The sequence below is a fragment of the Nomascus leucogenys genome, chromosome 10, assembly GCF_006542625.1.
Source record: "Nomascus leucogenys isolate Asia chromosome 10, Asia_NLE_v1, whole genome shotgun sequence".
NCBI lineage: Eukaryota > Metazoa > Chordata > Mammalia > Primates > Hylobatidae > Nomascus > Nomascus leucogenys.
This window is the reverse complement of record NC_044390.1, coordinates 63,115,226-63,668,235: the sequence shown is the minus strand read 5'-3', so window position 1 is coordinate 63,668,235 and position 553,010 is coordinate 63,115,226. Positions and strand designations below refer to the sequence as shown.

Here is a 553,010-nt window from a genome sequence, read left to right as displayed (position 1 = left end):
TGGCACATGCCTGTAATCCCAGCTACTCGGGAGGCTGAGGCAGAAGAATCGCTTGAACCGGGAGGCGGTGGTTGCGATGAGCTAAGATCGCACCATTGCACTCCAGCCTGGGCAACAAGAATGAAACTCTGTCTCAAAAAAAAAAAAAAAAAAGAAAAAGTAAAGGCTTGAGAAGGAGAAGTCACATGTGTAAACGTTGCCTATTGTGTAAGTGGCAGAGATGGGATTTGAACTCAAGGTTGACTTCAAACCCAATTTTTTTTTTTTTTTTTTTTTTTTTTTGAGAGGCTCTTGCTCTGTCACCCAGGCTGGAATGCCATGATGCAATCTTGGCTCACTGCAACCTCTGTCTCCCAGGCTCGTGCAGTCTTTCCACCTCAGCCTCCTGAGTGGCTGGACTACAGGTGCACACTACCATGCCTGGCTTATTTTTCTATTTTTTGTAGAGACAAGATTTTGCCATGTTGCCCGGGATGGTCTCCAACTCCTAGGCTAAAGGGGTCCACCCACCTAGGCCTCCCAAAGTGCTGGGATTCCAGGCATGAGCCACTGTGCCTGGCTGTTTTATTCACTGTAAAAAAATGCTAACATAGAAACAATGCTAGCTAACTTTTAGTGAGCACATCCTATGTGTCCTACCTTGTGCCCAAGACTTTACAAGTATCCTTTGGTTGAAGTCTCACACAAACCAATGAGGCAGATGCCATTGTTTTGTTCATCTTTGTAAGTGAGGCAACTGAGGCACAGAGAAGGGAGGGACTGGTCCACTCTTATGTAGGTGGCCTCAGCCTGAAGCCATGTAGGCTGACCCCATGTCTCACACTCTCGTCAACCATGGCTGTTCTCACAGTGTGATGTAACCTCAGGGACATTCCCACACTACTGACATTCTGAGGTCTCCCCAGGCAGGCTGAAGGTTGTTTGGTGGTAGGCTGCTGGGGTGTTGGGGGCAGAAGGGAGTGGTGTCAAGAAGACCCTAAGGACTGGGGAAGGGGTGGGGGTGGGTGCTCGGCCTCCGCTCACCTCCAACTGCAGAGTCTCCATCTCAGCCACCAGATGCTGCTGCTCCTTTTCCTGACCAACCCCAGAGAGAGGACAAAGGTTTCATTTCTAGTCTCCTTGCCCCCATGTTGCCCTTCTCCCACCCCTGAGAACACAACCAGGGCCTGGGGGAATGGGTCTGGGAAGCCCTGATGGCTCCTGCTGTCTCCTTTGTCATGAGAAGGATGGCAGGTAAGCTTGAAAAAGTCTAGGGTGAGCAGGGCCTGGAGAGTGGGAGAAAGCCAGGTGACCTCTGTCCCTTCCTACTCCATAGTCACGCTCTGCCGCCCTGACTCCAGGAAACAAAGAAGAGAGAGGGCACCTTCCTTCCCCTGGGCCAGACCCACCGCCTGCCGGGCTTGGGCCAGAAGGCTGCGATTCTGTTCCTCCAGGCTCCTGGCCAGAGTCTTCAGGTCCTCCAGCTCCTCATCCACGGCCTTGGCAAACTGCAGGGCCTGCTGGGTGCTGAATGCGGGTGGGGGCAGATGAGCCATACGAGAGAGAGGAAGGCAGAGAAGCACAGAGACAGATCCATTCTGAGACACATTAGCAACAGAGAGATCCCAGGTGGTGGGCAGGGACAGAGACCCAGAGAAAGGGGAGGACAGAGACCCAGCGAGAAAAGAGGAGAAAGAGACCTGGTGTGGGCACAGAGACCCAGTTTTAACCTAAAAGACTGAGGAGGTGGGAAAGAGACCTAGAGAGAGTCTAGGGGACTAGAACAGGGAGACCATGATAAACATGAAGAATGACAAAGCACAGAGAGATGAAAGGGCGAGTGACATGAAGAATCAGAGAGAGGAAAAGAATAAAGAGAGAAATCTAGGCTGAGTGCAGTGGCTCAGGCCTGTACTCCCAGCACTTTGGGAGGATAAGGTGGGAGGATGGCTTGAGCCCAGGAGTTTGAGACCAGCATGGGCAACACAGTGAGAACTCATTTCTATAAAAAATAAAACAAAATTAGCCAAGCAGAGTGGTGGGCCTGTGGTCCCAGCTACTTGGGAGGCTGAGGTGGGAGGATGGGAGGATCGCTTGAGCCCAGAGGCGGAGGTTACAGTGAGCGGTGATCATGCCCACTGCACTCCAACCTGGGTGACAGAGTGAGACCCTGTCTCAAAAAAAAAAAAAAAGAGAGAGAGAGAGAGAAGTCTGAACCCTCGAGGGAAAGATAAAAAGACCAAAACAGAGGCTGAGAGATAAGAACCAGAGAGACACAAAAGATAAAAAACAGAAAAGAGAAAAGAAAGGACAGGTACAGAGTCAAAGAGCAGGATGCAGACAGCGAGCATGGGAGATAGAGGCCGGGTGCTGCAGGGAGGACGGAGGCAGGGGCGCTGGGGAGGGTGGGTGTGGGGTCCAGCCCACCTGTGAAGCTGCTTGCGCAGAGCCAAGATCTCCTCCCCAAGGCGTGCTGACCCCTCCTCAGCTGTCTCCACGCTCCGCTGGAGTTTGGCATTCTCCCCAGCCAGACGTCGGTTGCTGAGCTCCAGGTCCTCCAGGCTGCTCAGCAGGTCAGCTGTGGCTTGTCTAGGGGCAAGGAAGGGGTTCAGGTCACTGTCCACAGCCCCTGACTCATTTCCCCAGGTCGAGGTAGGTGCTGGTGGTGGGGAGATGTGGCTCTTTTGGGGAAAGATAAACAGGAGAGAGACTCCTCTGCTCTCCCTGAACTTTCAGCAAAGCCCCGTCCCTCATTCATTTCCCTGAAGGATCCCAAGCCCTACCCAGGCCTTGGCAGGCTGGAGGGGACAGGGTGTGCGCAGGAGGGTCAGGGAGGGGTGTGAGGATAGGTACAGCTCGCGTCCGGGGTCTTCGCCTCCGAAGCTCTCCAGGTTGGCTGGCTCCTCAGCTTCTGGGCATCCTGGCAGACAGACAAGAGGGTGTTGGCCTCCCTGGTACCCTTAAATGTAAGGTGCCCCAGGGCTATGAGGTTGGACTCCATCTGGCTCCACCCTCACCTGTGCTCTGGAGGATCTCATGGGCTTTTGGGGCCGCAGTTATACCCACTGTAAAGCCCTCTTGCTTGTCTTCTACTTTGAGCTCAGGCTGGATCTCCCAGATAACCCCAACCCCTCACATTCTTTACACCCAACACTGGGCAGCACTTCACTTTCCCCTTCCCAGATCCCCCACCAACCACCCAGCCACTGGGCGGACCTGGCTCCCTTGCTCCCTGTCACCCCCAGTCCAGCAGAGCCCAGACTTCTCCCTCCTGCCCCTGACTCTCTGCTCCACCCCTCCTCTCTGTCTCCATGCCCCGGCCCTTGCTTTCTCCTCTTGGATCCTCACCAGAGCCTCTTCTCTGGCCTCCTGGCCTCTAGTCCCTCCTCTGTTCGCAGCCCTCCCTGGGCCCCTAAGCCTGATGAAGGAGGTTGAAGAGAACTTCCTTCCCCACCTTTTTTGTATGGCTAGAGAAATGGAACATGACCACCTTTTTTTTTTTTTTTTTTTTTTTTGAGACGGACTCTTGCTCTGTCCCCCAGGCTGGAGTACAGTGGCGCGATCTCGGCTCACTGCAAGCTCCGCCTCTTGGGTTCACGCCATTCTCCTGCCTCAGCCTCCCGAGTAGCTGGGACTACAGGCGCCCGCCAACACACCCGGCTAATTTTTTGTATTTTTAGTAGAGACGGGGTTTCACCGTGTTAGCCAGGATGGTCTCGATCTCCTGACCTCGTGATCCGCCTGCCTCGGCCTCCCAAAGTGCTGGGATTACAGGCTTGAGCCACCGCGCCCGGCCTTTTTTTTTTTTTTTAAGACAGGATCCTGCTCTATTGCCCAGGCTGGAGTGCAGTGGTGCAATCATGGCTCACTGCAGCTTTGACCTCTCAGGCTCAAGCGATCCTCCTGACTCAGTGTCCCGGCTGGGACCACAAGCACATGCCACCTCACTCAGCTAATTTTTTATTTTTAGTAGAGATGGTGTCTCACCATGTTGCCCAGGCTGGTCTCAAACTACTGGGCTCAAATGTTCTTCCCACCTTGGCCTTCCAAAATGCTGGGATTACAGGCTCACGCCTGTAATCATGACCACTTTTTTTTATGGAGCACCTCCTATGTGTGAGGTCCTGGGGATATAATGGTGAGCAAACCAGCCAACTAAACCCAGGCGCCAGTGGCTAACTAGATAATCAGATTTCCTCTGCAGGTGGATGTTCCAATGGAAAGGCCTACAAGTCTAGGAGTGAGCATGGGGAGCATGGGACTCTAGCCAGGGGCATACCAGGGCTTCCCCTTTGCCAGAGGTGTGAAGGATGACGGCCTGGCGCAGTGGCTCACGCCTGTAATCCCAGCACTTTGGGAGGCCAAGGCAGTTGGATCACCTGAGGTCTGGAATTCGAGACCAGCCTGACCAACATGGAGAAACCTTGTCTCTACAAAAAATACAAAATTAGCTGGGCATGGTGGCGCATGCCTGTAATCCCAGCTACTCGGAAGGCTGAGGCAGGAGAATTGCTTGAACCCAGGAGGTGGGGGTGGCGGTGAGCTGAGATTGCGCCATTGCACAACAGCCTGGGCAACAAGAGCAAAACTCTATCTCAAAAAAAAAAAGTCCAGGGGGGTGGGGAGCGAGGAGTGGAGGGGAACAGCCTGAGCAAGGGCCTGTGCTGGGCAGAAGTGGGGCACATTCGAGGAAGGGCAGCAAGACCAGTGGGCCTGTGAATGCCTGGACTAGAGTGAGGAGAGGTGATGTTAATGATGGAGCAGAGGTAGGCGGGGCCTCGAAGGCCTCTCTAATAGGGCTGGTGTGAGGAGGAAGAGTTGGAAACCACCCTCTGAAGAAAAAAAACCCAAAGCTCAGGGAAGGAAGGGACAGAGGACCTAGAAGGCCACACTCACAGCTCTAGGCTATAGTAAAGGTCCCTAGTTCCTACCCTATCCCTTGCTCTGCTCTGGGTGGTAAGTCCCCACACTGTCTGACCCACGGCCTGCCTGCTTCATTCTATATATAGCAATCTCACCAGATGGCAGTTGCCGGGAGGTCAGGGCTCCCTCGAAGGCGGTCTCCTCTTCCAGCTCTAATCCCCTGTATCAAAGGGATGAGGCTTAGAGCCCCACTGTAGCTGCCCCTCAGTCCTCACCAGCCACAGGCAGGGGGATTGCAGGTGGGAGGAGGGGACTGGGTCAGGTGAGAGCTGGCACCACAGGGTAGGAGGGTAAGGCCAGATGGCAAGTGCCTGCTGCCAGATGGAAAAGCAGGAGGGGCAAGGAGTGGGTTTGGTGAAGGGATGGGGAGGGACCTGTCAGCCCCAAACTCCTCCCTTCTCCAGCCCCATTTTATTTCTGTCTCCCAGACCCCCTCTGCTTCCTCATCCAAATTATTTTGTCCTCAGACACCCTATCTACCCCCTCTGAATCCCATCTCTTCATTTTTCTCTCCACAGCCTCGTTCCAAACACAGTAGGTCCTTGGGCCTAAAGGATGCTGGCTCCAGTAAACAGGTATGAGGTTAGATCTTAGGAAGGACTTCCCAGAGGAGGATGAAGATGTGGGGACTCACCCATGTAGTTGACAGGCAGCAATCCAGTCACGCATGACAACCAGGAAAGTGTCCAAGTCCACAGTGGCCTTAGGGCCCTCCGCATTGGGGTCCAGGCTGTTGGCCAATGTTTGGAGGCGTGCATCCTGGGGGCCCTGGCCTGTCACAGCCTCCAGGTAGGCCAGCACCTGGGCCACAGCCACAGTGCCTGGGACAGAGCATGCAGTGAGGGGGTCTGGGGCAGGTGGGGAGTGGTGGGTATGGACTGGCAGCAGCTTGGGAGCAGGATGTCACTGGCTAGGCTGGTGGCACTCCTGCTCCATGGCCCAGTGGAGACACACTGGGCAAGCCCTTTCCCCTCCTCTGAGTCCACTTTTTCACCTGGAAATGGGGCCCAGTCATCCTCCCATCACAGGGTAAACCAAAGGGGATGGACATGGGGACAGCACCAGCCATGCCCCATGCCACCATGGTGGCTGCCTCCCTCCCCTGTCCCACGACCCCAAAACTCTGCCCTCTTCCATCAATGTTCCCCAAGTTTTCCTCATTCTAAAAGGCTTTCACCTCATTATCCACTTTCTTCTTCCTGAAGCTTCCCATAATCACCCACTTTGTTCTTGCAATACCCCCAAGAGGGGGCCCTAGCCTAGTCTTCTCTCTGAGGCTCCCCAGTTCCCAGCCTCCACCCCTATCCTGCCCGCACTGGTCCCCAGCACCCCTCCTGTCCCCACCACCTGTCCTCTGAGGGTCACAAGCTTCGAACGTGGAGTTTAGTATTTGCTCCTCCAAGCTGATCGGCATCCCCAGCCTTGCCTCCTCAGGCTGCTCCCAGAGGTACACTGGGGAGACAAGAGGGCTCAGCTCACCAGTGAGAAGAATGAGGAAGGAAGAGGGGTGACCCCAGGTCCTCAGCCGCCTGGGCTCTGCAGCGGGGAGGGAATTCACTCAGAGCACCGAGAGTTAGGGCGGGCGGGGAACAGCAGGAAGCTTCAGGAGGCAACAATGTGAGGGTCTCTGAGTTACTTCCCCCCATCTTTCAGACCAGGAAGTTCCCCCTGCTGTCTTTTTGTGTCCAATTGGCTTAGGAGCCCAGAGAAGGACGCTCTGAGATCACCTTTTCCTCCTTTCCTCTCCAGCCTCCCAAGCTGGACTCAGAGAGGGACAGGGTGGGGGAGGGCAAAGAAGAGAGGATTCTGGGAGGAGCTGAGAGTGAAGGAGGGCCCAGGAGCCAGGAACAATCCAATAATGCATGGGCAGCCCAGATCGATCCCGCCTGCTGCATCTCCGGTCTCCCAGCCCACCCTGGGGACCAGGTCTCTCTCCTCCCTGCATCCTTAAGGCGAGGGTGGCATCATTGGAGCCCATGGCCAGGGACTGAGACATGAAGGGATGGGGTAAACCAGGCAAGGTGGGCAGTGAGGGAATGGTTATGAGCTGGATCAGTGTGTCAGCTAGACCTGGGTGCAGAGACCAGCTGCACATCTGTGGGCAAGTCTCTTCTCTCAGAGCCTCGGTTTCCCTACTGGGGGGGTGGGTAGAGTGATCCTCCTCACCAGGGCTGAGTTAGCTCTGTGTATGTGAAGCACACATGTGTACACACACACACACAAACACACACGTCCTGGGGTCTATTTGTCTACTGTTGTAGCCACAACACCTGCAGATGGTAGGTGCTCAACAAATGCTCCACGACACAGGAAGAGATCCTCAACTGCCGGAGCCACTGGGCTGGCCCAGCCTCTCTCCCAGGGCTGGAAGTGACCTTCTAGGCTCCCTGCCCTGGCCTTGAACAGCTGGGTGCAGCAGCTCACTGAGTACAGGCTGCAGGACTGGGTAGATCTAGGGGGCAACCGAGGCTTGGCCTCAGACAAGTGGTGGCACCTGGGGCAATGGACTCAACTTCTCTTGGGCCTCGGTTTCTTCCTCTGGAAAATGGGGTTGGTGTTACCTCTTTCCTAGAGAGAAAATGAGATAAAATCTAGAAAGGCTTTGGCAGAGGGCCTGGCACGTGGTGGGGACTCAAGAATAGAACTGAACACTTATTGAGCATTTAGTAGGTGCCAGGCCTTTTCTGAGCACTTTACATGAACTGTCTAGTAGCATAATAATAATCGATGCTATTATAATCCCTACTTTACAAATGAGGGGACTAAGGCATAGAGAAACTAAGAACTCGCCAAAGTCACCCGTTTAACATATGAGTCAACTTTCTCATCCCTCTAACTCTTCCAGGGTTCTTTGTAGTGAGTGAAATTTGCACCCCCTCTGTCTTGAACCCATGTTCCTAGGTTTGGCCTTTGGGAAGGGGTGTGTGAACTCATAGTTAGGGGAGACCAGGGCTTTAGCCCCAGTTTGTTTTCCTCCTCTCACTGTTTTTTTTTTTTTTTTTTTTTTTTTTTTGAGATAGAGTCTTGCTGTGTCACCCAGGCTGGAGTGCAGTAGCGTGATCTCTGCTCACAGCAACTTCTGCCTCCAAGGTTCAAGCAGTTCTCCTGCGTCGGCCTCCCAAGTAGCTGGGATTACAGGTGCCTGCTACCAGGCCCAGCTAATTTTTGTATTTTTAGTAGAGATGGGGTTTCACCCTGTTGGAAAGGCTGGTCTCGAACTCCTGACCTCAAGTGATCTGCCCACCTTGGCCTCCCAAAGTGCTGGGATTACAGGCGTGAGCCACCATACTCAGCCCTCTCACTGTCTTTCTCATGTTACATGAACGAGGACCCTGAGGCCCAATGGGATCGTTCACCCAGGGCTGCTTGCCAGAGAGAACTAAGCTGGGAATAGAACTCAGGACTGGCATCAGGTCGTGCTGGCTCTGAGGATCAGCATGTGTCTGAAGTCACATCCCAGGATTCCCCCAGGGTAATGTCATTCCTGTTCCTGAGAAAGATCTCCTTCCTCAGTGTCTCTATCTCTCTCCTCTATGTCTCTGTCCTTGCCTCTTCTTTACATTTCTCTTTGGCTCTTTCTCTCTATCTTTCTCCCAGTCTCTCTTCCCCATGTCCTGTCTCTCTGCCTCCATGTCCCTTGTCCCTGTTTTCTTCCCTGTATCTCAGTCTCTGTACTTCCCTTCCCATATCTCAGAGACTCTCCATTCCCTAAGCCTTCTCTTTCCTTCCTCTGCTATTTCTTTTTCCCTCTGCCTTCCTCTGTCTCCATCTCTCCTTCTGGGTGTGTTCCTACCTTTGCTTCCGGAGCCTCTCGAAGCTGTCTCAGCCCTTGCCACCCGGATCCCAGTGGCTGCACGCCCTCTGCTGGTGCAGGTGAAGTTTAGATGGCCGTCACTTGACAGCCTGTCCTCTGGTTCCCACACCCTGGTGTCTGCCTCTGACCCTCCTATCTGGAAAGCCTCCTGAGGTCTGGGGCTTTGTAGAAAAAGATGCAGGCTGTGCTGTGGATGCCTGGGAGCCTCTAAGAAAGGGGCCCTACCATCCCCATCAGACTGGGCTCTCTCACTCGGCAGATGAGTTTCAGAGAGGCAACCCCAGTGCCTCCTCCCCACCCTCTGAAGCCAGCTTTCACACCCATTCAGCCTATATCCATCCGTTCATTCAACAGTAACTGAGCTCCTACGATGAGTCAGGAGTTGCTCTGGGGTCCCAACCAGTAGGGCAGTCTCTCCTTCTGGAGCACCTGAACTGAGGCGAGTGTAGATTGAAATGCTCTGTTAGTGTGAAGTACATGCTAGATCTTTAGGACTTAGTATGAAAAAACAGAATATCTGAATACATTTTTTATATTGGCTATATACTGGATATATACATATATATCTGTCTATATATCTGTATCTTGTATACATATATAATATACAGGGTATTAGTCTGGCTATATAAGGAAAATCTATGATCACCATTCATTTCACCTGTTCCTTTTTTCTTTTAAAAAATAATAAATTACTATGTGGCTCATATTATACTTCCACAGGACAGCGCTGCTCTAGGGACTGGGAATACCAGAGTGAATAAAACAGACGCTGTCTTGTGGAGCTCATGCTGTAGCGGGGGAGACAGAGACAAAACATGACATACAGATGTGAGCACTATGAAGAGAAGTGAAGCAGGGCAGGGGAGAGAGTGTCACAGGGCAGCTGCTTTACATAAAGTAAGAAGTGCCATCTGGGCAGTGATCTGAATGGAGTAACGGGCGCGGCTGCTTGTGCTCTCACACAGTGCAGCCTCCCCACAGGAGATAAGGGGTACAGACAGGTGGGCGGGCATACAGTAGGCACTTAATCTACCAGAGTCCCTTCCCTCACTTCCACTCTGCACCCATGCAAAGGCTCAGCCACCCCCAGCCACCTCTCCCAAGTCCCCGAGTCACAGCCTGGCGCCCATTCACCCATGGCTCCCTCCTTACCCTCCCCGGGGCAAATAGGGTCCAGCCACTTACTTTCCGCAGTGGGGCCACCCACTGGGCCCTCGGGCAGGTCCATGGGCCACCCCTGCCACGACGCAGCTGCTGGCAAAGCTACCAGCCTCCCTCCTTCACGGGGAGGGACAGGAAAAGGACCAGCTGCCCCGAGCACTCCTGGAAGGAGAAGCAGGGAAATGGTGTCCTCAGATCAGCCACCAAGGGTCGGGGCCTGCCTGGCCCCACCTGTGCCCCAGGACCTCTGGGTCCTCACAACCTGTTTGTCACCCCCGCTAGGACCTGAGCAGCTCCGCTCTGACCTGTTTTATGGATTGGAGGTGTGGGCTGGGGAACGAGGTGGCTGACATCAAAGGGGCTAGTGGGTGGGTGGGGGGGTCACTGCCTCCCTTTCTTCACATGGCTTGTCGCTGGCCCAGGCTGCCTGGTCTTCCTCCCTGGCCTTTGTCCCAGCCTCCTATCCCCAGGCTTGCCCTCCAGTCTGTCCCCACAGGGCCCCAGAGCTGACCTGCCCCTCCCCTGCTAAGTACCCTTCCATGGCTCCCCGAACCCTGGGGACAGGCTAGACCCTGGCCCTGACGCCAAGGCCCTGCACGGCTGACCGCCCACCTCAGCACCCCAAATCGCACATGATGCTCCAGCCACTCTGAGCTGCAGACCGCTCCCACGCCCAGGTCTCTGCCTGGGATGCTCTCCTGCATCCTGCCTCGGCTTCACGTGGCCTCTGTCGGGAAGCGAGGGGCCGTGTCTGGCTCCCACACGGCCCTGGGCAGCTGCCGATCTTGCCACATCAGCCTGGATTTGGCCGGCTGGCTTCTCACGGGAGTTTGATCCTGACTTGCCCCTGCTCCTGAGCCTCCCATGGCTCCCTAATGCCCCCGGACTAAGTTCCAGTCCCTCAGGCTAGAGTGGCATTGAGTAGTCTCTGAAGCTCCTGCCTCTTCCTGTCCCTTTTCTCTCCATCGGGCAACCCCTAGGTCTCTCCTCATCACGGCCCCAAACCTGCTGCTCCCCTGGGTTCCAACTCAGGATGTACATGGTCCCTCAAGCCCAGGCCACCTCCTCCTCATCCCTACCAGCCCCACTTGCAGCTGCTCTGGGCAGTCCCTGCAGCAGTGACAGGAGTTTGGGGGGCCCCATCCTGCCTCCATTCCACCCAGGCCGACCCAACACCTTAGTGGCCGCACTCTGGGGGCTACAGAGAGACCTGGGCGCTGCTATCATCACAGCGGGCACGGGCGCCCCTTGGGGCCACCAGTCGAGCCTGGGCTCGCCTGTCCTCACCCAGCTCCCCCAGCGCCTGCTCTCCCCAAGCCACGTGGGCCCGCTGCCACTGTGCGCTTCTGGAACGTTCTGGAAACACGGGTCTTTGAAGAGAAGCCCTTCCAGGGTCTGGAACACCCTGCAGGGTGCAAAGGGGGGCGATGGCCTTGGCTGGGCCCTGGCGCACGGCGTGGGTTCGGGATGGAGTCCTGAGGGACCCAGGGGTGTTGGCTGATCTCGGGGGTCTGATGGGACTGGGACAGGGACACTGAACCAGGATGGGGCCCTGGCAGGAGCTCTGGGTGGTGTGGGCCTTGGCGGGCTTTCAAGGGCTCTGACAGGATTTTTGGGGGGTCTCTGGCTGGATTTCTGGGGAGTGTCTGGCTGGATTTTGGGGATTTTGATTTCTGTGGGGGTTTGACTGGATTTCAGGGGTCTCTGGCTGGATTTCGGGGGTCTTGATTTCTGCAGGGGTCTGATTGGATTTCTGGGGGTTCTCTGACTGGATTTTGGGCGTCTTGATTTCTGGGGGTCTCTGACTGGATTTTAGGGGTCTTGATTTATTTGGGGTCTCTGGATTTTGGGGGTCTTGATTTCTGCGGGGGTCTCTGACTGGATTTCTGGGGGTCTCTGGCTGGATTTTGGGGGTCTTGATTTCTGCAGGGGTCTGACTGGATTTCTGGGGGGTCTCTGGCTTGGTTTTGGAGGTCTTGATTTCTAGGGGGGTCTCTGAATTTCTGGGGGTCTCTGGCTGGATTTGGAGGGTCTTGGTTTCTGCGGAGGTCTCTGAATGCATTTTGGGATCTCCATTTCTGGCGTGTCTTTGATGGACTTCTGTGCTCTCTGACGGAATCTGAGGTCTGACTGGGTTTGGGAGGGGACCTGCCAGGATTTCTGGGGATCTCTGACAGGAGTCTAGGTGGCTCTGCTGATTTGGGGAGAGTAATAGGATTTTGGGGAAAGTTTCTGGCAGGCTCTGAGGAAGAAGTCTGACAGAATTTCTAGACAATTCTGACAGGATTTTGGGGGTCACCTATAAGATTTCCTGGTGGACTCCTTTCAGTATTTCTGAGGGGATGTGGTCAGGATTTTTTTTTTTTTTTTTTTTTTGAGATGGAGTCTCACTCTTGTCACCCAGGCTGGAGTGCAGTGGCGCGATCTCAGCTCACTGCAACCTCTGCCTTCCAGGTTCAAGCAGTTCTCCTGCCTCAGCCTCCCGAGTAGCTGGGATTATAGGCACGCGCCACTACGCCTGGCTAATTTTTTGTATTTTTAGTAGAGACGGGGTTTCACTTCCCCGGGATGGTCTCTATCTTCTGACCTCGTGATCCGCCCGGGGCCCTGACGCAGGGGAATCTCTCCCACAATACGGGGGGGCTTCGCTAGGATTTCGGTAGGGGCTGGGAAGGGCCATTCTGGGGAACCTCGCCGCGGGGCAGGGCGCACCTGGAGCCACGTCCTAGTCTCGGGACACAACGGACGTCCACGAACGACGAACGGCAGTTGAGTTGGGGGAGGTGCGCGTGAGCTTTTCCCGCCAGAAAAAGCAAAAGGAGGCGGGAGGTCGCGAGTGCGCGTGCGCAGCGTCTGAGCCCCGCCCCTCCCCGCCCGGTCGCCTCCTAAGACGCAGGTGCACACCGGCGGCCGACGCGTGCCACGCATGCGCGCTGGCGTAGCAGGCAGTGGCCACGGAGTTTGTCTGGTGGTGGAAGGCGGGGGTGGCTGCGCCCGCCATGCTGGGGCTGGTGTTCTTCTCTTTGGCTTCAGGCTTTGGTGAAATGGGCTGAGGAAGGGGGAATTGAACTGAGAGACTCCTTGTCCGTCCCCCATTTCTTTCTTTTTTTGAGATGGAGTCTCGCTGTGTCGCCCAGGCTGGAGTGTAGTGGCACAATCTCAGCTCACTGCAACCTCCGCCTCCCGGGTTCAAGCAATTCTCCTGCCTCAGCCTCCCGAGTAGCTGGGATTACATGTGCCCGCCACCACACCTGGCTAATTTTTGTATTTTTAGTAGAGACGGGGTTTCACCACGTTGGCCAGGCCGGTACCGAACTCCCAACCTCAGGTGATCCACCCGCCTCGGCCTTCCAAAGTGCTGGGATTACAGGCGTGAGCCACAGCGCCTGGCCTGGCCTTTTTATATATTGCCAGATTTTCTTTTCTTTTCTTTTCTGTAAGATCCTTGTTGGGTTTTGTTAACAAGGCTATGCTGATATAATGTGTGGAGAAGTGTTCTCTCTTTTTCTGTTCTTTGGAAGTGCTAGTGTAGGATTGATGTTATTTATTTTTTATGTGTTTGGAAGAAGTCACCAGCCATCTGGACCTAGAGTTTTCTTTGTGGAAAGACTTTAAATTACAAATTCTATTTCTTTTATAAAAATACAACTATTCAGATGTTCTATTTTATTTCTGGTAAGTTGTGGTTTTGGTAAGTTGTGGTTTTCAAGGAATTTTTCCATTTTATCTAAAATTTCAAATAATTTGCAGAAAGTTCATAATATTGCCTTTTTTTGGAGGGGGAGAAACATGGTCTTATGTTAGGCTGGTCTCGAACTCCTGGCCTCAAATGATCCTCCCACCTTGGCCTCCCAAAGTGCTGGGGTTACTGGCATGAGCCACCATGCCCAGCCAATCTTTTTAATATCTGTAAGATCTGTGGTGACGGATATTAATAATTTGTGCCATCTCTCTTCTCTCCCTTCCCCTCTGCTCCTCTCCTCCCCTTACCCCACTCCCCTCCCCTCATCTCCCCTCCCACCTCCCTTCCCTTCCCCCCCTTCCCCTCCCCTCCCGCTTCCCCTCCGCATCCACTGCCTCCCCTCCTCCCTCCCCTTCCTCCCCTCCCCCCTCCTCTCTTTTTGAGACAGGGTCTCACCCAGGCTAGAGTGCAGTAATGTGACCCTAGCTCACTGCAGCCTCCATCTCCTGGGCTCAAGTAATCCTCCCACCTCAGCCTCCTTAGTAGGTGGGACTACAGCCATGTGCCCTCAAGCCCCTGATCTGCTGTTCTTTTTTCAGCTTTACCCCCGCAACTTCTTGAGGTGAATGCTTAGGTCACTGATATTTTTAGGTCATTAGGCCATTGATTTTTTTTTTTTGAGACGGAGTTTCACTCTCACCCAGGCTGGAGTGCAGTGGTGCAGTCTTGGATCACTGCAAACTCTGCCTCCCGAGTTCAAGCGATTCTCCTGCCTCAACCTACTGAGTAGCTGGGATTACAGGCGTGCCCCGCCATGCCTGGCTAATTTTTTGTATGTTTAGTAGAGTCAGGGTTTCACCATGTTGGCCAGACTGGTCTTGAACTCCTGACCTTGGGTGAGCCGCCTGCCTTGGCCTCCTAAAGTGCTGGGATTAGAGGCGTGAGCCACTGTGCTGATGCCAGGTCATGTGCCCAGCCAGGTCATTTGATTTTTAAAGATCTCTTCTTCTAATACATGCATTTAGAGCCATCATTTGCCTTCTAAAAACTTCTGTAGCTACACTTGACACATTTGTTATGCCACATTTCTATTATTATTATTATTTTTTGAGACAGAGTCTCGATCTGTCACCCAGGCTGGAGTGCAATGGCACGATCTTGGCTCACTGCAATCTCCGCCTCCTGGGTTCAAATGATTCTCCTGCCTCAGCCTCCTGAGTAGCTGGGATTACAGGCATGCACCAGCACACCTGGCTAATTTTTGTATCTTTAGTAGAGATGGGGGTTTCTCCATGTTGGCTAGGCTGGTCTCGAACTCCTGACCTCAAGTGATCTGCCTGCCTCAGCCTCCCAGAGTGCTGAGATTATCAGCATGAGCCACCATGCCTGGCCACGTTTCCATTATTATCAATTCAAAATATTTTCTAATTTGACCTGAGTGATAATTTTTAGAGATATATTGCTTACTTTCCGGTTATTTTATGACTTCCCTGCTACCTTTTTATTATTTATTTATTTTTGAGATGGAGTCTCGCTTTGTCGCCAGGTTGGAGTGCAGTGGCACGATCTTGGCTCACTACAACGTGTGCCTCCTGGATTCAAGCGATGCTTCTGCCTCAGCCTCCTGCATAGCTGGGACTACAGGCATGCACCACCACAGCCAACTATATATATATATATATATATATATATATTTTTTGTATATTTAGTAGAGACGGGGTTTCACCATGTTAGCCAGGATGGTTTCGATCTCTTGACCTTGTGATTCGTCTGCCTCAGCCTCCCAAAGTGCTGAGATTACAGGCGTGAGCCACTGCACCCGGCCCCCTGGTATCTTTTTATTATTGCTTCCTACTTAATTCAGTGTGGTCAGAAAACATACAAACATACTCTATATGATTTCATTTCTTTGACATTTGTTGAGATTTGCTTTATAGTCCACGATTTGGTCTATTTTAGCAAATGCTTCGTGTATATTTGAAAAGAGTGGCTGGGCGTGGTGGCTCATACCTGTAATCCCAGCACTTTGGAAGGCCAAGTTGGGTGGATCACCTGAGGTCAGGAGTTCAAGACCAGCCTGGCCAACAAGGTGAAAGCCCGTCTCTACTAAAAATACAAAATTAGCCAGATGTGGTGGCATGTGCCTGTAATCCCAGCTACTCAGGAGGCTGAGGCAGGAGAATTGCTTGAACCCAGGAGGTGGAGGCTGCAGTGAGCTGAGATCGCACCACTGCACTACAGCCTGGGCAAGACAGAGCGAGACTCCATCTCAAAAAAAAAGAAAAAAAAAAAGGCCAGGCGTGGTGGCTCACGCCTGTAATCCCAGCACTTTGGGAGGCTAAGGTGGGTGGATCACCTGAGGTTGGGAGTTCGAGACCATCCTGGCCAACATGGTGAAACACCATCTCTACTAAAAATAAAAAAAATTAGTGGGGCATGGTGGTACACGCCTGTCTTCCCAGCTACTCGGGAGGCTGAGGCAGGAGAGTTGCTTGAACCTGGGAGGCAGAGGTTGCGATGAGCCGAGATTGTGCCACTGGACTCTGGACTCCAGCATGGGCAACAAGAGTGAAACTCTGTCTCAAAAAAAAAAAAAAAAAAAAAAGGAAAAGAACAGAGTGCATATCCTGCAGGTCAGCTATGTCAGTTCAAGTTTGTCAATCATGCTGTTCAAATCTTTAATTACTGTTTGTTTCTTGTACTGAATGACTGTGGATTTTTCCATCTGTCCTTTCAGTTCTGTCATTTTTGCTTTATATATGTTGAAGCTATATTATTAAATGCATACAGATTTAGAATGGTTATATCCTCCTGGTGACTTGACCCCTTTATTATCTTGAAATGTCCTTTTTTGCTTCTAGCAATGCTTTTTGCCTTAATGGCTACTTTGATGTAGAGATTGCTCCAACTTTCTTTGGTTAGTGTTTATATAGGGTATCTTTTTCATCCTGTAACTTTCCATCTTTTTGTGTGCTTATATTTAAGGCATGTCTCTTGTAACAGCATATAGTTGGGTTTTGTTTTTATGCTGACTGCTGATTTTTGACTTTACCAAAACTCTTAGTGAAGTGTAATATTTATATAGAACAGTCCATAGATCATAAGTGATAAGCTTTATGAATTTTCAGAAATTGAACACATCTGTGTTATCTAAACCCAGATCAAGATATAACATACTACCTGCCTCCAAGACTCTTCCTCATGGCTCCTTCCAGTCCCTACTCTCCTAAGGGTAACTTTTACCCTAATTTCTTTTTCTTTTTTTTTTTTAGATGGAGTCTCGCTCTGTCGCCCAGGCTGGAGTGCAGTGGCGCAATCTCGGCTCACTGCAAGCTCCGCCTCCCAGGTTCACGCCATTCTCCTGCCTCAGCCTCTCCGAGTAGCTGGGACTACAGGTGCCCGCCACCACGCCCGGCTAATTTTTTGTATTTTTTTTTAGTAGAGATGGGGTTTCACCGTGGTCTTGATCTTCTGACCTTGTGATCCGCCCACCTTGGCCTCCCAAAGTGCTGGGATTACAAGCGTGAGCCACCGCGCCCAGCCAATTTCTTTTCTTTTTCTTTCTTTTTTTTTTTTTTTTTTTTTTTTGAGACAAAGTCTCCTTCTGTGGCCCAGGCTGGAGTGCAGTGGCGCAATCTTGTCTTACTGCAAACTCTGCCTCCTAGGTTCAAGTGATTCTCGTGCCTCAGCCTCCGAGTAGCTGGGATTACAGGCATGTGCCACCGTATCTGGCTAATTTTTGTATTTTTAGTAGAGATGGGGTTTCACCATGTTGGCCAGGCTGGTCTCGAACTCCTGACCTCAGGTGATCCGCCCACTTCAGCCTCCCAAAGTGCTGGGATTACATGCATGAGCCACTGTGCCCGGCCTACCCCAATTTCTAATGACATAGATAAGCTTTATTTGTTTTCTTATTCAGAATAAATAAAACCATACAGAAACATTTTCGTTTCTGGTTCTTTCTTTCTGGTTTCTCTGTCGTATAAGATTCAACCATGTTGTTGCGTGTAGTTGTAGATCAGAAAATCTATGCCTTTTATTTGGAGTATTTAGTGTCAGTTACTTAAAAATATCTTTATACAGTATTAAAAAAATCTCAAACATACATAAAGTAAACATAAGGAACCCATATATACCTAACACATAGCTTTAGCAATTATCAACGTTCTGCCCTTTTTTTTTTGGAAACAGGGTCTCACTCTGTTACCCAGGCTGGAGTACAGTGGTGCATTCTTGACTGACTGCAACCTCCACCTCCCAGGCTCAAGCGATCCTCCCACCTTGGATCTGTGAGTTGATGTCTTTCATCAATTTTGTAAAATTCTTGCCCAGGAGTTCTTTAGTATTGCTTCCTCCTCATTGTCTTTTTCCTCTCTTCTGGGAGTCTAGTATATATTTCTTAGAACTTTTAACCATGACCTGTATGTCTCATATGTTTTTAATGTATTTTCTACCCTATTTCTGTGTAATTTAATCTAGATATTTTCTATTGATCTATTTTCCAGTGTGTCTTACCTGCTGTGGGACTAATCTACTGAATTTTTATTTTAATTAATTTATTTTTAAGCTCTAGAATTTATATTGGATTTTCCCTCCTCCTTAGATTCCAGTTCTCTGATGAAATTATCCATCTTTTCATTTATTTTTGGGGAATATATTAATTATAGTTATTTGAAAGCCTGTATCTGAGAACTCTAATATCTGGATCACCTTTGGGTACATACTTCTAGTGTATGTTTTTTCTCTTGGTTTTCTGTCATTTGGTTTTGTTTCCTGGCAAGACTGGTAATTTTTAAATTAAAATATAAAAATTGGATGGTATTATCTTCCCTTGGAAAGAATTTAATTTCCTTGGCTGGGCGCGATGGCTCACGCCTGTAATCCCAGCACTTTGGGAGGCTGAGATGGGTGGATCACAAAGTCAGGAGTTCAAGACCAGCCTTGCTAATATGGTGAAACCCCATCTCCGTGTTCAAATGACTCATGCCTCAGTCTCCCGAGTAGCTGGGATTACAGGTGCCTGCCACCATGCCTAACTAATTTTTGTATTTTTAGTAGAGACAGGGTTTCACCATGTTGGCCAGACTGGTCTTGAACTCCTGACCTCAGGTGATCCTCCTGCCTCCGCCTCTCAAAGTGTTGGGATTACAGGTGTGAACCATCGTGCCCAGCTTGTATTCAGCTTGTATAGTTTTTGGTGGGGAGGTAGTCAGCTACTAGCTACTCCATCATAGTGGCAAGCAAAAGTCTGGATAATCTTTTTGATGAGTAAATACATATATGTTACTTCTTTAATTGTAACACTTAGCTCACTTCCCATTTTAAATAGAATAACATAAAAACTCCTTACTATGCCCGAAAGACCTTGCATGGTCTGCTCTCCTGTACCCTACGTCTACTTTTGTGATCTTATCCCCTGTTTATCTCCATCGATAACTGCTCTGTCCACCTTGGCTTCCTTGTTTTTGATCAAGCCAAGCCATTTCCAACCTCAGGACCTTTGCACTTGCTATTCCCTCAGCCTGAAAGTCTCTTTCTCCAGATTTACCACGGACAGGATTTGCTCCATTACCCCAGTTCAGTCTCTGTATATATCAAAGTGCCTCCCTCTGTGTATGTATCAGAGAGACTACCCTATCTAAGATGAGCTCGGTCCCCTCAGAGTTTCCTTTCTGCCTGATATTGCTTTATTCTTCACAGCATTTGCCATTGCTTGATACATATTTATTGTTTCTCTCCCCCACCAAATCCCATGATGCTGGGGCATTGTTTATTCACTGCTTAATCCCCACTGCTTAGAATAGTGTTGGGGGTCTGGGCACATTGGTTCATGCCTGTAATCCCAGGACTTTGGGAAGCTGAGGCAGGCAGATCGCTTGAGCCCAGGAGCCCAAGATCAGCCTGGGTAACATGGAGAAACCACATTTCTACAAAAAAAATTTACAAAAATTAACTGAGCATGGTGGCATATGCCTGTGGTCCCAGCTACTCAGGAGGCTGAGGTGGGAGGATCACCTGAGCCCAGGAGGCAGAGGTTACAGTGAGCTGAGATCACACCACTGCACTCCAGCCTGGGCGACAAAGTGAGACTCCATCCCCTGTCCACCTCCCCGCCCCCCCAAAAAAACCCAAAGTCTTATGAATTAACACTTCTTTTCCAGTCAAAAAATCAGGATAGTATCAGGGAATACCAGACCTGCTAACTGAGTAGATGTTGGGGGTCTCACCCAGGTGTGTGAAGCCACTGGGAGGAAGACGCTGAAATAGTCTGAGATGTAGTGGTTGTGGGTGGGTCCATGGTATTTTCTTGAGGGAAGCGAGGCCCAGGAGATAGTGGTCCATCCCCATCCTCTATTGCTTTCTTCCTCTCTAATTGAGCTAATGCCCAGTTAAGTCTTCAAAGATCTTGAGCACTGAGAGGCTTTTAGGCCCCCTCCTCCTCTATAACATAATAATGTAAAGTGGAGACCAGCTGCTAGTAAAGCACTAAATACAAAAGGTAAAACTATAAAATTAATAAAAGAAAACGTAGGAAAGTATTAATGACTTCTTTTAGGGATCCCAAAAGGATGAATCATAAGTCAAAAAAATTAATTTGATTACATCAGTATTAAGGGTTTCTATTCATCAAGGATCCCAAGGGCCAAGATCATGAGAGATGAGATGAGGACCAGCGGAAGATATTTGCAGTGTCTAAAATTGACCAGGGCTGGGCGTGGTGGCTCATGCCTGTAATCCCAGCACTTTGGGAGGCCAAGGCGGGCAGATCACCTGAGGTCAGGAGTTTGAGACCGGCCTGGCCAACAGATTTTGTATTTTTGTACTAAAAATACAAAAATTAGCTGGATGTGGTGGAGCATGCCTATAATCCCAACTACTTGGGATGCTGAGGCAGGAGAATAGCTTGAATCTGGGAGGTGGAGGTTGTGGTGAGCTGAGATCACACCACTACACTCCAGCCTGGGCGACAGATTGAGACTCCATCTCAAAAAAAAATAAAAAATAAAAAAAATAAAATTGACAAGGGATTAAAAGGTAGGTGATTGAAGGAACTCCTACAAATCAAAAAGAAAAAGATAACAACCCAACAGAAAAAGATGACCAAGAATTTACAGAAAAGCAGGCAATTTATAGAAGGGGAAATCCAAAAAACTAACAGATATGTGATAAGGAACTTAAAAGATTAGTAACCAGAAACATTCCAATTAAAGCAACAGGAAACTACCCTTTTTAGATTGGCAGATTTGAACAAGCTGAATAATGCTTTATCATCTAGGGTTTGATCAGAGAAGCAGATCCATTGTGACTTATACAGTTCATCCTTGAACAATCCCACATAGCTGGGATTATAGGCATGCGCCACCATGCCCAGCTAACTTTTGTATTTTTAGTGGAGATGGGGTTTCACTATGTTGGTCAGGCTGGTCTCAAAGTCCTGACCTCAGGTGGTCCTCCCACCTCAGCCTCCAAAATTCCTGGGGTTACAGGCATAAGCTACCGTGCCCGGTGATTTTATTTTTTTTAACCCTCTCCTAACTTCCTCTGATTTCCTTAATAACATTTTCTTTTCTCTAGCTCACTTTATTGTTTGAATATAGTATATAATACATATAACACAGCCAGGCATGGTGGCTCACGCCTGTAATCCCAGAACTTTGGGAGGCCAAGGTGAGCTGATCGCTTGAGCCTAGGAATTGAGACACCCCTGGGCAACATGGTGAAACCCTCATCTCTACTAAAAATACAAAAATTAGCCAGGTGTGGTTGTGAGAGCCTTACCTGTGGTCCTGCCTACCTGGGAGGCTGAGGAGGGGGGATCGCTTGAATCAGGGGGGTCGAGGCTGGAGTGAGCTATGATTGCGCCACTGCACTCCACCCTGGGTGACAGGGCAAGATCCTGTATCAAAAAAAAATCCCCAAAAACATATAAAATATATGTGTTCATCTACTGTTTATGTAAAGCTTCTGGTCAGTAGCATGCTATTAGTCATTAAGTTTTTGGGGAGTCAAAATTGATCTTCAGATTTTTTACCTCACGGGGTTAGTCCCCTAAACCCTGAGTTGTTCAGGGTAAACTGTTTAATAGAATTATTAACTAATTGTTTTAACAGCTTTATTGAGTTATCATTCACACACCACATAATTTACCCATTCAAAATGTATAATTCAGTGGTTTTCAGTATACTCACAGAGTTCTACAATCATCACAATTAATTTTAGCACATTTTCATCACTCCAGAACAAAGCCCCACATCTCTTAGCCATTATCCCTAATGCAACCTTCCTTTCCGTGAAGCCCCACATAACCATGAATCTGCTTTCTGTCTCTGTAGATTTGCCTTGTTAAATAAATTTTATAGGAAGCCATTGGTTTGGACTGAGCTCATGCACTAGGCCCAAGAGACCAGTGAAGTCACTCATGCTACAGTTTCATGTCAGCAAGCTGAAACTAAGTTATATGACCTCTGAGAATTTAGGGGAGACAGGAGAGAGAGAGATAATAGCCACATCTTCTAGCTAGCATGATAAGGAAGTCCCCTCTGTTTTAACCTTTACAAGCAAAGTAACTTTGTTTATTTGTTTTTTTGTTTGTTTTTTGAGACGGAGTCTTGCTCTGTCGCCCAGGCTGGAGTGCAGTGGTGTGATCTCGGCTGACTGCAACCTTCACCTCCTGGGTTCAAGCAATTATTCTGCCTCAGCCTCCCGAGTAGCTGGGATTACAGGCACCCACTGCCATGTCTGGTTAATTTTTTGTATTTTTAGTAGAGATGTGGTTTCACCGTGTTGGCCAGGCTAGTCTCGAACACCTGACCTCAGGTGATCCACCCGCCTCAGCCTTCTAAAGTGCTGGGGTACAGGTGTGAGCCACCACACCTGGCCACAAGTAAAGTAACTTTGAAATGACCAATTGGGGCCGGGCACGGTGGTTCACGCCTGTAATCCCAGCACTTTGGGAGGCCGAGGCGGGCGGATCACGAGGTCAGGAGATGGAGACCATCCTGGCTAACATGGTGAAACCCCGTCTCTACTAAAAATACAAAAATTAGCCGGGCATGGTGGTGGGCGCCTGTAGTCGAGCTACTCAGGAGGCTGAGGCAGGAGAATCACTTGAACCCAGGAGGCAAAGATTGCAGTGAGCCGAGATGGCACCACTGCACTGCAGCCTGGGCGACAGAGCGAGACTCCCATCTCAAAGAAAAAAAAAAAAAGAAAGGAGGTATTCAAAATGAATCTGAAAGGATAGTTTGATGACAGATAATAATTGTTCTGTAATAAAAAATTAAAAAATGTAATCCCTGGCCGGGCACAGTAGCTCACGCCTGTAATCCCAGCACTTTGGGAGGCTGAGGTGGGTGGATCACTTGAGGTCAGGAGTTTGAGACCAGCCTGGCCAACATGATGAAACCCTGTCTCTACTAAAAATACAAAAATTAGCTGGGTGCGGTGGCTCACGCCTGTAATCCCAGCACTTTGGGAGGCTGAGGTAGGCGGATCACTTGAGGTCAGTAGTTCAAGACCAGCCTGGCCAACATGGTGAAACCCCGTCTCTACTAAAAATACAAAAATTAGCTGGGTGTGGCAGCAGGAGCCTTTAATCCCAGCTACTCAGGAGGCTGAGGCAGGAGAATCGCTTGAACCCGGGAAGTAGAGATTGCAGTGAGCCGAGATCGTAAACCACCCTTCTCTGCTGGGCTCATGGAAACGCTCATTTTACTTTATAGAATGAGGTATTGCCCTATTCTAGAATTGCAAATAAAAGCCAATGTGGGCCAGGTGCAGTGGTTCACGCCTGTCATCCCAGCACTTTGGAGGGCTGAGGTGGGTGGATCACGAGGTTAGGAGTTCAAGACCAGCCTGGCCAATATGGTGAAAACCTGTCTCTACTAAAAAATACAAAAATTAGCCGGGCATGATAGCACGTACCTGTAGTCCCAGCTACTTGGGAGGCTAAGACAGAAGAATCTCTTGAACTTGGAAGGTGGAGATCACGCCACTGCACTCCATCCAGCCTGGGCTACAGAGTGAGACTGTCTCAAAAACAAAAAAACAGAACAAAAAAACACAATGCGAGGATACAGTGAGAAAGCAGCCATCCTCAAGCCAAGGAGAGAGGCCTCAGAAGCAGCCAAACTTGGCTGGGCATGGTTCACGCCTGTAATCCCAGCTTTGAGAGGCTGAGGCGGGCAGATCACCTGAGGTTGGGAGTTTGAAACTAGCCTGGCCAAAATGGTAACACCCCATCTCTATTAAAAATACAAAAATTAGCTGGGCATGGTGGCGAGCACCTACCTGTTGTCCCAGCTACTTGGGAGGCTGAGGCATGAGAATCACTTGAACTTGGGTGGTGGCAGAGATTGCAGTGAGCTGAGATCATGCCACTGCACTCCAGCCTGGGCGACAGAGTGAGACTGTCTCAAAAAAAAAAAAAAAAAAAAAGAAAGTTGACTTGTATTCATTGTACTCACTGTTGGGTTCCTGAGTGTGTGAGTCTACGGGGTGATCCAGTGCTCAGCTTGGGCTTCAAGGGAGAGAGTACATGCCATGTCTGCATCCTAGATGGGACGCAGCACTGGGGAGGATCAGATCAGCTTTCTCCTTGATGGGTCATGACGGAGGATTCTCAGAGGGGACAGGAAATGCTCTGGGGAAGGACAAAGTGGACAGACCACCAAAGGCAAGCTCTGTGAGCTTCCAAGTTTGGATGGGGCATCAGGCCTGGAAGTGAGGGAGTTTGAGGTGGTGAGCAGGAAGGGTCAGATAGAGGGACAAAGAGAGAAATAGCAAGTTGGAGATGGAGTCCGTCCGTCAGGGGGGAGTCAGGGAATGAGAAGATGAAGATGAGGATAGGTGGGTGTGGACACCACACAGTCGAGGCTGGAGATGACACGGGAACGACCTGAGTGGGGCTGAATAGTGGTCCCCCAAAGATGGTCACCCCCTAATTCCTGAAAACTGTAAATATGTTGTCCCAGTAGGTCCAGTCCAGTCCAGTCACATGAGCCCTTCAAAGCAGAGGACTGTCTCTGCCAGAAGAGGAAGGCATACCAGAGATCAGACACAAGGGGAAGTCAGAGTCCTGCCATGATACTGGGCTGTGGCTCTGGGATGTCAGGTCCACCTGCAGTAACTGGAGAGAGGCCTCTTGGAGCTAAGGGTGGGTGGCCCCCAGCTGACAGCCAGTGAGAACGTGGGGACCTCAGTCCCACAAGCCGCGGAACTCGATTCTGCTGAAAATCTGAATGAGCTTGAAAGCAGATTCTTCCCAGAGCCTCCCAGTGAGAGCTCGGGTGGCTGACACCCTGTGAAACCCAGAGCTGAGGGCCAGCGGAGCCATCCTGGATTTCTGACCAGGATGATATGTGAAATAATGCATTTGTGTTGTTTTAAGTTGCCAAGTTTGTGCCAATTTCCTATGGCAGTAACAGTATGGGGGCCAAGTAGAGAGGACTGGAGTGAAAGAGTTGGGGGCCGGGCACAGTGGCTCAAGCCTGTAATCCCAGCACTTCTGAGAGGCCGAGGTGGGAGGATCACTTGAGCCCAGGAGTTCAAGACCAGCATGAGCAACATAGGGAGATCCCTATGTTAAATAATAAAACAATTAGCTGGGCGTGGTGGTGCACGCCTGTGGTCCCAGCTACTTGGGAGGCTGAGGTGAGAGGATCACCTGAGCCTGGGGGGGTCAAGGCTGCAGTGAGCTGTGATTGCACCACTGCACTCCAGCCTGGGTAACAGAGTGAGACCCTGTTCTCAAAAAAAAAAAAAAAAAAAGACCTGAGAGTTGGGAGTGCAGACAGGGCTGGAGGTGACAGGGTTGGGTGCTGAGTGGACAGATGGGGCTAGAGCACAGACAATGCCTGAATGAGAAAACCAAGTCTGGGAGACAGGCAAGAGCTAGCACAGCCAGCTGTCATGCTCAGAGCTGGGACTGGGGGCCTTTGCCATGGCCTGGTTGGCAGGCGGTTGGGGATAAATCGTGAAAGGAGATGGTGTTGTTAGATGTAAGAAAGAACTTTATTTCCATATGGTGCTTGGGGCAGGGTCTGATGGCTACAGGCAGGTGCTCCCCGGTCCCCACCCCTACAGCTGCCGAAAGGGCCTGAGGATGTACAGTAAGTGGATCTTTCGGGGGGACAGCCTGGAGTGGGAGGAGCTCTCCGTCCCCTCTTTTAGGACATCCTCGCGGGTCCCCTTGCGGAGTCCATCCCGGATGGCCTGCAGGCGGTGTCGCTTCTCGCTGAGCCAGTGGCCACCCTCCAGGGCATCCTGGTGGGACCTCTGCCGTGGCAGCTTAATGATCCAGAAGGCCACTCGGGGATGGAGTTCTGTGTGGAAGCTGTCCATGGCCTTTTGGATGGGTACAAGGGCCTCCTTCTCCATCCTGGGTACCTGGGGAGGAAGAACAAGGAGACCCTCTCATACTCCAAACAGCACCCCAGGATGGTCAGTCCCCACTGACCTATTCAGCCCACTTTGCAGATGACAGGATGCTTTGTGGGTTCAAAAGCGCTGTTTGAGGTTTACAAAGCCCTTTGGTTTATACTTAAGGATTAAAAATACTCTGAGGTTTATAGAATGCTTTGGGATTGGAAAATTTGTTTGGGGGCTTTCAAAAGGGAGGTAATAGAGCACTTCAGGGATTATAATGCCTGTTGGGATTATAGAGCACTTTAGGATGAAGTCCTCTCTGAGGTTTAGAGGATAGCAGTTTGAAATATACAAGGCACTTTAGGACTAAAAGCTCTTGGGTTTACTGAAGACTCATGACCATAAATGCAATGTGTGATCCTTCATTGATCCTGAATCAAAAGCTTTCAAGGGGCCAGGTGCAGTGGCTTATGCCTGTAATCCCAGCACTTTGGGAGGCCGAGGCGGGTGGATCACGAGGTCAGGAGATCAAGACCATCCTGGCTAACAAGGTGAAACCCTGTCTCTACTAAAAATACAAAAAATATTAGCTGGGCATGGTGGCGGGCGCCTGTAGTCCCAGCTACTTGGGAGGCTGAGGCAGGAGACTGGCGTGAACCCGGGAGGTGGAGCTCACAGTGAGCCAAGATCACGCCACTGCACTCCAGCCTGGGCAACAGAGGGAGACTCCATCTCAAGGGGGAAAAAAAAAAGCTTTCAAGGACAGTTTTGAGTTGAGGGAGAAAGTTTGAATATGGACTGAGTGTCTGTTTGGTCCTTGCAATTCAAAGGGTGGGCTGCTATTGTTAGGTATGCAAATTAATAGGTCCCATCCCACTCAGACCTGCTGAATCAGTCTGCCTTTTAGTAAGATGAGGTCTGAGAAGCCACGCAGGAGATTGTTATGTGTTAAATTGTTTCCTCCTGGCTGGACGCGGTGGCTTATGCATGTAATCCCAGCACTTTGCGAGACTGAGGTGGGCAGATCACTTGAGGTCAGGAGTTTGAGACCATCCTGGACAACATGACAAAATCCCGTCTCTACTAAAAATACGAAAATTAGCTGGGCGTGGTGGCGCGCTCATGTAATCCCAGCTACTTGGGAGGCTAAGGCAGGAGAATCACTTGAACCTGGGAGGCGGAGGCTGCAGTGAGTCAGGATTGTGCCATTGCACTCTGGCCTGGGCAACAGAGCAAGACCCAGTCTTAAAAAACAAACAAACAACCAACCATATTGTTTCCTCCCCAAATTCATATTTTGAAATTCTAATCTCTAATACCTCAGAATGTGGCCTTATTTAGAACTAAGGTCATTGCAGACATAATTGGTGAAGATGAGGTCATTAGGTTGGGCCCTAATCCAACATGACTGTATTCTTTTTTTTTTTTTTTTGAGATGGAGTCTCGCTCTGTAGCCCAGGCTGGAGTGCAGTGGCACAATCTCGGCTCACTGCAGCCTCTGCCTCCTGGGTTCAAGCGATTCTCCTGCCTCAGCCTCCAGAGTAGCTGGGATTACAGGGGCATGCCACCATGCCAGCTAATTTTTGCATTTTTAGTAGAGACGGAGTTTCACCACATTGGCCAGGTTGGTCTCAAACTCCTGACCTCAGGTGATCTGCCCGCCAAGCCTCCCAAAGTGCTGGGATTACAGGTGTGAGCCATCATGCCTGGCCTGTGACTGGTGTTGTTATGCTAAGGGAAAATTCAGACACAAATGCACACAGGGAATACAGCAGATGGAGATGAAGGCAAAGATCAGGACGATGCTTTCATAACCAAAGAACCCCAAAGGTGGCCAGCAAAGCACCAGATTGTCCCTCACAGCCTCAGAAGGAACCAGCCATGCTGACATCCTGATCTTGAATATCTAGCCTCCAGACCATCAATTTCTGTTTGAGCCACCCAGTTTGTGGTACTTTGTTACAGTAGCCCTAGCAAAGTAATACTGCAGTAACAGTTTGATAGGTCAGGTGTGGTGGCTCATGCCTGTAATCACAGCACTTTGGGAGGCTGAGGCGGGCAGATCATTTGAGGTCAGGAGTTCGACACCAGCCTGGGCAACATGGTGAAACCCCGTCTCTACTAAAAATACAAAAATTAGCCAGGTTTGGTGGTATGTGCTTGTAATCCCAGCTATGCAGAGGCTGAGGTGGGAGAATCTCTTGAATTTGGGAAGTGGAGGTTGCAGTGACCTGAGATTGTACCACTGCACTCCAGTCTGAGTAATAGAGTGAGACTCCACCTCAAAACAAACAAACAAAACCCAAAACAGTTTGATAGCCACATTTTCTTGGGTGTGAAAGTGGTACTGTGGGCCAGGCGTGTTGGCTCACGCCTATAATCCTAGCACTTTGGGATGCTGAGATGGGCGGATCATCGGAGGTCAGGAGTTCGAGACCAGCCTGGCCAACATGGCGAAACCCCGTCTCTACTAAAAATACAAAAATTAGCCGGGAGTGGTAGCACGCACCTTTAATCCCAGGTACTCAGGAGGCTAAGGCAGGAGAATCGCTTGACCCCAGGAGACGGAGGATGTGGCGAGCCGAGATTGTGCCTTGGTGACAGAGTGAGACTTGGTCTCAAAAAAAAAAAAAGAAAATGGTAATGTGGTCTTGTGGGAGAATGTATCAGTCTCAGGAGTGTCTGCTGAAGTATTTATGGGTGAAGTGTCCTGATGTCAGCCATTTACTGTCATATGGTTCAGAAATAAAAAAAAAATAGATAAAATGTTAAGAAACCTCAATCTAGGCCAGGAGTTCTCAATCGAAGTTTGGAGAGATTTTTGTGTGTTACAACCTGTGCGGGTGAGGAGGCTACTTCTCTCGCTCTCTTTTTTTTTTTTTTTGGAGACGGAGCCTCGCACTGTTGCCTGGCTGGAGTGCAGTGGCACAATCTTGGCTCACGGCAACATCCGCCTCCCAGATTCAAGCAATTCTCCTACCTCAGCCTCCCAAGTAGCTGGGGTTAGAGTTGCCCACCATCACGCCCTGCTAATTTTTTGTATTTGTAGTAGAGATGGGGTTTCACCATGTTGGCCAGGCTGGTCTCAACCTCCCGACCTCAGGTGATCCACCTGCCTTGGCTTCCCAAAGTGCTGGGATTACAGACGTGAGCCACCATGCCCAGCCTATTTATTTATTTATTTTTTGAGATGGAGTTCCGCTCTTGTTGCCCAGGCTATAGTGCAATGGTGCTATCTTCGTTCACCGTGACCTCCACCTCCTGGGTTCAAATGATTTTCCTGCTTCAGCCTCCCGAGTAGCTGGGATTACAGGTATGCGCCACCATACCCAGCTAATTTTGTATTTTTAGTAGAGACGGGGTTTCTCCATGTTGGTCAGGGTGGTCTCGAACTCTTGACCTCAGGTGATCCACCCGCCTCGGCCTCCCAAAGTGCTGGGATTGTAGGTGTAAGCCACCACTCCTGGCCATACTTTTTTTTTTTTGAGACGGAGTCTAGCTCTGTCGCCCAGGCTGTAGTGCAGTGGCACGATCTCGGCTCGCTGCAAGCTCCACCTCCTGGGTTCACGCCATTCTCCTGTCTCAGCGGTCTGAGTAGCTGGGACTACAGGTGCCTGCCACCATGCCTGGCTAATTTTTTTGTATTTTTACTAGAGACGGGATTCCACCGCATTAGCCAGGATGGTCTTGATATCCTGATCTCGTGATCTGCCCGCCTCGGTCTCCCAAAGTGCTGGGATTACAGGCGTGAGCCACTGTGCCTGGCCCCATATTTTGTATTTTTAGTAGACAGGGTTTCACTATGTTAGCCAGGCTGGTCTCGAACTCCTGACCTCATGATCTGCCCGTCTCTGCCTCCCAAAGTGCTAGGACTACGGGTATGAGCCACCGTGCCTGGCAGGAGGCAACTTCTCTCTAGTGGATAGAGCCCAGGAATGTTATAGAATATCCTACAGTGCACAGGGCAGCTCCCACAACAAAGATTATCCAGCCCCACATGCCAATGATGCCAACCTTAAGAAATTTTGGTTTATGGAAAAGAGACTATAGGGATATTTATTGTACTTTTTTTTTTTTTACCGTAAAGACACAGGCACATGCATGTTTATTATGGCACTATTCACAATAGCAAAGAATTGGAACCAACCCAAATGTCCATCAGTGATAGACTGGATAAAGAAAATGTGGCACATATACACCATGGAATACTATTCGGCCACAGAGAAGGATGAGTTCATGTCCTTTGCAGGGACAAGGATGAAGCTGGAAACCATCATTCTCAGCAAACCAACACAAGAGTAGAAAACAAAATACTGCATGTTATCACTCAAGTGGGAGCTGAACAATGAGAACACATGGACCCAGGAAGGGAAACATCACACACCAGGACCTGTTGGTAGGGGGTGGGGGGTCAGGGGAGGGATAGCATCAGGAGAAACACCCAATGCAGGTGACAGGCTAATAGGTACAGCAAACCACCATGGTACATGCACCTATGCAACAAAACTGCACGTTCTGCATATGTACTCCAGAACCCAAAGTATAATTTAAAAAAACATAAAAATACTATGTCTTAATATAACTTACTGTACCATGGATTTGTTAAAAACTAAGGTAAGTCATTAAGAAAATGATACAAAGCATAAAAGATCATCTATCAAAATTACAAAACTCCAAAACCAGTGGACAAAGATCCAAAAAAAAACTAGTAAAACAATTGAAAAATTATTTGAGTAATAAAATGTAAACTATGATGACGCAATGACAGCTTGTGTCTTAAAACAGGTTAAAGAAAGAATATTTTTTTAAAAATTAAGAGAATGTAAAAGTCCAGAGAGAGTAGCAAAATCCCCAAAACTCTCACGGTCCAGATGGTTGCTTGGGCCAGGGTGAGGTCTTGTGTCCCGGCCCTTCCAGGTGTTCAAAAAATCTGTAGGGATTTCTAGCATAAAAAACAAAGGTCGCAAAAGGTCAGGTCAGGCTCTTCAGCATCCTCATCCTCCTTGAACTCACTGGGTTACACTTCTTCTGCCTTTTCAGGCTTTGTCTCTATTGCTTTTTCTGCAGGTGCTGGGAGAGTACTTGTTGGCCTATGCTGATGGTCATCTGCATGACTGGACTCTTCCATATCTGCTCCAGAAGCTTGAGTGTCTCCACTACATGAAGAGTCTTTGTCATTACTGGTTTCAGAAAAGCTGTCCTCAGAGCTACCATTTTCCTTGATGCTTTTCGCGGTGACAACGGCCAGCACTTGCTCTGAGGACATCTCCCCAGAAAGCTCTGATACAAGAATGGTGAAGCAGTCTTTTTTCTTGGCACCTCATTTTGCCCGGTGACGAGATAGGGCTGCTTCTGGGGACTTTTCACTGATCACCATCCCCGCCAGGTCATCCTTGAAATCATGTGCCTGGACTTCCCAGGGTGCCTTGACATTACATGGGGCCGCCTTTTCCTTGATGTCATCGGGAAGTTCTTTCACTGGATGCTCTGTGGGAACTTTTTCCTCAGTGCATTCGTCGGCCTTCAGATCCAGTGGAGCATCCTCATCTGAGCTTTCTTTGGTGAGATCTTCCACCAGGGTATCCTCCGTGGGAACTTTTTCCTTGGCAAGTTCGTCGGCCTTCAGATGCAGTGGAGCATCCTCGTCCAAGCTTTTGTTGGTGAGGTCTTCTACCAGGATATCCTCCATGGGAGATTTTTCCTAGGCGTGTTCTTCGGCCTTCAAATGTCATGTGGCATCCTCATCTGTGCTTTCGTTGGTGAGATCTTCCACTAGGATATCCTCCATGGGAACTTCTTCCTTGACACATTAATCGGCCTTCAAATCCAGCATGGCGTCCTCATCCGAGCTTTCGTTGGTGAGGTCTTCCACCAGGGTCTCCTCCTTGGGAACTTTTTCCGAGGCACGTTTGTCGGCCTTCAAATGCCGTGTGGCATCCTCGTCTGAACTTTCGTTGGTGAGGTCTTCCACCAGGGTCTCCTCCATGGAAACTTTTTCTGAGGCTCATTCATTGGCCTTCAAATGCTGTGTGGCATCCTCATCTGAACTTTCGTTGGCAAGGTCTTCCACTAGGGCATCCTCCATGGGAACTTTTTCCTTGGCAAGTTTGTCGGGCTTCAGATGCAGTGGAGCATCCTCATCCGAGCTTTCATTGGCGAGGTCTTCTACCAGGGTATCTTCCGTGGGAGATTTTTCCTAGGCGTGTTCTTTGGCCTTCAAACGTCATGTGGCATCCTCATCCATGCTTTTGTTGGCGAGGTCTTCCACCAGGGTATCCTCCGTGGGAACTTTTTCCTTGACGCATTCATCGGCCTTCAAATGCTGTGTGGCATCCTCATCTGAACTTTCGTTGGCAAGGTCTTCCACTGGGGTATCCTCCGTGGGAACTTTTTCCTTGGCACGATTGTCAGCCTTCAAATCCAGTGCGGTGACCTCATCCGAGGTTTCGTTGGCGACGTCTTCCACTAGGGTATCTTCCATGGGAAACTTTTCCTTGGCACATTAGTCAGCCTTCAGATCCAACGGGGAATCCTCATCTGAGATTTCGCTGGTGAGGTCTTCCACCAGGGTATATTCCGTGGGAACCTTTCCTTGGAGCGTTAATCGGCCTTCAAATCCAGTGGGGTGTCCTCATCCAAGCTTTCGTTGGTGAGGTCTTCCAGCAGAGTATCCTCCGTGGGAACATTTTCCTTGGTGCCTTCGTCAGCCTTCAAAATCCAGCAGAGTCTCCTCATGCAATCTTTCGTTGGCAAGGTCTTCCATGAGAGTATCCTCCATGGGAACATTTTCCTTGGCACGTTTGTCAGCCTTCAAATTTATCAGAGCATCCTCATCTGAGCTTTCGTTGGCGAGGTCTTCCAATGGAGTATCCTCCGTGGGAACTTTTTCCTTGGCGTGTTCATCAGCCTTCAAATGCAGTGGAACCTCCTCATCTGAGCTTCCGTTGGCGAGGTCTTCCACCAGGGTATCCTCTGTGGGAACTTTTCCTTGGCGCGTTCTTCGGCTTTCAAATCTGCTGGGGCGTCCTCATCTGAACTTTCATTGGCGAGGTCTTCGAGGGGATCCTCCATGGGACCTTTTTCCTTGGTGCATTCATCGGCCTTCCAAAGCCATGGGGCATTTTCGTCTGAGCTTACAAAACTCTACAAAAACTCCAAAAAGCAGTGGACAAAGATCCAAAAAAACTAATAAAACAATTGAAAAATTATTTGAGTAATAAAATATAAACTATGATGACACAATGACAGCTTGTGTCTTAAAGCAGGTTAAAGAAAGAATATTTTATTAAAAATTAAGAGAATGTAAAAGTCCAGAGAGAGTAGCGTAATCCCTAAAACTCTCATGATCCAGTTGGTTGCTGGGCCAGGATGGGGTCTTGTGTCCTGGCCCTTCCAGATGTTCAAAAAGTCTGTAGGGACTTCTAGCGTAAAAAACAAAGGTCACAACAGGTCACGTCAGGCTCTTCAGCATCGTCATCCTCCTTGAACTCGCTAGGTTACATTTCTTCTGCCTGTTCAGGCTGTCTCTATTGCTTTTTCTGCAGGTGCTGGGAGAGTACTTGTTGGCATACGCTAATGGTTGTCTGCATGGTTGGACTCTTCCATATGTGCTTCAGAAGCTTGAGTGTCTCCACTACATGAAGAGTCTTTGTCATTACTGGTTTCAGAGAAGCTGTCCTCAGAGCTACCATTTTTCTTGATGCCTTTCGCTGTGACAATGGCCAGCACTTGCCCTGAGGACATCTCTCCAGGAAGCTCTGCTACAAGAATGGCGAAGCAATCTTTTTTCTTGGCATCTTATTTTGCCCTGTGATGAGATAGGGCTGCTTCTGGGACTTTTCACTGATCACCGTCCCTGCCAGGTCATCCTTGAAATCTGTTGCCTGGACTCCCTAGGGTGCCTTGACATTGCATGGGGCTGCCTTTTCCTTGATGTCATTGGGAAGTTCTTTCATTGGATGCTCTGTGGTAACTGTTTCCTCGGTGCATTCGTCGGCCTTCAGATCCAGTGGAGCATCCTCATCTGAGCTTTTGTTGGTGAGATCTTCCACCAGCATATCCTCCATGGGAACTTTTTCCTTGGCAAGTTCGTCGGGCTTCAGATGCAGTGGAGCATCCTCATCCGAGCTTTCATTGGCGAGGTCTTCTACCAGGGTATCTTCCGTGGGAGATTTTTCCTAGGCGTGTTCTTTGGCCTTCAAACGTCATGTGGCATCCTCATCCATGCTTTTGTTGGCGAGGTCTTCCACCAGGGTATCCTCCGTGGGAACTTTTTCCTTGACGCATTCATCGGCCTTCAAATGCTGTGTGGCATCCTCATCTGAACTTTCGTTGGCAAGGTCTTCCACTGGGGTATCCTCTGTGGGAACTTTTTCCTTGGCATGATCGTCAGCCTTCAAATCCAGTGCGGTGACCTCATCCGAGGTTTCGTTGGCGACGTCTTCCACTAGGGTATCTTCCATGGGAAACTTTTCCTTGGCACCTTAGTCAGCCTTCAGATCCAACGGGGAATCCTCATCTGAGATTTTGCTGGTGAGGTCTTCCACCAGGGTATATTCCGTGGGAACCTTTCCTTGGAGCGTTAATCGGCCTTCAAATCCAGTGGGGTGTCCTCATCCAAGCTTTCGTTGGTGAGGTCTTCCAGCAGAGTATCCTCCGTGGGAACATTTTCCTTGGTGCCTTCGTCAGCCTTCAAAATCCAGCAGAGTCTCCTCATGCAATCTTTCGTTGGCAAGGTCTTCCATGAGAGTATCCTCCGTGGGAACTTTTTCCTTGGCACGTTTGTCAGCCTTCAAATTTATCAGAGCATCCTCATCTGAGCTTTCGTTGGCAAGGTCTTCCAATGGAGTATCCTCCGTGGGAACTTTTTCCTTGGCGTGTTCATCAGCCTTCAAATGCAGTGGAGCCTCCTCATCTGAGCTTCCGTTGGCAAGGTCTTCCACCAGGGTATCCTCTGTGGGAACTTTTCCTTGGCGTGTTCTTCGGCCTTCAAATCTGCTGGGGCGTCCTCATCTGAACTTTCATTGGCGAGGTCTTCGAGGGGATCCTCCATGGGACCTTTTTCCTTGGTGCATTCATCGGCCTTCCAAAGCCATGGGGCATTTTCGTCTGAGCTTACAAAACTCTACAAAAACTCCAAAAAGCAGTAGACAAAGATCCAAAAAAACTAATAAAACAATGGAAAAATTATTTGAGTAATAAAATGTAAACTATGATGACACAATGACAGCTTGTGTCTTAAAGCAGGTTAAAGAAAGAATATTTTATTAAAAATTAAGAGAATGTAAAAGTCCAGAGAGAGTAGCGTAATCCCTAAAACTCTCATGATCCAGTTGGTTGCTGGGCCAGGATGGGGTCTTGTGTCCTGGCCCTTCCAGATGTTCAAAAAATCTGTAGGGACTTCTAGCATAAAAAACAAAGGTCACAACAGGTCACGTCAGGCTCTTCAGCATCGTCATCCTCCTTGAACTCGCTAGGTTACATTTCTTCTGCCTGTTCAGGCTGTCTCTATTGCTTTTTCTGCAGGTGCTGGGAGAGTACTTGTTGGCATACGCTGATGGTTGTCTGCATGGTTGGACTCTTCCATAGATGCTTCAGAAGCTTGAGTGTCTCCACTACCTGAAGAGTCTTTGTCATTACTGGTTTCAGAGAAGCTGTCCTCAGAGCTACCATTTTCCTTGATGCCTTTCGCAGTGACAACGGCCAGCACTTGCTCTGAGGACATCTCTCCAGGAAGCTCTGCTACAAGAATGGCAAAGCGATCTTCCTCTTGGCATCTCATTTTGCCCTGTGATGAGATAGGACTGCTTCTGGGGACTTCTCACTGATCACCATCCCCGCCTGGTCATCCTTGAAATCATTTGCCTGGACTCCCTAGGGTGCCTTCACATTACATGGGGCCTCCTTTTCCTTGATGTTGTTGGCAAATTCTTTCACTGGATTATCTGTGGGAACTTTTTCCCTGGCACATTTGTCGACATTCAGATCCAGTGGAGCATCCTCATCTGAGCTTTCGTTGGTGAGGTCTTCCACCAGGGTATCCTCCATGGGAACTTTTTCCTTGGCTCATTTGTCAGCCTTTAAATTTGGCAAAACATCCTCATCTGAGCTTTTGTTGGTGAGGTCTTCCACCAGGGTATCCTCCGTGGGAACTTTTCCTTGGTGCATTCATTGGCCTTCAATCCAGTGGAGCATCCTCATCTGAGCTTTCGTTGGCAAGGTCTTCCACCAGGGTATCCTCTGTGGGAACTTTTTCTTTCATGAGTTTGTCAACCTTCAAGTCCAGTGAGGCATCCTCATCTGAGCTTTCGTTGGCGAGATCTTCCACCAGGGTATCCTCCCTGGGAACTTTTTCCTTGGCGCGTTCTTTGGCCTTCAAATCCAGTGGGGTGTCCTAATCTGAAATTTCATTGGCGAGGTCTTCCAGGGGATCCTCCATGGCACCTTTTTCCTTGGCGCATTCATCGGCCTTCCAAAGCCATGGGGCATTTTCATCTGAGCTTTCACTGGCAAGGTATCCTTCCAGGATATCCTCCATCTGAACACTTGCCTGAGTTGCTGAATCTGTTGAGTGAACAGCAAGATCCTGTTCAGAGGAAGTGTCGCTGGTCTGCTCCCCCGCCAGGTTGTCCTTGAAATCTTCAGATGGCTGCCTGCCAGGGTGCACATGAGGATGACGCCTGCGGCGGCACATTCTCTCTCTAAAACTGTGCTGGCAGACCATGGATTTGCCATGGGCAGTGGATTCTCCTGAAACCTGAGTATCCACTGCTGCATCTTGGAGGCAATACTCTAGCCTTCACGAGCACCCTTCTACCGCTCCAGTCAGGCTGAAGTCTCCATCGCTGTCACCGCCACAACTGCAGGAGGTGAGCTGCAGAGCCGTGCCATTTGCAAGCTCCAAACTCCACCTCACCACAGATGACTCCTCTTTCACTTTCTCTTCCAGCCTGCCTCAGAGTGGCTGGGCGGGCAAAGCCAGAAAAGCCACTGGCCACACTGCAGCCTCTGTTGCCACCACCAACTGCAGCGAGGCAAGCCATGGTGCCACAGGCTCCAACCTCCAGCGTGTGGCAGGTGATTCTCCTTCCCCTTCTCCTGGTTCTCTAAGCCAGGAACAGAGTAGCTCAGTGGGCAGATACAGAAGAGCCTAAAATCTGTTGTACTATTTTTAAAAAAACTTCTCTTGCCTGTAATCCCAGCACTTTGGGAGGCCGAGGTGAGTGGATCACCCAAAGTCAGGAGTTCAAGACCAGTCTGGCCAACATAGCAAAACCTCATCTCTACTAAAAATACAAAAAACAAAAAACAAACAAACCAAAAAAACATTAGCTGGATATTGTAGTGTGTGCCTGTTATCCCTGCTGTTTGGGAGGCTGAGGCAGGAGAATCACTTGAACCTGTGTTAGAATCAAAATGCTTGTTTCTTGGTGTCACAAGGAAAAATTAGCATTCAGACAAAAAGTTTTCTCAGCAAGGCAATTTTATTTTCTGTAGAAAGGGTGCTGCCCATCAGCAATCCTGCCAGGAGAGCACAATGAACAAAGAAAGGCAGGAATATTTATCGCTTATGCATTGGGTCCTTACTGCTGTGTCCTGTCTCCATTGGTTGGAGCTGGACCTCACAGTCCAAGCTAAACCCAATTGGCTAACAACTTAAAAAACTTTCTTAAATAGGTAAAGGCAGTGGAGAACAAAGGAAAAGAGGAAGTTGCTTGCGAAAAGACTTGGAGAAGTAATAACATTTCCAAATAAGGAAGGGGCATAAGCTGTGAGCTGGGACATGCTTGAACATGTCAAGACCAAATATCTTGGTTAAAGTACAGGGACACAGAATGTACTTATTTCCTTATATCTAACAACTACATAAGATATGGTTTAAAAAAGAGTTACTAACACAAAGCAGAGGCTTAAAAAAAGTTAATTTAAAAAAACTATTATTTCTAACACTTATGATTTATTATTTAATAAAAACTTTAAAGAGAAACTTTTTTATTTTCTACAACCTAGAAGGTGGAGGTTGCTGTGAGCCAAGATGGCACCACTACACTCCAGCCTGGATGACAGAGGGCGACTCCATTTCCAAAATAATAAAGTATGTTTAAAAAAAATTTTCTGTAGGCTTGAAATTTATTTTATTTTACTTATTTATTTATTTATTGAGACAAGAGTCTCACTCTGTTGCCCAGGCTAGAGTGCAGTGGCATGATCTGGGCCCACTTTAGACTCAACCTCCTGGTCTCAAGCAATCCTCCCACCTCAGGCTTCTGGGTAGCTGGAACCACAGCACACACCACCACACCTGGCTACTTTTTTGATTTTTTTTTTTTTTTTTTGGAGACAGAGTCTCACTCTCTCCCCCAGGCTGGAGTGCAGTGACATGATCTTGGCTCGCTGCAACCTCTGCCTCCCGGGTTCAAGCAATTCTGCCTCAGCCTCCAGAGTAGCTGGGACTACAGGTGCAGGCTGCCATGCCCAGCTAATTTTTCGTATTTTAGTAGAGACAGGGTTTCACCGTGTTGCCCAGGCTGGTCTCGAACTCCTGAGCTCAGGCAATCTGCCTGTCTTGGCCTCCCAAATTGCTAGGATTACAGGCGTGAGCCAGCATGCCTGGCCTACTTTTTAAATTTTTTTGTAGAGATGAAGACTCCCTCTATTGCCCAGGGTGATCTCAAACTCCTGGGTTCAAGTCATCCTCCTGCCTCAGCCTCCCAAAGTGCTGGGATTACAGGTGTAAGCCACTGTGTCTGTCCTGAAATTTTTAAAATAAAATTTTAAATAAACATTTTTAAAATGAAGATATTGCATGGGTGTATGTGGGTATCATATTTATTTATCAAGCTCTTTGGGTTTCTTAAAACTTTTCAGGATTAAAAATACCCTGATTTTGCAAAGCACTTCATAATTAGAATCACTTGTAGAAGTTTACCAAAGGTGGCCTGGCCGGGCATGGTGGCTCATGCCTGTAATCCCAGCACCTTGGGAGGCCAAGGCAGTTGGATCACCCGAGGTCAGGAGTTCGAGAGCAGTCTGGCCAACATGATGAAACCTTGTCTCTCTAAAAATAGAAAAATTAGTCAGGTGTGGTGGCAGGTGCCTGTAATCCCAGCTACATAGGAGGCTGAGGCAGGAGAATCACTTGAAGAATCACTTGAACCAGGCAGAGGTGGGCGGATTGCCTGAGCTCAGGAGTTTGAGACCAGCCTGGGAAACATGGTGAAACCCCGTCTCTACTAAAAATACAAAAATTAGCTGGGTGTGGTGGTCTGCGCCTGTAGTCCCAGCTATTCGGGAGGCTGAGGTGGGAGGATCATTTGAATCTGGGAGGTGGAGGTTGCAGTGAGCTGAGATTGTGCCACTGCACTCCAGCCTGGGTAACAGAGCAAGACTCCATTCTCAAAAAACAACAACAACAACAACAAAAACATTTTGGAGTTTATAATGGAGAGGTTTACCAACCACTTTGGGATATATTGAAAAATACTCTGAAGTTTGCAGAGCACTTACTTTGAGACAAAAACACAATTTGGGGTTTGTGAGGGTGAAGCTTTCCAAGCACTTAGAATTAAAAACCTTTCTTGGTTTATAAAACATTTTGGTGCTCATAGAAACACTTTGATTGACTACTATGTAGTTAAAAAAAAAAAAAAAGAAAACCACTTTGACACTCACAAAACCCTCTAGGGTCTACTAAACCCTTGCGGATGCATTCTGAGGTCGAAAATCTCATTTCTGACAATTGGATTGCCCCACTTGAGAGATGGCAAAACTGAGGCTCAGAAGGAGGAAATTCCACACAGAGGAGTAGGAGGGTCAGTTCCTCTTCTTGTCCTCCTAAACTACAGAAGATGTTAGGGCCTCGCCAGGCGTGGTGGCTCATGCCCGTAATCCCAGCACTTTGGAAGGCCAAGGTGGGCAGATCACTTGAGGTCAGGAGTTCAAGACCAGCCTGATCAACATGGAGAAACCCTGTCTCTACTAAAAAAATACAAAAAATTAGCCGGGCATGGTGGCGGGTGCCTGTAATCCCAGCTACCAGGGAGCTTGAGGCAGGAGAATTGCCTGAACTTGGGAGGCAGAGGTTGCAGTGAGCCAAGATCGTGCCACTGCACTCCAGCCTGGGTGACAGAGTGAGACTCTTCTTTAAAAAAGAAAAAAAGAAAATGTTTGGGCCTGGACACTTTGACGGCAGGGCACGTCCTAACCTTCAAATCACCCTCGAAGCTCCCCTCCGCTGGTTGAATGGATGCCACCACATTCTCGGAGATCAGCACCTCTCCTGTCTTGTTGTTGGTCATCTGTGAGGATCCAATGAGAGAGTGAGAGCAAACCTGCTTTCCTCCTCTGCCCTCCTTCCCTCCCAACAGATACTGCAGCATGAGGGATGGAGGGATGGAGGGATCCCAAGGGGACTCCAGGAAGGGCTTCCCTGCATAGGCACCTTGTCAATCTGGAGGTGGCTGGAGAGGGTGTTGTTCCCCAGCTGGTGCTCCTGGTTCTCCTCTTTGTGGTAGTTCCTAGGGAGGCCCCGGAAGTCCATGGGGGCAGAGAATAAGCTGTCTATGCCCCGAAGCAGGTTACCCTGGGGCCGGAGGAAGGACTGGTGAGCTGCTGGACCTCACATCTCCTCAGTACAGCCCCTTCTGCAGCCCTGCTAGGATGCTCCCAAGGCCTTGCCCCAAGTCCCTCCCATCCCCTTTACTTTCTGCCCTCTGATACTTAGGGCCTCACCTCCAGCCTCCATCCCCCATGAATTCTGTCTCTATTCTCAGTCCTATTGACTTACTATCCCTGTTCCTCTTCTGTCCCCATTCCCCTCTCCTCCTCTCTCTTTCCCCAGTCTCTTGTCTCTGTGCCATCTCCCTCTCTCTTTGCCTTTTACCTTTCCTCTCTTATTTATGCACATATATATTTATTTATTTAGAGACAGGGTCTCCTTGTTCTGTCATCCAGGCTGGAGTGCAGTGGTGCGATCATGGCTTACTGCAGCCTCCACCTCCTGGGCTCAAGGGATGCTTCTGCCTCAGCCTCCCAAGCAGCTGGGATTACAGGCTCATGTACCTGCAACTATTTTTTATATTTTTTTGTACAGATGAGGGTCTCACTGTGTTGCCCAGGCTGGTCTCCAACTACTGAGCTCAAATGATCCTTCTGCCTCAGCCTCCCAAAGTGCTGCGATTATAGCCTGGGCCCAGCCCCTTCCCTCTTCCTATCTCTTGGTCTCCCTGTTGCCTTCTCATCCTGTCTGTCCCCCTGCCTGGCCCTGAACCATCTCCCACTCTGTGTCCCTGAACCTCTTCTCAGTACTTCTTCCCCCATCCCCCTGCCATTGCTTACTTTCAGGAAAAGTCGGCTGAAGCCTTGGAGTAGGCTCTGGAGGCCTGTAAGACCCAAGGAGCTCTCTTGGGCATCAGCATCATGGATAGGAGCTGCAGTGGAGGGGGTCACTAGGGTGGAGAGGAGCAGCAGCAGGACCAGCAGATGCCACATTGCGGGGGCAGGCGGGGAGGCTGTGGCAAGGGTCGGGGTCAGAGCCCCGCACAGTGGCCACGCCCCCACCCAAGATGCCCCTCTCCAGCACCTTGCCCAGGCCACCTCCCCAGTTCAGGCAACTCCCACACCGCGCTCATTTCCCCCACTGCTTCTTTCTGCTACTCCCACACCCTCCACCTTGCCAGGCCCCCTCTTCTCCCAGGTCTGGCTTTTCTGGGTTCTGTCTCATATACTTTTTTTTTTTTGAGACCAAGACTCTGTAGTCCAGGCTGGAGTACAGTGGCACAATCACAGCTCACTGCAGCCTTGACCTCCCCGGGCTCAGGTGATTCTCCCACCTCAGACCCCCGAAGTAGCTGGGACCACAGGCGCGCGCCTCCACGCCCGGCTAATTTTTGTATTTTTTGTAGAGACGGGGTTTCGACATATTGCCCAGGCTGATCTCGAACTGATCTCAAGCGATCCGCCCACCTGGGCCTCCCAAAATGTTGGGATTGCAGGCGTAAGCCACAGCACCCGGCCTCATCCAATGGTCTTTTCCTCACTTTCGCCCACATTCACGACCAGATCTCAATCCTCACCTTCTCCCATACCCCGCCCCTTCTTCTGGGCTCCGCCTTTATGCTAGACCACAGCCCGGGTCACCGGACTCCCGGATTCCGGCCGCCCACGGACTGTTAAACCCAAACAGTTATGGTCTCGAGCCCAGGTCTGGTCTAGAGCGTTGGTTGCGCTCCGCGAGCCGTAGCCACGCCCCTATTGTCTGACCACGCTCCAAACTTGCCGGCCTCACCCAGGAGCCCGGGCCTCTACTCCATGACCACGCCCTTGGTGACAGAGCCACGCCCCATCGTTCGTTCACCACACCCCTTAAGCCAGAGCCATGAGTTCATTTCCTGGCCACGCCTACACAGTCAGACCACGCCCCCGTCAGTTGACCTCAGTCCTGGAGACCAAGTCCTCCAAGTCCTGGCGGTGTTCTCTGATTGCGGCCCTCGTTTCAGAGTCCCGCCCCATCGCAATGGCCACGCCCCTTAGCTGAAAGCCACGCCCCTGCACCGGGCCACGCCTCTGCGTCCCAGATCTTGCCCTCAGCACCCCGAGTTCCAGTCCTAGGCTCCTCCTACTGGAGACACCGGAGTACAAGCATCTCTTTTAGTTCTCACTCTAATTGTGTATCTGTCTCGGAACCTTTTCTCCGTGTCCCTTCTGGTTTTCCCGCTCCGGTTCCACTAAAAAGTCCCGTTGTCTCCGGAAACCCTAAATCCAGTCGTATATTTCATCTTCCAAGGAACCCAGAATCAGACTTCCCTTTTCCCTGAGGACCTCAGGTCCGGACTCCAGCCCCTCTAGTCCCGAAATTTTGAACACGCAGCCCTTCACCCTTAAGAGACCGGGACCTAAGCCATCTTCCCTCAGGCACCAAAGCTCTCTTCCCGGTCCTGGGACAGCCGCCAGCCGTCTCCAGTTCACTAGCGCCTGTAGATGAGGAATCTGCACCTACGTGGGCCTCCAATAAACTCCCGGTGGTCCTGCCCACGACTCTTAACTGTGGTGAGGTCACAAGGAAACCATGTTGTCATAGGAATCAGTCAAAATCCATCCCCAGACCCCAATCCTCAAAAAAAAAAAAAAAAAAAAAAAAAGAGAGAAAATAGAAAAAAAGAAAAAAAAACCTTAGGGCTGAACAGTAAAGACTCTTTGTATTCGTATCACTTCCACACCCCCAGTACGCAAACACGAGGGTAGCCGGGATTCCAGGCGCCTCGCCCCGTCCCCTCTCAGACCTAGGAGCCCATATCTCCAGCCCCTTCCTCTCCCAGACCCAGGAGTCCCAGCCCCCAGCCTCTCCTCCCTCAGATCAGGGGTTCCTGGCTCCTATCAGCCTTTTCCCTCCGACCTGGAGTCCGAACCCCCAATCCCCCTCCTTTCCCAAGCATCCAAATCCTGAGTTCCTACCAGCCCCGAGATAGACTAATCTCTCCCAAAGCAAAAATCCTCCCGCAAACTGTCACCGTCGGATCCCCCTTTCCGCTGTCCGCCGGCCGGGCCCGCCCCCCCCTCCGGTCCCTCCCACTTTTCCCAAACAAAGCTCCCGGCAACTTTCTCCCTCGCAGCGCCCCGCCCGCCCGCGGCTCCCCAGCCCCAGGCCGGGAGGTAGGAAGGCGCCGGCGGGAGTCGGGGATCCTGCTTTGGGGTGTGTGAGTTGGGGTGGGGAGTTGCTGGTTAGGAGGTGAGGCGTGCGTTTGCGGGACCGTCTCTGAATGGTTCGCAGCCCTCTTTTTGCCCGGGGGCCCGAATTTGCGCCCGTGACCGAGCCTCACTGAGGAGTGGGAACTCTGGCGGGAGTTTGGGCGTGCGCGCAGGAGCGGGTGCGGGCCAAGGGCGCTGGCGGGGTGTGGGGCGTGCGAGTGTCTGCGGCGGTGTCACTTTGGAGTGAGAAGGACCCCGTGTGTAATCTGGGGGGCATTTGGTCCTTCTTATGGAGAAGGGAGGGCCTCTGGGGTGGCCGAGGGGAGGTTACGGGGCTTTCTGGATCTTAAGTCTTGACTCTTTGGAGGTTTAGGGTCTGGGGCGGGAAATTAGGGGGACCTTTCTTACCCGGCTCCACCGTCCCTTTGTCTGGCCACATGGGGGAGGGCTGGGCTGGGATTTTGGCCTACGGGGGTCCTGAACGCCGCAGCGCCACTGGGCTTGGCCTGGGGTCTTTGTCTGCTAGGGTCCGTGGGAGGAGGGGAATAGGGGCCTGGACTCTGGGGTCCTGGGAAAGCTGTGGAGGACATGGAGCCTCCGGGGAGGCGGGATCTGACTGTATTGGAAAAAGTTTTCCCTGTTCCCGGCCTCCGGAAAGTCACTGGGAACTTGAGTTGGATCAGAGCCCACGGCGCACGGGGGAGGGGAGGGGCGGGGCCCGGTGCCGTAGGGGAGTCGCCCTGGCCGGCAAGCCCCTCCCCCGATGGGGGTTGTGGGAAGCTGGGGGAGGGGACGCCTGGGCCCTTTGTTCTGGCTCTTCTGATGGCAGGGTGCCCCTGTCCCCCAGCCTGTGGTTCTGTGGGCCTCTCCTGGTCTCGGCCTCAGCTGCTGCCCTGAGTCTCTGTCCTTGCCCTTTCTAGGTCTCCGTCTCCCTTTCTCTGGGCCTCTGTCCCCCTCTCTCTGAGCCTCTGTCCCCCTCTCTCTGGGTCTCTGGTCCCCTCTCTCTCTGGGTCTCTGCCCCTCTCTCTCTGGGTCTCTGTTCCCCTCTTTCTCTGGGTCTCTGTCTCCCTCTCTCTCTGGGTATCTGGACCCCTCTCTCTGGTCCCTGTCCCCCCCTCCCTGGTCTCTGTCTCCCCTTCCCTCTGGTCTCTGTCTCCCCCTTTCCCTGGTCTCTGTCTCCCTCTCTTTCTGGGTCTCTGTCCCTCTCTCTGGGTCTCTGTCCCCCCTCCCTCTGGTCTCTGTCCCCCTCTCTCTCTGGGTCTCTGTCCCCCCTGTCGCTGGTCTCTGTCCCCCCCCACTGGGTCTCTGTCCCCCTCTCTCTCTGGTCTCTGTCCCCCTCTGTCCCCCCCTCACTGGTCTCTGTCCCCCCCCACTGGGTCTCTGTCCCCTCCCTCACTGGGTCTCTGTCCCCCCTCTCTCTCTGGTCTCTGTCCCCTCTCTCTCTGGGTCTCTGTCCCCCCCCTTGCTGGTCTCTGTCCCCACCCCCTCTCTGGGTCTCTGTCCCCCTCTCTCTCTGGGTCTTTGTCCCCCTCTCTCTAGATCTCCCCTCAGTCTTACTTGGCCCCTCTTCTTTTCTGGCAGCTGCTGCACACATCCTAGCACCTGTTCTTGGGGTGGGACAGGGAAAGTTTCACCCACACCTTCCTTCCCCACCACTAGCTTTTGCCTCCTGTCTTCTTTAAAACCTATAATTCATACCCAAACCTTTAGCCCTCATGGCCCTCGGCATTACTCTGGGGTAATCATTGTGACTTCATCACAATTGAGTTCCTCTGGAAACTCTGAGAACACTCCCATCCTCGGCTTTCCCAGAAATCCAGCTCCTTCTCCTCCCTCAGACTCAGGAGTCCAGGCCCCAGCCCCTTCTCTCTCACACCCAGGAGTCTAGGCCTCCAGCCCCCTCTCCCTCAGACCCAGGAGTTCAGGTCCCAGATCCTCCTCCCTCAGACCCAGGATCCAGGCCCCAGTCCCTCCTCCCTCAGACCCAGGAGTCCAGGCCCCAGATCCTCCTCCCTCAGACCCAGGAGTTCCCCCCAGCTCCTCCTCCCTCAGACCCAGGAGTCCAGGCCCCCAGCCCCTCCTCCCTCAGACCCAGTGGTCCAGAGTCCCAGCCCTCTCAGCTTCAAGTCCCTTGAGGGTGGGGTTCGGGGGAAGCTTGCTGAGTTCTGTGTTCCTCCAGGCCCAGATGGGGGAACCCCGGGCTGGGGCCGCCCTGGACGATGGCAGCGGCTGGACGGGCAGTGAGGAAGGCAGTGAGGAGGGTACCGGCGGCAGTGAGGGGGCTGGGGGTGACAGGGGCCCGGATGCAGAGGGGGTGTGGAGCCCAGACATTGAGCAGAGCTTCCAGGAGGCCCTGGCCATCTATCCACCCTGCGGCCGCCGGAAAATTATTTTGTCTGATGAAGGCAAGATGTATGGTGAGTCTACTTCTGTCTTTTGCCCTGGCCCCCATTGATGAATAATGACAGTAACCAAGGTTTATGGAGCACTCTGAAGTAGGAGCTAGCATCACCATTTGCACAGATGAACAAACTGAGGCACAGCTAGGTTAAGTGATTTGCTTATGGTCGCACAGAGCTAGTGCGTGATGGAGCTGGGATTTGAACCCAAGCAGTCTGGCTTCCGTGTAGCTGAGGGGACCGGCAGCCCAGTTGCTGCAGACCTTTGGGGACCCATGCTGCTTTCTTTTTCCCTGGTGTCCGTGCTGTGGGGAAGTTCTGTTGAAAGCCTAACTAACTCTGTTCCATCTTTGAATCTTCAGGTCGGAATGAACTGATCGCCCGCTACATCAAGCTGAGAACGGGGAAGACCCGAACTCGAAAACAGGTCTCAGAACGGACTTGTGGGCTTCTGTCTGGGATGGGCCGGTCTTCTTAGGGTCATCCTTGTATGGGCAGGTTCAGGTTCAAGGAAGAAGCTGCTTCCTGTGTGTTCATCTGTCTTCTCGGCGTGTGTGTTAGTCCATTTGTGTTGCTATAAAGAATTACCCGAGGCTGGGTTATTTATTTATTTATTTATTTTTTGAAATGGAGTCTAGCTCTGTTGCCCAGGCTGGAGTGCATTGGCGCGATCTTGGCTCACTGCAACCTCTGCCTCCTGGGCTCAAGCAATTCTCCTGTCTCAGCCTCCCAAGTAGCAGGGATTATAGGCATGCACTACCATGCCCGGGTAATTTTGTATTTTTAGTAGAGATGGGGTTTCACCATGTTGTCCAGGCTGGTCTCGAACTCCTGACCTCAGGTGATCCACTCACCTCAGCCTCCCAAAGTGCTGGGATTGCTGAGATTACAGGCATGAGCTGCTGCGCCCGGCAAGGCTGGATAATTGATAAAGAAAAGAGCTTTAGGCTGGGCCAGTGGCTCATGCCTGTAATCCCAGCACTTTAGGTGAGCAGATCAGGAGGTCAGGAGATCGAGACCATCCTGACCAACATGGTGAAACCCCGTCTCTACTGAAAATACAAAAATTAGCTGGGAGTGGTAGTGTGTGCCCATAATCCCAGCTACTCCGGAGGCTGAGGCAGGAGAGTTGCTTGAACCCGGGAGGCGGAGGTTGCAGTGAGCCGAGATCGTGCTACTGCACTCCAGCCTGGCGACAGAGCGAGACTCCGCCTCAAAAAAAAAAAAAAAAAGAAAGAAAGAATAGAGCTTTATTTTGGCTCACAGTTCTGCAGGCTGTCCAGGAAGCATGGAGCTGGCATCTGCTCCTGGTGAGGCCTCAGGAAGCCTCCAATCATGGCGGAGGGGGTAGTGGGAGCAGGCCTGGCACATGGAGAGTGGGAGCAAGAGAAGAAAGACAGAGGTCCCAGACTCTTTTTAAACACCCAGATCTTTTTGTTGTTGTTGTTTTTGAGACAAAAGTCACTGTGTCTCCCAAGCTGGAGTGCAGTGCCGTGATCTCAGCTCACTGCAGCCTCTGCCTTCCAAGTTCAAGCAACTCTCCTGCCTCAGCCTTCCAGGTATCTGGGATTACAAGTATGCGCCTCCACATCTGGCAAATTTTTATTTTTTTATTTTTTTAATTTTTTTTGAGACAGCAGAGTCTCACTCTGTTGCCCAGGCTGGAGTGCAGTGGTGTGATCTTGGCTCACTGTAAGCCCCGCCTCCCGGGTTCAAGTGATTCTCTTGCTTCGCCCTCCTGAGTAGCTGGGATTACAGGCACGCACCACCATGCCTGGCTAATTTTTTGTATGTTTAGTAGAGGTAGGGTATCGCCATGTTGGGCAGGCTGGTCTCGAACTCCTGACCTGAGGTGATCCACCCGCCTCGGCCTCCCAAAGTGCGGGGATTACAGCTGAGCCACTGTGCCCGGCCCTAATTTTTGTGTTTTTAGTAGAGACAGGGTTTCACCATGTTGGCCAGGCTGGTCTTGAACTCCTGACCTCCAGTGATCCGCCCATCTAGGCCTCCCAAAGTGTTGGGATTACAGGCGTGAGCCATCGCACCTGGCCTAAACAACCAGATCTTGTGTGAACTGAGTGAGAAGTCACTCATCATCAAGGAGATGGTGCAAAGCCATTCATGAGGGGTTCGCCTCCATGATCCAATACCTCCCACCAGGCCTCACCAACACTGGAGATGGCATTTCAATATGAGATTTGGAAGGGACAGATGTCTGAACTGTATCAGCTCGTCTGTTCGTGTGCTCTCACTGTGCCTGTTTGGGGATAGTTTTTCTAGCGGTTGTGTTAGACCCAGAGTAGCCACAGAGAGCATGGTGGAGGGGAAGGAGGCCTGGATGGGATGGGTCCCGGGAGGATCCGTGGTGTTCACGAGCTCCTTTATGGACATCTGTTTTCGGGTGCTCCCGAGATGGCTCTCATCTTCAGTGTGTTTGTCGCCTTTCATGTTCCAGCAGCTCAGTGAGGCACCTGGAGGGAGAGAAGGGGTAGTGAACACAGGGGCGGCGGCTGTGGCCTGAATCTGCTTCTCCGTTGATCCTTCCAGGTTTCTAGTCACATCCAGGTTTTGGCCCGAAGGAAATCGAGGGAAATCCAGTCCAAGTTGAAGGTAGGGACCAATGCAGACATCCTGAGAGGGGGACAGAGACTGGGGGTGGGGGACCGAGACCCAGAAAGAGAGGGACAGAGACTCAGGGAGAGGGGGACAGAGACTTAGAGGGGGGAGGACTGAGACCCAGAGAGAAAGGGACAGAGACCCAGGGAGAGGGGGACAGAGACTTGGGGGAGGGGACCAAGACCCAGAGAGAGAGGGACAGAGACCCAGAGAGAGAGGGGGACAGGGACCCAGAGAGAGAGGGACAGAGACCCAGAGACAGAGGGGGACAGAGACCCAGAGACAGAGGGGGACAGAGACCTCAGGTGAGGGACCTCTGTGGTCAGGGCGGGGGGTACAGTCATCCAGGGTGGGGAGTCAGTGGCCCACAAAGGGAGATGCATGGGGATGGTGGTGTGGTTGCTGAGACCCTGGGCAGGGAGCGATGGCGTGGAGGGGGCTGAAGGTTTTGCTCAGGACAGCAGGAAGGATGAGCCATCGGTCCCCTCCCTTGACCATTGTTCCTGTCCCCCTCCCTTCCCTCTGCTCCTGTCCCTCCTTTCCCTCTTCCTGGCGGTCTCATTTCTTCTCCCTCTTGTGCTGTGAAGGCCTCCTCTTCATCTCCGCTGGTTTGTTTTCCCATTTCCTGACCTTCGTGTGACCTGCCTACTCTTTGTGCCCAGAAATCTTCATTTCCTGGTGGAGATTCCTCATTCATTTCCTTTTCCTCATCCTTTGGATTTCCTGGTTCCTCTTGGCTGGAGACCCTCATTTTCTCCCCCTTCTGGGTGTGTGGGGTTTTTCTGTCTCTTTTTCTGGAGTTGGGGACAGTCGCTTCCTGTTTTTTTTTTTTTTTTTTGTATCCAGCAGCTTTCCCTTTCTTTCTCTCTAGGTCTGAAACTCTTCCCTTCCGGTCTGTTCTCGACCTTCTCTGTTCCCTGTCTGTTCTGTCTGGATTAGGAAACATTCACCTTGTCTTCCCGCTGGCTCTGAAATTCTCATTTCCTGTCTCCTGGACATCTGGGAACCTTCTGGCTTTCCTTATTCTAGAAACCCCCATCACCGTCTTTCTGGGCAGGGAGCCCCTTTTCCCCTCCAGGGCTGGCCACCTCCACTTCCTGTTCCGCATCCGTCCCTTGGCACTGCTCAGCTCAGGGTGGTGGGGCTGTGCGGGCGGGTAGGGCAGGGAGGTGGGGGAGTCCGGGCCGTACTTCCTAAGTCATGTTTTCTTTCCTCCTTTGGCACCCTCCCCCACCCCCACGGGCAGGCTCTGAATGTGGTAAGTTCCCCTGCCCATCCTCCCACCCACGCTCACTCCAGAGTAGTGCCCCGTCCCTGAGGAGGGGCAGAGGGCTGTGGTGAGAGGTTCAACCCTCCCCCAACCTAACCCCTTTGCCTTTTTTTTTTCTTTTTTTTTGAGACAGGGTCTTGCTCTGTTGCCCAAGCTGGAATGCAGGGGCACGATCTCCACTCGCTGCAACCTCTGCCTCCTGGGTTCCAGTGATTCTTGTGCCCCAGCTTCCCTGGTAGCTGGGATTATGGGTGTGTACCACCACACCTGGCTAATTTTTGTATTTTTAGTAGAGACAGGGTTTCACCATATTGGCCAGGCTGATATTGAACTCCTGACCTCAAGTGATCTGCCCGCCTCCGGCTCCCAGAGTGCTGGGATTACAGGCGTGAGCCACCATGCCCGGCCACCAACCCTTTGCCTTGACTCCCCACCTCTGCACCTCCCCGTCTTCACCCCACCCTGGCACCATCCCCCTCTTGCCATGTTGACTGGGATGCCCCTCTCACGTGAACTTCCGCCTCCTCCTCCAGGACCAGGTTTCCAAGGACAAGGCTTTCCAGACAGTGGCGGCCATGTCCTCTGCCCAGCTCATCTCCGCACCTTCTCTGCAGGCCAAACTGGGTCCCACTGGTCCTCAGGTGGTCCAGGTTGGGGATTGTGGGACTTGGGGGCAAAGGGGGATGGATGGGGCTGCAGCTGTCCACAGGGGACTGACCAACCATTTTTCTTTGTGTCCTATCCAGGCCTCTGAGCTTTTCCAGTTTTGGTCTGGAGGATCTGGGCCCCCCTGGAATGTTCCAGAGTGAGTACTATGTGTCCTAGCTCAGCACCTGCCCCTCACCCTCACACCCCCACAGAGACCTTTCTCACTCCACCTTCTAGCTCCCATCTCCCCCCATTTATGTATGTATGTATGTATGTATGTATTTATTGACATGGAGTCTTGCTCTGTCGCCCAGGCTGGAGTACAGTGGCGTGATCTCGGCTCACTGCAACCTCCACTTCCTGAGTTCAAGCAGTTCTCCTGCCTCAGCCTCCTGAGTAGCTGGGACTATAGGCGCCTGCCTCTATGCCCGGCTAATTTTTGTATTTTTAGTAGAGATGGGGTTTCACCATGTTGGCCAGGCTGATCTTGAACTCCTGACCTCGTGATCCACCCGCCTCAGCCTCCCCAAGTGCTAGGATTACAGGCATGAGCCACCATGCCCACCCTCTATTAGGTGGTTCTTGGACCTGAGGGTAGAACAGAGGTTATAATTAATCTTCTCTTAGGTTCAGAAGGAAGAAAATGTTTCCCAGAGGTAAGTGGGAGGGTCCTTTTCAGTTCTGAGAGAGCCTTGAGGTGACGGGATATGTTTGTAGCCTACAAGAATAGAAATGGGCCCGAGAAGATGACGGGAAGTGCTTTTTTTTTTTCTTTTTTATACAGGATATTCCTCTGTTGCCCAGGCTGGGGTGTGGTGGCACAATCATGGCTCACTGCAGCCTCAGCCTCCTGGGTTCAAGCAATCCTCCTGCCTCAGCCTCCTGAGTAGCTGAGACTACAGGCATGTGCCACCACACCTGGCTAATTTTTTTATTTTTTGTAGAGACGGGGGTCTTGCTATGTTGCCCAGGTTGGTCTCGAACTCCTGGGCTCAAGTGATCCCCCTGCCTGGACCTCCCAAAGTGCTGGGATTACAGGCGTGAGCTACCGTGGCGGGCTGGGCGTGTATTTCTCAGCCCAGAGAGGAACTGATGGATCCAGGCTAGGCACTGGTTGGGTAGTGTGGCTGCAGGATGGTGAGGCAGGAGTGTTGACAGAGAAAGTATTGCCAGAGAAAGAGTGCAGTGAGGGCCGGGTGCAGTGGCTCACGCCTGTAATCCCAGCACTTTGGGAGGCTGAGGCAGGTGGATCACGAGGTCAGGAGATGGAGACCATTCTGGCCAACATGGTGAAACCCTGTCTCTACTAAAAACACCAAAAAAAAAAAAAAAAAAAAAATTAGCCGGGCGTGGTAGCAGGTACCCGTAGTCCCAGCTACTCAGGAGGGTGAGGCAGGAGAATCACTTGAACTCAGGAGGTGGAGGTTGCAGTGAGCTGAGATTGTGCAACTGCACTCCAGCCTGGGCAATAGAGCGAGACTACAGCTCAAAAAAAAAAAAAAAAAAGAGTGCAGTGACAGGCTGTGTGGATGTGGGATCTAGACTGGAAGAGAAGGAAGGTCACTGGGGAGCCACTCTGAATGGGGATACGGGAAGCATCAGATCAAGTACCTGGGGGCTGAGGGTTTTGCAGGGGAGGGTGCTGAGCTGGAAGGTAGGGGGCTGGGCAGGCACTGCACTGACGCTGGGGTTTCCGCTTTCATGGAGCTGTTAGTCAAATGGGGGAAATGAGTGTTCATCAAATCATCACCTGCATAAACAGAAAATTGAAGAATGTGTGAGGTGCTGTGAAGAACCACAGCAGGTTCTGGGGTGGAGGAGAAAGTTCTAGGGGTTTCTCTGAGAAGATAACATTGAAGGCTGGGTAGGACTTAGCCAGGCGAAGAATGGGAGTGAGAGGCCCCGCATGGTGGCCCACATCTGTAATCCCAGCACTTTGGGAGGCCAAGGAGGGCGGATCACTTGAGGTCAGGAGTTCGAGACCAGCCTGTCCAACATGGTAAAACCCCATCTCTACTAAAAATGCAAAAAACAGCCAGGCATGGTGATGTGCGCCTGTAATCCCAGCTACTCCGGAGGCTGAGGCAGGAGAATCGCTTGAACCTGGGAAGCAGAGTTTGCAGGGAGCTGAGATTGCGCCACTGCACTCCAGCCTGGGCAACAGAGCGAGACTCTAACTCGAAGAAAAAAAAAAAAGAATGGGAGTGGGAATATATTAGGCGGAGACAATAGCACATGACAAAGTCCTGAGGTTGGAGATCTTTCTGGGTTCAAGGAATCTAGAGGAGGCCAGTCCAGTATTTGTTGAGTGCCTACTAAGTGCCTGATACTGTGCTTGGTTTGGGGGCACAGCAGTAAGACAGGTGAAATCCCTGCCTTCACGGAGCTTCATATATTTGGGGTGGGGAGGAGACAGACAATAAACATATAAACAAAGAATTGATAAGAAAAGGAGGCCAGGCACAGTGGCTCACGCCTGTAATCCCAGCACTTTGGGAGGCCGAGGTGGGTGGATCATTTGAGGTCAGGAGTTCGAGACCAGCCTGACCAACATAGTGAAACCTCGTCTCTGCTAAAAAAATACAAAATTAGCTGGGTGTGGTGGCACAGCCTGTAATAATCCCAGCTACTTGGGAGGCTGAGGCAGGAGAATCACTTGAATGCAGGAGGCGGAGGTTGCGGTGAGCTGAGATCACACCATTGCAGTCCAGCCTGGGCAACAAGAGCAAAACTCCGTCTCAAAAAAAAAAAAAAAAAAAATAGAGATGGGGTCTTGCTGTGTTGCCCAGGCTGGTCTCAAACTCCTGGGCTCAAGCGATCTTCCTGCCTTGGCCTCCCAAAGTGGTGGGAATACAGGCGTGAGCCACTGCGCCTGGTCTGACCTCTGACATCTAAGTCTCTTCACCACTATCTCCTGGGCTACTAGGGCTGTGACTGATACTATAACCACTAGCCGCATGCAGCTATTTAAATTAAAATTAAATAAAATTAAAGATTCTGTTTCTCAGGTCCATGAGCCACACTAGTGCTCAGTGGCCACGTGGTGTGTGGTCAGTAGCCACATGTGGGCACTCGGTACCATATTGGATGGTGCAGATTTCCATCCAATAGAACATTTCCATCCCTGGAAGATTCCATTGGCCAGTACTGCCTCCCTACCCCGACTTTGGCCTCATGTCCCATCTCCTGACTATTGGTCATTTTCTTCCCACCCTCCCAACCCCTCAGCCTCTTCTTCCTCCAAATTCCTTGTCTTCTGTGTCTTCTCCCACCTTCCAAAACTTGGTTTCTCTTCTCTCCTCTTTTTTTTTTTTGAAATGGAGTCTTGCTGTGTCACCCAGGAGTATAATGGTCGGCTCACTGCAACATCTGCCTCCTGGGTTCAAGCAATTCTCCTGGCCCAGCCCCCTGAGTAGCTGGGATTACAGGCGCGCACCACCACACCTTGCTAATTTTTGTATTTTTAGTAGAGATGGGATTTCACCATGTTGGCCAGGCTGGTCTCGAACTCCTGACCTCAAGTGATCTGCCCTCCTCAACCTCCTGAAGTGCTGGGATTACAGGTGTGAGCTACCACGCCTGGCTGGTTTCTCTTCTCTTTCTGACATTTTGTGAGAGATACCAAAATGTCATCATCAACAGCCTGAGATACCAGGCTGAGACTGACCTGGGTTCAAGTCCCAGCTCTGCTGCATCTCAGCTGTGTGACTTTGGGCAGGTCAGTTGACCCCTTTATACCTCAGTTTCCTCATTTGTGCAATGAAAAGAGCAGTCATTCTACCTGCCTCGCACACTGTGACGCTTCAATGAGATTGTGCACAAAATGCACAGGGTCTTGCTTGTCGTGGCCTCTCAGTAAACATTTGCTGGTGACATTAGCATCTTTCTACCTGGCTAACCCCTGGCTTCCTTTTTCCCTCAGTGTGAAGCCATTCTCACAGACACCGTTCTCCTTGTCACTGACTCCCCCATCTACTGACCTCCCAGGTAAGAGCCTGCGCTCCACCCTCCCTTCTCTCCCCTCTCTCTCTTCAACCCCTACTGCCTTTCCTTCAACCTTCCATAAATTGAGGGATACATCGTTTTGTTTTGTTTTTTTTTGAGATGGAGTCTCCCTCTGTCGCCAGGCTGGAGCGCAGTGGCGCGATCTCCGCCTCCTGGGTTCAAGTGATTCTCCTGCCTCAGCCTCCCGAGTGGCTGGGATTACAGGTGCCTGCCACCATATCCGGCTCATTTTTGTATTTTTAGTAGAGATTGGGTTTCACTATGTTGACCAGGATGGTCTCGATCTTTTGATGTCGTGATCCGCCTGCCTCAGCTTTCCAAAGTGCTGGGATTACAGGCGTGAGCCACTGCGCCCGGCCAATTAGGGGGATACATTCTTACTGAAGCCCAGCTTTGAGGCAGGGTGTGTGTGTTGGGGGCGGGGGAGCAGGGAGGGGCTGGAGAGCTGAGTGGTGGAACTGGTGATGGTTAGATTTTGGTCTTTGCAGCCACACACACTGGGTTTGTGTTCTGCCGCTTGCTAGCTTATGCAACATTGGGGAGGTGTGTTACTCAAGATTCTTTCAGCTGCAAGTGATAGAAATCCAAATCAAGCCAGCTGAAACAACAGTTTAAAAAAGAAGAGGCCGGCACAGTGGCTCATGCCTGTAATCCCAGCACTTTGGGAGGCTGAGGCAGGTGGATCACCTGAGGTCAGGAGTTTGAGACCAACCTGGCCAACATGGTGAAACCCCTCACCTCTACTAAAAAATACAAAAATTACCCAGGCATGGTAGCACTTGTCTGTAATCCCAGCTACTCGGGAGGCTGAGGCAGGAGAATTGCTTGAACCCGGGAGGCAGAGGTTGCAGTGAGCCGAGGTGGCACTGTCGCACTCCAGACTGGGCGACAGAGCAAGACTCTGTCTCAAAATAAATAAATAAATAAATAAAATAAAAAGTAATAAGAAAAATGTATTGTTTATTGATTCCAGTAACTGATAGTTCAGAATTATGGCCTCAGGCATGGCTGGATCCAGTGGCTCAAGTGATGGCATCAGGCATTACTTTGATTTGCTTTCCACTGTGGTGGCTTCATTCCCAGGCAGACTCAGCTACTTGGCAGCAAAGATGGCTTCTGGAAGTCCATGCTGATATGGCCCTGAGAACTCACATCAGTGAAAGAGGAAGCCCCTTAGTTTCCATAGATTTATCAATTAGGAATACTTTCGGCTGCAAGTAACAGAAGACCCACATTAAAATTGCCTTAAATAGTAAAAGCATTCATGTTATGAATCCATGCAACAAAAAGCCTGGAGGTGGGCTGTTCCCATGTGGGCTTAGCAATATCGGGACTGGAATCCCTATAGTTCCTCTCATGTCTGTCTTATTGTCCCAAGATGGCTGTTGCAACCCCAGGGATCGTGTCTGTGTTGGTCCATTTGCATTGCTATAAAGGAATGCCTGAAACTGGGTGATTTATCAAGAAAAGAGGTTTATTTGGTTCACAGTTCTGCAGGCTGTACAGGAAGCATGTTGCCAGCCTGTGCTTCTGGTGAGGGCATCAGGAAGCTTAGGATCATGGTGGAAGGGGAAGGGGAGCCACCATGTCACATGGTGAGAGGGAGCAAGAGAGCGAAGCCAGGCTCCTTTAAACAGCCAGCTCACATCGACTCAAAACTTGAGAACTCACTCGTTACTATGGGGAAGGCACCAAGACATTCATGAGGGATCCACCCCCATGACCCAAGCACTTCCCATCAGTCCCCACCTCCAACCTTGGGGACCACACTTTTTTTAAATTTTTTTTATTTATTTTATTTTATTTTCGAGATGGAGTCTTGCTCTGTCCCCCAGTCTGGAGTGCAGTGGCAGAATCTCGGCTCACTGCAACCCCTGCCTCCCAGGTTCAAGTGATTCTCCTGCCTCAGCCCCCTGAGTAGCTGGGATTACAGGCACGTGCCACCATGCCCGGCTAATATTTTGTATTTTTAGTAGAGACAGGGTTTCACCATGTTAGCCAGGATGGTCTCAATCTCCTGACCTTGTGATCCGCCTGCCTTGGCCTCCCAAAGTGCTGGGATTACAGGCATGAGCTACCACGCCCAGCTGGGGATCACATTTCAACATGAGATTTGGAGGGGACAAATACCCAAACCATATCAATGTCCCAAGCAGGACTTGGCCAGGGCCAAAAGCTTTCTCCTCCCAAAGTTCTGTCTTTTTCATTCAGGAAGAAACTCCTTCCCAGAAGCCCCCCAGCAGATTTCCCCTAACGTCTCATTGGCTAGGACTGTGTCACATGGCCACTTCTAACTGCAAGGGAGGCTGGGAAAGTGAGTATTTAGTTTTTTCAGCTTCTAAGTGGAGGCAGGCAAGAGACAACAGTACCTGATATATTCAATAAATGTTAGCAATTTGTGTTGTTCTTTCTTCTCTCTCCCTAGGGTACGAGCCCCCCCAAGCCCTCTCACCCCTGCCCCCACCTGCCCCATCACCCCCAGCCTGGCAGGCTCGGGCCCTGGGCACTGCCCGGTTGCAGCTGGTAGAGTTTTCAGCCTTTGTGGAACCGCCGGATGCAGTTGATTCTGTGAGTGAAATTTTAGTATAGTCACTGAGGGATTTTGAAATATACAGAGTGACAGGGAGGGAATGTATAAAGTCATGGTTTTAAAACTTTAGCATGTATCAGAATCATCTGGAGGGCTTCTCAAAACAGATTGCTTTCTGATTTGCTAGATGTGATGTGGGGCTTGAGAATTTGCGTTTCTAATAAGCTACCAGGTGCGTTGATGCAGCTGGTCTGGGGACCGTACTTTGACAACTACTAGCATAAAGGAACTGGAAGGTCATGGGGTGACAAGTTGGGAAGGTCAGAAAAACTCCTCAGGACATCATTCATTCATTCATCAAACGTGTTTGAGTTTCTACTGTTCACCAGGCTTTGTGATGCATACTAGGAACTTGGAAAAGATCTTATTTCTGTGCTTGAGCTTCTTCCGGGCTAGGATGGAGTGGGCCGACTGTTAGAAGAAACAGCTCCTAACTCTTAGGGACTGAATGCCAGATAAGTTGCATGTAACATTTCAGTGTAGGTTCACCAGGAGCCTTGGACTCAAGTGATTTGGGGATCCAGGCTCCTTCCATTTTGTGGCTCTGCCATTTTCTAAGGCTTCAGAATCTGCTGATGGAGTCTCTGCGTCTGGCCAGCAGATGGAGGAAGGGAGAAGAGTCAAGATTGTGCAGGAGGTTTTAGGAATCTGACTTGGATGTGTGGACTGTCAGGCCTGGTCACATCCCATTGGCCATAACTTAGTCACGTGGTCACACCTAACTGCAAAGCAGCCTGGGAAATGTAGTTTCACACTGTAAAGGAACCAGGATTTGTGAACACGTAGCAGTCTCTGCCACACCACATAAACATCAATCAAAACGTCAACCATGAGACCTCTGTGGATTCCCATTCATTCACTCTTCCATCCATTGAACATTTATGAGCACCTGTTCTATGTAGAACCAGGCCTAGGGGGTGTGAGCTTTGCCCTGGGGCTGCTGGGGAGCTATGGGATGGCTATGACCAGGGGAGCGGCAGGGGCAGGTCTGGAGCCACATGAGAGATGAACTGGAGAGGCGAGGTTGGAGGCTGGGGTGAGGGCGGGAGGCCTGAGCTGAGGCTGAGGCAGTGAGGATGGAGTTGGGGGAGTGTGGAAGGGAGTTGGGGACTGTGGGACTGCAGGGGCTGCAGGGGACTGTGGGTGCAGGAGCAGGAGTGGGGACGATGGGTGGGAGTCAGGCCCAGTGCTGGGTGGACAGTGTGGAACAGCTGGCCAGAGCTGTGGGGATGGTGACGGCATTTGGTGGGCTCAGGCAGCACGGGCTGGAGATCCAGCCCACCTCCGACTTCTTACCCATGGCCAACCCTCCTCAGTACCAGAGGCACCTGTTCGTGCACATCAGCCAGCACTGCCCCAGCCCCGGAGCGCCGCCACTCGAGAGCGTGGACGTCCGGCAGATCTATGACAAATTCCCCGAGAAAAAGGGTGGCCTCCGAGAGCTGTATGATCGTGGCCCGCCCCACGCCTTCTTCCTGGTCAAGTTCTGGGTGAGTTCTCGCAGCAAAACCAAAAGTGCTCACAAATCCTGTGGCGTCCCAGCAAAGGCCTCTGGCCCTGAGAGAGACGGTCATGGGCCCTACCAGGTCAGCCTGGGACTTACCAGTCAGTCCTCATGGCTTGGAGTGTCAGCCTCCTTTGCAACAAGGAACACCGAGGAGGCCAGCCCCCAGGGTGGGTTGGAGGTGTCTGGGCCTCCCTGGATCCCACTAGACATTGCCACATGTAACTAATACAGTGAGTTACCTGGCCGTGTAGCTAATAGGGTCCTGGGCATGGGCTTGCCATGTTCCAGGCTTCCCTGTGCCCCACCTGACTGCACCAAGCCTTGCTGCTAAGGAACGGTCCCCTCCCCTTAGCCAGTGGACTTGTGGAGGCTCTGGTTTCTAAAGAGGGGACTGATGCTTTGCATCAGTTTCACCATACCTTGTTGCTAGAGAATGTCTGGCTTTGAGGAAGTGATGGAAGGAGCCACGGAGTGGCTTTGTCAAGTCCTGTATTCATTTATTTGTTTATTTATTTATTTTTGAGACAGTCTCACTGTCACCCAGACTGGAGTGCAGTGGCTGGATCTTGGCTCACTACAACTTCCGCTTCCTGGATTCAAGCGATTCTCCTGCCTCAGCCTCCCCAGTAGCTTGGACTACAGGCACCTGCCACCACATCTAGCTAATTTTTGTATATTTAGTAGAGATGGGGTTTCACCATGTTGGCCAGGCTGGTCTTGAACTCCTGGCCTCAAATGATCCACCCGCCTTGGCCTCCTAAAGTGCTGGGATTACAGGTGTGAGCCACCGCACCCGGCTTAGTCCTGTATTTATGTAGCAATCATTTATTGAGCACTTCCTATATAGAGGCCTGGTGTCAGGTGCTATTTATATAATTGGGACTCAGAGGGCCCATCTTGCGTGTTTCTTAGGGCTAATTGGTTTGGTGTCCAGTATGATGACTAACACTACAGGGGTTCAATAAATGTGTTTTATTTTATTGGTTTTTTTTTTTTTTTTTTTTTTGAGATGGAGTTTTGCTCTTGTGGCCCAGGCTGGAGTGCAATGGTGCAATCTCGGCTCACTGCAACCTCTGCCCCCTAGGTTCAAGCGATTCTCCAGCCTCAGCCTCCCAAGTAGCTGGGATTACAGGCATGTGCAACCACGCCCAGCTAATTTTGTATTTTTAGTAAAGACGGGGTTTCGTCATGTTGGCCAGGCTGATCTTGAACTCCTGACCTCAAGTGATCCGCTCACCTTGGCCTCTCCAAGTACTGGGATTACAGGCATGAGCCACTGCACCTGGCCTAATTTTTGTATTTTTAGTACAGACAGGGTTTTACCATGTTGGCCAGTCTGGTCTCGAACTTCTGACCTCAAGTGATCCACCCACTTTGGCCTCCCAAAGTGCTGGGATTACAAGTGTGAGCCACAGCGCCTGGCCTGGGCTCAATAAATGTTGCCTGGATGTTTAGGGGGTGCTAGTTCTTATAGTAACAAAGGTGATAGAGGGATCTAGTCTCTGAGAAGAGAGCCTGGCTAGGTATATATGGTGGTTCACTCCTATCTTCCCAGCACTTTGGGAAGCTGAGGCGAGAGTTTCGCTTGTGTTCAGGAGTTTGAGACCAGCCTGGGCAACACAGTGAGACCTCAACTCTACAAAAAATGAAAAAAAATTAGCTGGGTGTGGTGGTGTGCACCTGTGGTCCCAGCTTCTGTGGAGGCTGAGGCAGGAGGATCACTTAAGCCCGGGAGGTGGAGGCTGCAGTGAGCCAAGATTGTGCCACTGCCCTCCAGCCTGGGTGACAGAATGAGACTCTGTTGAAAGAAAGAAAGAAAGAAGGAAGGAAAGCAAGGAAAGGAAAGAAAGGCCTGCTGAGGGCCTGAACTTTACTGGTCTTGCTGGGAGTGTTGCTTTTCCAGAGCTTGCTGTTCATGGTTCTGGAGCTTTCTGCCCTGTGAAGCAGAGGCCTGAAACTGCTCTGGGGATGTGCAGCTGAGGGCTTAGACATTGTTGGGGCTTAAGACAGGCCTCATCAGGCCCCAGGACTGGAGAGCCACCCCCTCAGGAAGCCCAGCTGCTGAAGGGGTTCAGAGGAGCAGCTGGTAAGATCTTTGGTTTTGCCACGGTGAGAGATGGAGTCGGGCCCCTGAGAAGACAGACCTGGCACAGTGTTAGCAACTAAAGTTACGAAGAGGAAGAGGTGCACCTCTCAAGGAGGTGACTCAGACCAAAGGTGTGATGAGCTCTTAGGCTTCCTTAGGCCCCACTTGGCCTAGTGTCACTTGGCCAGCTCTCTACACACTTGGCCACTGGGGTCATGGAGGGAGTCTGACCTCTCAGATTCGGCCGAGGGGGAAGTGCTCTGAGGAGGAGTCAGGCCTCCTCAGGCTCCGTGAGGTCCCATTGCTAGGGAGTAGCCACTTACCTTAGCAACCAGAGTGAGAGGGGCTTAGAGGCAGGTATTCATCTTGAACTGGTTGCTAAGGAGTAATTGCCGTAGTAACCTGGCCCTTGGAAGGGGCTGAACTCTTGAGTTGCTGGCTTCAAGAGAAAAAGGTTGAATTGGCTGGACACAGTGGCTCACGCCTGTAATCTCAGCACTTTGGGAGGCCGAGGCGGGTGGATCACCTGAGTTCAGGAGTTCGAGACCAACCTGGCCAACATGACAAAACCCTGTCTCTACTAAAAATACAAAAATTAGCCACACATGGTGGCATGCGCCTGTAATCCCAGCCACTTGGGAGGCTGAGGCAGGAGACTTGCTTGAACCCGGGAGGCGGAGGTTGCAGTGAGCCAAGATCGCGGCATTGCACTGGGCAACAAGCGCGAGACTTCATCTCAGAAAAAAAAAAAGAAAAAAGGTTGAATTTGAATTCCAGGGCTCCTTTAGTTACTGGGGAGACAGGGCCAAGACTGTTTTGGGGACCCAGACTTCTTCAACACTGATGGACGGTGGATCTTCTCCAGAAACCAGCCCTTGGAGAACTTTGAAAGCCTGACGTGGTGGCTCACACCTGTAATCCCAGCACTTTGGGAGGCCAAGGTGGGAGGATCGCTTGAGCCCAGGAGTTGGAGACCAGCCTGGGCAACATGGTGAAACCCTGTTTCTACAAAAAATACAAAGTATTAGCTGGGTGTGGTGGCATGCACCTGTGGTCCCAGCTACTCAGGAGGCTGAGATGGGAGGATCACTTGAGCTCAGGAGGTCGAGGCGGCAGTGAGCTGTGATTGTACCACCATGCTCCAGCCTGGGTGATGGAGCAAGACCCTGCCCCCCCAAACAAACAAACAAACAATAAACAAACAAAACAACACTGAGCAATCAAGCCGGGAACTGCAGGGGTGATGGTAGGCTATGGGGCAGAGTCCCCACTGTGTGTTTTTTTTTTTTTAAGATGGAGTTTCACTCTTGTTACTCAGGCTGGAGTGCAATGGCACGATCTCGGCTCACCACAACCTCTGCCTCCCGGGTTCAAGTGATTCTCCTGCGTCAGCGTCCCAGTAGCTGGGATTACAAGCATGTGCCACCACGCCTGGCTAATTTTGTATTTTTAGTAGAGATGGGGTTTCTCCATGTTGGTTAGGCTTGTCTCGAACTCCTGACCTCAGGTGATCCACCCACCTCGGCCTCCCAAAGTGCTGGGATTACAGGTGTGCACCACTGTGCCTGGTAGTCCCCACTGTTTATAAGGGACGTCCCCTCTGACTCATCTGTGCCTTCCCATCTCCCAGGCGGACCTGAACTGGGGCCCAAGTGGTGAGGAGGCGGGGGCCGGTGGCAGCATCAGCAGTGGTGGCTTCTATGGAGTGAGCAGCCAGTATGAGAGCCTGGAACACATGACCCTCACCTGTTCCTCCAAGGTCTGCTCCTTTGGCAAGCAGGTGGTGGAGAAGGTGGAGGTGAGGCTGGAGGGGTGGAGCTCTGGGCAGGTGAGTGCCCAGCCACCCAGCACTTGGGGGTGCGGAATGGACCAGAAGCCACGATGACTCAGGCATTTGGGAGTATGCGTGGAGGGAGTGGGTCCCAGCCTCTTTGAGGGTTTAATGCATGCGTTGGGAGCTAATGGGGAGTTCAGAAGTCACAGGTAGGGGTCATTCTGAGGGCTGACAGGTAATGTGTAGTATAGAGATTTCGAGTCACTGAGATTGAGAAGGGTCTTATGGATATGGAGAGGTTCTTAGGGCAAGAAGGTTCAGAAGTGACACTTACGGTTGCTAAGTTTAGAGGTCAGATAGAGTTTGAAGATGTCATGGAGGGGTCTTTGGAGGGTATCTGAGGGCTGGGAGGTTAGAGGAGTTCAGAGGTCTTTGGGGGTTCAGAGAATCACTTTGAGGGGCTTGTGATTTGCAGGCTCAGAGATCCTGATTCGGATCCCCGAGGGTTCAGGCCCAGTCTCCAGTCACTGTGGGTGGGGTGATGAAAGGAAGGTGGCAGTAAGAGTGAGTGTGGTGGCATCTTAGAAGCACAGTGTGAAGCTCAGTTCCTGGGGTGACCCGTGTGTCTCTCAGCCACCATTCTCCCCACTCCCTGCCCCTTGGTTCAGACGGAACGGGCCCAGCTGGAGGACGGCAGATTTGTGTACCGCCTGCTACGCTCGCCCATGTGCGAGTACCTGGTGAATTTCTTGCACAAGTTGCGGCAGCTGCCTGAGCGATACATGATGAACAGCGTCCTGGAAAACTTCACCATCCTCCAGGTGATGCCTGGGGCTGGGCTGGAGTCGGGGCTCCCAGGGGCCCCCAGTGTGGAGGGACAGTACCTATAACAGACCCTCAGTCTAGGGGAACTCCTCACGCAGGAACTGACACAGCAGGGACTCCGAAGTGAGCCCTCAGCCTGAGGCTCTTTTAACTAGGAAACTGATGCAGCAGGGACCCCACCATTGACCCTTAGTTTAGGGGACCCCTTCACCCAGGGAACTGATGTGGTGGGGATGTCACAGCACTCTCTCTCTCTCTTTTTTTTTTTTTTGAGATGGAGTCTCGCTCTGTTGCCCAGGCTGGAGTGCAGTGGCAAGATCTCGGCTCACTGCAACCTCTGCCTCCTGGGTTCAAGTGATTCTCCTGCCTCAGCCTCCCGAGTAGCTGGGATTACAGGCACGCCCCACCGCGCCTGGCTAATTTTTGTATTTTTAGTAGAGACAGGGTTTCACCATGTTGGCCAGGTTAGTCTTGAACTCCGACCTCAAGTGATCCACCTGCCTAGGCCTCCCAAAGTGCTGGGATTACAGGCATGAGCCACCATGCCCAGCCACACAGCACTCGCACATAAGGTGAGTCCCTCCTTCCCTGGTGAAGCTGACTGGCGGGCACTTGAAGGCAGATCCTCAGCTTGTCAACGAACATGATATGGTGGGAGCCCCTTTAACTTTTTGGACTGCTGAAGCAGAGACCCCTTGACTGTGGAACCTGCAGGGAGGGTTCTCCCTTTACTTGTGACATCATGGGGACCCCTTTTACCCGGGGCATGTGATGTGATGGGAACCCGATTAACCCTGAGACGTGATACACCATAACTGCCAACACTCAGCTGAGGGGTAACCCCCGTTGCCCAGGGAACTGACTTTTGGGCATCCCTTTCTCCTGGGGAACATGATATGGTGGCGGCCTGTTTCCTGGAGATGGAAAAGAGCCTGCTGGGTATTCCATGATAGCTTGGCAAGGGGGCACAGGGGTCCCTGCCCTCCCTTCTAAGCATAAGTCCCTTGTCCTGGCCTTCCTGGCAGGTGGTGACAAACAGAGACACCCAGGAACTGCTGCTCTGCACCGCCTATGTCTTCGAGGTCTCCACCAGTGAGCGTGGGGCCCAGCATCACATTTACCGCCTGGTCAGGGACTGAAGGGGGACCCCAAAACTGGCTCACCCCCAGAACACCCTCCTCCCAGGGAGGGTCCTCCAGCTCACCTCATGCTTCTTATTTGGGGAGAGGGCTGTGATGTAAAGGGGTTGACCTCAGAGGCCTAAGCAACTGGGGCCATCCCCCCCATTAGAGGGGCCCCCAAAACTTGGTTGGAGAGCTGAACAGGCTGGGACTGAGGAAAGGATAAACCCCGATATTGGGACTTCACAGTGGGTATCTGAAAGGACAGATCACTCCAGAGTATCAGGGATTGTGGGGACAGGAGTGAGACAACCCCCAGGTACAGCACTGGCTTTTCAGCCCCTGGCAGGGCCCCCCCACTCCTCTGCATGTCTTGGAGAGCCCTAGTTACACATTGGCTTGTCCCCTTTACTTTTCCCCAGCCACCCCTCCCCCTGAAATTTCTGCCCCTCTCTCTACCACCCTCACTCCATGACCTGTGAGATCACAAAGTGAAGATGAACCCTTTCTGTGCAGGAGCAGAGCCAGGTGGGCCCTGGAAATATATATTTTTTTAATATAACGAGATATTTATAAGTGGGTGCTAGGGTCTTGACTTTATCTCAGCTGCACAAGCAGTGGGTTGAAACTTTCTAATCTCATCCCCCCTCCTAAGTGAGCCCTGAGCCAGACTGTTTCCTCCCTCCCCTCTCAAAGTTTGTTGGTTTGTGTTCTGAGAGAGGATAAAGCTATTTTACCAAAAACGCAGGGGATTTATTTGAGGTTTGGGTGAAAAATAATCTTGTGGGTGGTGGTAGGCCGACAGATGGGGACAGGAAGCTGTGGACGAAAGCCCCAGGTCCCGTGGGAGAGGTGACAGCAGCAGGGGCAGGCAGCCACGTGGGTCCCCAGGGGAATGTGAAGGCGGAGGGCTCCAGGCGAACTGGGGATTAAACAAATATTTACAGGCAGCAGGGAAGTGCCCAGCACACGTGACGGGGGCGGGGCGGGACTTTGGGGAGGGCGGGGCCTAGCGGTATCGAGCGAGCCGGTTGTAGACGTGGTCCAGGTTTCTGCACAGGAATATCGAGAGCGTCATGAACCCGAGCTATAGAGAAAGGAGATGAGGTCAGAGAAGTCGAAGGGGTGCTGGCGAGACGGGGGTGATGCCCACCCGGGCATCCAAGGACAGGGGTGGGGCCGTGAATTGGGCGGGACGGGGCTGGAGAAGGGAGACAGGTAGAATGGGCGGGGCTCGACGGGAACTGCCGCAGGGCTGGCTGATGAGGCGGGAACTGCTGCTACAAGTGGGGGTAGAGGCTGAGAAGGAGTAAGGTCGGAAGCAAGCCCAGGGTCCTTTATTTTGGAGGCTCATCTGTCTCCCCCTCTGCCTCAGCCTCTAATTCTGCCTCGGCCTCTAATTCTGCGCCCGCACTCCCAGTGTAAGGCTGGTCCTCGTCTTGAACCCACAGCGGCCAGAGCCCCAGGGCCACGGGCAGCTTGCCTTGCGGTGCCTTGTCCCCCCAGTTGGGGCAGGCACCCGCCATGCCCCAGCCACCCCACAGACTGCCGCTGCGCCCGCCGCCGCCGTCAGCGATCAGGCTGGGCCCGGGGCTCGAACCCCCAGCGCCCGGCATGTGCGGCTCGCATTTCCGGCGGAGTGCCCTGCGCTGTAGCTGCAAGCTCAGCACCATGACAGTTATCTGTGGGGAAAGGGGAGGGAGATCGCAGCCAATAGCAGGAGGTTTTCCCTGCGTACACCCAATCAGGGCTCCCTGAAGCTAGGCGGCCCCCACCCCCCGGTGCTGGGTGGAGCGGCGGGAGGGCTGGGGTGGGCTGCGCTCCGCCCCGAGCGCTTGCTTCCCAGGCAACCGAAGGACGCGAAGTGAAGGGCAGGGCCATCTAGGGATTTAGGGCCGATCGCGGGTGGGGGCGGGGCCAGATCACCTCGAGTAGGCCGACGCCCAGGCAAATGCCCATTATGGAAATCAGGTTGTTGTGCAGCCACTTCCGGAGGCTCTGCGCGCAGCCCTGGGGGTGTAGGGAAAAGTCAAAGGGTTCTTTCTGGGACTCTCAAGCCCAGGCCCAGAGTTCTTTCCAGCCCAACCATCACCGCCTTCAGGCATCTACCCGCTCCCCTAGTCACCAGGGCACTCTCGTCTCCTTACTAGTGCACCCTCGCTTCACCTTTTCCAAGCCTGGCCCCTCCCTAGACGTCTGTATTCCAGAGCCAGCCCAGCCTTTTCTTTAGGCCCTGCCCTTCCTACAGACCCCGCCCCCTTCACAGGGCCCCGCCCCTCCTGCCGTACCTTTCCTTTTCTCGTAGCCCCCGCCCTTTCTCAGGCCCCGCTCCTCACCGGCAGCCCTCCCCCTCCCGCAGGCCCCGCCCCATTCGACTGGTTCGTGCTCCGAACCCCTGCCCACCTCGCGGTAGATGTGGCTCTTTGCAGGGACCGCGCAGATGTCTGTACTGTGTCTGGACCGCGCCAGCTGTCCAAGCCTGCCGAGCTGGGGCAAGATCACCTTATCTAGGATTGTGGAGTCGTTGGTCGCCGACAAGTTGTAGCAGGAGCAGGGTACGCGGTGCGCCTCCGACCCGTTACCTCTCAGGATGAGGACCTGGAACCAGTCTTGCGGGGAGTGCCAGCCGCAGCAGCGCAGCTGGGAGAGGGATATGGGTCAGAGGGACCGGGACTGGAGACATATGATGTTGGGGATCAGGGGACAAGGTGATGGGTATGAGGTCAGGTCGGGGAGCAGGAGACTAAGTAGTGGGTGTGGAGTGGGGGACAGTGGGCTGGGGTCGCGATGGGGCCGGGGCCAGGGGACATTACGGGAACATGGGGCTGGGAAAAACAAGTCACGGGGTGACCTGGAGCTGGGGAAGGAGCTGCAGCGTCGCGCTGTGGACTAGAGATTGAGTGGGTGATGCAATTGAGCCTCTGATACCCGACAGGTGAATAGGGGTGCGAGACCATGTGAGTCTCATCGGGGGCGGGGTCCGGTGGGAGCCAGAGTCACTACGGGGTAGGAAGCCGTGTCTCGCTAGGGTCTTGGGACTAGGGGCCTGACAACTTCCGGTCGGGGCGGGGGCGGGGACGGAGTCTCGAGGTAGATGGCGAAGCCACGCCAGGGTCTGGGTACTGGGAGACTGGGCGACGCCGGGGCCAGTTGTGTCATCTGGGGAGTGCGGGTCGTCGGGCCTGGGAGGGGTTGGGGTACGTTAGGATCGTAGAGCTGGGGGTCGGGGCCACGTTGGGGTGGAGTCTCCTCGAAGCACAGGGCTGAGGCGGGTCAGTCCGGGAGGGAACTGGAGGAGGGGGGCTTACCTGGAACTGCACATAGTCCCAGCTCTCCTCGGCCGCGGTCTCCTCGGGGTTGGTGCCGTACTTTTGGATGGTTTTCTCTACGACGTCCTGCAAGCTTCGCTCCAGCTGAGAGCCACCAGTGAGGCTGGGCCTCATCTTCCCCGCCCCGCCCCTCCCCCTCTCAGGCTGTGCCAGCCTCAGGCGGTCCCTGTGCATCTCTGGGCCAGTCTCGAATCCTTACTGAATGGCTAGCTCTGTGTACTTCAGGTCTGTCTTTCTGTTTCTCCCACTATTTCTACAGCTCATTAAGTCTCTGTCTCTTCTTTCAGGGCGTCTATTTCTTTCTCTCGTTCTCTCTTTTTCCCCGTGTGTTTCCCTTTGGAGCTGTTTATGCCTCTCTCCCTTGGTCCAGGTCAGTGTGTCTTTCTATTAATTTATTTTTTGAGACAGAGTCTCACTCTGTCATCCACGATGAGTGCATGGCTCACTGTAGCCTCAAACTCCCTGGCTCAAGTGATCCTCCCACCTCAACCTCCCAAGTAGCTGGGACCCCAGGTGCACACCATCACACCCGGATTTTTTTTTTTTTATATATAGATGGGGTCTCACTATGTTGCCCAGGCTAGTCTTAAACTCCTGGACTCAAACAATCCTCCCACCTCAGCCTCCCAAAGTGCTGGGATTATGGGATTACAGGCGTGAGCCACCAGGCCCAGCCTCTTATTTCTCTTTATCTAGGTTAGCCCCTGTCTGCCTTTGTTTCCGTCTCTCTCCACCCTCTCCCACCACTCCCTTCCCCCTCCTCCCTGCTGGGGGTGGGTGGTGGCCACTGTAGGAAGCTCACCTGGGCCCGCTGAGTGGCGATGAGGATTCCCAGGGTGATCTGTGTGGCAAACAGGAGCAGCAGCATCCCAAAATACTGGGGAGCAGAGTGGAGAGATCAGGCTGACCACCCCCGCAACCCCGGCCCAGGCCATTTTTGAGGGTGGGGATAGGAGTGTTCCTAGGGACGGAGAGGGATGGGGCACTCACCAGGCCCAGGAGGCAGCGGAGCTCCTTGAGAGCCCCCACACAACCCAGGAGGGCGATGCCCATGGTGAAGATTCCCGAGATGGCCAGGACTTTGGACCAGATCTGCAGAGGCACGAAGGCCAAGCCTGGGAGAGGTGAGGGGAGCGATGATGAGCCAGGTGGCACAGCTCCAGGAAGTCCCATTTCCCACCTAGGCAGCCGCTCAAGTGGGGAGCAGTATCCTGGTGCCCTTCTCTCTGGGACTCTATCCCTGCCCCACCCTGAGTCCCTGTCTCCTTCTGAAACTTTCTCTTCTTTCTGGGTCTCTGTTTCCCGTCCCTGGATCTCTGTCTCTCTTCCTCTCACCCTCTCCTTCCTCCTTCAGCTCTTCCTCATCCCCAGTAATTTCAGCCCTATCTCTTGTTCTGTGACATTGGCTTGGCTCCTTAACCCTCCCTGAGGCCTAGGGGATGGTATCTATTTCTTAGGGTTTTTTTTTTTTTTTTTTTTTTTTTTTTTTGAGACAGAGCCTTGCTCTGTACCCCAGGCTGGAGTGCAGCGATGTGATCTCGGCTCACTGCAACCTCTGCCTCCCAGGTTCAAGTGATTCTCCTGCCTCAGCCTCCCTAGTAGCTGGGACTACAGGCATGCTCCACCATGCCTGGCTAACGTTTTGTATTTTTGAATAGAGACAGGGTTTCACCATGTTGGCCAGGCTATTCTCGAACTCCTGACCTCAAGTGATCCACCTGCCTCGGCTTCCCAAAGTGCTGGAATTACAGGTGTGATCCACCACGCACCGTCCCTAGGGTCATTCTGAGGGACACATGGGGACATGTGTTCAACCCAGTCCTCAATACAGGACAAAGACTTCTTAAATATGAGCGTTTAGGGTCATATTTCATTATGATTTAGGGTCCTACTTCATTATTATTTTCCTATTATTAATGTTATTTTGGCTCTTTTACTTCCTTGCTGTATGACATCCATCAAGAGACTTCCCCTCTCTGAACCTCAAGAGAGGGGAAGGTTTGTGGGGGCATCTGACCAGCCACAAGGCCCCACAGATAGGAAGTGCTTGAGAAATGGCTCTCATGATCATTGTTTGTATGCACAACCCCATTTGCCGGAAGAAGACTCAGGCTCCAAGAAGCCTCCCGTGAGCAGTGGATGGGAGCCTGTGGCCTGCCTGCAGAGTAGGGCACTGTGGGTCTCCCTGAGACAAGGGAGACCCCAGGAAGTTGCTTGGGTTGGGGGAGGCCCTTCCACCTGCCCCAGCCCCCCTCACCCACAAAGGACACGAAGCTGGTCTTGTCGATGAGGATCCAGATGCCAAAGCAGAAGATCAGGCTGCCCAGGACCTGGGGAGAGGAGATGCGGATACGGGGGTGGGCCTCGGGAGAAGATGAGGGCTGGGTTGGCGGCAGGGGCTGGGCCCGGGCTGGGTAGCCATGAGGCAACTCACGAAGAAGAAGAGGTTGAAAACGAAGAGGAAGTACTTGATGAGGCTGAGGCAGCTCTCCTGGGCCGACATCTTCACCTAGTGGGGTGAGCGGTCCACTCACCACACAGAAGAGGTGCTGACAGTGGGGGAGACAGGGAGAAAGACAGAGGCTGAGAGAGAAAGAGAGACGGAGAGCTGAGAGAGAAAGGAAGAACCCCGAAAGAGGAAGTTCCAGGGGTGGGGCTCCACCCACTCCCGCTTCATGCAAGGTGGCTTTCTGTCTCTCTCTCTGTCCCTGTCTCCCTCACCTGCTCCACTGGGGCACATGCTCTGGTACCTGAGGGGCCTTGGAATTTGTGGGCACCAAGGACTCATGGGGCAGTCCCTCCCAGGTCTCCATGTCTCAGGCGCTGGGGGATCTAAAGAGACCCCTGATCTACTGGAACCCACCTCTGGGCATGGGGACCTCAGGGCTGACCCTGGAGAGCAGCTGACCTCACAGACACTCTGACCTCATGGCCTGCTAAGCTCTCCCATCTCTGCATCCAGCTGTGTCTCCCCTTCCCTGCCCTGGGTCTCTTGTTCCTCCTCTCTGGGTCTTTGTCCCCATCTTCCTGCCACTCCCCATCTCTGTCCCTTTATCTCAGCAGAGTCTCTCCCTCCTCTGGGTCTGTCTCTGTCTGCCCCCTGGGGTCTCTATCCTCCCTCTCTCTGTGTTTCTTTATTTTATTTATATATTTGTTTCTTTTTGAGACAGGGTCTCACTTTTCACCTAGGCTGGAGTACGGTGGGTCAAACAGCTCACTGTAGCCTGGGCTCAAGCGATCCTCCCACCTCTGCCTTCTGAGTAGCTGGGATTACAGGTGCACACTACCATGCCTGGCTAATTTTTGTATTTTTTGTAGAAATTGGGTCTTGCTATGGAGTGGGAGTGTTGTATTTTTTATATTTAATTAAAAAAAACAGAGACAGGGTCTCACTAGGTTGCCCAGGCTGGTCTGGAACTCCTGGACTCAAGCGACCCTCCTGCCTTGGCCTCCCAAAGTGTTGGGATTACAGGTGTGAGCCACTGTGCCTGGCCTCTCTCTGTGTTTCTGGCCCCTTCTTTGGGTCCTTCCTTCTTTCTCTCTTCATCTCTCTTTTGTTTTTGTTTTTGAGACAGGGTTGCCCAGGCTGGAATGCAGTAGTGCGATCACAGCTCACTGCAGGCCCAACCTTCCCAGGCTCAAGCAATCCTTGCATCTCGGCCTTTCGAGTAGCTGGGACTACAGGTGCACACCACCATGCCTGGCTAATTTTCTTCATTTTTTGTGGAGATGGGAGTCTCACTGTGTTGCCCAGGCTGGTCTCAAATTTCTGGGCTCAAGTGATCCTCCTGCCTTGGCCTCCTAAAATGCTGGGATTATGGGCGTGAGCCACTGTGCCTGGCCTGTCTTCTTTTCTCTGTCTCCTCCTTCCCCACTTGTTTTTGTGCCTCTCAGAGTCTGCAGCATGTTCTGGACCAGGGAGCACCCAGGTGCTGGGGGCAGGGGCTGGGTACCTGGGGAAGTGAAAGTGCTACAGGCTCGAGGTGGGAAGGTCCCTGGGAGTGGGGAGGGCGCTGGGCCGTGCCAACAGCCCCAGCGGAAGCTGAGCGTCAGGCGGTACTTCCTGCCTCTGCAGTGGGGCCCGAGGCACGGAGGCCACAGAGGAGGAGGCAGTGTCTGGGATCCTGACAGCCAGATCTGGGTCTGCAGTGCCTGGTTGCAGGTGCACACCCAGTGGCCTCTGCAGTTTCCTCTGATGTCCCCAAATTCTCTCACCTGGTTTCCTCATCTGAGGCAGCCCCACCATCTATCTAGACATCATGAGGTCAAAGCCCCATCTTGTCCCCTCTCCCCCAACAGCGCATCAGTCTCTAAGCCAGATCCCTCCTGCCTCCTGAGTCTCCACTCCACCCCCTTCTCTGTCCTGAGGGCTCAGGCAGGCTCCGGGCTCCTGCTCTCCTACCTGGACCCTGACTCTAGGCTTCTCCCTGGCTTCTAGTCTCTCCTCCAGTCTATCCTCCACATAGCCCCAGAGGGGTCTTTTTGAAACCCAGACCTGAGCCACACAGTTCTGTATCCAAACACTGAGTCACCAACCCCCTCATCCCTCAGGTTTTATTTTTTTTTTGGTTGTTGTTGAGACAGAGTCCCGTTCTTTGCCCAGGCTGGAGTACAGTGGTGCAATCGGCTCACTGCAACCTCCGCCTCCTGGGTTCAAGCGATTCTCCTGCCTCATTCCCCTGAGTAGCTGGAATTACAGGCATGCATCACTACGCCCGGCTAATTTTTGTATTTTTAGTAGAGATGGGGTTTCACCATGTTGGCCAGGCTGACCTTGAACTTCTGACCTCAAGTGATCCGCTCGCCTCGGCCTCCCCAAGTGCTGGGATTACAGGCATGAGCCACCACACCCGGGTTTTTTGTTGTTGTTGTTGTTGTTTGTTTTGAGATGGAGTCTCACTCTGTTGCCCAGGCTGGAGTGCAGTGGCACAATTATGGCTCACTGCAGCCTCTGCCTCCTGGGTTCAAGCAATTCTCCTGTCTCAGCCTCCCGAGTAGCTGGGATTACAGGCGTGCACCACCACACCTGGCTAATTTTTGTATTTTTAGTAGAGATGGGGTTTCGCCATGTTGGCCAGGCTGGTCTTGAACTCCTGACCTCAAGTGATCCACCTGCCTTGGCCTCCCAAAGTGCTGACATTACAGGTGTAAGCCACTGCACCCAGCCCCTCAGCTTCTGTTTCTAACCACCACCAACGCCTCTCTGCTCTACCACTAAAGTACATTGCAAACCCACCCACTTCTTTCCAAGGCCACCATCCTAAGTCAGGTTCCCATGATTTTCTACAAAAATAATTACAGCTGATTATAGTGGGTTGCATGGCGTTCTCCAGAAAGATATGTCTATGTCCTAATCCCCAGAACTTGTGGTGACCTTATTTGGAAAAAAGGGTTTTGCAGGTGTAATTACATTCAGGATCCCAAGATACTGCATTATCTGCGTGGTCCCTAAATCTGATGACAAGTGTCCCCTAAATCTGATGACAAGTGTCCTTTTTTTTGTTTTTTTTTTTGTTTGTTTTTGAGGCAGAGTCTCGCTCTGTCACCCAGGCTGGAGTGCTGTGGTGCGATCTCGGTTCACTGCAACCTCCGCCTCCCAGGTTCAAGCAGTTCTCTGCCTCAGCCTCCTGAGTAACTGGGATTACAGGCAGGCACCTGCCAGCACACCCAGCTGATTTTTGTATTTTTAGTAGAGATGGGGTTTCACCATCTTGGCCAGGCTGGTCTTGAACTCCTGACCTCGTGATCCACCTGCTTCAGCTTCCCAAAGTTCTGGGATTACAGGCGTGAGCCACTGCGCCCAGCTGACAAGTGTCCTTCTAAGAAACACACAGAGGAGAAGACACAGAAGAGGAGAGCAGCATGTGATGGTAGACACAGAAATTAGAGTTCTGCAGCCACAAGCCAAGGAACTCCTGGAGCCACCAGGAGATGGAAGATGCAAAGAACTGGTTTTCTCTCAGAGCCTCTGGAGGGAGTGTGGCCCTGGTGACACCTTGATTTTGGACTTCTGGCCTACAGAACTATGTGAGAATAAATTTCTGTTGTTCTAAGTAGTAAGTCTGTGGTAATTTGCTATTTCAGCCATAGAACACTAATACACCAATCCCTCCTTCCCACCCACTGATCCCTCCTCAGAGATGAGTACATGAGTACATGAGTAACCAGAAGTCGAAGGGTGGGTGACAGAGTGCATTGGTGCAATCACAGCTCACTGCAGCTTCGATGCTCACCAACTTGGTTTCTTCTTTCTAGGCACACAGGAAGACTTCATTTCCCAGGTCTCCTTGCAGTGAAGCTGAGGCCATGTGACTGGTCTTGGGCCAATGGAATGGGTGCAGAAGGGACATAGCCCATTTCCAGACTCAGCCTAAAATGTCTTCCATAATCCTTACTCTTTCTGCCTTCACTCTCTGGCTGCAGGAAGCTGAGAATTATCCCTGGACTTACATAAAGCATTTTGGACTTTATGTAAGTAAGAACCTATTGTATGAAGCTACTAAGATTTTAGAGTTGTTTGTTAAAGCAGCTAACCTTAAACATCGTAACAACTACAAATAGAATACCTGTTACTGCATACACTGTATATATCAAAACATTATTACAGGCCAGGTGAGGTGGCTCATGCCTGTAATCCCAGCACTTTGGGAGGCTGAGGCAAGAGGATCACATGAGCCCAGGAGTTCAAGACCAGCCTGGGCAACAGTGAGACCCTGTCTACAAAAATTAACAAAAAAATTAGCTGGGCTTTGCGGTATGCGCCTACGGTCCCAGCTACCCAGGAGGCTGAGGTGGGAGGATTGCTTGAGCCTGGGCGATTGAAGTTGCAGTGAGCTGTGATTGCACCACTGCACTCCAGCCTGGATGACAGAGCAAGACCCTGCAGGGGAAAAAAAAGTGGAACACCAGGAGTTACCAGAAACTGAAGAGTCAAGGAAGGATTCTCCTCTGAGCCTTTGAAGGAAGTGGCATGCTGATACCTTAATTTCAGACTTTTGGCATCCAGAACTGTGAGATAATATATTTTTGTTGCTTTAAGCCACTAGGTTTGTAGTAATTTATACAGCAGTCTCGGGAAGCGAATACACCTGCTCAATCAGAACTCTGGGGGCGGGCCTGGCAATCTTTTTTTTTTTTTTTTTTTTTTTTGTCTCACTCTGTTGCCCAGGCTGGAGTGCAGTGGCACGATCTCGGCTCACTGCAACCTCTGCCTCCCGGGTTCAAGTGATTCTCCTGCCTCAGCCTCCCGAGTAGCTAGGATTACAGGCACCCACCATGATGCCCAGCTAATTTTTGTACTTTTAGTAGAGACAGGGTTTCACCATGTTGGCCAGGCTGGTCTTGAACTCCTGACCTCAGGTGATCTGCCCACCTTGGCCTCCCAAAGTCCTGGGATTACAGGCAAGCCATTGCACCTGGCCAGGCAATCTGTGTTTTAACAAGCCTTCCTGGTGCTTCTGATGTGCACTAACGTTTGAGAACAGCAATTCTACCCATTTAATTCACCTGATCCCCTCCTCCTTTACTGGCAAATTCCCTCTTGCTTTTCCTCCTTCCTACTTCACTGGCTGGTTCTCCTCAGTCTTCAGTGGATCGTCCTTTCTCTAGCTTCTAAAATTTGGGGAGTCCTAGCCCTTTCTAGCTACACTCACTCACGAGATGATATCATGCAGTCCCATAGTGTTCATCGCAATCTACAATACTGTTTACTTACCAATTTATATGCCTAGCCTCAAACTTTCCCCTGAACTGCGGACTCAGGGAGATTCATTTCCCAGGTCTTCTTGCAGTGAAGGACAACTTAACCTCTCCCTTTGGCTGTGTAATTGACATCTCAAACTTAACACGCCCAAAACGAAATTGATTCCCTTCCACCTCCTGCACACTCCAGTATTTTCCTTTTCAGTAAATTGTTACTCCATCTTCCAATTCTTCAGGCCCAAAGTTTTGGAGTCTTTTTTTTTTGAGGTCTTGCTCTGTCACGCAGGCTGGAGTGCAGTGGCACGATCATGACCCATTGCAGCATCAATATTCTGGGCTCAAGTGATCCTCCCACTCAGCCTCCTGAGTAGCTGGGACAACAGATGTGTGCCACCACACCTGGCTATTAAAAAACACTTTTCTTTCCTTTAAGAGACAAGGCCGGGCCGGGCATGGTGGCTCACGCCTGTAATCCCAGCACTTTGGGAGGCCGAGGCGGGCGGATCACAAGGTCAGGAGATCGAGACCATCCTGGCTAACACAGTGAAACGCCGTCTCTATTAAAAATACAAAAAATTAGCTGGGCGTGGTGGCAGACGCCTGTAGTCCCAGCTACTTGGGAGGCTGAGGCAGGAGAATGGCGTGAACCCGGGAGGCAGAGCTTGCAGTGAGCGGAGATGGCGCCACTGCACTCCAGCCTGGGCAACAGAGCGAGACTCTGTCTTAAAAAAAAAAAAAAGACAATGCCTTGCTATGTTGCCCAGGCTAGTATCCTACTATCAAACTCCTAGCCTCAAGCAATCCTCCCAACTCGCCCTTGCAAAGTGCTGGGATTACAGGTGCAAGCCACTGCTCCCGGCTGAGTCATTTTGGATTCCTCTCTTTCTCTCAGCCCCCAAACCTAATCACCATTAGTTTTTTCTAATGCTCTGTAACAAATTACCCCAAACTTAGCAGTTTAAAACAATAAACATTTCTTAGGCCAGGAGCAGTGGTTCACTGTAATCCCAGCACTTTGGGAGGCTGAGGCAGGCAGATTACGAGGTCAGGAGTTCGAGACCAGCCTGGCCAACATAGTGAAACCCCGTCTCTACTAAAAATACAAAAATTAGCTGGACGTGGTGACGCATGCGTGTAGTCCCAGCTACTCGGGAGGCTGAGGCAGGAGAATTGCTTGAACCCGGGAGGCAGAGGTTGTGGTGAGCTGATATCGCACCACTGTACTGCAGCCTGGGCAACAGCAGGATTCTGTCTCAAAAAAAAAAAAAAATAAACATTTCTTATCTACTGTAGTTTTTGTGGGTCAGGAATCAGGGAGCAGCTTAGTTGGATGATTTCTGCTCACAGTGTTTCATGAGGTTGCAGTCAAGATGTTGGCTGGGGCTGTAGTCATCTGGAGATTTAACTACGGCTGGAGGATCCACTTCACCATGGTTCACTCACCTGGTGCTGGTTGTTGGCGGGAAATTTCAGCTCTTCTCTTATATGGATCTCTTCACGGATTGCTTGAGTGTCCTCACCGTATGGTGGCTGGCTTCCTTTACAGAAATCAGTTGAAGGGAATGGGCAAGTAAGAAACAGCAATGCTTTTTATGACCTAGTCCCGAAGTTCCCCACCATTACTTCTGTTCATTGGAAGCCAGTCGCTAAGGAGAGCCTGCGCTCAAAGATTGGGGAAATAGACTTTATCTTTCAAAGTGTTGAAGAATTTGCAGATGTATTTTAAAACCACCACATATTCCATCAACAAATCATGTCGGCTGTATTCTTGAAATAGATCCAGAATTTGACCACTTTTCACCATCTCCATTGCTGTTACCCAGATCTCATCAACACCATCTCTTGCCTGGACTAGAGATTCCCTCCTCACTGGGCTCTCTGCTACTGTGCTTAGCCCATTGATATGATTTGGCTGTGTCCCCACCCAAAATCTCATCTTGAATTGTAATCTTCATAATCCCCATGTGTCAAAGGAGAGACCAGGTGGAGGTAACTGAATCATGGGGGTGGTTTCCCCAGGCTGTTCTTGTGATAGTGAGTGGGTTCTCATGAGATCTGATGGTTTTATAAGGGGCTCTTCCCTCCTTCGCTTGTGAAGAAGGTGCCTTTTTTCCCCTTTGCCTTCTGCCATGATTGTAAGTTTCCTGAGGCCTCCCCAGCCAAGCTGAACTGTGAGTCAATTAAACCTCTTTTCTTTGTAAATTACCCAGTCTTGAGCAGTGTGTATAAAGAACTTACCCAGTTCTTTATAGCAGTGTGAAAACAGAGGAATACGCCCATACATCCTATTCTCTGCCTAGAAGCCAGGGGGATCCTGCTGTTAAAATGAAAGTCATTCCTCAAAGTCAGAACCCTCAAATAGCTTTCATCTCACCCAGAAAAAAAAAAAAAATTCCGACCATGACCTATAAGGGCCTCCAAATGATAGTCTGGGCCCTGCCACTTCTCTAATCTGATCTGTTGCTACCCTTTCCTCAATCACTGGGATCCATTCATATTAGACTCTTTGCTGTTTCCAGAACCCATCAAGTGTACTGCTGCCTCAAGGCCTTTGCTGCTGCCATTTTCTTTGCCTGGAATGTTCTTCCCTATGCTGTTCCCAAGGCTCCCTTCCTCATCTCCTTCAGCTCTCTGCTGAAATATCACTTCCCCCAAGAGTCCTTCTTGACTACCCTGTCTAAAGTAACTCCCTATCAGCACTCTTACTCTCTGAAATTCTTTCTATTTAGGCATTTACTTTCTTTGTGCAACTGGAATGTAAAATCTTTTTCGTAATGGTATCCCAGGGGTCTAGGACAGTGTGGGGCACATCATTCAATAAATATTTATTGACCGACTGAGACTTTTCCTGGTGCCTTGAACTCACAGTTTGCCCTGCCTCAGGGCCTTTGCACAGCCTCGAGGCTTGAGATGTTCACACACATTTTTCACCTAGTAAATCATCCTTTAAGCCTCAGCTCCAGTGTTATTTCCTTAGAGAAATCCTCCTTCTAAATTAGGTCTATGGGCCGGGCACAGTGGCTCACGCCTGTAATCCCGGCACTTTGGGAGGCTGAGGCGGGCAGATCACCTGAGGTCAGGAGTTCGAGACCAGCCTGGCCAACATGGCGAAACCTTGTCTCTACTAAAAATATGAAAATTAACCAGGCGTAATGGCAGGCACCTGCAACCCCAGTTACTCGGAAGGCTGAGGCAGGGAGAATTGCTTGAACCCGGGAGGCAGAGGTTGCAGTGAGCCAAGATTATGCCACTGCACTTCAGCCTGGGTGACAAAGTGAGATTGTCTCAAAAAAAAAAAAATTAGATAGAAATAAAATAGGTCTATGGCCCTTTTCTGTCACAGCACTTTTTTTTCCTTGAGACAGGGTCTCACCCCATCACCCAGGCTGGAGTGCAGTAGTGTGATCTTGGCTTACTGCAACTTCTGCCTCACGGTTTTAAGTGATTCTTGTGCCTTAGCCACCCGAGTAGCTGGGATTACAGGCGTGCCCCACCATGCCTGGCTCATTTTTGTATTTTTAGTAGAGATGCGGTTTCACCATGTTGGCCAGGCTGGTCTTGAACTCCTGGCCTCATGTGATTCGCCCACCTTGGCCTCCCAAAGTGCTGGGATTACAGGCGTGAGCCACCATGCCCTGCCTGTCATAGCACTTAATACAATTTATAATCATGTAATTATTTGAGATTCGTCATATATCTGTTTTCTTGTTGTGTGAAGCAAAATGAGGGCAGGAATGGGGTCTATTTTGTTCTCTACACTATTCCCAGTTCCTAGCATTTAGTAGACTCTCGGTAAATACATGTTGAAGGATTGAATGATTCCCAAAGATTGTGATGAATTCTTACAGCACCCCCAAAATTTCCTCTTCATCTCTTTGTTCAATCATAACAATTTAAGCCTTTGATTCTCAAAGTGTGGCCCAGGGACTCCTGGGGGCTCTTGAAACACTTTTGTGGGTCCATGGGGTGAACATTTTTTCATAATACTACGAAGATATTATTTGCCTTTCACTTTCGTTTCCTCTTTGAATATAGTGATGTTTGCCAGAAGCTACAAGACATGAGCTATTTTGACACACTCAGTGCAGAAGCAGATATAAGAATTCAGCTGTCTTCTGTGAAGCCAGACATTAGAGAGATTTGCAAAAATGTAAAATGATGCCATTCTTCTCCCCAAAATTTCTTTCTTTCTTTTTTTTTTTTTTTGAGACGGAGTCTTGCTCTGTTGTCCAGGCTGGAGTGCAGTGGCAAAATCTCGGCTCACTGCAACCTCTGCCTCCTGGGTTCCAACGATTCTCCTGCCTCCCAACGATTCTCCTGCCTCAGGCTCCTGAGTAGCTGGGATTACAGGTGTGTGCCACCATGCCCGGCTAATTTTTTTTCCTTTTACTTTTAGTACAGACGGGGTTTCATCATGTTGGCCAAGCTAGTCATGAACTCCTGACCTTGTGATCCACCCGCCTCGGCCTCCCAAAGTGCTGGGATTACAGGCATGAGCCACCGCGCCCAGCCCCCAAATTTCTTTTGGAGTAGAAATTATAGTTATTTTAAATAAAAATGTTATTTTGACACATAATGAATTTTTAAACAACGACTATTTTAGAAATTTATTTTAATATTGATAGATACAACTCACATAAACATACAACCCATATAAATGTAACTCATAAATTATTGGAGTCCTTAATAATTCTTAAGAGACCAGAAAGTATGAGAATGGATGACCTAAGTAAATAATTTGAGTTTTTTATTCTTGTCTGCAACCCTAGTAGGCTTCTGAGCTCTCTTAAGGCAACGTCCCTGTCTGCCTTGTTGGACGCATATTTAAGGTTTGCTTTCTAGTAGGCTATCTTTAAGTAAATGTGAAAGGTTTGAAGGCTAGAAGGAATGAATGAGACGATTCTCCCACTTCCTACCCTCTTCTTCCTTACATGAAGTGGAAGCAAAGTGCATGCGCCAGAGAAGGGCCGTGTCTTAGAGCCCCGCCTGAAGCGTGGCGTCGTGGGTGTCGGGGATGGGATGGGGTGGGGTGGGGAAGGGAGCGGCGCGTGAGCAGTCAGAGGATGTGCACACGTGCGTGCGTGCGTGGAGACAGCAGGGAGTTGGGGAGGGCGGAGTGGCGAAAGTGTTTGCTACAGCTGTAGGGAAAGAGCGAGGGGCGCGGCGGCGCATGTGCAGAGAATCCGCGGGAAAGGCCGCGCGCCAGGCAGATGGAGGGGTGTCTCCCAAACCGATCTGTCGACGCCTGAAGGGGCCTGAGGAGATTGCTAGGCTTCTCAGCTGGGGCTTCTTCACCCTCATTTTTGTCCGACTGGCTGGACTGAAGAACCTGGCAGAAGCCTTGGGGCTAGGGTGAGGGTCACTTGGCCCAGGGAGCCCTGAAATATTCCCAGATCTGGGGTGTGTGGGGCTGGGCGCCATTTTCGAGGCCCGGGCCCACTGGGCTCCACTGATGGGTGACAGGTAACTGGCTGGGAGCCTCCTGGTTGCCCTGGGCTCTGTGGAGCTGAGGGATCAAAGGGGTCCCTCCTTTACCCCCCACGTAGGACACAGGAAACTGTCTTCGGCTCTCCCCAGTCATCCAGTCCGAGTTTGAGCCAATTCCTTGGCAGGATTCGGCCATCAGTCCCTGCCTTTGGGGAAAGCCATCAGTGTCAAGTGCCAGAGTGGCAGAAACCCGGGTCTAGCCCCATCACTGGTCTGTTAGGGCAGTTATTTTCTGCTTTTTGCAGAAATGGGACACCGGCTCCTTATTTTCTTTTTCTGGAAGTTATAGTTCCAGGGAAGGAGGTAATGTGAGGGGAATGGGCATTTCTGGGGTATCCTGAGCACTCCCCACAGGGCGTGAGCCTAGGAGTTGCGTGGGATGACGGTGTAGGGGCACCATGGAGGGTTGCACCCATATGGGAAGAGGAGTCCGGCTGGGGCTCAAGGGGCTTTATGGGTGTTGGAGGTGGCCAGTTGGCCAAAACTCAGTTCTCTCCCTTCCGTAAAGCTTGCTTTTAAGGACAACTATTCTAGAATGTGTTTAAGAAACATGACTCTATTATTTTTTATTTATTTATTTATTTATTTTGAGATGGAGTCTCACTCTGTCACCCAGGCTGGAGTGCAGTGGCATGATCTCGGCTCACTGCAACCTCTGCCTCCCAGATTCAAGCGATTCTCCTGCCTCAGCCTTCCGAGTAGCTGGGACTATAGGCGTGCACCACCACCCCCAGCTAATTTTTTGTATTTTCAGTAGAGATGGGGTTTCACTGTGTTGGCCCGGCTGGTCTTGCGCTCCTGACCTCAGCTGATCCACCCGCCTCAGCCTCCTAAAGTGCTGAGATTACAGGTGTGAACCCCCACACCCAGCCTATTATTATTAAGAGACAGGGTCTCTCTCTGTCTCCCAGGCTGGAGTCCAGTGGCATGATCACCACTCACTGCAGCCTCGAACTTCTGGGCTCAAGCAATCCTTCCACCTCAGCCTTTCAAAGAGCTGGGATTACAGGCTGAGCCACTGCAGGCTTGGTTCACTTTTTTTGGGTGTATACCCAGAAGTGGCATTGCTGGATCATATGGTAATTCTATTTTTAAGTTTTTGAGGAACCACCATAGTGTTTTCCATGGTGGTTGCACCATTTTACATTCTGACCAGCAAGGCTCAAGGATTCCAATTTCTCCACATCCTCACCAACACTTCTTATTTTCTGCCTTCTTATATTAGCCATCCTAATGGATGTGAGGTATTATCTCATTGTAGTTTTCATTTGCATTTTCTTAATGATTAGTGACGTTGAACATCTTTTCATGTACTTCTTGGAGATTGGTATATCTTCCTTGGAGAAATGTCTTAAGTCTTTTGCCCATTTTTGAATTGTGTTGTTTGTTTCTTTGTTGTTGAGTTTTACGAGTTCTCTATATATTCTGAATATTAATCTCTTATTATACATATGATTTGCAGATGTTTCCTCCCATTCTGTGGGTTATCTTTTCACTCCTTTGATAGTGTCTCTTGATGCACAAATTTAAAACATTTTAATGAAATCCTGTTTGTCTGTTTCTTCTTTTGTTGCTTTTGCCTTTGGTGTCATATCCAAGAATTCATTGCAGATCCACTATCGTGAAGCTTTGGTCGTATGTTTTATTCTAAGAATTTTATAATTTTAAGTGTTACATTTAGGTCTTTGATTTATTTTGCGTATTTGTATGTGGTGTCAGGTAAGAGTCCATCTTCACTCTTTTGCCTGTACATAATCCAGTTTTCCCAGCACCATTTGTTGAAAAGACTGTCCTTTACTCATTGAGTAGTCTTGGCACCCTTGTAAAAAATCATTTTTCCATACATTGTTTCTGGGCCCTCTATTCTGTTCCTTTGGTCTGTATATTTCTTTATGCGAGTAACACACTATTTTGATTACTATAGCTTTGTAATATGTTTTGAAATCAGGAAATGTGAGTACACCAGTGTTTTTCTTCTTTTTCAAGATTATTTTGGCTATTCAGGGTCCCTTGAGATTTCATGTTAGTTTTAGGACGTGTTTTTCTATTTCTGCAAAAAAAAAAAAAAAAAAAAAAAGCTACTAAATCTGTAGATTGCTTTGGGTAATACTGACATCTTAACAGTGTTAAGTCTTCCAACTCATGAACATGGGATATTTTTCCATTTATTTATGTATCCTTTAATTGTTTTCAGCAATGTTTTGTAGTTTTCTTTGTACATGTCTTTCACCTTCTTGGTTAATTCTTTTTTTTTTTTGAGATGGAGTTTCGCTCTTATTGCCCAGGCTGGAGTGCAATGATGCAATCTTGGCTCACTGAAACCTCTGCCTCCCAGGTTCAAGTGATTCTCCTGCCTCAGCCTCCTGAGTAGCTGGGATTACAGGCATGTGCCACCATGCCTGGGTAACTCGGTAATGGAAACAGGGTTTCTCCATGTTGGTCAGGCTGGTCTCGAACTCCCGACCTCAGGTGATCTGCCCACCTTGGCCTCCCAAAGTGCTGGGATTACAGGCTTGAGCCACCGCGCCCAGCCAAGTTAATTCTTAAATATTTTATTCTTTCTGATGCTATTACAAATGGAATTGTTTTCATAATTTTCTTTACAGATTGTTCATTGTTAGTGTATAAAAATGCAACTGAGTTTTGATTGTTGACTTTGTGTCCTATTACTTTGCTGAATTCATTTATTAGCTTGAAAATTTTTTTGGTGAAAATTTTAGGACTTTCTACATATAAGATCATATAATCTTTCTAGTTTGGTTTCCTTTTATTTATTTATATTTTTGCCTAATTTCTCTGGCTAGGACTTCCAGTACTATGTTGAATAAAAGTGGCAAAATTAGGCATTCTACACTTGTTTCTAATCTTAGAGGAAAAGCTTGCAGTCTTTTATCATTAAGTATGACATTTGCTGTGAGTTTTTCTTATATGGCTATTATGTTGGGATATTTTCCTTTTTTTTTTTTTTTTTTTTTTTTTTTTTGCTGAGACATGGTGTCACTTTGTCACCCAGGCTGGAGTGCAGTGGTGTCATCATGGCTCACTGTAGCATTGACCTCCTGGGCTGAAGTGATTTTCCCATCTCAGCCTCATGAGTAGCTAGGACTACAGAAGTACATCAACACACCCAGGTAATTTAATTTTTTTTTTTTTTTTTTTGTAGAAATGAGGCCTCATTATGTTGCCTGGGCTGTTTTTTGTTGTTGTTGTTGTTGTTGTTGTTGTTTGTTTGTTTGTTGTTTGTTTTTGAGATGGAGTCTTGCTCTGTCACCCAGGCTGGAGTGCAGTGATATGATCTTGGCTCACTGCAACCTCTGCCTCCCAGGTTCAAGCGATTCTCCAGCCTTAGCCTCCCAAGTAGCTGGGACTACAGGTGCACACCAGTATGTCTGACTAATTTTTGTATTTTTAGTAGAGATCGGGTTTCACCGTGTTGGCCAGGCTGGTCTTGAACTCCTGACCTCAGGTGATCCACCCCCCCTTGGTCTCCCAAAGTGCTGGGATTACAGATGTGAGCCACTGCACCTGGCCCCAGGCTGGTGTTGAACTCCTGGGTTCAAGTGGTCATCAGGCCTCCCAAAGTGTTGGGATTACAGGAATGAGTCACCATGCCCAGCCATATTTTCCTTTAACTCCTAGATTGTTGAGTTTTTTTTTTTTAATCATGAAAGGGTATTGAGTTTTGTCAAATGTTTTTTCTGCATCAGTTGAGAGGATCATTATTTTTCTTTCATTTTGTTAATGTGGTATATTATATTGATTGATTTTTGTATGCAGAATCATCCTTGCATTCCAGGAATAAATCCCACTTGGTCATGGTGTATAATCCTTTTAATATGCTGCTGAATTAGGTTTGGTAGTATTTTTTTGAGGATTTTTGCATCAAAGTTCATAATGAATATTGGTCTGTAGTGTTCTTTTCTTGTAATGTCTTTGTATGGCTCTGGTATTAGGGTAATGTTGGCCTTACAGGATGAATGAGGAAGTGTTCCCTCCTCTCCAATTTTTTGGAAAAGTTTGAGAAGAATTGATATTAATTCATTAAAGGTTTAGTAGAATTCACCCATGAAGCCATCAGGTCCAAAGCTTTTCTTTGTTGAGAGATTTTTGGTTACCAATTCAGTCTCCTTACTAGTTATAGATCTATTCAAATTTTCTGTTTGTGATTTAGTCTTAGTAGATTTGTATTTCTAGGAATTTGTCCCTTTAATCTAGGTTATCCAGTTTATTGGTGTACAGTTGTTCCTAGGTTCATAGTACCCTCTTATAATCCTTCATATTTCTGTAGAATTGGTAATAATGTCCCCATTTTCATTTCTGATTTTAATCATTTGAGTCTTCTCTTTTTTTCTTAGTACATCTAGTTAAAGGTTCGTCAATTTTGTTGATATTTTTAAAGAAAGAACTTTTGGCTTCTGTATTGTTTTTCTATTCTCTATTCATCTCTGCTTTAATTTTTATTATTTTCTTCTGCTAGCTTTGGGTTTAGTTTGCTTTTCTAGTTTCTTAAGTTTTAGAGTTAGGTTATTGATTCAAGATCTGCTTTTTTTTTTTTTTTTTTTTTTTTTTTTTTTTTTTAGAGGGAGTCTTGCTCTGTTGCCCAGGCTGGAGTGCAGTGGCGTGATCTCAGCTCACTGCAACCTCCACCTCCTAAGTTCAAGCGATTCTCCTGCCTCAGCCTCCTGAGTAGCTGGGATCACAGGCGCCCACCACCACGCCTGGCTAATTTTTGTATTTTAATAGAGATGGGGTTTCACTATGTAAGTCAAGCTGGTCTTGAACTCCTGACCTCAAATGATCCACCCACCTCGGCCTCCCAAAGTGCTGGGATTACAGGCGTGAGCCACTGAGTCCGGCCTCTTGTTTTTTAATGTAACCATTGATAGTCGTAAATTTCCCCCTTGGCATTGCTTTTGTTGCCTCCCATAAATTTTAGTATGTGTGTTTTCGTTTTCATTATCTGTAAGTATTTTCTAATTCCCCTTGTATTTTCTTCTTTGATCCATTGGTTGTTTAAGAGCGTGTTGTTTAATTTCCACAAATTTGTAAAATTTTCAGTTTTACTTTTGTTATTCATTTCTAACTTCATCCTATTGTGGCTGGAGAAGATATTTTGTATGATATTTATCTTTCTAATTCTATTGAGAAAAAAAAGGATATTTGTGGCCCACAACTTTGTGGTCTATCCTGGAAAATGTCCCATGTGCACTTGAGAAGAATGTGTATTCTGCTGCTGTTGGGTAGAGTGTTCTGAATATATCTGTTAGATCTAGTTGGTTTATTGTGTTAAGTCCTCTACTTCCTTGCTTATCTTCTGTCTGCTGGTTCTGTCCATTGTTCGTAGTGGGGTATTAAAGTCTCCAGTTATTATTGTAGAACTGTCCTTTTATCCTTTCAATTATGTGAGTCTTTTCTTCATATATATATGTGTATATATATATATATATATATATATATATATATATATGAAGGAATTATGGAGGAGTAAAGAAGAGTAGTTGGTCAACATACAGCAGGTTCATCTCATTGTACAAATGTAAGTTTCTCAAGCTTCAGTTCTGTGGGCATCTGGCTTGTTGGAAAATTGGTCTGGTTTCATTTTCATATCCTCCCTTTATTTTGGACCTCCAGTTACACATTTTAGGCCATTTGGTATTGTCTCACAGTCACTAATGCTCTGGTAATTGTTTTCAGTCTTTTTTTTTTCTTTGTGCTTCATTTTGGATTGTTTCTATTGCTATATGTTCAAGTTCACTGATTTATTAAAATCTGCCAGTAATCTTCAGTGAAATTTTCATTTCAGGTGTTGTATCATCTCTAGAAGTTCTATTTGATTTTTAAAATATATCATGGCCAGGCGTGGAGGCTCATGCCTGTAATCCCAGCACTTTGGGAGGCCATGGTAGCCAGATCACATGAGGTCGGGAGTTCAAGACCAGCCTGGCCAACATGGCAAAACTCTGTCTCTACTAAAAATAAATAAAAAAAAAAATTAGCCAGTTGTGGTGGTGCACACCTGTAATTCCAGCTACTTGGGAGGCTGAGGCAGGAGAATTGCTTGAAACGTGGAGGCAGAGGCTACAGTGAGCTGAGATCAGTGTGGGCAACGGAGTGAGACTCTGTCTCAAAAATGAAACTATCTATCTGTCTGTCTAGCTAGCTAGCTAGCTGTCTTATATTCCTCATTCTGTTCATGTTTTCCTTTTAAGTCCTTGACCATATTAAGCATATTTGTAACAGCTATTTTAGTGTTATGGTGTGTTAATTCCATTAGTCTATCATTTCTGTTTTTGTTTTCTGATTATGGGTCACTTTTCCTGCTTCTTTGCATATCTAGTAATTTTTGACTAGATGGTTGACATTATGAATTTTTTGTTGTTCAGTGCTAGGTTTGTCTGTATTATCTTAGGGAATGCTGGCCTTTGTTGTGACAGGCAGTTAAGTTACTTGAAGATCAGTTTTGGCTGTTTAAGGGTTGCTTTTAAGACTTTTTTTTTTCAGGTCTAAAGTAGTCCTACTACTAGAACTAGAGCTAGTTTGTGCCACCTTGAATGTTCCAAGTATTCAGTAAAGTCTCTCCACACTGGCTGATGGAAACTTGAGTAATTCTTGTTCTTCTCCAAGTTCTAGGAATTGTTTTACCTGTAGTTCCCCAGTAATTTTCTTTCCTTGGAATTTATTCTTTGCCTGTTCTTATGAGGTTTCATACTATACATGTGCAGATCGATATTTAGCTAATGGCTCAAAGGTGCTTTATCCAGATTCCCAGAGCTCTTTTTCTGTGGCTCCCTTCTGTTGAGTACTTAGCCTAGCTAATTCTAGTCACCTAAGCCTTCCTGAACTGACTTTTGCCTCCTTAAGTGCTGAAACTGCCAGACTCTGTTTGTATTCTTCCTCCTGTGCCAAAGTTTGGAAATCAGTAGCAGAAAAATGGGGCAATCATGCAATTAGTTACCTTGTTTTCTGGCCTTTTTTAAGAGATTGCAATGCTGTACTGCCTTTGTTTAATATGTGAAAATAGTTGTTTTAATTATTTGTACAGTTTTGTAGTGTTTTTGTGGAGATAAGTCCAGACACTGTTTTGCTTTCATGGTCAAAAGTGGAAATTTCTTCTCCCAACTTTTATCTGGATCCTGTATATCCTTCATCTCTATGTTTTCTTAAAATTATCTTTTAATTAATTAATTTTATTATTATTATTATTTTTGAGATAGGGTCTTACTCTCTTGCCCAAGCTGGAGTGCAGTGGTGTGATCTTGGCTCACTGCAACCTCCCACTGCTGGATTCAAGTGATTATCTCACCTCAGCCTTCCAAGTAGCTGGGGCTGTAGGCATGTCCCACCATGCCTGGCTAATTTTTGTATTTTTTGGTAGAGATGGGGTTTCACCATGTTGGCCAGGCTTGTCTTGAACTCCTGACCTCAAGTGATCCTCCCACCTCAGCTTCTCAAAGTGCTGGGATTAGAGGCATGAACCACTGCACCTGGCCTATTTTATTTTATTTTTTTAGGAAATGGGGTCCCACTCTGTTGCTCAGGCTGGAGTTCAGGGGTGTGATCATAACCCACTGCAACCTTGAACTCCTGGGCTCAAGCGATCCTCTCCACTTAGCCTCCCAAAGAGCTGGGACCACCAGCGTGTGCCACTATGCCTGGCTAATTTTATTTTATTTTATTTTATTTTATTTTTCGGTAGAGATGGGTTTTCACTGCATTGTCAAGGCTTACCTTGAACTCCTGGCCTCAAGTGATCCTCTTGCCTTGGCCTCCCAGAGTACTAGGATTACAGGCATGAGCCACTGTGTCTGGCCTATCCTTCATCATTCTTGTTTTTGTATTGCTCAATTTGGCTTTACTCACAGGAATTTCTCCTCATTGTGGCCTCTGGGATGGAAAAGATCCCTGGTTGGTTAATTTTAAGAGTTCATGGAATCTAGCCTGCCCTGGTCCCTTCAGTGTCTATTGTTGACTCCATGCACTCAACTGTTATTGGATTAGGCAAGACATCTTCTGGTTTTAGCTGCTGTTCTCTAATAGCCTTCCCATGATTTCTGGTGAGCACCTGTTTGTTTTGAGAGGTTGGTTTCCCTGCCCCCTATCCCCAGGTATGTCAGATGCTCTCTTGCTTCCTTTGTTTCCTCCCACACAGATGCTGATTCTATACAGATCTGTGGCTCTTGTGGTTTGTTCTCATAGACTTGTCTTTTGGGGTTTATCTTGATATTGTAAATATTATCCATGGATTTTGGGCTTGCAATCTAGTAGAACTATTTGTTTTCATGTGGGTATTTGGGAAGATTTTATTTTATTTATTTTTTCTTTTTTTTTTTTGCACACAAAACAATAAACATTTTCTAAAAATACATACAAACAAAAAGATGCGTATCAAACATATTAGGAAGGTTGCACATGGGAAGTCGGGGAATAGAAATGGGGGGTGGGAATTAAAATAAATGAGAGAGGGACTTTGTATGGATCAATGATAATAACTAAATCCTCTATTTGACAAAGAAGAAGGAGAAGGAAGAGGAAGAAAAAGAAAGTGGGATGAAGGATCAGAAAGGGAGGAAAATAGAAAAAATTAGAGTATGACTCCAGGGTAGACCTGTTTTGTTGTCACTGAGTTGGTTGGTTGGTTTGTCAGTTGTATTTTTCATATGTTTCGCCATGTTGGCCAGACTGGTCTCGAACTCCTAGCCTGAAGTGATCAACCCGCCTTGGGCCCCCAGAGTGCCGGGACCACAGGTGTGAGCCACCACGTCCAGCCCCCACATTGCTTCTGGCCTCCGTGGTAGACCTCCCAGACGGTGCGGTCGGGCAGAGGCGCTCCCCACATCCCAGACGGGGCGGCCGGGTATTTGGGAAGATTTTAAAACAGTGTTGCTGTTATTGCCATTACCTCCCCAGGATTTTACTCTATATTTAAAAAATTATTTTATAAGTGGCATTATTATTTTAAAATTTTATTTTCTAATTATGTATTGCAAGCATAGACATATAATTAATTTTCTTTTATTGCTGTTTGCATCCAACAATCTTGCTAAATTATCTTATTAATTTAAATAATTTATCTGCAGTATTTTGGATCTTCCACATAGATATATCATCTTTGAATAGTGAGTTTTGTTTAATCTTTGTCTTTCATTCCCCTTGCTTTACTGTGCTGTCTAAAATATTTAATGCAATGGGAAGGAAGTGCTGATAGCTGGTTTCATTGATCTTGATTTCAAAAGGAAAGCTTTCTTCATTTCATTATTAAACATGTGGCTATGTTTAAGCATATGTTCACTATTAAGTATGATCTTTTTTTTTTTGAAAGACACCATTTATTAGGTTAGGGAAATTATTCCTGGTTTGCTAAAAGTTTTTCTCTTTAAATCATTATTGTATGTTGCACTTTATGAAATGTTTTTCCATCTCTTGAGATGATAATATTTTTCTTCTTTATTATATCAATGTGACTAATTATATTGATTTTCTTTAGTGGTATGCTTTGAATCATTTCTACTAAGAGATTTTTGCTTTGTAGTTACCACGAAGCTTACATAAAACATCTCCTGCCTCAGCCTCCCAAAAGGCTAGGATTACAGGCATGAGCCACCATGACCAGCCCCAAAGGCTGGATTTTTGTACCTAATTTTTTTTTCAGCCTTTTCTCCCCTGCATGATTTCCTGCTTCTCTCTTAATGTTACGGAAGCATCGTTTGTCTCAGGGAGACGCCCATCAACCCACCAATAACTCCAATAAATCCAGTAACAGAGGAGTGGCCCACCTGCTGTTGCATTCTCTGGCATACAGCTTCTGGAAGCCCTTGGTTCACTGGAGCAGAAGGTCTTTGGCAAGCGATTGTTTTTATTTCCCACAAGTTGCTGGGAAAGTATTTACTTACTTCCTGAAACATTGAACCGCTTCACCAGGAAAAAGAGATGTGAACTGACTCCTCAGTGATTACAGTTTGGTCCTGTTTCTTGTTTATGTAGCAGAAGTTTCTCTGTTTTTGACATGAGGATGGAACCTATTTTTCAGAAATGATGCAGATATCCCCATGTTTGTAATATTTTAAAATCATTTGTTTTTTCTTTTTTTTGTTGGGTAGGGGAGATTGTGGGTAAGTTTGGAGATCAGTGTTCATGTGGCTATCTTTCTTAGAAGAAACTTCCTTTTGTTTTGATGGTGAATTGTAGGAGTGGCAGGTGCTTTGAAGTTTAAAAAATTTAACAAAATTTTGACATAATTTCAGATTTACAAGACTTCCATCTTTCCTTGTCTTCATTGACTGTGACATTTTTATTGAGTACAGGCCAGCTATTTTACAGAATGTACTTCAATTTAGATTTGCCTTCTCATGTTTCCTCATGATTGGAGTTTTGTTACATGTTTTTGGCAGGAATCCCACAGAAACGATATTGTGCTCTTAACGCATTGTATCAGGAGTTATATCAGTTGACTATTATTGGTTAAGGTAGTGTGTAATACTCTAAAGATACTATTTTCTTGGGTTTTTTTGGGGGGAATATCTTGTATATACAGTAATACTATACATATAGTATTATATACAGTAAACTATACATATAGTATTATATACAGTAATACTATACATGTATATACAGGGAATATCTTGTATATCTCTTGTATATACAGTAATACTATGCAATTATCCTGTCCCCATCAAATTTTCATCATCTTGTGTTAGCAACCATTGATGATTCTTGCTTGAGTCAGTTATTACTCTGGTAGTTTCCAAACAATGATTTGTTAAAAAGACATCTTTATTGAGGTATGGCTGACAAGTAAAAAACTGTACATATTTAATGTGTACAACTTGATTAGTTTGTGATAAGCAATGACCTTCTAATTCATCGTTCCTTGTACATTTATTAGTTTGTATTCCATTATAAGGAAGAGGTTTTCCTTTTCCTGAGTTGTATCCCTGTGGATTCATAGATTCTTGTTTTAGTCTGTTGGTTCTCATCTGTTACTGTTATTTATTTGGATGTTCTGATTTGTCCAGATTTGGCTGATGAGAGCTTCTTCAATTGGATTTCTTTGTCCATTATGATCTTTTTATTTTCACTTATCAATACATATTTTTTCTTGATTATGATTATGATTATTTATTTATTTTTTTGAGACAGAGTCTCGCTCTGTCGCCCAGGCTGGAGTGCAGTGGCGCAATCTCAGCTCACTGCAAACTCTGTCTCCCAGGTTCACGCCATTCTCCTGCCTCAGCCTCCTGAGTAGCTGGGACTACAGGCGCCCGCCACCACGCCTGGCTAATTTTTTGTACTTTTAGTAGAGATGGGGTTTCACCGTGTTAGCCAGGATGGTCTCGATCTCCTGACCTCGTGATCCGCCCACCTCGCTCTCCCAAAGTGCTGGGATTACAGGCGTGAGCCACCGCGCCTGGCTGATCATTATTATTATTTTTTTGAGACAGAGTCTTACTCTGTCACCTAGGCTGGAGTACAGTGGTACGATCTTGGCTCACTGCAACCTCTGCCTCCCGATTCAAGTGATTCTCCTAAGTCAGCCTCCCTAGTAACTAGGATTACAGGTGCCTGCCACCATGTCCGGCTGTTTTTTTTTTTTTTTTTGTATTTTTAGTAGAGACAGGGTTTTGCCATATTGGCCAGGCTGGTCTCAAACTCCTGACCTCAAGCAATCCGCCTGCCTTGGCCTCCCAAGGTACTGGGATTACAGGCATGAATCACCATCATGCCTGACCATATTTTTCTTGATTATTAAAGTAATACAGGTGAGTGGGGAATGGTGGCTTGTGCCTGTAATGCCACCTACTCTGGAGGCTGAGGCAGGAGACTCACTTGAGCACAGGAGTTCGAGGCCAGCCTGAGCAACATAGTGAGACTCCCATCTTGAAAAAAACTTTAAAATTAGCTGAGTATGGTGCACATGGCCTAGGTCTTTGGAGGTGGAGGATCCTTGAATCAGGAGTCAAGCTGCCATGGATCATGGCATTCCGGCCTGGGTGACAGAGTGAGAGTCTGTGTCTGAAAAAAAAAAGTAATACAAGATTTAAAAAAATTTAATGTAAAAGCAGGGATAAGGATATAAACATATTTGTAGTCTTATCATCTTTTTTTTTTTTTTTTTCGAGACAGGGTTGCCCAGGCTGGAGTGCAGTGGTGCAATCTCGGCTCGTTGCAACCTCCGCCTCCTGTGTTCAAACAATCCTCCCACCTCAGCCTCCTGAGTAGCTAGGATTATAGCCGTGAGCCACTGCACCCGGCCTGATCATCTTCTATATATTGATGTATTTCCTTTCAGGCTTTCATTGCATTTTTAAATGTAGTAGAGATAGAACTAAAGATAGAAATTTGTATCTTAGTTTTATGTTTTTAACCTGTGATTGAATTACAAGCATTTTCTTGAGTAACAAAGAGCTCTTTGGAAGCTGTGTCTCGCAAGCACTTATCCATGTCACCCAAATGTGCCAGTGCTTCCTTGAGGCCCACCTACTGCCTCTGCTTTTGGAAAGCACGCTCCTTCCCCCACTGAAAGAAAACTCCAGTTTCCCCTCTCTCTTCCTCTCTTTCATGTAACTTTTTTTTTTTTTTTTCAGCACACTCCTTGCCCGTTCTCTTGCATTTGAAGAGCCAACAGAAGTTCAGAGTGGCGGGAACTTGGAGACTAAGGAGGAGAATAGCCCTAGATGTGAGGTAGAACACCATCCTTTTGCTGGAGATAGAGCAGTAGGCAGAGATGGACAATGAATAAATTAACAATCAATAGATAATAAAGTCAGGAGATGAGAAATGCTGTGAAGTAAAGAGAGTTGCGGGTAGGTAGCTGCTATTTTAGATAGCTGGACAGGGAAGGCATCTCTGGTGAGGCTATATTTGAGCAGAGATCTGAGTGTTTTACAGATTAGAAAGCTCAGAAAGGTAAAGTAACTTTTCTAAGGTTACAAGGCAGATTTAGTATTAAATTAGTTTAATTTAGTTTAGTTAGTTTAGTTTAGTTTAGTTTTGTTTTGTTTTTTAATTCAGAAGCCCTCTGTAAATAGTACTTCAGTGTTCTTAGAAATCCTTTTATTTCAGGCTGGGTGCAGTGGCTCACACCTGTAATTCCAGCACTTTGGGAGGCTGAGGGGGGCAGATGACTTGAGGTCAGGAGTTCAAGACCAACCTGGCTCTACTAAAAATACAAAAATTAGTCAGGTGTGGTAGTGGGCACCTGTAATCCCAGCTACTTGGGAGGCTGAGGCAGGAGAATCGCTTGAACCCGGTAGGTGGAAAAAAAAAAAAAAGAAATCCTTTGATTGCAGGGATTCCTGACTTTTGGGTGTATCTGTCTCTATCCTATCCTGTGCAAGAAAACATTTCTTTTTTTTTTTTTTTGAGATGGAGTCTCACTCTGTCTCCCAAGCTGGAGTGCAGTGGCCTGATCTCAGATCACTGCAACCTACGCCCCCTGGGTTCAAGCGATTCTCCTGCCTCAGCCTCCTGAGTAGCTGGGATTACAGGTGCCCGCCACTATACACAGCTAATTTTTGTATTTTTAGTAGAGACGGGGTTTCACCATGTTGGCCAGGCTGGTCTCGAACTCCTGACCTCAGGTGATCCATCTTCCTTGGCCTCCCCAAGTGCTGGGATTACAGGCGTGAGCCACCACGTGAAAACATTTCTAAGAAGTGAAACTTATGCAAGAGATTTTTTTGTGCTTTGAATGTCAGTGGTGGTATAAAGTTTGCTTTAAGGAGATGCTGAGGATTGTTTTGTAGCTCAGTAGTTACTTGACTCTAAAATCTAAAATCTACAGATTTTGGTGTCCTTCAGGTCTCCTCAGGAAGATGAACCCTCCCTTGCAGAAGCTGGAGCTGCCCCAGAGAGCCTGTCTGGGATGAAGACAGAGACCCAGCCTTCGACATCCTCGCTGGCAGACACCTCATGGTCTGGCACGGTGATTTTTGACAGTGTCCCAGGAAGTCAAACGTTGGAAGACAAGGGTCCATTGACCTGGTCTGCAACATCTTGGACCTCGGAGGCCCAAGTTTCAGCAGCCCGGGTTGCAGAGGCTCAGGCCCGGGAGGCCCATGCTTTCGAGGCTCAGGCCAGGACCAGTCAGCCCAAGCAAATTTCTGTATTGGAGGCGTCAACTGCCTCAGCCCTGAACCAGAAACCCACGTATGAGAAGGTGCAGATGACAGAGAAGAAAGAGAGTGAGGCCCTCCTTGCCCGTCCGTTCTGGTCCAGCAAAACTGCGTACATTCTGGCTCAGGTGGGCTTCTCTATGAAGCCATCTTGTCTCTGGCGCTTTGCCTACCTGTGGCTTAACAGTGGAGGCTGTAAGTCTGGGGACCAGGAAACCTGGGTCCACAAGGGGTAATCAGGACAGAGTCCTGTCCAGGCTTTAACCATGAATGTTTCTGAGATATGTAGAGACTAAAGACCTGGTGCTCTGAGCAGGATAGGAGCCAGGTCCCTGGACACTTAGGATCATGAGAGGTTCAGGGCATCTGAACGTGGGGATGGCAAAGCTGGAGGCCTGGGTCCAAGATGGGCTGGAAACTAGGTACTTGGGTCTTCCAGGAATTGGGGGCCAGAGGACTGGATACTTGGGACCGTGAGGGATGTAGACGTGGGTGAGCCCTGATGCCTGTGGCCCTGGAGGAGGTCGCTGGTAGGGAGAATGTTTTTCTGGGCTCCTGGAGTCCAGGCACTGAAAGGCCACATGGTTCTCAGAGTCCCTCTTGAATCCTCTTCACAGGCAGTTTCGCCGCCATCTACATCTTCATGCTGTTCCTGGTCGGGGTTCCTCTTCTCTTCCTGGAGATGGCAGCCGGTCAGAGCATGCGTCAGGGTGGCATGGGTGTATGGAAGATCATTGCCCCCTGGATTGGTGGTGTGGGGTATTCTAGCTTCATGGTGAGGAGCCCATGGCTGCCCAGGCCTGACTTTTACACCCCACCCCCATCCCAACCCTCCTCCTGAAATGCGCACTATGAATACTCCATGGGTCAGATCCCTTTGGTTCCCCGGTCCTCTGTCAAATCCCCTCCCTTTTCCTGTCCCTGCTCTTCCTCCCCAGCCATACCCTCCTTGGCCCCCAGGTGTGCTTCATCCTCGGCCTGTACTTCAATGTGGTCAATTCCTGGATCATCTTCTACATGAGCCAGTCCTTCCAGTTTCCCGTTCCATGGGAGAAATGTCCCTTAACGATGAACTCTAGTGGCTTTGGTGAGGAGGAAGTGAAAGAATAGAAGAAGAGAAAATGAAGAAATAGAAGTAGAAGGGAATTTGGAAGAGGAGAGAGTGGGGAGGGACAAGGAAGAGGAAGAAGAAGGAAAAAGAAATGGGAGAGGGAAAGAGAAAAGGGAGGTGGGGGAGGGGATAAGGAAGAAGAGGGGGTACCTTGTCTAGCAGGCATGTCTAAAGCCAGGTCCCCCCAGATCCTGAATGTGAACGGACAACACCCTCCATATACTTCTGGTACCGGCAGGCCTTGAAGGCCTCAGACAGAATCGAGGATGGTGGGTCACCAATCTACAGTCTGGTCCTGCCCTTCTTTCTTTGCTGGTGTCTTGTTGGTGCTTTCATGATCAATGGGCTTAAGTCCACCGGGAAGGTGAGCCACCAGTATTGGATTCCTTGAAATTCTCAGATGTTTTAGCCCTTACCTCACTTTGTTACTTGTTGATCTCCTAATCTCTTACTCCTCTGGCCTTTTACTCCCACTAGCCCCTGACTCTTGCTGAAGGCTTTCTTCTAACTCCTACTCATTTCTGACTCAGAACTTTTGATCCCTCCCAACTGTTGGTTGATCCCTACTGGTACACGGTTGCTGATGTGTCCCACTCTCGATTCAGGTAATCTATGTCTTGGTACTGCTCCCCTGTTTCATCATCGTCGGTTTCTTCGTCCGGACTCTACTCCTGGAAGGGGCAAAATTTGGCCTTCAACAGTTGGTGGTTGCCAAGGTGAAATCTGTCTCCTCAATCCCCCATCAGGCCTTGTAGGGCACCACAGCTGCCTATTCTTAAAGCTTCCTTTCCCCATTCTTTCCTTCTGTATCTCGCTCTCTCCTCCCTGCAACATTTCTATTCTAGTTGTCCTCTGCTTCTTCTTTTACAACCCCCCTTATACTTGTCTTCTCTCTTTTAGATATCGGATGTGTACAATATGAGTGTGTGGTCTCTAGCAGGGGGTCAAGTTTTGTCTAACACAGGCATAGGCCTCGGCTCCGTTGCCTCCTTAGCCTCCTACATGCCCCAGTCCAACAACTGTCTCAGTGATGCCGTTCTCGTGTCTGTGATAAACCTGCTCACTTTGTTGATTTTCACATCTTTCAACTTCTCTGTCCTGGGCTTCTGGGCGACAGTCATCACACATCGCTGCTGTGAGAGGTAAGGCCGGCCCCTTTGTTAAGGGTCCCAGCCCCAGGGAACTTTAAAACCCCGAGACCCTAACCTTAAAGGTGCTGCAAAGACCCATGTTTACACATTTCAACCTTGGGTGCACTTGCAAGCCCTCTACCTTCCCCATAGCTAAAAATGGAGACAATAGAATCTCCTATCATATATTATCCTTCTCAGAGCCTTTTGTCACCCTAGAAATAAATCTTCAAACTCAGAGATTGCCAGCTATCCACCTCGGAGTGGATATGCTAACAGGGATGTACTAAAAATGGCAAACATTGAAGGCTTCTCTAATCCCAGATACACAACAAACTAGCATCTAAAACCATACCACACAGAGACCCTTACAAGGCTATCCTTGGAAAAATGGAGAAGTAGAAGGCCCTCATTTTTTTTTTTTTTTTTTTTGAGACGGAGTCTCGCTCTTTCACCTAGGCTGGAGTGCAGTGGCGCGAACTCGGCTCACTGCAAGCTCTGCCGCCCGGGTTCAAGCCATTCTCCTGCCTCAGCCTCTTGAGTAGCTGGGACTACAGGCGCCCGTCACCACGCCCGGCTAATTTTTTTGTATTTTTAGTAAAGACAGGGTTTCACCGTGTTAGCCAGGATGGTCTCGATCTCCTGACCTCGTGATCCGCCTGCCTCGGCCTCCCAAAGTGCTGTGATTACAGGTGTGAGCCACCGTGCCCTAAGGTCCCCATTCTTAACAGTCAACTCCTGAATTGGGGATTTCTGTCAATCTAGCAGAAACTCCAAAAGGATTCTCTGTACTAGAACCTTGATTGTCTGATCACCCCTGTTTCTTATTTTTCTTATTTTTAGGCATTAATTCCAAAAACATCCATCAGACATTTAGGAAGTGTTCTTTCTATACCACAGAGACTTGGACAGGTGAATCAGACCACAGTCCTTGTTTCATTAAGTTTTCAATTTTAGAGGGGGAAGGAAAGGAGAATGAGACAGCCAAAAACTTGTGCTAACTGGTAACTGAAGTGATGGGTGAGGACAGGAGACAGAGCCATTAATTCTTTCTGGGGTAGTCAGATGGGGCCTTCCAGAGGAGGCCACCCTGAGTTGAATTTCTCCCAGTAATCTTTTTCTTTCTTTCTTTTTTTTTGCTTCCTCCTCCTCTTCCTGTCTCTCCCAGCAGATTTTTTTTTAATTTAAATTTTTGACAACAGGGTCCCACTATATTGCTCAGGCAGGTCTTGAACTCTTGGGCTCAAGCTGTCCTTCTGCCTCTGCCTCCCAAAGAGCTAGGATTACAGGTGTGAGCCACCATGCCCGACCTCTCCTAGTAATCCTAAGCCTTACAAATAACCACCATTTTCTTCTAGAAGATGCCTGGGAATATATGTGTGTGCATGTGCAAGAGTAGTTGACAACATATAGTTAGGAAAGGAATTGCTGAGTAGGGTGTGCTCACCTTCAATTTTTTCATATATTTTCTGGTTTTCAAAGTGGTGTAATGCATTACCCTCCCATCAGGGATGTGTGAGACGTCCATTTGTTCTACTTTTTGCACAACACTTGATTAAACTTGGTTGGACTTTTAAATTGTTTCCAGTCTGGTGAGAGTGTAATGGTAGTTTTTTTGTGTATTTTCAAAAAAACCTTTTATTATGAGCTATTACATACATATGGAAAAATGCATAAAACAAGGCCGGGAGCAGTGGCTCACACCTGTAACGCCAGCTCTTAGAGAGGCTGAGGTGGGAGGATTGCTTGAACCCAGGAGTTTGAAATCAGCTGGGCAAGACCCCGCCTCTAACAAAAAAAAAAAAGGAGAAAAAAATGTATAAAACAATGTACTGTGTAATGAACTATGAAATAAACATCAGCTGTATTAAGAACTAGAATAACCCTAGATGCTCTCTGTGTATCTTTTTCTAATCATAATCTCTTTACTGCCTCCCAGAGGTAACCATCATAAAAGTCAGGATAGTGGCTACTATATTGCTTAGTAGATATGCATACATAGATGATCAAATATAAAGAAAAACAAGCTGGGTGCGGTGGCTCATGCCTATAATCCCAGCACTTTGGGAGGCTGAGGTGGGTGGATCACGAGGTCAGGAGTTTGAGACCAGCCTGGCCAATATGGTGAAACCCCATCTCTACTAACAAATACAAAAATTAGCTGGGCGTGGTGGCACACACCTGTAGTCCCAGCTACTCAGGAGGCCAAAGCAGAAGAATTGCTTGAACCCGGGAGGCGGAGGCTGCAGTAAGCTGAGATTGTGCCACTGCATTCCACCTGGGCAACAGAGTGAGACTCCGTCTCAGAAAAAAAAAAAAAAAAGAAAAAAAAGGAAAAACAAAGAACTAAGGATAGTGATTAGTTTTATGTTTTTCTTTATATTCTATCATCTATGTATGCATAGCTAAGCAATATAGTTTAATTTGTCCACTTATATAAAGCAATATGTTTAGTTATTTGTTCCCTCATATATACATTCTCTTTGCTTACTTTTGTGCTTTCTTTTTCTCATCCAACATGTTTGTAATATTTATCCATATTGTGTATAACTTTAATCTGTGCTTTTTTTTTTCTTTTTTTTTGAGACGGAGTCTTGCTCTGTTGCCCAGGCTGGAGTGCAGTGGTGCGATCTCGGCTCACTGCAACCTCCACCTCCTGGGTTCACACCATTCTCCTGCCTCAGCCTCCCGAGTAGCTGGGATTACAGGCGCCCACCACCATGCCCGGCTAATTTTTTGTATTTTTAGCAGAGACAGGGTTTCACCGTGTTAGCCAGGATGGTCTCCATCTCCTGACCTCATGATCCACCCGCCTCGGCCTCCCAAAGTGCTGGGATTACAGGCTTGAGCCACCACGCCAGGCCTAATCTGTGCTTTTAAAATGCTGTATAATGTTTCAGTATATGAATATACCACAGTTTTAAAAAATCCATTCTACTATTGATAACATTTGGAGTCTTTCCAGTTTTATGCTATTAAAACAGTGTTGCTGCAAACATTCTTATGCATGTTCCTGATGCACTAAATATGTGCACATTTTTCTGGGATATGAATTAGATTGTTGGGACATAGTTGTCTATTCTTGGGTAACAAATCACTCTGGAAGTAAATGGATTAAAACAGCAATGGTTTATCTCATGGTCCTGAGGGTTGGCTGGAAAGCTCTTCTGCTGGGCTTGTATGGCTTCACTGACATGGCTGCATTTAGCTGGAGGGTTGGCTGGGGGCTGAGCCCAGTAGGGACAGCACTGCTCACTGCTCTTCTTCTTCTTCTTTTTTTTTTTTTCTTTTTTGAGACAGATCTTTGCTTTTGTCACCCAGGCTGGAGTGTAATGGTGCAATCTCGACTCACTGCAACCTCCGCCTCCTGGGTTCAAGCGATTCTCCTGCCTCAGCTTCCTGAGTAGCTGGGATTACAGGCACCCGCCTCCACACCCAGCTGATTTTTGTATTTTTAGTAGAGACAGGGTTTCACCATGTTCACCAGGATGGTTTCAAACTCCTGACCCCAAGTGATCCACCCACCTTGGCCTCCCAAAGTGCTGGGATTACAGGCATGAGCCACCGCACCCAGCTGGCACTGCTCTTCTTTAAGTGGTGGTGGCTGGGTTTGCAGTCAGTTGGCTGGCCAGCAAGGGCTGCTCTCTTCCATGAGGCCTCTCCATGGGGCTAGTTTGGTCTTCTTCACATGGTAGCTCACAGAGCACGAAGGCAGACTCAGCAAAGTGTCTTGAAGCGAAGTATAGGACTGCTTCCATTGCTGCTACATTTCTTGGTTGAAGGAAGTAAAAAGGCTACCCCAGATTCCAAAGGTGAAAAATAGACTTTACCTCTTAATTGGAGGAGCTCCAAAATACTGTGGCTGTATTTCTTCAATCTACCACATATATCTACAGCTTCACAGATGATGCCAAATTACTTTCCATAGTGTCTGTGCCAATTTATAATTGTATGTATATGAAATGTGTGTGTGGAAGTTCTCATTACCTCACTCGTGCAAATACTTGTATTGTCATAGTTTAAAGCAAAATGTGTGGTCAAGTTCATTTTTGCCCATTTAAAAAAAATATTGGATGATCTATCTTTTTCTTTGGAGTTCTTTATATGTTCTGGATATGTAGTCATTTTCCAGTTGTATATATTAAAATTCTTTTTTCCCACCTGGTGGAGTGCATTGAACGTCCCGGGTTCAAGCGATTCTCCTGCCTTAGCCTCCCGAGTAGCTGGGATTACAGGCATGTGCCACCATGCCCGGCTAATTTTGTATTTTTAGTAGAGACGGGGTTTCTCCATGTTGGTCAGGCTGGTCTCGAACTCTCGACCTCAGGTGATCCGCCCGCCTCGACCTCCCGAAGTGCTGAGATTACAGGCGTGAGCCACCGTGCCCAGCCAACAAAGGTTTTTAAAGGAAAAAAATGAGGAGGATAACGTAATTGTTTTGAAATTATTTTCCTTGGCTACAGAGATCAATAACAAGGGTGACACCAGTCCAAGGTTGGATAGGCATTTGTTGGGCAGATGTTTCTGCAGGAATATTTTGTGTGTGTAAGGTTGCAATGGCCTTTATGCATGGTTATAGTTTTTGTAGTTGTTTTTCTAATCAAACATACAAGTGTGAGAACCCTCTCTTCATGGCCTTCCTCGGCTCAGTTTGCTAGGGTTTTCTTATTTAGTGACTCCATTTTATTCTGATAACATTCACATTTCCTCTTTTGATCAAGATCTTTCTCCAAAAGCATCACTGATCAATCATTCATATTTGGGTTTTCCTATCTCTCAATGATGGGCCTGACTTGGAGTCAGTGTCAAACTCTTGTAGCCACATTTGAGCAACAAGGGACATTTGAAGGGAGTATCTCTTAGGCTAAGTCTATCTGAGGTCCATTATGTAGTTCAATTTTGTCTGTTCCATCGTCTTTTTTTTTTTTTTTTTTTTTTTTTGAGACGGAATCTCGCTCTGTCACCCAGGCTGGAGTGCAGTGGTGCGATCTCGGCTCACTGCAAGCTCCACCTCCTGGGTTCACGCCATTCTCCTGCCTCAGCCTGCCAGGTAGCTGGGACTATAGGCGCCCGCCACCACGCCCAGCTAATTTTTTGTATTTTTAGTAGAGAGGGGGTTTCACCGTGTTAGCCAGGATGGTCTTGATCTCTTGACCTCGTGATCCACCCGCCTCGGCCTCCCAAAGTATGGGGATTACAGGCATCAGCCACCAAGCCCAGCCTGTCTGTTCCATAGTCTTTTGTTATCATCTCAAAGTGTTCGGCTGGGCCAGCATTATTTTGTTAGGAGTGGTACTTCTGTAAAAATTTAACAAGTGAAAGATACAAAGTTTTAAAAAGGGCAAATACAAGGTAAAATTAATAGTAATATGATAATAGTTTTGTGCCCCAAACCTTATCACTTGTATACATCAAATGACTGAAGGGAATTAGATGAGACCTGTTCTAATGGTGTGGCCTGTTTTCTTTTTTTTTCTCTTTTCTTTTCTTTTTTTTTTTTCTGAGACAGAGTCTTGCACTGTCGCCCAGGCTGGAGTGCAGTGGCGTGATCTCATCTCACTGTAACCTCCACCTCCCGGGTTCAAGTGATCCTCCTGCCTCAGCCTCCCAAGTAGCTGGGACTACAGGTGGGCGCCACCATGCCCAGCTAATTTTCATATTTTTAGTAGAGACAGGGTTTCACCATATTGGCCAAGCTGGTCTTGAACTCCTGACCTCATGATCTGCATGCCTTGGCTTCCCAAAGTGCTGGGATTACAGGCGTGAGCCACTGTGCCTGGCCTACTTTCTTTTTAAAGTATTCTTGGTTGTCAGATTTTTTTTTCAGCACTTTGAATATATCATCTTACTCTCTCCTGGACTGCAAGATTTCTGTTGAGAAATGTGTCGATACTTGTACTGGGGCTCCCTTGTATGTGATATGCTTTTCTCTTTCTGCTTTCAGAATTCTTTGTCTTTAGTTTTAAATAATTTGTTTGTAATATGTCTCAATGAACTCTTCTTTGGGTTGAATTTTATTACAGACCTCTGAACTTCTTGTACCTGGATGTTTGTATCTTTCTCCAGATTAGGGAAGTATTCAGCTATTTTTAAAAATAAACTTTGTCCTTTTCTCTCTTCTCCTCTGTAAATCTTGTTATGTAAATATTCTCTTGATGGCCTCCCATAGATATTGTAGACTTTCTTTGGTCATCTTCGTTTCTTTTTCTCCTCTGACTGGATGATTTAAAGTGATGTCTTTGAATTTGCTTATTCTTTCTTCTGCTTTTCTAGTCAGCTGTTGAAGCCATCTATTGTATTTTTTAGTTTATTTTTATTCTTCAGCTCAAAAATGTTTGTTTGGTCATTTTTCATGTTTTCAGTGCCTTTGTTTAGCCTCTTCTTTCATTGTTGTGTTGTTTTCCTGATTTTGTTAAATTGTTTTCTGTGTTCTTTTATAATTAACTGAGATTCTTTAGAACCATTATTGCGAATTCTTTGTCAGGCAATTAGTGGATCTGCAATTTTTTGGAGTCAGTTAATGGAAGTTTATTGTTTTCCTTGGTGTTGTCATGATTCTCCAATTCTTCATGATTTTTATAGTCTTGAGAAAAGCATTTGAAGAAGCATTAACTTCTTCCAGATTTTATGGACTGGACTGGTAAGGAAAGACCTTCACTTGCATGGGGGTTGGAGGAGAAGAGTGGTGCTCTCTGGCACTGGGTCCAGTGGCACAGAGTGCCAACTGTGGGTGGGCGTGTGCGTAGTGGGTCCAGGTTGGAGGGACACAGAGTCTTGTTATCACAGGCAGCTGGGGGCTGTGATGTTGGCACCTGCATGGTCCTTGGTGGCAACAGCTGTGGGAGGTCCACAGTGGCTGTGAACTTCCCACAGAGTTTTCTGGGACCTCAGCTGTGCCTCTTGCCTAGCATTTAGGGGCCAGGACTCGCAGTAGTGGAGGCTGGGGTCAGTGGTGTGCACACACTCTGCTGTAGAGGCTGGCTGTAGGCACAAGCATGGCAGCAGAGGCTAGTTGCAGGCTCATTAATGGTGGCAAGCAGTGGAGTCAGAGGCAGGGGCTGGGGTTGACTAAGGGCATGCATGTGGCAGTGGGGGCTGACAGCTTGTGCGTAATTGCAGGGGCCTGCTGCAGTCTGGCCACAAAGGTCGGGCCATCTGCATGTACGTGGGCAGTTGCAGGGCTGAGCTGGAGGCGTGTGTGCACATGCAGCCGCGGGGCCCAGCTGAGGGTGCAAACGTGATGCTGGAGTTAGAACCTGGGGATGGGGAGGCATGGCTGTGTGCAGGCACATGCATGATAACTGTGCTGGGTCCTTGGCTCAGAGCACTTGTAGAGGCAGCAGCTGGGGGTGACTCCACGGAGGAGGGGTGTTGGCTTAGGCATCCAGAGAATGCGATGGCCACTGGGGTGAGTCCCTGGGTCTGGTCTGGGTGACCATGGTATTGAACAGCTTAGGTGGTTTCAGGGACAGAGGAAGGAGAAATTAGAGTGCCAGGCACCTGGAGACTGTGAAGGTGGAAAAAACTACAGGGCTTTTGCTGCTGCAATGCTGGCAGTTGGTTTCCTCAGTTGTGAAAGCTGCTTGGTTTCTTTGCAGAAAATGGTGCTGGCATCAGCCATTGGTAACACCAAGGGATCCTTGGCGGTGAAAACCGTGGGGAGCTGCTCAGTGGCCAGGAGTGCTGTTGAGGTCCTCAGTACGGAAGTCCGCTAGAGTCACGTGTTGAGCTGGCCACTAGGGGGCGCTGTGGCTCCCACCAGCATGGCTGATACTGACAGCCTGTCCCACTTCTTGGTTCCCCATTATCTCCGTATGTCTCGGCAATGCCAGTCCCCACGGAAATGTGAATGGAGTGAAACTGAAGCTGGTTGGGCAGTGTCCAAAACACTGGGGAAGCTGGTGGTACACCCTGCTCTCATTATGCCTGAAAGAGGGATATGCGAGCCAGGGAATTCCCTCTCCATGCTGAGCAGTGCTGGCTCGGGGGATGGGGTGATGTTGGCAAAATGGAATTGTTCTTTCCACCCTTTCTATGTGGGTTTTTCTAGGGTTCTTTGTCCCACTAAAAGTCGGCTGTAGCTGACTTCTCAATTCTTCCAGAGTAATTTTATTTTTTATTAATTTTTTTTAGACAGAGTCTCGCTCTGTTGCCCAGGCTGGAGTGCAGTGGAGTGATCTCGTCTCATGGCAAACTCCGCCTCCCGGAATCAAGCAATTCTCCTGTCTCAGCCTCCCAGTAGCTGGGATTACAGGAACGCGCCATCATGCCCAGCTAATTTTTGTATTTTTTGTAGAGACGGGGTTTCCCCATGTTGGCTAGGCTGGTCTCGAACTCCTGACCTCAAGTGATCCTCCTGCCTCAACCTCCCAAAGTTCTGGGATTACAGGCGTAAGCCACCGCGCCCGGCCCAGAGTAATTTTTGCTCAAGGATAGTCGCCAAATTGTTGCTCTTTATAGAGAAAGGGAGGCTGGATCCCTTTCTCTGCCATCATGATAGGAAATAATTGGCTCTGTCTCCCATCTTACTTTGCTATTTGTTTCTCCTGGTCTGTATTTCATTTCTTCTCTTTTCTTGCCTTCTTTCGGATTGACTTAGTAGTTATTTATCATTCCGTCTTTTTTTCCTCCGCTAGCCTGGAAGTTATCCACTCTGTTTTCTGATTTAGTGATTTCTCCAGAATTCACAATATGCATTCTTAATTTATCGATGTCTAAAGGTAATCAGTACTTCACTGTCTCTCAAGATAAGGGCTCCAAAACTCTTTATATCCATTTACATGCATTCCTAACTTACATTTGAATGTTATATCATGTTTTTGTTTTGTTTTGTTTTGAGATGGAGTCTTACTTTGTCACCCAGGCTGGAGAGCAGTGGTGCAATCTCAGCTCACTGCAACCTTTGCCTCCTGGGTTCAAGTGATTCTCCTGCCTCAGCCTCTCGAGTAGCTGGGATTACAAGCATGCACCTCATGTATTTTTATTTCATATTATTTTGCTAAAATGCAAAGATATTATTGTTTTATTATATAGTTAATGTTCAATTAGATGTACTACTTCCTATTTATTGCTTTCTTTGATCTTTATTCTGTCTTGCATCCTGGCCCTTCCATGAGGGATTTCCTTCTACTTGAATATCCTTTAAATTACTCTTTTTTTTTTTTTTTTTTTTTTTTTTTTGAGATGGAGTCTCACTCTGTCACTGAGGCCAGAGTGCAGTGACACTGTGTCGGCTCACTGCAATTTCTTGCCTCAGCCTCCCAAGTAGCTGGGATTACAGGTGCCCACGACCACGCCCGGCTAGTTTTTATATTTTTGGTAGAGATGGGGTTTCACCATGTTGGCCAGGCTGGTCTTGAACTCCTGACCTCAGGTGATCCACCTGCCTTGGCCTCCCAAAGTGCTGGGATTACAGGCATGAGCCACCATACCCAGCCTAAATTATTCTTTAGTGATGGTCTGCTAGTGGCCAATTCCCTGCTTTTCTTTTCTGAGAATATCTTTCACTGTGTTTTGAAATCTATTGTATCTGGATATAGATTGCTAGCTTGGCAGTGCTTTTTTTTTTTTTTTTCCTAGCACATTGAAGATAGCCTACTATCTTTCAGCTTTCTCTTTCTCTCTCTCTCTCTTTCTTTCTTTCTTTCTTTCTTCCTTCCTTCCTTCCTTCTTCCTTCCTTCCTTCCTTCTTTCTTTCTCTCTCTCTCTCTCTCTTTCTTTCTTTCTTTCTTTCTTTTTCACCAAGCCTCCCTCTGTCACCCAGGCTTTCGGCTCACTGCAACCTCTGCCTCCCAGGTTCAAGCAATTCTTGTGCCTCAGCCTCCTGAGTAGCTGGGACTACAGGCACACGCCACCACGCCGGGCTAATTTTTATATTTTTAGTAGAGACAGAGTTTCCTCATGTTGCTCAGGCTGGTCTCGAATTCCTGACATCAAGTGATCGGTCTGCCTCATCCTCCCAAAATGCTGGGATTACAGGCATGAGCCACCGCCTCTGGCATCTTTCAGCTTCCTTTTTTTTTTTTTTTTTTGAGGTGGAGTCTCGCTCTGTCGCCCAGGCTGGAGTGCAGTGGCATGATCTCGGCTCATTGCAACCTCCGCCTCCCGGGTTCACGCCATTCTCCTGCCTCAGCCTCCCGAGTAGCTGGGACTACAGGCGTCTGCCACCACGCCTGGCTAATGTTTTGTATTTTCAGTAGAGACGTGCTTTCACCGTGTTAGCCAGGATGGTCTCGATCTCCTGACCTTGTGATCTGCCATCCTCGGCCTCCCAAAGTGCTAGGATTACAGGCATGAGCCACCGCGCCCGGCCCCCAGCTTTCTTTATGGCTGTTGAGAATTCAGTTGTCAGTTTGAAGGCAATTTTTCTTTTTCACAAACAACCTTTTTTACCTTTTCAACTTTTTTTTTTTAGTTTCAGAGGGTACATCTGCAGGTTTGTGATATGGGTAAATTGTGTGTTGCTGAAGTTTAGGGTATGAATTAGCCCATCACCCAGCTAGTGAGCATAGTACCCAACAGGTAGTTTTTGAATCCTCATTCCCCTCCCTTCTTCCTTCTAGTAGTCTTCAGTGTCTATTGCTGCCATCTTTATGTCCATGTGCACTCAATGTATAGCTCCTATTTATAAGTGACAATATATGGTATTTGATTTTCTTTCTTTCTTTCTGTCTGTCTGTCTGTCTTTCTTTTCTTTTCTTTCTTTTCTTTCTTTCTTCTTTCTTTTTTGAGATGGAGTCTCGCTGTGTTGCCCAGGCTGGAGTGCAGTGGCGTGATCTCAGCTCACTGCAACCTCTGCCTCCTGGGTTCAAATGATTCTCCTGCCTCAGCCTCCTGAGTAGCTGGGACTACAGGCACCCACCACCATGCCCAGCTAATTTTTTTGTATTTTTAGTACAGATGGGGTTTCACCGTGTTAGCCAGGATGGTCTCGATCTCCTGACCTCGTGATCTGCCTGCCTCTGCCTCCCAAATGCTGGGATTACAGGCGTGAGCCACCGCACCCCACCAATTTTCTATTCCTATGTTAATTCACTTAGGATAATAGCCTCCAGCTGCATCCATATTGCTGCAAAGGACATGATTTTGTTCTTTTTCATGGCAGCATAGTATTCCACAGTATATATGTATCACATTTTCTTTATCCAGTCTACCATTGATGGGCATCTAGCTTGATTTCATGTCTTTGCTATTGTGAATAGTACTGTGATAAACATATGAGTACATGTATCTTTTTGGTAGAACGATTTATTTTCCTTTGGGTATATAGATCCTGTAATGGGATTGCTGGGTTGAATGGTAATTCCCTTTTAAGTTCTTTGAGAAATCTCCAAACTGCTTTCCACAGTGGCTGAACTAATTTACATTCCCAGCAACAGTGTGTAAGCATTCTCTTTCCTCTGCAGCCTCACCAACATCTGTTATTTTTTGTTTTTTTAATAGCCATTCTGATTAGTGTGGTGAGAAACACACCAATGAGCATTTTTTCATATATTTATTGGCTGCATGTATGTCTTCTTTTGAGAAGTGTCTGTTCATGTCCTTTGCCCATTTTTTAAATGGGGTTATTTATTTTTTGCTTATCAAATTGCTGAAGTTTCTCATAGATTCTGGATATTAGACTATTGTTGGATGCATAGTTTGCAAATATTTTCTCTCATTCAGTGGGTTGTCTGTTCGCTCTGTTGAGTTTCTTTTGCTGTGCAGAAGCTCTTTAGTTTAATTGGATCCCACTTGTCTGTCAACTTTTGTTGTTGCAAGTGCTTTTAGGGACTTTTGATTCATAAATTATTTGCCAAGGCACAGGTAGCTTTTAACATTGTTTCTCTACACCTTCACTGTAATATATCTAATGGGGAATTCCTTTTATTTTGCTTGGGATTCTTTTGGCTTCTTGCATCTATGGATTACTCTTTTCATTAGTTCCAAAAATTCTCAGCCTTTGTTTGTTCACATATTGTCTCTGACTCACTGGCCATGTCATCTCATTTGTTATACCTTTTGACTATATCATCTAGGTCTTAGAAACTCTCATATTTTCTACCTGTGTTCCTCTCACTCCTGGCCCCAATTAATCACCAATCTGTTTTCTATCATCATGGATTAGATTTGTCTTTGTTTTTCTTTAGAGTAAATAGAATCATATGCATTCTTATACCTGACTTCTTTCACTTAGCATGTTTTTAGTATTCATCTATGATACTGGATGTATTGGAGGTTCGTTCCTTTTTATTCCTAAGTATTATTCCGTTTTATGATTATACCACAATTTATCCATTCTCCTACTCATAGGCATCTGAGTTGTTTCCAGTTTAGGGCTGTCTCGAGTAGAGCTGCTTTGAGAGTTCATGTACAAGTCCTTGTATGGACATATGTTTTCATTTCTCTTGGATAAACACCTAAGAGAAGGATCATTGGGTCACTGGGTTACATGGTAATGGTATGTTTAATTTCATAAGAAATTGTGGAACTGTTTCCAAAGTGGTTTTAAATCAGTTTTCCATTCTTACTAGTAAGGTATGAGAGTTCTGGTTGTCCTGCATCCTTGTCAATACTTGATGACATCAGGCTTTTTAATTTTAACCATTCTGGCAGATGTGTGGTGTGGTATGCCATTGTGATGTTAATTTGCCTGTTTCTCAGGACTACTGATGTTGGCTACCTTTGAAAGTGCTTACTGGCCTTTTACAGAACTTGTCTTGTAAAGTGTCTTTTCAAGTCTACTGCCCATTTTAAAAATCAGGTTTTTTTTTTAGGTGGTGAAATTATTGAGTTGTAAGCATTCTTTATATATCCTAAATGCAAGTTCTTTGTCAGTTGTACATATTGTGGATATTATATCTCATTCTGGGGTTTGTCTTTTGTTAAAGAAGACTTTTGATGAAAAGACATAATTTTGATGATGCCCGATTTATCAATTTTCTTTCATGTTTTGAGCTTTTTACATCCTAAGACAGTTCTGTTTACCTCAAAGTTGCAAAGATTTTTTTTTTTTTTTTTGAGATAGAGTCTCACTCTGTTGCCCAGGCTGGAGTGCAGTGGCATGATCTTGGCTCACTGCAGCCTCTGCCTCCCAGGCTCAAGTGATTCTCCCGTCTCAGTCTCCCAAGTAGCTGGGTCTACAGGCACCCGCCACCACGCTTGGCTAATTTTTGTATTTTTAGTAGAGACGGGGTTTCACCATGTTGGCCAGGCTGGTCTTGAACTCCTGACCTCAAGTGATCTGCCCACCTCAGCCTCCAAAAGTGCTGGGATTACAGGCATGAGCCACCGCGCCTGGCCAAGATTGCAAAGATTTTTCTCCTGTGTTTTAAAGTTTTTGCTTTTTCTGTTTAGATATCTATTTCACATAAATTTCTGTATAAGGTATGAGGCAAGGATCAAGATTAAATTTTTTTCTATTTAGATATTCAGTTGTTCTAACACTATTTGTTAATAAGACTATTCTTTTCTTATTAAGCTGCCTTGGTATCTTTGTTGACAATTAGTTGACCACAATGTGTTTCTGGGCTCTACTCAGGATCATTAGTTAACATGTCTATTTTTTTTTTAAACCAATACCACCCTGCTTTGATTACTAAAGTATTATAGTAAATCTTAAAATCAAGTTGTATGAGTTCTCCAACTGTGTTATTTTTTTCCCAAAATTGTTTTGACTATTGTAGATCTTTGTTATCCAAGTAAATTTTAGAATTACCTTCCCAGACTGAGTGTGGTGGCTCATGCCTGTAATCCCAGCACTTTGGGAGGCCGAGGCAGGCAGATCACCTGAGGTCCAGAGTTCGAGACCAGCCTGGCCAACATGATGAAACCCTGTCTCTACTAAAAATACAAAAATTAGCCAGGCATGGCGGTGCACGCCTGTCCCAACTACTTGGGAGGCTGAGGCAGGAGAATTGCTTGAACCTGGGAGGCGGAGGTTGCAGTGAGCGGAGATCGCACCAATGCACTCCAGCCTGGGCAGCACAGCGAGGCTCCATCTCAAAAAAAAGAAAAAGAAAATAAAAAGCCTGCCATGGTGTTAACTGGGATTGCATCAAATCTGTAGATCATTTCTGAAACAGCTTTCCTTGCATTCCCAGTTGTGTAGAAGGGCCGGGAGCAAGCTTCTGCTTCATTTTTATTGTGAAGGTGTAGCCCTTTGAAGTGTCAGATTGAAGAGGGGAACTTCTATTCTGATCCTTATTTTGGGCAGGCTCTGGTGTTTTATATCTGGCCTCCATGGCCCCCTTTTGTATCTGAAAAGTCGTAACATTGGAAACTGCAGGTCCAGTTTGTTGTATTTGGCATACATCTTTGGGACAAAGTATCTTTGGAAGTCCCCTTTCTCCACTGCTTTGCCTGTACTTCAATTTTTACCTGATAATTCCTTATTATCTGCTCAACATTTTTATTTTGTTAGAAGATTTAAAAATATCTCTCCAGCCTTTTAAATTACTTCCAATGAGAAAATTGGTTCAAATCTCTAGCTTATTACTGGAATAGCATATAGTATTTTATTTTCTAAAATGTGATCAAACTCTACTTGCTTGCCTTTTGCTTTTATCAGTGAATCTTGGCGAGCTGTCCATTGCAGTTCTTACAGAGCAATGAGCTGATTTTTTTTTTTTTTTTTTTTTTTTTTTGAGATGGAGTCTCGCTGTCGCCCAGGCTGGAGGGCAGTGGCGTGATCTCGGCTCACTGCAACCTCTGCCTCCCAGGTTCAAGCGATTCTCCTGCCTCAGCCTCCCGAATAGCTGGGACTACAGGCACCGCGCCACCACGCCCAGCTGATTTTTGTATTTTTAGTAGAGATGGGGTTTCACCATGTTGGCCAGGATGGTCTCAATTAATGAGCTGAATTTTTAAGGATTTGTAGGAGTTAGCCAAGTGAAGAATGGTGGTGGGGGTGGAGTTGGTATTGTGTGTGAGGCGGTATGATGGGCCCTGAAACGGTAAGTAGTTAAATCTGGCCAGAACATGGAATGTGAAGAGGGCCATAGGGACATATGAGGCCAAAATGGTCAGCAGGGCTCACATCAAAAAGTCGAACCAGCAGTTGCTCTCACACAGCACGGCTCCATGGGAACGTTATGAGCATGGTCTGTGTGCTCCCGGACATGCGGTAATAGGAACTTCAGAAAGTTGGCTTTTACCCGTTAGTCTCAGCAGAGAGGGAAGGTAGAGAGTGAATAAGAAACCCCATCACTAGAACAGAGGCCACAGAGTCCCCAGGAAGACTAGAAAATGCTTCTCCTAGGCTCTCCCATGGTCATAAATTCTCCAGGATTACACAAACGAATTCATGTCCCTGAAGGCGGGTGCCTTCTAGATTTCATCCCAGGCTCTGTCTTACCCGGATCAGTAATGCTAAGCCAGTGATAGCCTTTTCTATCTTGAAGATAAGGGAAAAGGAGACTATCTTCTACTGGGCCAAATGGTTCGATTTGATTCAACCCCCTATCCCCAGGAATGCTGAAATACTTTTAAAGCTGATAAACCTAGGGAAACTGCCTCCTGACGCCAAGCCCCCTGTCAACCTGCTTGACAACCCAACCTCCATCTACAACGCCTGGTTCAGTGGCCTTCCCCAGCACATCAAAAGCATGGTTCTCCGCGAGGTGACTGAGTGCAACATAGAGACTCAGTTTCTTAAGGTCAGTAAAAATAGCTGAGGGGGGAGCCTAGAGTTCCGGAAAGCCTTTAGCACAACAGAAATTTTAGCTTTTATTAGCACCAGAAAATATCCCGGAAGCACCAGGATCTTCTGTGGCTCTCAGTAATACAAAGTACTATAGTTTGCGGAATGGCCTTCCATGGATAATGCTAGGTGGATTGATTTTCCATGTCAGGGGGTTAGCTTGGAGATCTGATTTTCTCAGTGATCCAGGGATTTTCAGGAGTTTTCCAGGGAAGATAGAATGTATACTGGTCTATATTTTTTTGTTATTGTTTAGTTCAATGACACTTTAACACCTGTTTATTCTCTCTTTGCAGGCTAGCGAGGGCCCAAAGTTTGCATTTCTGTCCTTTGTTGAAGCCATGTCCTTCCTTCCTCTGTCTGTCTTCTGGTCCTTTATCTTCTTCCTGATGTTGCTGGCCATGGGGCTGAGCAGTGCAATAGGGATTGTGCAGGGCATCATTACTCCACTCCAGGACACCTTCTCTTTCTTCAGGAAACATACAAAGTTGCTCATAGGTACTCTGACCTAGGCCCTACTCCTAACAATGACCCTGACCCCTGACACCACTGGGACTCTCTTTTTGGGACAGGGTCCCTGTAGCCCAGGCTGGAGTGCAGTGGTGTGATCTCGGCTTACTGCAACTTCTGCCTCTTGGGTTCAAGTGATCCTCCCACCTCAGCCTCCCCAGTAGTTGGGACCATAGGCGTGCATCACCACACCTGGCTGTTTTGTAGTTTTTGCAGAGACGGGCTTTCGCCATGTTGCCAGGCTGGTCTCAGACTCCTGAGCTTAAGCAATCTGCCCACTTTGGCTTCCCAAAATGCTTGGATTACAGATGTAAGCCACCACGCCCGGCCACCAGCCCTGGTCTATGACCCTTGTCACCCAGCCCTGACTTCTAACCTTGATCCAGATCTCATGTTTTCTCCAGTGGAAGTCTTTCTGCTCATGTTCGTGTGCGGCCTCTTCTTCACGCGACCTTCAGGCAGCCACTTCATCAGACTGCTGAGTGACTACTGGATAGTCTTCCCCATCATCGTCATTGTCGTGTTTGAGACCATGGCTGTATCCTGGGCCTATGGGGCCAGGAGGTGATGTCCTAAGCCGAGGTTCTCACAAAGCATGGGACTATAGGGAAGGTTGACCCCTTTCTTGTTGCCTCTAGTGTCAACCCAACTAGTGTGACATAGGGACCCTTAATTTCAGAGTCTTCTGGGAAATCTTTTTATTCATTCATCCATTTTCACATATATTTTGGGTGCTGAATATGTGCCAGGCACTGTTTTAGTCATCAGGGATAGGGGCATTGAATAAAAGAAGTATTCCTATTCTCAGAAAGCTTACATTTTAGTGGTCTAGAGAGACAATAAACAAATTAGCAAATGAAGAATAAAAACATCGAGAATAAATATAGGTGATAGGAAGAATCAAAGGGTGAGGTCAGATGGCCCATAGTGGGAGTGTGTGTGGGCACCAATCCACATACAACTTCAGGGAGGGCCCTTCCAATAAGGTGACATGTGAGCAGACTCCTGAATGATAGGAGGGAGGGAGTCATGACAAGATTTTGAGGAAAGTGCTCCCTGCAGAGAAACAGAAATTACCAAGGCCAGAGGAAGCATAATGCCTAGAGTTTCTGAGAAACAAAGAAGTCAGAGAGGCTGGAATAGAAGATATTAGGAGATGAGGCTAGAGAAGTGATGGCAGCCAAGTCATATAGGGTTTTGTAAGCCATGATAGGACTCAGCTTTGTATGCAGAATGACAGATGAAGCATTGGAGGGTTTTGAGTAGGAGAATGACATTTTCCAGTGGGAGTGCCATTATTAGATTTGTTTTTTAAAAAGGTATCTATGGCTGCTGTCTGGAGAACAGACCAGGAAAAGTCGAGAGTGAAGCCAGGATAAGAGTTGGAAGCTATGTAATATTTCTTTCTTTCTTTCTTTCTTTTTTTTTTGAGATGGAGTCTTGCTCTGTTGCCCAGGCTGGAGTGCAGTGGTGTGATCTCAGCTCACTGCAACCTCCACCTCCTAGGTTCAAGCAATTCTCCTCCCTCAGCCTTCTGAGTAGCTGGGATTACAGGCATGCACCACCACGCCCGGCTAATTTTTGTATTCTTAGTAGAGACAGGGTTTCACCATGTTGGCCAGGCTGGTCTGGAACTCTTGACCTCATGATCACCTGCCTCAGCCTCCTAAAGTGCTGGGATTACAAGTGTGAGCCACCCTGCCTGGTGAAAGCTACGTAATATTTCAAGTGAGAGCTAAGAATGGCTTGGCCAAAAGTAGAGGAGTTGTGGATTAAGAGAAGTGGTCTGATTCTGGGAGGCAGAGCTACCTGGGAAAGACAACAAGATAATCTGGGAGTGAGACCTGGAAGATATAACTGTGGAATGTAAGTCTATAGTAGAGGTAGCCAGGGCAACTCCGGGGGCACGGATGGTTAGTTAAGGAAGACTGGAGAGTTAGGGAAGGTCGCCTAGAGGAGAGGATGCTTGAGCAGAGCCTGGACAGATGAGTAGGTGGAGATAGGGTGATGGGCACCCTAGACCAAAAGACCCCACTTTTATATTTATTGAGATTGAGAATATGTACTAAAGGAGACTGGATAGTTGGCTGAAATAAACTAGATAAGTTCCCCAAGGGCCAAATGCCACTTTCTTTTATCTGTGTTGTTCACTGCTGGATATCCAGCACTTAGAAGAGTTCCTGGCACATCATAGACATTCTCATATTTGTGGGATGAATGAAAGAGACTTGGCCTTTCTCCTGAGGCCATTGGATACCCATGGAACATTCTTGAGCAGGAGAGGGGTGTTTGGAAAATTTTCTTGGGTTGGGATAGAAGACAGACTGACTAGGGGGAAGATGAGAGAGGACAAGACTTGAGATGAAACAGGAGATTAGAGATACAATAGAATGTTTGAAAGATGCCAAGGTTGGGCTGGCCCTGCCTCCAAGGTGGTGAGGCCTAACTGGGCATCCCACACTCTGGTGGCCCTTCTCCAGGTTCCTTGCAGACCTGACAATCCTGTTGGGCCACCCCATCTCTCCCATCTGTGGTTGGCTGTGGCCCCGTCTGTGTCCAGTTGTGCTGCTAATCCTGTTTGTGACCATGATGGTTCATCTTTGTATGAAGCCGATCGCCTACATGTCCTGGGACTCAAGCACTGTGAGCCTCCCCCAGGACCCAGAACCCCTTTGGGAGTGGGGACCAGACCTTTCAATTCACTCTGGGTGAAAGAACCCAGTCATCTCATTCTCTTACTGCCGGAAGATTCATGGGTTTTCTGCTTTGGTTCCCCACCCACCCTTGCCCTCCACAACTATTCCTCTTCTCTTGGGGATTTTGATATTCTGAACCTTTTTCCCATCTCTCCACAGTCAAAAGAGGTGCTTCGACCATACCCACCATGGGCACTGCTCTTGATGATCACCCTTTTTGCCATTGTCATCCTCCCCATCCCTGCATACTTTGTATACTGCTGCATACATAGGATTCCCTTCAGGCCCAAGAGCGGAGATGGGCCTATGACAGCCTCCATATCCCTACCCCTAAGTCACCAGCTAACACCCAGTAAAGAGGTTCAAAAGGAAGAAATTCTACAAGGTGATGAAACAAAGTACCCATCAACTTGTCATGTGACTTCCTAACTTCATTAATTTGGCTTCACATAACATACCCCTTAGAACAGATCCAATAGGCAACTCTTAATATCAGTTTGCAACTGTTGATGTCCCTGGATCCAGAACCACTTTTATTTCCAAGAGGAGGGGCGTTCTTTGGGGGGGGTTCATGGGGCCTGGCCTTGCAATCTCTTCCTGGGTCCCATCTTACCTGGTGACCACCATCATTGTTTTCCCCATCCTCTTCCTCAACACACATACATGCACAAGTCATATACAATACTAGTGATGTCTACCAGTCCTGCTACTTCTGGGGTGCCTGTCTCCTGGAATGGAGCTGGAGGAGCAATGCTGTTGGTCAATAAATCAGTCTACTGGAACTCCAAGGACTGGATGTAAGCAGATCTTTTTTTCTATAGATGTCTCAGATGTTCAGTTTTCCTGTCACAAGGCTTCTAGTCTGTATTAGTTTGTTTTCACACTGCTAATAAAGACATACCTGAAACTGGGAACAAAAAGAGGTTTAATTGGACTTACAGTTCCACATGGTTGCGGAAACCCCTGATAAACCCTTCAGATCTCGTGCGACTTATTCACTATCACGAGATTAGGATGGAAAAGACCAGCCCCCATGATTCAATTACATCCCCCTGGGTCCCTCCCATAACACGTGGGAATTCTGAGAGATATAATTGAAGTTGATATTTAAATGGGGACACAGTGAAACCAATCATTCTGCCCCTGGCCCCTCCAAATCTCATGTCCTCACATTTCAAAAGCAATCATGCCTTCCCAACAGTCCCCCAATGTCTCAACTCATTTCAGCATTAACCCAAAAGTCCAAAGTCTCATCTGAGACAAGGCAAGTCCCTTCCACCTATGAGCCTGTAAAATCAAAAACAAGCTAGTTACTTCCTAGATACAATGCGGGTACTGGTGTCAGGTAAATACAGCCATTCCAAATGAGAGAAATTGGCCAAAACAAAGGGGTTACAGGGCCCATGCAAGTCCAAAATCTAGCAGGGGAGTCAAATTTTAAAGCTCCATAATGATCTCCTTTGACTCCAGATCTCACATCCAGGTCACACTGATGCAAAAGATGGGTTCCCATGGTCTTAGGCAGTTCCACCTCTGTGGCTTTGCAGGGTACAGCCCCCCTTCCGGCTGCTTTCGCAGGCTGGTGTTGAGTGCAGCTTTTCCAAGCTCATGGTGCAAGCTGTCAGTGGATCTACCATTCTGGGGTCTGGAGGACAGTGGCCCTCTTCTCACAGCTCCACTAGGCAGTCCCCCAGTAGGGACTCTGACTCTGTGTAAGGGCTCTGATCCCACATTTCCCTACTGCATTTCCCTCCCTGGCAGAGGTTCTCCATGAGGGCTCTGCCCCTACAGAAAACTTTTGCCTGGACATCCAGGCATTTCCATACATCTTCTGAAATCTAGACGGAGGTTCCCAAACCTCAATTCTTGACTTCTGTGCACCCGCAGGCTCAACATCACGTGGAAGCTGCCAAGGCTTGGGGCTTCTACTCTCTGAAGCCACAGCCCAAGCTGTACATTGGCCCCTTTCAGCCATGGCTGGAGTGGCTGGGACACAGGGCACCAAGTCCCTAGGCTGCACACCACACGGGGACCCTGGGCCCGGCCCACAAAACCACTTTTTCCTCCTGGGCCTGTGATGGGAGGGGCTGCCATGAATGTCTCTGATATGGCCTGGAGACATTTTCCCCATGGTCTTAGGGATTAACGTTAGGCTCCTTGCTACTCATGCAAATTTCTGCAGCTGGCTTGAATTTCTCCTCAAAAATGGATTTTTCTTTTCTACTGCATCATCAGGCTGCAAATTTTCTGAACTTTTATGCTGTTTCCCTTTTAAAATGGAATGCTTTTAACAGCACCCAAGTCACCTTCTGAATACTTTGCTGCTTAGAAATTTCTTCTGCCAGATACCCTAAATCATCTCTCTCAAGTTCAAAGTTCCACAAATCTCTAGGGCAGGGGCAAGATGCCACTAGTCTCTTTGCTAAAACATAACAAAGAGTCATCTTTGCTCCAGTACCCAACAAGTTTCTCATCTCCATCTGAGACCACCTCAGCCTGGACCTTATTGTTCATATCAGCATTTTTGTCAAAACCACTCAATATGTCTTCAGGAGGTTCCAAACTTTCCCACATTTTCCTGTCTTATTCTGAGCCCTCCAAACTGTTCCAACCTCTGCCTGTTACCCAGTTCCAAAGTTGCTTCCACATTTTCGGGTATCTTTTCAGCAACACCCCACTCTACTGGTACCAGTTTACTGTATTAGTTTGTTTTCATGCTGCTGATAAATACATACCTGAAACTGGGAACAAAAAGGTTTAATTGGACTTACAGTTCCACATGGCTGGGGAGGCCTCAGAACCATGGCGGGAGGTGAAAGGCACTTCTTACATGGCGGCAGCAAGAGAGAAAATGAAGCAAAAGTGGAAATCCCTGATAAACCCATCAGATCTCATGAGACTTATTCACTATCATGAGAATAGCATGGAAAAGACCAGCCCCCATGATTCAATGACCTCCCCCTGGATTCCTCCCACAACACATGGGAATTCTGGAAGATACAACTGAAGTTGAGATTTAAATGGGGACACAGCCAAACCATATCACAGTCTTTCTAAAGCCAAATGTCCAGCCCTGAGTTCCTGCCCTCCCCTTGCTCTGGCAAACTCAGATACTATATTACTAGGCTTGCCTTATCCAGGGGCTGGCCTTTAGCCAAGGGAAACCTGGGAAATGGTGACTTCAACAAAGATGGGAAAGATATTAATGTGCTTGCTACTGATACATGATAATCCTATTATAGGTCTAAAATTACTTCTAAAAAGAGGTTGCACTTGAGGTTTTAACACTGTGTTGTGGACTGAGTACATCTGTAAATCAGTGCCACAACCAGTTACTAACAAGCTGTTTTGCTGAGCTCACCAAGGGTCCCATTGCTGCTCAGTACCGGGCACCACTGGTTTTTAATCCCAGGGTCAAATCAACTGAACTTGCCCAGTGGATGATTACTGAGTGGGTCTTTAAGAACTCGTGGGAGGGTAGTGTCACGAGGGTGCTGAAGTACTCCCCAAAAGGAGACTGGGACCTGTCAGTTACCTCCTGGGGATGGGGGCTGTGGGCAGAGGTGATCGGGATTCCCAAAGATCCAGGGAATGGGTTTCCCTTAAATGCTCAGAGATCTCAGGCTTTTAGATTGCTTAGAGCCCACGGGTAAGTTTCAGTGATAAAGGAAAAGAAGACACCCCCAACCATTGGCAGGCAGGACTCAAGAGGTGGGTCTGCAGAAAGGAAAGGGCAGAGGCATCCGAAGTTTCCAGACCTCTGAAGTCTGGCTCTTCAAGCTTGAAGCTAGGAGGGCTGGAGGGGGCGTGCACCTCTGTGTCATCACCCATTGGCTCCTGTGCCCTATTAGCCCAGCCCCTCCGCCTCCCAGTCCAAATGCTCTATCTGCTTGAAGACTAGTGCTATTGAATCGGGTAATGTGGGGATGGGAGAGAGCTCCTCCTTCTCATCAAATAGTCTGGGTCTTCAACCTCCTCCCTTTTGGGAACCCAGGCACTCATCCTGCTTTCTGCCTCAAGGCCCCTCCCACCCACCTCCCCACCATCCCCAGTCCGGTTTTGGAGGTGGAACTTGGGAGAGGGGGATTGAAAAGTAGGGGCTTACCATCTCAAAAAGAAAGAAAGAAAAAAAAATATTTTATTTCCCACTTATTATGTTTCTGTCTCTCTCTCTCTCTTTCTGTTTTGACAGAGCCTTGCTCTGTTGCCCAGGCTGGAATACAGTGTCTCGGTCTCAGCTCACTGCAAACTCTGCCTCCCAGGTTCAAGTAATTCTACTGCCTCAGCCTTCTAAGTAGCTGGGAGTACAGGGGTGCACCACCACGCCGAGCTAATTTTTGTATTTTTAGTAGAGACAGGGTTTCACCATGTTGCCCAGGCTGGTCTCAAACTCCTGACCTCATGATCTGTCCATTTTGGCCTCCCAAAGTGCTAGGATTACAGGCGTGAGCCACCGCACCCAGCCTTTTTTTTTTTTTTTTTTTTTTTTTTTTTTGAGACAGTCTCGCTCTGTTGCCCAAGCTGGAGTGCAGTGGCACGATCTTGGCTCACTGCAACCTCCACCTCCTGGGCTCAAGCGATTCTTACGTCTCAGCCTCCCACGTAGCTGGGATTACAGGCGCACACCACCATGCCCAGCTAATTTTTGTATTTCTAGTAGAGATGGGGTTTTGCCATGTTGGCCAGGCTGGTCTCGAACTCCTGGCCTCAAGGGATCCGCCCGCTCCAGCCTCCCAAAGTGTGTGAGCCACGGCCCCTGGCCTAATTCTGATTTCTAATTCGCCTCCCTGACCTGCAGGACGCTTCAGTAGGGATGGCGCCAGGTTCAAGAGGCTGAAGAAGAGACCCAGGGCTAGCAAACGAGACATAGAGTTTATTTGAGATAACTCACAGGGTGATCCAGTGGTAGTGAGCTGGGCAGGAGAACCACAACCACTTGCAAAATGCATGCAGTTTATATAGCACTTTCACTTAGCACCCTCCCCCAGCAACCTCCATGCAGCAGCCCTCATCCTCAGGGTGTGCTTAAGTTATTGCTGCCAGGCATGTCTACCGTATACACTCCACTGCAGCATACCCACCTTGTTGTGTTGCTTTTCTTTTTGTTTTTTGTTTTTTTGAGACGGAGTCTCACTCTGTCGCCAAGGCTAGAGTGCAGTGGTGCGATCTCGGCTCACTGCAACCTCTGCCTCCCGGGTTCAAGTGATTCTAGTGCCTCAGCCTCCCGAGTAGCTGGGATTACAGGCCCTCGCCATCACACCTGGCTAATTTGTGTATTTTTAGTAGAGACGGGGTTTCACCATGTTGGCCAGGCTTGTCTTGAACTCCTGACCACAAATGATCCGCCTGCCTCGGCCTCCCAAAGTGCTGAGTTTACAGGCGTGAGCCACTGCGACCCGGCCACTCTAGCATACCTTTGAATGGCCCTCACATTCTTATGCCACTCTTCCATTTCCCTGGGGCCGGTATGCGGAGGAGCATTGCAGCCAGACACCACAGCAGCAATACAAACTACAACAGAAAAGAATAATGAATATAAAAGTGGCTTCAGGTACTCAGGTTAACTGCTGTGATGCACCACGGCAGGCCCGCAGTGGAGGAGAGGGGCAGCTCTCTGCAGACCCAATAGTCTGTTTTGTTCTGGAGAGAGACCACTGTCTGTGCCCAGCTGGCAAGAGGTTTGTTGCACCATCTATGGGTGAAAAGTGAGATGTTTAGTGAGTACAAGAAGGGGCAAGTCATGGTCATTTTTTTCTTTTTGAGACAGAGTTCCACTCTTGTTGCCCAGGCTGGAGTGCAGTAGCTGGATCTTGGCTCACTGCAACCTCCGCCTCCCGGGTTCAAGCGATTCTCCTGCCTCAGCCTCCCGAGTAGCTGGGATTATAGACGCCTGCCATCATGCCCAGCTAATTTTTTGTATTTTTAGTAGAGGTGGCGTTTTGCCATATTGGCCAGGTTGGTCTAGAACTGCTGGCCTCAGGTGATCCACCTGCCTCGGCCTTCCAAAGTGCTGGGATTACAGGCATGTACCACTGCACCCAGCCTCATGGTCATTTTACAAGAAACAGGAAGTTGTGTCCTTCTGAGACAGCACCACCCAGGCAGTGGCCTGGTGCTTGGTTTGCAATACCAAATAGGTTGGCCCCATCTCTGCAAAGTGTCACGTGAGGCTGGAGTAAGACAATAGGGATATTACGCAGTGTGGGCATCCAGACGCTAGACTGTTATATGCATCCCCCAGGTGCGGTGAAGAATGTTCTTCCATATCAGCCCCCCAAAGGGGGCTGCCTGCTACCATCCAATCCTGTGTTTCTCCTTCTAGTAGGCACATGGTGGGCCCCTTAAAGATGGTGCCCAGATGTCAGTGCAGAGGACTATTGGATCCAGCTCCTAGAAGAAACCGTCCAGGCAGCTTGCAGCTCAGCCCATTGGCTACTATGTCCTTTGCCTCTATCGAGCCAGATACTCTCAGTGGACAGCTGGATACAGGTGGAAGGATTGACTCGTGACAAGCCATCTGTGTACCAGGCCTGCTCAGGAATTGGGCCCTGTCCCTCTTATATAAAGGAGGGAATATGTGGAGGCTCAGTGCTTCTGTCAAAGACTGTCCTTTAGCTGTCACATAGGTGACAGGGCCAAGCAGCAAACGGAACCCTGTGCTAGTTCCTGTACTCCTCTGTTGCAGGCATGCGTGCCACGTGGCCACAGTCTGTTTCTGGGCATTCCCAGATTTTGGTTTCTGGAAGGTGTCCTACTTTAGACTAGGATAAAGGCTAAGGCCCCAGGATCCCAATAAGAGCAATGGTGGCTGGGTGTCTGGAGACTGGCGGCCACATATAGAGCTAGCTAACTATATATTGGTCACCTAAGAATGCACAGGCTGGCTGGGCGTGGCGGCTCACGCCTGTAATCCCAGCACTTTGGGAGGCCGAGGTGGGTGGATCATCTGAGGTCAGGAGTTTGAGGCCAGCCTGGCCAACATGGCAAAACCCTGTCTCTACTAAAAAAAACAAAAATTAGCTGGGTGTGGTGGCAGGCACCTGTAATCCCAGTTAACCTACTATGAGGTACTGGGTATATACTAGCATGGGAACCCCTTTGGAACATCTTCCACTTGCTGTAAGGCATAACATGTAGTGCAGAATTATAGCTCCACGACACTATAATCTAACTTCAGTCCCCTTCCATAGCTGGAACCAGAATCCTAAAGGCACAAGTTTGTGTCCTTGCCTTTGCCACCGGTCCCAGTTGGCCCCCTTCTTGACTAAGTGGTACAGTGGCCTAAGGAGTTGAGCCAAATGGGAAATAAAAGGACACCACAGCTTTAGAAGAAGAACTAAGAAGGTTTGCCGCCGCTTTAGTGGTGTAGGATGTGGGTAGGCCTGCACCGTATCTAGAATGGCAAAATGAACACTGTTAGTCTTACCCAACCAGATGACACCAAGTATTTGATAAGCCTGGACCCTGCCTTTGTCTGCATTGACCACCCGTCCTCTGTTAACCAAGTGAGACAGCAAGGTGAGGGTTATAGAGACTCAGAAGTTAGCTGGAAAAAGACTCAGAAGTTAACATGATATCATCAATGTAATAGAAAACATGTACCCTCTCCAGGGTGGTCCATCTACTGATGTCTGTGGCCACTAGGCGTTGACAATGAGGCTACAGAAATATCCCCGCGGCAAGACAGTAAAGGTATATTGTTCTCCTTCCCAGGTGATAAGGTTAGGCTTTTTTTTTGAGAGGGAGTCTCGTTCTGTTGCCCAGCCTGGAATGCAATGGCGTGGTCTCAGCTCACTGCAACCTCCACCTCCCAGGTTCACACCATTCTCCTGCCTCAGCCTCTCCAGTAGCTGGGATTACAGGCGCCCGCCACCACGCCCAGCTAGGGTTAGGCTTTGTGTCCCCACCCAAATCTCATTTTGAGTTGTAATCTCCGTAATCCCCACGTGTCAGAGAGACCAGGTGAAGGTAATTGAATCATTGGGGCAGTTTCCCCCATGCTGTTCTCGTGGCAGTGCGTGAGATCTCGCGAGATCTGATGCTTTTATAAGGGGCTCTTCCTCCTTCGCTCGGCATCGTGAAGAAGGTGCCTTTCTTCCTGTTTCCCTTCTGCTATGATCATGAGCTTCCTGAGGCCTCCCCAGCCATGCTGAACTGTAAGTCAATTAAACCTCTTTCCTTTATAAATTACCCAGTTTGGGGCAGTTCTTTATAGCAGCTTGAAAACGGACTAATATACCAGGTGAATGCAATGACAAAATGAGGCGCGTCCAGTCCCTCTCCTACCCTCATCAGAAAGGAGGCGATATGAGAACAGCTGCATACATTAGGGGGACCGCTTTGTTGAACTCCCAGTAATCTGTCATTCTCTGTGTCCCATCAGGCATCCACATGGGCCATGCAGGGCTATTGTATGGGCTGTTGTTCACTGGTCTTATAATGTCTACCCAGACTTCTTTCCTTTTCAGTCCCTACGATCTCATCGTGACCTCCTGGCAGGTGTTGTCGTTTCAATGGTGCTATTCACAGAGGGCTGGCAGCTGTGCTGGTGTCCATTTCGCATTCCCCTTGATCACGCACTTCACCATCCTAACTCAGTCGGAATTCAGAGGGTCACAAGCCTGATGAGACAGCCATTCCCAAGTTGTACTCTGGGATAGGAGCTCTGTATACTAAATAGGGTTTGGGCAGCAGTCTCCTAACTTGTAATACTAGCTCAACCTGTCTGACTTTCACGACCCCCGCCCCCATGGACCATCTATTGTTATAGGCCACTGGAACCACGGATGTCACCACATAGGAGAGTGCATTCAGCTCCAGTATCCGCTGGGAACAGCCTGTGCATTCTTGTTTTTTTGTTTTGTTTTGTTTTTGAGATGGAGTCTCACTCTGTCACCAGGCTGGAGTGCAGTGGCACGATCTCGGTTCACTGCAACCTCCACCTCCTGGGTTCAAGCGATTCTCCTGCCTCAGCCTCCAGAGTAGGTGGGATTACAGACACCCGGCTAACTTTTGGTATTTTTGGTAGAGACGGGGTTTCACCATGTTGGTCAGGCTGGTCGTGACCTGCCCACCTCAGCCTCCCAAAGTGCTGGGATTACAGGTGTAAGCCACCGCGCCTCCTGGATGCATTCTTGGTTTTTTGCCTTTTTTTTTTCTTTTTTTTCTGAGACGGAGTCTCACTCTGTGGCCCAGGCTGGAGTGCAGTGGCATGATCTTGGCTCACTGCAACCTCCGCCTCCCGAGTTCAAGTGATTCTCCTGCCTCAGCCTCCTGAGTAGCTGGGATTACAGGTGCCCACCACCACGCCCAGCTGATTTTTGTATTTTTAGTAGTGATGAGGTTTCGCCATGTTGGCCAGGCTGGCCTCAAACTCCTGACCTCAGGTGATCCGCCCACCTCGGCCTCCCAAAGCACTGGGATTACAGGCATGAGCCACTGCGCCCAGCCAGCCTGTGCATTCTTAGGTGACCAATATATAGTTAGCTAGCTCTATATGTGGCCGCCAGTCTCCAGACACCCAGCCGCCATTGCTCTTACTGGGATCCTGGGGCCTTAGCCTTTGTGCTTGTCTAAAGGGGTTGGTGCTTGTATCCCTCTGTGGGAGGGGCAGTGGGCTGAGCCTGAAGCTTCTTCGTGAAGTGCTGTTTTGGCTTGAGCTTCTTCCACAGTCTGACCAGAACAGCATTAGGCTGTTTATTTTCACAGTAGGCGTCCCTGCCACTACCTGGTCACACATTTGTCGGGGGTCCCTGACAGCCCCTTGGCTGTTTTTCCTTTGGCTCCCTTGTTTTTATCCCAGCAGCATGCACACCTCACCTATGCAGTTTCTGTTTCTCCTAAGCAGTGGCCCTTTGGGCTGCCTGAGACACTGGCTGTCCTACGAAGGGACTCAAGATAGACGCTAGTGTGCCACACCATTGTTTGTGTGCCTACTGTAAGATGGCATTTCTCATGCCCGCAGTGCAAAGCTCCTTGTCAGGGCCTCGGTAATGCTCAGTGTAGATAGCAAGCATCACCCCTAATTCCCAGAGGATGTCCCTCAATTCCTCCATAATCTGTCATCACAAAGGAGATGTGGGGACATTCCTTTCTTTCTTTCTTTTTTCTTTTTGAGATGGAGTCTCGCCCTGTTGTCCAGGCTGGAGTGCAATGGCTCCATCTCAGCTCACTGCACCCTCCGCCTCCCAGGTTCAAACAATTCTTCTGCCTCAGCCTCCCGAGTAGTTGGGATTATAGGCACCTGCCACGACACCTGACTAATTTTTGTATTTTTAGTAGAGACGGGGTTTCACCATATTGGCCAGGCTGGTCTCAAACTCCCTACCTCATGATCCTCCTGCCTCAGCCTCCCAAAGTGCTGGGATTACAGGCCTGAGCCACTGCACCTGGCCGGGACATTCCTTTCATTTGGCCAGGCTGCCTTGCAGCTCACAACCATCCAGCTAAGGAGGGGGGTGGCCCGATCCTCATTATTGGTGCCATCGAGGCACCATGTCAGGGCCGGATGGTTGGTGATGGATGCCATTTCACTCATCTCTGTTCCATGTCCCATAGACAGAGAAGCCACCCTGTGACTGACTCTCTCCCCCTTCTGCCTGAACCTAGTTCCCAGCTCCACCAACTCCACAGCTGTGGAATCCCGCACTTCCAGGCAGGGGCAAGTCTTGCAGGGTGACCCCCTATGGGTGTGGTTGGTCGGCTTTCATCTTGGTGGTGACCAGCAAACGTGCAGAGAGGACAGGCACCTTCATGAGCTCATCCCAGGCCTCACTGTCTTCCCCACTAGAGCTCTCCATGGGGTCCCAGAACTTAGGGTCCCAGGATGATTTAGTCACAAGGGCCCTGACTCATTGACATAGCAGCCAGCAGCTTTTCAAATGGACTACCTGACAAGCCAGGGTCTCTCCATTTTGTCATCCTGTGCCCTCAGGCGGGAGAGTCGGTCTCTGATGTTTCCGCCTGATCTAATTAGGCATCTCTTTGTCGTCGCAGTTCATCTTGTAATGGATGCACCTTCACCTGCGCCATGAGCCCGGCCCCCGAGGCTGCTCAGAGCACAGTCAGGAGTTGCCAGCCAACTGCAGCTGCCACAGCTCAGGCATCTAACTTTTGCTTAGTTAGATCCACCTCCTGCAATAGCTCTTCCAGACCCTTCAGTTTTTGGGGGGCATCTCTGTACCCATGCCTTGGGCCTCATCCATCAAGGATAGTGGCTGTTGGGCCCCACACAGACGTGGACAGCCAGCCCGAGATGCCCCCCGTTGATATCCTCCTCTCCAATCCCATCGATTCTGCGTGCACAGGATTTTCTCCGACCTCCTGCTGGGATCATCGGTTGTCGTGCCAAATGCCTGTTAACTTCAGTAGCCATGGCACCAGGTTCAAGCGGCTGAAGAAGAGACCCGGAGCCAGCACACAAAACACAGGGCTTATTTGAGGGAACTTGCAGCATGGGCCAGTGGTGGTGGACTGGACAGGAGAACCACAACCATTTGCAAAAAGCATGCAGTTCAGGCCAGGCACGGTGGCTGACGCCTGTAATCCCAGTACTTTGGGAGGCCAAGGCAGGTGGACCACTTGAGGTCAGGAGTTCGAGACCAGCCTGGCCAACATGGTGAAAACCCGTCTCTACTAATAATACAAAAATTAGCCGGGCGTGGTGGCGGGCGCCTGTAGTCCCAGCTACTTGGGAGGCTGAGGCAGGAGAATCGCTTGAACTTGGGAGGCAGAGGTTGCAGTGAACTCAGATGGTGCCACTGCACTCCAGCCTGGGCCACAGAGCGAGATTCCATCTCAAAAGAAAGAAAAAAAACTGCAGTTCACAGGGCACTTTCACTTAGCATCCTCCCCTAGCAACCTCTACATGGCAACCCTCATTCTCAGAGGGAGCTTAAGTCATTGCTGTCAGGTGTATCTGCCATAAGGGTAGGGTTAAGGAAAGTTATTGCCAGCAGATGTGTCTACCAGACACTCCCAAGCTCCCTTTTGTCCAGAAGCCTAAGATATTCTTTTGTGACACCTTTATTGAAATGTGATTCATATACCATACAATCAACCTATTTAAAATTTACAATTCGGCCAGGCATGGTGGCTCATTCCTGTAATCACAGCACATTGGGAGGCCGAGGTGGGTGGATCACTTGAGGCCAGGAATTGTAGTCCACCCTGGTCAACATGGCAAAACCCCATCTCTACTAAAAATACAAAAATTAGCCAGGCATGGTGTTGGGTGCCTGTGATCCCAGCTACTTGGGAGGCTGAGGCAGGAGAATCTCTTGAACCCGGGAGGCAGAGGGTGCAGTGAGCTGAGATCACGCCATTGCACTCCAGCCTGGGGGACAAAAGCAAAACTCTGTCTCAAAAAAGAAAAGTTTACAATTCAGTGGTATTTAGTATATTCATAGAACTGCCGCATTTTGCCAAGTGGCTTTTTAGCATTTAGTGGAATTGTTGATAGAATTTTAAATATTGAGCTATTCTTGTGGAATCAATTCTACTTAGGTGTTATGCATTATCCTTTTGATATATTCGAGATTCTATTTGCTAATATTTAGCTTGTTCATCTCATCTTTGTAAATGAGGGGTTTTTTTCTACTTTTTATAAATTTTGGCATTAAAGTTATGCTAGCTTCAGAAACTAAATTGAGGAGCTCTTTATTTTTTCTGTGACCCTAAGCCAGTGCTGCTCAAACTTTAGTATGCTGAAAGTCACTTGGAAAGCTTGTTAAACAGATCCTTGGGCCCCATCTCCTAGTGATTTTTTTTTTTTTTCTTGAGACAGATTCTTGCTGTTGTCCCCCAGGCTGGACTGCAATGGCGCAATCTCGGCTCACTGCAACCTCCGCCTCCCGGGTTCAATCGATTCTCCTGCCTGAGCCTCCCGAATAGCTGGGATTACAGGCATGCGCCACCACTCCCGTCTAATTTTTGTATTTTTAGTGGAGACGGGGTTTCGCCACGTTGGCCAGGCTGGTCTCGATCTCCTGACCTCGTGATCTGCCCGCCTTGGCCTCCCAAAGTGCTGGGATTACAGGCGTGAGCCACCGCGCCCGGCTGCCTGCTAGTGATTTTTATGTGGTGAATCTGGATTCGGGTTCATTAATTTGCATTTATCACACTCCCATGGGTCACACTTTGAGCAGCCTGGTGTAATTGACATTAGAACCATCTGCTTTTTAAAGGTTAAATCGAACTCATCTCTGAGCCCATCTGGTCCCAGAGCGCATTCGTGCAGTAGATCTCTACTCATCCTTCTAACCCTTTCCATTAATTTTCCCCAAAATTCTTGGATTATTTTTAGTAATTTACATTTGCTAGACACTTTGTTTCCTCTAAGGTTTCAGATTTGTTGACCTAGGATTTCATATAGCATTTGTCCTTAAAATTCTCTCTAAATTTGATGGCTGTGTCTCTTTTCTCATTTTTTACGTTTTGTTATTTTTATTTATCTTTTTCTCAATCAGATTCACAAGTGGCATTTGGATTTACTTAGCATTTTTACTTTATTTTCTATCATTAATGTCAACTTTTTAATTACAATTTCTCTCTAGTTTGTTTTGTCTTCATTCTTCTGACTTCTCAAACTCCTGACCTCAAGTGATCCACCCGTCTCAGCCTCCCAAAGTGCTAGGATTACAGGCATGAGCCACTGCACCCAGCCTATTCTTCTGATTTCTTAAGGGGAGTATTAAGTTCCTTTATTCATCATCTTTAGTCTTCAGTAAAGTGTAATTTTTGCTGTATGTCAAAGGTTTTGATATGAAATAATCTCCTTTTTATGCTACCTAGAAACTTTGTAATTTTCTACTTAGCTTCTTTTTAATCCAAGGATTATCTGGAAGCGTGTGTGTGTGTGTGTATAGGATTATCTGGAAATATATATATATACACACACACACACTTTTATGCTACCTGGAAACTTTGTAATTTTCTACTTAGCTTCTTTTTAATCCAAGGATTATCTGGAAGTGTGTGTGTGTGTGTGTGTGTGTGTGTGTATAGATATGAGATGGGGGTCTTGCTGTGTTGCCTAGGCTGGTCTTGAACACCTGAGCTCAAATGACCCTCTCACCACAGAAGCATATTTCTTAATTTCCAAGTCATTAAGGTTATTTTCTCTTTTAAAATTGTTCATTTCTTTTTTTTACGATTTTTACAAATATTGTTTATTTTAATGAAGCTGGTACAATGTCCATTTAAAACCCATATCCCAGGCCAAAAAGTACAAATAAAAAAGAGCAGTGTTCTGTTTTATTCATTTCTGCATGTATCACTTTATTAATTGCTAATGAAAATCAGAAATTTTCTGGGATCTTCTGACAAGATTTTAAAAAAATCTTAAAATGCCTTTTCTTCAGTGAAGCCATCTTTGGAGTTAGGCTTCCCTCTTACCTTATCTGTCATCTTGACTTCAACCTGCTATTCCTCTTCTTTTGGTCCAGACCCTCAAATTTTAAAAGTACCTTCAAGTTAAGGAAAGGTCGTTTCTCCACAGTTCAGTTCTCTGAAAAAACTCCCATCTCCCACTGAAAGTCACAGTCCAGGAGTGAAGCAATCACATGCTAGAACATCAGGGCCAGTTGGAAAGTCATTATGAACACCTGCATTGGCCGATCTTATTTATCACCACAAGCCTGAAAATGCAATGTCCTGAAAAAGGTGGCCTCTCTGTGCACACGTAATTTTTAAAAAGGAGAGGGTAGGCTGGGCGCAGTGGCTCATGCCTGTAATCCCAGCACTTTGGGAGGCTGAGGCTGGCAGATCACAAGGTCAGGAGATCGAGACCATCCTGGCTAACACGGTGAAAGCACGTCTCTACTGAAAATACAAAAAATTAGCCAGGCGTGGTGGCGGACGCCTGTAGTCCCAGCTACTCCGGAGGCTGAGGCAGGAGAATGGCGTGAACCCAGGAGGTGGAGGTTGCAGTGAGCCGAGATTGCGCCACTGCACTCCAGCCTGGGCGATAGAGCGAGACTCCGTCTCAAAAAAAAAAAAAAAAAAAAAAAAGAGAGAGAGGGTAATATGAAGGGGACTGAGGCTTGATCACCAAAAATCAGCACAATGAAAACAATAATGAATAATGAGCACCAGAATTCAAATTATCCGCTGTTTCAAAGAGATGGGGTACCAGTTTTCAATTCTGTTTTGAATACCACATTACAAAGGAACTATTTTTAAAAATAAAGGATTAAAGGATCGAGGGAAAATAAAAGAATAAGCTGTTGAATGACCACCGCCCCCCGCGTTTGTTCCTGATAAACTTCAATCACATCTTCTTCCTCCATTCCCAGTTCTTTTGGAGTACGATTATCAGTAATTCTCTGACCCTCAAAGAGAAACCGAGTGAATTCATTGGAGCGCCCTGTCTTTGACAGTATGACTGAGTTTCTTGAGATGTGTTGTCATTTTCACTTTGAAGTGAATCTCACTGCTATCCTGTCCAGTGACTTTGAGTTTAATATATTCACCTTCCTTCTTATTCCCCAAGTCCTCAGTTGAAGGTTTTGCCTCCTGGTCAGACATGATGACAGTGGCTTCACCCAGGGGTCTCCACACAGCAGCGGCCTTGGGTAGGCAGAACCTCGCTCCAGGGTTCACAAATCCATCTCCCTTCCCTAAAATTGTTCATTTCTAATAATGACTAAGTATCTATTAAATCATATTTGTTTGCATTATTCAATTTCTCTATATCTTTTTTCTCTATTAGATCTCTGAGTTCTGAAAAAGTTGTATGATAATTGCCATTGTAGTTATATTTTGATCAATTTCTTTTTGGTTTTCTACGTGTTTTGCCTTAAATATTTAGCTCTCCAGTTGTTTGGTACATATAGGCTTGTGGCTGTTATTATTTTCTTTGCGTGTTGAGCATGTACTATACAATGTCTCTAATGTGCTCGGTACTTTTAATCTGAAATACTCGATTTCCTGATATTCAGATTTCAATCTTGGCTAGGATGGTTGGGGTATTTGCTTTATAATAAATCATTCAGGTGAACATTTCGGTTTTGGACACTTTTTGGAATATATGTATTTTATAATAAAAAGGAGGTAGGTTAGTATGCAAGAAGAAAGTAAAACTCGCCCAAAAAAAGAAATCTGGCCGGGCGCAGTGGCTCACACCTGTAATCCCAGCACTTTGGGAGGCTGAGGCGGGCGGATCACGAGGTCAGGAGTTCAAGACCAGCCTGACGAACATGATGAAACCCCATCTTTACTAAAAATACAAAAATTAGCTGGGCATGGTGGTGTATGCCTGAAATCCCAGCTACTTGGGAGGCTGAGGCAGGAGAATTGCTTGAACCTGGGAGGTGGAGATTGCAGTGAGCCTAGATCGGGCATCTTCACTCCAGCCCGGGCAACAGAGCAAGACTGTGTCTCAAAAAAAAAAAGAAATCTGTAAATACATTACTAGGATTAATGAGTGAGTTTATCAAGGCTGCTGGATACAGGGTTAACAGAACAATATTAATAGTGTTTCTACATACCAGCAAGAAATAAATAGGTAATGAAAAATATAAAGATAACATTTATAATAACATGAAGCTATTTTAAGTGCCTAGGAATAGATCTAATAAAAAAATACAAAATTTCTATGCCAAAACCTATAACCATTATTATTATTATTATAGACAGGGTCTCTCTGTTGCCCAGGCTGGAGTGCAGTGGCATGATCTTGGCTCACTGCAACCTCCACCTCCCAGCTTCAAGAGATTCTTGTGCCTCAGCCTCCTGAAAAGCTGGGACTAAAGGCATGCACCACCACGCCCAGCTAATTTTTTGTATTTTTGGCAGAGATGAGGTTTCACCATCATGCCCAGACTGCTCTTGAACTCCTGACCTCAGGTGATCCGCCCACCTTGGCCTTTCAAAGTGCTGGGATTACGGGGGTCAGCCACCACGCCCAGCCTATAATCATTATTATTATCAAGAAAAGTGTTAATCCATGAGGATGAACAGATTTAAGCATGAAAGGCAAATTTATAAAGTGTTTAGAAGTTTTGTGGAAGAATAACTTCATGATCTGGGGGTTAGGAAAGACGTATTAGGGCCGAGTGCAGTGGCTCATGCCTATAATCCCAGCACTTTGGGAGGCTGAGGTGGGCAGATCACCTGAGGTTGGGAGTTTGAGACCAGCCTGACCAACATGAAGAAACCCCATCTCTACTAAAAATACAAAATTAGCCAGGTGTGGTGGTGCATACCTGTAATCTCAGCTACTTGGGAGGCTGAGGCAGGAGAATCGCTTGAACCTGGGAGGCGGAGGTTGCGGTGAGCCAAGATCATGCCATTGCACTCCAGTCTGGGCAACAAGAGCAAAACTCCGTCTCAAAAAAAAAAAAAAAAAAAAAAAAGACGTATTAAATAGCTTTTAGAAAATATAAACCATGAGGGAACTGATAGATTTGAGTTCATTAAAATTTAGAACATCTTTTCATCAAAAGACACCAATATAATAATAATAGTTTATAGGTTTTGGTATAGAAGTTTTGTACTTTTGTGTTAGATCTATTCCTAGGCACATAAAATATCTTGTTATTATAAATGTTATCTTTATTTTTTTATTACCCATTTATTTCTTGCTGGTATACAGAAATGCTGTTAACATTGTTTTCTATTAACCCTGTATTCAGCAACCTTGCTAAACTCACTCATTAATCCTAGTAATGTATTTATAGACTTTTTTCTCTTTTTTAATTTTATGTATTTATTTATTTATTTATATTTTATTATTACACTTTAGGTTTTAGGGTACATGTGCACAATGTGCAGGTTTGTTACATATGTATCCATGTGCCATGTTGGTTTGCTGCACCCATTAACTCGTCATTTAGCATTAGGTATATCTCCTAATGCTGTCCCTTCCCCCTCCCCCCACCCCACAACAGTCCCCGGAGTGTGATGTTCCCCTTCCTGTGTCCATGAGTTCTCATTGTTCAATTCCCACCTATGAGTGAGAACATGCAGTGTTTGGTTTTTTGTCCTTGCGATAGTTTACTGAGGATGATGTTTTCCAGTTTCATCCATGTCCCTACAAAGGACATGAACTCATCATTTTTTATGGCTGCATAGTATTCCATGGTGTATATGTGCCACATTTTCTTAATCCAGTCTATTGTTGTTGGACATTTGGGTTGGTTCCAAGTCTTTGCTATTGTGAATAGTGCCGCAATAAACATATGTGTGCATGTGTCTTTATAGCAGCATGATTTATAGTCCTTTGGGTATATACCCAGTAATGGGATGGCTGGGTCAAATGGTATTTCTAGTTCTAGATCCCTGAGGAATCGCCACACTGACTTCCACAATGGTTGAACTAGTTTACAGTCCCACCAACAGTGTAAAAGTGTTCCTATTTCTCCACATCCTCTCCAGCACCTGTTGTTTCCTGACTTTTTAATGATGGCCATTCTAACTGGTGTGAGATAGTATCTCATTGTGGTTTTGATTTGCATTTCTCTGATGGCCAGTGATGATGAGCATTTTTTCATGTGTTTTTTGGCTGCATAAATGTCTTCTTTTGAGAAGTGTCTGTTCATGTCCTTTGCCCACTTTTTGATGGGGTTGTTTGTTTTTTTCTTGTAAATTTGTTTGAGTTCATTGTAGATTCTGGATATTAGCCCTTTGTCAGATGAGTAGGTTGCAAAAATTTTCTCCCATTCTGTAGGCTGCCTGTTCACTCTGATGGTAGTTTCTTTTGCTGTGCAGAAGCTCTTTAGTTTAATTAGATCCCATTTGTCAATTTTGGCTTTTGTTGCCATTGCTTTTGGTGTTTTAGACATGAAGTCCTTGCCCATGCCTATGTCCTGAATGGTATTGCCTAGGTTTTCTTCTAGGGTTTTTATGGTTTTAGGTCTAACATGTAAGTCTTTAATCCATCTTGAATTAATTTTTGTATAAGGTGTAAGGAAGACAGAGTTTTGCTCTTGTTGCCCAGGCTGGAGTGCAATGGCGTGATCTCGCAGACTGCAACCTCCACCTTCTGGGTTCAGTGATTCTCCTGCCTCAGCCTCTCAAGTAGCTGGGATTACAGGCACCCGCCACCATGCCTGGCTAGTTTTGTATTTTTAGTAGAGATGGGATTTCACCATGTTGGCCAGGCTGGTCTCGAACTCCTGACCTCAGGTGATCTGCCCACCTTGGCCTTTGAAACTCCTGGGATTACAGGCGTGAGCCACTGTGCCCTGCGATTTTTTTCCTTTTTATATACAGAATCATATCCATAAATAATAGTTTTATGTCTTCTTTTCTAAACCATTTTTTTAAATTTTATTGTACCTTGTGTCAATGACTCATTGCCACCATAATGCTGCATAACAAACCACCTCAAACTTCAGTGACTTAAAACAAGAATTTATCATTCCAGCTTATGAGTCATTATGTTGGGCTCAGCTAATATAAAAGGGAATGGGCTGCCTCTTGGCTAATCTAGACTAGCTTGAGCTAGGACCACTGGAGTGATTCAGCTCTAATATGTATTTCAGTTTCCAGCATGTTAGCCCAGACACGTCCTCATAGTGATGGCGGAAGAGTTAGAGAATAAGCAGTAACAAGTAAGGTTTCTTGCAGCATAGGCGCTGAATCGGCACACAAGCCCAGGTTCAAGGAGCAGGAGAGTAGATATGATCTTAGACAAACTGCAGAATCACATTGCAAAGGGGGTGGATATAGGAAAAATTGAAGACTTGGTACCATGAAGGCCATCAGTCTACACAAACTTTAAATTCAATTTGACTAGAAGGGATGGTGGCAGACATCCTTGTCTCTTATTCCTGACTTTGAAGAAAAACCCTTCAACATTTTATCAAGTATAATGTTTATGCTTCTTTTTTATAAATACCTCCTATGAAATTAAAGATGTTCTTTTCTACTCTAATTTGCTAAGAGTTTGGCTTTTATCTTATTTTTTATTTTGTAGAGAAGGGATCTCGCTATGTTGCAAGCGCTTATCTCAAACTCTTGGCCTCAGGCAATCCTCCTGCCTCGTCCTCCCAAAGTCCTGTCCTGGGATTACAGGCATAAGCCACCATGCCGAGCTATTTTTGTTAATAAATGAATGGTTATTGGGTTTCATCAAATATTCTACAAATTGAGATGGTCATATGATCTGTATCCTTATTATGTTATCACTGATTTTCTTTTAAGCAAAATCATTTGTGATATATAGTTTTCATGTATTGATTTCACTTGCTGGTTATTTTTTGGGACCTTTGCATCAAGGTTTATGAATGATATTGGTGTGTGATTTTATTTATCATAATTCCCTTGCTAGACTAGGTACTCAAGTTATACTCATCTTGCCACTTTTTCTATTCTGGAAGATTTTATACCAAATTGACAACATTTACTTCTTAAATGTCTGGTACGATTCAGTGAAGTCATCTTCGCCAGAAGTTTGCTTTGGAGCAAAGTTACTAATTACAGAAGCAATTTATTCAGTGGTCCCCAATCTTTTTGGCACCAGCGTGGGGGGTGGTTTCAGGATGAAACTATTCCACCTCAAATCATCACACATTCCATTCTCATAAGGAGTGTGCAACCTAAATTCCTCACATGCACAGTTCACAATAGGGTTCTAGCTCCTGTGAGAATCTAATGCTGCCATTGATCTCACAGTAGACAGAGTTCAGGTAATAATGTCTGCTTGCCCTCCACTCAACTCCTGCTGTTTGGCTGGTTCCCAACAGGGCACAGACTGGTGGCCTGTTAATCAGGGATTGGGGACCCCTGATTTAAAAGGTAAAGGACAATTCAGAGTTTCTATTTCTTCCTGTGTGAATTTTATTAGATATTTTTCTGAAAATTTTCACCTTTATTGGCATAAAATTCTTATAGTGTTTTTATTATATTTTAAATAAGTATAGGCTTTATAATGATGTCCCCTTTTTAATTTCAACTCTTTTTGTGCTTTAATTTTTTTATTTCTTGGCAAGTGTTGCTAGAGATTTTTATCCATTTTGTCTTTTAAAGTACCAACTTTTGATTTTGTTGATCTTCCCTATTCTATTTCCTGATGTTACTATTTCCTGCCTCCTGCCTCTTTGGGTTCATTTTGCTGTTTTCCAGTTTCTAGGGATGGAGTCTAAGCTTATTGATTTTCAGCCATTTTTTTATTTCTAATATTTGACTTCAGTTGCATCCCATGTTTTGACATAAGTATTTTCATTATCATTCTGTTCAAAACACTTTCCAATATCCATTTTGATAAATTCCTTAACCCATTGGTTATTTCAAAATGTCTCAAAAATCAAACATAAGGATTTGAGGATTAATTTCTAGCTTAATTGCATGTGGTCAGAAGTAAACTCTGTATGAGTTTGATCATTTTGAGATTTATTGAGATTTATTTTGTGGAAACTATTGTCCACTTTTGTAACTGTTTAGTGTGTTCTTGAAAAGAATGTGTATTCTGTAGTTGGATATGTTGTTAGACATATGAGTATATAGATAGATGTATATATTGTCAGGTTTGCTAATTGTTCAAATATTTTTTATATAGACATTTATTGCTTTAAGTTTCCCTCTTAGTACTGCTTTTGCTGTATTTGTAGGTTTTATTATTTTTATTTATTCATTTAATTTTTGAGACAGAGTCTCACTCTGTCGCCCAGGCTGGAGTGCAATGGCACAATCTCGGCTCACTGCAACCTCTGCCTCCTGGGTTCAAGTGATTCTCCTGCCTCAGCCCCCTAAGTAGCTGGGACTACAGGCACCCATTGCCATGCCCGGCTAATTTTTATATTTTCACTATGTTGGCCAGGCTGGTCTCGAAATCCTGACCTCAAGTGATCCTCCCGCCTCGGCCTCCAAAAGTGCTGGGATTACAGGCATGAGCCACCATGCCCAGCCTCCACAGGTTTTAATATGCTGTATTCCCATTTTCATTTGTGTCAAATTTCCTTTTTTATTTCTTTATCGACCCATTGGTGGTTTAGGAGCATGTTGCTTAATTTCCAAATATTTGTACAGTTTCCAATGTTCTGCCTATTATTAATTTCTAGATTTACTCTATTGTCAAAAACAATAATATGATTTAGCTTTTTTAAATTTGTTAAGACTTGTATTGTGGCCTAACATATAATCTATACTAGATAATGTTCCATGTGCTTTTGAGAAGAGTGTGTATTCCATGGCTACTGGATGGAAGGTTCTGTAAGTGTCTCGTTAGGTCCGTTTGGTCTGGAGTGTAGTTTAACTCTGATATTTCTTTGTTGATTTTGTCTGGATGATCTGTCCATTGCTGAAAGTGGAGTGTTGAAATCCTCTACTATTACTGTATTGCAGTCTATCTCTCCCTTTAGGTCCATTTAAGATTTGCTTTATAAATTTAGATGTTCCAATATTGGGTGCATATATATTTATTATTGTTATATCCTCTTGTTGTATTGATTATTTTACATTCTATAATGGCCTCTTTGTCTCTTTTTGCAGTTTTAGGCTTAAGATCTATTTTATCTGATATAACTACTTGTTCTTCTTTGCTTTGCATTTGCAGGAAATATCTTCCCATCCCTTCACTTTCAGTCTGTGTGTGTCCTTTCAGGTGAAGCGAGTCTTTTGTAGACAACATATTCAGTTGACCCTTGAATGATGTAGGGTTAGGGGCACCAACCCCCATGTAGTTGAAAATCTGTGAATAACTTTTGACTCCCCCAAAACTTAACTAGTAATGGCCTAATGTTGACCCGAAGCCTTACCAACAATATAAAAAGTCGATTAACACATATTTTATATGTTGAATCTATTATACACTGTATTATTACAATAAAGTAACCTAGAGAAAAAATTTTATCAAGAAAATCATAAGGAAGAGAAAATATATTTAATGTTTATCAAGTGGAAGTGATCATCACACAAAGGCCTTCATCCTTGTGATCTTCACATCAAGGAGTCTGAGGGAGAGGAGGAGGAAGGGCTGGTCTTGCTGACTTGGAGTGGCAGAGGCGGAAGAAAATCTGCATGACATTGGACTCCTGCAGCTCAAACTCATATTGTTCAATGGCCAGCTTTAGTTAGGTCATGTTTTTTAATCCGTTCAGCCAGTCTGTCTTTTAATTGGAGAATTTAATCCATTTACATTCATGGTAATTATTAATAGGTAAGGGCTTACTATTGCCATTTTGTTACTTTTTCCTAGTTGTTTTGTAGATCTTTTCTTCCTTTTTCTCTTAGTCTTCCTTTCTCATTAAGGGATTTTCTCTAAAAATCTAGAAAAATGAGAACAAATGAAACCCCAAATTAGTAAAGGAAAAAAAATAATAAAGATCAGAGCAGAAATAAACTAGAGAATTAAATACAAAAGATCAACGAAACAGTTGGTTTCTGAAAAGATAAACAAAATCAACAAACCTTTAGCTAGACTAAGTATGAAAGAGAGATGATTCAAATAGATCAAAGGCCGGGTGCAGTGGCTCACGCCTGTAATCTCGGCGCTTTGGGAGGCTGAGCGGGGTGGATCACCTGAGGTCAGGAGTTCAAGACCAGCCTGGTCAATAGGGTGAAACCCCGTCTCTACTAATAATACAAATATTGGCTGGGCATGGTGGCGGGCACCTGTAATCCCAGCTACTCGGGAGGCTGAGGCAGGAGAATCACTTGAACCAGGAGGCGGAGGTTGCAGTGAGCCGAGATTGCACCATTGCACTTCAGCCTGGGCAACAAGAGTGAGGCTGTCTCAAAAAAAAAAAAAAAAAAAAAAAAAAAAGATGACAAAGGAGACATCACAATTGGTATCACAGAACTACAAAGGATCATTAGAGACTATTATAAACAACTATATGGAAAACTTAGAAGAAATAGATAAATTCCTGGACACATATAACCAGCCAATATTGAATTAAGAATTAGAAAACCTGAACAGACCAATAATGAGCAACAAGCTTGAATTAATAATAAAAAGTTTTCCATTAAAAAAAGCTCTGGATCTAATAAATTCAGTTACAAATTCTACCAAACATTTGAAGAACTGTAGCTGGGCATGGTGACACGTGCCTGTACTCCCAGCTACTTGGGAGGCTGAGGTGGAAGCATCATTTGAATCCAGGAGTTCAAGTCCAGCCTGGGAAACATTAGACCCTCTTTCTTTCTTTCTTTCTTTTTTTTTTTTTTTGAGACAGAGTCTTGCTCTGTCACCCAGGCTGGAGTGCAGTGGCGTGATCTCGGCTTATTGCAACCTCCACCTCACTGGTTCAAGTGATTCTCCTGCCTCAGCCTCCTGAGTAGCTGGGACTACAGGTGCACTCCACCACGCCTGGCTAACTTTTTGTATTTTAGTAGAGACGGGGTTTCACCATGTTGCCCAGGCTAGTCTCAAACTCCTGAGCTCAGGCAATCCTCCTGCCTTGGCTTCCCAAAATGCTGGGATTACAGGTGTGAGCCACTGCACCTGGCCGATACTATTTCTTTAAAATAGCACATCAGGAAGATCATTTGCCATGATTAAGTGGGATTCATCCCAGGGATGCAAGGATGGTTCAACACATGCAAATCAATAAACGTGATACATCACGTTAATAGAATGAAGGACAAAAACCATATGACCATCTCAAATTCAACATCCCTTCATGATGAAAACCCTAAACAAATTAGATATAGCAGGAACATAGTTGATTACAACAAAGGCCGTATATAACAAACCCACAGCTAGCATCATACTCAATGGGAAAAGTTGAAAGCTTTGCCTCTAAAATATAGAAAAACACAAGGTTGTACCACTTCTATTCAACATAGTACTGGGAGTCCTAGCCAGAGCAATTAGGCCAGGGAAAGAAAGAAAGGGCATCTGGGGGTGGGGGCGCATGCCTGTAATCCCAGCTACTCGGGAGGGCTGAGGCAAGAGAATCACTTGAACCCAGGAGGCGGAGGTTGTGGTGAGCCAAGATCATGCCATGCACTCCAGCTTGGGCAACAAGAGTGAAACTCCATCCCAAGAAAAAAAAAAAAGCATCCAACTGAAAAGAAGGAAGTCAAATTATCCTTGTTTGCAGAAGACATGATCTTATATATAGAAAACCCTACAGCCTCCCCAAAACCTGTTAGATTAAACAAGTTCAGTGACGTTGCAGGATACAAAATTAACATACAAAAATCACTAATGTTTCTATATACCAACACCAAACTATCTGAAAAAGAAATCAAGAAAGCAATCCTGTTTTCAATAATACCAAAAATAAAATACATAGGAACAAATTTAACCAAGGAGGTGAAAGATCTTTACAATGAAAACTATAAAAAATTGGTGGAAGAAATTGAAGAGATTACTAATAAATGGAAAGACATCCAATGCTCATGGATTGGGAGAATTAATATTGCTAAAGTGTCCATACTACTCAAAGTAATGTACAGATTCAATGCAATTCCTACAAAAATACCAATGACATTTTTCACAAAAAAATCCTAAAATTTGTATGGTGTAGGGACCAGCCCCACAGGGTCGGTAGGTTTTTCTCCCCATTTGCAGAGACGAGAGATTGTAGAAATAAAGGCACAAGACAAAGAGATAAAAGACAGCTGGGCCCAGGGGACCACTACCACCAAGACGCAGAGACCAGTAGTGGCCCCAAATATCTGGCTGCGCTGTTATTTATTGTATACAAGACAAAGGGGCAGGGTAAAGAGTGTGAGTCATCTCCAATGATAGGTAAGGTCCTCTGGGTCACGTGTCCACTGGACAGGGGGTCCTTCCCTGCCTGGCAGCCGAGGCAGAGAGAGAGGAGAAAGAGAGAGACAGCTGACATCATTATTTCTGCATATCAGAGACTTTTAGTACTTTTGCTAATTTTGCTACTGCTATCTAAATGGCAGAGCCAGGTGTACAGGATGGAACATGAAAGCAGACTAGGAGTGTGACCACTAAAGCACAGCATCACAGGGAGATGGTTAGGCCTCTGGATAACTGCGGGCGAGCCTGACTGGTGTCAGGCCCTCCACAAGAGGTGGAGGAATAGAGTCTTCTCTAAACTCCCCCGGGGAAAGGCAGACTCCCTTTCCCTGTCTGCTAAGTAGTGGGTGTTTTTCCTTGGCACTGATGCTACCGCTAGACCATGGTCTGCTTGGCAATGGGTGTCTTCCCAGACGCTGGCGTTACCACTAGACCAAGGAGCCCTCTGGTGGCCCTGTCTGGGCATAACAGAAGGTTCGCACTCTTGACTTCTGGTCACTTCTCACTGTCCGCTCAGCTCCTATCTCTGTATGGCCTGGTTTTTCCTAGTTTACAATTGTAGAGCAAGGATTATTATAATATTGGAATAAAGAGTAATTGCTACAAACTAATGATTAATGATATTCATATATAATCATGTCTGTGATCTAGATATACTGGAACAGCTCGTGCCCTCGGTCTCTTGCCTTGGCTCCTAGGTGGCTTGCTACCCAGAGTATGGAATAACAAAAGACCCTGAATAGCCAAAGCATTTTTTTTTTTTTTTTTGAGATGGAGTCTCACTCTGTTGCCCAGGAGGCTGGAGTGCAGTGGCATGATTTCAGCTCACTGCAACCTCCGCCTCTGGGGTTCAAGTGATTCTCCTGCCTCAGCCTCCTGAGTAGCTGGGACTAAAGGTGTATGCCATCATACCCAGCTAATTTTTTGTATTTTTAGTGGAGATGGGGTTTCACCATGTTGGCCAGGCTGGTCTCCAACTCCTGACCTCAGGTGATCCGCCTGCCTCAGCCTCCCAAAGTGCTGAGCCACTGCACCTGGCTGATGTTGAGCATTTATTTACATGCTTGTTGGCCATTTGTATGTCTTCTTTGAAGAAATATCTACTCAGGTCCTTTGTCCACTTTTTAATTAGGTTGTTTGGTTTGTTTGCTATTAAGTTGTATGAGTTCCATACATATTTCAGATGTAGATTGCAAATATTTTCTGATTCCCTAGATTGCCTCTTTTTTTTTTTTTTTTTTTGAGATGGAGTTCACTCTGTCGCCCAGGCTGGAGTGCAGTGGCGCGATCTCGGCTCACTGCAAGCTCCGCCTCCCGGGTTCACGCCATTGTCCTGCCTCAGCCTCCTGAGTAGCTGGGACTACAGGCACCCGCTGCCATGCCCGGCTAATTTTTTGTATTTTTAGTAGAGACGGGGTTTCACCGTGTTAGCCAGGATGGCCTTGATCTCCTGACCTCCTGATCCACCTGTCTCGGCCTCTCAAAGTGCTGGGATTACAGGCGTGAGCCACCGCACCTGGCCTCTTTTTTTTTTTTTTCTTGCTGTGCAGCTTTGGCAGATGCTAGGGCTTAGGGGGAATGGGAAGATGTTGGTCAAAGGATACAAACTTCGAGTTATAAGATTATTAAGTTCTGGGGATCTAATATATACATGGTGGCTACAGTTAATAATACTGTATTATTTACCTGAATTTGATAACAGATTTTTTTTTTTTTGAGACAGAGTCTTGCTCCATTGTGCAGGCTAGAGTACAGTGGCGCAATCTCAGCTCACTACAACCTCTGCCTCCTGAGTTCAAGTTATTCTCCTGCCTCAGCCTCCCGAGTAGCTGAGATTACAGGCACCCACCACCACACCTGGCTAATTTTTGTATTTTTAGTAGTTTTGCCATGTTGGCCAGGCTAGTCTTGAACTCTTGACCTCAGGTGATTTGCCCACCTTGGCCTCCCAAAGTGCTGGGATTACAGGCATGAGCCACCATGCCCGGCCAGAGAACAGATTTTAAGTGTCCTCATTACATACATATGCACACACACACACACACACGATAATTATGGTGGTTATGGATGTGTTAATTTGATTGTGGTAATCATTATACAGTGTATACATAAATCGTATTATGCCTTGAATATATACAGTTTTTGTCAATTAAATATTTTTAAATTTTAAAAGAATATATTTTAACCATTAAAATTAATTTTATTAAATCTGAAAAGCTTTTGAGCTTCATGTTTTGGGGGCATCAGTAACTGGATCTTTTTTATTGTATAGTATTACATTGTATGAATATGCCACTATTTGGAGGCTATTGTGAATAAAATGGCAACAAATATTCTTGTACATATTTTTATGCACATAGACGTGACTTTATGGGTCACAGAACAGGCGTTTTTGTCTTTAGGGAGTCTGCCAAACACCTGTCCAAAATGGTGAAATCACTTTCCGCTCCCGCCAGCGATAGAAGGGCGCTGCAGTCACTGCACATTCTGGACAATATTTGATGAGCTCAGTGTTTTCAGTTTTAGTCATCCCGGTAGCTGTGCAGTGGTACCTGATTGTGGCTTTAATTTGCATTTTCATGATGAGTAATGATAATTAGCACTTTTATATGGTTTCTGGTCATCTGAATAGCTGCTTTTGTGAAATCCCTGTTCAAGTCTTTCACCTTTTCTTAGGCTTTTTTTAATTGTTTTGTAGGCATTATTTATATTCTGAATACAAGTCATTTGTCAAATGTGTGCATTACAAATGTGTTCCGTCTGTGGCTTACCTATTTACTTTCTTAAAGATGTCATTTAATTTTTAAACACTTCTTAATTTTAATGAGGTTGAGTTCTAATTTTCTTAGTGCTTTCTTTGTGTACTATTTAAGAAAATGTGCTACCCAAAGTCAAAGTGATATTTTCATATTTTTTGGAATCTCTTGTTTTACCCTCCACATTTATATCTATGATTCATCTTGAATTAATGTTCGTGTGTCATGTGAGGTGGGCTCAAGGCTTATTTTCTACATAGATATCATTATTCTGGCACTATTTATTGAAAAGACCATCCATTGCCACCCAATCGCAGTGGCAATTCTATTATAAATTAAGTGACCACATAAGCTGGAGTATATTTATGGACTCTCTTTTCCATTGATCTATTTATTATCCTTTGCCAACACCACACTCCTGCCCCTCTCTCCGGCCCCTCTCCCGTCTCCCCCCGCCCCTCCCCTCCTGTTTTAATTATGTAGCCTTAGAGTAAATCTTAAGATAGTAAGATAAGTCCACGGTAAGTTAAGTCTTCCAACTTCGGTCTTCTTCAAGATAGCCTTAGCCATTCTAAGGTCTTTGGCTTTCCATATAGTTTTAGAACGAGCTTGTCTGTTTCCAAAAAAAGCCCAACAATATGGGATTTTGGGTTTAAGATTGCCCTGAATCTGTAGATCAATTTGGGGATAACTGACTTTGTAAAAATGTTCAACTTGCCAACTCATGAACATGGTAAAATTCTCTATTTAAGTCTTTTGCATTGTTTTGTAGTTTTCAGTGAGGTGTTACACATTTTAACTACATTGATTACTAAGTATTAAATGTTTTTGATGTTTTAAAATAGTATTTTCCAATTATTTGTTGCTAGTATACAAAAATATAATTTTTTGTACAATCGCCTTATATAGCTAGGAACTTTGCTAAATTCAATTACAAACTTAATTCTGTCCATTTGTAGATTCTTTTTACATATACAATATCTGGTTGTTGTTTTTTTTTCCTGAGCCAGGGTCTTACTCTTTTGTTCAAGCTGGAATGCAGTGGCATGATCAGCTCACTGCAGCCTCAAACTCCTGGACTCAAGTGATCTCCTCTCAGCCTCCTGAGTAGCTAGGACTACAGGCATGCACCACCACACCTGGCTAATTTATTTTAATTTTTGTAGAAATGGAGTTTTGCTGTGTTGCCCAGGCTGGTCTTGAGCTCCTGGCCTCAACTGATCCTCCTGCCTCAGCCTCCCAAAGTACTAGGATTGTAAGCATGAGCCACTGTGCCCAGCTACATACATGATCTCTTGACAGTATACTTATATCACGTTTAAATAAGGAAAGTTTTATTTTGATCTTTATACTTTTTTTTTCTTGCCTTATTGCACAGGCTAGGACCTTTAATACAATGTTGAAGAGATAATGAACATCCTTATCTTGTCCCCAAACTCAAGAGAAAAGCATTCATATTTCATTGTTTGGTGTGGTGTTAGTTACAGGCTTAAGGAAGCTGTAGATTAATGAAGTTGCCTATTTCTAGTTTTTCCACCTTTTTTTGCAATTGTTCTCCAATATTTTTCTTCTACATATTATTAACCCCACAATACATTGCTGCTATTATTACTCTAAGCACTCATTAGTCTGAAATTTGCCTACAGGGTCTTGCTCTGTTGCCCAAACTGGAGTGCAATGGCATGATCAGCTCACTGCAGCCTCAAAACTTCTGGACTCAAGTGATCCTGTCTCCTCAGCCTCCTGAGTAGCTAGGACTACTTTGACGTAGGTAGTAGCTGGGTCACCCTTTCAGGTTTTCTTTATTCCTTTCTAAATGTTATTATTTTTTAACTGACAGATGAAATTGTATGTATTTATTGTGTTCAACATGATGTTTTGAAATATATATACATTGTGGAATGCTAAATATAGCTAATTTACATATCTATTATTTTTGTGAGAATATTTAAAATTTCAGCATTTTTCAAGATTACAATGTAGTTATTAACTTTAGTCACCATGTTGTATGATAGTTATCTTAAACCTATTCCTTTTATCTAACTGAAATTTTGTATTATTTGACCAACAACTCCCCAGCACCCCACTCCCCCATCATCCCTACTCTGGTAACCACCATTTTAGTCTCTACTTCTAGATCAACTTTTTCAGATTCCATGTATGAGTGAAATCACACAGTATGTGTTTCTGTGTCTGTCTTATTTTACTTTTACATCTCTTTCCAGCTCCAATAATATTCCTTCAGCCCAAAGATTTTTAATGTTTTTTGCAGTGCAGATGTGCTAATGACAAATTCCCCCAACTTTTGTCTGTCTGATAGCATTATTTCATCATCTTTTATTATTTTTATTGAGGTGAAATCCACATAATATAAAATTAGCCATTTTAAACACTCAGTGGCATTTAGTACATTCACAATGTTGTGCAACCACTCTCTATCTAGTCTATCTAGTTCCAAAACATGTCAACACCCCAGATAGAAACTGTGTACCCGGGAAGCAGTAATTCTTCATCTCTCCCTCTGCCCAGCACCCCCTAGTAACCTCGAATACGCTATCTCTATGAATTTGCCTATTCTAGATATTTCATATAAATAGAATCATAATATTTGTCTTTTTGTGTCTGGCTTATTTCGTGTAGCATGTTTTCAAGGCTCATCCATGTTATAGCATGTATCTGAATTTCATTTTTTATGGATGAATAATATTCCATTGTAGGGTATACCAGAGTTCTTTTTAAATTTTTTTTTTTTTTGGGGGGACGGAATCGTGCTCTGTCGCCCAGGCTGGGGTGCAGTGGCATGATCTCAGCTCACTGCAAGCTCCGCCTCCTGGGTTCACACCATTCTCCTGCCTCAGCCTCCCAAGTAGCTGGGACTACAGGCACCTGCCACCACGCCCGGATAATTTTTTGTATTTTTAGAAGAGACGGGGTTTCACTGTGTTAGCCAGGATGGTCTCGATCTCCTGACCTTATGATCTGCCCGCCTTGGCCTCCCAAAGTGCTGAGATTACAGGCGTGAGCCACCGTGCCCGGCCTGAGTTCTTCAAGTCACATGTGTATGTACCCGGAAGTGGAATTGTTGGATCCAGTGGTAATTGTTTTACTTTTTGAGGAACTGCCAAGCTGGTTTTCACCATGGCTGCTCCAGTTGACATTCTTATCCTCAATGCATAATGGTTCTAATTTCTCCATATCCTTCCCAGCAGTTGTTAATTTCCCATTGATTTTTTTTTTTTGTAGCTATGTTCATGGGTGTGAAATGGTAACTCTGGTCTTGATTTGCCTTCCCCTAGTGATTAGCGATGTTGAGCATCTTTTCATGTGCTTTTTGGCCATCTGTTTATCTTCTTGGAAGAAATGTCTATTGATGTCCTTTTCCCTTTTTAAAAAATTGATTTTTAAATTAACAGATGCAAATTATATATATTTATCATGTACAACTTGATGTTTTGGAACATGTTTATGTAGTGAAATGGCGCAATAGGGCTAATTAACATACTTTGCCCATTTTTTTTTTTTTAACAGAGTTTAGCTTTTTGTTTTTCAGTTGTAGGAGTTATTTTTATATTCTGGATACTAGAATCTTACCAAATACTTGATTTGCAAATATTTTCTCCCATTTGATGGGTTATCTTTTCACTCTGATAATGTCTTTTGATGCACAAAAGGACAAATTTTGGTGTCACATTTAAGAAACCATTGCCAAACCAAGGTCATAGAGATTTGCCCCCCAACATTTTCTTCTAAAAGGTTTATAGTTTTTGCTCTTACATGTAGGTCTTTGATCCGTTTTGTTAATTATTGTGTATAGTGTAAGGATCCAAGGTTATTATTTTTTTTGCCTGTGGAGATCCAATTTTCCCAACATCTGTTGGAGAGACTGTCTTTTTCTCATTGAGTACTCTTGGCACTCTTGTTGAAAATTGACTATATACATAAAGGTTTATTTCTGGGCTATTCTATCCTATGGTATCCTGTTGGTTTATATGCATTCTGGTACCAGTCCCATGCAGCTTTAATCACTGTAGTGGTATAATAAGTTTTGAAATCAGGAAGCATGAGTCCTCCAACATTGTTCTTTGTCAAGTTTGTTTTGGCTATTCTGGGCCCCCTTCAATTTCCAGATGAATTCTATCATCAGCTGGTCATTTTCTGCAAAGAAGCCAGCTAGAGATTTTGAGATGGACTGCATTAATTCTATAGATCAACTTGGGAAATATTGCCATCTTAATACTTAGTTTAGTTTTATGATTCATAAACATGGGATTTCTTTTTCATTTATTAAATCTTCTTTCAACACATTTTGTAATTTTCAGAGTATAAAGTTTGTCCTTTTGTTAAATATATTACTAAGTATTTTATTCTTTTTGACACTGCATTAGGCCGCTTTTGCATTGCTATAAAGGAATACCTGACTGGTATTTCTATTGGTCTATTGTGCATCCTTATACCAGTCCCATGGTGCTTTAATTTATAAAGAAAAGAGTTTTTATTTTGGCACATGATTCTGCAGGATATACAGGAAGCATAGTACTAGCATCTGCTTCTGCTGAAGGCCTCAGGACACTTAAAATCTTGGTGGAAGGTCATAAAGAGCCAGCATGTCACTTCTACTACACACGAGCAGAAGCAAGAGAGAGAGGAGGAAGAGCCACACACTGTTAACCAGATCTCACAAGAAGTCATTCACTATTGGCTGGGCGTGGTGGCTCACGCTTGTAATCCCAGCACTTTGGGAGGCCGAGGTGGGCAGATCACGAGGTCAGGAGATCGAGACCACGGTGAAACCCCGTCTCTACTAAAAATACAAAAAAAATTAGCCGGGCGTGGTGGCGGGCGCCTGTAGTCCCAGCTACTTGGAGAGGCTGAGGCAGGAGAATGGGGTGAACCCGGGAGGCAGAGCTTGCAGTGAGCCGAGATTGCGCCACTGCACTCCAGCGTGGGTGACAGAGTGAGACTCCGTCTCAAAAAAAAAAAAAAAAAAAAGTCATTCACTATCAAGAGGTCAGCAACAAGCCATTCATGAGAGATCTGCCCCCATGATCCAAAGACCTCTCACCAGGCCCCACCTCCAACAGTAGGGATTACATTTCACCGTGAGATTTGGAGGGGACAAACATCCAAACTATATCAGATACTATTATATATGGAATAGTTCTCTTAATGTTTGGATTTTTTGCAAGTATATAGAAATACAATTTTTGTGTATTGATCTTGTATTCTGCAACCTTACTGAACCTATTTGAGTTCTAATAGTTTAGTGGATTCCTTAGGATTTTCTTTATACAAGATCATGTTATATTGGAATAGAGACAGTTTATTTCTTTTTCATTCTTGATGTCTTTTATTTTATTGTCTTGCCTAATTTCTCTGGCTAGAATCTCCAGTACAATATTGAACAGTACAATATTGAACAGAAGTGGTGAGAAAAACACTCATGTCTTATTCCCGATCTTGGAAAGGATTCAGTTTTCACAACTAAGTATGATGTTAACTGTGAATTTTTTTTGTAGATTCTCTTTATCAAGTTAAAATTTCCTTCTATTTCTAGGTTTGTTGAATGTTTATCATGAAAGGTCAAGTGCTCTTTATATATCTACTGCAATGATCATATGGATTTTGTTATTTATTCTCTTGATACATTAATTGATTTTCAGATATTAAGCCAACCTTGCATTCCTGGAATAAATCCTGCTGGTCATAATGTATATTCCTCAAAGGGCACAGCTTTAGACATGCATTGTCACCCTAGGATGACAGTGGTTTTAGGTGGGCTCTCCTGTCTCTTTCCCTCACCACACTCAGCTTTTAGGCTTCACTAATTGCCACCTGATTATTGTTTTTGACAATGCTCTGAGGCATAAATTGTTCTGCATCTGGTCCAGTTAAATGTAGACTCCCTTAAAGGAGTAGTTTTAGAGGTTAGTGTTTGAGACTTGTTCTGAACCCAGGAGGGATCTTCTTAGCTGTTTCCCTGATTCTCTCTGGTATACTAGTTGGCCTGTGGTTTAGCTTGTGTCTCATGAAGCTACCAGCTTCCTCTTAATTGCTTACCAACAGAACTTCCACCGTTTTTGAGCATGCCCTTAGGTTTGAACTCTCCCACACTGTTTCAAGTAAAGTCAGTTCTTTGGGGAGAGAGTTTCGGAGTTCTTTGTTCTGAAGGCTTGGCTTTCTCCCTGAGTAAAATCTCCAGAGATGGGTAGGGACAGTAGCCTATTTCTGAGTGACACCACTGCTTTAGCATCAGGTTGCTGGATGGGGCATTAAACTTTCTTATTCTACTTGCCTCTCCTGGAATGTAACCTTAGGCTTACAAATGAGCTAGGGCCAGGGGAGATCAGGGCTCCAGCATTCTCAAATGGCTGGGATGGAGCCTCTGCCCTAAAAGAGGGGAGGGCTGGTACTGGATAGAGGAAGGGAGCTCCTGACCTTTTTACCACAGGTAACACTACCCGTTGCTACCTCTCTAGCAACAGGTAGCTGGAGAGGAATGAGAAATGCTGGTGGCCTGTCCCTCCTGGGAAGATACCATAGCCTTCAACTAGAAGCAAGGCAGAGAAAGAGCCCTGTGTTCTTAGCTGCATGCACCTGGAGTGGAGTTGCCACAGTGGGCTAGGAATGGGTAGGGAAGGAGCTGGCTGTGGTTTAGAATTTTTTTGTGTGTATATATGTGTGTGTGTGTGTGTGTGTGTGTGTTTTGAGATGGAGCCTTGCTCTGTCACCCAGGCTGGAGTGCAGTGGTGTGATCTTGGCTCACTGCAACCTCCACCTCCCAGGTTCAAGCAATGCTTCTGCCTCAGCCTCCCGAGTAGCTAGGATTACAAGCACACGCCTGGCTAATTTTTGTATTTTTAGTAGAGATGGGGTTTCACCATGTTGGCCAGGCTGGTCTCAAACTCCTGACCTCAGGTGATCTGCCTGCCTCGGCCTTCCAAAGTGGTGGGATTACAGGCGTGAGCCACTGTGCCTGCCCAGAATTTTAGTATATTTTCTTGAATAAATATTTTATCACTTGCCATATGCCCTTAGGACAATTTCTAGAGACCGTAAATGGTTTTTCTTTATAGTTCTCACTAGTTGAGTTGTTTCACTAGGGAGTGGGTCCACAGAGCTCCTCATGCTGCCTTTCCAAAGGTGGAATCCCAACGAAGCTTTTAAAGTCTACCCATCCTGGCTGGGCGCAGTGGCTCACACCTGTAATCCCAGTACTCTGGGAGGCCAAGGCGGGAGGATCATGAGGTCAGAAGTTCGAGACCAGCCCGACCAACATGGTGAAACCCTATCTGTACTAAAAATACAAAAATTAGCCGGGTGTGGTGGCACGTGCCTGTAATCCCAGCTACTCAGGAGGCTGAGGCAGAAGAATCGCTTGAACCCGGGAGGTGGAGGTTGCAGTGAACCGAGATCACGCCACTGCACTCCAGCCTGGGTGACAGAGTGAGACTCTATCTCAAAAGAAAAAAAGAAAATTATACCCATCCCTATCCCCACCTTAGACTTACTGAATCTAGAAGAGTGAGGCTAGGAGAATGGAAGGCAGGAATCTGTATCATTTTAACGCTCCCCCAGTGACTGTGATAAACAGCTGTGTTTGTAAAACCTGGCCTAGAAGTCTATGTGCATTAGTTGGGCCTAAAAGTTTCCAAGTACACCAGAAGTCAATGGGAAAGAAACCTGAGTGTATCCATTGTTTACTGTGCTCTTGGCACTCAATATTCTATTGTGTTATTTTAATCATTTCAGACAGGACTGGTGTTCAGCTGATACTCCAGTGTTTACGGCTGTCATTCCTTCTGACTGGTGAGTGCTCACACCATAGCTTTTATTAAATATTTTGAAATTCACCACTGCTTTTAAGATGAGAAAAACAGAACTGGGTGTGGTGGCTCACACCTGTAATCTCAGCACTTTGGGAGGCCGAGACAGGCAGATCACTTGAGGTCAGGAGTTCTGAGACCAGCCTGGGAAACATGGCAAAACCCTGTCTCTACTAGAAACACAAAAATTATCTGGACATAGTAGGACATACCTGTAATCTCAGCTACTTGTGAGGCAGGAGAATCCCTTGAACCTGGGAGGCGGAAGCTGCAGTGAGCTGAGATCACACCACTGCACTCCAGCCTGGGCAACACAGTAAGACCCTGTCTCAAAAAATATATATGTATATTGCCCGTAAGCTAGTAACTCATAAGGAGAAGGGCCAAGATTTAAACTCTGGCCCTCATTTCTCCAAAGCCGTTGTTATGAAGTTTCACAGCCTGGCACCTGAGACGTGTCCTTTCAATTCTGCTGCTCTTGGTGACCCAAGATCTTCTCAGGATTTACTGGGCCTGAAAGAAGAAAGCCATAGATTCCCTTGAGGAATTATCTGACAGAGAAAGAGTCTTCTAAGAAATTCCAGTCCCCCAACTCCCTGTCCTGGAGGCTCAAGACCAAGGAGATCCAGGCCACCAAGACCCAAAACTACTTCGTTCAGCCTAAAAACACTGAGAGCGTCTTGATGCAGATTGCCTTCTCTGTCGGGCTGGGCAGCGTGTGGCATTTTCCTTACCTGTGTCACCGGAACGGAGAGGTAAGGCCAGGGGCCTGGGTCCTGAGCTTAAGGAAGGAGTTTCAAGGCTGGGAGCCTCGAGTCCTGGGCCCTGAAGGAGGAGAAAGCTGGGGTTGGGCACGTGGGCTCCTATGGGAAAATGGGGACAGGGCCAGGACTCCTGGCCGCCTGGGCACAGCCCCTGGCTTCCTTCCCAGGCAGCTTCATCCTGATGTACTTCTTCATGCTCCTCTTATTTGGGATCCCGCTCTTGTACATGGAGGTGATCATGGAGCAGTGGCTGCATGTGGACAGCATCCGGGTCTGGAAGCAGCTCGTCCCCTGGCTGTGCAGCGTGAGCTAAGCTCGCATTCTGGTAAATGAGGGACCCAGCCCCAGGCCATCCCTGATCTCCCTCTGTGGTCTCCAGGTCTCCGCCCACCACGTCCACCCCCAGGTGCGCGCCTCGGTGAGCTTGTACAACAGCACCATCATCTCCTGGAATTTCTTCTACTCCTTTGCTCCCCCGCTGCCCTGGGACCACTGCCCACTGGTGAAGAACATCAGTGTCACTGGTGAGGAGGGGCCAGCAGGGCCAAGGGAGGCAGGGCCACCAAGGGGAGGAAGTGAACAGAAGCAGGCACCGAACAAGGTGGTACCCGAGTCCCCCACCAGTACTTCTTGTACCACACCACCCTCCATGCCTCGGACCACAGTGAAGCAGCGGCTGAAGCCCTCGTCCTGAACCGCAGCCTGGGTCGTCTCCTCAGTCGTGATCACAGGGATTTGGATGTCAACGCCGGTAAGCTCCCCTGGCCGCCAGCCCCACTACCATGTCAAAGACTTCCACACTCTCCACCCCAACACAACCCGACGCCTTCCTGTTGACTGCTCTTCTGCAATCCCTGTGACCCTTCCACCCACCCCGAGGACAAGCTCAGATATGCCTCAGCCTCCCAAGTAGCTGGGATTACAGGCACCTGCCACCACACCCAGCTAATTTTTGTGTTTTTCGTAGTTTTGCCATGTTGGCCAGGCTAGTCTTGAACTCTTGACCTCAGGCTGAGGCAGGAGAATCACTGGAACCCAGGAGGTGGAGGTTGCAGTGAGCTGAGATCACACCACTGCACTCTAGCCTGCATGATGGAGCGAGACTCAGATGTGGCCACGCAGCATCTCCATCCAGGGGTCCGAGGAAGATTCTGTACTCCCCTCAGGCAAGCTATGTCGGCCCAGTCTCTCTACAGAGAACTGCTGTTCCATTGACAGCTTGAAGAAATGCCTCACTATCAACCAAATCCCCACATTGCTGCATGCAGAGAGACCTGTGGGCAACCTTTCAGATCAGACCACAGTCTCCCCAGCTGAACCCTGCAACCTCCACCTCTCTGCATTTTGACATGTTAACCCCTAAAGGAGCTGAGTGGCACCAATTCCATTCCAGGTACTCTTTTTTTTTTTTTTTTTTTTTGAGACTGAGTTTTGCTCTTGTTGCCCAGGTTGGAGTGCAATGGTGCTATCTCAGCTCACTGCAACCTCTGCCTCCCAGACTCAAGTGATTCTCCTGCCTCAGCCTCCTGAGTAGCTGGGATTACAGGCACCCACCACCACGCCCAGGTAATTTTTTGTATTTATTTATTTTTTTGAGACTGAGTCTCACTCTGTTGCCAGGCTGGAGTGCAATGTAATCACGGCTCACTGCAGCCTCTGCCTCCTGGGTTCAAGCGATTCTCCTACTTCAGCCTCCTGAGTAGCTGGGATTACAAGGGCATGCCACCACGCCCAGCTAATTTTTGTATTTTTAGTAGAGATGGGGTTTCACCATGTTGGCCAGGATGGTCTTGATCTCTTGACCTCGTGATCGCCTGCCTCAGCCTCCCAAAGTGCTGGGATTACAGGCATGAGTCACCACGTCCAGCCTTTTTTTTTTTTTTTTTTTTTTTTTTTTTTTAAGATGGAGTCTTGCTCTGTTACCCAGGGTGGAGTCCAATGGCATGATCTCAGCTCACTGCAATCTCTGCCTCCCAGGTCAAGCAATTCTCCTGCCTCAGCCTCCTGAGTAGCTGCGACTACAGGTGCCCATGACCCCACCCAGCTAACTTTTATATTTTTTAGTAGGGATGGGGTTTCTCCATGTCAGCCAGGCTGGTCTTGAACTCGTGACCTCAAGTGATCTACCCACCTCCCAAAGTGTCTGGATTATAGGCATGAGCCACCACACCCAGCCTGGGAGTATTTTCTTTCAATCCATCTCCTTGGCATCTGGATCATGCTCCCTTTACATCGAAAATGTATTTCAGGCCAGGTGCAGTGGCTCATGCCTGTAATCCCAGTACACTGGGAGACCGAGGCGGGAGGATCGATTGAGCCCAGGAGTTCGAGACCAGCCTGGCCAATATGGTGAAACCTCATCTCTAGTAAAAATACAAAAATTAGCCATGTGTGGTGGTGCATGCCTGTAGTCCCAGCTACTTAAGAGACTGAGGCAGGAGAATTGCTTGAGCCCCAGAGGCAGAGGTTGCAGTGAGCCGAGATCGTGCCACTGCACACCAGCCTGGGCCACAGAGCAAGACCCTGTCTTAAAAAAAAAAAAATGTATTTCAGTGTGTTTATTAGATTATTTTGGTAAACTCTACCTGTACCTCCTGGTCCCTGCATTCATGCAGGTGGTCACCTTTCACGTCATCCATCTCCACTCCTGGAGACTCAGCTCGCCATCTCTTCACAGCTTCCAAAAATAAACCACTCCTACAAAAGTAGACTTTACTAAAGGTTTGATAGGGATATGCAGAGAGAGGGGCCATAGCTCAACTACCTCTGGGGCAAATCACTAACATTCCTCTTAGTTATGTTATTCTCTCTCCAAGTCTCTTCTCAGTTCCTTTTCTTCTCCTTTCACTTATAAAGTTCTTCCACACAGTCTTTAGCCTCACTGGCTCCTGTCCTTAAACTCTCACATAAGCTGTAAATCCAAGACCGGGGAATTAAGTGTCCCACTACCCACCCTTTCAAAGCCATCTTTACTTGGAGTCTCACCCCTGACTCCTGGGCAGCGTCTTGTTTCCTTCAAACCACAATATTGTCTCCTTAGACTCGTCCTCCCATAATTCCATTGTGTTCCCTCTGGACCACCTTGACACCACTCATATTTCTACTCCTGACTGGGAGGCCCCCGCTGATGCTCCCCTCTGTCTTCCTCCCCTCCCCTCCGTCATCCTCCTCTGCCTCTTCCTGGAAGGTGCGGTCACCAGCCTCAGACGTATGATCACCACAGAGGTGAGGCCCGGGACGCCAAACCTTCTCCCTCCCTCGACTCTCAAGACCTGAGTCTCCTTCCCCCACATCTTTCCTTCTGCCCCCAGCCTCCCTTTTATCCCTTTGCTCTGTACCTTAGCCGACCCCTTAGCCTGCTTATTTACTGGTAGTCCTACCCTTCCAAGCCCACTCCTAAACACTTCTCAGTCACCCACAGCTCTCTGCCTTGTCCTCCCTGGACCTGTGGCATCAAGCAGGGGCCCATGTGCCCTATTCCCTGAGCCTGGGCACGGGCACCATCATCACCTTCACCTCCTACAAGGCCGGAGATGACAATTATGTCAAGGCGGCCACCACTGCAGCCCTGGTCAACCTGATAACCTCAATGCGGACCACATCCATCATCGTTCTAGTGCGGGGATTCTGGGCCACCAGCAGTGGCCACGGCTGTGTTCAGAAGTGAGTAATCAGAGCCTCGCAGGTACAAGGAAAGGCCCCCCCCCTTTACCTTAGCAATCCATCAGCTTCATGGCCCTTCAGACTCAAAACCTTTCCATTCATAATAACATCCTTTCTTCTCACAGAAAGCCATTGAAAAAAGGAATGCGGCCAGACGCAGTGGCTCACGCCTGTAACCCAGCACTTTGGGAGGCCAAGGTGGACAGATCACCTGAGGTCAGGAGTTTGAGCCCAGCCTGCCTGGGTGACATGGTGAAACCCCGTCCCCATTAAAAAATACAAAAATTAGCCATGCATGGTGGTGCACACCTGTGGTCCCAGCTACTCTAGAGGCTGAGGCAGGAGAATCGCTTGAACCCGGGAGGCAGAGGTGGAGGCTGCAGTGAGCCGAGATCACGCCACTGCGCTCCAGCCCGTGTGACAGAGCGAGACTCAGACTCAAAAGAGGAATGCTCTAATATAATATCCACCACTTTATAGATAAGAAAACAGTCTCAGAGGTGCAACTGTTCTAAGCTTTCCTTAAATCGCAAATGGAGGGAGGAAGATTCCAAAATCAATTCTATAACTCACAAAAGAAGGGTGTTACAGCTCATAGGGCCACAATCAGTGGTTATAGACCCAGGCTGTATATTTGAGTCATTTGGGGAACATGGGAAAACCCTCCTGTCTGAGTTCCTCCTCCAGAGATTCTGACTTACTTGGTCTTGGGTGCATCCAGGCATAGGGATTCACAAATGCTTCACAGCAGAATTTTTCTAGTCAGAATGTTGAAGGATGCAAACATCCCTGCTTTGACGGTAGCAGCAGCTTTTTAAATGAATAAAATAAAAACCACACTTTCTTATAAAGTTACTGAAGAGCACTGGGCACAACGTCATGAATGTTTTGTGGGTTTTTTTGTTTTTGTTTTTTTTGAGACGGAGTCTCGCTCTGTTGCCCAGGCTGGAGTGCAGTGGCGTGATCTTGGCTCACTGCAAGTTCTGCCTCCCAGGTTCACGCCATTCTCCTGCCTCAGCCTCCCGAGTAGCTGGGACTACAGCAGGTGCCCGCCACCACGCCCAGCTAATGTTTTTTTAGTAGAGACGGGGTTTCACCATGTTAGCCAGGATGGTCTCGATCTCCTGACCTCGTGATCTGCCCGCCTTGGCCTCCCAAATTGCTGGGATTACAGGCGTGAGCCACTGCGCCTGGCCATGAATGTTTTTATATCTGTGGGCAAGTGCTTAATCTGGGTAAGGTGAGTGGAAGAGTTTTCATAGGTGGACAGACTTTTTGCACAGCTAAGAAGAAACCATCCAGGCATTTAATAGCAGTATGGGCTGCCAATAGGTAATGTAGTCTTGAAGAATCCCCAACACGTAAGTCAACTGCTTGATTCAACAGTTATCCTCACACTATTCCCAGGAATTCTGCTGAGGAAGTGCATATAAGTCTTATGGTGCTCAGACTCCTGGGCCCCACTGGAGTTGAACACAAAGAAAGACCATAAACATCTAAAGCCACAACCCAACTCACTCAAACTCAATGACAACATCAAAGGAAGTAGTCTGATGGCAGGTGCAGAAGGTTGGGGCATCAAGGGGTGAAGTGAGCTCTCTTAATTCCATGTGAAGGTGGAGAAAAATTTAATTAAGACTGTTACCCAGCCCCAGCTCAACTCAACTCTTAGAAAAATCTAAATAGCCTTCATCCTAGCGGACTTTTGGGATAAAAGGCATGAAATCATTGAGGCTAAACAAAGTAAACAAATAACATGCCTTTTTTCTTCTACATACAATATCCAGCATAAAATTTAAATTATTTAAAATAATAAAACCAAGAAAATATAACCCATGACCAAGAGAAAAATGACCCACAGATCACCCAGACATTAGAATTAGCAGACAAGAGCTTTAAAACAACTTACAAATATGTTAATAGAAAATGATGGTATATTAGGAAAGATATTGAAACTCTAAAGAACCCCATGGGAATTCTAAAAAAGATGAAAGTTTCACTGGATGTGTTTAATATGGACTGGAACCAGTGGAAGAGAGGATCCGTTAGCTTGAAGATAGCTACATAGAAATTAAAGTGAAGCAGAAAGAGAAAAAGAATTGAGAAAAACTAAATATCAGCGACCTGTGAGACTACTATATGTATAATTGGAGTTTCAGAGGGAGAGGGGAGAGAATCGGGGCAGCAATTATCAACCTAAATAATGCAGGACTCCATATTGCTGTTTGTAAGAGATGCCCTTTATAAAGACACAGGTTTAAAGTAAATGGGGCCAGGCATGGTGGTTCATGCCTGTAATCCCAGCACTTTAGGAGGCCAAGGCAGATGGATCACCTGAGGTCAAGAGTTCGAGACCAGCCTGGCCAACATGGTGAAACCCCATCTCTACTAAAAATACAAAAATTTAGCCGGGCATGGTGGTGTGTGCCTGTTATCCCAGCTACTTGGGAGGCTGAGGCAGGAGAATCGCTTGAACCCGGGAGGCGGAGGTTGCAGTGAGCCGAGATTGTGCCATTGCACTCCAGCCTGGGCAACAAGAGCGAAACTCCGTCTCAAAAAAAAAAAAAAAAAAAACCAGGAATGGAAAAACATACAATGCAAACCGATGAGCAAGCTAGTGTGGGAACATTAACATCAAAGTCAAGCAAGTAACACTAGAGATTAGGAAGAGGATTTCATAGTGATAAATGAGCCAATTCACAGGAAGCCTGAATTATGTAAATGTTTATGCAGCTCCTAACAGTTTCAAAATAGATAAAAATGTTCAGAACTCCAGCAAGAAACACATAAATTCATAATCATGCTTGGATAACACTTCCCTCTCAGTAGCTGGTGGAAAAGATAGAAAAAAAAAAAAAAAAACACCACATTTAAAATATAGGGAATTGGCCAGGCACAGTGGCGCACACCTGTAATCCCAGCACTTTGGGAGACCGAGGCAGGCACATCACCTGATGTCGGGAGTTCGAGACCAGCCTGGTCAACATGGCAAAATCTCATCTCTACTAAAAATACAAAAATTAGCCAGGTGTGGTGGCATGTGCCTGTAATCCCAGCTACTCGGGAGGCTGAGGCAAGAGAATCGCTTGAACCCAGGAGGCAGAGGCTGCAGTGAACCAGCCTGCACAACAGAGACTCTAAGACAAACAAAAGGAGCATCATCATAGATCCTGATGACATCAAAATAATAATGAAATGTTATGATCAAAATTTTACCCATAAGTTCAACTTAAACGCCTTGCAAGGTACAAATTACAGAGACTGATGCAAGTAGAAAATCTAAATAGCCCCATTTCTGAGTTTAAAAGTTAAATTTGGCCCAGTGCAGTGGCTTGCGCCTGTAATCACAGCACTTTGGGAGGTGGGCGGATCACTTGAGGTCAGGAGTTTGAGACCAGCCTGGCTAACATGATGAAACCCCATCTCTACTAAAAATATAAAAATTAGCCGGGCATGGTGGCAGGCGCCTATAATCCCAGTTACTCAGGAGGCTGAGGCAGGAGAATCGCTTGAATCTGGGAGGTGGAGGTTACAGTGAGCTAAGATCACGCCACTTCACTCCAGCCTGGGCGACAGAACGAGAGACTGTCTCAATAAAAGTATATTAGCAAATTTAATCCACAAATATATAAAGTGGATACAGTATAAGCAAGTGGTTGTATCCCAGAAATCAATGTAATTTATTACATTAATAGATTAAAGGGAAGAACCATTTGACAAAATTCAACACCTATTAATAGGGGAAAAAAAACCTGCAACAAACTAGAAATACAACAGAACGTCCTCCATGTGCTGGGCAGGGATTCTCCACCTGCACGTGATGGGGATTTTGCCCAGAAAATTCTTTGTTGGGGTGGGGAGAGGCTGTGCTGTGCATCGTAGAATGCTTGGCAGTGTCCCTAGCCTTCACCCTCAAAATGCCAGCATCAACGCTCCCCACTCAGCTGTTTGTGACAATGAAAAATGTCACATGACAGGCCGGGCGCAGTGGCTCACGCCTGTAATCCCAGCACTTTGGGAGGCCAAGGCGGGCAGATCACGAGGTCAGGAGATCGAGACCATCCTGGATAACACGGTGAAACCCCGTCTCTACTAAAAATACAAAAACTTAGCCGGGCGTGGTGGCAGGCGCCTGTAGTCCCAGCTACTCGGGAGGCTGAGGCAGGAGAATGGCGTGAACCCGGGAGGCGGAGTTTGCAACAAGCCGAGATCGCGCCACTGCACTCCAGCCTGAGCGATAGAGCGAGACTCAGTCTCAAAAAAAAAAGTCACATGACATTACCAAATGTCCCTGGAAGAGGTAAATCACCCTCGGTTGAGAATCATTCATTGTGTTAAGGATATTAACAATGACAACTACAGCTAACATCATACTAAATGATGAAATACTGAATACTTTCCCCTAATACCGAAAACAGGGAAGGGAAATCCCTTTACACCATTTCTGTCCAACACTATAGTGAAATTCCTAGCCAGTGAAAGAAGGCAAGAAAAAGATATAAAAAGCATAGAAACTGGCTAGGAAGAAGTAAAATTGTCTTTATTCACAGATGTCATAAGCATGTAATTAGGAAATCCTAAGGAATCTACAAAAATAAAAAGCTACTAGAATAAGTGCACTTAGGAAAGTCATAAAAATAAAAGCCAATATATAAAAATAATCATTTCTGCATACTAGCAACAAACCATAGTTAAATGAAATTTTAAAAACAAAACAATTTACAATAGCCTCAAAAATCAAATGCTAAGACTATATTTAACAAAAGATGTTCAAAAATCTCTATACTGAAAACTATAAGGTATTTTTGAGAGAAAAACCTAAATGAAATATTTGTTTATGAATTCAAAGAATCATTAGTGTAGGCCGGGCGTGGTGGCTCACACCTGTAATCCCAGCACTTCGGGAGGCCGAGGTGAGTGGATTACTTGAGCTCAGCAGTTTGAGACCAGCCTGGCCAACATGGTGAAACCCTGTCTCTACTAAAAATGCAAAAAAATTAGCTGGGCATAGTGGTACACACCTGTAATGCCAGCTACTCAGGAGGCTGAGGCAGGAGAATTGCTTGAGCCTGCGAGGCAGAGGCTGCAGTGAGCCGAGATCATACCGCTGCACTCCTGCATGAGTAACAGAGTAAGACTCTGTCTCAGAAAAAACAAGATATCAGTTCTCCCCAAATTGATCTACAGATTCAACACAATGGCAATTCAAATCCCAGCCAGCTTTGTTGAGGAATTTAGCTGATTCTAAAATGTATATGAAAATGCAAAGGACCGGCTGGGTGTAGTGGCTTATGCCGGTCATCCCAGCACTTTGGGAGGCCAAGGCAGGAGGATCACCTGAGGTCAGGAGTTTGAGACCAGCCTGGCCAACATGAGGAAACCCCATCTCTACTAAAAAATAATTAGCCGGACGTGGAATCGGGTGCCGTAATTTCACTTACTCAGGAGGCTGAGGCAGGAGAATTGCTTGAACTCAGTAGGCAGGGAGGTTGCAATGACCTGAGATCACACCACTGCACTCCAGCCTGGGTGATGGAGCAAGACTCCATCTCAAAAAAAAAAAAAAAAAAAATGCAAAAGACCTAAAGTAGTCCAAACAATCTTGAGAAAGAACAAGTTGGAGACTCATACTATCTAATTTCAAGATTTACTATAAAGCTACAGTAGTCAGGGCAGTGTTGTATTAGCCTAAAGATAAACCAAAACATCAATAGAACAGAACAGAAATCCACCTATACACATATGACCAATTGATGTTCAATAAAGATATCACAGCAATTCAATGGGTAAGGGAAAGTCTTTTTAACAGTGCTGGAACTACAGTATAGCCATATAGAAAAAAATAAACATATTCCTGCCACATACCATACCCCCACCCCAAATTAATAGGAACCGAAGACCTAAATTCAAAAGCCAAAACTAGAAACTTCTGGAAGAAAATGTAGAGTATCTTTATGATCTCAGGGTTAGCAAAGATGTTCTATATTAAATGTAACAGGCCAGACACAAATGTCTATTTATTGTATGAATCTATTATCTATAAAACCCAAGAACAGGTCAGACTAATATGTAGTGATGGAAATGAGTCATTGCTTCTGGGGTGAAGAGAAAGGAACCCAAAGTAACTCTCTGAGTGACAGAAATTGGGGAGTTGGTGACGGGTCATTTGTCAAAACTCATTAAAGTATACATTTAGTATCTGTGCTTGTTGTCTGTAAATTACAGCTCAATAAGAACTGGCTGGGTGTGGTGGCTGACACCTGTAATCCCAACACGTTGGGAGGCCAAGACAGGAAGATCACTTGAGCTCAGGGGTTTGAGACTAGCCTGGGCAACATAGGGAGACTGTGTCTCTACCAAAAAAAAAAATTTTTAATTAGCTGGTCATGGTGGCACATGCCTGTGGTCCCAGCTACTCAAGATGCTGGGCGTGAGCATCGCTTGGGCCTGGGAGGCCAAGGCTGCAGTGAGCTGTCATCACGCCTCTGCACTCCAGCCTGGGTGACAGAGCAAGACTGTCTCAAAAAAAAAAAAAAAAAAAAAAAGCCGGGGCTAGGCGCGGTGCGCTTTGGGAGGCTGAGGTGGGCGGATCACGGGGTCAGAAGATCGAGACCACCCTGGCTAACACGGTGAAACCCCGTCTCTACTAAAAATACAAAAAAATGAGCCGGGCATGGTGGCAGGTACCTGTAGTCCCAGCTACTTGGGAGGCTGAGGCAAGAGAATGGCGTGAACCCGGGAGCTTGTAGTGAGCTGAGATCGCACCACCATACTCCAGGCTGGGTGACAGAGCGAGACTCTGTCTCAAAAAAAAAAAAAAAAAAAAAGGTCGGGGGGGGGAAGAAAAAATAGCCACGTGTGCCTAATAGGTATCATACTGGACCACTGCAGCCCTAGAAGAGCAGCCTCGTGAGTGCTCTGCCCTTTATTATATAGAGCCTCTCAAACTGCAGTGGGGGCCCCAGGTGCGGTGGCTCACACCTGTAATCCCAGCACTTTGGGAGGCTGAGGCGAGAGGATCACCTGAGATCAGGAGTTCGAAGCCAGACTGGCCAACATGGCAAAACCCTGTCTCTATTAAAATTACAAAAAAAAATATTAGCCAGGCATGGGTGGTGGTGGGCACCTGTAATCCGAGCTACTCAGGAGGCTGAGGCAGGAGAATCACTTCAACCCGGGAGGCAGAGGTTGCAGTGAGCCAAGATCGCACCATTGCACTCCAACCTGGGTGACAAAAGTGAGACTCATCTCAAAAAAAAAAAAAAAAAAAAGTGCAAGGTGAAGCAGCAAGTCCTGATGGAGAATCTGCAGTAAGTTATCCAGAAGATCTAGCTAAGATCATTGATGAAGGTGGTTGCACTAAACAACAGATTTTTCAATGGAGACAAAAGGCCTTCTACTGGAAGGAGATGCCATGTAGGACTTTCATAGCTATAGAGAAATCAATGACTGGCTTCAAAGGACAGGTGGGCTTTCTTGTTAGAGGCGAATGCAGCTGGTTACTTTAAGTTAAAGGCAATGCTCTACCGGACACGGTGGTTCATGCCTGTAATCCCAGCACTTTGGGAGGCCAAAGTGGGCAGATCACTTGAGGTCAGGAGTTTGAGACCAGCCTGACCAACATGGTGAAACCCTGTGTCTACTAAAAATACAAAAATTAGCTGAGCAGTGCACACCCATAATCCCAGCTACTCAGGAGGCTGAGGCAGGAAGATCGCTTGAACCCAGGAGGCAGAGGTTGCAGTGAGCCAAGACTGAGCCACTGCACCCCAGCCTGGGTGACAGAGCAAGACTGTCTCAAATAAATAAATAATAAATAAATAAATAATAAATAAGTAAAGGCAATGCTCATCTATAATTTCAAAAATGCTAGGGCAGCTGGGCACAGTAGCACACACCTGTATTCCCAGCACTTTGGGAGGCCAAGGTGAGCAGATCACTTGAGGTTGGGGGTTCGAGACCAGCCTGGTCAACATAGTGAAACCCATTCTCTACTAAAAATACAAAAATTAGCCAGGCTTGGTGGTGGGCACCTGTAATCCGAGCTACTTGGGAGGCTGAGGCAGGAGAATCACTTGAACCCTGGAGGCAGAGGTTGCAGTGAGCCAGGATCATGCCACAGCACTCCAGCCTGGACAACAGAGTGAGACTCCATCTTAAAAAAAAAAAAAAAAAAAAAAAGCTAGGGCCCTTAAGAATTATGGTATACCATTTGACCCAGCAATTTCATTGCTGGGTATACACCCGAAGGATTATAAATCATTCTACTATAAAGACACATGTACACATATGTTTATTGCAGCAGTATTAACAATAGCAAAGACTTGGAACCAACCAAAATGCCCATCAATGGTAGACTGGATAAAGAAAATGTAGTACATATACACCGTGGAATACTATGCAACCATAAAAAAGGATGAGTTCATGTCCTTTGCAGGGACATGGATAAAGCTGGAAACCATCATTCTCGCAAACTAACACAGGAACAGAAAACCAAACGCCGCATGTTCTCACTCATAAGTGGGAGTTGAACAATGAGAACACATGGACACAGGAGGAGAACACCACACACTGGGGCCTGTTGGGGGTGGGGGGCAAGGGGAGGGATAGCATTAGGAGAAATACCTAATGTAGATGACAGGTTGATGGGTACAGCAAGCCACCATGGCACATGTATACCTATGGAACAAACCTGGGCCGGGCACGGTGGCTCATGCCTGTTATCCTAGCACTTTGGGAGGCTGAGGCAGATGGATCACAAGGTCAGGAGATCGAGACCATCCTGGCTAGCACAGTGAAACCCCACCTCTACTAAAAATGCAAAACATTAGCCAGGCGTGGTGGCGGGTGCCTGTAGTCCCAGCTACTTGGGAGGCTGAGGCAGGAGAACGGCATGAACCCGGGAGGCGGAGCTTGCAGTGAGCCGAGATTGTGCCACTGCACTCCAGCCTGGGCGACAGAGTGAGACTCTGCCTCAAAAAAAAAAAAATGATGGTATATCTACGCTGCCTGTGCTTTAAATGGAACAGCAAAGCCTGGATGACAGCATACCTGTTTACCTGTTTATAGCATGGTTTACTGAATATTTTAAGCCCACCGTTGAGACCTGCTGTTCAGAAAAAGAATCTTTTCAAAATATTACTGGTCATTGATAATGCACTTGGTCAACCAAGAGCTCTGATGGAAATGTATGAGGAGATCAACACTGTTTACCTGCTTGTTGACACAACATCCATTCTGCAGCCCATGGATCAAGGAGTCATTTTTACTTTCAAGTCTTATTACTTAAGAAATACTCTTTGTAAGGCTACAGATAGCTGCTATAGATAGTGATTCCTCTGATGGATCTGGGCAAAGTAAATTAAAAACCTTCTGGAAAGAAGTCACAATTCCAGATGCTGTTAAGGACATTCATGATTCATGGGAGGAGGTCAAAATATCAACATTAACAGGAGTTTGGGAGAAGTTGATTCTGGCTCTCATGGATGACTTTGAGGGGTTCAAGACTTCCGTGGAGGAAATCACTGCAGATGTAGTAGAAACAGCAAGGGAACTAGAATTAGAAACGGAGCCTGTCGACGCGACTGAATTGCTACAATCCTTTTTGAGACACAGTCTTGCTCTGTCGCCCAGGCTGGAGTGCAATGGCATGATCTCAGCTCACTGCAACCTCCACCTCCCAGGCTCACGCGATTTCCTGCCTCAGCCTCACGAGTAGCTAGGACGACAGGTGCATGCAACTGCACCCGGCTAATTTTTGTATTTTTAGTACAGATGGGGTTTCACCATGTTGGCCAGGCTGGTCTCAAACTCCCAACCTCAGGTGATCTGCCAACCTCAGGTGATCTGCCCACCTCAGTCTCCCAAAGTGCCAGGATTACAGGCATGAGCCACCATGCCCAGCCAGGAGATTACAACTTATATGGGTGTTTTGAGAGCCCCAAGCTGAATTGAGGTTCCAGTGCCAGAGTGGCTGGCAACACTTCCCTAACGGGACAGGAGGGCAGCTGGGTGTGATGTCTACATTTATCCACACCTGGATGTGCACTTCTCAGACTACTTCTACCTGGTGGATGACCTAATGCCTAGTTGTCTGACATGACCAAGGATCCGCCCCACAGAACACTTGTTCTACCCCAGACACCCTTATGACTCTCATCCGACCTGTGTCCAGTTTACACCGAACCATCACTGCGGCACTGGGATCCCGCCCGTGTTCTCCCTGGCTTCTTGGGAAAAACCCAGCCTGGGGTAGCCCCTACATATTCAGATGAGGGACACAAATTTGATACATCACCACAATAGAAAATAAGGTCAAAGCAGGCCGGGCGCGGTGGCTCACGCCTGTAATCCCAGCACTTTGGGAGGCTGAGGCTGGCGGATCACGAGGTCAGGAGATCAAGACCATCCTAACACGGTGAAACCCCATCTCTACTAAAAATACAAAATATTAGCCGGGCGTGGTGGCGGGCACCTGTAGTCCCAGCTACTTGGGAGGCTGAGGCAGGAGAATGGTGTGAACCCGGGAGGTGGAGCTTGCAGTGAGCCGAGATTGCGCCGCTGCACTCCAGCCTGGGCGACAGAGCGAGACTACATGTCAAAAAAAAAAAAAAAAAAAAAAAAAAAAGAGGAGAAAATAAGGTCAAAGCAAAGCGAACAAAAACAAAGTGGGGAAAGGCCACACTGTTCAACAAATGGTGCTGGGATCACCGGCAGCCACGTGTAGAATGAAACTGCATCCTCCTCTCTCACCTTATACAAAAATCAATGCAGATGGATCAAGGACTTAAATCTAAGCCCTGAAACCATAAAAAATCTAAACGATATCATTGGGGAAACCCTTTTAGACATTGACTTAGGCAAGGATTTCCTGACCAAGAGCCCAAAAGCAAATGCAATAAAAACAAAGATAAATAGCTGGGCCTTAATTAAACTAAAGAGCTTTTGCACGGTGGAAGGAACAGTCAGCAGAGTAAACCAACAACCCACAGAGTGGGAGAACATCTTCACAATCTACACATCTGACAAAGGACTAATATCAATATCCAGAAACTACGACAAACTCAAATTAGCAAGAACAAAAACAATCCCATCAAAAAGTGGGCTAAGGACATGAACAGACAATTCTCAAAAGAAGATGTACAAATGGCCAAGAAACATATGAAAAAATGCTCAACATCACTAATGGTCAGCGAAATGCAAATCCAAACCACAGTGAGATACCGCCTTACTCCTGCAAGAATGGTCATAATCAAAAAATTAAGACACAATAGATGTTGCCGTGGATGTGGTGTAAAGGCAACACTTCTACACTGCTGGTGGGAATGTAAACTAGTACAGCCACGATGGAAAACAGTGCGGAGATTCCTTAAAGGACTAAAAGTAGAGCTACCATTTGATCCAGTAAAACCACTCCTGGGTGCCGGGCGCAGTGGCTCACACCTGTAATCCCAGCACTTTGGGAGGCTGAGGTGGGAGGATCACGAGGTCAAGAGATCAAGACCATCCTGGTCAACATGGTGAAACCCCATCTCTACTAAAAATACAAAAATTAGCTGGGCGTGGTGGCATGCACCTGTAATCCCAGCTACTTAGGAGGCTGAGGCAGGAGAATTGCCTGAACCCGGGAGGCAGAGGTTGCAGTGAGCCGAGATCACATCACTGCACTCCAGCCTGGTGACAAAGCGAGACTTCATAAAAAAAAAAACAGAAAAAACAAAAAACAAACAAAAAAAACAACACCCAATCCTGGGTATGTACCCAGAAGAAAAGAAGTTATATGAAAAAGATAGTTGCACACACGTTTATAGCAGCACAATTTGCAATTGCAAAAATGTGGAACCAACACAAATGCCCACCATCAATCAATGAGTGGATAAGGAAACTATGGTGTGTGTGTATATCTATCTATATAGATAGATAGATATACACACACATATATATGCGATGGAATACTACCTAGCCATAAAAAGGAATGAATTAATGGCATTCGCAGCAACCTAGATGGGATTAGAGACTATTATTCCAAGTGAAGTAACTCAGGAATGGAAAACCAAATATCATATGTTCTTAGTCATAAGTGGGAGCTAAGCTATGAGGATGCAAAGGTAGAAGAATGACACAATGGACTTTGAGGACTCAGGATGGGAAGAGTGGGAAAGGGGTTAGGAGTAAAAGACTACAAATTGGGCTCAGTATATACTCCTCAGGAGATAATCGCACCAAAATCTCACAGATCACCACTAAAGAGCTTACTCATGTAACCAAACACCACCTATTTCCCAATAACCTATGGAAATCAAATTAAAATAAAGAAATACATAAGGTCAAAGATTTATTACTTACAGATCCTGGGCAGGGTGGGTGCAATGAGTGAGGACACTGCTCCATCCCTGGGTCCTGCAAGGCAGGGAAGAAAAGGAGTCAGAGAGAGAGAGAGAATATGCATCACAGCCAGTGGAGTAGGTGTACAGGGGAAAAGGGTGTGGGTCACTTTAAATTCACAGGCAAATGTCTGAATGGTCCATTTAAAGGAAGTGGCAGGAAAGTGGAGAGCCTAGTCTACTGGGTGACAAAGGTGCCTCTAGATGCTCATCTCTGACCACCAGCTTGGACCACTCAGGTGAGGTGTTCTCATGGCTAGGCAGCAACCTTTGGTGTGGCATTCCTGTTACAATGGTATACTCCTACTTTTGCAAAAATATCTGTGTAAAGTGTCGGGGAGGATATAGAACCAAACTTTAACATCAGTTGCATGAGAATTGCAATGATGAATGACATTTATGTTGTTTGAGACGGAGTTCTTACTGTGTTGCCCAGGCTGGAGTGCAGTGGTACAATCATAGCTCACTGCAGCCTCGAGCTCCAGGGTTCAAGCAATCCTCCTGCCTGAGCCTCTCCAGTAACTGGAACCTCAGGCACACATCACCACACCTGGCTAATTTTTTATGTTTTATTTTTTGTAGAGATGGAATTTTGCCGTGTTGCCCAGGCTGGTCTCGAACTCCTGGGCTCAAGCAATCCTCTTGCCTCAGCCTCCCAAAGTACTGAGATTACAGGTATGAGCCACTGCACCTGACCCATTTATGTTCTTTTTTTTTTTTTTTTTTGGCATTTTCAGCACAGTGTCAATTCTTTAGAGAACATATTATACCATTACTGTAGCCAAAAAAAAAAAAATCATTTCCATTTTTAAGAAGCACCAGATGTGCTATTAAATACTGCAGCAAAATATAATTAATTGCGGATGGAGTCGTAAACAAAAGAGGAACAGCAGAAATATTTCACACTGAAGCTGAATGAGCTGAATGATGAGTACGTGGGGTTTCGTTATATGATTTTCTCTACTTTTCTGTAGGTTATAACTTTTTCCATAATAAAATGTTTTGTTGTTTGGGGGTATTTTTTTGTTTTGTTTTGTTTTGAGACGAAGTCTTGTGCTGTCGCCCAGGATGGAGTGCAGTGACGCAGCTCTCGGCTCACTGCAACCTCCACCTCCCGCATTCAAGCAATTCTCCTGCCTCAGTCTCCCAAGTAACTGGGATTACAGGCGTGAGCTATTGCGCCTGGCCTCATCATAAAATGTTATGTGCAGAATTTTTAAATTAAGTTGAAATGCCTCTTGGCCCACCTCCTCTCCCCACAGTCTCTCACACTCAGCATCTGCCTCCCAGACCCCATTCTCCCAGATTCTGTACCTCTCAGGAATGGAGCCACTGTCTGCCCAGTCACCAGGCCACACCCCAGGCACCTTCCTCTCTCCTTTCCTCCCCTTCGCCTCCCCACACCCCAACAGCCCCCAGCCCCATCCCTGCTGCCTCCTGACTTCTCTGCCCAATTCCACCTACTTCATCTCCACACCTGGACCCCAGCTCATTCATACCTCACCCTTTCCTGCCTGGACCATCAACCCAGCCTCCCAGCCTTCACTGTGTTCCCTCCAGCCCACTCCTCAAATGGCCCCAGAGAAGAGCCTGCTTCTTCTTTGCTCATAGCCCTCCCACGGCTGCCCAGTGTACCAGGAAAAATTCCCAGCTTCTCTACTTTGATGACCTCATCAAGTCTGTCCAGCTTCATCCTGCATTATTTGCCAATCGCTCTCCGCACCGAAGCCACAGGGACTTACGAGCCAGGCTCCACCTGCAGCTCCCTGCCTCGGTCCTCCATACACGCAGTTCCCTCTGCCTGGGATAATCTTCCCACCTTTCTCCATCTGCCCAATTCCCAACTCATCCTTAGGGGTAGACAAAAAGTAAAAAGTCCACCCTTCTAGAGTCTGCCCTAGAAGGCAGTTAACCTCTTCCTTCCAAGAGCTGCCTTTTTTTTTTTTTTTGAGACAGAATCTCACTCTTGCCCAGGCTGGAGTGCAATGGCACGATCTTGGCTCACTGCAACCTCTGCCTCCCGGGTTCAAGTGATTCTCCTGCCTCAGCTTCCTGAATAGCTGGGATTACAGGTGCCCGCCACCACGCCCGGCTAAGTTCTGTATTTTTAGTAGAGACGGGCTTTCACCACGTTGGGCAGGCTCGTCTCGAACTCCTGACCTCAAGTGATCTGCCCAACTCAACATTCCAAAGTTCTGGGATTACAGGCATGAGCCACTGCACCCAGCCCCAAACACCTTTTCATTCATTAACTCATTGATCTAATTTTTAAATATTTTTTATTTTTTTCTTTTAGAGACAGGGTCTAATTCTGTCACCTAGCCTGAAGTACAGTGGTGCAATGATGTCTCACCGCAGCCTCCAACTCCTGGGACCAAATGATTCTCCCACCTCAGCCTCCCAAGTAGCTGGGATGACAGGGGTACACCACCATGCACAGCTATTTCGTTATTTTTTTATTTTGTAGAGACAGCATCTCCTATGTTGCCCAGGCGGGTCTTAAACTCCTGGGGTCAAGCAATCCTCCCTCCTTGGCCTCCCAAAGTGCTGGGACTACAGGCGTGAACCACCACGCTCGGCCTAAAAATATTTACGGAGTACATACTCTGTGTCAAGAACTCTCATCTGTTCTAGGTGTCAGGGATACAACCAGAAATGGGACAGATAAAAATCCTGGCTCTCATCGAACTTGCGTTTCTAGATGTGTGTGTTGGGGACTGGGAACAGAAAGCAATGGAAGCTGGGCGCGGTGGCTCACACCTGTAATCCCAGCACTTTGGGAGGCCGAGGCAGGCAGATCACCTGAGGTCAGGAGTTCGAGACCAGCCTGGCCAACATGGCGAAATCCCTTTTCTACTAAAAATACAAAAATTAGCCGGGCATGGTGGCACGTGCCTGTAATCCCAGCTACTCGGGAGACTGAGGCAGGAGAATCACTTGAATCCGTGAGGCGGAGGTTGCAATGAGGTAAGATTGTACCATTGCACTTCAGCCTGGGCAACAAGAGTGGAATCTCCAAGAAAAAGAAAGAAAGAGAAAGAGAGAAGGAAGGAAGGAAGGAAAGGAGAAAAAGAGGAAAGGAAAGAAAAAATGAAAGGAAAGAAAGAAAAAGAAAAAGAGAAAGAAAGAAAAAGAAAAAGCGAAAAAGAAAGAAAAGAAAGAAAAAGAAAAGGAAAAGAAAAAGAGAAAGAAAGAAAAAGAGAGAAAGAAAGAGGGAGACGCTGAAGGAGAAGGGGCAGAGGCCTGATTCCTGGATCCCCTAACTGCTCCCCTTTCTCCTTTGCCAATAGCTTTGTTCTCACCCCGGTTCCTCCTGCCGTCAAAGGCAGAAAGGCCACACCAAAGCAGCCTCAGTGACGCTCAGCAACCCCCTGGTGAGTGAGAGTCCCAGGGAGTCTTCCCTCCTACGGGGGGCCCAGAAACTTTCCAGCCTCTTCTTCCCCCTTAACCTGCCCACAGCCCACCGTTCCCAGCCTCAGGTCCTTCAGCGATGGGCTCAGCCCAATGCCCCGAGCCATCCAAGTCCAGATACATTGGTGTAGAAGCAGCAGGGGAGGGAGGGTCGTGCAGAGAAGCGGGAGGAAGGGAAACATTAATAAGAACTTCTGAATATCCAAATAGGGCTCTTGAGCAAAGAAAGGACTATTTGCTGCTATTCCACTTCGAAAACAATAATCAATCTCTTAAAATTGTTCATTGTAAACAAAATTTTCAGGGCCAGGTGTGGTGGCTCACATCTGTAATCCCAGCTCTTTGGGAGGCTAAGGTGGGAGGATTGCTTGAGCCCAGGAATTGAAGACCAGCCTCGGCAACATAGCAAGATCCCCTGTCTCTGGAAAAAAATAATTAAAAATTAGCCTGGTGTGGTGGCATGCGCCTGTGGTCCCAGCTACTTGGGAGGCTGAGGTGGGAGTGTTGCCTGAGCCTGGGAGGTCAAGGCTGCAGTGAGCTATGATCACACCACTGCACTCCAGCCTGCGTGACAGAGCAAGATTGTAAGACTCTGAAAAAAAATGTCCTAAGGCCCTAAGTTCAATGAATATATTATCATCTTTATAATAATAATAAGGGCCAGCTAGGCGCGGTTGCTCACACCTGTAATCCCAGCACTTTGGGACGCTGAGGTTGGTGGATCACTTGAGGTCAGGAGTTTAAGACCAGCCTGGCCAACATGGTGAAACCCCGTCTCTACCAAAAAATACAAAAATTAGCCAGGCGTGGTGGTGGATGCCTTTAATCCCAGCTACTAAGCAGGATGAGGTGGGAGAATCACTTGAACCCAGGAGGTGGGGGTTGCAGTGAGCCAAGATCACACCACTGCACTCCAACCTGGGCGGCAGGGTGAGACTCCATCTCAAATAAATGAATGAATGAATGCCTTTTAATGATCAGAGTGTGGGGGAATCCCCCATTTCCCCTTTTTCTGTTTCTTTCTCTGTCCTCTCCTCCCTGATCAAGGCTCTGTGGTCCCCCGGGGACAGCATCCATCCCCATTGCTTTCTTTCCCCCTGCATCCTCCTGCCCACTTCGCCCTAGATGCAGGTTCAGTCGCAGGAAGTGTGAGGCAAGTGGGGTAGCTGAGGCCCCAGCTCTCTGGCTGGAGGACCAACAAAGGGGAGAGAAACCAGAAAGTACCGCAGAGAGGGAGGAGATTGGGAAAGTGACCTAATAAAGTTGCTTTTATGAATTTCTCTGTTTGCCCCTAAGATGCACGTGGATCTGAGCCTAAACAGCATTCCAAAGATGTTGAAGACACAATGAAGGGATTCTACACCATCTGGGTTCCAGTCTGGCCAGTGGGTGGTCCATGGGGAAGACAGATTAGAAAGTCATTGTAATGACTTTGAAGTCAGAACTCACCTGAAACCACAACCCACAGCAGGCTGCTCAGAAGCCCTGCGCTGAACCAAACTAGGTCAGTGACCTGTCAAAACAAAAGTATCGCCGGGTGTGGTGGCTCACGTCTGTAATCACAGCACTTTGGGAGGCCGAGGCAGGAGGACCACTTGCAGTCAGGAGTTCAAGACCAGCCTGGCCAATATGGTGAAACCCCATCTATACCAAAAAATACAAAAATTAGCTGGGCATGGTGGCATGTGCCTGTAATCCCAGGTAGTCGGGAGGCTGAGGTGAGAGGATCACTTGAGCTTGGGAGGTGGAGGCTGCAGTGAGCTGAGGTCATGCCACTGCACTCCAGCCTGAGCAACAGAGCGAGACCCTGTCTCAACAAAACAAAAACAGGCCGGGCGTGGTGGCTCATGCCTGTAATCCCAGTACTTTGGGAGGCCGAGGCGGGTGGATCACCTGAGGTCCGAAGTTCAAGACCAGCTTGAGCAATATGATGAAACCCATCTCTAATAAAAATACAAAAATTAGCTGGGCTGTGGTGGCACATGCCTGTAATCTCAGCTACTCAAGAGGCTGAGGTGGGAGAATCTCTTGAACCTGGGAGGCAGAGGTTGCAGTGAACCAAGATCACGCCACTGCACCCCAGCCTAGAAGACAGAGGGAGACCTTGTGTCAAAAACGAAACAAAACAACCCCCCCCCCGCACAAAAAGTATCAACAATCTACATAGACAAGACCCAGCACCTTATCACATAATATTTAAGATGTCCAGAATACAACCCAAAATTGCTTAGCATACAAAGAATCAAAATTGCAACTCACAAGAGAAAAAGACAAGCAGTAGACGCAGAGATGACATAAGTGCTGGAATTGAGTGCAAAGAGGTTAGGGCTGTGAGTAAAGCATTTAAAGCAGCAGAAAGCAACATGCCTCACTGACTGAACACCACAGGAGCCTGGGGAATACGTTTTGCAGGCTTCCTAGCCTGGCCATCAATAGGAAAGAGAAGAAAGAAGAATATGGAACTGAGAGGCAACAGTGTCCAACACAGGCCAACATTTTGGCTACTCAGTATCCGTTCACACCAATCTACCCTTATTTAAACTTTCATACAACAAGAAAACATCATTGTGCTTCCATGTAATAGAATGCAAGTATCCCTTGTACAAATGGAAGTGTGAGCAACCTCTTCCCAAAAAAGCACTTAACAGTGGCATCTGGCCAGGCGCAGTAGTGCACACCTGTAATCCCGGCACTTTGAGAGGCCGAGGCGGGAGGATCACCTGAGGTCAGGAGTTTGAGACCAGCCTGGGCAACATGGTGAAACCCTGTCTGTACTAAAAATACAAAAATTAGGTGGGCATGAAATCCCAGCTGCTGGGGAGGCTGAGGCAGGAGAATCACTTGAACCCAGGAGGTGGAGGTTGCAGTGAGCCAAGAACAAGCCACTACCCTCCAGCTTGGGCAACAGAGCAAGACTCTGTCTCAATAAATAAATGAATCTATCTATCTATCTATCTATCTATCTATCTATCTATGTATATATCTGTGTATGTATCTGTGTATGTATCTGTGTATGTATCTGTGTATGTATCTGTGTATGTATCTGTGTATCTATGTATCTATGTATCTATCTATATCTAATGTATCTATATCTAATATATCTATCTATATCTAATGTACCTATCTGTATCTAATGTATCTATCTGTATCTAATGTATCTATCTGTATCCAATGTATCTATCTGTATCTAATGTATCTATATCTAATGTATCTATCTATATCTAATATATCTATAATATATCTATCTATATCTAATGTATCTATATCTAATGTATCTATCTATATCTAATGTATCTATCTATATCTAATGTATCTATCTATATCTAATGTATCGATCTATATCTAATGTATCTATCTACCTAATGTATCTATCTATCTAATGTATCTTGGCAGAAGACATGAAACTCCCAGGTCAGAGACAAAAGGCCATATTCCTCCCAGTACAGCCAGCAGCATAAACACAGCATGTTTTCATTGATTGTTCTTTCTCTCCAAACTCTGTAGGGGCAATGCCAGGGCCCAGGTGGATGCCTGCACGTACAGAGGGTTGTATTACAGGAGAGGAGCACTGAGCTTAGGGAACCCCCTCTGCTTTATAGCAATCGACAAGCAAGCCTCTGTGTGAGGGGAGGGGTTGCCTCATCGCTCAAGTTTGCCAGCTGCATAAACAACCCTGAAGAAACACTGACCAGGGCCTTGTAGCCATGCACACCCCACACAACATGCAGGAACACAAGACACATGTGGAGGACAGCCTCCCAACGCAGCAATACCCACCCCCAGACCCGCATTATCTTAGCTTCTGGCAAGTTTTCAAATGACTCTAACACCCATCAGCCACTCTGATTCATCTGACTAACAGGCTGGAATAAAATCACTTCAGGCCAGGCGTGGTGGCTCACGCCTGTAATCCCAGCACTTTGGGAGGCTGAGATCACTTGAGGTCAGGAGTTTGAAACTAGCCTGGCCAACATGGGGAAACCCTGTCTCTACTAAAAATACAAAAAAAACAGCCAGGCGTCGTGGTGGGCGCCTGTAATCCCAGCTACTTGGGAGGCTAAAGCAGAAGAATCGCTTAAACCTGGGAGGCAGAGGTTGCAGTGAGGCAAGATTGTGCCATTGCACTCCAGCCTGGGCCACAGAGACTCCGTCTTAAAAAAAAAAAAAAAAAAAAAAAAAATTCACTTCAATTTGTCTCATTTGGCCTTTAATTAAAGGCCACTTGTGATGGGACTCCCGACAGCAGGATCAGGCCAACCTTGAGTATTGACCTCAACTCTCAACTATGCCCCCCAGGGTCCTAGACTCAGCCAACTGTGAATAAGTCTCAAAGTGGCTCATGCCTGTAGTCCCTGTACTTTGGGAGGCTGAGACCAGCAGATCATTTAATCTTAGGAGTTCAAGATCATCCTGGGCAATGTGGTGAAGGCCCATCTCTACAAAAAATACAAAAACAATATTAGCCAGAAGTGGTGGCACACCTGTAATCGTAGCTACTTGGGAGGCTGAGGCGGGAGGATCCCCTGAACCCAGAAGGCTGAGGTTGCAGTGAGCCAAGATCATGCCACTGTACTCTAGCCTAGGTGACAGAGCAAGACCCTGTCTCTAATACAATAAAATTAAAATAAAAAAAGTTTAAAAGGCTGGGTGTGGTGGCTCGCGTCTGTAATCCCAGCACTTTGGGAGGCCGAGGAGGGCGGATCACCTCAGGTCAGGAGTTCAAGACCAGCTGATCAACATGGAGAAACCACGTGTCTACTAAAAATACAAAATTAGCCAGGCATGGTGCGCCACATGCCTGTAATTGCAGCTACTCGGGAGGCTGAGGCAGGAGAATAATTTGAACCCGGGAGGCAGAGGTTGCAACGAGCTGAGATTGTGCCATTGCACTCCAGCCTGGGCAACAAGAGCAAAACTCCATCGCAAAAAAAAAAAAAAAAAAAGTAAAAACTGGTCCCAGAGGACCCATACGTCTTACTTTGGACAACCAGGATATAGTCTAAGGCGACTCTATTATGCATTATAAGTAGAGCAGAGAACTTTAGACTGATCTGCTAAAATACCAAAAAAAGAAATTTAAAAATAAGACTGATCTGATCTTTGATGTCTTTACAAACAATTACAGGGTGACAAGAGATGAGCCTAAAATCAACCCCCGTCCACAATGGGCATGCCGCAGCTTACCTCCCCACCCTGAGAAGAGACAGTCATTTGATTTCGTTGCTAGGCTTGACTGGAATTACCATTACATTGTCTCAGTTAAGCCACATGAGTAATATCAGCAGGTTGTTTCAACTAACACAGGAGTCAGCCAACTTTTTCTGTAAAGAACCAGGTAATAGTATTTTGGGTTTTGTAGGGCATTTGTTTTCTGTGGCATGGTCATCTTTTTCTTTTTTCTTTTTGAAACAAGATCTTGCTCTGTCACCGAGGCTGGAGGGCAATGGTACAATAATAGCTCACTGCAGCTGCCACCTCCCAGGCTCAAGCGATCCTCCCACCTCAGCCTCCCGAATAGCTGGGACTACAGGCATGCACCAGCACACCCAGCTAATTTTTAATTTTTTGTAGAGACAGCCTTTCACCACATAGCCCAGGCTAGTCTTGAACTCCTGGGCTCAAGTGATCCTTCTGCTTCAGCCTCCCCAAGTGCTAGGATTACAGAGGTGAGCCACTACACCTGGCTTTTAAAAAAAAAAAAAAAAAAAAAAAAAAAAACAATTCTTGGCTGGGCGGTAGCTCACGCCTGTAATTCAAGCACTTTGGGAGGCTGAGGCAGGTGGATCACTTGAGGTCAGGAGTTCAAGACCAGGATGGCCAACATGGAGAAACCGCATCTCTACTAAAAATACAAAAATTAGCTGGGCATGGTGGCAGGCGCCTTTAATTCCAGCTACTCAGGAAGCTGAGGCAGGAGAATGGCGTGAACCCAGGAAGCGGAGCTTGCAGTGAGCCAAGATTGCACCACTGCACTCCAGCCTGGGCAACAAAGCGACACTCCATCTCAAAAAAAAAAAAAAAAAACAAAAAACAAACAAAAAAAAACCATTCTTTAAAATATATAAAAACCTTTGTTAGCTTATAGACCATACAGAAACAGGTCACAGGCCAGATGTATCCCGCAGGCTATAGTGTGCCCTCCTGATCTAGCACCGTGTTGGTCCAACAAGGGGATTCTGGTGCCTAAACCAGCATTAGTTTGAATCCCCTACTTTGCCCCCTCAGGGCTAAACTGCCATCTGGAGGGTGTGACCACCAGGCTGTCCAGTGGAAAGAAAGATGCACCATTCCCAACAATGGTCAGCGGGCAGAATTGTACTTTTTTTTTTTTTTTTTTTTTTTTTTGAGATGGAGTCTTGCTCTGTCGCCCAGGCTGGAGTCCAGTGGTGCAATCTTGGCTCACTGCAAGCTCTGCCTCCCGGGTTCACGCTATTATCCTGCCTCAGCCTCCCGAGTAGCTGGGACTACAGGTGCCCGCCACCATGCCTGGCTAATTTTTTGTATTTTTAGTAGACATGGGGTTTCACCGTGTTAGCCAGGATGGTCTCGATCTCCTGACCTCGGGTCTCTGTAACTCGTCCAGCACTTCTATCTCAGGGACTATCCAAGATGCAGCCAAGAAGAGATGAAGCCTCTTCTGGGACTGCCACATTCAGTAACCAAACGGCCTGAGTAAAGTGTGTGCGGCCAGGCGCGGTGGCTCACACCTGTAATCACTGCACTTTGGGAGGCTGAGACGGGTGGATCACTTGACGTCAGGGGTTCGAGACCAGCCTGGCCAACATGGTGAAACCCATCTCTACTAAAAATACAAAAATCAGCTGGCTGTGGTGGCGCCTATAATCCCAGCTACTTGTGAGGCTGAGGCAGGAGAATCGCTTGAACCCAGGAGGCAGAGGTTACAGTGAGCCGAGATGGTACCACTGCACTCTAGCCTGAGCGACAGAGCATCTGTCTCAAAAAATAAATAAATAAAAATAAATAAAGTGTGTGGATCAGGAAGAGATGGGAAGGGGAAACCAGAAACCTTTTGAGCTGATTCTTGAGGAAGATGATCCAACAATCAATAATACCAGACACCCGCAGATAGTGAGGAAGTTACAAAGTCCCACTGAATACCTTAAATATCAACCAAACTGCAATCAATGTCGGAGTTGGTGTTGGGGTTAGGTGGTTGCTGCCCCCTAGTGGACATCTTTAGGTTTAACATAGTGGAATGCGCCCAGCCGTTTAAGGGAACCCTTGTGAATTGAGGGCCCCATTCAGCCAGAGGAATTGCCTCAGGCAGGGGAGTGCAGGAGAGTTTTCTCCAAATGGGATAGCTGCTGCTGGGTGCCGCGGCTCACATTTGTAATTTCAGCACTTTGGGAGGCCGAGGCAGGAGGATCGCTTGAGCCCAGGAGTTCAAGACCAGCCTGGGCAACACAGCGAGACTCTGTCTCTGAAAAAAAAAAAAATTAAAAAATTAACCGGGTATGCTGGTGCACGCCTGTAGTCCCAGCTACTCAGGAGGTTGAGGTGGGAGGATCGCTTGAGCCCAGGAGTTCCAGGCTGCAGTGAGCCATGATCGTGCCACTGCACTCCAGCCTGGGCAACACAGCAAGACCGTCTCAAAACAGAAAACAAAAGAAACAGGGGTAGCTGTGACTTTTGTGTGTAAAACTCAGAAGACCTGAGGACCAGACCAGCTGTGCTCTTAGACATACCCTTTACCTTTGGCCATTTCCAGTATTACTAGTGAAGTTGCAGTTAACCTACCTGAGAATGAGGGTGTGAGGCTGGGGAGTCAAAGGCCACCACAAGCCAGGCATTCGCTTTCAAGGAGAGCTTAATAGCGATTCATAGCGGCCTTTTCTTTTTTTATTATTTATTAAAAGACAGGGCCAGGCACGGTGGCTCACGCCTGTAATCCCAGCACTTTGAGAGGCCGAGGCAGGTGGATCCCAAGGTCAAGAGATCGAGACCATCCTGGCCAACATGGTGAAACTCAGTCTCTACTAAAAATACAAAAGTTAGCCGGGCGTGGTGGCTCACATCCATAGTCCCAGCTACTTGGGAGGCTGAGGCAGGAGAATTGCTCGAACCCCAGAGGTGGAGGTTGCAGTGAGCCGAGATCATACCACTGTACTCCAGCCTGGTCACAGAGCGAGACTCTGTCTCAAAATAAATAAATAAAAATTTAATTTAATTTAAAAAAATAGAGATGGGTTTTCACTATGTTGCCTGGGCTGGTCTTGAACTCCTGGACTCAAGCGATCCACCCACCTCCCGGTGTGAGCCACCACACCCAGCCCAGCTGCCATTTCTTTTTAAAAGGGGTGCACTTGGTGGCCGTGTCAGGCAGGTGGCACTGTGGCGCTGGGAAGCGGCTTCCTGGAGCACTCCAGCAGCCATTCAGTCATCACAGTTGTGTTTCCTTTCCTACCGGGATCCCACATTGTTTCTGGTAGAGGTGAAGAGGGCAGCATATGCCACAGCCTCTGACTGGTAGAATCCTCTGATAACAAGGAGTTTGTAGTTGGAGCATGTAAGACATCAGTACCAATTATACCCGCTCAGTCATGGAAACCACACAGCAGGACAATGAATTGGCCCTAGGTGCCACACCCAGTGAGATCACTTCAGCTTCCCTTCCCACTGGGAGCCTGATTCATTGAATTCAGGTGCTTGGACCAAGAAGTCTGTGGGTCAGGGACTACAGCCTCAGCCCTGGAGCAACTTGGGGCTGAGGGGTATCCTAGGGGGAGAGCAAAGGCAGGGGAAAAAAACTCATTGTTGGTCGGGCGTGGTGGCTCACGCCTGTAGTTCCAGCACTTTGGGAGGCCAAGGTGGGCGGGATCACTTGAGGTCAGGAGTTCAAGACCAGGCTGACCAACACAGAGAAACTCCATCTCTACCAAAAATACAAAATTAGCCAGGCATGGTGGTGCACACCTGTAGTCCCAGCTACTCGGGAGGCTAAGGCAGGAGAATTGCTTGAACCTGGAAGGCGGAGCTTGCAGTGAGCCGAGATCACGCCACTGCACTCCAGCTTGGGTGACAGAGCGAGACTCCATCTCAAAAACAAAAAAAAAAACAACAAAAAAAAACAAAAACAAACAAACAAAAACAAAAACAAAAACAAAAAAACTTCATTGTTGACCTCTCTATCGGCTCACTTGGCTCCCCCCTCCAGGATCAGTGCCAGAGCTGCAACCCAGGTACCTCCCAGGAACCAGCAAGTTCTTGGGCACAGGGGCCCCTCTCTTTCTGCTCTTCCGCAGACGACCAGGCTCAGCCCTCCCAGTCCTCAGGATCTTTGACCAGCCCTGCACCCAGCTGTGGACTGGATCCAAATTGGACCGTGGTGGGGCCAGAAACACTAGCAGGGTGGGCTCTTCACTAATGTTTTCAGCCCACTCAAGGCTCAATATCAAATAGCAAGGCACGGCATAGGGTCAGGGCTCTCGGAGGCCGAGGTGATTGCATCGCTTGTGCTCAGGAGCTCACAACCAGCCTGGGAAACATAGCGAGACCTCGTCTCTACAAAAAAAAATTTAAATTAGCTGGGTGTAGTGGTGCATACCTGTGGTCCCAGCTACTCGGGAGGCTGAGTGGGGAGGACCCCTTGGCCCTGGGAGTTTGAGGCTACAGTGAGCCATGTTTGTGCCACTGTACTTCAGCCTCGGTGACAGAGCAAGACCCTGTCTCAAAACAAAGAAACAAATAACAAGGTCCTCGTTGCTGATATCACTTCAGTTTCAGAGACCCTTTGACCCAGCGGCCACAGCCATGCTGCCTTTTGGTTGGGTCCCTGGGGCCTGTTGCCTCATTGTCACGATCCCATTTCTTCCTCCACCTGCCTGGAGAAGAGTAAGAACCCAGGTGCAGCCAGGCACCATTTGCCCACTGTTTTGCCCACCGATTTTGATTCTATCTGTAGCCACTGAGACTCACTAATAAGTAGGACAGGCCGGGCGCTGTGGCTCACACCTGGAATCCCAGCACTTTGGGAGGCCAAAGCAGGCAGATCACCTGAGGTCGGGAGTTCAAGACCAGCCTGACCAACATGGAGAAACCCCGTCTCTACTAAAAATACAAAATTAGCTGGGCGTGGTGGCGCATGTCTGTAATCCCAGCTACTCGGGAGGCTGAGGCAGGAGAATCGCTTGAACCCAGGAGGCGGAGGTTGCAGTGAGCCGAGATTGCACCACTGCACTCCAGCCTGGGCAACAAGAGTGAAACTCCATCTAAAAAAAAAAAAAAAAACACAAGTAGGACAGTGGGGACCTCTATTCCTGGCTATCCTCCTCTACTTAGATGAGAGAATTCCCTACTGGATCCCAGGGATTCTTCTCATAGTTTTGAACCAGGCCCATGGAGGCCCTGTCCTTCCAATTCCAGAAAGCCACACCTTTGTCAACATCCCATCCTTTTCAACACTACCAGGTCCGGACTTTCATTTTGTTCTACTTACAAGCCAGCCTGGGCTGGGTGCAGTGGCTCGTGCCTGTAATTCCAGCACCTTGGGAGGCTGAAGTAGGAGGATCCCTTGAGCCCAGGAGATCGAGACCACTGTGGGCAATGTAGCCAGACCCTGTCTCTACAAAATGTAAAAAGTTAGTTGGGCATAGTGGCATGCACCTGTAGTCCCAGCTACTCGGGAGGCTGAGGTGGGAGGATCACTTGAGCCCAGGTTGGAGTGCACCATTGCACTCCAGCCTGGGTGACAGAGTGAGACCCTGTCCCTAATTCAATGAATCAATAAAATAAAAAAAATAAAACAAGCTAGCCCATTACTGTTTCACAAATGTTGCCAGAAGACACAAGACTCCTGGGCCAGAGACAAGGGACTTTATTACTCACCAGCCAGCAGGCAGCATGAACATCAGCGCCTTCGTATTCGTTCTCCTGGCCTCCAAGATCCCACGGGGGCTGGTGCAGACGTCTGTAATCCCGTGGGTTCTGAAGAAGATAAAGAGCTCCTGGGTGGAGCTTGATTTTAAAAAGCTCTTGCTAAAGAGGCTCCCACTCAAATGCGGCCATCCGTCTGGTCACTTGCTGCAGCCGCGTTAGTGAAATTTCCACACGTGAGATGTGGCGTCTTCAAGATCCCAAAAGGTTCATCAGTTGCAACACCTTTGTAGTTGGAGGTGGCAGGGCCAACAGTTTGTCTTTTTTAAGCTATGAAATGTCCCTTTAAGCTGCGACCCAGCTAGTCCTCATGATGATGATTGGGATAACAGGGTCTTTGTTCTTGCAGTCACAGCTAAGGGCAGGTGGGCATGGTCCTCATTCAACACCCACCTGCCCTTAGTTAGGTTCAACTGGATGGCAGCTGATACAACACAACAGTGCAAGCCATTACCCAAAAGCCATTTCTTCCAAAGAACACATAAAGCCGGGCGCAGTGGCTCACACCTGTAATCCCAGCACTTTGGGAGGCCAAGGCAGGAGAATCGCTTGAGCCCAGGAGTTCCAGACCAGCCTGAGCAACATAATGAAACCCCATCTCTATAAAAAAAAAAATTAAAACTTAGCTGGGTATAGTGGTGTGCACCTGTAATCCCAGCTACTCGGGAGGCCAAGGCAGGAGGATCACTTGAGCTCAGGAGTTTGAGACCAACCTGGGCAACATAGTGAGATCCCGTCTCTACTAAAATTTTTTTATAAATTACCCAGGCACGGTGGCATACAACTATAGTCCCAGCTACTCAGGAGACTGAGGTGGGAGAATCACTTGAGCCCAGGAGTTCAAAGATGCAGTGAGCTACGATCATGCCACTGCACTCCAGCCCTGTCTCAAAAAAAAAAAAAAAAAAAAAAAAAAAGAATGTGCGAATGGTCAAAACACATGAAAAGGTGCTCAGCATCACTAGTCCTTAGGGAAACGCAAGCCAAAACCACACTGGGACACCACTCCACACCCACTAAGATGGCTACGATTAAGAAAACAAACTGGGCCGGGCGCGGTGGCTACGCCTGTAATCCCAGCACTTTGGGAGGCTGAGGCGGGTGGATCACCTGAGGTCAGGAGTTGGAGACCAGCCTGGCCAACATGGTGAAACCCCGTCTCTACTAAAAATATAAAAATTAGCCGGGCGTGGTGGTGGGCACCTATAATTCCAGCTACTCAGGAGGCTGAGGCAGGAGAATCGCTTGAACCCAGGAGGCAGAGGTTGCAGTGAGCCAAGATTGTGCCACTGCACTCCAGCCTGGACAACAAGAGCAAAACTCCATCTCAAAAGAAAAAGAAAACAAACTGCAAATAACAAGAGTTTGGCATGGATGTGAAGAAATTGGAACCCCCATACACTGCTGGTGAGAATGTACAATGGTCCAGCCACTGTGTAGAACAGTTTGGCAGTTCCTCAAAAAGTTAAGCACAGAATTAGCATATTTATGACCCAGTCATTCCACCCCTAGGTACCTACCCAAAAGAACTGAAGACAGGTCTTCAAACAAAAACTTGTACACATTACCTGATACTTTTTTGGAGGGTGTGTGTGGCAGGGAGACAGAGTCTTGCTCTATCACCTAGGCTGGAGTGCAATGGTGCAATCATAGTTCACTCTAGCCTCAAACTAGAGGCTCAAGTGATCCTCCCACCTCAGCCTCCCATGTAGCTGGGATTACAGGTGCACACACCACCCCACCTAGCTAATTTAAAAAAATTTTTTGTAGGCATAAATTCCCACTATGTTGCCCAAGCCTGGTCTCGAACTCCTGGCCTCAAGTGATCCTCCCACCTTGGCCTCCCAAAGTGCTGGGATTACAGGTGTGAGCCACCGTGCCCAGCCAATACTTTGTGCAAAAAAACAAAAAACAAAAACAAACAAACTTGCTGGGCAAACTTGCTCATGCCTGTAATCCTAGCACTTTGGGAGGCCGAGGTGGGTGGATCATTTGGGGTCAGGAGTTCGAGACCAGCTTGACCATCATGGTGAAACCCCATCTCTACTAAAAATACAAAAAATTAGCTGGGTGCAGTGGTGCACACCTGTAATATTGGCTACTCAGGATGCTGAGGCAGGAGAATTGCTTGAATCTGGGAGGTGAAGGTTGCAGTGAGCCGAGATCACGCCACTAACTCCAGCCTGGGTGACAGAGCGAGACTCTGTCTCAAAAAAAAAGAAAAAATCACAAGCACTGATAATAGCAGGTCCTGCTAAGGATCAGGGCCACTAGAACGCTCTCATGCATTGCTGGTGGAAGTTCAAAATTCAAACGGTGCAACTGCTTAGGAAAAGATTTTGGCAATTTCTTATAAAGTCATACATACACTTCCTATACCATCCAGCCATCCCAATCCTAGATATTCAAGAGAAGCAAAAACGTGTGTCCAATGCCCACAGTTTTTCCAAACTTAATCTGGGTTTGTTTATCAGCCCCTTGGCTTGCCTACGTCTTTGTTCTAAAAAGGCAAATCCGGCCGGGTGCAGTGGCTCACGCCTGTAATCCCAGCACTTTGTGAGGCCAAGGCGGGTGGATCATGAGGTCAGGAGATCGAGACCATCCTGGCTAACATGGTGAAACCCCATCTCTACTAAAAATACAAAAAAAAAAAATTAGCCGGGCATGGTGGCGTGGGCCTATAGTCCCAGCTACTTGGGGGGGCTGAGGCAGAAGAATCGCTTGAACCCGGGAGGTGGAATTTGCTGTGAGCCGAGATTGCACCACTGCACTCCAGCCTGGGTGACAAAGTGAGACTCCATCTCAAAAAAATAAAATAAAAATAAAAAATAAATAAAAAGGCAAATCCATCCCAGTTTTGGCCACAGCCCATTTGCTTGGCTGCAGCTTCGAGCCAACCTTACGGCTCTGTTCCCTCTAGCCACACTCGTCGTCCTTTTCATTTTACCAGTTCCTTGGCCTCAGTCTTTTTCTTTTCTGAAACAGGGTCTCCCTCTGTCACCCAGGCTGGAGTACAGGGACACGATGATGGCTCACCGTAGCCTCGACCACCCAGGCTCAAGTGATCTTCCCACCTCAGCCTCCTGAGTAGCTGGGACCACAGGCGCCCACCACCACACTCGGCTAATTTTATAATTTGCAGCTGCATTCTTGAGCTCTCATCCCAGCCTCCTGCCTCCTTTCCTCTGACAACCTGCAGCCCCGCTACCTAGAGATTTCTTTTTGTATACAATGAACCATTTTTTTCAAATGACCTGCTTGTCTGGGGGCCTCTGGCATCTTACACATTCTGTTTACAGTCATCTGTCTTTCCCTGCACCTGAGACCTGGAACAGACAGCATCTTAGGGGGCCTCACCAGGTCCCAGGTGAGGGGTCACCACAGCCATCCCACCCCCTCAGCAGCCTCTCCAGAGGACACTGCACTAGCTGACCACAGCTATGCTGCCCACCCTTGTTTCATGGGCATCCAGTTTACTCACTGGCCTTACATGTGACCTGCCATCACCATTAGGAGGGAATGTCTTCCACCCCCATAGCGGGCCAAACTCCATGTTGCTTACAAACATAGCACCAGGCTGGGTGCAGTGGCTCACAGGCTCACATCTGCAATCCCAGCACTTTCAGAGGCTGAGGCAGGCAGATCACTTGAGGCCAGGAGTTCAACACCAGCCTGGCCAACATGGTGAAAACCTGTCTCTACTAAAAATACAAAAATTAGCCAGGCGTGATGGCAGGTGCCTGTAGTCCCAGCTACTCGGGAGACTGAGGCTGGAGAATGGCTTGAACTGGGGAGGCAGAGGTTGCAGTGAACCAAGATCGTGCCACTGCACCCCAGCCTGGGTGACAGACCAAGACTCAGTCTCAGAAAAAAAAAAAAAAAAAATATATATATATATACACACACACACACACACACACACATATATATACATAAAAATTAGCCGAGCATGGTGGCAGGCACCTGTAATCCCAGCTACTCAAGAGGCTGAGGCAGGAGAATCACTTGAACTGGGGAGGGGGAGGTTGCAGTGAGTCAAGATCACACCTCTGCACTCCAGCCTGGGCAACAGAGCAAGACTTCATCTAAAAACAAACAAACAAAAAGAACACGGCACCAGGACACATGGAGAATTTTCCTTTGTGGTCACCAACTGTCATACACAGCACTAGGCCTGTGCGATAGAGATGTGAATAGAGTCGTTGAGGGAAGAGGCACAGGTAGAGGAGGGAGCGTCCCTCCATCCCGTGACTCTGGCTGGACATGAATGGTCTGCCTGCACCGTGGCCAGCAGCATCCCAGTAAAGAAGGACTGTGTCTTTGATTTATAGAATCGGGGAAGAGGAAACATCTATGTGGCGATGACAGCTTCCTGGTCAGGAAAAATGTTCTGGCTAGAAAAGGGCAGCCTCTGGGGCTCAGCAGCTGGTATCAGCCTGTTCTTCTGTATCGGTGGCGTCAGCGCAGGCTTGCTGAGCCAATCCTGCTATGTTACCAAAGAGAGGATCAGATGAACCTCAGGGCTCTTGAGATTGGTTGCTCAGGGTTGCTGACCAGCTCAGAAGTGGGCATTGCAGAGCTGGGGCTCAGATTTCTGGGCAGGGAGACTGCCAGGCTACTGCTGGTTCCTCTGAGGGCTGCAATGCGGCTGATTCTGAGAATCCTAGTATATCATGCTGAGCCGTCTAAAAACCAGCCCAAAGTTGTGTCCTTCCCAGTTCAATTAATCATGAGGAGCTGCCTGGCGCGGTGGCTCACACCTGTAATCCCAGCACTTTGGGAAGCTGAGGAGGGCAGGTCACCTGAGGTCAGGAGTTTGAGACCAGCCTGTCCAACATGGGGAAACTCCATCTCTACTAAAAATACAAAAATTAGCTGGGCGTGATGGTGCACACCTGTAGTCCCAGCTACCCAGGAGGCTGAGGCAGAAGAATCACTTGGACCTGGGAGGCAGAGGTTGCAGTGAGCCGGGATCACACCACTGCACTCCAGCCTGAGCAACAGAGCAAGACTCCATCTCAAAAAAAAAAAAAAAAAAAAAGAAAGAAAAGAAAGAAAGAAAAGAAAAAAAATCATGAGGAGCTGTCCATGAAGCCATGGGTATAAATGGAGAGAAGACAAAACAGTGGGTATAGATGGCAGAATGGTCTGTGCTGTCCACTCAAGCAATTTGCTTGTGTCATTGCATATGCCAACACCTTAGTTATTTATTTTTTTTTTTGAAACAGAGTTTCGCTCTTGTTGTCCAGGCTGGAGTGCAATGGTGCAATCTCAGCTCACTGCAACCTCTGCCTCCCAGGTTCAAGCAATTCTCCTGCCTCAGCCTCCCGAGTAGCTGAGATTGCAGGAATGCGCCACCATGCCTGGCTAATTTTGTATTTTTAGTAGAGATGGGAGTCTCTCCATTTTGGCCAGGCTGGTCTCCAACTCCTGACCTCAGGTGATCCCCCTGCCTCGGCCTCCCAAGGTGCTGGGATTACAGGCGTGAGTCACGGTGCCCAGCCAACACTTTATTTCTTATTTCCACCTGATGCACTGCCATTGCCTGTGCTCAATCTTCTGGATTTGTGGGTCGGATTACACCGAGTCCCTGATGGTCAGGTCAGGTTTTATCACTGTTCGGTGCTTCATGGCCAGGTATCCATCTCTAACCGAGATAAGGAATTGTTTCTTCACAGTGATGAGTTGTGTGCAGAAGATGGCATGGCTTTGTGCCAAAACCCTACAAGTTTATGCCGGAAAATGCTCCTCTTGGCACTTTCTGGAGGTCATACAGCATCTCGATTTGCCACATTCTTTTCTGAGTATCATGTGAGCCGCTGAGTCACAAGACTGAGCTTAAGCTCAGCATGGGCCAGATACAGAGTCTTCTCATGCACTTGGACCACACTCCGAGTTGGCATTTTTGTAGGTTACTCACTAAATGGGTTGGAAAATACCTCAAATGTGGTATATATTTCTTTTTCATTTTTTTTTTATTTTAAAACTTTATTAGCCTGGCCAACATCGTGAAACCCCGTCTCTACTAAAAATACAAAAATTAGTCAGACATGGTGGCACACACCTGTAATCCCAGCTACTCAGGAGGCTGAGGCAGGAGAATCGCTTGAACTCGGGAGGTGGAGTTTGCATTAAGCTGAAATCGCGCCACTGCACTCCAGCCTGGGTGACAGAGCGAGACTCCGTCTCAAAAATAAAAAATTATTAAAGACCAATTGTTTGGTTTGTTTTGAGACGGAGTCTCGCTCTGTTGCCGAGGCTGGAGTGCAGAATGATCTCGGCTCACTGCAACCTCCGCCTCCCAGGTTCAAAGTGATCCTCCTTCCTCAGCCCCCCTAGTAGCTGGGATTACAGGCACACACCACCATGCCCAGTTAATTTTTGTATTTTTAGTAGAGACAGGGTTTCACCATGCTGGCCAGGCTGGTCTCGAACTCCTGACCTCAGGTGATCCACCTGTGTCGGCCTCCCAAAGTGCTGGGATTACACGCATGAGCCACCACACTGGCCTAAATTAAAAAAAAAAAAAAAATTGATGGGCATGGTGGCGTGCACCTGTGATCCCAGCTACTTGGGAGGCCGAGGCAGGAGGATCACTTGAGCCAGGCTGCAGTGAGCTGTGATCACACCACTGCACTCGAACTTGGGCAAGAGAGTGAGGCTGCATCTCAAAAATGAATAAATAGGCCGGGCCAGTGTCTGCTAATCCCTAAAAGGTCTGAGTATTTTCCTTTCTGCAATACACAGTTACTGCATAAATGGAGACAAGTCCTATTTGAATGGAAGACGCAAAATATAAGCTTGCAGCAGTTATTTTAGGGTAATTCCTCAAGAGTACCAGCCTCCTCTTCAGTTAAGGAATTTTTGGTCTCCAAATCGCTTTACATGTGGAATTCGTGCAAATTCTCCATCTTGATGACTCATGTCAGATTTCTACACACACGACCTGGAGTTTTCCTGTTATATAGATACTTCAACAGAGATGAATTAATACATGGGTCTCAGATAAATTAAACAGGTCTCAGGAAACCGTGAAAGGAATGAGAAGAAACAGCACAGAAATAGTAACTGCACCATATAAAAATAGTAACTACAGGCTACACCTGTCACTCCAGGACTAGATAAAGCTATCAGAACCTAAAATGTTGAGGCAGCAGCCCTGCAGAACCAAAACCCAGACTAGAGCCAGGGGCTACAGGGGTGGTGCTGGTGTGACAGAAGGCTGACAATGATGCTAGTTATGGCGTCCGGCACGGTGGCTCATGCCTGTAATCACAGCACTTTGGGAGGCCGAGGTTGGAGGATCCCTTGATCCCATGAGTTTGAGACCCAGCTGGGCAACATGGCGAGACCCCCATCTCTACGAAACAATTTGAAAACAAAAAATTAGCTGGGTATGGTGGCGTGTACCTATGGTCCCAGCTCTTCTGGAGGCTGAGGCGGGAGTATGGCTTGAGCCTGGGAGGTCGAGGCTACAGTGAGCCTCGACCACTGCACTCCAGCTTGAGCGACAGAAATAGAAAAAGAAACAGGTTAGGGAGGTGCCAAAAAATAAAACTTAAAACCTGGAAGAGGGCCGGGCGTGGTGGCTCACACCTGTAATCCCAGCACTTTGAGAGGCCAAGGCGGCTGGATCACCTGAAGTCAGGAGTTCGAGACCAGCCTGACCAACATGGTGAAATCCTGTCTCTACTAAAAATACAAAAATTAGCTGGGTGTGGTGGCAGATGCCTGTAATCCCAGCTACTCAGGAGGCTGAGGCAGGAGAATTGCTTGAACCCAGGAGGCGGAGGTTATAGTGAGCTGAGATCGCGCCATTGCATTCCAGCCTGGGCGACAGAGCAAGACTCCATCTTAACAAAAAAAAACAAACAAACAAACAAAAATAAACCTGGAAGGAACTGCTGCTGTCAGACGGAGCGTTGTTCTGGGGCGACACTTGCTCGGAAGCCTGGAGCAAATAGGTGGAGCAAATCCCTTCTTCCTCCTCCAATTGCCGGTCTCCGTCTAGCGCCGTCTTTAGGCCGGGGCTTATAGCAACCCAGCTGGGAAAGCAAAAACGTGGCTTGCAGAGGCTCTGCCCCAACATCACAGAGCTGAGGCAAGGGTGGATTTGCAGCTGAGAGACAAAAGCTCAAACTCGCACATGGACTGAGTGAGTTCCTGTGGCTTCACAGCAGTTGACATTTCCAAATATAAAATCGTGCATTACAGATGCTCTCTGGATTGCCCAGATTTCTGTTTCAACTCAGCCACTTTCAATTTTTATTTTATTTATTACTATTTTTTTGAAACAGTCTTGCTCTGTCGCCCAGGCTGGAGTACAATGGCACGATTTCAGTTCACTGCAACCTCCACCTCCTGGGTTCAGGTGATTCTCCTGCCTCAGCCTCCCGAATAGCTTGGACTACAGGTGTCCACCACCACACCCGGCTAATTTTTGTATTTTTAGTAGTGATGGGGTTTTGCTATATTGGCCAGGCTGGTCTCGAACTCCTGGCCTCAAGTGATCCACTTGCTTGGCCTCCCAAAGTGCTGTTTTATAGGCGTGAGCCACCACTTTCTATCTGTGTGACTTTATTTGAGCCACTTTTCTGTGTCTCACTTTTCTCATCTGCAAAATGGAGACAATAATAGTACCTACCTTATATGGTTATCATAGGATTCACTGAGTTAGTGCACGTGAAGCACTTAAAACAACGCTGGACACATATATATAGAAAGTACTGGAGGCTGGGTACGGTGGCTTATGCCTGTAATCCCAGCACTTTGAGAGGCCGATGTGAGTGGATCGTTTGACCCCAGGAGTTTGAGACCAGCCAGGGCAATATGGTGAGACCCCATCTCTACCAAGAATCCAAAAAATTAGCTGGGCATGGTGGTGCAAGCCTGTAGTCCCAGCTACTCAGGAGGCTGAGTGGGAGAAATGCTTGAGCCCAGGAGGTGGAGGTTGCAGTGAGCTGTGATTGAGTCACTGCATTTCTGCCTGAGTGACAGAGTGAGATCTTGTTGAAAGAAAAGAAGAAAAAGTCGCTGGGTGTGGTGGCTCACGCCTGTAATTCCAGCACTTTGGAAGGCTGAGGCAGGCAGATCACCTGAGATGAGGAGTTTGAGACCAGCCTGGCCAACATGGTGAAACCCCGTCTCTACCAAAAATATAAAAATTAGCCAGGCGTGGTGGCGGGCACCTGTAATCCTAGCTACTCCAGAGGCTGAGGTAGGAGAATTGCTTGAATCCAGGAGGCGGAGGTTGCAGTGACCTGAGATCGTGCCACTGCACTCCAGCCTGGGTGACAGAGAAAGACTCTGTCTCGAAAAAAAAAAAAAAGAAGAAGAAGAAAAGAAAGGAAGGAAGGAAGAAGGAAGGGAGGGAAGGAGGGAGGAAGGGAGGAAAGGAGGGAGGGAGGAAGGAAGGGAGGAAGGAAGGAAGGGAGGGAGGGAGGAAGGAAGGGAGGGAGGGAGGAAGGGAGGGAGGAAGGGAGGAAGGAAGGAAGGAGGGAAGGAAGGAAGGAGGGAAGGAAGGAAGGAGGGAAGGAAGGAAGGAGGGAAGGAAGGAAGGAGGGAAGGAAGGAAGGAGGGAAGGAAGGAGGGAGGGAAGGAAGGAGGGAAGGAAGGAAGGAGGGAAGGAAGGAAGGAAGGAAGGAAGCAGGGAAGGAAGGAGGGAAGGAAGGAAGGAGGGAAGGAAGGAGGGAAGGAAGGAAGGAAGGAAGGAGAGAAGGAAGGAAGGAGGGAAGGAGGGAAGGAGGGAAGGAGGGAAGGAGGGAAGGAAGGAGGGAAGGAGGAAAGGAAGGAAGGAAGGAGGGAAGGAGGGAAGGAAGGAGGGAAGGAAGGAAGGAGGGAGGGAAGGAGGGAAGGAAGGAAGTAGGTTACATTACAGTGATTATTACTACCTGGGTTGGTGAGAACTAACTCAGCATCTTCCAGAGAAGTCGCAGTAGCCACACAACACTTGGCAATGTTTCAACGCTACTCTGCACCCACAGTGACAGATACTTGGATCTCCTCCAATTTGGAGGAAGGATGTTTTGGTTTTGATTTTTGGATGTGTTAGTTGTTGGTGGCTTTCTTGCTATTTAACTAATAACTGCTGTCAGTTCAACCTTGTCATTACCAGTTTAGCTTGTTATGGGTTATTTAGTTAAGCTGCATGTATAATCACGCATATTTGCCTCAACCCTGTGTGCGCCTGGCCTGCAATTTCCCACTAATTAGACTTTTTAAAGACACGTATGCATTTATCTACTCAAATTTGCATCATCCGTTTCCCTATTGCCAAAGCAGATGTACACAACACCCACCCACCTCCATTCCAGGAAATAATTTGCTTATTATCACTGAGTTATTTTTCCACTGGAAAGTTGAAACTGGGTGGGAGGGGGTACAGATGGGGTCTTGTCCTACTGAAGCGACAGCCGTCAGAACAGTGCAGACAGAAGTGCTGGGTCTCACGCAAGAACAATGGGGCTCAGGGGGGGAAACGGACTCCAAAATATCTGAATTACAGTAGCAAATCCACCAAGAACCCCAAACCCAACACCCCAGCTCCAGCTCCCATCCTGGATCTAGACACCCACCAGTTCCCCCAAGAATCAAGCCTCCGGACACGATCCCTCTGAAATGGCTTTATTTCCCTAGTGTTAGGAACCTGTGAGTGGTGAGGGGTCTGTGGTCCCTGTTACCCCAAGGACCCTGCAGCCTCCAGAGGGACAACGGCCCGGGCTCCAGGCCTTGATCCTCCCAGGCTGGGGCTGGTTCTGGGAGGAGCCGGGCATGCTGTGGTTCGTAAGGGTGACACACCCAAAGGTGGTCCCGACAGTGGCCCAGATGGACACGGGGCTCACCTCAAGGACAAGGCCACCAGGTGCGGGGGCCAAGGCCCAGATGAGCCTTACTCTAGGAGCAAAATCCCCTGTGGGGGCTTCTTCTTGAAGTCCGCCAGCAGGGCTCAGTCTGGGGGAAGAGAGAAAAGAGAGAACAGGTGATTGGCAAGGAAAGGGAGAGACAGAAAAACTGGGAGACTGGCAAAAAAGAAGAAACACGAAGGCGAGAGTACAAAACGCTCAAAGGAGACCAAGAGAGTGACCCAGGGACACTGGAAAGGCGCCGAGAGAGAAAAACACGCAAAAATACAGGAACAGAGGCTGGAGATGCACAGGCTGATGCTACACACTGACCTTTGGGCCCAGGCAGGTCAGGGGGTGGAGGGCCACCTGGGGGCAGCAAGGCAGAGCGGCTCAGGGCCTCAGCCACCCACCCCAGGACGCGGCTACACTGCTGGACCTGGGGAACGGGAGGAATGTCAGAGCAGGAGATGGGAACCCCCACCCGACCCCTGCCACAATCCCCCAGCCAGGCCCCAAGCCCTCACCTCCCGCTCCAGCACTTTCAGGCGCTGTTCGTACTCGCGGATGTGTCCCAGCTGTTTCAGTGCCATGTCCACCCTGAGAAGGGAGGGCCTCTTACCAGGGGCACCCGCAGCCCACCCAGCACCCCCGGGCTCCGCCTGCTTCCCGGGCCTCCTCCCTCCCAGGACCCTGCCTTCAGCTGAAGTCAGGATCTGCCCCAGGCCAGAAGCCCCATCCCCGACCAGGCCCCGCTCTCACTTCTGGGACGTGCGCTTCAGACGCTCGGAGTCGCTCTCCCGCTTGTCCCTAGCGCGTGCCAGGAGGAAGTTCTCCTTATGCACCGATTCCCACGTTAGCAGCTTCCGCTCGGCTTCCTTAGAAAGGTAGACCCCTGCTGGGGCGGGCGGAGTCAAAGGGCTCAGGCCACGCCCCTTCCCAAGCCCAGCTGCCCCTTCCCACACCCTCAGAACACGCTATCCCAGACCCGGCCCCTGGTGATTCGAGAACATGCCCCGCCCCTCATCCATAAGCCCCGCCCCTCAGTGCTTAAGCACCGCCCCTTGTTGCTTAAACCCCGCCCCCGCTGCCTAAGCCACGCCCACTAGTCATTTGGGGCATGCCCTCTTCCCCTCGCCTTCCTGGCTCCTGGTCCCCTATATTTCTCCTTTTTAAGCCAAGCTCTGTTCTCACGGAAATGCTCGAGGGCCGGGTAGGATGGCTGGGGGCTCCAGGGGCGCCTGCACAATTGCCTGAGCAGGAGGCGCAAGTGGGAGATGACGATAAAGGGCGGGGCCAGCGCGGGCCGAGAGTGGAATTCCCGGATGAGGCGGTAACGCTGCGCCTTCCAGTAGAGATCGCTGTTGCCCTGTACTTTGCCGAATGTGTAACTGCAAAGGCCAGAGGTCAAAGGTCACTTGAGGTCAGGGCACAGCCAGGGGCAAGGACGAAGGTTAGATGCCAGGCAATAATTGTTCAAAGTCTATGGCAGCAGACAGAAGTCAAGATCACTAAAGTCAGAGGTTACAGGATGCGATTAGAAGTCAGGTTAGGGCCGGGTACGTTTGGTCATGCCTGTAGTCCCAGCACTTTGGTCAGGAGTTCGAGACCAGCCTGGCTAACATGATGAAGCCTCATCTCTACTAAAAATACAAAAATTAGCCAGGCGTGGTGGCAGGCGCCTGTAATCCCAACTACTGGGGAGGCTGAAGCAGGAGAATCGCTTGAACCCAGGGGGTGGAGGTTGCAGTGAGCTGAGATTGTGCCACTGCACTCCAGCCTGGGAGACGGAGTGAGACTCCATCTCAAAAAAAAAAAAAAAAAAAAAAGTCAGTTTAGAAGGGCCAAGGGTCAGATGTCAGAGGTCAAGTTGGGGATGGTATCATGGTATAAGGTAGAGGTTGAAGTCAGGTTAAAGTTGGGCTCAAAAGTTAGCCTGGACACAAATAACTAACATCAGAAATGAAAATGGAGACATTACTACTAACCCTACCGAAATACAAAGGATTGTATGAGAATACTATCAACAATTATATGTCAACAAACTAGATCAATGAAATAGACAAATTCCTAGGAACACACAAATTACCTAAGCTGACTCAAGAAAAAATAGAAAATCTCAGTAGAATTATCATAAGAGATTGAATCAAAAACCTTTCAATAAAGAAAAGCCCAAAACCAGATGGCTGTGCTGGTGAATTCTATCAAATATTTAAAGAAGAATTATAATAACAAGGATGTTTCTCAAATTCATCCAAAAGATTGAAAAGGAGAGAACATTTCCTAACTCATTCTATGAGGGCCAGCATTACCGTAATACCAAAGCTAGATAAAGATATCACAAGAAAATTACAGACCAGTAGCCTTTATGAATATACATGTAAACATCCTGAAAAAAATACAAGCAAATCTAATTCAGCAGCATATTAAGTGGATTTTATACCATAACGAAATGGGATTTATCCTAGGAAAGTAAGGGTAGTTAAACATACAAAAATCAATGCAAACACCACATTAATAGAACAAGGTGTGGGGGAAACCACATGATCTTCTCAACCAACACAGAAAAGGCATTTGACAAAATTCAACAACACTTCATGATTTTTTTTTTTTTTTTTTTTTTTTGAGATGGAGTCTCGCTCTGTCCCCCAGGCTGGAGTGCAGTGGCACAATCTCGGCTCACTGCAAGCTCCGCCTCCCGGGTTCACGCCATTCTCTTGCCTCAGCCTCCCGAGTAGCTGGGACTACATGCACCCATCACCACGCTCAGCTAGTTTTTTGTATTTTTAGTAGAGATGGGGTTTCACCATATGTGGGCGGCAAGCCACCCAGGTGCCAAGGCAAGAGACCAAGGGCACGAGCTGTTCTAGTGTAATAAAACATATAAAATAACAAGAGCTATACTAGATATAGATCATAGTTTTGATTATATATGAATATCAATCATTAGTTTGTAGCAATTACTCTTTATTTCAATATTATAATAATCCTTGCTCTACAATCATAACCTAGGAAAAACCAGGCCATACAGAGATAGGAGCTGAAGGGGCACGGTGAGAAGTGATCAGAAGACAAGAGTGCGAGCCTTCTGTTATGCCCAGACAGGGCCACCAGAGGGCTCCTTGGTCTAGCAGTAACGCCAGCATCTGGGAAGACGCCCGTTACCAAGCAGACCATGGTCTAGAGGTAGCGTCAGTGCCAAGGAAAAGCACCCACTACTTAGCAGACCGGGAAAGTCCTGGAGTCTCCCTTTCCCTGGGGCAGTTTAGAGAAGACTCTGCTCCACCACCTCTTGTGGAGGGCCTGACTGATGTCAGGCCTGCCCGCAGTTATCCAGAGGCCTGTCTCCCTGAGATGCTGTGCTTCAGCGGTCACCCTCCTGTTTCACTTTCCTGTTCCACTCTGTACACCTGGCTCCACCCTCTAGATAGCAGTAGCAAAATTAGTGAAAGTATGAAAGTATTAAAGTCTTTGATCTTTCTTAAAAGAGCATAGAAGAAATAATGACGTAAGCTGTCCTCTCTCTCTCCACCTCGGCTACCTAACAGGGAAGGGCCCCCTGTCCAGTGGACACATGACTCACGTGACCTTATCAATCATTGGAGATGACTCACACTCTTTACTCTGCCCCTTTTGCTTTGTATCCAATAAATAACAGCGCAGCCAGGCATTTGGGGCTGCTACCGGTCTCCGTGTCTTGGTGGTAGTGGTCCCCCGGGCCCAGCTGTCTTTTCTTTTACCTGTTTGCCTTGTGTCTTCATTTCTACAATCTCTGGTCTCCGCACATGGGGAGAAAAACCCACAGACCCTGTAGGGCTGGCCCCTACAACCGTGTTAGCCAGGATGGTCTCGATCTCCTGACCTCATGATCTGCCCACCTCGGCCTCCCGAAGTGCTGGGATTGCAGGCGTGAGCCACCACACACGGCTTTTTTTTTTTTTTTTTTTTGAGACAAGGTTTCACTCTGTTGCTGGCACGATCATGGCGGTGGTGAAATCATGGCTCACTGAAGCCACAGCCTTGACCTCCTGGGCTCAAGCCTTCCTCCCGCCTCAGCCTCTTGAGTAGCTGGGACTACAGGCATGCACCACCATGCCTGGCAAATTGTTTATTTTTTTATTGAGATAGGGTCTCACTGTGTCAGTCTTGAACTCCTGGCCTCAAGTGATCCTCCCACTTTGGCTTCCTAAAGTATTGTGATTATAGGCATAAGCCACCATGCATCATAATTTTTAAAAATCATAAACTAGGAATAGAAATAGACTTTCTCAACATGAGAAAAGGTACTTCTGAAAAACCCACAGCTAACATCATACCCAATGGTGAAAGAGTGAAAGCTTTCCACCTAAGATCAGGGACAAGACAAGGATGTCCACTTTTGCCACTGCTATTCAACATTGTACTGGAAGTTCTGGCTAGAACAATTAAACAAAAAAAAAATAAATAAATAAAAGGCATCCAAATTGGAAAGGAAGAAGTAAAAATATCTCTATTCACAGATGACATGGTCCTATATATAGGAAATGCCAGAGAATCACAAGAAAGCTTCTAGGGCTGCAGATTCAGCAAAGTTGCAGGGTACAAGATCACACAAAAATCAGTTGTGTTTCTACACACCCTCAATGAACAATCCAAAAAGGAAAAGCAATTCCACCTACAACAGTATCTAAAGGTTAAGCACCTAGGAATAAAGTTAACCAAAAGGGTGAACGATTTGTAGCCTGAAAACTACCAAATACTGCTGGAAAAACATTAAAAAGAACACCTAGATGAAATATCAATACTACCCGAAGCAATCTACAGATTCAACGCAATCCCTATGAAAATTCCAACAACTGGCTGGGTGCGGTGGCTCACACCTGTAATCCCAGCACTTTGGGAGACCAAGGCGGGCGGATCACCTGAGGTTGGGAGTTTGAGACCAGCCTGACCAACATGGAGAAACCCCATCTCTACTAAAAATACAAAATTAGCCAGGCGTGGTGGCACATGCCTGTAATCCCAGCTACTCAGGAGGCTGAGGCAGGAGAATCGCTTGAGCCCGGGAGGCAGAGGTTGTGGTAAGCCGAGATCGCGCCATTGCACTCCAGCCTGGGCAACAAGAGTGAAACTCTGTCTCAAAAAAAAAAAAAAAAAAAGAAAATTCCAACAACCTTTTTGACAGACATGGAAACTCTGATCTGCAAGTTCATATGGAATTGCAGGAGGCCCAGAATAGCCAAAACAATCTTCAAAAATAACAAAGGAGACTCATACTTCCAATGTCAAAATTTGCTACAAACCTACAGTAATCAAAACTGTGTGGACTAGACATGGTGGCTCACGCCTGTAATCCCAGCACCTTGGGAAGCTGAGGCAGATCACCTGAGGTCAGGAGTTCAGGACTAACCTGGCCAACATGGTGAAACCCCGTCTCTACTAAAAATACAAAAACATTAGCCAGGTGTGGTGGCAGGTGCCTGTAATTCCAGCTACTCAGGAGGCTGAGTCAGGAGAATCATTTGAACCCGGGATGCGGATGTTGCAGTGAGCAGAGATCGCGCCACTGCAATCCCGCCTGGGTGACAAGAGCGAGACTCCGTCTCAAAAAAACGCCAAAAAACTCTGTGGTACTGGCATAAGGATAGGCACAGACCAGTGGAATAGAATTGAAAGTCCAGAAATAAACTCATAAGTCTATGAGTGTCATGCATTGAATTGTATCCCCCTAAAGATATGTTGAAGTCCGGCCAGGTCCAGTGGCTCATGGCTGTAATCCCAGCACTTTGGGAGGCCGAGGCAGGTGGATCACCTGAGGTCAGGAGTTTGAGATCAGCCTGGGCAACATGGTGAAACCCTGTCTCTACTAAAAATACAAAAATTAGCTGGGCGTGGTGGCAGGCGCCTGTGATCCCGGGAGGCTGAGGCAGGAGAATCGCTTGAACCCAGGAGGCGGAGGTTGCAGTGAGCCGAGATCACGCCACTGCACTCCAGCCTGGGTGACAGAGCGAGACTCTGTCTCCAAAAAAAAAAAAAAAAAAAAGATATGTTGAAGTCATAACCCATAGTGCCTCAGAATGAGACCTTTTTTAATTTTTTTATTTATGAAATATGTGGCTTTATTCCAAAATAGAGTTTACAGATGTGATCAAGTTAAAATGAAGTTATTAGAGTGGTCCCTAATCCAATTTAAGTAATGTTTTATTAAAAGTGGAAATGTGGAAGATGAAAGCAGAAGTTTCAATGATGCAACTAGAAGCCAAAGATGGCCAGCAAAGCACTAGACGTGACAGGCGAGGCACGGAACAGACTCTCCCCAACACCCCTCAGAAGAAAACAATTTGGCGGATGCCTTGATTTTGGACCTCTAGCATCCAGAATTGTGAGACAATTTCTGTGGTTTAAAGCCACACAGTTTTTGGGACTTTGGCAGCCCTAGGAAACTAATACAATAGGTCCAGCACAGGGGCTCATGCCTATAATCCCAGCACTTTGGAAGGCCAAGGCAAGAGGACTGCTTGAGCCCAGGAGTTCAAGATCAGCCTGGGCAATATAGCAAGACCCCATCTCTGGAAAAAAAAAAACAAAAAACAAAGCCTATGAAATTTTATATTTTCTCAGCAAAAATCATGCCAACAAGAAAGGAAGCAAACAGAGGGATCCAACATAGGATTAAAAAGGAGTTTCATTAAAAAAAAAAATATAGCCGCTGGGCACCGTGGCTCATGCCTGTAATCCCAGCACTTTGGGATCCAGCCAAGATGGGTGGATCACAAGGTCAGGAGATCGAGACCATCCTGGCTAACATGGTGAAACCCCATTTCTACTAAAAATAAATAAATAAAATAAAAGTAAAAAAAAAAAGGTAAAAAAACAAGCCAGGTGTGGTGGCACGTAACTGTAGTCCCAGCTACTTGGGAGGCTGTGGTGGGAGGATCACTTGAGCCCAGGAGGTTGAGGCTGCAGGTGTGAAGTGGTATCTCATTTCTGGTGTTTTGGTAGAGACAGCAGCCTCGCTATGTTGCCCAGGCTGGTCTTGAACTCTTGTGCTCAAGCAATCCTCCCACCTCAGCCCCCCAAAGTGCTGGGATTACAGGCATGAGCCACTACACCCGCTGGATGACTATAATTTTTACAAAAAGAAAATAACAAATGTTGGCTAGGATGTGGAGAAATTAAAACCCTCACACACTGCTGGTGAGAATGGAAAATGGTGCAGCTGCTGTGGAAACCAGTTTGGTGGTTTCTCAAAAAGCTATACATAGAATTACCATATGACCCAGGAATTCCACTTTGAGATATACACCCAAAGGAAACAAAAACAAGGATTCAAATAGATACTTCCATGCCAATGTTCCAACAAACATTAGTCACAATAGCCAAAAGGCAGAAACAACCCAAGTGTGGCCAGGCGCAGTGGCTCACGCCTGTAATCCCAGCACTTTGGGAGGCCGAGGCAGGCGGATCACAAGGTCAGGAGATCAAGACCATCCTGGCTAACACGGTGAAACTCTGTCTCTACTAAAAATAGAAAAAATTAGCCGGGCGAGGTGGCGGGCACCTGTAGTCCCAGCCACTCGGGAGGCTGAGGCAGGAGAATGGCGTGAACCCCGGGGGGCGGAGCCTGCAGTGAGCAGAGATCGCGCCACTGCACTCCAGCCTGGGCAACAGCGAGACTCCGTCTCAAAAAAAAAAAAAAAAAAGAAACAACCCAAGTGTTCATCAACAGATGAGCGGGTAAATCAAATGTGGTCTTTTCTTGAGATGGAGTCTCGCTCTGTTGCCCAGGCTGGAGTGCAGTGGCACGATCTTGGCTCACTGTAGCCTCTGCCTCCTGGGTTCAAGCGACTCTCGTGCCTGAGCCTCCCGAGTAGCTGAGATTACAGACACGAGCCCGGCTAATTTTTGTATTTTTAGTTAAGAGGGGGGTCTTGCCATGTTGGCCAGGCTGGTCTCAAACTCCTGACCTCAGGCGATCCACCCGCCTTGGCCTCCCAAAGTGCTGGGATTACAGGCACGAGCCACCACGCCTGGCCCAAATGTGGTCTATTTGTACAATAGAATATTACTCATTCACAAAACGGAATGAATGAAGTTCTGATGCACACTACAACATGGATGAGCCTTGAAAACATGCTCAGTAAAATCAGCCAGACACCAAAAGACAAATATTGCATAATTCCACTTACATGAAACATCTAGACTAAATCCATAGAGACAGAAAATACACTAGAGGTTACCAAAACCTGTGGGGAGGGGAAGTGGGGAGTTGCTGTTTCATGGGGACACACTTTCTGTTCTGGCTGATAGAATGTATTGGAAATAGATAGTGGTGATGGTTGCAGAACACTGTAAATGTAATTAATGTCACTGACTTGTACACTTAAAAATGGTAAAAATGACCGCTGGGCGCGGTGGCTCATGTCTGTAATTCCAGCACCTTGGGAGGCTGAGGCGGGTGGATCACAAGGTCAGGAAATCAAAACCATCCTGGCTAACATGGTGAAACCCCATCTCTACTAAAAATACAAAAAATTAGCCAGGTGTGGTGGCACATGCCTGTAGTACTAGCTACTCGGGAGGCTGAGGCAGGAGAATCGCTTGAACCTGGGAGGCGGAGATTGCAGTGAGCTGAGATTACACCATTGCACTCCAGCCTGGGCGACAGAGCGAGACTCCATCTCAAAAAAAAGATAAAGGCCGGGCGCGGTGGCTCATGCCTGTAATCCTAGCACTTTGGGAGGCCAAGGCAGGTGGATCAACGAGGTCAGGAGATTGAGACCACCCTAGCTAACATGGTGAAACCCCGTCTCTACTAAAAATACAAAAAAATTAGCTGGGCATGGTGGCGGGTGCCTGTAGTCCCAGCTACTCGGGAGGCTGAGGTAGGAGAATGGCATGAACCCGGGAGACGGAACTTGCAGTGAGCTGAGCTCGCGCCACTGCACTTCAGCCTGGGAGACAGAGTGAGACTCCATCAAAAAAAAAAAAAAAAAAGAAGTAAAAATGGGAAGTTTTATATAATTTTACCACAATAAAAAACAAAGTTGGCTGGACGCTATGGCTCACACCTGTAATCCCAACACTTCGGGAGACCCAGGTGGGCCAATCACTTGAGGTCAAGAGTTCAAGGCCAACATGGTGAAACCCTGTCTCTACTAAAAATTCAAAAAGTTAACCGGGTGTGGGGGAGTGGGAAGCGGAGGTTGCAGTGAGCTGAGAACTTGCCACTGCACTCCAGCCTAGGCAACAGATTATCCCAGCACTTTGGGAGGCTGAGGAGGGAGGATCACTTGAGTCCAGGAGCTCGAGACCAGCGTGGACAACATAGTGAGAACCCCTTTCTCCAAAAAATTTTTTTAATTAGGCAGGCATGCTGGCCTGGCTAATTTTAAGTAGTCCCAGCTACTTATGGGGCTAAAGCAGGAGGATTGCTTGAGTCCAGAAGGTCGAGGCTGCAGTAAGCTATGATCACACCACCACACTCTAGCTTTGGCGACAGAGTGAGACCCTGTCTCAAAAAAATAAAAATAAGGAAGTTCAACCTGGGCTCAGGGAGAGGATCAGTCCAAAGTCCAAGTCACAAGCAGGGTCTGGTTGGGTTTGGGGAGAAGGCAGCATTAGATTGGATCAGAGTTCAGGGACTAAAGACAGAATTCATTAGACAGGGTTCAAGAGTCATGAGAGGGCCACGGGTCATGCTGGGTGGGGTCGGATCAGAGAGCAGTCAGGCCTCACCTGAACATGGCGATGAGCAAGTTGACCAGCAGAATGTTGGCCACGAGCAGGAAGATGACAAGGAGCAGCACCACCAGCCAGTTGGCATACTGGGAGACGCAGGCACCCGCCTGGGCCCCAGGAGGGTGTGCCCAGAAGCCGGGCTCCGATGAGCAGTTGCTGTGCTCCATGAGGGCCACTGTGAAGAGAGACATTCAGAGATGGGGTGAGGGGGACAGAGACCTAAGAAAGACAGGAAGACTGCCAGGCGCGGTGGCTCATGCCTGTAATCCCAGCACTTTGGGAGGTTGAGATGGCCGGATCACCTGAGGTCGGGAGTTCGAGACCAGCCTGACCAATGTGATGAAACCCTGTCTCTACTAAAAATACATAAAACTGTTAGCCAGGCGTGGTGGCACGTGCCTGTAGTCCCAGCTACTCGGGAGGCTGAGACAGGAGAATCGCTTCAACCTGGGGGGTGGAGGTTGCAGTGAGCTGAGATCATGCCATTGCACTCCAGCCTGGGCAACAAGAGCAAAACTCCATGTAAAAAGTAACGTATAGGTTTCTCTTCAAAGACTTTCCTCCTCATCTAATTAACAATAAATAGTAACTTCTCTTAGAAACAAAATGTATTCAAAGACCTGCACTAACATTCTTAAATATCTACTAGCCATAAAAAATAAATCAATGTACTTTATATTTTTAGCTCCCACAATTTAGCCTAAATATTTGCCCTGACATACTTATACTGGTCCAAGCAAGCATTAGGTCATAGCCTGTTCCTCTTCCTTATTTAAAAGTTTTTTTACCTTTCTCAACATTCCACAAGTTACTTCCTCCTTCCTTTGTTCTCCTCTGCCTTTGCTTCTTTTAAAAACTTCTAAGTTACTAGCCAATCAAGACAAATACAAAATGTAAAGTCCGGTTCCAGCCAATAAAAACCACACACAGCAGTAAAATAGACGCGTCAGGTTATAAATGACCCTATCTCCTTTGTTCCGGTGTACTCTCATGACAAAACTGCTGGCGAGTGTACCCTTTCTACAAAAAATAAAAATGGGCTCACTAAAAAAATTAAATTTATGTTCAAGTACTATTTCTTTACGACACCACAAAACAAACATTTCTAACATCCATCTCAACAAAAAAAAAAAAAAAAGAAAGACAGAAAGACAGAGGGGGTGGGGTAGGCAGAGACCCAGAGAGATGATGATGGGGAATATAGGGTATCACTCAGAGATCCAGAGAAAGAGGGAGACAGAGACTCAGAGAGACAGACATTTTCTTAAAGACAGGGGTACAGAGACTCAGGGAGCGGGGACAGAGACTCAGAGGAAGGCTGTCAGGCCCTGTCATCCCCCCCTACCGTCCATGTCCTCCTGGGGGATCTGCCCGAAGATCTGCAGGTAGGGACGGTAGAAGACGCGGCGCAGGATACTTGGGAAGTCACTGTCCCGTGGCCTTAGGAGCCCCTCCGTGGCCACGCCATAGGCCACCAGCCACACGCCGAGGAAGAAGAGGAAGAAGAACACGTCCTTCATCTGTGGGGAGATGTGGCTGAGTCTGGCCCCGCCCTTCCCTACTCTGGCCCCACCCCCTATATCCCAAAACTATGCCCCTTGCTCCCCAAAGCCACGCCCCTTCTCCACAGACCACTCCCTCCCTGGCCCCACCCCTTTCCCTATGGCCCCGCCCACTTCAGCCCCGCCCCTCCCTCACCATCTTGCTCACGATGACGATCTTGGGCCCCAGCTGTTTGTTGACCGTGAAGATGTGCAGCAGCCGCACCGTGAAAACCATGAAGTCGATGCAGAGGACGGTGCGGCCCAGGTGGTACAAACCCGGGGTCAGCCTGGGGTGTGGGGAGACACCGCAAGGGTCACTCAAGTATCACAAGAAGCCAAGGAAAATGGGAGTCTTCCCAATGCCATCCTTCAGATGAAGCTGCAGCCTCCACCGGGCAGGACCCTCCCAGTCACCCGGGGTTTACCCAGATTTACTCAGTGCCAAGCTGGTCCACGCAGGGCACTGGAACCCATTTTTAAAATGGTTGCGCCTATTAAGTAATGACTGAATGAACGATGGCCTTAGCAAAGAGCTGGTCCCTGTGAGAATCAAGCTGGAAAAACTGCCGGAATATCTGTCCAACCTATAAAAGGCAAAACATATAGAGTCCCTACAAACTAATAAGCAAAATGAAGGAATAGGAAGGAAGCGAGATAAAGGATACCACGTACAATTCACAGAGGACGTTCAAAAGGCCAGCAAACATCAGTAATTCCTATGGGGAAAATAAAAATTCTACCCCTATTTTGCATCCTCATGTACTTAAACTTTGGATGGATTAAAAACCTAGTGTATGGACAGATGCGGTGGCTCACGCCTGTACTTCCAGCACTTTGGGAGGCCGAGGCATGCTCAAAAAAAAGAAAAGAAACAGACAAAAGTGAAAGTGAAAAGACAAGCCACAGACTTTGAGAAGATATGAAGATATTAAGACCAACAAAACTACCAAGGATTAGGATCCAGAGTATAAAGAGTATATATATTTATATATATACAAATCAGTGAACCCCAATTAAAAAAACGGGAGGGTGGCCGGTCGCAGTGGCTCACGCCTGTAATCTTAGCACTTTGGGAGTCCGAGGTGGGCGGATCACAAGGTCAGGAGCTCGAGACCATCCTGGCTAACACAGTGAAACCCTGTCTCTACTAAAAAATACAAAAAGTTAGCTGGGCGTGGTGGCGGGCGCCTGTAGTCCCAGCTACTCAGGAGGCTGAGGCAGGAGAATGGCGTGAACCCGGGAGGAGGAGCTTGCAGTGAGCCGAGATGGCGCCACTGCACTCCAGCCTGGGCGACAGAGCGAGACTCCGTCTCAAAAACAAAAACAAAAACAAAAAATAACAACGGGACACAAGCACGTGTAGCCATTAAGCTTAGGAAAAGATGTCCAACCTACCTGGTAGTCAAGAATGCATAAATTATAACAAGGAGAGGTCATGTTTACCCATCAAATTGGCAGATTTTTTTTTTGGTTAAATTGAGAGCTACATTTTAGAGTGAAAGTATCAGGCATTGTCGAGCATGGCCTCAAGGGGGCACTCTCTTACCCTGATGGCAGGTGTGGAAATGGGTGAAGCTACTTAGAAGGAAATCTATCCATGTCAAGAATATATGTACCCTTTGACCCATAAACTTTACATCTGGGATGTAAACTTTTATTATTTTGGAATAATAAAAAAACAGAAGGCTGGGCATAGTAGCTCACGCCTGTAATCCCAGCACTTTGAGAGGCCAAGGTGGGAGGATTGCTTGAGCCCAGGAGTTTGAGACCAGCCTGGGCAACACAGTGAGACCCTGTCTCTATTTAAAACAAGAAAAAGAAAGAAAGAAAGAGAGAGAGAACCTAAATGTCCATCTAGAGGGAACTGGCAAAACAAAGGATGATTCATCCATTCAATTCTGGAGATAATTAGACATTTCTCCCTTTTTTTTTTTTTTTTGACGGAGTTTTGCTCTTTTCACCCAGGCTGGAGTGCAGTGGCGTGATCTTGGCTCACTGCAACCTCCACCTCCCAGGTTCAAGCAATTATCCTGCCTCAGCCTCCCGAGTAGCTGGGATTACAGGCGCCTGCCACCACGCCCGGCTAATTTTTTGTATTTTTAGTAGAGATGGGGTTTCACCATGTTGGGCAGGCTGGTCTCAAACTCCCGATCTCAGGTGATCCACCCGCCTCGGCCTCCCAAAGTGCTGGGATTACAGGCATGAGCCACCACGCCAGGCCCATTTCTCCCTTTGAAGCTGAGATCTTTCCATTTTTCACCTGGAAAGTAGTGGGCTTGATAAACTGTCCAAAATATCACTGGCAATCCTAGAGCATGGGTAGTATATGGCCTTAGCCCTTTCATCTCAAAAGTCACTTTATACAAAATACAACAAATGACAAACAGAAGTATTAGTGTTCTGCAAAACTCTCATATCTTGCTCCCTGCTTGAATAAATTATTTATGTTGAATTGCTTTGTAACACTGCTAACACAGCTTAGAGGAAGCCTGCCTCTCAGCGTGTGTACTGAGAAAAGCTTGAGTAGGGATCATCACTGTCATCACTGTCAACCATTCAGGATGTGTCAGGTCCCTTGTAAACAGTCACCAGGTTGTTGGCCAGGCACGGTGGCCCACACCTGTAATCTCAGCACTTTCGGAGGCCAAGGCGAGTGGATCACTTGAGGCCAAGAGTTCAAGACCAGCCTGGCCAATATGGCAAAACCCCATCTCTACAAAAAAAATACAAAAAAATTTAGCTGGGTGTAGTGGTGCATGCCTGTAATACCAGCTACTCGCGAGGCTGAGGCAAGAGAATCACTTGAACCCAGGAGGTGGAGGTGGCAGTGAGCCAAGATCGTACCATTGCACTCCAGTCTGGGCGACACAGCAAAACTCTGGCTCAAAAAAAAAAAAAAAAAAAAAAAAAAATTAAGAAAGAAAGAAAGAAAACAAAAACAAACAAACAAAAAACCAGTCACCAGGTTGTGTCCACAAACTTTTCTGTTTGCTCTCCTCAAAAGGAGGAGTATCCTAATGCAGGATACTCCATAATGCAGGCAGGGCAAGGTTTAAACCCTTAGCTTGGAGGGATAGAAGGAAGGAAGGAGGGAAGGAAGGAAAGAAGGAAGGAAGGAAGGAAGGAAGGAGGCAGGCAGGCAGAGGGGCAGAGGAGAGAGGGAGAGAGAAAGAAAGAAAAGAAAGAGAAAAAGAAAAAGAAAGGAAAGAAAGAGAAAGAAAAGAGAGAGAGAGAAAGAAAGAAAACAGAGAAAGAAAAGAGAAAGAAAAAGAAAGACAGAAAGAAAGAGAAAGAAAGAAGAAAGAAAGAAAGGAAAGAAAGAAAGAAAGGAAAGAAAGAACGAACGAACGAACGAACGAAAGAAAGAAAGAAAGAAAGAGAGTAAGTCGGGGGCAGGAGGGCAAGGGGCCTGGGACCAACGAGCTGTGTGGAGGAAGAGGAGGGAGGAGTTGAGGTTGGCACCCAGGTCGGGGCGCTCCCATAAATATCTGTTAACCTTCAGACCTAGCAATAAATAGCAGCAGAGGCTGAGTGGCGGACAGTGGGGTTTTCTCCTGAATCCTGCCGTCCCTGAAGCCAGCCAATTACCCTGGGGCAATCGTCATGCCCGACTTTCCTAAGAGGAGTTTTGTTTGTTTGTCTCCAATCAGCAGGGTTGGCTTGACCTGCTGCCCAGCTGCGGGGAAGCCGGGAGTGGAGACCCTGGGAGTGGGCAGGAAGGATGAGAGGGGGCCAGGGGCCAGGGTTCCGAGGTCCCGGGGCACTCACCGGCAGCCCACGCCCAGGAGGAAGCAGGTGAGGGCCACTAGGTCGCACTGGTTCCAGCTGTCGGCGAGGTAGAGGCCCAGGCGCTGGCGCAGTGAGGCATGGCCAGGCCCGGGGCCCCCGCTGGCCAGGCTGCCCCCGCCTCCGCTCAGGCCCTGGCGCAGCTCCTCGCACAGCAGCGTGAAAGCCCAGAAATAGAGCAGCAGCTCCAGGGAGCCGGGCGGCGCCGGCTGGAAATCCACGAGCAGCACCCGCGCGAAAAGCAGCAGGAACAGCAGGTAGCTGACCACGTTGCCCATGAAGACGGTCACCGGCGCGCCCCAGAAGTGGAACCAGCGGCGTAGGCACCGGCGCCCCCCGCAGCGGCCCCCGCAGCAACCCGGGCGGCCCGACTGGCGTGGGACCCCCAGCGGCGTCTTCTCGGCTGGGTCTGCCGTCCTGTGGGGGAGAGAAGAGAAGGGAGGAGGCCTCACTCTGACCTCTGAGTCCTGATCTCCACCATCATCGAGACTTTTGGCTTGGCACATCTGACCCTGCCTGACCCGAAACTCAGTCTGCCCAGCGCTAATTTATCGGGTTTTTTGACTCTTGTATCTAACCTCTGACCTCTGAAATCTCCCATCATGAGGTGGATTGATCGCTTGAGCCAAGTTGTTGGAGACCAGCCTGGCCAACGTGGTGAAACCCTGTCTCTACTAAAACTACAAAAATTAGCCGGGCCTGGTGGCGCATGCCTGTAGTTACAGATACTCGGGAGGCTGAGGCAGGAGAATCGCTTGAACCCGGGAGGTGGAGGTTGCAATGCACTGCAGCCTAGGCGACAGAGTGAGACCCTGTCTCAAAAATAATAATAATAATAATAATAATAATAAAATAATAAATAAAAATAAAAATTTAGCTGGTAGTAGGGGCAAGCACCTGTAGTCCCAGCTACTGGGGAGGCTGAAATGGGAGGATCACTTGAGTCCAGGAGGCCCAGGCTGCAGTCTGCCATGAACATGCCACTGCACTCCAGCTTGGGCAATAGAGCGAGACCCTGTCTAAAAAAAAAAAAAAAAAAAAAAAAAAAAAATTTAAAGTGGAAACAGGCTGGGCACACTGGCTCACGCCTGTAATCCCAGCACTTTGGGAGGCCAAGGCAGGCAGATCAGCTGAGATCGGGAGTTCGAGACCAGCCTGACCAACATGGAGAAACTCCATCTCTACTAAAAATACAAAATTAGCCCGGCATGGTGGCCCATGCCTGTAATCCCAGCTACTTGAGAGGCTGATGCAGGAGAATAGCTTGAACCCGGGAGGCGGAGGTTGTGGTGAGCCGAGATAGCGCCATTGACTCCAGCCTGGGCAACAAGAGCAAAACTCCGTCTCAAAAAATAAAAAAATAAAGAAGAAGAAGAAGAAGAAAAGACCATAGAGTGCATGGCTCCACTTATGTGAAGTGTGCAAAACAGGCGAACCCAGAGACAGCAGGTAAATTAATGGTTGCCTAGGGCTGGAAATGAAAAGTAGCGCTAAGTATGTACAGAGTTTCTTGTTGGAGTGATGACAACGTTTGAAAATGAATTGTGGTAATGATATCACAATTCTGTGAGTATACCAAGAACCACTGAATTGTATACCTTAAGCAGGTGAACTGTATGATATGTGGATTACAGCTCAATAAAGCTGCTATTTAAGAAAAAGAAAAAAAAAAGTGAGGCTGGGCCTGGTAGCTCAAGCCTGAAATCCCAGCACTTTGGGAGGCCAAGGTGGGCAGATCGCTTGAGCCCAGGAGCTCAACAACAGCCTGGGCAACATGGTGAAACACCATCTCTACAGAAAAAAAAAAAAAAAAAATTAGCCAGGTGTGTGTATACCTGCAATCCCAGCTACTCAGGAGGCTGAGGCAGGAGAATCACTTGACACTGAGAGGTTGAGGCTGCAGTGAGCCAAGATCAAGCCACTGTACTTCAGCGGAGGCAACAGAGTGAGACCTTGTCTTGGAAGGAAGGGAGGAAGGGAGGAAGGAAAGGAGGGAGAGAGGGAGGGAGGGAAGGAGATAGAGAAAGAAAGAAAAGAGAGGGGGGAAGGAAGGAAGAAAACAAGGAAGGAAAGAAGGAAGGGAGGGATGGATGGACAGAGAGAGAAAGAGAGAGAGAGAGAAACAAAGGGAAAGAAGGAAGGAAAGGGAAGGAAGGAAAGAAGGAAGGAAGGAGGAAGGAAGGAAATAAGTGAGGCCAAGCACAGTGGTGTATGCCTGTAATCCCAGCACTTTGGGAAGCTGAGGCGGGAAGATCACTTGAGCCCTCGAATTTGAGACCAGCCTGGGCAACATGGCAAAACCCCATCTCTACAAAAAATATAAAAATTAGCTGAGCATAGCATGCATCTATTGCTACTTGGGAGGCTGAGGTGGGAGGATGGTTTGAGCCTGGGAGGTTGAGGGTGCAGTAAGCCATGATCGCGCCACTGCACTCCAGCCTGAGCGACAGATCAAGACCCTGTCTCAAAGAAGAAAGAAGAAGGAGAAGGAGGATGAGGAGAAGGCGGAGGAGCAGGAGGAGGAGGAGGAGGAGAAGGAGGAGGATGAGGAGAAGGCGGAGAAGCAGGAGGAGGAGGAGGAGGAGAAGGACGAGGATGAGGAGAAGGCAGAGGAGCAGGAGGAGGAGGAGGAGGAGGAGAAAGAGGATGAGGAGGAGAAGGAGGAGAAGGAGGATGAGAAGGCAGAGGAGCAGGAGGAGGAGGAGGAGGAGAAAGAGGATGAGGAGGAGAAGGAGGAGAAGGAGGATGAGGAGAAGGCGGAGGAGCAGGAGGAGGAGGAGGAGGAGAAGGAGGAGGATGAGGAGAAGGCGGAGAAGCAGGAGGAGGAGGAGGAGGAGAAGGAGGATGAGGAGAAGGCAGAGGAGCAGGAGGAGGAGGAGGAGGAGAAAGAGGATGAGGAGGAGAAGGAGGAGAAGGAGGATGAGGAGAAGGCAGAGGAGCAGGAGGAGGAGGAGGAGGAGAAAGAGGATGAGGAGGAGAAGGAGGAGAAGGAGGATGAGGAGAAGGCAGAGGAGCAGGAGGAGGAGGAGGAGGAGAAAGAGGATGAGGAGGAGAAGGAGGAGAAGGAGGATGAGAAGAAGGCAGAGGAGCAGGAGGAGGAGGAGGAGGAGAAAGAGGATGAGGAGGAGAAGGAGGAGAAGGAGGATGAGGAGAAGGCAGAGGAGCAGGAGGAGGAGGAGGAGGAGAAAGAGGATGAGGAGGAGAAGGAGGAGAAGGAGAATGAGGAGAAGGCAGAGGAGCAGGAGGAGGATGAGGAGAAGGCGGAGGAGCAGGAGGAGGAGGAGGAGAAAGAGGATGAGGAGGAGAAGGAGGAGAAGGAGGAGGAGGAGAAAGAGGATGAGGAGGAGAAGGAGGAGAAGGAGGAAGAGGAGAAGGAGGATGAGGAAGAGGAGGATGAGGAGAAGGCGGAGGAGCAGGAGGAGGAGGAGGAGAAAGAGGATGAGGAGGAGGAGGAGGAGAAGGAGGATGAGGAGAAGACGGAGGAGCAGGAGGAGGAGGAAGAGGAGAAGGAGGATGAGGAGGAGAAGGAGGATGAGGAGAAGGCGGAGGAGCAGGAGGAGGAGGAGGAGAAAGAGGATGAGGAGGAGAAGGAGGAAGAGGAGGAGGAGAAGGAGGAGGATGAAGAGGAGGAGAAGGAGGATGACAAGGAGAAGGAGGAGGAGAAAGAGGATGAGGAGAAGGAGGAAGAAGAGGATGAGTAGGAAGAGGAGAGGAGAAGGAGGAGAATAGTGAAAGCTACAGAAACTAAGAACTCCTAGAGAAAGACGGTCAGCTGCAGAGAGGACAGCAAGCTCCCTAGTGACAGAGAAAACCATCATGGTATTCACAGTTCTCCTGCAGAATCCTGGTAAGAAGGGAGAGGGGTGGGTCAGAGAGCTCCCCCACTTCTGCCATCTTGAATCACCTACAGCCAGGCCACACGCAGATTCCTGGGCTCAGTCCCAGCCTCTCGGGGGGGATCTTGGGATCTGCCCTTCAACAGAGCTCTCAGTGGGGGTGGCTCTCCACAGTGGCTGAGAGCACAGACTCAGGTACAAGAAGATCTGGGATCAAATCTCAGCTCTACCATTTACCAACCACATGATCTGAGGCAAGTGACTTAATGTCTCCATTATTTCATCTGCAAAATGAGAATAATTATAGGCCCTATTGCACTGGGTTGTTGAGAATTAAATGAACTGATTTTCGGCCAGGCGTGGTGGCTCATGCCTGTAATCCCAGCACTTTGGGAGGCCTAGGCGGGCGGATAATGAGGTCAGGAGATCAAGACCATCCTGGCTAACACAGTGAAACCCCATCTCTACTAAAAATACAAAAAAATTAGCCAGGCGTGGTGGCGGGCACCTGTAGTCCCAGATACTAGGGAGTCTGAGGCAGGAGAATGCTGTGAACCCGGGAGGCGGAGCTTGCAGTGAGCCGAGATCACGCCACTGCACTCCAGCCTGGGCGACAGAGCAAGACTCTGTCTCAAAAAAAAAAAAAAAAAAAAAAAAAAAAACAAAAAAAAACTGATTTTCAAAAGGATTTAGCACAATAGTTGCTCATTGTACGTGTTTCGTAACATCCGCTATTATCAAGGTCGTCATCATCATCACATGTGCAGATAAGAAATTGCTAGGGAAGGACACCATTACTGATCCTGACCTCAGACACTGGGGCCTTCTATCAACCTTTCCCAGTGGTCCAAATGTTTATCTTAGTTTTTCCCTTCTCTCTTGATACATGTTTTGTTCTTTTTTTATTTTTTGACATTTATTTTTAGTTCAGAGGTACATGTGCAGGTTTGTTACGTAGGTAAATTTGTGTCATGGCGGTTTGTTGTACAGATTATTCCATCACCCAGGTATTTAGCCTAGTACCCATTCGTTATTTTTCCTGGTCCTCTCCCTCGCCCTACCCTCTGTCCTCCAATAGGCCCCAGTGTGTGTTGTTTCACTCTGTGTGTCCATGTGTTCTCATCATTTAGCTCTTACTTATAAGTGAGAACATGGGGTATTTGGTTTTCTGTTCCTGTGTTAGTTTGCTGCGGATAATGGCCTCCAGCTCCATCCATGTCCCTGCAAAGGAAATGATCTCATTCTTTTTTATGGCTACAGATAAATATTTTGTATCCTCTCTACATTGTCTTAAAAAACTATATATAGGCCAGGCATGGTGGCTTATGCCTGTAATCCCAGCATTTTGGGAGGCTGAGGCAGACAGATCACAAAGTCAGGAGACGGAGACCATCCTGGCCAACATGGTGAAACCACGTCTCTACTAAAAATACAAAAAAATTAGCTGGGCATGGTAGGTGACTGTAATCCCAGCTACTCAAGAGGCTGAGGCAGGAGAATCGCTTGAACCCAGGAGGCGGAGGTTGCAGTGAGCTGAGATCACACCACCGCACTCCTGCCTGGTGACAGAGCAAGACTCCGTCTCAAAAAAAAAAAAAGAAGTTTGATAAATATTCTATTTCATTTGCCTAGGCCTGATTTTTAAAATACCTTTACAGCAACCATAGCATAGTGATTAAAAGCAGGGGCCTTGGGGCCACAAACAAAATAGGTGAAAAATCCCTCAATGAACTGATTCTGCTTGCTATAGAGGGATGGAAGTATGTGTAGCATGAAGCAAATCAGTTTCTAGTGATGGCTTCCTTGATGGCAGAACCAAATCTTGAGCCAAGCCTTGAGCTTGGCACTTGGGAAGTTTCCTCAGTATCTCAGTCCCTGATGGGACGTGTGATATAGTTTGGATGTTTGTCCCTTCCAAATCTCACATTGAAATGTAATCCCTGGGCCAGGCGTGGTGGCTCACGCCTGTAATCCCAGTACTTTGGGAGGCTGAGGCAGGCAGATCTCAAGATCAGGAGTTCAAGACCAGCCTGGCCAATATGGTGAAACCCTGTCACTACTAAAAGTGCAAAAGTTAGCCAGGCATGGTGGTGGGCTCCTGTAGTCCCAGCTATTTGGGAGGCTGAGGCAGGAGAATCGCTTGAACCCAGGAGGCGGAGGTTGCAGTGAGCCGAGATCACACCACTGCACTCCAGCCTGGGCGACAGAGCGAGACCGCATTTCAAAAAAAAAAAGAAAGAAATGTAATCCCTGGCTGGGCGCGGTGGCTCACACCTGTAATCCCAGTGCTTTGGGAGGCCGAAGTGGGCAGATCACTTGAGGTCAGGAGGTTGACACCAGCCTGGCCAACATGGTGAAATCCTGACTCTACTTTAAAGATACAAAAATTAGCTGGGCGTAGTGGTGCGCACCTCTGCTCCCACCTACTTGGGAGGCTGAGGCAGGCGGATCAGGAACCCAGGAAACAGAGGCTGCAGTGAGCCAAGATTGCACCATTGCACTCTAGCCTGGGCAACTGAGGGAGACTCCATATCAAAAAAAAAAAAAAAGAAAGAAAGAAAGAACAAAGAAATGTAATCCCTAATGTTGGAGGTGGGGCCTGGGGGAAGTGTTTGGGTCCTGGTGGTAGGTCCCTTACAAATGGCTTAGCACCATCCCTTTGGTGATCTTTTGCTCAGTTAGTTCACATGAGATCTAGGTGGCACCCCCTACTCCTGCTTCTGCTCTCGCCATGTGATACACTGGCTCCTCCCTCACTTTCTGCCATGAGTGGAAGCTTCCTGAGGGCTCACCAGCAGCAGATGCCAGCACTATGCTTCCTGTACAACCTGCAGAACCATGAGCCAATGAAACCTCTTTTCTTTATAAATTACTCAGTCTCAGGTGTTCCTTTGTAGCAACTCAAGAGGGAACTAACACAACGTGGAAGTGGCACATGTCCTGAACTGCTCAGGGTGTCCCCACCTCACACAGTGCTGGAGGCTCCACTCACCCGACAGGCCCTTCCCCATTAACGACACTATCCATGTCAAACTCTAGCTCCTCCCGTGTGGGCTCCTCTTCTGATTTCCTGGCAAGGGGGGAAGCACAGAGCGAGAAATGAGGGGAGGAGGAGGTGGAGAGGCATTCTCCAGCAAAACTCAAACTTCTTCACCCGGAGATGTGGCAGAGAGACAGAGAAGTGGTCTCCTAAAGTCACCCCAAAGGGACCTTCCCTCAGAGCCATGGCCAGAAAGGCAGAGTAACTGCCACTACAGGCACCACAGGGAGGATCCCCGCAAAACTCACCTCCCACAGCACTCCCTTAGCGGAGGGAGAGAGTCCCATTCCTAGGGAAGGGACACAATGGGCAGATGAGGGAAGAAACGTGGGCAGAGTGGGCAGGAAGGAGAAACTGAGCACCCGCCCCCATCCCCGCCACTCTCACCCCAGGGTACTGACCTGAAGGTGATGAGGCGGGTGTAGATGAGTGGAGGGCAAAAGAAGGCGAGAACCAGGGCCCAGATGGGTGTAGTGCTGGCCATATCTCCCCACCACTTCTGTGTCAGCAGAGACTGCAGGGGGTGGGAAGGATTAGGATCCAAATCTCCCCCACAGCCCCCTCCCTAAGATGCCCAGCAAGGGTTGGACCACAGCTCCAGAGTACAGAGCAAGTGCCCAATGTCACAGCCACAACTATTGAGGTAGGGAAACAGTGGTGAAAGGTAAAGACAACTTGGGCCAGGTTTTGGCAGTAAACAGTCAACACTTAAATTGACACCATATGGCAGATACAGGGCTAAGCACTTTATGTAGATTAGTCCACTGAACCCTTGACACATAAGGGGGTGGGTACTAGTATCTCCTCCTTGGTACACATGAAGCACAGAGAGGTTAAGGAAATGGCCCAAAGAAACACAGCTTGTATGTGGTAGAGCTGGAATCCATGAGTTTAACCACTATCCACAGCAAGGGACTCTGGGTAGCTGTTTGAAATGTCAGCCAAACCATTCCAACAGATGAGGATGGGACTTCCTGTTGGGCACAACTTCCTGTACTGAAGTGGGACTCTGAGCCCCTGTCAGATTTAAACTAAAAATATTGATAATGTTTCCAATATGTCAACTTGTCAGGATCGGAGAGACCATGGGAGCAAGTAGGGCTTCCCGAGACAGATGATTTCCTATAGGAAGGGTGAGATTTCCTAGGCCAAAGTTTGTTTATGTCCAAAAAAAAAAAAAATAGGTAATTGTTCAGTGAGGCCATTCTAATTGCTGAAAACTGAAACTAGGGACCTCTAAAGGAAGTGGGAAGGACTTCCTGTGGATGATGTAGGACTTCCTGTGGGTAAGCTAGGACTTCCTTTGAAAGAAATGGACTCTTCCGTGAAAGTGGGAAGGACTTCCAAGGTTAAAGGTGGAATTTCCTGATAGGGTCACCAGGAGTTTCTCTATCTGGAGTGGAACTTTTTAGGAGGATGGGCTTTGCCGTGGGAAAGTTGGCTTTTGGTGGAAGGGAGTGGGGCTTCTTATGGGAAGAGCAGCCTTTCTGAGAGAGAAGAGAGACTTTCTGGGGAATCTCCAGGGAGAGTGGCTGGGCAAGACCATAGATGTTCCCAGTGGCAGGGGCTCATCCCCATACTTCCCAGAGTCCACTCGGAGACTGTTTGGGATGTTGGTGTCGCAGATACTCACCTGTACCCCATCCTGGGCAAAGAAGGCACGGGCATCAGCTTGCATGGCCAGCTGGAGGCAAGTGGCATCCCCCCAGAGCGGGCAGCGACGGAGGAGGAGGCGGGCAGCCCTCACCTCACTGCTGCGATAGCACTCGCCAAAGAGGTCTAGGGGCAGAGGAGTTAGTTATGTGACAGGGATGGGAAGGAGTAGGGTGAGGGTATGAAGGGAGAGGAAAGGGAATTTAAGGGGATGGCGCAGGGATATGTGAGGAGTGCGAAGATGCACTTCCCCCTCTGGCAGCAGCCCCCGTCCCTGCTCCCAGGCACCGTGCCCCACGCACCAACGCCCATGCCCTCAAACTTGAACGCCAGGTCTTTCCTCCGTGCTGCCTCCTCAGCATCAGGCTCCAGGCGCGCCATCACCCGGAGCAGCAAACAGGCCCCAAGAGCTGAGGAAACCGCATTGGAACCCTGGAGAGACAAAGAGGGCACGGATGCGTCAAAGAGGATTCATAGAGGGGGAGAAAGCCTGAAGTCAAGGGAAGGGACAGAGTCAGAGGTCAGAAACTAACTGGGGTTATCAGAGGCCAAGGATGAAGTAATGTTTGGAGATGGATCTGGAAGAAGCTGAAAGTCAGTTGAAAATGCCAGAAGTCAGGTGGTTCAGAGACCAGGGATGCAAGTCAGGGGCTAAGCTGCATTAGAATGAATTCAGCAGTCACAGACAGGTCAAGAAGCAGTTGGAGGCTGGGTAAAGTGGCTCACGACTGTAATCCCAGCACGTTGGGAGGCTGAAGTGAAACCAGCTTTGCAAAAATGATAACTGAGGAAACTATGACAATGAAAGAAATCAAACCTGACCGACTCCACCTTGCTTCTAACCCTGAAGCTGTCCTTGTTCATTCCTGGGCATAGGCTGAACTAACTTTGGGAAGGAATTCTGTTCATGGTTTGACTCTGAAACAAAATTGATAATAGTCCTTTCCCCAAAGACTCCCTTCTTGCCTGGGGACCAGTCTACCTTTGCAGGACTAACAAATTAGCTACAAGATTAGAAATTATGGTTAGGGGTCATGTAGCCTCTGGCTCCCCCATTTGCTCCTGGGGATAACATCACTATTGTAACACCTAAGATGAGTGCTTGAGATAGTTTGCAGACCCTGCACTGGATGGATCAGCTGACACCACCCAGGCTGTCATCTGGCTCAACGGAGTTCTGCCATCCCACCCAGTAACAGAAGACAGCAAGAAAAACCTCACTTCCAACCCCTGTGATTCCATCTCCAACCTGACCAGTCAGCACTCCCCACTTCCCAAGCCCCTACCCGCCAAATTATCTTTAAAAACTGTGATCCCCGAATCCTCGAGGAGACTGATTTGAGTGATAATAAAACTGAGGTCTCCCGCACAGCCGGCTCTGCACGAATTACTCTTTCTCCATTACAATTTCCCTGTTTTGATAAATCAGCTCTGTCTAGGCAGCGGGCAAAGTGAACCCACTGGGTGGTTACAAATGAGGAGGATTGCTTGAGCCCGGGAATTCAAGACCAGCCTAGGCAACATAGTGAGACTCCATCTCTACAAAAAAAATTTTTTTTTTAGTTAGCCAGGCGTGGTGGTCTGCTCCTGTAGTCCCAGCTACTAGGGAAGCTGAGGTAGGAGGATCGAGTCAGCCCAGTAGGTTGAGGCTGCAGTGAGCCATGATCGTGTCACTGCACTCCAGCCTGGATGACTGAGGAAGACCCTGTCTCTAACAATAAAATTTTTAAAAGCACTTGGAGAGGTGACCAAAAATGCCAGTGGAGGGAACTTCAAAACTTCATCCCTCCACAAAAGCAATCAATAGCTATCAAAAACTGTCAGAATCAACTTTTCTAGAATTCTGGAATCTAATCGAAAACTTATAAAAAAAAAAAAGAAAATGCTGAATGAAGAGATTACTAAATTTCAGTAAGAGGGCACTGTGACATTTTAACCTACCCACTTACTATCCGAGCTCCCCAGCTCAGTGGCAACCTTGAAGACAAAGACACACACTCCTGGTGTGGATCGCTAGTACTAGAGGCAGCAATTCAGACCTTACCCTCCAGAATTGTGGTTGTGTGTGTGGCCCTATCTGGTGTCTCCCTGAAGCAACAGCTCAAGGACTTGACTTTGCTTCACCTGCCTTAGAGCTTTCCCCAGAGAAAAAGTGGCTTTCCGGGCAGTGTGTGTTAAAATCTTTTTTTTTTTTTTTGAGACGGAGTTTCACTCTTGTTGCCCAGGCTGGAGTGCAATGGTGCGATCTCAGCTCACCACAACCTCTGCCTCCTAGGTTCAAGCAATTCTCCTGCCTCAGCCTCCCGAGTAGCTGGGACTACAGATATGCGCCACCACGCCCGGCTAATTTTTTGTACTTTTAGTAGAGATAGGGTTTCTCCATGTTGGTCAGGCTGGTCTTGAACTCCTGACCTCAGGTGATCCACCTGCCTCAGCCTCCCAAAGTGCTGGGATTACAGGCGTGAGCCACTGCGCCCAGCCTGTTAAAATCTTTGAAAGGCAAATGAATTAACCACATCCATCTGAGGCAAGGAATCACAGTAGAGGCAGTAATAGATACACTAAGCATCTTGGGAAGAAAGAGGCCATGAAAGGAAATACTTGGAGGGAATAAGGGCTTTGAAAAGCTTCCTTGAGTACCAGGAAATCCAGAAGGCTAGATGCATGACTAGGGCTAGAGGCATGCTCAGAAAATACTAGAGAAAACCTGAAGCTCTTATATCTGGCTGAACTTTAGGCTCTGCATAAGCAGGAAGTGAAGACTAAAGCAGAATTGTAAACAGCTTGGCTAAGTATTGAAAGACTGCTTCAATATACAGCCACGGTGGGCATGGCTCACGCCTCTAATCCCAGCACTTACAGGGAGTTTCTTGTTGTATTTGCTTCTGTGGTTCTAGACATTTAAGGATATCTCTGTCAAGTCACTAGCAGACCACTAAGCTAACAGAAGAGGGGCTTCCATGGCCACACATGACAAAGAATACACACTTTCCAAAAAAAGTTTAGAGAAGTCACTAAACAGGGTGGGCGCGGTGGATCACGCCTGTAATCCTAACACTTTGGGAGGCCGAGGCAGGTGGATCACCTGAGGTCAGGAGTTTGAGACCAGCCTGGCTAACATGGTGAAATCCCGTCTCTACGAAAAATACAAAAATTAGCTGGGTGGGTGTGGTGGTGCACACCTGTAATCCCAGCTACTTGGGAGGCTGAGGCAGGAGAATCACTTAAACCTGGGAGGTGGAGCTTGCAGTGAGCTGAGATTGCACCACCGCACTCTAGCCTGGACCACAGAGCAAGACTCCATCCGCCCCCGCCCCCCCGCAAAAAAAAGAAAAAGAAAAAAGAAAAGTCACTAAACAAACAACAATGACCCACAATGAGCAGCAGCCACAGCAAACCCTGGAGGGAGGGCATAAGCTGATTTCCAGAGTTGCCACATTATCATATTCAAAATGTTCCACTTTTCAACAAAAAATTATGAGGCATGCAAAGAAACAAGACAATATGGTTCATATACTGGAAAAAAAAAAAAAGAAATTAATAGAGACCAGGCACAGTGGCTCACACTTGTAATCCCAGCACTTTGGGAGGCCCAGGCAGGAGGATTGCTTGAGCCCAAGAATTCAAGACCAACCTGGGCAACATAGTAAGACCCCATCTCTGCAAATTTTTTAAAATTAGCTTGACATGTGGCTGGTAGACCCAACTACTCAGGAGGCTGAGGTGGGAGGATTGCTTGAGTCCAAGAAGCAAAGGTTGCAGTGAACTTTGGTCACACCACTGCAGTCCAGCCTGAGTGACAGAATGAGACTCTGTCTCAACAACAACAACAACAACAACAACAAAAAAAGAAATGAAATGAATAGAAATAAGTAGAAAAAAAAAATAAATGAATAGAAACTATCCCTGAGAAAACTCAGACATTGAACTTACTAGACAAAGACTTTAAATAAACTCTTAAATATGCTCAAACAGCTAAAGGAAATCATGAAAAAAGAACTAAAGGGAGCCAGAAAAAAGATGTCTCACCACCTAGAGAATAAGAATACAGAGATAGAGGCAGGTTTCCTGAAACTGGGTTAATTCTTTATAGAAATGTGAACACTGAATTTATTATTTAAAAAATAAAAATTAAAAAAAAGAAAAACACACACAGAAAACATCTTATATGTATATAGGTCTTGAGTGAAGTGGCTGCTTTTTTTTTCTGCTTTTTGTAGAAGAGATTGAGAATGGTATTGTAATCAAAAATAAAGTTTTGTAGTGGGACCAGGAAAAAAAAAAAGACTACAGATGCCAGGTGCAGTGACTCACGCCTGTAATCCCAGCACTTTGGGAGGCCAAGGAGGGCAGATCACCAGGTCAGGGGATCGCGACCATCCTGGCTAACATGGTGAAACCCCGTCACTACTAAAAAAATACAAAAAAATTAGCCAGGTGTGGTGGCAGGCGCCTGTAGTCCCAGCTACTCGGGAGGCTGAGGCAGGAGAACGGCGTGAACCCAGGAGGTGGAGCTTGCAGTGAGCAGAGATCGAGCCACTGCACTCCAGCCTGGGCAACTGAGCAAGACTCTGTCTCAAAAAAAAAAAAAAAAAAAAAGAAAGCAAAGAAAAGAAAAAGAAAAAGAAAAAGACTGCAGAGATAGAAATGAACCTAATAGAAACTCTGAAGCTAAAAAGCACAATAACTGAAACATAAAAACCACTAGAGGGACTCAACAGTAGATTCATAAAAAAGGCAAAATAAAGATCAGTGAATTTGAAGCTAAGTCCATTGAGATTATCCAGCCTGAGGAGAAAAAAGAAAAACAAATGAAGGAAAATAAGCAGAGCCTCAGGGACTTGCGAGACAACATCCAGAATATTAATACATACATAATGAGAGTCCAAAAGGAAAAGAGAGAGAGAAAGGGAAAGAAATAATATTTGAAGATATAATGTCCTAAAAACTTCCAAAATGTGATGCAAAACATAAGTCTACACATCCAGGAAGCTCAAGGAACTCCAAGTAAAAGAAATTCACAGGCCAGGCACGGTGGCTCACGCCTGTAATCCCAGCACTTTGGGAGGCCAAGGCAGGCGGATCACAAGGTCAGCAGATCAAGACCATGGTGAAACCCCATCTCTACTAAAATACAAAAAATTAGCCAGGCGTGGTGCTGGGCGCCTGTAGTCCCAGCTGCTTGGGAGGCTGAGGCAGGAGAATGGCGTGAACCCAGAAGGTGGAGCTTGCAGTGAGCAGAGATCACGCCACTGCACTCTAGCCTGGGCAACAGAGCAAGACTCCATCACAAAAAAATAAAAAAAGAAAAAGAAATTCACAGAGATCCACACTGAGATATATTATCAAAGGCCAAAACAAAGAGAGAATCTTGGCCATGCCTGTAATCCCAGCATTTTGGGAAGCCGAGGCGGGTGGATCACTTGAGGTCAGGAGTCCAGCCTGGCCAACATGGTAAAACCCCATCTCTACTAAAAATAAATAAATAAATAAAAATACAAAAATTAGCCAGGCGTGGGGGCAGGTGCCTGTAATCCCAGCTACTCTGGAGGCTGAGGCAGGAGAATTACTTGAACCCGGGAGACTGAGGTTGCAGTAAGCCAAGATCGCGCCACTGCACTGCAGCCTGGATGACAGAGCAAGACTCTGTCTCAAAAAATAAAAACATAAAATAATGCATGATATGAGAGAGAGAAAAGAAAGAGGAAGCAGTTGGAGGCATATATCAGGGAGGGAGGATGGGGCGCCTGTCAGGTGACACCAGGGGTCGGGGAATTGTATGGTAATTGTATCGTGAACACTGGCATCCAGTGGCCTAAAGGACAGGGATGCAGGAGCGCCAAGTCAGCACTCACCATCTCCCAGAAGTACATGGCCATCTGTGCCCTGTTCAGCAACAGTGCCCAAAGAAGCAGGTCACTCCAGGGGGCCTGCCCGAGGCCAGCATCCAGCGAGAGCAGCGAGGTGGCCTTGTCCGAGAGCAGACACATCTGCCAGCAAAAGGAGGGATGGTGAGGACTGGCCCTTCCCCAACACTGCCCACCACCAGCCCTGCCCCTGGTTTGGCCACGCCCCATCCCTGATGTAATCCCGCCTCCAAGTCCTTCCCGCGCGTGGGGGCCCCCCCAACTTTGCCCGGTCCTTACGCTCTCCCCGAAGCCCTGGCCTGGGTGAGGGTCCCAGGCGCCCCCGGAGGGGTACCTCGGCGCGCACATCTTCCCCAGCAGCATCCTCAGCACATGCCCCACGTCAGGGGGCCGGGGCTCTGCAGCTCCCCCTTTTAGGGCTGAGGCTTTGGTGCCTGCGCTGTGGGACGCCTGGTCCAAAAGGTTGCGGATGAGCGAGTTGGGGGGCGCCGCGCTGTAGAGTTGGGCCAGGCGCATCGGGGTCAGGAAGTGGCCCAGGCTGAGGCCGTGGGAAATGAGCAAGCGCACGAACTCAGGCCGGTCATTCAGCAGGGCGTCCATGAGGGAGGCTTCGAGATGGAAGGACTGGCGGGGGTGGGATGAATAGGGGAAGAGATTAGCTCAAAGGTTAAGGACAAGAGACGGGCAAGGGTATGAGGGACGGATGGATGGATGGATGGATGGATGGATGGATGGATGGATGGGCAGATGGATGGATGGATGGATGGATGAATGGATGGATGGATGGACAGACGAATGGATGGATGGACAGATGGATGGATGGATGGACAGATGGATGGATGGATGAATGGATGGGTAGATGAATGGACAGATGGATGGACGGATGGATGGATGGATGGACGGACGGACGGACGGATGGATGGATGGACGAATGGATGGATGGATGGATAAATAGATGGATGAATGAATGGATGAATGGCTAGTACAGGGTGGATGGATGGACAGACATACAGACGGATGGGTGGGGAGAGAGGAAACGAGATGGGACAGATGGACAATCAGAGATGGATGGACAATTAAGGGAAGGCTGGACAGGCCATAATGGAAGGCAGGGTGGAGGGGTGTCTAAGAAGGCAGGGAGGCCGGGTGCGGTGGCTCATGCCTGTAATCCCAGCACTTTGGGAGGCCGAGGAGGGCGGATCACGAGGTCAGGAGATCGAGACCATCCTGGCTAACATGGTGAAACCCCATCTCTTCTAAAAATACAAAAAGATTAGCCGGGTGTGGTGGCGGGCGCCTGTAGTCCCAGCTACTCGGGAGGCTGAGGCAGAAGAATGGCGTGAACCCAGGAGGCGGAGTTTGCAGTGAGCTGGGATCACACCATTGCACTCCAGGCTGGGTGACAGAGTGAAACTCCGTCTCAAAAAAAAAAAAAAAGAAGGCAGAGAGGGAGGAGAGCACAGTCCCGTTGTCAGTATGCCCAACCCCCAGGCCCTGACCCCTCACCCGCCATTGGATGTCCCCCCGAAAGAGTTCACTCTGGGCAATGTCCACGCGGTTCCAAGCCACAGCCAAACGCAGCTCATCCAGGTAGGCTGAGGCCTCCGAGCTCCCACATGCTGGAAGGATTAGAGGGAGAGGGGACAAGAAGTCAGGGGAGGAGGGACATCTGCTGAATGTCTATTTTGCTTCTATTTTGCATGCCTGACTTTTAAACTCTGCATAAAGGGGGTGCTACTGGGCAGAGTGTGGGGGTCTTTAAGCAGTCAGGCTATCATAGGCATAAGGTCATTTGGCTCAGGGCCAGAGCACAGACCACTGGTTTACAGCCCCCAAGAAGAAAGAAAAGGAATCACTTATTCATTTAATATTTATTGAGGTATGTTATGGACCAAGCAGTGGGAGGGATGGAGAGAGAAATTGGATACAGTTCCTACCCTGAAGAAGCTGGTTCCATTGGGGGAACTATGTCCCCTCAACACATAACTACCCTCAGAGTGCTTGGTGCCCTCAGAGGTAGGCATATAATATGATTAGGATGGATGGATGGATGGATGGAAGGATGGATGGATGGGATGGATAAATGGATGAATGAAAGGATAAAGAGATGGAAGAATGAACAGATGAATGGATAGATGGATGTACAGGGTGGATAGATGGATAGATGGACAGACAGATGGACGGATGGGGAGAGAGGAAACAAGATGGGGCAGTTGGACAATCAGAGATAGATGGGCAATTAAAGGGAAGGCTGGACAGGCCATAATGGAAGGGAGGGTGGAGGGGTGTCTAAGAAGGCATATATAGGCATATAATATGATTAGGGCCCAGGGGAGTATATGGTCACAGAGGTATAGAGTGGCCCAAGAGAGCTCCCAGAGAATGGGTGTTGAGGTAGCGCTTTGAAAGACCACCAGGATTGAGAGGTGTGCATCTAAGGTGGGAAAAGGGCATTCAAAGCAGCAGGCACAGCAGAAGCAAAGGACTGGGTGCGAAAAAAAAAAAACAAAAAAACACAGCAGACGATGACAAATGTGAGTCACTCTGATTTCTGAAACTTGGGGCATATTGTGACGGGAAAGAGGCGACAACAGCAGAAAATGAGATTGGAAAAAATCTGAACACGAGAGGGACTCCAAGAGACCCTGGAGGTCACTGAAACGGCAAGAGAAAACAAGAAACCCTTAAAAATTTGATCCAGCTATTTAGTGGATCCAAACATGTGCAGTCAACAGGGGCATGAAAAGTCCTGAAGGGCATCTGTCGTGACATGGAGTTAGGTTTCCTTCTGCCCCCACTTGCTCCATAGCTATCTCCAAAACAAATTCATCTCATTTTGGTGGCTCCAAAAACTGGTACCACAGAAAGAGATAATCTCATGTAGTGGAGATGAGCAATGGGCTGAGGGCCAGGCAGACGTGGGTTCCAGTCTCCGGTCCACCAGTACCAACTGAGTGACTTCAGGCAAGCCATTGAACCTTGGGAGCCTCGGTTTCCTCATCTATTACATGGGAAATAGTGGCACCCCCTTTATGGCACTGTAATCAATTACAGTAACTGTGGGAAGAAGTTCCACGCTGTGGCGACTCTGCGGCTTGGCCGGTGGAACCTCTAAGGCTGTGCTTGAGGAAACAGAGACCTAGAAAAGCAGTAACATGTCTAGGACCTCATGGCTTTCTGTGCTCTTTCAAAACCCAGACGTCCATTCAGAGCGGGCTTTTTGTATGATTTTCTACGATTCTATGAAGCTGTCCTACTTTCCCCACAGTTTCAAAAGAAGGAAACAAAATCATTTATAATATCTTGCTTTATAGGCCGGGCGCGGCCGGCCTATAATCCTGTAATCCCAGCACTTTGGGAGGCCAAGGTGGGCGGATCGCCTGAGCTCAGGAGTTCGAGACCAGCCTGGGTAACACGGTGAAACCCCATCTCCACTAAAATACAAAAAATTAGCTGGGCATGGTACTGTGTGCCTGTAGTCCCAGCTACTCAGGAGGCTGAGGCAGGAGAATGGCTTGAACCTGGGAGGCGGAGGTTGCAGTGAGCCGAGATCGCATCACTGCATTCCAGCCTGGGTAAGAGAGGGAGACTCCATCTCAAATAATCATAATAGGCTGGGCGTGGTGACTCACGCCTGTAATCCCAACACTTTGGGAGGCCGAGGTGGGTGAATCACCTGAGGTCAGGAGTTCAAGACCAGCCTGACCAACATGGAGAAACCTCGAATCTACTAAAAATAAAATATTAGTTGGGCGTGGTGGTTCATGCCTGTAGTCCCAGCTACTCGGGAGGCTGAGGCAGGAGAATCGCTTGAACCCGGGAGGTGGAGGTTGCAGTGAGCCAAGATCACGCCATTGCACTCCAGCCTGGGCAACAAGAGCGAAACTCTGTCGCAAAAATAATAATAGGCCAGGCACAGTGGCTCACGCCTGTAATCCCAGCACTTTGGGAGGCTGAGATGAGCAGATCACAAGGTCAAGAGATCGAGACCACCCTGGCTAACACAGCAAAACCCCATCTCTACTAAATATACAAAAAATTAGCCAGGCGTGGTGGCAGGCGCCTGTAGTCCCAGCTACTCAGGAGGCTGAGGCAGGAGGATGGCATGAACCTGGGAGGCGGAGCTTGCAGTGAGCTGGGATCACACCACTGCACTCCAGCCTGGGCAACAGAGCGAGACTCTGTCTCAAAAATAATAATAATAATAATAATAATACCTTGCTTTACATTCCGCCTTAATCTGGCACCATTTGTCACCTGGGCACCCAACCCTGGCCCCACCTTGTCCCTTCATACTTACCATGTTCCATACTCAACTCAGCGTCTAGCCCTCAAACCCATCTTCCCTACGTCCTCATCTCAGGAACAGCCCCTCTGTCCACCCAGTCAATAATGCAGACCCGCAGGTACTGTCCTTGTCCCTTCCTGCCCCTCCCATCTCACAGGCCATCAGCCCCCAAGCTTCATGTCCCACATCCAGCCTCCTGACTCTCTGCTGAACCTCCCCTACTGTCCTCCTGGCCCCAGCTACAGCCCAAGCTTCGGCACCCCCCAATCACCATCACTGCAGTCTCTTCTCTCCTCTTCTCTCCTCTCCTGCCCCCACCCACTCCCAGAGAGTCTGTTTTTGTTTTTGTTTTTTGAGACAGGGTCTTCCTCTGTCACCCAGGCTGGAGTGCAATGGCGCCATCACAGCTCTCTTCAGCTTTGAGACCTCCTGGGCTCAAGCGATCCTCCTGCCTCAGCCTCCCGAGTAGCTGGGACTACAGGCACACAGTACCATGGCCAGCTAATTTTCTATAGAGATGGGGTCTCACGACACTGCCCAGGCTGGTCTCAAACTCCTGGTCTCAAGCAAAACTCCTTCCTTAGCCTTCCAAAGTGCTGTGATAATAGGCATGAGCCTTCACGCTTGGCCAGAGAGTCTTTTTTATCTACGTAACTGACCCTGGTCCTCTGCTGCCTCTCAAGGACAGCCTTTAGCCCCTCTGCCTGGCATCTGAGGTCCTGGGTGGTTTGGTCCTACCTGCCTCACTGGCCTTGTCTCCAACACTCCCTTCATGCCGATGATACATACCAACCCTGCGAGCCTCTGACTTCTCTCCAAACATGCCCCTTGCAATGGGCTTGAGAATTACACAGACTCACATGAAAAGCCTGACCCCTGCTACTAGCTGGATGACCTTGGGCAAGCCATTTTTCCTCTCTCTGAGTCTCAGTCTCTTCATCTGCAAAATGGGGTGATAATCCTTGCAGGCACGGAAGGGAGATGAAGGGCAAAAGAGTACGCCAACTGCCCAGCACTGGACCTGCCTACGCTAGACTCTTAAGAGCATTCATGGGCTGGGGGTGGTGGCTCACACCTGTAATCCCAGCACTTTGGGAGGCCGAGGCAGGCAGATCACGAGGTCAGGAGGTTGAGACCATTCTGGCCAACATGGTGAAACCCCGTCTCTACTAAAAATACAAATATTAGCCAGGCGTGGTGGCAGGTGCCTGTAGTCCCAGCTTCTCGGGAGGCTGAGGCAGGAGAATCGCTTGAAACCAGGAGGCAGGCAGAGGTTGCAGTGAGCCGAGATTGTGCCACTGCACTCCAGCCTGGGCAACAGAGCGAGACTCTGTCTCAAAAAAAAAAAAAAAAGACGCATTCATGACCTGCCCTTCTTTCTTGCTGAAATTTCATCCATTCAACTCTGCTATCCCCACGCCTATCAGCCATCTCCAGTTCCCCCAGTGGACTGCAATCACTTCCACTCCTGCTGGGCTTACAACACCACCCCCTCAAACCACATCTTACAGAGCTGCCGTATTTTCTCCCAGGAGGCTGCTGAGTTAACTTCCGCAGAGTGAATCAGATTTGCCCACTGAGAGTTACCTTATACTGAAGGATGTGCCCCCAGAGGAAATGGAATCATATTAAGAGGAGATCCCTCTTATTGGGCCCCCACCAGGGACCGGGCACAACTCATACCTTGCCTTGGAGGCTTATAACACTTCTGTAAGATATTATCTCCACTTTCCACAGACAGAAACTGGGGCTCAGAGAGGGGAAGCTGCTTTCTCAAGACCACACAGCAAGAAAGGGGCCAAGTTGGTTTGTTTCTTTTTGATTGTTTGTTTTTGAGACAGTCTCGCTCTGTCGCCCAGGCTGGAGTGCAGTGGCACGATCTCGGCTCACGGCAACCTCCACCTCCCGGGTTCAAGCGATTCTCCTGCCTCAGCCTCCCGACTAGTTGGGATTACAGGCGCCCGCCACCACGCCCAGCTAATTTTTGTATTTTTAGTAGAGACAGGGTTTCGCCATGTTGGCCAGGCTGATCTCCAACTCCTGACCTCAAGTGATCCACCCTACCTCAGCCTCCCAAAATGTTGGGATTACAGGCGTGAGCCACTGCACCCGGCCCAAGCTGGTATTTAAATTCAGCTTTGTCTGATTCCAAAGCAAAAGTAACTGCTCTTTCTACCCTACCACAGCCTGTACTATACCCAGCACTTTGGGAGGTCAAGGCAGGAGGATCTCTTCAGCCCAAGAGTTCAAGACCAGCCCAGGCAACACAGGGAGAAAATTAAAAATAAATTAGCCTGGTGTGGTGGCACACAGCTACTCAGAGGCTGATGCAGGAGAATCACTTGAGCCCAGGAGGTCAAGGCTGCAGTGAGCTATGATTGTCCCACTGCACTCCAGCCTGGGCAACAGAGTGAGACTGTCTCAAAAAATACATAAAAGTGAATTAAGGCCGGGCGCAGTGGCTCACACCTGTAATCCAAGCACTTTGGGAGGCGGAGGCGGGTGGATCACCTGAGGTCAGGAGTTCAAAACCAGCCTGGCCAACATGGTGAAACCTTGTCTCTACTAAAAATACAAAAATTAGCCGGGTGCGGTTGTGGGCACCTGTAATCCCAGCTATTCAGGAGGCTGAGGCAGGAGAATCGCTTAAACCTGGGAGGAGGAGGTTGCAGTGAGCTGAGATGGCGCCATTGCACTCCAGCCTAGGCGACAGACAAAGACTCTTTAAAAAAAAAAAAAAGAAGAAAGAAAGAAAGAAATAATTAAAATAAGAAAAATAATCAAAATACATACCACACCACAAACATGGGTGGGGAGCTGAGGCAGAATGCTCTATATATTGCCACCATGTATCTGGGGAGTTTTTATCTAAGTGTGTGTTTCCCCCATAAAATTCTTCTGGGCTAAGCACAATGGCTCACACCTGTAATCCCAGCACTTTGGGAGGCCGAGCTGGGCAGATAGCTTTAGCCCAGGAGTTCGAGACCAGCCTGGGCAACATAGTGAAACCCCATCTCTACTAAAAATACAAAGAAGGCCGGGCACAGTGGCTCATGCCTTTAATCCCAGCACTTTGGGAGGCTGAGGCGGGCGGATCACCCGAGGTCGGGAGTTTGAGACCAGCCTGACCAATATGGAGAAACCCCATCTCTACTAAAACTACAAAATTAGCCAGGTGTGGTGGTGCATGCCTGTAATCCCAGCTACTCGGGAGGCTGAGGCAGGAGAATCGCTTGAGCCCGGGAGGCGGAGGTTGCAGTGAGCTGAGATGGCACTATTGCACTCCAGCCTGGGCAACAAGAGCGAAACTCCGTCTCAAAAAAAAAAAAAAAAAAAAAAAAGCCAGGCATGATGGCACATGCCTGTGGTCCCAGCTACTTGTGGGGCTGAGGTGAGAGGATCTTGAGCCCAGGAGGTCAAGACTGTAGTGGGCCAAGATCACACCACTGCACTCCAGCCTGAGCAACAGAGTGAGGCCTTATCTCAAAAAAAAAAAAAAAAAAAAAAATTCTTCTGACACCAAAAATGACCCTCCCCACTCACATCCCCACAGAGCCCTGGGAATCTTCCTGAATACTTATCTATCCCACTCGTTAGCTTACTAAATCCAAATTCTACTGACTTATCAAGGTCCAGTTTATTTGATTTACTTATTTAGGTTTTTTTTTTTTTGAGACAGAGTCTTGCCCTATCACCCAGGCTGGAGTGCAGTGGCACAATCTCCGCCTCCTGGGTTCGAGCGATTGTCCTGCCTCAGCCACCCAAGTAGCTGGGATTACAGGTGTGCGCCACCATCCCCAACTTATTATTTGTATTTTTTATAGAGGTGGCATTTCACCATGCTGCCCAGGCTGGTCTCAAACTCCTGGGCTCAAGCGATCTTCCCTCCTCAGCCTCCCAAACTGCTGGAATTACACGTGTGAGCCACTGTACCTGGCCAAGGTCCAGTTTAAATGCCAACTTCTCTGGCCAGGTGCAGTGGCTCACACCTGTAATCCCAGCACTTTGGGAGGCCGAGGTGGGTGGATCATGAGGTCAGGAGTTCAAGGCCAGCCTAACCAACATGGTGAAACCTCGTCTCTACTAAAAATACAAAAATCAGCTGGGTGTGGTGGTGGGCGCCTGTAATCCCAGCTACTCAGGAGGGTAAGGCAGGAGAATCGCTTGAACCCGGGAGGCGGAGGTTGCAGTGAGCCAAGATCGCACCACTGCACTCCAGCCTGGGTGACAGAGTGAGACTCTGTCTCAAACATACACACACACACACACACACACACACACAACTTTTCCTTGAAATTTTCCTTCTAATGACAGTGATTTTTCCCCGTGCTTCTGTCTTAAATTTTACTTTGTATCCAAACAACCCTAGTGGGATCTGGGGTCTTTGAGAACAGGAAATGGGTTGGCTTTAGTCTCTGGAGCCTAGGATTGTATTTGTTGACTAAATAAAGGAGGCTGGCATGGTGGCTCATGCCTGTAATCCCAGCACTTTGGGAGACTGAGGCAGGAGGATCAGCTGAGGCTGTAGTGGTGGGCGGGTGTGTTCCCAGCTACTTGGAAGGCTGGGGTGGGAGGATCACTTGAGCCTGGGAGGTTGAGGCTGCAGTGAGCCGTGATCACACCACTGCACTCCAGTTTGGCCTACAGGGCAAGACTCTGTCTCAATAAATAAAAAAATAAATAAGACCCGCCCCAGCCTCTTCCAGGCGGGCATTATGCTCCCCCGCCTTGGTTTTCATCATCCCGTCCTCCAAGCTGCCATTTCTAGTGAAATATCTGGACTTCCTCACTGGGAGACAGTGCTTTGGTTCATGTCTAGCCAGAGTGCTTCATACATATTGGAAGCACGTAGGGAAGGAAGAATGGGTAGGTGGATGGATAGATGGAAGAACAGATGGATGGATGAATGAAAATATGGATGGGTAGATGGGTAGATGGGTAAATGGATGAAAGATGAGTGGATGGAGGAATGAGCAGATGAAATTGTCAGTGGATGTGTGGATGGACAGGTGAGGAGATGGATGGATGGAGGAATGAGTGGATGGAATTCTCAGGAATTTTCAGTGGATGTGTGGATGGACAGGTGAGGAGATGGATGGATGGAGGAATGAGTGGATGGAATTCTCAGGAATTTTCAGTGGATGTGTGGATGGACAGGTGAGGAGATGGATGGATGGAGAAATGAGTCAATGGAATTCTCAGGAATTGTCAGTGGATGCATGGATGGACAGGTGAGAAGATGGATGGATGGAAGAATGAGTGGATGGAATTTTCAGTGGATGTGTGGATGGACAGGTGGGGAGATGGATGGATGGAGGAATGAGTGGATGGAATTCTCAGGAATTGTCAGTGGATGCATGGACGGACAGGTGAGAAGATGGATGGATGGAAGAATGAATGAATGGAATTGTCAGGGGATGTGTGGATGGACAGGTGAAAGGATAGACAGATGAAAGAATGAGGGATGACTGGAAGGATGGTAGGTAAAGAGATGGAAAGATCGATCTGTACATATAGATGGATGGAAAGATGAAAGAATGGATGGATGGCTCCAACAGAGGAAAGCAGATGCTGGAACATAATGAAAGCATCTGGGAAAACTGCCGAAATAGCACCATGCAAAGCCCCAAAGGGGAAAAATATTAAGAGGGGTAAACGGGGCGTGGGCCTTGGATTAGAGAGGGTGGATGAAGTGCCCAGGCCAGGAAAGGTGTCCAAGGTTGAACTGAGAGAGGGGGAGGACTGGAGGGTACAACTTTTACCCTTCACAAGGGCCTTCAAAACTATGGTCTCGAATTCCTCAGACCCATCCTCAGAAGAATAGACTGTCAGGAGCTCCTTCCGGGTCATAATCCTCTCCACCTGTGGAATAGCCGGTTCTGCATCCCTAGCCCGGCTCCAGCCCCAGCTCCTGTTGGGCCCTGTCCAAAGGGATGGAGGAGGCCATTCCCCCCCAGGACCTAATAGTCTATATGCCCAGCACCCTCTACTCCTGGAACCTGGAAGTCCAGGCCCCCAGCCCCTCCTCCCTCAGACCCAGGAGCCCAAGTCCCCAGTTCCCTCCCATCTCAGGATCCAGAGTTGGGCCCCCAGTGTCATACCTGGGCCTGCAGGACCTCAAGGTCCCCTTTGGGAAAGAAACGCCTGATTCGATCTCGGGCTTCACCTTGCCTGGCTCCCCCACTCCCTGGGGCCAGAGTGTCTTCCAGGGTCTCTGCCAGGCAGTCCGCAGCTCCCCCAGAGCCAGCCACGAGGAGACAGGGGAGCTGAGCCTGGGTGGCGTTCTCTATTCGCTACAGGATAAAGGCATTCTCTATTCATCACGTCAGAGAAGGCAGGATATTCACCCTACCCTGAGTCAGACCCCCAGACCCTTCCTACGACTCAGGATCCAGGAGTCCTGGCCCCCAACCCTCCTTCCCCCTTAGACCCAGGCATCCAGGCCCCTATACCGTCAACATCTTCTCATCACCATCAATCAGGAGGAGCAGGACAGGGATGTCAATTCCAGTCCCTGAGGCAAGACGAGAACGGAGCTTGATTACCTCCCATCAGCCTTTGCTGGAGATAGGAGAACACCGCATTTCCCAGGAGTCCCTGGGGCAAACATCAGCCTTGTCCTAATCTTCTGTTTGAGGCTCATTGGAGTTGTCATTTCTTTTTTTACTTAATTATGTGTTTATTTTAGAAATGGGGGGGGTCTTGCTATGTTGCCCAGGGTGGTCTCGAACTCCTGGCCTCAAGCAATCCTCCCAACTTGGCCTCCCAAAGTGCTGGGATTACAGGCATGAGCCACCGCACCAGCCTAATTTTTGAAACAGGGTGTCACTCTATCGCCCAGGCTGGAGTGCAGGGGCATGATCACACCTCACTACAATCTTGATCCTCCTACTTTAGCCTTCTAAGTAGCTGGGACCACAGGCACACACCACCATGCCCAGCTAACTTTTTAATTTTTGGTAGAGACGGGGGTCTTGCCATCTTGCTCAGGCTGGTCTCCAACTCCTGGACTCAAAGGATCCTCCCACCTTGGCCTCCCAAAGTGCTGGGATTACAGCTGTGAGCCAGCGTGCCCGGCCAGAATTGTCATGTCTTTGAACACTTCAGGAGGGAGCTAGATTTTGAAGACAATAATGCTTAACTTCCCCGGGGAGGAGAGGGCTGAGGACCTGAACTCCTGAGTCCCTGAATGAGGCAGGTGTTTCTTGTATGAGTCAATCCTGTCACTGATTAACCATCCAGGAGCCACAGGGAGTGAAAGTTCAAATAGAAAGTAAAGGAAATGGGAATAGAAAGGGCTATCTAACCACAATATAGATATTTACCAAAATCCAATTGCACCATAAAGATAGCACTATATTAACTCTATTCCCATTAAAATTAGAAACTAGGCCAGGTGTGGTGGCTCATGCCTGTAATCCCAGCACTTCGGGAGGCCGAGGCGGGTGGATCACCTGAGGTCAAGAGTTCAAGACCAGCCTGGCCAATATGGTGAAACCCCGTCTCTACCAAAAATACAAAAATTAGCTGGGAGTGGTGGCTCGTGCCTATAGTCCCAGCTACTCGGGAGGCTGAGGCAGGGGAAACACTTGAACCTAGGAGGCAGAAGTTGCAGTGAGCTGAGATCACGCCGCTGCACTCCAGCCTGGGCACGGAGCGGGACTCCGTCTCAAAAAAATAAACAAATAAATTAGAAACTAGACCACATTAACACTAACACTGTATTCATCCTGGAGTTTTGAGCGAACTTAACAATGCAAAAAAATGAAATCACTGAAGTGAAAATTGATTTTTTTTGGTTTTTTTTTTTTTTTGTAAAGCTGGAAGGGACACAAGTATCTATTTGAAGAAAACGTGACTTGTATCCCCAGAAAATTAGAAAACTCCACCAAAAATAAAAATAAAGATCAATAAGAGAATTTGGTAAGATGATTGATACAAGAAAAATATACAAAAATCAAAAACTTTTCTCAAACCTAGTAATGTATCTTGTTCATGTTTTGATAAAATTATAAGATATTGGCTGGCTGGGCGCGGTGGCTCACGCCCGTAATCCCAGCACTTTGGGAGGCTGAGGCAGGTGGAACACTTAAGGCCAGGAGTTTGAGGCCACCTGGGCTGCATGGCAAAACCCTGTCTCTACCAGAAACTTTAAAAATTAGCCGCAGCCAGGTGCAGTCGCTCACATCTATAATCCTAGCACTTTGGGAGGCTGAGGCGGGCGAATCACTTGAGGTCAGAAGTTCAAAAACAGCCTAGCCAATAAGGTGAAACCTCATCTCTACTAAAAATACAAACATTAGGCCGGGCACGGTGGCTCACACCTGTAATCCCAGCACTTTGGGAAGCCGAAGTGGGCAGATCACAAGGTCAGGAGATCAAGACCATCCTGGCTAACACGGCGAAACCCCATCTACTAAAAATACAAAAATTAGCCGGGTGTGATGGCACGTGCCTGTAATCCCAGCTACTCAGGAGTCTGAGGCAGGAGAATCACTTGAACCAGGGAGACGGAGGTTGCAGCGAGCCAAGATCGCGCCGCTGCGCTCCAGCCTGGTGACAGAGCAAGACTCCATCTCAAAAAAAAAAAAAAAATTAGCCGGGCATTGTGCCACATGCCTATGGTCCCAGATACTCAGGAGGCTGAGGAGGGAGAATCACTTGAGCCCAGGAGGCAGAGGTTGCAGTGAGCTGTGATTGCACCACTGCACTCCAGCTTGGGCAATAGAGACCCTGTCTCAAAAAAAAAGAAAAGAAAAAAAGAAAGAAAGAAAATTACGAGATACCTGGGAATTAATTCATCCAGAAAGGTACAGGATATTTATGAGGAATCTTACAAATCTTATTTAAGGACAGGTCTAATAAATGGAGAAACTAACAGTAAGTCAACTTGTCACAAATTAACACATAAATTCAATACAGCCTGGAGAAAGAGGGGGGTTGAGAGGAAGTTTGGAGGTATTTACCCTATTTTGAATAGAATAGAATAATTTTAAACTTCATATGGAAAAATAAGTGTCAGAGAAGAGCCAAGAAATTTTTTAGAAAGGACGGTGAGAAGGAGCTTTCACTAACATATATTAAAACATCTTTATTTATTTATTTATTTATTTACTTATTTATTTTTATGTTTGAGACAGGGTCTCATTCTGTCACCCAGGCTGGAGTGCAGTGATACCATCTCGGCTCACTGCAGCCTCCACTTCCTGAGCTCAAGTGATCCTCCCACCTCAGCCTCCCCAATAGCTGGGACCACAGGTGTGTGCCACTATGCCTGGCAATTTTTTTTTTAATTTTTTTTGTAGAGATGGGGTTTCACTATGTTGCCAGGCTGGTCTTGAATTCCTGAGTTCAAGTGATTCACCCGCCTGGGCCTCCGAAAGTGCTGGATTACAGGCGCGAGCCACCACACTTGGCCTTAAAACATCTTTAAACTGCTGTAATCAAAGCATAGTTTGGCCCCAGGAATATAAAAGTAGAGAAATACAAACAAAAAAAACCAAACAGATTTCAACAGATAAAGGATCTGAATACACAACCACAAGAATTTCTACTCAGCTATGAAACGATGGTTTATTTATTAAATGGTCATAAAGAAAACATAGTTTCTCATTTGGATGAACAGAAACATAGACTCCCGGCCTCAAAATATGTAAAAATCATTTCCAGATGGATTAAAGGTTTAAATATAAAACTATGAGATATTAAAAGATGACTTAGGAGAATATTTGTCTTGGAGTGGGATGAGCCTTTCTAAGACAGGCAGCCAAGGGGTTATAAAAGAGACAAAAGCTATATCTAACCCCATAAAAACGATAGGACTTTTTATAGCAATAGACACCATATAAAAGTCACTTTTTACATTTTGTTGCTGGGCGCGATGGCTTACGCCTGTAATTCCAGCACTTTGGGAGGCCAAGGTAGGTGGATCGCTTGAGCTCAGGAGTTTGAGATCAGCCTGGGCAACACGGCAAAACCCTGCTTCTACCAAAATTACAAAAAATTAGCTGGGCGTGGTGTGGTGATGTGCACCTGTGGTTCTAGCTACTCAGGAGGCTGAGGTGGAAGGATCCCTTTAGCCCAGGAGGTGGAGGTTGCAGTGAGCCAAGATCACACCACTGCACTCCAGCCTGGGTGACAGAGTGAGACCCTACCTCAAAAAAAAAAAAAAAAAAAAAAGACATTTTATTCAGCATCATTTGTAGTGTCAAACATTAGTAAACCTTAGATATCCATCAACTGGGAAATTTTTATTTATTTATTTTTTAAACTGTAATCCCATGAAAGATTAGATTGGGGAATTTTTTTTTTTTTAAGAGGAAGTCTCGCTCTGTCACCCAGGCTGGAGTGCAGTGGCTTGATCTCGGCTCACTGCAACCTCCACCTCCCGGGTTCAAGCAGTTCTCTTGCCTTAGCCTCCCAAGTAGCTGGGATTACAGGCACACGACACCACACCTGGCTAATTTTTTTTATTTTTTATTCTTTATTATTATTATTATTATTATTTTTGGTAGAGACAAGGTCTTGCTCTATTACCCAGGCTGGTCTTGAATTCCTGGCCTCAAGCAATCCTCCCGCCTCGGCCTCCCAAAGTGTTGGGATTACTGATGTGAGCCACCGCACTCTCAGACAGAGGTTTTTAAAACCATGAATAATGATGGGGAAAGACACTTAACCATAGGTAATTCCCCAAATTTCGACCAGACCAGACTACTGGGATCCTGAGCGCTGGGGTTGTGGGTTGTGAGTCGTGGGTTCAGGAAGCCACTCACCTCCCACGCCCGTCTTCTGCTGTGAGATGTAGGACTCCAGGCGCAAGCGGAAGCGGTTCTCGCCCCCCAGGCAGCCGTGCGTGCCGTCGTCCACCAGGAAGAAGGCCGAGTAGTTGTAGTCCAGGGGAAACTGGACCCCGTCCTCCGGGTCGCCGCGCCACCGGTACCTTGCAGGGAACGAGCCCTAGGGGAAAAATGGCCAGACCAGGGCGTCTCCTCATCAGGGCCAGAAGGACAGACACGAGCCCCTCCTCCTCCCTCAGACCTAGGAGTCCAGGCCCCCAGCCCCTCCTCCCTCAGACCCAGGAGTCCGGACCCCCAGCCCCTCCTCCCTCAGACCCAGGAGTCCGGGCCCCCAGCCCCTCCTCCCTCAGACCCAGGAGTCCGGGCCCCCAGCCCTTCCTCCCTCAGACCCAGGAGTCCGGACCCCCAGCCCCTCCTCCCTCAGACCCAGGAGTCCGGGCCCCCAGCCCCTCCTCCCTCAGACCCAGGAGTCCGGGCCCCCAGCCCCTCCTCCCTCAGACCCAGGGGTCCGGACCCCCAGCCCCTCCTCCCTCAGACCCAGGAGTCCGGGTCCCCAGCCTCTCCTTCCTCAGGCTTCAGGAGTCCAGGCCTCCAGCCCCCTATTCCAAGTCCCTGGGTCATACCTTGGGGTTGATGAGGGTGTCTCTATTCCGGACCACACCCCAGGGGGCCACACCCATGGCCACCACCTTGGTGCCCCCAGTGCTGGCCGTCTGATGGTCCCGCACAGCCACACCAACATGCCGGCCGATGCCCGTGTGCAGACCCCCAGTGACAATCCAGGCTCCTACACAGACGCCGAGGAACACGCAGAGGCAGAGGGAGAGAAACCAAGAGTAAGACAGAGACACACACACACAGACTGGGCGGCGGGGGAGGCCACCCAGAGTCGTGGGGGAGATGGCAGGCAGGCCGAGGCCCAGGAGACAGCCCCTACCCACCCTCGGTCACCTGTGCTCTGAGCAGCCCGCACCAGCCCACGACGCAGCAGGTCCTGCAGCCAGGTCTGGAGGACGGGGCCCCCTGATCCCCCCAGCACTGACACCACCAGGTTCGGGGCACGGAAGCCCCATGTGCGTGTGACCAGACTATAAACTGTAGCTGGATCCGTTCGGTCAGAGAGCCGGAGGAACTGTGGACACATGGGAGCGGGGGACACAGGGACGGGGACAGAGACCCAGAGAGACAGGGACAGAGACCCACAGAGAGGGGGACAGAGACTCAGAGAGAGGGGGACAGAGACTCAGAGAGAGAGGGACAGAGACTCAGAGAGAGAGGGACAGAGACCCACAGAGATGGGACAGAGACCCAGAGAGATGGGGACAGAGACCCAGAGAGAGGGGGAAACAGACCCAGAGAGAGGGAGACAGAGGCCCAGAGAGAGGGGGACAGAGGCCCAGAGAGAGGGGGACAGAGACTCAGAGAGACAGGGACAGAAACCCAGAGAAAAGGGGAAACAGAGACCCAGAGAGACAGGGACAGAAACCCAGAGAGACGGGGACAGAGACCCAGAGAGACGGGGACAGAGACCCAGAGAAAAGGGGAAACAGAGACCCAGAGAGACGGGAACAGAGACCCGGAGAAACGGGGACAGAGGCCCAGAGAGACAGGGACAGAGACCCAGAGAGACAGAGACCCAGAGAGATGGGGACAGAGACCCAGAGAGAGACAGAGACAGAGACTCAAGAGAAAGAGGGACAGAGATCCAGAGAGAGAGGGGAGCAGAGACCCAGAGAGAGGGGGACAGAGACCCAGAGAGAGGGGGATAGAGACCCAGAGACAGAGGGGGACAGACACCCAGATAGAAAGAGACAGACACAGACAGAAAGGGGGACAGAGACCCAGAGAGAGAGGGGGACAGAGACCCAGAGAGAAAGAGACAGACACAGACAGAAAGGGGGACAGAGACCCAGAGAGAGGGGGACAGAGACACACACAGAGAGAGACAGAGACCCAGAGAGAGAGGGACAGAGACCCAGAGACATAGGGGGACAGAGACCCAGAGAGAGACAGAGACAGAGACCCAGAGAGATGGGGACAGAGACCCAGAGAGAGAGGGGGACAGAGACCCGAGAGAGGGACATGGAGACAGAGACAAAGAGTCGCAGAGAGAAAGGGACCTCCTCAGAGAGAAGATAGGTGGGGCGGAGGGGACACAGAGAGCCAAGACAAGGATGGGCGGAGGGGGCCAGCATTCAGCGCAGGCGTCCCGGCTCCACTCTGGAGCCCCGAACATGCAGCCCCCTGGTGCCCGGGCCCTGCCCACACAGGCCTGCCTCACATTGCTGTGCTTGCGGCCGGCCCCCATGAAGTCCAGCTCTCCGTAGGCATCGGTGGGCTTCTCCGTGGTGTGTGCATCGCTGTCCCACACGGTCACCACGGCTGCCCCGAAGGCATCCTCCATGGCCACTGCGGGGTGGGCGGTCCGGGGGCGCCCACACTGGCACAAGGTCCCTCTAGGGGTGCGAGGGCGGAGCGTGAACCCAGGGCTGCCCCCCACCCCCCACCCCAGCATCCTGTCGGCGTGTTCATGCTCCTGTAGAGGGGGCTGTCGACACTGAGTCCGCACCCGCAGGGGCAGTCAGAGTCCACGCTGCCCCTGGCCCTGGCCCTGACCGCCTCAGGGAGAGACCGGAGCTGAGGACAGTGCCCCTTCCCCACGGGAAGGAAGTCAGTGAGTCCAGAAAGCCTGAGCAGGAAGAAGCAGGTCACTGTCATCTGCGGAGCCTCAAGTGGAAAGGCAGAGGGCCACTGGGGGTATCCTCGCTGTGCCCCCATCCAAACACATGATGTTCACCACGAGAAAGAACATCCAGAGGGTAACTCAGGGAGAGCCCATGTGCTAGGGGCTGACGCGGCTGTGTGACTTTGGGCGAGCGGCTTCACCTCTCTGAGCCTAAATTTCCTCCTCTAATGAAAAGACAATAATAGCGCAGCCTACTCCATGGAGCTCTGAGGAGCCAGGGAAAGAACGCAGTGTTTCCTGAAATGAGGCTCGCATACCAGTCCCAGCCAGAGGCAACGCGACACGAACTTCACACGGAGCTTAAAATAACCTCGAATAACACAGTGAGAAAGTCATTCCTTTTTCAGTTCTCCTGACGACTGTCAAGGAGAGAGGCTCAGCCGGGTGCTAGAATGTTTTTGAATGCCTAACCCTTTCCTACTCTTTTGAAAGAGAAAAGCAGGCCTCGGGCTCAAAAAATGGAGCTGACAACGACCATCTAGCGAGTAGGGAAACACCTTTGTTTGCATTTCATTGTATTTGGCTTCTGTGTGGCTTGTTTCTTCCTCTCTGTGCCAAATGGAACAGGTTTCCATTTGGAAAGTTTCCACATATAAAACTTTCCACCACCTAAAAAATGCACGAGTCTCTCTTGCTATCTAAAGGTGACTGGCACCTGAGTAAGTAACAGGGGTTTGGAGAATAAGAAATTCATTTGAAAATGTAGGGTCAGGTGCAATGGCTCATGCCTGTAATCCTAGCACTTTGGGAGGCTGGGGCCAGAGGATCACCTGAACCCAGGAGTTCGAGACCAGCTGTGCAATATAGGCAGAACCTGTCTCTTAAAAAAAAAAAAAAAAATTAGCCAGGTGTGGCAGCATGTGCTTAGGAGGCTGAGGCAGGAGGATCACTTCAGCCTGGGAGATGAAGGCCGCAGTGATGCAGAGAGCTGTGACCACGCCACTGCACTCCAACCTGGGCAACAGAGTGAGACCCTGTTAAAAAAAAAGAAAAGAAGGAAAGAAAAGCAAGCAATCAAGCAAGAAAGAGGCCGGGCGCAGTGGCTCATGCCTGTAATCCCAGCACTTTGGGAGGCTGAGGCGGGTGGATCACCTGAGGTCAAGAGTTCGAGACCAGACTGGCCAACATGGTGAAACACCGTCTCTACTAAAAAAAAAAAAAAAAAAATACAAAAATTAGCTGGGCATGGTAGCGGGTGCCTGTAATCCCAGCTACTCAGAAGGCTGAGGCAGGAGAATCGGTTGAACCCAGGAGGCGGAAGTTGCAGTGAGCCATCACACCATTGCAATCCAGCCTGAGCGACAAGAGCGAAACTCCATCTCAAAAAAAAAAAAAAAAAAAAAAAAAATCTACGGAAAGAAAGGAGGGAGGGAGGGAGAGACACAGAGAGGAAGGAAGGAAGGAAGGGAGGGAGGGAGAGAGGGAGGGAGGGAAAGAGAGAAAGAAAGAGAAAGAGAAGAAAGAGAGAAAAGAAAAAGAAAGGAAGGAAGGGAGGGAGGGAGGGAAGGGAAGGGAAAAGAAAAGAAAGAAAAACGAAGAAAGAAGGAGAAAAGTGTATCTAAATTCTTTTGTTCCAGATTCCAGAAGGAGTTCAGATATCAGAGACCTGTATTTACACAAACCTAGTGAGCAGATTTAAGAGCAATTTTACAGAAGGGATAGCAGAGGTGCTACAAGGATTTGGCAAAAGCCGTAAGACACTAAAAGAACAGCTAACTGATCCACACGTGGGATGAACCAAACACACTTAGGCCAGGTCCTGGCACAGTGAGAACTAGAATAAAGTGTCTTCTTCCTTCCTAAGTCTACCTCCAGGGCCCTGGCATGCCTCAGTTTACCGACTTTGTCCGTTCACCCATTTCAGCTCCATCCTTGAATCCCCTAGTTCCCCTGCGGCTACTTCCAACACCTGCAGCTACTTCCCAGGAAGTTTGCTCTTCTGAGCAAAACTTCAAGGACAGCTGGGTACAATCCCAGCACTTTGAGAGCTCAAGGCAGAAGGATTGCTTGAGTCCAGGAGTTTGAGAACAGCCTGGGCAATAGAGCGAGACCCCATCCCCACAAAAAAATTTTTTTAATTAGCCAGGTGTGGTGGCGCACGCCTATGGTTCCAGCTACTCAGGAGGCTGTAGCAGGAGGATCACTTAAGCTCAGGAGTTCAAGGCTGTAATAAGCCATTATCACACCACTGCAGTCCAGGCTGGGCAACAGAGCAAGACCATGTCACTAAAAATAAGAAAGAAGGCCGGGCGTAGTGGCTCGCGCCTGTAATCCCAGCACTTTGGGAGGCCAAGGCAGGCAAATCACGAGGTCAGGAGTTCGAGACCAGCCTGGTCAACATAGTGAAACCTCATCTCTACTAAAAATACAAAAATTAGCCGGGCATGGTGGTACGCGCCTGTAGTCCCAGCTACTCAGGAGGCTGAGGCAGGAGAATCGCTTGAACCTGGGAGGCGGAGGTTGTGATGAGCAGAGATTGTGCCACTGCACTCCAGCCTGGGCAACAGAGTGAGACTCTGCCTCAAAAAAAAAAAATAATAATAATAATAAAAGGTCTTCAAGGAATAGTCTGGAGCCTGTACTATCCAATGTGATAGCTGCATGGGGTTCTTTGTAGCCATGGAGCTCTTTCCGTTCTAATAAGTTAAAATTAAATCAAATAAAAAATTCAGGCCAGGTGCAGTGGCTCATGCCTGTAATCCCAGCACTTTGGGAGGCCAAGGCGGGCGGATCACCTGAGGTCAGGAGTTTGAGACCAGCCTGGCCAACATGGTGAAACCCTGTTTCTACTAAAAATACAAAAATCAGCTCGGTGTGGTGGTGGGTGCCTATAGTCCCAGCTACTCGGGAGGCTGAGGCAGGAGAATGGCATGAACCCGGGAGGCGGAGGTTACGGTGAGCCAAGATCGCGCCACTGCACTCCAGCCTGGGCAACAGAGTGAGACTCCGTCAAAAAAAAAAAAAAAAAATCAGTTCCTCAGGTACAATGGCCATATTCCAAGTGCCCAGTAGCCCCCTGTGGCCAGGACTGCCGTATTGGATGCGGATATAGAACGTTTCCAAAATCTTGGAAAATTCTGACGTTCAGTGCTAGGAGCTATTCCTTCTGCACAGCTTGCCTCCTGCCCTATTTCCTTGGTGGAGCCACACAAACTGAAATAAATTGTTCTTTTTTTTTTTTTTTTTTTGAGATGGAGTCTCGCTCTGTCTCCCAGGCTAGAATGCAGTGGTACAATCTGGGTTCACTGCAACCTCTGCCACCTGGGCTCAAGCAATTCTCGTGCCTCAGCCTCCTGAGTAGCTGGGATTACAGGCATGTGCCACAGTACCTGGCTAGTTTTTGTATTTTTCATGCAGATGGGGTTTTACCGCACTGGCCAGGCTGGTCTCGAACTCCTGACCTCAAGTGATCAGCCCACCTTGGCCTCTCGCAGTGCTGGGATTACAGCCGTGAGCCACTGTGCCTGGCCTGAAATTGTTCTTGATAAAAATCATCAATTACCTGCCTGGCTCCATATACAATGGCCCTTATTCAGGTTTCATCTGACTGTATCACAAGTGGCCCTGGCCACAGCTGAAAGCCTCTCATTCTGGAAAACCTCTCCTTGGCTGGATATGCCTACCCCTCTGGCCTTCCTCCCCGCCCCAGCTGCTTCGTGCCTGCCTTGTTTGTGGCTTTCTCTTGCTTTTCACCTCCCTTGAGTGTAGGCGTTCCCAGTGCAAGCCTTCCCTACATGATTCTCAAACTCAATGTGTGCAGAGGCCAGGCAAGTAACTCAACAGAAAGAAGTAGCCAGAGCCAGGCGCGGTGGCTCACGCCTGTAATCCCAGCACATTGGGAGGCCCAGGTGGGCGGATCACTTGAGGTCAGGAGTTCGAGATCAGCCTGGCCAACATGGTGAAACCTTGTCTCTACTAAAACTACAAAAATTAGCCAGGGGTGGTGGCAGGTGCCTGTAATCCCAGCTACTCGGGAGGCTGAGGCAGGAGAATTGCTTGAACCCAGGAGGCAGAGGTTGAAGTGAGCCGAGATCGCACCACTGCACTCCAGCCTGGGCGATAGAGCGAGACCCTGTCTCAAAAAAAAAAAAAAAAAAAGAGGTAGCCAGGTATGGTGGCTCTCGCCTGTAATTCCAGCACTTTGGCAGGCAGAGTGAGGTGGGAGGATCACTTGAGTCCAGGAGTTGGATACCAGCCTGGTCTGGTATCAAAGGGCGACCCGGTTTCTACAAAAAATTTTAAAATTAGCCAGGCATGGTGGTGCATGCCTGTGGTCCCAGCTACTCCGGAGGCTCATGTGGGAGGATCGCTTGAGCCCAGCAGGTGAAGGCTGCAGTGAACCATGATCGTGCCACTCCAGCCTGGACAACAGAGCAAGACCCTGTCTCAAAACAAAAAGAGAGAGAGACAGAAGACAGATATTTTTAAATGCTCTTCTAAACACACACACGCACGCACGCACACACACATACACACACGCACACAATTGGCTATAGAATTGCCAGTTTGCAACTCCACTGACTTTATACATTGTTTTCCCTGTGACGTCTTACCTACTTCCAGTTTCAGTTACCAGCTACAACTTGGACCTCTCAGATCCTGGACATCAGTCCAGACCTTTCCCAATCTCAGTCTCCACATGCCCCTCGGTCCCCCTAGGCCGCTCACATGCACAGAGTCCCACATCGCACTCAGCGACATTTCCCAAACCTGCTCGCCCTCCTGAGCTCTCCATCTCAGGGACAGCCCCACTGTGTCCCCGTCAGCAGACCATATGTCCGGGAGCCATCCACCGATGGCCGCACCCCCTCTCTCCCTCATCACCCTCATCAATCCCCAAGCTTTGCCTCCCTGCCCCCTGAGTCTTTGCCCCATCCCCTCCTCTCTGTGTCCCAAAAGCCCTCACCTGGCTCAGGCCACTACGCCTCCCGCTCAGACGCTCTATCCAGCCTCCTCCCAAACTCCTGTTCATCCTCTCCCAGCCCCAGAAGCTTTTTCCACACCCAGAGCCAACCCCACTGCTGCAGTGATGCCCCTTTGGGTGGCCTCTGACACCCTGCAAGCTCTGGCCCTGCCCTCCTCTGCAGCCTCTTCTCTCATGACAGTGCTCCCTGCACCCTGAACTTTGATTCATGTTCAAGCCAAACCATATGGTCCTTAGCAAGGACTTTGCACATGCTGTTCAAATCACTTTCTTTCTTTCGTTCCCTTTTTTTTTTTTTTTTTTTTTTTGAGATGGAGTCTTGCTCTGTCACCCAGGCTGGAGTGCAGTGACGTGATCTCGGCTTGGCTCACAGTGGCCTCCATCTCCCAGGTTTAAGCGATTCTCCTGCCTCCTGAGTAGCTGGGATTACAGGCATGTGCCAACACACCCAGTTAATTTTTGTATTTTTAGTAGAGACGGGGTTGCACCATGTTAGCCAAGCTGGGCTCGAACTCCTGACCTCAAGTGATCCACCAGCCTCGGCCTCCCAAATTGTTGGGATGACAGGCGTGAGCCACCAAGCCCGGCCCCAAATCGCTTTCCATGGGCCTCTCTCCAGCCCACTTTCAAATGTCACCTCACTAGCCACTCTTCCTCCTCCAGAAACCATTAGTGACACTCTGTGTCCCCTCCCAGTCTTAAGCAGACACCTCCTCCCAGCTCCCACAGAGCTCAGTGGTTTGTCCTTGGGAGCCGCAACCCCTTGCCTTACTATAATTATCCTCTGCGTTTCTTCCTCTGCAGGCCAGACCAGAGTTTCCTAAATTGTCTTGACCACGCTGACCTATCAGTAAAAAGGTTTTGAGCACTCACATCCAACAAGCGCATATCTGTTTATCCATCATTTACAAGCCATGCTGCACTAATATATAGTCATAACAAAATACACACTGAAGTAGGAATGTGGATACTTCCCGCACCCCAAAAACTGTCTTGAAAAACAACTAGAGGCCGGGCGCGGTGGCTCACGCTTGTAATCCCAGCACTTTGGGAGGCCGAGGCGGGCGGATCACGAGGTCAGGAGATCGAGACCACGGTGAAACCCCGTCTCTACTAAAAAATACAAAAAATTAACTGGGAGTGGTGGCGGACGCCTGTAGTCACAGCTACTCGGAGAGGCTGAGGCAGGAGAATGGTGTGAACCCGGGAGGCAGAGCTTGCAGTGGGCCGAGATCGCGACACTGCACTCCAGCCTGGGTGACAGAGCCAGACTCTGTCTCAAAAAAAAAAAACAAAAAACAAAAAACTAGAAAGCCTGGGCGGGGCGCGGTGGCTCACACCTGTAATCCCAGCGCTTTGGGAGGCCTAGGTGGGTGGATCACGAGGTCAGGAGATCGAGACCATCTGGCTAACACGGTGAAACCCCGTCTCTACTAAAAAAAATACAAAAAATTAGCCGAGTGTGATGGCTCACGCCTGTAATCCCAGCACTTTGAGAGGCTGAGACGGGCGGATCACAAAGTCAGGAGTTTGAGACCAGCCTGGCCAACATGGTGAAACCCTGTCTCTACTAAAAATACAAAAATTAGCCGGGCATGGTGGCGGGCGCCTGTAGTCCCAGCTACTCGGGAGTCTGAGGCAGGAGAATGGCGTGAACCTGGGAGATGGAGCTTGCAGTGAGCCAAGATGCGCCACTACACTCCAGCCTGGGCGACAGAGCGAGACTACGTCTCAAAAAAAAAACAAAACTAGAAAGCCTGGATCCCCTTGAGAGGCCATCACTGAAGGGCAGGAGCTCCTCGCGGACGCACACACCCTATCTAACTCAATTGGTGTCCCTGGCCACCAAGACAGGGCCCGCCCGCGGTAATAATTGCCACCTCCCAGTGGGAGCTGCAGATATTTCCCAGAGTTCTGTGCTGGGCGCCGTGCCAGGAATATCACAAGCATTAACTTGTTTAATTCTCATAATAACCCCAGGAGATCAAGCCTCTTTTGATGCCCAGATGAGAAACGGGACCCAGAGAGGTGAAATGATTTGCCCGAAGCCACACAGCACGTGTCCCAAGGGAAATCTGAACCCTGGCAGGGCCGTTGAATTAGGCTAAAGGGACCTTGGGAGCCCTGAGTGAGGGTTTCTTGCATGGATGGATGAATGAATGAACGAATAAATTAATGAATGAAACAGAAATACCCAAAAGGGAAGGACAGAGACACAGAAAGTGACACGAAGAGACAGAAGCACATAGAAGAGACATTGGGGAGGAAAGAAGCAGAACCGAGCCCTGGAGCGTCTACACTGACCCTGAGCGGGAGAAAGGCGAATGCGGAGTGAGGGGTGTCTACACAGACCCAAACGCTCCTAGAGGGAGAGCGCCGGCAGGGAACGCCCTTGGGAAGGTCCCCGAGTCCGGGAATGGGGAAGGAGCATGGCTGGGGCGTGGCCATCCGCGGGCGGGGTCAGCGGGCTGCGGACCCTCTGGGGTCAGTCCAGGGGCGAACTCCTCACCCCGGATCTGTGCAGTCAACTATGAACGTCGTGCAGGTCTTCTTCTTGAAGATCTTGGGGATCCAGCTCTGGGGACAGGAACAAGTGTAGGGGTGGAAGTGGGGTGAGGGGGCACCCAGTTCTGTCCTATGGGACACAGAGCCACCCATCCCGTGCGCTCCCCACGGACAGAGGAGTCCGGGCCCCCAGCGCCCTCCCGCTCCAGACTCAGGAGTCTCGACCCCCATGCCCGGGACCCTGGAACCCGGACCCTCCCATCCCCCTCCTCCGTCTGACCCAGGAATCTGGGTGTCCAGTGCCCTCCTCTCTGGGAGCCTGGAGGCGAGGTCCCCAGCTCCGCGCTCCCGCAGACCAGGGTCCGGCGCTCACCTGCTCCTTCTCCGGCGCCACCATGCTGCCGCGGCCGCCGCAACCTCCTGCAGTCCAGGGCCCAGGCGCTCCCTCCGCCGGCTCTGCTTCCAGACCCGCCCAGAGCAAACCGGATCCTCCACTTTCCAGCCTAGCCTGGGGCGGGGCGAGGTCTGGGAGGCGGGGAGTCTTGGAGACGCCAAAGCGGGAGGCGGGGAGAGGGCGGGTCCCAGGCCGCGATAAGGGGACAGAGGGACAGCGACCTGGGGGGTGAGAGGCCCGGGCCGGGGGGCGACAGACACATAGGGGAGATTCCGAGGGCAAGAGCGAGATGGGAACAGAAGGAGTTGGGGCCAGTGGCAGAGAGGGAACAGAGACTCAGAAAGGAGGATGCCCAGACAGGGAGGGGACAATTTAACCCAAAGAGGGGGAGACAAAGACTTAGGGAACAGAGAATCAGAATGTGGGGCAGCAGGGACCCAGGGATAGACAGAGAGAGAGGGGGACAGAGACCCACAGAGAGAGGGGGACAGAGACCCAGGGAGTGGAGGAAAGACCCAGGGGGAAGGGGACAGAGACCCAGGGAGAGAGGGACAGAGACCCAGGGAGAGGGGGACAGAGGCCCAGGGAGAGGGGGACAGAGACCCAGAGAGAGAGGGACAGAGACCCAGAGAGAGGGGGACAGAGACCCAGAGAGAGAGGGACAGAGACCCAGAGAGAGGGGGACAGAGGCCCAGGGAGAGGGGGACAGAGACCCAGAGAGAGAGGGACAGAGACCCAGAGAGAGGGGGACAGAGACCCAGAGAGAGGGGGACAGAGACCCAGAGAGAGGGGGACAGAGACCCAGAGAGAGAGGGACAGAGACCCAGGGAGAGGGGGACAGAGACCCAGGGAGAGGGGGACAGAGACCCAGGGAGAGAGGGACAGAGACCCAGAGAGAGGGGGACAGAGACCCAGGGAGTGGAGGAAAGACCCAGGGGGAGGGGAACAGAGACCCAGGGAGAGAGGGACAGAGACCCAGAGAGAGAGGGACAGAGACCCAGGGAGAGGGGGACAGAGGCCCAGGGAGAGGGGGACAGAGACCCAGAGAGAGAGGGACAGAGACCCAGAAAGAGGGGGACAGAGACCCAGGGAGAGGGGGACAGAGGCCCAGGGAGAGGGGGACAGAGACCCAGAGAGAGAGGGACAGAGACCCAGAAAGAGGGGGACAGAGACCCAGAGAGAGAGGGACAGAGACCCAGGGAGAGGGGGACAGAGACCCAGAGAGAGAGGGACAGAGACCCACGGAGAGGAGGACAGAGACCCAGAGAGAAAGGGACAGAGACCCACGGAGAGAGGGATAGAGACCCAGGGAGAGGGGGCGGGAAACCCAGAGAGAGAGGGGGACAGAGACCCAGGGAGAGGTGGACAGAGACTCTGAGAGAGAGGGGGACAGAGACTCAGAGAGAGATGGGGACAGAGACTCAGAGAGAGATGGGGACAGAGACTCAGAGACAGATGGGGGACAGAGACTCAGAGAGAGAGGGGACATATACCCAGAGAGGGGGACAGAGACTCAGAGAGAGAGGGGGGACAGAGACCCAGAGAGGTGGATGCGAGATGGGGAGGAGACAGCTTGACTGAGGCAAGGGGCAGAGGGGGATGCAAAAACCAAAGAATTAGGCGAAGGACAGGAACTCAGAAAGGAGAGGCCAGAGATTTAGGGGAGAGGGCACAGCGGGGAGAGAGGGACACAGACTTGGGTAGAGGACAGACACGAAGATGAGAGTGGGACAGAAGCCCAGAGTGAGAGGGAGAGGCAATCCCGTGGAGGAGGGACAGGGTCCCTGAAAGAGCAGATGACAGAATCGAAGAGAGAGGAGGACCCGTGAACAGGAAGGGAGACCCTAGTGGGGGCAGTCATGACCAGTGAGGAGTAGGAGATACTGACACACAGAGACGGGCAAGGCCACTTGTCTCCTGCCAGCCCTCTGTGACGGGGACAGCTGCGGCCCCTGTAACCTGAGTCCCCCTACCCCTCCCAGCTGTATTTATAGCCCTGGTCTAGCCCAGTCCCTGCCCCCAGATCTGAGTTCCAGGGACAGGAGGTCACGGACACGTGTGTTGGGGGCCATGTTCCTTTCTCCCCCTTCCAGGGCCTCAATACTGACTTCACTCTTTCACCAGCGCGTGTCATTCTGGCTGGAAACACCCCGCAATCGAATCCCCAGTCCTTCCGTCCCAGGGGCCTCTCCCCTCTGATAAGTCTCTTCTGCCTCCCCCAGGTGCCCCAGGCTCCCCCAAAAACCTGCTAAAAGTCTAGCCTTTGTCTTTGCAGCTGCCAAACATGAGCTTGTTGGTAGGTCAAAGTCAAGTCCCTTGGCCCCCATCTCCTGGCCAGGGAGAGACCCCTCACTGGTCCCCTCCCCAGCTGGGAGGAGGAGGAGCAGGAGGCAGGCAGGCGGGGACTGACCCAGAATAACTCAGGGCTGAGAGTAAATTTAGCTGGAGAGAGGGGAGGGGAAAGACCCTATTGGCTGGGGAATGGGGAGGGAGGGCCCCAGAGGGGGGTCAGGGGGCTCCGGAGACAGCCTCAGAGGGGTGTCCAGAGCCAGGCAGCAAGGACCAGAGGAAGGTGGACAGAGACCAAAAGGACAAAGCAAAGGAGAGACACAGAGAAAAAAAGAGACCGGCCCCAAAGGGACAAAGACCCCAACATTTGTCCACGTCGCCGCAGAGGCAGCTGGAGCCAGTGCTGCCTGTCCGTCCCCATGGGCCACCATAGGCCATGGCTGCACACTTCTGTCCTCTGGGCTGGGGTGGCCAGCCTGCTCCTCCCCCCTGCCATGACCCAGCAGCTGAGAGGGGATGGGCTGGGCTTCAGCAACTGGAACAACACCAGAGTCGCTGGGCTCTCCGAGGAGGCATCAGCAGAGCTTGGCCACCACCTCCACAGCCCTAGAGACCATCCAGATGAGAACGAGGATGTTTCCACAGAGAATGGGCATCATTTCTGGAGCCACCCAGACCGTGAAAAGGAGGATGAAGATGTCTCCAAGGAATATGGGCACCTACTCCCAGGCCACAGGTCCCAAGACCACAAAGTCGGAGATGAGGATGTCTCAGGTGAGGAGGACTTTGCAGAGCATGGCGGGCAGGCCCGTGGGCACAGAGGCCATGGGAGTGAAGACACGGAAGACTCAGCTGAGCACAGGCACCACCTCCCCAGCCACAGGAGCCACAGCCATCAAGACGAGGATGAGGATGAAGTTGTGTCCAGTGAGCATCACCATCATATCCTCAGGCATGGACACCGAGGCCATGATGGGGAAGATGATGAAGGAGAAGAGGAGGAGGAGGAGGAGGAAGAGGAGGTCTCCACTGAGTATGGACACCAGGCCCACAGGCACCGAGGGCACGAAGAAGATGACGATGATGATGATGATGATGTCTCCACTGAGTACAGACACCAGGCCCACAGGCACCGAGGGCACGCGAGTGAAGAGGAGGAGGATGTCTCAGATGGACACCATCATCATGGCCCCAGCCACAGGCACCAAGGCCACAAAGAAGATGACGATGATGATGATGATGATGATGTCTCCACTGAGTATGGACACCAGGCCCACAGGCACCAAGGCCATGGGAGTGAAGAGGATGAAGATGTCTCAGATGGACACCATCATCGTGACCCCAGCCACAGGCACCAAGGCCACGAAGAAGATGACGATGATGATGATGATGATGATGATGATGATGATGATGATGATGTCTCCACTGAGTATGGACACCAGGCCCACAGGCACCAAGGCCATGGGAGTGAAGAGGATGAAGATGTCTCAGATGGACACCATCATCGTGACCCCAGCCACAGGCACCAAAGCCATGAAGATGACAATGATGATGATGATGTCTCCACTGAGTATGGACACCAGGCCCACAGGCACCAAGACCACATAAAGGAAGAGGATGAGGCTGTCTCAGGTGAACACCGCCATTATGTCCCTGACCACAGGCACCAAGGCCACAGAGACGAGGAAGAAGATGAGGATGTGTCCACTGAACACTGGCACCAGGGTCCCCAACATGTCCACCATGGCCTTGCAGAAGAGGAAGAGGAAGAAGAGGAGATCACAGTCCAGTTCAGCCACCATGTTGCAAGCCACCAAACTCGAGGCCACAAGAGTGATGAAGAGGACTTCCAAGATGAGTATAAAACAGAAGTCCCTCACCATCACCACCACAGAGTCCCCATGGAGGAAGATGAGGAGGTCTCTGCTGAGCTTGGCCACCAGGCCCCCAGCCGCAGGCAAAGCCACCAAGATGAAGAAACTGGCCATGGTCAAAGAGGGTCCATCAAAGAGATGAGCCATCACCCCCCAGGACACACAGCGGTCAAGGATAGAAGCCATTTGAGGGAGGATGATTCTGAGGAGGAAAAGGAGAAGGAAGAGGACCCCGGCTCCCACGAGGAAGATGATGAAAGTTCAGAGCAGGGAGAGAAAGGCACCCATCATGGCAGCTGGGACGAGGAAGATGAGGAGGATGAGGAGGAAGGTCATGGCCTCAGCCTGAACCAGGAGGAGGAAGAAGAGGAAAACAAGGAGGAGGAAGAGGAAGAAGAGGAGGAGAGGAGGGAAGAGAGGGCTGAGGTTGGGGCCCCACTGAGCCGAGACCACAGCGAGGAGGAAGAGGAGGAGGAGGAGGGGCTGGAGGAAGATGAGCCCCACTTCACCATCATCCCCAACCCACTGGATGGGAGAGAGGAGGCTGGAGGTGCCTCCAGTGAGGAGGAAAGCGGTGAGGACACAGGTAAGTGGCCTGGGCTGGTGTGGGTGGGAAGGAACCGAGTCAGCCTCGGTCACTGCTGCCCTCCTGTCCCCGCAGGTCCACAGGACGCTCAGGAGTATGGGAACTACCAGCCAGGGTCCCTGTGTGGCTACTGCTCCTTCTGCAATGTATGTCCCTAGCCCAGATCCACCCACCAAGGTGTCCCCAGAGTCTGTCCCAGGGGCCCTGGGGTGGTGCTGTGGGAGGGCTCAGAGCAAGGGCAGGCCAGGGTCAGTTCTGAATGAAAAGAGATCCTTCTGCAGGCATGTGAGGTGAGGACAGACTGAAGGCTGGGAGGCTGGGAGGCTGGGGCAGTGGTCCAGGAAGGAGAGGACAAGACCCAAGCTGCATCTTGGGGTGTGGGGACAGAGACAGGGGTGTGTGGCAAAGAGAGTCGGGGGAAGGAGGGATGGCACAGGGGCTGATAGGCTTGGGGGAAAATAGGGAGAGAAGGGTTGGAGAGAGCACCTGAGCCCACCCTGACTGGGAGACATGGGGTCGCCCTGAGATAGAAAACCAGGGGCAGGGCCAGGCGTGGTGGCTCATGCCTGTAATCCCAGCACTTTAGGAGGCCAGCGTGGGCAGAACACGAGGTCAGGAGATGGAGACCATCCTGGCTAACACAGTGAAACCCCATCTCTACTAAAAAATACAAAAAATTAGCCAGGCGTGGTGGCACGGGAGACGGAGGTTGCAATGAGCCGAGGTTGCGCCACTGCACTCCAGCCTGGGCGACAGACAGACTCCGTCTCAAAAAAAGGAAAAAAAAGGGGAAAGAAGGAAGGAAGCAGGGAGGGAGAGAAGGAAGGAAGGAGGGAAGGAAGGAAGGAAGGAAGGAAGGAAGAAGGAAGGAAGGGGGGAGGGAAACCAGGGGCAGGGGAGGGGAGAGAGGCTGGTTTAGGGGAGAGATACAGAGCTCACTGTTAGAGATAAAGAGGGTAGAGTCTGGGGAAGCGTCCAGGGTGCAGGGGTGGACCAGGGGCGGGTATCTCCCAAGTGGCGTTAGAGTTTCCATCTAACCAGGCTCCCCTGGTCCCCAGCGATGCACTGAATGTGAGAGCTGTCACTGTGATGAGGAGAACATGGGTGAGCACTGCGACCAGTGCCAGGTGAGACCTCACCTCACACTCAAGGCTCCACTGGGCCTCAGGATGCACCAGGACCCTCTGAGGACCCCCAGCCCTAAATCCTGGCCTCTGACCCAACCCCTTACCCCTGATGCAACCTTGACTCCACAAGCGATCCCGACTCCAACCTTAACCTAGACCTAGCCCTCTGGTCCCGGTCTGGTCCCGGCCCCATCCTAACTCCGCCCCCGGCCACGCCCCACGCTCACTCTCTCTCCCGGTCCCCGCCCCCAGCACTGTCAGTTCTGCTATCTCTGCCCGCTGGTCTGCGAAACGGTCTGCACTCCAGGTGAGCATGGGCGGGGCCCTGGAAAAACCTGAGGAAGGTGCCAGGCCCAGCGTGGTGAATCCTGGTGGGGGCGGAGCCTGGCCCGGAAGGCTGGTGGGGCGGGGCTAAGAGGGGAGGCGTGGCCAAGGCTCTGAGCACGTGGGCCAGGACCTGGCTCGAGGAACACCAGGTGGTGTTGCTGAAGCCAAGGGGCAGAAATGAGTGAAGGGTTGAGGTGCGGGCTTAGAGCCTAATGGGCGAGGCCAACTCAAGTAGGAATCGAAGGGGCGGGGCTACTAGAGAACGGAATCACCCAGAACGAAAAAGGGGTCCGGTAGAAGGGATTCAGTTTGAAGAAGGAATGAGGGAAAAGGAGGTGGAGCTAGCACTAATCTCGCACGCTATACTGAGTGGCCGCCTAATTTTGCTCGTGCGGTACCCCTCAAGCCTCTTTTCTCTGCTGTCCCACAGGAAGCTACGTTGACTATTTCTCCTCGTCCCTTTATCAGTAAGTGTGTAAAAGGGGAGTGTGTAAAAGCCCCGTTTAGAGAAGTGCTTCTCTCGCTATGAGTTATCAGATGACTTTGGGACTCCATTTCCCCGTCCATGAAATGGGCAGGTTAATGATCTCTAAGCGTCCTGGGGTGAGCTTTGAACACCAGCTGTCTAACTTCTGGCGTTCTCCTCTCCAGGGCCCTGGCGGACATGCTGGAAACGCCGGAACCCTGACCCAGCCGCTCGACTGCGACGCAGGTGTACCTCCCCCTGCCTTCCAATCCCTTTCCACAAGCCATATTTATTTCTCTGAATAAACGTGCTCCCCGAAACCTCATTGTCAGACGTGGGGTCTGGGAATCTCAGGACATCAGGGAATGCGGGTAGGGTCTAGAGACCTGGACCTAGACTTGAGGGATGAGGGGCCTGGACTCCTGGCTCGAGGTGGTTGGTTGAACACCTCCCCCCACAAAAAAAATCAGTCAACAAGGGAGTTTTTTGAAACAGTTCTCTTTACCCGTGATCACTGAGTGACGCCTGGGGCGGGGAGTCCGACCGAGAGTCGGGGGAGAGGGCTCCCCCACCGCCTCCCCTGCCCCCACGCCACGTCGCCCAGCGGCATCGTGGAAAGAGGATTCTCCCATGCAAACCCCGGAGCCAGAGGAGAAGGGGGAGCGCCATTCTGCGCCCCCTACCCCCGGGGCACGGATACGGCCACAGCACGGGGGGCGGTGAGGCCCCGGGGACACGAGACACGGGGGAGGGAGAGGGGACCCCGCCCGCAGATGACCCGGGGGACCGGCGACCGGACGCGGCGGGGCGGAGCTAAGTGGCACAGGGGGCGAGGCTTGTAGCAGCGAGTCCCCCCTCCCCTCCTTTCGGACGAAGAAGGAAGACTTGGGCCCCGCGACTGGGCAGGAAAAAGGGGAGGGGGCAGCCTCTCCCCGCATGCGGCCCGGGAGGGAAGCCCCGCCCCCTTCCCGCGGGTAAAGGACACCCGTCTCCCAACAGAAACTGATCAATAAATTACAAAGTAGAGAAAAGGAAGGCGGACGTTTGGGGCGGGATTTCTTCCTGCCCGCTTCTTCCCCCCTCTCAGTCCAGTTCATGTGGTTTGGTCCAGGCCCCGGCCCTGCGCGAGGCGGGCGCGCGCACTCCCGCTGGTCTGTACAGATGGTCCAGTCCACGGCGCGAGCTTCCCAGCCCGCTCTCCCCGGCGAGGCCACAGTCCGGGCAGGAGAGGGAACAGCCCAGCCTCGGGAAGATTCTTCCGTCCGAGTGAGGTCACCTGCATGACGCCGAGCAGCGCGTGGAGCAGTGAAGATCCACCGTGCCGCCCCGCACCCCCAAGGTCGCCCAGCACGGTCCTCACCTGGAGGCCTGCACTAGCAGGAATAGGTCCGGACCGAAACGCCGTCTGCCCGGGAACTCCCAGAAGTCTGGCCTGGAGGGAGAGCGAGCAGCGGTTCAGCCGGGAGCACCCTCCTCCCTGTTCCTCTCCAGGATTCCTCCCTTTGGACTTCCCTTCCCGATGTCACAACGATCGCCGGGCTCCACATGGGTTTCCCTCCCTTCCCCGCTGCCAAGGACTCAAACTCTCACTGGGCGAGTTCACTCCCGCCCTGGGAAGGGGGAGTGGGATTTATCCATTTCATCCTGACGGGGGAGTACAGAACGTTGGAGCAGTCCATTCCTCAGGGGTGGGCGAGAAAGGACTAGGCCATTCCAGAACCTGGACTACTGAGGTGGTCCTTGGCCCACCCTAGGGAAGCGAGGAAGGGCTGTCGCATTTGGGAGCCCCCCACCTTCTGGCTGCAGCTTGCGGAGAGGGAGCCCCGGAGAGCCGAGGGCTCCTGCTGCAGCCGAACGAAAGTTGGGGGGCAACATCTCAGCTGAGTCGGGAGTTACGCCTCGGAGGTCCTTCTCCCGGAACATCTTCCGCCAGGATGGGGAGCGGCTGAAAGACTTGGCGCTGTCCTAGGTACAGGAGCCGGGCAGCCGGTGAGGGACTCCTGCCTCGTCTGACTCCGCCCCTTCCTTTGACTCCACCCCTCTCCGGGTCTCACCTCTCCCTTAACCCCGCCCCCTCCTGGCCCCGCCTCCAACCTTGACCCGTTAAGTCAGGCCCCGCCCCCTCAGCTCCGCCTCTCCAGGAGCCGCTGGGAGCAGAGCCCTCTGAGCTGCTGCCGCGCCCACCTCGTCCAGCCGTCTGTCTGTGCCTAAGGAGATAAGGTTGCTGAATTCCTTCTCCAGGAGCTGCCGGGCCTGGAAAGAGGAGGTGGAGGGGGCGGTTGGAGCGTGCAGTCTGCGAGGTGGGGACGCCCAGCATGCTCCGGGCCCAGCGGCAGCTCACCTGTGCGTTCTGCGTGGGGATCTGCAGGAGCAAGGCCAGGTCGGAGTAGTCGAAGGTCTCGTCCAGGGCGAGCAGTGCCCCGTGTACCCCGCTCTCCGTGAGGTTCGTGGCAAATTCCTTCAGGCCCAGCCCGGACACCCAACCCATGACCCGCTCATTGGACCACACCATCACGTCTGGGGACGGAAGGGACCCTCAGCCGTGCCCTTCTAGTGGCCTGGAGAGTTCAGTTTAGCCCATACCTCCACCTCCATCTCCTCTCTTCGGGCCACGCCCCCCACGCTGGCTCCACCCCTCGGTTATGGTGCCAATCTTCTTCTCCTCCCCATCCAGCTCCACACCCTCCACCTGGCTCCCAAAGGGACCCTTACACTCTACTCACCTCGGATCTGGGTCTGACTTTCTTCCCGCCTCCGCTCCAGGTCCTTCCGGTCATAGTTGAGCCGTTTCAGGCACATAATCCCATAATGTAGGCTCACCCTGAGCAGCAGGGGAGGTGGAGTCACGGATGAGCTTTCCAGTCCCCCAGACTGCTGCTCCTACGGGTCCCTCCCCACTGGCTGTGCTCTTCTTGGAAAGGGTGGGGAGCTGATAAGTTCTATTGACTGTTGACCCCCTCAGGAGGTGAGGCATTTTCAATAAGAGGCACTCCCTATTGGCCAGCCTGGAAGGGGTCCAGGGTTAACTAGCCAAGCCATCTCAGGATCTGAACTTTTCCTGTGGACCATCTCATTGGTGAAAGGGGCACAGAGTCAGGATTTCCTGAGAACTCAGGCTAAAAGGGCCAAGATAAGCCTAGGAATCTCCCATGGCCAATCCCGTTGGCCGAAGACTCTCTGGGGTGGGGCTTCCCTTTGGACTGTCCCCATTGGCCAGGCAGCCCCCACCTGTGAAAGCTGTCCACCATCTTGAGTTGGCCCCGGAGCTCCTTCTTGTTAAGATGATCTAACATTCGAGCGTCCACCAGCGACTCCATGAAGTAGCTGCGGTATTGAGGCAGCCCCAGGCTGGGCAGCCAGTCGTTCCCCACCCACTCGTGGTTCATGTCGCCATATGCCAGGATCTGGGGCCATGGGCAGGTGAGGGAGGAGTCAGGCCCTCTGGCCCCTTCCCACTGTGCATGAGAGGGGTACAACCCAACCTCCCAATCCAGTTTTTTCCCACCCCATGGTAGGACAATGACCAGTCTCTGCTCAGGATAATGGACCAATCCAGAGTTGTCTCCTAGCCCTTCATGACAGCATATACTCTTGGCTACTCAAACAGTTGTCCTGAGACCTAGAGCATCACCATCACCTGTGGACTTGCTGGAATTGCAGAATCTCAGACCTTATTCCAGACCTACTGAAGTCGGTATCTGCATTTTCACAAGACCCTCAGGTGATTTGAAATATACATTATATTTATTTTTTAATTTCTCTATTTCTTTCTTTCTCTTTCTCCTTCTCTTTCTCTTTCTCCTTCTCCTTCTCTTTCTGACAGAGTCTGCTATGTCACCCAGGCCGGAGTGCAGTGGCACGATCTCGTCTCCCTGCAACCTCCCCATCCCAGGTTCAAGCAATTCTCTTGCCTCAGCCTTCGAGTAGCTGGGATTACAGGTACGCGCCACCATGCCCGGCTAATTTTTGTATTTTTTAGTAGAGATGGCATTTCACCATGTTGGCCAGGCTGGTCTCGAACTCCTGACCTCAAGGGATCCGCCCACCTCAGCCTCCCATAGTGCTGGGATTACAGGCATGAGCCACTGCGTCCGGCCATATTTGTTTATTTTTTAGAGACAGGGTCTTACTATGTTGCCCAGGTTGACCTCAGCTTCGTGGGCTCAAGCGATCCTCCTGCTTCAGTCTTCCAAGTAGCTGGGACTACAGGTGCGTGCCACCCCACTACACATTAAATTTGGGGAAGCACTGCTTTAACTCTGTCTCACTGCAGTCCAACGTCACTACACCTCCAAGTCAGGACAATGGACTCTTTCAAGGCAGCTCTCCCACTAAGAAAGGGCCATCACTCTTGCAATGTCCTGAAAATACTTGTCTAATGTTATATCTGGCCCAGGGCAATATTCCAGATGAGCCCCAAGTCCCTCACTCCTTTCAGCATCAGCACAAAATCCACGCCTCCCCCTGGCTGGAAATATGTGATCTATGACCACAGTCACACATAATTCCTCCGTGGACAGTGAGTTCATGCCTCTTGGGTTTTTTTGTTAGTTTATTTGTTTGGTTTTTATGAGATGGAATCTCACTCTGTCACCCAGGCTGGAGTACAATGGTGCAATCTCGGCTCAGTGCAACCTCTACCTCCTGGGTTCAAGCGATTCTCCTGCCTCAGCCTCCCAAGTAGCTGGGATTACAGACGCTAGCCACTGCACTCGGCTAATTTTTGTATTTTTAGTAGACACAGGGTTTCACCATGTTGGCCAGGCTGTCTCAAACTCCTGACCTCAGGTGATCTGCCCACCTCAGCCTCCAAAAGTGCTAGGATTACAGGCGTGAGCCACAGCGCCCTGCTGCCTCTTGTTTCTTGAGAACAAAGTGTAGCTTCTCCTCCCCAACTTCTCATTCAGCCTGGCTACCTCATCACCACCACAGCCAATGCTTCCTCCTTGGCCCTGATACACTAAGCAGTCCACTGTAGCCCCCGTCCCTCCACTATAGGGACACCGGCTGCTCAGTCTGTCCTGAGCTACAGAACTGAAGCCCCTTAGAGCCCCCACAATCCATGATGATGAAATGGTCCATGCAGAAGGCTGACTGTGCAACAGTCTGGGCTTCCACACCGCATCCCCTCTACCCTCCCCACCACCAAGCCATAATGGAACAGTCCAGAGCCAAGCTTGGCGCAGCGCCCCCCACCCCCCATGGGGATGATGGCATGTTCTGGTGAGGGCAGGGGCAGGGCTCGGAGGAGGGGCATCCATGCGTCGTGCACAGCCTGTTCATGCGCTCACGCCCCGCCCCGCGCCCCCTACCTGCTCCCAGCTGATCTCCTTGGTCTCCTGACCCGTTAGTAGGAAGAGGGGAGAGAAGGGGTGAGTTAAGGGGCAGGCAGAGGAGGACGCAAGGAGCAGACTTAGGGATGGCCACAGACTCGGTCCCCGCCCCCACCCCCAAAGAGGGTTGGTGCCACCCCCAAGGCGGCCGGCAGGGGGTACTCACGGGCTTGGTCGTGGCCGTAAGGGACTCCATCTCCTCGTGTGTCATCCACACGTTTCCTGTGGACTGAGGGGCAGGGAGTGTTAATGGATGGTGGGAGAGGGCTTCGCGTGGGGGAGAAGAAGGAGGGTGTCCTCCCGAAGGCCCTGGGCCATACGTTTATGTCCCTCCTGCTTTCTGGGACAAGCAGTAACAGAGAAAAGGAATGATCCTTATTATAGGGCACCTGCCATGTACCAGGCAATGTGACACTGGAGTTGAACAAATTCAGGTTAGAATTGGGACCCTGCCATGCATTTTGCTGTGTGGCCCTGTGCAAATGACATCACCTCGCTGACCTCACACAGAGGTACAGAATGAGGATTCAGAAGTGGGGGGGCAGACACAGCCATGATGCAAATGTTTAGGGGGTGTGTGGGGGGGTTTACATTTATTGAGCTTCTGCTCCCAACAACCCCACGAGTTAGGAATCCATACAAGGATAAAAACATTTATGTACTTCTGGTGAGAGTCAGGCACCAGTCACCGTCATAGGGTGTGGGATATGGCAAGGGACACAACAGACCCTTTTCGTCATAGTGGGGGAGAAACAGTGAACATATTTTAAGCATGCTGGGGAAATTTGAATACAGAGTGAATAGTAGATGAAATTAACAACTGTGGCCAGGTGTAGTGGCTCACACCTGTAGTGCCAGCACTTTGGGAGGCTGAGGCAGGCACATCACTTTTGGAGTTTGAAGACTAGCCTGGCCAACCTGGAGAAACCCCGTCTCTACTAAAAATACAAAAATTAGACTGAGAGTGGTGGTTCATGCCTGTAATCCTAGCACTTTGGGAGGCAGAGGCGGGTGGATCACCTGAGGTCAGGAGTTCAAGACCAGCCTGGCCAACGTTGGTGAAACCCTATCTCTACTAAAAATACAAAAGTTAGCTGGGCGTGGTGGCATGTGCCTTTAATTCCAGCTACTCAGGACGCTGAGGCAGGAGAATCACTTGAACCAGGGAGACGGAGGTTGCAGTGAGCCCAGCTCACACCACTGCACTCCAGCCTGGGCGACAGAGTGAGACTCCGTCTCAAAAAAAAAAAGAAAAGAAAAGAAAAGAAAAAGAAATTAACAACAATGTGAATGCCCTTAGGTGCGATAAAGGATGTGGTATTTACAAGGAAGAAAAAGACCTACTAAAGTAATTCTGGGGGCTAAGCTGTTATGATGTTCTCAAATTACATTCAATAGGTCTCTGAGCATCCCCAACCTGAAAATCTAAAATCCAAAATGCTCCAAAATTCTAAACGCGTTTTTTTTTGGTGTTTTTTTTTTTTTTTTTTTGGATGCAGTCTTTCTCTGTCACCCAGGCTGCAGTACAGTGGGATAATCACAGCTCACTGCAGCCTCGACCTCCTGGGCTCAAAGGATCCTCCCACCTCAGCCTCCTGAGTAGCTGGGACTACAGGTATGCGCCACCACGCCCGACTAATTTTTGTGTTTTTAGTAGAGACGGGGTTTCGCCATGTTGCCCAGGTTGGTCTTGAACTCCCGGGCTCAAGAGATCGGCCGCCCAAGGCCTCCCAAAATGCTGGAATTACAGGTGTGAGCCACAGTGCTTGGCCCTAAACTTCTTAAGTGCTGACACGAAGCCACAAGAGGAAAATCCCCCACCTGACCTCATATGACAGGTCACAATCAAAATGCAGTCAAAACTTTGTTTCATGCACAAAGTTATTTAAAATATTGTAGGCCAGGCGCAGTGGCTCACACCTGTAATCCCAGCACTTTGGGAGGCTGAGGCAGGTGGATCACGAGGTCAGGAGTTCAAGACCACCCTGGCCAAGATGGTGAAACCCCATCTCTACTAAAAATACAAAAATTAGCCGGGCGTGGTGGTGGGTACCTATAATCCCAGCTACTCGGGAGGTTGAGGCAGAGGATTGGAATTGCTTGAACCCGGGAGGCAGAGGTTGCAGTGAGCCGAGGTCGCACCATTGCACTCCAGCCTGGGCGACAAAGCAAGACCCCATCTCAAAAAATAAAATAAAATAAAAAATTAAATATTGTATAAAATTCTTTTTAGGCATGTGTATGAGATGCATATGAAACATAAATGAATTTCATGTTTAGGCTTGGCTCCCATCCCCAAGATATTTCATTTATATACAAATATTCAAAAAAAAACTTTTTAAAATCAGAAATTCTAAACACTTCTGGTCCCACATATTTCAGGTAAGGGACACTCAACCTGTACTCCCCACTCCCCCCACACCACACACAACAGAGCAAGTACAGCAAAAGTTTGAGAATCACTGAACTGGGTACACATGATTTTCTGTATGTTTGAAATTTCTCGTAATAAAAAGTTGGAACGAGGGCCAGGCACAGGGGCTCACGCCTGTAATCTCAACACTTTGGGAGGCCGAGGCGGGCGGATCACCTGAGGTCGAGAGTTCAAGACCAGCCTGGCCAACATGTCAAAACCCCGTCTCCACTAAAAATACAAAAATTAGCCGGGCGTGGTGGCGGGCGCCTGTAATCCCAGCTACTCAGGAGGCTGAGACAGGAGAATGGCTTGAACCCCGGAGGCGGGGGTGGCAGCGAGCCAAGATCGCGCCATTGCACTCCAGCCTGGACAACAAGAGCGAAACTCTGTCTCAAAAAAAAAAAGTTGGAATGAAAAGATAAAATAATTAGAAGGCAATAATTGCTATGGGGAAAATTAGAAGGTGCTGATATGCCGGAATGATGGGGTATCTCGTTTAGCTGACAAGTTAAGGAAAGCTTCTTAGAAGTGGTGACATTTTAGTGGGACAGCAAATGCCAAGGAGAGGGAGAGAGTCAGGGAAGGAGGTGGCCTGGGCCCCTCCTGGAGTACCACATGGACCACAGGCGAAGTTGGGAGCGGAGGGGAGGCTGAGGGGGGTAAGAGCCAATGAGAAGTAGGGTCGTGGGACACAGGAGTGAGCAGGCCCAGGATTGGCTAGACTGAGGGCAAGAGGCGGGGCTCTGAGGAAGCGAAGGCTGGAATTGGCCGCCGGACACTCACAGTGCGGGAGGAGGCGGGGGCTGAGGGCGAGGTGAGCGAGACCATCTCCTGGATGGCGAGGCGTAGCTTGAGTCGGTGCAGCGGGTTGCTGATGCCGATCTCGCGCTGGATCTCCGTGTCTGACAGGTTGGCCATGATGGCACCGCTCTTGACATTGGCCCGGCAGGCGGCCACATACCAGGCAGGCATGCCTACCCACAGCTGCAACGGAAGGACAGAGGAACAGAGGGGACAGAGGAACAGAGGGGACAGGCAAGGGGGGGATGGGGGGTGAAACAGAGACGTGGGAAAGTTCGCAAGGAGAATAAACAGGACAAGTAAAAGAGACGCGGACGAGATGAGGGAGAGTCCGAGGGAGACAAATAGGGAGACAGAGACAGGGAGACAGACGGAGGGGGGGATAGGGAGAGAGAGAGAGAGCAAGGGGGGGGGAGGGAGAGAGAGATAGAGAGAGAGAGAAATAGAGGGTGGGGAGAGACAGAAAGCGGGAGACAGGGAGACGTCGGCAGGGCGATCGGAGACATCAGGAGAAATACGGGGGATGACAAAAGCGTGGTCAGAGATAGGAATGGTGCCGAAAAATAGAGACAGAGAATCCAGAAAGAGAGAGTAGAGAGAACGACAGGAGACCATGACCCAGGTGGGCAAGGCCAGAGTGGCAGGGGCAGAAGGAGAAGGAGAAAGAAGCTGTTTAGATGAACAGGAAGCCCGAGCCCTCCTGGGTCCTCACCTGCCCGGCCCATGGCCACCCCCACCTCTGGGCTAGAAGCAGGGTGGCGCCAGGAGGACCAGGCAGCCCCTACCAGTGGGGCTGTCAGAGGGGTTGGGGACCAACAGGGCATTTCTGGGTCCCAGTACCTCCAGCCAGGACACCACGGTGGGCCCGTCCCAGGCAGCAAAAGGTAGGCCCTGGCGGCAGGCCTCCTCCAGGAGTTCATGCCTGTACGGGTGAAGGGGCCAGGATAGAAGCTGTCAGGGGTGGAGACCCCCTGCTCTGTGGATGGCCCCCATCAGCACACACACACACACACGCACACATGCACACGCACCTTTTATGAATGTATAAAACATGGCAGAAGGTCAAAAAATACATGTGAATCTGTAAATCCTCTCCCCCCAACCCCTATCAAAAGAGAGAAAAAAATAAGAAAAATAAAAGAAACAATATAATATAAATGCAAAAAATACAAAAATTTTTTTCAAAAAAAAAGAAAGAAAAAATAAAAACTCTAGGAGCTCCTGGGTTTCCAGGCAAGCAAGTTCAGGATCACGAACACCCCCTCCCAGTATTGAATTCCCATTTCTGTTCACCACCCCTGCTGCACACACACACTCACACACACACACTGTCACACACATACACACACATTCACACATACACACTCAGACACCCACTCTCGCAGACTCTCACACACACACACCCTCACACACTCACGCACAAACACACACATTCACATACACTCTCTCACACACACTCACTTCCTCTTGTTCCTTCGGTCCTTGTCTCCTGGGCCTGTCAGCTTGGCTAGCCCCAGAGGGTCAGTGGCCAGTGTCTCATCTGAGGGTGTTCCAGCTGGAGGCAGGGAGGGGTCAAACTTTGGAAAATCTCAAGGGGGAGGCAGAATCTTTCATGCTGGAGGTAATGAGGAAAATGCCAGAAAGGCAGAGGCCCTGAGGGAGTAGTGAGTGAGGGCACATCGAGGAAGTGATAAAGCCAGACAGGCGCCCATGAATTGGAGTCATCCCCAAAATACGGCTGGATGCACTGGGCTAGCCTTGGTAAGGCGGCAGTGGTGTGCTGGTAAATGCCTAACAACTGGCTCCTTGGCGAGGCAGAAGGGAATCCCGGATTTGTAGCATTTGCCCATTTCCATGGTGTAAATAATCCCACCATGGGCAATTTCAAACTACCAGTGTGATGTCAGCCAATTCCTGAAATAGCGGATCTCCTGAGCCAGTGCCAGCAGGCTCCAGCACACCACAGGAAGGTGCCCTGCCTTGAGGATGCCACACCCTCTTCCTCTGTTTAAAAAATAGGTGGCCGGGCATGCTGGCTCACACCTGTAATCCCAGCACTTTGGGAGGCTGAGGCAGGCGGATCACGAGGTCAGGAGATCAAGACCATCCTGGCTAACACGGTGAAACCCCGTCTCTACTAAAAATACAAAAAGTTAGCCAGGCATGGTGGCGGGCGCCTGTAGTCCCAGCTACTGGGGAGGCTGAGGCAGGAGAATGGCGTGAACCCGGGAGGCAGAGCTTGCAGTGAGCCGAGATAGCGCAACTGCATTCCAGCCTGGGCAACAGAGCGAGACTCCGTCTCCAAAAAAAAAAAAAAATGGTAAATAAGTCTGTAATCCCAGCACTTTGGGAGGCCAAGGCGGGTGGATCATCTGAGGTCAGGAGTTCAAGACCAGCCTGGCCAACATGGGGAAACCCTATCTCTACTAAAAAATACAAAAAAATTAGCCAGGCATGGTGGCGGGCGCCTGTAGTCCCAGCTGCTCAAGAGGCTGAGGCCGGAGAATCGTTTGAACCCAGGAGGTGGAGGTTCCAGTGAGCCAAGATCGTGCCACTGCACTCCAGCCTGGGTGACAGAGCGAAACTCCGTCTCAAAACAACAACAACAAAATCCAAAAAACAACAACAAAAAAATAGGTAAAGGAAATAAATTCATTTACCCACCCAGTCACCCAAGCAGGCCCCAGAGTGCCCTCTCCTTTTCCCTCCTCCTCCCGCCTACCTTGGCAAGCTGTGTTCCTTCCAAATTCTAAATAAATCACCAAAGGAATGAAGACATGAATGGATGTCAAATGAACATACAAAGAAGAAAGGGAGGGAGGAAGGGAGGAAGGAACAAAGGAGGGAAGGGTTAGAGTGAGGTACTCACCCAGAGAAGAGCTGTCCCGGCCTGGGGGTCCCATTCGTCCCTTCTCTTTCTTGCCAAAGAGACGGCCTATGGATGACTTGATGCTCTTCTTCTTGGGGGCTTTGTGCAGGGAATCTGGGGTGCCCTCACTGGGAAAGCAGGAGAGAATGAGAGCATATCCTTGCTGGGATGCCCCCTCTCCTCCCAAGTCCTTGTCCACCCCCTTCTCATCTTCCCAAGCCAGCTTCTCCCTGTCCCTATCCCTTGTCCCTGCTGACCTTCCCCGTGAGGGTCCCCCATCTTCCAGGGACCCCGCCTGCAGTGCCAAGGCCTGGGTCATTCTCTCAAGACGGGCAGAACGGGGAGTGGGTGGTGGGGTGTCTCCTGGGATGGCCGGCCCCTCCCCTCGTGGAGCTCCAGCTTCCTCCTTAGGGACATGATTCTGAGGACAGAGGGCATAGATGCTGGATTGAGTTCAAACAGTCATGTCAGGGGCTCCTTATTAACTGAGACGTCTACTAAGGGGTGCGTGGGGTGACCCTGGTTTAGAACACAGTATCCGAAGGTAGTCTAGCTCAAGTCAGGGTGAGCTGCAGAAACTTTTTTTTTTTTTTTGAGATGGAGTTTCACTCTTGTTGCCCAGGCTGGAGTGCAATGGCACAATCTCGGCTCACTGCAACCTCTGCCTCCCAGGTTCAAGAGATTCTCCTGCCTCAGCCTCCCAAGCAGCTGAGATTAAAGGCATGTGCCACCATGCCCGGCTTTTTTTTTTTTTTTTTTTTTGAGACGGAGTCTAGCTCTGTCACCAGGCTGGAGTGCAGTGGCGCAATCTCGGCTCACTGCAACCTCCACCTCCTGAGTTTAAGCAATTCTTTTGCCTCAGCCTCCCGAGAAGCTGGGACTACAGGCCCGCGCCACCACATCCAGATACCAGATAATTTTGTATTTTTAGTAGAGATGGGGTTTCACCATGTTGATCGGGCCTCAAAGAAAGCTAATGAGTTACAGGTTCTGGAAGCAGGAAAGCTGAATTTAAGGGAGTAAAATAGGGCCAATATCTCTTTGCCTCCCTCAAAGGTCAACTCTGAGGATCTAATTTGTAGTTCTCAAATGCATGTTGTCACTGAAACTTTTTTTTTTGAGACACAGTTTCATTCTGTCTCTCAGGTTGGAGTGCAGTGGCACGATTTCAACTCACTGCAAACTCTGCCTCTTGGGTTCAAGTGATTCTCCTGCATCAGCCTCCTGAGTAACTGGAATTACAGGCACATGCCACCAAGCCAGGCTAATTTTTGTATTTTTAGTAGAGGGGGGCATTTCACCATGTTGGCCAGGTGGGTCTCGAACTCCTGATCTCAAGTGATCTGCCCACCTTGGCCTCCCAAAGTGCTGGGATTACAGGCGTGAGCCACCACACCCAGCCAGAAACTTTTTAAAATCCTATGCAGAAACTTGATGCATGAGAAATAAAAGTAGACCAGATCTGACTAAAGTGAAAGTTAGGGTTCAAGATCCCAGTGACTCAGCCTCCCCTTTGCCCTTTGAGTTTGAACCTTTAGGGAAGGCTGAGGTTGCTTTGGAAAACCACTGGTGTGAGGGGTTATTGTTGCTGTACACTGGGGAGCCCTGCTTCTGACCTCTCCCCATCCCCCTACTAGGCTGGGGAGACTTCAGAGCACTCACAGCCTTGTCGGTGCCCTCACGGGCAGGGCTAGGGGGTGCCAGGCGGGGTGTTGAGTGGCCAGAGCTGGGAGGGGAGGGGCTGGCAAGGGTAGAAGTGGTGAGGGAGGGGGGCAGGGAGCAGCTGCTGCGGTAGCGGCCCAACGAGTCCAAGCCAGAGCTGGACACCCGGCTCTCCAGCTCCTCTGCCCTCTGTTCTGTTGTCTCCTTCTCCTCTTGGATCAGCCTGAGGAGGGAAATAGGGGAAACTGGGTGAGGGGCCGCAGCAGACAGCGGGAGAGGGAATCTGGGAGCACAATGGGCCAGAAAGGCTTGGTGGGGCAAGGGGAATTCTGGGGACGGTGCAATGATGTCAGAGGGCTTTGGTGGGTTTCTGAAGGCCTTCCAGGCTCAAGGAGAGTCAAGGGGTCCTGATAGTCTCAGGAAGTCGTTGCAGGATTAGGGCTGTCAAGGTGATCGGGGTCTGCATCAGGGTGGCCCTGATGATAGTCAAGTGGTTTGGAAAATTATGAAGGGATTACTATGGACAAAAGGTCAAGTTCAAGGTGGACTGTAAGAGCAAGGTCATAATAGGAGCAGTGTGAGATCAGGGACTCAGGCCAGTCTAGGCTCTGGGAAGGGCATGGAGTCATTTGGTACGGAAGGTGGTGGTCATGGTATATTTGCCAAAGGCTCATGGGGAGTACATTATAGGAGAATTGCTGAATATGGCCATTGCTGGTGAATCGGGGTAGACTTTACATCACTGGGGGCTTCTTAATAAGTTGGGGACTTTTTTTTTTTTTTTTTTGAGATAGAGTCTCGCTCTGTCGCCCAGGCTGGAGTGCAGTGGCACTATCTCAGCTCACTGCAAGCTCCGCCTCCCGGGTTCACGCCATTCTCCTGCCTCAGCCTCCCGAGTAGCTGGGACTACAGGCGCCTGCCACCACGCCTGGCTAATTTTTTATATTTTTAGTAGAGACGGGGTTTCACCGTGTTAGCCAGGATGGTCTCTATCTCCTGACCTCATGATCTGCCAGCCTTGGCCTCCCAAAGTGCTGGGATTACAGGCATGAGCCACCGCGCCCGGCCCAGAGTTGAAGTTTTTGATTAGCGTGTTAGGATGAGATTCTTGGTGTTTGAGGTTGGGAACCTTGTGTTGTCTTGAGATTCTTAGGGTAGTGGAAGACTCTGGGCACTGGTTATGTGAAACCACAAAATTGATGGTATAATGGAAGATTCTTGATGCATCGAGAGGAACTAGGGTATTTGGGGATGCAGGCTTTGGTGTATTGGGGAATGGTGAGTACTGGCTGGGGGGTATATGTGTAGGTAGCACATAGAAGACTTCTGAGTGTGTCCTAGGGGTTGCCTGGACAGCGGAGTGAGTGTTGGGCTGGAAGAATTCCTTGTGGATGGTGTAAGAGGAGATGGACTCAGGCTTTCAGGCCTCCCGAGCCAGAAGGGCTGTGGAGTCAGCTCAGGCAGGGCAGGGCAGGCCAGGGCGGGGCCAGGACTCACTTGATCTCCTTGTTGATGGCCTCCAGCTGCTCCTGAAGCATGATGGCCAGCGTCTGCACGTCGGCCTGCCCACTGGGGGACAGCAGCTCGGCCCCAAACATCCCCTCTGCCTCCTCCTCATCGGAGCCGTCCAGCTCCCCAGGGAACGGGGGTGGTATGGAGCCCGCAGGGGCAGACCGCTCCCAATCCTGTCCCTGTGTGAGGACAGAGGGACATTAGGTGGGTGGGGGCTGAGGTTGGCGCTGGGTCTTGGCTCATGATCCTGACCTTGCCCAACCTCACTGATGCTTTTCCCAGCCCAACTTTATTTCTTTTTATTTTATTTATTTTTTCTTGAGACAGAGTCTCACTCTGTCGCCCAGGCTGGAGTGCAGTGGTGCAATCTTGGGTTATGCCTCCCAGGTTCGAACGATCCTTCTGCCTCAGTCTCCTGAATAGCTGGGATTACAGGCGCCCGCTACCACGCCTGGCTAATTTTTGCATTTTTAGTAGCGATGCCATTTTGGCAAGGCTGCCGTCGAACTCCTGACCTCAAGTGATCTGCCTGCCTCGGCGCCAGCAAGTGTTGGGATTACAGGCGTGGGCCGGGCCTCTAACTTCCTCTCTTGACAGGTCCCTGTTCTTGATCCCTCCCCGAACCCTCTCCAAGCCACGCCCACACCCATGACTCCACCCCCACCCTGATTCCCATGACTCAGCTGGCTCCTGTTCCTCACCTAACCCCGCCTACTCTGGGATTCTACACGCCCCTCCCTGTCCCATCATTACTCTCAGGTTCTCACCAGGTGGCAGGACATCCACACGAGGAGACATCCAGGCAAGAGGGTTGCAGGGAAGGAGAGAAGAAAGGGTGAGTGGGTGAGTCCAGGAGATCCTGCCTCTCAACCCAGCTTCCTCCCAGAGCCCCACGTATTTAGCTCCACTTCCTACAGCTGCCCGCCCAAGCCCTGCTCAGTCCAGGCCCCAGAGGCAGCTGCTGACCTTGGAAGGCTCCTCCTTGACCCCTGACCAGCGGCCCCTCTTGCCTGCCCGACCACTGCCAGCCACATAGGGATCCAGGTGGGCACCAGAAGGTAATGTGGGTGCCTGAGAGTAACGGAGCTCCAGGGCACTGCCAGGGAGAGACCTGTGGGCATGAGGAATGCAGTCAGGGACCAAGGGGTCAGGAAAAGGGCACAGAGGTAAGGGGTCACAGAGACAGACCTAGCACCAGGGGTCCTGAAGTCAGGGTCAAGGGGCCAGGCCTGGTGGCTAAGGCCTGTAATCCCAGCACTTTGGGAGGCCGAGGTGGGCAGATCACTTGAGGTCAGGAGTTCAAGACCAGGCCAACATGGTGAAGCCCCGTCTCTACTAAAAATAAAAAAATCAGCCGGACGTGGTGGTGGGCTCCTGTAATCCCTGCCACTCTAGAGGCTGAGAGAGGAAAGTCACTTGAACTGGAGAGGCGGAGGTTGCAGTGAGCTGAGATCGCACCACTGCACTCTAGCCTGGGCAACAGAGAGAGGCTCTGTCTCAAAAGAAAGAAAAAATAAATAAAATCAGGGTCAAAAACCAGAGTGGGCTGAGCACAGTGGCTCACACCTATAATCCCAGCACTTGGGAGGCCGAGGCGGGAGGATCACTTGAGGCCTGGAGTTCCAGCCTGGCCAACGTGGCAAAACCCCGTCTCTAAACTAAAACTACAAAAATTAGCTGGCTGTGGTGGCGCACACCTGTAGTCCCAGCTACTCGGGAGGCTGAGGCACGAGAATCGCTTGAACTCAGGAGGTGGAGGTTGCAGTGAGCCGGCATCGTGCCACTGCATTCCAGCCTGGGCGACAGAGTGAGACTGTCTCAAAAAAAAAAAAAAAAAAAAAAAAAAACCAGAGGGGTCAGAAGTCTCAGGAAGACAGGAAGTGGGGATCAGAAGGGAGGAGCTTGGCCAATGGAGCTCCATGGTGGGGGCAGGGCAGGAGGGCTGCTGTCACCTGGAGTAGGAGGATGGTGGCCTCCCCCGCAGCTGGTCGATCTCCATCTGCATCCGCTCCATTTCGGCCAAGAGCTGCTCCTTGGGGCCGGTGTTGGAGGTGTCGGGTTAGAATCTGCTCCGCCCAGGAGGAACAGCCCCTGCCAGACTTGCAGACCCTAGTCTCAGCAAGCACTGCCCCAACGTCCTCGTCCTGGATCCTCAGGGCCCCCTACCTTGTTTAGCAGCAGCTCATCCTGAAGCTTCTTCATGTTGGCTATCTCCTCGCTCAGGGAGTTCTATGGAGACAGAGGTGAAGTGAGGGAGTGGGGCCTGAAGGGGGCACGCCCGTGAGGCTGCAGGCAGCTCCCAATGCACACAGACAGGCCTGAGGGGACCCAGGAGGAATGAGATGAACACAAGTGGTGAGTTTCGGGGGAGAAGGGGCAACGATGTTTCTGGGGATAGAAGCCCCGGGATGCGACGTCCTGTGCAATCTCAGAGGGTTCAGGGTTTGGAGGTCCATGGGGTTGGAGGCTTTGGGAAAAGTCAAGGACTCGAGGCATGGGTGCCCCAGAATTCGGCTCTTGGAACGTCTAGAACAGGTGAAAAAGCGGTCTGGGCAATAGAGCAGAGAAGGCTGCCCAACTCAGGATGCCGGGGTTGAGGGAGGCCTCCGATAACAGATCCGAGGGAAAGGGGCCCCAGGATTCCAGCAAAAGGTAGTCCCGGAATTCCGCGTCCCGCAGTCCTGTGTAGGGGGCGCACCTTCTCCTCCAGCGCCCCCATGCGCTCCTTGAGGTGAAGCTGCAAGCGCTCGTTGGACTCGCTCAGCAGCTTGTCCACCGTCTCAGACAGCCGCTTATTGTGGTCATCGTTCATCTTCTCCCGCTGCCGGGCCTGCGCAAAGCAGAGCGGGGCGGGCGTGCTCAAGCCCACCCTGCCCAGACCACCGCCCTTGCTCTAAGCCCCGCCCCCGGGCCCAGCCCAGCCTCCTTATTAAGCTCCGCCCCAGCCTCGAAGCCCCACCCTCTGTGCAGTCTTCCGCCCCCTCACCCGCTGCAGCTCTTGATTCTTCTCTTCCAGCTGGGCCTCCAGCTGCCGAAGCCGCTCCTCGAAATTCCCATGACGTTCCTCAGCCTAGAGGATGGAACCCATGGCGTGTGACTTACCCTTCCAGGATCAGTCAGGCTCCGAGCCCCACCTCCTCCAAGGCTGAGCGCCAGGCCCCGCCCCCACAGCGCCAGGCTCCTCCCCTGCACCTTTGAGTCAGGCCCCGCCCCTGCGCCTAGTCCACTTTTTCAGGACCTGTTCCTTCCCTCTCAGATTCCAGGCCACCCGTCCTTTCAGTCCAGGATAGAGAACCCTGCTCCCATCCGTCCCCCGTGCAAACCTCCAGGCCCTCCCCATTCTAAGTCCTGTCCCTTTCCCAGGCCCTAGGCCCCACCCTTTCCCCCAGATCCAGGGTTCTGACCTCGCTCCCACCCCTCCAGATTCACGGCCCCGCCTCCTCTAGGCCCCACCCCTTCCCCACGCAAGGCCCCGACCCGAGTCCTCCCAGCACCTTGTTGAGCGCCGCCACGCGCTGCGCCAGCTGCGCCTCTATCTCGGGCAAGGTCTCCGCTTTCTGTAGCGTCTGCTGCAGCTTCTGCTTGGCGTCGTCCAACCACTCGGCCAGCTGACGGCTCTTCTCTTCACTCTGCGGGAGGGAGAGGCAGGGGGAGGGGACGGGCTGGGTCACTAGGGCCCCGGCGCCGCCCCCGTCGCCCCTCCAGGCTGCGCCCCCACCTGCCGATACAGCGACTCCTTGCTAGCTAACTCGTTCTCCAGTTTGTCGTTGGCGTCGTGCAGAGACGTCGCCTCGCGCTGGGCGCTCAGGTAGCGCTTCTCCAGCGTCGTAATCCGCTCCTCCATATCTTCCCGCTGCGCCAGCGCCTGCGGAGGTGGCAAAGGGCCCCGTGGACTGCGAGCCCCTGGGGGAGAGGACGGGGCATCCCCTTCTTCCCTGGGAAACAAAGTGCCCTGACATGGGAGTCAGAATGGTGGTATCACACCTGCTAAGAGCTCCCAGGACTAGCCCATCTTAAGTCCCTGCCACCTGCGAGTTAAAATGGTGATGCTACACCTCCCATGAGCTTCTAGGACACTGCAGGCTCAGATCCTCCAGGTGCAGAGGATCTGAGGCCTGTGGGATGTGAAGTCTCCACTCCAGCCCTCTCCTTAAAACCCAGGCCTTGGATTTCTTACTAATTTCTGGCATAGAGCAGACTCAGAATCAAAGAGCAAGTGTCCTGGGGTCTCATGGGAAATAAGGATCCCTTCTACCTAGAAGGCAACACCTCTCAAGAGCTACCAGGGTACCAGAGGCTTAGAACCCCAAAAGAGGTGCTTCAAGTTCTCATGGGAGATGGACCCTCATCTGGTAGCCCACGTGGTGGGGCTACATTTCCCAATAGCCCCTGCCACTATCCAGGCTTAAAATCCCAGATGAAGGCTCTCTCTCTCTTTCCTTTTTTTTTTTTTTTTTTTTTTTTGAGAGAGAGAGTCTTGCTGTCACCCAGGCTAGAGTGCAGTGGTGCGATCTTGGCTCACTGCAACCTCCACCTCCTGGGTTCAAAGGATTCTCCTGCCTCAGCCTCTCAAGTAGCTGGGATTACAGGCACCCGCTACCATGCCTGGCTAATTTTTGTATTTTCAGTAGAGACGGGGGTTTCACGATGTTGGCCAGGCTAGTCTTGAACTCCTGACCTCAGGTGATCTGCTTGCCTTGGTCTCCCAAAGTGCTAGGATTACAGGCGTGAGCAACCAGCACCCTGGCTGGAGTGCAGTGGTACGGATCTCGGCTTACTGCAACCTCCACCTCCCAAGCTCAAGTGATTCTTATGCCTCAGCCTTTTTTTTTTTTTTTTTTTTTTGAGACGGAGTCTTGCTCTGTCGCCCAGGCTGGAGTGCAGTGGCGCGATCTCGGCTCACGGCAAGCTCCGCCTCCTGGGTTCACGCCATTCTCCTGCCTCAGCCTCCCGAGTAGCCTGGACTGCAGGCGCCCGCCACCACGCCCGGCTAATTTTTTGTATTTTTTTGTAGAGACGGGGTTTCACCGAGTTAGCCGGGATGGTCTCGATCTCCTGACCTCGTGATCCACCCGCCTCGGCCTCCCAAAGTGCTGGGATTACAGGCGTGAGCCACCGCGCCTGGCATGCCTTAGCCTCTCTAGTGGCTGGGACTAAAGACACCCGCCACCACGCCCGGCTAATTTTTTTTTTTTTTTAAGTAGAGACAGGGTCTCGCTATGTTGCCCCCGCTAGTCCTAGTGCTCACTCTTCTTTCTCATCCACTGCCTTCAAGAATCCAGGTCCACATTTCCCAGCAGCTCCCTGGGATCACCGGGATTAGGATAAAGCAGCCTAAGCCAGAAAGGGGTGAAATACCCACAAAACATTCCACTTAGAGGCTGGACGCAGTGGCTTACACCTGTAATCCCAGCACTTTGGGAAGCCAAGGAGAGCTGACCACTTGAGATCAGGGGTTCAAGAACAGCCTGGCCAATATGGTGAAACCCCATTTCTACTGAAGATACCAAAAAAAAAAAAAATTAGCCAGGTGCGGTGGTGCACACCTGTAGTCCCAGCTACTCGGGAGGCTGAGGCAGGAGAATCGCTTGAACCCGGGAGGCAGAGGTTGCAGTGAGCCGAGATCAAGCCACTGCACTCCAGCCTGGGCGACACAGCTAGACTCCATCTCAAAAAAAAAAAGAGGCTGGGTGCTGTGGCTCACTACTGTAATCCCAATACTTTGGGAGGCCAAGGTGGGTGGATCAAGAGTTCAAGACCAGCCTGGCCAACATAGTGAAACCCCGTCTCTACTAAAAATACCAAAAAAAAAAAAAAAAAAAAAAAAAAAAGCCCGGCGTGGTGGCAGGTGCCTGTAGTTCTAGCTACTTGGGAGGCTGAGGCAGGAGAATCGCTTGAACCTGGGCGGCAGAGGTGGCAGCAAGCCAAGATCGCGCCACTGCACTCCAGCCTGGGCGAGACAGCCAGACTCTGTCTCACAAAAGAAAAAAAAATCCATTTAGAGGCACCAGAGAAGGACCCAAAGTTAGGTAACAAAGTAATTACGAGCAGTTACGGAGCGCCTACTCTGTGCCACAGGCTCACCATCTGATGAGAATCATACATCTCCTTTCACAGCTGGGGAAACTGAACCTCAAAGAGGAAGAGTCACCCAGCCTGTGGACTGAATCGAGGTTCCGCCATTCGTGAGCAATGCGCGAGGGAGAGCTCTACGGAAAGGCGAGGGACCGAGGGCAGCCCGCCTCCCTGGGGGCCTCACCTCCTTGAGGTCGCGCTGCAGCTTGGAGTTGGCTTCCTCCGCCTTGCCCAGCTCACGGTGCGCGGTGCCCAACTCCTCCTCCAGCTGGCTCATCTGACGGCACAGCACCGCCAGGCGCTCCCGCAGCTGGCACACCTCAGCGCGCTGCCGCTCCAGGGCCTCCTCCAGCTCTGCTGTGCGCCGGTTGGAATCCCCGCCAGGACCCAGGCCATTGGCAAGAGTCTGGAGTAAGGGAAGGAAGGGACCAGATCCCAGAGTGTCTCCGGAGACACAGAGGAAATCCAAGGAGAAAGTCAATCAGCTGAATGTAGATCAAAGATCAATAAGGATCATGCTGGTCAGAGTCCACGGGGGTCAGTGAAGAAGGAGGTCACAGAAGTTAGCTAGGTGACCTGAATCAGAGGTCCAAGCTCTGTGACAGTCTTAGAGGTGCAGCCGTCTTAGGGCCAATGAGGATTATACCAAGCATTACAAACACCATCACAAAGTCAGGGAGTTGAAAGGAGCTCACGGAGAGGGGACTTCCATGTCTCACCTGCCCATCCCCATCCTTGCCTGGCTCTTCCAGCCCTGACCGCCGCCTAGACAGCTGTTCTCGAAGGTTCAGAGTCTGGAAGTGTGAAAGGGGAATCAGAGCACAGGGGCTCCCTGAACCCCCAGCTCTAGTTCTCACTGGCATTGGCCCTCTAAGGGGATAGGCGGCCCCATCTTAGATGCCTCCGGTCGTGCTGGGGCCATGCCTACCCCACGGTTTACCCTTAGGCCCCCTCCCTCCTTATATCCCTCCTTAGCTGCCACCACGGAGGGCGTCTACCCTTACTCTTCCCCTTAGCCTCCTGGACAAAGTTTCCGCTTTAGCCCCGCTTTTCCCCATTCAGTCACTTCCTCCTTAGTCCTAGCCTGAGCCCCAGCCCCTGGTTCTACCTTTAATCTCACCCTCACTGGGAGATTCTCCCCGTAGCCCTGCGCAATGCGTGCCCACTTAGAAACCCCACTGGTTTCTCTCCATAGTCCAACCCCATAGCTTGTCTGCCCTAGTCCTGCGGCAATAGATTCTCTCTGGAACCCACCCAACCGGCTCCGCCCCATGGGCAGCCCCTTAGCTCCTCCCCTTGGATTCAAATTCCCTTTCTTGGCCACACCCACACCTCCTGATTGCTCAGTTCCAGCTCCTCCTCGAGCACTGCCACGCGCTCCAGCGCCATCCGCAGCCGCTCCCGAACCTGGGGATCGGGGCAGGGCAACAGTCAGCTGGAGACCAGACCCAATTTAGGACAGTTGCCCCTGGTCCAGAACACCCCTGGGACGGATCCGATAGGGCAGCGTTGGGGTTCCTGTCTCCATAACGGGTATGCAGCCCCAACCAGCTATCCAGTCTGTCCCATCCACTGGTGGCCCCCATCCTGGTTTACTTTTCTGCTATCAAACCAGTCAGGTCCCAGTCTACGTATCCTGTCCCAATCAATCACAGTCAACATTCTTCCAGCTCAGAACATCCCCAACCAATCACGGCCAGAATCTCTCCCACTCAGAACAGCCCCAGTCAACTATGGGTTTCCATTCTCCACCCCTGCTCTTCTAATTCCCATACCTTCTCATCCAGGGCCTTGTGGTGCTCGAAGAGAGACTTTAGAGCTTTGAGCACTTCTACCTCCGAGGAGACCCCACCCGGGGACTGGGCCTGGCGCTTCACCACGGTCATGCGCAGTGACCTCTCGTGCCTGGACACCAGGCACTCCAGGTGTTCCAGGAGCAGCTACAGACACACGACATGGGGTCAAGGAAAAGAGGCAAGGGAAAAGGGGCAGAGTTGAGAAAAAGGGTGACAGGTAGGGCGGACACATGGAGGAAAAGATGGAGCCATATAAAGGAGCACCGAGAGAGACAGGTCAGGAAAAGAGAGGAGGTCGGGGTCAAGGAAGCGGTGGTACAGAAGAGAGAAAAGTTATGGAGACAGGGAGGAAGGAGTGGGACCAGAGTGGGAGACCAGCCAGGAAGTGGGAGCAGGGAAGAGGAGAAGACAGAAAGGCGAGATGGGGAAAAAAAATGGGTCACGCTGCAACACTGCGAGGCCCCGCCCCCCACTTCAACACCACGAGGCCCCGCCCCCACTTAGGCCCCGCCCTCAACACCCCTCACCCGCGTGTTGTTCCGTTCCGCCTTCAGCTCTGCAATCTCTTCCTCCCTCTCCAGCAGCTGCTCCCGACATAAGTTCAGCTCCTTCGTCAGAGCTGCAAACTCCTGTCCGGACATTGGCAGGATCTGGACATTCAGCTCAATCCTTTCCCTGTCTCCTTCATTCCCTGGGACTGGAAGTTTGAAGGTCCCGCCCTCCCTGCTAGGTCCCGCTGTCCCTTGCCACTCAGGCCCCGCCCATTAACGGCAAGCCTCGCCCAGACTCCTCCCTTCCAGGCGCCAAGCCCGGTCCCTTCCGGACCGCCTTCTCCGCCGAGGCCCCGCCCCCTCAGGCCCCGCCCCGATCCCGCCCAGACCTGGGGCAGCGCGATGCTGAGCTGGCGCTGCAGCGAGTCCTTCTCGTGGCCGAGCTCGCGCAGCCGCAGCTGCGCTGTAGCCAACCCGTCTTGTGCCTCGCGCAGCGTCTCCAGCAGGCGCTCGCGCTCCGTGAGCATCGTGACCATGAGGCGCTCCAGTTCCCCGCCCGCCTCGTCTGGGCCCAGCGCCGAGCCCCGCCGGCCATCCTCGCTGATGGTGGGCATCACCTCGCACATCATGGCGGCGGTGCGGGCCTGCGGGGCGGGGAGGGCAAGGAACAGACCAGCCTTGTCAAGGCACAACAGAGAAACTGAGGCATGGCCACTCGGATACCACGTAGGGGAAATAGGGGCAAACCAAGCACTGCACAGAAGAAACTGAGGCCCAGGCAGTGTGATCATGACACAGGGAAATAGGCACCGCCACCTGTCACTCCACCAGGGAAACCAAAGATTGGCCACCAGGTGCTGCCAGAGGAAACTGAGGCCTATTTTTTTTTTTTTTTAACAGGGTCTCACTCTGTCGCCCAGGCTGGAGTTCAGTGGCGCGATCACGGCCCACTGCAGCCTGAACGACCCAGACTCAAGCAGTCCTCTCAACTCAGCCTCCTGAGTAGCTGCGACTACAGGCACGCGCCACCATACCTGGCTAATTTTTTTCTTTTCTTTTCTTTTCCCTACTTTTTTTTTTTTTTTTTTTTCTTTTTGAGCTAGAGTGATCTGTCACCCAGGCTGGAGTGTAGTGATGCGATCTCGGCTCACTGCAGCCTCCACCTCCCGGGTCCCGGTTCAAGCAATTCTCCTCCCTCAGCCTCCCGAGTAGCTGGGATTACAGGAACCCGCCACCATGCCCAGCTAATTTTTGTATTTTTAGTAGAGACAGGGTTTCACCATGTTGGCTAGGCTGGTCTTGAATTCCTGACCTCATGATCTGCCCACCTTGGCCTCCCAAAGTGCTGGGATTACAGGCATGAGCCACGGCGCCTGACTTTTTTTTTTTTTTTTTTTTTTTTTTTGTAGAGACGAGGTCTCACTCCTGGACTCAAGGGATCCTCCTGCCTCAGCATCCCAAAGTATGCCACTGTGCCTGTGCCATTGCTCTTAGGAAAACAGTCCTGGCTACCTGGGTGAGAGGATTTGGGAAAACCGAGGTCAGATTCCAACATACACTGGCAGCAAACCTAAGCCTAGCCCACTCGAAGGAAACAAAGCTGGGTGACCCTGGCATCGTATGAGTGAATGTGGAGAAAATCAAGTCTCTAGCTATTCTGGCTCTACTGAGAATCCCCCTCAACCCACTGCATGGGTAGGAAAACTGAGGCCCAGACCAGAACCATGCCTTAAGAAGGCCACAGGGCCAGGGACCCAGGATTAGGTCACTAGGATGTGGTTACCTGTATAATGTCACAGGGTTGGTCTCACCTACTAGCCAGCCCAACCCCTTCCTCCTTCAATTTCCCAGAAATCTGGACCCCGGCTCCCTAAGAATCTAAAGACCCACTCCATTTGGGAAAAGAAAAAAAAAAAAAAAAAAAAAGCAAGGCCAGGACTGGGCGCAGTGGCTCATGCCTGTAATCCTAGCACTTTGGGAGGCCGAGATGGGCAGATCGCTTGAGGTCAGGAGTTCAAGACCAGGCTGGCCAACATGGCGACCCCCATCTCTACTAAAAATACAAAAAAAAATTAGCCAGGCAGGGTGGCATGTGCCTGTAGTCCCAGCCACTGGGGAGGCTGAGGCACGAGAATCGCTTGAACCCGGGAGGTGGAGGTTAGAGTGAGCCGAGATAGCACCACTGAACTGCGGCCTGGGCATGGGCAACAGAGTGAGACTCCATTTCAAAAAAAAAAACAGTAATGGCTGGGCATGGTGGCTCACACCTGTAATCCCAGCACTTTGGGAGGCTGAGGCCGGCAGATCGCGAGGTCAGGAGATCGAGACCAGCCTGGCCAACATGGTGAAACCCCATCTCTACTAAAAATACAAAAATTAGCTTGGCGTGGTGGCACGCACCTGTAGTCCCAGCTACTTGGGAGGCTGAGGCAGAAGAATCGCTTGAACCCGGGAGGCAGAGGTTGCAGTGAGCCGAGATCGCGCCACTGCACTCCAGCCTGGCGATATAGACAGACCCCATTTCAAAAAAAAAAACAACAACAGTATGGCCAGGACCATGCTCGTCACTTCTTCACCCTCTTCACGACCAGGAAGTCCAAGAACTAGCTCCCGCCTCCCTCAGGTCACAGGAGTATAAGACCCAGTCCCTTTCATCCCTCAGACCCCAGGAGCCTGCGCCTCCAGCCCCCACCTCCCCATTCCCAGGAGTCGGAGACTGCACCCCTCTCCTCCCCTAAGAGACAAGAGTGGGCTCTCAGCTTCCTCGCTTAGACCCAGAAGTCCCAGGCTTCAGGCTCCTCCTCCCCCAGGACCCTGCGTGCACAGCTCCTCCTCCAGGACCCAGGAGTTCTGGGACGCTCCCACCAACCCCAGCCCTCTTGAGGCTATACCCAAGGGCGGGGGACAAGGAAGGGGCGGGGTTTCTGTGGCGGGAAGGCGGGACTTGGGTCCCTGGAGCCAGGGGCAGGGCGGAGATGAAGCCAGGCCCCCTGAACCGCTCCCTCCACACACATCAGGTCCGACGGGTCCAGCTGGCCCGGCCGAAAGCAGGAGGGACTTTCATTCAGTTCCTTCTTTTCCTTCTCCCCCTGCGGGCAACGCATAACCGGTTCTGAGCGTGGATAATTCCCAGCCCCGCCCAATACGCGGACTGTGTCCAAAGCCTGGGACTGGGGCCTTGGACTTCTGTGAGGAGAGGAGGGCCTGAGGACCGTGGGCCCTGGGAGAGGAGGCAGCTGGGTTCCTGTCCCCTTGGCTGTTTGAGGTGGTGCATCTGAGAATCTAGGCAGGCGAATCCCAGCACTCAGTGGAAAGATTCAGGAAAACGATTCTAAGAGGGCAAGCCAGCCATAGGCCAAAAACCAACATGATATCTTTTTTGTTTTTTTTTTGTTTTTTTTTGTTTTTTTGTTTTTTTTTGAAACGGAGTCTCACTCTATCCCCCAGGCTGGAGTGCACTGGCGCAATCTCGGCTAACTGCAACCTCTGCCTCCAGGGTTCAAGCGATTCTGCTGCCTCAGCTTCCCAAGTAACTGCGACTACAGGCTCGTGCCGCCACGCCCGGCTAATTATTTTTTGTATGTTTAGTAGAGACGGGTTTCACCGTGTTAGCCAGGATGAGCTCAATCTCCTGACCTCGTGATCCACCCGCCTCGGCCTCCCAAAGTGCTGAGATTATAGGCATGAGCCACCGCGCCCAGCCCCAACATGATATCTAAAACCAGCAATCCACTCTGACGATGCAACACAGATGTTTTGGGGAGGCTGTTCCAGAGCCTTAAATTCACCGAGAAGGAAATAAAAAACACAGCAAGGCTGGACATAGAACCTAGAAGGTTACTATGCACAGTACAGGGTGGGAAATAGACGTATGCTTCCACGCTTTCAATGGCTTGGGGTAAGAACCGCTCATAGGACTAAGTAGAGTAATCTAGAACTAAGTTCTGAAGCCTATAATCTAGAACCAGCCAAGAGCAACCCAATAACTTAGTGTCCAGGTCACCCCAGAACCCCACATACTTAATGACACCCATTAATATACCTAATGCAACACATAACAAACATAGTCAGCAGATAAAATCTAGAACTCAGAACCTGCTAGGGATGAAAGTATAACACAGAATATAGCAGGGGGCCAGGCGCGGAGGCTCATGCCTGTAATCCCAGCACTTCGGGAGGCTGAGGCGGGCGGATCACGAGGTCAGGAGGTCGAGATCACGGTGAAACTCCGCCTCTACTAAAAATACAAAAAATTATCGGGGCGCGGGGGCGGGCACCTGTAGTCCCAGCTACTCGGGAGGCTGAGGCAGGAGAATGGCCTGAACCCAGGAGGCGGAGCTTGCAGTGAGCTGAGATCACGCCACTGCACTCCAGCCTGGGCGGCAGAGCGAGACTCCATCTCAAAAAAAAAAAAAAAAAAAAAAATCTAGAACTCAGAACCTGCTAGGGATAAAGGTATAACACAGACTATAGCAGGGGGCCGAGCGCAGTGGCTCATGCCTGTAATCCCAGCACTTATGGGAGGCCAAGGTGGGAGGATCGCTCGAGCCCAGAGGTTTGAGACCAGCCTGGGAAACATGGTGAAACCCCATCTCTACAAAAAAATACAAAAATTAACCAGTCTCATAACCTGGTTTCAAAATAAATAAATAAATAGATTTTTAAAAATTTAATTACATTTTTTAAAAAAGAATATAGCAGGAGTCACATCCTTGGTTTTATCATGTGTCTAAGAGTTTGCTTGGAACTTAGAATTGTCTATAGGGTGGGGAGGGGGAGGGATCAAAAGGATGCATGTTGAGAATTGAGCATTTCCTGGAATAAAGACTGAGCTGGCAAAGGAGGGGGGCTGTTCTGGAAATAAGGACATTTCTAGGCTGAAGGCTCCAGAAGAAGAGAGAGCCTAGAACAAGCTTAGAATGCCAAAGTGGCAGATGGAGGAGAAAACCCACAATCCACCAGGGGACAAGTTCTAAACTAAGGCTGCACTGGGGAAAAAATGACAGAAAATGAATGGGCCTAGAACCTAGAACCAGGGGAAGGAAAACATTATGTAGAACACTTCACTGGGAATCTTTTACGTTTAAGAATATGAGGCCGGGTGCGGTGGTTCACGCCTGTAATCCCAGCATTTTGGGAGGCTGAGCCGGGCGGATCATTTGAGGTCAGGATTTCGAGACCAGCCTAGCCAACATGGTGAAATCCCGTCTCTACTAAAAACACAAAAAATTAGCCAGGCGTGGTGGTACACACCTGTAATCCCAGCTCCTCGAGGGGCTGAGGCAGGAGAATTTGCTTGAACACAGGAGGTGGAGGTTGCAGTGAGCCGGGATTGCGTCACTGCACTCCGACCTGGGCAACAGAGTGAGACTCAGTCTCAAAAAAAAAATAAAAATAAAAAAGAATGTGAAATTAGGGCCAGGCACAGTGGCTCATGCTTGTAATTCCAGCACTTTGGAAGGCCAAGGTGAGAGGATCATCTCAGTAACATAATGAGATCCAATGTCTAAACAACAGGCCAGGTGTGGTGGCTCACACCTGTAATCCCAGCACTTTGGGAGGCAGGAGGGGGATCACTTGAGGTCGGGAGTTCGAGACCAGCCTGGCCAACATGGCAAAACCCTGTCTCTACTAAAAATACAAAAAAAAAATTAGCCAGGCATGGTGGCATGTGCCTGTAGTCCCAGCTACTTGGGAGGCTGAGGCAGGAGAACTGCTTGAACCTGGGAGGCAGAGGTTGCAGTGAGCTGAGATCGTACCACTGCACTCCAGCCTGGGTGACACAGCGAGACTCCGTCTCAAAAATAAAATAAAAACTAAACAACAGGCCAGGCGTGGTGGCTCCTGCCTGTAATCCCAACACTTTGGGAGGCCGAGGCAGGCGGATCACGAGGTTAACAGATCAAGACCCTCCTGGCTAACATGGTGATACCCCGTCTCCACTAAAAATACAAAAAATTAGCTGGGCGTGGTGGCAGGCACCTGTAGTCCCAGCTACTTGGGAGGCTGAGGCAGGAGAATGGCGTGGACCCGGAAGGCAGAGCTTGCAGTGAGCCGAGATCACGCCACTGCACTCCAGCCTGGGAGACACAGCAAGACTCCGTCTCAAAAAAAAAAAAAAAAAAAAAAAAATTTGGCATCTGGCCTAGAACTCAGACCATGCCTGGAATGAAAATGGAACACAGAACAGACATCAACTGGGAGTGTTCTTGTGTTTAGAAGGAATCTAGAACATGGAGCAATGCAAGAGCACATGTGCGACAAGAAATGTGGCCGGGCCAGGCACGATGGCCATGCCTGTAATCCCAGCACTTTTGGGAGCCGACGGAGAAGGATCGCTTGAGCCTAGGAGTTTCAGACCAGTCTGGGCAACATGGCGAAACCCCCATCTCTACAAAAAATTTAAAAATAAAATAAAATAAAATTTTTTTTTGAGACGGACTTTCGCTCTTGTTGTTCAGGCTGGAATGCAGTGGCGCGATCTCAGCTCAATGCAACCTCCACCTCCAGGGTTCAAGCGACTCTCCTGCCTCAGCCTCCTGAGTAGCTGGGATTATAGGCATGTGCCACCACACCTGGCTAATTCTGTATTTTTAGTAGAGACAGGGTTTCTCCATGTTGGCCAGGCTGGTCTCAAAATCCTGACCTCAGGTGATCCACCCGCTTCAGCCTCCCGAAGTGCTGGGATTACCGGCATGAGCCACCGCGCCTGGCCAAAAAAAATTTTTTTAATTAGCCAGGCCTGGTGGTGAGTGCCTGTGGTCCCAACTACTCAGGAGGCTAAGGTGGGAAGATCACCTGAGCCCAGGAGGTGGAGGCTGCAGTGAGCTGTGGCTGTGCCACTGCACTCCAGCCTGGGCAACAGAGACCTTGTTTCAAAAAAATAGAAAGAAAGAAAGAAAGAAATTTGTATGGCAGCAGGTAGCTTCTAGATTCTCCTTATGAGCCCAGGCCACAGAAAACATCTGGAGGAGGTGATGTGTATTCGGCTCATTGGCCTGGGAGAGTGTACTTGGAGAATGGGAACTCATCTGAGCCTCAGGGGGCAATGGACTGCTAGAAACATCTCAACAATCTGCGTCTTAGGGGAAAGAGTAGAGAGTCCTGAACCCCACCACCTGGGGTGACATGAGGATGAGACAGGGGTTTGTTAAGGCCACAGGAGATGTGAAGTTGATGGGGCAGAGTGATGAGGCTGTGAAGACCTAGTTCCTAAAAGTGAGAGCTGAGAAACTAGATACCTGCTGGGGAGGGTAGTGGACAGAGCTGGGAGCCTGGACTTCTGAATGCTTGTGGAGATAAATGATGGGGGATTGGAAGGTGAGAGCCTGAGGTCTTGTTTGGAGAGGGAGTTGAGGCAGACAGCCTCAGTAAAAGCTGGTGGGCAGTACAGAAGCTGGGGTCTGAACTCCTGGGTCCCTGAGGGGATACAAGACTGGGACCAAGACATTTAGGTCCCCAAGGGGGAGTGTGAACATAAGTCAGAGAACTGCATTGAGAATCACATTCCGGGTCCCCCAGAGGAAGCGAGTCATGGCGCCTGAGTCCCTCAGGGAGCAGATGCTGGGTGCCAGGAGGCTAAGTCTGTGTGTCTGCAGGGCACAGCGGCTGTTGAACGGGGTTCTAAGCAGAGCAAACGCTGGGGAACAGGATTCCTAGGTTCTGACGGGGTGAGGGCTACCACCTGGGGCCAGCAGAGGTGTAGACACGGGCAGGCTTCCCGAACGGGGTGGGAGCTGCATGCCCGGATGCCATGGTCCCCACGGCGACCAGAACAGTAAAATTCAGAAGCCCTGGATCCTCAGGGAGCAGCTGGAGTCCCAGGAACCCGGGGTGCCGAGGACGGGGCCACGAGCCTGGCCGGCAGAACCCAGAGGCTGGGGCGCCCGGGTCGGGGAGGGCCCGGGTATTCCCGGGTCAAAGGCGCGGCGGGGGGGATCCCCGCGCTGCCTGCGCCCCCTCCCTAGTGGCGGCGGCGGGAGGTGGGGGGAGGCGAGGCTGCCGAGCGCGCTGACCATGGACAGCTCCAGAGCGGGCCTGTGTCCAGGGCGGCCGCCGAGCCTGCTTGGACCCTGGGACGCGGCCGGCTGTGCAAGCCCGAGGCTGGCGACGGGAGACGGAGTGTGCGAAGCGGGGACGATGCGGACGCGCCTGGGGAGTCTGGCACCGCCGCGGCGGGTGTCTGGAGCTCCCAGGACAGGGTCAGGAAGGGGAATCTAGGCTCTAGAGGGGTCCCGGGGCCGGACCGGGAAATCCAAGCTCCTGGGCCCTGGAGGAGGCGCGAGGCGGCGGTGCGCCCGGGATTCTAGGGTTCGGTCGGGGACTCTGGGCGCCGGGAGGGGCACGCCTGAGTCCCCGGGGTTGGGCTGTGAAATCTGGGCTCGGGGGTCCCCTGGGATGAGGAAGGGAATCCGGGATCTCGGGGAGGCGTGGGAGGCTCGCCAAGGGGTCCCCGGGGTGGGCGCTGCCAGGAGGGCCGGGCCGGGCTCTTACCTGCCTGGTCCGCGGCGGCTGCGGGCGGAGCTGGGCTGCAGGAGGGACGTGGGGTGGAGTGGGGGGGCCGGGCGGGGCCCCTGGCAGCGGCCGGGGCCCGGCTCTGTCGCTTCGGAGCCCTGGAGCCCTGTCTCCGACGCTCGCGCGGGCTCCGCGTCTCTGGCTCGGGCTTGGGCGCTGGGGACCCCCTCCCCCTCACGCTCTCACTGCCTTCTACCCCCAAAATAGCCCCCTGCCCCTGTCACCGATCAGCCTCCCCCCGCGAGGCCGCAGCCGCCAGATACAGGGGTGCCCACCAGCGCCCCCCAAATCCCACCTTCCCCCCAAAAAAATTCCTCCTCCCTCCCCCTCCCCCCCACGGCTCCCGGGCGGTCGTGGCCCCTTTAACAGGAGACTGACAGACGGCGACGAGCGGCCAATGGAAGAAAGCGTCGGCGCCGGCCGGCGACTAGACCCCGCCTCCACACCGGCCGGGAGGGGTCGCGCGGGCGGAGAGCGAGAGGCGGGGCAAAAGGTGCATCTACCAATAGGCGCGCGGCGTGCGGCGGCTGGGGCGGGAGGCGGAGCCCGGCAGGGGGATGATGTCACCTGGAGCGAGTAGCGCGCGGCGTGGAACGCGAGTCGCGACCCCGGCTGCTGGCAGTGGCGCGCACTAGCCCTCGCGCCGCACGGGACACGAGGGCTGGGCGGGCAGCGGGATGGGGCTAAAGGTTGGATTTCAAGGCGGGGGCAGCTTCCGGAAAGACGCGCTCTGGTTGGAAGGTGGAGTGAGCACCCGGTGGGCGAGGGCACCTCATTCTGCACCCCTGCGCCTGCCTCGGGAACTGCACGCGGCACCCCCACCCGCGACTCCCACGCAGACAGTAGTGCGGCCTGCAGGGTTCCCCCGGCGGACGAGGCTAATGGTTTGCTCCACCCCGCCCACACAGAGGCCGCCCACTGGCTCCGGCTGCGTTTCAGGACTCTGGAGGAAGGGACTTGGCCTTCGCCCTCAGACGCTCTTAAGGGTAGGCGGCGTTGTCCTCAGTTCTGCCCCAGCACTCAGACCCAGACTGGGTCCCGGCCTCCGCCCTCCGCCCTTGGACTAGTCTCTTGGAAGCCGGCCTGTCTCTGCCTTCAGACCTAGGGAGAAGTCTTAACCTCTGTTCTCAGACTCTGGAAAAGGCTTCTCGAGGGCTTGGCCTGACCTCAGCTCCTCGCATTCCCTCCACATCTCAAGACACCAACCCAGGGATGCAGGACAGACACACAGACACTCAGTGAGGGTCAAATATCTTTAAATAAAGTGCCAGGGACAATAAATACTGTACAGGAAGAGAGTGCAGGTGAACGTCCAGATCTGTGGTTTCAACCTCGAGACTCCAAGGACCTGCAAGGGGGGTGGAGAAGGGACCCGGGATCAGGGAGCCTCCGGGTAGATGAGAGGCAGGACTGGGGTTGCAGAGGCAAGGGCCCAGGGAAGTGGGCTGAAGGATCCCAGCCACAGTAGGTTCCATATCTTGGGATGGAAGGAAGCTAAGGGCTCCCCAGGGGATTTGGCCAGACTAGCCTGGGGTGAGAGCCTGGGCCAAGGGTCAAGGGTCAGGATCCCAGAGGAGGGGCCAGGGCTGGAAGATCCAGGAAGCATTGGCCTGGTTTGGGAGCCTGGGGTTAAAGGGAGCCAGTGGAGGCCCCAGGGGTGTGGTGACCCAGGGGCTCACGAGTAGCTCTGATGCTGTTGGCGCCGGCGGGCAGAGCGCATCTTCTCGAACCGGGCCTCCATCTCCTCCAGCACTCGCGGCGTGTAACGGACAACCAGCTTCACCGAGCCCTGGGCCGCCTTCAGCAGCTCCACCGCCTTCTCATGCTGCTCACCCTCAACGCTCTGCAGAGCCCAACACAGACAACTGAGCCTGGGGCCCGCTGCCTTCGTCCAGCCCCCACCGGGAGATGGACCCACTGCTAGTGAGCCTGGTGCCAGCCCTGAGATGCCAATGCCTCATGTCCTCCTCGTGGGAGAGTCACTAATTCCTGATTCAGTGTCCTCCTCCAAAACCTCCCAGGATTCCCATGTCAGGGATAGCCCCGTGTTCCCTCAGTCCCTGGCCAAACGTCCAGACCCATCTTTGTGGCCTCCCTGCCCACAGCCCACTAATGCCCACCTGCCTTGACTCCCTCTTTGTCCCCACAGCCCTGGGCCAGCTCAGGCCTTGTCCTCTCTTTTCTGGACTCTTACCCCAGCCTCCTCCCTGGCCTGGCTTCTAGTCTCTCCCCTCAGTTCATCTCCCATAGAGTCCCAGAGGGGTCCTTCTGCACCTGCAAGCTGAGCTTATCCCTGGCTCACCCCTCCCATAGCTCCCCAGCACCCATGGGACAAAGTCCCAGCTTCTCAGGCTGGCACTCAGGTCCTGTATGGCTGACCCCAGCCACCTCTCCAGTTATGCTTCCCTCAACTCTAACCACAGTGATTTTTTTTTTTTTTTTTTTTTTTTGAGAGGGAGTCTCACTTTGTCACCCACGCTGGAGTGCAGTGGTGCTATCTCAGCTCACTGCAACCTCTGCCTCCCATGTTCAAACGATTCTCCTGCCTCAGCCTCCCAAGTAGCTGGGATTACAGGTGCCTGCCACCACACCTGGCTAATTTTTGTATTTTTAGTAGAGACGGGGTTTCACCATGTTGGCCAGGCTGGTCTTTAACTCCTGACCTCAAGTGATCCACGTGCCTCAGCCTCCCAAAGTGCTGGCATTACAGGTGTGAGCCACTGCACCCAGCCTAACCACCGTGATTTTAATTACCTGCATGCCCCAGACCTCCATCAGAACTAAGCCCTTTCTTTTCAGCTCAGAGGTATACCAAGTCAGTATCCTTACCTACAGTACCCTCAGCAGGAACACCCTATACCTTGTGTGCCTGGAGAACTCCTACTCATCCTTTAACACCCAACCCAAATGTCCCTTACTCTGCAAAACTTTCCTGTATCTATGCTGGCCTGGTGCCACATCTAGGCTGTCACAATACTTGCACTTCCTCATTATTATGTCTCTGGATTAGGACTATTTCAGCCGGGGCCTACTGCCCTCCCCAGAGAGGGAAGGTTGAGTGTAGGGAGCTGAGGCCAACATCTCTCAGGGTCTGTAACATTGCCCAGCACAGGGCTAGCCACAGAGACAGCACTCAGTGTGTGTTGAGTGAATGTCAAAAGCAGGGGCTATGCTACCTTAGACAGACTGTGTCCCCCAGTCCTGCCTCAGCCCTCCACTCACCACACCGTTCACCGACAACAGTTGATCCCCACGCTTGAGGCCTCCATGGCGGTCAGCCACACCCCCTGGGATGACCCGGGAGATGTAGATGGGCGAGTTTTGCTCTTTGCCACCCATGATGTTGAAGCCTAGGCCCTCATCCGTCTTGGGTAGCTCCACTACCCTGGGATGTGCGTGGCCCTCGCTGGCTGTGAAGGCAGCCACTGTGGCCTGGGAGAGAGAAAGTGACTGAAGATGAGGGTCCCTTCCAGGTGGACATGAAGGCTGGGGTGGGGGATCTGGACCAAGGACAGCGATTTAGCCTGGGTTACTATCCCCAAGCATGGGACATTTGCCATGGCACAATGCAAGATCCCCCTGTAATGACTGTGCATCTCTTTCTGTTCACTTGCAAAAGAAAGTATCCATTTGGTGTGTGTCTTGAATACCCTATACTTGCCAATCTTTTTTTTTTTGAGATGAAGTCTTACTCTGTTGCCCAGGCTGGAGTGCAATGGCAGGATCCCCGGCTCACTGCAACCTCGGCCTCCTGGGTTCAAGCGATTCTCCTGTCTCAGCCTCCCGAGTTGTAATCCAGCTGGGAATACAGGCACCCGCCACCACGCTCGGCTAATTTTTTTTTTTTTTTAATTTCTGTAGAGACGGGGTTTCACCATGTTGGCCAGGCTTGTCTCGAACTCCTGACCTCAACTGATCCACCTGCCTCGGCCTCCCAAAGTGTTGGGATTACAGGCATGAGCCACCGTGCCTGGCCTCAATCTTACTTTTAAACAGAGGGAAGCCAGGCCTGGAGGGAGATCCGAGCCTCCGGACAGCAGCAAGAGGTAGCAGCATCTAACTATTGTGCAGTGAGAGGTCAGAGCGCCATGACTTTCCTGGTTTGCACTGTGCAGATGTTGAAGGTTATCTTCTAGCCAGCCATGCCATACTGTTTCCATTTGCAGTTGCTAAAGACGCCTTAGTATGACATTTAAGTTAAAAGTGTGCGATTATTTAATAATAGTAAGGGTGCCACATAGATTTAGCAAAAATCATGAGGGAGGAAACAGAAATGACTGGCATGAAGGAGATATTGAGTTCGACCAGGCAGTTAAATAGACACCAGTAGCAATGGGGTGTGGGGCCCACCTTGGCTGTGGCATGGGCTCGGATCTCGGCGCTGCCGGTGATGTCCAGCGTGTCATAAAGCTGCTCATACACCTGGGTGAGGAGGCAGCGACATCAGGGAGCCGCCAGCTCCTTCAGCCCTGGACGCAGGAGTTCGGGCCTCTAAACCCTCTCCCGTTACCACGCAAGGATCCGCCCCGCCCCCGCAACAGGAGCCTGAGGAAACTACAACTCCCGAAGAACCCCTGAACTGAAGCGTTGGCACCCCAAAGCGGGCCGCCTCGGGAGCTGTCGGGAGGCGTAGTCCCCGGGCTCACGACAAGGAGGAGGAGGAGGACGGTGGCCACCAGCTCGCGCCCCTGCGCCACGCGCCCCTCACCTCTCGGATAGCGGAGCAGAAGCGGCTCTGCAGGACTCGCTGGAGGGCCTGCAGCTTCTGCGGGGGCAGCTCCCCGCTGCGCTGGAGCCGCTCGAGGAGCTCAACCGCCCGGGACACGTCTGCGGGGCGGGGGCGGGGCGCAGATACCCCGAGTGTCAGAAACCCCGAGACGCAGAGAAGCAAGGAGAGCGGCGGAGTGAGGCCGAGCGCGCAGTCCGGGGAGGACGGCCGAAGCCTAGTCGGACACCCCGCAGACTCCAGGGTGGCGCAGGAGAGACCGCCACCAGCGGCCCTGCGGCCCCGGGACCCCTCCACAGGCCGGGGTGTAAGGCGGGCGCCCCCCGCCCGGGCCCGCGCCCAGGGAGCCTCCCACACCCCGCGACCGCCCGGCCCCGGCGCCTGCCCCGCCCCGCCCACCCCCGCCGGATCCGCTGGCCCACCCGCACTGGCCTGACCCGGGAAGGGCGGGGACCGGAGGCTGGGTATGCAGGCCGCGGCCCAGGTGGGCAGGGCCCCCTGGCGCGCGCTTACCCCGCTCCAACCCCAGCGGCTCCACCAGCGCAGCCATGTCGGCGCCACAGCTGCCAGCCGCCCGCCTGCCCTGGCGCCGGCGAGGAGGGCGGGGCTGCGCGAGGCCACGCCCCGGGCCACGGGCGCCCCCTGCGGAGGCGCAGCCTGGAGAGCGCCCAGCTCTCCCGCGCCGACTGCTCGTACCCCCTCGCGCGCGCCAGCCGTGGCCCTGCCCTCCGCCCCGGCCAGTCGGTCCTGTTGGCGACCCCTCCCACTGCAGGTTCGGTCTGTGTGTCTCTTTCAGGATCCGTGTCTGCCTGCCCTCCACACCTGTCTATCCCCTGTCCATCCTTTTCCCACATTCATTCAACAAACTCTTGTGAAACATCTGAGCCCAAGGCATGGACACCGTGGTGAGCAGGACAGCCAAGCCCACGGCCCGAACGAAGCTTCCAGTCTATAGGGGAGGTAGACGACCAACCACTGCTGTGATGAGAGCTGAGAGTGGGAAGGTGATGATCTAGAAGACGAAGGAAATCCTAGAGGAGGGACATTGACATACAGTCCTGGGAGGTAAGATGAACAAGAGGTGGAGCTTGGGTCACCCCCACCACGCAGAAAGAGCCCACGTGGCTGGAAGCAGAGTTAGGATTGGTTGATGATGAGGTGAAAAGGCCGGCAGGATAGTTTATGCCTGGGCTCCTGCGTTGGCATGTGCGCCTTGAGGATTTGGGGTTTCATGCAAACTCCTAAGAGTAAAATATGACACTCAAATTTGTATTATTATTATTTTTGAGATGGGGCTTCGCTCTGTCGCCCAGGTTGGGCCTCAAATTTGTATTTTAAGATCACTGGGGCTGGGCATGGTGGCTCACATCTGTAATCCTAACACTTTGGGAGGCTGCAGCAAGACTACTTGAGCCCAGGAGTTCAAGACCAGCATGGGCAATATAGTGAGACCTCGTATCTATTGAAAAAAAAAAATCACTGTAGCCACTGTGGAGACTAGTTTGGACAAGAACAAGAGGAGAAGCAGCGGGGCAACTTGGGAGGCTACCACAGCCATCCAGGTGGCAGCTGGCACCAGGGCCAAAGCACAGAAGATGGGTGGGCAGATGTGGAAAATGTCTGGACAAGCCTTGGTGCTTGTCTATATGTGGGGATTGGGAGGTGCAGGGAGAAGACAGTATTAAGGTGCTTTGGTGCCATTTTTAAGGTGGTCTACACTGAAGGAGGGATACTGGATATTTTGTTTGTTTTTTGAGACAGAGTCTTCCCTCTGTTGCCCAGTCTCGAGTGCAGTGGCACGATCTCGGCTCATTGCAACCTCTGCCTCCCGGGTACAAGCAATTCTCCTGCCTCAGCCTCCCGAGTAGCTGGGAGTACAGGTGCGCGCCTCCGCGCCTGCCAAATTTTTGTATTTTTCGTAGAGATGGGGTTTCACCATGATGGCCAGGCTGGTCTCGAACTGCTGACCTCAAGTGATCCACCTGCCTCAGCCTCCCGAAGTGCTGGGATTACAGGCGTGAGCCACCTTGCCTGGCCGATACTGGATATTTTGAATTTGAGGAGCCTATGCAGAATCCATGGGGAGAAACTATCGATCTAGGTCTAGGGCTCAAAAGAGCAACCTGGTCTGCAGGCATGTTGGAGTATTGGGACACAGGTGGTAAATAAAACCACGGGAGTGGATAAGAATGTCAGGGGCAAGCGAATATTAAGACGGCCTAGGACTGGTCCCCAAACCTCTCTAACACTTACAAGTCAGGAGGACAGCAGAGAATGGCCTGAAATGTAGGCAGAAACCCAGGTGGGAGAAACCATGAGAAGAAAGGTTTTTTATCTTTTGTTTGTTTTAGATGGAGGGGTCTTTGTTGCTCAGGCTGGTCTTGAACTCCTGGGCTCAAACAGTCCCCCTGCCTCGGCCTCCCAAAGTGCTGAGTTTACAGGCATGAACTACTGTGCCTGGCTGAGAGTGTTTTTAAAAAGAAGTGTGGCTGGGCGTGGTGGCTTATGCCTGTAATCCCAGCACTTTGGGGGGCCGAGGCAGGTGGATCGCCTGAGGTCAGGAGACCAGCCTGACCAACATGGAGAAACCCCGTCTTTACTAAAAATACAAAATTAGCCAGGCGTGGTGGTGCATGCCTGTAATCCCAACTACTGGGGAGGCTGAGGCAGGAGAACTGCTTGAACCCGGGAGGTGGAGGTTGCGGTGAGCCGAGATCGTGCCATTACACTCCAGCCTGGGCAATAAGAGTGAAACTCCGTCTTGGAAAATTAAATAAACAAAAAATAAAAAAAGGAAGTGGTCAGTGGTATCATGCTCTAGAGAGGCTGAGGAGATGTGGACAAGACTTTGGAGAAGTCTGGCTGCTGCTCTTCTGGTTCTGCTGGGTGGCGATATGGAGTCCAGAAAAGGGCTTGTTCCAAGTGGGAGGACTAGAGCAGGTTTGTCTGGCTCTCTCCTTCACTGTAGTTCTCTCTTTAGCAAAAAGTAATGTCTTTATGGGATTAAAAGCAAAATCAAATAACACAGGCTAATAGTGAAAAGCACCAGCCTCTACCTCTCCTAACTCTACTCACTGTGAGAGGGAACTTACAGATGTTTAGTCTGAGAGCTGCTTCTGTGTCTAAGTAACATGCTATTTCTCTCTCTCTATATATATATATACATATATATATATTTATCTGTCATCTCTCTATTTATTTGAGGTGGAGTCTCTCTCTGTCATCCAGGCTGGAGTGCAGTGGCTGCAATCTCCACTCACTGCAACCTCTGCCTCTCGGGTTCAAGCGATTCTTCTGCCTCAGCCTCCCAAGCAGCTGGGACTACAGGCGTGCGCCACCACACCCAGCTAATTTTTTGTATTTTTAGTAGAGACGGGGTTTCACCATATTGACCAGGCTGGTCTTGAACTCTTGACCTTGTGATCCACCCGCCTCGGCCTCCCAAAGTGTAGGGATTACAGGCATGAGCCACCATGCACGGCTATTTTTTAATTTTTTTGAGATGAAGTGGACTGTTGCCTAGGCTGGAGTACAGTGGCACCATCTCAGCTCACTGCAACCTCCGCCTCCCGGGTTCAAGTGATTCTCCTGCCCTTGTCTCCTGAGTGGCTGGGATTACAGGTGCCCCCCCGCCCGCCCACACCACACCTGGCTAATTTGTATATTTTTAGTAGTGACGGGGTTTCTCCATGTTGGCCAAGCTGGTCTTGAACTCCTGACCCTGAGTGATCTGCCCACTTCGGCCTCCCAAAGTGCTAAGATTATAGGCGTCAGTCACTGCACCCAGCCCTTGATTTATCAATTTAGATGTAATAGATTACAGATTGATTTTCTGCTCTTACCATCTTTTCCCGAAACTTCTGGGAAACTTCAGTCCTCTTACCCAACTCTGAACCAAATTGCTTTCTAGAAACTGCCATCCTGGAACTAACTTCCACTGATCTCCCGAATTAGATCCAGTTTCTTCTTGAAAATCCTTCATTTTAGTGAAGTATGGCTTCAGTTTTTCCTAAAGAAGTTGTGAGATGTCTCTTTCAAGAAAGTTTGAGGCCAGGCGCAGTGGCTCATGCCTGTAATCCCAGCACTTTGGGAGGCTGAGGCGGGAGGATCACCTGAAGTCAGGAGCTCGAGACCAGCCTGGCTAACATGGTGAAACCCCGTTTCTACTAAGAACACAAAAATTAGCCAGGCGTGGTGGCACATTCTCAGCTACTCAGGAAGCTGAGGCAGGAGAATCGCTTGAACCCAGAAGGTGGAGGTTGCAGTGAGCCAAGATCGCCCATTGCACTCCAGCCTGGGTGACAGGAGCGAAACTCTGTCTCAAAAAAAAAAAAAAAAGGTTTGTTCAAGTCAATCTTTCCTAGCATTTCTAGCATTGATAAGGAAGACTCCACTTTATCTAGTGTCTCATTAACTACTAAATTCCTTTTTTTTTTTTTTGACACAGAGTCTTGCTCTGTCCCCCAGGCTGGAGTGCAGTGGCACGATCTCAGCTCATTGTAACCTCCGCCTCCCAGGTTCAAGCAATTATCCTGCCTCAGCCTCCCGACTAGCTGGGACTACAGGCACCCGCCACCACGCCCGCCTTTTGCATTTTTAGTAGAGACAGTGTTTCACCATATTAGCCAGGCTGGTCTCAAACTCCTGATCTCAGGTGATCCGCCTACCTTGGACTCCGAAAGTGCTGGGATTACAGGCGTTAGCCACCGCGCCCGGCTGTCTACTAAATTCTTTAGTGTGTGTGTGTGGTGTTTTGTTGTTGTTGTTGTTACAGGGTCTCACTTTGTTGCCCAAGATGAAGAGCAGTCGTGCAATCATGGCTCACTGCAGCCTTGACCTCCCTGGGCTCAGGTAATCCTTCCACCTCAGCCTCCTGAATATCTGGGACCATAGGCGCACGCCTCGTTTGGCTAATTTTTGTATTTTTTGTAGAGACCAGGCTTTTGCAATGTTGCCCAGGCTGGTCTCCATCTCCTGGGCTCAAGTGATCCTTCCACCTTGGCCTCCCAAAGTTTTGAGTTTACAGAGCCACCATGCCTGGCCACCACCTACTTAATTCTTAATTTCAGTTGTGTTTTCTAGTTCCAGAATTGCCATTTAACTTTTTGTTAGATTCCAGATTTTTTTTTTTTTTGAGGCAGGGTCTTCCTGTCACCCAGGCTGGAGTGCGGTGGTGTGATCATAGCTCACTGTAATCTCAAACTCCTTGGCTTAAAGAATCCTCCTACCTCTGCCTCTCAAGTAGGTAGATTCCAGATATCTCAACATTCTCCATCTTTTCCTTTTTTTTTTTTTTTTTTTTGAGACGGAGTCTCGCTCTGTCACCCAGGCTGGAGTGCAGTGGCACAATCTCGGCTCACTGCAAGCTCTGCCTCCCGGGTTCACGCCATTCTCCTGCCTCAGCCTCTCCGAGTAGCTGGGACTACAGGCGCCCGCCACCACGCCCGGCTAATTTTTTTTTTTTTTTGTATTTTTAGTAGAGACGGAGTTTCACCGTGGTCTCTATCTCCTGACCTCGTGATCCACCCGCCTCGGCCTCCCAAAGTGCTGGGATTACAAGCGTGAGCCACCGCGCCCAGCCCATCTTTTCCTTATTTTGTGAATATATCATAGTTATGATAACTCCAACATCTGAATCACCCCTGCCTGGGTCTCTTTCTATTGTCTATTTTGTTTCCCTCTTGGTTTTCAGCAAATTAAGTCCTTTCTAGCAAGGCTGGTTAACTATTGAGTAGATGCTGAGTAATGGGTACTAAAAATAGTGCATGTGGAGACTCGGAACGTTATCTTTTTCCAGAGTTTTCTTCTGACTAGCAGACTGCCCAAATCCTGAAAAAGTCTGGTTGCAGGCTTTCTTAGCCTGATTATTTATTTATTCTTTTTGAGATGGAGTCTCTCTGTTACCCAGGCTGGAGTGCAGTGGCACCATCTCGGCTCACTGCAACCTCCACCTCCCAGGTTCAAGCCATTCTCCTGCCTCAGCCTCCTGAGTGCCTGGGATTACAGGCGCTCACTACCATGCCCGGCTAATGTTTTGTATTTTTTAGTAGAGATTGGGTTTTGCCATGTTGGCCAGGCTGGTCTGAAACTCCTGACCTCAGGTGATCTGCCCGCCTCGGCCTCCCAAAGAGCTGGGATTACAGGCATGAGCCACCGCACCTGGCCTCAGGGTAATTTTTGTATTTTTGGTAGAGACAGGGTTTCGCCATGTTGGCCAGGCTAGTCTTGAACTCCTGACCTCAAGTAATCCACCCACCTCCGCTTCCCAAAGTGCTGGGATTACAAGCATGAGCCACCGCGCCCAGCCTCTTAGTCTGATTTCTTCTGTTATGGCGTTACTCTGACACTGAGGCACCCTGGCCATCTCAAGCAGGGCCAATCCATGGTGGGCCTTGAACCCCAACCTGTCTCCCCTAGAACAGCACGGCTGCTGCAGTCTCCAGGCCACCAGTTCCTTAGACTCCCAGTTACTGCATTCTGATGAGTTTCTTGGGGGGTCTTGCAGACAGTGAGCAGCTTGAGTTGGCAGATGCCTCTAAGGGAGGGTGCATGTAGATTTGGGAGCTCAGTGCCCTCCTCTCCTGTTTTGTCAAGTCCCAGCTGCCTGGCTGAACCTCTGTGAACTTGGCCCAGTGGAAGTCAGTCCTGCCTGACTTCCTCAGGCTAAATGGCAAAACATCCTCAAGGAAAAGGCAAGGGTAAGTGCGAAACACACCTGTGTGTTCTCTTAATGGATCACACCCCCTCAAGCCTCATCAAAGCTGGCCGCTCTCCGGCGCCTTTCCTAAGTTTTTGCCTATTGTCCAGCCTTTATGTAACCAGTCTGTGCCATGTTAGTCCAAAATGGGCTTCTTGTAGCCAATACTAGAAGTCTTAATAGTTGCAGTATCAGGGGTATCTATGAAATATACTAACTAGAGGTACGAAGTTCTTTTATTCCTAAGTCATTTCTTCCAGGGTCACTTTTTCTATTTATCTTGTGGTCTGTTTTTCCTCAAATGTCTGGGTATCCTCCGTTGGTTAAACTGAAGCCGTTAAAAAGCAGACTGAAATCCTGCCTGTCAGTCACAGACCCTCTGAGTTATCAGGCCAAGTTTGCCTCTGAGGCTGAGACGCTTCTACAAGACACAAGCAGGTTTGCCTAGGCACCCCTGGCCCAGCTCCCAGGCATCCTGAGTGCCAACAGGGAGGCCAACTGTTCTGTACCGAGCTCTCCCTCTGGCCTCCCACCCTTGCTCTCCTGGAGCTGCAGCCTTGACCCTCTAGGGTTCTGCAAGGCTGACTGGCTTCCTTCCCTGCACTCACGAGACTGAAGTGTTCTCAACACCGATGTCTTTAATCTTTTGTCCAGCAATCTGCTTGAAATCTCAATTGCTGGTGGAACCTCTTTTGTGTTTCTGCTCGTTACTCCTGTCACTACTAAGTATGATGGGAGTCCACCCTTCCTGCTCTGCCCCATCTCACCCGTGCCCAGTGCGTTCATTCTGCCTTTCCTCACCCTGTGTGCCCCTCTCCCTTGCAAATGGTAGCTTCCCTTACATATTCAAAACTGCAGCTTCCCCTGAGTAATCAAGTCCCCTCCTAATTCCCAGCCCCCACCAAGACGGGTATGGTCAGCCCCGAGGAATGTGTGGCAGAGATGAAAAAGAAAAAGGTGAAAAACACAAGGGAGACAAGGAGCCCGAGAGGCATCCTCACCCCACTTTCAACAGCTCTGGCTACTGGGCAGAGCCAACCTCACGTCCTAACGCTCAAGTCGTAAGTACGCCCTGGAAACCAAACCAAGCAGGGCTATCAAGTCAGGAACAACCTTCTGGGGAGAACAGAGCAGTGAGGAAGAAGCCGAGGTGCCCACTATCAACAGGAAATTAATTTTATTTTTAAATCCAAGGGGCCAGAACAAATGAGACACCTACCCTTGGAGGACAAACTCAGGTGGCCAAGGTTGGGGGAGGGGATGACAGCAAGGGGCTGGGCAGGAACGCGTCCAAACACAGCGGATGGAGAGGACCTCTTCACTCCGGCGCAGCCTCCATCAAATACCCATTCTCCGGAGCCAGGTAGCCATCGCCACCCTCAGACTCCATGTACATGTCTCGGCTGTCGTTGCCCAGACCCTCCAGCCCGTTGTCCTGGCCACCGCCCCCACCTCGGGCCTCATCCCTGCCCCGCTCACTGCCCCGCTCCCCCCGTTTGTGCTCGCGGTCACGGTCACGGTCACGATCCCGGTCCCGGCGCCGCTCGCGCTCACTCCGGTGGCTCCGCCGTCGCTCCCGGTCACGATCCCGGCCCTTTTCCTCTGGACCGTCAGGGCCGTCAGGCCCGAGCTCCCCTGGAGGCCCATCATCAGGGGGCGCGTCACCCGCCTCAGAGGGCTCCGCCATGTCGCCACCGCCACCCCGCAGCTCCTCCTTGCGCTCCCGCTCCCGCCGGGCCCGCTCCCGACTCCGGCTGCTTCGCCGCTTCCGGTCCCGGTCCTTGTCCTTGCTCCGCTCCCTGGAGCGCCTCCGCTCCTCCTTGTCGCGACTCCGTGAGCGCCTCCGCCGGTCCCGAGAGCGGGAGCGTCGCCGTTCTCGCTCCTTGTCTCGCTCCCGGCTCCGCTCTCTGCGCTCCCGCTCACGGTCCCGGTCCCGGTCCCTGTGCGGAAGCGGGGAGGGGCCGGGCCTGGATGAGGTGGGCAGACCTGTGTGGCTGGGCTCCCCCCCGTGACTGCCCCCCACCCCAGGACACCGGTCGCCCAATCTTACCTCTCATCGTAGCGGGAGGTGTCATCGCGGCCTGAATGTCGGATGTTCACATCAGCCCCTCCTCTTCTGGTACCACCGAGGCCTCCTCCTGGGGCAGGGCAGACGGACAGAGGGTCAGTCTGGGCAGGAGCAGGGCCCGGAGGAGCAGAAATGAGCCGACTCCAAGAGCAAAGGGCAGGAAGGCAGCCCCTGGCTTAGTGTTCACAGGGCCGGGTCCCCCCGTGCAGTTCATCCCGCGCACTCCCATCACAAGACAGCCACGTCTTCCCTAATTAACTCACACGAAGCGTTCGCTGGGAAAACAGCTATTACTGGAACCTACGTTTGACCCCAAAGCGCATCATCTTAACCACAGCGCACTTCACAGCCTCCTCAAAACCCTCCCTTCCAATCATCCTCGCCCTCACACAAACCCGAAGCCAATGATCTTTCCATCCAAAAATGTGATCTGCTTAGAAGCCTTTGGTGGCGTCCCCCAGCCTAAGGTCCAAACTCCTTGTCAACTGGTGGTAGAGGCAGCAAGAGCTGGCCCTGCTAGTGTGAGCCGCGGCTCTTGGCTGCATGTCCCAGGCCTTTCCCGGTGTCCCCGCGCTCACCTTCCTGCCAGTGTCTGCGCATTCTCCTTGCCCTGGACTGGTCTCCCTTTCCTTCTCTGGTGAACTCACACTCACCCTTAACGCTAGCCCGAACATCCCTTCTTCGGGAAGCCTCTCCTCACAGTCCTACGTACTCACAGCTGCAGAAACGCTTCCTTTCCCCGGAGTTTCAGGCTTGCTACCTGAGTCAACCCCTACCTGCCTCTCCCACCAGACTGCAGGGCACCGGGACCGTGGGCGTGCCCAGCTCTTGCTCATGGTACCAACAGGTGGCGCTGCAGCTGGTATAGAGAGGTGGATGTGTGTGTGTCAAGTGAATAGATGAACAGCCCCAAGGCACAGATGATAACCTCATGGTTCTGATGGGGAAACAATCTCAGATCAAGTCACTGGCCCACAGTGACTCAGCAAAGAAGGTGCAGAACTGGGCTGTCACTGCCGTCTGCTGCAAAACCTGCCTTCTCAAGCGCTCCTCTATCTCACACTGCCTGGAAAAGCTTCCGTGAGGCAGGGCTGAGTTCTGTATAGAAAAGAGGCTGCAGGGAGACATTCTCATAGAAGCAGGCAGCAGACCAGGCACCTGCCATGTCACAGGCACAGGGCAGCTAGACTAGCCTTTCCTATTTTCAGGTCATGACCCAGAAATGAGTCACATCATCAATCTGATGGGTTGCAACCAATATCTTAAGTAACAAAACAGCAGAATACAACTATATACTTACTACACAGAAAAAACTGTTTCCTCAAACTTTAGGTTACAGTATTTCTGCAGGTGCACTGAGTCAAGATGTTATTAGCTAACACCAACACGAAGTTTGAATGGCAATTGAACTAGAAGATTCTGAGATTCTGGAAAGACTGAGATTCTAGAATTCTCCCGCCCCAACAGGAAACAGCAAAGCTATAAGAACTCACTCCACCCCAGAGAGACCAAAGTAAGGTAAGAACATGCCTGGTAAGCTCAGAGGCTCAGCAGCTGAGAGTGTGGTCTCCCTAGCACAGGTGAATCCAGAGCGAGGACACAGGGCTGGGAGGCAGGACAGGAGCCCCAAGTTGCTACTACTGCCTGGGTGTCTGCCCAGGGACCATCATCTTCTCTGACAACTGTCACTCAGCTTTGCAGGATTCAGTCCTTAATAAGCATGCCTGAGCAACAGGACCCCAGGCCCAATACTAAGTCAATCAAATGTGCCCACCCCGAAACAAGAGACTCATCCAGGACTGAGTGTAAAGATGGGGCCTGCGGCATGCTGTGTTGGGCCAGTGCAAAGAGGCATGGGACAGACCCAGCTGCATGGAAGCAAACGAGGCAGAAGCAAGCTGTGGGCTGTCACACATCACAGGTGGGTCGTCCCAGTTTTTTTTTTTTTTTTTTTTGAGACAGAGTCTTGCTCTGGCACCCAGGCTGGATGGAATGCAGTGACTCTATCTTGGCTCACTGCAACCTCTGCCTCCCGGGTTCAAGCAATCCTCTGCCTCAGCCTCCCGAGTAGATGGGATTACAGGCACCCACCACCACGCCCAGCTAATTTTTGTATTTTTAGTAGAGACGGGGTTTCAACATCTTGGCCAGGCTGATCTGGAACTCCTGACCTCATGATCCACCCGCCTCGGCCTCCCAAAGTGCTGGGATTACAGGCGAGCCACCGCGCCTGGCCTGGCTGCCCCAGCTCTTAACAGCTTCAGCTACCAGGTTCTCAGGTCCACGGACATCACATACCTCTGAACTCCAAAGGATGCCCATGATTCTGTATCAACAAGGCCCTTTATGTTTCAGGAAGCTCAAGTTTATTTCTGATACTTGCAGCCAAACTGACCTTGCCTGAGACAGCGAATGACAATGAGGAGACCGATTGCAGGAGGCTCAGAGGGCAGAGGCTGCCTCTGTGTTGCTCTTGACTAGAAGCCTGGCACATGGCTGGTGATCAAACAGGTACTTGCTGAATCAGTAAAAGAGCGAACAAGGGCAACAGCAAGCAGAAGCAGATGAGCGGGTGACATTTACAACCCCAGCATGCATCACTGCCAAGCTGGGCACCCAGGACACTGAGCTCAGTGAACTCGGGGTTATTTCCACTGAGAGGAGGACAATGAGGCAGGAGAAGGGGACCCCCAGCTAGCAAGCGCGGATGCCAGCATGTGGGCTCAGGCCTCTCCAGCTTGGTGTCCCTGCTCCTCACAGTAACCCAGAACGAGGAGACAGGTAGCTGTCAGAAATCTGATGGCCACAAGAGAGAGAAGCTGGAGATGAGGACGCGATGGGAGAGGTGGGCCAGCAGGAGACAGAGAAGCAGAAAGCAACAGAAAAGGGAGAACAAGGCCACCAGGCCCAGGGCCCCTGAGAGCCCGTCGAGGGCAGAACGTGCTCACCTAGCCGCCGGGGCCTCCAGCCCTTCACGGTTCGGCCCCTCTCCACGTCCACAAGGACCCTCCTGCCATCAATCTTCTTGCCGTCTGCGTGTTTGTAAGCGGCTGTAACAGATGTGGGGAGGGGGAGGGGAGAGGAGTCCCCAGAGGGTCCTCTAGTCAGGACAGGCCCAGCTCTATAGAATCCCCGCCCCATGTCCCCATCATCACGCACACGCACACGCCCAACAGACAGCCAGGCAACTGACAGCCAGACCAACCCTCTCCCAAACCGGTGAAGGGCCTGCTCCATCTCAGCGTCTGCTTCCTCTCAGCGCCCCAACCACTCCTGGTCGGGGGAGACGTCCACCCTCACCCGCCACCCCCTGGGCTCCCCGGTCCTTCCTCTCCCACATGATGGAACAGCCCCCTCCCGCCAGGGCGGCCAAAATCGCTGCAAAGAAACTGAAGGTTAACTCCACGCTGGACTCTGCTGTGGGGGAGGGGGCTCCTCCACAACCCCAAGCATGCACCCTGAGACACCAAGCCGGGGCAGGAGGCCCAGCTGGGACGCTCTGCACCCCAGACCACACCGGTTTTTTCTGTTTTTGTTTTTTTTGGGGGGGGGGTGAGTGTGGGGGGAACAGACATCAGAACAGAAAATGAACCAGAAGGGGGTGGGAGGAATCTTCAGGAAATGGCAGGGAGCAGAGAGGCGGGTTATACACTCCCAGGGGGCCTGGCGGGGCCCCTGCAGCAGGGGAGAGGGGCAGTGGAGGAAGCATGGGGAGCCGTGCGGTGCTACTGAAAATCCCTGCCTTACCTGAGACGACTGACTCTGCCTCCCCCCAGCCCTGCCCCATCTCGCCCTCCACACCCCCGGCTCAACACACGCTGGGAGCACACCCCAGCCTGAGCCTGCCAGGAAAGGGGAGTCGTAGAGGAGAGACGGGGGACAGGCTCACTGCTGCTCTTGGGCAGCGCATAGCAGAAGGCAAGCCTGAGGCCCTGGCCTGTGATCAACGTGGGACTGTCATGAAGGCCAAAAAGTCCCCGTTCCCCCACCCAGCCCTGGCCTAGGGGGCTGTCCTCAACCAACCGTAATACCCTGCCCCGCCCCAGCCCGCTCCCCCCCAAATAACAACCAGAGGAAGAGAAAAAGGTGCCATTTACCGATGCCGGCCTTGCGGGTGTCCAAACCGAGCGGGATGGGGGGGGCTCGGCAACTCCTGGGGGCCTGGCGAGGAGGCGGGCTTCCCGGGGGGGGGACACGGGACCGCTTACCTGGAGCCCCCAAGCTTACCTGAGCACGCGCACAGACCCCACACCCACCACCATGGGGTCAGCTAAAGCTACAGGGAGGGGAAGTGGGGAGTTCTAGGGAGCCAGGAGAGGGAGAGGAACCACATCTCCTGTACCACCTGGAGACAGGCAGAGGACGTGGTGGACCCCAAAGAAATCTCAAGGAGGCCTTAGAGTGGGGGAGACGAGGATTATCATCCAAGCTGGGCGCTGGAAAGCTCTGGGCTATCTCGTGTGAATTTACAAAGAAGGCTAGGGAGGCCTCAAAAACCTGTCCGCCCTCACCAATCCCCAAGTCACACTGAACTAGGCACACAGCCCACCCCCTCCGAGGACCAGGAGTGACTTCTCCACCTCCAACTCCATGCTCCCTCCCACCAGCTGCATCTGCAGAGGCTGGCACACAGGGGTCCAGGAGACGGTGCTGCCCGTGCTCTGAGGAGGGGCCGCTTGGCCCCTGAACCCACAGGAGGGGAGTGGGGAAAGGCATTTAAGGACCAGGATCAAAGTCAAGCGAAGGAACCCCGCTCGGGTTCAGAGTCCCAAACCCCAAAAGAGGCCCATCCCGGGAGGAACAGCAAAGAAAACATGTGATTGTGTTCGTCTAGGCCTCTCTCTCTCTTTCCCTCTCTCATGTCTCTAGACAGTGGAAGGTTCTTTAGTAAAAACCTACGACACCTTCAGCTGCTGGCAGCCTACCCCTTGGCCCCTCCCACACCCCAAGCCCCAATTCCATGCACTTTAGGGAGCTCCTGACCACCTCTGGAGAGTGGCTGGACATCACAGCCAGCCCCCTCGGGAGGCCTCAACCACAGTAAGGAAGACAGGAAGGGGGCAGAGCACCCCAAATCTAGCAGCCAAAAAGACTCTCCAGGGCCAGCACAGTAGCAGCCCCACAGAAAGCACGGGGGCAGGGAGGGAAGGCTGAAGGGTTCCAGTGGAGCCCTGGCCTGGAGCCCTGCCCTCGGTGTTCCCGCCACCTCGCCGCTGACATCACGAAGCCGGGTCATCAGAGGCTGGGTGGAACCCAAGCGGAGAGGCCGCCGCCTTTCCCACCAGGTTCATCCTTCCCCTCCTGGGATCAGCAAGATTCTCGGAGAGCATACGGATCGGGGCAGGAGGGACAAAGGGCACCCAAACAAGGAAAGGGCCATGGGTGCGGGGAGGCTGCGGGGGCGACTGGGGCGGGAGGAGGGGCGCCTCGCTGCACCTGAGCTGCCTGGCTAAGCTGGGCTGGTGTGCGGTGCTGAGTGATCTTACCCATGATACAAACCCTTATACCAACCATACACTGAGGTGTTGTAAGGGGAGCGTAAGCATCAGCTGCAAGCCAGCTGCGTGGTGGCTGCAGTGACAATAAGAACAGTCAATTAATACGGCGGCCCCTGGACACGCCGCAGCCCTGCCCACCCTCCCCCACCCATCCCTGCCCATGTGGACGCCGCGGCAGCCTCAAAGGGGGCTTTGGAACTGTAGGGGCAGGCGCTCAACATGCCTATCACCCCACTGCCCGCTGAGGAACAGGGTGGGGGGCCAGGGTTGGGGAGGCGGAGGGTCGGGTGGCCCAGCCCCAGTTCTACTGGGGGGGAAGAGAGGGCAGGTTCAAAGGCCAGTCCTCATTGCAACCTGGCCACCCCCAACTTCGGTGGGGGGAATGGGGGAGGCTCCCCCAAAATCCGACCCCTCCCCCCACCTCCAGCTGGCCCCAGCCCCCCACCAAGTTCCCTCTTTGCCCCTGAGGTTCAACGTGTGACACTTACCTCCCCAGGTTCACACACACACACACGTTGTGGGGGATTTGGTTTTTGTTTTTTAAAAAACACGTATATAAAAAAAAAAAGATACATCAGAAACAGAGGGAGGAGGAAAAGAGACATCGCTAATGTCAGGTGTGGCAGGGTGGGGGAGGGGACAGACTGGGAGGGGCTGGGGCAGCAGAGAAGTGAGAGCGGGTCAGAGGGCAGGGCTCGGCGGGAGGTACTCACAGTGCATGTCTCGCTCGTGTTCGTACTCGATGAAGGCATAGCCACGGGGCTTTCCTGACCGCTTACTGTAGACCATGTGTATCTGCAGGGCACATGGGGACAGGGGTGAGTCCTGCCACAGGGCGGCTCCGTCCCACCAACCCCACAACAGCCTGTGCACCAGGCCCTGGGCCGGGTGAGGCCTCAGACCCTCTCTGTCCTTCAAGAGCCCTGAGTGACTCATGTTCTAATGGCAGGAGCAGAGGGCACAGAGGCGGCTTCCTGGAGAAAATGACACTTAAGCTAAGACCTAAAGAAAGAAGAGAGATGAAGGAAGACAGTGAGGTGTCAGCCTGTCAGGTGGAATAGCAGTAACTCCAGAGGTCCAAGGGCCTGGGGGCAGGAGGGCAGGAGGCTGGGGATGTACTTCGGCAGGGCTGGCTCATGTACTGATGACAAAGAGTCCCAGGAGATGAGGCCACAAGGGTGAGCGGGCCCAGGGTCACCAAGCGCCCCAATGCCAGGCCGAGAAGCGTGGTCGCTGAAGAGCTGGGAAGGGTGTTGAGCAAGGAAGGGCCAATGTGGGTGTTCTATGTGGAGTCAGGAGGACACAAATGGAGTTGGGGAAACAGGAGGGAGTTGTGAATGCCAATGGGACAGGGGAATTCTTTTTTTTTTCTTTTGGAGATAGAGTCTTGCTCTGTTGCCCAGGCTGGAGTGCAATGGCGCGATCTCAGCTCACTGCAACCTGCACCTCCTGGGCTCAAGTGATTCTCCTGCCTCAGCCTCCCGAGTAGCTGAGATTACAGGCACACGCCACCACACCTGGGTAATTTTTTGTATCTTCCACCACACCTGGGTAATTTTTTGTATCTTTAGTAGAGACGGGGTTTCACCATGTTGGCCAGGCTGGTCTTGAAATCCTGACCTCATGATCTGCCCTTCTCAGCCTCCCAAAGTGCTGGGATTATGGACGTGAGCCACTGCACTCGGCCTGACATGTATAAATATTTTTAAAAGACGGATCAGAAACAGAGGAGGGAGGAGAAGAGACATGGCTAACATCAGTTTGTGTGCAGGATGGCCTCAAGCCCTCACTACTGCCCAGTGAAGGCATGTGTCTCCCATGTTATATAAAGGAAATTAGACACAGAGCACTTAAGTGACTTAAAAGAAGACTGGTAAAACAAAGCCTTCCTCTAAAACAAGACTCAGCATAGGTATTCTGCCAAGACCCAGAGAGTAGGTATTTCCAGCTTTGACGGCCGTATACTCTGTTGCAACAACCCAATCCTGCCTTGCAACAGTAGCAGCCAAAGACAATGTGTAAACAAACAGACCTGCCTGGCTGAACAGCAGGAAAACTTTAAGTCTGTAGTTTGCCAACCCCTGCTCTTAACCAACCACCAGCAGTTATTATTTCTCATTTTACTCCTGCTGCCCAAGGTCTGCTGCATGGAGATAGTCAGGATGCATAAACCCAGGCCCTGAAATGGTGTGAGCCATGCTCAGGGCTGAGATCTCTCTCCCTCCCTCTCAGGATACGCCCCTCCTCCATGCACCCCCAATTCAAACACCCTGACCCACTCCACTTACTCTTTTGATAGGTCCGTACACCTCAAACTCTCTCCGGAGCTTGGATTCTGTTGTGTCATAGTTCTACAAGGAGATGGGTATGACGTTAAATGGGAGAACAGAGCTGTCCCACAGTCCCTGGAACATTCCCCTGTACCTAGCCTATTTGACCTTTGTGCCAGACCCAGGCTCTCAGCAGCGTGGGGTTCCAGGAGCTAGGAGCTGGGGACTTACCACTCTCGCCACGAAGAGAGTCTTGAAGGCATCCCCCTGAGCATTGGGATCATTGTGAGGGTCCCCTGTGCAGGAAGAAGGGAATTTTATAAGTTGAAGGTGTCCATGGTCTCAGGTAGCAAAACAAATACGATGGGCAGAGGCCAAGAAGAAAACGGTGGCATTGGGAGAGGCCCCTAACTGGAGGAACATGGGTGGTGACCTGGCAACCTCAGGCACACCCCTCTCTGAACCTGTTTTTCTGAGGCACAGTGGGCTTTATCAGAGTGGCTGAGAGAGAATCCAGGCTGCTGAGGGGAGGAGGTAAGGCTGACTTCAAGCTGACAGGATGTGGGCAGGCCCAACTGCCATTTCAGACCTACATAAACCCTAAGGGCCCTATTGCTCCAAGATGCAAGGTGATCCAAACAGTAATAGCCCAACTGGGCCCCCCTGGAGATGCAGCTGATGCCCCCAGGTTCTGAGCTCCCGCCTGTAGGCAGAGCCACACTGCCACCTGCTGGACACAGACTGCAACTACAGCCCACAGGAAAACCTGAGACCAAGCGGCCCCAAGGCTACGAATGAGAGCCAGGAGAGCAAACACTAAGCAAGCCCTGCTTTCCTGTCTGTGCCGTGTGTCTCTAAAAGGAAACCAGGAACTGACTAGCATTAGATCAGATTCTCACTCCAGCCTCGCTACTGTGAGGCAAACTGTTCTACCTGGCTACTAAGGAATAACAATCTCCAAAGAAAGAGCCAGGAATCTCCTAAGAAACCAATTCCATAGGTGATCCTGCGGGTCAGGCCTGGGAATAAGTCCTTTTCACCAAATGTGGTGGCCCCAGCACATAATGACCCTGACTTCTGCCGAGGCCTTAAGGACACTGCCGGTTCTTCCATGGTATAGTGTTTCCCTCGGAAGCCCTGGCACATTCTGGGAGAGCATGAGAAAAGGAATAATATTAACCCATTTATGCCAGAAGTTGCAATTTTTTGAATTGCAGACACATGTGAAAAATCAGACCCTGGTGATGACCCGAGCAGTAGGATATAAATAACTCCCACATGCTTAGCGTTCCAATAATGGAACATTAGGCATATAATTTACTGAACACATACTATGGCCCAGACACAGTGCTGGACACTGATATTTATTTATTACTATTTTGCAAATAGAAGCAAAACAGAACAAACTTGAGACACAGAAAAAGGGAGGTGTTAAAGTGGCAAAGGGCCAAGGCAGACTTCACTTCTCACCCCGGGCACTTGAACTACCAGGCTCCTTCCCTGAACCCTCGGGTGCTACCTTTTCAGGAAGACAGTGTGGGTGTTGCCAGAAGCTAGAGAAATAAAGTCTCAGTTTTTTTTTTGAGACAGAGTCTTGCTCTGTTGTCCAGGCTTAAAGTGCAATGGCACAATCTCGTCTCACTGCAACCTCTGCCTCCCAGGTTCAAGCGATTCTCCTGCCTCAGCTTCTCAAGCAGCTGGGATTACAGGCGTGCGCCACCACATCCAGCTAATTTTTGTATTTTTAGTAGAGACGGGGTTTCGCCATGTTGGCCAGGCTGGTCTCGAACTCCTGACCTCAGGTGATCCACCCTCCTCGGCCTCCCAACGTGCTGGGATTACAGGCATGAACCACTGCGTCCGGCCAGATTTGTTTCTTACAAGAGAATTTAACTACAAGTATAAACTAAGGTCAAGATGACTTTAAGGAATGTATTTTTTTTGAGACGGAGTGTCACTCTTGGCAACATCTTGGCTTACTGCAACCTCTGCCTCCCGGGTTCAAGCGATTCTCCTGCCTCAGCCTCCCAAGTAGCTGGGATTACAGATACACACCACCACACCCAGCTAATCTTTTGTATTTTTAGTAGAGACGGGGTTTCACTATGTTGGTCAGGCTGGTTTCGAACTCCTGACCTCAGATGATCTGCCTGCCTCGGCCTCCCAAAGTGCTGGCATTACAGGCGTGAGCCACCGCACCTGACCTAAGAATATTTTAGAAAACAGAAGCCTGAGCCACAATTTAAGGGAATTGCTATCTGGGACAAATGGAAACGTCTGAAAACAACTCCATCTCGGCGTTCTCTCCACCCACTCCTCAAAGTTCCTTGCCAGGCTGGGCGCGGTGGCTCACACCTGTAATCCCAGCAATTTGGGAGGCTAAGGCGGACAGATCACCTGAGGTCAGGTGTTTGAGACCAGCCTGGCCAACATGGCGAAACCCCGTCTCTACTAAAAATACAAAATTACCAGAGCATGGTGGTGTGCGACTATAGTCCCAGCTACTCGGGAGGCTGACGCAGGAGAATCGCTTGAACCTGGGAGGTGGAGGTTGCAGTGAGCCGAGATCATACCACTGCACTCCAGCCTGGGCAATAAAGCAGAAAAAAAAAAAAAAAAAAGTTCCTTGCCATACCTTATCCCTGAGCATTGTAATTTTCCATGGCCAGGTCTCTCAATCTGCACTGCTTTTTTTTTTTTTTTTTTTTTTGCACCAGCTAACTCTCATTCAATAGGTAATTCTTTTTTTTTGCCGATGTTTGTACTCTTGTAAATAGGTAATTCTTAAGCATCTACTATGTGCCTGGAAATGCTATAGTTGTTGGGGATTTGGCAGTAAACAAGACAAAAAAAGGTGCTGGGCGCAGTGGCTCACAGCTGTAATCCCAGCACTTTGGGAGGTCGAGGCAGGCAGACCACTTGTGACCAGGAGTTCGAGCCCAGCCTGATCAACACAGCGAAACCTCATCTCTACTAAAAATACACAAAAAATTAGCTGGGTGTGGTCCAGCTACTCAGGAGGCTAAGATAAGAGAATCGCTTGAACCAGGGAGGCAATGAAGGTTGCAGTAAACCGAGATCGTGCCACTGCAGTCCATCCTGCGCAACAGAGTGAGACTGTCTCAAAAAAAAAAAAAAGGTGCCTACCCTCATGGGGTTCATATGCTAATGAAAGAGGTAAATAAGGAGATCATATGATCACATCAGATGACAACAGAGATAGAAACGGGTGACTTTACAAGGCAGGTTAGGAAAGGCCTCATAAGATGCTGACATTTAATGAAGAGCTGAAAGCCGTCATAGCAGCAAGGAAACACACCCGGCAATGCCAGACGACAGGCGTTCTGACAGTTACTGTGGAGCACTACAGTGGGACCAATGAATGCTGCAGGGTTGGGGAGTGGACGAAGGCTAAACAACAGCTGAGCTTCCTGAAGGGCAGCAGAGGGAAACCCCCCCAGCACACTGCGTGAGCTCCCTGGAGCACTTGCTTACCCGGGGGTGCGGGGGCCACAAATGAGACTAAAGGTAAAAAGCAAATGCAGCAAAGCAATGGTACCCCCAAGTCCTGAACATAGAGAACAAAAGCTCAAAGAAGGTAGCACAGACCCAATGCCGGGCAGTGCCCCACCAGCCAGTGTATGCGTGCAGAGCCCTGCCGGCAGCTCTCCCTTAGGAAATCACTGGTTAAGGGCTCATCTAAGTAGCAGCCCAGAGCAGAGACTCAAAGGAACTGGGCCGTGGAGTTGGGAATTAGGCTTTGAGGTACTCGAAGTCCCGTCTCCGAACTCTCACTCTTTGTAAGCGTGCTTGCCTCAACAAGCCTCCATTTCTTTATCTTAAAAATGGGAGTAGCAACCCCTGCTGCACTAGGAAGCTATGAGAAGTCAGTAACACGAAGTACAAGTGCTCAGCAAGGAGGCACCGTCCCCTTGACGGGAGCTGTTCATTGTGACAAGGCACAGCAAGCTTCTATAGCTATGAGTGGAGGCTCTCAAGGGCACAGAAACCCTACTTAACTTGATCCATTCTTTTATTTCTTTTCTATTATGGAGAAGTTCAAGCATTTAATGGAAGTAGAGCAGTATAATGAACTCCCATGAGCCCGCTTCCATTAACAACATGTGGCCGGACTTGTTTCATCCCTATCCTCCCACAGCCCACTGGATTTTTTTGAGACGGAGTCTTGCTCTGTCACCCAGGCTGGAGTGCAGTGGCATGACCTCAGCTCACCCCAAACTCTGCCTCCTGAGTTCAAGTGATTCTCCTGCCTCAGCCTCCCAAGGAGTTGTGATTACAGGCCCCTGCCACCACACCCAGATAATTTTTATATTTTCAGTTGAGACAGGGTTTCACCATATTCACCACTCGAACCTAGATCACTCAAGTGATCCTCCCACCTCAGCCTCCCAGATGCTGGGATTACAGGCGTGAACCACCGCAACCGGCTGGATTATTTTAAATGAAATTCCAGATAGCACACCATTTTGGTCTCTAACAAAGGCTTTTAAACATCATAACCACAATGCCACTTTTACATCTTAAAGAGTTAAAATTTACTAATTCCTTAACCTCATCTATGATCCAGTGTTCAAATTCCTCAATTGGAACTTTTTTGTTCGGTTTTTTTTTTTTTTGAGACAGAGTCTCACTCTGTTGCCCAATTGGAACTTTTTTGTTTGTTTTTTGAGATGGAGTCTTGCTCTTTTTGCCCAGGCTGGAGTGTAATGGCGCTATCTCTGCTCACTGCAAACTCTGCCTCCCGGGTTCAAGCAATTCTCCAGCCTCAGCCTCCCGAGTAGCTGGGATTACAGGAGCCCACTACAATGCCTGGCTAGGTTTTTTTTTTTTTTTTTTGTATTTTTAGTAGAGATGGGGTTTCACCATGTTGACCAGACTGGTCTTGAACTCCTGACCTCATGTGATCTGCCTGCCTCGGCCTCCCAAAGTGCTGGGATTACAGGCGTGCCCAGCCTGCAACTGTTTTTTTTTTTTTGAAATGGAGTCTTGCTCTGTCACCCAGGCTGGAGTGCAATGGCGTGATCTCGGCTCACTGCAACCTCCGCCTCCCAGGTTCAAATGATTCTCCTGCCTCAGCCTCCTGGGTAGCTGGGATTACAGGTACACACCACCACGCTGGGCTAATCTTTGTATTCTTAGCAGAGACAGGGTTTCACCATGTTGGCCAGGCTGGTCTCGAACTCCCGACCTCAGGTGATCCACCTGCCTCGAAGGATTATAGGCGTGAACCACCACGCCTGGGTGGAACCATTTTTAAAAAGCATTTCTGGCCAGGTGTGGTGGCTCACGCCTGTAATCCCAGCACTTTGGGAGGCCAAGGTGGGCAGATCACCTGAGGTCGGGAGTTCGAGAACAGCCTGACCAACATGGAGAAACCCCACCTCTACTAAAAATACAAAATTAGCCAGGCATGGTGGTGCATGCCTGTAATCCCAGCTACTCAGGAGGCAGGAGAATTGCTTGAACCAGGGAGGCAGAGGTTGCAGTGACCCGAGATCTACCATTACCCTCCAGCCTGGGCAGTAACAGCAAAACTCCATCTAAAAAAAAAAAAAAAAAAAAACAAAAAAAAACCCAAAAAACACTTTTGGCTGGGCGTGGTGGCTCACACCTGAAATCCCAACACTCTGGGGGGCTGAGGCAGGCAGATCACCTGAGGCCAGGAGTTCAAGGTTGCAGTGAACTATGACTGCACCACGGCAGTAAAGCCTGGGCAACACAGCACGACCCTGTCCCTAAAAACAAAACAAAACACAACCAAAAAAAAGAGGCTGAGCACAATGGCTGACACCTGTAATCCGGCACTGAGGGAGGCTGAGGCAAGAGGATCGCTTGAGCCCAAGAATTCAAGACCAGCCTGGGCAACACAGTGAGACCCCGTCTCAGTTTTAAAGTTTTTCTAAAAAAGAAAAAAAAGAAGACCCACAGTGGATTTTGGTTGGTTAAGACACAGATAAACTAGGCCGGGTGCGGTGGCTCATGCCTGTAATCCCAGCACTTTGGGAGGCTGAAGCAGGTGGATCACCTGAGGTCAGGAGTTTGAGACCAGCCTGGCCAATATGGTGAAACCCCATCTCTACTAAAATTACAAAAATTAGCTGGGCATGGTGGCACACGCCTGTAGTCCCAGCTGCTCAGGAGGCTGAGGCAGGAGAATCACTTGAAGCCAGGAGGCAGAGGTTGCAGTGAGCCGAGATAGTACCACTGCACTCCAGCCTGGGTGACAGAGCGTGACTCCGTCTCAAAAGAAAAGGGGGTGGGGGGTGGCCAGGCACAGTGGCTCATGCCTGTAATCCCAGCACTTTGGGAGGCCAAGGTGGGCAGATCACAAGGTCAAGAGATCTAGACGATCCTGGCCAACGTGCTGAAACTCCGTCTCTACTAAAAATACAAAAATTAGCTGGACGTGGTGACGCACGCCTCTAGTCCCAGCTACTTGGGAGGCTGAAGCAGGAGAATCACTTGAACCTGGGAGGCGGAGGGTGCAGTGAGCCAAGATTGCGCCACTGCACTCCAGCCTGGCGACAGAGCAAGGCTGCCTCCAAAAACAAACAAACAAAAAAGACATAGGTAAACTAATTAAGACTGTGACTGTGTTGTCTAGGCAAGAGGTGACCTGGGTGGTGATGATGGACATGAAAAGAAGGGTCAGGTTTGTGACATTTAGAAAATAACACAAATAGGTCTTGGTGAGAGGCTAAGCAAAGGGTTAGAAAAGGTGTTAGAAACAAACTGCATGGCAAAAAATGAGGTCACGACCGGCACAGCTGAATGTCTATGTCCCAGAGAAAACACCCAAAGGAAACCAGGTTGGTGGCGAAGGAAAACCCCTGTGGTTTGGACACTGAGTCTGAGATGCCTCTGAGGCAGTACATCAAGACGGCGTTCCGACAGCCAACGTCCAAAGAGCGCACCGCCAGACGTCTCTGTCACGCTTCTGCGTGAGCACCGAGGAAATCCTGCACTCCAGGATTTGGAGGAAAAGGATTCATCAAAGTTCACAGGTATAGGAGGAAAACCTGTCTTCTCACCAGAGTCATGTCATGTCCTGAGAAGTGCGTCGTTTGATGTTGTCGTCGATATGCCTACATGAGACGGCACTTCCACGAGCCTAGATAGCATACCTAGCAGCACTCCTGGGCTAGAGGGTGCGTCCCACTGCTCCGAGGCCAAGCGTGTTACTACACCAAATACTACAGCAATCCTAACACAATACTAAGTATTTGTGCATCTAAACGTATCAAAGAATAGAAAGGGTACAGTAAATATATGGTATACTTTTTTTTTTTTTTTTAAGACAGACTTTTGCTCTTGTTGCCCAGGCTGGGTTGCAGTGAACCAATGCGATCCCGGCTCACTGCAACCTCCGCCTTCCGGGTTCAGGAGATTCTCCCGCCTCAGTCCCCCGAGTAGCTGGGATTACAGGCACCCGCCACCACACCCGGCTAATTTTTGTACTTTTAGTAGAGACAGGATTTCGCCATGTTAGTCGGGCTGGTCTCGAACTCCTGACCTCATGATCCGCCTGCCTCGGCCTCCCAAAGTGCTGGGATTACAATGTGAGCCACTGTGCCTGGCAAAATACGGTATAATCTCATAGGATCACCATCACATCCACGGTTCCCTGCTGACTAAAACATTGTTATGCTGCATGTGACTGTACAGTTTTCACTTTCAGAATAAAGAGCCACTGGAGGTTGACATCTGACCCCCTTATGAGTTTGGTTAATGGCAACAACACATCTGTCTTATACTCCAATTCCTCCTCTATGTGGAGGGGATGGAACATCCTCAGTCCAAGGGTCGGGGAGTTGAGGTTAGAGCCAGGACAGACCCACTAGCCCACAACCCACCACTTCAGCCTGTGACACCCAGCTGGGTTGTGGGAGCCCCTGAACTGTCCTCCTGTGCAGGAGAAGCCCAAGGTACCACGGGTCTCCCTTCCTGCCAACTTTTACCCTATGTTCTGCTGCTGAAAAGCCTAAACCAAAAACAGTGCTTGTGAAGTGGCATGGGCTAAACAAATGAACTAACAACCCTGCTCCCCACAAAACAGGCCTTAGGGAGACAGCAGGGTCCTGGGTATGACCTGGGAAGAATACAGAGGGTTTGAGGGAGGAGAGAGCCAAACGGTGGATGAGAGACTTACACATTTTAAGCTCCGTCTCCACTTCTTGCTGTCGCCGCTCAATCTTTTCCCGTCTCTGTCAGGAGAAAGGGCAGGTGGAGAAGTGAATGCAGATAGAAGTGCCCTAGTGTCAAGGATCATCTGGAGACAGTGGTAAAACAGGGGGTCAGAAAGGAAAAATGACATACTTTCCTCTCCATGCGCTCCTCTCGGGTTTCTGCACGAGTTGGAGGAGGGGCATCTCGAGGGTCCTAGGAACAAGAAGAGAGGTGACAGGGTGGGAAGGACTAGGGGAAATGGCAAAGGACACTCACCAAGGAAATAAGCAGGTTAACCCTCCCACCCCCACCCCCTATAAAAATAAACATCCACACACACTTTCCCTGTCACAGTGGAGGGAGGGGAGTGGCACAGATCAAAGCAAGGTCTGCAGCCACGCACAGTGGCTTCCACTTGTAATTGCAGCACTTTGGGAAGACGACACAGGAAGAATGCTTGAGCCTAGGGGTTTCAGACCAGCCTGGGAAAACACAGTGAAATACCATCTCTACAAAAAATTTAAAAATTAGCCAAGTGTAAAGGCCGGGTGCAGTGAGCACGCCTGTAATCCCAGCACTTTGGGAGGCCAAGGCGGGAGGATCACGAGGTCAGGAGATCGAGACCATCCTGGCTAACACAGTGAAACCCCATCTCTACCAAAAATACAAAAAATTAGCTGGGCGTGGTGGTGGGCACCTGTAATCCCAGCTACTCGGGAGGCTGAGGCAGGAGAACGGCGTGAACCCGGGCGGCGGAGCTTGCAGTGAGCCGAGATCACGCCACTGCACTCCAGCCTGGGGGACAGAGCGAGACTCTGTCTCAAAAAAAAAAAATCCTGTCTCAAAAACTAAGCACAGTCCATGGACCAGTACTATCTAAACTGTTGCTGGACTGTGGTAAGTACAGATAAGTACAGAAACCAGGAATAAGTGTTCAGGAACTTCTACAGCAATTTCACAATTTGATGTCCACTGACTCTAATACAAATTTGGTCTTTTATTCTGCAGGTCTTTTTTTTTTCTGAGACGAAGTCGTGGTCTGTTGCCCAGGCTGGTGTGCAATGGTGCGATCTGGGCTCACTGCAACCTCCACTTCCCAGGTTCAAGCGATTCTAAGCCCTGCTTTGCCCCCTGTGCCCGTGTCTCTAAAAGGAACCCAAGAACTGACTAGAATCGTTCAAGCGGTTCTCCTGCCTAAGCCTCCTGAATGAGTACCTGGGATTATAGGCACACAACAGCACGTTGGCTAGTTTTTGCATTTTTAGTAGAGATGGGGTTTCACCATGTTGGCCTGGCTGGTCTTGAACTCCTGACTGTAGATCTTTCTCTAAAAAGTAATTCTATCCTATTTATCAAAAGCAAACAGATTGGAAACAGTATCTGTCCTTCACCAAAGACAGTCTGAAAAGCACTGGTACAGGTGACATCTAGCTTAAGAATGTAGTATTTAGGAAACACACTGCCTTCCATATTTAGGAAACACATTGCTTCTCAGAGCTCCAAGGAACACTCACATTGAACAAAGTGCCAGAGGATGTGATGGGAGTGGAGTGATAGTAGGGCCCTGCTTATGAGTGCCAGTGAGGAGGACCAGGCCTGAAGCAACATGAGCCGACAGAACAGGGCTCCGAAGCCCACAACTGCACACCCTCTGAGGGCCAAGGCAGCTCTTAAAGGTCTCACCAACCACATATTAAATACTAACTGGCTGGTAGGGTGCAGTGGCTCATGCCTGTAATCCTAGCACTTTGGGAGGCCAAGGCAGGCAGATCACAAGGTCAGGAGATCGAGACCATCCTGGCTAACACGGTGAAACCCCATCTCTACTAAAAATGCAAAAAATTAGCCGGGCGTGGTGGCAGGCACCTGTAGTCCCAGCTACTTGGGAGGCTGAGGCAGGAGAATGGCGTGAACCTGGGAGGCGGAGCTTGCAGTGAGCCAAGACTGCGCCACTGCACTCCAGCCTGGGCGACAGAGCAAGACTCCATCTCAAGAAAACAAAAAACAAAACAAAAAAAGGTACCTGGCTCCCAGGCATGGTGGCTCACACCTGTAATCCCAGCACTCTGGGAGGCCAAGCGGGGTGGATCACCTGAGGTTAGGGGTTCGAAACCAGCCTGGCAACAGAGCAAAACTGTCTCATAAATAAATAAATAAATAGTAACTGGCACATGACTTGCATCATCAAAGGGCACCTACCACCTGCCTGTGCCCATTAAGTTAATTGGCCAGTAACATTTCTCCAGTGCGGGTTCACCAAGGGTGGCAAATCCCACTGAAGATATACCTTTCTGTTATCTACGAAATTCTGCTCCGCAACTCCCTCGCCTCCAGCTGCCCTTACCTACCCAATGCTAGAACGTTCTTCTTGTAACTTCCGGCTGTGTGCCACCTTTTCTCAGGTGTGCTGATGCACCTAAGAGATGACCCTTGTCAACCCATTTCACAAATAAAAACAGAGGTCCAGGAGCCTAAGTCATTCATTCCTATTTACCCCGAAGGTGCAGAGCTAAGATCCTCATCTGCAGTTTTAAGCCCTCCAATACTCAATACCGGGTGCTAAGCCTTTATGAACATCATCTTATTAACAATAAGAATGGTAAACAGAGTAACAAAGGCTGACATGTGCTAACTGCTTGGTGCCAAGCTCCCTGACATACACTTTGCCATTTAATTATCCACCAACATTATGAGGGTGCCACCACTATCCCCTTGCTAAAGAAACCAATGCATTAAGAGGATACAACATTTGCCCAAAGTCAGAGCTGATAAATGGTGCGGGTTAAGTGTGAATCCTCAACCACTACTCACTGAATTTTCACAAAAATTCTACAAAAGGTGTACTATCAACCCTACTTTTTTTTTTTTTTTGAGACAGTCTTGTTCTGTTGCTCAGGATGGAGTGCAGTGGCACGATCTTGGCTCATTGCAACCTCCGCCTCCGGGGTTCAAGTGATTCTCGTGCCTCAGCCTCCCAAGTAGCTGGAATTACTGGCATCATCATGCCTGGCTAATTTTTGTTATTTTTAGTAGAGACGTGGTTTCACCATGTTGGCCAGGCTGGTCTTGAACTCCTCACCTCAGGTGATCCGCCTGCCTCAGCCTCCCAAAGTACTGGGATTACAGGCGTGAGCCACCGCACCGGGCCACAACCCCACTTAAAAAAAAATTTTTTTTTTTGAGAGACGAAGTCGTGCTCTGTCACGCAGGCCGGAGTATAGTGGCACAATCACAAAGCACTCCAGCCTCCGACTCTTGGGCTCAAGCAATCCTCCCACCTCAGCCTCCTGAGTAGCTGGGACTACAGACGCACTCGACCACACCCGACACCTGGCTCCAACCCCATTTAAAACAGGGAAACTGAGGATCACAAAGATTAAGCCCCTCACTTAAATCACACAGCTAGCAAAATGGCCAGAGGCTGGACTCCCAAATCCAACCCTCTGCTCCCCAGAACCCAAACCATTCCTGGCCTGCTCAGTGAACTCACCTCAAACTCTCGAATGTACGGCGCAATGCCACAATAAGGTTGATTGTGGTGTTTTTCATGTGGCAGTTTCTCCAGGGGTGGCAGGTATGGAATAGGGTCACGGGGGGCAAAGAGGGCCAGAAGGTTGGGCGGCAGGAACTGGGTCATCTTGCCAAGTCTGAGAGCAGAAGCAGGACAGCCTTAGGTTAGATCGGGTCTGCACAGAGAAAACCCCTATTACTCCTTGACTCTCAAAGTAAGAAAGACAGGAGAAAAGTCTCGGAATTAAAACAGGCTCTGTAAGGGCAGAGAACGGTCCTGTGTTACGGAGAAAAGGGTATGTCTTGGTGTGGGTGGAGATGAAAGGCCAGTAAACAAAAACAACAGCTGGAAAAGGGTTCCTGAGTAGTGAAGTCTCAGAGTCCTGAGACACGAGCTGTGGGGCGGAGAGGTTCCCTGGGAATTTCTGGAGGAATCAAAGACCCGAGGAGGGAGGCCCAGAGCAGTTGTGGCTGCTCGTCCCGTGCCGTGGAGGGCAAATTACGAGATGCAGTTTCCAGGGTCCTGGGGATCGGAAGTTTCCAAGCAAAGAGAAACATAAGCAGCGAAGCCCCAAAACCAAGTGCTTGTGAGTAACAGACCTGGACCCCGCAAAAGCGAAAGGAATTATGGGTAAGGATCCAGGACAACATACAAAATCGAAAAATAAAAAGGGCCACACACCGCAAGGGCCTGTGGGTAGGGAACCTCGAGGGCGCTGTGGGAAGCGGGCGTGGGTGCCCAGAGATCTCGGGATCCGGGAAAGGGATGCAGAAGGGACCTGTGGCGGGGACGCGGGAAAGGGGCCTGGCCGCGGGGAAGAGGACGGTGCCCACCGCTGGGGCTTCTGGGTAGCGGCCTCGCACCCCGTCGGGCCACTCAGTCACACTCACTCGCCGCGCGGCGCCCTCCTCGCTCTGTCGTCTGTCCGGAGGCTCGCGGCGGCTGCGGCGGCCCCTCAGCAACAACAACTCCTGCTTCGGCTTCCACTCCGGGGGCGACCGCGTCCGTCTGATTCCGTCGCCCGCTAAGCGAGCGAACCAGGCCGCTGCTCAGCCACCCGCGCGGCCTCGGCTAGCGACTGGAGCAGGGGGTGGGTCCCGGCCGCAAATCCCTCCGCCGTCCACACTGCGCACGCGCGGCGCGAGGCCAGGAACAACCCACACACAAGGACCCGTCGCTGCCGCGGGCACAGCGCACGCGCGAGCTCACTACCCCGCCTTCGGGCACCTTGAGTACCTCAGCCGCGGAGGGCTGGCGTCTGCACTGCGCACGCGCGCTTGTCCCAAGCCTCCCCTCCACCTCCCGCTTTCCGCTCCGAACCGCCTATATCCGCGAGACTCTCCCTGATGCTCCGCCCCTTTCCGATCACACTTCCCGGATCTTTCGCGCATGCGTTTTGCGTAGAGAACTGTAATGTACCTCTCCGCCGCCTAGCAAAGAGTCCCTAGGTGACTAGCCTGATTGCGTTGATGTCTAATCTATTCAATCAGTACTATTCATCGAGCATCTCGTGCGTGCTAGGCACTGTCTGGGCTTTGGGGGTACAGCACGTGATTAAAGCAAAGTCTTCTCCTGCTAGGGCTTACATTGTACTGGGAGAGACAATAAAAGCATTTAACTGAATAAAGATAATTTGAGGCCAGGCGCGGTGGATCACACCTGTAATCCCAGAAATTCTGGGAGGCTGAGGCGGGCAGATCACCTGAGGTCAGGAGTGTGAGACCAACCTGACCAACATGGTGAAAGCCCGTCTCTACTAAAAATACAAAAATTAGCCGGGCATGGCGGTGCGCGCCTGTAAGCCCGGTTATTCGGGAGGCTGAGGCAGGAGAATCGCTTGAACTCGGGAGGCGGAGGTTGCAGTGAGCCGAGGTCGTGCCATTGCACTCCAGCCTGGGCGACAAAGCGACTCCGTCTCAAAAATAAATAAATAAATAAAAAATAAAAGATAATTTGAGATAGTGGCCAGCATGATGAAGAACGATGGAGCAGAATAAAGGGATGGGAAGTGACAGCGAGGCTATTTTAGAAAGGGTGATAATGGAAGGCTCCTTTGAAGAGGTTAACATTTGAATAATGGCCAGATAGAAGCCAGATCTGGGGTGGGGCGGGGGAGGGGCGGTGTTTAACAGTAAGTGCGAAGGTCCTGAACTGGGACCAGATGGCAGGAATCTCAGGTTGTTGGCCATGAGATCAGAGAGCTGGCACTTGTTATTTAGAGCCCTGTTCTTAAGTATTGTATCTTAAGTTTTGTGGATGGATTCAACAGCCTGTTTAATGACTACAGAAATTATTGCAAAATTAAAATGACTAATTTTATGTTTCAAGAAAAAGGCTGAGTGCAGTGGCTCACGCCTGTAATCCTGGCACTTTGGGAGGCCAAGGCGGGCAGATCACCTGAGGTCAATAGTTCAAGACCAGACAGATCAACATGGAGAAACCCCGTCTCTACTAAAAATACAAAATTAGCTGGGTGTGGTGGCACATGCCTATAATCCCAGCTACTTGAGAGGCTGAGGCAGGAGAATCACTTGAACCTGGGAATAGAGGTTGTGGTGAGCCAAGACTGCACCATTGCACTCCAGCCTGGGTGAAAAGAGTGAAACTCCATCTCAAATAAAAAAAAAAAAAGAAGTGGGAGGATCGTTTGAGCCCAGAAAGTCGAGGCTGCAGTGAGCCAAGATTGTGCCACTAGACTCCAGCCTGGGCAACAGAGTGAGACCGTGTCTCAAAAAAAAAAAAAAAAGAGAAAAGGGCTGGGTGTGATGGCTCACGCCTGTAATCCCAGCACTTTGGGAGGCCAAAGTGGGCGGATCACCTGGCCAACATGGTGAAATCCCATCTCTACTAAAAATACAAAAATTAGCTGGGAGTGGTGGCACGCACCTGTAATTCCAGCTACCTGGGAAGCTGAGGCAGGAGAATTGCTTGAACCCGGGAGGCAGAGATTGCACCACTGCACTCCAGCCTGGGCAACAGAGTGAGAATCTCTCTCAAAAAAACAAAGAAATAAACCTGTAATCCCAGCACTTTGGGAGGCCAAGGTAGGAGGATCCCTGAGATCAGGAGTTCAAGACCAGCCTGGGCAACATGGCAAAACCCCTTCTCTACTAAAAATACAAAAATTAGCTGGATGTGGTGGCACGCACCTGTAATCCCAGCTACTTCGAAGGCTAAGGCAGGAGAATCACTCGAATCTGGGAGGTGGGGGCTGCAGTGAGCTGAGACTGTGCAACTGCACTCCAGCCTAGACAGAGCAAGACTCTATCTCAAAAAATAATAATGATGGCTGGGTGCAGTGGCTCACACCTGTAATGCTGGCACTTTGGGAGGCCGAGGCAGGCAGATCACAAGGTCAAGAGATCGAGACCATCCTGGCCAACATGGTGAAACCCCGTCTCTACTAAAAATACAAAAATTAGCTGGGTATGGTGGCATGTGCCTGTTGTCCCAGCTACTTGGGGGGCTGAGGCAGGAGAATCGCTTGAACCCAGGAAGCAGAGGTTGCAGTGAGCCAAGATCGTGCCACCATACTCCAGCCTGGCAACAGAGCGAGACTTTGTCTCAAAATAACAACAATAAAAATAAAAATAAATAGGCCGGGCGCGGTGGCTCACGCTTGTAATCCCAGCAGTTTGGGAGGCCGAGGCGGGTGGATCACGAGGTCAGGAGATCGAGACCATGGTGAAACCCCAACTCTACTAAAAATACAAAAAATTAGCCGGGCGTGGTGGCGGGCGCCTGTAGTCCCAGCTACTCGGAGAGGCTGAGGCAGGAGAATGGTGTGAACCCGGGAGGCAGAGCTTGCAGTGAGCCGAGATTGCGCCACTGTACTCCAGCCTGGGCGACAGAGCGAGACTCCATCTCAAAAAAAAATAATAATAATAATAATAATAAAATAAAAGGGAGAAATCTGCCAAAGGAAAGGGACAATAGGCTTAACAGAAGTCTGAAACACAGCAGAGAAGACATTAAACTTTAAAGCTCCAGCCTGGCGTGGTGGCTCACACCTGTCATCTCAGCACTTTGGGAGGCCAAGGTGGGTGGATCACAAAGTCAGGAGTTCAAGACCAGCCTGGTCAAGATGGCAAAACCCCGTCTCAACTAAAAATACAAAAATTGGCCAGGTGTGGTGGCAGGTGCCTGTAATCCCAGCTACTCATGAGGCTGAGGCAGAAGAATTGCTTGAACTCAGGAGGTGAAGGTTGCCGTGAGCCAAGATTGCACCATTGCACTCCAGCCTGGGCAACAGAGAAAGACTCTGTCTCAAAACAAACAAAGAAACAAAAAAAAAAACAAAAAAAACTTTAAAGCTCCAAAATAATCCCTGATTCCATGTTCTGCATCCAAGGCACACTGGTGCAAAGAGTGGGCTCCCAAAGTCTTGGGCAGCAAAGTCCAGCCCCAATGTCTCCTCACACAGGTTGGAGTTTAGTGCCTGCAGCTGTTGTAGGCTCAGGGTGCAATCTGCTGGCAGATCTATCACTCTGGGGTCTAGAGGGGAGGGGTCCCCTTCTCACAGCTCCACTAGGCAGCGCCCTGGTGGGGACTCTATGTTGGGCCTCCAACCCCACCTTTCCCCCTTGGCACTGTCCTAGTAGAGGCTCTCTGTAGGGACTCCAACCATGCAGCCGACTTCTGCCTGGATGCCCAGGCTTTCCTACACATCCTCTGAAATCCAGGTGGGAGCTGCTAAGCTTCCTGCTAAGCTTCCTTCACTCTTGCATTCTGTGCACCTGCAGGCTTAATCCCACATGAAATCTGCCAAAATTGCTGGGCGCGGTGGCTCACGCTTGTAATCCCAGCACTTTGGGAGGCCGAGGCGGGCGGATCACGAGGTCAGGAGATCGAAACCACAGTGAAACCCTGTCTCTACTAAAAATACAAAAAATTAGCCGGGCGTGGTGGCGGGCGCCTGTAGTCCCAGCTACTCGGAGAGGCTGAGGCAGGAGAATGGCGTGAACCCCGGAGGCGGCGCTTGCAGTGAGCCGAGATTGCGCCACTGCACTCCAGCCTGGGCGACAGAGCGAGATTCCGTCTCAAAAAAAAAAAAAAAAAAAAAGAAATCTGCCAAAGTTTATAGCTTGCACCCTCTGGAGTGGTGGCCCAAGCTGTACTTGGGACCCCGTGAGTCATGGCTGGTGATGGAACAGCAGGGATGCAGGGGAGCAGTGTCCCCAGGCTGAGCAGGAGACAGGGCCCTGGATCTGGCCCAATAAACCACTCTTTCCTTATATGCCTCAGAGCCTGTGATGGGGGAGGCTGTTTTGAAGACTCCTGAAATGCCATCAAGGCCTTTTTCCCATTGTCTTGGCGGTTAGCACTTCGCTTCCTTTCAGTCACGCAAACCTCTCTAGCAAGGCAATATAGCCTGCTTGTATTTCTCTCTTAAAAAATGCTCTTCCATTCTCTACCACATTGCCAGGTTGTGGCTTTTCTAAACTTTTATGCTGTGCTTCCTATTTATTGATTTTTCAGAGACAGGGTCTCACTGTGTCACTCAGGCTCGTGTGCAGTGGCTATTCATAGGCATGATCCCACTCCTGATCAACACGGGAGTTTTGACCTGCTCCATTTCCAGCCTAGGTCAGTTCACCCCCTGCTAGGCAACCTGGTAGTCTCCCACGCCTCGGAGGTCACCATATTGAAGTCAAACTTAGTATGGACACCTAGTCAGCATAACACACTACAGCCCAGAAATCCTGGGCTCAAACAATCCTCTTGCCTCAGCCTCCAAGTAGCTGGGACTACAGGCACGTGCCACAGAGCCTGGCTGCCTCTCTTTATTTATTTATTTATTTAAGACGGAGCCTTGCTCTGCCGCCCAGGCTAGAGTGTAGTGGCGCAATCTCGGTTCACTGCAAGCTCCGCCTCCCAGGTTCACGCCATTCTCCTGCCTCAGCCTCCCGGGTAGCTGGGACTACAGGTGCCCGCCACCACACTCGGCTAATTTTTTTGTATTTTTAGTACAGACGGGGTTTCACTGTCTTAGCCACGATGGTCTCGATCTCCTGACCCTGTGATCCGCCTGTCTTGGCCTCCCAAAGTGCTGGGATTACAGGCGTGAGCCACCGCACCTGGTCCAGAACATCCCTTTTTAAGAATGAAAACTTGCCAGGCACAGTGGCTTACGCCTGTAATCCCAGCACTTTGGAAGGCCGAGGTGGGTGGATCACCTGAGATCAGGAGTTCAAGACCAGCCTGGCCAACACAGTGAAACTCTATCTCTACTAAAAATACAAAAATCAGCCGGGTGTGGTGGCACACACCTGTAATCCCAGCTACTCAGGAGGCTGAGGCAGGAGAATCGCCAAGATCATGCCATTGCACTCCAGCCTGGGCAACAAGAGCCAAACTATGTCAAAAAAAAAAAAAAGAAAAAAGAAAGAAAGAAAGAAAGAAAAGAAAAGAAAAGAAAAGAAAAGAAAAGAAAAGAAAAGAAAAGAAAAGAAAAGAAAGAGAAAGAAAGATAGATTTAAATTATTCGGGTGTGGTGGCTCAGGTCTGTAGTCCCAGCTACTTGGGAGGCTGAAGTGGGAGGATCTGTTTGAGCCCGGGAGGTCAAGGCTGCAGTGAACTATGATTACACTGCACTCCAGCCTGGGCAACAGAGTGAGACCTTGTCTCAAGAAAAAAATGTTAACATCACCAGTCATATGGCATATGGACATCATATGCCCCCAGTATGATATGAGAAGAGCAATGCCTCTCTGTGGCATTCTTTCTACCCCCACCCCACAAAAAGTATAACCTCAATCCAATCAAGATAACAGATCAGAGGAACACAAATTGAGAGACAGTCTACAAAACAACTGACTAGTATTCTTCTAGTTTCCAGATCATGAAAGACAAGGAAAAAGTAACAAACTATCACAGATTGCAGAAGACTAAGGAGGTACGACAACCAAATGCAACATAGTAAATCCGACTGCAGCCTGGCATGGGAAAAAGACATTAGTGGAAATATAGAAAACCTGAATGAACTCTGTCATCTTGTCAAAAGTATTGTGCCACCTCAATGTCTTGTTTTTTTTTGTTTTTTGTTTTTTTTTTTTGAGACAGAGTCTCGCTCTCTCACCCAGGCTGGAGTGCAATGGCGCGATCTTGGCTCACTGCAACCTCCACCTCCCGGGTTCAAGCCATTCTCCTGCCTCAGCCTCGCAAGTAGCTGGGACTACAGGCGCCCGCCACCACGCCCAGCTAATTTTCGTACTTTTAGTAGAGACGGGGTTTCACCATGTTGGCCAGGCTGGTCTCAAACTCCTGACCTCAGGTGATCCGTCCCCCCAGCCTCCCAAGGTGCTAGGACTACAGGCGTGAGGCTCCGGCCAATGTCTGAGCTTTAACAAACGTTGCCAAAGCAATGCAACATTCTAACATTTGGGGAACCTGGGTGATGGATATTTTTTAAATGTCTGTACAATCTTTGCAACTCTTCTGTAAGGCTAAAAATAGTTCAAAGTGAAAATGAAACAAAACGGGCCCAACACAATAGCTCGCACTTGTAATCCCAGCACTTTGGAAGGCTGATGTGGGTGGATTACCTCAAGTCAGGAGTTCGAGACCAGCCTGGCCAACATAATGAGACCAAAAATTAGGCTGGGCACCGTGGCTCATGCCTGTAATCCCAGCACTTCCGGAGGCCAAGTCAGGTGGATCACAAGGTCAGGAAATTGAGACCAGCCTGGATAACACAGTGAAACCCCGACTCTACTTAAAACACAAAAAAAATTTTAGCTGGGCATGGTGGCACACGTCTGTAGTCCCAGCTACCTGGGAGGCTGAGGCAGGAGAATCGCTTGAACCTGGGAGGTGGAGGTTGCAGTGAGCCGAGATTGGGCCACCGCACTCCAGACTGGGTGACAGAGTGAGACTCCATCTCAAAAAAAAAAAAAAAAAAAAAAAATCGCAGAGCAGGGCCAGTGGCTCACACATGTAATCCTAGCACTTTGGGAGGCTGAGGCAAGAGGATTGTTTGAGCCCAGGAATTTAAAATCGGCCTGGACAACATAGTGAGACCTTATCTCTACCAAAAATTTAACCAAAAAGAAAACTAGCCGGGCATGGTGGTACACATTTGTAATCTCAGCTACTTGGGAGGCTGAAGCAGGAGACTTGCTTGAACCCAGGAGGCAGAGGTTGCAGTGAGCCGAGATCGCACCACTGCACTCCAGCCTGGGCAACAGAGTGAGACTCTGTCTCAAAAAATAAATAAAATAAAATAAAACCAAATGCTACCACAACCTCAGAGAATGACTCTGAGGAATTGCAGAGTCTAACTGTATTATTTTCTTGTTGCCACTACAACAACTTACCACGAACTTGGTGGCTTAAAACAACACAAGTTTATTAGAATGCAGTTCTAGAGGTTAGACGTCGAAAATGGGGTGGCAGGGCTGTGTTTCTTCTGGCGGCTCTAGGGGAGAGTCTGTTTCCTTGCCTTTTCAAGCTTCGGGAAGCCGCCCCCATTCCTTGGCTCATGGCCGTTCCTCCGTCTTCAAACTTCAAAGCCAGCACCATGGCATCCTCTCTTCTCTGACCTCTATGTCCATCCTCACATCATCCATGAATCAGACCTTCCTGCAACCCTCTTTTTTTTATTTTTTATTTTTGAGACAGAGTCTCACTCTGTTGCCCAGGTTGGAGTGCGTGGCTCAATCTCGGCTCACTGCAGCCTCTGCCTTCTGGGTTCAAGCGATTCTCCTGCCTCAGCCTCCCCAGTCGCTGGGATTACAGGTGCCCACCACCATGCCCAGCTAATTTTTGTTATTTTTAGTAGAGATGGGGTTTTGCCATGTTGGCCGGTCTGAACTCCTGGCCTCAGGTGATCCACCTCCCAAAGTGCTGGGATTACAGGAGTGAGCACCCAACCATGTCCCTCTTTTAAAGGCCCTTATGATTAGTGGGCCTACCCAAACGATCCAAGATAATATCCCTAACTCATCAGCCTTAATTTTTTAGTTTTTATTTTTTTGAGACAGGGTCTTGCTTTGTCACCCAGACTGGAGTGCAGTGGTGTGATCATAGCTCACTGCAGCTTTGACTTCCTTGGCTCAAATGATCCTTCCACCTCAGCCTCCCAAGTAGCTGGATTACTGGTGTGCAGGACCACACCTGGCTTTTTGTTTTGTTTTGTTTTTGAGACAGAGTCTCACTCTGTTGCCCAGGTTGGAGTGCAGTGGTGCCATCTCAGCTCACTGCAACCTCCACCTCCCAGGTTCAAGTGATTCTCCCACCTCAGCCTCCAGAGTAGTTGGGATTACAGGCGCGAGCCACCCTGCCCGGCTAATTTTTGTATTTTTAGTAGAAATGGGGTTTCACCATGTTTACTAGTCTTGTCTTGAACTCCTGACCTCAGGCAATCCAGCCACCTCGGCCTCCCAAAGTGCTGGGATTATAGGAGTGAGCCACTGTGCCTGACCCACCTTTTACATTTTGTTCTAACTTCTTGAGCAAAAACATGGCACCTTGGTTGGGTGCTGTGGCGCACGCCTGTAATCTCAGCACTTTGGGAGGCCAAGTCAGGTGGATTACTTAAGGTCAGGAGTTCGAGACTAGCCTAGCCAACATGGTGAAACCTCATCTCTACTAAAAATACAAAAATTAGGTTGGGCGTGGTGGCTCATGCTTGTAATCCCAGCATTTTGGGAGGCCGAGGTGGGCAGATCATGAGGTCGGGAGTTCGAGACCAGCCAGGCCAACATGGTGAAACCCCATCTCTACTAAAAATACAAAAATTAGCCTGGTGTGGTTGCGCACACCTGTAATCCCAGCTACTCAGGAGGCTGAGGCAGGAGAATTACTTGAACCCAGGAGGTGGAGGTTGCAGTGAGCCGAGATCACACCACTGCACTCCAGCCTGGGCAACAGAGCGAGGCTCCATCTCAAAAAAAAAAAAAAAAAAAAAAAAAAAAGGCTGGGCGTGGTTGTTCATGCCTGTAATCCCAGCACTTTGGGAGGCCGAGGTGGGCAGATCATGAGGTCAGAAGATTGAGACCATTCTGGCTAACACGGTGAAACTCCGTCTCTACTAAAAATACAAAAAATTAGCCGGGCGTAGTGGCGGGTGCCTGTAGTCCCAGCTACTCAGGAGGCTGTGGCAGAAGAATGGCGTGAACCCGGGAGGCGGAGCTTGCAGTGAGCCGAGATCGCGACACTGCACTCCAGCCTGGGCGACAGAGTGAGACTCTGTCTCAAAAAAAAAAAAAAAAATTTAGCTGGTGTGGTGGTGCATGCCTGTAATCCCAGCTACTCAGGAGGCTGAGGCAGGAGAATCACTTGAACTCAGGAGGCGAAGGTTGCACAAAGAGCCGAGATCATGCTGCTGCTCTAATCCTGGGCAACAAGAGTGAGACTCCAACTCAAAAAAAAAAAAAAAAAACGAGAATGGGAGAAAATAGGAGACAGAGACCAGAAAGATAGGGGACAGAGAGAGATAGAGAAGGCCAAAGACCATAAAATAAACGGACACAGACCCAGACAGAGGGAAGATAGAGACCTAGAGAGAGGGACACAGAAGTCCAGGGGACATAGATCCCAGATAGGGTGGGTGCAGTGGCTTACACCTGCAATCCTAGCACTTGGAGAGGCCTAGTACGGTGGATTGCTTGGGCTCAGGAGTAGAAGAGCAGCCTGGGCAACATAGCAAGACCCCGTCTCTACAAAAATTACAAAATATAGCCATGCATGGTGGCTCACGCCTATAGTACCAGTTACTTAGAAGAGGTGGGAGGGGCCAGGCGAGGTGGCTCACGCCTGTAATCCCAGCACTTTGGGAGGCCAAGGCAGGCGGATCACCTGAGGTCAGGAGTTCGAGACTAGACTGATCAACATGGAGAAACCCTGTCTCTACTAAAAATACAAAATTAGCTGGGCATGATGGCACATGCCTGCAATCCTAGCTACTTGAGAGGCTGAGGCAGGAGAATCACTTGAACCTGGGAGGCGGAGGTTGCGGTGAACCGAGATTGCACCATTGCACTCCAGCCTGGGTGACAAGAGGGAAACTCCGTCTCAAAAAAATAAAAAGTGGGAGGATTGTTTGAGCCCAGAAAGTTGAGGCTGCAGTGAGCCAAGATTGTGCCATTAGACTCCAGCCTGGGCGACAGAGTGAGACCCTGTCTCAAAAAAGAAAGGAAGGAAGGAAGGAAGGAAGGAAGGAAGGAGAAAGGAAAGAAAGGAAAGAAAGAAAGCGAAAGAAGGAAGGAAGGAAGGAAGGAAAGAAAGAAAGAAAGAAAGAAAGAAAGAAAGAAAGAAAGAAAGAAAGAAGGAAAGAAGGAAAGAAAGGAAAGAAAGGAAGGAAAGAAAGAAAGAAAGAAAGAAAAAAAAACGGCCGGGCGCGGTGGCTCATGCCTGTAATCCCAGCACTTTGGGAGGCTGAGGCGGGCAGATCACCTGAGTTCAGGAGTTCAAGACCAGCCTGGCCAACATGGCAAATCCTCGTCTGTACTAAAAATACAACAATCGTAGGGTCCAGCCCCACAGGGTCGGTGGGTTTTTCTCCCTGTTTGCAGAGAAGAGAGATGGTGGAAATAAAGATACAAGACAAAGAGATAAAAGAAAAGACAGCTGGGCCCGGGGGGCCACTACCACCAAGACGCGGAGACCGGTAGTGGCCCCAAATGCCAGGCTGCACTGATATTTATTGGATACAAGACAAAGGGGCAGGGTAAGGAGTGTGAGACATCTCCAATGATAGGCAAGGTCCCCTGGGTCACGTGTCCACTGGACAGGGGGCCCTTCCCTGCCTGGCAGCCGAGGCAGAAAGAGAGAGAGAGGAGAAAGAGAGACAGCTTATGCCATTATTTCTGCATATCAGAGACTTTTAGTACTTTCACTAATTTTCTACTGCTATCTAAAAGGCAGAGCCAGGTGTACAGGATGGAACATGAAAGCAGACTAGGAGCTGAAACACAGCATCACAGGGAGACGGTTAGGCCTCCGGATAACTGCGGGAAAGCCTGACTGATGTCAGGCCCTCCACAAGAGGTGGAGGAGTAGAGTCTTCTCTAAACTCCCCCGGGGAAGGGACCCGGGGAAAGGCAGACTCCCTTTCCCGGTCTGCTAAGTAGTGGGTGCTTTTCCTTGGCACTGACGCTACCACTAGACCATGGTCCACTTGGCAACGGGCATCTTCCCAGACGCTGGCGTTACCGCTAGACCAAGGAGCCCTCTAGTGGCCCTGTCTGGGCATAACAGAAGGCTCGCACTTGTCTTCTGGTCACCTCGCTATGTCCCCTCAGCTCGTATCTCTGTATGGCCTGGTTTTTCCTAGATTATGATTGTAGACTGAGGATTATTATAATATTGGAATAAAGAGTAATTGCTACAAACTAATGATTAATAATATTCATACATAATCATATCTATGATTTATATCTAGTATAACTATTCTTATTTTATATATTTTATTATATTGGAACAGCTCATGCCCTCGGTCTCTTGCCTCGGCACCTGGGTGGCTTGCCGCTCACAAACAATTAGCCGCGTGTGGTGGGCGCCTGTAATCCTAGCTACTCGGGAGGCTAAGGCAGAATTGCTTGAATTCAGGAGGCAGAGGTTGCAGCGAGCCAAGATCGCACCACTGCACTATAGCCTAGGCGACTGCAAGACTCCATCTCAAGAAAAAGAAAAAGAAAAAGAAAGAAAGAAAGGGCCAGGTGCAGTGGCTCACGTCTGTAATCCCAGCACTTTGGGAGGCCAAGGCAGGCGGTTCACGAGGTCAAGAGTTCGAGACCAGCCTGGCCAACATGGTGAAACCTTGTCTCTACTAAAAATACAAAAATTAGGTGGGCGTGGTGACCGGTGCCTGGAATTCCAGCTACTCAGGAGGCTGAGGCAGGAGAATCGCTTGAAACCGGCAGGCGGAGGTTGCAGTGAGCTGAGATCACGTCACTGCACTCTAGCCTGGACAACAAGAGCGAAACTCCTCTCAAGAAAAAAAAAAAAAAAAAAAAGAAAGAAAAAAGAAAAAGAAGAAAGGAAGAGAGGAGGAATAGAAGGAAGACAAGAAGAGAGAGTGCCAGGATTAGCAGGGGGTTCTAACCCTTAGTGCCTCTCTCCACACCCCCAGCAGAGGGCGACCAGGACTTCTTTCCTGGGCGTCTCAGTGATCAAACCCCTCCACTTCCCCCAAGCCCATCTGATGGAGCTATTTTTATGCAGTGTCACCGGACACCAGTAGCTAGAAGGCCACCGTCTTGTCTCTGCGCCCTTCAGTTCCTGAAAATGACCCTGTGGCATCTCCCCGGCCCACACCCCCAACCCCCGCCCGTTCCGGCAAGCCCAGACTCCTTTTGAGAGAGTCATAGCCACAGCTCAGGTCCTGCTGGGTCTCAGAAAGTCTTGCGAAGAATACAGGTGGAGACTCTGGAGCGAACTCTGGGGAGAGAATGGGGCGTGCGTGCACATGCTCAGTGCTTTGCAGCTGCCAGAGTGACCCTAGGATGGGACAGCCACCGGGACTGTGGCAGGACCCACATGGAGGGATGGTCAGGGAGAGATTCAGAGATATGACTCCAGAGACCCTAAGTCCTCTAGAGACGCTAAGGCTAGAGACGCTAAGGGGAGACCCAAAGGGGAGCGGCAGAGGAACCCGGAGACAGAGACATGGAGGGCTAAGAGAGAATGAGAAAAAAGAGACCTAGAGAGGAGAGACAAAGAGACCAAGAGAGACAAGAGATAAACGGAGACAGACCAAGAGTCAAAATAAAGACGGAAACCAAGACGTAGAGGCTGGCAGAGGGACCCATACAGAGGCCCCCAGAACAACGAATCTCAGAAATAAATGACCCATAGAGATACTCAGAGATACATCCGAACAGAGACAGAGACCCAGCGGGGACAGCCGGACACAGACACACAAGAGAGTGAGAGACAGAGGTGCAAACAGGGCAACTCCAGGCCGGGCGCCGTGGCTCACGCTTGTAACCCCAGCAATTCGGGAGGCCAAGGAGGGCAGATCACTTGAGGTCGGGAGTACCAGACCTGCCTGGCCAACATGGTGAAACAAACCCTTTCTCAACTAAAAAAAAAAACAGAAAAAAAAATTAGCTGGGCTTGGAGGCGCCTGTAATTCCAGCTACTAGGGAGGCTGAGGCACGAGAATCGCTTGAGCCCGGGAGGCGGAAGTTGTTGCAGTGAGCGGAGATCGCGCCACTGCACTCCAGCCTGGGCGACAGAGGGAAACTGTGTCTCAAAAAAAAAAAAGAAAAAACAAGAAAGAAAGAAGAAGAAGAAGAAAGAAAAAAGAAAAGAGACGACTGCAACCGAAGCCTGATTCTGACGAGACACACGCACACGGAAACTTGGAGAGACGCAGGACAGGATCCCGGTGGCAGAAGGACGGAGAGAAAGGGGACCCCGGGACGGGAAAGGCGCAGTGCAGGCGCGGGCGGCGGCGGCGGGGCAGGGCGGGCGTCCCGGCAGAGGGCGCGCGGTCGCCCTGTCGCCCTCCGCCCCGCCGGGGTCACAGTGCCCCCTCCCCCGCGCCCTAGCCGCCCTGCCGGGCTATTTTTACGCGCGGACACCGGACACCGGACACCGGGCTGGGGCGGCGGCGGCGGCCGAGGCGGGGCCGCACCGGGGCCGGGCGTCGGGGCCACACGTCCGTTCGCGGGTCGCCGGGGCTGCGCACGCCATGGAGCCGCGGTGCCCGCCGCCGTGCGGCTGCTGCGAGCGGCTGGTGCTCAACGTGGCGGGGCTGCGCTTCGAGACGCGGGCGCGCACGCTGGGCCGCTTCCCGGACACTCTGCTCGGGGACCCAGCGCGCCGCGGCCGCTTCTACGACGACGCGCGCCGCGAGTACTTCTTCGACCGGCACCGGCCCAGCTTCGACGCCGTGCTCTACTACTACCAGTCGGGCGGGCGGCTGCGGCGGCCAGCGCACGTGCCGCTCGACGTCTTCCTGGAGGAGGTGGCCTTCTACGGGCTGGGCGCGGCAGCCCTGGCGCGCCTGCGCGAGGACGAGGGCTGCCCGGTGCCGCCGGAGCGCCCCCTGCCCCGCCGCGCCTTCGCGCGCCAGCTGTGGCTGCTCTTCGAGTTTCCCGAGAGCTCTCAGGCCGCGCGCGTGCTCGCCGTAGTCTCCGTGCTGGTCATCCTAGTCTCCATCGTCGTCTTCTGCCTCGAGACACTACCTGACTTCCGCGACGACCGCGACGGCACGGGGCTTGCTGCTGTAGCCGCAGCCGGCCCAGTGAGAGGCGGGGAGTGGGTGGAGACGGGCGGGGTTTGGGAGGAGATGGGCGGGGTCCAGAGGGGACCTGGCCAATCATAAGGCGGGGCCAGGGGCTGCGAGGGGTGGGCCAGCCGAAGACAGGGTGGGAGGGAGGCGGGGCCTGAGGATCCGGGTCGGAGGACCTGCCCCATCAGAAGGTGGGGTTGAGGTCAGTGAGAAACCCGGCGTGCAGAGGGCAGGGCCCTTGGTGCAAGGGGTAGAAGGACAGGAACCTTAAAAATCAGAGCTGAGGGGTCCAGGGAGAGCCTGAAAACTCCGGGGTCTGTGCGGCTGGGAAGGACGTGCTGGGGGTGATGAAAGCCAGGCCCTGAATAACGCCAGCTGAGGGTGCTGGAGCCCGAGGGGCGAGAGTAGGAGGAATCTATGGAAAGCCAGGCTGAGGGGCCAGAGGAGGGGCCTAGGGCTCGGCTTGCAGAGAAGGTCTTTTTTTTTTTTTTTTTTTCCTGTGAGACAGTCTTGCTCTGTCGCCCAGGCTGGAGTGCAATGGCGCTATCTCGGCCCACTGCAAGCTCCGCCTCCCGGGTTCAAGCGATTCTCCTGCCTTAGTCTCCCAAGTAGCTGGGATTACAGGTGCAGGCCACCACGCCCGGCTAATTTTTGTATTTTTAGTAGAGATGGGGTTTCACCAGTTGGCCAGGATGGTCTCTATTTCCTGACCTCGTGATCCGCCCGCCTCGGCTTCCCAAAGTGCTGGGATTACAGACGTGAGCCACCGTGCCCGACCGCATTTAGTCTGGGCTGGGACTGGGGAGGGCAAGGAAAAGCTAGGTACAAGGTGGTGGGGCCAGGGCAGGGACCCTCCCCATCTAGAAAATCAACACTGGAGGCGGGACTTCGGGAGAGAAGAGGTTGCACCCTACTCAAACATGAGTTCCCACGCAGGAAGGGGCAGGGACCACCTCTCCAGCCACCCACCAGGTCAGGAAACCAGAAAGTCAGCGGCCCAGGGATGATCCCTGGGATCCTGGGAGGAAGTCTGGGATAACCAGGTCACCGAGGGCCTTGGCACAGCGGCTACTGACCAATGCGTAAAGAGGAGCTGGGTATTTAAATGATTAAGGCTGTCCCTGTGTCCTAGCCCCAGCCTGACCCTCCCTGAACACTTTCCTCCCTGCAGTTCCCCGCTCGGCTGAATGGCTCCAGCCAAGTGCCTGGAAATCCACCCCGCCTGCCCTTCAATGACCCATTCTTCATGGTGGAGACGCTGTGTATTTGTTGGTTCTCCTTTGAGCTTCTGGTACGCCTCCTGGCCTGTCCAAGCAAGGCGATCTTCTTCAAGAACGTGATGAACCTCATCGATTTTGTGGCTATCCTTCCCTACTTTGTGGCGCTGGGCACCGAGCTGGCCCGGCAGCGAGGGGTGGGACAGCAGGCCATGTCACTGGCCATCCTGAGAGTCATCCGATTGGTGCGTGTCTTCCGCATCTTCAAGCTGTCCCGGCACTCAAAGGGCCTGCAAATCTTGGGCCAGACGCTTCGGGCCTCCATGCGTGAGCTGGGCCTCCTCATCTTTTTCCTCTTCATTGGTGTGGTCCTCTTTTCCAGCGCGGTCTACTTTGCCGAAGTCGACCGGGTGGACTCCCATTTCACTAGCATCCCTGAGTCCTTCTGGTGGGCGGTAGTCACCATGACTACAGTTGGCTATGGAGACATGGCACCCGTCACTGTAGGTGGCAAGATAGTAGGTTCTCTGTGTGCCATTGCCGGCGTGCTGACCATTTCCCTGCCTGTGCCCGTCATTGTCTCCAATTTCAGCTACTTTTATCACCGGGAGACAGAGGGCGAAGAGGCTGGGATGTTCAGCCATGTGGACACGCAGCCTTGTGGCCCACTGGAGGGCAAGGCCAATGGGGGGCTGGTGGACGGGGAGGTACCTGAGCTACCACCTCCACTCTGGGCACCCCCAGGGAAACACCTGGTCACCGAAGTGTGAGGAACAGTTGAGGTCTGCAGGACCTCAAACCTCCCTAGAGGGAGGGAGGGAGGGCAGGGTGGAGGGCAAGGCTGGGGGGAGGGGATTGGGTTTAGGAAGAGCTAGGTTAAATGGTAACGAGTGGGGAAACACTGAGTCTTGTTGGGTCTTGGGTTGTGTGGTTTGGTAGCTCCTGTGAGTACCTCCTGAAGCAGCAGCAAATGGCAATGGGTTGTGTTGTGTTAACGAAGACTCAATTGGTTCATATTAGTCTGAGTTGTGCAAAGCTCATGGAGCCTTTTGGGGTAGTGTTGAGCTAGGTTTGGTCGTATCATTTTTGGGTTTGGTTGGGTTGTGAGTCTGGGAGAGTGTGGTCCAGCTGCACTGTGTAGGATTCTGTGGTTTGGTGGGTCCCCTAGGGCCATGTTGGCTCAAGTTAGATGGTCCCCCATGGCATTGTTGAGATTGTGTGTGGTGTTCAGTTTCGTTGAGACATGGTGGAAATTTGGTAGCTTTGTGATTCTTCTAGGGGCATGTTATTTTAGGTTCTGTGAACTTGTGAGTCATGTATAAATGTGAAGAGTCAAGTGGTAGAATTTGAGCTTTCTAGGTCACATTGGGTTAAGTATGTATGACCAAATGAATCTCGTAGGGTTCTGCTGGGCTGAACTGTGTAGAGGTGTGTGGCTGGACATGCATTGTGTAGAGGTGTGTGGCTGGACATTTTTCATGGCCACAGCGAATTTAGTTGTGTTGAATTGTACAACCGTATGAGCCTTGTAAGGCCAGTTCAGTTGGGTCATGCCACTGTTTGAGTCTCATAGGGCCATGTTGAGTTGAGTTCCATTGAGTTCTGTCACTATGTGAGTCCTACAGGAAGTTGGGTTGAGTTGGACTGTGTGAATGAGTTCCATAGGGCCACATTGGGCTGTTTTGCATTTAGTGGTACCACCAGGACCCAAAGGAAATAGCAGCGGGGAAGCATCATGTATCAGGGAGCATGCGGTGGCGAGGGCTCTGGGAGATGTGCTGAGCTGGCTCCCCAGCTCACTGTAGGGGGCGGGACTGGATTCTGTATCCATGGGATTGGGTGTTCATCCAGAGGCGATTGGGGTAAACTAGGAAGAGGTGGATGCTCCTCCTGTTTACCCCACATCCACGTCATTGTGCTGTTCACTCCCATTCTCCCCTACAGTTTTATGCTCAGACATGGAGGTCAGAGCCACAAGGAAAGGGGGAGAGGGGGAGAAAACTGTACTCTGTCCAGACGTGATAGAGGGACAGAGCCAAAAGAATGGGGAAAGAGACCCAGAAAAAGGAAGAGATGGAAACCCAGAGAGACAGAGACCCAAAGGGAGAGAAATAGAGACTCAGGGAGAGGGAGACAAAGACCTGGAGGGTGGGGTATGGCAGAGACGCAGAAGAGGGGAACAGAAATCCAGAGTGAGAAGGGGACAGAGACCAAGAGCAGGGGATAGAAGCCAGGCGAAGTGGCCCACGCCTGTAATCTCAGCACTCTGGGAGGCCAAGGAAGGAGGATTGATTGAGGCCAGGAGTTCAAGACCAGCCTGGGCAACATGGTGAGACCCCATCTCTACAAAAAATACAAAAATTAGCTGAGTGTGGTGGCACATGCCTGTGATCCCAGCTACTCAGGAAGCTGAGGCGGAAAGATCCCTCGATCCTGAGAGGTAGAGGCTGCATTAAGCCATGATTGCACCACTGCACTCCAGCCTGGGCAACACAGGGAGCCCCCGTCTCAACAAACAAACAAAAAGAGCCGGGGGGACAGAGACCCAGCGGGCAGTGTCAGGCACCGAGAGTTGGAGACAGAACAACAGAGTCTCAGGGAAAGAGAACCACAATAGAAAAAGGCAGAAAAGGCCGGGCGCGGTGGCTCATGCCTGTAACCCCAGCACTTTGGGAGGCCGAGGCGGGCGGATCACGAGGTCAGGAGATCCAGACCATCCTGGCTAACACGGTGAAACCCCGTCTCTACTAAAAATACAAAAAAAATTAGCCGGATGTGGTGGCGGGCACCTGTAGTCCCAGCTACTCAGGAGGCTGAGGCAGGAGAATGGCATGAACCCAGGAGGTGGAGCTTGCAGTGAGCCGAGATCACGCCACTGCACTCCAGCCTAGGCGACAGAGTGAGACTCCGTCTCAAAAAAAAAAAAAAAGAAAAAGAAAAGAAAAAGGCAGAAAAAGTTGGTGCCCCTGAACCCAAGAGTGATGTACAGTCTATTCCATAGAATCACAGAACGATCCTGAACCAGGCCTGTCGCCTACCCTCCCCGCAGCTCAGGAAGGCTGACAGACAGGCTGGGGGCCTCACTCTGTTTTCCAGGGGAGAAACCGGAGTCTCAGAGCAGGGGAATGGCTTCCCAAGGTCTCACAGCTTGTCCCCAGGGGCCAGGCAGGCTGTCTGTCTGCTTCACATGTCCCCGTCAGCCTGCTGGGACAGGTCCTCGTTTCTTACAGACAGGGCCTCCTGAGTCCCATAGCCTCGTTTCTTACAGACAGGGAAACTGAGGCTCAGAGCGGCGGGTGTTACCCAAGGTCACAAGGCCAAACATTTTCAGAAATCTTTCAGAACTCAGAGGGCATTTAGAGGAGGAAGGCTGAAATCACTAACACATATAGGGCTTCCTTTGGTATCAAAGTACTTTACTGGGATTAATTTATTAAAACCTATCCAGTGGTTTACAGACTGTTGTTGTTATTTTTAGCCATACCCACCCCTTTTTGGGGTCAAATCGATCTTCCTTAGAGACACCAGTGGGAAGCATGGGAAGGGAACTGGCTGGAGGAGAACACGCCTCCTCTTGGCAACTCAAAATGCAGCTCAGGAATTCAATGTGGAAACCCCTGCTTTCATCTGAGCACCTTTTCATACAGCTAAAGAGAAGAGGGTACAGATGGTGGCAGGAGTTTGATAATGGCTGAAATTAATAGAAGCTTTAGGTAGTCACTTGTCTCTGAAATGGAGAGAAAGCCACATTTAGGGACAGAATGGAGACGGACCTCACAGTGACAAGCGACAGGTCGGACTCCAGCACAGAGACCTAAAGAGGAGACACAGACAGGAACTGAGGCTGGGAGGGAGGAGGGGCCCAGAACAAAAGAGAGAAATCCAAGGGCGAGGGGGAAGAGGGCAGATGGCCGGGAGTGGGGACGGAGACCCCCACGAGGGGAAAGAGAAGCAGACAGTGACCCCAAGAGACAGGATGCAAGAGGCTCAGAGAGGAGACTGGGACCCAGAGAGGGTGGACAGATATCCACAGAGAAGAAAACTGGGACCCAGAAAGAGGGGGACAGAGAGCAGAGAGAAGGGGGGACAGAGACCTGGGAGGGGAACAGAGACCCAGAGAGAGGGAGGACAGAGACCCAGAGAGAGAGAGAGAGGGACAGAGACCCAGAGAGCGAAGGGGACAGAGACCCAGACAGCGAAGGGGACAGAGACCTAGACAGAGAAGGGGACAGAGACCCAGAGAGAGGGGGACAGAGACCCAGAGAGAGGGGGACAGAGACCCAGAGACAGAAAGGGACAGAGACCCAGAGAGAGAGGGACAGAGACCCAGAGAGAGAGGGACAGAGACCCAGAGAGAGGGGGACAGAGACCCAGAGAGAGGGGGACAGAGACCCAGAGAGAGGGGGACAGAGACCCAGAGAGAGAAGGACAGACCCAGAGTTGGAGGGAGACAGAAATCCAGAGGGAGGGGGACAGAGACCCAGACAGGGAGAGGACAGAGACCTGGAGATAGGGGGACAGAGACTGTTTCCCAGTCACTCTGTTTGGAAACCTCATCCCTACTATCCCCTCCAGGACTAGAAGCTAGAAGCTAGAGTCCTCCCGCTATGAGGCAGGATGTATTGGGTGTTTAGGAACAGGGGAAGTGTGGAGAAGCCGGAGAGGTGACCCGAACGCACACCCAAAGCCTGGGAAGTGGCCCTTCCCCCCCTCCAATAAATAACTGGAGTGGCCTTGTGTGTTGCCTTGGCTGGGATGGTGAGGAGCAGGAAACACCCTAACCGGGGACACCCTCCTGCCACCTTGCCATGCTATATTTAGGCTGGGGGGGTGTGGGATGACCCCCGAGACAGGTGTCAGTTTTCCTTCTGAAAATAGCGCAGGCAGAGGGGAGCAGAGTCTCAGGGTGGAGGTGTGGTGGGGTGAGGAGCCCTGCTGCCCTCATGACTGTCCTGAGACACTCCGGCTCCGGTCCCATCCCTGTCTTTCTCCGGGTCTCTCAGGGGCTCTGTCCCCTTCTGGGGCGGGGGTGGGGGTGGGTGGTCTGCCCTCGCACTCTCTGGGCCTGTCTTCTCTCTGGGCTCCTGCCCTCCCCCACTCTCTCTAGTCTTGCTCCCCCTCTTTCTTTTGGTCTCTCCCCACTTTTCCATGTCTTCTCCCTATCTCTCCCTTCATCTGTCACCGCGCGCCATTTCTCGAAGTAGCTGATTGTTCTTAAGACACATCTGTCTATCTCTGGGTCCTATGACACCTTGTATGTCTCTTATATGAGCTCAGGACAAGACCCTCTCTCCGGTCCCCAACCAGGAAATTCCAGGGGAGAGGAGTATACGGGAGCCCCCACATCCACTGTCTCCCCGGGCCTGGGGCCTTATCACTGCCCAAGCCCAGCTGGTTAATGTCTGGCGTGGAGCTCCTGGGAAGTGGGGAGGAGAGCAGAGGGTGGGAATCTGCCCCGGGATTGACACGCAATTGGCAAAAGACGGCAAAGGAATCTCAAGCCCAGACTCCTGGGGCTAATGGAGGAGGAGGCTGGGGGCTGGACTCCTGAGTCTGAGACGGGGCGGGGTTGGGCGGTGGTGGGGGGAACTGTGGGCTTAGTACTCAGGCGCCTGGGACTGGGGGGAGAAGTGGCTGGGGTCGCAAGTCCTGGGTCTGAGGGAGGAGGGGCTGGATGCCTGGACTCCTGGGTCTGAGTGAGGAGGGGCTGGGGGCCTGGACTCCTGGGTCTGAGGGAGAAAGGGCTGGGGGCCTGGACTACTAGGTCTAAAGGAGGAGGCAGCTGGAAACTGGGACTCCTGTGACCAAGGCGGCCGGGTTGAACGAGCCAGGCCTGGCTTCCAAGGTCCCGGCACGCGTGTGCAAGGCAGGATCCCCCGGCCCCTCCTCTGCCGTCCGGCGCCGCCCCGCCCCCGTCCCCGACCCGGGCCCTGCAGAGCGCGAGCAGTTAGCAGCCGGCGGGCCAGCGAGCGTCCCTGCAGCCAGCGAGCAGGAGGAGGAGCTGCTGCCGGGCCGAGGGCAGCCGGGGGAGCCGAAGAGGGCGCCCCAGGTAAGAGCTCCACGCCTCCTCCCCCGAGATTCCGGCGTGCTGGTCGCCCTGCCCTCGGGTGGGGAGGGACGGGGGCGGGGCCGAGGGGGGCGGGGCTTGGCGGAGGAAACTGAGGCAAGAGGGACGTGTCCCAGATATGCAGCCGGTTTCCCCTGAGGGGTCTCGGAGTCCAGACCCCCAGCCCAAATGTGGAGGATGAGGAACCCCGAGTCTGCATTTCTTAGTACCCGAGAAGGAGGAGTCTGAATTCCAGAACTCCTGGGTCTGAGGGAGGAGGGCACTGGGGGCCTGGAATCCTGGGGCTGAGGGAGGAGGGCACTGGGGGCATGGACTCCTGGGTCTGAGGGAGAAGGGCGCTGGGGGCCTGGGCCTGGACTCCTCCTGGGTCTCAGGGAGAAGGGCGCTGGGGGCCTGGATTCCTGGGTCTGAGGGAGGAGGGCACTGGGGGCCTGGATTCCTGGGGCTGAGGGAGAAGGGCGCTGGGGGCCTGGGCCTGGACTCCTCCTGGGTCTCAGGGAGAAGGGCGCTGGGGGCCTGGATTTCTGGGTCTGAGAGAGGAGGGCGCTGGGGGCCTGGACTCCTCCTGGTTCTGAGAGAGGAGGGCTCTGGGGATCTGAACTCCTGAGTCTGAAGGTGGAGGCCCTGGGGTCTGCACTACTCGGTCTGAGGGAGAAGGCGGTCCTGTTGGGTCAGCCGGGGCTCCTTTCACTCTCCACCCTTCCCCTTTCCTGTACCGAGGAGCCAGGGCAGGCAGCCACTCCAGGTATGTGCAGAAGTCTTGGGCGGGCCCTGGCCTGTCCTGTGAGGAGGGAACATTCCAGAAAGCAGCTTGGGGAACCAGGGCTTCTTGAGTGTGGGCCCTCAGGGACCCAGGTGGCCAGTTCCGCCCCATCTGGGAGATGAATGGACCGAGGGGGATGTCATCTCTTCCAGCCTCCTTCTTCCACTGCCTCTCCCTTCCCCTCCTCCCCCATCCCCTCCATCCATCTGCCTCCCCTCCCAGCCAGGAGCCATCACCTGGGTAGAAAAGGGGCCTCTGGAAAGGGGACTGGGCCTTGACTCTTGGGTACCCTGCACTTGAAGAGGAACTCTGGGAAGAGGTTGTTCAGGCATTTGGCCCCTTCCTCACCTGCCTCTATAACCTGTCTATTCTTTTCTTCCCCTAGGTGGTTGCCCCCTCCCTCTCCTGAGATGTCAGGAAGGAGGGGGCCACCTGTGTCCTCCACAGGGGCCCCCCAAAGCCTGGGGCCTCCCAGCCCCAGAGCTCCGAGGTGGAGGAGGTGCTGACAGGTCTGGTAACTACTGACTGTGTCCCAGTGTTCTCCACGCCACCCTTTCCCAGAACCACAGGCTTCCAGAACGTTGTAAAGAAACTGCAAAATCCACGCCTCCACCAGCCTCTCCCAGCGCCAGGACAATTTCACACACGGGGAAACTGAAGCCTGCCTCAGAGGGGCAGGGTTTTACCTCCTTAGTGGCAGTTTTGAGGTGAACGGGGGTCTCCCTAGGATTCCAGGTTGTGACCTTTCTCTAAATTGTGGAATGTGGCCGGGCGTGGTGACTTGAGTCTGTAGTCCCAGCTACTCAGGAGCCACAGCAGGAGGACTGCTTGAGCCCAGGAGTTCAAGTCCAGCGGGGAAACATAGCGAGACCTTATCTTAAAACAATCTGTGGCCGGGCGCGGTGGCTCACGCCTGTAATCCTAGCACTTTGGGAGGCCGAGGCGGGCGGATCACATGGTCAGGAGATCAAGACCATCCTGGCTAACGCGGTGAAACCCCGTCTCTACTAAAAATACAAAAAATTAGTCGGGCGTAGTGGCGGGCGCCTGTAGTCCCAGCTACTCGGCAGTCTGAGGCAGAATGGCCTGAACCCGGGAGGCGGAGCTTGCAGTGAGCAGAGATCACACCACTGCACTCCAGCCTGGGCTGGAGACCAGTTTGGGACCAGGCACGGTGGCTTATGCCTGTAATCCCAGCACTTTGGGAGACCAGGACAGGACTATTGCTTGAGGTTGGGAGTTCAAGACCAGTCTGGCCAACATGGTGACACCTCATTTCTATTAAAAACACAAAAATTAGCTGGGCACATTGGCAGGTGCTTGTAATCCCACCTACTCAGAAGGCTGAGGCAGGAGAATCACTTGAACCCAGGAGGCAGACATTGCAGTGAGCCAGGATTGTGCCATTGTACTCCAGCCTGGCCAACAGAGTGAGACTCTGTCTCAAAAAAAAAAAAATTGTTTGGAGCATCCTCCAAGATGCAAGACTGTTGGTTCCTCAGAGTTGCACAGGAAGGATGGCAGAGTGCAGTTGCCCAGAGGTGAAGTCCCATCTCTGCCATTTGCTGGCTGTGTGACCGGGCACAAATCATTAACTTTTCTGAGCCTGTATTTCAACATCTGTTACTATTAAGTAATAGTAGTTGAATTATTTTTATTTTTATTTTATTATTGTTTTTTAAGACGGAGTTTCGCTCTTGTTGCCCAGGCTGGAGTGCAATGGCGCAATCTCAGCTCACCACAACCTCCACCTCCTGGGTTCAAGTGATTCTCCTGCCTCAGCCTCCCAAGTAACTGGGATTACAGACATGCGCCACCATACCCAGGTAATTCTGTATTTTTAGTAGAGAAGGGGTTTCACCATGTTGACCAGGCTGGTCTGGAACTCCTCACCTCAGGTGAGCCGCCCACCTCAGCCTCCCAAAGTGCTGGGATTACAGGTATGAGCCACCATGCCTGGCCTTATTTTTACTTTTGAGACAGAGTCTCACTCTGTCGCCCAGGTGGCAGGGCAGTGGTGCGCTCTCTGCTAACTGCAACCTCCGCCTCCCAGGTTCAAATTATTCTCCTGCCTCAGCCTACCGAGTAGCTGGGATTACAGGCGTGCAGCACCATGCCCGGCTAATTTTGGTATTTTTAGTAGAGAGAGGTTTCACCATGTTGACCAGGCTGCTCTCGAACTCCTGACCTCAAGTTATCCACCCGCCTCAGCCTCCCAAAGTGCTAGGATTAGAGGTGTGAGCCACAGTGCCTGGCCTGTAGTAGTTGAATATTTATTATTAATCTACAAGTTGGGCATTACACAAGCCCTAGATATAGGGTCCCCCAAACTTCTAGAACAAGGGCTTCCCCACAATCCTGGCAGGCAAGCCTCCCCTGGGGTTCCAAACTTCTGTCCCCACTGAAGTTTTTACCCCCTTCTCTAATCCCAGCCTCCCTCTCTCTGTCTCCAGGTGCTCCGAGAGATGCTCCCTCTCCCCTCATGCTCCCTCCCCATCCTCCTCCTTTTCCTCCTCCCCAGTGTGCCAACTAAGTCCCAACCCCCACCCTCAACGTTGCCCCCTTTTCTGGCCCCTGAGTGGGACCTTCTGTCCCCCCGAGTAGTCCTGTCTAGGGGTGCCCCTGCTGGGCCCCCTCTGCTCTTCCTGCTGGAGGCCGGGGCCTTTCGGGAGTCAGCAGGTGCCCCGGCCAACCGCAGCCGGCGTGGGGTGAGCGAAACCGCACCAGCGAGTCGTCGGGGTGAGCTGGCTGTGTGCGATGCAGTCAGTGGCTGGGTGACAGACCGCCGGACCGCTGTGGACTTGCGTGGGCGCGAGGTGGAGGTGTTGGGCGAGGTGCCTGCAGCTGGCGGCAGTCCCCTCCGCCAGTACTTCTTTGAAACCCGCTGCAAGGCTGATAACGCTGAGGAAGGTGGCCCGGGGGCAGGTGGAGGGGGCTGCCGGGGAGTGGACAGGAGGCACTGGGTATCTGAGTGCAAGGCCAAGCAGTCCTATGTGCGGGCATTGACCGCTGATGCCCAGGGCCGTGTGGGCTGGCGATGGATTCGAATTGACACTGCCTGCGTCTGCACACTCCTCAGCCGGACTGGCCGGGCCTGAGACCCATGCCCAGAAAAATAACAGAACTGGATGCTGAGAGACCTCAGGGATGGCCCAGCTGATCTAAGGACCCTAGTTTGGGAACTCATCAAATAATCACAAAATCACAATTCTCTGATTTTGAGCTCAATCTCTGCAGGATGGGTGAAACCACATGGGGTTTTGGAGGTTGAATAGGAGTTCTCCTGGGGGAACTTGAGGGTAATAATGATGATGATATAATAATAATAGCCACTATTTACTGAGTGTTTACTGTTTCTTAGCCCTAATACATAACTCCTCAGATCAACTCATGGATTTGATCATTGGTGGCCCTTGGCGTTAAGTTGCTGACTACTCAGTCTCAGAGGACACCACCTTGCTCATCCTGGGGAGTGGGAGGGGACATTTCACGATGTGGGTGGGGGAGGAGATAAACTGGAACAAGCAAGCAGATGGCCAGGGGACCTTGAGAATGTGGCCCACAGAAGGCCTTTAAGTATCTGGGAGCTGGGGTTCAAATGGGAAATCTTACTTGGTAAGAGGGGGCAAAGGTTGACTTAGAATATTCTGTTTTGAGGTAATAAGCTACCGATCACAGGGGGAGTACAAGCAAGGTTGAATGAGAAGTGATCAGGATGCTGGAGAGTTCAGCCCTGGGTGGGGAGCTGCAGTCAGGTTTCTAGCCCTCTTCCCTGTGCCAACCTTTACTCTACACTGGGAAAGAAACAGACCTTAAAATTTTCCAGCTTGATGGCCAGGTGCGATGGCTCATGCCTGTAATCCCGGCACTTTGGGAGGCCGAGGTGGGCGAATCACCTGAGGTCGGGAGTTCGAGACCAGCCCGGCCAACATGGTGAAACCCTGTCTCTACTAAAATTATAAAAAGAAATTAGCTGGGCGTGGTGGCGGATGCCTGTAATCCATGCTACTCGGAAGGGTGAGGTAGGAGAATTGCTTGAACCCAGGAGGCAGAGGTTGCAGTGAGCCAAGACCATGTCATTGTACTCCAGCCTTGGCAAAAAGAGCGAAACTCCATCTCAAAAAAAAAAAAAAAAAAAAAAAAATGTGTCCAGCTTGAGTGGGGCATGAGTTTCTGAGTAACTCACCGGCCCCCTGGCTAGGATCAGGGGGTCACTGTCCATTGAGAGCCCTTGAGTAGGGCCAGCAAAATCCAACAGAAAGGCCCCAGAAGCCTGAATGGGGGAGGAGGGGTAAGTGGGATTCTGGGCCTGGCTGCAGAAAGTAGCCTCAGTTTTCCTTGTCTGAAGAATGGGCTGGTAGGATGAGATAATGGGGGTTGACGAGGAGTCGAGGCCTTGACCAAAAGCTTTTTTTTTTTTTTTTTTTTTTGAGATGGAGTCTCGCTCTGTCGCCCAGGCTGGAGTACAGTGGTGCGATCTGAGCTCACTGCAGCCTTCACCTCCCGGGTTGAAGTGATTCTCCTGCCTTAGTTGGGATTACAGGTGTTCGCCACCACGCCCGGCTACTTTTTGTATTTTTTGGTAGAGACAGCATTTCGCCATGTTGGCAAGGCTGGTCTCAAACTCCTGACCGCAAGTGATCCGCATGCCTCGGCCTCCCAAAGTGCTGGGATTACGGGCATGAGCCACTGCTCCCGGTGACCAAAAGCTGTTTATAGTGAAGAAGTGACAAGCGAAGCCAGGGACAGACCACAGGCCTTCACAGTAGCCCTTCATGTGTTACCCATAGCCCCGCCAACTCTCTCTCTCTCTCTCTGGTCCGGCTTTGAGCAAAGGACATAGGCAACTTCTCCCCCCATCTATACAGACCAGGCCCCTGGGCAGGGTGGGGCATGGCTGCCTCAGTTCCTACATCTCCTTGTTTTCCATCTGTGACTTTGGTCTTTTTTGCCACCTTCATCTCTGTCTCTAACTTCCAGTGTCTCTCGCCTCTGGGTAGTACTAATAGCTCCCTTTCCATCGTGGTCTCTTTCTTCCTCCCTGTCTCTCCCCTTTCTTGTATTTATTCCTCACTCATCAAAGCCCATCTTTTTCGCTATGTCCCTGTGCACTTCTTTCTAGGTCCCTTTCTCTTTCCCCACCCAGCCTACCCAGGTGGAAGTTTTCAACCAAATCAAAGGCAGGCAGGACAGCTGCTACTGGCACTGACTCCTTCAGCACATGCGGGAAGGGTTGGGGAGCCCCAGGGATGGCTGGAAATCGTTACCCCGAGGTGGGCAGGCCTGGCAGAGGGAGGAAGCAGCTAGGAGGTTCTGGACCCTGGAGCAAAGGGGGGTGTTTCTCATGGATGTCCTGAGGTGCTGGGTGCAGTGCAGGGGTCTCTGTCTGGATCTCTGACACCTCCAGGTTTCTGTCCTTCTTTCTGGGTCTCTGTCTCCCCCACCCCCTGGGTCTCTGAAATCCTGAACTTCTCCGTCCCCTTCTGCCCGCCTCTTTCTGACTCTCCATACCCCACTCCGTGTTTCTCTGTGCCCCTCTTGGAGTCCCTGTACCTCTGTCTCTGGGTCTCTTAATCACTCCATCCATCCATGTGACTGCAGGCCTTTCACTGGCTGGATTGGGGTGGACGGGTTCTGTCACCTGGGGCAACACCAACAAACCAGCTCCTGCTTGGCTACAGGGAGGGGGTGGAACCATGGCCAGTGGCACCCTGGCTCTGCGCTGTGGCCCCCCCGTGGTCTTCCATCTCTGCAACCCAGAGGCCTGAATCCTGGCCCAACGGGAATCTCACCAGCAGCTACCTTACCCATGGCATCATCCCACCACCCACGGTGCAGGTGGGCAGACCCTAGGCTGAAGCCCTGCGGGGCCTGGGGACCCAGAAAGATGGGGGCTGCGAAAAGGGGATTGGGAGCTTGGACTCCTCTCTGAAGCAGGAGGGTCCTGGAGTTCTGGGTCTGAGAGAGAAGGCTCCAAGGAATCTGGATGCCAGGGACTGCAGAGGAAAGGGCTGGGGGCCGACCGGAAGAGGTCAGAGTTTGGGGTGGGGGGTGATACGGACTCCTGAGTCTTTAAGGCTGATGTGCAGCGCCTTCTCTCCAGTCCACGGTCGCGGACCCTTTACCTCCGACTGCAAAGCAGGATTCTCGCATCTGGGCTTTCGACGAGGTCCTCAGCAGATGGGAGACAACCTCTGGCTCGGCCTACGTGCCCAAGACCCATGGCGGGCCGTGCGCCCAGCCCAGAGCCCCAGAGCCTGCAGACCCCACGCGGACTATGGGGATCAAGGATTCAGGAGAAAAGGTAAGATTTGGGGAGTGCCGGAGTCCGCAGGGGACAGGGCGGGGGACTGCATTTGAGTCCCCTGCTCCTTCACATGAGTCTCTGGGTCGCCTTTCCGCAGCTCAGACACCGCGGCTGGCGCCTCCCACTGACCACAAAGTACCAGAGCAGCGAGACGAGGGCGCAGTACACTGGCTTTCCCAGCGGGGACCCGCGCGCCCCGGAATACTTCGGGCCCCAGCCCCCACAACTCGCAGACCACCACCGCGGGGGGCCTTCCCAGGTGGCTGGGTGGAAGCCGGCGCTGGCGAGACAGGGCGGAGCTCCGGGAGCTCTGGGCGGGGCCAGAAGGAATCACGGCTTTGGGGCGTGGCTGCTAAAGGGTCTAAGGCGGGATCGGGAGGTTAGAGGAGCGGGGGGGGGGGGGGGGGGGAGGGGGGGCTGGGCATCCAGGCCAGGCCAGAAGGACCAGGGGCTGGAAACTTGCCTTCAGGGCTCCTAAGCTGCTGTGGAGCTAGACGGCGGGCTGTGGGTGGGGACGAGACTAGAATATTCGGAGACGTGGTCGGGTGGGAGTTGGGAGAGGTAACGTGGAGTTGCTGCCCAAGATGCAGCTCAGCTCCAGTGGCCACACCAAGACGGTTTAAGACCGGGAGCGGAACCAGGGAGGTTGTTTTTGGTGGCTGGGAGCCTCGATTTGAGTTCCTTGACCAGCAGGAAGGCTTGGATTTAGGGAGGTGAGGCTGGGAAGGGTTCGGGTATGAGGAAGGAAGCTCAAGTTCCCTGGCGTGGGTGGCAGGAAGGGCTCTGACTCTGGGGCGGGGTGCGAGGGCCGTGGCCGTCATGGCTGTCGAGGCCGAAGGAGAGGGATTCTGAACTCGGGACCCAGGGCTTGGGATGGGGTATGAAATCTATGTCTTGGGTATGCCTCCTCCCCTAATCTTGCTCAGGCTCTAATCGCCTGGACGAAGAACCCCACGCTGTCTGGCCGGCCTTTCACAGTATCCGACCACGGCGTCCTGAACCGCCGACAGCTCTATCTAACCACCTCAGCGCGGGACTTTCGGTTCTATCCCAAGTAAGCCGGGCTCTCGCTCGGCACCGCCTCCTGCACAGCCCCCGCCTTGGCCGGTGCACGCCGAGCCCCTGGGCTGGCTCCCATTCTCTGACCGGTGGTCTCAGCCTCGACTCCTGTAGCAGCAACAACCACAGTTGAGGCCCCAGCCCCTCCCGCTTTTAGCACCCAGGAGTCCTTAGTGTCAACGCTCAGGAACCGCGGTAGGGACAGGAAGCCTGCACAGCGGCTCCAGGGGATTCTGGATCTGAGGGCAGGGCCTCCTTCTGTACTTCAGCCCCCAGATACTCTTTCGCAAGGAAGCGAAAGCCCCCATTTCCTTCCCCAGGATGCGAAAGCTCAGTTTCCAGGACGTTAAGTACCTCGAGGACCCAGGAACGCAGGCTACGCGTGCCCGGTCGCGTCCTTCCGAAGGGGATCCTCTCCTGGAAATGCAGGAGTTTGAGTGTGCAGACTCCTTAGATCCCGAGGTCTGAACCTCGTCCCCAAGGATCCAGCTGTATCCCCACCATCCTGCCCTGCTCCCACAGGACGGAGCTGTCCGGATACCCCCGCAAGGACTACCTGACCTACTGGAGCTTCGAAGAGACGCCCCAGGTCTGGGGCCACGGCAGCAGCGGCCGCCCTGTCCGCCCTCCTCCCGGCCGCCTCCAGCGCCGCCCGGCGAGGCCCTTTCTCTGGCTCAGGAATCCTACAGCCCCTCGCTGCAAACGCACCGCCAGCTCGACCGCTTCCGCCCGCCGGAGGCGACCGGGGATGGCCCCCACTGGAACCCCTGCCGGGCATCCACAGCGTCCCGAAAGCCTACAGCACGGAGAACTCCCGCTCAGGCAACTGGAAGCCCGGGCCAGTGGGAGCCGGCCCGGCCAGCCCAACCCCAGACACGCCCCCTGGCCTGGGGGCGGAGCCGAGCTCTAGACCTCCGCTCTCTACGCGGTGTCCGGACCAAGGTGGGCTCGCACTCATTAACTCTATCCCCAGTGTGGAAACAGGACTAGCCCAGACACGCTCACTCAGCTACGGCTGGATCGCGGGGAAGGGACTAAGTCCAGATAAGGTCCTTCCAGGCTGCGGCCCCGCGGGCAGGACACACGCCCTGAGGGCCTATTCAATAATCAGTTAAATCACCTGAAGCACACGCATTTCCGGGGACCTCTCTGGGCATCCTGGCTTGAGGGTAGGGTGGGCGGAGGTCCCTAAGGGAGAGGTGGGGCTCGGGCTGAATCCCTCTTTGGGGGCATCTGGGTCAAGTGGCTTCCCTGGCAGCACAATCACGGGGAGACCCTCTCTCATTGGGCAGAAGCTAAGTCCGAAGCAGCGCCCCTCCTGGGAGGTTGGACTGTGGCACAGGAATGGCTCAAGTAGAGGAGGGTCGAGGCTTCAGTCCAGCACCTTTCTCGGGTCACGGCCTCCTCCTGGTTCCCAAGACCCCACGATAGGCAGAGACAGGCCTTCCTACACCCTACTCCCTGTGCCTCCAGCCTCGACTAGTCCCTAGCACTCGAGGACTCAGTCTCTGAGGTCACTTCACCGTGGTCTCCGCCTCACCCTTGGCGCTGGACCACTGAGGGGAGAGGGCTGGGGTGCTCCGCTGAGCCACTCCTGCGCCTCCCTGGCCTTGTCTACCTTTCGCCCACCGAGGGGTTAGTGTCGAGCTCACCACAGCATCCTACCACCTCCTGGTGGCCTTGCCGCCCCCACAACCCCGAGGTATAAAGGCAGGTACACAAGGAAGGGGAAGCATCAAGGATGGAGATGCTCCAGGTAAGACTGCAGGGCCCCTGGGCACCTTCCACCTCCTTCCAGGCCATCACTGGCATGAGAAGGGGCAGACTCGTGTGAGCTGTGGAAGGAGGCCTCTTTCTGGAAGAGCGTGACCCCCAGTAAGCTTCAGGTGGGGCAGTTCCTGAGGGTGGGGATCTCAAATGTTGGGGTATCTCAGGTCCTCTGGGCTGTGGGGTGGGCTCTGAAAGGCAGGTGTCCCGGTGGTGGGTCCCGAATAGGAGATGCCAGGAAGGGTCTCTGGGTCTTTGTGGGTGGTGTACCCCGGGGGATGGGAAGGCCAGGGCTCAGGGCTCCGGTCTCCGACCCGGGTGAACCAGTGTCCTTGTCCCAGGGGCTGCTGATGTTGCTGCTGCTGAGCATGGGCGGGACATGGGCATCCAGTGAGCCGCTTCGGCCACGGTGCCACCCCGTCAATGCCACCCTGCCGATCGAGAAGGAAGGCTGCTCCGTGTGCGTCACCGTCAACACCACCATCTGTGCCGGCTACTGTGCCACCAAGGTGAGCTGCCTGGGGCCAGGGGCAGATGCTGCCACCTCAGGGCCAGACCCACAGAGGCAGCGGGGGAGGAAGGGTGGTCTGCCTCTCCGGTCAGGGGCTGGGGAATGGGGTGTGGGAGGGCAGGAACAGAGGGCTTCCTGGACTCGTGAGTCTGAGACCTGTGGGGGCAGCTGGGGAGCTCAGCTGAGGCGCTGGCCCCAGGCACATGCTGATTCCCCAACTCACACGGCTTCCAGACGAGGGTGCTGCAGTCCGTCATGCCGCCCCTGCCTCAGGCGGTGTGCAACTACCGCGATGTGCGCTTCGAGTCCATCCGGCTCTCTGGCTGCCGGCGCGGCGTGAACCCCGTGGTCTCCTACGCCGTGGCTCTCAGCTGTCAATGTGGACTCTGCCGCCGCAGCACCACTGACTGCGGGGGTCCCAAGGACCACCCCTGGACCTGTGACGACCCCCGCTTCCAGGACTCCTCTTCCTCAAAGGCCCCTCCCCCCAGCCTTCCGAGTCCATCCCGACTTCCGGAGCCCGCAGACGCCCGGATCCGCCCATAATTAAAGCTTCTCAATCCGCACTCTGGAGGTGTCTTTCTGTGGGCTCAGGGCAACCACACACACACAGGGTGGGTCCAGCTTCCAAACCATTTTATACGGAGTCACAGTATCAGAACTCTGTAGAAAACAGGGTGGACCGCTGGGCGCGGTGGTTCACGCCTGTAATCCCACCACTTTGGGAGGCTGACGCTGGGGTGGATCATGAGGTCAGGAGATCAAGACCATCCTGCTAAAACGGTGACACCCCGTCTCTACTAAAAATACAAAAACTTATCCGGGCTTGTTGGCGGGCGCTTGTAGTCCAAGCTACTTGGGAAGCTGAGGCAGGAGAATGGAGTGAACCTAGGAGGGGGAGCTTGCAGTGAGCCGAGATCTCACCACTGCACTCCAGCCTGCACGACAGAGCGAAACACCATCGAAAGGAAAGAAAGAAGGAAGGAAGGAAGGAAGGAAGGAAGGAAGGAAGGAAGGAAGGAAGGAAGGAGAAAGAAAGAAAGAAAGAAAGAAAGAAAGAAAGAAAGAAAGAAAGAAAGAGAAGGAAAGAAAGAAAGAAAGAGAGAGAGAGAGAGACCGGGCGCGGTGGCTCACGCTTGTAATCCCAGCACTTTGGGAGGCCGAGGCGGGCGGATCACGAGGTCAGGAGATCGAGACCACGGTGAAACCCCGTCTCTACTAAAAATACAAAAAATTAGCCGGGCGTGGTGGCGGGCGCCTGTAGTCCCAGCTACTCCGAGAGGCTGAGGCAGGAGAATGGCATGAACCCGGGAGGCAGAGCTTGCAGTGAGCCGAGATTGCGCCACTGCACTCCAGCCTGGGCGACAGAGCGAGACTCCGTCTCAAAAAAAAAAAAAAAAAAAAAAAAAAAAGGAAAGAAAGAAAGAAAGAAAGAAGAAAGAAAAAAAGAAAAGAAAGAAAGAAAGAAAAAAAGAAAAGAAAGAAAGAAAGAGAGAAAGAAAGAAAGAAAGAAAAAGAAAGAAAAAACAGGGTGGAGATGGGGGATGACCTCCAGCTCAGGAGGTGTCCATGGTCGGGCCTTCTGTGGGGAGAAGGAAGGCCACATGATCGGTGTGGCCCAGGGGGCAGGGCCTGAGCCTTCTAAGCCTAGCTCCCTCTTCCTCCTTCTGAGGTTGGCATTGGCAGTGCAGGTGGGGTGTGGGGACCTGAATGGGATGAATGGGCTAAGGGGGATGTCATCACTTCCATTCTCCTTCATCCACTGCCTCTCCCTTCCCCTCCTCCCCCATCGCCTCCCTCCATCTGCTTCCCCTCCCAGCCAGGAGCCATCACCTGGGTAGAAAAGGGGCCTCTGGAAAGGGGGCGAGGCCTTGACCTTGGGTACCCTGCACTTGAAGAGGAACTATGGGAAGGGGTTGTTCAGGGATTTGGCCCTTTCCCCACCTGGCTGTATACCCTTCCTGTTCTTTTCTTCCCCTAGCCAGTTTCCCCTCCCTCTCCTGAGATGTCAGGAAAGAGGGGGCCACCTGCGTCCTCCACAGGGACCCCCGAAGCCTGGGGTTCCCAGTCCTAGAGCTCGGAGGCGGAGGAGGTGCTCCAGCTCTGGTAACCACTGGTTGTTTCCCAGTCTTCTCCACGCCACCCTTTCCCAAAACCACAGGCTTCCAGAATGTTGTAGAGAAACTGCAAAATCCACGCCTCCACCAGCCTCTCCCAGCGCCAAGTCAATTTCACACACAGGGAAACTGAAGCCTGCCTCAGAGGGGCAGGGTTTTACCTTCTTAGTGGCAGTTTTGAGGGGAATCGGGGTCTCCCTAGGATTCCAGGTTGTGGACTTTCTCTAAATTGTGGAATGTGGCCAGGTGTGGTGACTTGAGTCTGTAGTCCCAGCTACTCAGGAGCCACAGCAGGAGGACTGCTTGAGCCCAGGAGTTCAAGTGCAGTGGGGAAACATTGGCAGACCTCTTCTTAAAACAATTTTTGGGCCAGGGTTAGTGTCTCACGCCTATAATCCCAGCACTCTGGGAGGCCAGGGCAGGAGTACCACTGGAGGTTGTGAGTTTGAGACCAGTCTGGCCAACGTGGTGAAACCCCATCTCTACTAAAAATACAAAAATTAGCTGGGCATGGTGGCAGGCGCTTGTAATTCCAGTTACTCAGAAGGCTGAGGCAGGAGAATCACTTGAACCCAGGAGGCAGGCGTTACAGTGAGCCAGGATTGTGGCACTGTACTCCAGCCTGGCCAGACAGAGACTCTGTCTGAAAAAAAAAAAAAAAAAAAAAATTGATTGGAACATCCTCCAAGATAAAAGACCGTCGGTTCCTCAGAGTTCTACAGGAAGGATGGTAGAGTGCAGTTGCCCAGAGGTGAAGTCCCATCTCTGCCATTTGTGGGCTGTGTGACCGGGCACAAAGCATTAATTTCTCAGAGCCTATATTTTGCCATCTGTCGCTATTAAATAATAGTAGTTGAATATTTTTTATTTTTATTTTACTTTATTTTATTAATTTTTTTGAGACAGAGTCTCCACCAGTCACCCAGGCTGGAGTGCAATAGCGCGATCTCGGCTCACTGCACCTCTGCCTCCCGGGTTCACGCGATTCTCCTGCCTCAGCCTCCTGAGTAGCTGGGACTACAGGCATGCACCACTACACCCTGCTAATTTTTGTATATTTTTTAGTAGAGACAGGGTTTCATCATGTTGGCCAGGCTGGTCTCAAAGTCCTGACCTCAGGTGATTCACCCGCCTCGGCCTTCCAAAGTGCTTGGATTACAGGTGTGAGCCACTGTGCCCAGCCGAATATTTTTTATTTCTACTTTATTATTATTATTATATGAGATGGAGCTTCATTCTCGTAGCCTGGGCTGAAGTGCAATGGTGAGATGTTGGCTCACTGCAACCTCCGCCTCCTGGGTTCAAGCAATTCTCCTGCCTCAGCCTCCCAAGTAGCTGGTATTATAGGCATGTACCATCACGCCCGAGGATATTTTGTATTTTTAGTAGAGATGGGGTTTCTCCATGTTGGTCAGGTTAGTCTGGAACTCCTCACCTCAGTTGATCCGCCCACCTCAGCCTCCGACAATGCTGGGATTCCAAGCGTCAGCCACCATGACCGGCCTTATTATTATTATTATTATTATTATTATTATTATTTTTGAGACAGAGTCTCACTCTGTTTTCCAGACAGAAGTGCAGTGGCACAATCTGAGCTCACTGCAATCTCGGCCTCCCGGGTTCAAGCGATTCTCCTGCCTCAGCCTCCTGAGTAGCTGAGATTACAGGCGCGCAGAACCACACCCGGCTAATTTTGGTATTATTAGTAGAGAGGTTGTTTCACAGTGTTGGCCAGGCTGCTCTCCAACTCCTGACCTCAAAGTCATCCACCAGCCTCAGCCTCCCAAAGTGCTGGGATTACAGGTGTGAGCCACGGTGCCTGACCTGTCGTTGTTGAATATTATTATTAACCTACAAGTTGGGCGTTATGCAAGTCCTATATATAGCGTCCCCCAAACTTCTAGAGCAAGGGCTTCCCCACAATCCTAGCAGCCAAGCCAACCCTGGGGTCCCAAACTTCTGTCCCCACTGAAGTGTTTATCCTCTTCTCTAATCCCAGCCTCCTTTTCCCTGTCTCCAAGTGATCTCAGAGATATTCCCCCTCCCCCAGGCTCCCTCCGCATCCCCTTCATTTTCCCCCTCCCCAGTGTGTCAATGGAGTCCCAACTTCCACCCTCCACATTGTCCCCTTTCCCTGCCCCAAAGTGGGACCTTCTTTTCCCCCCCCCGAGTGGTCCTGTCTAGGGTTGCCGCTGCTGGGCCCCCTCTGGTCTTCCTGCTGGAGACTGGGGCCATTCGGGAGTCAGCAGGCACCCAGCCAACCACAGCCAGCGTGGGGTGAGCGATACTGGACCGACGAGTCATCACGGTGAGCTGGCTGTGTGCGATGCAGTCAGTGTCTGGGTGACAGACCCCCGGACACCTGTGGACTTGGGTGGCCTCGAGGTGGAGGTGTTGGGCGAGGTGCCTGCAGCTGGGAGCAGTTCCCTCCGCCAGCACTTTGTCACCCGCTTCAAGGCCAATAACTGAGGAAAGTGGCCCGGGGGTGCGTGGAGGGGGCTGCCACCAGGGTGTGGACCGGGGGCACTGGGTGTCTGAGTGCAAGGCCAAGCAGTCCTAGGTGCAGGCATTGACCACTGATGCCCAGGGCCGTGTAGACTGGTGATGGATTCAAATTGGCACTGCCTGTGTCTGCACACTACTCAGCCGGACTGGCAGGGCCTGAGGGTTATACCCAGGAACTGGTCAGGCAGAAAAAGAACAGAGCTGGATGCTGAGAGACCTCAGGGTTGGCCCAGCTGCTCTAAGGACCGCAGATTGGGAACTCATCAAATCATCACACAATCACAACTCTCTGAATTTGAGCTCAATCTCTGCAGAATGGGTGAAACCAAATGGGGTTTTGAAGGTTGAATAGCAGTTCTCCTGGGGGAACTTGAGGGTGATGATGATGATGATGATGATGATGATGATGATGATAGCAACTATTTACTGAGTGTTTACTCTTTCTTAGCCCTAATATATAACTCCTCAGATCAACTCTCATGGATTTGATCATTGGTGAGCTTTGGTGTTCAGTTGCTGACTGCTCAGTCACAGAGGACACCACCTTGCTCGTCCTGGGGAGTGGGAGGGCACATTTCATGATGTGGATGGGGGAGGAGAGAAACTGGAACATGCAAGCAGATGGCCAGGGGACCTTGAGAACATGGTCTACAGAAGGCCTTAAAGTATCTGGGAGCTGGGGTTCAAATGAGAAACCTTACTTGGTGAGAGCGGGCAGGGGTTGGCTTAGAATATTATGTTTTGAGATAATGAGCTATTGATCACAGGGGGAGTATAAGCAAGATTGAATGAGACGTGATCAGGATGCTGGAGAGTTGAGCCCTGGGCGGAGAGATGAAGTCAGGTTTCTAGCCCTCTTTCCTGTGCCAACCTATACCCTACATTGGGAAAGAAACAGACTTTAAAATTGTCCAGCTCGATGGCATCGCGGGGAAGGGACTAAGTCCAGATAATGTCCTCAGAGGCTGCGGCCCCTCGGGCAGGACACACCCCCTGCGGGCCTATTCAATAATCAGTTAAGTCACCTGAAGCACACGCATTTCCGGGGACCTCTCTGGGCATCCTGGCTTGAGGGTAGGGTGGGCGGAGGTCCCTAAGGGAGAGGTGGGGCTCAGGCTGAATCCCTCCTTGGGGGCATCTGGGTCAAGTGGCTAACCTGGCAGCACAGTCACGGGGAGGCCCTCTCTCATTGGGCAGAAGCTAAGTCCAAAGCCGTGCCCCTCCTGGGAGGTTGGACTGTGGCACAGGAAAGCCTCAAGTAGAGGAGGGTTGAGGCTTCAGTCCAGCACCTTTCTCGGGTCACGGCCTCCTCCTGGTTCCCAAGACCCCACGATAGGCAGAGACAGGCCTTCCTACACCCTGCTCCCTGTGCCTCCAGCCTCGACTAGTCCCTAGCACTCGACGACTCAGTCTCTGAGGTCACTTCACCGTGGTCTCCGCCTCACCCTTGGCGCTAGACCACTGAGGGGAGAGGGCTGGTGTGCTCCGCTGAGCCACTCCTGCGCCTCCCTGGCCTTGTCTACCTCTCGGCCCCCGAGGGGTTAGTGTCGAGCTCACTCCCGCATCCTACCACCTCCTGGTGGCCTTGCCGCCCCCACAACCCCGAGGTATAAAGCCAGGTACACGAGACAGGTGACGCACCAAGGATGGAGATGTTCCAGGTAAGACTGCAGGGCCCCTGGGCACCTTCCACCTCCTTCCAGGCCATCACTGGCATGAGAAGGGGCAGACCCGTGTGAGCTGTGGAAGGAGGCCTCTTTCTGGAGGGACATGACCCCCAGTAAGCTTCAGGTGGGGCAGTTCCTGAGGGTGGGGATCTGAAATGTTGAGGTATCTCAGGTCCTCTGGGCTGTGGGGTGGGCTCTGAAAGGCAGGTGTCCCGGTGGTGGGTCCCGAATAGGAGATGCCAGGAAGGGTCTCTGGGTCTTTGTGGGTGGTGTACCCCGGGGGATGGGAAGGCCAGGGCTCAGGGCTCCGGTCTCCGACCCGGGTGAACCAGTGTCCTTGTCCCAGGGGCTGCTGATGTTGCTGCTGCTGAGCATGGGCGGGACATGGGCATCCAGTGAGCCGCTTCGGCCACGGTGCCACCCCGTCAATGCCACCCTGCCTATCGAGAAGGAAGGCTGCTCCGTGTGCGTCACCGTCAACACCACCATCTGTGCCGGCTACTGTGCCACCAAGGTGAGCTGCCTGGGGCCAGGGGCAGATGCTGCCACCTCAGGGCCAGACCCACAGAGGCAGCGGGGGAGGAAGGGTGGTCTGCCTCTCCGGTCAGGGGCTGGGGAATGGGGTGTGGGAGGGCAGGAACAGAGGGCTTCCTGGACTCGTGAGTCTGAGACCTGTGGGGGCAGCTGGGGAGCTCAGCTGAGGCGCTGGCCCCAGGCACATGCTGATTCCCCAACTCACACGGCTTCCAGACGAGGGTGCTGCAGTCCGTCATGCCGCCCCTGCCTCAGGCGGTGTGCAACTACCGCGATGTGCGCTTCGAGTCCATCCGGCTCTCTGGCTGCCGGCGCGGCGTGAACCCCGTGGTCTCCTACGCCGTGGCTCTCAGCTGTCAATGTGGACTCTGCCGCCGCAGCACTACTGACTGCGGGGGTCCCAAGGACCACCCCTGGACCTGTGACGACCCCCGCTTCCAGGACTCCTCTTCCTCAAAGGCCCCTCCCCCCAGCCTTCCGAGTCCATCCCGACTTCCGGAGCCCGCAGACGCCCGGATCCGCCCATAATTAAAGCTTCTCAATCCGCACTCTGGAGGTGTCTTTCTGTGGGCTCAGGGCAACCACACACACACAGGGTGGGTCCAGCTTCCAAACCATTTTATACGGAGTCACAGTATCAGAACTCTGTAGAAAACAGGGTGGACCGCTGGGCGCGGTGGTTCACGCCTGTAATCCCACCACTTTGGGAGGCCTAGGCGGGCGGATCATGAGGTCAGGAGATCAAGACCATCCTGCTAACACGGTGAAACCCCGTCTCTACTAAAACTACGAAAACTTCTCTGGGCTTGTTGGCGAGCGGTTGTAGTCCAAGCTACTTGGGAGGCTGATGTAGGAGAATGGAGTGAACCTGGGAGGGGGAGCTTGCAGTGAGTCGAGATCATGCCACTGCACTCCAGCCTGCACGACAGAGCGAGACGCCATCTGAAAAAAAAAAAAAAGAGAGAGAGAGAACGAAAGAAAGAAAGAAAAAGAAAGAAAGAGAAAGAAAAGAAAGACAGAAAGAGAACAGGGTGGAGATGGGGGATGACCTCCAGGTCAGGAGGTGTCCATGGTCTGGCCTTCTATGGGGAGAGGGAAGGCCACATGATCGGTGTGGCCCAGGGGGCAGGGCCTGAGCCTTCTAAGCGGAGCTCCCTCTTCCTCCCTCTGAGGCTGGCCCTGGCAGTGCAGGTGGGGGGTGGGGACCTGAATGGGATCAACGGGCTGAGGGGGATGTCATCTATTCCATTCTCCTTCAGCTACTGCTTCTCCCTTCCCCTCCTCCCCCATCCCCTCCATCCATCTGCCTCCCATCCCAGCCAGGAGCCATCACCTGGGTAGAAAAGGGGCCTCTGGAAAGGGGGCGGGGCCTTGACTCTTGGGTACCCTGCACTTGAAGAGGAACTATGGGAAGGTGTTGTTCAGGAATTTGGCCCCTTCCCCACCTGGCTGTATACCCTTCCTGTTCTTTTCTTCCCCTAGCCAGTTGCCCCTCCCTCTCCTGAGATGTCAGGAAAGAGGGGGCCACCTGCGTCCTCCACAGGGGCCCCCGAAGCCTTGGGTTCCCAGCCCCAGAGCTCGGAGGCGGAGGAGGTGCTCCAGCTCTGGTAACCACTGGTTGTGTCCCAGTCTTCTCCACGCCACCCTTTCCCAGAACCACAGGCTTCCAGAATGTTGTAGGGAAACTGCAAAATCCAGGCCTCCACCAGCCTCTCCCAGCGCCAGGTCAATTTCACACACAGGGAAACTGAAGCCTGCCTCAGAGGGGCAGGGTTTTACCTCCTTAGTGGCAGTTTTGAGGGGAATCGGGGTCTCCCTATAATTCCAGGTTGTGGACTTTCTCTAAATTGTGGAATGTGGCCAGGTGTGGTGGCTTGAGTCTGTAGTCCCAGCTACTCAGGAGCCACAGCAGGAGGACTGATTGAGCCCTGGAGTTCAAGTGCAGTGGGGAAACATAGAGAGACCTCCTCTTAAAACAATTTGTTTGGTGCCAGGGGTGGTGTCTCACGCCTATAATCCCAGCACTCTGGGAGGCCAGGGCAGGAGTATCACTGGAGGTTAGGAATTTGAGATCAGTCTGGCCAACGTGGTAAAACCCCATCTCTACTAAAAATACAAAAATTAGCTGGGCATGGTGGCAGGCGCTTGTAATTCCAGTTACTCAGAAGGCTGAGGCAGGAGAATCACTTGAACCCAGGAGGCAGGCGTTACAGTGAGCCAGGATTGTGGCACTGTACTCCAGCCTGGCCAGACAGAGTGAGACTGTCTCAAAAAAAAAAAAAAAAAAATTGATTGCAACATCCTCCAAGATGCATGACTGTCGGTTCCTCAGAGTTCTACAGGAAGGATGGCAGAGTGCAGTTGCCCAGAGGTGAAGTCCCATCTCTGCCGTTTGTCGGCTGTGTGACCGGGCATAAATCATGAATTTCTCAGAGCCTGTATGTTGCCATCTGTTTCTATTAAGTAATAGTAGTTGAATATTTTTATTTTCATTTTACTTTATTTTGTTTATTTATTTTTTGAGACGGAGTCTCCACCTGTCACCCAGGCTGGAGTGCAATAGCGCAATCTTGGCTCACTGCACCTCTGCCTCCTGGGTTCAAGCAATTCTCCTGCTTCAGCCTCCTGAGTAGCTGGGACTACAGGCGTGCACCACCACACCCAGCTAATTTTTGTATATTTTTTAGTAGAGACAGGGTTTCATCATGTTGGCCAGGCTGGTCTCAAAGTCCTGACCTCAGGTGATTCACCCGCCTCGGCCTCCCAAAGTGCTGGGATTACAGGTGTGAGCCACTGCGCCCAGTGGAATATTTTTTTTTATTTTATTTTTATTATTATTATTATTTGAGATGGAGCTTCGTTCTTGTAGCCCAGGCTGAAGTGCAATGATGAGATCTTGGCTCACTGCAACCACCACCTCCTGGGATCAAGCGATTCTCCTGCCTCAGCCTCCCAAGTAGCTGGGATTATAGGCATGTACCATCACACCGGAAGATATTTGGTATTTTTAGTAGAGATGGGGTTTCTCCATGTTGGTCAGGTTAGTCTGGAACTCCTCACCTCAGTTGATCCGCCCACCTCAGCCTCCGACAATGCTGGGATTCCAAGCGTCAGCCACCATGACCGGCATTATTATTATTATTATTATTTTTGAGACAGAGTCTCACTCTGTTTTCCAGGCGGAAGTGCAGTGGCACGATCTCGGCTCACTGCAATCTCGGCCTCCTGGGTTCAAGCGATTCTCCTGCCTCAGCCTCCTGAGTAGCTGAGATTACAGGCGCGCAGAACCACGCCCGGCTAATTTTGGTATTATTAGTAGAGATGTTGTTTCACAGTGTTGGCCAGGCTGCTCTCCAACTCCTGAATTCAAGTCATCCACCTGCCTCAGCCTCCCAAAGTGCTGGGATTACAGGTGTGAGCCACAGTGCCTGACCTGTCGTTGTTGAATATTTATTATTAATCAAAAAGTTGGGCGTTATGCAAGTCCTATATATAGCGTCCCCCAAACTTCTAGACCAAGGGCTTCCCCACAATCCTGGCAGCCAAGCCGACCCTGGGGTTCCAAACTTCTGTCCCCACTGAAGTGTTTATCCTCTTCTCTAATCCCAGCCTCTTTTTCCCTGTCTCGAAGTGATCTCAGAGATGCTCCCCCTCCCCCAGGCTCCCTCTGCATCCCCTGCATTTTCCCCCTCCCCAGTGTGTCAATGGAGTCCCAACCTCCACCCTCCACATTGTCCCCTTTCCCTGCCCCAAAGTGAGACCTTCTTTTCCCCCGAGTGGTCCTGTCTAGGGTTGCTGCTGCCGGGCCCCCTCTGGTCTTCCTGCTGGAGACTGGGGCCACTCCGGAGTCAGCAGGCACGTGGCAAACCACAGCCAGGGTGGGGTGAGCGATACTGGACCGACGAGTCATCAGGGTGAGCTGGCTGTGTGCGATGCAGTCAGTGTCTGGGTGACAGACCCCCGGACCGCTGTGGACTTGGGTGGCCTCGAGGTGGAGGTGTTGGGCAAGGTGCCTGCAGCTGGGGGCAGTTCCCTCCGCCAGCACTTTGTCAACTGCTTCAAGGCCAATAACTGAGGAAAGTGGCCCGGGGGTGGGTGGAGGGGGCTGCCACCGGGGTGTGGACCAGGGACACTGGGTGTCTGAGTGCAAGGCCAAGCAGTCCTAGGTGCAGGCATTGACCACTGATGCCCAGGGCCGTGTAGACTGGTGATGGATTCAAACTGGCACTGCCTGTGTCTGCACACTACTCAGCCGGGCCTGAAGGTTATACCCAGGAACTGGCCAGACGGAAAAAGAACAGAGCTGGGTGCTGAGAGACCTCAGGGATGGCCCAGCTGCTATAAGGACCGCAGATTGGGAACTCATCAAATCATCACACAATCACAACTCTCTGAATTTGAGCTCAATCTCTGCAGGATGGGTGAAACCACATGGGGTTTTGGAGTTTGAACAGGAGTTCTCCCAGGGGAACTTGAGGGTGATGATGATGATGATGATGATGATGATAACAGCCACTATTTACTGAGTGTTTACTCTTTCTTAGCCCTAATACATAACTCCTCAGATCAACTCTCATGGATTTGATCATTGGTGAGCTTTGGTGTTCAGTTGCTGACTGCTCAGTCACAGAGGGCACCACCTTGCCCAACCTGGGGAGTGGGAGGGCACATTTCATGATGTGGATAGGGGAGAAGAGAAACACGAACATGCAAGCAGATGGCCAGGGGACCTTGAGAACATGGTCTACAGAAGGCCTTAAAGTATCTGGGAGCTGGGGTTCAAATGAGAAATCTTACTTGGTGAGAGCGGGCATGGGTTGGCTTAGAATATTCTGTTTTGAGATAAGGAGCTACTGATCACAGGGGGAGTATAACAAGGTTGAATGAGAAATGATCAGGATGCTGGAGAGTTGAGCCCTGGGCAGGGAGCTGAAGTCAGGTTTCTAGCCCTCTTCCCTGTGCCAACCTACACCCTACATTGGGAAAGAAACAGACTTTAAAATTGTCCAGCTTGATGGCATCGTGGGGAAGGGACTAAGTCCAGATAATGTCCTCGAAGGCTGCGGCCCCGCGGGCAGGACACACCCCCTGAGGGCCTATTCAATAATCAGTTAAATCACCTGAAGCACACGCATTTCCGGGGACCTCTCCGGGCATCCTGGCTTGAGGGTAGGGTGGGCGGAGGTCCCTAAGGGAGAGGTGGGGATCAGGCTGAATCCCTCCTTGGGGGCATCTGGGTCAAGTGGCTTCCCTGGCAGCACAGTCACGGGGAAGAACTCTCTCATTGGGCAGAAGCTAAGTCCGAAGCCGCGCCCCCCTGGGAGGTTGGACTGTGGCACAGGAAAGCCTCAAGTACAGGAGGGTTGAGGCTTCAGTCCAGCACCTTTCTCGGGTGACGGCCTCCTCCTGGTTCCCAAGACCCCACGATAGGCAGAGACAGGCCTTCCTACACCCTACTCCCTGTGCCTCCAGCCTCGACTAGTCCCTCTGAGGTCACTTCACCGTGGTCTCCGCCTCACCCTTGGCGCTAGACCACTGAGGGGAGAGGGCTGGGGTGCTCCGCTGAGCCACTCCTGCGCCTCCCTGGCCTTGTCTACCTTTCGCCCCCCGAGGGGTTAGTGTCGAGCTCATCCCAGCATCCTACCACCTCCTGGTGGCCTTGCTGCCCCCACAACCCCGAGGTATAAAGCCAGGTACACGAGACAGGTGACGCACCAAGGATGGAGATGTTCCAGGTAAGACTGCAGGGCCCTTGGGCACCTTCCACCTCCTTCCAGGCCATCACTGGCATGAGAAGGGGCAGACCCGTGTCAGCTGTGGAAGGAGACCTCCTTCTGGAGGGACATGACCCCCAGTAAGCTTCAGGTGGGGCAGTTCCTGAGGGTGGGGATCTGAAATGTTGGGGTATCTCAGGTCCTCTGGGCTGTGGGGTGGGCTCTGAAAGGCAGGTGTCCGGGTGGTGGGTCCTGAATAGGAGATGCCAGGAAGGGTCTCTGGGTCTTTGTGGGTGGTGTACCCCGGGGGATGGGAAGGCCAGGGCTCAGGGCTCCGGTCTCCGACCCGGGTGAACCAGTGTCCTTGTCCCAGGGGCTGCTGATGTTGCTGCTGCTGAGCATGGGCGGGGCATGGGCATCCAGTGAGCCGCTTCGGCCACGGTGCCACCCCGTCAATGCCACCCTGCCGATCGAGAAGGAAGGCTGCTCCGTGTGCGTCACCGTCAACACCACCATCTGTGCCGGCTACTGCGCCACCAAGGTGAGCTGCCTGGGGCCAGGGGCAGATGCTGCCACCTCAGGGCCAGACCCACAGAGGCAGCAGGGGAGGAAGGGTGGTCTGCCTCTCCGGTCAGGGGCTGGGGAATGGGGTGTGGGAGGGCAGGAACAGAGGGCTTCCTGGACTTGTGAGTCTGAGACCTGTGGGGCCGCTGGGGAGCTCAGCTGAGGCGCTGGCCCCAGGCACATGCTGATTCCCCAACTCACACGGCTTCCAGACGAGGGTGCTGCAGTCCCTCATGCCGCCCCTGCCTCAGGCGGTGTGCAACTACCGCGATGTGCGCTTCGAGTCCATCCGGCTCTCTGGCTGCCGGCGCGGCGTGAACCCCGTGGTCTCCTACGCCGTGGCTCTCAGCTGTCAATGTGGACTCTGCCGCCGCAGCACCACTGACTGCGGGGGTCCCAAGGACCACCCCTGGACCTGTGACGACCCCCGCTTCCAGGACTCCTCTTCCTCAAAGGCCCCTCCCCCCAGCCTTCCGAGTCCATCCCGACTTCCGGAGCCCGCAGACGCCCGGATCCGCCCATAATTAAAGCTTCTCAATCCGCACTCTGGAGGTGTCTTTCTGTGGGCTCAGGGCAACCACACACACACAGGGTGGGTCCAGCTTCCAAACCATTTTATACGGAGTCACAGTATCAGAACTCTGTAGAAAACAAGTTGGACCGCTGGGCCCGGTGGTTCAAGCCTGTAATCCCACCACTTTGGGAGGCCTAGGCGGGCGGATCATGAGGTCAGCAGATGGAGACCATCCTGGCTAACACGGTGACACCCCGTTTCTACTAAAAATACGAGAACTTCTCCGGTCTTGGTGGCGGGCGCTTGTAGTCCAAGCTACTTGGGAGGCTGAGGCAGGAGAATGGAGTGAACCTGGGAGGGGGAGCTTGCAGTGAGCCGAGATCATGCCACTGCACTCCAGCCTGCACAACAGAGCGAGACGCCATCTCAAAAAAGAAAAAAGAAAGGAAAGAAAGGAAGAAAGAGAGAAAGAAAGAACGAAAGAAGAAAGAAAGAAAGAAAGAAAGAAAGAAAGAAAGAAAGAAAGAAAGAAAGAAAGAAAGAAAGAGAAAAGAAAGAAAGAAAACAGGGTAGAGATGGGGGATGACCTCCAGCTCAGGAGGTGTCCATCGTCTGGCCTTCTGTGGGGAGAGGGAAGGCCACATGATCGGTGTGGCCCAGGGGGCAGGGCCTGAGCCTTCTAAGCGGAGCTCCCTCTTCCTCCCTCTGAGGCTGGCCCTGGCAGTGCAGGTGGGGAGTGGGGATCTGAATGGGATCAATGGGCTAAGGAGGATGTCATCACTTCCATTCTCTTTCATCCACTGCCTCTCCCTTCCCCTCCTCCCCCATCCCCTCCATCCATCTGCCTCCCATCCCAGCCAGGAGCCATCACCTGGGTAGAAAAGGGGCCTCTGGAAAGGGGGCGGGGCCTTGACTCGGGCACCCTGAACTTGAAGAGGAACTCTGGGAAGGGGTTGTTCAGGGATTTGGCCCCTTCCCCACCTGGCTGTATACCCTTCCTGTTCTTTTCTTCCCCTAGCCAGTTGCCCCTCCCTCTCCTGAGATGTCAGGAAAGAGGGGGCCACCTGCGTCCTCCACAGGGGCCCCTGAAGCCTGGGGTTCCCAGTCCTAGAGTTTGGAGGTGGAGGAGGTGCTCCAGCTCTGGTAACCACTGGTTGTGTCCCAGTCTTCTCCACGCCACCCTTTCCCAGAACCACAGGCTTCCAGAATGTTGTAGGGAAACTGCAAAATCCACGCCTCCACCAGCCTCTCCCAGCGCCAAGTCAATTTCACACACAGGGAAACTGAAGCCTGCCTCAGAGGGGCCGGGTTTTACCTTCTTAGTGGCAGTTTTGAGGGGAATCGGGGTCTCCCTATAATTCCAGGTTGTGGACTTTCTCTAAATTGTGGAATGTGGCCAGGCGTGGTGGCTTGAGTCTGTAGTCCCAGCTACTCAGGAGCCACAGCAGGAGGACTGCTTGAGTCCAGGAATTCAAGTGCAGTGGAGTAACATAGGGAGACCTCATATTAAAACAATTTGTTTAGGGCCAGGGGTGGTGTCTCACGCCTATAATCCCAGCACTCTGGGAGGCCAGGGCAGAAGTATCACTGGAGGTTGGGAGTTTGAGACCAGTCTGGCCAACGTGGTGAAACCCCATCTCTACTAAAAATACAAAAATTAGTTGGGCACGGTGGCAGGTGCTTATAATTCCAGTTACTCAGAAGGCTGAGGCAGGAGAATCACTTGAACTCAAGAGGCAGGTATTACAGTGAGCCGGGATTGTGCCACTGTACTCCAGCCTGGCCAGAGAGAGTGAGACTCTGTCTCAAAACAAAAACAAACAAACAAGTAATGGATTGGAACATCCTCCAAGATGCAAGACTGTCGGTTCCTCAGAGTTCTACAGGAAGGATGGCAGAGTGCAGTTGCCCAGAGGTGAAGTCCCATCTCTGCCTTTTGTCGGCTGTGTGACCGGGCACAAATCATTAATTTCTAAGAGCCTATATTTTACCATCTGTTGCTATTAAGTAATAGTAGTTGAATATTTTTCATTTTTATTTTTATTTTATTTTATTTTTTTTTTTTTTTTGAGACGGAGTCTCACCCTGTTACCCAGGCTGGAGTGCAGTGGCGTGATCTCGGCTCACTGTACCTCTGCCTCCCGGGTTCAAGCAATTTTCCTGCCTCAGCCTTCGGAATAGCTGGGACTACAGGCGTGCACCACCACACCCAACTTATTTTTGTATTTTTTTTAGTAGAGACAAGGTTTCACCATGTTGGCCAGGCTGCTCTCCAAGTCCTGACCTCAGGTGATTCAACCACCTAGGCTTCCCAAAGTGCTGGGATTAGAGGTGTGAGCCATGTGCCCAGCCGAATATTTTTTATTTTTATTTTATTATTATTATTATATGAGATGGAGCTTCGTTCTTGTAGCCCGGGCTGAAGTGCAATGGTGAGATGTTGGCTCACTGCAACCTCCGCCTCCTGGGTTCAAGCAATTCTCCTGCCTCAGCCTCCCAAGTAGCTGGGATTATAGGCATGTACCATCACGCCCGAGGATATTTTGTATTTTTAGTAGAGATGGGGTTTCTCCATGTTGGTCAGGCTGCTCTGGAACTCCTCACCTCGGCTGATCTGCCCACCTCAGCCTCCGACAATGCTGGGATTCCAAGCGTCAGCCACCATGACCGGCCTTATTATTTTTTTTTTTAGACAGAGTTTCACTCTGTTTTCCAGGCGGAAGTGCAGTGGCATGATCTGGGCTCACTGCAATCTCGGCCTCCCGGGTTCAAGCGATTCTCCTGCCTCAGCCTCCGGAGTAGCTGAGATTACAGGGCACGCAGAACCAGGCCCGGCTAATTTTGGTATTATTAGTAGACATGTTGTTTCACAGTGTTGGCCAGGCTGCTCTCCAACTCCTGACCTCAAGTCATCCACCAGCCTCAGCCTCCCAAAGTGCTGGGATTACAGGTGTGAGCCACGGTGCCTGACTTGTAGTTTTTGAATATTTATTATTAATCTACAAGTTGGGCGTTATGCAAGTCTTATATATAGCATCCCCCAAACTTCTAGAGCAAGGGCTTCCCCACAATCCTGGCAGCCAAGCCTCCCCTGGGGTTCCAAACTTCTGTCCCCACTGAAGTGTTTATCCTCTTCTCTAATCCCAGCCTCCTTTTCCCTGTCTCCAAGTGATCTCAGAGATACTCCCCCTCCCCCAGACTCCCTCCCCATTCCCCTCATTTTCCCCCTCCCCAGTGTGTCAATGGAGTCCCAACCCCTCTCCTCCACATTGTCCCCTTTCCCTGCCCCAAAGTGGGACCTTCTTTTCCCCCGACTGGTCCTGTCTAGGGGTGTTGCTGCCGGGCCCCCTCTGGTCTTCCTGCTGGAGACTGGGGCCTTTCGGAAGTGAGCAGGCACCTGGCCAACCGCAGCCATCATGGGGTGAGCGATACTGCACTGGCGAGTCATAAGGGTGAGCTGGCCCTCTGCGATGCAGTTAGTGTCTGGGTGACAGATCCCCGGACCGCTGTGGACTTGGGCGGCCTGGAGGTGGAGGTGTTGGGCGAGGTGCCTGCAGCTGGGGGCAGTTCCCTCCGCCAGTAGTTCTTTGTCACCCGCTTCCAGGCCCATAACTCTGAGCAAGGTAGCCCAGGGGTAGGTGGAGGGGGCTGCTGCCAGGGTGTGGACAGGAGGCACCGGGTGTCTGAGTGCAAGGCCAAGCAGTCCTATGTGCGGGCATTGACCGCTGATGCCCAGGGCCGTGCGGACTGGCGAAGGATTCAAACTGACAGTGTCTGTGTCTGCACACTCCTCAGCCGGACTGGCCGGGCCTGGGACTTATACCAAGGAACTGGTCAGGCAGAAAAAGAACAGAGCTGGATGCTGAGATACCTCAGGGTTGGCCCAGCTGCTCTACGGACCCCAGTTCGGGAACTCATCAAATCATCACAAAATCACAACTCTCTGAATTTGAGCTCAATCTCTGCAGGATGGGTGCAACCACATGGGGTTTTGAAGGTTGAATAGGAGTTCTCCTGGGGGAACCTGAGAGTAATAATGATGATGATGATGATGATAACAGCCACTATTTACTGAGTGTTTACTCTTTCTTAGCCCTAATACATAACTCAGATCAACTCTCATGGATTTGATCATTGGTGAGCTTTGGTGTTCAGTTGCTGACTGCTCAGTCACAGAGGACACCACCTTGCTCATCCTGGGGAGTGGGAGGGCACATTTCATGATGTGGATGGGGGAGGAGAGAAACTGGAACATGCAAGCAGATGGCCAGGGGACCTTGAGAACATGGTCTACAGAAGGCCTTAAAGTATCTGGGAGCTGGGGTTCAAATGAGAAATCTTACTTGGTGAGAGCGGGCAGGGGTTGGCTTAGAATATTATGTTTTGAGATAATGAGCTACAGATCACAGGGGGAGTATAAGCAAGGTTGAATGAGACGTGATCAGGATGCTGGAGAGTTGAGCCCTGGGCAGGGAGCTGAAGTCAGGTTTCTAGCCCTCTTCCCTGTGCCAACCTATACCCTACATTGGGAAAGAAACAGACTTTAAAATTGTCCAGCTCGATGGCATCGTGGGGAAGGGACTAAGTCCAGATAATGTCCTCGAAGGCTGCGGCCCCGCGGGCAGGACACACCCGGAGGGCCTATTCAATAATCAGTTAAGTCACCTGAAGCACACGCATTTCCGGGGACCTCTCCGGGCATCCTGGCTTGAGGGTAGGGTGGGCGGAGGTCCCTAAGGGAGAGGTGGGGCTCGGGCTGAATCCCTCCTTGGGGGCATCTGGGTCAAGTGGCTTCCCTGGCAGCACAGTCACAGGGAAGAACTCTCTCATTGGGCAGAAGCTAAGTCCGAAGCCGCGCCCCCCTGGGAGGTTGGACTTGATGCAGCAAAGCCTCAAGTACAGGAGGGTTGAGGCTTCAGTCCAGCACCTTTCTCGGGTCACGGCCTCCTCCTGGCTCCCAAGACCCCACGATAGGCAGAGACAGGCCTTCCTACACCCTACTCCCTGTGCCTCCAGCCTCGACTAGTCCCTCTGAGGTCACTTCACCGTGGTCTCCGCCTCACCCTTGGCGCTGGACCACTGAGGGGAGAGGGCTGGGGTGCTCCGCTGAGCCACTCCTGCGCCTCCCTGGCCTTGTCTACCTTTCGCCCCCCGAGGGGTTAGTGTCGAGCTCATCCCAGCATCCTACCACCTCCTGGTGGCCTTGCTGCCCCCACAACCCCGAGGTATAAAGCCAGGTACAGGAGACAGGTGACGCACCAAGGATGGAGATGTTCCAGGTAAGACTGCAGGGCCCCTGGGCACCTTCCACCTCCTTCCAGGCCATCACTGGCATGTGAAGGGGCAGACCCGTGTGAGCTGTGGAAGGAGACCTCTTTCTGGAGGGACATGACCCCCAGTAAGCTTCAGGTGGGGCAGTTCCTGAGGGTGGGGATCTCAAATGTTGGGGTATCTCAGGTCCTCTGGGCTGTGGGGTGGGCTCTGAAAGGCAGGTGTCCGGGTGGTGGGTCCTGAATAGGAGATGCCAGGAAGGGTCTCTGGGTCTTTGTGGGTGGTGTACCCCGGGGGATGGGAAGGCCAGGGCTCAGGGCTCCGGTCTCTGACCCGGGTGAACCAGTGTCCTTGTCCCAGGGGCTGCTGATGTTGCTGCTGCTGAGCATGGGCGGGGCATGGGCATCCAGTGAGCCGCTTCGGCCACGGTGCCACCCCGTCAATGCCACCCTGCCTATCGAGAAGGAAGGCTGCTCCGTGTGCGTCACCGTCAACACCACCATCTGTGCCGGCTACTGTGCCACCAAGGTGAGCTGCCTGGGGCCAGGGGCAGATGCTGCCACCTCAGGGCCAGACCCACAGAGGCAGCAGGGGAGGAAGGGTGGTCTGCCTCTCCGGTCAGGGGCTGGGGAATGGCGTGTGGGAGGGCAGGAACAGAGGGCTTCCTGGACTTGTGAGTCTGAGACCTGTGGGGCCCCTGGGGAGCTCAGCTGAGGCGCTGGCCCCAGGCACATGCTCATTCCCCAACTCACACGGCTTCCAGACGAGGGTGCTGCAGTCCGTCATGCCGCCCCTGCCTCAGGCGGTGTGCAACTACCGCGATGTGCGCTTCGAGTCCATCCGGCTCTCTGGCTGCCGGCGCGGCGTGAACCCCGTGGTCTCCTACGCCGTGGCTCTCAGCTGTCAATGTGGACTCTGCCGCCGCAGCACCACTGACTGTGGGGGTCCCAAGGACCACCCCTGGACCTGTGACGACCCCCGCTTCCAGGACTCCTCTTCCTCAAAGGCCCCTCCCCCCAGCCTTCCGAGTCCATCCCGACTTCCGGAGCCCGCAGACGCCCGGATCCGCCCATAATTAAAGCTTCTCAATCCGCACTCTGGAGGTGTCCTTCTGTGGGCTCAGGGCAACCACACACACACAGGGTGGGTCCAGCTTCCAAACCATTTTATACGGAGTCACAGTATCAGAACTCTGTAGAAAACAGGGTGGACCGCTGGGCGCGGTGGTTCACGCCACCACTTTGGGAGGCCTAGGCGGGCGGATCATGAGGTCAGGAGATCAAGACCATCCCGGCTGACACGGAGAAACCCCTTCTCTACTAAAAATACAAAAACTTATCCGGGCTTGTTGGCGGGCGCTTGCAGGAGAATGGAGTGAACCTGGGAGGGGGAGCTTGCAGTGAGCCCAGATCATGCCACTGCACTCCAACCTGCACGACAGAGCGAGACGCCATCTCAAAAAAAGAAAAGGAAAGGAAGAAGGGAAAACAGGGTGGAGATGGGGGATGACCTCCAGGTCAGGAGGTGTCCATGGTCGGGCCTTCTGTGGGGAGAGGGAAGGCCACATGATCGGTTTGGCCCAGGGGGCAGGGCCTGAGCCTTCTAAGCCGAGCTCCCTCTTCCTCCCTCTGAGGTTGGCACTGGCAGTGCAGGTGGGGGGTGGGGACCTGAATGGGATCAATGGGCTGAGGGGGATGTCATCTCTTCCATTCTCCTTCATCCACTGCCTCTCCCTTCCCCTCCTCCCCCATCCCCTCCCTCCATCTGCCTCCCATCCCAGCCAGGAGCCATCACCTGGGTAGAAAAGGGGCCTCTGGAAAGGGGGCGGGGCCTTGACTCTTGGGTACCCTGCACTTGAAGAGGGACTCTGGGAAGGGGTTGTTCAGGGATTTGGCCCCTTCCCCACCTGGCTGTATACCCTTCCTGTTCTTTTCTTCCCCTAGCCAGTTGCCCCTCCCTCTCCTGAGATGTCAGGAAAGAGGGGGCCACCTGCGTCCTCCACAGGGGCCCCCGAAGCCTGGGGTTCCCAGTCCTAGAGCTCGGAGGCGGAGGAGGTGCTCCAGCTCTGGTAACCACTGGTTGTTTCCCAGTCTTCTCCACGCCACCCTTTCCCAAAACCACAGGCTTCCAGAATGTTGTAGGGAAACTGCAAAATCCACGCCTCCACCAGCCTCTCCCAGCGCCAAGTCAATTTCACACACAGGGAAACTGAAGCCTGCCTCAGAGGGGCAGGGTTTTACCTTCTTAGTGGCAGTTTTGAGGGGAATCGGGGTCTCCCTAGGATTCCAGGTTGTGGACTTTCTCTAAATTGTGGAATGTGGCCAGGCGTGGTGGCTTGAGTCTGTAGTCCCAGCTACTCAGGAGCCACAGCAGGAGGACTGCTTGAGCCCAGGAGTTCAAGTGCAGTGGGGAAACATAGGGAGACCTCGTCTTAAAACAATTTGTTTAGGGCCGGGGTGGTGTCTCACGCCTATAATCCCAGCACTCTGGGAGGCCAGGGCAGGAGTACCACTGGAGGTTGTGAGTTTGAGACCAGTGTGGCCAACGTGGTGAAACCCCATCTCTACTAAAAATACAAAAATTAGCTGGGCACGGTGGCAGGCGCTTGTAATTCCAGTTACTCAGAAGGCTGAGGCAGGAGAATCACTTGAATCTCGGAGGCAGGCGTTACAGTGAGCCGGGATTGTGCCAATGTACTCCAGCCTGGCCAGACAGAGTGAGACTCTGTCTCGAAAAAAAAAAAAAAGAATTGGCCTGGGCGCAGTGGCTCATGCCTGTAATCCCAGCACTTTGGGAGGCCGAGGGGGGCAGATCACAAGGTCAGGAGAGCCAGACCATCCTGGCTAACACAGGGAAACCCCGTCTCTACTAAAAAATAGAAAAAATTAGCCAGGCGTGGTGGTGGGCGCCTGTAGTCCCAGCTACTCGGGAGGCTGAGACAGGAGAATGGCGTGAACCCGGGAGGCAGAGCTTGCAGTGAGCTGAGATCGAGCCACTGCAGTCCAGTCTGGGCGAAAGAGCGAGACTCTGCCTCAAAAAAAATAAAAAATTGATTGGAACGTCCTTCAAGATACAAGACTCTCGGTTCCTCAGAATTCTACAGGAACGATGGCAGAGTGCAGTTGCCCAGAGGTGAAGTCCCATCTCTGCCATTTGTTGGCTGTGTGACCGGTCACAAATCATTAATTTCTCTGAGCCTGTATTTTACCATCTGTTGCTATTGAGTAATAGTAGTTGAATATTTTGTACATTTATTTTTATTTTATTCATTTATTTATTTTTTTAGACGGAGTCTCACCCTGTCACCCAGGCTGGAGTGCAGTGGCGCGATCTTGGCTCACTTCACATCTGCTTGTGGGTTTCAAGCGATTCTCCTGCCTCAGCCTCCCGAGTAGCTGGGACTACAGGCCTGCACCACCACACCTAGCTAATTTTTGTATTTTTTTTAGTAGAGACAAGGTTTCACCATGTTGGCCAGGCTCGTCTCGAAGTCCTGACCTCAGGTGATGCACCCCCCTCAGCCTCCGACAATGCTGGGATTGCAAGCGTCAGCCACCACGCCCGGCCTTATTTTTATTTTTATTTTTGTGAGACAGCGTCTCACTGTGTTGTCCAGGCAGAAGTGCAGTGACACGATCTTGGCTCACTGCAATCTCGGCCTCCCGAGTTCAAGTGATTCTCCTGCCTCAGCCTCCAGAGTAGCTTAGATTACAGGGGCGCAGAACCACGCCTGGCTAATTTTGGTATTATTAGTAGAGATGTTGTTTCACAGTGTTGGCCAGGCTGCTCTCGAACTCCTGATCTCAAGTCATCCACCCGCCTCAGCCTCCCAAAGTGCTGGGATTACAGGTGTGAGACACAGTGCCTGACCTGTTGTTGTTGACTATTTATTATTAATCTACAAGTTGGGCGATATGCAAGTCCTAAAAATGGAGTCCCCGAAACTTCTAGAGCAAGGGCCTCCCCAAAATCCTGGCAGGCAAGCCTCCCCTGGGGTTCCAAACTTCTGTCCCCACTGAAGTGTTTATCTTCTTCTCTAATCCCAGCCTCCTTTTCCCTGTCTCCATGTGCTCTGAGAGATACTCCCCCTCCCCCAGACTCCCTCCGCATCCCCCTCATTTTCCCCCTCCCCAGTGTGCCAATAGAGTCCTAATCCCCACCCTGCACATTGTCCCCTTTTCCTGCTCCAGCATGGTACCTTCTTTTCCCCCGAGTGGTCCTGTCTAGGGGTGCCGCTGCCGGGCCCCCTCTGGTCTTCCTGCTGGAGACTGGGGCCTTTCGTGAGTCAGCAGGCACCGGGCCAATCGCGGCCAGGGTGGGGTGAGCGATACTGCACTGGCGAGTCATAAGGGTGAGCTGGCCCTCTGTGATGCAGTTAGTGTCTGGGTGACAGACCCCCGGACCGCTGTGGACTTGGGCGGCCTAGAGGTGGAGGTGTTCGGCGAGGTGCCGGCAGCTGGCAGCACTTCCCTCTGCCAGCACTTCTTTGTCACCCACTTTGAGGACGATAACTCTGAGGAAGGTGGCCCGGGGGTAGGTGGAGGGGGCAGTCACCAGGGTGTGGACCGGGGGCACTGGGTGTCTGAGCGCAAGGCCAAGCAGTCCTAGGTGCGGGCATTGACCGCTGATGCCCAGGGCCGTGTGGACTGGCGAAGGATTCAAATTGAAAGTGCCTGTGTCTGCACACTCCTCAGCTGGACTGGCCAGGCCTGGGACTTATACCCAGGAACTGGTCAGGCAGAAAAAGAACAGAGCTGGATGCTGAGAGACCTCAGGGTTGGCCCAGCTGCTCTACGGACCCCAGTTCGGGAACTCATCAAATCATCACAAAATCACAACTCTCTGAATTTGAGCTCAATCTCTGCAGGATGGGTGCAACCACATGAGGTTTTGAAAGTTGAATAGGAGTTCTCCTGGGGGAACCTGAGGGTAATAATGATGATGATGATGATAATAACAGCCACTGTTTACTGAGTGTTTACTCTTTCTTAGTCCTAATACATAACTCCTCAGATCAACTCTCATGGATTTGATCATTGGTGAGCTTTGGTGTTCAGTTGCTGACTGCTCAGTCACAGAGGACACCACCTTGCTCATCCTGGGGAGTGGGAGGGCACATTTCATGATGTGGATGGGGGAGGAGAGAAACTGGAACATGCAAGCAGATGGCCAGGGGACCTTGAGAACATGGTCTATAGAAGGTCTTTAAGTATCTGGGAGCTGGGGTTCAAATGAGAAACCTTACTTGGTGAGAGCGGGCCGGGGTTGGCTTAGAATATTCTGTTTTGAGATAAGGAGCTACTGATCACAGCGGGAGTATAAGCAAGGTTGAATGAGAAGTGATCAGGATGCTGGAGAGTTAAGCCCTGGGCGGGGAGCTGAAGTCAGGTTTCTAGCCCTCTTTCCTGTGCCAACCTATACCCTACATTGGGAAAGAAAGAGACCTTAAAATTGTCCAGCTTGATGGCATCGCGGGGAAGGGAGTAAGTCCAGATAATGTCCTCGAAGGCTGCGGCCCCGCGGGCAGGACACACGCCCTGAGGGCCTATTCAATAATCAGTTAAATCACCTGAAGCACACGCATTTCCGGGGACCTCTCTGGGCATCCTGGCTTGAGGGTAGGGTGGGCGGAGGTCCCTAAGGGAGAGGTGGGGCTCAGGCTGAATCCCTCCTTGGGGGCATCTGGGTCAAGTGGCTAACCTGGCAGCACAGTCACGGGGAGACCCTCTCTCATTGGGCAGAAGCTAAGTCTGAAGCCGCGCCCCTCCTGGGAGGTTGGACTGTGGCACAGGAAAGCCTCAAGTACAGGAGGGTTGAGGCTTCAGTCCAGCACCTTTCTCGGGTCACGGCCTCCTCCTGGTTCCCAAGACCCCACCATAGGCAGAGGCAGGCCTTCCTACACCCTACTCCCTGTGCCTCCAGCCTCGACTAGTCCCTAGCACTCGAGGACTCAGTCTCTGAGGTCACTTCACCGTGGTCTCCGCCTCACCCTTGGCGCTGGACCACTGAGGGGAGAGGGCTGGTGTGCTCCGCTGAGCCACTCCTGCGCCTCCCTGGCCTTGTCTACCTTTCGCCCCCCGAGGGGTTAGTGTCGAGCTCACCACAGCATCCTACCACCTCCTGGTGGCCTTGCCGCCCCCACAACCCCAAGGTATAAAGCCAGGTACACGAGGCAGGGGACGCACCAAGGATGGAGATGTTCCAGGTAAGACTGCAGGGCCCCTGGGCACCTTCCACCTCCTTCCAGGCCATCACTGGCATGTGAAGGGGCAGACCCGTGTGAGCTGTGGAAGGAGGCCTCTTTCTGGAGGGACATGACCCCCAGTAAGCTTCAGCTGGGGCAGTTCCTGAGGGTTGGGATCTGAAATGTTGGGGTATCTCAGGTCCTCTGGGCTGTGGGGTGGGCTCTGAAAGGCAGGTGTCCGGGTGGTGGGTCCCGAATAGGAGATGCCAGGAAGGGTCTCTGGGTCTTTGTGGGTGGTGTACCCCGGGGGATGGGAAGGCCAGGGCTCAGGGCTCCGGTCTCCGACCCGGGTGAACCAGTGTCCTTGTCCCAGGGGCTGCTGATGTTGCTGCTGCTGAGCATGGGCGGGGCATGGGCATCCAGTGAGCCGCTTCGGCCACGGTGCCACCCCGTCAATGCCACCCTGCCGATCGAGAAGGAAGGCTGCTCCGTGTGCATCACCGTCAACACCACCATCTGTGCCGGCTACTGTGCCACCAAGGTGAGCTGCCTGGGGCCAGGGGCAGATGCTGCCACCTCAGGGCCAGACCCACAGAGGCAGCAGGGGAGGAAGGGTGGTCTGCCTCTCCGGTCAGGGGCTGGGGAATGGGGTGTGGGAGGGCAGGAACAGAGGGCTTCCTGGACTTGTGAGTCTGAGACCTGTGGGGCCGCTGGGGAGCTCAGCTGAGGCGCTGGCCCCAGGCACATGCTCATTCCCCAACTCACACGGCTTCCAGACGAGGGTGCTGCAGTCCGTCATGCCGCCCCTGCCTCAGGCGGTGTGCAACTACCGCGATGTGCGCTTCGAGTCCATCCGGCTCTCTGGCTGCCGGCGCGGCGTGAACCCCGTGGTCTCCTACGCCGTGGCTCTCAGCTGTCAATGTGGACTCTGCCGCCGCAGCACCACTGACTGCGGGGGTCCCAAGGACCACCCCTGGACCTGTGACGACCCCCGCTTCCAGGACTCCTCTTCCTCAAAGGCCCCTCCCCCCAGCCTTCCGAGTCCATCCCGACTTCCGGAGCCCGCAGACGCCCGGATCCGCCCATAATTAAAGCTTCTCAATCCGCACTCTGGAGGTGTCTTTCTGTGGGCTCAGGGCAACCACACACACACAGGGTGGGTCCAGCTTCCAAACCATTTTATACGGAGTCACAGTATCAGAACTCTGTAGAAAACAGGGTGGACCGCTGGGCGCGGTGGTTCACGCCACCACTTTGGGAGGCCCAGGCGGGCGGATCATGAGGTCAGGAGATCGAGACCATCCTGGCTAACGGGGAGAAACCCCTTCTCTACTAAACATACAAAAACTTATCCCGGCTTGGTGGCGGCGCTTGCAGGAGAATGGAGTGAACCTGGGAGGGGGAGCTTGCAGTGAGCCCAGATCATGCCACTGCACTCCAGCCTGCACGACAGAGCGAGACTCCATCTCAAAAAAAGGAAAGGAAAGGAAAGGAAAGAAAGACAGAAAGAAAACAGGGTCGAGATGGGGGATGACCTCCAGGTCAGGAGGTGTCCATGGTCGGGCCTTCTGTGGGGAGAGGGAAGGCCACATGATCGGTTTGGCCCAGGGGGCAGGGCCTGAGCCTTCTAAGCCGAGCTCCCTCTTCCTCCCTCTGAGGTTGGCACTGGCAGTGCAGGTGGGGTGTGGGGACCTGTATGGGATCAATGGGCTGAGGCAGATGTCATCTCTTCCATTGTCCTTCATCCACTGCCTCTCCCTTCCCCTCCTCCCCCATCCCCTCCCTCCATCTGCCTCCCATCCCAGCCAGGAGCCATCACCTGGGTAGAAAAGGGGCCTCTGGAAAGGGGGCGGGGCCTTGACTCTTGGGTACCCTGCACTTGAAGAGGGACTCTGGGAAGGGGTTGTTCAGGGATTTGGCCCCTTCCCCACCTGGCTGTATACCCTTCCTGTTCTTTTCTTCCCCTAGCCAGTTGCCCTTCCCTCTCCTGAGATGTCAGGAAAGAGGGGGCCACCTGCGTCCTCCACAGGGGCCCCCGAAGCCTGGGGTTCCCAGTCCTAGAGCTCAGAGGTGGAGGAGGTGCTCCAGCTCTGGTAACCACTGGTTGTTTCCCAGTCTTCTCCACACCACCCTTTCCCAAAACCACAGGCTTCCAGAATGTTGTAGGGAAACTGCAAAATCCACGCCTCCACCAGCCTCTTCCAGCACCAAGTCAATTTCACACACAGGGAAACTGAAGCCTGCCTCAGAGGGGCACGGTTTTACCTTCTTAGTGGCAGTTTTGAGGGGAATCGGGGTCTCCCTAGGATTCCAGGTTGTGGACTTTCTCTAAATTGTGGAATGTGGCCAGGCGTGGTGGCTTGAGTCTGTAGTCCCAGCTACTCAGGAGCCACAGCAGGAGGACTGCTTGAGCCCAGGAGTTCAAGTGCAGTGGGGAAACATAGGGAGACCTCGTCTTAAAACAATTTGTTTGGGGCCAGGGATGGTGTCTCACGCCTTAATCCCAGCACTCTGGGAGGCCAGGGCAGGAGTATCACTGGAGGTTGGGAGTTTCAGACCAGTCTGGCCAATGTCGTGAAACCCCATCTCTACTAAAAATAGAAAAATTAGCTGGGCACGGTGGCAGGCGCTTGTAATTCCAGTTACTCAGAAGGCTGAGGCAGGAGAATCACTTGAATCTCGGAGGCAGGCGTTACAGTGAGCCAGGATTGTGGCACTGTACTCCAGCCTGGCCAGACAGAGTGAGACTCTGTCTCAAAAAAAAAAAAAAAAAGAATTGGCCCGGGCGCAGTGTCTCATGCCTAATCCCAGCACTTTGGGAGGCGGAGGGGGGCAGATCACAAGGTCAGGAGAACCAGACCATCCTGGCTAACACGGGGAAACCCCGTCTCTACTAAAAAATAGAAAAAATTAGCCGGGCGTGGTGGTGGGCGCCTGTAGTCCCAGCTACTCAGGAGGCTGAGACAGGAGAATGGCGTGAACCCGGGAGGCAGAGCTTGCAGTGAGCTGAGATCGAGCCACTGCAGTCCAGTCTGGGCGAAAGAGCGAGACTCTGCCTCAAAAAAAAATAAAAATTGATTGGAACATCCTTCAAGATACAAGACTCTCGGTTCCTCAGAATTCTACAGGAGGGATGGCAGAGTGCAGTTGCCCAGAAGTGAAGTCCCATCTCTGCCATTTGTTGGCTGTGTGACCGGCCACAAATCATTAATTTCTCTGAGCCTGTATTTTACCATCTGTTGCTATTGAGTAATAGTAGTTGAATATTTTGTACTTTTATTTTTATTTTATTTTATTTGTTTACTTATTTTTTTAGACGGAGTCTCACCCTGTCACCCAGGCTGGAGTATAGTGGCGCGATCTTGGCTCACTGCTCCTCTGCTTGCAGGGTTCAAGCGATTCTCCTGCCTCAGCCTCCCAAGTAGCTGGGATTATAGGCATGCACCACCACGCCCAAGGATATTTTGTATTTCTAGTAGAGATGGGGTTTCTGCATGTTGGTCAGGCTGTTCTGGAACTCCTCACCTCAGCTGATCCGCCCACCTCAGCCTCTGACAATGCTGGGATTAAAAGTGGGAGCCACCACGCCCGGCCTTATTTTTATTTTTATTTTTGTGAGACAGAGTCTCACTGTGTTGTCCAGGCAGAAGTGCAGTGGCACGATCTTGGCTCACTGCAATCTCGGCCTCCCGAGTTCAAGCGATTCTCCTGCCTCAGCCTCCCGAGTTCAAGTGATTCTCCTGCCTCAGCCTCCGGAGTAGCTTAGATTACAGGCGCGCAGCACCACGCCTGGCTAATTTTGGTATTATTAGTAGAGATGTTGTTTCACAGTGTTGGCCAGGCTGCTCTCGAACTCCTGATCTCAAGTCATCCACCCGCCTCAGCCTCCCAAAGTGCTGGGATTACAGGTGTGAGACACAGTGCCTGACCTGTTGTTGTTGACTATTTATTATTAATCTACAAGTTGGGCGATATGCAAGTCCTAAAAATGGAGTCCCCGAAACTTCTAGAGCAACGGCTTCCCCATAATCCTGGCAGCCAAGCCTCCCCTGGGGTCCCAAACTTCTGTCCCCACTGAAGTGTTTATCTTCTTCTCTAATCCCAGCCTCCTTTTCCCTGTCTCCATGTGCTCTGAGAGATACTCCCCCTCCCCCAGGCTCCCTCCGCATCCCCCTCATTTTCCCCCTCCCCAGTGTGTCAATAGAGTCCTAATCCCCACCCTCCACATTGTCCCCTTTTCCTGCTCCAACGTGGGACCTTCTTTTCCCCCGAGGGGTCCTGTCTAGGGGTGCCGCTGCCGGGCCCCCTCTGGTCTTCCTGCTGGAGACTGGGGCCTTTCGGGAGTCAGCAGGTGCCCGGTCAACCGCAGCCAGCGTGGGGTGAGCGATACTGCACTGGCGAGTCATAAGGGTGAGCTGGCTGTGTGCGATGCAGTCAGTGTCTGGGTGACAGACCCCCGGACCGCTGTGGCCTTGGGTGGCCTCGAGGTGGAGGTGTTGGGCGAGGTGCCTGTAGCTGGCGGCAGTTCCCTCCGCCAGCACTTCTTTGTCACCCGCTTCGAGGCCGGTAACTCTGAGGAAGGTGGCCCGGGGGTAGGTGGAGGGGGCTGCCGGGGTGTGGACTAGAGGCACTGGGTGTCTGAGCGCAAGGCCAAGCAGTCCTAGGTGCGGGCATTGACTGCTGATGCCCCGGGCCGTGTGGACTGGTGATGGATTCAAATTGGCACTGCCTGTGTCTGCACACTCCTTAGCCGGACTGGCCGGGCCTGGGACTTATACCCAGGAACTGGTCAGGCAGACAAAGAACAGAGCTGGGTGCTGAGAGACCTCAGGGTTTTCCCAGCTGCTCTACAGACCCCAGTTCGGGAACTCAACAAATTATCACAACATCACAACCCTCTGAATTTGAGCTCAATCTCTGCAGGATGGGTGAAACCACGTGGAGTTTTGAAAGTTGAATAGGAGTTCTCCTGGGGGAACCTGAGGGTAATAATGATGATGATGATGATAATAACAGCCACTGTTTACTGAGTGTTTACTCTTTCTTAGCCCTAATACATAACTCCTCAGATCAACTCTCATGGATTTGATCATTGGTGAGCTTTGGTGTTCAGTTGCTGACTGCTCAGTCACAGAGGACACCACCTTGCTCATCCTGGGGAGTGGGAGGGCACATTTCATGATGTGGATGGGGGAGGAGAGAAACTGGAACATGCAAGCAGATGGCCAGGGGACCTGTAGAACGTGGTCTACAGAAGGCCTTAAAGTATCTGGGAGCTGGGGTTCAAATGGGAAACCTTACTTGGTGAGAGCGGGCAGGGGTTGGCTTAGAATATTCTGCTTTGAGATAATGAGCCACCAATCACAGGGGAATACAAGCAAGGTTGAATGAGAAGTGATCAGGATGCTGGAGAGTTGAGCCCTGGGCGGGGAGCTGAAGTCAGGTTTCTAGCCCTCTTCCCTATGCCAACCTATACCCTACACTGGGAAAGAAACAGACGTTAAAATTGTCCAGCTTGATGGCCATGTGCGATGGCTCATGCCTGTAATCCCAGCACTTTGAGAGGCCAAGACAGGCGAATCACCTGAGGTTAGGAGTTCAAGACCAGCCTGGTTAACATGGTGAAACCCTGTTTCTACTAAAATTACCTAAAGAAATTAGCTGGGCGTGGATGCGGGAGCCTGTGATCCAAGCTACTCTGGAGGGTGAGGCAGGAGAATCGCTTGAACCCGGGAGGCGGAGGTTGCAGTGAGCCGAGACTGTGCCATTGTACTCCAGCCTGGGCAAAAAGAGTTGCAAGTCCGTCTCAAAAAAAAAAATTGTCCCGTTTGAGTGGGACATGAGGTTCTGACTAACTCGCTGGCCCCCTGGCTAGGATCAGGGGGTTACTGTTCATTGACAGCCCTTGAGTAGGGTCAGCAAAATCCAACAGAAAGGCCCCAGAAGCCTGAATCAGGGAGGAGGGGTAAGTGGGATTGTGGGCCTGGCTGCAGAAGGCAGCCCGAGGTTTCCTTGTCTGAAGAATGGGCTCGTGGGATGAAATAATGAGGGTTGAGGAGGCAGAGGCTTAGACCAAAAGCTATTTTTTTTTTTTTTTTTTTTGAGATGGAGTCTTGCCTGTCGCCCAGGCTGGAGTGCAGTGGCGTGATCTCAGCTCACTGCCACCTTCACCTCCCGAGTTCAAGTGATTCTCCTGCCTTAGTTGGGATTACAGGTGTGCGCCACTACGCCCGGCTAATTTTTATATTTTTCGATAGAGACAGGGTTTTGCCATGTTGGCCAGGCTGGTCTCAAACTCCTAAACTCAAGTTATCTGCCCGCCTCTGCCTCTCAAAGTGCTGGGATTACAAGAGTGAGTCATCGTTCCCGGTGACCAAAAGCTCTATATGGTGAAGAAATGACAAGGGAAGCCAGGGACAGACCACGGGAGTTCACAGTAGCCCTTCACCTATTACCCATCTCCCCACATGTGTTGCCAACACACAGACATACAGACACACACACACACACACACACACACACTCTCTCTCTCTCTCTCTCTCTCACTCTCTCTCTCTCTCTGGGACAGACCACAGGACTTCACAACAGCCCTTTACCTATTACCCATCTCCCCACATGTGTTGCCAACACACAGACACACACAGGCGCGTGCGCGCGCACACACACACACACACACACACTCTCTCTCTCACTTTCTCTCCCCCTCTCTCTCTCTCAGGTCCAGCTTTGAGCAAAGGACATAGGCACCCCCTCCACCAATCTGTACAGACCAGGCCCATGGGTGGGGTGGGGCATGGCTGCCTCCGTTTCTACATCTCCTTGTTACCATCTCTGATTTTGCTCTTTTTTGCCACCTTCCTCTCTGTCTCTAACTTCCAGCGGCTCTAGCCTCTGGGTGGGTACTAATAGCTCCGTTTCCAACGTGGTCTGTGTCTTCCTCCCTGTCTTTCTCTTCTCTTGTATTTCTTTCTCACTCATCAAAACCCATCTTTTTTGCTATGGTCTCGTGCACTTCTCTGTGGGTCCCTCCCTCTTTCCACACGCCGCCTACCCAGGTGGAACTTTTCAAGCAAATCAAAGGCAGGCAGGACAGCCAATGCTGGTGCCGATTACTTCAGCACGTGCGTAAGGGGAGGGTCAGGGAGCCCTGGAGATGTCTGGAAATCGTTACCCTGAGGTGGGCAGGCCTGGTAGAGGGAGGAAGCAGCCGGGAGCATCTGGGCCCTGGAAGAAAGGGGGGTGTTTCTCATGGATGTCCTGAGTTGCTAGGTGCAATGCAGGGGTCTCTGTCTCTCTGTCTGGATCTCTGACACCTCCAGGTCCCTGTCCCTCTTTTTGGGTTTCTCTCTCCCCCACCCCCTGGGTCTCTGAAATTCGGAACTTCTCCTTCCCTTTCTGCCCTCCTCTCTTTGAGTCTCCATTCCCCCTCCTCGTGTTTCTTTGTACCCCTCTTTGGGTCCTTGTCTTTGGGTCTCTTTCTCGCTCCATCCATCCAGGTGACTGCAGGCCCTTGATTGACTAGGTTCTGGGTGGGCGGGTTCTGTCACCTGGGGCAACAACCACAACAAGCCAGCTTGGCTACGGAGTGGGGGTGGAACCATGGCCAGTGGCACCCTGGCTCCGTGCTGTGGCCCTGCGTGCTGTCGTATCTCTGCAACCGAGGTACCTGGATCCAGGCCCAACTGGTATCTCACCAGCAGCTACGTTGCCCACCGCATTATCCCACCCGTACCCTTCCCCCCGCCCACGGTGCCGGTAAGCAGACCCTAGGCTGCAGCCCTGCCAGGCCTGGCGACCCAGAAATATGGGGGCTAAGTAAAGGGGATTGGGAGCTTGGACTCCTCTCTGAAGCAGGAGGGTCCTGGAGTTCTGGGTCTGAGAGAGGAGGCACCAGGGAATCTGGATGCCGGGGACTGCAGAGGAAAGGGCTGGGGGCCGACCGGAAGAGGTCAGAGTTTGGGGTGGGGGGTGATACGGACTCCTGAGTCTTTAAGGCTGATGTGCAGCGCCTTCTCTCCAGTCCACGGTCGCGGACCCTTTACCTCCGACTGCAAAGCAGGATTCTCGCATCTGGGCTTTCGACGAGGTCCTCAGCAGATGGGAGACAACCTCTGGCTCGGCCTACGTGCCCAAGACCCATGGCGGGCCGTGCGCCCAGCCCAGAGCCCCAGAGCCTGCAGACCCCACGCGGACTGTGGGGATCAAGGATTTAGGAGAAAAGGTAAAGTTTGGGGAGTGCTGGAGTCCGCAGGGGACAGGGCGGGGGACTGCATTTGAGTCCCCTGCTCCTTCACATGAGTCTCTGGGTCGCCTTTCCGCAGCTCAGACACCGCGGCTGGCGCCTCCCACTGACCACAAAGTACCAGAGCAGCGAGACGAGGGCGCAGTACACTGGCTTTCCCAGCGGGGACCCGCGCGCCCCGGAATACTTCGGGCCCCAGCCCCCACAACTCGCAGACCACCACCGCGGGGGGCCTTCCCAGGTGGCTGGGTGGAAGCCGGCGCTGGCGAGACAGGGCGGAGCTCCGGGAGCTCTGGGCGGGGCCAGAAGGAATCACGGCTTTGGGGCGTGGCTAAAGGGTCTGGGGCGGGATCGGGAAGTTAGAGGAGCCGGGGGAGGGGCTGGGCATTAGGCCAGGCCAGAAGGACCAGGGACTACAAACCCACCTTCAGGGTTCCGAAGCTGCTGCGGAGCTAGACGGCGGGCTGTGGGTGGGGACGAGACTAGAATATTCCGAGACGGGGTCAGGTGGGAGTTGGGAGAGGTAACGTGGAGTTGCTGCCCAAGATGCAGCTCAGCTCCAGTGGCCACACCAAGACGGTTTAAGACCGGGAGCGGAACCAGGGAGGTTGTTTTTGGTGGCTGGGGGCCTCGATTTGAGTTCCTTGACCAGCAGGAAGGCTTGGACTTAGGGAGGTGAGGCTGGGAAGGGTTCGGGTATGAGGAAGGAAGCTCAAGTTCCCTGGCGTGGGTGGCAGGAAGGGCTCTGACTTTGGGGCGGGGTGCGAGGGCCGTGGCCGTCATGGCTGTCGAGGCCGAAGGAGAGGGATTCTGAACTCGGGACCCAGGGCTTGGGATGGGGTATGAAATCTATGTCTTGGGTATGCCTCCTCCCCTAATCTTGCTCAGGCTCTAATCGCCTGGACGAAGAACCCCACGCTGTCTGGCCGGCCTTTCACAGTATCCGACCACGGCGTCCTGAACCGCCGACAGCTCTATCTAACCACCTCAGCGCGGGACTTTCGGTTCTATCCCAAGTAAGCCGGGCTCTCGCTCGGCACCGCCTCCTGCACAGCCCCCGCCTTGGCCGGTGCACGCCGAGCCCCTGGGCTGGTTCCCATTCTCTGACCGGTGGTCTCAGCCTCGACTCCTGTAGCAGCAACAACCACAGTTGAGGCCCCAGCCCCTCCCGCTTTTAGCACCCAGGAGTCCTTAGTGTCAACGCTCAGGAACCGCGGTAGGGACAGGAAGCCTGCACAGCGGCTCCAGGGGATTCTGGATCTGAGGGCAGGGCCTCCTTCTGTACTTCAGCCCCCAGATACTCTTTCGCAAGGAAGCGAAAGCCCCCATTTCCTTCCCCAGGATGCGAAAGCTCAGTTTCCAGGACGTTAAGTACCTCGAGCACCCAGGAACGCAGGCTACGCGTGCCCGGTCGCGTCCTTCCGAAGGGGATCCTCTCCTGGAAATGCAGGAGTTTGAGTGTGCAGACTCCTTAGATCCCGAGGTCTGAACCTCGTCCCCAAGGATCCAGCTGTATCCCCACCATCCTGCCCTGCTCCCACAGGACGGAGCTGTCCGGATACCCCCGCAAGGACTACCTGACCTACTGGAGCTTCGAAGAGACGCCCCAGGTCTGGGGCCACGGCCCGCAGCGGCCGCCCTGTCCGCCCTCCTCCCGGCCGCCCCGACCACCGCAGGTCCGCGTGCCACGCGTCAGCCCGGTGACCTCGGCCATTCCGCACCGGGGAGCCCTGTCTCTGGCTCAGGAGTCCTACAGCCCCCTGCTGCACCCGCTCCGGCGGCTCGACCGCTTCTGCCCGCTGGAGGCGCCCTGGGGCGGCCTGCACTGGAAGCCTCTGCGGGGCATCCACAGCGTGCCGAAAGCCTACAGTACCGAGAACTCCAGCTATGGCAGCTTGAAGCCGGCGCTGGTGTGAGCCGGCCGGGCCAACCCCACCCCAGACCCGCCCCCAGGGCCGCGCGGCCGAGCGGAGCTCGGGACCTCCGCTTACTAGGAGGGGTCCGGACCCAGCCTGAGTCGCACTCATTACGTCTATTGGCAATGTGGGGGCGGGACTAGCCCAGACACCCACTCAGCTGCGGCATCGCGGAGAGGGGACTAAGTCCAGATAACGTCCTTGGAGGCTGTGGCCCCGGGGTCAAGACACGTACCCTGCAGGCGTATTAAATAATGAGTTAAATCACCTGAACCACACCCATTTCCGGGGACTGCTCCGGACATTCTGGCTTGAGGGTAGGATGGGCGGAGGTCCCTAAGGGAGAGGTGGGATTCGGGCTGAATCCCTCGTTGGGGGCATCTGGGTCAAGTGGCTTCCCTGGCAGCTCAGTCACGGGGAGACCCTCTCTCATTGGGCAGAAGCTAAGTCCGAAGCAGCGCCCCTCCTGGGAGGTTGGACTGTGGCACAGGAATGGCTCAAGTGGAGGAGGGTTGAGGCTTCAGTCCAGCACCTTTCTCGGGTCACGGCCTCCTCCTGGTTCCCAAGACCCCACGATAGGCAGAGACAGGTCTTCCTACACCCTGCTCCCTGTGCCTCCAGCCTCGACTAGTCCCTAGCACTCGACGACTCAGTCTCTGAGGTCACTTCACCCTGGTCTCTGCCTCATCCCTGGCTATGGACCACTGAGGGGAGAGGGCTGGGGCGCTCCGCTGAGCCACTCCTGCGCCTCCCTGGCCGTGTGCACCTCTCGCCCCCGGGGGGATTAGTGTCCAGGTTACCCCAGCATCCTACCACCTCCTGGTGGCCTTGCCGCCCCCACAACCCCGAGGTATAAAGCCAGGTACATGAGGTAGGGGACGCACCAAGGATGGAGATGCTCCAGGTAAGACTGCAGGGCCCCTGGGCACCTTCCACCTCCTTCCAGGCCATCACTGGCATGAGAAGGGGCAAACCCGTGTGAGCTGTGGAAGGAGGCCTCTTTCTGGAGGGACATGACCCCCAGTAAGCTTCAGGTGGGGCAGTTCCTGAGGGTGGGGATCTGAAATGTTGGGGTATCTCAGGTCCTCTGGGCTGTGGGGTGGGCTCTGAAAGGCAGGTGTCCGGGTGGTGGGTCCTGAATAGGAGATGCCAGGAAGGGTCTCTGGGTCGTTGTGGGTGGTGTACCCCGGGGGATGGGAAGGCCAGGGCTCAGGGCTCCGGTCTCCGACCCGGGTGAACCAGTGTCCTTGTCCCAGGGGCTGCTGCTGTTGCTGCTGCTGAGCATGGGCGGGGCATGGGCATCCAGGGAGCCGCTTCGGCCACGGTGCCGCCCCATCAATGCCACCCTGGCTGTGGAGAAGGAGGGCTGCCCCGTGTGCATCACCGTCAACACAACCATCTGTGCCGGCTACTGCGCCACCATGGTGAGCTGCCTGGGGCCAGGGGCAGATGCTGCCACCTCAGGGCCAGACCCACAGAGGCAGTGGGGGAGGAAGGGTGGTCTGCCTCTCTGGCCTGCAGTTGGGGAATGGGGTGTGGGAGGGCAGGAACAGAGGGCTTCCTGGACACCTGAGTCCAGGACCTGTGGGGGCAGCTTGGGAGCTCAGCTGAGGCGCTGGCCCCAGGCACATGCTCATTCCCCAACTCACACGGCCTCCAGATGCGGGTGCTGCAGGCGGCCCTGCCGCCCCTGCCTCAGGCGGTGTGCACCTACCGCGAGGTGCGCTTCGAGTCCATCCGGCTCCCTGGCTGCCCGCCCGGTGTGGACCCAGTGGTCTCCTTCCCTGTGGCTCTCAGCTGTCACTGTGGGCCCTGCCGCCGCAGCATCTCTGACTGTGGGGGTCCCAAGGACCACCCCTTGACCTGTGACCACCCCCAACTCCCAGGCCTCCTCTTCCTCTGAAGACCCTCCCCGCAGACTTCCGAGTCCATCCCAACTCCCAGAGCCCTCAGACACCCCGTTCCTCCCATAATAAAGGCTTCTCAATCCGCACTCTGGAGGTGTCTTTCTGTGGGCTCAGGGCAACCACACACACACAGGGTGGGTCCAGCTTCAAAACCATTTTATACAAAGTCACAGTGTCAGAACTCTGTAGAAAACAGGGTGGGGTCGGGGGATGACATCCAGCTCAGGAGGTGTCCATGGTCTCGCCTTCTGTGGGGAGAAGGAAGGCCACATGGTCAGTGTCGCCCAGGGGGCAGGGCCTGAGCCTTCTAGGCCGAGCTCCCTCTTCCTCCCTCTGAGGCTGGCTCTGGCAGTGCAGGTGTGGGGTGGGGATTCTTACTGAGTTCATTGAAGAGGAAGGCGTCCTGGTACTCCTTCATGTACTGCGTGGAGCGGGACTCGTCCAGGAAAAGTGAGTAGACCCGCTTGATGTCATCCACCTGCACTTCTGTACCCTGGAGGAGGAGGGCGAGTCCTCAGTTGGGCCCCTCTCCGTGAGGCTCACGGCACAGACCCCAGCGTATGCCACCTCCATGCTCTAGGCAACAGAGCGTGGCATGTGAGGGGAGGGCATTCTGGGCCAGACTGCCTGGATTCAAATCCTGCCTGGCCATCTCCTGGTTGTGGGCCCAGCCTCTTCATTCCCCAGTTTATCTGTAAGGTGGACCTAACAGCATCTACTTACAGTCAACAGAGATCTACTGAGCACCTACTATAGGCCAGGCTGGGCGATACAGAAGCCATCCTGAGGGATGAAAATTCCCTGCCTCTGAAAATGTACATTCTAGGATGAAACTGGAACCCTGGAAGCCCCTAAAGTACTGCGTCACTCACTGCCGCCATCTGGCCCTGCTGGCTAATTCGGCCGGCTGACCTTGCGTTTCCGGCACACCAGGCTGGCAGCTGTGATGAGCTGGATGGCGTAGCGCAGTGACGTCTCCAGCCCGATGCGCGTCAGCACTGTGTAGGCGTCCTCACTCATCTCCACATCTTCCTCCTCACACCTGCAAGCAGTGGGGGACAGGGGTGGCTCAGCCAGGGCCCAGCCTCTGACTGCAGCAGACGTGGCCACAGCAACCCTCTGGCTCTTCCCCACTGGGAATATGTGGCGCCTACATCTTAGAACCATAGAATGCTGAGGCTAGAAGAGCCACAGAGACAGGGGCTGGGCTGGACCTAAAACCTAGGCCTCCTGGCCACCCCCAGGGTGCTGGCCCCAACACCAGTCACGGGTACCTCGCCTCCCTTTCCCACCATGGCTCCTGCTCCTGGATCGGAGGCCACTGTCTGGGTGCCCGCTCAGCCCTCTCTCTTGCAGGCCCAGCCACCATGCCACTCTGCCAGACCTCAGTGTCAGCATTTGTCAAACAGGGTACACCCCAGCCCTGCCTCTCAGGCGCACGGCCTGGTCCTGCCCGCACCGGATGCGGAGGATCTGCTTCGTGTCTTTCTCGCTGTAGGGGGTGGTGGAGACGATAAGCAGCCGGTCCAGCAGGTCTATGGGGATGCCGTGAGGGCTCTGGTAGCTGGTGCCCCGGATTCTGAGGAAGAGGCAGAAAGAGGGGGCTGTCAGGGGGATGTTCCCTCTTCATTCCCTTTGCTGGGAACACTCTCACCTCCCATCACCACCCACTCACAGGGCCCAACACCACTTAACCTTTAGCTCGCGTCTCCTGTCACATGGTGACATCACACCCTGATGACGCAGCCTTCCACAACTGCGTCAGTCCCCCAAGGGCACCTTTCCGCAGAGCTGGGCTGCTTTAAGCTAGATCTCAGCCTCCAGGATTACTGGATCAAGGTCCCACTCCCGTGCTCGACATGAAGCTTCACAAAGGAGGGGACTGCACCTGTCTTGTTCCCTGCTGCAGCGGGGCCAGCCCAGGGCTGGTGCCAGGGGATACAGTCAGCTCCCCTTATTCACAGTAGTGAGGTTCTAGAAAGTCATCGTGAACACTCCAGTTAGCTGATCCTGAGCCACTGCTCCTGGTGGAACACAGGGTTAGGCGCTCTCGAGCCTCTGCTTACAGTATTTTCATCAATCTATATATATATAATCTGGGTCTATGTGTGTTTTCATTTGTGTGTTTCTGGTTTTTTTGGTTTGTTTTTTGAGACGGAGTCTCGCTCTGTTGTGAGGCTGGAGTGCAGTGGCGCGATCTCGGCTCACTGCAACCTCTGCCTCCCGGGTTCAACCGATCCTCCTGCCTCAGCCTCCCGAGTAGCTGGGTCTACAGGCGCCCGCCACCACGCCCAGCTAATTTTTTCTATTTTTAATAGAGACAGGGTTTCACCATGTTGGCTGGGATGGTCTCATTCTCTTGACCTCGTGATCCGCCCACCTTGGCCTCTCAAAAGTGCTGGGATTACAGGTGTGAGCTACTGCGCCTGGTCTCATTTACGTGTGTTTCTATTTCCATGTGTTTGTTATGTAACATCACTGTTTATTCTCTAACATGGAGCTCAAGTCAACAGCATTCTAACTTGGGCTCAGCGAAGCGTCTATAACACGGCATTTCCTCCATCAGGCATCACAGCCTCCTTGCACTTAGAATACTAGACAGCACTTCAGCACTGTGCACAGGGGACAATTTAAATGGCAATATCACCAATAAATGGCCCCAAAAAGTTAAAAAAAAAAAAAGGCACAAAAAAAGTGACAACACTTTGGGAGGCTGAGGCGGGCAGATTGCTTGAGCCCAGGAGTTTGAGACCAGCCTGGGCAACATGGCAAAACCCCATCTCTACAAAAAAAATACAAAAAAAAAAAAAAAAAAAAAAAAAATTAGGCCAGAAGCAGTGGCTCACCCCTGTAATCCCAACACTTTGGGAGGCCGAGGTGGGCAGATCACGAGGTCAGGAGTTCGAGACCAGCCTGGCCAATATGGTGAAACCCCATCTCTACTAAAAATACCAAAATTAGCTGAGCATGGTGGCAGGTGCCCGTAATCCCAGCTACTAGGGAGGCTGAGGCAGGAAAACTGCTTGAACCCGGGAGGCAGAGGTTGCAGTGAGCTGAGATCGTGCCACTGCACTCCAGCCTGGTGACAGAGCTAGACTCCATCTCAAAACAAAAACAAAAATTAGCTAGGCATAGTGGTCCATGCCCATGGTCCCAGCTGATGAGGAGGCTGAGGCCAGAGGATTGACTGAGTCCCAGGGGTGGTGTGTGTATGTGTGTGTGTGGTGGGCACTGAGGCTGCAGTGTGCCATGATCGTGCCTCTGCACTCCAGCCTGGGCGACAGAGCAAGACCTTGTCTCAAAGAACAAAAGTGCCAAATGTAAAACTAAATAGAATACAATAAGGACACTTATTTACAGCATGAGCGCCAAAGGGAGTAGGCAGTGTTGCCTCATTCACACTCAGCTGGGAAAGTGGGTGTCAGGCAACTTGAATTTGCTGCGGAAAGCAGGGCAGATATTTATTTGGGGATTACAAATAAATCTTAGCAAGCGAGGAGATTCTCAGATATGGAGTCTACGAACAATCAGGGCTGCCCGTAGCTGCTGCCTCCCACAGGAGGTGCCCCTGGGCAGTCCCCAGGCCCTGGCCTGCAGTTTCTGTGAAAACACCGTCAGCCCTGGGGGTCTCTTCCAGTGTCCAGCCATCCAGAGACCAAATTCCGGCCCTGCTACCTTCTAGACTTGTGACCTGGGCAAGTCACTGGGCCTCACTGTCCTGCCCTGTAAAATGGGGCTGAGGTGATATCTACCTTCTGAGCTTCTTCCGCGGATCCAAGGAGTTAAAAGAGCCAAACACAGAGCCAGGCGCAGCGGCCCACCATCCTCTGTAGGATGCCTGCTTCTTCCCTTTTGTGATGCCCACCCCAACCGCCCAGTTTCAGCTGGGCCCACGGCTGCAGGGCTGGAGCTGACAGTCCCCAGCCTTCTTTGCCACCAGGTACGGCCCTGAGCCCGAGCAGTGCCGCACAATGGAATGTGGGTGCAAGGGTGGGGTGCAGCCTGTGGATCACAGCCTATGGGGGCTGCCTGCCCTCCACATCCCCCTGCTTCCTGCGGGCCAAAATGTGGCAAGGTGGAGAAGACAGCCAGTGGGCATGGTGGCAGGTACCCATAGTCCCAGCTACACAGGGTGCTGGCAACACCTGGGAGATGAGGTTCCCAGGCTTCAGCAGAGCACAGTACCCTCTGTGTCATGGGAATCTGTCCCCGGCATCCTCAGGCCAAACACAACACTAAGAGTTCTGTTAATGAAGTTGTTGGGTCGAAGTGACTGAACAATCGTAGTTTATGTTATGTCTAACAGATGTCACTGTGCTTCCCTCAAGATTAGAAAACATCCCACAGCACTCCTGTGAGTTTCCTGCAGCACCCTGGGGTGCCTCGGCATGCAGTTTGAAAACTGCAGCCTTGGGGGCTAAAGGAGCAGCAAGACAGAAAGGCAGCAAGAACACAGTCTCTGGGCTTCCTCTGGCAGCAGAGCTGCCTCCCGCCCGCCTTTGTAAGCGAAGAGCGCACACTGCAGTCACGCGTCCCTCCCTGACCTGGTGTCAACACAGGCTCCCGTTGACCCTCTCACCACACCCACTGCCCAGAGCATCCCGTTTTCCCCAGAGGCCCCTGTGGCCAGCTCACCGCGTGATGCCGCGGTTGGTGGCCATGATCAGGACAGGCGCCATGTCACTCTCCAGGGCCCGGTTGAGGAAGGAGAAGCTCTCGATGTCCAGCATGTGGACCTCGTCGATGAACAGCACCTGGGATTGGGGTGCGTGTGAGAGTCACCACCTGCGCCCCCACTTCCCCGGCCCACCTCCACCCCACCACCTGCCCCGGCCATGTCCTGGGTCCTCACTCCAGGGATGATCTCCGCCTTGCCCTCCTCGCGCCACTCGGCCACCTTGGCATTGATCTGCTCGCGGACTTCTGACTTGATCTCCCCTGTGTCACCTATGGGAGGCAAAGGTTGCATCAGGGAAGTCGGAGAGGAGGCGGGTTCCAGGGCCAGAGTGTGGCTAAGACAGAGAAGGGTGATGCCAGGGATGGAGGAAGGGGAGCAAAGCAAGGAGGGACAAGGAGGCTGAGACATCCCCAGAGAGGAGGAACAGAGGCAGAGAACACAGGAGGGGAGAGGGCAGGACCACACCCCATCACAGCACCAGCAGGGGTGGGGACGAAGCGGACTTGCAGGTGGAGAACAGAGGCAGCCACGGGCCGGAGTTACAGGAAACGGTGTGGAGCAAGTGGGCCCCGCTCGGAGTGCAGGAACAGAGGGAGCCCGAGGGAGGCTGCTAGGCCTGGGGCAGGGCAGGGCAGGAGGGGCCTCACCTGAGAAGAGCGCCAGGAAGCCCTGGGTGCGGGAGTTGATGACGTCGATCTCGTGCAGGGACACGGTGTGCACCACCTCCTTGCGTTTCTGGAGCTCCCCATCTGGGCACTGCACGAACTTGGTCTATGGGGCGGGGGTGGGGGAAGAATGGAGGAGACAGGGCAGGGAAGGGCATGAAGGGGGCCCCTAAAGCCCTCTGTCTGGGGGAGACTGGAGCTCCAGGAAATGGAGCTGAGAGGCTAAATGGGGTCATCTGGAAACCCCAGGCCCAGGAATTAGTCAGGACTAGGGGCGTTCCAGAGCTCTGAGGGTCATGGGGGCTCCTGGAGGACCTCAGAAGCCACAGGCCACATGTGGCGATGCGAAGCTATAGTGCCAGGCTGAGGGGCCCAGCTGTCCTAGGGTTACAGGGAAGACCCAGGAGTACCAGGACAAAGAGTCAGGGAGACAGGAAGATCCAGACCCCATGGGTCAAGGGGATGATAGGAAAACACCCCAGTGCTGGGGGCGAGGGGATCCTGGGAGTCCTGGCCACACCTGGGAGCCCATCGCGTCGTAGTCACGGGCACGTGTGAAGGAGCGGCCCAGCTTGGAGATCTTGCCCGTCGCCTTGTCAATGGTGATCACGTCCCTACGGGGGGATAGGGGTCGGGTAAGGAAAGGAATGGGCCTAAGCTCGCCCATCCCCCTGGCTGCCTGGCATGGCCCGACTGCTCACCCGGCCTGGACCTTGTCCTTGGTCAGGGACTCAATCATCTTGGTGCCCAGGTCGTAGATGGTCTCCATCTCTGTGGTCTTGAGGGTCAGTTTGCCCACCTTGGAGCCCTGAGAGTGGGGACAAGCCAGGGATGGGGCTCAGAGAGGGCCTTGATGTTGCCCCAGTGCCCCCAGTGTTGAAGAGCTTCTGGCTCTGCTCCGGCCTCTGCTTATACAGCTTCAAAACGGGCACAACACAAGGAAGCTCTTTGGGGAAGAGAGACAGTGTGCTCACCAGCCTGACGTGGTGATGGCTCCGCGGCTAAACACGTATGTCCCAACTGACCATACTGGACACTTGCAATGTGTACAGCTTTCTGTATGTCAATTAAAACTCAGTAAAGTTCTTTTTTTTTTTTTGAGACAGAGTCTTGCTCTGTCGCCCACGCTGGAGTGCAGTAGCGCGATCTCGGCTCACTGTAAGCTCTGCCTCCTGGGTTCACGCCATTCTCCTGCCTCAGCCTCCCGAGTAGCTGGGACTACAGGTGCCCGCCACCACACATGGCTAATTTTTGTATTTTTAGTAGAGACGGGGTTTCACCGTGATAGCCAGGATGGTCTTGATCTCCTGACCTTGTCATCTGCCTGCCTCGGCCTCCCAAAGTGCTGGAATTACAGGCGTGAGCTACTGCGCCTGGCGAATAAAGCTCTTTTTTTTTTTTTTTGAGATGGAGTCTTGCTCTGTCACCCAGGCTGGAGTGCAGTGGTGCGATCTCGGCTCACTCCAAAGTCCACCTCCCGGGTTCCAGTAGTTGTCCTGCCTCAGCCTCCCAAGTAGCTGGGATTACAGATGTGTGCCACCATGCCCAGCTAATTGTCTTGTATTTTTATTATTTATTTTTTTTGAGAGGAGTTTCGCTCTTGTTGCCCAGGCTGGAGTGCAATGGTGTGATCTTGGCTTACTGCAACCTCCAGATTCAAGCGATTCTCCTGCTTTAGCCTCCCAAGTAGCTGGGATTACAGGCACCCACCACCACGCCCAGCTAATTTTTTGTATTTTTAGTAGAGACAGGGTTTCACCATGTTGGTCAGGCTGGTCTTGAACTCCTGACCTCAGGTGATCCTCCTGCCTCAGCCTCCCAAAGTGCTAGGATTATAGGCGTGAACCACTGTGCCTGGCCATTTTGTATTTTCAGTATAGACAGGGTTTCACCATGTTGGTCAGGTTCGTTTCAAACTCCTGACCTCAAGTGATCGCCCACCTCAGCCTCCCAAAGTGCTGGGATTACAGGTGTGAGCCACTGCGCCCGGCCAAAACTCAATAAAGCTCTTAATAAAAATAGTAAACAGGCAGGGCGTGGTGGCTCACACCTGTAATCCCAGCACTTTGGGAGGCCAAGGCAGGCAGATCACAAGGTCAGGAGATCGAGACCACAGTGAAACCCGGTCTCTACTAAAAATACAAAAAATTAGCCGGGCGTGGTGGTGGGCGCCTGTAGTCCCAGCTACTCGGGAGGCTGAGGCAGGAAAATGGCATGAACCCGGGAGGCAGAGCTTGCAGTGAGCCGAGATCGTGCCACTGCACCCCAGCCTGGGCAACAGAGCAAGACTCCATCTCAAAAAAAAATTATAATAAAATAAAATAAAAATAAAAAATAAAAATAGTAAACAAACAACATGCCTAAAAAATAAAGTCTATCAAAAACAACATAGGCCCAAGGTCTTGCAAAATTGCCACAGGTCACACTTTGACATTCCTATTTTATACCCAAATACAAGGTGTTTTTGTTGATCACAAAATCAGAAAACACAGCTATGCAAAAAGGAGAAAACAGAAATTGTAAAAAACAAAACAAAAGAAAACAAACAAAAAGGCCAGGTATGGTGGCTCATGCCTGTAATCCCAGCACTTTGGGAGGCCAAGGTGGGCAGATCACGAGGTCAGGAGTTCGAGACCAGCCTGGCCAACATGGTGCAACCCCATCTCTACTAAAAATACAAAAATTAGCCGGGCGTGGTGGCACGCACCTGTAATCTCAGCTACTCGGAAGGCTGAGGCAGGAGAATCACTTGAACCTGGGAGGCAGAGGTTGCAGTGAGCCGAGATTGCACCACTGCATTCCAGTCTGGGGGATAGAGGGAGACTCTGTCTCAAAAACAAAAAAAAAAAAAGAGAGAGCAAATCACCCGTATCATGTAAGCTGGACAGGACATGCCTTTCGGCCACAGAACGGGTTTTGAAGTCTGTTGGGTTTTGAGGTCTGCTGGGAACTCACTAACAGATCTCTCTCATTATTTTACTGCCTCAGTTTCTATTGCCCATAATGTCTCTCATAAGGGGATAAGCCACTGTCAAGTTAACTGACCTCCTACTGTAGGCATGTACATGGCTCTAGTCTGCAGCTAGAACATTCCATGGGATTCTGACCTCAGTGAAGACCTGACATCTACTCTCTCCAACGCTGGCGCTGGAGGTGGCCTCAGTAGGGTACAGACTCGCACAGACTCACCGTCCCTGTTGCCGGTCGATCAATCTGGATCTCCACCACCTCCCCTTCGATGATCTCCGTCTCCTCCCTAGCCAGAGAGCAGATCTGAGGAGACAGCCTGACACCCAGGCCCTCAGGAATCACAAGCTTCCACGAGCTCTGGGACAAAGGACCAGCCGCCCGGGGCTCGGGGTTGCTCCCAGGCTCTGGGGACTGGCGCCCGCCTCGGGTCCCCTGCTTACTTGATGCGAACGCCAATGGACCGCCGGAAGGCCTGCGTCAGCGCCTCGGTCTTGCTCATCTCCAGGGAGAAGATTTCACTGCCGGCGATGGCTGTGAATGGCGTGTCAGGGCCCAGGGCCTGCGCCATGCCTGGGAAGGAGGCAGTCTGGGTAGGTGAAGCCGCTCTGGCACTAGGTCCCCGACACATGCTCTGTGGCAAACTAGCTCTTCTCCTACCCCAGGAAAGAGGGTTCAGTGCCATCCTACATGTAAGGACTTGGCTCCGAGCTGAGCAGAGCCCTGGGGAGGGGGAACTGGAGGGCGGGGTTCAGCCACGAGGCAGACAGTGAGTGAGAAGCCAGCGAGGGCAGGTTGCTCCGGCAGGCCTGGCTTAGAATCCCACATTGCCCAGAGGGTACAGCCTAGAACCTCGCCACACCTCAGTCTCCCAGCCTGTACGAGCTGCCTAGCCTCAAAGCTGGGTGAAGGGGACCAGGGACGAAAGGCCAAGGAGCCGACGTAATAGCTACAAGTGATGAAGGCAGACTGCCTCGGTTCCGATCCTAGATCCACCACTTAGTGCAGTTGGTGCTGTGTGATCTTGAGCGATCTCAACTGCTCCCTGGGCCTCAGTTTCCCCCGTCTAATGGGGATAATAACAGAACAGGTGCCGGCATGGGATGACACCCTGCTTAGGAGTGACTATGGGCGGGCAGGCAGGCACTGGTGCTCAGCAGTAACACAGTTGCACAGCCTGAAACTGGCACAGGGCAGGGCCTGCTCTACTGCCTGTGGCCTGGGGTGGCTGGCAGGAAGCAGCGCTGTCTCCAGCAATGGCTCTGAGCGCCAGACCTTTCCTTCCAGCTCCCTGGCCACAGGGTTTGGTCCAATGTAGGGCACGCCCTTACAGACAGGCTGACGCCACACCCTCCTGCCCAGTGTCAAGTGGGACCTCTTCTTAGTCCCCTTTGTGGATGCACAATGGCCCTCATCACAGAACTCAGCAAGTATCTGCTGAGGACTGAGTGGACGAGCATGGCCTATGCCATCTGGGGACACCGGGGGTCCTCTCTGCCTCTTTCATTAGACTAAGGAGCGTCCCCCCCAGGGCGAGGCTGGCCTCACCCCAGTGCTGCCCAGTACAGGGTTTGGCCTGCAGGAGGCTTTGCCCAGGAGACACAAGAAGAGGAAAGGCGAGGCCAGGCACAGTGGCTCACGCCTGTGATCCCAGCACTTTGGGAGGCCGAGGCAGGCGGGTGGATCACCTGAGGTCAGGAGTTTGGGACCAGCCTGGCCAACATGGTAAAATCCCATTTCTACTAAAAATACAAAAATTAGTTGGGTGTGGTGGCACACATCTGTAATCCCAGCTACTTGGGAGGCTGGGGCAGGAGGATCACTTGAACATGGGAGGCAGAGGTTGCAGTGAGCCAAGATCACACCATTGCACTTCAGCTTGAGCGACAGAGTGAAACTCTGTCTCAGAAAAAAAGAAGAGGAGGAAAGCAGAAAGGATGGAGGGAAGGAAGGTGCTGTGTGTGCCACATTCTGGGCCTGGACATGCTGTCCCCAGTGTCCGCCCAGAAGCCTCCTGGCCATCCTACTAGGCTTAGTTCAGGTATCCGCTTCTCTGGAAGCCTCTACTGACAAATGCCACCACATGCCCTGTTTTCCTACCAAGGTCAGGAGCCTCCTCTGTCACGTGCTACCTCCATTGTAACACATGTCGCCTTGGAAGGGATCGTGTTCATGACCACCTCCTCCAGACCAGGAGCTCTTTGAAGTCAGGCCTTGGTCTAACTCATCTATGGGTCCCCAGTGTCCAGTCCAAGGCCTGGCACCCCAACAGGCACTGCTTTATCTTCACTGAAGACCTGGCTGTTAACTCTGATTCTCCCTGCCTGGCCCCAGCCTCAGCACAGAGGTGGGAGTGAGTGGGAAGAGCAGTGGGTTAGGAAAAGCTTCAATGGTGCAGAGATGCTGAAGTAGGGTTTTGAAGGATAAATAGGAGTTCAACAAGGAAGAAGAGGAACAGCTGGGAGTGAAAAGATCACAAACCACTAGTGGACTGCAACACAGACTGCTGGGTGACTCCTCAATACCCACCTTCCCCTTCTTCCTTAGTTCCAGAACCCTCATTTTCTTTCCTTTTTTAAAAAAAAAAAAATTTATTTTTACAACAACCTCTTGCCCAACAGAAGAATCCTCATTTTCTTAAGGCAAAAATGGTCCAAATTATGAAATTTAAAAAAACATTTAGCCGGGCGCGGTGGCTCACGCTTGTAATCCCAGCACTTTGGGAGGCCGAGGTGGGCGGATCACGAGGTCAGGAGATCGAGACCACGGTGAAACCCCGTCTCTACTAAAAATACAAAAAAAAAATTAGCCGGGCGTGGTGGCGGGCGCCTGTAGTCCCAGCTACTCGGAGAGGCTGAGGCAGGAGAATGGCATGAACCCGGGAAGCGGAGCTTGCAGTGAGCCGAGATTGCGCCACTGCACTCCAGCCTGGGCGACAGAGCGAGACTCCGTCTCAAAAAAAAAAAAAAAAAAAAAAAAAAAACATTTAATGTGCCAGCCTCCCCTGAAGCAGAGTGTGATCATGATTAAATTCTAGTCAATGAGATATAAGCAGAAGCATGGAGGATTTCCAAGATGACTGCTTAAAAGAGGCCAACTGGAGGGGGTTCATCCTCATGGCAACTCCTTTCTTCCTGCTGCCTGGATTATGAGTGGGGAGGCTGGAGCTCCGGCAGCCCTCTTGGAACACGACGTCCTCTTGACACTGGAACCAAGTGCAGAGGATGATGAGGCAGGAAGATGGAAGACCTCCTGGAACTGCTTAATACGCCCCAAATGGCCTACCTCTAGATTCTTCCATGGGCAAGAATGAATCCTGAGTGTTTAAGCCACTGCCATTTTGGGTCATCTGTGAAATGCGGCTCATCCTGACCCTGACTTACACAGGAGGAGTTATTTAGCAGGGAACAGGAGAGTTCCTGCCCTGGGAGGTTTCTTACCCATGGCGATGGCCGTCTTCCCCGTGCCTGGCTGGCCAGCAATAAGGACTGCCCGCCCGGCAATCTTCCCTTCCCGGATCATCTCCAGCACCACGCCGGCTGCCCGCCGTGCCGCCAGCTGACCCACCATGCCCTGCGAAGCCTGTGGGTGGGAGGCAGTACATTAGGTGATTTCCTACGGGGCTACCACGGCATTTCTACCACATCCTGGCTAGTGAGATGGAAGCAGACATTACTAGCTGGGACTTCTAGGAAAAGCCAAAAAAGCTTTCTCCACTTTTTTTTTGGAGACAAGATCTCGCTCTGTCACCCAGGCTGAACTACAGTGGTACGATCATGGCTTACTGTAGCCTTGACCTCTAGGGATCAAGAGATCCTTCCACCTCAGCCTCTTGAGTAGCTGGGACCACAAATGTGCACCACCATATCCAGCTAATTTTTTTAATTTTTTGTAGAGATGGGGTCTCACTATGCTACCCAGGCTGGCCTCAAGCTCTTAGGCTCAAGCAACCTTCCCACCTCAGCCTCCCAAAGTGTTGGGATTACAAGTGTGAGCCATTGCACCCAGCCTAATTTTTTTTTAAGGTAGCAAAGCAATTGCTACCAACTCCCAATTTTTTTTTTTTTTTTGAGATGTCACCGAGGCTGGAGGGCAGTGGCACAATCTCGGCTCACTGCAACCTCCACCTCCCGGGTTCAAGCAATTCTCCTGCCTCAGCCTCTCGAGTACCTGGGATTATAGGCGTGCACCACCATGCCCGGCTAATTTTTGTATTTTTAGTAGAGACGGGGTTTCAACGTGTTGGTCAGGCTGGTCTTGAACTCTGACCTCAGGTGATCCACCCACCTTGGCCTCCCAAAGTGCTGAGATTACAGGCATGAGCCACCACACCTAGCCTAACCAATTCTTTAGTACCAAGAAAACCCACGTGTGGCTGAAGTTTATGGGTATGTAGCCAAAGGTCCAGCAGACCGTAACATAGTCCCCACACTCCCCAGGGCCCTGGGTACCCACTACCCAAGACCTTCATGGAGAGGCCCTCACACCCCAGCCTCCTCTGCTCTACCTGCCGAGGCTCCAAGGCATCGTCCAGCCCCAGTCCCCGGATGTGGGAGTGGGCACCTATATGAAGGGAAAGAACAAAGACTCAGTTACTAGCCAGCTTGCTGCACGTATGGCCTGACCCCTCAGAGCCCTGGTTTCCTTCTTTGTTAAAGGGGTGGGTGGGAGTAGCGAGCAGGGGTTGGGGGAATGAAGGGGCACATGGGAAGGATATCCCAAAAGCCTCCCTAGGAAGATGGCTGAACGTGGTAAATGCTCAATGAACAGGAGCTGCTCTGAGGATGCATCCTAGTTAAACAAAAGTCAGTGAGGCCTGATTAAGCACATAATTGTACCAAGAACTAACCACAAGGGCCAATGATCACAATTACTTCGTGTTTATGGCTTACACAGCACCCACATGTTTTCAGTTTATTCCATATGACCCTGCAAAAAAACAGCCCTGGCTGGGGCTGGGCGTGGTGGCTCCTGCCTGTAATCCCAGCACTTTGGGAGGCTGAGGCGGGCAGATCACTGGAGGTCAGGAGTTCGAGACCAGCCTGGCCAACATGGTGAAACCCCGTCTCTACTAAAAATACAAAAATTAGCTGGGCGTGGTGGCAGACGACTGTAATCCCAGCTTCTCAGGAGGCTGAGGCAGGAGAATTGCTTGAACCTGGGAGGTGGAGGTTGCAGTGAGCCAAGATTGTGCCACTGCATTCCAGCCTGGGTGACACAGCAAGACCTGTCTCAATAAAACAAAATAAAATGAAACAAGAGCCCTGGCTGCTATCACCCTGAAAACACTTCTGGGTATCAAAATGGCAACAATCCCAGAACCTATTGATATGAATAGGGAGGGAGCTCAGAGAGGTTAGGTCCCATGCCCCAGTCACACAGCCAGCGAGAGGGGAAGATGGGATTCCAATGCTTTACATTAGATGAGGGTTGAGCAAACCTAAGCCTGGAGGCCAGCCACCTGTTTTTGCAAATAAAATTTTATTGGAACTGGGCGCGGTGGCTCACGCTTATAATCCCAGCACTTTGGGAGGCAAAGGCAAGCAGATCACCTGAGGTCAGGAGTTCGAGACTAGCCTGGCCAACACAGTGAAACCCCGTCTCTACTAAAAAATACAAAACTTAGCCTGGTGTGGTGGCATGCACCTGTAGTCTCAGGTGCTCGGGAGGCTGAGGCATGAGAGTTGCTTAAACCTGGGAGATGGAGGTTGCAGTGAGCTGAGATCGCCCCACTGCACTCCAGCCTGGGCAACACAGCGAGACTCCATCTCAAAAAAAAAACAAAAAAAAAACCAACCAAAAAACCTTTGTATTGGAACACTGCCATGCCATTTCATTTATATACTGTCTGTGGCTGCCTTCGCACTGCAAGAGGAGAGTTGAGTAGTTTCAACAGAGGAAAGATTTACTATCTGACCCTTTAAGAAAGATTTGCTAGGGGCCAGGCATGGTGGCTTACGTCTGTAATGCCAGCACTTTGGGAGGCCGAGGCGGGCGGATCACGAGGTCAGGAGATCGAGACCATCCTGACTAACACAGCGAAACCCCGTCTCTACTAAAAATATAAAAAATTAGACGGGCTTGGTGTTGGGTGCCTGTAGTCCCAGCTACTAGGGAGGCTGAGGCAGGAGAATGGCATGAACCCGGGAGGTGGAGCTTGCAGTGAGCCGAGATTGCACCACTGCACTCCAGCATGGGGGACAGAATGAGACTCCGTCAAAAAAAAAAGAAAAAAGAAAGATTTGCTGACCCCAGTGCTTGACTGTGAGCACCCCAAGGGAGGTTCCTGGGTGCAGCTAGTCTCTACTGGGTCCTCAGCTCACAAGCAGTGCTTGGCTCTTCATCTTTTTTTTTTTAAATTTATTATTGTTTTTCAGCCAGGCGCGGTGGCTCACGCCTGTAATCCCAGCACTTTGGGAGGCCGAGGCGGGCGGATCATGAGGTCAGGAGATGGAGACCATCCTGGCTAACACGGGGAAACCCCGTCTCTACTAAAAACACAAAAAATTAGCCAGGCGTGGTGGCCGGCGCCTGTAGTCCCAGCTACTCGGGAGGCTGAGGCAGGAGAATGGCTTGAACCCGGGAGGCGGAGCTTGCAGTGAGCCGAGATTGCACCACTGCACTCCAGCCTGGGTGACAGAGTGAGACCCTTTCTCAAAAAAAAAGTTTTTGTTTTTTTTTTGGAGACGGAGTCTTGCTCTGTCACCCAGGCTGGAGTGCAGTGGCGCAGTCACATCTCACCACAGCTTGAACCTCCTTGGTTCAAGGAGTTCTCCCAAGTAGCTGGGACTCAGGCATGCACCACCACTGATGGCTAATTTTTTGATGTTTTTCTTTTTTAGAGACAGGATCACACTATGTGACTCAGGCTGGTCTTGAACTCCTGATTCAAGCAGTCCTCCTGCCTCCACCTCTCAAAGTGCTGGGATTACAGGTGTGACCCATCGTGCCCGGCCATACTTGGCACTTTTTGTTTGTTTTTGAGATGGAGTCACTCTGTCACCCAAGCTGGAGTGCAGTGGCACGATATTGGCTCACTGCAACCTCTGCCTCCCAGGTTCAAGCCATCCTCCCTAGTAGCTGGGACTATAGGTATGCACCACCATACCTGGCTAATTTTTGTATTTTTAGTAGAGACAGGGTTTCACCATGTTGGCCAAGCTGGTCTCAAACTCCTGACTTCAGATGATCCACCCGCCTTGGCCTCCCAAAGTGCTGGGATTACAGGCGTGAGCTACAGCGCCCAGTCTTGGCACTTTTATTTATTTATTTAGAGACAGAGTTTCACTCTTGTCACCCAGGCTGGAATGCAATGGCATGATCTTGGCTCACTGCAACCTCCACCTCCTCGTTCAAGCGGTTTTCCTGCCTCAGCCTCCCGAGTAGCTGGGATTACAGGCATGCGCCACCATGCCCAGCAAATTTTGGTATTTTTAGTAGAGACGAGGTTTCACCATGTTGGCCAGGCTGGTCTTAAATTCCTGACCTCAGGTGATCCGCCCACCTTGGCCTTCCAAAGTGCTGGGATTACAGGCATGAGCCAATGCGCCCAGTGCCCTGGCACTTTTAATAGATGAAACAGTGTTGGCACACAGACCCAAAGTGCTTTCTATGAACTACCTTATTGAATCTTACATTAACTGATGAGGTGAACTATCTTAGCTTCATCTTGCAGATAAGGAAACTGAGGCACAGAGAGGAACTAGTCCCTGGCAATATGGTGGAAAAGTGGCAGAGCTAAGCTCCAGGAATCCAGCGCTGGGCTTCTAAAACCCGTGTTCACAGCCAGGAGCCCTGACTGCCTTTCTCGGAGGCGCTGAATGAGTGAGCCTGCTGCATGAATGAATGCGGTCTCTTCCCTGCCGGTAAAGCTCTTTGTGAGAGCGCACCCTGCTGGCCTCACTGCGTCCCAACTTCCTGCTCTGTGTGAGCCGGGGCCAGTGATTTAGCTGTTCTGAAAATTCAGTTCCCTCAGCTAACAGTTACAATATGCACCTCATGGGGCTACTGCAAGGGTTCCACAGGACGCAAACTCGTGCATTCAGTGGTTATCTCTTGATCATCCGCTCTGTCGGGTCCTGTGCTAGGGACACAGCTAGGAATGAGACAGACCTGGTCCCTGCCCTCAGGGAACTCACCCCACAGTGTGTACTGGGTATATGAGGCCAAACCCAGTAAAGCACCCAGTAAATATCTATGACTTCCAGGCAAATATACCCGGGAACCCCACCAGGATAGCCAGGCTAGCAGCCTGGTCCCCAGTGCATCATCTGACCCAACTCTGGAACTGAGGATCCACCTCCCCCATTAGACAGGGCGAGTGGGGGAATGGTAGTGGGGGGGCAGTTGGTGTGCAGGCCACCTCCCTCTCCATCTTAGGGGTCCTCAATAGGTTTGCTCTGTCAGGGCACATGGCAGGCAGGGCTTAGGTCCTATTCCTGACCCAACTCACTCACCGATGCGCTCAATCCTTGTCACATCACGGATCTCCGGGACTTTGGTTGTGGCTGTCTGGGGGTGCAAGAAGATGTGTCAGAGGACTAGTGTGGTCTCAGCTTTCACCAACCCCTCCTCTGTCCCTCCCATGAGACAGTCCTTTCCACTCCTTCTCCTCACAGGCAGGCGATGGGTCAGGCACCAGTCACCCCCACCCCTCTTGCCTGTCGCTGCCTAATGGCTGGTTGGTTGAGCCCCAGGAAGACAAGGACTGTCTGTCTCATCCACAGCTCGGTCCTCAGGGTCCAGCATGTATTTGGTTATTTGGTGAATGAATGAAATCCTCCCCATTTCTTTTTTTTTTTTTTGAGACGAAGTCTCGCTCTGTCACCCAGGCTGGAGTGCAGTGGTCTAATCTCGGCTCACTGCAACCTCTGCCTCCTGGGTTCAAGCAATTCTCTGCCTCAGCCTCCTGAGTAGCTGGGAGTACAGGCGTGTGTCAACACACCCAGCTAATTTTTGTATAAACACCTAGAGATGGGGTTTTGCCATGCTGGCCAGGCTGGTCTCAAACTCCTGGCCTCAAGTGATACGCCAGCCTTGGCCTCCCAGAGCGCTGGGATTATGGGCATGAGCCATTGTGCCCGGCAAAGTCCTCCCTATTTCTTTTTTTTTTTTTTTAATTTTTTGAGACGGAGTCTGCTCTGTCGCCCAGGTTGGAGTGCAGTGGCCCGATCTCAGCTCACTGCAACCTCCACCTCCTGGGTTTAAGCGATTCTCCTGCCTCAGCCTCCTGAGTAGCCTGGACTACAGGCTCACACCACCATACCTGGCTAATTTTTTTTGTATTTTTAGTAGAGATGGGGTTTCGCCCATCTCTACTGGGGTTGGCCAGGCTGGTCTCGAACTCCTGACCTCAACTGATCTGCCCGCCAAGGCCTCCCAAAGTGCTGGGATTACAGGCGTGAACCACCATACCCAGACAAGTCCTCCCCATTTCTAGTAACTGTGAGCTCCATAAGGACAGACACCAATGAGGAGCAGGCATGGAGCTGCACATGCTCTGGGCCCTGCTAATTTCCCAGCATCCCTTGTACCAGGCGGCCCCAGTTCTCAACTACCAGGCCTTGCACATGCTGGGCCCTGAGTCCAGACTGCTCTCCCTGAATTAGATCAAGTGCTGCCCCCTAGGGGAGGCCCTTTCTGACCACCACCCCTGCCAGGCTAGTTCTAGGACCTCTAGACATTCAGACAGGTGAAAGGCTTCCCTGGGAGCCTGAGCTCCTCGTGTGATGTCACATTCCTGAGGGAGATGGATGGATCAATATTCTCGGCTCCAGTGGACATGAGTCCCATGAAGGGCATGGCCTGTGTCTCTCTTGTTCACCTCGGGACTCAGTGTCTGTGGTTTGCATAAGTGATACTCCAAAGTGCTGAGCTCATTCACCAAGAATATACTGAGGCCTCCAATGTTGACAGTTCTCCAAAGAGAGGAGCCAGCTACCACTCCTTCTCACATCAGGGAGGGAGGTGAGTAAACACCACCCGGGACAATTCAGGACCCCCCCAGAGGTCCACACAAAACATGGACACGAGTGTTCACAGCAGCACTATTCACAACAGCCAAAAGATAGAAACAACCCACATGTCCATCAGCTGATGAAAGGCGAAATAAAACATGGTCTATTTGTGCAATGGAATATTATTCAGTCATAAAAAGGAATGGAGTTCTTTATTCTTTTCTTTTTTTTTTTTTTTTGAGACAGTCTCACTCTGTCACCCAGGATGGAGTGCATGGAGTACAATGACGCAATCTCGGCTCACTACAACCTCTGCTTCCTGGGTTCAAGCGATTCTCCTGCCTCAGCCTCCCAAGTAGCTGGGATTACAGGTGCCCTCCACCACACCTGGCTAATTTTTTTTTTTTTGTATTTTTTAGTAAAGATGGGGTTTCACCATGTTGGCCAGGCTGGTCTTGAACTCCTGACCTCAGGTGATCCACCTGCCTCGGCACCCCAAAGCGTTGGGGTTATAGGCGTGAGCCACCGCGCCCAGCCAGGAATGGAGTTCTGATACATGCTACAACGTGGATGAACTTTGAAAACATTATACTGACTGAAAGCCACACATGAAAGACACGTATTGTATGATTCCATCTATATGAAGTAGCCACAATAGGCAAATCCATATACAGAGAAAGATTAGTGACTGCCTAGAACTGAAGATGGGAGGTATGGAAGGATTAGTGGTGACAGGTAAGAGGCATAGGGTTTCTTTTTGGGGTGATGACAATGTTCTAAAATTGACTGTGGAAATGGCTGCACAACTCTGTGAACATACTAGAAAACACTGAGCTGTATACTTTAAATGGGTGAATTATGTAGTACGTGAATTCTATCTCAATAAAGCTATTAAGAAGAAAAAAACAACAGGCTGGGCGTAGTGGCTCCCACCTGTAATACCAGCACTTTGGGAGGCTGAGGCAGGCAAATCACTTGAGGTCAGGGGTTCGAGACCAGCCTGGCCAACATGGTGAAACCCTGTCTCTACTAAAAATACAAAAATTAGGTCGGGCACGGTGGCTCACGCCCGTAATCCCAGCACTTTGGGAGGTCAAGGCAGGTGGATCACTTGAGGTCAGGAGTTCGAGACCAGCCTGGCCAACATGGTGAAACCCAGTCTACACTAAAAATACAAAAAATTAGCAGGGCGTGGTGGCAGGTACCTGTAATCCCAGGTACTTGGGAGGCTGAGGCAGCAGAATTGCTTGAACCCAGGAGGCGGAGGTTGTAGTGAGCAGAGATCATGCCACTACACTCCAGTCTGGGCAACAGAGCAAGACTCTATCACTAACACACACACACACACACACACACACACACACACAGATACAAAAATTAGCTGGGTGTGGTGATGCACACCTGTAGTCCCAGCTACTCGAGAGGCTGAGGCAGAAGGATCATTTGAACATGGGAGGCAGAGGCTGCAGGGAGCCAAGGTCACACCACCACACTCCAGCCTGGGAGACAGAGTGAGACTCTGTCTGGAAAAAAAGAAAAAACAAAAAAACAATCCTGGGTGGTGGATCTTTGCGTGTCTGTTACATTATTTTCTGACACTTCGGAATAGTTCGTAATTTCTAATAAGGAAAAGGAAGCCTAAGAAGCTAGCATGCTAACCAAGGCCACCCATCCCCAACTCTCATTGCTTCCCACAGGTTTGCGTTTTTTTTTTGAGACAAGATCTCATTCTGTCACCCAGGCTGGACTGCCGTGGCTTCCACCTCCCAGGCTCAAGCAATCCTCCCACCTCAGCCTCCCAAGTAGTTGGGACTACAGGTGTGTCCCACCACATTTGGTTAATTTTCTTTTTTTTTTTGAGACAGAGCCTCACTCTGTCACCCAGGCTGGGGTGCAGTGGCACGATCTCAGCTCACTGCAACCTTCACCTCCCAGGTTCAAGCAATTCTCCTGCCTCAGCCTCCAGAGTACCTGGGACTACAGGCCTGTGCCACCACACCTGGCTAATTTTTTTTGTATTTTTAGTAGAGACAGGGTTTCACCATATTGGCCAGGCTGCTCTCAAACTCCTGACCTCGTGACCTGCCCGCCTCGGCCTCCCAAAGTGCTGGGATTACAGGTGTGAGCCACCACGCCCGGCCTGATTTTCTTATTTTTTTGTGGAGACAGGGTTTCGCTATGTTGCCAGGGCTAGTCTTAAATTCCTGGGCTCAAGCAATCCTTCTACCTTGGCCTCCCAAAGTGTGGGATTACAGGCATGAGCCACTGTGCCCAGCCCACAGGTCTTCTTCTCTTCTTCCCCCAGAGAGGATATGCAGTTATCTAGCCCAGAGGAAGCCTCCTCCCTCTGGAGCCAATCGTTTAGACTTTCTGGCCATCCATGGTCACAAGCTTTCCCTGTCACTGTGTGAACCTTCCCACCTACTGTCTCCTATAGGAAGCTGGAACCCAGGAGCACAGAACATTACCCCCAGACTACAAGCAGAAGACTAGGCATCCCCGCCCCACAAAAAAGACATGAATCCAGGAATCCCAAATTCAGCTCTCTCAACATAAACAGGCCCCTTACCAAGGACTGTCTCCTACAAAGACTTTCTCTTTCACCATAAGTCTCTCCAAAACCTTGCTGCCCACTGGCCACATGAAAACCAAGGTCATTTCAAAACTCAGCACCCACCATCCCCTCATACTTCCAATACTTTCTCCACAGAAGTTCTGGTCATAGCCTTCCTCTTCTACTTCCCTATCCACCTCCTCCTCCTCCTTGCCCTGGTGAGAGCAACAGACTCAAATCTCATCCCCAGCTACCAACAACTTTCTCCCCCTCCCTTCCTCCATCTTGACTGGGCTCATCATGGAAATTGAGGCACCTGTAAGCCCAGCCCGGTCCCTAAGTTCAGGTCACATCACTTTTTTTTTTTTTTTTTTTTTTTAAAGACAGAGTCTCGCTCTGTCACCCAGGCTGGAATGCAGTGGCGCGATCTTGGCTCACTGCAACTTCTGCCTCCCAGGTTCAAGCGATTCTCCTGCCTCAGCCTTCTGAGTAGCTGGGATTACAGGCCTGCACCACCACGCCTGGCTAATTTTTGTATTTTTAATAGAGACAGGGTTTCGCCATGTTGGTCACGAACTCCTGACCTGAAGTGATCCGCCCGCCTTGGCCTCCCAGAGTGCTGGGATTACAGGCATGAGCCACCACGCCAGGCCAAAATCACTTCTTTATTCAGGTAATTGAGGAGGTGCCAGGCCAAGTTTCCTGGCCTCTCCTTCATTCACATGTATTCATTCATTCAAATATTCAAGTGATAATTTATTGAGCATTTACACAGAGACATAACCCGTGTGAAATACTAGAAATATGAGAATGGCCAAAACGGTAGCATGACAAGACCCCGATTTCTGGGTCCCTAATCCTTTAGTCCTCTCCACTAAGACTCTCTTGTTTCTTGACAATTTCTTCCCACTAAAGGCTCACTAGGCGCCCTCGCGCTCTCAGACACACAGAACAGGTACCTGCCTGTGCTTCCAGCTTGGAACTCAAGTGCCATTGGCACCACTAACAATCCAAGGCTCCCAAATGGCTCGAAGCGCAAGGTCCCACAACCCTCCTCATCACACACTGGCGCCAAGGACTGCGGAACTCAAGGACTGGCGCCAAGAGGATTTTGAAAGTTGGAGTTCCTATAGCATGATGGGGCCAGACCTGAGATTCCGGGATCCCAGCCCCCTCCCCGCCTCAGATCCAGAACTCCAGCCCCCATGCCCCCTTCTCCCCCAGATCTGAGAGGCCGAGCTTCCTCCTCCTTCAGACCCAGAAGTCTGAACCCCCAGATCCCTCCTCCCTCAGACCCAGGAGTCAGGGCCTCCAGCATCCTCCTCTCTCAAACTCGAGACTGAGAGCTCGCTCCTCACCCTCCATGCACCCACACTTACAACGGTTGCCATGATGCTCAACAACCGCCAGAGTCCTAGCGGAAACGGAAAAGCGCGAGGAGCGAGATGTTCTGGCTCCTCTAGGCTAGCTGGTTCTTCAAAGATCTCGATGGTTCCTCATAAATATGTAAATATTGCGGGGGCGTGGCGGGACTTTAGGCCCCGCCCTCCCACCGAGGCTGCGCTGGAAGACGGGTATCAGGAACTCCTGGGTCCATTCCCACTGCCTCCTGGCTCCTCCTCCTTTTGCTCAACCCCACCACCGCCCCGCTCAGGCCGACTGCAAAATTCTTAGCTGTTCTTTGAGTAACCACACGTCCGCCACGCTCCTTTCCTCTTTATCCCACCCTCCTCCTCCTCCTCCTCCTCCTCCCCACTTTGAGGCCTCCAGCTTCAGATTGACAGAGCTGAAGGCCAATCGTTTCCGTAGAGCGCAGCGGCAAGCTCCGCCTCCTGGAGGTCTCACCGCTGAGGCGAGGCCGGGACACAGCGACTCCAACCCGTTCCACCAATGAGGACACGCGGAAATCCCCGCCCCCGGACGTGGGCCAATGGCGCTGGCTGGGGGTGCGGTCACCGCCTCCTGGCGGCTGCGAGGTTTCACTACAGGGGCGCCGGTGGGCTCAGTGACGCTGCGGCCGCCTTCTGCCTAGGTCAGAACGCTTCGGGGCGTGGGTGCGGTCTTGCAATAGGAAGCTGAGCGTCTTGCCAACTTCCCATCGGGCACCAGCTACTCAGCCCCGCACCCTACCTGGTGCATTCCCTGGACACCTCCGGGGTCCCTACCTTGAGGTCCCCGGAGCCCCCTTCCTGCGCCAGCCATGCCTTTAAACCGCACTTTGTCCATGTCCTCACTGCCAGGACTGGAGGACTGGGAGGATGAATTCGACCTGGAGAACGCTGTGCTCTTCGAAGTGGCCTGGGAGGTGGCTAACAAGGGTGAGCACGCCAGGCGTCGGGGCCCTTGACCAGAAGGACAGTAGTGGAGGGGGCCCCGGAACTCTGAGTTGTAGGAGGACCGGGCTACTAGGGGAACCCTTGGGACCTGGGCAAGGAGGCTGTGACTCCTGTGTCCTTGAGGAGGGGCTAGGAGGCCGGAGGTGGGTGGGAGAGTGATCGTTCGTTTGACTTAAGGTGAAAGGAGGCTGGAAGCCCGGGTTCTGGGTCCTAGGGAAGAGGGCGCTAAAATGAGACTCCTAGGTCCTGGAGGGAGGCTTCCGAGAGACTAGATACCTGGATCCTGAACAGGGAAGGGGATGGGGGGATGGGATTTCTGCGTGCAAACCTGGGAAGCTGCCGGGGTTTCAGACCTATGACCCTAACAGCATGGTCTAGGGGATAAAACTCCAGATTTGAGAGAGAGCTGACTGGGAGATAGGAGGCCTGAGCGGCGGTGGGAGGACCTGAGGACCTGGCTGCTTAAGAATAAAGATGGGACGGGCTGGAGACTGTAATCCTTAGATCCTAGGGTCAGAGAGGCTTGTGGGCCTGAATGCCTGGGCTTTGAAGGAGCTGAGGGCCTGAGCTGTTAGTTCCTAGGAGTAGAGGAGCCCGTGGCCTGGGACACATGCGTACTGGAATAGGGGAAGGCTGGGAAGTCCTAAGTTAGTCAGGGGCTGGGCCCTAGGATGGGAGGGGCTAGGAGCCTGCATTTCTGTGTCTTGGGCTTCAAAAAGCTGAGGTTCTGGCCTTGGAGAAGGCTGGGGCTGAAATCCCCAGGAACAAGCCAATCTCACACCTCAAAGAGCAGGGGCTGGGGGGTTGCTCTGCTGGGTCTTGGAGGGGAAAGGGACTGTGTCTCCCAGGAGGAGAGGGGGCCCCGTGAACACACAGCCGGGTATCGCCAGGGCCTGGGCTCCAGGAGGGGAGGAGGCTGGGGACTGGGGCTCCTGGGTCTGGGGTGGGGCCATGGGAGAGGCAGAACCGTGCATGCTGGTGTCCCTAGTCAGGGAGAGGAAATTGGGAGGCAGGTCAGCAAGGTCCCTGGGGGCAGGGAATGACCATGCAGGCTTCTCTTGGGCAATGGTGAGAAGCTGGATTGGCCATGAGGAGGTCTCCCTCACCAGGTTTTGGAGCCTGGCTGCGATTTAAACCCAGCTCCTGTGAGCTGGGAACTCGGGAACCTGGGTCCGGGTAGTCCTCAGCTCTGCCATCCTTAGAGCCCCAGTCCCTAATTCCCTCAGACCAAGGGGTCCCAGCACCCAGCCCTTTCTCTCTCAGACCCAGAAGTCTAGCCTGAGCCCCCTCCCCCCTCAGGGTCCTGACCCCAGCCCCCTTCTCCCTTAGACCCAGGAGGACTGCCCCCCAGCCCCCCTGTTCTCTTCATCCAAGCCTCCAACCCCTACTCCAAACTACGGGCTCCCAGTCCCCTCTTCCCACTGAGCTAGGGGTCTGGGGCCTGAGTGCCCCCTACATCCCCGGCCCACCCCACCCCAGGCCCCAGAACTATGGACCTTGGCCGGGGCCTGCCCTCACACGCTTGGGCCCACAGTGGGTGGCATCTACACGGTACTGCAGACGAAGGCGAAGGTGACGGGGGACGAATGGGGCGACAACTACTTCCTGGTGGGGCCGTACACGGAGCAGGGCGTGAGGACCCAGGTGGAACTGCTGGAGGCCCCCACCCCGGCCCTGAAGAGGACACTGGATTCCATGAACAGCAAGGGCTGCAAGGTGGGACATGGCCCGGCCCAGGGCAGAAGCGGGTGGACAGCCTGTCATCGGGGTGGGAGCCACAGACGGAGAGGGGGAAGGGTGGACAGCCCCAGCCAGAGAGTGAGGCAGGCTTGGACACAGGAAGGAGGCGTGATAGAACACCCAGACAGATGCAGGGCCTGGAAGTGGGTGGGTGGATCCCAGACATGGGCGAATGGACAGACAGATGGCAAGTATAAGACAGACTGAGACGGAGATCCAAGAGGCCAAGGTCCTCAGACCCAGAGAGAAAGAGAGCAAGATCGAAAGACAGCCTGGTCAACATGGCGAAACCCCGTCTCTACTAAAAATACAAAAAAAATTAGCCAGGCATGGTGGCGTGCGCCTGTAATCCCAGCTACTCGGGAGGCTGAGGCAGGAGAATCGCTTGAACCCGGGAGGCGGAGGTTGCAGTGAGCTGCGATTGCGCCACTGCACTCCAGCCTGGGCGATGGAGCGAGACTCTGTCTCAGAAAAGAATGCCAGCCAGCCAGGCAGAGCTGGGGAGAAGTGGGCCTGGGGTCAGGAAGGAACAGGATTCTGGAGCCTGAAGTTCAAGTTCTCCCCTCCACTTGCTGCCTGTGTGTCCTTGGCTAATGGACATGCTAATAGCATCTACCTTCTAGAGGTGCTGGGAGGAGGAAACAGTTAATAAGGATAAAGTGGTTAGTAGAGTTCTCGGCATGAAGGTAGCACAGTATGTAGTCGGTGATTGTCATTGTTATTATGATCATCGTCATTGTTACTAACAGCCCAGCTTGGAGAGTGAGGGGGACAGGCAGACCAAGGGAGAAGGGTGGATGGAGCCACGGGCAAGAGTAATAGACAGACTAGGGACAGAAGAGAGGCCGCCAGATGTTTCAGAAAGTCAATCCTAGAAGGAGAGAGAAGCATGGAATATCGGGGAAGAGAGGAGAGGTCACTGGACAGACCCACAGGACCGAGTCTTAGATGGGCAGATCAGGGATTAGAGAGGAGGGGGAGTTCCAGGGCCCCAGGATGAAGACGGAAGGAGACATGCTGTTGTCCGAGGAGAAAGCCATCAGGCAGCAGGGCTAAGGGACAGACCGGTCCAGGCCGGGGACGGAGAGGCACCGTGGTTCCTTTACTCATTCACAGCCTCTGGTTTGGGGTGGGGTCTGGAATCCATTCAGGCCCAACTGTGTCCCTAAGGGAACCCAGAACAGCCCAGTCCCTTCCTGAGGGCAGCTGCTTCCCACGTGCTGGGGGCCTAAGAATAGCCCCCCCCGCCCAGCAAAAGGGCAGACAACAGCTGGGAGGGGGAGGGACCTCAGAGCGAGGCTCCGGGCAGGAAAAAGCCAGGTCGGCAAGGAGCAGAGCTGCTTCTCCGCTGCTGTGGCAGCAGGCCCAGAACCAACGCCATGGTCTCAGGGAGGAAAACAGCCAACTGGAGAAGTGTGGCCGAGGCAGAAGTGAGACAGCAAGTCTTCGAAACACGGCAGTGGTTAGAAAAATGCAGCCCCGGGGCATGGACAGAGGATGGGCTCTGTTAGAAATGTGTGGCGAGGCCGAGCACGGTGGCGCATGCCTGGAATTCCAGCACTTTGGGAGGCCGAGGCGGGAGGACAGCTTGAGCCCAGGAGTTCCTGACCCGCCTGGGCAACATGGCGAAACTCTGTCTCTACTAAAAATACAAAAAATTACCAGGCATGATGGTGTGTGCCTGTGATCCCAGTTACTCAGGAGGCTGAGGTGGGAGGATGGGATGTTGAGGCTGTAGTGAGCCATGATTTTTTTTTTTTTTTTTTTTTTTGAGATAGAATCTCACTCTGTCGCTCAGTCTGGAGTGCAGTGGTGCAATCTCGACTCACTGCAACCTCCACCTCCCGCGTTCAAGCAATTCTCCTGCCTCAGCCTCCCAAGTAGCTGGGACCTCAGGCGCATGCTACCATGCCCAGCTAATTTTTTGTATTTTAGTAAAGACAGGGTTTCACTGTGTTGCCCAGGCTGGTCTCAAACTCCTGAGCTCAGGCAATCCGCCCACCTCGGCCTCCCAAAGTGGTAGGATTACAGGCGTGAGCCACCGTACCCGGCCCAGTGAGCCATGATTGCACCACTGCACTCCAGCCTGGGCAACTGGAGTGAGACCCTATCAAAAAAAAAAAAAAAAAGAAAGAAAGAAAAAGAAAGGAGAGATGGAGGGAGGGAGGGAAGGAGGGAAGGAAGGAAGGAAGGAAGGAAGGAAGGAAGGAAGGAAGGAAGGAAGGAAGGAAAGAAAGAAGGAGGGGGGCTGTGGACTACAAAATAGGCCTATGGATAGAGGAAAGAGGTGGCAGGTGACAGACATGTGATGAAAGGAACAGAAACAAAGCAGCAAGGGGAAGAAAAGTGGCAGCCTAAACAGTAAGAATCATTACAGGCTGGGTGCAGTAGCTCACGCCTGTAATCCCAGCACTTTGGTAGGCTGAGGCCAGGAGTTTGAGACCAGCCTGGGCAACATGGTGAAACCCTGTCCTTACAAAAAATTTTAGCCGGGGTATGGTGCCATGTGCCTGTGGTCCCAGCTATGTGGCAAGCTGCGGTGGGAGGATTGCTTGAGCCTGGGAGGCCGAAGCTTCAGTGAACCGTAATTGCACCACTCCATTCCAGGCTGGAGGACAGAGCAAGACCCTGTCTCTGAAAATAAAAAAGGGCCTGGTTTGGTGGCTCACACTTCTAATCTCAACACTTCGGGAAGCTAAGCAGGAAAACTGCTTGAACGCAGGAGTTCATGATCAGCCTGGGCAACATAGTGAGGCCCCATCTCCACAAAATATTTAAAAATTAGCCTGGCATGGTGGCCCACGCCTGTAGGAGGTGAGGTGGGAGGATTGACTGAGCCAGGGAGGTTGAGGCTGCAGTGAACCATGTTCACAGCACTGCACTCCAGCCTGGGCAACAGAGCGAGACCCTGTCTTAAAACAAAAAAGAAGCATCCCATGGAACGAATTAGCATCAGAAAGAAAAGACAGTGGGAGATGCAGATGGTTGGTAAGAGAAATGTGGCAGCAAGTACAGAAACAAGGCAGCAGGTAGGAGAAATGATTTGCAGAGTGGCCAGACAGGGCAGTGGGGGCATAGACACAGGACATGTGATGTATGTGGTTATAAGCAGAGAAAGGAGGCAGCAAGTGGGAGAAGGGTAGCAGTTATAGGAATTAAATGGGAGGCTGGGTGTGGTGGCTCATGCCTGTAATCCCAGCACTTTGGGACGCCCAGGCGGGCTGATCATGAGGTCAGGAGATCGAAACCATCCTGGCTAACATGGTGAAACCCTGTCTCTACTAAAAATACAAAAAAATTAGCCGGCCATGGTGGCGGGCGCCTGTAGTCCCAGCTACTTGGGAGGCTGAGGCAGGAGAATGGCATGAACCCGGGAGGCGGAGCTTGCAGTGAGCCGAGATCGTGCTACTGCACTCCAGCCTGGTTGACAGAGCGAGACTCTGTCTCAAAAAAAAAAATAAATTAAACAGGAGGCTAGGTGGGTGCAGTGGCTCACGCCTGTAATCCCAACATTTTGGGAGGCCGAGGAGGGCAGATCACCTGAGGTCAGGAGTTTGAGACCAGCCTGGCCAACATGCTGAAACTCTGTCTCTACTAAAAATACAAAAAATTAGCCAGGTGTGGCCCGGCGCGGTGGCTCATGCCTGTAATCCCAGCACTTTGGGAGGCTGAGGTGGGCGGATCATGAGGTCAGGAGATCGAGACCATCCTGGCTAAAACGGTGAAACCCCAGCTCTACTAAAAATACAAAAAAAATTAGCCAGGCGTGGTGGCGGGCACCTGTAGTCCCAGCTACTCGGAGAGGCTGAGGCAGGAGAATGGCTTGAACCCGGGAGGCGGAGGTTGCAGCGAGCCGAGATCGTGCCACGGCACTCCAGCCTGGGAAACAGAGCCAGTCTCCGTCTCAAGAAGAAAAAAAAAAAACTAGCCAGGTGTGGGGGCGGGTGCCTGTAATCCCAGCTACTTGGGAGGCTGAGGCAGGAGAATTGCTTGAACCCGGGAGACAGAGGTTGCAGTGAGCTGAGATTGCGCCACTGCACTCCAGCCTGGGCCACAGAGCAAGACTCCATCTCAAAAAAAAGAAAGAAAGAAAGCAGGGGGCAGGGAAAATATTGCAACAGAGATGGAAAAAATGTGTAGCAGGAATAAATCATGCAAATAGAAAAGTAAGGCTAAGGCAGCAGGTGAGAAATTAGCAGCAGATACGGAAACAGAAGGTAAGAGAGCTGCGGCTTAAGTCTAGACATCTGCCTGCAAATGGAACCACAGATGCATGCAGATATGAGGTTGAAGCCCAGAGCCTCCCTATGGTGCCTCCCCCACCCCATCCCAGGTGTATTTCGGGCGCTGGCTGATCGAGGGAGGCCCTCTGGTGGTGCTCCTGGACGTGGGTGCCTCAGCTTGGGCCCTGGAGCGCTGGAAGGGAGAGCTCTGGGATACCTGCAACATCGGGGTGCCATGGTACGACCGCGAGGCCAACGACGCTGTCCTCTTTGGCTTTCTGACCACCTGGTTCCTGGGTGAGGTAGGCCCCATCCGACACGTTCCACCCATACCTGAAACTACAATGACCATCAGCCCCTGGGACAGAGGATGGGCTTCTCCCTGGGCATTCTGGGAGTCATAGAGTCCTTTAATCCAAGGATTAGCTCAGGCCTTTGAGGACATGGACATCCAGGGGCCCAGGCTCTACTCTCGATGCCAACTTCATTTACTCCAGTCTTCCAAGCACAGGGATTCTATCTCAAAGTGAGGCTGGCGGGCTTGCCCAAGGAATTCTGGGAGTTGTAGTTCTCTAGTGTGATATTGCTGGACTCAGCTCTCAGATGCTGCCCTGGATGCTTATGAATCCCCAGCCTGACCTGGTTTTGACCCCCTTCTAGGTTTTAAAAGGCTCAAGAAACTTAGTTTCCAGGCTGGGCACGGTGGCTCACGCCTGTAATCTCAGCACTTTGGGAGGCTGATGGGGGAAGATCACTTGAGGTCAGGAGTTCAAGATGGCCAAACCTCGTCTTTACTAAAAATACAAAAAAATTGGCTGGGCGTGGTGGTGGGCACCTGTAATCCCAAATCCCAGCTACTTGGGAGGCTGAGACAGGAGAATTGCTTGAACCTGGGAGGTGGGAATTGCAGTGAGCTGAGATCGCATCACGGCACTCCAGCCTGGGCCATAGAGCGAGACACTGTCTCAAAAAAAAAAAAAAAAGCTTAATTTCTCATGCCCTGGGACAAATAATTCAGGAACTGGCTGCTCCTATGGCATTCTGGGAGTTGTAGTCCTTTTGCCAGTGTTGGGTACAGACAGTGTACCCTTGAGACAAGTGGTCTTTAGAGACTATGTCCAGGACCTGGGGACATGAAAACGTCAGTCTTTCCAATCTTACCCTGCCAGGACTTAGACGGTTGGCCAAAAAATCCTCAGTTCCTGTCAACCCCTGAGGAGGCAGTCACTTGAGCCCAGGAGTTCAAGACCAGCCTGGGCTGCCTCAGGGATTTACAGGTCCCTGTCCGGTTGGGATTGCTGCAGTGGAGACAGCGGCCCTGTCCCTGTTGCCCACAGTTCCTGGCGCAGAGTGAGGAGAAGCCACACGTGGTTGCTCACTTCCATGAGTGGCTGGCAGGCATTGGACTCTGCCTGTGTCGTGCCCGGCGACTGCCTGTAGCAACCATCTTCACCACCCATGCCACGCTGCTGGGGCGCTACCTGTGTGCCGGTGCCGTGGACTTCTACAACAACCTGGAGAACGTGAGCTGGGACCGTGGCAGATGGGGGACTGCGAGTATGCCAGGGAAACCCAAAGCTCTGGGGGGCGCAAGGGGATGGTGCCTCCTCTTCCCCCAGGATCCAGGAGTCCAGGTCCCCGGATCCCTCCTACCTCAGACCCAGGAATCCAGCCCCCAGCACTAATTTCTCTTAGGACCCCAGTGTCTGGACCTCCAGAGTCTTCTCCCCCGTCCTTCTAACCTGACTGCTGTCCCCTTCCACCCAGTTCAATGTGGACAAGGAAGCAGGGGAGAGGCAGATCTATCACCGCTACTGCATGGAAAGGGCGGCAGCCCACTGTGCTCACGTCTTCACTACTGTGTCCCAGATCACCGCCATCGAGGCACAGCACTTGCTCAAGAGGAAACCAGGTAGGGGCTGGGCTGAAGTCTCCAGACATGAATGAGGTAGGCAGCTGTCTATGCCAAAGCCAGTTGCTCCTCATCCCAAGAAGCCCACTGTAAGTTGAAATAGCATAAACCGAAAATGTATTTCGGCTGGGCACGGTGGCTCACACCTGTAATCTCAGCACTTTGAGAGGCCAAGGCAGGAGAACCACTTGAGCCTGGGAATTTGAGACCAGCCTGGGCAACATGGCGAATCCCTGTCTAAAAACTTCACCAGACATTGTGGTGTGTGCCTGTATCCCTAACTACTCAGGAGGCTGAGGTGGGAGGATTGCTCGAGCCTAGGAGGTCAAGGGTGCAGTGAGCTGTGATTGTGCCATTGCATGATTTGGGTGGCCTGGAGAGACCCTGTCACAGCCTGGGTGACACAGTGAGACCCTGTCTCAAAAAATTTAAAAAAATGCATTTAATACACCTAACCTACTGAACATCATAGCTTAGGCTAGTATACCTTAAATGTGCCCAGAACACTTTATGTTAGCCTGCGACTGGGCAAAACCATCCAATACAAATCTATTTTATTTTATTTTGTTTTTATTTATTTATTTATTTATTTTTGAGACGGAGTGTTGCTCTGTCGCCCAGGCTGCAGTGCAGTGGCGCTGTCTCAGCTCACTGCAAGCTCCGTCTCTCAGGTTCATGCCATTCTCCTGCCTCAGCCTCCCAAGTAGCTGGGAGTATAGGCGCCTGCCACCACACCTGGCTAATTTTAATACAAACCTATTTTATAATAAAGTGTTGAATAGGCCGGGCGCAGTGGCTCACACCTGTAATGCCAACACTTTGGGAGGCCGAGGCAGGCAGATCACGAGGTCAGGAGATCGAGACCAGTCTGGCCAACATGGCGAAACTCCATCTCTACTAAAAATACAAAAATTAGCTGGGCGTGGTGGTGGGTGCCTGTAATCCCAGCTACTTGGGAGGCTGAGGCAGGAGAATCGCTTGAACCCCGGAGGCGGAGGTTGCAGTGGGCCGAGATCGCACCACTGCCCTCCAGCCTGGACAACAGAGCGAGACTCCGTCTCAAAAAATTTAAAAGAAAAGCTGGGCGCGGTGGCTCACGCCTGTAATCCCAGCACTTTGGGAGGCCGAGGCGGGTGGATCATGAGGTCAAGAGATCGAGAGCATCCTGGCTAACACGGTGAAACCCCGTTTCTACTAAAAATACAAAAAATTAGCTGGGCGTGTTGGGCCCAGCTTGGGAGGCCCAGCCTGTAGTCCCAGCTACTTGGGAGGCTGAGGCAGGAGAATGGCGTGAACCCGGGAGGCGGAGCTTGCAGTGAGCCGAGATCGCACCACTGCACTCCAGCCTGGGCAAAAGAGCGAGACTCTGTCTCAAAAAAAAAAATTTAAAAGAAAAGTGTTGAATATCTCATCAAAATCCAAAATTGGACTCATGTGAATGTATGTAACTTTCACACCATCATAAGGTTGAGAAATCAAAACTTGGCTGGGCACGGTGGCTTACACCTGTAATCCCAGCACTTTGGAAGGCTGAGGTGGGCAGATCACCTGAGGTCATGTGCTCAAGACCAGCCTGGCCAACATTGTGAGACCCCCTCTCTACCAAAAATACAAAAATTAGGTGGGCATGGTGGCAGACGCCTGTAATCCCAGCTACCTAGCTACTCGGGAGGCTGAGGCAGGAGAATCTCTTGAACCCGGGAGGCAGAGGTTGTAGTGAGCCAAGATTGCGCCATTGCACTCCAGCCTGGGCAACAAGAGCGAAACTCTGTCTTGAAAAGAAAAATCATAACTTGGACCATCCTAAGTCCTAAGCTGGGGACCATCGGTTACCATTTTTTTTCCTAAAGAATAGAGAACTACAGCTCCCAGAAGGCTGTGGGGGTGGTGACCTGTATTTGAGGCTCTCTGACTATAGACTCTGGAGGCTAATGGGAGGTCTAATTTCTTTCATATTAATTTCAGATATGATAAAATTCTGTAATTGGCTAATGTAGATTGGTCTTATGAAAGGGAATGGAAGATCAGTGGACTTTGTTTTTGAGAAAGGTTAGGTCGGAACTGGGCATTCTTCCCAGCCCTTAGTATCCGTTCTCGTGAGTATAAGGTGAGAACTACAACTCCCAGAAAGCCTTTGACTGGTTAGCTCCATATGCTCCAGAACTTTGCCCTAGGCTCTGATGGGGGTTGTAGTTTTTCGCTGATATACTTTAACTTGTGTAAGGAGAAGAAATGATTGGGTCCCTGTAAGAAGCTTGGAAGTAGAGCATATATCCTAGGAGACGCAGAACTTTGGGGATGTTTAATCATTTCCATCTCAGGGTGGGCTAAGAGGAAACAAAACAACTACAGCTTTCCCAGAATGACCAGTGTGGATCAGATCCTGTTAGCCATTTGCAGTAGCTGAGGAGACTTATACTTGTGCTTGTGAACCTAAGCAAGTAATATTAGGCAAGAAGGCATCTCGGAGTCAGGGTATGTGTGTCACCAAGGGAACTGGCCAGGCATGGTGGCTCACACCTGTAATCCCAGCACTTTAGGAGGCCAGGGCAGGAAGACAGCTTGAAGCCAGGAGTTTGAGATCAGCTTGGGCAACATGACAAGACCCCATCACTACAAAAGTAAAATAAATAAATTAGCCAGGTGTGGTAGTGCACGCATGTAGTGCCAGCTACTCGGGAGGCTGAGGAGGGAGGATTGCTTGATCCCAGGAGGTCAGGGATGCAACGAGCTGTGATTGTGCCACTGCTCTCCAGCCTGAGTGACAGAGAGAAACCCTGTCTCCAAAAACAAACAAACAAACAAAAAAGGCCGGGGGGGAGGGGGGCGGACCTCATAGGAAGGCTCTTGAAACAAAGAAATTGCAAAAGGCACAGGGTGTTTTCTTCATTTCTTCATTTATTCATTCAACCACAACATTGATCTGAATGAACAAATAAAACATGGGAACCTCACCCCCAATCCCAGATATTGTGACCCCCAATGGGCTGAATGTGAAGAAGTTTTCTGCCATGCATGAGTTCCAGAACCTCCATGCTCAGAGCAAGGCTCGAATCCAGGAGTTTGTGCGGGGCCATTTTTATGGGTACGTGGGGCATATACCTAGGTCTTAAGAGAGGAGGGCATTGGGAGCCTAACCATCTAGGTCTGGGGGGAGGGGGCAGCTGGGGGCCCGGACTCCTGGGTCTGAGGGAGGGGGCACCTGGGTATTCGGTCTCCTTAATTCTTGAGCACCGGAATAATGGGCTGAGGATTAAAGGAAAGCTCCAACTAAAGAGAAGAACTACAACTCCCAGGAGGCCCCATGATGCCTCTGTATTACCTAAGACATCCTCTGCCCCCACCCATAGCTTCTGGGATTTGTAGTTTTGAGGCCAGGGCTAGTGGGTGGGTGAGGGCTTTGGGCTTTACCGTGCCTTGTGGGTTCTTTAGGCATCTGGACTTCAACTTGGACAAGACCTTATACTTCTTTATCGCTGGCCGCTATGAGTTCTCCAACAAGGGTGCCGACGTCTTCCTGGAGGCCTTGGCTCGGCTCAACTATCTGCTCAGAGTGAGGCCTGGGCTATGAGGGGATAGAGGGAGGGCAAGCAAAGCAGTTTATAACTAGGGAGAACAGCCAGGCGCAGTGGCTCACGCCTATAATCCCAACACTTTCGGAGGCCAAGGCGGGAGGATAACTTGAGCCCAGGAGATGGAGACCAGCCTGGGCAACATGGTGAAACCCCATCTCTACAAAAAATACAAAAATTAAATTATCCAGGCATGGTGGCTCACACCTGTAGTCCCAGCTACTCGGGAGGGTGAAAGGGGAGGATCACATGAGCCCGGGAGGCGAAGGTTGCAGTGAGCCGAGATCACATCACTGCACTCCAGCCTGGGCGACAGAAAAAGACGCTGTCTCAAAAACAAACAAGACAAAATAAGAAAATAACAGAGAGAACAGAAACCTAGGAAAGCACCTGCGTGTGGTGGGGGGCCGTGAGGGGAATATAGAGACCCAGAAAGAAGGTCAGAGTCCAGGTGAGGACTGTCCTATAATTCTTGACAGGAAGGGGTATGGCAGGATCCCAGCAGTCTTGGCAGAAAGGCTGGCTGGTTCCAGGCTTCCCCCACACGATCCTGTCCTCCCCCTCCTTTCTTTCTGCGCAGGTGAACGGCAGCGAGCAGACAGTGGTTGCCTTCTTCATCATGCCAGCACGGACCAACAATTTCAACGTGGAAACCCTCAAAGGCCAAGCCGTGCGCAAACAGCTTTGGTTAGCAGCCCTCGCTCCGGCCCCTGGCCCAGCCCACTCCCATCTGCATGCTTTGGGTCCCGTGTTTCTCCTAGAGTCTCAGTCTTTTTTTTTTTTTTTTTTTTTTTTTGAGACAGTCTCACTCTGTCTCCCAGGCTGGAGTGTAGTGGCGCGATCTTGGCTCACTGCAACCTCTGCCTCCTGGGTTCAAGCAATTCTTCTGCCTCAGCCTCTCGAGTAGCTGGGACTACGGGTACACACCACCATGCCCGGCTAATTTTTGTATTTTCAATAGAGACGGGGTTTCAGCACATTGGTCAGGCTGGTCTGAAACTCCTGACCTCGTGATCTGCCCACCTCAGCCTCCCAAAGTGCTGGGATTACAGGCATGAGCCACCGCACCTGGCCCTCTTTTTTTTTTTGAGATGGAGTCTTGCTCTGTCGCCCAGGCTGTAGTGCAATGGCATGATCTCGGCTCACCGCAACCTCCACCTCCTGGGTTCAAGCGATTTTCCTGCCTCAGCCCCTGAGTAGCTGGGACTACAGGGGTGTGCCACCACACCTGGCTAACTTTTTATTTTTATTAGAGACAGGGTTTCACTATGTTGGCCAGGGTGGTCTCGAACTCCTGACCTCAGGTGTTCTGCCTGCCTCAGCCTCCCAAAGTGCTGGGATTCCAGGCGTGAGCCACCACGCCTAGCCTTTTTTTGTATTTTTAGTAGAGATGGGGTTTGTTTTTTTTTTTTTTTTTTTTTTTTTGAGACGGAGTCTTGCTCTGTCGCCCAGGCTGGAGTGCAGTGGTGCAATCTCGGCTCACTGCAAGCTCCGCCTCCCGGGTTCACGCCATTCTCCTGCCTCAGCCTCTCCGAGCAGCTGGGACTACAGGTGCCCGCCACCACGCCCGGCTAATTTTTTGTATTTTTAGTAGAGACGGGGTTTCACCGTGGTCTCGATCTCCTGACCTCGTGATCCGCCCGCCTTGGCCTCCCAAAGTGCTGGGATTACAAGCGTGAGCCACCGCGCCCGGCCGAGATGGGGTTTCACCATGTTGGCCAGGCTGATCTCGAACACCTGACCTCAGGTGATCCAGCCACCTTGGCATCCTAAAGTGCTGGGATTACAGGGGTGAGCCACTGTGCCCAGCTGAGTTTCTTTTTCTTTTCTCTGATTTTTTTTTTTTTTTTTTTTGAGACAGTCTCACTCTGTTGCCCAGGCTGGAGTGCAGTGGCGTGATGTCGGCTCACTGCAACCTCTGCCTCCCAGTGAAGCTCAGTTTCTTCATATGTAAAACCGTTCATTCATTAGCAGCAGATACTCACTGAGCATCTACTATGTGCTGGCTAATTTTTATATTTTTAGTACCGATGGGATTTCACCATGTTGACCAGGCTGGTCTTGAACTCCTGACCTCAAGTGACCTGCCCTCCTCATGTATTCCAGGTCCTGGGAATACAGCTGTGAACCAGAAAGATAAGATCCCTTTCCTCATGGAGCTTGTATTCTAGAAAATCCTGTAGACGGAATTTACTTTCGGGCAAAAATAAAGCAGAACTGGAATATGAGACGGGGTTGTCAGGACACGCCACACTGAGAAAGTGTTATGGGGTAGAGACGAGGAAAGGTGAGGAGGGAGCAAGCCCTGTGGGTATCTGAGGAACAGCAGATACGAAGGCCCTGAGGCATGATTGAGACACGGTGGGGAGTCCTGTGGGGCTGGAGCAGCATGTCTCATAGAGAAGGGATAGAAAGTGAGGCAAGATGGGGGACACCTATAGTCCCAGCTACCCGGGAGGCTAAGGCAGGAGGATCATTTCGGCCCTGGAGATTGAGGCTGTAGTGAGGCATGATTGCGCCACTGCACTCCAGCCTAGGCGACAGAGTGAGACTCTGTCTCAAAAAAATAAAAAAGAAGTCGGGCATGGCGGCTCACACCTGTAATCCCAGCACTTTGGGAGGCCGAGGCGGGTGGATCACCTGAGGTCGGGAGTTTGAGACCAGCCTGACCAACATGGTGAAACCCCATCTTTACTAAAAATAAAAAAATTAGCTGGGAGTGGTGATGCACATCTATAGTCCTAGCTACTCAAGAGGCTAAGCAGGAGAATCGCTCGAACCCAGAAGGCAGAGATTGCAGTGAGCCAAGATCACGTCAACGCACTCCAGCATGGGTAACAGCGAGACTTGGTCTCAAAAAAGAAAAAAGAAACAGGCTGGGCACGGTAGCTCACACCTGTAATCCCAGCACTTTGGGAGGCTGAGGAGGGCGGATCACTTGAGGTCAGGAGTTCGAGACCAGCCTGGTCAACATGGTGAAATCACATCGGTACTAAAAATATAAAAATTAGCCAGACGTGGTGGCGCATGCTTGTAATTGCAGCTACTCAGGAGGCTGAGGCAGGAGAATTTCTTGAACCTAGAAAGTAGCCAAGATTGCGCCAGCCTGGGCAACAGAGCGAGACTCTGTCTCAAAAAAAAAAAAAGAAAAAAGAAAAAGAAAGAAAGAAAAATAAATGAGGCCAGAGCTATGGGAGGATTTTAATTAGAGAAGTGACCGTGGGGCTGTCATGTGACACTGCTAGCTTTACTTGTGTGCCTAAATGGTCCTTTCTCAGAATCTTACTTTCTTTTCATATAAAATGGGGCTTAGCATTGCCATCTGCAGGACAAGTACGAGTCCTAATAATAGTTGACATTTCTGGAAGGCTTGCCATGTGTACTTTTTGGCATGACATCATTGGGTCCTCGTTGCAAACCTCTGAGGTTGATTCTATTTTCATCCTCGTCTGAAAAATGAGTCACTGCAGTCAGAGAGGGAAGGCCACCTGTCCCTGACCACACAGCTGATGTCAGACACGTGGGATCTAAGCCTTCCAGGGTCTGCCCCCTGGGTCCCCATCCTCCAGCCTGGAGGCCACAGGGCACGGCTTCCCTGCTCACACTTCACTTTCCTTGCTACCCTAGAAACCTAAGAGTAGCTGGGCGCGGTGGCTCACGCCTGTAATTCCAGCACTTTGGGAGGCCGAGGTGGCCAATTACCAGCCAGAGGTCAGGAGTTCGAGACCAGCCTGGCCAACATGGTGAAACCCCGTCTCTACTAAAAATACAAAAATTAGCCAGGCATGGTGGCAGGTGCCTGTAATCCCGGCTACTCAGGAGGCTGAGGCAGGAGAATTGCTTGAACCTGGGAGGCAGAGGGTGCAGTGAGCCAAGATGGCACCACTGCACTCCAGCCTGGGCAACAGAGTAACTCCGTCAAAAATATATATAATAATAATAATAATAACAATAAACTGCCGGGCGTGTGGCTCAAGCCTCTAATCCCAGTACTTTGGGAGGCCGAGGTGGGCAGATCACCTGAGGTAGGGAGTTTAAGACCAGCCTGACCAACATGGAGAAATACCCTGTCTCTACTAAAAATACAAAACTGTTAGCCAGGCATGGTGGCACGCGCCTGTAGTCCCAGCTACTCGGGAGGCTGAGGCAGGAGAATCGCTTGAACCCAGGAGGCAGAGGTTGCAGTGAGCTGAGATCATGCCATTGCACTCCAGCCTGGGCAACAAGAGCCAAACTCCGTCTCAAAATAAACAAACAAACTAACTAAAGAAGCCTAACAGTAAACGGCAGCTGGTGTGTGTGTGACCCTGTTGCTCTGCTTCCTCCAGGGACACGGCCAACACAGTGAAGGAAAAGTTCGGGAGGAAGCTTTACGAATCCTTACTGGTGTGAGTGCCCTACCCTTAGCCCTGCGCCCTCCTAGGCCCTGACTAACCCCTCTCATCACTCCGTTCTCACATGCATGCCCCCGCTTGCCTTGCAGTGGGAGCCTTCCCGACATGAACAAGATGCTGGATAAGGAAGACTTCACTATGATGAAGAGAGCCATCTTTGCAACGCAGGTATGGATTGGACCTCTGTGCAGAGAGATGGCAGTTCCTGGCAGCCCCAGAGGCACATACACACACACACGAAAGAAGGAAAAGAAAGAAAAGAAAAGGTCAAGACAGCCATAAAAGAATTACAACTCTCAGCTCTCCTTGGGCCTTGCTGCACAAGGCTCCACCTCTGCCCCTAAAACTGCTGGGAGTGGTAGTTTTATCGGGCCACTTTAGGGACGGAGTCAGGAGGTGAGCAAAAGCACCCAGCATTCTCTAGAAAACATTGCAAACTCTCAGCAGCTGCGGTTTCTTATTCCAGAGGCTGTGTGTTGGTCCCCAGACACCCCTGGGAATTGTAGCTGCTTTAGATTCCTAACTTCAGAGAGAATCGGCATTTATAAAACGAGAACTTACAGTCATTCTATTGAGTCTAGGGGCCCGAGAAACTACAACTCCCAGCAGCCCCTGCTGGCTTTCTGGGGCATTGACTCTTCCCTTGTCCAGAGGCTTCTGGGAGTTAGAGTTTTTTCATTCTCTGGGGTCCAGGGACTTCAGTACTTGTGGTCTACATTGGTGAGCCATTTCCTGGGGAATGGAAACCTAGACAGCTAAGTTGTAGAAACAAAATGTGAACTGCTTTTGGCTAACCCATAATTTCCAATAGTCCCTAAAGCAGCCCACTTCATTATGAATGTTTCTGCCACGGGGCTGCTGGGAGTTGTAGTTTCTCGGGCCCCTAGACTCAGTAGAGTGATGGTAAGTAAAATCTTTAATGAGCTATGATAGAACAGTTGCAAAGAACTATACACCCCAGCAGTCCCCAGGACTTCCTATCACACTAGCTCTGTCTTGCTCCAGAGACTCTTGGAAATTGTGGTTTCTTTGGGCCTCTGTTAGGGTTGGAGGTGAATTTTCTTTTTTCTTTCTTTTTTTTTTTTTTTTTTTGAGACGGAGTCTCGCTCTGTCGCCCAGGCTGGAGTGCGGTGGCACAATCTTGGCTCACTTCAACCTCCGCCTCCCGGGTTCATGCCGTTCTTCTGCCTCAGCCTCCTGAGTAGCTGGGGCTACAGCCGCCCAGCACCACACCTGGCTAATTTTTTGTATTTTTAGTAGAGACGGGGTTTCACCGTGTTAGCCAGGATGGTCTCGATCTCCTGACCTCGTCATCCTCCTGCCTCGACTTCCCAAAGTGCTGGGATTACAGGCGTGAGCCACCACGCCCGGTGGTTGGAGGTGAATTTTCACAAGGAAACTACAACTCCCAGCAGTCTCCAAAGCTTGCTGCCATATTGGTACACAGTCTCCACCCCCATTGACTAGGGATAGTTATACTTTGGGTTTCTTTAATAACAGAGCCCAGAGTACAGAACAAGGTGGCTGCAACTCCTCATAGTCCTTGGAGGTATGGGAGTTGCTAACACTGGCTTTGCCTCAAAGACAGCTGGGAATTGTAGTTCTTTTAAGCTCATGGTGGTTAAGGGAAAGCAAACCTTTCCAGGCCAGGTGTGGTGGCTCAAGTCTGTAATCCCAGCACTTTGGGAGGCCGAAACGGGTGCATTGCTTGAGCCCATGAGTTCGAGACCTACTTGGCCAACATAGTGAAACCCCATCTCTATTAAAAAAAAAAAAAATAGGCCAGGCGCGGTGGCTCACGTCTGTAATCCCAGCACTTTGGGAGGCTGAGACGGGCGGATCACGAGGTCAGGAGATCAAGACCATCCTGAGTAACACAGTGAAACCCCATCTCTACTAAAAATACAAAACATTAGCCAGGCATGGTGGCAGGCGCCTGTAGTTCCAGCTACTCGGGAGGCTGAGGCAGGAGAATGGCATGATCCTGGGAGGCGGAGCTTGCAGTGAGCCGAGATCGTGCCACTGCGTTCCAGCCTGGGCGACAGAGCGACTCTGCCTCAAAAATAAATAATAATAATAATAATTTAAAAGAAAAGAAAGAAAACCTTTACGGTTGTACTAGAGCTTAGTGGGAATCCACAACTCTTGGTGATCACTTGGGTTTGTTGCCCCACAGTCTGGTGCACTTGTGGTCTCCTTGGCTCCCCCAGGGTCAGCATGGCTCATGAGGAAGTAGGGAGTTCTCTGTCCCTTCCATGACCCCTTGCCCTTCTTGTGGCTCCTGCAGCGGCAGTCTTTCCCCCCTGTGTGCACCCACAATATGCTGGATGACTCCTCAGACCCCATCCTGACCACCATCCGCCGAATCGGCCTCTTCAATAGCAGTGCCGACAGGGTGAAGGTGAGGGCATTTGGTCAGGGCTGGGTTGGGCACGGCAGAGGGAAGGGGTTGGGTCCTGGGCCTCACACACTCCATTTCCCCATAAGTTTTATCGAAGGTATTGCTGTGGTTAGAAAGAACCCTGGCTTCTGAGGCAGACAGACCTGGGTTTGAACACTGGTCCTGCCAAACACATGCTGTGTGATGCTAGACAAGCTTTTTACCCTCTCTGGGCCACCTTGGGATCTCAGGGCTTAGCTAAATAAGGCACTTGGGCTGAGTCCTTCTTTTTCACTACCAGGTGATTTTCCACCCGGAGTTCCTCTCCTCCACAAGCCCCCTGCTCCCTGTGGACTATGAGGAGTTTGTCCGTGGCTGTCACCTTGGAGTCTTCCCCTCCTACTATGAGCCTTGGGGCTACACGCCGGGTGAGTGTAGTGGGCAGGGGACAGCGTGGTCATGGCGTCCTAGTCAGAGCTAGCATGTCTTGGGGCAAGGCACTGGCCTTCTCTGAGCCTGTTGCCTTCTTTGCAAAACAGGAACAATGGTAAACATCTGTTCTGCTACAGCACATGCTTTTGTGACACAATAGCTCATGTATTGAGGAACTAGAAGGCTGGGTTTTGAGGACTAGTTAGTGTCAAATGGGTGTCACAGTTCACACTGCTTTCTCCCAGTGCATGGGCATTTGGCCCCCCAAATAGCAGCAATGAAATGCACAATTCACAAATACAGCCGAGTGTGGCCAAGTCTCCTCGTAAGACATTCCCAGTGCCCATCAACTCCACCTTCCTCTTGTTGGTTCACATTAGCCAGTGTTTTTAAAGCTAAATAAGGCCGGGCGTGGTGGCTCAGGCCTGTAATCCCAGCACTTGGGGAGGCCAAGATGGGCAGATCATGAGGTCAGGAGTTTGAGACCAGCCTGGCCAATATGGTGAAACCCTGTCTCTACTAAAAATACAAAAATTAGCCAGGTGTGGTGGTACGCACCTGTAGTCCCAGCTACTCGGGAGGCTGAGGCAGAGAATTGCTTGAACTTGGGAGGCGGAGGTTGCAGTGAGCTGAGATCACGCCACTGCACTCCAGCAGTGCTGTGCTCTGGGTGACAGAGCGAGACTCTGTCTCAAAAAAAAAAAAAAAAAAAAAAAAAAAAAAAAAATTAAAGCTAAATAAGTGCCATTTCCTAATTTATTAGTAATTTAACAAGTCTTGCAAACTGTGCTTGCATGATAATTAGGAGTCATGTGGTCAGCCCCAATTCCCGTTTCCATAGGCCTTGTTTTATAGATAGATTGATAGATAGTATTAGTCTGTTTTCACACTGCTATAAAAAAAAATCCAAGACTGGGTAATTTATAACGGAAAGAGGTGTAATTGACTCACAGTTCCACATGTCTGGGGAGGCCTCAGAAAACTCAGTCATGGCAGAAGGGGAAGAAAGAAGCTTCTTCGCATGGCGGCAGGAGAGAGAAGTATGTGAGGGTGCAGGAAAAAACGAACGTTTATAAAACCATGAGATCTCGTGAGAATTCACTCACTATCGTGAGAACAGCAGCAGGGGAACCACCCCTGTAATCCAATCATTTCCCTCCCTCGACACGTGGGGACTACATGTCGAGATGAAAGTTGGGGGGAAACACAGAGTCAAACTATATCATAAATATATATTTAATACTTTTTATTATTTGTTTCTTTTTTGAGATGGGGGTATTACTCTGTTGCCCAGGCTCACCTGGAACTCCTAGGTTTAGGTGCGGCTTCTGCCTCAGCCTCTTATCTGTCATTATAGGTGCACCCCACCATGCCTGACAGACCTATTATATTTAGTGCCTATTTTTGCAGTTTACAGAGGTTTTTAGGAAAACTTACATAAGAATTATAGATCAGGCCAGGCATGGTGGTTCACGCCTATAATCCCCACACTTTGGGAGACCGAGGTGGGAGGATCACTTGAGAACAGGAGTTAGAGACTAGCCTGGCCAACATGGTGAAACCCTGTCTCTACTAAAAATACAAAAATTAGCTGGGCGTGGTGGCAGGCACCTATAATCCCAGCCCCTCGGGAGGTTGAGGTGGGAGAATTGTTTGAACCCCTGAGGCAGAGGTTGCAGTGAGCCGAGATCGCGCCACTGCACTCCAGCCTGGGCGACAGTCAGACCCTGTCTAAAAAAACCGTAATAATAATAATAATTATTATAGGTTGGGGCAGTGGCTCACACCTATAATCCTAGCATCTTGGAAGGCTGAGGTGGGAGGATAGGTTGAGCCCAGGAGTTCAAGACCAGCCTGGACAACATGGTAAGACCCTGTCTCTATAAAATTTTTTTTTTTTCTTTTTTGAGACAGAGTCTTGCTCTATCGCCAGGCTGGAGTGCAGTGGCACAATCTTGGCTCACTGCAACCACCTCCTGGGTTCAAGTGATTCTCCTGCCTCAGAGTAGCTGGGACTACAGGCGCCCGCCACCACACCCAGCTAATTTTTGTATTTTTAGTAGACACAGGGTTTCACCATGTTGGCCAGGCTGCTTTTTGTTTTTTTGTTCTCTTCTTGACCTTGTGATCCACCTGCCTTGGCCTCCAAAAGTGCTGGGATTACAGCCATGAGCCACCATGCCCGGCCTTTTTTTTTTTTTTTTTTTTTTTTTTTTAATTAGCCAGGCTTAGTGTTGTGTGCTTATAGTCCCAGCCACTTGGGTGGCTGAGATGGGAGGATTGCTTGAGCCTAGGAGGTCAAGGCTGCAGTGAGCTATGATCAAGCCACTGTCTTCCAGGTTGGGTGATAAAGTGAGACCTTGTCTCGAGAAAAAAAAAAAAAAAAAAAAAAAAGCATTGGACCAGGCGCAGTGGCTCACGCCTATAATTTCACCACTTTGGGAAGCCAAGATGGATGGATCACCTGAGGTCAGGAGTTCGAGACCTGCCTGGCCAACATGGTGAAACCCCGTCTCTACTAAAAAATACAATAATTAACTGGGCATGGTGGTGTGTGCCTGTAGTTCCAGCTACTTGGGTAGCTAAGGCACGAAAATCTCTTGAACCCGGGAGGTGAAGGTTGCAGTGAGTCGAGATTGTGCCATTGCACTACAGCTTGGGTGACAGAGTGAGACCCTGTCTCAACAGAAAAAAAAAGCATAAAAATCCATCAAAAAATTATAATACATTCCTTGAACTATTTCTCAAGGTTGTTAAACGTATTAAACAAGACGTACTAGATGCTCTGTACACAGGGATACTAATAATGAGAGACCTTATCTTACCCCCCATCAAAACAGACTGTCTGTACAAGATACTGGCACAAGAAAGGATCTTACAGGTTGTGACAATTAAGTAGAATGACGGACCTTGGCCCGATCCTACAGGTTGTGAGAGTTAAGTCAAATGGACATTGGGATGCTCAATCAATTAGCATCCTTATCTCCCAACTATAGACTTTCCCGCATCTTGGAGCAAGAGCAAGTAATTCTCTTTTCTGAGCCTCTTAGCGTCCCCTCTGAGAAATAGGGAAATGCACAGCCTGGTTGTGCGGGCTCAGCGACGCTCCGCACAGCGCCTGGCCCTTGGTACAGGCACCAGTAGAGGGCGGTGTTGAGGCGTCTATTGCGATTAAGAGGGTAGGAGATAGGGGAAGCTAAGTGGGTCTCTCCTGCCTTCCCGCAGCTGAGTGCACGGTTATGGGAATCCCCAGTATCTCCACCAATCTCTCCGGCTTCGGCTGCTTCATGGAGGAACACATCGCAGACCCCTCAGCTTACGGTCAGCGCCCAGGCCCCTGAGGATTCTAGAAGGGGGCTTGAGAACAGTGACTCCTGGATCCTGGGAAGGAGGAGCTTGCACCCTTGGGGACCAGGGGCACCAGGAAATGGGGGGGCTCTTGGGCCGCGGGGAGAGGAGGGGTCCTGGTACCACAGAGTCTTGGAGACCATGAAAATCTCCCCAGGATGTTTTCTGAACCTGGGTCCTGGCCTCCACAGGTATCTACATTCTCGACCGGCGGTTCCGCAGCCTGGACGATTCCTGCTCGCAGCTCACCTCCTTCCTCTACAGCTTCTGTCAGCAGAGCCGGCGGCAGCGTATCATCCAGCGGAACCGCACGGAGCGCCTCTCTGACCTTCTGGACTGGAAGTACCTAGGCCGGGTAGGACCCCCACTTTCTATCCTCTCCTGGCAAATCAGCCGCTCCTGGCTAGGGGTCTTTGGTGCAGGGTGAAGGGTCCCATCCTATTTGTAACAGTTGCTGTCCCTTTAAGCAGTGAACCAGGCCGATCGCGTTGGTGGCTCATGCCTGTAATCCCAGCACTTTCGGAGGCCTAACAGGGAGGATCGCGTGAACTCAGGAATTGAGAGACCAGCCTGGGCAACATTTTATTTCTACTAAAAATTAAAAAAATCAGCCGAGCGTGGCGGTGCGTGCCTGTAGTCCCAGCTACTGGGGAGGCTGAGGTGGTAGGGTCGCTTGAGCCCCAGAGGTGGGGGCTGTAGTGAGCCTTGATCAACCCTACTGCACTCCTTCCTAGGGTAACAAAGCAGGACCACGTTTAAAAAGAAAAAAAGAACATTGGTCAGGCGTTCTTATTTGCATAAGGGTGTGGCCAAAGAGGTGACTGACTTGAGAATTCGGCCCCTGTTTGAGGGATGTGGCTCAGAAACTGTCCATTCAGAGATCTGCTTATCTACATAAGGGGTGGGGTCAGTTAGATGGATTATTTGCATGGGGCAGGCTCAACGGTGCAGCAGTGTGCTCATCTGCATAAAGGGTGTGGCCAGGACCCCCATCATCTGCCTGGGGGTGGGGCCTGGCTCTTACATTCTCTGCCCCCTCCCCTCCTTTCCCCTAGTACTATATGTCTGCGCGCCACATGGCGTTGTCCAAGGCCTTTCCAGAGCACTTCACCTACGAGCCCAACGAGGCGGATGCGGTGAGTGGACCCTGGATTTCTGCTTAGCCAGGAGCCAAAGGGCTGGGCTTTGGTGGGGTGGGGATCCCTCCTGGAGTGGGAAGGCCTAGAGGTGGCTGGATGCCTGGGTGGGACTGTGAGGTCCTCAGCTCACCCTGGTTTGCACCCACATCCCCGTATGCAGGCCCAGGGGTACCGCTACCCACGGCCAGCCTCAGTGCCACCGTCGCCCTCGCTGTCACGACACTCCAGCCCGCACCAGAGTGAGGACGAGGAGGATCCTCGGAACGGGCCGCTGGAGGAAGACGGCGAGCGCTACGATGAGGACGAGGAGGCTGCCAAGGACCGGCGCAACATTCGTGCACCAGAGTGGCCGCGCCGAGCGTCCTGCACCTCCTCCACCAGCGGGAGCAAGCGCAACTCTGTGGACACGGCCACCTCCAGCTCACTCAGCACCCCGAGCGAGCCCCTCAGCCCCACCAACTCCCTGGGTGAGGAGCGTAACTAAGTCCCCCCCATCACACTCCCCGCCTGTCCTGCCTCCCTCCTCCAGAGAGAGGATGCAGAGGGGCGCTGCTCCTAAACCCCCGCTCCAGATCCGCACTGGGTGTGGCCCCGCAGTGCCCCCACCCAGTCCCCCAAACACTCCAGCCCCTCCAGCTCCACTTTCCAAGTTCCTGCACTCCAGAATCCACAAAGCCGTGCCTTTCTTTGGCTCCAGAATGCATAATCAGCGCCCTGGAGTCCCCTGGGCCTGGACCGCTTCCCAGAGGCCAGGAATCTGCCATTATTCTGCCGTGGTGCCAGAGGTTTTCGGAAACCTGGCATGGTGCTTTCAGGTCTGGGGCTCCTAGAGCCCCCCGTGTGGCTTGCAAATTCTACAGCATACAGAGCAGGCCACGCTCAGGCCCGGCATGCGGGCCACCAAGTGCAGGAAACCACATGGTGTCCCTGCGAATGGGGCAATCAAGGCCAGAGCCGGGGCACTTTCAGAGTTTGAAGGTAACTGAGAGCAGATGGTCCTCCATTTCAGCTCCAGAAGTGGAGCTCTGGGATGAGCTCATGTTCTAGCCCTCCCTGGCATGTCAGAGCCAGGCTCTGCCTGGAGGATCCCTCCATCCAGCTCCTGTCATCCCCTACACTTTGGCCAAGCAAGAGGTGTAGAACCACTTGGCTGCTCATTCCTTCTGGAGGACACACAGTCTCCGTCCAGATGCTTTCCTGTCTTTCTGGCCCTTTCTGGACCAGATCCTACTCCTCCTTCCTAAATCTGAGATCTCCCTCCAGGGAATCTGCTTGCAGAGGACAGAGCTGGCTGTCTACCCCCATCCCTAACCTGGCTTATTCCCAACTGCTCTGCCCACTGTGAAACCACTAGGTTCTAGGTCCTGGCTTCTAGATCTGGAACCTTACCACGTTACTGCATACTCATCCCTTTCCCATGATCCAGAACTGAGGTCACCGGGTTCTAGAACTCCCACATTTACCTCAAGGCTCTTCCATCCCCAAACTGTGCCCTGCCTTCAGCTTTGGTGAAAGGGAGGGCCCCTCATGTGTGCTGTGCTGTGTCTGCACCGCTTGGTTTGCAGTTGAGAGGGGAGGGCAGGAGGGGTGTGATTGGAGTGTGTCCGGAGATGAGATGAAAAAAAATACATCTATATTTAAGAATCCCAGGAGTGGTCAGACATGAACACTTGGTAGGCCTGGCTCTGACGTCCCCCCAGTGCCACCCCTTCCCTGGTCTGAGCTCATCCTCCTATTCTAGAGAGACTTGGATTTTGCTGTTCTAAAATTCCAGTGTCATTCATGGAAGGTATCTCTGATTGCTTACTTGGGACTTGATTTGCAAGTGGCAAAAATTTGGCTTAAGACATCTTTGGCATAAAGGGTCTATGTGACTGGGAGGAAGATCTATAGGACAGCTGTGAACCACGTGTAGCTTTTTTTTTTTTTTTTTTTTTTTTTTTTTGAGACAAGAGTCTCGCCTTGCTTCCAGGCTGGAGTGCAGTGGAGAGCAATCTCATCTCGGCTCACTGTAACCTCCGCCTCCTGGGTTTAAGCAATTCTCCTGCCTTAGCTCCCTGAGTAGCTGAGACTACAGGAGCACGCCACCACACCGGGCTAATTTTTGTATTTTTAGTAGAGGCGGGGTTTCACATTGTTGGCAAGGCTGGTCTCCAAACTCTTAAACTCAGGTGATCTGCCTGCCTCGGCCTCCCAAAGTGCTGGGATTACAGGTGTGAGCCACCGTGCCCAGCCACTTCTTTTTTTGATACAGGTCTCCCTCTGAATCCCAGACTGGAGTGCAATGGAGCAATCACAGCTCACTGCAGCCTCAACCTCCCAGGCTCAAGTGATCCTCTCGCCTCAGCCTCACAAGTAATGGGGACTATAGGTACTTGCCATCGCACCTGGTTAAATTTATTCTTTTCTTTTAGAGAGTGGGGGTCTCCCTATGTTGCCTAGGCTGGTCTCAAACTCCTGGGCTCAAGTGATCCTCCTGCCTTGGCCTTCCAAAGTGCTGGGATTACAGGCTTGAACCACCCTGCCCCAGCCCCAGGGGAAGGAGAAGGGGAAGAGTCAGAGCTGACACAGCAGTTTTGCAGCTTGGACCCAGGAAGTGCTTTTTAAGGCCTGTTTTAAGCTTCTTCAGTTCCCATTTGGAGAATCCGGCCCAAAGTTTCACATCCCATTTCTATGATGAACCCTAAACCCCTTGTCCAGCATTGCTTGGGCATCACATGTTCCTGGCTGCTCAGCTCCACTTGCCAGTTCCTCTCAGTGTGCACCCACATTGGGATTACTGAAGCTTGGGCCGTAATCTCTAAACTCTGGAGCAAAGACCTCAGTGAGCCTCCTGGTTGCCATGCAAGTTGCATAGCAATAGCGTCAATGTGCCCATATAAAGAGCCTCATAATTCCACTGCCTCCCAGAATTGAGGCTTTTTTTTTTTTTTTGAGACAGTCTTACTCTGTTGCCCAGGCTGGAGCACAGTGCCGCGATCTCAGCTCACCGCAACCTCCGTGAGGCAGACATGCCTTCGTGAGGCAGATGGGAGTTTCCGCTCTTTTTGCCCAGGCTGGAGTGCAATGACGCTATCTCAGCTCACTGCAACCTCCGCCTCCCAGGTTCAAGCGAGTCTCCTACCTCAACCTCCTGACTACCTGGGATTACAGGTATGAGCCACCACACCCGGCTAATTTTGTATTTTAGTAGAGACGGGGTTTCTTCATGTTGCTCAGGCTGGTCTCAAACTCCTGACATCAGGTGACCGGCCCACCTGGCCCTATAATCACTCGTTAAATAGGGCTGTTTCTGGCTGAGACCTAACAGATCTGTTTCTAGGTACCAACCTAGGTATTAACTCCCTGGAGTCTATCTCTACCATCTGGGAGGGACAGTTAACAGCCAGGTAAGCAGAGAACCCTCAGGCTCAACACTACCCAGATAGCTTCTTGTCTTAGGACAGGTAAGAAAATGGGAGATGGGGCCAACTCCTCTTTCACTGGCATCCCAACCCAGCCAGAAGCTTCATGAGAACAAATCCCACCTCATCTTCCACACCACACACAAAACCACCAGCTGCATCAAAAAGCTTTATTTCCATTTGGTCCAAAGCTTGTTAGGGTAGTTAAGAAAGCTGCCTATTGGCTGGAGGGAGAGGCTTAGGCAGAAGCCCTATTACTTTGCAAGGGGCCCTTCAGAAGTCGCTGGGCTCAGAAGGCTCTTAGTCGTGCTTGAGAGTAAGCCTTTCGAAGAGATACTCGCCCAGCCCAGCCTCCGGGCCACCCAGCCTGTGGAGGTTGGTCAGGTGGTCACCCATCTTCTTGATGAGCTTCACTTCCTCATCTAGGAAGTGAGTCTCCAGGAAGTCACAGAGCTGGGAGAGAAGAGGGAGAAATTAGAAACTCAATCCCTGGAAAAGAGGGACAGAGAGCAGCCAGTTGCAGATTAAAATGTGACAGGTGTGGCCGGATGCAGTGGCTCACGCTTGTAATCCCAGCACTTTGGGAGGCCGAGGTGGGCGGATCACGAGGTCAGGAGATCGAGACCACGGTGAAACCCCGTCTCTACTAAAAATACAAAATATTAGCCGGGCGTGGTGGCGGGCGCCTGTAGCCCCAGCTACTCGGAGAGGCTGAGGCAGGAGAATGGCGTGAACCTGGGAGGCGGAGCTTGCAGTGAGCCGAGATAGCGCCACTGCACTCCAGCCTGGGCGACAGAGCGAGATTCCGTCTCAAAAAAGAAAAAAAAAAGTGACAGGTGTGAAATGAGGCTCTGAAGGATATTTGCCCAAAGGGAGCAGAGGCTTGAGGGGTATGGTTGGGTAGCCATGGATGCAGGGGGTACGTACATGGGGGTCTGTGCGGGCAGAACCCAGGGCATGAAGATCCAAAAGGGCCTGGTTCAGCTTTTTCTCCAGGGCCATGGCAGCTTTCATGGCGTCTGGGGTTTTACCCCACTCATCTTCAGCTGGCTTCTATATAGAAGGGACAAATGGCTCAGAATACACACACTCGGCACATAGAACTAAACCTACATTTCCCAAGAGTCGTTGGGGGTTAGAGGCCCAGGCCACAAAGACATGTGACAGCTTGTATTTATCACTCTCCGCACCCTGTCCTAGCTCTTCCAGCTACACGTCCCTAAGACCATGCAGCGGTGGGGACTGCCGCGTCTTGGGGGCACTGCACGAGGTGCGCCTCTATTTCCAGCCATTAAGAGGGCTCACAAGACCGAACTCAATCTCCCAGAAGCCCACGCGACATCTAAGCCCTCAAATCAAGGCTCCTCGCGCGCACGGCTTGCTGGGAGATGCAGTCCACTACCCACACACTAGTTACCTTGATGTCCTGGAAGAGAGCGCGGCCTCCACGCTGGTTTTGCATCTTCAGGAGACGCTCGTAGCCCTCGCGCTTCTCCTCAGCCAATTCGCGGAAGAAGTGGCTCACGCCTTCCAGAGCCACATCATCGCGGTCGAAATAGAAGCCCTACGGGAAGAGATGGAGGCAACAATGGTTAGCGGAAGGCGAGGCCAAGGGGGACTCCGCCTTCTGTTTACCCGACCGCACCAAGAAGGCCGGCGCGTGCAGTGAGGGCCGGAGGTGCGCAGCTGGAGGAAATTAGGGCCAGGGACGTCCTGGGGACTCACCAGAGAGAGGTAGGTGTAGGAGGCCTGCAGGTACAAATTGACCAGGCTGTTGACGGCTGCCTCCACGTCGGTGGAATAATTCTGACGAATCTGGGAGCTCATGGTTGGTCGGCAAGAAGGAGCTAACGACAAAAACGGTGCTGGCAGGTCCCAGAAGCAGGAGATGGCCGAGAAGATGGTCCTGGAGGTTGCAAGTGGAGAGGAAATCGGAGGGCGGTCGGAGGCTGGAAGAGTCCCCGGATCTGTTCCGTCCAAACACTGTTGAAGCAAGAGACAGACCCGCAGACCGCCGAACTGCGAGGGGACGTGGTTAGGGCGGCTTCTTTTATAGTACGCTGGCCCTCGGAGGCGGGGCGCTAGGGGCGGGCTGTCGGCCAATCTGCGCTGGCAGGAGGCGGGACCGAAGGCCGTGCCTGACCAATCCGGAGCACATAGGAGTCTCAGCCCCCTGCCCCAAAGCAAGGGGAAGTCACGCGCTTGTAGCGCCAGCGTGTTGTGAAATGGGGGCTTGGGGGGGTTGGGGCCCTGGGGCTGATGCTGGGACTGGAGGGTTTCGTGGACGTGAGGGTGGGGGCTGGGGGCCCTCTGGGAGGCTAGAGTTTTATGGGAGCACTAAGAGCCCTGTGAACTGGTGACCCTGGGCTCCTGGGGGTGCCTCGGGAAAGTAAGATTCTGGGGTTTCCGAGGGCATGGATTTTTCTGGAACCTCGAGTGGGGGGAGGGGCACCTCAGAGGTGCAGGGAGGACCTGTAGTTGCCTGAGGTTTGCGCTGCGAGGTAAGAAGTCTCCGGATCCTTGGGAGGCTTGGAAGGCTGTGAGGTGTTATTTCTGGACCCCTGGAGATCTCTGGGAGACGGAGTGGTGCGGGGACTGGAGTCCTGGGATTTGCAGAGGTGGTGGTTCACTATGCAAACTCTCTATATTTTGGAGCCCTCCCCCGGGAGATCTTTAGGTTCTTGAGGTGCTCTGCAAGTTGGAAAGGGCAGTTGTTCTGGAGCCGTAGGGTTCACCCATTGCGGGAAGCCCAGAAGGAGCATTGTATGAGGTAGGGTGACTTCTGGAACCCTGGACAGCCCTCTGGAACCCTCCAAAGATTGGCTGGGACTTGGGGGATACCTTGGAGCTCTTTCAGGGGCCCAGGCTTTTTCTGGGAGTGGAAATGGGGAGGAATGAAAAGTCTGTTTCCAGCTTTGCGGTGTCTCTGGGATTGCATTTCCTGGAGGCTGTTTTGGAGGCAACTCACAGACTTCGAGAATTCTCCGTGGCCCTGAACGGTGTCTCTGAAGTTGCCCTCGTGTCTTGCCTGAGGTGTGCTCTTTCAGGCCCACAGAGAAGCCCTGCGTTGTGGACAGAGTCTGGGGACCTATGGACGAGACGTGTGTCTTCGACTAATGCATATTTTTTAAGTGGGCCTGGTCCATGTTGATTTCTGGGAGACGGAGTCGGCGCAAACCTTGACCCTACTTAGGTGCCCTGATGGAGGCAGCCGGTGCGCTGGGCAGGGAGCTGAAGCCACTGGGGTGTGGGGTGAGGTCAGGCCCTGCCCTACAGAGGAGCTGCTCCGAACAGCCCAGGCGGGGCAGCCCCTGACCGAGGGGATCTGCAGATGCCCCGCCAGGCCGGTATCTGGGGTCCTTGTTGCAGGCAGCGACTGCTGAGTCATGCTGAGCTCAGCGCGGGAAGGGGCCCCCGCGGGGACGGATGAGGGTGGGGCCGCTCGCTGACCTCATCCCCTTGGCACTCCCCGACTTTTTTGGTGGGACCCTCAGAACTAGACCTGGCTCAGACCCAAATCGGGCCCCTCCCCCAAGGTCCCCCTTGTTGGAGGCGGGCTGTGTGCTTTGTCTCGGTCTTTTTGGTTCCCAGAATTTGTTTTTTTCCTGGGATCCTGCCTGTGGCCATATTGTTCCCTCGCTCTGGGTGGTGGCTCAGCGTACACTCATTGATCCTCTGCTCCTCTCTCCCCCCTGACTTGGGGTCTCTGGGAAGAGTCCATGGAGGAGGGGCAGCCGCCCAAAGCACCTCGTTGACTGTGGGGCCGGAGTTACTCATTTACCAAATGTCATACCTCAGCCCAGAGACCTTTAGTCGGCCAAGAGGGGCCTTGGGGCCCATAGGTGGAGGGAGAGGAGGGGCTGAGAGAGACAGGATCTGAAGACCATAGAGAACGTGGGGTGGGGAGACAGAGGCCCAGAGAAAACCAGACTCAGAGACCCTGAGAGAGAGGGGGACAGAGACCTGGGCGGGGGCACAGAGACCCAGAGACCCTGAGAGGGGGACAGATCTAGAGAGAGGGGGACAGAGACCCAGAGAGAGGGGAACAGAGACCCAGAGAGAGGGGAACAGAGACCCAGAGAGAGAGGGGGACAGAGGTAGGGGGGACAGAGGCAGAGAGGTACAGAGACCCAGGGATGGGGGGGATAGAGACCCAGAGGGACCCAGGGGGGGATAGAAATCCAGAGCGGGGGGGCAGATCCAGAGTGGGGGACAGAGATCCAGAGAGAGGTGGGGACAGATCCAGAGAAGGGGGGACAGAGACCCAGAGAGAGGGTGACAGAGACCCAGAGAGAGGGGGGACAGGGACTCAGAAGGGGACAGAGACTGGGGGGAGGACAGAGACCCGGGGGGGGGGGACAGGGACCCGGGGGCGGGGGACAGAGACCGGGGAGAGGGAAAGAGACCCAGAGAGAGGGGAGGTACAGAGATCCAGAAGAGGGTGACAGCCAGAGAGAGGAGGACAGAAACTCAGGGTGGGGGGACAGACCCAGAGAGAGATGGGGGGCCAGAGATCCAGAGGGGGGGACAGAGACCCAGAGAGAGAGAGGGAGGACAGAGACCCAGAGACGGGGCCAGAGGTCTGGGTGCTGGGGGTGGAAAGAGGCCCAGAGAAAGAGGGCCAAAGGTGGGGTGGGAACAGAGACTCGGAAAGCAAAGACCCAGAGAGAGAAGTGGGGACAGAGATCCAGAGATGGGAGCGGGTAAAGACCCAGAGGGGGACGACAGAGCCAGAGAGAGGGGGCGCCAGAGACCCTGTGGCTGAGAACCCACATCCTCTAGCCCCCTTGTCTTCGCTCCGCCTGTGTCTAAGGTCACTGGGCCTCTGAGCTCAGCACCTTCTTCCGGCAGTTCCTCTCCAGGGGGGCCCCACCCAGCTGTAGGGCCAGACCAGGTTCCTCCTCCTCTGCCCTGCCCTCCAGCCTCTCAGTCCCCAGCCAGGTCCCTTCCTCTCTGTCCTCAGCCCAGCTCAGGAGGCCTCTCCCGTGGGCCCTCGCCCTTGTGTCCTCAGCCTCACCCTCCAGCGACGTCACCACCAGGCTCCAGAGCCCTTCCTGCTCCTCTGGTCCTCCCATCCCTCCTCCCCCTCCCATCTCTCCCCCACTCCCATCCCTCCTCCCCCCACTCCCATCCCTCCTCCCCCCACTCCCATTCTCCAGCTCAGTAAAGGTATGGCCTTCTGAGGTCCCATGTGTGACACTCCAGGCTCCGGTCCCTGGGCCCTGGGAGGCTTGCTCTGCAGCCACTGTGCTGTTCTTCCCCCTACCCACACGCCTGCTCAGGCCTCACAGGCCGCTGCCTTTGTCCTGCACAGGTCATCATGGGCTGCGACAGATGTGCCACCAATCACCCTCCTTTCCCTTGAGCTCCCTTTTCCTTTCCCGTGAGCTCCTGCAGGGCAGGCCTGGGACCAACTCATCCATAACCCACAGACCCCAAAGGGCACCCCAGAAAAAGATGTCAAGTGACTGCAGAGAGCCCCACCCTGAGTGGCCCAAGCAGGTATCTCTAGGCCAGCAGACGGCGGGCCTGGCGTGGGGCAGTGGGCAGGGCCTGCTCTCCTGATGTGCCGGGGAACGGGGCAGTGGCCCAGTGACTTAGATGCCAAAGTGTGTCACGAAGGAGGTTTATTACCCCCTCAAGACCACTCTTCCCCACCCCCCCAATAATTACAAAAGTAAGAAAAATGCCCAAGTCCCCCAATCCCCACCCCTCCCAGAAAAATGCCATAATTTATGGAGAAAAAACACAGTCCAAGGCAGCTGGGGGTCTCAGCCCATCTTCTTCCAGATGGTGAGTGAGGCGGTGAGTACTCCAGCCACAACGATGGTCACGGTCTGCCACGTGGGCGTCCCAAAGTAGGAGAGGAGGCCGTCCTGGAGACAGGGACATCAGTCGCTTCAGCGACTCGGCCAGGGGCAGCCCCTGGGCAGGCAGAGGCGGGATCAGGGAGGGAGGAGGTCAGAAGGGAGGATTGTGGGCAGGGGACTAAGATGAATGGGCATTAAAGAGCTGGACTCAGGCCAGGCATGGTGGCTCACACCTGTAATCCCAGCACTTTGAGAAGCTGAGGCGGGAGGATCACTTGAGGCCAGGAGTTCGAGACCAACCTGGGCAACATAGCGAGGACCCCTTCTCAGTGGAAAAAAAAAAAGGAAAGAGTTGGTGTCAGAGGGTCATCAATGAATTTGAGCAATTCCAGAGGCAATGGAGGCTCCAGGGAGGGCAGAAGGCACTAATCAAGTCAAGGTCACAGTGAGGTCAGGGGTCACTGGGAGGTCAGCAGGATAGATGAATCAGGGATTGATCAGACACGTAAGGAAACGCATTATAAACCACATCTGATGATCCTACAATGGGGAGAGGGCACCACTGTGACCTGCTCCAGAAGGCCCAGGGTCCCAGAGGAGTGGTGGGGGGGCAGGGACGGTGGGGCAGGGGCGGTGGTGAGGGCGTGGTGGTTAGGGTGAGGAGGCTTGAGGAGTCTCACCCAACCACCCTGGTCTTGGATCCAGCCCAACAGCCGCTCCCGGAGGAAGTCCAATGTCCAGCCCATGATGGTTCTGATCAGTTCGGGCACCTTGGTGCACAGGGCCTGTGGGGAGTGGAGTGGGCATTAGGGACTGAACCTTGTCCCCACTGCTTGGAGATAGTGGCCCCAAGCCTCCTTTCTCAATTCTTTGCCTCCCCTCAAAGATTTCTGCCACCCACAATTGAAGTCAGCTTCAAAAGTTGTAAACATGGCCAGGTGCAGCAGTCCATGCCTGTAATCCCAGCACTTTGAGAGGCCAAGGCAGGCGGATCACTTGAGGTAGGGAGTTCAAGACCAGCCTGACCAACATGGAGTAACGCTATCTCTACTAAAAATACAAAATTAGCCGGGCGTGGTGGCGCATGCCTGTAATCCCAGCTACTTGGGAGGCTGAGGCAGGAGAATTGCTTGAACCCGGGAGGCGGAGGTTACAGTGAGCCGAGGTTGCGCCATTGCACTCCAGCCTGGGCAACAAGAGCAAAACTCCATCTCAAAATAAATAAATAAATACAAAAATTAGCTGGGTGTGGTGGCAGGCACCTGTAATCCCAGCTCCTTGGGATGCTGAGGCAGGTGAATCACTTGAACCCAGGAGGCAGAGGTTGCAGTGAGCCCAGATCACACCACTTCACTCCAGCCTGGACAATAGAGCAAGAATCCGTCTCAAAAAATAAATAAATAAATAAAACAAAATTGTAAACAAGATAATGTTACTCTCAACTGCCCCACCCCTGAGCCTTCTGTGGCTCCCCAGTACCCTCAGGATGAAGACCCGAAGACACAGTGCAGCCCACAACGCCTGTGTGCAGGCTCTGGCCTGACCTCACTCCACCTTTCCACTTCCTGTTTTGTGCCTCGCTGAGCTGCTTCCATTTTTTTTTTTTTTTTTTTTTTTAAGATGGAGTCTTGCTCTGTCACCCAGGATGGAGTGCAGTGGCGCAATCTCGGCTCTGAAAGCTCTGCCTTCCGGGTTCAAGCAATTCTCCTGCCTCAGCCTCCCAAGGAGCTGGGATTACAGGTGCCTGCCAACATGCCTGGCTAATTTTTTTTTTTTTTTTTTTTTTTTTTTTGAGACGGAGTTTTGCTCTTGTTGCCCAGGCTGGAGTACAATAGCGCAGTCTCAGCTCATTGCAACCTCCGCCTCCCCAATTTAAGTGATTCTCCTGCCTGAGCCTCCCAAGCAGCTGGTCTTACAGGCACCCGCCACCACACTGGGCTATTTTTTTTTTGTATTTTTAGTACAGACAAGGTTTCACCATGTTGGTCAGGCTGGTCTCAAACTCCTGACCTTAGGTGATCCGCATGCCTCAGCCTCCCAAAGTGCCGGGATTACAGGTGTGAGCCACCACACCCAGCCCCATTTTTTTTTTTTTTAATTTTTTAAATTTCCATCAAATTCTTCCTGCCTGGGGACCTCTTCATGTGCTCCTGTTTCCGCCTAAACAGGCCTCGACCAAGCAAATTCTTACCCTTCAGCTCTCAGGGCAAATGTCACTTCCCCAGCGAGGACTTTTCTTTTTTTTTGAGACAGAGTCTTGCTCTGTCGCCCAGGCTGGAGTGCAGTGGCGCAGTCTCGACTCACTGCAAGCTCCGCCTCCCAGTTCATGCCATTCTCCTGCCTCAGCCTCCCAAGTAGCTGGGACTACTGGTGCCCACCACCACGCCCGGCTAATTTTTTGTATTTTTAGTAGAGACGGGGTTTCACCGTGTTAGCCAGGATGGTCTAGATCTTCTCACCTCGTGATCCACTCGCCTCGGCCTCCCAAAGTGCTGGGATTACAAGCATGAGCCACCGCGCCCGGCCAGAGAGGACTTTTCTGGACCAGAGAAGACCAACCCCTGCCCGTGGACCCCGACCTGCTCTCCCATCTCCTGCAGCCTTTATCTGGCCACTTCTATTCTGTCATCCCTGCTCTGTAGGTGGCCTCACCATCACCTGCACTGCTATTCCCCTCACCTCTGACGTTCAAGCCCCATCAGCTCAATCTTGAACACACATCAAAAAATATCCCTCTCGGCCGAGCATGGTGGCTCACACCTGTAATTCCAGCACTTTGGGAGGCTGAGGCAGGCGGATCACCTGAGGTAAGGAGTTCGAGACCAGCCTGGCCAACATGGTGAAACCCCATCTCTACTAAAAATGCAAAAATTAGCTGGGTGTGGTGGCGGACGCCTGTAATCCCAAGCTACTCTGGAGGCTGAGGCAGGAGAATTGCTTGAACCCAGGAGGTGGAGGTTGCAGTGAGCTCAGATTGTGCCACTGCACTCCAGCCTGGGTGCAACCGAGAGAGACTCCATCTCAGAAAAAAAAAAAAGAAAGAAATATCCCTCCCATTAGCTGACGTGTTGGGGAGCGCCTCTAATCCCAGCTTCTCAGGAGGCTGAGGTAGAATTGCTTGAACCCAGGAGGTGGAGACCGCAGTGAGCCAAGGTCATGCCACTGCACTCCAGCCTTGGTAACAGAGCAAGACCCTGTCTCAAAAAAAAAAAAGTCTTCCAAAAACAAATATCCCTTCCTGTTGGAGACCAGACTGGACAACATAGCAAGACCCCATCTCTATAGAAAAAGGCTAATGCAACAGTTAGTGGGGTGTGGTGGCATGCTCCTGTAGTCCCAGCTACTGTGGAGACTGAGGTGAGAGAACTGCTTGAGCCCTGCAGTTTGAGGCTGCAGTGAGCTATGATCACTACTGCACTCCAGCCTGGCCAACAGAGCAAGACCCCACCTCTTAAAAAAAAAATCCCCCCCCACCACCTCTGCTGCTACCACCAGGGCTTGTCATCTTTCAGCAAGATTATGACAGGTGCCACCTCTCCAGGCTGCTTGCTTCTGCCCTTGTGTCCCATGATCTCTTTTGGCCAACAGCCAGGATCATTTCACCACCACCCCCACCATATTTTCTTATGAGAATCTTCATAAAGAAAAGTTAAAAGAATTTCACAGTTAAAAGCCATATAGCCGCCACCTACAATTAGATTTTACAATTAACATTTTGCTATATAGACAGTCCCCAACTTATGATGGTTCGACTTACAATTTTGACCTTACTATGGGTTTATCAGGGCATTGAATGCATTTTCAACTTATGTTGTTTTCAATTTATGATGGGATTACTAGGATGTAACACCATTGCAAGTCAAGGGGCATCTATACTTGCTAGAATAATCTCTTAAATTTATAAATCAGGTCCCGTCACTTCCGTATTTAAAACCAGCCAGTCACTCCCATCACACTCAGAGTAAAGTTAAAGTCTTTCCAGGCTGGGTGCGGTGGCTCATGCCTGTAATCCCAGCACTTTGGGAGGCCAAGGTGGGCAGATCACTCGAGGCCAGGAGTTTGAGACCAGCCTGGCCAACATGGCGAAACCCCGTCTCTACTAAAAATACAAAAACTAGCCAGGCGTGGTGGTGTGTGCCTATAATTCTAGCTACTTGGGAGTGCTTTAGCTCACTTGAACCTGGGAGGCGGAGGTTGCAGTGAGCTGAGATGGCACCATTGCACTCCAGCCTGGGCAACAAGGTGAGACTCTGTCTCAAAAAAAAAAAAAAAAAAAGTGTTTCCAGCAGCCCAAAAAACTCCACACAATCTGCCCCTGCCCAACTGTGCCCTCCTTTCCCACCCTCTCCCCAGCTCACTGTTCCAACAGCACTGGCCTCCTCCCTACCGTCAAAAGATGAGGCTTGGTCCTACCTCAGGGCCTTTGCACTTGCTGTTCCCTCTACCAGATGCCTCATCCCCCTGATCACTATAGATCACTGCATCCTTCTTATCATTCCAACTTTGGCTTTAATGTCACCCTCTCTTAGATGTCACCTGCTCTTAGAAGTCTTTCCTGGCTGGTTGCAGTGGCTCATGCCTGTAATCCCAGCACTTTGGGAGGCCAAGGAGGGTGGATCACTTGAGGTCAGAAGTTCAAGACCAGCCTGACCAACATGGTGAAACCCCGTCTCTACTAAAAATACAAAAAAAAAAAAGCCAGGGATAATGGTGCACACCTGTAATCCCAGCTACTCAGGAAGCTGAGGCAGGAGAATCGCTTGAACCTGGGAGGCAGAGGTTGCAGTGAACCAAGATCGTGCCATTGCACTCCAGCCTGGGCAACAAGAGCAAAACCTCTATCTCCAAAAAAAAAAAAAAAGAAGAAGTCTTTCCTGACCACTCTGCTAAATCACACTGCCCACTTTACTCCGCCCCTGCACGTGAACTCTCTGAGAGCAGGGATGTAGCCTGCTTTGTACGGTGCTGTGTCCCAGGTGCCAGGTACAGACCTGGCACACAGCAGGTCCAGTAAATGCTTGTTGAATGAATTAAAGAAGGAGCAGACACCCAGTGCACAGCCATCTCTCTCCATGCCCTCTGTGGTCACTGGGCCACAGGGGGTTGATACCACGATCCCCAGGTCCTCACAGGTCTGAGGGGGAGCATCCCTGGGCTCGCCGCCCTGCAGCTGCCCACCTTGAGCACCAGTTTGCTGGCAAAGTAGAAAAGGGCGACAACCCGGCCCCAGTTGAAGTTGCCGTCAGAAAACATTTCAGCTGCCACTCGGAAAAAGACCTCTCGTGGGGAGTCTGTGTCCACGGCAGCAATCATCCTGCAGGAGAGAGGAGAACCAGTGCCAGGGAGCGGGCATCAGGCTGATAGTGGAAATTCCCGCATCACTGCACACTAAAGATAAGGAGACTCAGGCCCAAGCCAGGCTGAAATGAAAAGCAACAGGCCAACGCGGGGCAAGGGAAGGGGACAAAACAGACATTTAGGAAGGTGGGAAAAATGACTCCCTGAAGGAGGGTTTTAAGATCCTGGCGGAGAGGAGGGCTGGGAGTCCGGAATGCTTGCGCTGAGTTGTGGGGCCCAGACTCCTAGTTCTTAGGGGAGGAGGAGAATGCGGGGCTGAGAGTCCTGTGTTCTGAAGGAGCCCAGTGGCTGGACTTCTGGGTCCCCAGGGGCCCACACCTCTGCAGCTCCATGTTACTGTCCAGTTCGTCCCCGATGCGCTTGAGACACTCGCTCAGCTTCTTGGTGGACGCATCCTGAGGCACCGGGTCCAGGGCCAGCTCGGGTGCCTCCCCCCCCATTCGCCCTGCTCGATCCTGGATGAAACTAGAGTGGGGATGGAGTGAGGGTGCAGAATCAGAACGGGGTGTCACTCCTCAAATCTGTGCCACAATAATCAGACCTCAAACTCACCCCTGAAGCAAAAGGGCCCCTGTCTTCATGATCTGCTCAGAGCTGGTGGGCCCTAGAGGAGAAAGGAAGGGAAGAGGTGCCTGGACTCTTGGGTTCTAGGGGATCAGGAGACTGTGGAGGCTCACGGCCCCTGAGGGAGGACAGAGCTGGGGACCCTGGACTTCTGGGACCCTAGCAGATAAAGTGACGGGGGGCCCAGACAACTGACTCCCTGATGGAGAAAGGCCAGGAGGCTGGGCCTGTATCCTACATTCTCCCCGGGGAAAGAGGCTAGGGGAACGCTAAATGCATCCAGACCCCTGGCCTGAGGGGGCAGAGGCGAGACCCGCCCCTCCCACCAGTGCCAGAGGCAGGAAGTGGTGCGGGCGACAAGCCCGGGCCTGCCCGGGGGCTTGGCTTCCGAGATACCCTGGTTCTCGGGGGTCCGAGAGCGCCAGAGAGGCAGGGATCGGGGCACGGGGATCAGAGAGCCAGGAACCTCCGAGGACGGAGGGGGCTGGAGGCTGGCAGCGCCCGATCCGGGAGTTTCTGCTCCTCAGTGCTTGGAGATCGCACAGCCCCAGGCCAGTAGGAAGGATCCTGGGACCGGCCGGCGAGGGGGCTCGCCCTCCTCCCGCCCGTCTGCCTCCCGCCTCACCCCCGCCTCTGGGCTGCTCACCGGACCCGTCCATCACCGCCGCTCCCGCCGCCGCCTCTCGCCGGGTCTGAGCGGACGGCCGCGGCGCGCCCGGGTCACGTGAGAGCCCCGCTGAACGTGCGTCCCTCACGGGGCCGCCCCGCAAAATGGCCGCTGCCCCGCAGCACCGCCGGGCCACGTGACCGCACCTGCCTCGCTCCCTGCGGAGGCTTGATCCCGTCACGTGACTGTCCAATGAGCATCTCCCGATAAGTGCCAGCCGTGGCGCCATCCGACAGCCGCCCGTCCAATCGCAGCTCTAATGCCTTCATTTATCCAGGCACCATTTTTAGAAGTTTCGGGCAGGGTTTGAGCTCTTCCCAGAGCAGAAGGAATAGCAAGTGCAAAAGCTCAGAGGCCCAAAATAGCGTGCTTTCAGGCAGGACGTTGTAGATGACTAAAAACTGAGTGGTTTTGTTTTTTTGCAGAGACCTGGATCTCGCTATATAGCCCACGCCCAGGCTTGTCTCTAACTTGTGAGCCCAAGAGATACCCCCGTCTCAGCCTTCCAAAGCGCTGGGATTACAGGCATGAGCTACCGCGCCAGGCCTGCTTTTCTGTTTTTTTTTTTCCTTTTTTTTTTTTTTTTTTTTTTTTTTTTTTTGAGACAGGGTCTCTCTGTGTTGCCCAGGCTGGAGTGCAGTGGCCTAATCATGGCTCACTGCAGCCTAGAATTCCTGGGTTCAAGCCTCCCACCTCAGCCTCCTGAGTAGCTGGGACTACACCGCCCCTGGTTAATTTTTAAAAAATTTTTTGTGGGCCGGGCGCGGTGGCTCACGCTTGTAATCCCAGCACTTTGGGAGGCCGAGGCGGGCGAATCATGAGGTCAGGAGATCGAGACCACAGTGAAACCCCGTCTCTACTAAAAATACAAAAAAAATTAGCCGGGCGTGGTGGCGGGCGCCTGTAGTCCCAGCTACTCGGAGAGGCTGAGGCAGGAGAATGGCGTGAACCCGGGAGGCGGAGCTTGCAGTGAGCCGAGATTGCGCCACTGCACTCCAGCCTGGGCGACAGAGCGAGACTCCGTCTCAAAAAAAAAAAAAAAAAAAAAAAAAAAAAGAAAAAATTTTTTGTGGAGATGAGTTCTCTCTATGTCGCTCAGGCTGGTCTCTGAACTCCCAGGCTGAAATGATCCTCGCACCTTAGCCTCCCAAAATGCTGAGATTACAGGCTTGAGCCACCCCACCCAGTCATGACTCGAGTGTTTGTGTTTGTGTAAAAAGAAAAGGAATATGAAGTTCAAAAAGTGGCAGAAACTAATCTGTAATGATAGATCAGCAGGGTATGGAGGGGAGGGGCCACAAGAGAGACTCCCCGGGTGCCCCAAATATGCCATATTTTTATCTGAATGGTGTTTGCATGGGTATACACATATTATTATTATTATTATTATTATTATTATTATTATTTTGAGACGGAGTTTTGCTCTTGTTGCCCAGGATGGAGTGCAATGGCATGATCTCAGCTCACTGCAACCTCTGCCTGCGGAGTTCAAGCGATTCTCCTGCCTCAGCCTCCCAAGTAGCTGGGATTGCAGGCATGCGCCACCACACCCAGCTAATTTTGTATTTTTAGTAAAGATGGGGTTTCACCATGTTGGTCAGGCTGGTCTCAAGCTCCTGACCTCAAGTGATCCACCCGCCTCGGCCTCTCAAAAGTGCTGGGATTACAGGCATGAGCCACTGTGCCCGGCCGGGTATACACATATTTACAATTCATTGAGCTGTACACATAAGACTTGGGTGCTTTATGAATATTATGACATGTCACTTTAGAAAGAAAATAATAGCAACCAAGGAAAACTCAGAAAAATGAGCTAGGATCAGATGATAAAGGGTTTGGGCCTGTCAGAGAAGGGACTTGATCTATGTCCATAAGGCAGCTGGGAACCATGGGAAAATTTTGAGCAGGCAAAGGGCAGAGTCAGACTAGGGTGTCAGGAAGATCTCTTGGACTTCCTTCTTTCTCGAAGGAGCTCCTGGTTGGGCACGGTGGCTCACTTCTGTAATCCCAGCACTTTGGGAGGCTGAGATGGGTGGATCACCTGAGGTCAGGAGTTTGAGACCAGCCTGGCCAATACGGTGAAACCCCATCTCTACTAAAAATTCAAAATTAGCCAGGTGTGGTGGCAGGCACCTGTAGTCCCAGCTACTCAGGAGCTGAGGCAGGGGAATCGTTTGAATCTGGAGTCAGAGGTTGCAGTGAGCCGAGATGGTGACCTTGCACTCCAGCCTCAGTAACAAGAGGGAAACTCCAACTCAAAAAAAAAAAAAAAAACTCCCATAGCAGCCAGGATTTATAACGCTTCTCACAGCTGTAAATGTGTGCAGTGTTTTAATTTAATGTTTTTTTCATCCGCCCAAAATTTCCACAAGGTTAATTTGTCCTCAATTCTCCTAGAAACCAGCATGTTACTTGATTCATAGTTATCTCTCAAAATGTGTTATTCAATAACTGTATGATTGAATGTTGGGGAGCATACAGAAATAAGACATTGTCTACCTCTGACATTCAGAGAAGACTTCTCAGAGGAGATATTTCCCCTTGACCTTGAAGGATCAGTTTGATTTGAAAACTGAAGAAAGGGGCCAGGTGTGATGGTTCATTCCTATAGTCCCAGCACTTTGGGAGGCCAAGGCAGGAGGATCACTTGAAGCCAGGAGTTCAGGACCAGCCTGGGCTGTACCATGGTGAGACCCTGTGTCAACTAAAAAACAAAAGAAAGGGGCGGGGGGCGGGCATGGTAGCTCACACCTGTAATCCTAGCTCTTTGGGAGGCCGAAGTGGGTGTATCATCTGAGGTCAGGAGTTTGTGACCAGCCTGGCCAACATGGCGAAACCCCGTCTCCACTAAAAATACAAAAAAATTAGCTGGGAGCGGTGGCACGTGCCTGCAGTCCCAGCTGCTTGGGAGGCTGAGGCAGGAGAATCGCTTGAACCCAAGAGGCAGAGGTTGCAGTGAGCCAAGATCGTGCCACTGCACCCCAGCCTGGGCAACAGAGCGAGCCTCTATCTAAAAAAAAAAAAGGAAGCAGAAGAAAAAGAAAATTAGCTGGATGTGGTGGTGTGTGCCTGTAGTCCCAGCTACTTGGGAGGCTGAGGTGGGGAGATTGAGCTTGGGAGGTCCTGGCTGCAGTGAGCTGTGATCAATTGCACCACTGCAGTCAGACTGGGTGACAGAGGAAGAGCCTGTCTCAAAAAGAAAAAAGAAAAGAAAAAGCCAAGATAAAGGGGGAGGGTAGAGCTTAGGTGACAACCAAATGATAGCTTAGAGCAAAGCAAGGTCAACATTGGGTCAGGACTGTGAAGTGAATCCAGTGTGAAGTGAAACCCGCTGAATCACTGGAAACAAGAAGGTACATGTGAAATGTTGCATCCAGAAACCCTTTATCTGAAGCTGTGCACCTGCTTTGGAAATCAAGGCTGCTACTCTGTATCAAGTGGATTAGATCCTCCCAGCAAGACTTGGATGTTTCATTTTTACTGATAGAATTTCCAACAATTTATGAATTTAGAGAACAAAGTCTCTGTGAGTAAGAAACCATGTCCTTGGCCAGCGTGGTGGCTCATACCTGTAATCCCAGCACTTTGGGAGGCCAAGACAGGCAGATCACCTGAGGTCAGGAGTTCGAGACCAGCCTGGCCAACATGGTGAAACCCTGTCTCTACTAAAAATACAAAAATTAGCCGGGCGTAGTGATGCGCTCCTGTAATCCCAGCTACCTGGGAGGCTGAGGCAAGAGAATCAATTGAACCCAGGAGGCAGAGGCTGCAGTGAGCAGAGATTGTGCCATTGTACTCCACCTTGGGTGACAGAGTGAGACTTCATCTCAAAACAAACAAAGCGTATCCTTGAGAGAAATAGTGTTTCCTGTTAACTTTGCGGCCAGCTTTATCTGTGTGTGTTACTCCAGTCCAATGAGATAGCCCTCCCCTACCCCAGTTACAGAGAAGGAAAGAAAGGGCTTTTAATGCAGCTACACGCCTCTGAACAGTACAGTCACTGAGTGAGGGAATACACTTTTTAGCTAGTCGTGAAGTCAAAACTGTTTATTTTTATTTTTATGTATTTATTTTGAGACGGTGTCTCCCTCTGTCGTCCAGCCTGGAGTGCAGTGACACAATTGTGGCTCACTGCTTCCTCGACCTCCTGGGCTTAAGGGATCCTCCCACCTCAGCTTCTGGAGTAGCTGGGACTACACATGTGCGCCAACATGCACTGCTAATTTTGTATTTTTTGTAGAGAGAGGGTTTTGCCATGTTGCCCAGGCTGGTCTCAAACCCCTGGGCTCAAGTGATCCACCCGCCTCAGCTTCCCACAGTGCTGGGACTACAGGCATGCATCACTGTGCCTGACTAAAACTCTTTTTTTTTTTTTTTTTTTTTTTTGAGACAGAGTCTCGCTGTGTCGCCCAGGCTGGAGTGCAGTGGCGCAATCTTGGCTCACTGCAAGCTCTGCCTCCTGGGTTCACGCCATTCTTCTGTCTCAGCCTCCCAAGTAGCTGGGGCTACAGGTGCCCAACACCACACCCGGCTAATTTTTTTGTATTTTTAGTGGAGACGGGGTTAGCCAAGATGATCTCGATCTCCTGACTTCATGATCCACCTGCCTTGGCCCCCCAAAGTGCTGGGATTACAGGCATGAGCCACCGCACCCAGCTGTTTTTTTTTGTTTTTTGTTTTGTTTTTTCTTGTTTTTTTTTTTTTTTTTGAGACAGAATCTTGCTCTGTTGCCAGGCTGGAGTGCAGTGGTGTGATCTCGGCTCACTGCAACCTCCGCCTCCATGTTCAAGTGATTCTCCTGCCTCAGCCTCCTGAGTAGCTGGGACTACAGGCATGCACCACCACACCCTGCTAATTTTGCTATTTTTATTAGAGATGGGGTTTCGCCATGTTGGCCAGGATGGGTCTCAATCTCTTGACCTCATCATCCGCCTGCCTTGGCCTCCTGAAGTGCTGGGACTACAGGGGTGAGCCACCGCACCTGGCCAAACTCTTTATAATAATAAAGATGCTGTATCAAAACTATTAAGCCCACATCCAAGATGGCACCTGAGGGGTCACATCCCCAGGTATTCATGCTCCTGTGTGGTCTCTGCCCACACTCAGTAGGGCTAAACAGTGTGACCAAGAGGGTATTGTGGAAATGACAGAGTGTGATTTCACAGGATAGGTCAGAAAAGCCACTACAGCTTCCACCTTGTTCCCTTTCAGATCACTTCCTTTAGGGAAAGCCAGCTGCCATGTGGTGAGTGTCAAGCCTCTGAGCCCAAGCTAAGCCATCATATCCCCTGTGACCTGCACGTACACATCCAGATGGCCGGAAGCAACTGAAGATCCACAAAAGAAGTGAAAATAGCCTTAAGTGATGACATTCTACTATTGTGATTTGTTCCTGCCCCACTCTAACTGATATGATATATTCTTCCCCACCCCCCACCTTAAGAAGGTACTTTGTAGGCCAGACGCAGTGGCTCACGCCTGTAATCCCAGCACTTTGGGAGGCCGAGGCGGGTGGATCACGAAGTCAGGAGATCGAGACCATCCTGGCTAACACAGTGAAACCCTTTCTCTACTAAAAAATACAAAAAATTAGCCGGGCGTGGTGGCGGGTGCCTATAGTCCCAGCTACTCGGGAGGCTGAGGCGGGAGAATGGCGTGAACCTGGGAGGCGGAGCTTGCAGTGAGCCGAGATCGCACCACTGCACTCCGGCCTGGGTGACAGAGCGAGACTCCATCTCAAAAAAAAAAAAAAAAAAAAAAAAGAAAGTACTTTGTAATATTCTCCCCACCCTTGAGAATGTAATTTGTACGCCTGTCCCAAACCTATAAGAACTAAGGATAATCCCACTACCCTTTGCGGACTCCCTTTTCGGACTCAGCCCACCTGCACCCAGGTGAAATAAACAGCCTTGTTGCTCACACATGGCCTCTTTGCACGGACACGCATGACAGTGAGGACACTCGAGCAGTCATACTCTGGCGAAACACTGGTGGCAGGAAACCAAGTCCTCTGGCCAGGTGAGTTAATCACTTTGGAAAGGGATTCTTCAGCCCCAGTCAAGCTTTCAGGTGAAGATAGCCCTGACTGATATCATGACTGCAATTTTCAGGGAGACCCTGAGCTGGAACCACCCAGCTAAGCCACCCTTAATTTCTTTTTTCTTTCACCCAGGCCAGAGTGGAGTGGTGCGATCCTGGCTCACTGCAACCTCCACCTCCCAGGTTCAAGAGATCTCTGCTGTCTCAGACTCCCCAGTAGCTGGGATTACAGGCATGCACCACCATGCCCAGGTGATTTTTGTATTTTTAGTAGAGATGGGGTTTCACCATGTTGGCCAGGCTGGCTAGAACTCCTGATCTCAGGTGATCTGCCCGCCTTGGCCTCCCAAAGTGCTGGGATTACAGGTGTGAGCCACTGTGCCCGGCCTAATTTTTGTATTTTTAGTAGAGACGGGATTTCACCATGTTGGCCAGGTTGGTCTTGAACTCTTGACCTCAAGTGATCTGCCCACCTCAGCCTCCCAAAATGCTCAAATTACACGCATGAGCCACTGCACCTGACAGAGGCTGGGTAATTTATAAACAAAAGAGGTTTGCTGGGTGCAGTGGCTCATGCCTGTAATCCTGCTACTTTGGGATGCCAAGGCAGGCAGGTTACCTAACGTCAGGAGTTCAAGACAAAAAAAAAAATCAGCCGGGTGCAGTGGTGCACACCTGTAATCCTAGCTACTTGGGAGGCTGAGGCAAGAAAATCACTTGAACCTGGGAAGCAGAGGTTGCGGTGAGGTGAGATCGTGCCACTGCACTCCACCCTGGGCCACAGAGTGAGACTTCATCTCAAAAAAAAACGAGGTTTAATTGGCTCATGGTTCTGCAGACTTGTACAGGAAGTGTAACACAGGCATCTGCTTCTGGGGAGGCCTCAGGAAGCTTCTGCTCATGGCAGAAGGTGAAGGGGGAGCAAGCAGAAGGTGAAGAAGGAGCAGGAGAGAGTGGGAAGGTGCTACACTGCCAAGACCAGCTCAGCCGTGGAGACCCTAACCCAGTGGCACTAGAGGAATTAAAGACACACACACAGAAATATAGAGGTGTGGAGTGGGAAATCAGGGGTCGCACAGCCTTCGGAGCTGAGATCCTCGAACAGAGATTTTTTGACAGAAAGCCAGTGATAAGCATTGTTTCTATAGATTATAGATTAGCTAAAAGTATTCCTTACGGGAAACAAAGGGATGGGCCGAAATAAAGGGATGGGTCTGGCTAGTCATCTGCAGCAGGAACATGTCGTTAAGGCACAGATCACTCATGTTATTTTTTGTGGTTTAAGAACGCCTTGAAGCGGTTTTCCGCCCTGGGTCGGCCAGGTATTCCTTGCCTTTATTCCAGTAAACCCACAACCTTCCAGCGTGGGCGTCATGGCCATCACGAACATGTCACAGTACTGCAGAGCTTTTGTTTATGGCCAGTTTTGGGGCCAGTTTATGGCCAGATTTTGGGGGCCTATTCCCAACACTACACACTTTTAAATGACCAGATCTCAAGAGAACTCACCGTCGTTGAGGGCGGTACCAAGGTGGTGGTGCTAAACCATTCATGAGAAAGCCACCCCGATGAGCCGATCACCTTGCACCAGGCCCTGCCTCCAAAACTGGAAATTAAATTTCAAGATGAGATTTGGGCAGGGACTCAGATCCAAACTACATATCAGTCACAATCTCTTTTTTTTTTTTTTTTGGAGACAGAGTCTCGCTCTGTCACCCAGGCTGGAGTGCAGTGGCGAGACCTTGGCTCACTGCAAGCTCTGCCTCCCAGGTTCACGCCATTCTCCTGCCTCAGCCTCCCGAGTAGCTGGGACTACAGGCACCCACCACCACGCCTGGCTAATTTTTTTGTATTTTTGGTAGAGATGAGGTTTCACCGTGTTAGCCAGGATGGTCTCGATCCCTGACCTCATGATCTGCCTGCCTTGGCCTCCCAAAGTGCTGGGATTACAGGCATGAGCCACCGCGCCCGGCCCCATCAGTCACCATCTCATTTATTCTTCAGCAGAGGAAAGTTAGTAGTACCCCTTTACTGATGAAGAGACAAAGAGAGGCTGGGGGAGAGTGTATTTAGGGATACTTCCTACCCACACACTATTAGTTTCCTGAGGTCACAGGCACCATCTGGCTCCAGTGCCCAGGCCTACACATCACTGGTGAAACTGTTACAGGATCTTTGGGGTCTTGCTTTTCTGGCCAGAAACCTCTGTGGCTGGTGGTGTCTTTGCTCTAGTTCTTGTCCCGTGTCCAGGAAGAATGAGGTACACAGACAAGGGAAGGGTGCATAAGACAGACGTGCTTTATTGAGTATTACGACAGCTCAGAGGACACTCGCAGTGGGTAGTTCCTCTCTGTAGGCAGGTTGTCCCATCAAGTGCTCAGCTCTCAGTACAGAGGAGCTCTGGAAAGGGTAGCTCTGCCCTGCAGCTGGTCATCCTGTTGTGTCTCTGTCCTCTGCCTGCTCTGGCTGAGCCTGGGGCTTTTATCGGCCTCAGAGAGGGGAAGTGCATGCTTATTGGTCCATAGCAGCCATGGGTGGGCCCAGGAAAAAGCACCATGGGTTCTCCCTTCAATCCATAGGACTGGCCCCCAGGCTTCAGACCTGCCCTGGCCGGAAGGTGGGGCTTCACTGGGGACCTGGCCCCTTCTGCCCAGGAGCCTGTCTGCCTTCTATGGCCATCCATGGTGCACCCCCTCAGGTTCCCCTCTTGTGCTCCTCGGCATCCAGTGTCTGGAGGAGGCCGAGGTGGCAGGGTGCTGGCATGTTAGCACTACCCTGAGCATGTGCACACCTGGCGGACAATGTCAGCACCTGGGCTTGGCCCCAACCCCACTCTGAGATCAGAGCAGGAGAGGGAGTTGGGAGAGGCCAGGCAGCGGTGGCAGGCAGGCACCTCTGAGCATACAGGGACAAGGGAGGCCTTCCCAGGCCTCTCAGGAGTGCAGGGATGCCTCGGTCTACAGCCCCAGTTTGGGGGGCTGCAGCTATGCCCCGGGGGGCGGGGCTCCTGCCTGCTCTGTAGAGCCCCTGGGGGTGGGGCTCCTGTCTACTCCCAGCTCCCAATAGCACGGGGGTGTCCAGGTTGCAGCCATGGCCCGGGCAGCTGCAGTTGCTCCTAGGGAGCTCTCACCCGCCGGAGCTTGGAAGGGGCAGGGCTCCCGCATGTCCCCAGCTCCTGCCGGCTCCATGAAGCATGGCACCTGACTGTACCCCTGTGCAGCCTGGGGTGGGGGCTCTGGGTTGGGGGCTCTGGGTCCTCGCTAGGACTGGGCTGGCACTGGTGGCAGAGGCAGCATGGCTGTGAGCTCCTCCTGTGACCCTGGCACTCAGAGACGGCCTGGAGTTCCCCCTCACCTGGCACAAAACCCGGCCCAGCCCTGTGGGGGTGGTCCCGGGGGCAGCGGACTGCAGGGGTGAGGGGCTGTCCATCTCTTTTCTGTGCCCTTCCGGCAGCAGCCAGCATGATGGCAGCAGCTGTACCAGATGGCCCACTGCTGCCATTAAAACCCATGCCAAGGAAAGTCAAAGAGATAGAGAAAAACAGAGTCCTGGGCTGATGCCCGCCCTGCCCTGAAGGCTTTAATTACCAAGCATTCCATTCCTGTGCAGGCTTTTTTTTTTTCTTTGTAGAGATGGGGGTCTCACTATGTTGCCCAGTCTGGTCTCAAACTCCTGGCCTCAAGTGGTCCTCCTGTCTCAGCCTCCCAAAGTGATGTGATTACAGGCGTGAGCCCCCATGCCTGGCCTTGTGGAGACATTCTGAGTTGTGTTTCTGACACTTTCCAAAGGAACAGCCTGACTACTATACCGAATTCAAGGAGAGGCAATTACAGGCAGGAAGAGCAACAAGAACAAAAGCTGGGTGGCTTTCAGGAGTCCAGAAAAAGAGAGACTGATTTTTGAGGTGAGAAATAGGTTGTTTTGCAAAAGTCACTCCAAGGCAATGAGGGTCAGACCCCAGGGAGGCCATGACAGGCAAACGGTGGATCTGCCCATAGGTGTCTGTGCCACGAGCTTCTGGGAATGTGGTCCTGACCCTGCACATTCCTGCCTCTCCAAAATCATTCTTTTTTTTTTTCTTTTGAGACTCAGTCTGTCTCTGTCACCCAGGCTGAAGTGCAGTGGTGCAATCATGGCTCACTGCAGTTTCAACCTCCTGGATTAAAGCAGTCCTCCCACTTCAGCCTCCCAAGTAGCTGGGACTACAGGTGCGGGCCACCATGCCTGGACAATATTTTTATTTTTTGTAGAGACAATGTCTTGCCATGTTACCCAGGCTGGTGTCAAAATCCTGGCCTCAAGCAAGCCTCCCACCTTGGCCTCTCAAAGTCCTGAGATTACAGGTGTGAGCCACCACGCCCAGCCTTCCCACATCACTCTGCCTGAATTTTCTTTTTCTTTATTTTTATTTTTTTTGAGATAGAGTATCACTCTTGTTGCCCAGACTGGAGTGCAATGGCACGATCTCGGCTCACTGCAACCTCCACCTCCCGAGTTCAAGCCATTCTCCTGCCTCAGCCTCCCGAGTAGCTGGGATTACAGGCATGTGCCACCACGCCCGGCTAATTTTGTATTTTTAGTAGAGATGGGGTTTCACCATGTTTGTCAGGCTGGTCTCAAACTCCTGATCTCAGGTGATCCACCCTCCTCCGCCTCCCAAAGTGCTGGGATTACAGGCGTGAGCTGCCACGCCCTTTCCTGCCCAAATTATTTTCTAGTGACCCTTAGGTACTAGGTTCTTCAGCTTCTGCCAAACCACCACCACGAAGATGTAAGATGTCTTTATTTATTCGGGGATACATCAGTGTTTGTCTTGGGGGAAGGTGACTCCAATGGCCTTCCTCACCTCTTCAAGGATGTCAGCCAGGAGCTCACTTTCAGACAGGGGAATCACAGGACTTTCCTTCATACCTGTGGGGAGAGTGTAGTTAGGGACCCCACCTACCCACGCACCCGAGACCCGAAGAACTACAATTCCCAGAATTCCATGTGGCACAATATACATAGTTCAGGCAGACGGATGCTGCAGGGGTTCCTGAGAGATGTAGTTCTTTTTTTGGAGCGAGAGTCTTGCTCTGTTGCCCAGGCTGGAGTGCAGTGGTGCGATCTCGGCTCACTGCAACCTCCTGAGAGATGTAGTTCTTTTTTTTTTTTTTTTTTTGAGACGGAGTCTCGCTCTGTCGCCCAAGCTGGAGTGCAGTGGCGCAATCTCGGCTCACTGCAAGCTCCGCCTCCGGGGTTCACGCCATTTTCCTGCCTCAGCCTCTCCGAGTAGCTGGGACTACAGGCGCCCGCCACCACACCCGGCTAATTTTTGTGTGTGTGTGTTTTTAGTAGAGACGGGGTTTCACCGTGGTCTCGATCTCCTGACCTCGTGATCCGCCCGCCTTGGCCTCCCAAAGTGCTGGGATTACAAGCGTGAGCCACCGCGCCCGGCCGAGATGTAGTTCTAAACAGCAAGGTGACAGAGCAGGTGAGGAGGGGCCCAACGTCCCCCTACCAGGCCTGGCGCCTGCCCCCCATCCATATCCTTACCCTTCCGTAGGCACTCCCGGACGTGCTTGGCCTCATAACTCATGCCTGCCCCGTTGTCAAAATTGCAGTCCTTTGGGACTGGGGGCAGCGGGAACTCCTTATGCTCCCCCTTCACCACCAGCTCGGTTGGGCACCAGCAGGGGTTGAGGAGCTGGAGGGAGAGAAGAAGTGGCACTGCTGCCTTCACCAATGGTGCTGCTGGGGCTGCCCCCAGGAACATGCCAAGTGGTGCGCAGGGGCCTCCCTCTCGAACCTGGTGGCTAAGAGCTTGCCCCGTCCATCCCCGGGGAGTTTTGGACCCTCCCTCATTTCTAGTTCCTAGAAGTTTGTTCCTTAGCAATGCTGCTGTCACACAAAAATTCTGTTTGTCTCCCCAGGAGCAAACCTCTCCCTAACCTTAGGAGGTTAGAAACAAGGTGTTCTTAGGGCCTAGAGAGGAGGGCTTATCTTCGTGTGTCTGTGAACCATGTTTTCTTCTTTTCTTTTTTTTTTTTTTTTTTTTTTTGAGATGGAGTCTCGCTTTATCGCCCAGACTGGAGTGCAGTGGATCAATCTCGGTTCACTGCAACCTCTACCTCCCGGGTTCAAGTGATTCTTCTGCCTCAGCCTCCCGAGTAGGTGGGATTACAGGTGCCCACCACCATGCCTGGCTAAATTTTTTTTTTTTTTTTTTGCAAGACGGAGTTTCGTTCTTGTTGCCCAGCCTGGAGTGCAATGGCGCGATCTCGGGTCACTGCAACCTCCGCCTCTCGGGTTCAGGCAATTCTCCTGCCTCAGCTTCCTGAGTAGCTGGGATTACAGGCATGCACCACCACACTTGGCTAATTTTTGCATTTTTAGTAGAGACAGGGTTTCATCATGTTGGTCAGGCTGGTCACAAATACCTGACTTCAGGTGATCCACCTGCTCTGGGCTGCCGAAGTACTGGGATTACAGGTGTGAGCCACTGTACCCAGCCTGTATTTTTTTTAGTAGAGATGGAGTTTCACCATGTTGGCCAGGCCGGTCTTGAATTCCTGAGCCCAAGTGATCTGCCTGCCTTGGCCTCCCAATCATGCTGGGATTACAGGTGTAAGTCACCATGCCTGGCTATAAGATAGGGTTTTTTTTTTCTAGCAACAGGGCCCCAGGAAGACCAGTTAAGCTGACCTTTGGTAACACCCAGATCCTCCCCTGGATGCACTTCCGAAGTTCACAACTGCCCAATAAGCATGGTTGATAATAACTGGCTTCTCCTCAGGACTAAAGATAGATATTTGAGACAGGATCTCACTCTGTCACCCAGGCTGGAGTGCAGTGGCACAATCACAGCTCACTGAAGCCTCAACCTCCAGGGCTCAAGCGATCCACCAGCTTCAGCCTCCCAAAGTGCTGGGATTATAGGTGTGACTACCGTGCTGGCCAGGCCCAAGGATATATATATATTTTTTTTTTTTGAGATGGAGTTTTGCTCTTATCACCCAGGCTAGAGTTTAATGGCATAATCTCAACTCACTGCAACCTCCATCTTCCGGATTCAAGCGATTCTCCTGCCTCAGCCTCCCTAGTAGCTAGGATTACAGGCGCTTGCCACTACACCCAGCTAATTTTTGTATTTTTAGTAGAGATGGAGTTTCACCATGTTGTCCAGGCAGGTCTCGAACTTCTGACCTCAGGTGATCTGCCTGCCTTGGCCTCCCAAAGTGCTGGGATTACAGACGTGAGCCACCGTGCCAGCCAGACCCAAGGATATTTGACAGAGCAATAGGTTCAACCTAAGTAAGGAGAACCTAGAGGCCCAGAACCCACCTCTTGGCTTGGTTAAGGAGGAACTCTTTAGCAATGATGTGAAATTGGCTGGTTAAGCTCTCATCTAGCTCCAGAGGCCATTTGTCCCCCTCCTATTTTAGGCGCACGATCCCCAGCGCTTGGGCCCGCCACGCCTCACCTGTGCCATGCCCTTGGTGCCGCTCACGGAGGCTGTGTTGGAGAGCTGCGCGGTGATGCTGCAGGTGAAGCTGCCGTGGACCTCTCCTGGGTACTGCAGGAGCACCGTGACAGTGTCATCCACACCTGGAGGGAAGTCCTGGGTCAGGGCAGGGGTCTCTCAGGGCAGAGTCTCTAAGACTGCACAGGCCTCAAATCCTGCCTGTGGAATCTTGGGTGAGAGACTTCACTTCTTGCATGGCAAGACAAAAGAATGAAGTGCTGGCTGGTCGCAGTGGCTCACGCCTGTAATCCCAGCACTTTGGGAGGCTGAGGTGGGCAGATCATGGGGTCAGGAGATCAAGACCATCCTGGCTAACATGGTGAAACCCTGTCTCTACTAAAGATACAAAAAATTAGCCAGGCGTGGTGGCACCCGCCTGTAGTCCCAGCTACTCAGGAAGCTGAGGCAGGAGAATGGCGTGAACCTGGGAGGCGGAGCTTGCAGTGAGCCGAGATCACACCACTGCACTCCAGCCTGGGCGACAGAGCAAGACTCCATCACAAACACATACACACACACACACACACACACACAAAAGAAGTACAGTCTTGGCTGTGCACAGTGACTCACACCTATAATCTCAGCACTTTGGGAGGTGGAGGCAGGAGGATCCCTTGAGTCCAGGAGTTCAAGACCAGCCTGGGCAACAGAGGGAGACCCCCGTCTCTACAAAAAATAAAAAATTTAGGTGGGTGTGGTGGCTTGTGCCTGTGATCCTAGCTACTCAGGAGGCTGAGGTGGAGGATCCCTGGAGCCTGGGAGGTCAAGGTTGCAGTGAGCAATGATTGTGCCACTGCACTCAGCCTGAGTGACAGAGTGAGACCCTGTCTCAAAAAAAAAAAAAAGCCGGTGGTTCATGCCTGTAATCCCCAGCACTTTGGGAGGCCAAAATATGTGTACTGCTTGAGCCCAGGAGGTTGAGACCAGCCTGGGCAACATGGGGAAACTCCATCTCTACAAAAAACAAACAAATGTAGCCAGGCGTGGTGGCCTGCATCTGTATGCCCAGCTACTTGGGGGTCTGACGGAGGAGAATCGCTTGAATTTAGGAGGTTGACGCTGCAGTGTGCCAAGATCACACCACTACATTCTACCCTGGGTGGCAAAGTGAGATACTATCTAAAAAAAAAAAAAAATTACAGTCTATTTGCCCATCTCTGAAAACTGAGCTGGCCATGTAACTTGCTTTGGCCAATAGGCCAATAGCAAATATAGTGTAATTAGAGGCCTGAAAAGTGCTTGCACATCAGGAATTCTCACATCATGATATGAATGGTATCTAGCCAGCTGGAGAGGCCGGGTGGAGGAGAGTCAAGGCTTCCCAGACAGTCGCCTACCACCTGTAAGACATAAATGAAGCCTATCAGACTCTCCAGTCCCAGCTGAACAGCCAACGGACTGCAGCTGCAGGAGTAAGACCAGCAGAAGAACCATCAGGCAGAGCCCAGCCCCAAATTGCCAATGCACAGAATCACAAGCTAATAAATGATTGCTATTTGAAGTCACTAAGTTTTTTTGAGACAGGGTCTGGCTCGCCAGGCACAGTGGCTCACGCCTGTAATCCCAGGTCTCAGGGAGGCAGAGGCGGGAGGATAGCTTGAACCCAGGAGTTTGAGACCTGCCTGGGCAATATAACGAGACCCCGTTCTCCACAAAAAGGAGACAGGGTCTGGCTCTGTTCCCCAGGCTGGAATGCAGTGGCATCATCTCAGTTCACTGCCACCTCTGCCTCCCAGGCTCAATTGATCCTCCCACCTCACCTGGCAGAGTAGCCGGACTATAGGTGCACGCCACCACGCCCAACAAATTTATTTTGCACTTTTCGTAGAGACAGGGTTTTACCATGTTGGCCAGGGTGGTCTTGAACTCCTGGCCTCAAGTGATCTGCCCACCTCAGCCTACCAAAGTGCTGAGATTACAGGCGTGAGCCACCGTGCCCAGCCTGAAGTCACTAAGTTTTGTGGTAGTTTTTTGTTTTGTTTTGTTTTTTGTTTTGCGGCTGAATGTAACTTTAATAAAGCATGAACTGCCTCTTGCTCCTTGGGGTTAAAGGTCAAAGATGATGGGCATCACATCTGGCTGGCTCATGCACTCTTGGATACTTTCCAGCTGAGTGGAAGCCAAGGCAAGGGCCTCTTCTGCAAAGTGGGGCAGCTTTTTTTTTTTTTTTTTTTTTTTTGAGATGGAGTCTCATTCTGTCACCCAGGCTAGAGTACAGTGGCGCCATCTCGGCTCACTGCAACCTCCGCCCCCTGGGTTCAAGTGATTCTCCTGCCTTAGCCTCCCAAATAGCTGGGATTACAGGTGCCTGCCACAATGCCTAGCTAATTTTTGTATTTTTAGTAGAGATGGGGTTTCATCATATTGGCCAGGGCGGTCTCCAACTCCTGACCTCAGGTGATCCGGCCACCTCGGCCTTCCAAAGTGCTGGGATTACAGGCGTGAGTCACCACGCCTGGCCAAGTGGGGTAGTCTTTTATGTAGCAAAGGATCACTGAGACAACTTCAAAAAATAATAATTTTATATTTATTAACTGCCATTTGCCTCAGCAGTTACTTCATTAACTCCCATGACAACCCTATTAGTGACACTTTACCAGTAAAGTAATTAAGATTCAGAGATGTTAAGTCTGCTGGCTAAGATCACATAGCAAAGTCCCAGGAGAGTGCCCATCTGCAGTCTTGACTCTGATCCTCTCTGGCTTCATGGAAAGTTGTTCCTCTAGGTGTCTGATCTAATTCTCATTGACTTGGAGACTTGTCCTCCGCTCAGTGCTCCCAGAGAGAGACAGAATCATTCCCATCACCATGAAATATTCCAGGATAGATGGTACCTGTTTCATGACGCCTTCCCACGACGGAAATCTTCTCTGGCTTCTGCCCTCCAAAGACCATGGAGATGAACTGGACACAGTAGATGCCAATGTCCAGCAGGGCCCCCCCGGCCTGCGCCCAGTCTACGGCCCGGGGAATATGGGTGAGGTTCTTCCCAAATTCTGCCCGAGCCACCCGGAGGTCTCCTAGAGTTCCCTGGGCCAAAACAGACCTCAGAGCCTCGGAGGCAGGAAAGAAGCGGGTCCAGATGGCCTGAAGACCACAAGGAAAGGAGTTAACCAACCAGTTCTAATCCCTTCTGGGGTCCCAATCATAGGGGGATACCCACTCCAAACACAGCCCATCAGTCCCCAGGTTGTATCCCTCTTGCTCCTGACCCTCTTGACTTTTCTTCTTTTTCCTTTTTTTTTTTTGAATAGAGATAGGGTCTCACTATGTTGCCCAGGCTGGTCTCGAACTCCTGGGCTCAAGCAGTCCTCCCACCTCAGCCTCCCAAAGTGCTGAGATTACAGGCATAAGCCACCGCGCCCTACTGACTTTTGTTCTTTTTCATCTGGACCATTGCCCCAGTCTCCCCATGTTATGGGCTGAATTGTGTCTCTCTCCCTCCCGCTTCTGCCCCGCCAAACACAATTCGTGTGTTGAAGCCTTAACTCCCTAGTACCTCTGAAAGCAACTGTTGTGACCACAGGGTTTTCGGAGAGATAATTATGTTAAAATAAGGTCAAGGCTGGGCGTGGTGGCTCACGCCTGTAATCCCAGCACTTTGCGAGGCCACAGTGGGCAGATCACGAGGTCAGGAGTTCGAGACCAGCCTGGCCAAGAGACCAGCCTGGCCAACATGGTGAAACCCCGTCTCTACTCAAAATACAAAAAAATTTAGCCAGGCGTGATGGCGCACGCCTGTAGTCCCAGCTACTCGAGAAGCTGAGGCAGGAGAATTGCTTGAACCCGAGAGGCAGAGGTTGCAGTGAACTGAAGATCGCGCCATTGCACTCCAGCCTGGGCGACAGAGCGAGACTCCAACTCAAAAAAAAAAAAAAAAAATGAGGTCATTAGGTTGGGCCCTTATCCAATATGACAATATGACTGGTGTCCTTATAAGAAGAGATTAGATGCAGGTATAGAGCATGCAGGCCGGTGGGTTTGAGAGTTATGTGTGCATTTCCTAGTGAAACTCCTTAAAGGAGGCATACAGATACAGAAGGTAGAAATAAAACTCTTTGTTCATAGATGACATGATCTATGTAGAAAAATGCAAAACAACAACAAAAAAACTCCTGGAACTGGGGGCCGGGAGCGGTGGCTCGCGCCTGTAATCCCAGCGCTTTGGGAGGTCAAGGCAGGCGGATCACCTGAGGTCAGGAGTTCCAGACCAGCCTGGACAACATGGCAAAACCCTGTCTCTACTAAAAACACAAAAATTAGCTGGGCATGGTGGTGCATGCCTGTAATCCCAGTTACTTGGGAGGTTGAGGAAGGAGAATCGCTTAAAGCCGGGTGGCAGAGGTTGCAGTGAGCTGAGATCACGCCACTGCACTCCAGCCTGGCGACAGAGCAAGACTCTGTCTCAAAAACAACAACAACGACAACAAAAACCAGAGTTCTGCATCTTGGAGCACCCAGTCTAGAGAGACAGAGAACAGGCAACCAAGGGATGAACAAAGGAATACCAAGGACACAACTAAAACGGAGGGTCCTTCACACAGGACGGCCGGGACGGTGACACCCTGAGGAGGTGACATTCCAGGGGAGACGGAAACTCCGTGGACTAGGCAAAGAGCCCTGAGAAAGAATGTCATGGGCAGAGCTGGGAGAATGGGCAAAGGTCCCAAGGCTGCACTCCAGCAATTTCTTTTTTTTGTTTTGTTTTTGTTTTTGTTTTTTAAAGACAGTCTCACTCTTGTCGTCCAGGCTGGAGTGCAGTGTCGTGATCTTAGCTCACTGCAACCTCCGCCTCCCGGGTTCAAGCGATTCTCCTGCCTCAGTCTTCTCAGTAGCTGGGATTGCAGGCATGCGCCACCACATCCGGCTAATTTTTGTACTTTTTTAGTAGAGACGGGGTTTCGTCATGTTGGCCAGGCTGGTCTTGAACTCCTGACCTCAGGTGATCTGCCCGCCTCAGCCTCACAAAGTGCTGGGATTACAGGCGTGAGCCACCGCACCCGGCCGGCATCTTTTTCTTAAAGACTGACAAAAGATTCAAGCAATTTCAGTAGGCCTTGTCGTGTTTGCTAAGGGCCAAAAGCAATGGCTCTCACGGTAATAGATGCTGCCAAGGAGGTTCAGATACATCCTGGCAAATGCACTGACCCCGCCCGCACACTGGCAACCATATTTAATGGCAAGCACTGCTATTTTGGATGTTGGAAGGGCTCCTCTGCCCTCACCTCCATAAGGAAGAGGCCTCGGGATCGGGCCTCCGCGACCATCTCGCGAACTTCTGCCACGTTCACGCCCATGGGCTTCTCGCACACAACGGCCTTGCCCGCCGCCAAGCACAGCATCACTGCCGCCTTGTGCTGGGGGTGCTGGGTGCCAATGTAGGCCACCTCTAGGGTGGGAGTAGGTCAAGAGGTCAGCAGCCCCGCCCACCCAGACCGCCGAGCTCCGCCCACAATTTCGAGGCCCCGCCCCTAGCACCCAGGGACCAGGTGGTCCGTCACACCTCCCTCTCCCTTAGGGAGCTGTCCTTAGGAAGGAGCTGTTACCTCTTGCCATTCTTTCTCTCTTTTTTAAAAATTTTAATTAATTAATTAATTAATTAATATTTTTTTTGAGATGGAGTCTCACTCTTTGCCCAGTCTAGAGTGCAGTGGCGTGATCTCGCTCACTGCAAGCTCCACCTCCCGGGTTCACGCCATTCTCCTACCTCAGCCTCCCGAGTAGCTGGGACTACAGGCGCCCACCACCATGCCCGGCTAATTTTTTGTATTTTTAGTGGAGGACGGGGTTTCACCACATTAGCCAGGATGGTCTCGATCTCCTGACCTCATAATCTGCCCACCTTGGCCTCCCAAAGTGCTGGGATTACAGGCGTGAGCCACCGCGCCCGGCCTATTTATTTATTTCTAAGACCAAGTCTCACTCTGTCGCCCAGGCTGGAGTGCAGTAGCGCGATCTTGGCTCACTTCAACCTCTGCTTCCCGGGTTCAAGTGATTCTCCTGCCTCAGCCTCCCCAGTAGCTGGGACTACAGGTGTGTGCTACCATACCTGGCTAATTTATTTTTATTGTTATTTTTTGTAGAGATTGGGTCTTGCTATGTTGCCGAGGCTGGTCTCGAACGCTAAGTGTAGTTTAACACCCACTAGACAGCCAGTCCCAGACCAAGCCCGTTTTATAGTTCTCCTCCCAGCCAAAGGTCTTTATGGAACCGAAAGAGATTGACCCATCCTGAGTAGCCTTGCATCTCCCATGGGGCAGCCAGGGGGCAGCGCTCCAGGGGCAGCAGCCAGCACCCCCATCGCCCTCGCCACTCACCCACGTTCGGGTCCTTGGCCAGCTCCTCATAGGAGCCGTAGGCCTTGGGGATGTCGTGTTTCTGTGCAAACTCCTTTGCACGGCTCAGGTCGCGGGCCGCCACCGCCACCACCTGCAGGGGCACAAGAATCGGATTTGAGGGGCTGAGGCAGGCGTGGAAATTGGGTGGAAGGGAGGCGAAGGAGGAGGCTCTGGCCAGGGGAAGGGGAGACGTGGTCCTGGGGGAAGAGATGACGGGGGCTGGACATTTGGGCCCTGGGAAAGAGAGATCTGGGGGAAAGCCGTTATTAAATCCCCCAATATCGAAATTATCTTCATAGCAGCTTACATCAAGCCTTTCCAAACCTCAACACTCAGGTTTGTGTGGGGAAAAGAGAGATCAGATTGTTACTATGTCTATATAGAAAAGGAATCTGTATCACGAATAAGTTCAAGGAAAGGTGCTGTGCCCGGATGTGCAAGTAGGCTAGATTTATGTTTCACTTTACACAAACGCCTCAGTGTAGCAAAGAGTAACAGAGCAGTATTGCTGCCAGCATATCTCGCCTCCAGCCACAGGGCGGTTTTCTCCTATCTCAGAATAGAAGGAATGGGAATGGTCCGCTTTACGCCGAGACATTCGATTCCTAGGGAGAGCAGGAGACAGAAGCCTTCCTCTTATCTCAACTGCAAAGAGGCCTCCCTCTTTCACTACTCCTCCTCAGCACAGACCCTTTACTGGTGTCGGGCTAGGGGATGTAAGGTCTTCCTTTCCCACGAGGCCATATCTCAGGCTGTCTCAGGGGAAACCTTCGACAATACCCAGGGCTTTCTTGGGCAGAGGTCCCTGTGGCTTTCCGCAGTGCAGTGTGCCCCTGGTTAATAGAGAACGGAGAGTGGCGATGACTTTTACCAAGCATACTGCCTGCAACCATATTGTTAACAAGGCACATCCTGCACAGCCCTAAATCCATTAAACTTTGATTCAATACAGGACATGTTTCTGTGAGCACAGAGTTGGGGCTAAAGTTACAGGTTAACAGCATCTCAAAGCAGAAACAATTTTTCTTAGTACAGATCAAAATGGAGTTTCTTATGTCTTCATTTTCTACATAGACACAGTAACAATCTGATCTTTCTTTTCCCCACAGGTTTGCAGAACAGACATGGAGAAGGAGGTAGCAAGGAAACAGACGTTTCACTGCAATGACGACCCACTCACTAGTCCTGAACCCTAAACTCCCTCCTCCTTTAGACTCTGGAGTCCCGCCCCCCGCCTCCTCTTCCCCAGAATCCGGAAGGCTGGCAGACCTGGTGCTCGGAGCGAGGCAGCGTCTGCAGCACGGCCGTGAAGTCGCTGGAGATGAGGCCGACAGACACGATGCCCCAGCGCAGCGCCATGGTTGCCATGCAGCGCCCTCAGCACCTTCGGTCCCTGGAGGCGCGAATTAAGTACCTGACGCCCCGCCCAACGCGGGGGCGGGTCCGTATCCTCCGCCCCTATTGCGCCTAGGCCGTTTCTCGTTGGCTCCAGTAGATAGAGCGGTCATTTAGTTCTAGCTTCCCCATTGGGCGAATGCACCGTTTAGCTCCGCCTTACAGAGGGAACCACACCTAGGCGTCGCTTCTGCAGATCTCTAACCTATGACTTCAGGCTCGTCGGATACGCGGGATAAGGACAGCGTGGGGAGGGGAGGCTTGCTTTCTTGCCAACAGCAATTCTTGAGAGTTAGATTTAATGTCTTGCCCTCTGGACTTTGTGGCAAAACTTTGCCCTGACTTTTTTTGCTCTCAAAGCCACGCATCGTTAGGGGTTGTTCAGAGGGAGAGAGAGGATTGTAACAGCAAACTTAATAATTATTACTAATATGTATAGAGCACCTGTAGACCAGCTCCTCAGCTCTGCGCTTTACCTTCCTCGTTCCTAATTTCTCCCCGCAGACCTGCGAAGTAGGTTCTATTGTCCCCAGTTCACAAAGGGGGAAACAGACTCCAAGATCCCTGGTCATTTTTTGGAGGTCTCACCGTCAGGAGGTAAAGACCTGTAAATTGGCTGCTTCCAGAAGCCATAGTTTTAGAAACCAGGCTGTTTTGCTTGTTAAGAGCCCCGGAGCCTGGCCGACTGGTTTCAAAACTCTCCTTGCCCCTTCTTGGCTGTATTGCTTTTGGACAAGAGGTCGCCCTCTCTGTTCCTCACTTTTCTATTCTGGAAAGCAGAGATCATGATAACATCTACCTACATAGGGTTGTGAGGAGGATTCATTGAGCTCTATGGTCTATTATGTAAAATATACTGTATTATTATAATTATAATTATTATTGATATAGGGTCTCACTCTGTTGCCCAGGAAGGAGTGCAGCGGCACAATCATAGCTCACTGCAGCCTCAAATTCCTTAGCTCAAGAAATTAACTCCTGCCTTAGCCACCCTAGTACCTGGGACTACAGTAGCTGGGACCCAAGTAGCTACTGGCTACTACACCTGGCTAATTATTTTTTTATTTATTAATTATTTTAGAGATAGGGTCTCACTGTTACCTAGCTGGACTGCAGTGGCGTGATAATAGCTCAGAGCTGCCTTGAACTCCTGGGCTCAAGCTATCCTCCCGCCTCAGCCTCCTGAGTAGCTGGGATTATAGGCATGTGCCCCAGTTACTGCTATTTTTTTGTTTGTTTGTTTGAGACGGAGTCTCACTCTGTCCCCAGGCTGGAGGGCAGTGGTGTGATCTCAGTTCACTGCAACCTCCGCCTCCCTGGTTCAAGTGATTCTCCTGCCTCAGCCTCCTGAGTAGCTGGGACCTCAGGCGCCCTCCACCACGCCCAGCTAATTTTTTTTATTTTTAGTGGAGACAGAGTTTCACCATGTTGGCCAGGATGGTCTCGATCTCCTGACCTTGTGATTTGCCTGCCTTGGCCTCCCAAAGTGCTGGGATTACAAGCATGAGCCACTGTGCCCAGCCTGCTATTTTTTTTTTTTTTTTTTTTTGAGACGGAGTCTCGCTTTGTCATCCAGGCTGGGGTGATCATGCAGTGGCATAATCTTGGCTCACTGCAACCTCCACCTCCTGGTTTCAAGCGATTCTCCTACCTCAGCCTCCTGAATAGCTGGGATGACAGGCACCCGCTACCACGCCCAACTAATTTTTGTATTTTTACTAGAGATGGGGTTTCACTGTGTTTGCCAGGCTGGTCTCGAATTCCTGACCTCAGGTGATCTGCCTGCCTCGGCCTCCCAAAGTGCTGAGATTACATGCGTGAGCCACCGTGCCCAGCAATTTTTTGTACAGAAAAGGTCTCACTTTGTTGTCCAGGCTGGTCTCCAATTCCTGGGTTCAAGCAATCCTCCTGCCTCAGCCTCCCAAAGTGCTGGGATTACACGTATGAGACACCATGTCCGGTCGATTTTTAAACTGTTTTATCAAGGCAGGGACTTGCCAAGCTTCCCAGGCTGGTTGGGTCACGATTATTCCTAACTGGCTGGCCAGCTTCACACAGGGCAGGATATTAGTCAGTTTCTCTTACTTGGTAGACAATAATTAAGTCCTGAGTGTCACACACGGATTCACAGACTTCAAGTTTACACAAACTGCTGAATAGAAACACAAATGGGACCAGGCACGGTGGTTCACACCTGTAATCCCAGTACTGTGGGAGGCCCAAACGGGAGGAATGCTTGAAGCCAGGACTTTGAGACCAGCCTGGGCAACAAAGCAAGACCCCATCTCCACCAGAAAAAAAGGGGGGGAGGGGGAAGGGCACAGTGGCTCATGCCTGTAATCCTAGCACTTTGGGAGGCCATGGTGGGCGGATCACTTGAGGTCAGGAGTTCGAAACCAGCCTGGCAAACATGGTGAAACCCCCATCTCTACTAAAAATACAAAATAATTAGCTGAGCATGGTGGCGGGCACCTGCAATCCCAGCTTCTTGGGAGGCTGAGGCAGGTGAATTGCTTGAACCTGGGAGGAGGAGGTTGCAGTGAGCCAAGATCGCACTACGGCACTCCAGCCTGGGTGACAGAGAGAGACTCTGTCTCAATAAAAAAAAAAAAAAAAGTTTAGAGGGAGAGAAATCCACACAGGACACAATATCATTACTATGAAGAAAAAGAAAAAATAATTTAATAATAAATATCAAAAAATAATTTTGATACTCCCAGGTATTTGTCCTAGAGAGAAAAAATAACATGTTTGTACACAGTTGTTCATAGCAGCTGTATATAGCTCAAGCCCAAATGTCCTTTAAGCTGCCAGTGGATTCAACAAAATACTACTCAGCGGCCAGGTGCGGTGGCTCACGCCTGTAATCGCAGCACTTTGGGAGGCCGAGACGGGTGGATCACGAGGTCAGGAGATTGAGACCATCGTGGCTAACACGGTGAAACCCTGTCTCTACTAAAAATACAAAAAATTAGCCGGGCGTGGTGGCGGGCGCCTGTAGTCCCAGCTACTCGGGAGGCTGAGGCAGGAGAATGGTGTGAACCTGGGAGGCAGAGCTTGCAGTGAGCCGAGATCACACCACTGGACTCCAGCCTGGGCGACAGAGCGAGACTCCGTCTCAAAAAAAAAAAAAAAAAAAAAAAAAAACTACTCAGCAATAGAAAGAAATGAACTATTGATACAAATAAGAACTTGGGTGGCTCTATCCAGAGCATTGGGCTGAGTGGAAAAAAAAAAAAACATTAGCCAGGTGTGGTGGCACATGCCTCTGGGCTCAGCTACTCGGGAGGCTGAGATGGGAGGATCGCTTGAGCCCAGGTGGTGGAGGCTGCAGTGAGCAGTGTCAGAGCAGGACTCCATCTCCAAAAAAAAGAAAGGAGAGGGTTACATACTGAATGATTCCATTTATATAACATTCTCAAAGTGACAAAATTATATATAGTAACAGAAAACAGACCAGCTGTGAACACAGGTGATTAGAGTTTAAGGGAGGATTTTATTGTTATTATTGTTTTGATATGGAGTCTTGATCTGCAACCCAACCCGGAGGGCGGTGGCGCAATCTTGGCTAACTGCAACCTCTGCCTTCCAGGTTCAAGCAATTCTGCCTCGGCCTCCCAAGCAGCTGGGATAACTAACGTCACCACCACACCCAGCTAAATTTAATATTTTTAGTAGAGACAAGTGTTCACCATGTTGCCCAGGCTGGTCTTGAACTCCTGACCTCAGATGATCCACCTGCCTCGGCCTTCCAAAGTGCTGGGATTACAGGCGTGGGCCACCATGCCCGGCCAGGAGGATTTAATTAGTAAGGGGTGCCCCCAAGGGAGTTTCTCTGTGGAGATGGGACAGTTCTGTTTCCTGATAGTGGTGATTAATACTCGAATCTTCACATTTGATAAAATTCACAGAAGTAGACACCTAAAATTTTCAAAAGTGCATATGAACCGATATGGTCTTGAACTCCTGGGCTTAAGTGAGCCGCCTGCTTTGGCCTCCGAAAGTGCTGGGATTACAGGCGTGAGCCACCGTACCTGGTGCCAAAACCAGCTTGGTTGTGGAGACCCCAACCCAGCGGCACTAGAGGAATTAAGACAAAGACACAGGAATATAGAGTATAAAGTGGGAATCGGGGCTGACAACCTTCAGAGCTGAGAGCCAGGAACAGAGTCTGACCCATACATTTATTGACAGAAAGCCAGTGATAAGCATTGCTTCTATAGATTATAGATTAGCTAAAAGCATTCCTTATGGGAAACAAAGCATTCTTAGCAAGGAGGAGAGAAACAGGCCCTGGCTGATTATCCACAGCAAAAGCATGTTGTTAAGGCGCAGGACACTCCTGCTATCGTTTGTGGTTTGAGCAGTTTTCCGCTCCGGGCCAGACCAGGTGTTCCTTGCCCTGCTCCAGTAAACCAACAGCTTTTAGCAGTGTGCGTGACAGCCATCAAGGGCATGTCACACTGCTGCAGAAATCCTGTTTACGGCCAGTTTCTTTAAGGCCTGTTTATGACAGGGTTAGGGCTCGCTACCAACGACCTGCTCTGCATCTTGAAAGATTTTGATATGGCTGAGCACAGTGGCTCACGCCTGTAATCCCAGCACTTTGGGAGGCCAAGGCGGGTGGATCACTTGAGGTCAGGAGTTCAACAGCCTGGCCGACATGGTGAAACCCCATCTCTACTAAAAATACAAAAATTAGCCGCACATGGTGGCACGCGTCTGTAGTCCCAGCTACTCGGGAGGCTGAGGCAGGAGAATCACTTGAACCTGGGAGGTGGAGGTTGCAGTGAGCCGAGACCGTGCCCCTGCACTCCAGCCTGGACAACCAGAGCGAAACACTGTTTCAAAAAAAAAAAAGAAAGAAAGAAAGAAAGATTTTGATGGAGGTTTTTGGGCATAGAAGGAGAGATGGCCTTCCAAACAGTGGCAAACATCTATACAGGACAAAGCTGGATGCATTTAGAAGAGGAGTAAGACGCTGGAGCCAGGGAGAGAGCGGGATACGTGAGAGGTAAAGGCGGAGAGGTCAACTCGGCCATTTGTGAAGGGCCAAGGCATTCACCCTGCAGGCAGTGGAGCATGGAGAAGGCACTGGGGCATGGAGGAGGCCAGGGTGGGGTCATCTTCAATTGTTAGAAAAACACCTGCAAGGCCGGGTGCTGTGGCTCACGCCTGTAATCCCAGCACTTTGGGAGGCGGAGGCGGGCGGATCACCTGAGGTCAGGAGGCCGAGACTAGCCTGGCCAACATGGCGAAACCCCGTCTCTACTAAAAATACAAAAATTAGCCGGGCATGGTGGCAGGCACCTGTAATCTCAGCTACTCGGGAGACTGAGGCAGGAGAATCGCTAGAACTCAGGAGGCAGAGGTTGCAGTGAGCCGACATCGCGCCACTGCACTCCAGCCTGGGCGACAGAGCGAGACTCTGTCTCAACAAAAATAATAATTATTATTATTTTCTTATTGCTACGCTCCAGCACCTCACAGAAGGCAAAAAGTTAAACACTGAAAAGAAAATATGCTGGGCACGGTGGCACATGCCTGTAATCTCAGCACTTTGGGAGACCGTGGTGGGCAGATCACTTGAGCCCAAGAGTTGGAGACCAACCTGCAAAAAATTAGCCAGGTGTGGTGGTGCGCATCTGTATTCCCAGCTACTAGGGAGGCTGAAGCAGGAGGATCACTTGAGCTGGGAAGTTTGAGGCTGCAGTAAGCTATGATGGCACCTCTGCACTCCAGCCTGGGCAACAGAGTGAGACTGTCTCAAAAAAGAAAAAGAGGCCAGGTGCAGTGGCTCACGCCTGTAATCCCAGCACTTTGGGAGGCCGAGGTGGGCACATAACCTGAGGTCAAGAGTTTGAGACCAGCCTGGCCAACATGGTGAAACTCCATCTCTACTAAAAATACAAAAATTAGCCAGGCGTGGTGGTGGGTGCCTGTAATCCCAGCTGCTGGGGAGAGACTGGAGAATTGCTTGAACTCGGGAGGCACAGGTTGCAGTGAGCTGAGATCGTGCCATTGCACTCCAGCCTGGGCAACAGAATGAGACTGTGTATTAAAAAAAAAAAAAAAAAAACTTGCAAAATTAAAGATCACACAGAAAGTGTCAACCAAGTGTGCAGTAGGCAGACCCCATGCCAAGAAGGGAGCATAACATTTATTTATTAACTCATGTGTTCACCAGAGTTTACCCAGTGTAAACTCAGTGCCAAAAAAGAACATCACATGCCGGCTAGGAGCCAGGACTTTGGATCCAGCCTGCCTGGGTTCAAATCCCAGTTCTGCTTTTTACTAGCTGTGGGACCTTGAGCAAGTGCCTCAGCCTCCCGTATTTGCCTCATGTGCAAAATGAGGGTGATGAAGGTAACGGCCTTGCAGGTTGTTGTGATGATGGAATGAAGTTATTTATAGCAGATCACGTGCTTGTGAGGTGGCCTGCCACATACTAAGTACTGTAGAAGTGCTTGCTAATATGTATTAGCTTTTGTTAGGTTCCTGTTTGCTGCTGAAACAAATGCCTATCATCCATAATAATAGCAGTAATGGTAATAGTACAAGAATTCTGGGCCGGATGTGGTGGCTCACGCCCATAATCACTGCACTTTGGGAGGCTGAGGTAGGTGGATCACTTGAGGCCAGGAGTTTGAGGCCAGCCTGGCCAACATAGTGAAACCCCATCTACAAAAAATACAAAAATTAGCTGGGTGTGGTGACAAACACCTGTTGTCCCAGCTACCTGGGAGGCTGAGGAATGAGAATTACTCAAATCTGGGAGGCTGCGCTTGCAGTGAGCCGAGATCACACCACTCTACCCCAGCCTGGGCAACAGAGGAAGACCCAGTCTCAAAAAAAAAAAAAAAAAAAAAAAAAAAAAAAAATATATATATATATATATATATATATATAAAACTTACTTTTTTTTTTTTTTTGAGATGGAGTCTCACTCTGTCGCCCAGGCTGGAGTGCAGTGGTGTGATCTCAGCTCACTGCAAGCTCCACCTCCAAGGCTCATGCCATTCTCCTGCCTCAGCCTCCCTAGTACCTGGGACTACAGGTGCCCGCCACCACACCTGGCTAATTTTTTGTATTTTTAGTACAGAAAGGGTTTCACTGTATTAGCCAGGATGGTCTCGATCTCCTGACCTTGTGATCCGCCCGCCTCGGCCTCCCAAAGTGCTGGGATTACAGGCATGAGCCACTGCGTCTGGCCTAAAATTATTACTTTCTTATTGCTGCACTCCAGCACCTCAGAGGAGGCAAAAAGGTAAACACTGAAAAGAAGATGTGCCGGGCACAGTGGCACATGCCTATAATCCCAGCACTTTGGGAGACCGTGGTGGGCAGATCTCTTGAGCCCAAGAGTTGGAGACCAACCTGCAAAAAATTAGCCAGGTGTGGTGGTGCGCATCTGTATTCCCAGCTACTAGGCAGGCTGAAGCAGGAGGATCACTTGAGCTGGGAAGTTTGAGGCTGCAGTAAGCTATGATGGCACCTCTGCACTCCAGCCTGGGCAACAGAGTGAGACTCTGTCTCAAAAAAGAAAAAAGAGGGCGGGCGTAGTGGCTCACGCCTATAATCCCAGCATTTTGGGAGGCCGAGGCAGGCGGATCATCTGAGGTCAAGAGTTTGAGACCAGCCTGGCCAACATGGTGAAACCCCATCTCTACTAAAAATACAAAAATTAGCTGGGCGTGGTGGTGTGCACCTGTAATCCCAGCTACTTGGGAGGCTGAGGCACTGGAATCGCTTGAACCCAGGAGGCAGAGCTTTCAGTGAGCCGAGATCGCGCCATTGCACTCTAGCCTGGGCAACAGAGCGAGACTCCGTCTCAGAATAAAAAGAAAAAAAAAAAAAGAAGAAGAAAAAGAAAATGCTGTGGGGCGCTGCCATGTGGAAAGACATTTGGGAAAGGCTAAAAGAACCCACTGCACACTTAATGGTATATCACATGTCAGTACCCGGTCAGACCCACCTCTGGTAACATGGAGGTAGATACTCTAGCAAGAATTAGAACACTGGGTCCCTCACAATCCTCAAGGGCTTGGAGCAACTCAGTATCGTGTATAGACTGCAGATTTCACTTACCATATAATCTTCAAAAGAAAAATGGCGGCCGGGCACAGTGGCTCACACTTGTAATCCTAGCACTTTGGGAGGCCAAGGCGGTCAAGATCACAAGGTCAAGAGATCGAGACCATCCTGGCTAACACGGTGAAACCCCGTCTCTACTAAAAATACAAAAAATTAGCCAGGCATGGTGGCAGGCGCCTGTAGTCCCAGCTACTCTGGAGGCTGAGGCAGGAGAATGGCGTGAACCTGGGAGGCAGAGCTTGCAGTGAGCTGAGATCGCGCCACTGCACTCCAGCCTGGGCGACAGAGCAAGGCTCTGTCAAAAAAAAAAAAAAAAAAAAAAGAGAGAAAGAAAGAAAGAAAGAAAGAAAAATGGCATTTTTAAATTAAAAATTTTTTTGCAGGTTTTATTTATTTATTTATTTGAGACAAAGTCTGGCTCTGTTGCTCCAGTCTGGGTGACAGAGCCACACTCTTGTCTCAAAAAAGAAATAGAAAAAAAAATTTTTTTTTGTAGAGATGGTGTCTCACCATGTTGCCTAGGCTGGCCTCCAACTCTTGGGCTGAAGTGATCCTCCCACCTCGGCCTCCCAGATCACTAGGTGTGAGCCACCAAGCCTGGCCCAACTATCCATTATGCATAGTTGTAAGGCAAGTCTGGCCAGACGCATTTCTACTGGAGCTGATAAAAGGCCAATGGTAAACACTATTTAGGATTTCCCAGAATCTTGAGCCAAGGGGAGGGATTGGACTGGCAACTTCCCCAGACTGGATAGGGTGTTTCTTGTCAGAGGGCAAGAATTTCTCGGGCAACTGCAGTGGTCTCCCTTGATCCTCTTGGGGTTGGGGCCAAAACAATCCGCTTACCCCTACACTAGAACATGGTCCTTTTTTTTTTTTTTTTTTTTTTTTTTTTTTTTGAGATGGAGTCTTGCTTCTGTCACCCAGGCTGGAGTGAAGTGACACAATTTCAGCTCACTGCAACTTCCTCCTCCTGGGTTCAAGCGATTCTCCTGCCTCAGGAGTAGCTGGGATTACAGGCGCCCATCACCACGCCCAGCTAATTTTGTATTTTTAGTAGAAATGGGGTTTTACCATGTTGGTTGGGCTGGTCTCAAACTGCTGACCTCAAGTGATCCATCTGCTGTGGCCTCCCAAATTGCTGGGTTATAAGCGTGAGCCATTGTTCTCATCCTGAGTGACTTAGTTTAATGTTATTTATTTATTTTTTAAGATGGAGTTTTGCTTTTGTTGTCCAGGCTGGAGTGCAATAGCGCGATCTCAGCTCACCACAACCTCTGCCTCCTGGGTTCAAGTGATTCTCCTGCCTCAGCCTCCTGAGCAGCTGGGATTACAGGCATGCGCCACCAGGCCTGGGTGATTTTCTATTTTCAGTAGAGACGGGGTTTCTCAATGTTGGTCAGGCTGGTCTCAAACTCCTGACCTCGGGTGATTCGCCTGCCTCAGCATCCCAAAGTGCTGAGATTACAGGCCTGAGCCACCGTGCCCAGCCTTGTGACTTTATTTTAAAATGCTACTCTGCCATGTGACTTTTTTCTTTTTTTTAAGAGATGGGGTTTGTAATGTCAGCTACTTGGGAGGCTGAGGCAGGAGAATTGCTTGAACCTGGGAGGCGGAGGTTGCAGTGAGCTGAGACCGTGCCATTGCACTCCAGCCTGGGGGACAGAGCGAGACTCTGTATCAAAAAAAATAAAAGAGAGAGAGAGACAGGGTTGGCCAGGCGCAGTGGCTCATGCCTGTAATCCCAGCACTTTCGGAGGCCAAGGAGGGCAGATCACCTGAGGACAGGAGTTTGAGACTACCCTGGCCAACATGGCGAAACCCTGCCTCTACTAAAAATACAAAAATTAGCCAGGCGTGGTGGGCACCTGTAATCCCAGTTACTCAGGAGGCTGAGGCAGGAGAATCACTTGAACCCGGGAGGCGGAGGTTGCAGTGAGGCAAGATCGAGCCACTGGCGACAAGAGTGAGACTCTGTCTCAAAAACAAAACAAAAAAAAGAGACGGGGTTTCACTATGTTGCTCAGGCTGGTTTCAAATTCTTGGGCTCAAACGGTCTTCCTGCCTCAGCCTCCCAAAATGCTGGCATTACAGGCATGAGCCACTGCACCCAGGCTGCCATGTGACTTCTGACTAACCCGAAACTGGGAATGCCTCCAAAATGTCTAGCGGATGTGTTACTCTTTATGTAGAAACACGTATTTACCAGCCTTTCCTCCAGAACAAGCCTTGATGTTGTCACATCCATCACAAGATGTATTGCCCATAGCCACCTACGCGGTCCTTCCAGAGCACAGATACGCTTTTCTCGAGATAGAAGCCCTGTGTCTGAGGGTTGCAGGGCGTGATCTATCTGTCTTGATGCTGCCCAAGACCACACTTCTTTTTTTTTCTTTTTTTTTTTCCAGACAGAGTCTTGCTTTGTAGCCCAGGCTGGGGTGCAGTGGTGTGATCTCGGCTCACTGCAGCCTCCACCTCCCGGGTTCAAGTGATTCTCCTGCCTCAGCCTCTCCAGTAGCTGGGATTACAGGCGCCCACCACCGCGCCCTGCTAATTTTTGTGTTTTTTTTTTATTTTATTATTATACTTTAGGTTTTAGGGTACATGTGCACAATGTGCAGGTTTGTTACATATGTATCCATGTGCCATATTGTTTGGCTGCACCCACTAACTTGTCATTTAGCATTAGGTATATCTCCTAATGCTGTCCCTTCCCCCTCCCCGCACCCCTAATTTTTGTATTTTTAGTAGAGACAAGAGTTTCACCATGTCAGTCAGGCTGGTCTCGAACTTCTGACCCCAAGTGAGCCACCTGCCTCAGCCTCCCAAAGTGCTGGGATTCCAGGTGTAAGCCACCATGCCTGGCGAAGACCACACTCTAAGTTTCCCCCTAATAAACCACCTCGTATTGACAAACTAGATGGGTCAGCCTCATTCTTTGGTTTCTTGGCTCCTTCAGCATCTGGGGACCACTTTGCATATATGAACCTTTCATAGAACACCATTTAGTCTTCCAGATTGGGTCACTGAGGCTCAACTCCCCTCATTTTCTGAGAGAAGCAAAGAGAGGCTGCAGCTGATGTTTGCTATGCTGATTGTTCAGGTGCAGCTGGAAGAGCATGACACACATATAGCTTCCCAGGACATTCCAGGGTCTGGGAATATGTATTTTTGTTTTGTTTTGGTTTGTTCTGAGACAGAGTCCCGCTTGGTCACCCACGCTGATGTGCAGTGTTGCAATCACGGCTTCCCAGGCCCAAGCGATCCTTTCACCTCAGCCTCCCAAGCAGCTGGGACTACAGGCATGAGCCACCACATCCAGCTAATTTTTTTTTTTGAGACGGAGTCTTGCTCTGTCACCCAGGCTGGAGTACAGTAGTGTGATCTTGGCTCACTGCAACCTCTGCCTCCCAGGTTCAAGTGATTCTTGTGCCTCAACCTCCCTGAGTAGCTGGGATTACAGGTGTGCACCACCATGCCCAGCTAATTTTGGTATTTTTTTGTAGAGACGGGGTTTCACCACGTTGCCCAGGCTGGGCTTGAACTCCTGCCCTCAAGTGATCCGCCCACATCAGCCTCCCAAAGTGCTGGGATTATAGTTGTGAGTGACTGCGCCTGGCCCTATTTATTTATTTTTTTACATAGAGACGGGGTCTCCCTATATTGCCTGGGTTGGCCTCAAACTCCTGGGCTCAAAGGATCCTTCCTCCTTGGCCTCCTGAAGCGTTGGGATTATAGGCATCAGCCACTGCGCCCGGCCTATTTATTTTTCTTGAGAAAGGGTCTTGCCCTGTCTCCCAGGCTGGAGTGCAGTGGCATGGTCATGGCTTACTGTAGCCTTAACCTTCTGTGGCCAAGCGATTCTTCTGTCCTTAAGCCTCCTGAGTAGCTGGGACCACAGGTGCATGCCACAACACCCGGCTAATTTTTTTTTTTTTTTTTTTTTTGTAGAGATGAGGTCTTGCTATGTTGCTCAGGCTGGTCTTGAGCTCTGAGCTTGAATCATCCTCCCGTCATCCTCTCCTGAAACCCCCCACCCCGCCCCAAGTGCTAGGCTTATAGGAATGAACCACTGTGCCTGGCCAGAATTTCATTTAAACAAATACTCCTGGCTGGGCGAGATGGCTCACGTCTGTAATCCCAACACTTTGGGAGGCCGAGGCGGGGGGATCACCTGAGGTCAGGAGTTCTCAAGACCAGGCTAGCCAATATGGTGAAACCCCATCTCTACTAAAAATACAGAAAAATTAGCCAGGTGTGTGCTGGGCACCTGTAATCCCAGCTACTCAGGAGACTGAGGCAGGAGAATCGCTTGAACCCAGGAGGCAGAGGTTGCAGTAAATTGAGATTGCGTCATTGTACTCCAGCCTGGGAGACAGAGGAACTCTGTCTCAAAAAACAAAAACAAATATTCCCTGCATGCTTTTTACCAGACCCCAACTTGGTCCAAGGAAAGCATCCCCATCCCAGGTGAGGATGAATCACCACTGGTGGATGCCACCTTGGTATATCTGTCTGCAGCTGTCACTGACCTGTGCCTCACAGCCAGTGGGATATAAGGGAACGTGAGGAGAGGGCTGAAAGGAGAGGGGACAGACTTTCTCCCACTTAACAGTGCTCAGAACAGAATGCGGCCTCTTCCTTCACTGGCTGTTGGTGACATCTGGAGCAGCTGCACCTACCTTGGGACCATGAGGGGGAGTCCAGCCCCCAAACCTATCCTTGGCACAGCTAGGGGATGCGAGAACCTGGTTCCCTGAAGTCATCCTGCCTTGGGACATCTTGGTTTTTGTCAGAATTCATTTTTATTTATTCTTTCTTCTATTAGAGACAGGGCCTCACTCTGTCGCCCAGCCTGGAGTGCAGTGGAGTGATCGATCATGGCTCACTGCAGCCTCAAACTCCAGGGCTCAAGGAATCCTCCCACACCAGCCTCCTAAGCAGCTGAGACTACAGGCACACACTACCATGCCCAGCTAATTGTTTTTCTTTTTCTGAGAGATGGGGTCTCGCTATGTTGCCCAGGCTGGTCTCAAACTCCTAAGCTCAAGTGATCCTCTTGCCTCTGCCTTCTTTTTTTCAGACAGAGTCTCGCTCTGTCACCCAGGCTGGAGTGCAGTGGCACGATCTCGGCTCACTGCAACCTCTGCCTCCTAGGTTCAAGTGATTCTCCTGCCCCAGCCTCCTGAGTAGCTGGGACTACAGGTGCGAGCCACCACACCCAGCTAATTTTTTTAGTATTTTTAGTAAAGAAAGGGTTTCACCGTGTTAGCCAGGATGGTCTCCATCTCCTGACCTCGTGATCTATCCGCCTCTGCCTTCTAAAGTGCTACGACTACAGGTGGAGCCACCATACCTGGTAAATTCTATTTTTTTTTTTTGAGATGGAATCTTGCTCTGTCACCCTGGCTGGAGTGCAGTGGTGCAACCTTGGCTCGCTGCAACCTCCTCCTCCCAGGCTCAAGTGATTCTCCTGCCTCAGCCTCCCAAGTAGCTGGGATTACAAGTGTCCACCACCACATCCAGCTCATCTTTGTATTTTTAGTAGAGATGGGGTTTCGCCATGTTGACCAGGCTGGTCTTGAACTCCTGGCCTCAAGCGATCCCCCCATCTTGGCCTTTCGAAGTGTTGGGATTACAGGCGTGAGCCACAGCACCCTGCCAAATTCATCGTTTAAAAATTGCTTAATCCCGGCCATGCGCAGTGGCTCAAGCCTGTAATCCCAGCACTTTGGGAGGCCGAGGTGGGCGGATCACGATGTCAGGAGTTCGAGACCAGCCTGGCCAATATGGTGAAACCCCATCACTACTAAAACAATGCCAAAATTAGCCGGGCGTGGTGGCAAGCAGCTGTAATCCCAGCTACTCGGGAGGCTGAGGCAGGAGAATCGCTTGATCCCAAAAGGCAGAGGTTGCAGTGAGGCGAGATTACACCACTGCATTCCAGCTTGGGTGACAGAGTGAGACTCCATCTCAAAAAAAAAAAAAAAAGGCCGGGTGTGGTGGCTCACACTTGTAATCCCAGCACTTTGGGAGGCCGAGGCGGGCGGATCACGAGGTCAGGAGATCGAGACCACGGTGAAACCCCGTCTCTACTAAAAATACAAAAAAAAATTAGCCGGGTGTGGTGGCGGGCGCCTGTAGTCCCAGCTACTCGGAGAGGCTGAGGCAGGAGAATGGCATGAACCCGGGAGGCGGAGCTTGCAGTGAGCCGAGATTGTGCCACTGCACTCCAGCCTGGGCGACACAGCGAGACTCGGTCTCAAAAACAAAACAAAACAAAACAAAACAAAACAAAACAAACAAACAAACAAACAAAAAAATTGCTTAATCCCAGCTTTGGGTTTTCTGTCCTTGTGGCTGAAGGGACCCTGAGTGAAGGCTGCAGACTCATCAGGGACAGACGGAAAGATACCAGGATTGGGCCTCTCAGAAGTGATGCTTGAATCCAGTCTTCAAAGAGGAGGACTCCAGCAGGTGATGTGGTAATAGCGTTTTGGAGGGACCGGTACAGATACACAGGCACAGAGCCATGCATTTGTTCCAGAAAGTATATTTGGATGGAACCGGAACACGGAACAGGACACACAGCAGGATGTGGAGCAGTGTCAGATGAGGCCAGAAGGTGGGTGGGACTGGTCTTCAGGGGCTCCAGATGAGGCTGAGGGGCTGGGCCCAGGTCCTGGAGTGGGGTCAGCTCTGGGACCCTTCTGGGGCTGTGTGAGGAAGGGGCTGGGGGCCAAGAGGTCCAGGAGGAGGCTGGCGATGAGCTGGCTGGAAGCCAGGGGTTCAGGGAGGCCCAGGCTTCTGGTATCAGGGTTCACCGGCTAAACTGAGGATCCCCTGCCCCTGGCACCCAGCTGTGGAGGGGACACTGTCTTTCAGGCATCACTGGTTCCTCAAAAGGTAGGGGAAGGTCTTGAGGGACCACCCCACGCCCTCATTAATCAACCAGAAGCTTGACCCGGAGCAGCAGCGGGGATTCCAGTAGCTGTGGGCATACAGGATGCTAGGGCGGCCACAACCCAGGCAGCTGAGGCCGAGCCACCTAGGAACACAGGCTCAGAGCAGACCCTCTTGGGACAGACGGAGAAGGGGAGGGGGCTTCCCTAAGTTAAGCCGATCACTGAGTGCCTCACTGGACACGAGAGAAGGCAAGCCCCTCGGAGGACAGAAGGGAAGAGCCACAGACTTGGAGGCTGTGAAAGTGGAGACAGGTGGACCTGGGGTGGCAGCAATGCATGAAATGCCAGCCCGTGCCCCCGCCCCAGGAGCCCAACATGCCACCAGCCCCCAGGGAAGCTGACTGTGCCACTTCATCCAGCGCCCATCAGTTGCCTTGGAGCATCAGGAATCCTGAGGGCTGGGGTCCCTGAGGATCACAGATGCTGGGGCACCTCAACCTCAGGGAGCCGCTCGAGAAGTTTCTTTTCTGAAGTGTCCACCTCCTTCTGGTCACCGGCTGGAGCTGGGACAGGTACATCGTCTGGAAATGGAGGGAGGGAATGGTGGCACAGGACATCCCAACCCCTCCTCTCCCAGGCCCCCAGAGGCCCAGCCCCTCCTCCCTCACACCCAGGGGTCCCAGCCCCCAGCCCCTCCTCCCTCACACCCAGGGGTCCAGGCCCCCAGCCCCTCCTCACTCACACTCAGGAGTCCAGGCCCAGCCCCTCCTCCCTCAGACCCAGGAGTCCGGACCCCCATCCCCTCCTCCCTCAGACCTGGGAGTCTGCGCCCCCAGACCCTCTTCCCTCAGATCTGGGAGTCTGGGCCCCCAGTCCCTCTTCCCTCAGATCTGGGAGTCCAGGCCCCAGCCCCTCCAACCTCAGACCCAGGGGTCCAGCCCTGCAGCCCCTCCTCCCTGGACTAGGGCCAGCACCTGTGTCTGGGTGGAACTTGAGCTGCCCCTCAGGGTGAGCGGCTGGGGCCTTGTGGCCCTGCTGCTGCTGCTGCTGCTGCTGCTTCCGCTGCTCCATGTGCAGCACGGCCTGTAGGAGGTGGGGGGGGGGGTCACACAGACAAGAGGGTGTGACGCTGACACTGCAAGTGCTCAGGCCTCAGTCCCCAAACTGAGATTTCACAGCAACCTGCTAAGTGGTCACTGGCCAATCCCTTCTCCGTGGGCCTCAGTTTTTCTCTTTCATTGACAGTTGGGCTTAATAATAGTCAAGGATCCAGTTCTCCCTCCAGTCACGGCTTGGGTCCTGCTTTGGGACAGGGAAACCCCCACCCATCCATGGCTGAGTCTGCTCTTCTCCCCTCCTGGGCCTTTCCCTCCTCACTTACAGCCTTACTGCCCTGATCTAACATGGCAGCCACAGAGCCGTCAGAGACGGGAAAACATCTGCCCTTACTCAAGATGGCGGTGAATCCCCCAGTGATTAACACGGTGGCTACAGGCCTTCCCAGCTTCTGGACACCCATGGGGACACGGACAAGGGCAGCCAGAGATTCAGTGTATGGAAGCAGCTTCCCCTGCTGTCACCTGCTGCAGCTCTCTCTTCTGGGCCTCCAGGCGGCCCTGAGACCGCCCTAGAGCCTCTGTCTCCTGGCTGAGGCGCTGGGCCTTGGCATTCAGCTCTGCCTCCCGAGCAGCCAGCTCCTCTTCAAAGCGTCTCAGCTCTTCCTCAGTGTAGGCAGGGTGCATCTCCACTGTCTGCAGGGCGGACACAGGGGCCATCAGGGGCACAGGTCCAACCTCGGCCCACCCATGTTGGAGAGGGTTGTGCCAATGGGGGAGGTGCAGAGGAGGCTGGGAGGCCAGGGCCATGTGGGTGGGCAAAGAAGCCCTAGTGGGAGGTGGGAGTGGGATAGAGACCGAGAGACAAGGCCGGGCACCATAGCTCACGCCTGTAATCCCAGGACTTTGGGAGGCCAAGGTGGGAAGGATCACTCGACACCAGGAGTTCAAGATCAGCCTGGGCACCAGAGTGAGACCCTGTCTCTACAGAAAATTGGCTGGGCATCTTGAAAAATATATAGAAATAGGCCAGGCGCAGTGGCTCACATCTGTAATCCCAGCACTTTGGGAGGCCAAGGTGGGTGGCTCACCTGAGGTCAGTAGTTCGAGACGAGCCTGACCAACATGGAGAAACCCCGTCTCTACTAAAAACACAAAATTAGCTGGGCATGGTGGTACACGCCTATGATCCCAGCTACTCAGGAGGCTGAGGCAGGAGAATTGCTTGAACCTGGGAGGTGGAGGTTGCAGTGAGCTGAGACCACACCATTGCACTCCAGCCTGGGCAACAAGAACAAAACTCTGTATTGAAAAATAAATAAATAAAACAGAGACCTAGATTAGCTGGGCATGGTGGTATGTGCCTGTAGTCCCAGTTACTCAGGAGACTAAGGAAGCAGGATCACCTGAGCCTAGGAATTCGAGGCTGCAGTGAACTATGATTATGCCACTGCACTCCAGCCTGGGTGACAGGAGACCCTGTCTCAAAAAATATAAATAAATAAATAAATAAATAAATAAATAAATAAAAGAATGAGCTAGATTAGCTAGGCATGCTGGCATGTGCCTGTAGTCCCAGCTAATAGGGAGGCTCAGGCAGGAGGATCACTTGAGGACAGGAGTTTGAGGCTGCAGTGGGCCATGACAACACCCCTGCACTCCAGCCTGGGTAATCCCAGCACTTTGGGAGGCTGAGGAGGGTGGATAGCTTGAGTCCAGGAGTTTCAGGGCAGCCTGGCCAACATGGCAAAACCCTGACTCTATCAAAAAATACAAAAATTAGCCAGGTGCCATGCGGTGGTGCATGCCTGTAATCCCAGCACTTAGGGAGGCCAGGTCAGGTGGATTGCTTGAGTCCAGCAGTTCTAGAGCAGCCTGGCCAATATGGCAAAACCCCATCTCTACAAAAAATACAAAAATTAGCCAGGCGTGGTGGCTCACGCCTGTAATCCCAGCTACTCATGAGGCTGAGATGGGAGGATCGCTTGAATCCAAGAGGCAGAGGTTGCAGTGAGCCGAGATCGCACCACTGGGCTCCAGCCTATGCGACAGAGCAAGACCCTGTTTCAAAAAAAAAAAAAAAAAAAAAAAAAAAATCACACCTCTAATCCCAGCACTTTGGGAGGCCAAGGTGGGTGGATAACCTGAGATCAGGAGTTTGAGGCCAGCCTGGCCAACATGGTGAAATCCCATCTCTACTAAAAATACAAAAATCAGCTGGGTGTGGTGGCACGCACCTGTAATGTCAGCAACTCAAGAGGATGAGCGGGGAGAATTGCTTGAACCTGGGAGGTGAAGGCTGCAGTGAGCCGAGATCGTGCCACTGCACTGCAGCCTGGGCGACGGAGTGAGACTCCGTCTCAAAATAAATAAATAATAAAAAGAGTCCTAGAGACATGGGAGAACAGAGACCCAGAGACAGGGATGCAGTGACCCAGGAGAATGGACGGAGACCCAGAGGGAACGAGAAGGGGCCTGAGATTCTTAAAGAAAGGTCATGGCTGGAAGCGAGAGAGGTTCAGGACCCCGAGTATCCCCCATGTTCTCACCTCCCAGCCCTCCCCGGTGTCCCCAAACTCCTTCCTCTGAGTGGATGAGAGGAACTCCTCCAGGGTCACGAGGCGGTCCTGGTTGGTGTCCACCTGGGGAGCCAGATAAGGGTGAGTGATAGAGCTGGGGCCCCGTCCTCTCCCCCGCCCGGCCCCCACCTCACATTCTTCATCACATGCTCCCGCATGCGCAGTCGCTCCTCCTCCATCTCCCGCATGTCGTCCTCCTCATTCTTTGGGTCGTACACTTTCTCCAGCTGCAGGAGCAAGCCAGAGGCAGACAGCATTGAGAGGTCTCCAGCGAGCTCATTCCCGACAACTTCAACTCCCAGCAGTCCCTTGGGCAAGCCACCACTCCTGGGAGCCGTTTTTGCCCCAGGGGCTGATGGGAGTTGTAGTTTTCACTGAGCTCTCACCCAGCGGGATTTAAGGGGACTGCTAGGAGGAAACAAGTGGCTGATCTGGGCGTCCCTCCAGGTGCCCGAGGCTTCCAAGCTGCTCACCTCCTTGGTGAAGAGGGCCTCCAGCTCTTGCTCATCCAGGACACCATCACTGTTGATATCTGAAGGGAAGGGGATAGCAAGGTATCTCAGGGGACCGAGGACGGGGTGCGTCAGGTCCCTGGTGAAGAAATTTGGGGCTGATGTGGGGTCTGTTATCAGAGGACAGGTAACTACGGGTATCCCGCAGTGGGACGGTGGCCCCCAGGCTTTAGCACCCCACTAGGCCCGTTGCTAGGGCCACTGCCTAGCGACCAGGGGGTTGAGAATGGAATAGATGACAGGGAGGGTTCCAGGAAACATGCTTGGGTCACTGTCATGCAGGATTCTCTCGCCCTGGCATTCGGTACTCCGGACACAGAGTCAGCTCCAGGGTTATCAGGGACCTCTGCCTCCCAGAGAACCAGGCTAGTGCCGACTCCAGTTGTGAGGGGAGCCTCTCCTACCAACGTAGACCCCACAGCTGCAGGGCTTCCGGCTCGGTCAGACACACTTCCTGTCCTCACCACCGGCCCTCCTCCTTCCTCGGCTCCCACAGACAAGCACAACCTTGCTCCTGCGGAGGAGGCCAGGAACCCTCATCTTGCAAATCCAGTGGTTAAGTTCCGCCTGCATCTGACTTGACTTTCTGCCCTTGGCTTCCAGAACATGATTCTGTTCTCTCTGGCTGCCCCTCCATCTCCTTTAACGGCTCCATCCTCTTCCTGACCTCCACATGCTAGTGCGGCCCGGGGCTCAGGCCTGGGGGTCTCTTCTCTGCCTAAACTCTGGATCTGCGCTGTCCAATACAGTAGCCGCTAGCCACATGGGCTGTTTAAATTTAAACTGATTAAGATTAAAGAAAATGTAGGCGGTGGGTGGCTCACGCCTGTAATCCCAGCACTTTGGGAGGCCGAGGCGGGCAGATCATGAGGTCAGGAGATCGAGGCCATCCTGGCTAACATGGTGAAACCCCGTCTCTACTAAAAAAATACAAAACAATTAGCCGGGCGTGGTGGCGGGCGCCTGTAGTCCCAGCCACTTGGGAGGCTGAGGCAGGAGAATGGCGTGAACCCGGGAGGCAGAGCTTGCAGTGGGCCGAGATCGCGCCACTGCATTCCGGCCTGGGCGATAGAGCAAGACTCCATCTCAAAAAAAAAAAAAAAAAAAAAAAAAGAAAATGTAGGGGCCGAACTTAGGGGCTCATGCCTGTAATCCCAGTACTTTGGAAGGCTAAGGCAAGAGGATCACCTGAAGTCAGGAGTTCAAGACCAGCCTGGCCAACATGGTAAAACCCTGTCTCTACAAAAATACAAAAATTAGCCAGGCATAATGCCAAGTGCCTGTAATCCCAGCTGCTCAGGAGGCTGAGGCAGGAGAATAGCTTGAACCCGGGAGGTGGGAGTTGCAGCGTGCCAAGATCATGCCATTGCACTCCAGCCTGGGCAACAGAGTGAGACTCTGCCTCAAAAAAAAAAAAAAAATTTAAAAATTGGCTGGGCATGGTGGTGTGCACCTATGATCCCAGCTACTCTAGAGGTTAAGGTGGGAGAATCACTTGAGCCCAGGAGGTCTGGGCTGCAGTGAGCCATGATCACGCCACTGCACTCCAGCCTGGGTGACCAAGGAAAACCCCATCTCTAAAAATAAAAAATAAAAAAACGTATAGGGAGTTGCTCTGAACCTATTCTGGTCTGTAGGGACTGCCTGATTAAAAAGATTAAATAAGGTTTTTATTTTTTTATTTTTTAGAGACAGGGTCTCACTCTATCACCCAGGCTGGAGTGCAATGGTGTGATCATAGCTCACTGAAGTCTGAACTCCTCGGCTCAAGTGATCCTCCCACCTCAGCCTCCCAAGTAGCTGGGACTACAGATGCATACCACCACACCCAGCTAATTTTTATATTTGTTTTCGTAGAGATGGGGTTTTGCCATGTTACCCTGGCTAGTCTTGAACTACTGGGCTCAAGGGATCCACCCGCCTTGGCTTCCCAAAGTGCTGGGATTATAGGGGTGAGCCACCGCACCCGGCCTATTTTTTATTTATTTATTTATTTATTTATTTTTGGACAGAGTCTCGCTCTGTTGCCAGGCTGGAGTGCAGTGGCGTGATCTCAGCTCACTGCAACCTCCACCTCCAGGGTTTAAGTGATTCTCCCGCCTCAGCCTCCCGAGTAGCTGGGACTACAGGTACGCACCACCACGCCCAGATAATTTTTGTATTTTTAGTAGAGATGGGGTTTCACTATGTTGGCCAGGATGGTCTTGATCTCTTGAGCTCGTGATCTGCCCTCCTCAGCCTCTGAAAGTGCTGGGATTACAGGCGTGAGCCACTGATCCCAGCCTATTTTTTATTTTTTTGAGACAGGGTCTCACTCTGTTGCCTAGGCTGGAGTGCAGTGGTGTGATCTCAGCTCATTGCAACCCCCGCCTTCCGCCTCCTGAGTTCAAGCCATTCTCCTCCCTCAGCCTCCTGAGTAGCTGGGACTATAGGCAAGCACTACCACGCCTGGCTAATTTTTGTATTTTTTTTTTTTAATTTTTGAATTTTTAGTAGAGACTGGGTTTTGCCATGTTGGCCAGGCTGGTCTCCAACTCCTGGCCTCAAGGGACCCACCCACCTCGGCCTCCCAAAGTCTTGGGATTACAGGCGTGAGCCACCACACCCAGCCTAGAACCTTCGTTGATTCTGAGATGCACTTTTGTGTTCTTCTATTTTATCACCCCTGAAATAGGGATGCACACCTTTATTTATTTAATTTTTTATTTTTTTGTTTGTTTTTTTGATATGGAGTCTTGCTCTGTCACCCACGCTGCAGTGCAATGGCACGATCTTGGCTCACTGCAACCTCCGCCTCCCGGGTTCAAGTGATTCTTCCACCTCAGCCTCCTGAGTAGCTGGGATTACAGACACCCACGATCATGCCCGGCTAATTTTGGTATTTTTGTGGAGATGTGGTTTCACCATGTTGGCCAGGCTGGTCTTGAACTCCTGACCTTAGGTGATCCTCCCACCTCAACCTCCCAAAGTGCTGGGATTATAGGTGTGAGCCACCACGCCTGGTCTTTTTTTTTTTTTTTTTTTTTTTTTTAATAGAGACAGGTTCTCACTTTGTTGTACAGGCTGGTCTTGAATTCCTGGGCTCAAGCCATCTTCCACCTCGGCCTACCAAAGTGCTGGGATTACAGACGTGAGCCACTGCACCCAGCCCAGGACGCATCTTGTTTTCAATGGTACATTAATTTAATTGGCAGCTTACATAAAATGCTAGCACCTCTCATACTGTACAGTCTCTTGGAGTTACTAAAGTATGGTATGATCTGTATGCCTGATCACTGGGTCTGAGGGGGAGGTACTTTGTTTTGTTTACAGTTGTATCCATAAGGTCTTGACAAAGCTTGGTCCTTAGAGGGAACTTAGTAAAGGTTTGCTGAATGAATGAGTCAGGCCTTGCTAAGCTCTTCTGATGGGCTGCAGATTCTGGGACAGGGTGCTGGGCTTATCTGAGGGGGCTTGGCAACCCCAGGCCACATTTCCAGACACGAAGAGACAGACTGAGGGGAGTATGCCTTTGATCCACCATAGAGAAAGGGCTTTCGAGGCCAGGTGCAGTGACTCACGCCTGTAATCCTAGCACTTTGGGAGGCTGAGGGGGGCAGATCACATGAGGTTGGGAGTTCGAGACCAGCCTGGCCAACATGGTGAAACCCCATCTCTACTAAAAATACAAAAGTTAGCCAGGCATGGTGGTACATGCCTGTAATCCCAGCTACTCGGGAGGCTGAGGCAGAAGAATCACTTGAACCCGGGAGGCGGAGGGCGGGGGTGGCAGTGAGCCGAGGTCACGCCACTGCACTCCAGCCTGGGCAATAGAGCAAGACTCTATCTCAAAAAAAAAAAAAAGGAAAAAGAAAAACAAAGGGCTTTCCAGGCCTCTGGAGGCCTGGTTCTTAGGGAACAACCCAGTCCTAGCGACAGGGCTCCCAGAGGGGACCAGGATTTCTTCTGGGCTGCTGTGGACAGAGGGCCCAGGCCTAGCTAAGCCTGGTTTGTTTACAGTGGACACCAGCTGTCCTTAGAACCCCGGGGTCTGGTGTTTGCTAGAAAAGAGGCCCAACCCTTCCATGCAGATCCTAGCCTTATAGCCGGGAGAAGCAGGGCTGTCTGGTCAACCAGGGGACATAGGCTCGGCTCTTGGGCCTGACTAAGCCCTCCTGGGACACACACACCCCTCTTAGCATTCAGGTCCTAGAAGGGTCAGAGTCTAGGGTTCATCCTGGCTCTGGAACTCCCTCCCCATCTTACCATGCAGTATGAAGAAGGTCTTGGGGTTAAACCTGTTGGGGTCCAGTCCATCCAGCTCCTCCCACACCTCCTTCAACTGGGCTTGGCTGCCCTGTGGAGGGGAGAGCCGGGAGCTGATGAGCAAGAAGTTTGGATGCCATGGGATAAAACCAAATATCCCTTTACCCCCATCCAACAAACATCACGTGCCTCAAGCAAGAAAACTAAGAAAACTACAACTCCCAGCAGCCCCTGGAGCAGCCAGGTACAGTAACAGGAAGTTTTTGCCTCGAGGGCCCCTGGGAATTGTAGTTCTTTAACTGCTTTCTTGTCGGGTTTTAATAGGATGTGGTAGGGAGTGGATGGGCACGAATGGGGTCCTCACAGGCACGTTGACTTTGGGGTGCTCGCGGTGCCGGCGCTGTTGCTCTTCCAGCTTCCTCTCTGCCTCCCTTCTCTGCTCCTCTCCCAGTGATTCCAGATAACGCCGTCTCTCGTGTTCCTTAAGCATCTCGTAGCGCTTGAACTCTTCATGATGGGCTGCATCGTACTGGGCAAGGTCCCGGGTGGCCTGGGGAGAGGCACAGGGTCATTCCCCTCTGCCCCCTCTGCCCAGCCCCCAATTCCAGCCTGTAAATGGCAGGCCCTTGGCCCTGAACCTGGCTGAGGGCAGCCCCAGCCTCTACCTGTCTTATGTCTCGTGTCCTGATGTCCCTTTTTTCTTTTCTTGTTTTTTTTTTTTTTTTTTTTTTTTTTTTTGAGAGGGAGTCTTGCTCTGTTGCCCAGGCTGGAGTGTGGTGGCACAATCTCTGCTCACTGCCTCACTTGAACCTCTGCCTCCCGGGTTCAAGTGATTCTCCTGCCTCGGCCTTTTGAGTAGCTGGGATTATAGGCATGGGTCACCAGGCCCGGCTGATTTTTGTATTTTTAGTAGAAATGAAGTTTCACCATGTTGGCCAGGCTGGTCTCAAACTCCTGACTTCAGGTGATCCGCCCACCTCAGCATCCCAAAGTGCTGGGATTATAGGCGTGAGCCATCGCGCACAGCCTGATGTCACCCTTTTTGGTTTCCATGACTGCTCCTGCCCCATAACACACTTTCTTCTCTTTATTCAAAACAGATTGGGATGGTTATACAATAGCAACTTCAACCCACCTCTTTCAAGTCCTCCACAATCTCCAGATCTTGGAGAAATAAGTAAATAGGAACAACAAATGTGGTGAACTTAATATTTATGTATTTCAGGTACAGCTAGGCAGCCAAGAAAATGAGGTCAGGCTAGGAGAGGTGGGTCACGCCTGGAATCCTAGCGCTTTGGGAGGCTGAGGTGGGAGGATCACTTGAGCCCGGGAGTTCAAGACTAACTCACATAACATAGCGAGACCTTGTGTCTATTAAAAATTTTTAAAATTAGCCTGGTGCGGTGGCTTGCACCTCTGGTCCCAGCTACTCAGGAGAGTCAGGTGGGAGGATTGCTTGAGCCCAGGAGGTCGAGGCTGCAGTGAGCTGTGATCGTGCCACTGCACTCCAGCCTGGGCATCAGAGCAAGACGCTGTCTCAGGGAAAAAAAAAAAAAAGTAAAAAGAAACTAAAAAAAGAACAAGAGGTTTCTAACTATTTTGCCCAGCGTTCAAATCTAGGCTTTGCTTTGCGACCGAATCTCATAAGCTCTGTGACATTGGGCAAGTTACTCAGCCTCTTTGTGCCTCAGTTTCCACCTCTGTAAAATGGAGTTAACAATACCAGGTTGAATAGTATACCCCCCCCACCCCCCGCCCCGCACTCCCAAATTCGTGTCCACCTGGAATCTCAGAATGTGATCTTATTTGGAAATAGAGTGTTTGCGGATGTAATTAGTTAAGATGATGGCCTGCTGGATTACGGTGGGTATCACTATAAGAAGAGCTGGGTGCGGTGGCTCACGCTTGTAATCCCAGCACTTTGGAAGGCCAAGGCGGGTGGATCACCTGAGGTCAGGAGTTCAAGACCAGCCTGGCCAACATGGTGAAACCCTGTCTCTACTAAAAATACAAAAATTATTCAGGCGTGATGGCAGGCACCTGTAATCCTAGCTACTCGGGAGGCTGAGGCAGGAGAATCACTTGAACCCGGGAGGCGGAGGTTGCAGTGAGCCGAGATTGTGCCATTGCACTCCAGCCTGGGGGACAATAGTGAGACTTCGTCCCAAAAAAAAAAAAAGAAAAGAAACCACTCAGCCCTCTACCAGCCTCCAACCTCAGAGAACACCAGCAGGAATGGTGAGCTGGCTCACGTCTGGGACTCTGTCCCCTTCTCCCCTTCCGCAAAGCTACCCTCAATCCTCTGCTTCTGGACCCACTCCCACTACCGTCTGGATCAGCAGCTCCAGGTCGCGGGCCTCGAATGTATGCTGGTTCTGAGGGTCCAGGTGTTCAAACTGTTTCAGGAGATTCAGATGATCCACCTGTACATCTGGAAGAGAGGGAAGAGTCCAACAGCTCAGGGCATGTTCTTTCAGAACCCCCATTTTGGGCCAGACATGCTCTAAATAAGTCACAGACGGCACTAGGGAAGCCCAGAAGACAGCTTGAGCCTGGGGCAATCAGGGAGGGCTTCCTGGAGGAGGTGATCCCACAACTGAGTCTGATGCTTACAATAATAACCATAATAAAAACTAACATGTACTGCCCACTTACTAGATGCCAGGCCATGCCCTAAGCACTTTAACTGTATTAATTCATTTACTTTCCACAAAATCCTGACTACATGGGTTCTGTGATTATCCCTATTTTATGAATGTGAAAACTGAGACCCCTTGAGGGATTGTGACTGGTCTAGGGTACCAGCTAGAAAGTGGCAGAGCAAGGATGGGAACCAGCCATTGGACATCCAAAACGATGACACTCAACCATTTCTTTCTCTTTTCCTTCTTTTTTTTTGTTTTTTTGGAGACAGGGTTTCACTCTGCAGTGGCAGGATCTCGGCTCACTGCAACCTCCGCCTCCCAGGCTCAAGCAATCCTCTTTCCTCAGCCTCCTGAGTAACTGGGATTACAGGTGCGTGCCACCACACCCGGCTAATTTTTGTATTTTTAGTAGAAACAGGGTTTCACCATGTTGGCCAGGCTGGTCTTGAACTCCTGACCTCAGGTGATCCACCCAACTCGGCCTCCCAAAGTGTTGGGATTACAGGCATAAGCCACCGCACCCAGCCTCAACCACTCTTTAAAAAAACAAACAAGACTGGGCATGGTGGCTCACACCTGTAATCCCAGCACTTTGGGAGGCAGAGGCAGGCGCATCATAAGATCAAGAGATTAAGACCGTCCTGGCCAACAAGGTGAAACCCTATCTCTACTAAAAACACAAAAAATTAGCTGGGCATGGTGGTGCGCACCTGTAGCCCCAGCTACTTGGGAGGCTGAGGCAGCGGAATCACTGGAACCCAGGAAGCGGAGGTTGCAGTGAGCTGAGATCATGCCACTGCACTCCAGCCTGGTGACAGAGTGAGACGCCGTCTGAAAAATAAATAAGTAAATAAACAAATAATAAATACAAACAAAAGAAAAACATCAAAATTTCTGATAAAGCATCAACCAGTCTTAGGGGTTAAATTGCATGCTCCTGAGTTTCTATGTTGAAGTCCTAAGCCCCAGTACCTCAGAATGTGACCTGATTTGGAGACTAGGTCTTTATAGAGGGAACCAGGTTAAGATGAGGTCATTACTGTGGGCCCTAATCCAACATGACTGGTGACCTTATAAAAGGCAGAAATTTATGGCTGGGCACAGTGGCTCATGCCTGTAATCCCAGCACTTTGGGAGACTGAGGTGGGAGGATCACTTGGGCTCAGGCATTCGAGACCAGCCTGGGCAACATGGTGAAACCCCATTTCTACAAAAAATACAAAGATTAGCTGTGTGCAGTGGTGTGTGCCTGTAGTCCCAGCTGCTCAGGAGGCTAAGGCAGGAGAATCACTTGAGCGTGGGAGGGGGAGGCTGCAGTGAGCCGAGATGGCAGCACTGCACTCCAGCCTGGGTGACAGAAGTGAAACCCTGTCTTGAAATAACAGGCCAGGGGCGGTGGCTCACACCTGTAATCCTAGCACTTTGGGAGGCCAAGGCGGGTGGATCACCTGAGGTCAGGAATTTGAGACCAGCCTGCCCAACATGGCGAAACTCCATCTGTACTAAAAATACGAAATTATCCAGGCGTGGTGGCACGTGCTTGTAATCCCAGCTACTTGGGAGTCTGAGGCAGGAGAATCACTTGAACCCAGCAGGCAGAGGTTGCAGTGAGCCGAGATCACGCCACTGCACTCCAGCCTGGGCAATGACAGCAAAACTCTGTCTCGGAAAAAAAATAAATAAATTAATTAATAATAATAATAATTAATAATGAAAGGAGAAATTTGGGCCAGGCACACAGAGAAGAAAGATGGTGTGAAGATCCAGGGAGAAGACGGCCGTCTGCAAGCCAAGGAGAGGGGCCTGGTACAGATCCTCCCTCACAGCCCCAGAAGGAACCAGCCCTGCCAATACTTTCACTTTGGACTCTGACTGCAGGCCACGAGACAGTCAAGTTCTGTTGCTGAAGCACCTGGTCAGTGGTACTTGGTTACAGCAGCCTCAGCAAACAAGTGCAGCCTCCCTTGTATGGGAGTTTCCAAGTGGTCATGAAGGGGTAGGGTTTCTAGGCAGGAAGGGACAGCGCACACGCTGCCAACACACACTTACTCACTGCACGCACGTCTTCCAAGGCCTCTAGGGGCCCAGGCCTGCACTGTGCAATGCTGGACCCAAAATGAATCAATGAATCAGCCTGGTCGTGGCCTCCAGTGGCCCTTGGTTAGGTGGGGAGAAAGAAACACACACACACACACACACACACACACACACACACACACACACACACACATACACACACACGCAGCTAGAATTTGGGAGACCCAGGCTGCAGCTAGAATTTGGGAGACCCAGGCTGCAGTTAGAATTTGGGAGACCCAGGCTGCAGTGGAGGCAGCTCCGGCCCTGGCTGAGCCCAGAGGGGTGACAGGCGTGCAAGACACAGGTACAAACTGAATCTCGAATTCATTATTTCTGCCAGCGACGTGTGTTGAGCCGCTATTCCAGGCTGACCCGGCGCCGGCCACTGTGGACACAGCAGCAATCAGATGATGACAGAATTCTGACTCTTGGAGGCCAGGCGGGGTGGCTTATGCCTGTAATCTCAGCACTTTGGGAGGCCGAGGCGGGTGGATCACCTGAGGTCAGGAGTTTGAGACCAGCCTGGCCAACATGGTGAAACCCTGTCTCTACTAAAAATACAAAATTAGCCAGGTATGGTGGCAGGCACCTGTAATCCCAGATACTCAGGAGGCTGAGGCAGGAGAATTGCTTGAACCTGGGAGGCAGAGTTTGCAGTGAGCCAAGATTGCGCCACTGCACTCCAGCCTGGGCGACAGAGTGAGACTCTGTCTCAAAAACAACAACAACCAAAAGAGTTCTGCCTCTTGGAGCACCCAATCTAGAGAGACAGAGAACAGACGACCAAGGGATGAACAAAGGAATACCAAGGACACAAATAAAACAGAGGCTCCTTCACACAGGACAGCCGGGACAGTGACACTCTGAGGAGGTGACATTCCAGGGGAGACGAAGGTCCATGGACCAGGCAAAGAGCCCTGAGAAAGGATGTCACGGGACAGCGGGGTGAACGGACAAAGGTCTCGAGGCTGGATGCCAGCAATTTCTAAAAATGCTGACACAAGAAGGTCAGGGTGCATAGGGGAAGGGTGGGGTCGGGTGGGTGTGGCCAAGGTCCACCCAGGCTCCGAGCAGCCAAGAGGAACGTGAACACAGGCCTGAGGGCATTGGGGTGCCGGGGGCAGGCTCTGGGCAGAGGAGGGACAGGACGAGCCTGGGTGTTGTGGCAGCTGGATACTGGTGCCCTAAAAGATATCCACATCCTGATCCCTGGCACCTGTGAATGCGTGAACTTTCAGGGCTAAGGGGTCCTGGCAGATGGGATTACATTAAAGACCTTGAGATGGGGGCCAGGGCCGGTGGCTCAGGCCTGTAATCCCAGCACTTTGGTAGGCCGAGATGGGAGGATGACTTGAAGTCAGGAGTTCAAGACCAGCCTGGCCAACATGGCAAAATCCAGTCTCTACTAAAAATACAAAATTAGCCAGGCGTGGTGGCACACACCTGTAATCCCAGCTACTTGGAAGGTTGAGGCAGGAGAATCACTTGAACCCAGGAGGCGGAGGTTGCAGTGAGCCGAGATCACGCCACTGTAGTGCAGCCTGGGAGACAGAGCGAGATTCCGTCTCACACACACACAAAAAAGGCTGGGCACTGTTTCTCCTTGCTTAGCTAATATCTTTCTTTTTTTTTTTTTTGAGACCGAGTCTCGCTCTGTCGCCCAGGCTGGAGTGCAGTGGCGCAATCTCGGCTCACTGCAAGCTCCACCTCGGGTTCACGCCATTCTCCTGCCTCAGCCTCCCAAGCAGCTGGGACTACAGGCGCCCGCCACCACGCACGGCTAATTTTTTGTATTTTTAGTAGAGACGGGATTTCACTGTATTAGCCAGGATGGTCTCAATCTCCTGACCTCGTGATCCGCCCGTCTCGGCCTCCCAAAGTGCTGGGATTACAGGCATGAGCCACCGCACCCAGCCCAAGTTTGAAGTTCTTTCAACTTTTTTTTTTTTGAGATGGGGTCTTGTTCTGTTGCCCTGGCTGGAGTACAGTGGCACAGTCATGGCTCACTGTAGCCTTGACATCCCAGGCTCAACGATCCTCCCACCTCAGCTTCCTAAGGAGGTGGGACCACAGGCATGCATTACCATGCCCAGCTCATTTTTTAATATTTTTTATAGAGACAGGGGTCTTGCTATGTTGCCCAGGCTGGTTTTGAACTTCTGGGCTCGAGTGATTCTCCTGCCTCAAAAAGTGTTGGAATTGCAGGCGTAAGCCACTGCACCCGGCCTCTACCAGAATTATAAATGACACTGATTTTTTTTTTTTTTTGAGTCAGAGTTTTACTCTGTTGCCCAGGCTGGAGTGCAATGGCACGATCTCGGCTCACTGCAACCTCCGCCTTCCGAGTTCAACCAATTCTCTTGCCTCAGCCTCCTGAGCAGCTGGAATTACAGGCATGCGCCACCATTCCCGGCTAATTTAGTATTTTTAGCAGAGATGAGGTTTCACCATGTTGGCCAGGGTAGTCTCAAACTCCTGACCTCAGGTAATCTGCCTGCCTCAGCCTCCTAAAGTACTGGGATTACAGGCATGGGCCACTGTGCCCAGGCCATGATAAAGATTTTTAAAAACAACAAATGGAAACAGAATATAAACCAACAACATTGTAATGTTAATATTAAATCATGCTAGGAGGAACACTGGGGCAATCTGCCACGCACATTTCAGCACATTTCACAGCGGGGAGGGGGGCCTCACCTGCCTAGCACACAACCACCTGGAGGCCGGGAGCAAGGCCACGCTTCCCCACCCCTCCCTCCCTGTCCCTCCCGCCCTGCCCCTGCTCACTGGGATCCTGCTCGGCGTCCATCTTGGCCTTGAGCAGCATCCGCAGCCGCGACACCTCCTGTCGCTTGAGCTCATCCAGCTTGGTGCGGACATGGTGGCTGACGAAGTCCAGCTCTCGGCTCAGCTTCCCGCTCTGATGGGAGAGGAGACCCTGGTCAGCCTGGGGGCCTGCTCTCTGTCTTCTCTGGAAGCTTCTTACAAGCTTTCTCAAGCCCCAGTCTTATACCGCCCCTTCCCTGCTTATAGTCCCCCTGCTCCTCAGAGTCTCCAGGAAGGACAGCTCCCAGCCCGTCAGCCTTCAAGGCCCTGCCCACCTCTGCTGCCCCATCTCCCGTCATTCATCAAGTCACATGTTTAGGGCCAGGTGCGGTGGGTCATGCCTGTAATCCCAGCACTTTGGGAGGCTGAGGTGGGAGGATCGCATGAGCCCAGGAGTTCAGGATCAGCCTGGGCAACATGGCAAGTCCCTGTCTCTAGAAACAATACAAAATTAGCCGTGCATGGCGGTGAGACCCAGGCCCACGAGAAGGACAGATCCTGATACGAGGGTTCAGTGTCCTACTCAGTGAAATGGGGACAATGATGGTGCTCCTAGAGGCCTGACATGGGAGTTCATGGTGACGTGAGGGACACCAGCACCTCCCTTATTTTGAATTCTTCCTCTGTAGAAGGCACCATAGGAGCATTCTGTTAACACAACCCTCCCAGAACACTTGCTAAGGAGTGTCACCACGCTCTTCCAAACCCTTTACACATCTTCCTTTGGAAAATCCAAACCCCAAAATTCCTCCCTTGGAAAACCCAAACCCCAAAATTCTTCCCTTGGAAAATCCAAACCCGAACCGTGCGCGGCAGGTTCTATGATGACTCCCATTTTACAGATGGGGAAACTGAGGCGCGGTGAGGGGAGGCCCCATAGCTGGTAAGTGGTGGAGCTGCGACTGAAAGCCTGCCCGCGGGACTGTGCACTAACCACGTATTCCGTGTTCCCCAAAGCTCTTCCCACCTTGTGACCCCAAGAAGCAACTTCTCCCTGAGCCTCACTTTGGTGATTTCAAATACACGCAGAGCTGGAGCCATGTGGCCCCTTTGAAGAAACCAGTATGGCCGGGCGTGGTGGCTCACGCCTGTCATCCCAACACTTTGGGAAGCCGAGATGGGCAGATCATGAGGTCAGGAGTTTGAGACCAGCCTGGCCAACATGGTGAAACTCCGTCTCTACTAAAAATACAAAAATTAGTCAGGCGTGGTGGAGTGTGCCTGTAATCCCAGCTACTTGGGAGGTTGAGGCAGGAGAATTGCTTGCACCTGGGAGGTGGAGGTGCAGTGAGCCGAGATCGCACCATTGAACTCTAGCCTGGTTGACAGAGTGAGACTCCGTCTCAAAAAAAAAAACAGAAACCAGTCCTCTCCTGAACTCTGCCCTCCCAGCACGTACCCCTCCCACAGCCCCCACTGCCCCTAGCCGCACCTTGATGTCCTCCGCATTGGCAGCCTGCAGCTTCTCTCGGAAATGCCCATCCGTCTCCAGCACATCGATGACCTCCTGGAGGTACCGGTGGTAGTACAGGCCTGTGTCCTGAGGCAATGAGGCAACAAGGACAGACATAGCAGCCCCTGCTCCCACCCCCACCCCCACCCTCACTCCTATTACTGCTATGGTCCGCTCCCTGGGGCAGCTGATGAGGGACTCAGTTTTTACCTTTTCCCACGTATGTAGCAAAGATGAAATGAAAATCATATCAGTGAACACCCAGCCCAATACTGCCCAGAGTGGGTGCTCAGAGTGGACATGATTTGTTGGGAAGCCGTGAATCATACCTTTATCCATCCATCCAACCATCCATCCATCCATGCATCTACCCATTCATCCATGCATCCACCCACCCATTCATACATCCCAACCACCCATCCATACATCCCACCCACCCATCCATCCATACATCCCACCCACCCATCTATCCACCTATCATCCATACATCCATCCACCCATCCATCCATCCACTCATCCATCCATCCATCCACCCATCCATCCACTCATCCATCCATCCATCCATCCATCCATCCACCCACCCACCCATCCATCCATCCACTCATCCAACCACCCATCCATCCACCCGCCCATCCATCCACACATCCATCCATCCAACCATCCATCCATCCATCCATCCACTCATCCATCCATCCATCCATCCATCCATCCACCCACCCATCCATCCATCCATCCATCCATCCATCCATCCATCCATCCACTCATCCAACCACCCATCCATCCACCCGCCCATCCATCCACACATCCATCCATCCAACCATCCATCCATCCATCCATCCACTCATCCACCCACCCATCCATCTACCCACCCATCCATCCACCTGCCCATCCATCTACCCACCCACCTATGCATGCATTCACTCATTCAACGAACATTCACCAGGCCCCTATCATATGCCAGGCCCTGTGAACAACACAGACAAAAGTCCCAGGCCTCCTAGTCCCACCCCTGTCATGCGTAGCTGGGTGGCACTTTACTCCTCCTGGGCCTTCTTTGCTCTTCCTATTTATAAAATAGGCAATATATCCTCTGCCTCCCAGAGTTGTGCTGAAAAGCAATAAGATAAATTGGAAAAAATAAATAAAATTACAAAAGAGAGAAGGCCAGGCGTGGTGGTTCATGCCTGTAATCCCAGTGCTTTGGGAGGCTGAGGCAGGAGGATTGCTTGAGCCCAGGAGTCTGAGGCTGCAGTGCATTATAATCAAACTACCTCACTCCAGCCTAGGTGACAGAGCAAGACCGTGTCCCAAACCAAAAAAAAATTACAATTAAAAAAAAAAATGGGGCCGGACGCGGTGGCTTACACCTGTAATCCCAGCACTTTGGGAGGCCGAGACGGGCGGATCACGAGATCAGGAGATCGAGACCATCCTGGCTAAGACGGTGAAACCCCATCTCTACTAAAAATACAAAAAATTAGCCAGCATCGTGGCGGGCGCCTGTAATCCCAGCTACTCGGGGGGCTGAGGCAGGAGAATGGCATGAACCCGGGAGGCGGAGCTTGCAATGAGCTGAGATCGCGCTACTGCACTCCAGCCTGGGCGACACGGCAAGACTCCGTCTCAAAAAAAATAAAATTAAATTAAAAAATAAAAAAAAAAAAAAATAAATAAATAAAATGAGAGGCCAGGCACAGTGGCTCATGCCTGTAATCCCAGCAAGTACTTTGGGAGGCCAAGGCGGATGGGTCACGAGGTCAGGAGATCGAGACCATCCTGGCCAACACGGTGAAACCCCGTCTCTACTAAAAATACAAAACATTAGCTGGGCGTGGTGGCGGGCACCTGTAGTCCCAGCTACACGGGAGGCTGAGGCAGGAGAATGGTGTGAACCCGGGAGGCGGAGCTTGCAGTGAGTCGAGATCGCGCCACTGCACTCAGCCTGGGCGACAGAGCCAGGCTGTCTCAAAAAAAGAAAAAAAAAAAATGAGAGAATTGGCCAGGCATGGTGGCTCATGCCACCATGATTCTAGCACTTTGAGAGGCCAAGGCGGGTGGATTGCTTGAGCTCAGGAATTCGGGACCAGCCTAGGCAACATAGGGAGACACCCGTTGCTGTAAAAAGAAAAAACTTAGCTGGGCATGGTGGCACATGCCAGTAGTCTCAGCTACTTGGGAGGCTGAGGCAGGAGGATCACTTGAGCCCAGGAGTTCAAGGCTGCCGTGAGGTATGATCCTGCCACTGCGCTCCAGCCTGGGCACCAGCACAAGACCCTGTCTATTAAATATATATATATATATATGTATATGTATACATTCTTTACCTCTTTACCAAGTCTCACAAGATCCCACATGGTCCACATAATCCCCTTCTCCCCTCCCCCTCACTCTCCCTGCTCCAGTCACAGCAGTCTCCTTGACGTCCTCAACTTGCTCTGCTTTTTCCTACCAAGTGGCCTTTGCTCATGCTGTTCCCTCTGTTGGAATGCTCTTCCCCTCATTTCCTCTCTTCCTTGCTCTTGACTTAACATACCTCTCCAGTTCAGAACTCGGTGGCTCACATCTATAATCCCAGCACTTTGGGAGGCCGAGGCGGGCAGATCACTTGAGGTCAGGAGTTAGAGACTAGCCTGGGCAGTATAATGAAACCCTGTCTCTATCAAAAATACAAAAAAAAATTAGCTAGGCATGATGGCACACACTTGCAGTCCCAGCTACTCCAGAGGCTGAGGCAGGAGGATTGCTTGAGCCTGGGAGATGGAGGTTGCAGTGACTGCACCACTGCACTCCAGCCTGGGTGACACAGCAAAAATCCATCTCAAAAAAAAAAGAAAAAGAAAAAATGAGGTGGCTCGTGCCTGTAATCCCAGCACTTTGGGAGGCTGAGGCAGGCAGATCGCGAGGTCAAGAGATCGAGACCATCCTGGCCAACATGGTGAAACCCCATCTCTACTAAAAATACAAAAATTAGCTGGGCGTGGTGGTGTGTGCCTGTAGTCCCAGCTATTCGGGAGGCTGAAGCAGGAGAATCACTTGAACCTGGGAGGCAGAGGTTGCAGTGAGCCAAGATTGTACCACTGCATTCCAGCCTGGCGACAGAGTGAGAAAGAAAGAAAGAACTCAATTCATGCCTCCCATCCTCCCTGACTGTCACCCCTGGTGTTCACTCATAGAGCCCTGCCCTTCGTCTTCCATCTCCCAGTGAGCAGGGATAGTCCATGGGCATAGGGCATGCACGTGGCTGGGCCCTAACAACTACCACTGTGCCTGGCTCGTAGAAGGTGCTCAGGAAACATGTGGAATGGAAGAAAAGAAATGGGACTCAACGAAGCCTTCCTGGGTCTGCAAGGATTTCACAGAATAGAGGCCTAACTTGCAGCGTGGGGACCAGGAACACGTAATGATCCGTTCCAGGGGGTAATGACTAGCCCATTCTTTGTTTTTTGAGACAGAGTATCAGAAAACAGTCTCAGCTCTGTTGCCCAGGCTGGAGTGCAATGGCATGATCTCGGCTCACTGCAACCTCCACCTCCTTAGTTCCAGCAATTCTCGTGCCTCAGCCTCCCAGAGTAGCTGGGATTTATAGGCATGTGCCACCACGCCCACCTAATTTTTGTATTTTTGGTAGAGATGGGGTTTTGCCATGCTGGCCAGGCTGGTCTCGAACTCCTGACATCAAGTGATCCGCCTGCCTAAGCCTCCCAAAGTGCTGAGATTACAGGCATGAGCCACTGCGCCTGGCCTGACCAGCCTATCCTTATGGGGAGCTATAGGAAGATTCCCACCACAAGACACGCACTGGCCTTCAGGATCTCCAAAGTTCCAAATCCCTTAAGATCAAAGCTTTTATTGGGTTTGATAAACACATGTTGGAATTAATAAACAAGCAGTTCACCCGCCCTTTTGTAATTTAAACTACAACTCCCAAGAGCACCATGAAGTCAGAATACCCCAGCTAGCCAATATCAACTGCTACTGGGAACTAGCAACATGGTGCTACTGGGAAATGTAGTTTTGTTTATTTGTTTTCAAATTCCTTCTTGGGTGAAGAGAATCTTAAAAAAACAGAGGTTTAGTTGGGGCGTGACGCAGATTTTCCACACCTCAGAGTCAGGGACCTCCAGTTTTTCACCAAGTCAAACCCCTACTGCTGGGAGGAATGGCGGGCAAAAAACAAGCTACAACTGTAGGGCCAGGAAGTCACTGGAGCATCCACCCTACGGGCATGGGGGTCTGCAGGAGCTGTAGTACCACTGCAAACAGCTGGCTGGACAGCAGGGCAGGGCCACTCACGGGACTCTCAGTCGCAGGGGTCTCCTCCTTGTTGGGCGCCCCTCGCTCCAGGGGGACAGCCAGCACAGCGCGAAGCAGGAGCAGCAGCAGCAGCGGCAACAGAAGGAGGGTTCCTCGGGACCCAGAGGGAGGCATGGCGGTGTGGTCTGTGGGGGATGGAGGGCTGAATAATGCATAATGTCTGTCCCAAGCCTCTTCCTCCCCTGGAACCAGGAGTTCGGGCCCCCAGCGCCGCTCCCACTTCCAAGAATCAAGACACAAGCATTTCGTTACCGAGGACCCAGGATTCCAGGCCTCCAGCCTTCCCTTCCTCCGACACAGGAGTCTGGGCCCTCAGACCCAGGAGTCCTGGCTCCCAACACGCTCCTCCCTCACACTCAGGAATCCGGGATCTCGGCCGCCTCCTCCCCCAGACCCAAGAGTCCAGGGTCCCAGGCTCCTCTTTTCCCAGGACCTAAAGTACAGGCACCCAGTGCATCCTCCTCCGGGACCCAGTTTTCCAGCCTTCTGGCCCCCATCCTCCCTAGGACCCAAGAGTCTGGAACCCTGGCCTCTCACCTCTCCTTCACCGCAGAGGGCGTTTTCCAGAGTGGGTAAGAACCTCCGGTGCGTTCTTGGTGATTTCCCCCCTAGGCCACGCCCACTTATCCACAGAGGCCCCGCACCAAAGCGGCCTGATTGGTCCACGCTAGCTCTGTACGCTTCGTCCACGTCTAGCGGCCCCGCCCCTTGTCGAAGTCGCTCGCATTTTCGTGAAAGCCTCGCTTCCTTCTCGGAATCCCAGCCTCTTGACGCCACATTTCCCGCCTATGCCAAAAGAGAGAGAAGGCTTTTAAAGATAACTACAACTCCCTGCCGGCCGGGGGAAGAATAACCTCCGCGGGCATCGTGGCCCCTTCGCCTCATGGGAGCTGTAGTTTTCCCATTTATTTTCGCCCCACAATGCCTGGAAGTTACAGCGCGGTAGCAATTGCATAGCCTTCCTTATGAGTTTATTTCTTCTTATTATTATTATTTGAGACAGGGTTTGCTCTGTCACCCAGGCTGGAGTGCAGTGGCGCAATCACTTCCCACTGCAGCCTCTACCTCCCAAGCCCAAGCAATCCTCCCGCGTCAGCCTCCCAAGTAGCTGGGACCACAGGCCACACTACCATGCCTGGCTAATACATATTTTTTAAATTTTTAATAAAAATATTTAAATCTTTAATTCTTTTTTAGCCTTTTTTTTTTTTAACATTCTGTCTTTCACACTTCTCACACTTTGTTGTTGTTGTTGTTGTTTTTTAAAGAGACGGATGTCAGGCCGGGCTTGGGGTCTCACTCCTGTAATCCCAGCACTTTGGGAGGCTGAGGCGGGCAGATCACCTGAGGTCAAGGGTTTGAGACCAGCCTGGCCAACATGGAGAAACCTCGTCTCCACTAAAAATACAAATTAGCCAGGCGTGGTTGCGCATGCCTGTAATCCCAGCTACTCAGGAGGCTGAGGCAGGACAATCTCTTGAACCCGGGAGGCGGAGATTGCAGTGAGCCGAGATCGCGCCACTGCACTCCAGCCTGGGCGACAGAGTGAGACTACGTCTCAAAAAAAAAAAAAACCAAAAAGGGATGATGTCTCTGTGTTGCTGGTCTGGATCTGGATCTCCTGGACTCAAGCAATCTTCCCTCCCCGTCTCCGCCTCCCAAAGTGCTGGGATTACAGGCGTGAGCCACCGCGCCCAGCCGGTCTCTGGTCTCTTTAAGGAACACCCACACGTCATTCGTGTTCAGAACCCCCAGAGCAGGGTTGCCTGGCTGCACCAGTGACCGAGTTCGTTACTTTGTTGGAAGTGGAGAGTGGAGGGTCAGAAGGGAGTGGACCAGGTCAGGTCCCAGGGGGAATCCTTCCTCCCTCTGAGCCCTCTTTCTTCTCCTCCCTGTTTTGCAGATATCCCGAGATTAGCTCCCCAGCTTCCAAAGAGAGGATCAGGTATGTTTAGAGATTGGCCAGAGAGGCAAGGTACCGAGGCATCAATGTGAGCAGCCTCTCCAGGCACCTGGTGAGGAGAACGAGTCTCCCAGATCCCAGGCAGGTGGGCGGTGGAGTTCTAGGCCACTGGGGGCTGGAGGTTTGAAGTGCACAGTCCTGAGTTCTGATGCCTGGGTGCTGGAGAATTAGATATTTGGGGGAGAGAGAAGCGGACTTGCGGACCCCCGTGGGAAGCTGGAAACAGGCTACTGGATCCCGACAGGAGTGGGTGCTGTGATTCGGGCTGCATGGGTCCAGGAGCAAATTTAAAGGTAAGGATCAGGCCGGGCACTGTGGCTCACGCCTGTAATCCTAGCACTTTGGAAGGCCAAGGCGGCCGGATCATCTGAGGTCAGGAGTCCGACACCAGCCTGACCAACATAGTCAATCCCGGTATCTACTAAAATACAAAAAAATTAGGCATAATAGCGGACACCTGTAGTCCCAGCTACTTGGGAGGCTGAGGCAGGAGAATCGATTGAACCCAGGAGGTGGAAGTTGCAGTGGCCGAGATGGCACCACTGCACTGCAGCCTGGGCCACAGAGCGAGGCTCAGCTGTCTCTAAATAAATAAATAAATAAGTAAATAAAGCTAAGGATTAGGTGTTGGTGGGCAGGATCCATTGGGATGTTGGTTTGTTGGTTCTGATCCTGACTCCTCATTCTTGCTTCTGCAGAATGTCTCAGGATAATGACACATTGAGGAGAGAGTGAGTAGGGAAACAGATGGGTAAGGGGTGGAGGTGGAAAGGGCTGGGGACCCCATGCACTCAGCTCTGGCCTCATAACCATGTTTGCAGGTTCAGCACCATGGGCCTTACAGGAAGGGGCTGGGGACCTGGACTCCTGTGTCCTAAAGGGACGGGGCTAGGGTGCAGAATTCTGGGTCTGAAAGAGAAGGGGTTGGGGGCCCCAGACTCCTGAATCCTGAGACAGGAGGGACCTGGGATCTCTGGGTCCTGGCTTCTGTGGGTCAGTGCCAGGAGAAAGGGCCCTATAACTGGTGGAGCAGGCTCAGGTTCTGCACCTTCTGTGACCTCACAGGTGCCCAGAACCCAAGCCGAGATAGGGGCAGGATGGGGGAGGGAGGGGCTCTCTTGGGCAACAGAGGTTCCCTGTGCACTGTCACCATGAGCCTGCGTCTCTCTCAGCATCCTGGGGCATGAGCTCGCTGCTATGAGGCTGCAGAAGCTGGAACAGCAGGTATTGTGCCCAGGAATCTTGCCACTCCAACTCTTCCGCCTTCTGTGCCTCCCCAGGGGCCTCTCCACCAGGTCTTGCTCTAGGACTCCCGGCCTGTGTTGGCTGTCTCTCATCCTTGAGTTTTCCTACTGAGAAATGAGAAAATAGGAATTTGGGGCCGGGCGGGGTAGCTCACAGCTGTAATCACAGCACTTTGGGATGCTGAGGTAGGAGGATCACTTGAGGTCAGGAGTTCAAGACCAGCCTGGCCAACATGGCGAAACCCTGTCTCAACTAATACAAAAAAAATTAGCCAGGTGTGGTGGCAGGCGCCTGTAATCCCAGCTACTCGGGAGGCTGAGGCAGGAGAATCGTTTGAACCCGGGAGGCGGAGGCTGCAGTGAGCGGAGATCGTGGTACTGCACTCCAGCCTGGTCGATAGAGCCAGACTGTCTCAAAAAGAAAAAAAAAAAAAAAGGAAAAAGAAAAGAAAATGGGAATTGGGGGTCCTAAAGAAGCAAACAAACCCTTGTGATGAATTTCTAAGGAACAAGGCTTCTAGAAGGCAGGACTCCTGGGTCCTGGGGGAGGAGAGGAGAGGGTGTCAGGACTCTTGGATCTGAGTCCAAGGGTGGAATGAGGGAGAAGCAGCTGAAGAACTGAGGGCCTGGACACCTGGGCCCCAGTGGAGGAAGGGGTTCACGAACTCTCCGCCGATGCGAGCCCTTGCCCCAGGCCCCACCTCACTTCTGTCTTCCCATCTGGTTCCTGCCCCCGACACCCACCTCTCCCATTTCCCCAGCGGCGGCTGCTTGAAAAGAAGCAGCGACAGAAGCGCCAGGACCTCCTCATGGTTCACGTCAATCCTGAAGCTTGCCTGTGGCGTTGGCGCTCCTGTCTGCGGAAGGAGCGCCTTTTAGGTGACAAAGGTGACCAAAGGCAGGGGCTTTTGTCCTGGAGGCTCCGCCTGGGGGCGTTCGCCTGGAGGGGAGGGGCCTGTGGAAGTCTGTGGGCGGGGCCTAGTGGATGAAGGGGTGGAGCCTTAGGGTGGGGACTTGGTAGTGGATGGGGGCGGGCCTTGGCCCAGGAGAGCTTCAGAAAAGGGCCTGTGGGCGCCCAGGGGAGAGGCTTGTGGGGGCCCCCGCGGCAGGACCTGTGAGGGAAGGGTTCGGGGCGGGTCTACAGAGCGCAGGGGTGGGGCATGGTACAACCAGCAGGGGAAAGGGGCAAGAGAATGTGATGATTGGGCTTGGCAGAGCTCCGTGGTGGAGCCTGGGAAAGCCGGGACCCCCACCCCAACCCCGGGATTGCGGAGACGGGGTCTAGGGGTCTGGGGCGGGGCGTGGTCTCATTGCGAGAGCCTGGTACGAGATTGTTTACGTGCGGACCCCGCAACAATCCAGCGGCAGGGCTGTGCTTGTTTGAGCCTTAGAACGCAGTTTGGGACCTGGGTCTCAAGGTGGTCCGCGAAACAGGGGTGATTTTTTTTTTCTTTTTTGAGACGGAGTTCAGCTCTTGTTGCCAAAGCTGGACTGCAATGGCGGGATCTCGGCTCACCGCAACCTCCGTCTCCCGGGTTCAAGCGATTCTCCTGCCTCAGCCTCCCGAGTAGCTGGGATTACAGGCATGCAACACCATGCCCGGCTAATTTTTTTTTTTTTTTTTTTTTTTTTTTTTTTGAGACGGAGTCTCGCTCTTTCACCCAGGCTGGAGTGCAGTGGCACGATCTCGGCTCACTGCAGGCTCCGTCCCCCGGGGTTCACGCCATTCTCCTGCCTCAGCCTCCCGCGTAGCTGGGACTACAGGCGCCCGCCACCTCGCCCGGCTAATTTTTTGTATTTTTAGTAAAGACGGGGTATGCCTGGCTAATTTTGTATTTTTAGTAGAGACGGTGTTTCTCCATGTTGGTCAGGCTGGTCTCGAACTCCTGACCTCAGGTGATCCGCCTGCCTCGGCCTCCCAAAGTGCTGGGATTGCAGGCGTGAGCCACAGCGCCCAGCGGGGGTGATATTTGGGAGCCCAGTGACGGGGTGGATTTTGGTTGAGGACCGGAATTTGTAGATCGTTTTCATGGGCTCGCTGCACCTTCTCCCAGGCCTTGGGAACGCTTTCCTCCGGAAGAAAGTGTCAGAGGCACATCTGCCCTCTGGCATCCACAGTGCCCTGGGCACCGTGAGCTGTGGTGGAGATGGCAGGGTCGAGCGCGGCCTCCTGACACCGCGGACAGAAGTGGTATTTGCGAGTCCTTCAACCTCCTACACCCCAGAACTCCGTCCCCACTAAAACCCAGGAGTCTGGGGCCTCAATCCATCTGTCCAAAATACTCAGGAGCTCAGGACTGCACCCACTCCTTCCTCACACCAAGGAGTTCAGGTCCTGAGCCTCCTCCCAGCATCCAGAAATCCAACTCTCCCCTCCTTCCTTACTCAGTGTTCAGGAATCCTGGTCTCCAGTCCCCTTTCTTATCCTGGCTCCCAGACAATTCCGATGCAGAATTGGAGGAAGTCTCCATGGAGAATGGTTCCGTCTCTCCCCCACCTTTTAAACAGTCTCCGAGAATCCAACGCAAGTGTTGGCAAGCCCGCCAACGACCTGGTAATTTAGGGGACATTGGGGTGAAACCTGGGATCTCCTGGTTCATGCAGCAAATCTTCCCCTTTCTTAGGTAGCAGCTTCACTGAAGTATAATTCACATACCATACAAGTCACCCATTTAAAGTTTACAATTCCATGGTTTCCAGTACACAGTCGCCCCTCGGTATCTGCAGGTGACGTGTTCCAAGAACCCCACAGATACCAAGATCTGCAGACGCCAAAGTCCCTTATATAAAATGGTGTAAAATTTGCATATAAACTATGAACATCCCCCCATATACTGTAAGTCATCTCTAGATAACTTATAATACCTAATACAGTATAAATGCAACGTAAATATTTGTTGCTGTTGTTGTTGGGAGGGAGTCTCACTCTGTCGCCTAGGCTGGAGTGCAGTGGCGTGATCTTGGCTCGCTGCAACCTCTGCCTCCTGGGTTCAAGCGATTCTCCTGCCTCAGCCTCCCGAGTAGCTGGGGTTACAGGCACGTGCCACCATGCCTGGCTAATTTTTTGTGTTTTTTAGTAGAGACGGGGTTTCACCATGTTGGCACAGCTGGTCTCAAACTCCTGAACTTGTGATCTGCCTGCCTCGGCCTCCCAAAGTGCTGGGATTACAGGCATGAGCCACCGCACCTGGCCTCTTTTTCTTTGAGATGGTGTGTCACTATGTTGCCTAGGCTGGTCTTGAACTCCTGGGCTCAAGTGATCCTCTCACCTTGGCTTCCCAAAGTGCTGGGATTACGGGTGTGAGCCACCATGTGTCTTCATTCACCTCATTCACCTAACAATTTTTTTTTTTTTTTTGAGACGGAGTCTCACTCTGTCACCTAGGCTGTGTGGGGAAAAGAAAGAGAGATCAGATTGTTACTTTGTCTATGTAGGAAGACATAAGAAACTCCATTTTGATCTGTACTAAGAAAAACTGTTCTGCTTTGAGATGCTGTTAATCTGTAACTCTTGTCCCAACCCTGTGCTCACAAAAACATGTGTTGTATTGACTCAAAGTTTAAGGGATTTAGGGCTGTGCAGGATGTGCTTTGGTAAAAATGGTTTTTCAGGCAGTATGCTTTGTGAAAGTCATTGCCATTCTCCGTTCTCTGTTAACCAGAGATATAATACACTATGGAAGGCTGCAGGGACCGCTGCCCAAGAAAGCCTGGGTATTGTCCAGGAATCCCCCCACTGAGAGAGCCTGAGATATGGCCTCGTGGGAAGGGAAAGACCTGACCGTCCCCCAGCCCGACACCCATAAAGAGTCTGTGCTGAGGAGGATTAGTGAAAGAGAAAGGCCTCTATGCGGTTAAGAAGAAGGCATCTGTCTCCTGCATGTCTCTGGAAATGGAATGACTCAGTGTAAAAGCGACCGGACATTCTATTCTGAGATAGGAGAAAACCACCTTATGGCTGGAGGCAAGACATCATGGCGGCAACACTGCTCTTTACTGCACTGGGATGTTTATGTAAAGTTAAACATAAATCCAGCCTATGTGCACATCCAGGCACAGCACCTTTCCTTAAACTTATTTATGACACAGAGTCTTTTGTTCACATGTTTTCCTGCTGACCCTCTCCCCACCATCACCCTATAGTCACACCGCATTCCCCTCACCGAGATAGTAAAGATAGTGATCAATAAATACTGAGGGAACTCAGAGACCAGCGCTGGTACAGGTCCTCACTTGCTGAGCACCGGTCCCCTGGGCCCACTTTTCTTCCTCTATACTTTGTCTCTGTGTCTTCTTTCTTCTCTTAGTCTCTCGTCTCCACCTTGCGAGAAATACTCGTGGGTGTGGAGGAGCAGGGCCCCTTCAGGCTGGAGTGCAGTGGCACGATCTCAGCTCACTACAACCTCTGCCTGCTGGGTTTAAGCGATTCTCCTTCCTCAGCCTCCCGAGTAGCTGGAACTACAGGTGCACATTGCCATGCCCTGTTAATTTTTGTATTTTTAGTAGAGACTGGTTTCACTATGTTGGCCAGGCTGGTTTTGAACTACTGACCTCGTGATCCGCCCACCTCTGCCTCCCAAAGTGCTGGGATTACAGGCATGAGCCACCGCCCCTGGCCCACCTAACAATTTTTTTTTTTTTTTGAGACAGAGTCTCGCCGTGTTGCCCAGGCTGGAGTGCAGTGGCGTGATCTCGGCTCACTGCAAGCTCTGCCTCCCGGGTTCACACCATTCTCCTGCCTCAGCCTCCCAAGTAGCTGGGACAACAGGCGCCGGCCACCATGCCCGGCTAATTTTTTTTATTTTTTTTTATTTTTAGTAGAGACGGGGTTTCACCGTGTTTGCCAGGATGGTCTCAATCTCCTCACCTCGTGATCTGCCTGCCTTGGCCTCCCAAAGTGCTGAGATTACAGGCGTGAGCCACCGTGACTGGCCATAAAATTTTAAGGTTCATCCGTGTGGTAGTATTATCAGTACTTCATTCCTTTTTATTCCCTTATAATATTCCATTGTGGTGACATTTCCTTTTATTTTCATGAGATGGCCAATGATTTCAATGACAGAATTATTATCACCCCAAACTCCATCCCCCCATCTTCAGTCTCTGTGATGCCTTGTCTGAGATAAGGAAAAGGGAAGACTCTAACCCCTCCCTGTCCTTAGATCCAGGGTAATCAGAAACTCTGGCCCTTGTAGACTTCCGTGCACCTGGAGGAGGAGGAGGATGTTCCAAGTGAGGGCGCTGAGTAACGAGCAGGGACTGAGAACCCAGGAGTTCTGGCCTTCTCTGGCTAGCACTGATGATGGTGTCCTACACTCCTGGGACCCAGCTGTCCTGAGCTTAGTCCAGGCTTCTTTCATCCTTTAGGGACCCGTGCAGAGGGTGAGAGTGACTCCCAGGATGTCGGAGATGCATACAAGTCACCCAATGTGGGACCAAACCCTGGAATGGATGGTGACTGGGTATATGAAAACTTGGCCTTCCAAAAGGTAGGAAAATGCACAATCACTCAGGATATTGGAAGAGGAGGGCTAGCCTCGGACCTTTGGTGAGGGTGGGGCTAAAATTCTCCCGCCCAATCAGAAGCTCTTTTTCCTGGTGGTGATTAAGCTAGCAGAGACTCATGTGTGTGCATGCGTGCATGCGTGCCTGTGTGTGTGTGTGTGTGTACCATTCATCAAATCGGAGGATTTGGCTTGACATGGACATGGCCATTCAAATACAGTTTATGGCATGGTGGCTCACGCCTGTAATCCCAGCACTTTAGGAGGCTGAGGTGGGCAGATCACTTGAGGTCAGGAGTTCGGGACCAGCCTGGCCAACGTGGTGAAACCCTGTCTCTAGTAAAATACAAAAATTAGCCGGGTGTGGTGGCGCACACCGGTAATCCCAACTACTCAGGAAGCTGAGGCAGGAGAAGCACTTGAACCCGGGAGGCGGAGGTTGCAGTGAGCTGAGATTGCACTCCAGCCTGGGAGACAGAGTGAGATTGTCCAAAAAAAAAAAGGTGCAGCCTTCTTGGAAAGACAGTGAGCTTCAAAAAGGGCAGAACACTGATCGAAAAGGGCCAATTGCGGGCCAGAAGCGGTGACTCACGCCTGTAATCCCAGCACTTTGGAAGACCGAGGCAGGCAGATCACCTGAGGTCAGGAGTTCCAGACCAGCTTGGCCAACTTGGTGAAGCCCCGTCTCTATTAAAAATACAAAACTTAGCCGGGCGTGGTGGTGCAAGCCTGTAATCTTAGCTACTCGGGAGGCTGAGGGAGAATTGCTTGAACTTGGGAGGCGGAGGTTGCAGTGAACCGAGACTGAGCCACTGCACTCCAGCCTGGGCGACAGAGCGAAACTCCGTCTCAAAAAATAAAAGGGCCGGGCCGGGCGCGGTGGCTCACGCTTGTAATCCCAGCACTTTGGGAGGCCGAGGCGGGCGGATCACGAGGTCAGGAGATCGAGACCACAGTGAAACCCCGTCTCTACTAAAAATACAAAAAAAAATTAGCCGGGCGTGGTGGCGGGCGCCTGTAGTCCCAGCTACTCGGAGAGGCTGAGGCAGGAGAATGGCGTGAACCCGGGAGGCGGAGCTTGCAGTGAGCCGAGATTGCGCCACTGCACTCCAGCCTGGGCGACAGAGCAAGACTCCGTCTCAAAAAAAAAAAAAAAAAAAAAAATAAAAGGGCCAATTGGCACTCACTTTGGTGTTGGTGAAAGTGCAGTAGATGGTTTCTCTTGAGGGTAGATCTGGGCTGTGTTATATTATCCAGATCAAACCAACAGCCATTTTAACGAAATGGGCCTTGCTTTCAAAAAGGAATTTTCCAATCAGCAGGTGGAATGGGTGTGGCTGCCGAGGAAAGCGAATAGACTGGCCAGTCAACAGAGGAGGGCGTGGCTGGCTGGACTGAATGAGATTTTTGACCAATAAGCAGAAAATGTGGATGGGCAAGGGCGGGACCCTAGGGCTGGGATGGCCAATCAGTAGTGAGCAAGGATGGTGGGGGCGGTTGTCCCTCGACTTTAAATTTGGTGCCTGGGCTAGGAAGAAGACTTGGAAAAGAAGAGAGAGGCCTCGGAGTCTACGGGGACGAACTCCTCAGCAGCAACCAACGAAGAGTTGTCCAACGCCCTGAAAGGCGAGGGCGGCACGGACAGCGACCATATGAGGCACGAAGCCTCCTTGGCAATCCGCTCCCCCTGCTCTGGGCTGGAAGAGGACATGGAAGCCTACGTGCTGCGGCCAGCGCTCCCGGGCACCAGGATGCAGTGCTACCTCACCCGTGACAACCGCAGCGTGGACAACGGCTTGTTCCCCGTCTACTACCTCTACCTGGAGACCTCTGACAGCCTGAAGGTGCAGTCGGCCGGCCCAACAGCCTTGGGAGTAAGCCCCCACCTCCCAGGCAAAATCCCACTCCTTTCTGAGCTAGGTCAAGACCAGTCTGGGGCCGAGCGCAGTGGCTCACGCCTGTAATCCCAGCACTTTGGGAGGCTGAGGCGGGTGTATCACCTGAGGTCCGGAGTTCAAGACCAGCCTGACCAATATGGTGAAACCCCGTCTCCACTAAAAATACAAAAATTAGCCAGGCGTGGTGGCGGGTGCCTGTAGTCCCAGCTACTCAGGAGGCTGAGACAGGAGAATCGCTTGAACCTGGGAGGTGGAGGTTGCAGTGAGCCGAGATCGCATCACTGCACTCCAGCCTAGGCGACAGAGCAAGACTCCATCTCAAAACACGAAACCAACCAACAAACAAAAAAAAAGCCTGGACAACATGGCAAAACCCCATCTTTACAAAAAATACAAAATTGGTCAGGCGTGGTGGTATGTGCCTGTAGTCCAAGCTACTAGGGAGGCTGAGGTGAGAGGATTGCTTGAGCCTGGGAGTTCGAGGCTGCAGTGAGACGTGATCACACTACTGCACTCCAGCCTAGGCGACAGAGTTAGACTCTGCGTCAAAAAAAAAAAAAAAAAAAAAAAAAAAAAAAAGGGCTAGGCGCAGTGGCTCACACTTGTAATCCTAGCACTTTGGGAGGCCGAGGCGTGCAGATCACAAGATCAGGAGTTTGAGACCAGCCTGGCCAACGTGGCGAAACCTCGTCTCTACTAAAAATACGAAAATTAGCCGGGCGTGGTGGTGGGCGCCTGTAATCCCAGCTACTCAGGAGGGTGAGGCAGGAGAATGCTTGAAACTGGAAGGTGGAGGTTGCAATGAGCTGAGATTGCGCCACTGCACTCCAGCCTGGGCAAAAGAGTGAAACTCCATCTCAAAAAAGAAAAAAAAAAGCCAGGCATGGTGGTTCATGCTTGTAATCTCAGAATTTTGGAGGCCAAGGCAGGTGGATCATTTGAGCTGATGAGTTCCAGATCAGCCTGGGCAGCATGGTGGAACCCTGTCTCTACAAAATAATAATAATAATAATAATTAGCCAGGCGTGGTGGTGCCCACCTGTAGTCCCAGCTACTTGGGAGGCTGAGGTGGGAAAATGGCTTGAGTCCAGGAAGTGGAGATTTCATGTCAAAAAAAAAAAAATAGTCTGGACCCTCCCTCACTGAGCCTTCCTTGCTATAAGCTCTCAGGCCTCACCCAATCCTGAGATAAATCCTGCCCCCAGTAACCAGGCCCCTCCTCTCACAAATTTGTCTTGCCAGATCCAAGCCCCACTTCTGTCAATCTCGTCTTTCTGGCCTTTACCCTGCAAGTATGGTCTCCTCTCCTCGGGGTATCCTCTCTCCCCCTAGAAAGAGGTTTTTTGCCCTACTCAGAGCCAAACCCTACTTAGTGAAATGCCTACCAAAGTCCTGCTGCAATATTGCAAGCAAGGGTGCCCCCCATTCTCCAAAGCCAGACCCTTCCTGGGCTAAGCTTCAACTCTGAACCCATAGGCGGAAAGAATGAGGAGGAGATATTAAGACAGGAAGCTTCCATTCAGGACCCAGCTGATGGCTTCCCTCAGTGAGAACCACATTTCCCAGTAAGTCTTTTTATTTATTTATTTATTTTGAGACGGAGTCTCGCTCTGTCGCCCAGTGCAGTGGCACGATCTCGGCTCACCGCAAGCTCCGCCTCCCAGGTTCACACTATTCTCCTGCCTCAGCCTTCCGAGTAGCTGGGACTACAGGTGCCCGCCACCACACCTGGCTTATTTTTTGTATTTTTAGTAGAGACGGGGTTTCACCATGTTAGCCAGGATGGTCTCGATCTCCTGACTTCGTGATCCGCCCACCTTGACCTCCCAAAGTGCTGGGATTACAGGCATGAGCCACCGCGCCCAGCCTCCCAGTAAGTCTTGAGAAGCTTGTTGTGCCATCACTGGCTCCTCCATCATGGGACATGACCTTTCCTTGTCTTTGGACCCCTGGCTCTAACCAGCTACCAGAAGTCCATTCTTTTTTTTTTTTTTTCATTATTTTTTATTTTTGTTTTGAGATGGAGTCTCGCTCTATTGCCCAGGCTGGAGTGCAGTGGTGCTATCTCAGCTCACTGCAACCTCTGCCCCCTGGGTTCAAGCAATTCTCCTGCCTTAGCCTCCCTACCAGCTGGGATTACAGGCACGCACTACCACGTCTGGTTATTTTTTTTTTATTTTTAGTAGAGACAGGGTTTCACCATGTTGGCCAGGCTGGTCTTGAACTCCTGACCTCAAGTGATCTGCCTGCCTCAGCCTCCCAAAGTGCAGGGATTACAGGCATGAGCCACCACACCCAGCATCCAGAAGTCCATTCTAATAGACTGTTCCTCTCATCCATAGCACTTCCTCCTGGCTGGGCGAAAGAGCAGAAGGAGCAAAACTTCTAATTACCTCATCTCCCTGGATCCTACACACCTATCTCGGGATGGGAACAACTTCGTGGGCAAAGTCAGGTGGGCAGAGCTCTGACGTGGTGAGGAGCAGGTAGCAGGGAGCTTGGGGACGGGGGACTCCATTTCCCAGCAGGCCACAGAGCATAACTTCCACCTGTTCAGGGACCAGAAGAAATGAAGGGTTTGGAACATAGGCTGGCAGTTAAGGCATTTGACTCCTTGAGAGGCAAGGGATTGGGACTCCTAACTTTCTGTGGGAAAAGAGGCCTGGAATGTGTGAATTATTGCATCCAAAAAGGAAGAGGGAGTGGTGCGGTGGCTCATGCCTGTAATCCCAGCAGTTTGGGAGGCCGAGGCGGGAGGATCACTTGAGGTCAGGAGGTTGAGACCAGCCTGGCCAACATGGTGAAACCCCGTCTCTACCAAAAATACGAAAATTAGCCAGGCATAGTGGCATGCACCTGTAATCCCAGCTACTTGGGAGGCTGATGCAGGAGAATCACTTGAACCCAGGAGGCAGAGAGATTTTGGTAAACTGAGATTGAGCCACTGCACTCCAGCTTGGGCAACAGAAAAAAAAAAAAGAGGGTTCCTAAAGGGCTCTTTAAATAAAATAGGGAGGCTACATAAAGTACATGGCTCACCCAAGAAATGAGGGGGCCTGGGACCATGGATGCTAGAAACATGGTTGTTTCATTTATTTAATTATTATTATTATTTTTGAGACAGAGTTTCACTTTTGTTGCCCAGGCTGGAGTTCGATGGTGTAATCTCGGCTCACTATAACCTCCGTCTCCCGGGTTCAAGCAATTCTCCTGCCTCAGCCTCCCGAGTAGCTGGGATTACAAGCATGCACCACCATGCCTGGCTAATTTTGTATTTTTAGTAGAGATGGGGTTTCTCCACGACTGTCAGGCTGGTCTTGAACTCCTGACCACAGGTGATCCACCCGCCTTGGCCTCCCAAAGTGCTGGGATTACAGGTGTGAGCCACCGTACCCGGCCTCATTTATTTAATTATTTATTTTTATTTATTTATATATTTATTTAGAGACAGGGTTTCATTCTGTCACCTAGGCTGGAGTGCAGTGGCAAGATCACTGCTCATTGCAGCCTTGACCTCTGGGGCTCAGGTGATCCTCCCACCTCAGCCTCTTGAGAGCTGGGACCACAGGCACAAACTGCCACGCCCGACTAATTTTTCTATCTTCTGTAGAGAAGGAGTTTTGACATTTTGCCCAGGCTCAAGCTATCCTCCTGCCTCTGCCTGCTGGAGTGCTGGGATTACAGGCGTGAGCCCCTGTGCCCAGCCAGGAACATGATTCTTAGACATTCGGACATAGTCTTAGACATAGGGGATTGATGGGAAGAGTCGATGCGATGAGTGACACTTACTCAAAGAGTAACACTTAGTATTTTTATTCTATCCATTCCCTTCCTGGAGCAGATCCAATGTCTTCCGCACCACGTTCACCATCTTTGACAACGGGGTGAATCCTGACCGGGAGCATTTAATCAGGAATACTGCCCGGATCAGACGGGAGCTGGGGGCTGTGTGTTATGTGAGTGTCCTGGGGATGAGAGGATGGGGTAGGATGGTCGGAAGAAGGAACCAGGCCAACTGGAATATAACACCCCCAGGAGCCCAACATCTTAGGATACTTGGGGCCTCGGAAAATGACTGTGATTCTCCCAGGAACCAACAGCCAGAACCAGAGAATCAATGTCCGGCTACTAAATGTGAGTCTCTGACGTCAGGAATCTCTGGGTCAATGGAGGAGAAGGGGCTGGGGCCGGTCCTCTTAGATCCCAGAGGAGGAAGAAGAAGAGGAGGAAGAGGAGGCCAGTGGGTTGCAGGTGTCATATGAAGCCTGAAGGAGTTTGTTAGCCTTCCATGTCTCAGGGAGTAAAATACTAGAGACTCAAAACATTTGCATCCGGAGAAAAAAGGGTTGGTGGTAGGTTAACAAACTTACCAAAAAAGGGTCTGATCCAGACTCCAAGAGAGGGTTCTTGGATCTCAGGCAAGGAAGAATTTGGGGCCAGTCTGTAGAGTCAAGAGAAAGCAAGTTTATTAGAGAAGAAATAAAAGAATGGCTACTCCATAGGCAAAGCAGCCTTGAGGCCAGCTGGTTGGCTATTTTTATGGTTATTTCTTGATTAAATGCTAAATGAGGTGGATTATTCATGAATTTTCTGGGAAAGGGGTGGGCAATTCCCGGAACTGAGGATTCCTCCCTCTTATATACTCTCTCTTTCTTTTCTTTTCTTTTTTTTTTTTTTTTTTTTTTGAGACAGAGTCTTGCTCTGTCACCCAGGCTGGAGTGGAGTGCAGTGGTGCGATCTCGGCTCACTGCAAGGTCGGCCTCCCGGGTTCATGCCATTCTCCTGCCTCAGCCTCCTGAGTAGCTGGGACTACAGGTGCCCGCTACCATGCCTGTCTAATTTTTTATATTTTTTGTAGAGATGGGGTTTCACTGTGTTAGTCAGGATGGTCTCGATCTCCTGACCTCGTGATTCACCCGCCTCAGCCTCCCAAAGTGTTGGGATTACAGGCGTGAGCCACCGTGCCCAGCAGTAACTTCTCTTACAAGTAAGATTTATTCAAAGACTTATGCTAACATTCTTAAATATCTGCTAGCTGTAATAAAGAAATCAGTGTACTTTATGTTTTTGGCTCCCACAATTTACCCTAAATATTTGCCCTGGCATGCTTATACTGGTCCAAGCAAGCATTAGGTCATAGCCTGTTCCTCTTCCTTATTTGAAGGTGTTTTTACGTTTCTCAACATTCCACAAGTTACTTCCTCCTTCCTTTGTTCTCCTCTGCTTTTTCCTCTTTTAAAAAGTTCCAAGTTGCTAGCCAGTCGGGACAAATACAGAATGTGAAGTCCCGTTCCAGCCAATGGAAACCGGACACAGCAGTAGGGTGGATGCGAGAGGTTATAAATGACCCTGTCTCCTTTGTTCAGTGTACTCTCATGGCAAAACTCCTGGTGAGTGTACCCTTTCTGCAGAAAGTAAAAAAATGGCCTTGCTGAGGAAATTAAATTTATGTTCAATTACTATTTCTTTACGGCACCGGGGAACAAGCATTTCTAACATTGTGATACCAGTCCTGTCAAACTCCTGTCTCATCCTGTGACTAAGAATGCCTGACCTCCTGGGAATGCAGCCCAGCAGGTCTCATCCTCATTTTACCCAGCCCCTGTTCAAGATGGAGTCGCCCCTGTTCGAGATGGAGTCGCCCCTGTTCCAGATGGAGTTTCGAAAGCCTCTGAGAAAACCACAGCCCCTTCTTTACCTTCTAGGAACAGGAGTCGCTACTGAGTCGTTACCAACGTGGGGACAAACAAGGGTTGCTTTTGTTGCACAACAAAACCCCGTCGTGGAACAAGGAGAACGGTGTCTACATGCTCAATTTCCATGGTCGAGTCACTCGGACTTCGGTGAAGAACTTCCAGATCATGGATCCCAACCACCGTGAGCTCCTGGAAACCAGTTTAGCCGGGCCAGAGGGGTGGGGGTTAGGGTGTGAATGGAAGGGAACTACATCTCCCATCATCACTTGAGCGTTTTTCTAGGCAGGGCAGACGCCACCCTATTGCAAAGCCTACTGGGAATTGTAGTTTACACACCCTCAGGGTTTCTGGCTTAGTAAGGGCACCGCTCAGCCTCTTCAAAGTCTCCATTCTCGGCCTGGTGCGGTAGCTCACGCCTGTAATCCTAGCACTTTGGGAGACCGAGGCAGGTGGATCATCTGAGGTCAGCAGTTCAAGAACAGCCTGGCCAACATGGTGAAACCTCGTCTCTATTAAAAATACAAAAATTAGGCCGGGCACTGTGGCTCACGCTTGTAATCCCAGCACCTTGGGAGGCCGAGGCAGGCGGATCACGAGGTCAGGAGATCGAGACCATCCTGACTAACACGGTGAAACCCTGTCTCTATTAAAAATACAAAAAAAGTTAGCCGGGTGTAGTGGCGGTCACCTGTAGTCCCAGCTAATTAGGAGGCTGAGGCAAGAGAATGGCGTGAACCCGGGAGGCGGAGCTTCCAGTGAGCCGAGATCGCGCTACTGCACTCCAGCCTGGGCGACAGAGCAAGACTCCATCTCAAAAAAAAAAAAAATAGCCGGACGTGGTGGCACATGCCTGTAATCCCAGCTACTTGGGAGGCTGAGGCAGAAGAACTGCTTGAACCTGGGAGGCAGAGGTTGCAGTGAGCCAAGATCAGGCCACTGCACTCCAGCCTGGGCGACAGAGCAAGACTCTGTCTCAAAAAAAAAAAAAGTCTCGGTTCTCGAAGCTGGGAGATGAGACGGTCAGGCTAAGGCTTTGTTCTTGATTCACTTCTCAGAAGAACATCTGGTGCTCCAGTTCGGCCGAGTGGGCCCAGACACATTTACCATGGACTTCTGCTTTCCGTTTAGCCCGCTCCAGGCCTTCGGCATCTGCTTGTCCAGTTTCAATTAGAAGCTGGCTGTTGAATAACTCAATAAAATACCATACCCTTGCCAGCTTCTGTGCCTCCTCATTTGGAGGAAGGGCCCCGACATACCTTCTTTTGCACCACCTTAATAACCAACACTGACCGGGCAAGGTGGCTCACGCCTGTAAATCCCAACACTTTGGCAGGCTGAAGCCGGTGCATCACCTGAAGTCAGCAGTTCGAGACCAGCCTGGCCAACATGTGAAACCCCGTCTCTACTAAAAGTACAAAAATTAGCTGGGCGTGGTGGCAGGCACCTATAATCCCAGCTATTCAGGACACTGAGGCAGGAGAAACACTTGAACCTGGGAGACGGAGGCTGCAGTGAGCTGAGATAGCTCCACTTCACTCCAGCCAGACTCCGTCTCAAAAAAAAAAAAAAAAAAAAAATGCCGGGTGCGGTGGCTCACACCTGGAATCCCAACACTTTAGGAGGTCGAGGCGGAAGGATCACTTGAGGTCAGGAGTTCGAGACCAGCCTCGCCAATATAGCAAAACCCATCTCTACTAAAAATACAAAAATTAGCTGGGCATGGTGGCGCATGCCTGTAATCCCAGCTACTACGGTGGCCGAGGCACGAGAATTGCTTGAACCTGGGAAGCGGAGGTTACAGTGAGCCGATTGTGCCACTGCACTCCAGCCTGGGCAACAGAATGTGACACTATCCCCGCCCCCCCCCCCCAAAAAGGAATTTTCACACTACGTCTGAAGAATCAGGAGCAACTAGCTGAGAAAGAGGCCTCAGGGTTGGGATCCTCAGGCAGCAGGTAGCACTCATACAAAGGTTTTAAATTAGGTGGAATTAGGCTTGGTTGCCTCAGGGAAATGAAAGGATTATATGGCAGGAGTGGGGGTCTCAAACTCCTGACCTCGAGTTAGAGATCAGCCTGACCAACATGGTGAAACCCTGTCTCTACTAAAAATACAAAAATTAGCCGTGTGTGGTGGCAGGCCCCTATAATCCCAACTATTCAGGAGACTGAGGCAGGAGAATCACTTGAACTTGGGAGGCGGAGGTTGCAGTGAGCCGAGATCCCGCCATTGCACTCCAGCCTGGGTGACAGAGCAAGACTCTGGCTCAAAACAAACAAACAAAAAACAAACCTGACCTCAAGTGATTCATCTACCTCGGCCACCCAAAGTGCTAGGATTTCTAGTTTAACTAAGCTGCTTTTGTAAAGCTAATGAAAGGCCATTAGGTTAGGAGGATGAGAGGAGCCTGCATTCTGCGAAGGTCTAGAGGTAGATTAATACAAAAATTAGCCCTGCGTGGTAGCGCACGCCTGTAATCCCAGGTACTAGGGAGGCTGAGGCAGGAGAATTTCTTGAACCCAGGGGTTGCCGTCAGCCGAGATCACGCCACTGCACTCCAGGCTGTGCGACACAGCGAGACTCGGTCTCAAAAAAAAAAAAAAAAATTAAAAATTAGAGGTAGAGGTGAGCATAGTGGCTCACGCCCATAATCCCAGCATTTTGGGAGACTGAGGTGGGCGGATCACGAGGTCAGGAGTCCAACATGGTGAAACTCCTCTACTAAAAATATAAAAATTAGCTGGGCATGATGGCTTATGCCTGTAATCCCAACTACTCAGGAGGCTGAGGCAGGAGAATCCCTTGAACCCAGGAGGCAGAGGTTGTGGTGAGCTGAGATCGCACCACTGCACTTCAGCCTGGGCAACAGAGCGAGACTGCCTCAAAAAAAAAAAAAACACTACAAAACCCACCAGCTGTTAGGTTCAAAAGAAGCCTCAGGATGAGTGGAAGCAAATTTGAGGAAAAGCAGTTTATCCGCCATTGAAGTGCTTTGTTTTATGCTATTCTCTTCCCAGCTACCTCGGGGACCTGTAAATAGAATGCTGTCAGTTTCTGACACACATACAGACGCTGCTCGCTACAAATCAAAAGGCTTTATTCCTTATATAAACCCACACTTAGAAAAAATAAATAGTTAATAAATTATAGGCAAACCAGTTGGTCTTAGCCACGCCTCCCACTGAGGTCCAGGGGAGCTGCTGCTGCACTGGGAGAGGAGCGGGAGGGTGTGGCCACAGCTTGGCTCAAGGGCGTGGTCTGGACTGGGGGCGAAGGGACAGAGGAGGAAGGCAAGGTATGGGTGAGGGCAGGGAAGGGGGCTAAAGGTGGGTTCCTGAGGCGTGCCCAGGCTCTGGCCCGGGCAGCAGGGGTGAGGCAGGGGCTCAGCTCCTCCTGGGCCTGGGCGATGCGGCGTGCGAAGCGGCTGCGATCCCGAGCAAGCTGCTCCCAGGGGCCCTGGCGGGCGGCCTGGGCCGGCCCTGCCCAGACAGCCAGGAAATGGACAGTGACCTTCTCGGAGAAGTGCACCTGCGGGCAGACATGCAGACACAGGCAGGAGATGCACACAGCCACAGGAATCCGGATGGGGAGGGCGGGGAAGAGAGAGAGAGAAGCAAACAAAAATTAGTTATTACACAAAAATGCTTTCTATCTGGCTAGTCACTTGCCTGTCACTGTCATGGGATTCTCCATCTGACTCACTGAAGGCAGAGGTGGTTTCCTGGGGCTGCTGTGAGCCTGGCCTCTTACAAGGGATTGTGTAACAGCAATCTTACAAGGGATTGCGTAACAACCCTCCCCCAGGGGCCTGGCCTCTTACAAGGGATTGCCTAACAGTGTACACAACCTTCTCCATGGAGATGACATGCAACCCTCTGCAACACACAGGGACCCAGAAGTCTCAACCTCCAGACCCCTTCCTCTCTAAGACTCAAGAATCTGGGCTCTCGGCCAGATGTGGTAGCTCATGCCTGTAATCCCAGCACTTTGGGAGGCTGAGATGGGTGGATCACGTGATGTCAGGAGTTCGAGACCAGCCTGGCCGACATGGTGAAACCCCCGTCTCTACTAAAAATACAAAAAAAAAATGAGCTGGGCATGGTGTCATGAGCCTGTAATCCCAGATACTCCAGAGACTGAATTCACGAGAATCACCTGAACTCGGGTGGCAGAGGTTGGCAGTGAGCCAAGATCGCGCCGCTGCACTCCAGCCTGGGTGACAGCACAAGACTCTGACTCAATTAAAAAAAAAAAAGAATCTGGGCTCTCAGCACCCACCTGTCTGGCCTTTAGGGGAGTCTCAGGGTCCGGATCATGAGTAGGGGTTTCTGGGCGCTTGAGCCGCCTTTGCAGTCGGAGGGGCAGCCTAGGAGGCGCCCAGGAAGGCGGTGGCTTCTCTCCAGGTACATAGATGGCCACTCGGAAGGGGCAGGGCTCAGCTTCTCCCCAGTCCTCAGCAGCTTCCTCTTCCTCTGTCTCCTTTCTAGGTCGATATACCCAGCCCCTGAAGTGGACACTCTGGTCCAGGTGGGAGGGATGTGGGTCTGACTCAGCTTCTCCCACGGCTGCTTCTGAATCATCTTCCTTACCCTCACTATCTGCATCCTCATCTTCCTCCTCCTCCGTGTCCTCTCCGGGCCGATACACCCAGGCCTTCAAGAAAGCACTTGCAGGGGGTGTGGAAGCAGAAGTCTCAGCTTCTCTTTCATCCTCTGCTGATCCTGTATCACTGTCCTCAGCTTCCTCCTCCTCCTCCGTGTCCTCTCCTGGCTGATAGACCCAGGCCTTCAAGAAAGCACTTGCAGGGGGCGTGGAAGTGGAAATCTCAGCTTCTCTTTCATCCTCAGCTGATCCTGTATCACCGTCCTCAGCTTCCTCCTCCTCCGTGTCCTCTCCTGGTCGATACACCCAGGACTTCAAGAAGACACCTGTAGCACGAGTGGAAGAGGAAACCTCAGCTTCTCCCTCTTCCTCATCTGATCCAGAGTCACTGTCCTCATCTTCTTCCTCATCTTCCTCTTCCTCTGTGTCCTCTCCTGGCCAATACACCCAGGCCTTCAGGAAGGCACTTGTCGGGGGGATGCAGGGAGGACACTCAGCTTCGCCATCCTTCTCGGCTGCCCCCAAAGCCTTGACCTCACCCTCCTCTTCATCACTGGGTTGGCACCACCAGGACTTGAGCTGGGGCCTCTGGGCTGGGGCTGAGGAGTGCAGCCCTGGAGCAGCTTCTCCTTTCCCAGCTTCTTCGTGTGCCTTTTCCTCCTTCTCCTCGGCCGCCTCTCCTGAACGATACTCCCAGGACCTGGGGTCAGAGCCTGAAGATGGGGGGGACACGGAGGTCTTCCTGGCTCCTTTACTTCTTTCTGTTCTTCTTTTGTCCTCCGTGGCTTGATTCTCTTCCTCCCCTGGGCAAGACGCCCAAGTGCTGGGCTTGGATCCTGGAGAAAAGGCAGAAGTAGAAGCTCTGCGAGCTTCTTTCTTTACAGCTTCTTCATCGTCCTCCTCCTCCACTGCTGGACAACACTCCTGGTGTGATGGTGGATAAGAGAACTTGTTAACTCCCTCCTCTTCAGCAACTCCCTCTTCCTCAGCTTTCTCCTCCCCTGGGTTCTTATCAGAACCTTGCAGGGTCCTTATCAGAGGGCTGGGAGACAGGGGAGCACGCTGGCCATCTGCAAATTGACTTCCCTGCCCTCTAGGGACACTGGTTGCTTCTCGCTCACTATACCTGTCATCATCATCATCCAAAAGTCCCCAGGCTTCAGGAAGGGAACTGCTGGTTTTCAGGCCCAGTGTTTCTCTGTCCTCTCCAGGGCCTCCACCGTCTTCAGCCTCCTCTTCGGGGTGTCTGCCCCAAGGGGTGTGGGGGGTTGCCAGAGGAGTCCTAGCTTCTCCCTCCAGGCCAGCTTCTACCAGAGCTGCTCCTTTTACTGCTTCCACCAGCCAGGGCTCTGGAGGTGCCAGGCCCCTCAGGCGGCTCCAGGCTCGGCTGAGGAGGCCCATCACTGGGGACAGGAGGCAGAAAGGGTGGGCATCCCTCCATGGGGTAGCCTGATGGAGTGCTTGGCCTGGGGCCATGTGTCTGGGCTGGAAAAGGGGGAGGAAAAAAACAAAGTTTAGGGGCCATTTAGGGGATGGCATCCGGGCATGACTATGAGTCATAGTAACAGAAATAGTAACAGAACTATTGTAAATAGCAACGCGAGAGTCCCAAATTCCTTTCTGATCTCAGCTACGCCCATCTCTGTCCCTTGGCTCTGTTCTTATCTCTCAATAGCCAGGAGTCTGAACCCTAGTTCTTCCTTAGATCCAAGGGTCCAAGCCCCCAGCCCTCTCTTTCTTCAGACGCAGAAGTCCCAGTCCCAAGAACCAAGAACAACATTATTTTACTTGCTTCCCTTGGCGACAAAGTCATAGTCCCTAGCTCGCTCATCCTGCTGAAGATTGACAAATCAAACCCTCACACCCTCCTCCCTCGCAGGCTGAAACATTCCGACTCGACCCCCCACTTGCCAGATGATTCCTTCACGGGGGACCCAAGAATCTGGCTTCCAGATCCCTCCTCTCTCAGGCTCAGGACTCCAGGCTCCCAACCCCTTCTCCTTTCTAAATCCGGGGCCCCAGCCCCGTGGGGACCCAGGCGTTTCGACCCCTTACTCACTGGCTGGGGGTTGCGCGTCACCCTGGGGGCAAGAGCGCCGGCTCGGTCTGCCAGAAGCGATCACAGGTCCGGACGGTTAGGGAGGCCAGCGCGTTCATCTCACCCTCAGGCGTCGGGCTCCGGGGAACTCAGAGTATCTCCGGCTGCCTCAAGTGCAGTGGCGACAAGCGGGCACGGGGTCGTGCGGCGTCTTGCACACGATAACAACTGGGATTGGCACCGATAAGAGCAGCGCACACAACGGCCACGAGGCTTTTATAGTCTACCGCGCCCGGCGTGCTGACGTCACGAAGAGAGGCGGGGTTTCGAGACCGCAACCCGAAGGGTGGGAAGTGGAAGTAAGACGGGACTTCTCGCGGAGATTCCAGCCTTTGCAAAGTCACCGCGGAGTTTCCGAGCGTGACCACGCCCCCCCAACAAGCGAACTGTCAATCAAATGCGTGGCCCTGCTTCAGCAGCGAGCCAGTTCTCTCTTAGCTCAGGGCCAATGCCTTCCCACCCCAATGTATTTATTTATTTACTTAGTTATTTTGAGGCGGAGTTTTGCTCTTGTTGCTCAGGCTGGAATGCAAAGGGGCGATCTCGGCTCACCGAAATCTCCGCCTCCGGGGTTCAAGCGATTCTCCTGCCTCAGTATCCCGAGTATCTGGGATTACAGGCATGTGCCACCACGCCCGGCTAATTTTGTATTTTTTTAGTAGAGACGTAGTTTCTCCATGTTGGTCAGGCTGGTCTCGAACTCCTGACGTCAGAGGATCTGCCCGCCTTGGCCTCCCAAAGTGCTGGATTACAGGCGTGAGTCACCGCGCCCGGCCTATTTATTTATTTATTTATTTATTATTTATTTATTTTCTGAGACGGGATTTCACCATGTTTGCTAGGCTAGTCTCAAACTCCTGACCTCAGGTGTTCTGCCTGCCTTGGCCTCCCAAAGTGCTGGGATTACAGGCGTGAGCCACCACTCCAGGCCTATTTATTTATTAATTATTATTATTTTTTATTTTTTATTTTTTATTTTTTGAGATGGAGTCTCGCTCTGTCACCGAGGCTGGAGTGCAGTGAGCAACCTCCACCTCCCGGGTTCAAGCAATTCTCCTGCCTCAGCCTCCTGAGTAGTTGGGAGTACAGGAGCTCGCCACCACACACCGTGGCGTGATCTCGGCTCACTGCAACCTCCATCTTCCAGGCTCAAGCGATTCTCCCTTCTCAGCCTCCGAGTAGCTGGGATTACAGGCATGCACTACCACACTCAGCTAATTTTTTGTTATTTTTAGTAGAGACAGGGTTTCGCCATGTTCCCCAGGCTGGTCTCGAACTCTTGAGCTCAGGCAATCTGCCTGCCTCGGTTTCCCAAAGTGTTAGGATTATAGGCGTGAGCCACTGCACCCAGCCTATTTATTTATTTTTTGAGACGGCGTCTCACTCTGTCGCCCAGGCTGGAGTTCAGTGGCGCCATCTAGGCTCACTGCAACCTCCACCTCCTGGGTTCCAGTGATTTTCTCCTGCCTGAGCCTCTGGAGTAGCTGGGATTATAGGCATGGGCCACAATGCCTGGGTAATTTTTGTATTTTTAGTAGAAACAGTGTTTCGCCACGTTGACCAGGCTGGTCTTTTTTTTTTTTTTTTGAGACAGAGTCTTGCTCTGTCGCCCAGGCTGGAGTGCGGTGGTATGATCTCAGCTCACTGCAAGCTCTTCCTCCCTGGTTCTCGCCATTCTCCTGCCTCAGCCTCCCGAGTAGCTGGGACTACAGGCGCCCGCCACCACGCCTGGCTAATTTTTTTGTATTTTTAGTAGAGACGGGGTTTCACCGTGTTAGCCAGGATGGTCTCGATCTCGTGATCTGTCCGCCTCAGCCTCCCAAAGTGCTGGGATTACAGGCATGAGCCACCGCGCTCGGCCGACCGGGCTGGTCTTGAACTCCTGACCTCAGGTGATCTGCCCGCCTTGGCTTCCCAAAGTGCTGGAATTACAGGTGTGAGCCACCGTGCCCGGCCTCCTACCCCAATTTAGCCCGCAGGCCCCAGCCTAGAGTCTCCCATTTTCTTTTTTTTTAATTTTCTTTCTTTTTTTTTTTTTTCTTTTTTTCTTTCTTTCTTTTTTTTTTTGAGACGGTGTCTCACTCTGTCACCCAGGCTGGAGTGCAATGGTGCGATCTTGGCTCACTGCAACCTCCACCTCCCGGGTTCAAGCAATTCTCCTGCCTCAGCCTCCTGAGTAGTTGGGAGTACAGGAGCTCGCCACCACACCCGGCTAGAGTCTCCTATTTTCACATGTGGTTGGTTTCCTTCCCGCATGCGAGGTTGTCATTGTTCCCATTTCACAGATGGGGAAACAGGCTTGGAAATGAAGCCACTTGACCAAGATAGTCACAGCAGGGTCTAGATTCCTTGCAAATGAGAATGAGGATGTAAGCACTATGAGATCAGGCACTTTGCTGGGCTCAATGCTTTTCAAAAAAAATTAATTAGGCCGAGCGCGGTGGCTCACGCCTGTAATCCTAGCACTGCGGGAGGCCGAGGCAGGTGGATCAGGAGGTCAGGCGATCAAGACCATCCTGGCTAACACGGTGAAACCCAGTCTCTACTAAAAATACAAAAAAAATTAGCCGGGCATGGTGGCGAGTGCCTGTAGTCCCAGCTACTCTGGAGGCTGAGGCAGGAGAATGGCGTGAACCTGGGAGGCAGAGCTTGTAGTGAGCTGAGATCGTGCCACTGCACTCCAGCCTGGGCGACAGAGCGAGACTCCCTCTCAAAAAAAAAAATTAATTAATTTAGGCCAGGTGCGGTGGCATGCGCCTGTAGTTCCAGCTACTCAGGAGACTAAGTCAGGAGAATCGCTTGAACGCAGGAGGCAGAGGTTGCAGTCAGCCGAGATCACGCCACTGCACTCCAGCTTGGCAAAAGAGCAAAACTCTGTCTCAAAAAAAAAAAAATTCATTTTCGAAACAGAGACAGGGTCTCGCTATGATGCCCAGGCTGGTCTTGAACTCCTGGTCTCAAGCGATCCTCCTGCCTTAGCCTCCCAAAGTGCTGGGATTACAGGCGTGAGCCATTGCACCCAGCCAGGGCTCACTGCTTTCTTCTCAATGGCTGCAACAGACAGTTCCTGCACACAGTAGGTACTCAACAGATGCGTGGTGAATGGCAGTTAAACCAAAAGTTCGGATTCCTTCCCGGTCACAGGCACAAGGCTCCACTCCTGGGTTTCATCTGCTTCAGACTTGGGCAATAGCTCTGCCTCCGCAAACCGCAATTCCGCCTGGGTGGCACTCTTTGTGCGAGTGGGGGTGCTTCTGCTACAAGTTCCAGGCCCGGGGTGACAGTTCCAGCCCCCAGCTCTCCTCCCCTACCTACGGATGCATAATCTTGTTCCTCAAAATATACCAAGGAATCATGTCTCTCTCCTGAGGGAGCTGTCCTCAGTCTAGAAGAGAATTCTCACCTGGATATGAAGTGGAGGTTTGGAACTCTCCATTTCACCCTGCCCTACTGGGACCATCCCCTTTTCTCCCTAGCGGACCTGGACAAACCATCCTTGGCCCCTTCCAAGCACAGCCATGTTTCCAGACCCCCAGCTCATTCACGACTCAGGAGTCCTGACTCCTAGCTCAGACCTTCTCGGGCACCCAGGAGTCTGGATCCCTAACCCATTCCCTCCAGGGCTTTGGAAGTCTGAGTCCCCACCCCTTGCAAGACACAAGCCTCCTCCGTTTAGGACACCAGTGGCCCAGGTCCCCAACCACAGCAGCAAACCCACGGACGCCCTGGAGTGCAGGCCTGAGGTCCAACTCTCCAAACTCTGAGAAAGTCCCAACCTTGGTCCTTAGGAGACCCGGGAATTGGGGGGCCCAAGCCCCTCCCCTCAGCTGTGGGGGCAGCTGAGCCAGGGGTCAGGCTGTAGTGGGGTGGCCAGAAGGGGCGGGGACAGCCGGGATTGGGAGGGGAGAACAGCAGCGTGGGCGGCTGGCAGAGGCAGGGAAAGACCAGCAGAGGGGAAAGAGAAACTGGGAGAGGGAGGAAGGGAGAAAGTGAGAAGGGAAATCGGAAAGAGAAAGGGGAGGAAACGGCAGACGTGGAGAGCCAGAGAGAGAAAGAGGAAGAGACTGAGTGTGAAGGAGAGAGGACACGGGATGACAGAGAGAGAGAGAGCGAATGAGACAGAGACTTAAGGAAGAGACCCTGTGAGTCTGGCAATAAAAGATTTGGACAGAAACAGAAAGATTGGAGAGAGAGAGAGAGGGAGAGAATGAGTGAGAGAGAGACTGGAAGAGACAGAGATCAGAGAGACATACAGAAAGTGAGACTGGGGAGAGAGATAGTGTAAAAGGAAGAGAGAGAGAGAGAGACCGTACGAGACAGGAGACAAAGAGACAGAAAGTGTGAGTGAGCAGGTGAGGAGAGAGATTGAGAACTATGAGAGACAGCAGCTAAGAGACAAAGGAGGCAGGAGACTGCCTGGGTGCCACAGCACCCACACCGTCCTCTTGCCCCCGTCACTGGGACCCCAGAGCTGGGTAAGTTCCCTGGCTGGGCTGGGAGGGGCTCTCTGGGTTCACATTCCTGGTGCCACAGGGCTTGGCTTGGGGAGTTGGCAGGGATGGTTTGCGGGTGCGTGTGGGAGGGCGGGAGACAGGTAGCCTGGGGCAGCCGGAAGGAGGCAGGGAATGAGGGGTCCTTAAGCACAGAGAGGGTCAAATTCCTGGCCTGAGTGCAGTGGGCAGGAATAAAGGAGCCCCTATTCTCTGGCCCGGGCTGCAGACAGCTGCCCCCTCCCGCAGCTGCCAGGGCCGCCTACCTCCCTTGGCACCACTCTTGGTATGTGGTCACGGGCCATGGCCTCCCCCAGCCCCCCAGTCCCGAAACAACAGGCTCTTTCTCTGCAGCCTCCTCCGACCTCCAAGCCCCTGACCCCATCTCTGTCCCGCACCCGTCACTGCAGAGACACAGCCCCTTTCTTTCTCTCCCAGCCCTTGATGGAGGGGAGCCGACCTCGCAGCAGCCTTAGCCTGGCCAGCAGCGCCTCCACCATCTCCTCACTCAGCAGCCTGAGCCCCAAGGTTTGAGCTTCCTGGTGGGGATGGGGAGGAAGGTGGGGCTCTGGGCTGCCCATCCCTCTGTTTCCCCAAGGACTCTGGTTGTTAAGGACAAAGATCCTTAGCAATGGGGTCTGCCAGACATAGTAAGGTCCCAAATTGCCTACCAGCCGCAGCTAGGAATTCAGAGGCACTCCCAGCTCTGTCCCCACCCTTTGTATTTTCCTAATTCTAAACCAGAGTAACAACCTCCCTTGACCCTGGTTGCTAAGATAAAGCCGCTCCCCAGCCATGAGGCCCCTCGAGTTCTGAGAAGTAGTGGCTGCTCTTGATTAGTGACAGAACTTGGTGTCCTATCTCTCGCCATCCAATCTGAAATCCTATAAGGAAAGACCCTTCTCGACAATAAGACCCAAGGGGCCGCCAGATAATTGCATCCCAAATCGGCATCCCAGCCAAAAGCCTAGGGAGACACTCATTTCTTTTTCCTCCTGCCATTCCACACATATTGTTTCTCAAGTTCAGAGCCCAGAGCTCTGATCTCAGCCTTGGTCAGTACCACCGCTTCCAAGGAAGGGCATATTGTCGGGACCTGGCTAAGGATGGCTGAGATATCTGTGGGCATCGGGAGATGAGGCTCCATCCGGGCAGGATAGAGGGATTTGAGGCTTCCTCTCCTTGGACTTGGTTGCTAAGGGGTGTGACTGCAGGGCACCAGGGCATCCTTTGATTCACCGGAGACTCAGCGTGAGAGTTCCCCCCGATTATGGGGACCTCCCAGCCCATAGTCCCAGTTCAGATCCCAAAGGACCTACAACAGCTCTGGCTCTGGTGGCCAAGGGCATCTGCTTCTTGGTAGTGGACCCTCGATCCCCAAATTGCTTCCCTACAGCCTCTTCCGTGCCTCTGAACACCTCCCTCCGCCCATCAAAAAAAGAGTCTCGGCCCGGCGCAGTGGCTCACGCCTGTAATCCCAGCACTTTAAGAGGCTGAGGCGGGTGGATCACCTGAGGTCAGGAGTTCGAGACCAGCCAGACCGACATGGCAAAAACCCGTCTCTGCTAAAAATACAAAAATTAGCCAGGCATGGTGGCACGTGCCTGCAATCTCAGCTATTTGGGAGGCTGAGGCAGGAGAATCACTTGAACCCGAGAGGCGGAGGTTGCAGTGAGCCAAGATGGCGCCACTGCACTCCAGCCTGGGCGACAGAGCGAGACTCTGTCTCAAAAGAAAAAAAAAAAAAAAGAGTCTCTCCCAGCCTGGGCAAGAAAGTGAGACCTCTGCCTCTACAAAAAGTCAAAAAATTAGCTGGGCATGGTGGGACGTGCCTGTGGTCTCAGCTACATGGGAGGCTGAGGCTGGAGGATCACCTGAGTCCAGGAGGTAAAGGCTGCAGTGTTTAGGCCACTGCATTCCAAAGAGCCTGTCAAAAAAAAAAAAAAAAAGAGTCTCTTAACTCTGCAATAAGAACACCTCCCAATTCTGATCTCCAACCTCAGCCCCCACCTTGACCCTTTTCTTTCTTTCTCTTTTTTTTTTTTGAGACGGAGTCTTGCTCTGTTGCCCAGGCTGGAGTGCAGTGGCGCAATCTCGGCTCACTGCAAGCTCCGCCTCCCGGGTTCACTCCATTCTCCTGCCTCAACCTCCCGAGTAGCTGGGGCTACAGGCGCCCGCCACCACGCCCGGCTATTTTTTTTAATATTTTTAGTAGAGACGGGGTTTCACCGTGTTAGTCAGGATGATCTCGATCTCCTGACCTCGTGATCCGCCCGTCTCGGCCTCCCAAAGTGCTGGGATTACAGGCGTGAGCCACTGCGCCCGGCTGGTCCTTGACCCATTTCTCAGGGCAGCCAAGTGAGAGTCTACGGTTGCCTTTGTCCACCCTCACCCCCTCCCAGGACCATCCTAGGTTCTCCCTGTTCACTTCTGTCCCCTCTCTCCTCAGAAGCCCACCCGGGCAGTAAACAAGGTCCACGCCTTTGGGAAGCGAGGCAATGCGCTCAGGAGGGATCCCAACCTTCCCGTGCACATCCGGGGCTGGCTTCATAAGCAGGTGGGGTCCGTAGGAGAAGGAAAAGGACACTGAAGTCTGTGCCCCAGCTGTCCTCTGTCTCTCTCCTTCCAAGTCCCCAAATAGGCTTTCTTTTTCTTGCTATCACTGCCCCTCCCCTTATTCTGTCATTGTGTGTTTGTTTGTTTATTTATTTATTTATTTTTAAGACAGCGTCTCTTTCTGTCGCCCAGGCTGGAGGGCAGTGGTGTGATCTCGGCTCAGTGCAACCTCTGGCCTCCAGTTCAAGTGATTCTCGTGCCTCAGCTTCCCGAGTAGCTGGGCTTACAGGCATGCGCCACCATGCCTAGCTAATATTTGTATTTTCAGTAGAGATGGGGTTTTACCATGTTGGCCAGGGTGGTCTCAAACTCCCGACCTCAAGTGATCCGCCTGCCTCGGCTCCCTAAAATGCTGGGATTATAGGCGTGAGCCACTGCGCCTGGACCATTCATTCATTCTTTCTTGACTACTTCTTGAACACTTACAGTGTTGCCAATCCCAGGGCACACACCATGCAAATAACACAAACAAGTATTTATATTACATTCCAGATTGGGTGGAGCATGGGTGGATAATAAATTAGTAAATAGATAAATGGACTTGGTCATTTCAGATCACAGGAAGGGCTACGAAGAAGTAACATAGGGGCCAGGTTCAGTGGCGTAACCCCAGCATTTTGGGAGGCCAAGACGGGAAGATCACGTGAGCTTAGGAATTCTAGACTAGCCTGGGCAACATGAAGAAACTTCATCTCTACAACAAATACACACACACACACACACACACACACACACAAAACAAACAAAAACAACCTAGCGTGGTGGTGTGTGCCTATAGTCCCAGCTACTGGGGAGGCTAAGGCAGGAGGATTGCTGAAGCCCAGGAGGCTGAGGCTGCAGTGAACTGTGTTCATGTCACTGCACACCAGCCTGGGTGACAGAGTGAGACCCTGTCTCAAAATCAAAAACAAAACAACAAACAAAAAAATGGAATATGATCTGCTTGAACGTGGCTGAGAGAGGAGAGCTTCAATTTGACACTTGGTGAGGGAAAATTATCTCTGAGGTGACATTTGAGCTGGCTGGGCATAGTGGGTCATGCCGGTAATTCAAGCATTTTGGGAGGCTGAGGCGGGCGGATCACCTGAGGTCAGGAGTTCAAGACCAGCCTGGTCAACATGGCGAAACCCTGTCTCTACTAAAAAATACAAAAATTAGCCGGGCACGGTGGTGGGCGCCTGTAATCCCAACTACTTGGGAGGCTGAGACAAGGAAAATTTGAATCTGGGAGGCGAAGTTTGCAGTGAGCCAAGGTTGCGCCATTGCAGTCCAGCCTGGATGATAGAGTGAGACTCCATGTCAAAATATATATATATATCTGTCTCTGGAGGCAGATCGCATCCAAAAGGAAAAAGCCTGCAGCAGCCAAAACCTTGGTGTCGAGTGAGGCCAGGGGAGAAAGACAGGAGGAGCAGCAGAGCAGTGGTTCTCAAAGTGTGGTCCCCAGACCAGCAGCATCAGCGTTACCTGGGGACTTGCTAGAAATGCAAATGATGAGGTCCCATCCCAGATTTGCCAAATCAGGAACTCTGGGGATGGGGCCTCAGAATCTGTGTTTTAACACACCTTCCTGGTGATTCTTATGCACCTTCAAACTCAAAACTCCCTGCGAAGCAGTACATGGGCTGGGCACGATGGCTCACACCTGTAATCCCAGCACTTTGGGAGGTTGAGGCATGTGGATCACAAGGTCAGGAGTTCGAGACAAGCCTGGCCAATATAGTGAAACCCTGTCTCTACTAAAAATACAAAAATTAGCTGGGTGTGGTGGTGCGTGCCTTTAATCCCAGCTACTCGGGAGGCTGAGGCAGGAGACACATTTGAACCTGTGAGGCGGAGGTTGCTATGAGCTGAGATTGCACCACTGCACTCCAGCTTGAGCTACAGAGCAAGACTGTCTAAAAAAAAAAAAAAAAAAGAAAGAGAAAAAAGAAAAGAAAGTGAGGGAGTCCAGAATCTATGTCAGCTCAACCACCACACTTGTAATAGAAGTAGGGATTCTATTCTATTCTATTATGTTCAGAGGGCTTCCAGCTCTCCTTCTTATCCACTCCATTGGCCCAAACTCACTGTCTCTTCTCTCTCTCTGGATCTTTCTCCTGTACCTCCACCCCACTCCCAGGCTCAAGTGATCCTCCCTCCTCAGCCTCCCGAGTAGCTGGGACTACAGGCACGTGCCACCACACCCAGCTAATTTTTGTTTTTTAGTAGAGACGGGGTTTCGCCATGTTACCCTAGCTGGTCTCAAACTCTTGGAATCGAGTGATCCGCCCGCCTTGGCCTCTCAAAGTGCTGGGATTACAGGCGTGAACCATTGTGCTCGGCGTCATCCCACTCCCTTGATCCCTACTTTATGTCTCTGTTCTTCTCTCTCCAAGTTTCTTTCTCTCTCTGGCTGTCTGTCCCCATCGTCACTGCCTTCATCTCCTTTTTCTGTTTCCCTTTACTCAGGCCCCTCCTCCCATCTCTCTCCCCAGGACAGCTCGGGGCTCCGTCTCTGGAAACGCCGCTGGTTCGTCCTCTCCGGCCATTGCCTCTTTTATTACAAGGGTCAGTGGCTGGCTGGCTTGGGGTGGGAGGGCCCCTCCATCTGCCCTTCTCTCTAGCATCTTGGCCTCCTGATCCCTGTGTGATCCTTGACCCCAGCCCCTCTTTGCAGACAGCCGCGAGGAGAGTGTCCTGGGCAGCGTCCTGCTCCCCAGCTACAATATTAGGCCAGATGGGCCGGGAGCCCCCCGAGGGCGGCGCTTCACTTTCACTGTGAGTCTGTCCATCCGTGTTGCGCACCAGGCGATGGGAACTGGAGACGAGGGTGGGTAGATATCTGTCGAGGAAACTCCAAGTCCCAACAAGCACTGGAGTATCCATTACTGGAGATAAAAGGTCTTGACAAGTGTCAATTGCATCCTCCTTTTGTTTTGTTTTAGTTTTTTTTTTGTTTTTTTTGAGACAGAGTCTCGCTGTCGCCCAGGCTGGAGTGCAGTGGCGCGATCTCGGCTCACTGCAGGCTCCGCCCCCCCGGGGTTCACGCCATTCTCCTGCCTCAGCCTCCAGAGTAGCTGGGACTACAGGCGCCCCCCACCTCGCCCGGCTAATTTTCTGTATTTTTAGTAGAGACGGGGTTTCACTGTGTTAGCCAGGATGGTCTCGATCTCCTGACCTCGTGATCCGCCCGCCTCGGCTCCCAAAGTGCTGGGATTACAGGCGTGAGCCACCGCGCCCGGCTTGTTTTGTTTTTTGAGACAGAGTCTCACTCTGTCACCCAGGCTGGAGTGCAGTGGTGCTATCTCAGCTCACTGCAACCTCCGCCTCCTGGGTTCAACGGATTCTCCTGCCTCAGCCTCTGGAGTAGCTGGGATTACAGGCGCACGCCACCACGCCTGGCTAAATTTTTGTGTTTTTAGTAGAGACGGGGGTTTTGCCATGTTGGCCAGGCCGGTCTCGAACACCTGACCTCAGGTGATCCACCCACTTCAGCCTCCCAAAGTGCTGGGATTACAGGCGTGAGTCACCGCGCCTGGCCAGTTTTCTTTTCTTTTTTCTTTTCTTTCTTTCTCTTTCTTTCTTTCTTTCTTTCTTTCTTTCTTTCTTTCTTTTTCTTTCTTTTTCTTTCTCTCTCTCTCTTTTTCTTTTTCTTTCTCTTTCTCTCTTTCTTTCTCTCCCTTCCCTTCCCTCTTTCTCTCTTTCCTTTCTTTCTTGACGGTCTGTCACCCAGGCTGGCGTGCACCGACGCAAAGTGCAGTCTTCCCGCCTCAGTCTCCCGGGTAGCTGGGACTACAGGTGCGCTCCACCACGTTCGGCTAATTTTTTGATTTTTTTGTAGAGACGGGGGCGGAAGGAGGTGGCGGGGGTCTCATTATGTTGCCTAGGCTGGTCTCAAGCCATCCTCCCGCATCCGCCTCCCAAAGCACTGGGTTTACGGCAGTGAGTCATCGGCCCGGCCTGTCCTCCTTTCTACAAGGCCCGGGAGTCGGGATTCCAAGCCTTCTCTTCCCGCAGGCAGAGCACCCGGGCATGAGGACCTACGTTTTGGCCGCTGACACCTTAGAAGACCTGCGGGGCTGGCTACGGGCGCTGGGCCGGGCCTCCCGTGCGGAGGGGGACGACTAGTGAGTAGAGGTCCAAGCCATGCTCCTGACCCTCCACCCTGAGTCAGTCTAATCACCCCAACTCCTCCCCTTTGGGGGTCCTGCCCCCTTGAGTGTCCAATCACCAGTCTTCTAGCTAAGGCGCCTCGTTTTCTAGGCCCCACCTCCAGGGAACTTTTCCAATCAGCAAAAGTCTTTCTCCCTTAAGTTCCGCCCACCACCTTGTCCGTCCCCGCCCCCAAGCTGACCCTTCAGTCACGCACTCAGCTCTGCTCCAGGAATGATCAATATTCCACACTCTCTGATTGGCTCCTTCTGAAGTCCCCTGAGCTGCCACCTAAACAATGCCAGGTAAAAGATAGTGTCAGATTTTAAAAAAATGTCAGACTATCTCTTAGGCTCTGACATGGCCTGCGCCAATTATCAGGCTGGAAACTGGACTACCTGGCTGAGTCCATCCCATATTCCGGGGCATTGGGTCCAGCAACCTGGATAGACGTTGTGGCCTGGCGCACAGGTCAGTTTCACATTGGAGGCCTCAGTTTCCCCGTCTGAAGAAGGGGACGATGATTTATAGTGCACAATTTTCCTTTTTTGGGTGCATCCTTGTGTTCTCACCTGTGACAAGAGAATAGGGCTGTTACGAAGTTTTAAGGAGTGATATCTTATCTGTGTCCACTCGCTAGTGGGCAACCCAGGTCACCCGCACGACCCCAGCCCGGGGAGGGCCCTGGCGGCCCCGGTGGTCCCCCGGAGGTGAGCAGAGGGGAAGAGGGGCGCATCTCAGAATCACCGGAAGTGGCTCGACTCTCCAGAGGTCGTGGTAGACCCAGGCTGCTCACTCCCAGCCCCACAACCGACCTCCAGTCTGGACTCCAGATCCGGAGGGCGAGGAGCCCCGAGTGAGTAGGGAGAACATGGTTGGGGGCGTGGCCTAAGAGAAGGGCGGGCCGGAAACTGGTTGGGGGCGGGCCTTAGCGCTTTCTGCTTGAGTGTGTGTGTGACTTGCTGGGGCTCCCGTGGGGGTCACAGCCTGTCGGGGAGAAGACTGGAGGGGAAGATGCCACAAAGCGGACATTACTGAGGATTTGGACAGTAGAGGAGGATTCTAAAACAGAGGGACAGTAAGACACAGTGAAGTGAGACATGTCCTTGAGGCTGACTTGATGGGTAAGGAGGTGGATGGAGAGGGCTCTAGTTGACTCAGTTCCCCGATTCTCTCCTTCCCACAGCCTGTTCACCCCCCTCTCTCGCCCTCCCTCGCCTCTGAGCCTCCCCCGTCCCCGTTCTGCCCCTGCGCGGCGACCCCCTGCCCCCTCAGGAGACACAGCACCCCCTGCCCGACCTCACACCCCGCTGAGTCGCATTGATGTCCGACCTCCTCTGGATTGGGGCCCCCAGCGCCAGACCCTCTCCCGACCCCCCACTCCCCGCCGAGGACCTCCCTCTGAGGCTGGGGGAGGAAAGCCCCCCAGGAGTCCCCAGCACTGGAGTCAGGAGCCCAGAACACAGGTGAGCAGAGAAGTGAGGAGGGGACTACATCTCCCATCGGGCCTCAGGGCTGTCTTTCCGTATTCTCAAGGCCATTGCTCCCTGGGTGTCATGGGTATTGTAGTCCATAATGATCTCAGCTGGGCTCAGGTGAGAGAGAGCTTGAACCGTATCTCCTATCAGGTGTCTGGGCTGTCTTTCTAGGCTGGTCTCCGGCCATTGCTTTTTTTTTTTTTTTTTTTTTTTTGAGACGGAGTCTTGCTCTGTCGCCAAGGTTAGAGGGCAGTGGCACGATCACGGCTCACTACAACCTCTGTCTCCCTGGTTCAAGCGATTCTCCTGCCTCAGCCTCCCGAGTAGCTGGGATTACAGGCACCTGCTACCATGTTCGGCTGATTTTTATATTTTTGGTAGAGATGAGGTTTCACCATGTTGACCAAGCTGGTCTCGAACTCCTGACCAGCTGGCAGGTGATCTGCCCATCTCAGCCTCCCAAACTACTGGGATTACAGGCATGAGACACCGCGCCTGGCCCAGCCATTGCTCTTTAAGCATCATGGGGATTGTAGTCCTGGATACTCTGTGCCAAGACAGTGCGGTGAGAGGTTTGCATATCCCTTGTGTCCCCAGTTCACCTTGCAAGTTGGTTGCCTGCTGTTTTGTCTGAGTATCCTGGGACTGTAGCTCAGAATAGCCACAGCTGACTGCAAATCTGAGAATGAGAGTAGCAAATTCCATCATCTCGTGGGGCTGTTTTGCCAGGCTGGTGCATTTATTATCACCCTCTGTGTCCCCACAGTGGCACACAGCTGGAGAGCAGGTAGTTGAGGAAGTTGAGAGGGCCCAGTTCTGAACCTCAAAATATCTCCTAAAGCACTTCAATTATGGACATGCCCACTCTATTTGTCACTGAGACATGCCAGTTTCTAAACATCTCCATTTCAACGTTCCTCCCAGGCACCCTCTGGCTCCTCCACTTATCTCCAGCTCCCCCCGCGGCCCCCTGGGACCCGGGCCTCCATGGTTTTATTGGTAGGTATCCTGGAGTACCCCAAATCTACCAGAGCCCCCTCCCTTCCTTTCTTCTCTATGAGGAATGTCATCTCCTGGCCTAAGGTGCCTGGAGAACCGTAGATATTTCAAAGCCCCTGGGTAGGTATTAGATTCTTGTGGTTGCTGTAACAAAGTGCATGGCCGAAAACAACAGAAATGGATTATCTTGTGGTTCTGGAGGCCAGAGGCCTGGAGTCAAGGGATTGGCAGGGCTATACTCTCACTGAAGGCTCTAAGGAGGAGCTTTTATTGACTCTCTCTTAGCTTCTGGTGGTTGCCAGCAATTCCTGAGGTTCTGTGGCTTTTTTTACGGCTACATCTTTGCCTCCATCATCCCATGATGATCTTCCTTTGTGTTTTTGTTGCTGTCCGTCTCCTCCTATTAGGACGCTCCTATGACATCGTCGTAACTTAACTTAAATCCGCAAAAACCTCTTTCTTTCTTTCTCTTTCTTTTTCTTTTCTTTCTTTCTTTCCTTTTTTTTTTTTTTTGAGATGGGGTCTCGCTCTGTCGCCCAGGCTGGAGTGCAGTGGTGCGATCTCAGCTCACTGCAAGCTCTGCCTCCCGGGTTCATGCCATTCTCCTGCCTCAGCCTCCCGAGTAGCTGGGACTACAGGCGCCTGCCACCACGCCCAGCTAATTTTTAAATATTTTTTTCTTTGCTTTTTTTTCTTGAGACAGAGTCTCGCTCCGTCACCCAGGCTGGAGTGCCGTGGCGCGATCTCGGCTCACTGCAACCTTCGCCTCCCTGGTTCAAGCAATTCTCTGCCTCAACCTCCTGAATAGCTGGGATTACAGGCACGTGCCACCATACCTGGATAATTTTTGTATTTTTAGTAGAGATGAGGTTTCACCATGTTGGTCAGGCTTGTCTCGAACCCCTAACCTCGTGATCCTCCCGCCTCGGCCTCCCCAGTAGCTGAGACTACAGGCGTGTACCACCATGCTCAGCTTATTTTATTTATTTATTTATTTATTTGAGACGAAATCTCACTCTGTCCCCCAGGCTGGAGTGTAATGGCACGATCTCGGCTTGCTGCAACCTCTGCCTCCCGGGTTCAAGTGATTCTCCTCCCTCAGCCTCCCAAGTAGCTGGGATTACAGGCGCCCGTCACTACGCCCAGCTAATTTTTGTATTTTTATTAGAGACAGGGTTTCACCATGTCAGTCAGGCTGGTCTCGAACTCCTGACCTCAGGTGATCCACCCGCCTCAGCCTCCCAAAGTGTTGGGATTACAGGCATGAGCCACCTCACCCGGCCCTATTTTTTTTTTTTTATTTTTTTCGCAGACACAAGGTCTGCCCAGACTGGTTTTGAACTCCTGGGCTCAAATGATCTTCCCTCTTTGGCCTCCCAAAGCTTTGGGATTACAGGAGTGAGTCACTGAGCCCTGCACTTTGTTTTATTCTTAGTCATAAATAAAATGTCTAAATTTCTCCATTAATTATAATATTTGCCATGGCTATTTGATCAAGAGCCCATTATTGATCTTTCTGAAGCCAAGAATGTGGAAATTGGTCTACTGAAATTTGCTAATGCTTAGAAGGAAGCTGATAAGGAGAGGGGTCACTAGGCTTGGTGGCTCATGCCTGTAATCCCAGGACTTCGGGAGGCCAAGGCAGGAGGATCGTTTGAGATCAGGAGTTCAAGACTGGTCTGGGTGATATAGTGAGACCCCAGCCCTAAAAACAAACAAACAAACAAAAAACCTTAGCTGGCACTGGTGGCTGGCGCCTGTTGTCTCACCTACTTGGGAGGCAGAGGTGGGAGGATCCTTTGAGCCTAAGAGTTCAAGGCTGCAGTAAGCCATGATCATGCCACTGCAACCCAGCCTGGGTGACAGACCTTGACTCAAAAAAAAAAAAAAAAAAGAGGCCAGGCATGATGGTGCATGCCTATAATTCCCAACACTTTGGGAGGCCGAGGCAGGAGGATTGCTTGAGCCCAGGAGTTTGAGATCGGCCTTGGCAACATGGCAAAACCCCATCACTACCAAAAACAACAACAAAAATTTTAAAACTACAAAAATTAGCCGGGCATGATGTGTGCACCTGTGGTCCCAGTTACTCAGGAGGCCGAAGTGGGAGGATTGCTTGAGCCCAGGAGGTTGAGGCTGCAGCGAACCATGATCACACGACTGCACTCCAGCCTGGGTGACAAAGGGAGACCCTATCTCTAAATAAATACATAAATAAATAGTGCAGTACCTATCAGTAGAAACAGGGCGTGGCTCAGCACTGAGTTACAATAATGGCCAGCCTGTCCCCTTTGACCCCTGACTTTTTTCCTTCTCTTCAGCCCGGTCCTCCCCTGGAGTCAACTTTCCACCAAAGCTTGGAGACAGATGTAAGTTCTCACTGATCTAATCCTTGCTGAGTTCCCAGAGTTGGGGAGAGAATGTTCTAGATGATGGGAGGAGCGGCAGGGGAAAAGCCAGATCTGGACCATCAGTAGCTCCCACTCTCCTTTCTCCAGACGCTGCTGACCAAGTTGTGCGGGCAGGACCGGCTTCTGCGGAGGCTGCAGGAGGAGATAGACCAGAGGCAGGAGGAGAAGGTGCGGGGCCTTGGGCCGAGGACAGGGCGCCTGGCTTCTCTGCCTGCTCTGAGCCCTTCCTGACTGTGGAAGTCAGGATGCTGACTGGATGTCCAGGACGTGAAAGGACATCTTTTCTTTCTTGTTGGGGCTAGGCATGGCTTCTGAAGTCTAACCACCTTCTCTCTTGGTGCAGGAGCAACTAGAAGCAGCTCTGGAGTTGACCCGGCAACAGCTGGGCCAAGCCACCAGGGAGGCTGGGGCTCCTGGGAGGGCCTGGGGTCGCCAGCGCCTCCTGCAGGACCGGCTGGTCAGTGTGAGGGCCACCCTCTGTCACTTGACTCAGGTGAGCACGTGGGAAGGGGCCTGCCCTCCTAGGAGGCCCCAGGACTATGCAAGTCGTTACGAAGGGGACCTGCCCCAGAGGGCTCATAGGAAGATCGTTCTTCAGAAGTCTATACTCAAAATTTTATTTTATTATTTTTTCTCTCTCCTCATTGTCTTGTAACCACTCTAATTTTTTTGGCGGGGGGAGACAGAGTCTTGCTCTGTCGCCCAGGCTGGAGTACAGTGGTGCCATCTCAGCTCACTGCAACCTCAGCCTCCCGAGTAACTGGGATTACAGGCACGTGCCACCACACCTGGCTAATTTTTGTATTTTTTTTTTTTTTTTTTTTGAGATGGAGTCTCGCTCTGTCCCCCAGGCTGGAGTGCAATGGCGGGATCTCCGCTCACTGCAAGCTCCGCCCCCTGGGTTCACGCCATTCTCCTGCCTCAGCCTCCCAAGTAGCTGGGACTACAGGCGCCTGCCACAACGCCCTGCTAATTTTTTGTATATTTAGTAGAGACGGGGTTTCACCGTGTTAGCCAGGATGGTCTTGATCTCCTGATCTCGTGATCCACCCGCCTCGGCCTCCCAAAGTGCTAGGATTACAGGCTTGAGCCACCGTGCCCGGCCTTAATTTTTGTATTTTTAGTAGAGATGGGGTTTGCCATGTTGGCCAGGCTGGTCTCGAACTCCTAACCTCAGGTGATCAGCCTGCCTCAGCCTCCCAAAGTGCTGGGATTACAGGCATGAGCCACTGCGCCCGGCCTTAAGTAACTCTGAGAATTAATATATGTGATATGTGTAAATGAGTGAATGAATGAATGAACGAATGAATATTTAACACTTAAGGTACTTGGTACTTGGTAAAGCAATACTTAAGTGTCAGTTATAATTATCATCTGTAAAATGGAGACAATAATAGTAACTACCTCATAGGAATTAAATGAGAGCTGAGAACAGTGCCTAGCACATGGTCAGTGCCCAATAAGTGTTAGCTGATATTATCATTGTTATTGTTGGTATTGGCAAGGAGATTTCTGCTGCCCCAGGGTGAGTAGGTGCTGTGGTTATTTTTTTTGAGACAGATTCTTGCTCTGTTGCTCAGGCTGGAGTGCAGCGCCTGGATCCAGGTTCACTGCAACTTCTGTCTCCCTGGTTCAAGTGATTCTCCTGCCCCAGCCTCCCGAGTACTTGGGATTACAGGCCCTCGCCACCATTTCTGGCTAATTTTTATATTTTTAGTAGGGACGGGGTTTCACCATGTTGGCCAGGCTGGTCTCAAGCTCCTGACCTCAAGTGATCCGCCCGCCTTGGCCTCCCAAAGTGCTGGGATTAAAGGCCTGAGCCACCGCGCCTGGCTGGGTGCTGTGGTCTTTTAACTGTCTAATGAATTCATTAGATCTGTAGACTCTGCTACCTAGGAGAGAGCAGAAGTAATCATGGGGATTCAGGGAATGCTGTTATTTGTCTACACTAGCATTGCACTGGAATTGCAGGTTCCATACAGTCTTTGGGGTTCCCAGTAGTCCAGGCAAAGAGAACCATGGGAATTGTAGTCCATATGCCCGCAGGGCTCCAGGGACCAAGCTCCCTTACCTCCTCCTTAGCTGACAAATGATGGGGTGGGGAAGGATCTGGTGGGAGAGGGACCTAACCTATGTCTCCACCTTTATGCAACCTGAGGAGCGAGAAAGGGTTTGGGACACGTACAGTGGCCTGGAGCAGGAGCTGGGCACCTTAAGAGAGACGCTGGAGTACCTGCTGCACCTTGGTTCTCCCCAGGTAAATCGCTGCTTGGAGACCCCAAAACCCACCCCCAACTCCAAGTTCTGTTTGGAAATCATTTCAGCATTTAATCTCCGCCCACAGAATCGAGGCCCCGCCCAGTTGACCCTTAGCCTCCTTTCTGTTCTTTCAATCTAAGCCCCTTATTTTAGTTAAGGCCATGCCCTTTAGGGTTTTTTTGTTGTTGTTAATTCTCTCATTAAAATTTTAATTAACCTTCAATTTTGAATGCCATTTTCTCGAGCTGTTATCTAATTTCTGCTGTAAAGTTATTTGTTTGTTTGTTTGTTTTTGAGACAGAGTCTCAAGGCTGGAGTGCAGTAGCACAATCTTGGTGCACTGCAACCTCTGCCTCCCAGGTTCAAGTGATTCTCCCACCTCAGCCTCCCAAGTAGCTGGGATTACAGCTACACATGCCACCACGCCCAGCTACTTTTTATATTTTTAGTAGAGACATGTTGGTCAGGCTGGTATTGAACTCCTGACCTCAAGTGATCTGCCTGCCACGGCCTCCCAAAGTGCTGGGATTACAAGCATGAGCCATTGCGCCAGGCCTAATTTCTGCTGTAAAGTTGGCTATAATTTTACAACATTCTTTTTTTTTTTTTTTTTGGGACAGAGTTTAACTCTTGTTGCCCGGACTGGAGTGCAATGGCACGATCTCAGCTTACCACAACCTCTTACTCCCGGGCTCCAGCGATTCACCCACCTCAGCCTCCCAAGTAACTGGGATTACAGGTGCCCGCCACCACGCCCAGCTAATTTTGTATTTTTAGTAGAGACGGGGTTTCTCTATGTTGGTCAGGCTGGTCTTGAACTCCTGACCTCAGGTGATCTGCCTGCCTCGGCCTCCCAAAGTGCTGGGATTACAGGCGTGAGCCACCGCGCCCGGCCTACAACATTCTTTTTTAAAAATGTATTGTGGGCACATAGCA

General features: G+C 51.2%; 29 protein-coding genes and 7 pseudogenes across 52 annotated transcripts in view; 22 read left to right on the top strand and 14 right to left on the bottom strand.

The window, feature by feature from the left end:
• CCDC155 (coiled-coil domain containing 155) overlaps nucleotides 1-12,634 on the bottom strand; it is a 30,010-nt gene extending 17,376 nt beyond the window's left edge. Inside the window, exons 1-10 of one of the 2 annotated variants that reach the window (XM_030821049.1) lie at nucleotides 12,590-12,634; nucleotides 10,490-11,282; nucleotides 9,902-10,039; nucleotides 6,250-6,354; nucleotides 5,537-5,723; nucleotides 4,998-5,062; nucleotides 2,833-2,899; nucleotides 2,407-2,568; nucleotides 1,389-1,506; nucleotides 1,024-1,074 (exon numbers count right to left, since the gene is read on the bottom strand). In XM_030821049.1, the coding sequence (XP_030676909.1) occupies nucleotides 1,024-1,074; nucleotides 1,389-1,506; nucleotides 2,407-2,568; nucleotides 2,833-2,899; nucleotides 4,998-5,062; nucleotides 5,537-5,723; nucleotides 6,250-6,354; nucleotides 9,902-9,944 (798 nt within the window). In that variant the 5' untranslated portion in view covers nucleotides 9,945-10,039; nucleotides 10,490-11,282; nucleotides 12,590-12,634. Of the gene's footprint in view, nucleotides 1-1,023; nucleotides 1,075-1,388; nucleotides 1,507-2,406; nucleotides 2,569-2,832; nucleotides 2,939-4,997; nucleotides 5,063-5,536; nucleotides 6,355-9,901; nucleotides 10,040-10,489; nucleotides 11,283-12,589 lie in introns of those variants that run through there. The other variant, XM_030821050.1, reaches the window with a different exon arrangement.
• Nucleotides 12,635-25,552: 12,918 nt separating this feature from the next.
• On the bottom strand, nucleotides 25,553-42,222 carry DKKL1 (dickkopf like acrosomal protein 1). Of its 3 annotated transcripts, none has more exons than XM_012510057.2 (5): nucleotides 41,999-42,222; nucleotides 41,262-41,434; nucleotides 40,366-40,506; nucleotides 40,130-40,222; nucleotides 25,553-25,946 (listed from the first exon to the last, which is right to left on the bottom strand). In XM_012510057.2, exons 1-5 carry the CDS (start codon nucleotides 42,006-42,008, stop codon nucleotides 25,638-25,640), a joined length of 726 nt encoding a protein of 241 aa, XP_012365511.2. In that variant the 5' UTR covers nucleotides 42,009-42,222; the 3' UTR covers nucleotides 25,553-25,637. The 3 variants fall into 3 exon arrangements, with proteins under 3 accessions (XP_012365511.2, XP_030676907.1, XP_030676908.1); XM_030821047.1 differs by having other exon boundaries at nucleotides 42,093-42,130; XM_030821048.1 differs by lacking the exon at nucleotides 40,130-40,222 and having other exon boundaries at nucleotides 41,999-42,130.
• Nucleotides 42,223-45,788: 3,566 nt separating this feature from the next.
• On the top strand, nucleotides 45,789-65,194 carry TEAD2 (TEA domain transcription factor 2). Of its 2 annotated transcripts, none has more exons than XM_030821045.1 (12): nucleotides 45,789-46,027; nucleotides 46,372-46,436; nucleotides 48,557-48,619; nucleotides 49,872-49,883; nucleotides 50,429-50,536; nucleotides 50,642-50,700; nucleotides 54,466-54,530; nucleotides 56,974-57,116; nucleotides 58,455-58,628; nucleotides 62,362-62,529; nucleotides 63,174-63,326; nucleotides 64,356-65,194. In XM_030821045.1, the coding sequence occupies exons 1-12, from the start codon at nucleotides 45,796-45,798 to the stop codon at nucleotides 64,467-64,469; spliced, it is 1,356 nt and encodes a 451-aa protein (XP_030676905.1). In that variant the 5' UTR covers nucleotides 45,789-45,795; the 3' UTR covers nucleotides 64,470-65,194. The 2 variants fall into 2 exon arrangements, with proteins under 2 accessions (XP_030676905.1, XP_030676904.1); XM_030821044.1 differs by having other exon boundaries at nucleotides 50,429-50,545.
• Nucleotides 65,183-70,424, bottom strand: CD37 (CD37 molecule). 2 transcript variants are annotated; one of them, XM_003269762.3, is made up of 8 exons: nucleotides 70,215-70,424; nucleotides 70,038-70,110; nucleotides 68,771-68,895; nucleotides 68,583-68,657; nucleotides 67,760-67,864; nucleotides 66,855-67,091; nucleotides 66,378-66,461; nucleotides 65,183-65,538 (listed from the first exon to the last, which is right to left on the bottom strand). In XM_003269762.3, exons 1-8 carry the CDS (start codon nucleotides 70,281-70,283, stop codon nucleotides 65,461-65,463), a joined length of 846 nt encoding a protein of 281 aa, XP_003269810.1. In that variant the 5' UTR covers nucleotides 70,284-70,424; the 3' UTR covers nucleotides 65,183-65,460. The 2 variants fall into 2 exon arrangements, with proteins under 2 accessions (XP_003269810.1, XP_030676906.1); XM_030821046.1 differs by having other exon boundaries at nucleotides 65,183-66,461; nucleotides 68,771-70,110; nucleotides 70,249-70,394.
• A 10,271-nt stretch (nucleotides 70,425-80,695) lies between these two features.
• SLC6A16 (solute carrier family 6 member 16) lies at nucleotides 80,696-117,119 on the top strand. Of its 2 annotated transcripts, XM_003269761.3 has the most exons (13): nucleotides 80,696-80,833; nucleotides 94,766-95,003; nucleotides 95,034-95,274; nucleotides 95,697-95,854; nucleotides 96,040-96,166; nucleotides 96,379-96,554; nucleotides 96,796-96,906; nucleotides 97,091-97,332; nucleotides 112,769-112,955; nucleotides 113,296-113,497; nucleotides 113,914-114,073; nucleotides 115,990-116,152; nucleotides 116,365-117,119. In XM_003269761.3, the coding sequence occupies exons 2-13, from the start codon at nucleotides 94,830-94,832 to the stop codon at nucleotides 116,632-116,634; spliced, it is 2,211 nt and encodes a 736-aa protein (XP_003269809.2). In that variant the 5' UTR covers nucleotides 80,696-80,833; nucleotides 94,766-94,829; the 3' UTR covers nucleotides 116,635-117,119. The 2 variants fall into 2 exon arrangements, with proteins under 2 accessions (XP_003269809.2, XP_030677748.1); XM_030821888.1 differs by lacking the exon at nucleotides 80,696-80,833 and having other exon boundaries at nucleotides 94,830-95,274; nucleotides 116,365-116,993.
• A 13,584-nt stretch (nucleotides 117,120-130,703) lies between these two features.
• Nucleotides 130,704-131,730, bottom strand: LOC100583403 (annotated as a pseudogene).
• A 62,430-nt stretch (nucleotides 131,731-194,160) lies between these two features.
• TRPM4 (transient receptor potential cation channel subfamily M member 4) lies at nucleotides 194,161-249,581 on the bottom strand. 4 transcript variants are annotated; one of them, XM_030821041.1, is made up of 25 exons: nucleotides 249,478-249,581; nucleotides 249,109-249,176; nucleotides 241,211-241,385; nucleotides 239,881-240,061; nucleotides 239,553-239,716; nucleotides 238,906-239,089; nucleotides 234,586-234,647; nucleotides 234,235-234,426; nucleotides 233,896-233,995; nucleotides 225,352-225,464; nucleotides 224,125-224,469; nucleotides 223,834-223,968; nucleotides 218,281-218,410; nucleotides 217,959-218,104; nucleotides 216,727-216,839; nucleotides 216,278-216,355; nucleotides 209,432-209,866; nucleotides 205,818-205,950; nucleotides 205,465-205,639; nucleotides 204,117-204,294; nucleotides 195,594-195,790; nucleotides 195,162-195,294; nucleotides 194,927-194,999; nucleotides 194,733-194,838; nucleotides 194,161-194,508 (listed from the first exon to the last, which is right to left on the bottom strand). In XM_030821041.1, the coding sequence occupies exons 1-25, from the start codon at nucleotides 249,499-249,501 to the stop codon at nucleotides 194,504-194,506; spliced, it is 3,645 nt and encodes a 1,214-aa protein (XP_030676901.1). In that variant the 5' UTR covers nucleotides 249,502-249,581; the 3' UTR covers nucleotides 194,161-194,503. The 4 variants fall into 4 exon arrangements, with proteins under 4 accessions (XP_030676901.1, XP_030676898.1, XP_030676899.1 ...); XM_030821038.1 differs by lacking the exons at nucleotides 239,881-240,061; nucleotides 241,211-241,385 and having other exon boundaries at nucleotides 249,478-249,576; XM_030821039.1 differs by lacking the exons at nucleotides 225,352-225,464; nucleotides 239,553-239,716; nucleotides 239,881-240,061; ... (1 more) ...; nucleotides 249,109-249,176; nucleotides 249,478-249,581 and having other exon boundaries at nucleotides 238,906-239,015.
• A 2,439-nt stretch (nucleotides 249,582-252,020) lies between these two features.
• Nucleotides 252,021-256,487, top strand: HRC (histidine rich calcium binding protein). 2 transcript variants are annotated; one of them, XM_003269756.4, is made up of 7 exons: nucleotides 252,021-252,833; nucleotides 253,059-254,247; nucleotides 254,323-254,393; nucleotides 255,306-255,374; nucleotides 255,627-255,681; nucleotides 256,132-256,168; nucleotides 256,353-256,487. In XM_003269756.4, the coding sequence occupies exons 1-7, from the start codon at nucleotides 252,207-252,209 to the stop codon at nucleotides 256,387-256,389; spliced, it is 2,085 nt and encodes a 694-aa protein (XP_003269804.1). In that variant the 5' UTR covers nucleotides 252,021-252,206; the 3' UTR covers nucleotides 256,390-256,487. The 2 variants fall into 2 exon arrangements, with proteins under 2 accessions (XP_003269804.1, XP_003269805.1); XM_003269757.4 differs by having other exon boundaries at nucleotides 252,207-252,809; nucleotides 253,029-254,247; nucleotides 256,353-256,440.
• Nucleotides 256,488-256,649: 162 nt separating this feature from the next.
• Nucleotides 256,650-287,931, bottom strand: PPFIA3 (PTPRF interacting protein alpha 3). Its single transcript, XM_030821033.1, has 30 exons — nucleotides 287,616-287,931; nucleotides 279,512-279,766; nucleotides 279,159-279,260; nucleotides 278,611-278,775; nucleotides 278,168-278,242; nucleotides 277,555-277,629; nucleotides 277,020-277,241; nucleotides 274,479-274,625; nucleotides 274,255-274,389; nucleotides 273,747-273,830; nucleotides 273,459-273,590; nucleotides 272,927-272,989; nucleotides 272,713-272,792; nucleotides 271,727-271,871; nucleotides 270,746-270,933; nucleotides 269,249-269,471; nucleotides 267,844-268,007; nucleotides 267,587-267,714; nucleotides 266,179-266,272; nucleotides 265,558-265,639; nucleotides 264,700-264,900; nucleotides 261,667-261,729; nucleotides 261,480-261,506; nucleotides 259,396-259,571; nucleotides 258,891-258,988; nucleotides 258,509-258,684; nucleotides 258,352-258,420; nucleotides 257,961-258,132; nucleotides 257,528-257,599; nucleotides 256,650-257,443 (listed from the first exon to the last, which is right to left on the bottom strand). The coding sequence occupies exons 2-29, from the start codon at nucleotides 279,749-279,751 to the stop codon at nucleotides 257,541-257,543; spliced, it is 3,585 nt and encodes a 1,194-aa protein (XP_030676893.1). The 5' UTR covers nucleotides 279,752-279,766; nucleotides 287,616-287,931; the 3' UTR covers nucleotides 256,650-257,443; nucleotides 257,528-257,540.
• C10H19orf73 (chromosome 10 C19orf73 homolog) lies at nucleotides 285,995-288,934 on the top strand. The gene is made up of 3 exons (XM_012510045.2): nucleotides 285,995-287,323; nucleotides 288,006-288,129; nucleotides 288,545-288,934. The coding sequence occupies exons 1-3, from the start codon at nucleotides 286,863-286,865 to the stop codon at nucleotides 288,701-288,703; spliced, it is 744 nt and encodes a 247-aa protein (XP_012365499.2). The 5' UTR covers nucleotides 285,995-286,862; the 3' UTR covers nucleotides 288,704-288,934.
• LIN7B (lin-7 homolog B, crumbs cell polarity complex component) lies at nucleotides 288,876-293,559 on the bottom strand. Of its 4 annotated transcripts, none has more exons than XM_030821034.1 (6): nucleotides 292,876-293,521; nucleotides 292,345-292,579; nucleotides 291,987-292,058; nucleotides 290,859-291,068; nucleotides 289,316-289,479; nucleotides 288,876-288,984 (listed from the first exon to the last, which is right to left on the bottom strand). In XM_030821034.1, the coding sequence occupies exons 1-6, from the start codon at nucleotides 293,214-293,216 to the stop codon at nucleotides 288,963-288,965; spliced, it is 1,044 nt and encodes a 347-aa protein (XP_030676894.1). In that variant the 5' UTR covers nucleotides 293,217-293,521; the 3' UTR covers nucleotides 288,876-288,962. The 4 variants fall into 4 exon arrangements, with proteins under 4 accessions (XP_030676894.1, XP_003269803.1, XP_030676895.1 ...); XM_003269755.3 differs by having other exon boundaries at nucleotides 292,345-292,463; nucleotides 292,876-293,146; XM_030821035.1 differs by lacking the exon at nucleotides 290,859-291,068 and having other exon boundaries at nucleotides 292,876-293,559.
• Nucleotides 293,560-300,212: 6,653 nt separating this feature from the next.
• SNRNP70 (small nuclear ribonucleoprotein U1 subunit 70) lies at nucleotides 300,213-321,956 on the bottom strand. 3 transcript variants are annotated; one of them, XM_030821031.1, is made up of 10 exons: nucleotides 321,484-321,956; nucleotides 320,573-320,768; nucleotides 317,233-317,295; nucleotides 317,066-317,120; nucleotides 309,127-309,191; nucleotides 308,914-308,976; nucleotides 307,339-307,420; nucleotides 304,076-304,177; nucleotides 301,110-301,197; nucleotides 300,213-301,026 (listed from the first exon to the last, which is right to left on the bottom strand). In XM_030821031.1, the coding sequence occupies exons 2-10, from the start codon at nucleotides 320,717-320,719 to the stop codon at nucleotides 300,378-300,380; spliced, it is 1,314 nt and encodes a 437-aa protein (XP_030676891.1). In that variant the 5' UTR covers nucleotides 320,720-320,768; nucleotides 321,484-321,956; the 3' UTR covers nucleotides 300,213-300,377. The 3 variants fall into 3 exon arrangements, with proteins under 3 accessions (XP_030676891.1, XP_030676890.1, XP_030676892.1); XM_030821030.1 differs by having other exon boundaries at nucleotides 320,573-320,729; XM_030821032.1 differs by having other exon boundaries at nucleotides 300,213-300,999; nucleotides 320,573-320,729.
• Nucleotides 321,957-335,099: 13,143 nt separating this feature from the next.
• KCNA7 (potassium voltage-gated channel subfamily A member 7) lies at nucleotides 335,100-337,959 on the top strand. The gene is made up of 2 exons (XM_030821887.1): nucleotides 335,100-335,786; nucleotides 336,946-337,959. Exons 1-2 carry the CDS (start codon nucleotides 335,232-335,234, stop codon nucleotides 337,759-337,761), a joined length of 1,371 nt encoding a protein of 456 aa, XP_030677747.1. The 5' UTR covers nucleotides 335,100-335,231; the 3' UTR covers nucleotides 337,762-337,959.
• A 6,242-nt stretch (nucleotides 337,960-344,201) lies between these two features.
• On the top strand, nucleotides 344,202-347,144 carry NTF4 (neurotrophin 4). Its single transcript, XM_030821028.1, has 2 exons — nucleotides 344,202-344,330; nucleotides 346,275-347,144. Exon 2 carries the CDS (start codon nucleotides 346,287-346,289, stop codon nucleotides 346,917-346,919), a length of 633 nt encoding a protein of 210 aa, XP_030676888.1. The 5' UTR covers nucleotides 344,202-344,330; nucleotides 346,275-346,286; the 3' UTR covers nucleotides 346,920-347,144.
• Nucleotides 347,145-350,001: 2,857 nt separating this feature from the next.
• On the top strand, nucleotides 350,002-352,302 carry LOC100582058. Its single transcript, XM_012509817.2, is given in 8 exon segments — nucleotides 350,002-350,125; nucleotides 350,226-350,342; nucleotides 350,345-350,387; nucleotides 351,107-351,182; nucleotides 351,710-351,788; nucleotides 351,791-351,846; nucleotides 351,848-351,947; nucleotides 351,950-352,302. Coding segments are annotated over 8 exon segments (948 nt in total).
• A 984-nt stretch (nucleotides 352,303-353,286) lies between these two features.
• LOC100581725 (choriogonadotropin subunit beta 3-like) lies at nucleotides 353,287-354,031 on the top strand. The gene is made up of 2 exons (XM_030821027.1): nucleotides 353,287-353,463; nucleotides 353,700-354,031. The coding sequence occupies exons 1-2, from the start codon at nucleotides 353,305-353,307 to the stop codon at nucleotides 354,009-354,011; spliced, it is 471 nt and encodes a 156-aa protein (XP_030676887.1). The 5' UTR covers nucleotides 353,287-353,304; the 3' UTR covers nucleotides 354,012-354,031.
• Nucleotides 354,032-355,009: 978 nt separating this feature from the next.
• Nucleotides 355,010-358,247, top strand: LOC115830413 (annotated as a pseudogene).
• Nucleotides 358,248-359,724: 1,477 nt separating this feature from the next.
• LOC115830395 (choriogonadotropin subunit beta 3) lies at nucleotides 359,725-360,836 on the top strand. Of its 3 annotated transcripts, none has more exons than XM_030821884.1 (3): nucleotides 359,725-359,867; nucleotides 360,101-360,268; nucleotides 360,505-360,836. In XM_030821884.1, exons 2-3 carry the CDS (start codon nucleotides 360,110-360,112, stop codon nucleotides 360,814-360,816), a joined length of 471 nt encoding a protein of 156 aa, XP_030677744.1. In that variant the 5' UTR covers nucleotides 359,725-359,867; nucleotides 360,101-360,109; the 3' UTR covers nucleotides 360,817-360,836. The 3 variants fall into 3 exon arrangements, with proteins under 3 accessions (XP_030677744.1, XP_030677743.1, XP_030677746.1); XM_030821883.1 differs by having other exon boundaries at nucleotides 359,725-359,878; XM_030821886.1 differs by having other exon boundaries at nucleotides 359,731-359,748.
• A 556-nt stretch (nucleotides 360,837-361,392) lies between these two features.
• On the top strand, nucleotides 361,393-364,550 carry LOC115837033 (annotated as a pseudogene).
• A 1,769-nt stretch (nucleotides 364,551-366,319) lies between these two features.
• On the top strand, nucleotides 366,320-367,110 carry LOC105740367 (choriogonadotropin subunit beta 3-like). Its single transcript, XM_012509821.2, has 2 exons — nucleotides 366,320-366,543; nucleotides 366,779-367,110. Exons 1-2 carry the CDS (start codon nucleotides 366,385-366,387, stop codon nucleotides 367,088-367,090), a joined length of 471 nt encoding a protein of 156 aa, XP_012365275.2. The 5' UTR covers nucleotides 366,320-366,384; the 3' UTR covers nucleotides 367,091-367,110.
• A 552-nt stretch (nucleotides 367,111-367,662) lies between these two features.
• On the top strand, nucleotides 367,663-371,817 carry LOC100590964 (annotated as a pseudogene).
• Nucleotides 371,818-372,341: 524 nt separating this feature from the next.
• Nucleotides 372,342-373,446, top strand: LOC100590631 (choriogonadotropin subunit beta 3). Its single transcript, XM_030821026.1, has 3 exons — nucleotides 372,342-372,359; nucleotides 372,712-372,879; nucleotides 373,115-373,446. Exons 1-3 carry the CDS (start codon nucleotides 372,345-372,347, stop codon nucleotides 373,424-373,426), a joined length of 495 nt encoding a protein of 164 aa, XP_030676886.1. The 5' UTR covers nucleotides 372,342-372,344; the 3' UTR covers nucleotides 373,427-373,446.
• A 470-nt stretch (nucleotides 373,447-373,916) lies between these two features.
• LOC100581382 lies at nucleotides 373,917-378,290 on the top strand (annotated as a pseudogene).
• Nucleotides 377,820-379,643, top strand: LOC100581058 (choriogonadotropin subunit beta 3-like). Of its 2 annotated transcripts, XM_030821025.1 has the most exons (3): nucleotides 377,820-378,556; nucleotides 378,909-379,076; nucleotides 379,312-379,643. In XM_030821025.1, the coding sequence occupies exons 1-3, from the start codon at nucleotides 378,542-378,544 to the stop codon at nucleotides 379,621-379,623; spliced, it is 495 nt and encodes a 164-aa protein (XP_030676885.1). In that variant the 5' UTR covers nucleotides 377,820-378,541; the 3' UTR covers nucleotides 379,624-379,643. The 2 variants fall into 2 exon arrangements, with proteins under 2 accessions (XP_030676885.1, XP_030676884.1); XM_030821024.1 differs by lacking the exon at nucleotides 377,820-378,556 and having other exon boundaries at nucleotides 378,756-379,076.
• Nucleotides 379,644-380,125: 482 nt separating this feature from the next.
• On the top strand, nucleotides 380,126-385,265 carry LOC100580731 (annotated as a pseudogene).
• A 1,367-nt stretch (nucleotides 385,266-386,632) lies between these two features.
• LOC100580403 lies at nucleotides 386,633-388,771 on the top strand (annotated as a pseudogene).
• Nucleotides 388,772-389,579: 808 nt separating this feature from the next.
• On the top strand, nucleotides 389,580-390,686 carry LHB (luteinizing hormone subunit beta). Its single transcript, XM_030821023.1, has 3 exons — nucleotides 389,580-389,597; nucleotides 389,950-390,117; nucleotides 390,354-390,686. Exons 1-3 carry the CDS (start codon nucleotides 389,583-389,585, stop codon nucleotides 390,594-390,596), a joined length of 426 nt encoding a protein of 141 aa, XP_030676883.1. The 5' UTR covers nucleotides 389,580-389,582; the 3' UTR covers nucleotides 390,597-390,686.
• A 55-nt stretch (nucleotides 390,687-390,741) lies between these two features.
• RUVBL2 (RuvB like AAA ATPase 2) lies at nucleotides 390,742-413,216 on the bottom strand. The gene is made up of 15 exons (XM_030821022.1): nucleotides 412,800-413,216; nucleotides 407,367-407,421; nucleotides 403,418-403,473; nucleotides 402,351-402,492; nucleotides 399,354-399,483; nucleotides 399,133-399,199; nucleotides 396,645-396,751; nucleotides 396,464-396,557; nucleotides 395,926-396,049; nucleotides 395,453-395,547; nucleotides 395,236-395,354; nucleotides 392,060-392,179; nucleotides 391,513-391,642; nucleotides 390,979-391,093; nucleotides 390,742-390,848 (listed from the first exon to the last, which is right to left on the bottom strand). The coding sequence occupies exons 1-15, from the start codon at nucleotides 412,809-412,811 to the stop codon at nucleotides 390,823-390,825; spliced, it is 1,392 nt and encodes a 463-aa protein (XP_030676882.1). The 5' UTR covers nucleotides 412,812-413,216; the 3' UTR covers nucleotides 390,742-390,822.
• A 142-nt stretch (nucleotides 413,217-413,358) lies between these two features.
• On the top strand, nucleotides 413,359-438,545 carry GYS1 (glycogen synthase 1). 2 transcript variants are annotated; one of them, XM_030821020.1, is made up of 16 exons: nucleotides 413,359-413,738; nucleotides 415,291-415,472; nucleotides 419,830-420,021; nucleotides 421,057-421,242; nucleotides 421,487-421,631; nucleotides 424,599-424,716; nucleotides 425,064-425,184; nucleotides 425,784-425,890; nucleotides 429,532-429,591; nucleotides 429,687-429,765; nucleotides 431,885-431,998; nucleotides 432,279-432,405; nucleotides 435,635-435,730; nucleotides 435,949-436,112; nucleotides 436,813-436,893; nucleotides 437,057-438,545. In XM_030821020.1, exons 1-16 carry the CDS (start codon nucleotides 413,621-413,623, stop codon nucleotides 437,378-437,380), a joined length of 2,214 nt encoding a protein of 737 aa, XP_030676880.1. In that variant the 5' UTR covers nucleotides 413,359-413,620; the 3' UTR covers nucleotides 437,381-438,545. The 2 variants fall into 2 exon arrangements, with proteins under 2 accessions (XP_030676880.1, XP_030676881.1); XM_030821021.1 differs by lacking the exon at nucleotides 415,291-415,472 and having other exon boundaries at nucleotides 413,679-413,738.
• Nucleotides 438,546-440,456: 1,911 nt separating this feature from the next.
• Nucleotides 440,457-443,231, bottom strand: FTL (ferritin light chain). The gene is made up of 4 exons (XM_003269753.4): nucleotides 442,026-443,231; nucleotides 441,718-441,864; nucleotides 441,228-441,353; nucleotides 440,457-440,753 (listed from the first exon to the last, which is right to left on the bottom strand). The coding sequence occupies exons 1-4, from the start codon at nucleotides 442,125-442,127 to the stop codon at nucleotides 440,601-440,603; spliced, it is 528 nt and encodes a 175-aa protein (XP_003269801.1). The 5' UTR covers nucleotides 442,128-443,231; the 3' UTR covers nucleotides 440,457-440,600.
• A 2,679-nt stretch (nucleotides 443,232-445,910) lies between these two features.
• Nucleotides 445,911-452,755, bottom strand: BAX (BCL2 associated X, apoptosis regulator). 2 transcript variants are annotated; one of them, XM_030821018.1, is made up of 6 exons: nucleotides 452,658-452,755; nucleotides 452,021-452,072; nucleotides 451,787-451,933; nucleotides 451,289-451,424; nucleotides 446,791-446,895; nucleotides 445,911-446,176 (listed from the first exon to the last, which is right to left on the bottom strand). In XM_030821018.1, the coding sequence occupies exons 1-6, from the start codon at nucleotides 452,689-452,691 to the stop codon at nucleotides 446,072-446,074; spliced, it is 579 nt and encodes a 192-aa protein (XP_030676878.1). In that variant the 5' UTR covers nucleotides 452,692-452,755; the 3' UTR covers nucleotides 445,911-446,071. The 2 variants fall into 2 exon arrangements, with proteins under 2 accessions (XP_030676878.1, XP_030676879.1); XM_030821019.1 differs by having other exon boundaries at nucleotides 446,034-446,225.
• Nucleotides 452,756-463,503: 10,748 nt separating this feature from the next.
• Nucleotides 463,504-473,988, bottom strand: DHDH (dihydrodiol dehydrogenase). The gene is made up of 7 exons (XM_003269750.3): nucleotides 473,850-473,988; nucleotides 472,560-472,671; nucleotides 471,468-471,631; nucleotides 469,077-469,329; nucleotides 466,201-466,325; nucleotides 464,274-464,424; nucleotides 463,504-463,649 (listed from the first exon to the last, which is right to left on the bottom strand). The coding sequence occupies exons 1-7, from the start codon at nucleotides 473,946-473,948 to the stop codon at nucleotides 463,540-463,542; spliced, it is 1,014 nt and encodes a 337-aa protein (XP_003269798.1). The 5' UTR covers nucleotides 473,949-473,988; the 3' UTR covers nucleotides 463,504-463,539.
• Nucleotides 473,989-488,606: 14,618 nt separating this feature from the next.
• On the bottom strand, nucleotides 488,607-511,542 carry NUCB1 (nucleobindin 1). The gene is made up of 13 exons (XM_030821017.1): nucleotides 511,220-511,542; nucleotides 510,662-510,807; nucleotides 506,348-506,455; nucleotides 504,877-505,009; nucleotides 499,693-499,796; nucleotides 497,730-497,915; nucleotides 497,366-497,456; nucleotides 493,082-493,140; nucleotides 492,743-492,835; nucleotides 492,579-492,671; nucleotides 490,555-490,725; nucleotides 489,949-490,057; nucleotides 488,607-489,555 (listed from the first exon to the last, which is right to left on the bottom strand). Exons 2-13 carry the CDS (start codon nucleotides 510,794-510,796, stop codon nucleotides 489,449-489,451), a joined length of 1,389 nt encoding a protein of 462 aa, XP_030676877.1. The 5' UTR covers nucleotides 510,797-510,807; nucleotides 511,220-511,542; the 3' UTR covers nucleotides 488,607-489,448.
• Nucleotides 511,543-513,344: 1,802 nt separating this feature from the next.
• Nucleotides 513,345-528,158, top strand: TULP2 (TUB like protein 2). Its single transcript, XM_030821882.1, has 12 exons — nucleotides 513,345-513,376; nucleotides 513,818-513,869; nucleotides 514,651-514,777; nucleotides 515,944-516,090; nucleotides 516,279-516,443; nucleotides 519,257-519,378; nucleotides 520,926-521,237; nucleotides 523,634-523,746; nucleotides 525,133-525,247; nucleotides 525,327-525,425; nucleotides 526,997-527,168; nucleotides 528,043-528,158. The coding sequence occupies exons 1-12, from the start codon at nucleotides 513,345-513,347 to the stop codon at nucleotides 528,156-528,158; spliced, it is 1,572 nt and encodes a 523-aa protein (XP_030677742.1).
• A 1,905-nt stretch (nucleotides 528,159-530,063) lies between these two features.
• On the bottom strand, nucleotides 530,064-533,907 carry PPP1R15A (protein phosphatase 1 regulatory subunit 15A). The gene is made up of 3 exons (XM_012509807.2): nucleotides 533,649-533,907; nucleotides 531,266-533,074; nucleotides 530,064-530,515 (listed from the first exon to the last, which is right to left on the bottom strand). Exons 2-3 carry the CDS (start codon nucleotides 533,063-533,065, stop codon nucleotides 530,153-530,155), a joined length of 2,163 nt encoding a protein of 720 aa, XP_012365261.1. The 5' UTR covers nucleotides 533,066-533,074; nucleotides 533,649-533,907; the 3' UTR covers nucleotides 530,064-530,152.
• A 3,726-nt stretch (nucleotides 533,908-537,633) lies between these two features.
• PLEKHA4 (pleckstrin homology domain containing A4) overlaps nucleotides 537,634-553,010 on the top strand; it is a 27,902-nt gene continuing 12,525 nt past the window's right edge. The window contains exons 1-13 of one of the 4 annotated variants that reach the window (XM_030821013.1): nucleotides 537,634-538,162; nucleotides 538,616-538,705; nucleotides 540,627-540,734; nucleotides 543,271-543,343; nucleotides 543,453-543,553; nucleotides 544,793-544,902; nucleotides 545,568-545,783; nucleotides 546,114-546,393; nucleotides 547,330-547,404; nucleotides 549,726-549,773; nucleotides 549,903-549,983; nucleotides 550,159-550,308; nucleotides 551,974-552,072. In XM_030821013.1, the coding sequence (XP_030676873.1) occupies nucleotides 538,622-538,705; nucleotides 540,627-540,734; nucleotides 543,271-543,343; nucleotides 543,453-543,553; nucleotides 544,793-544,902; nucleotides 545,568-545,783; nucleotides 546,114-546,393; nucleotides 547,330-547,404; nucleotides 549,726-549,773; nucleotides 549,903-549,983; nucleotides 550,159-550,308; nucleotides 551,974-552,072 (1,425 nt within the window). In that variant the 5' untranslated portion in view covers nucleotides 537,634-538,162; nucleotides 538,616-538,621. Of the gene's footprint in view, nucleotides 538,163-538,615; nucleotides 538,706-540,626; nucleotides 540,735-543,270; nucleotides 543,344-543,439; nucleotides 543,554-544,792; nucleotides 544,903-545,567; nucleotides 545,784-546,113; nucleotides 546,394-547,329; nucleotides 547,405-549,725; nucleotides 549,774-549,902; nucleotides 549,984-550,158; nucleotides 550,309-551,973; nucleotides 552,073-553,010 lie in introns of those variants that run through there. The other 3 variants (XM_030821016.1, XM_030821014.1, XM_030821015.1) reach the window with 3 other exon arrangements.

Excerpts from the sequence above, each read along its gene's own strand:
- C10H19orf73 (XM_012510045.2), top strand. The coding sequence starts at position 286,863 with ATGCCCGGATGCCATGGTCCCCACGGCGACCAGAACAGTAAAATTCAG. Across the intron at positions 287,324-288,005 it reads TCTGGAGCTCCCAGGACAGG|GAGACTGACAGACGGCGACG; the intron begins GTCAGGAAGGGG and ends CCCCTTTAACAG. Across the intron at positions 288,130-288,544 it reads AGCGAGAGGCGGGGCAAAAG|AGGCCGCCCACTGGCTCCGG; the intron begins GTGCATCTACCA and ends CCGCCCACACAG.
- LOC100581058 (XM_030821024.1), top strand. The coding sequence starts at position 378,846 with ATGGGAAGGCCAGGGCTCAGGGCTCCGGTCTCCGACCCGGGTGAACCA. Across the intron at positions 379,077-379,311 it reads CCGGCTACTGTGCCACCAAG|ACGAGGGTGCTGCAGTCCGT; the intron begins GTGAGCTGCCTG and ends CACGGCTTCCAG.
- DHDH (XM_003269750.3), bottom strand. The coding sequence starts at position 473,948 with ATGGCAACCATGGCGCTGCGCTGGGGCATCGTGTCTGTCGGCCTCATC. Across the intron at positions 471,632-472,559 it reads GGCCAAGGACCCGAACGTGG|AGGTGGCCTACATTGGCACC; the intron begins GTGAGTGGCGAG and ends CTCCCACCCTAG. Across the intron at positions 464,425-466,200 it reads GCACCAAGGGCATGGCACAG|CTCCTCAACCCCTGCTGGTG; the intron begins GTGAGGCGTGGC and ends CTCTCCCTCCAG.
- LOC105740367 (XM_012509821.2), top strand. The coding sequence starts at position 366,385 with ATGTTGCTGCTGCTGAGCATGGGCGGGGCATGGGCATCCAGTGAGCCG. Across the intron at positions 366,544-366,778 it reads CCGGCTACTGCGCCACCAAG|ACGAGGGTGCTGCAGTCCCT; the intron begins GTGAGCTGCCTG and ends CACGGCTTCCAG.
- TEAD2 (XM_030821044.1), top strand. The coding sequence starts at position 45,796 with ATGGGGGAACCCCGGGCTGGGGCCGCCCTGGACGATGGCAGCGGCTGG. Across the intron at positions 57,117-58,454 it reads CGCCGGATGCAGTTGATTCT|TACCAGAGGCACCTGTTCGT; the intron begins GTGAGTGAAATT and ends AACCCTCCTCAG. Across the intron at positions 62,530-63,173 it reads AGGTGGTGGAGAAGGTGGAG|ACGGAACGGGCCCAGCTGGA; the intron begins GTGAGGCTGGAG and ends CCCTTGGTTCAG.
- DKKL1 (XM_012510057.2), bottom strand. Across the intron at positions 40,507-41,261 it reads TCAGCCGACTTTTCCTGAAA|GGTAACCTGCTTCGGGGCAT; the intron begins GTAAGCAATGGC and ends CTCCGGCCCCAG. Across the intron at positions 40,223-40,365 it reads GCCACCTCCAGATTGACAAG|ATGACCAACAACAAGACAGG; the intron begins GTGCCTATGCAG and ends GGATCCTCACAG.
- LIN7B (XM_030821034.1), bottom strand. The coding sequence starts at position 293,216 with ATGTGGGAAAAGGATGGACAGGGGATAGACAGGTGTGGAGGGCAGGCA. Across the intron at positions 292,059-292,344 it reads TCTGCTCCGCTATCCGAGAG|GTGTATGAGCAGCTTTATGA; the intron begins GTGAGGGGCGCG and ends CTCCTCACCCAG. Across the intron at positions 291,069-291,986 it reads GAGCCCATGCCACAGCCAAG|GCCACAGTGGCTGCCTTCAC; the intron begins GTGGGCCCCACA and ends TCTCTCTCCCAG.
- HRC (XM_003269757.4), top strand. The coding sequence starts at position 252,207 with ATGGGCCACCATAGGCCATGGCTGCACACTTCTGTCCTCTGGGCTGGG. Across the intron at positions 252,810-253,028 it reads AGGAGGAGGAGGAAGAGGAG|GATGATGTCTCCACTGAGTA; the intron begins GTCTCCACTGAG and ends GATGATGATGAT. Across the intron at positions 255,375-255,626 it reads AGCACTGCGACCAGTGCCAG|CACTGTCAGTTCTGCTATCT; the intron begins GTGAGACCTCAC and ends CCCCGCCCCCAG.
- FTL (XM_003269753.4), bottom strand. The coding sequence starts at position 442,127 with ATGAGCTCCCAGATTCGTCAGAATTATTCCACCGACGTGGAGGCAGCC. Across the intron at positions 441,865-442,025 it reads CCTACACCTACCTCTCTCTG|GGCTTCTATTTCGACCGCGA; the intron begins GTGAGTCCCCAG and ends CTCTTCCCGTAG. Across the intron at positions 441,354-441,717 it reads CTCTCTTCCAGGACATCAAG|AAGCCAGCTGAAGATGAGTG; the intron begins GTAACTAGTGTG and ends CCTTCTATATAG.
- TRPM4 (XM_030821041.1), bottom strand. The coding sequence starts at position 249,501 with ATGGTGGCGCCGGAGAAGGAGCAG. Across the intron at positions 223,969-224,124 it reads GCCAGGGCTTCGGGGAGAGC|ATGTGTCTGCTCTCGGACAA; the intron begins GTAAGGACCGGG and ends TTTTGCTGGCAG. Across the intron at positions 209,867-216,277 it reads AATGGGGAAGGGCCTGTCGG|GACGGCAGACCCAGCCGAGA; the intron begins GTGAGTGGAGCC and ends TCTCCCCCACAG.
- LOC115830395 (XM_030821883.1), top strand. The coding sequence starts at position 359,858 with ATGACCCCCAGTAAGCTTCAG. Across the intron at positions 359,879-360,100 it reads TGACCCCCAGTAAGCTTCAG|GGGCTGCTGATGTTGCTGCT; the intron begins GTGGGGCAGTTC and ends TCCTTGTCCCAG. Across the intron at positions 360,269-360,504 it reads CCGGCTACTGTGCCACCAAG|ACGAGGGTGCTGCAGTCCGT; the intron begins GTGAGCTGCCTG and ends CACGGCTTCCAG.
- TULP2 (XM_030821882.1), top strand. The coding sequence starts at position 513,345 with ATGTCTCAGGATAATGACACATTGAGGAGAGA. Across the intron at positions 525,248-525,326 it reads AGCTGGGGGCTGTGTGTTAT|GAGCCCAACATCTTAGGATA; the intron begins GTGAGTGTCCTG and ends TAACACCCCCAG. Across the intron at positions 527,169-528,042 it reads GATCATGGATCCCAACCACC|AAGAACATCTGGTGCTCCAG; the intron begins GTGAGCTCCTGG and ends TTCACTTCTCAG.
- RUVBL2 (XM_030821022.1), bottom strand. Across the intron at positions 399,200-399,353 it reads TCCATTGGCGTTCGCATCAA|GGAGGAGACGGAGATCATCG; the intron begins GTAAGCAGGGGA and ends CTCTCTGGCTAG. Across the intron at positions 396,752-399,132 it reads ATCGACCGGCAACAGGGACG|GGCTCCAAGGTGGGCAAACT; the intron begins GTGAGTCTGTGC and ends CCCCACTCTCAG.
- SNRNP70 (XM_030821031.1), bottom strand. The coding sequence starts at position 320,719 with ATGACCCAGTTCCTGCCGCCCAACCTTCTGGCCCTCTTTGCCCCCCGT. Across the intron at positions 308,977-309,126 it reads CTCTCTTCGTGGCGAGAGTG|AACTATGACACAACAGAATC; the intron begins GTAAGTCCCCAG and ends ATCTCCTTGTAG. Across the intron at positions 301,198-304,075 it reads CTGGAGGCCCCGGCGGCTAG|GAGGAGGCCTCGGTGGTACC; the intron begins GTGAGCACGTTC and ends GCCCTGCCCCAG.
- LHB (XM_030821023.1), top strand. Across the intron at positions 390,118-390,353 it reads CCGGCTACTGCGCCACCATG|ATGCGGGTGCTGCAGGCGGC; the intron begins GTGAGCTGCCTG and ends CACGGCCTCCAG.
- KCNA7 (XM_030821887.1), top strand. The coding sequence starts at position 335,232 with ATGGAGCCGCGGTGCCCGCCGCCGTGCGGCTGCTGCGAGCGGCTGGTG. Across the intron at positions 335,787-336,945 it reads CTGTAGCCGCAGCCGGCCCA|TTCCCCGCTCGGCTGAATGG; the intron begins GTGAGAGGCGGG and ends TCCTCCCTGCAG.
- PPFIA3 (XM_030821033.1), bottom strand. The coding sequence starts at position 279,751 with ATGATGTGCGAGGTGATGCCCACCATCAGCGAGGATGGCCGGCGGGGC. Across the intron at positions 279,261-279,511 it reads TCAGCATCGCGCTGCCCCAG|GAGTTTGCAGCTCTGACGAA; the intron begins GTCTGGGCGGGA and ends ATGTCCGGACAG. Across the intron at positions 270,934-271,726 it reads TCAAGGAGGAGCCTTCCAAG|GATTGGGAGCGGTCTGCCCC; the intron begins GTCAGCAGCTGC and ends ACACAGGGACAG.
- LOC100590631 (XM_030821026.1), top strand. Across the intron at positions 372,880-373,114 it reads CCGGCTACTGTGCCACCAAG|ACGAGGGTGCTGCAGTCCGT; the intron begins GTGAGCTGCCTG and ends CACGGCTTCCAG.
- GYS1 (XM_030821020.1), top strand. The coding sequence starts at position 413,621 with ATGCCTTTAAACCGCACTTTGTCCATGTCCTCACTGCCAGGACTGGAG. Across the intron at positions 420,022-421,056 it reads CCACCTGGTTCCTGGGTGAG|TTCCTGGCGCAGAGTGAGGA; the intron begins GTAGGCCCCATC and ends TGTTGCCCACAG. Across the intron at positions 425,185-425,783 it reads GGCTCAACTATCTGCTCAGA|GTGAACGGCAGCGAGCAGAC; the intron begins GTGAGGCCTGGG and ends CTTTCTGCGCAG.
- PPP1R15A (XM_012509807.2), bottom strand. The coding sequence starts at position 533,065 with ATGGCCCCAGGCCAAGCACTCCATCAGGCTACCCCATGGAGGGATGCC. Across the intron at positions 530,516-531,265 it reads CTCCCCTAAAGGCCAGACAG|GTGCACTTCTCCGAGAAGGT; the intron begins GTGGGTGCTGAG and ends GTCTGCCCGCAG.
- BAX (XM_030821019.1), bottom strand. The coding sequence starts at position 452,691 with ATGGACGGGTCCGGTGAGCAGCCCAGAGGCGGGG. Across the intron at positions 451,934-452,020 it reads GGGGCCCTTTTGCTTCAGGG|TTTCATCCAGGATCGAGCAG; the intron begins GTGAGTTTGAGG and ends TCCCCACTCTAG. Across the intron at positions 446,896-451,288 it reads CCAGCAAACTGGTGCTCAAG|GCCCTGTGCACCAAGGTGCC; the intron begins GTGGGCAGCTGC and ends CACTCCCCACAG.
- NUCB1 (XM_030821017.1), bottom strand. The coding sequence starts at position 510,796 with ATGCCTCCCTCTGGGTCCCGAGGAACCCTCCTTCTGTTGCCGCTGCTG. Across the intron at positions 497,916-499,692 it reads TGGAGCTGCTGATCCAGACG|GCCACCCGGGACCTTGCCCA; the intron begins GTAGTGGGAGTG and ends GCCTCTCCCCAG. Across the intron at positions 490,058-490,554 it reads AGAAGAGAGAGCTGCAGCAG|GCCGTGCTGCACATGGAGCA; the intron begins GTGACAGCAGGG and ends CACCTCCTACAG.
- CD37 (XM_003269762.3), bottom strand. The coding sequence starts at position 70,283 with ATGTCGGCCCAGGAGAGCTGCCTCAGCCTCATCAAGTACTTCCTCTTC. Across the intron at positions 68,658-68,770 it reads TCCGCTGCCTCCTGGGCCTG|TATTTTGGGATGCTGCTGCT; the intron begins GTGAGTGCCCCA and ends TCTGCTCCCCAG. Across the intron at positions 67,092-67,759 it reads GGGACTATGTGCAGTTCCAG|CTGCGCTGCTGCGGCTGGCA; the intron begins GTAAGCCCCCCT and ends TCCCTCTCCCAG.
- LOC100581725 (XM_030821027.1), top strand. The coding sequence starts at position 353,305 with ATGTTGCTGCTGCTGAGCATGGGCGGGACATGGGCATCCAGTGAGCCG. Across the intron at positions 353,464-353,699 it reads CCGGCTACTGTGCCACCAAG|ACGAGGGTGCTGCAGTCCGT; the intron begins GTGAGCTGCCTG and ends CACGGCTTCCAG.
- SLC6A16 (XM_030821888.1), top strand. The coding sequence starts at position 94,830 with ATGAAGACAGAGACCCAGCCTTCGACATCCTCGCTGGCAGACACCTCA. Across the intron at positions 96,907-97,090 it reads AACAGTTGGTGGTTGCCAAG|ATATCGGATGTGTACAATAT; the intron begins GTGAAATCTGTC and ends TCTCTCTTTTAG. Across the intron at positions 116,153-116,364 it reads TGTCCTGGGACTCAAGCACT|TCAAAAGAGGTGCTTCGACC; the intron begins GTGAGCCTCCCC and ends ATCTCTCCACAG.
- NTF4 (XM_030821028.1), top strand. The coding sequence starts at position 346,287 with ATGCTCCCTCTCCCCTCATGCTCCCTCCCCATCCTCCTCCTTTTCCTC.